Consider the following 576,716-nt stretch of genomic DNA (forward strand, 5'->3'; position numbering starts at 1 on the left):
ACAGCTCATTGGGCATAATCATATACGAGACATAATTTCTTCTGACAGTTGCATTTGCCGCAATCTGCAGAAACTATACTGCATGCTCCCCCAGATGGCTGACAATATGGCCCAAAATCATTTGGTTGAAGACTGTATTAGACTGTTTGATAGCGTTTATTTCAAGAATATATTAAAATGGGACACACTGTTAAATTATTTATTTTTTTGTTTATATTTTCATGTATAAAGAAGACCCATTTATACTGTTGAAAATAAATATATATATATATATATATATATATATATATATATACACTCATCATTAGCAAAACACTGAAGAGACATTTATACATAAAATTATTGCTGTCAATTAATTAATTAATTATGATTTCAGAATAAAACAGTAACATTTCAAATAGGACATTTGTTTTTTTACGTATATATTTTTTGTACTTCTTTTTACTTTTCAATGGACCCCCTTGAAGATCTTTCGAAAACACATGTAGTCTATTTTCAACTGTAATTATTAAATTTTTTTCAAAGTAATGTCTGACAGTGTTTTTAAAATGTATTTATTTTTTTAAAGAACACCAATAATATTGCTCCATGATGGCAAAAAAATTGAAGCTAATAATCTTAATAACTGCAAGATTCATAGTTTCAGTTATTTATTTACATACTGAAGTAACAAGAGCTACACACAGGATTTGCACATTTGTCTTCAAAATAAAAACTGTAAAATAAATATACAATAAAATACATTAAACAATCTTTTCTGGGGCAAAACACCTTTCAATCATTTCAAAATGCATATGAGAACTGTAGTGACTATGCGGTCACAAATGGGATTCCTGGACCATCTGTGTTTATTTTCACGTGTTCCTCCTTTCATCGATAATGCAAACACTGAAAATACTGAAACAACAAGCAACGCTGAATATAATAGAAATGGATTAAATATATAACCAACTGTACCTGGTGTGTGTCTGAAAACTGCACTTATGAATAAATGAATCAAGAGGCAAAATAATGACAGAAGATGATAACGTGAAATTGCATGGAAGTGACAAACTGTAACATACAAAAATATATGCAGCACATGAGAGAACGTACCGTGATAACAAAACAAGAAGCAACATTTTGATTTACATATATATATATATTATTTACATACAAGAAAAGAGCAAACAGTGATGGTATGTATGTACCAGGCTGAACATCGATTGCTTCAGCTGTATAATTCAGACAATCTGAAGTTCATTGACTACAGTCGTTCTATTGGAGGAACCCATCAGTGCTCTGGTATTTTAACAGCAAATGACCTGCATTTACACATTCATACACGCTCACACAGACGCGCAAAACTCATTAGCGCAAATGCAAGCAAAAGCCAGTGCACAACAGGAACAATGTCCCAGTGTGGCGAAAAGGAGCGGTGGAGATGGGATACGGGCTGAGTTGGATCTCCCCGGCTGAGTCTTTGTGGAAGTGAGACATCCGCCGGAGGAAGCAGCTGGACACAAAGAACAGAGGGAGACCTGGAAAACGAGCTACTGACTGAGTGCCCAGACTACTGATGTTTGCACTGCTATGAGTACTGCGGTTGGTGTCGACTGAATCATTCGGTACGTAGCTCATATTCGGACGAATACTCTGCCCTTTTTCCTTTTGGCAGTGGAATGAGAATCCTATTGGCTTATCTAAGTAACAGAAAGCCACTCTTTTTGCCCTAGCTCTGAAAGCCACCCGTCTATTGGCAGATCCTTCATTGGCTAATTCTACAGAGATCAAGAAGCCATTGGCACCCATTTCTACACAGCAGCAGCAGCTTTCTATTGGCTCAACCTTCAACAGCACGATTCTCATTGGCTAAAGAGCAGAGAAAACAGTTCAGGCACAACAGTTGGTGTGGTAAGTAGAAGTAAGAGTAACTGAGTCAAGTCTGTAGGAAATGATAACCAGCGATTTCCACAAACACAAGAAAGCAGAGCGACGATGCCATCTCAGAGCGGTCCCTCCTTGAAACTACCAGACCCCCACCTTACTTTTTATGCACAAAATTAGACGCAACACAGAAACTGAGCAAAACCTTTACAAATATACAAAAGAGCACTACTCTTCCAGTTTCATGAAAGATAAAATGTGGAATCACTCCCATTTTTTTCTGGAATAAAGGACAGAACCAATGCTACAGAAGCTACTGATCTTCTACAGTCCACCATTCTGGAACCACATCATACATAAAACTACTCAAAGAAGCATTTTCAGTTTGTTGAAACAAGCTATGTCTGTGCCATACAAATGAAATAAGTATTTTATTTACCAAATATTTTCCTTGAAACACAAAGGAGAAGAGGAAGAAACTGTTTAAAGTGATCCCTAAAAGAAACACTGTCTAAAAGTTTGATACGTCAAGCTTGAATTACTGCTTGACTGGATCATTTTGCTGTCCCAAATTACATTTCTTGGAAAAGGAAAAGACGACACAAGCCAATAATATAATACTGCTGTGGAATCAAAATATCGCTGAGTGTTTAAAGTAAACAATGAACTTTGATGTATTGCCTCTTCGTGTCTCAACACCTTCCCTGACAGCGAACTGAAATGTACCTTAATTTGGTCTATTTAAATGTAAAATGTCTTACAGATTCAGCTGCCAACTGACAAAATACTATTCCAAATGCAACATGCATCAAGTAGCTTGTTTTTGGCTTGTGCAGCAACATGATCATGCTGTCAAAGTTACAGAGTTATTGCTGCTTATACATATCATTTCCAAATAGTGTAGCCTTTTGTGTTTGATATTTGAATTTATGAATTTATTGGAAAGACCTGCAAAATAGTTGATAGTAAAATAAGTGGGATTTACTCTCACGCCAGGCTCTTTTACTACTGACAGTCTGACATATTCAACACATGAGTGTTACAATATCTTAAAGGTGCGTTATAATGCATTTTCGGCTAAATGATCACATCAAATTGAATGCCAAGACTTCAGAGATGGTTTGGGAAAGTCAAATTTCCAATTGTTTCATAGTGATCCATCATGATTTTACTAGTCTCTGACTTGAAACAGCCTGTTTGACTTCTGTCACTTGTAAAGACTTGACAATTAGCAAAATAAGCATTATTGTGTTTATATATCCCATATAATAAAGGGATTCTAAAAAATAAAATAAAAAGTTCAGTCCTCCTGCAGACTCACATTGAAGATATAGTACCATGGGATGATACCAGCATGGATTATTAGCTGTCTCAAAAGTTTGATGTCCCACAATTCCAAAGAAATGAATACATGAAATGTAAAAGGAAAGCACACCATCACTGTCCTTTCTGGCAGGGGGGCTTATATACACAATCTGCGAGAAAGGTGAATGGAAAGAATACGACTGCTCTTGGACCCTAAAAGAGATTTTTGATCAGTGTTTTCCACCAAAGTCCTCATGCATGTCAGACAGCTACAATGACGCTTAGCTAAGGCGAAGGGTCCCAGTAGATGAATGGCATCTGTTAGAATGCCTGATTTTTGCTTGGAATCAGATCTTCACACTGGAGGGTGATGTGAACCTGTCCCTTCCAAGAAGACATCATTGTTGGACAGCAGGGGCTGAGTGGCGGTACTGTGACTGCCTACTGAGTTTAGCCGCTGGACAGGAGAACTGGATTCCTCACGGGGTCCCGGAGCAACAGGCAACCTGGAGCTGAAGTTTAAATAAATCTGAAGAAGAGAAAGGAGATGTGGTGTCCACCACAAAGAAAAGGACATTAAAAAAAAAAATCTACTGTCAAGTTCTGAGAAATGTACTATTTGTATTCACATCTGTTTTTTTGTAGAAATGAAAATGTTATGTGGTATAAAGTGAGAATAAAAAATAGGAACATTTTATTTACACCATGAATACATGATTAATTTTCAAAACAGCTTTTAAATATATTTTCAAGGTAAAAAGTATACAAATATCATGATTTATTAATTAAAGGTGCAATAGGTGATTCTCTATAGAAACATTTATTGGTTTATGCTGGTTGAAAGTCTCCTCGTATCCTGATAGCAATCACTATGTTAAGTGATATGAAATATATATCATCTGTGGAAGGCGTAGGACCATAAAATGTTCGTTCGATCATTGCATTCGGTCCGAATTAAACAATAGTATGTCATCCGTCAGTCAACGTGTTTTTGCATGCCACGTATGCAATGACTCTGATGATGTATGATTTCTGCGTGAACAGGCGCAGACATCATTTGCCATCAGCGCGTTTCACGTACGCTGTGCAGACAGAGCGAGAATGGAAGGCAACCGTTTTTTTATGTCCGTTATTGTAGTTCTGTTACTGTACTGTAAAGTTTTCTCACCGGTGAATGATACATGATATAATCCAATAACGTTGTCTCTGGTCGTCTCGCTTCTGGTCTGTGCGCGTTCATGTGTTTTGGCTGAGGCGTTGCTTTGGGCTGCGATTTGCAGGGAGTATGCTAGCAGGCTAAAGTTAGCATTTCCCAGATCCCCTATTGCACCTTCAATGTTTTTAGGGAGTCGCACACCATGGCATTTCACAACCTGAACTAACCTTGCCTTATCATTAAAAGATCAAATTATTTCTGATATCTTATGACACTTTGACAGTCATGTTTGACAGCCAAAAATGAATAGATAAAAAAAATAAAAAACTAGCATCATGTCATTGATCCATGCATGTGTAACCCCTCAGTTACACTTTTACAAGATTTTGTGTTCTAAAAAGGAAAAAAACAAGAAAGACATACATGTTTGGTGCTGTCTGAGATTTGCTGTTCGATTTTCTCCACTATCTTGCTAAATGAGGGTCTCTTGAAGGGGTCGGCATCCCAGCATGAGTGCATGATCTCATACCTGAAACAACAACACAACGCTGGATTTATTGGGAACATTGCAAGGTTATTAATAGTTTTGCATTTTTAAATTAGTTTTTATTTTAATATTATTTTCAAATTTCCTATCAATTTCAGTCTAGTTTTAATTACTTTCATTAATGGTTTTTAGTTTTAGTTTAGTTTTTATATATTTAGTTTCAGTTTTAGTAATTATAGTTTAGCAGAGTAAACAGAACACTTCCAGTTAAAGACATTTAAGTTCTGCAAAGTTTAATGTTTTCAGTTTACAGTTAACTCTTGTGCAAACCTCTTAATAATAAAAATAAAATAATTGCTTGAGATTGAACAAAGAACCAAACAAATGCAAAAATTAAAAAGTAAAAATTATTCATTCATACTCATTCATATTATAGATGAAATCAAACGTGGTGTATAAGAAAAAAAACAAGAATATTTTTATGATTATTATTTTATGGTTATTTCTATGATTAATCCTTTTAAATATTTTTTCTGGTATTGATCCATTTATGCTTTTTGTCTATTGCATATTTTAATATCATATACTCATAGCTATACTCATGTGCATATGTTCTATTCAGACCAGACATTTAGTTTACTTCTACTCTGAAAATTTAAGTCTATTTGTGGGCTAGACATACTATTTGTTTTTTCTGTTTTCTGCTCAGTTTCTTCTATGTGGGCACGTCTCTTTCTGTCACGCACATGAGCAGCGTCGGCCAATAGTGAGCCTTCGTTCTGATGTACAACAGAGAAGCGCTCCGCTGTTACACTACGCGAACTCACGTCAGAGGCCCACACAGAAGAAAATTAATAGTTGAATAAAGTCGTTATTTTTGTTTGTTTGTTTTTTGCGCAAAAAATGTATTCTCGTCGCTTGATAAACTTATGGTTGAGCCACTGTAGTCACTTGGACTATTTTAAACATTGTCTTTACTTACTTTCTGGGCCGGCAAATTTCGATCCCATTGAAGCCTATGGAGGAGTTATCCAGCTCTCAGATTTAATCAAAAATATCTTAATTTGTGTTCCGAAGATGAACGAAAGTCTTACGGGGTTGGAACAAGTAATTAAGGGTGAGTAATTAATGACAGAATTTTCATTTTTGGGTGAACTAACCCTTTAAGGTACAGCTGTATTTTCATATGGTCTAGGCATGATGGAAATACTTATTTGGCCATTTCTGCTTCTTAGGGCTGGATCACACAGAAAGCGTTTTTGCTTTGAAAAACGAGAGATGCGAGCGCAATGGTCATACATGTCCGTCTAGACCATGTTTCAATTGAAAAATAAAGTCCAATGGAAAAACTTGATTTTCCGGTACAGGATGAGAGCTTATTAATTACGAACACAATTATTTATTTTTGCTAATTATTATTTTATTTCAGTTAGTTTTCAGTAACTGTTGTTAGTTTAGTTTCATTTTAGTTTTTCATTTAAGTTGAAATTTCTATTTTATCTTAGTTTTCGATGTCTTAGTTTCAATTTTCGTTTACGAAAATAACCTGGAACATTGTTTTAGTGTGAAAATGTTGCCAATATCATATGTTTTTTACTGCAGAAATACATTTTAACAAATTAAAGCTCAGTCTTACATTTCACTCGGGGAAAACTCTGGTGACTCCATTCGGTATCCTTCCTTGATCATCTTATAGAATTTAGAGTCCACAGGCATGCCCGGGTAAGGACTACTCCCTAAAGACGCACATTATTAATATTTGGATTAAAAGCAGTATATCATGCCAAGTCAAAATAATGATCAGATAAGTTTAACTTACCGAGGGAGAAGATCTCCCACAGCAGGATGCCATAAGACCAAACATCACTCTCAAAGGTGTACACACACTCAAAGATGCTCTCGGGGGACATCCACTTCACTGGAAGACGGGCCTGTGCAGAGAATATCCTCATTAAATACATTCCTTTCTTAACAACATAGGTAGAGCATGGAGGCATGCAGTACAACACACATTACTTGAAGGATTCAGTCTGTGACTACCACTGAAACAATTTACAATCAAATGCTGTGCATGGAAACCTCAATCATACAGTTTTGTTCTAGTTAGCAAGCGGTAGATTGACATTACCTGACTTGGTTGCGGAATAAATATACAAAAAGAATACGGACTCAAAGACTATCAACACTATAGTCCAAGTTTGCTTGACTGTTGCTTTGGGCTTCTTTTAGACCATGAATCCAGGATGCAAATGGAGTAGTAGAATATTATAGCAACATTGCTTTATGCAAATTCTGGAAAATAAATCAACTGTCTTAAAATTGCAGAAATTACCCCGTACCCGGCTTGTTTTGCATCAACCTCTTGCCATTGTAAGACATTGGGTAATTCACGCCTAGTACATGTCTCAACATGAATAAAAGCTCTTGTATTTTAAACTGAACATTGTAATTTTGCTTTAGCAGGGATTTCTTCGCAGTAAGCTCTTTGGATAAAGCACATCCAACACCCACAGAATAGACTTAAGAAGAGGGTTTGACAATGTTGGATGACAGCCATTAGCAGTGCATCAAAGCAAAGTAAAAGCATCCAATTGTAAGGAAGTGTCTTATTTATGGATTACACATTCTTTTTTTCCACAGCTTTTCATGATTATGTATAGTTAAGCTCTGATTCCTAAATGTCAAGCATCACGTAAGCAAACTATGATCTGTGCTTGACTATTCACTTAATCCGATAATTAGTATACAGTGTGACATGCCAAACCTAGTGGGAAAATCTACAAATAAAATAAAGTTAAGGTTAAAGTTGTTTATATGTCAAATGTAATGACAGTTTATACTTACATTGCCCTTAACAACATAGTTTGAGTCAGTAGTGATGTCTCGGGCTAGTCCAAAGTCACAGATCTTGGCCACTCGGCCTTGGGTGAGGAGAATGTTTCTGGCTGCCAGGTCTCTGTGAATACACTGCACAAACACGCATACAATAAACACACATGAAGAAATACTAGCCATCATACACACTAATATATTATATATTAAAGCAGAGACAGTACAAGGGATAGAGACAGACCACTTATACTGTAGAAAAATGAATGGGAGAAACTGGCCGTATTAATGGATGTCTTGTTTTTTATCCTGATTTGAGCAAAAGAAGCTACATTTACGATACAACTGTGGTTACGATACAACTAATGCCTGTTAGGTGCATATAATTTAGTGTCCTGGAGGCACTAACAAAATAACCACCAAGTGGACTGGCTTCCCTTGTAAAGGTTTTGCTTAATATTGCTTTCATATGTCAGGACTGTCACACATTTACAATAACAGTGTCAATATTCAAAACCTCATTAGCAAAAAAGTGTTGAAAATACCATATTCTAAGTTAGCGTTGAGGTGCTGAAATGAATTCACAGACAGAAAACTCACATGCCCACTTAACAGCGGGACTAATTTAGTTTCCTTCCACTAAATTGAATACTGGACCTACTGACCAGGTGGGGAAATGTGATATTTCTCGGCATGACCCTCTGTGAATGAGTGTGTGCATGTGCTTGACAACTTGTGTGCATTTGTGCATGACTTTGTGTAACCCGATCTAGGACTGGGCAGAGGTAATGGAATGTGAGCCAATGGCATTGTAGAGGAAAAGAGAGATCTGCAGTATCGGATTACTGCAAACACTCGGAATATAAAACTCAACATCCGTCAGAAAGAACGAATGCAAAAAAAACACTTACGTTCTTGGATGCCAGAAAATCCATCCCTTTGGCTACTTGATAGGAGAAGCTAAGAAGATCCTCAGTGTCCAGAGTCAAGCCATCTTCCTGCAGAATCTCACTGACGGCATCCGTATCGCTGTATGAATCACCTAAAGGGGTGACAAATTCTGTTAAGAATAGACAAGAAGGGACAAGATAAGATGAGACACAAAGAGCTGAGACGAGAAAAGAAGGTACAAGGTGAGACGAGACGAGAACAGACAAGAATAGAATACAAGGCACAAGACAAAACAAGATGAAGTGAAACAAGAAAAGAGATGAGATGACATGAGAGGAGACAGGGCAAGAAGAGAAGGCACGACACAAGAGGAGGTGAGACAAGAAGAGATTGAAATGAGATCACAAGGCACAAGACCAAGAGATGAGATGACATGAGAAGAGATGAGAAGACAACTGACACGAAGGGACATAACAAGATGAGAGAGAAAAATAAGAGACGAAGAAGATAAGAAAAGAGAAGACAGAAGGTGAGATGAGACGAGAAAAGGAGAGAAGACTAGAAAAGGGGATGAGAAGAGATGAGATAGAACAGATCAGAAAAGACAACAAGAAAAGAAGATAACAGACAAGAAAAGAGAAAGGAAGGAGAATAGATGAGACATAAGGGACAAGACAATATGAGAGTCATGAGACAAAAAGAGATGAGACCAGAGAGAAAAAAGAAAAGGAAAGAAAAAGAAAAGGCATGACAAGAGAAGAGAACGCATAGGACAAGATTAAATGAGACAAGAAGAGATTAGATGAAAAGAGATGACAAGAAAACAGGAAAGAAAAGATATGAGAAGACACAATACACTGATCCAACCTTTATTAAGTGATCTTCTGTTTTCTGAGGACAGAATCCCCAATACAGAGGGCTTCATGGTCATGTATCCATTCCTGCTCTCACTGTGATCAAACATGAACTCTTTTTAATTAACCCAAAAGCAGTTCACACTTTCACAGTTGCATTGATCATGACTTTCCAAACTAACTACCAGTTGCATTGATCATACTTACTTTGGTTCTGGCTGCAGCATGATGTTTCTATAGTAAGAGTCTTCTCCCAGAGTAGTGAAGTAGAAGGATTCTCTCCTTTTGCGCAGGAAGTTCAACAGGTCACCAAAACAGCAGTACTCCGTTATAACTAGCGTTGGACCTGTGCAACAGACCATTTCCGTAATGAAGAACAACACTATACACACAAACCTGGAAAAATAATATCTAGCCTTAGCCTCTCACCTCCTATAGTGCAGGCCCCTAGCAGGTTGACAATGTTAATATGGTTGCCAAGATAACTAAGCACCTTTAGCTCAGACATCAAAGCCTCTTTCTCAGTGGCATGGGCACTTGCTGCGGGAAAAAAGACCAAGACAAATAAAAGCATTAATAAAACAACAAAAAAAATCACAATTTCTTTAAAGTAATACATAAAAATACAGACAGAGAATGTTCCCCTAATGTTAGTGTATGGTTCCCTTTTGGTTATTGTTCTAAGAACATTCTTTTTATGTTTTATTGTTTAAAACCATAAATCAACATTATTCCCAGAATGTTCAAGGAACCAAAAATTGTGGGTTACTGGAAATGTTTAACCTCCTTTCTTCAAATCATGCATGTTTGCGTACTTTCTGGTGTGTCATTACACACTGCCTTATTTGCTTAAATAAACATGCTGGTTAAACACGCCTTGGTGTTACTGTGCTACTCGTATTTCAAGATTATGAACATGGTCTCTGTTGCTTTTCACTCACGTTTGAGCATCTTCACAGCTACAGTCATCACAGTGTCTGCTTTGGACATCCCATAAGCAGTGGCCTCCACCACCTTTCCAAATGCTCCAGATCCTAGAGTTTTTCCTGGGGATGCAGGGAAGCAAAACTGATTCAGAAAATGGATACAGCATGAAGTGATCAATTTCACTTTTCCCTGATAAAGTTGTTTACAATCAATGGATCAACCTGGAAACTGGTCCAAAGCCAGTTTTGAGCTGGAACATTAACTTGTTTTTGAATCAAGGAGGTGTGGCTTGTGGGGAAGCGTGATATGCTAGATCCTGTTGGATCCTGTTTGTTGACGGATACAGCTATTCCTTCATGGGGAAGATATGATCACAAGGCGCTATCTATCAGTGTCAATAAACCATGGAATAGTCATGGAAAAGCAGCAAGTTTTGTCAAATTCAAAAGGATTTTATGCTTTTTGGTGCATCTAACCTTGTAAACATTTCCAATCATAGCGTATAAACAAAATACATTTTCCAAAGTAGAAAGATTATTTGGAATATGATTTACAAGGCCCAACAAGTCAAAGCAGACCGATTCAGGAACTTCACTCACCAAAACGCAGCTTATCTCTGGGAAACTCCCACTGGTGGTCGTATGGAAGCTGGGTAGGGTCAATGTACACGTAGTTATTTCCATGAATACCTTCTATGACTTTCCACTGTATTTGGTATTTAGGTTTCTGTTGGAGACAGAAATGAGAGAGGGAGAGAGAGAAAGAAAGAGGGATGGGGGAAGAAATAAGTAATGAGCGACGTTTTCAGACAAGCATAAACAACCTTTTAGATCTAGTTACTGCAAGTGTAATGAGGTGCTCTGATAGACAAAAGTAAACAGAGTCCACTAATAAAAGTTTAGTGTAAATGCACATAAATTATTCAAACCCAAATTTGGACAGTAATTTGGTGTGTGCGTGTGTGTGTACATATATAGCCAATAGCTCCCCTGTGCAACAGTGCAAAACTGCACGGTGAAGCATCAGGTCTTATGACATGCTAAGTAAATATTTTTTTTACATGAGTGTTTATTGTTTCAGAGTTTCCCTGAAGTGCGAGAGGGCTGCCAGGTGTGACAGGTAAATTGCGTTGAATTTGAGGATAAAGCTTAATATTAAATAAACATAAACAAGTTACACTGTAGAATAACAATAGGTTACAATATTTATTACTATAATAGGGTGAGAAGTAAAACACCTCAGTGAGTCAGCATGCATGAACTTCATGTGTTGGAAGACAAGCTATATGTAATGAATGACACTTTACCTGCATGTATTTGTAGGACAGCACAATCAGGATGAGAACAAGGATAACGGCTGCGGCAACAAAACCGATGAGCAACGGTGTGAAGAGTTCATGAGGAACAGTGTTCTCTGTGAAGATTAAAGCATTCAGCGGCCATTAAAAACATAATTATGTACTCCATCAACATCAAAACACAAATGTGGTCCTTTTAATTATAGGGATGCACTTAATATTTAAAATTCTGACTGATATGATGTAAACATACTAGAAAGAATTAAAGATACTTGTGCAATACTGATAACCAATATGTTGCCAATATATTGTGCATCCCTACTTTTAACTCATAATGGATCAAATTAAGTTTTATCATTAAAATTATTTCAATTAATATTAATCACATTAATAATGTAATATAGTATTAATGTAATCATGTTTTTAAATGTATTAAGTGTAATTTTGTTATTTTATACATAACTTGAATGTTTTTATTGTGATTTTGATTGCAAATCAGATTGGAACCAGTTGGGAATCACTGCACTAGACAGTGTGTTTGCGTAAAAAAGGCAATCTCTTACAGGCACCGACGGATAATCAATATACATGGCTCATCCCTGAGGATCAATTCTGTTAGCAAAAAAAAAAAAAAAAAAAAGGTAGATCTGATGCTTGTCTTGGGACTTGAGCCAGAGGATTAATGGAAATAAAAAATGATTATTGCACTAAGTACAGACGTTGAAATAAAACCACAATAGGCTATTTACACTGTTGGAATACCTATATAACAATACATTCCCATCAAAAATAATGAATAAGTACCTAAACAGTGGAATTATGTCCTAAGTGCTTGCATTTAGAGAGGTGTGAATAATACTCACAAATGAATTGAGGTAAAACTCTTTACTGGAGATTTTTGTGACTCAATTTTCTTTCACATTTTGAAACTATAGCTGTGTGTTTTTTTGCAATGTGTGTGTATGTGTTCATGTGTGTTGTGTTATTGTTTTTCTGCGTTGTTCTGAGCGGTGTAGTAAGCTCTTAAGCTATAAGAAGCTTTCTCTCCATTTCAAGTCAAAGAATGCAGACTCTGCAGGAAGTAATCCCATGTAAACCTGCCACTGGCTTTTACAGTCCTCTTCTGCTCCCTCTCTCTATCTCTCTCTCACCCTCCATCCTTCCCCGTCCATCCATCTATCATCCCACTGCATCCAAGCATACCATCAAGCCCTACCACAAACCAACACACACCATAACAAAACACTTTTTTTTTTTTCAAAAAAAAAAAAGCTCGTTCAGCTGAGGTCGAACATTTTTAACAGTCTAGCCTAAGGCTCATTGTCCCACTGGTTTTCCTAGATCTGCTGCAGCCTAAACCTTGAGAGTCTAAACCAGTTCTCACATCCTGAGGCAACTGGACTCAATGCATGCTCACAAACCTCAAAATCTCCAGTACAACTCCTGATGGACTCTACAAAAAGGTCAACGTTCAACTAGAGGTTTTTTAACCTTCCAGCTAATTTAGTTGAGAAAATGCAAAAACAGGCAATGTAGTCAACAACTTTCACCAAAGAAAGGATAATAAAAAAAATAAAAAAATTGTACCAGACACAATCTACGCTGGATGTGGATGACCTTTTGTTAACTATTCTGTCTTTAAAAATAATACCAGCACTAACTGGGGTGGAAAAACTTGGTGTTTTGCAACAAACCAAAACGTAACCCCCCAAAACCCTTGAGATAATCCCCAACAGTTGGTGATGCTAGGTTTACAATGGAAACAAGATTAGGGATAAAACTCAGCACCTCTGTTTATATAATAGTCTGCATATCTCTTATCCAAAAAGTCTGCCTACACAGGTTGAGCTGGAGCAGGAGTGGCGACCTGCGAGTTGGCAGCTGGTTTAGATTTCCTTAAAAAGATGCAGCCAGCAGATAAAGCACAGCTGGAGTGAACGTGAGGAGATGAGCGTTTCCTCTCGTTTGGTTGTTTAACCATTCCTGGGAAACCAGAAGCACCTGGGTCGAGGTCTCTGAGTCTCATTCCACTTCCTCGTTTTCTATGATGTGCATAAGTATAAGATGAAAGCTAAACATTGGGACTCTGATGACTGAAGGTCAAGGTTCTTCATCTTCATTGTAGGTGTACAGTGCCATTATGAAATATGCGCTATATTCTGTATTTCCTTTTAATGAGCAGAACAGATCATGTACATATAATATTCAAAGGTTTTGGGTAAGAATATATATAGCAACACAACTGTTTTTATCATTGCTAAAAAAATAAGAAATGTTTCTTGAGCTCCAAATCAGCATATTCAAATGATTTCTGAAAGACTGGAGAAATGAAGCGGAAAATTCATCGTTGCCATGAATAAATGAATTAAATACTAAAAATAATATTAAAATAGAAAACAGTTATTTTAAAATAAAAAAATAAAAAAATAAATGTGTGGTCATTTATCTTCTTCTAAAGGCCAGTTCACACCAACAACGATAACTATAACGATAACTATATCAGTGTCCACACCAGCGGACGATATCATTCTGTTTATGTTAAGTGCGTTCTTGTCTGTCAATTTAAATGCTCGAGCTCAGGATTCTGATTGGCTCTCAATGTTTTTATCATTCATCAGCTGGATAAAATCGTTCTGAAAGTGATTCATTTCTCTGTGCTGTTATCGTTATAGCTGTGGTGTGAACTCTGCTATTCTTTAATTTTGAAAAAGATTTTTAGAACTATTTATTTATCGTTATCTTTATAGTTACCGTCCTTGGTGTGAACGGGCCTCAACACTACTTCATGTATAACATTTCAAGTTTGCAGGATTGTTTTCTTTTCATGCACATTAGAAATATACTGTGAGACTGTGGGACAGACTGACTCCCTGGCCAGTGCAATGACTACTTAACTAGGGAGAGAACTGAGACACACCTTCAGAGTCAATGATTGAAGACAACCCAAAAACAAACAAGTCAACAAAATTAACAGAATAGTTTACTACTAGCACACCAAAGCAAAGACACACACCCAGACCTGTGACAAATGAGCAAAACCTATACAGGCCACACACGTATGCGTGTATGTGATATGCAAAGGTCCAACAAAAAAGCAGTGTCTGAATTCATAAAATCAAATCTCAGATATATTCAGGTAAATAAAAAAACATCTTCAATGTGCCCTAACTCTCAGAAGTTGCATAAATCAGTCAACCAGATTATATCCTGCAGATAATGAAAGTGCTTTCCAGTTTTGTGAGTAGCATGGATCAGAGGGTCAGCAAACAGACTCTAGTGGGAGTCGTTTGAGGCTGAGACTTAGTAATTACAAACAAGAGTCTTCAGTCAATGTCTGAAGGGGTGTGTATGTGTGTGTGTGTGTGTGTATGTGTGTGTGATTTGGGAAGTTATTTGCTCACCGCTGATGGAAAAAAGAGTGTACACGATTTCCCCATTGGCAGATGCCACACATTCAAGGGTGGCATAATTGTTCTTGGTTATGTTTAGACGGCTCTCCACTGCGCCTTTCCCAAAGGGAGGACTTGTCATGGTGACAGTGACAACATCCTCCTCCTCCTGAGTGGCATTCAGCAAATTAGAGCACCTGAGGAAGCATGCATCACAGTTGTAAATTCTTGATCTTGCACTTCTCAAGAACATGTAATTACTTCGTAGAACTGTTTCCCAGAAACACTGCATAAAAGGAACTATTGAAAAAAAAATACTACTAAAAAAGGTATTTCGTGCACAGTCCTAAACATGTTTAAAAAAAAGCTCATAACCCTAATATTCAAGATAATATTCAGTACTTTTTTCATAGCCTTTAAAGCAGCGTTTTATTATTTATTATTTTTAGTATTATTTATATACAACTATAGTTTTTATTAACATTATGAATTCGATTTTATTTATATATTTAAGTATTCATTTTCAGTTCATTTGTTTTAGTAAATTTGTCATTTGTATTCGTTTTTATTTATATTTAAATATTATTTTAGGATTTCTTTAGTTTTTATTTATAGTTAGTTTAGTAATTTTAATGATTCGACTTATTTCAGTTAGTTGCAGAATTTCTTAAGTTCGTTTTAATTTTTCATGTAATATTTGTTTTAGTTCAATTAAACTTTATTTCAATTAAAACAATTTTTTTTAACGTTTTCCTTAACAATAATAACCCTGCTTTAAAGTAAAATTAACTGCCCATTGCAACCCATTTTATATTTTGAGGAAATATTCTGAAGCCTAACATTTTTCTTTGAAAAATGCACCCATGAATTGTTCACACTAACACCAGGAGCATATGGGGTCAGTTTTCGTTTCATGTAGATCTTAAGATCAAATGTTAAGCACCACTGCATATCAAGAGACACAACTTTTAAGCTCTAAGGATAATGATAAGCATCTCTCGCTGCATTCAGGGTCTATGACGGATTTTTACAGATATGTGTGAAATAGCTTCTTGCTTAAGAATGCAAAATAACATGCTGTGAAGTGACAGACCTCAAGGGCTCTTTAAAAAAAAACAAAAAAACATCAGAGTGGAATGCAATGCCGTCAAGTGCTTTGATTTATTTGCTTCATTTTTGTACAATTCTTTTGTCTCTCTCCGCTCTCAAAATTAAGTGTTGCTGAGTTGAGTTCAAAGGTAGCTTTTAATATAAAGGCAGAACAAATAATCTCAACTCAAATTCATCTCTTTCTTGTTGAGTGATATTGTTAATTACTTTATTTAGCATGGTGGAAACCACTCATTATGTTTCTCAACAGTGGAATGCCTGTTTGCTGAGAAAACCACCAAACCGATGACAGATAAAGCAAGCATCACACAAACAAGATCAAAAGACAAATTGCACTGCATGTTTATATGCTCAAATTGCAGCAGGTCATCTTATCCTGATCGCATTTGATCACCATGAGGAATTGATTGGATAAGCTTGTGACTAAGTCTGTGCTAAGGTGTTCTGTCAACACTGTTACTATCCAAGAATAAACAGCCACGTGGGAGCGGCTTGTTCCCATGTTGTCAGGCGTTGTCACATGACTGATAGCAACCAATCGCTTTTGTGAAGTCACAATCATGACAGGGTCAAATTGCTTATCCCCATAAATAATAGGCTAAAGCTTTGTTGTCAAATCATCAAACATCAAGTTAACGGTAAGTGGCTATCCCATAATGTACTCTTGGAGAAGCTAATATGTTAACACTGCTCAAGGGAGGTACCGCTAATTTTGGAAACCAACTTTGGAAGCCCATTGTAGGAACTTTTCCAAAATTGTGGGTGTATTCGAAACAAACAAAAATGTAGAAAGTCACGTACCTGGAATGGGGTTGGTCACAGTAATACCACTTGATCTGAGGAGTGGGGTAACCCTCTGCAGCGCAGCGCACCTGTCCATCAATCGGCCCCTCATAGGACACAATCTGTGGTTTACCTAACAGTCAAAGATTAATTCAGGGTCAGTTTTACAATTCTGGTTCGTGGGATAGATGTTTGTACAGCTGTCTCATTTGCGATTACTTGTGGGTCGAATCATGGGAGACCTGTTTGACGAAAAATTATATCCGTTCATAATGGGCGATCAATAATTCTAATTGAAAAGAAAATGATTGATGATAAATGATAATGATAAAAGGTATTATTTGCAGTCTTGAAGGCCAGTCCTTTCATATCTGTTTTTACATGGCCTCTACTATTGTTAGAGGGCTTTAAGCCAGGGTCTTACCTAGACAATTAAGTTATTTTACCCAGCACAATGTCCAAGAAATATGACTGATTATTACTGAACAAGAATACACACAAAAAGTCATAATCACATACGTTCTATACTCTTTTCTGGCAAGTGAAAAGTGCAAATATTTGCCATTTGCATTCAATTTTTTCACTCACTTATGACATAGACTTCGAACGTTTGATGAACAGTTGCGTCTCCGTTTGAGCATGAAAATGTGTAAACTCCGCTTTCTGACACCTTGAGACGCACTAGTTTCAGCTCGCTGGTGTAACTGTTGAATAAAGAGAAAAAAAAACATGAATTACTTAGTATCTTTCAGTTCATTGAATTAATGGAATAAAATGTGGATTTTGCACAATATGTGGGATGCACTGGTATTAAAAATATGGTCGATACTGATGAGCCAATAATTATTTTCATGTTATGGCTGATAACCTATAAACCTATTAAAAAAATTAAAAAATAAAATAATCACTTTAAATGTCGCAAGTGAATGTAGGCTTCACAACATTATAATGCACCGTATAAAAAAATATTGATATTGAGAGATTTGCTAAAGATGAAACATGCTTTTAAATTATTAGTGTTTTTAAAAATGAATTATAACTGAGTTACATGATGGCAAAGGTGATCTAAATTTAAAAACACAGCACAATTAAATGCACAATATCGACGAATATTTCCAATAATAATATAAAACTAATATTGTCCAGATAACTGATATGGTACCAATATGATGCACATCCCTAACAATTGCTACATATGAAAAACAAGAAATGTTAGGAGTAAAAAAACATTACAAAATCATACCTATTCCCATGTGACCGGCTGGTAATGACATGATCAGTAGTATTGGTTAGTTTTACATCTCTGTACCTCCAGGAAAACAAATCAGGTTTCGGGTAAGCGTCCATTACCACACGCAGGGACAGACTTTCTCCAGCGCGCACTCTCTTAGTGCTGTTATTCACACTTGTTAGGTTAATAAAGCCTTTTTCTACACACACAAACACATAAAACATAATTTTATCCTTTGAAACAGTCTCAATAAAAAGTCTCATGATTGTTTGGTAACAATTTATGTCACAGTGTCCTTGTTACAAGTGCTATATGTACTTACTGTAGTAATAACTGTAAAGTATGCATAACTACATGCAAATAACCTAATTCAAACGCTAATTGCATAGTAAGCACATGTTGTTAATTATTATTGCTCAGTACTTAAAATACGTAGTTAGACTGTAACAAGGACCTTAAAATAGAGTGCCAGCCATAGTTTTTAAAATTGAAAATGGTGTTTGAAACAACAGAGACCTACCATAGATGTCGACCCAGACCGGCTTTGCACTGGTCCCTTTTTCGTTCATGGCCTCACAGTTGTAACTCCCTGCATCCTGGACCGTCACAGACCCCAGGCTGAGGATGGCGTTCCTCACGTGAGAAACAGGCTCAGTCAGGAGATGCGAGGTCATCTGCACTGACGGTTGCTTGGCACATGCAGAAAGAAAACAGACACAAAGCTGATTGGGCAACTCTGGAGAGATGAGGCATAGACCTTGTCTTGGGTAAAGTGCTTGTGGTTGTCTATATGTGTAGGTGTGGTTGTTTTTATAATCTTTATATGAAAGAAAGTGTGTTATTCATCTCTCAAATATCAGTCACTGATGCCAGTTTAGTCTCAATGCAAGACTGAGGACCTGTCCAACCATCCGTCTATCCATCTCTTCCAAATTTTCTCAAAACTTTTAAACAAGGCTTTAAACAACATTCAAAGTTTTTCATATTTAAAAATATCTGTTGAATTTGAGTTAGTTTTAATTCTACTTCCATTTGAAATTCTGCATCCTGTTTGCTACTTCAATTCAAATATTCAAAATTCAAGACTTAAACTGGAATTTAAATGTAATTTTCAGTTCACTTCTGAATGACACACAACTCTGCTGACAGTCGTATTCTGTTGCTGTGTAAACATGATCATTTCGAATTTTGAGGTGTACCTTGAACCAATTAAGGTCCAATTTGTCTCTGGGCATAATATCAAGAACAAACACTCACACTCAGTCTACAAACACATTAGCACATTAAGTAGGTTAACTGGGACGTGCACCCATACCTACTGTATGCTTTTCTATAAGTATGCTTTTCGTAAACATTGGTTTTACTTGATTGATTGAAGCGGTTGATGTGTTTACAATAATAAAGCCTGCAGTATGTACTGTCGATATGTGTGTGTTATGGTCATGAAGAGTGTCACAGTGTGCTCAGGTAAATAGGTGAGAGCCGGTTAGTTTTTGTCTTACCACTCCGCGTGGAACCTTCCACTTGATTGTGATGTCGCTGTTGACATTTGAGGTGGAGCAGGTTAGGGAGAGCTTTTCCCCCTGGGTGAGCAGCACTCTTTGAGGCTGACCCAGTGTGATCTGAGGAGGCGCGCCTGGAACTAAAAGCAAAGAAGTATGATGCATTGTATCTAAGCAGCAGGAATATGTGGGAAAGGAAGAACAAGTATAGTGGGGTGACATGGACATGCACGTGTCTGGTGCCTGTCTGTGTCCACTTGTTATTGTATTTGGACTGGCAATCAATTACATTTTTAATCAAACTAATTATATGTTATGGTGATTAATTAATCAGTCAGTCTATAAACTGCCATTCAAAAGTTTGGGGTTGGTAAGATTTTTTATGTTTTTGAAAGAGGTCTCTTATGCTCACCAAGACTGCATTTATTTGATCAAAAACAGAGTAAAAACAGTAATATTATAAAATATTATTATAATTTAAAACTTTCAGTGTCTTCAGTGTCACATGATCCTTCAGAAATCATTATAATATGCTGATTTGCTGCTCAAGAAACATTTCTTATTATTATCAATGTTGAAAACATTTTTGTGGAAACTGGGATCCATTTGTTAGGGTTCTTTGATGAATAGAAAGTTCAATGAACTGACTTTATTAGAAATAATATTCTGTAACATTATAAATGTCTTTACTATTGATGCCAAACTTTGAATAGTAATGTGTGTATACCATCTGTTTTGAACGCAGGAGCTTATCCTGCATGAATGGTTCCGTACCCATTCTCTGCTGCCCATTCTTGGGAAGATGGCACTTCAAGCTTGAATTAATTTGCATTGGGTTTTTTTATTCATTATTGACAGCCCTCTAAATTGACAGCCCTTATATTTATAAATGCCTCTCTTTTTTTCTCACCAAGACGGACATTAAGTTGATATTGTCCGGATTTAACCGTGGCGCCGTATAGAGTCCCGACGCAGACGTAACATCCCTCAAAGTCCTTCCTAACAGCATCCAACACCACGCCCGTCTCAATGCTGGATGAATATTTCAGGTTGCTGGGAAGGGGCTCTCCGTCACATTTCTGCAGGTGCAACTCTGTCATATTTGGGTCTGTGGCCAAGCATGGGATCATGGCCGTGTCTCCTTCTCCCGCAACAATGTCAAACACGATGCTCCTCCTGAAGTGATTTTCAGGATCTGCTGAGAGGAATGCTAAATCAAAAACCAATGAAACACAACCAATGGGGCTTAGATCATGACATTACAGCTCAGAGAAAGAGAAAGAGTGTCACAAATAGAGTGAAAGTGAAAACTACCCTCCATCATACCTAATAAACAAATAAAAATAACCCACATCTGCAGTGTTAACATTTGTAAAATCAAGTAAATCTGTCCACGTCCAAAACTGCCAGGGATCAATTTGAAGATTCTATTATATGGGATTATAAGAACATGCATGAAATAACACATGACATAGATGTATATACTGTATATTAAAGGCCATGTAGGTAACAGGTGAATACAGAGAGTTGATTGCGGGTATTTAGGGCCCCTAAAGTGTGTTTTTGGCACAATATGGAACCACACAGGAAGATGAGAGATACTGGAGTGTGCGTTCATAGAAATAGAGGGAGAGCGAGAGAGAAAGACAAAGATGAAGCACTAAAAGTGTTAGAAAGTACTACAAGATCATGCAAACACATGTAACGTTGCAGACACATTACCTATACAGTATGTATATTACTATACAGTATCTAATCACACATTTCCAATTCCAACAGGCTTGTACAAACATAAAATGTACAGTAGCTGCACTCACACGAAGGTATAACAAGACAAGGTACACACATAAAGGAGGGTTCCTCATTAAATCTTTAAATACTGCCCTACAGACATGTCACTCAGCCCAGACAATTTACTACACCCAATTAAGACACTCCCAAATGCAAAAGGCTGACTTACCTTTTACATACACATAGATGGAGCTCTTTTCACCAGACATCTCCTCATGGCATGAATATCTGCCCATGTGGTGAGGGGCTGCTTTGCTCACTTTAAGAACTGTTAGTTGACCCTGCCTTTGTTGCTCCTTCAGGATTCGCATGGGACGGCCTTCTCGCATCCAGCGCACTGAACTGTTGCTCTGGCAGCGCAAACTGAAGTCGCCGTTCAGTGGTACTGTAAGCTGGGGTCCTTCTGGGGTGATCGTGGGCCTGGACCTGCCTGAGAGGAAACAAGAATGTGAACATGGCACACAGCTGGAAGATAAAGAAGATTAACATTTAATACACTTGCAAGAGGATAGATTATTTCTAAAGTAAACATGATAAGTTATGAAGCTCTGCAGACTTCATTGTATTTTGTCAAATGCATTTAACTCTCCAGTATACTATGGTAGGCCTACTGATTTTGCAAAAGAAAAAAAAAACAGCAACATTGATAAACAGAATATACCAAGCACATACAAATCAAATCCCTCTCATGTAAGTTGCATAAATGACAGTTAATGCTGTGAAATAGACAGTTTCACAACTTAACAATCCAAAAAAGTATGTCTTCTGAGTTCCTCTCATTCTAATTTCTCTAGAAATGGTAATTTGACATTAGACAATTCTACAAAAGTCTACAAGGGTTTTTAAAAAAAAATTTATGACTGTGCTAATTCTTGGTTTGTACAGCATCATTCTCCATTCAAAGTGCTGTGTTGCCTTATACAGCTACAAGGCTTAAAAGCAACAGATTAGTGTTTTAAACCAACAAAAGAGTCATTGTCCTCCCCTCCCCGTATGACTGGGAGAATGGTGAAAATATACAAAGAAAAAGGGGAAAAAAGTAAGGTTTTAAGTAAAGGTTTGAAAATAATCAAACCGAAAAACCCTATGTAGCATGACAGTAAAATACATCATTGGAGAAAAGCAAACATTTGGGGAAAAAAGGCTGCAGTAGGAAATAGAATGGGGCTCCATTTTGAATATACATCCAAGTCCAAACATTATTAATCTCGCATCCTATCATCTTTATCAAGCATCATTAGCTTTGAGTGAAAATTCAGTTCCTTTACATCACCTCTTTTTTAACAACTCATAATGGTGTCGTAATGGCGTAATCAAGATAAAAGCTCTCTTTGCATGGTTTAAATATTTACCAGAGAAACGGTTGGGTTCTATGTGTGTGCGTGACCAATTGGTCTTGTTATTGTTTAAGGCTTTTCTTTCATGCAGTGATTCTTATTTGTCATTTTGATGTTGACAATGTTCACTGGAGAAAACAAGTCAACATTAACAGTTATTCTGTTCGTTTTTTTTTTCTCTGGAAAAGCACCTGACTTGGCAGATGCCGTTTTCGTGGCATAGAGTGACAGTTTGCATCAGGGAAAGCTACTCATCAGGCTAAACCACAGTTCACGTTTTTATCATGTTATCTCATTTTAGCCTGAAGCAACTATGGAAGCAACATTGCATACCCCCCAACCCCCTGTCCCTCATGTTATCAGAAAGAAAGAAAAAAGAAAAAAAGGTTCTTAGAAACAAGAAAGAAAGAAGGAGATGCAAATATGTCACATTTGCTTATTTGGACACATTTTGAAGACATTACCATTGACAATCCTGAATTGCATGAATATTGGCATATGGCAATCGTGATTGCCTTAATTTGCCTATATCCATCAAAACTACAGAAACCAGTTTCCAGGAACCAAGAGTACACATTATTATTACTACATAATCTTTGAGTATCCATGCAATCCTTTACCTGCCAAACAGATGTTTACTTGCACTTTTGCCCTTTGTTCACTGCTTACTCTTGCTCCCTTTATTTGTATTATTTTTATTATTAAGTATTTGTTATTTATAATATAAGCACATACATACAGACACACTTATATATATTATCACTAAAATCAGAGGGAAATGAAAGGTGAATAATACTGATGTAGAAGCACCTAACTAACCCTGTGGTTGTAAGTATATCTAAACTTCACATAAGCTGTAAACTGTCCCTCAAATCTGATTGGTTGATTTGAACGTTGTCCCAGGATCAGCAAAGATGTTGATCCAGGAACATGATGTACTTGGTGAAATCACGTTGACCATAAGGCTCTGTGCATGTTCTCTGCTCACACTTTTATTATTAAATATACATTTTTATACATTTTTAAGAAATTGTACACTGTAAAAAAAAGTTTATTGGAGTAGGCTATGTTTTACAAGAAAATACAATTTTAGCTGTTCTATTTAAAAATCGAATTGTTTCAAAGTAAATCCTACACCAATTTATTTTCCAATGTATATATAAAAGTACTATAAAATATCTGGCTGTAGTTTCGTAACTTACGTTACCACCGTCAGCCACAAGGGGCACTCGCCCAAACATAGCACGACCATCTCCATTCAGACACTTCTTGGCGTAATTTCTATATTTCAAACAGTAAGCCTGTGCCTATATCAGAGCACTCTACTGTTAACTAGCCTATGGATATTTCCATGTAAATTGTTTTCTCATGGCTGTTATTTATGAGAAAGTCCGTATCGCTATTTGTTTGAAGAAACCCGATGCAAAATAGTTACTTGAGCGCTGAAGCCCTCTGGCGTTACAAAGTTGATCTTCAGATTCATGCCAAAACCACAGCAAAAGTTAACCGCATGTGTTCAGTATTGTCCACGCTCACTTTAAACCTGGTCATTTGAATTCATTGAAATGTTTCATAATAAGACTTGGGTTTACATAACCGGGTTTCTCCACACAGTAGCCTATAGCCTAACACATTGTGGTGGATTTCAAATTAGTGAACATTACAGATTGTTTTCCCCAAAAAAACTAAAAAAGGAAAGCTAGCCTGTATGTTCCTTTTTTGGAAACTTGAATGTATCACAAAAAAAAAAAAAAACATCTTTATTAATAAAAATTACAGCAGCTGAAAGGACAAAAAAGCGGTATCTTTTCCAAGCACAAGTTTTCCAAAGATACAGGTCTGAACACGTGATTCGCAATGGTCAGTTAACAGATGCAGTCCAGATAATCATCTTTTTTTTTTTTTTTTATCTGACCACCACAAAAGACCATCTGATATGACCATGAGGTGCAGCATTCGCAGGCAAAGAAAAAGTCAAGCTGCAGCATGCAAAACAACTTCTCTGGCTTTTGGAATTGACGATCATTTAGCTACACGTAACAGCTATCAATGCTGATAGGATGAGATAGCCTACAAATTAACTGCAAATGAAAACCCATAAGGCACCTTTTAAAAACTGAAGCCTACCTGTTCCAACAAATTAACCGCACAGAGTCTTTTCAGCCTACCGTCACATCAATGCAATAGCTTGGGGCTCAAATTGAGCGCGCGACGTTTGGCGACACAATTATAAAGACGTCTTAAACATAAGCGTGATGTGAATCTCTAATGAAGTTTTTTTTTTTTTTTTTTTTTAACGACTTGTTTAATTTTACTGATCCTAACGTAACGTGCTCGAGCTGCACTGTTGCTATGGCTACCTCCTCAGATGAAGTTTGCCGCTTTTTGGTTACGAAAAAGATGCTATGCATTAAATATGTAGGCTATAACGTGTGGCCTATAAAGTTTAATATTCTGTAAGACACGCATTTTTTTCTAAACCATTTGGGGGGGTTAGGGCTTGCTTAGCGGAGTCAAGCCACCCACGTTCTTACCAAGCTGTTATCTGAACTATATAAAGTTAATAATATCAAAGTGCAGTTTTGTTCAGCGTTAACACTCTTTCCTTCATATCGCTCGCTAATTATAGTCTACCTGAAACAAGCATCGTATTCCTACACTTGACGCGAAGACGGGCACGCGCGAGCCTGAGAGATAAATAATTGAGAGCAGCGCGAGAGGATCGGCTTTACTTTACATTCTCACCTGCGCTCCGGATCATCACTATCTTATTTCAATGATCCCGTAACCCCTTAAATTGATGGTATGTAGAGCCTCCACACGGCAAGTGAAGAGGATATGATTCACTGGGTTTATCAGTGGGAATTCTCGTGCGTTAGAATATTTAATGTTCAGTTTTCAACTGGAGAGAGGAGTTCTGCACTGATAGAAGGTGGACCGAGGTGCGAAAGCTCCTTATAGACAGTATTCATCATGAGGGAAAATAAGAGAGCACACATGGTCGTTTAGTGATAACAGCCAAAATTGTGATTCTATAAAGAACCTAGCTACATCTAGATTAGTTCAAAGTAAAAAGCAACAGGTCCATGCATTATTCTCTGAATGATCGAATATCCGTTTTGTTTTGAGTTATAGCCATAAAGAATAATTCAACAAGGCTGCCTCACATCTACAGCAAGTGCAATATGCATCCCTAGTCTTCAATGAACAACTTTCTGGAATCTTTCCTCTAAACTTGGAAAGCAATGTGAGATCATAAAGGACCAATAAATGATAAAACATCCTACCTGGTTGGATGATTAACTGCAACAAAACAGTAAACAGAACGCAGTGATATTCCATTGTTATAATTCCATCTATCTCATGTGTGTTGGTAGCTCGATAATACCGCGGAACGGTCGCCAGCCGAGCGATCACTCCCGTCTTAAAGGGCCAGCGTTGTTTTCTACCTTGTACTCTGCGCGCGGGTCATGCGGAACGACGAGCGAACATGGGCGGGGACAGTGAGGTAACATCAACAGTAATAGCACTAGTCATACCTGAGACGCACAAATGAGGTTACTAGTGCCACAGGGTGACACGTGGCTTGTCAGAAGAAACTCTGAATTGTCCATTACAAACTATGATAACTATGGAAAGGGGTTATCTAATTAATTTATCAGGCATCCTTCAAATTCAATAAAAGCTCCTCTGTGACTGATAAGGCTGATCTGGCAATGATAAATTCATAACACAAACGAAAACATTTAAATTGTTACAGACCAGCATGGATTGTTATCAGAGCAGAAAAATCCATCAGTTGCATTTTAATCAGCTGAAATAAACGGTTGCTTAACAAATGTTTTACAAAACAAAATGACACATTATCTTATCTCAGGCAAGCCATATTATTTACAGCATGAAGTGATAGGTGACTCATTTAGAGAGGTTGTATATGTCCATTCTTTTTCATAAAACATGTTGATTTATTTCACTGTTATCACTAAATGTGACAAACATATGGCTGTATTTATGAATGTTGGAACCATCGAGATGAGTCTCATCTGTGCAGTCCTCTCTTCCTACTTTCATTTTGCCTGAGAATAAAGAGAAATTAAGAAATTAGGCATAACTGAATGAGTGGATATGACGATGGCATTGTTTTATGCGTTTGTTTGTCATTCATGTCTGTGATAAGCTCGATATCTCTACTCTGCTCTCCTGATGGGAGATCCATCATTGTGAACAAAATTTGTGTTGGTTAATAAAATGCTATCATTGATCTTATGCTTTTATTATTGCTCATCTTGCTTTAGATGCTCTAATAAAGCCAAACTTGTGACCCAAGACATTGTGATCACTGTGACACCCCTGACCTCCCTTTCACCCCATTTACCCCATTTCTCCATGACTCTCTAGTCATTTTTAATTTTTAAAAAAGTTGTCTTTTCTGTATTCCCATTCTTCCATATATCTTGTGATTTGACATCATTCCAACCTCTGAGATAAACACATTCGTTGTTTTCTTTTAGAATCAATACTGAATCTGAAATAAAACTGCGGAACAAGTTCGACAAGGCAAATAAAACCTTTAGGGAAGTAAAATGTATTGAATTTGAATGATTCTTGAATCTTACTGACAATTGCATTACAACAGAAAAACAAGTCACATGACAATTTTTTTTTTTTTTTTTACTATAAGGACTGCTAGGAAATATGTGGATGATATGGCACAAACAGTTATTTAAGTCAGGGTAGAATGAACAGAAAGAAGTTGAACAGAAGTTTGTTTCAAATACAAAAAAAGTGTATGCTCAAAAACATTGCACTTAGAAACTGATAACTGTACAGGTCAGATCTCCTGTACTAGCAAGAGCCCAGACCTGGTGGGAGAATTTTTTATTTTTTTATGACTAGCAATAGGAAATAACCTAACAGACACGTCCACTTTCTGTGTCAGCAAAGAAAAACTTCCTCATTAATTACACTATACTTTAATGCCATTGCAATTTAAAATATTTAATCCCTTTAAATTTGCACATTAAGACAGTTGCAATTTTTTTTCCTATTGCATATTAGAAAATCTATCACTACACCAAGTTCTCTAATTTTCACAAACAACCCAAGTTAAGGTATAACAAACAACCCCAAGCTATTTACATGTGGGTATATCATTACTCTACTAAACCAGTCACCATACTTTATCGAAACCAAAATATTTACCTTTCTTCCTCTTATAAAAAAATCACATGAATCCAAGGCTATGTGTACAAATGTAAATGACTGATCTCCCCCTCCTTTCCCCTGCATTTGCTTATCTTTTTAAACTGCTATTCGTTTGTTGTTTTTGCTTTTAAATAAGTGCATTTGGAAAATAGGTCAGTCTCAGAATATTAATGTGCTCTCTTTTCAACACATACTCCTCAGCCATCCTTTCATTTTCCTTTTCAGAATAATATATACTGTAAAAAAGAGAGAGAAAGAAACACTGATTCTGCTGAATTGTAATATCCAATTATTTACATTTTGCTAGTCATTTTAAGCTCATCTTGGTAGAAGAGTAAAAAAATTTAACTTCAATGGCCCTATTTTAACGATCTAAGCGCATGGTCGCGCAGGGCGCAAGTGCAGTTAGGGCGTGTCCGAATCCACTTTTGCTAGTTTAACAACAGGAAAAATGGTGGGCGCGCCCAGCTCATGGCCTAAAAGAGTTGTCCGTCTCTATTCTATAGAGCTGGTAAGTCCCGCCCCTTCCGCTAACCCCACTGGACCTCTAGGTCGAAAAATCGTCAATGCAAGTGAATGTGAGAAAATAATTATTTTCTGGTCCCGTTTGAATTTTGCCATGAATGTGAACATATGTTGTCTGTGAATTTTTTATATAATTTTTCGTGTGAAGAATGCTACAATTTAGCGGGTAGAAGTTAGATACGGTTAGGCTTTGTGTGAGAGCACTTTGTGGACTACAACCTAGTTTTTACATCAGACGGGAATCTGAAGAAAGAACAACCCATTTGGTTTGAATGGTGACATTTGGGTACAAAACACACAGGCATCTCGATCTGTCTCCATAGATTATCGTAGCATTATCACCGTGATTTGACAAGTGGAGGGGAAATGTGTTATGGGGTGACGTCACATAGGCGACATGTAGTCTTTCTCGTTATGTCTTTTCCACAACTGCTAGCCAAAGAATCATACAATATACTGTCAAACTCGTAACATGAAAAATTATATAAAAAATTCACAGTCAACATGTTCACATTCATGGCACAATTCAAACGGGACCAGAAAATAATTATTTTCTCACATTCACTTGCATTGTGTGATTTTTCAATCTAGAGGTCCACTTCGGGTTTTACGGATGGGCGGGACTTTCCAGCTCTAATGAGTAATGGGCGTGTTTTGGGCGTAACCAGGGGTTAAAGTGGGCGGAACGGTCCGAAACTGCTTTCCCGGCACCTCAGATAAATTATTAAATAAATAGATTAATTAATATCAATGATAGCGCGATGGTAGACTATTGTTAAAAAAAAAAAGCCGTGTGCATCGTCAAATTGCAGGCAGCCTGGTCCTCCCTCTGGAGGAATCCTTCCGCATCAAATCGAAACGTAATATCACAAACGCCTTCACAAACACAATTCCCGACGCTAAGTTCTCAGTCACGGTTCTCCTGTCTGATTTGAGTGCATCTTCAAGCATGCAGACAAAGTTCTTCTCCGCTGAACGCCAGCGATTACAAATGCGTGAAGTGGACTCACGGTGGTTGAGCCCGGTAAAGTTAGTTTTGGGTTCAATATTCGTCGGACATATGTTTTCCCTTTCCACTGTTCTACAGACCTTAAGTAGCCCCGCCCCTTTTCAGCGATGCGCTCGTTGTCTTTTGACTTCCGGTCTGTATTTTCACAGCGATTTTGCGTGTTTATGAATGAATGGCTCGTTTTAAAATATTCCAGGTCGACTGACATTTGTTAAGTCATCTGCTTTAAACATTACAGTCCTCATGATAACTTTCATTAACTTTACATTAAAGGTATAGCGGAGGATGTTTTACTTCCTGGTGGGTAGTCTAAACTATTGGTCCTCCTAATTGTCAATCATTCTGGTGAATCAATCAAACTTTTCAAAAAGTGGAGAGGGCGGGTCTTATCTAAAATTTGGAAAGATCCTCCGCTATACCTTTAAGTAAATCCACTTCAAAAGCTAATTACTCCTGGACAGCAGCGCCATAGAAATATACAGAGCGACCGCAAAAACGGAAGTTAAAGAGATAGTTCACTTTGAAATTAAATTTTGGTATGTTTTAGCTAACCTCAAGGGCATCCAAGATGTAGGTGTCTTTGTTTCCGCAGTAGTTTCAATTTTGATATTTTTAGGTCAAACCGTTCTTGTCTGTCAGTCATATAATGCAGGTCTATGGTCACCACCTCAAAGAGCATGCACAGAGAAGTCCAAATTAAACAATTCCCCATCGTAAGTACACATTGATGGCCTAAGACATGAAACAAGCGATTTGTGTGAGAAAACGAACAGTATTTATATAGTTTTTACCTCTTGTACACAACCACGTCCAAGTGATCTGAGGGTGCGCGCGCTTCCTGGTGTGTGACGTGTGCGCGCGTTCTGTCTTAGTCTGCGCAAGCGCCGGAAAGGTACAAGAGGTAAAAACGATATAAATACTGTTCTGTGCATGCTCTTTGAGGTGGTGACCATAGACCTGCATTATATGACTGACAGACAAGAACGGTTTGACCTAAAAATATCAAAATTGAAACTATTGCAGAAACAAAGACACCTACATCTTGGATGCCCTTGAGGTAAGCTAAAACATACCAAAAATTAATTTCAAAGTGAACTATCCCTTTAAAAGACAATATTCTAAAGATGGCGGCGCCCTCGTTTCTCTGGTGCATAAGGTCTACAGGGTCGGCAGTCTTAAGATATCAATAGCAGGATTCGTTTTAACACTATGTAACCATTGTATATCAACCGTGTGTCGGCCGACTGTTTTCTCAGTGTTCTGCACAGTCGGCTGAAATTTGACCTCGTCGGCCTTTAACCAACTGCTGTAAACGTAGCCTATAGTTTTTATTATTTAAAATTACTTTTAACATTTAAAAACAGACGTCTTCAAATTCCAAAGCTTGTAGATGGTTCCTATACTGACTCCTATGCTTTCCTGGTAGCCTTGAGTAAATTCACTTAAAATGATTCATAAAACATATAAATATCAGTTGAGCCTATGTTTACTTTCTTCACTGACACGGAAAGAAATGAAAAGACTATCAGTCAAACTTCAGCTTTAGGAGGAGAAGAAATAGCGCAGGATAAGGAGACTGAGAGAAAAAGAAAGATGGAGATGAGGAGAGAGCAGGTATTGAGAAATAATCTAATGCCCACTGGTATGGTTTTAAGTTTTTGACATGAAAATGACTGCGTCGGGCTGAATCTTGCAAAAAACACTCGCGTTGCGTCTTGGGCCCCAGGACTGAAAAATGAGCCCACAAATATCTCTCTGCAATTTCTTCATGTTCATCCTTTATGCTTCACATGCAATAATTTCATTTTGCTCCACCTAAGTTTTCTGGAAAATCTGATAATATTCCAATTCAGGTGTACTGCTGTGTCAAACGAAGCAAACATTAAGCAAAGCAGTCATTTTGGAGAATTCACATGAGCATGCTGTTACTTGTTTTAAAGGTTTAACTGAACGGTATCTAAACTAAAACCGCACCATAAAAAAGTGGGTTAGATGCAGCAGGCTTTATTAATACAACATATCTTTCAGGATCTGCTGGTGTCCAAGGGGCCTATGGCTTGTGCCTGGTCATGCTTGTCAAACCTCATGAGATGATTTCAAGCTCCTGGGCTCCCTGATTCATCTAATTCCCATGAACACAACGGCTGTATTTGCTTATGACTGCCGTGTTGAACTGTAAGACAAAGCCTGACAGAAAAACTAGAAGGGTAGTTAAGGTAAACATGTGATAGGAGTATGGATTTGCCTGTAGTTATATTTTCCCATAGAATGTTATCATTTATTGTGAAATGCTTTGCATCTGAAGTGATGTCTGCTAGCTTTAAAGAACACAAAAGGAGATATTAAAATGTCCACGCTGCTCTTTTCCATTTAACGAAAGTAGATTGCGATACAAAAAAGCATCATAAAAATGTAAGTGGTCTGAACCAAACGAAACGTTAAGTCATTAATAACTCAAAATTGACAGCCGTGGTCACCATTCACTTTCATTGTATGGAAAAGAGCAGGTTGCACATAATACTATAAACTTCACTGAGAAAAAAAACAAACAACTCTCTCTGCAGCTTTAGGTTTACTCTCAGGTTATCTATCTTAAAATGTTGTTCAAGAGCACACATCAGTTTGAAAGAAAGAAACTAACATAGCCTACAGCAAGGTTAAAGAGCACCTGTTTCAAAAGTCAGATGAGTCTCTGTATTTGTTGCAAACACAATTTCTTTGACCTGCAAGATATGTGAGAAGTCGGCGAAGAGGTGCAGTTAAAAAGTGCATACAGATTTATCTTCCTCTCCATCTCTCTCAGCTATTTCAAGTTTTTTTTTGATTATCAACAATATTAGTTAGATATTTCTGTTCTTCCAATGACAGTCCACGCAACTACCACTTTGATGATCTCATAAAGAGATCGTAAAACTCGCATCGTAAAAAAACGGTTTAGTCCGAATTTTCTGAAGAGACAAGATTGCTTTCTGATGAACAGATTTATAATTTAGACATTTTAATTTACAAACATTCATCAACACACACATCTCACACAGTATGTTCGCTTGACGTGCAAGAAGCAATGAGGTTCATTCTCGTGTTACGCAGCACGTTTGAGCTTCTGCAAGAACCAATGAGGTTCATTCTCGTGTTACGCAGCACGTTTGAGCTTCCTCAAGAAGCAATGAGGTTCATTCTCGTGTTACGCAGCATGTTTGAGCTTCTGCAAGAACCAATGAGGTTCATTCTCATTTTCTCTGGGACGATATGAGGGTGAGTAATCGGTGACATTTTTTTTTATTTTGGGGTGAGCTAACCCTTTAATGCATTTTTAATTGCTTCTCGCTACATTGCTTGTCAACCACACACATACACAAAAAGAATTATAAACTATATATTTATAGCCTATATATATTCATAATTCAACATAGTCATTTGAACATTGGTGCATTTAATAATAATAATATTGTTCCCACTAGAGTTGTGGTAGCCTTCTTGGACTCGGACTGCAATTAAGAATGAACTCGGACACACTCGGGTGGATTTGTATTAAACTCTGACAATATATAACAACATAAAATTAAGATGACAAGACATTAATAAACGTCTCACACTCAAACGCAGTTGTTCAAGGACTGGGACTCGACTGGGACTCAGCCAGGCGAACTCAGAGTTGGACTCAGACACAATACTAGTTCCCACCATTTTTTTAAAGAATTTACTCAAGTCTATGCGTTATGTGATTTTATCCTTTTCTTGCAATCGCTGTAACACACAAATCATTGAATGGCTTATTACTGTATTAACATACAAATGGATGACATCCTACATTCTCAATAAAGTATAAAGGTAGAGCGTGCCAAACAATTATTTGTTTTTATAATATTAATTCCAGCTGTATGTATAATATTAACCATATTTTATTAAATGATAACCATCTACCTCTTATCACATAGTTCTAGCAGCCCTGGTCTCTCTCTCACGCATAGCCAATAAATGGGATCAGGCGGTTAGCCTCAAGTGGAACTTGATATCCATCTAATTTAAATCAGATCACTTCAAACTATTAACCTCCTCAGAAAGTCCCATAAATATTCACTCATAACACCACTTATTGATCCACCACCCAAACTCTCGGACATTCAAAGTACAACATTTCACAACCCAGGGGAGGTGTTTCTTCTGTTTAGGTAATACTGATCTTCAGGCCACTTGCATACATTGCAGATAATGTTTCATGATAAAAGGCGCCATACTTTATGATCCATTTAAGACAACATTTAAGTGGCATCACAAGAGAGTGCAATAAAAAACTGAATAGACAGCTTCCTTGTGCGATGTGACCAAATTTTAAAAAAGTGGTTGTTGAGCTCCCTGAATACAAGCAATAATCCCCCATGTCTTTCCGCCTCATACATTCACACACCCCAGCAGTCTCGGACAGAGGCCCTTCTGTATGTGTTTACGGAGCCACCCCACACCATGCGTGTCCGCGGGCCATGCACAGAAAGAAAAACTATTTTTATGCTGGCTAATAACTCTCTATCCAATGACACATGACTATGAAACAGATGTGTGTGTGAACTCACATAAGAAGAGTGTGTGTTGCCTCTTTGTGCTATCTTGCCAGTTGATAGATCATAGATCACACTCATTTATCCCTCATACTGTATATAAATACATTCCATAACACACACATTGACTACTTCGACAACGTTTTATTTATCATTATTATTAGAGGACAGTAAAGAACTTAAAGGAAATTGGGAGGAGAAAAAGAAACAATGGGATTGGGAAATGACCCAGGATTTAAACCCAGATCTTCATGAGCATGACAGCCCTACACACTTCCGGTCAACATTTTGGAATACGTTTTTGAAAGAAGTATTTTATACTCACCAAGGCTGCTGCATATATTTGATCAAAAATACAGTACAAAAATAATAATGTTGTGAAATATTATTACAATTAAAATAACTGTTTTCTATTTGAATATATTTTAAAATGTAATTTATTCCTGTGATGGCAAAGCTGAATTTTCAGCATCTTTACTCCAGTCTTCAGTGTCACATGATCCTTAATAAATCATTCTAATATGCTGATTTGCTGCAGTTATCAATTATTTAATTCGACCCAACTTTTGAATGGTAGTGTATCACAGTTTCCACAAAAATATTAAGCAGCACAACTGTTTTCAACATTGATAATAATCATAAATGTTTCGTGAGCAGCAAATCAGCATATTAAAATGAGTAATGATGCTGAAAATTCCACTTTGTCATCACAAGAATAAATTACTTTTAATATAAAAAAAAGTTATTTTATATTTGACAATATTGCTTTATACTGTATTTTGATCAAACAAATGCAGACTTGGTAAGCATAAGGAACTTTTTTTCAAAAATATTACAACATTTGAATTATTCCAAACTTTTTACCGGTATAGCGTATAAGCACCAATTTTTTCAGTGTTATCACTAGCTGTCTAAAATGGAAGACCAGACTTCCAGAGCTTGTTAGGGTTTGGCCTGTTGGGTTCGGGCTTCTCTTTTAGCCCAGCACATGTGATACAGTGAAGATTTTCCTTTGGGCAAGCCTTCTGCCTGCCTCTGTCCACGAGGCAGATGGCATGAAGACTCCTCTTTGTTTACACCCTCTGTCCAAATTGGGGTCAAGATATTTGTGCTCCCCTCTCTCTGAGTGTCAACTTTTAAACAAGCGTATAAGATTTAGCAGACTACTCTGTAGGGGAACACTCTTAATAACAAGATTTTAACCACAGTATTATAATCAACAAAACAGTGTGAATACCCATGAGTCTATACACTTTTTTTTTTAGGACATTTAGGATTAGCCTGGTTAATTATCCTAGCAATTTCAATAACAACAGTAATGAAATAATTAATACTATTATAAAATATTACAATATAAAATAAGCCAAACACACTTTGCAATGGTATCCTTCTCTTTCTGTAAAAGTGCATCAATATCATGTATTTATTTCTGCCTATTTTGAAAGATTACCTATCAAATTATAGGCCTATCTCAAATCTGCCCTTTCTTGCTAAGGTTTTGGAACGTGTTGTCGTGGCACAACTCCACTCACACTTGTCATCCAACAAGCTTTTCGAACCTTTTCAGTCTGGGTTTAGAAAGGGACACAGTACAGAGACAGTCTTGGTTCGTGTTATGAATGACCTGCTTGTCTCAGCTGACTCTGGAACCTCTACCATCTTGGTCTTGTTAGATCTCAGTGCAGCTTTTGACACAGTGTGCCATTCTATCCTGCTAAATAGGCTGGAGAGCTGGCTTGGTATCACCGGTACTGTGCTTAACTGGTTCAAATCTTACCTCACTGATTGTTTCCAGTTTGTTGTCTTGGGAAACAACAAATCTGAAATTGGACAAGTCCGCCATGGTGTTCATCAGGGATCTGTCCTGGGTCCCATATTGTTTAATGTTTATTTGCTTCCTTTTGGGCAAATAATTAGGAAATATGGTTTGGGATAACACTTTTATGCTCAAATTTACATCAGCTCCAAATCTGATCCTACTGTATTCTCTCGGAGTGTGTGCAGGAAATAAAAACGTGGATGCACCATAATTTTTTTAAATTGAATTCTTCCAACACAGAGATTCTACTCATTTGTACACCTGCGGCTATACTCACAAAGGGAGAAATTTTAATTTGCTTATGGATGATGGTGTTTTATTTCCAACTTCTTATGCTTGTAACCTTGGTGTGATCTTTGACGCTCACCTAACACTAGACTCACATATTAAGAGTATTACAAAATCTGTATTCCATCATCTCAGAAACTTTGCAAGAATTAGGCATTATCTTACTCTACCTGATGCTGAAAGGTTTATTCATGCATTTGTTACTTCCAGGATTGATATTGTAATGCACTATTTGTTGGTTTACCTGCTAAATCTATAAAACGGTTGCAGTACATCCAGAATTCAGCAGCACCTGTGCTTTATAGCTTGCATTGGCTTCCTGTTCAGTCGCGTATTGCTTTTAAAACTCTCACACTAACATACAAAGCTATGCACAAAACAGTCCCTTCTTATATATGAAGTTCCTAAACGCAAGTTAGGGAGGAGTGAGCCCATCTAATCTTTCAATCAACAGCCTGAGTATATAAGCAGCCGCTTACCTCTCTCTAGCATCAGCTGTTCCAGTATCCCTCCACCTCCCCAAACTCCACCTTCATCTCAGGTACCTTGCCCTTCAATTATCATATCCTACATTTAGCCACTGGGGGGTATATCAGAGCTCGAGTTGAAGCTGCTTCATCGAGCCCCTCTTCAGTGGACAGCAAGCCAAATAAGTTTAACCTAATATCTTAAAGATTTTATGGGCAAGCAAACTCGTTAACTGTGACTTAGTCAGCCTGTACGTGCCTTCCCGTTCCCTTCGGTCTACTGATTCACTTACTCTTCAGCAGCCTCCCTGTAGATTACAATCTATGGGGGTTAGAGCTTTCTCTGTTGCTGCACCCAAGTTATGGAATCCACTTCCTCTTATTGTAAGAGATGCTCCCACATTAGCCAGTTTCAAGAAGTTGATCAAAACTCATCTTTTTAAAATTGCTTATAGACTGTCATGATTAGTATTTTACTGTGTTGTACTGTAATGATTATTTTTGTATTACTCTTGTACTTCTGTATTTTATTTGCTTTTACTGTCTGTAGCGCTTTGGGTTTTAGAAAAGCACATTATAAAATGTATTACTATTATTATTATTACACACTTACACTGTATAATTTGGCACATGACAACCCATTTAACTGTTAATTTTCAGTATTTTCAGTACCTCTCTGTGTAAAGACAAACTTTACAGAGTTTCCAGTCATTGTTTTTCATGACTAATCTAATCAGGAATTGACAATTGTTTGCAGTAAGAATATTATACAGTACCTGTACGCTGGGGTAGATTTCATATGTTTATGTTAGATAGAGCCCCAACAATAATATGATTTCTCATTTTAACAACTGGTCATGCAATTTTTTTAGCACTTCCTCCAATTTTTTATCTATGGCTAGCTTGTGTGATACAGTTCTGTGTTTATTTTGGTAGTTGTAAAGTTGTCACCATGTTCCTGATGAGAGCAGTTAACATGTCAGACCAGCTGTGAGAGAGAGGAAGTTTAGTTTCACATGCTCTTACAGTACATCTGTATTTGGAAGAGATGTCAATAGCATTCAATATAGTTCCATAATTAGGTCACTTGTGTTGGGGTCAAACTTCACAACCTTCGATTGTGAACACAGACGGCTGTTTGGCATCACTAAATAACAAGAAGTCTGACTGAGGAAGCGCTCTAAGCTATTATTTTCTTTTCCAGAGGTGTGACAACCTGTTGCCAAAAAACAATGTATTAGGTAGCCTACATTTACATGTTCTAACATGTTTAACATTCTTCATGAATATAGTGTTTGATAAGGAACCCGCCATTAAATAAAATAAACATAAAATAGTTTTTCAGTGCTTTTCTTTGGTCTCAGTTCTTATTCTGAAACCTTTTCCACAGACCTCACTGGTGCATTTTGACATTTGGCAGATAAATGTATTCAAAGCAAACTTATGGAAGTAAAATAGGTGCAAACAGCTTTTATAATCCGTATAAATGATTTAAAAAAAAGTTGTAACACTTTACATTCATTCATTATTGTTAGTTCATTCAATGTATTAACTAATCAATGTTACCGAGCTGAACCTTATTGTAAAGTGTTACTGAGGAGTATTTAGTAAGTTAGTCTTGTCTCAATGCAACACTTACTGTAATATCCTAAAAGAAAAGATGAATTTCCTATTTTTCTAGTCTGCAGTTAAACAAATCTAACCTCAAGACAGTTTTGAGGGCTGCAATAAAAACCAGATCTGAATTGTGGTGTGGTAGTTTTATCACAAGCCCAATTTTGATGAATGATGCCATTACGTTGTCTCAAACAATAAGGGAGGCTAAATGTGAAAAGAGCTGCTGGGGGTCGATCGGTTAAGAGCTTCCAGCTCATCAGTGCATCGATTTTCCATCCTCACTCATAGTTGTATTTAAATGAACATCAGCAGGGGTGTTGATGACAGTCTTTCATGATTGCTCGTGCATCATATCATGATGACAGAACAGCGAGAACTGTATCTTCAAATCACCTCATAAGCTTTGTGTTTTTCAGCCACCAAAGAATTGTCAAAAGAGCTTTGTTTTAAAGACACAAGAAGAATGACGGGTATGTATCATTCCACTTTATTGGAATTAAACATTTACTCAAACCCTGTACTCATGGCCACATAAAATATTGTTTCAAACAGGTTTACAAATCTAACCCATCTGCCATTAGTCAAAAAAACAGATAAGCTGTGTCTCAAATAATTTTTTCGCTTTGCCAAAAAACTTTGCCTTCTGGTTTAGGAATACTATTTAGATACTACTCATTTTCCATATATTTCACACACTAAACATGCAAGGATAGTCCCACCCCAATCTCACGCCATTGGTTGAGCTAATGTCGCTGTGTCCAGCTGGTTGCGATGCTTGAACTAACAGAATAATGTGCTGAAAGAGCCTCAGAGCCACAGTGTAACTGTTTTCAGGCAAATCAGCCAACGAATAGCTTAATTATTAATAGCTTAATAGTCATTAATAAAAACCAAAGCCACTATGTGTAAATTTTCAACACCCTCAGTTATTCATGCATTTAGCAAAACTAGTTACAAGCACAGATCTAAACATAGAGCTGTGTGATAGCGCAATCCTTGCTTCCTTTGATTGTGTTTCCTTTCCAATGTGACCAAACTCTCCTATTTTCACAATTGCCATTCCTGTCAGTTCCCATACATGGGGGCACAGAAAACAATTTCTCTGTTGTAAAACTGTCATGGTGATCTTTATGAGAAATGACATTCTCTCAACACCATGCTGAGTTGCTTTATCTGGCTTCAGTCAGACAGGGATGTCATTTCAAAACATGTCCACAAGCTACATATGCTCAAGATGTGTAAATCTGACACGCATTCCTCAAAGTAATATGTCTACGCTAAATGTTTTGACATTAAATTGGCCAAACCTAAAATGAATTAGCAAATCAGATTTTCTCCTTATTTAAATAAGGATATGAAAAGAATATAAAAAAGCACTTTCCTTCATAATACATCTGAAATTGTTTTGCAGGGTGGATATTCTCTCTGCAACTTAGAAATATTGAGCATATCTGGCTAGTGACGGCGGGCAGTTTCAGATAAGCAGAACTGATTTGTTAAAGCCAGACTAAAAGTTTTGAAACTGGAATATGTAGAGAAGCAGTTTAAAGAAAAGCCAAGAGAAAAAAAATCTCAAAAATGTTCAAAGGTCTCAAAATATTTTGCAAAGAAGTAAAAAGCCAAAAAGGGAAAACAGAGGTCAACAGTTTGAAAAGTGACCGAAGACTGAAGGTTTGTTGTCTGAGATATATGAAAGAAAAGAGGATGCGAAGGATAGAGCAAAACTGCAAGCTCATCTCAGCACAGGCAGATTCTAAAGCACCAGAATCTAAAGCACCAGAACCTAAAGCACATTGCACTGTAAAAAAAAATCCAAATTTTACAGAGAATAACTCTAATTTTTTTTAAATTACAAACAATATCTGTAAATTAATTATTTGGCTGTTAATTTAAGGATTATATCATTAATTACAAATTACAGTGATTCTTTTTTTTTTTTTACAGGACAATTACTATATTATTTATACAGTATTTTTCTGTTTTTTTTTATTATATTCAAAACTCTGTAAAATTACAAACAATATCTGTAAATTAATTAATCGACTGTTAATTTAAGGATTATATCATTAATTACAAATTACAGTGATTCTTATTTTTTTCACAGGACAATTACTGTATTATTTATACAGTATTTTTCAGTTTTTTTAAATTATATTAAAAACTCTGTAAAATTACAAACAATATCTGTAAATTAATTATTTGACTGTTAATTTAAGGATTATATCATTAATTACAAATTACAGTGATTCTTTTTTTTTTTCACAGGACAATTAGCCTACTGTATTATTTATAGGCCTACAGTATTTTTCAGTTTTTTTTAAATTATATTCAAAACTCTGTAAAATTACAAACAATATCTGTAAATTAATTAATCGACTGTTAATTTAAAGATTATATCATTAATTACAAATTACAGTGATTCTTATTTTTTTCACAGGACAATTACTGTATTATGTATACAGTATTTTTCTGTTTTTTGTAAATTACATACAAAGTTGTGTAAAATTACTATCAAATTGTGCAATTAAATATGCAGCTCATTATATTAAAGGTTTATATCCATACTAACAATTTAACATATTTCCTTGTCATTTTAAAGTAAATGTTATTAGTTTTAGATTTAAGTGTATTGTAATTCTGGATACAAATTTAATGCACGCAAACGAACATCACTTGTTCGTACCACTCGGTGAGTTGAACAGTTTTGAAAACGAACGTTAATGGTTGTTTTAAGGACATGTTCGTGCATGGCCATAGACTCCCATTCTAAAGCGGTCATGGGCAATTCTAAAATAGTCAAAAAGTCGAGACAGGAACCATTGTCAAAATTTCTTTGTCCACCACTCTAGTTCATCCAAAACAAACTACAAAATAGACTCAAAGTGTTAAATACCGGAATTGTCCTTTAACAGAAGTCGCCAACATCGAATGGCTCGTTTGGACTACATCCCTCTACTTCCTTCTTTAATGACGTCACTAGAACAGTTTTTTGACTAACCTCCGCCCACAGGAATGCTCCCTCAACTCTACCGAAATTCGTTTATGTACTTGCGCACTTCTTATAACTTACTTTGTTTACTCAGCTCTTATGGTGATTTTCTGAAGTAAAACTGATGCTTCATCTTTTGTGTGATGTACAATAAACTTTATTAAACTCATCAGTATATGTTTGATCATCATTCGGACCTGGTCCGAAACAGCAGACTTGTAGGCTATTAATACATAATGGATACATACAAGCAGATGACAAATACGTTATAATAACCGTAATTAAACTACTAAACTATACCTGTTCCATCTCTATACAGCACTCTGACTCTGTAGGCATTATTGTCCGACTCGAAATGAACACCGTTACTGAGAGTTTCTGATATTATCATCATTCCGTGAGATGAAATTGTCCTGAGAGACTGAAGGCCTATTTATACTTCTGCGTCGAACTGCCGCCGTAGCTACCTCGGCTGTGTGTAGCGCGCGTACCCTTCAGCGTACCCTGACGTGCACCTCTCCAAAAATGTAACAACGCATTAATTCTACGCGGACTCAAGCGCTGTGATTGGTCTGCCAGAACCCCTCCCTCAGGGTTTCACATCCCTAGGTGCGCGTCTACGCGGACAACGACGCAGAAGTATAAATTAAAACCAACACGTTGCCTAAAGGCCAATTTATACTTCTGCGTCGAGTGTACGCCGTAGTGTACGTCGTAGGCTACGCACGTAGGCGACGCCGTCGTGAGCATTTATACTTCTGCTAATGTCTGTGTTGCTCTGCAGTTACACCGCCGAAACGCTAGTTGGCGCGGGTGGGTTTTAATGTTCCACTGTGTTTACATTCCTCGCGGCTGTTTTGAGTTTAGGTTTCTACGAGCAATGGCGACTGAAGGAGTCATACAGATGGCTGTATTTCCGCACTTCTTCAAGCAATCTCTCGGTCACTTGGTCTATTTCCATGGCTCTTCACTGATCTTCGGAATTTAAAAATGGCGGGCGGGCGGTGCAGAGTGCAGAAGATCATTCCGGAAATGCGTAGGAGGAAACGCGATGCTATCCAGCCGACCAATCACAGATCTTGCGGTCCGCGTCGCCGCGACGCGTAGTTACATTTTTGAGGAGGTGCGCGTCAGGGTACGGCGAAGGGTACGACGTATGGTACACGTCAATGCGCATGCTACGCCGTACCTTCTACGCGCACCCGACGCAGAAGTATAAATTAGCCTTAAGGCGTATAGGCTCCAGCGTAGGTCCGACGCAGAAGTATAATGAGGCCTTGAGTGCGAGCTCATGAAGCTCCGCCCCCTGTGTCGTCCAGCAGCAGCTTATTTGCATTTAAAGGGCACACACTAAAACAGCGCGTTTTTCTGAGCCCCCAAAAAATGACAATTTAAAGGGATAGTTCACTTTGAAATAAATTTTTGGTATGTTTTAGCTTACCTCAAGGGCATCCAAGATGTAGGTGTCTTTTTTTCCGCAGTAGTTTCAATTTTGATATTTTTAGGTCAAACCGTTCTTGTATAAAAGGCTCCTGGAGAAAGAAGACTTCTATTGTGGGACTTTTATTTTGATAGGTATTTTAGAGTGCGATACCCTATGCTTCCATTAGGAGGCATTATTGTTATTGTTTGCTGCCTGCTGCGTCAATATAGATTCCTGAGAGAACGGCAGCTGCTCACCTAGAAGTTTATTCCTGCCTGTTATTTGGATGTTCGTTTGGCGTTTTGGTGTTAAAAGTATTAGTACATGACCATAAAGTAAGTTTTCTCTGATTTCTCTATGTTTTAACCGTGTTTTCAGTGGATATTGAGCTTTGTGCATTTAAATGTGCATGCCCGGACATGTATCGATTCATGTGCGATCGTCTGACAGAAAACCGATACGTGTAACGTGATTTCTGCTAAATATAGTCAAATGTGACAGTTTAAGTTGTATGTCTGTAATCTGTTAACTAGTTATTCTGCAGAAGAATTATCCAGTATTATTTCCTTTTGATTATACTAATTCTGGAAATTAGATTGTTTGGTGATGCATCTGGATTCATTAATAGGTTAATGCCAAAGCCATTTTGTTACCAGACCAATAGTTTTATTGTCTTCAATTGCTCATCCTATGCATATTGTGAGATTTAACTGTGATTTAGAGGTAATACTGAATATGTTAGTATTCTTAATTAAGAAGTGACTGATTCATCTGTGAAATGTACACATTTATACTTCTACTAATGTAATCGGTTTTTTTGTTATTTTAGACTAATATTCAATACACTTTGGAAAGAAGCAACAGTCTCCTCATTCTTTGTGTCCTGACCGACACCCAGGGGTGTATACTGCTAACAAGTAGAACTAGAGCCTAGCAGTATCCTTTCCTCTCCAACAAACTGGTCCTTCGAGCCGGATTGCTGTGTTCATTCCTGGTACCATGGAATCCGATGAGGAGATTGTTGGCGCAACCAGACCTAAACGCCGAACGCGTCCACCCGTTCGACTCCAAGATTTTGAAGTGCAGTATGTAGGAGGCAGACCTGTAAGTGAACATGCTATTTCACAACCCTGGGAGGTACCTGCTCACATGACACCTCTCCAGTCATCATGGGACCATCCTGACTACCCCTATGATGATGCTGCTCCTTCTCGCGAAGGCCCTTGGCTCAGACCCCCAAGTTTCAGTTATGCAGAGCGCAGTGAAAACCTACCTCAGTCATTCACATCAGTCCAGCAGAACCATTTCACAGAGCCTGAATTCTATAACGAGCTCCAAGCCATTCGCAGAGAAAATGTACAGCTGCTGCAATCACAGGAAGCTTTTCGTGCGGGCCTGAGGGAGTTGAAAGAGGTTCGTACTGAGATCAAAGAACTGGTCAAAGTTGCCCAAACCCTTAGAGCAGACCTCAGCACAACTAAAAGCCATGATCGTCCTCCAGTGCGACCAGAACCCCAACTGCCATCCAGTCCTTCCTGTCGTGTAGTCCAGACAGAGCTGGGCACATCAGCTGATTATGAAGATTGGCCTGAGCTTCCGCCCTGGCCAGAGCCAGAATCAGAATAGAGAAGAGGTATGGAGGCTTTAAAGTTAAAGAAACCTGACACAGCTACATACCAACCAGAGTTACTAAAGTATTCAAGGATCTCCCAGACTCACCCTGCACAATCATACAGTCATTCTCAGTATTGCTCTCAAAATCCAGATTGGCTACCACCGCCTCCAACACCCGAAGACCTCAGTGTGTTGTTATCTTCGGCTGCACAGACCTCATATCGGAAACCCTTATGTGCCCAAATTCCAGTTTATTCTCCCCGACATGGGTCCATACCAACTCATTTGAGGCGTCCAGCACCTGTGGTCAAGGTAGAGTCAAACATGCCACATTTACCACACTCCTCAGAGTATGTGTATAGAGGGCCTACCCCTACTATTCCCAAGTTCAGCCGGCCGGATCCAAGCGAGTTTGCCAGACTTCGTATCGCTTTGGAGAATCTGCTTCCTCCATATTTAAACAACTCTTTAAATATCAAATACTGGTGGACCACTTAAAGTTGGATGAAGCTAAGCTGATTGCCGATGCTTTTTTGAACTCGCCTACCCCATTTACTGACACCATGGTGGCCCTCCATGAGAAGTTTGGTCAGCCCCACCAACTAGCGTTGAGGAAAATTGCCAGTGTCCTGGAAGCCCCTGATGTAAAGCGTGGGGATGCAGTTGCATTCCAGAAGTTTGCTCTTCAGGTACAGTCATTGGTGGGTTTGTTGAAGACTTTAGGGCCTGAAGGCGACATTGAATTGAATTGTGGGTCACACGTCGCACGCCTTTTGAGCAGACTTCCTTCTGAACAGCGAGCGGAGTTCCGCCGTCACATGTTTCGACAGCCTGGAACTGTACCTACTTTACATAACCTTTCAAACTGGCTCCGTTATGAAGCCTGGTGCCATGACTTTGATGTAGAGATTTCCTCCCGAGGAGCTCAGGACCGACAGACTTCTAGACCTGTACAAAGTAAAAGGACTGTAGCCATTCTTCATGGGGTTGGAGGGGCTCAAAACTTAACTTCCCTGTCCCCTCAGAAGGGTATGACTCAACTGACCAAGGCAGTCGAAGTGAAACGATTTTGTCCCTTCTGTGATAGTACAGAGCATTATTTGAGTCAATGCAAACCATTTGCGAAACTTACCACTGACCAGGCCAAAGACTGGATCCGAGGTAATAATCGTTGTTGGCGCTGTGCATTGACTCATCATGCTGCGCAGTGTGACCTGAAGAAGCCCTGTAACCTGTGTCAAGGCAAACATCTTCGCCCTCTTCACAATGTAAATGTGAGATCCTCCCAAGAAGATACAGTCAGTGCTGAGAAGAGTTGCCTTACCAGTTCCTCTCCAGACAGATTTTACCTGGACAAACCTGTTGTTGGGACCCGTGTCATGCTCAAGGTAGTACCTGTACATATTCATTATGAAGACCGTACTTTAGACACCTTTGCGCTTCTGGATGACGGCTCGGAGAGAACCATCCTGCTCCCAACTGCTGCTAAAGCCCTAGGCATACAGGGTACACCTGAAGATCTCCCATTGCACACGGTGCGACAAGACATTGAAGTTCTTCATGGGTCATCTATATCATTTCAAGTATCCCCATCCCATAAGCCTCAAACCTCTTACAAGATTGAATATGCCTTCACTGCAGATCGCCTCAATCTGTCCCAGCAGTCTTATCCCGTGGATCAACTACAGAGGAAGTATAAACACTTACGTGGTCTTCCTATCCTGCCTGTGAAAGATGCTCAGCCTCTACTTCTGATTGGTTCAGATCAGCCACATCTCATTACCCCAATTGAGCCTATCAGATTAGGTTCTCCAGGTGGACCTGCTGCTGTCCACACACGCCTGGGATGGACCCTCCAGGGCCCTGCATCATTCATGGGGCGGCCTAAATCCTCCCAACAATGTCTACTGACATCTATCCTTCCAACACAAGATGAGCTCTTTAAGAATGTCCAAAGATTGTGGCAAATAGAAGCTGTTCCACACAGGGATGAGAAAGAGGTTACTCGATCCAAACAGGATCAGGAGGCTTTAAAGTTACTTGAAACCAAGACCATCCACACAGAAGTGAATGGAATTCTTCGACTGGGGACACCATTACTACGACAGAAGTCTATGCCTCGGTTGCATGCCCCTAAGGAGTCAGTCATGCCAAATCTGCGCAGTATCGAGAAGCGTTTGTTAAAGGATCCAGTGAAAGCAAAGACCTATAGTGCAGAGATGGAAAAGCTCATTCAGACAGGAGCTGTCCAGGAAGTAACTGAGGAGTGTGACGAATGTTGGTATATACCCCACCACCTTGTCAGTCATAATGGGAAATCCCGTGTTGTTTTCAACTGTTCCCACCAATATCAGGGGCAAAGTCTCAACCAGTATCTGGTGCCTGGCCCTACCCTTGGAGCATCATTGCTAGGTGTAATCATATGATTTAGGGAGCATCCAGCTGCAGTAAGTGGTGACATCAAGGCAATGTTCCATCAGGTTCACCTCCTTCCTGAAGATCGCCCCCTACTGCGGTTCCTTTGGCGTGATCTGAAAGTGGATGAGCCTCCTAAAGTCTTTGAATGGCAGGTGTTACCCTTCGGCACTACATGCAGTCCATGCTGTGCCACTTATGCTCTGCAGCACCATGTGATCGAGCACAGTATTGCCGATGAGTCCCTCAGGTTCTCAGTGGAGAAATGTTTTTATGTGGACAACTGCCTTCAGAGTCTATCTACCCCTGAGGCTGCCAGGCACTTGGTCGACAGACTGAGGGAGATGCTTTCCAAAGCTGGATTTGAGATACGCCAATGGGCCAGCAATGTTCCCAGTGTTCTGAGTCACTTACCCCCAGAAGCTCGAGCTGAGAGCTTGGAACTTTGGTTGGCTCAAGACAAGGCTGACATACCAGAGTCAACCTTAGGCCTAAGCTGGAACTGGCAGACTGATACCCTGGCATACAAGCACCGACCTGTTGTTTATGAGACTCCCACCCTCAGGAATATCTACAAGGTCCTAGCCACTCAGTACGACCCTTTGGGACTTCTTTTGCCCTACACCACTCGAGCGAAGATCATTATTAGGCAGCTATGGAGCAAACAGCGGGGTTGGGATGACCCGAACCTACCACCTGAGCTACTGCAGTCATGGCGTGTCTGGGAGAATGAACTTCAGTACCTACCAAACATCATTCTCCCTAGGACTTATGTCCCTCCTGAGGTAAAGGATGGTGCCACACATGAAGTCCACATATTTTCAGATGCTTCCGAGCAGGCATATGGAGCTGTGGCATACTTAAGGACCACTGACGAGAGAGGCCAAGTGTACCTGTCTTTTGTGGTGGCTCGATCCCGAGTGGCCCCCAAACGTTCTCTTTCAATTCCTCGATTGGAGCTTTGTGGAGCTCTGGTGGCCGCTCAGTTAGCTAGATTGCTCAAGAAGGAACTGACTTTGCAAATAGAGACCACAGTGTTGTGGACAGACTCCTCTACAGTTCTTACCTGGCTGAACTCTGAATCCTGCCACTACAAAGTCTTTGTTGGCAATAGAGTCGCCGAAATCCAAGAGTTAACAGAGAAGTGTTCCTGGCGTTATGTGGATTCAGCCAGCAATCCTGCAGACGATCTCACTAGAGGCAAACCTCTGAATGTCCTTACAGAGATGAACAGATGGTCTCAAGGTCCTCCCTTCTTACTCCAAGATCCAGTTACCTGGCCAGAATTGCCCAGAATAGACCTGAAAGATGATCACACAGAGCTACGGAAGTCTGTCTTCTGCGGAGCCACTGCAGTGCCACCCCAATCAGTCATCCCAGATGTCTGGAACCACAATACTTGGCAGGAACTCATGGATGCCACTGTAAAGGAAACTCCGGTAAACCCTACTCCTGAATCCTTTCCAGATGCAGAAGACTATCGTCAGGCTGAGAACCTTATTCTTAAGCGGGTTCAGCAGGAGTCTTTTCCCAATGACTATCAGCGTTTGGTTACTGGGAAACCAGTGTCCTCAGACAGTCGCCTTCTTACCTTAGCTCCTGAATTGGACAGATTCAATGGTTTAATCCGAGTGGGAGGTCGATTGAGGAGAGCGGAGTCCATGGAAGAATCTACCTTACACCCCATTGTGTTGGACGCTCATCACCCAGTCACCCGACTACTGATTATACATTATGATTGCAAGCTGCATCATCCAGGGCCTGAGCGAGTCTTTGCCGAAATCCGGCGTTATTATTGGATCATCCGTGGACGTGAAGCCATTCATCGGCATCAGCATGGGTGTCTAGACTGTCAGCGTTGGAGGGCAAAGCCAACTGTTCCGAAGATGGCAGACTTGCCTTCTGCCCGTCTCCGTCTCCACAAACCTGCTTTTTACTCATGTGGAGTAGACTGCTTTGGGCCAATGCTTATTAAGATTGGGAGACGCACAGAAAAACGCTGGGGTATAATCTTCAAGTGTCTAACAACTAGAGCGGTGCATTTGGATCTCCTCAGTACCATGAATGCTGATCCCTTCTTGATGGCTCTTAGGCGGTTTGTTGCACGGCGGGGAACACCTGCGGAACTGTGGTCAGACCAGGGAACAAACTTCAAAGGTGAAAATAAGTTTTCAAAGGTGAAAGAGAGCTCAGAGAAGCCTTTGCTGAAATGGCTCCTGACTTACAGAAACAGCTTGCTCGTCAAAAGATCCAATTTCACTTCAATCCTCTAGCAGCCCCACATTTCGGGGGAGTGTGGGAGAGAGAAGTACGATCGGTAAAGTCAGCCCTTTATACCACAGTGGGAGCTCAATCAGTTCCTGAAGAAGTCCTGCTCACAGTCCTTCTAGAGGTGGAAGCTATTCTTAACTCAAAGCCTTTAGGGTATGTGTCCTCTGATGTTGCAGACATTGACCCAGTGACACCAAACGGTTTGCTCATGGGGCGGCCAGATGGTTCATTGCCTCAGGTAATCTACCCGGCATCTGAGTTGTTGAGTCGCAGACACTGGAGGCACTCACAGGTCCTATCAGATAACTTCTGGACAAGATTAATCCGAAACTACCTCCCAGGCCTCCAGACCCGGCAAAAGTGGCAGTCCTCTCCCCCAGACCTAACTGAGAAAATGGTTGTCATGGTTGTAGATCCACAGATGCCTAGGGCCCTCTGGCCTGTTGGACATGTCATCAAGACACATCGCAGTCCGGATGGACATGTCAGGTCTGCTGATGTAGAAATAAAGGGGCAAGTATACACTCGACCAGTAGCACGTATGGTGATCCTCCCAGCTCTGCCAGATGACGGAAACAGTTCTGCAAACTCGCCTTAAATCAAGTGGCCATTTAGTAGGAGCAAAGTTGCCTAGCATCTTTGGGGGCGGCTGTATAAAAGGCTCCTGGAGAAAGAAGACTTCTATTGTGGGACTTTTATTTTGATAATTATTTTAGAGTGCGATACCCTATGCTTCCATTAGGAGGCATTATTGTTATTGTTTGCTGCCTGCTGCGTCAATATAGATTCCTGAGAGAACGGCAGCTGCTCACCTAGAAGTTTATTCCTGCCTGTTATTTGGATGTTCGTTTGGCGTTTTGGTGTTAAAAGTATTAGTACATGACCATAAAGTAAGTTTTCTCTGATTTCTCTATGTTTTAACCGTGTTTTCAGTGGATATTGAGCTTTGTGCATTTAAATGTGCATGCCCGGATATGTATCGATTCATGTGCGATCGTCTGACAGAAAACCGATACGTGTAACGTGATTTCTGCTAAATATAGTCAAATGTGACAGTTTAAGTTGTATGTCTGTAATCTGTTAACTAGTTATTCTGCAGAAGAATTATCCAGTATTATTTCCTTTTGATTATACTAATTCTGGAAATTAGATTGTTTGGTGATGCATCTGGATTCATTAATATGTTAATGCCAAAGCCATTTTGTTACCAGACCAATAGTTTTATTGTCTTCAATTGCTCATCCTATGCATATTGTGAGATTTAACTGTGATTTAGAGGTAATACTGAATATGTTAGTATTCTTAATTAAGAAGTGACTGATTCATCTGTGAAATGTACACATTTATACTTCTACTAATGTAATCTGTTTTTTTGTTATTTTAGACTAATATTCAATACACTTTGGAAAGAAGCAACAGTCTCCTCATTCTTTGTGTCCTGACCGACACCCAGGGGTGTATACTGCTAACAAGTAGAACTAGAGCCTAGCAGTATCCTTTCCTCTCCAACAGTTCTTGTCTGTCAGTCATATAATGCAGGTCGATGGTCACTGTCTCAAAGAGCAAGCACAGAGTCCAAATTAAAACAATTCCCCGTCGTCCAAATTAAACAATTCCCCATCGTAAGAACACATTGATGGCCTAAGACACGAAACGAGCGGTTTGTGTGAGAAAACGAACAGTATTTATATCGTTTTTACATCTTATACACAGCCATGTCGAAGTGATCTGATCTGACGTGTACGCAGACTGGTGCATAGATATATACACTAGATGTCGCCTTAAAGACATTCATTCCAATGAACTGCCGTAGACAAGGCGACATCTAGTGTGTATATATCTATGCACCAGTCTGCGTACACGTCAGATCAGATCACTTCGACATGGCTGTGTATAAGAGGTAAAAACGATATAAATACTGTTCGTTTTCTCACACAAACCGCTCGTTTCGTGTCTTAGGCCATCAATGTGTACTTACGATGGGGAATTGTTTAATTTGGATGATGTGGAATTTGTTTTAATGTCTTCTTTAAAAAACATAAAACAAATCTTACTGTCCAAAACTTTTGACTGGTAGTGTAAATAATCATCATAACCATTTTACAGAAATAGCCTAGTGTTTAAAGAACAACATTTTAATGAAAACATCAGTTTTTCAAACTTTACACTCATAGCTTTGATCTTAATACATCACATCCAGTCAGTTGGTTGCATACGGTGTAGTCATTGAAGTTCAAATATTAATGTATCCACGGCTCAAATCAGATCTGAAAATTCCACATCTGCAGATGGTTGGCACGTCACGCAGCCCCCTTGTGACTCTCCATAGGAAATTAATGACTTCTGATCTATCGGACATCGTTTGTCATGTGAAAAGGCAGCTAAGTTTGCGGTATTCTAGTCGTGGTGTAGTATAATACTGTGTATCAAGCCGCACTAACTTTAGACCTAGTATACAATTAAAGTAAATAAAGTTTGAAATTGGTTGGATTTAAAACACTGTCTGTGGCTGTTTTTTGTCTGCTCGGTGCTCCGCAAAACAGCGGCCTGTTTTGCCGTTCATTATAGGTCATGGAAATTCATCTTTTTAGTCAGTGAAAGTCAGGGAAAAGTCAGGGAATTTGACATTTGGTTTAGAGTGGGAACCCTGCCCAGGGGTCTGAATAATTCCATTTTATTTAGATTACAAGTTTACATTGTTTAAATATTATAAAATTATATGTAAACACAAGTGCTGCAAATTAAAGTTTGAGATGATTTTAATCAGTTTTATACAGTTTTTTTACAGACTTATTTTGTCTTCTAAAATAAAACTGTTTTATTACATTCTTGAGCACGTCTTGACAATTTATTGAATGTGTTTGATCGTTATAATTTAGGAAAGATCTGTTAAATAACAGTGTTTCTCAGTAGAACTTTTAGTGCCGTCACTTTATTAAAGGCGTTTGATTGTAATAATTTAGGAAATGCCTGTAAAATAACAGTGTTTCTCAGTAGAACTTTTAGTGCCATAACTTTATTAAAGGTGTTTGGTCATTATAATATTGGAAAAATCCATAAAATAAAAGTTTTACACTGTAAAAAAATAATCTTAAAATAACGGTAAAAAGTCTGGCAGCAAAGTTGCCAACCACTTACCGTAAAATTAAGTTAAAATATCTTAATTCAAACAAGGAAAAATCTGCAAAATAACAGTATTTTTTTCTAAAACTTTGAATGAAAAATTCTGTAAAATTATAGTTTTTGCACTTTATTGGAATTAATAAAGTTATTTTAAGATATTATAAACATTAACATCATAACCGGACATGACTCGGGCCACCCTTACCGCTTCCATGCCACATGATTCACTAGCTCAAACGGAACTGAAGAGTCACTGTCTCAAGTAAAATGGTTAACATAGGCTATTGACAAAATGCAGACCACAAAAGACGTTAAAACGGTTCACACACACACACACACACACGCACACACGCACACACACACACACACGCACGCAGACAAACAGTTCTACAGTATAGTCCTCCACTAAGACTCCAGGGCTGGCATCCTCTGCCTTCAGCTTCAATCTGTGAGAACTCACATGATATTCACACACACACACACACACACACACACACACACACACACACACACACACACACACACACACACACACACACACACACACACACACACAGGGCTTGCGAAGCAAAAAGCCAGTCTTCTAGTACTGCGAATACAAGCTCTCTAAATTTAAAGGCTTTCTCCTTTCCCTGAAACCACACAGATGCAAGATGGATGTGAAAGGATTATTTGTTGTTGTTTTATATGATTACTGTATTTCTTTTAAATGCAAAAGCTATGAAATTACACTGAAAATTATTTAATAGCATTTATTAATCTTATTTAATGTCAATTCCAAAATGTAGATACAACATAAATTATCAATGAACAATCGTATATTTCTAAATGAACCTTACTCTAAATTAATAAATGCCCTAAGAAAATTGTCAATTGTTAGTTCATGATAATGAATGCAATAATTATTGAAGAATGTTAATGCCTAACTTGTTGGACTTTGTTATCCATATCAGTGGGGTCTCTAGGACCCCAAAACATAATAACATTAATCGCATTAGAACATGAGGGTTTGCATAAGCACATATTTAGGTATGTGTATAGTACCGTTCAAAATTTCAGGGTCAGTACGATTTTTGAAGTCTATTCTGCTCACCAGGGCTGCATTTATCTGATGGAAAAGACAGGTGTTTGATGGTAAAAGTGTGAATAATGATTACAGCTTAATATAACTGTTTTCTAATTTATTCCTGAGAAGGCATGAGCTGAATTTTAAGTTGCCATTACTCCAGTCTTCAGTGTCACATGGTCCTTCAGAAATCATTCTAATTTGTTAATATGAAGTTTAAAATAACAGCATTTCTTTAAAATAGAATATTGTAAATGTCTGTACTGTAACTTTTTATTAATTTCTTTAAAAAATAAGTAATGTGTATATCAGTAAAAGAAGCTGACCGACCATCTGTTAACATCTGGTTGTCAGTGAGGGTCACTAGTTTTGGTCCTTGACCTCATACAGTAGTACAGCACAGAAAAAGGGATGGGAAGGAGATATAAACAAAAGCAGGGAAGTGCTGATTAGTCCTTTACTTAAATTGCATATAACTGTTATGCTGATTAGTATTTTCTGTAATTGTATGAAGGCATCTACAAAACAAATGCTGAGAGTAACAACCCCCCTCATTTCATTGTCAGCATTAAAACAATGAGAATAATGCTGGTTTGAAAGAAAAAAAAAAGTCTCATGGAGCTTTTTCATGGGTTTTAGTGGGAGTTGGCTTAAAGAAGAGACGAGGTTACGAGGACAGTATGTGAGTATGTTTGAGTAAAATAAAAAGAACATAAATAAAAAGAAAGAAATGAGGAAACGAGAAGATTGTATTATATTTTCTAGGAACAAAACTCTAATTTGACTTCATAACCTTTGACATGACTTTTGCATGAGGAATTTGTTCTTCATGATGTCACTGTTGAACAGATGTTGACCTCATCGAATGCGGTCAGCTAGTGGTAGACAATTGACCCCTTGACATTAAATATTTGTAGGATAATATGCATTGACCTTCATAGCTGTCCCAGGGTGGAGGTCTATCAGTTTTTCTAGTGTGGAAAGTGTTCTTTTGAGGACACTTTGAGAAAGGTTAAGATCACTTCTTGCTCAATATAATTGGCTGGTTTGATGCATTGCCATTATGCACTTTTGGAAATACTGTATTTTAAAAGTAATTTTAATTAGATTCCCCCCCCCCCCCCCCCCCCCCCCCTAAATTTTGAGACCCCTAGCCTAAATAATTCAAATATATATATATTATTACGATCGTTTATTTATATTATTATATGATCATTAAATTATTCTACTATATTGGGGGAATCCCCAATCTTCATTCTATATTAAACAAAACCAAAGGATTAACCTGAGTGAATTTGACTGTTGTTTACTGTGTTATCAAGTTGTCACAGTGGCCAAATGTTGTCCTTTTTTGCCTGTCAATGTATCTATATCAATACATAAAAAAATTTAATAAAAACTTTGCAAAATTTGTGAGATTCAAAAGTGAATTATTTTACTGTCTCCCTGTATGTGTGAGAAAGAGAAAGGATGTTTGTTTCTCAGCTTAAACTTTGCCTGTAGCACATATTCACATGATAGAGAAAAGCTTGATCTTAGATCATAAGACCCAATAGTCCATTTATTAGTCAGTCTACCTACTTTTTTGCTAAATTACAGCACAAAAAAAGAGAAAACACTAGGGTATTTGTGTGCATGTGTTTTGTACTCATTGCATGTGTACATAATGCCTGCCTCCAAGTTGTTTTACTTGTACTTAAGGCAGTCGATTTGTTCAACCAGGATGTCTAAAGACCTGATGACAACCTGCTGAAAACTGGACAAACATCTCTTACCTGCCAACACATCATATTGTGGCTGGATTAATGTGGAAAAAAAGTTTAATAATGTTTACTGAGCAATTATGGATTAATAGTATCAAGCAGCCGTAAAGTATACTGTGAAAACAAGTCAAAAACAAGTCTGACACATAATGGCTCATTTAAGTCATTTACTGGCAAATACCTCCAATAATAACGTATGTATAAAAAGTATATATGCCTACTGGAAAATATAATAAAGTATATGTGAACGATAATGACATTATTAAATGTATGTGAGTGCAAATGTAAAAATACCAGTTAGGCCAGTTATTTTAGGCTGTACAGTTACTGTTAATGTGTTATTATCTGTTAACATAGTCTGTTAATGTGTTTTATAACAACATTAAGAAAAAAGTAACAAAATATCTCATGGGACATGGTGCCATGGTAATAGCTACTATATTTTTAGAACATGTTCAATGGTAAAAAACTGGTAAAACAACAACAACAAAAACATTTTTAAAGTAGGCTATATCTTGGAGAAACATTTAAATACTAAAATAGACTGAATATAGTATTCATTCAACCATTTTGTCATCTTATAGGCCTACAGTACTTTTTTCCTGAGGGAATTGTGGTAGTATAGTTAGGCCTACCATGGTAAATTCTTAAGCCTACATACTTAAGCATATGCACACAGATAAGACAGCGTATAAAGGGAAGGGCTGTTTTTCCCGCGCAGCTTTGATCAGTTTTCAATTTGTATTTTGTTGCGGCTGTTATTGTCTGAGTGATAAATCAATCAAGGTATCACTTACAGAAATGGCGTTTTAATCTAGATGCGATACCCTGTTCAAACAACAAGAGCGGTCTGAGCACCGGGCCATGGAGACGGGCTGGTAACGAGAGACGGGCTCCGGGGAGGCTGCGGGGTCCAAAGACGACACAGCACAAAAGCCCGTCCAAACTCTCTCTGAGCGATATTCTCTTTACCGAGCCAAGCGATGAGAGGTGATGAGAGAGCAGCGCTATTAAAGCAGAGATTCAGTTACACCTGAAAGACTGAGAGATTACTAATGTGATTATCCTTCGCATGCATCTGCAGCCAAATACATCATAAATCCAATTCCACCCCGCTGTGTTCGCATAAAGTACAACAACAAACCAATATCTTATTTCACTTCATTGCTCTCCACGGATTGAGTTAAATCGCATGCTCTTTGATATGCCTTACGCTTGCAGGCCTTCTTCTATTTGAATCAATTGGTCCAAAAGGTTCCAGCTGAGAATGTTTGCTTTTGTAGTTTTTAATATTTACATGACAGAACTGGCAAATGTCTCATGTATAAATGACAGCTCAGCTTAGTGCCCAAAAGTAGCCTACCAATGTCAGGTCAAACGTGAAGTTAAGACCTGTTGAACTCACTTGTTCACCCATTCATGCAAACTGATTGAGCTATTATAGCACAACCCGTGCTTCATTTTCAGTGATGATGTCATTCTTAGGCAGGTCTGGGCCGGGAAGACAGGATGATTGTTGAACGATGGATTAATTAGGTAGGAGTATTAACTGTCATCATATTGTGAGAAAACAGTAAGATTCTACACACACATCTATAATTTTTCTCCCCACATTAATGAGAGATGCATAGACCTAGGTGGGGCAAATATTACTCTTTTTGAGTACAGCTATTATAGGCTACTATTTGTTGATGTATTTAAGGGAAGTTTGATTCCTCCATCTAATCACCTTTTGGAACAAGAAAAGGTTTATTTAAAAGCAATTTGACTGCTTTGGTAAATCGTAATTATAACATAAAGGGCCCTATCTTACACCCGGCGCAATGCAGCGCCAAGCGCAACGCAAGTGTTTTTTTTTTTTATAGTTTCAGTCCGACGCAGTTATCATTTTCATGTCCTGTGCCACGTTGTTTAAATAGCAAATGCATTTGCACCCATTTGTGCACCCATGGGCGTGCTGGTCTGAAAACAAGGTGTGTTCTGGCACATTGTTGGCGCGTTGCTATTTTGAGGCAACAGAAATAGACTGCGCCATTGACCAACTGAAACCTTGTCTAAAGTTAATGGCGCAATATTTTTTTTGTTTTTTAATGAGCGCGCGTTAGTAATGTGCGCCTATTAGTAATAGTCAGGTTCACTATATATATTTTTGTGGGATTTGCTAAACTGTAAATTTTTGGACAGGTTATTGTATAAGGAGTCAGAAAATAAATGTTTGCATTTGCCCAGATGTCTATGTGGCGGCCATATTTCATTGTTTAAAAATGGCCGCCGTAAAACTTTAATTTGTAATATCTCGGTTTCTGAATAAGCTGGAATGTTGATTTTATTTTAACTGCTAAAGCCCCATTTTCAGGGTCAGGGAGTCCAATGGTGCTAGGCCTTTGGGGCTGGGAGGACCTCTGTGGTCACTGGTTTGAGTGTGACCATCCGAGTGTTTGCAGTATCTGTTTTGTAGAGGATCCAGCTGTGGATCCTGCAAAGCAATGGCTGCCTGTGCCCATACTCTTGTTTTGACATGGACTCTCAAGATGTGCTGCTTCAAAGCTCCAAGTGTTGGAGGGAGCTTCTCACTTTCTGCCCTATATGTTTGCAGAAGAGATGCCATCACTTATCCAGTGGATTTGTATGGGATCGTGTGAATGGCAATGAAAAACCAGATGTTGAGGGGTCTGGCTCAGCCGTTTCTGTGCTTCTTCTTTTCTGTCCACGCTTTTTGGCAGTGTAGTGTCCTGTAGCTAAAGCATGTGCATTGCGGTCTCTTGCACGTTGTATTTCAACCTTATTAGTTGCACTTGAGTGACAGGAGCGATGTCAGACTGCATTATCTGAGCACATTGTTTCTGGTATGCAGTTCTGCAGTTGCCTTTGTACTTAGACATAGTCCCCATCATTCAAACTGGCCCTCTCTTGAACTACCTGAAGAATGAGCCCATAGTACTCTAATCTAGGGTGTTGGACTAGGACTCCTTTCTTTTTATCATCAGACTGGCATAAAATGCACTGCTTCCAGCTTAACATTCCCCTTCTTTACCTTGTGACTTGTCACTCATGCTTATATCAGAAGTCATATATGACACACACTGTACAGTAATATTAGCTAGCTTAATTAGCTGTAGTCATATGTTGTTGAAATGTATAACATATTTTCTGAGGTAAAATGAAGATAATACCTACTATACATGTGTTAGATGCTCTGTAAAACAATGTTCGACATGCACATGAAGTGAAATATATAGTGCTTTATTCAATGCAGATTTGATAAACAGGAAAATAATGTTCAATGATGCAAATTTCATCAATTATGAAACAAATTAATAGGCTATTCTGCTGTATAGCATCTCTGAAAAGACAATGGTGTCATTATTCAGCTCTACTGGATAGAGCTCTAATAGAGTTCAAATCAGCTCTACAGTAGACAGTATCTATAGACTTTGTCAAAAATATCATACTAATCAAATAGTCATTATTATGATTTACCAAAGCATGATTTTTATTTATTTATTATTTTTAAACAAATCTCCATCTGTTTCTGATTCATTTCTGCACTCTCCCTCTCACACACTCTTGGCGTTCTGTTTACGTGATCTTTCATGGCTTCTCTTTTGCATAGAACTGTCTGATACTATGCAACTTTGCAGTTTGCATATGTACACACACACACACACAGGTTTGCTGGAAGCACCACCCATTCCCTGGAAGGCAGAAGCAGAATGTTATTTTCATATTACACCAGATAAAGACAATTTCAGTGACTTTGACTCTGTCCTGCACTGACCCTCAGAAAACCTTAATGGTATTAATGGTAGGCTATGTAGCTACTAAAATCTTCCACAGAATTGGTAGGAATTGGTAAACATATTAAACTAGCCTTAGTACTAAAAGTAAATATACTGTATATTTAAGCCCTAAAGTCAAAGTGAGGAAAATGTAAGGATCATACTTTCAGTGTCCTCTTCAGTGCTGAACCAAGTCACAATGTAAAAAAGTGATTAAGGCTGAAATCAAAATAGTTTTTTTGAACACCCACATGCGTCCCTTCAGAAACCAGCGTCATCAGCAATCATTTATGGAGCGTTCCAGTCTAAAATGTGTGCAAGAGCTTGCTGTGAAGGGTCCTTCCCTATGACATTTACAAGAGTGCAGCCACTGGACACTTTCCACTAGACTAGACCTTGAAACACTTCCATAATTCACCTCACTTGAAATAAAATATGCTTGCACAAAATAATGAAACAATAAAATATGTTTACATAATAATAAACACATTGTAAACTCTCTAATGTCGTCTGCACCTTGGTTGTATACAGCAACATTTTCTGGGCCTCTTCAGAGATATCCTTTAAAAGGGGGTTTTCCCAAATAGGGGATGACTACTTTGAAATCATTGTGCCTTGTGTAAACGTTTTACAGCACCCATTTCACATTTATCAAAAACCCTCTCTCGTTCTCTTCCCTAATCCATATATTTGCATATCCTGTTGTTGTAAAACCAGAAACTCACTCGATGTTTAACGAGGTAAGACGAAGGCGGTTCCACAAGAATTCCAGCTGTAACAATATTTAAACAAAAAAACAGGCAAAGGACAGACAAACAGTACGCTCTCACAATCACACACACTCACAGATGATGTCATTGCGCACTCTAGTGGCCATATGGCATCACTACAACATCATTCTTCAATAGAAATCTACATAGAATTAGCATAATTTGTAGGGGAGACTGTCACACACAGTCACACTTCTTATCAGGGTAGATTTATTCTATTGATAGCCAATTAATAGTATTTTTATTAATTTAATTTCTATTGCTTTTAGTTTTTATTATATTTTTATTATATAAATATCTTAAAAATGGCTATTGCTTGGTCAAAAAAACAAAAACAAAAAAAATTATCAGGGTAGATTTATTCTATTGATAGTCAATTAATAGTCTTTTTATTAACTTAATTTCTATTGCTTTTTATTATATTTTTATTATATAAATATCTTAAAAATGTCTATTGCTTGGTCCAAAAAAATACAAAATAATTATAATTATTTAACAAATTATGTAAGTTAAAATTACATATAGTCTACAACATGAGACAACTTGCCCCAAATTCTTTAAACAGGTGAGTCTTGTCTGAATGTACGCCATGGCTTTATTGTGCTATAGCAATATTCCAGATATTAGATTTTTTTATTTATATGAGATAATCAATCAAATACTCTAGTTGTGTAAATCTGTCTGGTTGGAAACTCTTGCATCAGTTATTTATAATCAGAGCAAGATCTCAAAAATAATACAATTTAAAGCTAGAAATGCTCAACTACAGAGTCAATTAAATCTCATTTATTGAAATATAAATCTTTTGAATGTACATGGTCATAATGCATATTATAGCAAAAGAATAACATCTGTTAAAGGGAATAACTACCTAGCATTACGCATATTGTACCATAGAATATACTTCATACCTCTCCTTTGTTTCTCCTCTTCCTGCAAAACAACATTCACTCTACTGTCTCTTTAGGAATCATTTACCTTCCTTTTTCAGCATAGACACATTTTCAACGTCTACACACACTCACACACACACACACACAAAAAGCAGAATAATGAAATGCTATAACATATTCAAAAGAAGAGTTTTAAAAAGTGCAACAGTTTTTTTTATATATATATCTCCTCCTGACGTGCCACAGTAGAGGGTGAAGATGGGGCAGGCAGTGATATGCTGAAGTCCTGTTATACAATGATACACATTTACAACAAACAGTGATGTATAACATCAAAGTAAAGAAAATCTAAATGACGCGTCTCTAAGATGCTTCAAGACTACAGGATTTGGCTATGTGATTTTATCTACACTGTGATTTTTTTAATCGCTCTTGGTGGAGGGTGAAAAATCTTCACTAGGACTTTGAACTAGCATTTCAGGCAGGGCATGATTATCTCTATTTCCATTTGGTTGAATGCTCATAAAATCCACTTGACAGGTACAACTTGGAGCAGAATCAGAGAAAACTGAAAAAGGTACCGACTTTCAAACATAACTTTCCTCATGACTATACTGCAGTACAAGCTTCAAAGACTAGGCAAAAGCCCCAAAAGATGCCGTGAAACTCTTTGAGATAAGCCATTTCATTTGGATCATCTTTTTTTAAAAGATTAGGTTTGAATATCAGTAATGCCTCAGACTAACATAATAGTTACAAAATCAGAAAATTCTTTGCTTCAGTAAGGTAAAAACTTTGGCCACACATAAAGATGTTATAAATAGTGACATATCAGCAACTTATAAAGGTTGAAGTTATAAAAATACAATGCGACTCACAGGTCAAAACACAGTTGCCATTTTCTTCATTCAGGACTACATAAATTCCGAACCCAGTATTCACAAATAATATATCCCTTCTATCCAAATAGTACAAAAATAAAATTCAAACTGCCACACTTATTGAGACATTGACGATATATGATCAGTTACATTAAACCTATATGTCTTACAGGGTTTGTGCTGTTTAGTTGGTGTACTGCTCCTCAAATTACATAAGGTTCTGTAAAAATGTGGGAGAGGCAAAAAAACAAAACAGGCCTGATTCAAAATAGTTGAATGTTGACTCAGTTATGCTGGTTTTTAAGTGTTTATAGTGGTTTTTTAGTAGCTCAGATTGATTCATCTGAAAGGTAGCAGTTGTGAAACCACTCAGGTCACTGAAATGCTTTTAAATGACATGCTTATATTGCTGATCGGAATGCCCGTCAAAATACAGATCATATAATTCACTGACACACACAAACAAACACATTACAAACATACAGAAATGATATACAGAGACAAATATCTTCTCCACTTCCCCTACATTGGTCTCAGCTCCATTAGAGTCACTTAACCACTTACTGAGCCTCATCAAGAGCACTCATAAAGTCCTGTGGTGCACAGCTCATTCCTCCAGACCTGTAGAGGGCGATGTCTAATCCAAAAACATCAATGACATTCACGCATCAAAGTTTTGTTTTCTTCTTCTGAAGGCTCAAATAGAGTGTAGTGAGGAAAATAGGATTGAAGGATGCAGGGAGAGATCCATGAACTTGTAATGGATCAGAGTAAAATTTGTCTGTAGATGTCTTTCTCTCTCTCTTTGCATCTTTCTCTTACAGGAAACTGTCCTCCACCAGGTCTCCTGAGTCTAAGCACATCTCGTCCAGCAAGGTGATGTCCTCCAGGGTCTCTCCTTCACGCTTGGTCATGGAGCTACTAGAGCCTGTCTCTATTGCGCTTTCATCCGACGTCTGAGAGCTACAGAGAAAAAGAGAGGACAGTTCAGTCATTCATATTGTACTGGAAAGTTTTTAAATGTGTCATAAATATGACATTTTGTTGAAATGCAAAAAGAAAAAGAAAAGAAAAAAGTAGGGATGCACCGATATGAAAATGTTGGCCGATATCCGTTAACTGATAATTCTTTAAATTTGATAGCCAATAACCGATATATTGGCCGATAAATCTAAATCCTAATTTTTATATGATTTTTGAGAGCTTGATAAAACAAAAGTCTCACAATTAAAAGCCATGTCCCAAGCACTTCAACATAAATCAAGCTAGTCTGAACCCGTGTAAGTTTTAAAATTAATCAACTTCAATGAAGGCCAACTTTCCTTACCAAAAAAATTATAAATCCAATCATATTCAAGCAATTCAAAACCATCATGGATGCGAACAGTGCGCATCTGAAGTGTCTCAGCTTAAGGAAATAATATTTTATTTATCGGCTTTAAGATATCGGCCAAATATTCTCATCGGGCCGATAACAATAACATTAAAAATGAACATATTTCGGCCAATACCGATATGGTGGCCAATACATTGTGCAGAAAAAATAACTATTTATACTATGAGATTGTCAATAGCAATTTTTTTTGTGTCACGTGAACCTTTAGAAATCATTCTAATATGCTGATTTGGTGCTCAAAAAATATTTCTTATTATTATCAATGTTGAAAACAGCTGTGCTACTTAATATTATTTTGGAAATGGTGATTTAAAAAAAATCCAGGGCCCGTATTCATAAAGAATCTTAATGCAAAGAGTAGCTCCTAGTGACAAAATTCTAAGAAAATTCTTAGAAATGTGGGCGTTTACTCTTAAAATTAAAGAAAAAATCCTAGTAAAGAAAAAAGGAATTCAGAAAGCATCTTAACCCTTAAAAGAGCTCTTAAGGTCAAAATTGTTAGGAGCACGGACGAGGACTTTTAAGAGGCTTAAGAGTTTCTTTAGCAGAGGAGAACATGGCAGAAAGACGAAGAGGGAGAAGAAATGTGTTGAAGACAATGAATAACAGTGAATTAATAAGACGCTATAGATTAGATCGTGCAGGGATCATGTTTGTGACAGATCTTATTAGAGACACGCTAATATCTCCGATACAGCGCATATGCCATAGCGCCAGAAATGAAAGTAATCACTACATTACGATATTTGGCAACTGGGAAAATTCCATGTTTGATACATTAAAACCAACATTCAAACCACCACTTAAATAGACATGCCAGCAATCAGTGTAATTGGAAAGAGTGGAACAATTTTTATCATTCTAAGCCAAGCAAATACCTTATAGGAAATGAACAGCATGGTAAATAAAAATAAAAAGGATTTATATATATAATGTGTGTGTGTGTGAGTGTGTGTGTGAGAGAACGGTCAAATAGGAAAAATTACGCATGTAATTTCAAAGTGAAGGCTTAGAATAGACCCTATACTTAAAATCACTTTTTTTTCCCTTCTTGGACAACCAACCAATCACAGTCGTCAAAAGATTGTGTCATACATAGCAACGGGGTCAACCCCGCCTCCTTACTAAGATGAAAGTTTTTGTCTTTTCCTTACTCAGAGTTGCTCTCAGATCAGTCCCGAATTGCTCTTAAGCTAAGACTCCTACGTAAAAGTTTTAAGCTAAATTAAGAGTTTTCTGAGAGGATTCTTAGAATCTTTATGAATACGGGCCCAGGTATTTTTTTTTTGTTTTTTTTTTTGAGAAATAGAAAGTTCAAAAGAACAGCATTTATGTTAAATAGAGATCTTTTGTAACATTTCATTAATTTTGTCCATTAATTTTGGACATACACAACAGTTCTTTGAGGTCAGTAAGATTTTTTTTTAAAAAGAAGAAGAAATTAATACTTTTATTCACTAAGGATGCCTTAAATTGATCAAAAGTGCAATTTAATGCATCCTTAGTGAATAAAAGTATTAATTTCTTTGGAATCATCATTCTAACCTAATACCCCAAAGTGAGAATATAATGTAATTTGTGGGCTACCTGTGCCGGTTCCTCTTGCTGTAGTCTTCATTTGACAGTGGGTCGAGGTCCGGCAGAGGAATGATGTAACCGCTGTCAGAGCTGAGTCTTTGTTCATCAAAGCCGCTCTCGCGGTCCTTTAGTTTGCCCTGGTTCTTGTAGAGCACGCCCATGTACGCATCATCATTGTCAATACACTGCACCCGAGTCACAGCGGGGTGATCGCTCTTCAGGAAGTCATGATTCACGCGTTCATAACACTGCACAACAAGAAAAGCAATAAATAACATGTAAAAAATCATATTAAAATATTATACAAATAAAACATAAAAGTACAACTGAAAGAGTATTACAGCAATAACAAGTAGAAAAACGAGTTTATTGAATAGGATTTATGTGACATGAATATTGTAGTTAATCTCAAATTAAGCTTGCCGTTCTCTCTTATAAATGAAGGAAATGAGGGAGAAATTGAATCATTTCTGGTTGTTGTAAATAGCACTTCAACGCCACCATAAACACTGCTCAACTCTGAAGTTCTGCCCCATTTCTCCAAGCGTTCTGCGGTTACTTAAGAACTTACAGGCCAATTTACGAACCGCATTTCCCACCACACCCCTGCCCAAGGTGCTATAACAGGAGCTAGTTATTCCCTGGGCCATGTGACTCTGGGAAGCAGAGTTTTGAAGTACCACGTGTGGTGTCTGTTTAATAGAACAATTATGGCTAGCTGGCGGACGCTAACTGTATGCTCCTGGTCATTAGCACTGCTGGGTTTCGCCTTGCTGGGGCGTTAGCCAGCTGGAGCGCTGGTGTGCTAATCTCTGTTAGTGGTCTGGCAGTTTTGCCAACGATGACATAGACATAGCCAAGGCCTCAAAGCCCAGTTTGACACACTGCATTTAAGCTACAGGAAGTGGGAAGCCATTTCCACCATACTTTTATCTGGGCCATTTATTAGGGCATGATGGGACATGTTATTATAGTTTTTTTTTAAATTCTATATTATAGTTTTCAATTTTAGTTTAGTTTTAGATAGTTTAATGGAGCATAAATACAGTAGATAGCATTTATTTCATTATTTATTTTTTTGGAAATGACTATTGTAAATTGCTATTTAATTTAGTTTCAGGTTAGATTTCATCCCTTATAACATTATAAATTAGTGTGGTGTCGTAAATGTTAAATTAACTCTACCCTAAACATCTCATTTACAAGGCTATGGTTGTTAATTTTTGTATATATCAATCAGATACCCCCTTCTTGTCTTATTTGGTGGTTCTTTTTGGCAAAATACATGGTTCAGATGTCTTGGAAGAGATTAATTACAACATCAGATATTTTTATTAATTTTTATTTGATTAATTTTTGTTCACATTTGTTCTTTTTTTTATCATTGTTATTTTAGTTAAGAATAAATATATCTATATTTAAAATAAAAATATATTAAAATCTTTTTTTTTCAATTCTATTATAATAATAGCACAAATATTTTAGTTAGAGAAATAATTAAATAGTTTTAGTAAATGATTGAGAAATATTCTCTCCTAAAAATGATTTCATCCTAAATAAAACTGAGACCATTTGAGAGTGATAAATCTCAATCTAGTGTCCGTGTTTCAGGCTTACCCTCTTATATCCTGAGGGCAGCAGAGAGGCCACCGTATCACTCAGGCTGTGGAAAGACGGTCTCTTCTCTGGTTCACTGTTCCAACACTTCATCATAAGCTCATAGCTGCACATAGACAAACAACAGCACACTGGTCAGATATCTGCGGCAACCGCAGCCAAGCACAGCAAAGCAGTCACGCAAACTTCGAGATGGAACGTACACTTCACTGGAAGCATGCTCGGGTTTCGCCATTCGGTATCCACTCTTGATCTTGTTGTAGAAGCTGGAATCCACAACCATACCTGGATAAGGCGTCCCTCCTACAGAAACGACAAAAACACATTATATACTGTGCATTTGTAAAGTTTGTAAATAAATGCTAAAATAAAATCTATGGTCATATTAATCATACCAAGAGAGAAGATCTCCCATAATAAGATGCCATAAGACCAGACGTCACTGAGTGTAGTGTACAGGTTATCAAAAATACTCTCAGGGGCCATCCACTTCACTGGAAGAAAAGTCTGCGTGTGAGAGACAAAAAGACGAAGTATTAGAAGACGTTTGTTCCAGCTCTTTTTGCCAAAATAGGCCATGTCAAAACACTGAAAATATCCATAATCTAAGATGATTAATCAAAAACACCACATAAGGACTGAGACAACCACTCACACTTCCTTTGGAGACATAGTTGTTATCGTGCATGATGTCTCTGGCCAGGCCAAAGTCACAGATCTTCACTATCTTGCCTTGAGACAGCAGGACATTACGTGCAGCCAAGTCTCTGTGTACACACTGTGTGAAACAGGGACAAATAAAAGTAAACAAGAGAGTGTGTTTGGTACAGAGAGATTCAGTTCAGTTTTAGTGGGTTGTATTATATAGAAAAAAGAATTTATTTGAGAACATATTTATTTATATACTTAACATAGTAACATATGTAACGTGTAACATAGTCTTGTACACATTTGTCATGTACCCTTACAGCCCCATCAAAAGGCTCAAACATTTATTTTTCTCTTTATACTATACTGATATTATATTCTATATAATTTAGCATTATGTTAAGACATTTATAAACCACAAAAGGATAAAGTGCCACACAAATATTTATACACATTTTTTTAAATGGCACACATTATATTATTTCTTTGAAAATGATTTATCAGGATTTCTTTTAATTACAGTATAAGCAGTTTTATAAATCGGTTTTATTTGAACTATTATTTTCAAACTTTCCTCAACTCTCTCCCTCACTCTCTGTCTTTCTTCAAGGGTGGTCTAGAAAGTCCACCTTTGTGAGATGAGATTTAGTAAACCCGAATTTTAAACAAGAGGTTTAATTAATAGTTGTTTCAACTTAACATGAAATGATAGCAGCATCGTTTTTACTGAGAGGTTTCAGTTTACCAGGGAAGTTCTGCAAACCCTCAATCCTACGTATTTTAACTATACAGCCACAGTGCATACAAGCAACCATTTTCTCAAATATAGAAACCTGCCATCAAGTCACCTCCTCCGCAAAAACATCCAGAATCACTATAATGTCATGTCTCAATGTTATGTCTAAACTGCATAAGCAAGATCAAAAGTGTTTTGAAGCAAATGTTTACAGACTCAACTGACAGAGGCAGTTATCCTGCAAAAACAGGATTTAACTTACGTTCTTAGAGGCCAAGAACTCCATCCCTCGAGCCACCTGATAGGTGAAACTGAGGAGGTCCACTGTCGTCAGGCCTTCATTGGTGTCATCTGAGAGAAGGTTCTCAACTTCACCGTCTGTTATTCACACAAACATTTTAAATTAGAACTGTATGCTCAAAATGATTTTGTGTATGTGTAAAGTCTGAGGAATGGCAGGCAGATGGATGCATTAAGACGTTTGCGCTACAATTACCATCTGTAATTGCAGGGTGCACGGACTGTAGTGACATGGGTGGACCTCTCTGCTATCACTAGCTAAACATCAGTGTGTATGTGTGTGTGTTTCCTACAACAACCAGCCAAGCCAAACCAGACCACAACATGCCAAACCAACGGGAGTACGTGCAGTAAACGAGGGATAGACAGAAAAATAAAGTGCCAAAAGGAAAAAAAATAAGTCAGGAGGATTAAGAATGAGAAAACAGAACAGGAAAAGGAAAGAGGTGGAGATGTGATTTATACTTAAAGGCATAGTTCAACCAAAAATAAATACTCTGTCATTATTTATTCACCCTCATGTTGTTCCAAACCTGTATGACATTCTTTTTTCCGTACAACACACAGGGAGAAAATGTTTTTTCATGCTATTTTCAATGCAATTTCAATGAATTAGAGCTTTCAAACTTTTAAAGTTTTTAAAGTCATACAATAGCTTTGTAAATTTGGCTGTAGTCTAAAATTTAAGATGTTTTTCCACTGTTAATATTGTCATGTGCTTCAGCTCTGCTTGGTAAGAGTTAATGATTCGGGAATAATCATTCATGGAGTAAGATCTTTTCAATGAATCTGTTGGTCGGACTAATCCAGTTCCTCACACAAAGCTTGGATATGACTTCAGAAGACTTGCAATAGTCATACATATATGTACAAATAGCTAGTGCAATAGCACACAAGTCAGTCTTTATGATACTTTTATGGTCATTCTGAATAGACACATAACCAACATATATTTAGAAAGCCAAAACTTAAGAGTTTACAGTTCAATACTCAGAATTACTCAGACTGTTATTAATATGGAGAAATATCAGATCAAACATAAAAACAATAACAAATACTAAGAATATATTTTTAAATGTATAAAAATATTATGTGGATGTGGTATAACAACTTATAACCAAAATTAAAGTGAAGCCAAGCCACAAATCTGCTCATGCTTCATTTCAAATATGAGGACTCTAAAACGATTAATTTTATGACGCATTTTCTAAGACCATGTCATGTGAGTTTTTAGAGAAGGCTAATAAGATGTTAAAACATTATTTTATTGCCCTGTAAACATCTATTTGCAGTCTATTTTCTATTGCCTGGCAAGGAGAACTGCACGATTCATGTTCTATTGTTTTCCCTCGACAAACCTTCCACACCTCTGCGGGTATAAGACGTAATCCTCATTATTCTTTTATCATATTCTTTTGTTTCTATTCAGCCATTATTAGCTTTTATTCTGGAATTACATGGCTTGCCTTGTAAGCTTGAAAGCTTCAGTTCTCATTCATTGTTCTTGGATGGGGAAAAAAGCAGAGTCTTTAAAATATCTGCTTTTGTGTTCCACAGAGGAATGAAAGTCAAGTTGGTTTGAAACAACATGAGAGTGAGGGTTAGTAAATGATGACTGAATATACATTTTTGGGTGAACTATTCCTTTAAAAGAGTTCTCTTACCAATTGACTGTCTGTAAGTGGGAGGATGGTCATAGTCTGATTTCTGGATGGGAGAGTATTTTGAAGCTTCACTCATTTCCAGCATGGGGACGTATTGCATGGTGTCTGCTTGCTTCATGTCCATATAATCACCTTTCCCCTCAAAAGACAGGATGACGTAGCTGCACACACACATAAATACAGAAAAAATAAGTCTGGGGAGAACATAATGCTGTGTAAGGTCACTCTAGCCAAATGAAAACACTCACACTATCTGTATAGTTGGCCATGCTAATGAATGATTAGGTCATCTTATAGCAGAACAATCTGATGTGTACTGTAAGTGAATGTGTAGAGATTAGATCACCAATCTTCTCACTGTGGGTTACAGCATACGGCCAGTAACCACCTGAGTTTTCTTTTAAAGGTGACAAACTTCACTTTTGTTTAGTTTCAAAACTTAAGTTAAGTTAAATAGGCAAATGCTTAAGAGTCAATGATTGGGTCATTATTGCAGTGATTATTATGTTTCTATGTTTGCCAACAGTTCCTCTAACCCTAACTGATGGAGTCTGTAGCTTTTCATTTCTTTAACAACCATATATTAAGACACATCCATATTCCAGGATGACAATGTCAAGATTCATCAGGCTCAAATTGTGAAAGAATGGTTGGGAGGGAGCATGAAGAATAATTTTCACACATGAATTGGCACCTCTGAGTCTAGACCTTAAATTCCTTGAAAGTCTTTGGGATGTGCTGGAGTAGACTTTACAGAGTGCTTGACTCTTGCATTGTCAATACAAGATCTTGACCAAAAAGGTATGCACTTCTTCAATAGGTGTCTGCTGTATATCTGCGTTTTATTCAGCTACAGCGATCACTGGACGTCTTTGTCTGTATTAGGGATTTCCTGGAACTTTCCTGGACTCTTTCAGTCCTCCAGCATTGAGTATGAATGAAACATACATTACACGTGAGGGTTTAGCGCTCCATAATGCTCATATCGTCCTATTATGGGTCAAATAAAAGAAGAAAAAATACTGCTGTCTAAAGATATTTGAAGTAAACATATGATATTCCATAAGTTTTTATCCGTATGAGCACAATTTTGGTCTAAAAGCCCAGAGGGATGTAAAAGAACACAGAAAGGAGTCAGCAGTTAACAGGTTAATGTAACATTTCTGATTAACGAGTCATTTTTGCTGAATCCAAAAAACGTCCATACTAGCGAGCTAACTTTCTTGGAGTGTGGGTATATAGAGTGTCTCGTCTGTCATATCCAACGACATGCTTTTACGCGTCAGTAGCAGCTGCGCGCTGTGACTGCTTGCGTTTTATGACAGGTGGCAACCAGCGGTAAGGTGCAATACTGCCACATACTGTACGTTGGGATGTAAACCAGAGACTGGCACTGGATAATTTATGTGCCATATTATCATATGTGTGCTATTCATTTGAAATATTACGGTATCGCCAAAACCTCTTTATTGCGACACCCCTAATTAACAAGATAAAGATATTTCATTTTTTAAATATCACGGTTATTGTCAATAATGGTATATCGTGACACCCCTATTCTCTACCTCTTTACTTGTCTTTTATCTCTCTCCTCTCATAAATGACTTCACTTACCCAATTAGACTGCAATCCTGACACCCCTAATCTTCAATCAGATTAAAGAGCTAAACAAAAACAATTCCTAACATCACGTTTTGACCTAAAAATGCAGCAAATCACATCTTTTGTGTGGGTATGTGTGTTGGCTGACCTCCTGCTGCTCTCATCGGCTGGGTTGATGCCAAAAATGTCTAGATCTTTCTTGCCCTTTTCTGTGTGGCGGCTGAGAAAACCATCTCTGTTCTTATGCAGGTAATTCACCAGGTCTCCATAGAAACAATACTCTGTGATAATGTAGATTGGTCCTGAAAATAGAAATGGACAAAAAGAAAGAAAAAGAGAAGGATTGAGAGCAGTGTTAATAAAACTGGTCTAATATTTTCAGAGACTTGTAAAATGTCTAAAAGCAGGAGGTTCAAGTTCTACACTTAACTCCGCCTGTTAAAACGCCACACAATAAAAACCCACAAACCAAGACGACACCACCCTAGAGACTGTCTTTTTGTCTTTGTTATCTGTGTGTTTGTGCATTTTCACCTGATTTGGTGCACGCTCCTAGAAGATTGACGATGTTTAGGTGAGGGCCCAGGTGGGTCATAATTTTCAGCTCTGACATCAAAGCCTGTTTCTCACTGGAGCGTGCTGTCGCTGAGGAATCAATCATATGACCAATTATATTACCATATTGCCAACAAAAATTTGCTTTTAATATCATTAATCATCATAATTCATAAATGAGATATTGCTGTGTTTATTATCCTGCTTGTAAAAAAAGTATTCCCACCAGACATTTTATATATGCAAATCAGAACTACCAGTCAAACTTCAATTAACTCACGTTTAAGCATTTTTACAGCCACTTTCATCACAGGTTGAGAACAACTGAGTCCGTAAGCAGTGCCCTCCACCACTTTCCCAAACGCTCCTGAGCCCAGGACACGGCCTGCAACATACACACACACACACACACAAACTTTTAACTCGTTTGCATAACCAGAGGATGCCACAGTCCACAGAAACATTATCTAGTGTAAGAGAGCATGCAAACACAAAGCGCTTTCTGTAACATTCAGTATTACCACAGTGGTTTCCTGTGCAAGACCATTTTGGATGTTTGAGTCAAAAACCTCAATCAGTCTGCACAGTCACCACACAGATCACCTAAATATAATCTGTGCAGTAGATTGTGATGATGTCAGATTACAAAACCACAATCCCATCAAGCACACGACCACAACAAAATGTCACTTAAAGATGGCTGAAACACACTGAATCCACAAGACAAGACCATGGTGGACTGATTCACTACAACTGCGACTCACCCAGAACAAGGCTATCTCGAGAGAACTCCCAGCGGGAATCATATGGAAGCTGCATGGGATCGACATAGATGTATTCGTGACCGTCCGGACTGACCGATTCAATCACACGCCATCTGATCTCATAACGTGGTTTCTGAAACACAGGTGCAGAAGGAGAGAGTGATTCGCATGTGATCAGGAACAGAGCTTACAGATACTGGAGGACAGTCAGGCTGTTCCACACTCAGGTTGAGAGGTGAGAAGTGTCATTCACACACAAACAATGTGACATGTTCAATTTACAATCTCATTTCAGCTCTCACAGAAGCTAATATGACTGTGTTGATGCATTGTCTATTCATACCTCAAATGTGCATGAGCGACTACAAGAATGAATGTAAGAGAGTGGGGATTTGTGAATATGTGCATCAGTGTGAATATTTGAATAAGTATGTTAGTGGATGAATGTGTGAGTGATTGTATAAAGAGACTGAGCGAATGAGCAAATAGGTACATTACCGTTCAAAAAGTTTGGGGTCAGTGAGATTTTTAATGTTTTTGCTCTTATGCTCACCAGTGGTACATTGATTTGATCAAAAATACAGTAAAAACGTAATATTGTCAAACATTATTACAATGTTGAATCTACATTAGAAAGTAATTTATTCCTGTGATGGCAAAGCTGAATTTTCAGTCTTCAGTGTGTCACATGATCCTTCAGAAATCATTCTAATATTCTAATACTATTTTCTTCTTATTATCAATATTAAGCAGTTGTGCTGCTTAATATTTTGTGTAAACCGTAATACATCTTTGATGGATAGAAAGTTCAAAAGAACAGTCTTTATTTGAAACATAAATCTTTACTCTGTACTGTCACTTTTTATCAATGTAATGCATCCTTGCGGAATAAAGGTTCATTTCTTAAAAAGATTTTTACAGACACCAAACTATTGATTGGTAGTGTAAGTATGAATGAATGAATAAGCATTTAAAAGGGTGAGTGAGTGAAAGGTTGAGTCAACGAGTCAGTGTAAGTAAATGAGTAAACGGGCAAGTGATTGAGTAAATAAATGAGTGAGTGAATGAGTCGATGTGAATGAGTGAGTGAGTGAGTGGATGAATGAGTGAGTGAGTACCTGTTTCCAGATAATGACCAGCACAATGAGTGAGATGACGACAATGACCAGCAGCACCAGAACAGCAGCAGCCACAGTGAGCTCTGAGTGCGGACCTGAACACACCAGCAGCAATGAGGAGGTGGAGGGTGGAAATATGAAAGGATATGGTACAAAATTGATCTATGAAAACTGCCGAAACAAAACTAGCTTTTCCTTGTGCTAAAGCTAAAATAATGTACCTAATAATGTCATTATACAAGTATAAATATTTTGAACTGCATCACTTTTGTATGCTGTGTTAATCAAGGTGCCCAGTGTGAGCAATTCATTTAAGCTGTAACTAAGTGAAGCGAAACCCCTGCCAACAGAAACTAGTGTAAACACATATGGATTTGTTTCTAAACGCAGTGGATGGTCCACCTGAGAAATCTATCACAGGAAAATGACATGGGGAGCCTGACAAGACAGGCACAAAATGAGGCTAACAGATGTTAGGACTACTACAAGTAGCATTTGCTGAGTTTAAAGCACCATGATGAACAGATAATCACACACAAACAGAGATCTTTCCTTACAGTGAATGAAATTTCAACAAACAAAACTTATTCTCAGTGCAAATCTACTCCCAGGAATTCATCCCTAAATAAACTGTACACCTGTGATTCAAATTAGTTTCAAATCAGCTTGAAACTTTGTTTACCCTATGCATGCATGACAAACAGTGACACTAAGAGATTTAAAGCACTTCAGATGAATGGATTGGTTTAAAAAATCAACTTTGTGGCTGTTAAAATTTTAAAAAGCAGTCTCAGTAGAGACAAGAACAGGCTTCTTACCATTTGACACAAGTTTAACCTCCCGTGAAACAACACCCATGTCATTTCTGGCCATACAGCGCACAGCAATCGTGCTCTCAAGATGGTGGAAAATGATGTGACTCTCAATGTGGTTGTCCACATCCATTTGCAGTTCCACAGTGAAGTCCGTAGAGTTGATCGGAAGCGGTATCCACTGGGAGGAATCGTTGGCACAGCTGGTGAAAGAAAGAAAAGTGAGGTCAGCATGTCATTATGGTGCCTTAACTTTAAACTCTAGGGATGTGACTGTGTCACCAGTTTGGACTGCTTTTATAGAAGGAAAGAGTGAGAAATGATGATCAAATGAAGGAAGACAGAAATACCTGTATTCCAATACCTGTAGGGGAACAGAGCGAAAGAAGAAGGAAGACTGCTTACTGTTTAATGTTTTTGCAGATATACCAGTCCACGTCAGGGACAGGGGAGCCGCCAACAGTACACACCACTTCCTGACCTGCAGCAGAGCCATGGTGGATGTCCATCAGGTCCACAATCACAGGGGGAACTGTAAGAGGAGACAGATTTTTACTTTCCTTGCCAACATTTTTACTGGCCCCACCACAATTGTTTTGGCCACAAAAAGAAATTCATACTTTTATTCAGCAAGGATGCATCAAAATAATCAAAAGTGACAGTAAACACATTTATAATGTTATAAAGTATTTATATTTCAAGTACATTATGAATAGGCAGCAATGGATTTGTAGTATACTTACTGTATTTTAAATATATTTCGTTTTTTTCACTAGGGAAGAAATGTTTTTGAGCAGCAAATCAGCATATGAGAATGATTTCTGAAGGATCATGTGACACTGAAGACTGAAGTAATGATGCTGAAAATTCTACTTTGCATCAAAAAAAAAGTATTACACTTTGAACATATATTAAACTATAAAACAGTTATTTTAAATTGTAATAATATTTCACAATATTCTAATATTAATTTTAATTGAATGTTGTTTTTTTACAAAACAATTTATATGATACAAATAATGTATTACTTCTTTTTTCATACCATAACTTTGTGGAAGCTATGACTTCATACACTTTTATTTAAACAATTATGCTGTGCAAATAATTATTGATTTGTTTGATGTTTCAGGAAACAGGTTTCATGACATTAGTTTCCATTTAATAACTTGCGAATCCTTGAGCTTTTATTTTTTTGAGCCTTGCATTGTGGTTAAATGTTTATTTAATACAAAGATCTCTTGTTTTCATCTGTCAATTTCAAAAGCTAATTTTTAACATAATTAAGTACAATTAAATGTGGAAACTTGAGTAACATTTTTAAACATTACCCTTTACTTTAACATGGTGTAATTATGTTCAGTAATTTCTACACCTCTGTTTTGAAAACATCCAGAACATAAGAAATCCAGCACTTGTACTGTAAGTACATGTAGCTACAGATTGCTTGACAAAGATCCTCCAGTTGACAGCAAGAAAAACATAAGCAAATATATGTAAAGAGTGCTGAAGAAAGATATAGAGGTGCATCGAGATAAACCAACAGCAAGCAGAGGCAAAAGCAAACACATGTAAATGTAGGTAAACAAAGGAGTGACAGAAACAACCTGTAGGTAGAGAAAAAAAAAAGGTCCCACCTTTAACCTGAAGGTAGAAATTGTAGCTGGTAGTCAGGCTGCCTATTTCTGCCCTGACGGTATAGTTCCCACTGTCCTCTGCTTTAGCCCTGATTAGGGTCAACACACCCTGGTACCTGAACAAACCACACAACAGCTTTAAATCAACACTTTTAAAATATTTAAGCACAAATACAATTTAAAAGTACAGCAATTTTAGTCACTTGTAAATACTGAAGATGTAAGCATGCCACAGTGCTCAGATGAGGTTGGTGAGGTGGAAGTTGTGGTCACCTGGTCTCGCTGATATTCAGGAGGCTGGTGCTGATCTCTACAGCAACGTCTCCCAGGACGGAGCCGTCCTTTAACCATGTGACTTTGGGGGCGGGTAAAGACTCTATGTCCACCCTGAACTCTCGCACATCGTCCAGCTTAGTAGTCTCCACTGGACCAATCAATGGATTTATGTGCACAAACTCATGATCTGTGCATAAGGGCAGATTAGGAATGCAAATTAATCTCTGTCACGTATGCATATGTGTGAATCTGCCTTAAACATTGAAAATCATGTGTATTTTATAGCGTGTGTCTGTGTGAGTGTATATGTGATCTCTGTACCATAGACTGTAATTGTGAGCTGTTTGGTTTGGCTCTCGTTGCTGTTAATGTTAGTGATGGAGCAGGCGTAGATGCCGCTGTCTTTCGGTGAGGCATTAGTCACTCTCAGAGTATAATGGATCTCAAGATCTCGCTCATTCTCCTTTACGGTCTTTACTCCTCGATCCGCCTGAGAGAGAACGACAGAGGCAGAATATAAATGTATGTAAAAAATATACTTATTTTGAATTTGTATTATTTTGTTTTATTTTATCTAGGTTAAACAAGATTTGTGGGAAGGTGAAGTATATATATATATATATATATATATATAATTTTTTTTATTATTATTATTTTGGAGCTGTTTATCTCACCAGTTTCCCAGGGTATTTCCAGTGATCCTCCAACATCATGCTGCCTCTGGCCACACAGTCAACAGTGATTGTCTCACCCGCCAGCAGAGCCTTCTTCTCTGCTCGTAGCTCGACTCTCAAATCAGACCCTCCTGAGAAACAATATAATAATGTCAAATTCAGTTGGTTTAATGCATGGCTGGGGAAGGAACAAAATTCATTGTCTCCTGAAAAAGGGCAGAAACATTTAACATATATATATATACAATCATGACAACTCTGAATAGTTTAAGCATGTCATTGAATATGGCAATTTTAATGTATTTGGTCTCTGCAGAGTAGAAGCCTACTAGGACTAGATCTGCTACACTGCTGCTGCTATTGATTATTGTTGCAAGTATGGACTTGCTACTGCTAAAAGATACACATACACACTGCTGTGAGCATGTTAGATCTGCTGCTTCTGCATTAATAGAAACACATAATTCCTGTAGCAGATCTAGGCAGGTGGAGCTGGGGGAGGTGGGAGGTTTTCAGAGGAACTCTGATAGCGGTCCACGACTAGCTTACAGCAAACAATAAACCAGACTATTTAAATGTTGAGGAAGCAATCTCACTGGCTGCAGTATCAGCAGAAGTCATTCATCTTGTGCCATGCGGTAACGATGTGATTGGTTGCAGATGCATGTAAAGGACCAATCAGCCTGCACCTTCTAGAGTTTCATGACTGAACTAGATATTTAGATTAGACATTCTTGAACCTTGCAAGAACAAAAATTAGTGTAAGATAAATTAAGTTGTTTTTAAGGAGACTATATAAACACTTAAGGCATTTAATTAAATACACAATTACATTTTTGTCTTATGTTTATTCCAGTAAATATTTTTTTGGGATATATAATATATATATATATATATATATACAAAAACCTTAGAAAAATACAATTAAAATATTCCTCTTTTCCAATTTTGCTTCTCAAGTATAATCTTGTTTTGAAATTATTTGGATTAAGAATATGTCGATTTTTTAAAACTCTAAAATGAACTGACCTGTCCAGCCGTGAACGATGTACTGTATGCTGTCATGCTTCTGTCCTGTAATGAGGGCCCTGCAGACATACGTGCCAGCGCTGAAGAGGCCAACGAAACCTCTCTTGCTGTCATAGACACTGGGCAGAACCTGATTGGTCTCAATGTGAGTCAGAGAGACGCTGGCGCTGGGGTCTGTCACACGGCAGGGAATCTCCATTTCATCATGACTCAACACATGGTTTTCAAAAGGTGTCATGGATGGTACAAACGGTGTTTGTGGATCTGTGTGCGTTGATGGAACAAAATGTTTGAAGGGAAGAAATTCAACTTCACTACAACAACTCAGCTTGTACAATAAGAGGGGTGGAAAGAAAAATCACTAGCTACCTGGCACATAGACGTATATGGTGGTCTCCTCAGTGTTGTTGCTGTCATAGCTGCAGCTGTATTCTCCTGTGTGAGCAGCTGTCGCATTGCCAACAGTCACAGTAGAGATGAAGAGTCCTTTCTTTTCAGAGTCGGTCTGATCATGAAGATAAACAGGGCTGCGCCAAATGAGCTCGGCCTGACCTCGACATGTGAGTCTGAAAGTTGAGTGGAGAGACACCTCCATGCTCTCCCTCTGGGGCCACATCACTGGAGCCAGCACTGTTTGTGGCAGCTCTGGGTGTATGGCTGTACAAAAAAAAAAACATTGATCATGACATGAACAAGTATTTGATATTCTAATACACATCTCATGCATACCAATGCTTTAGATTTGGGTTTCGGAATCAATCCAGGCACTTCATATATAGTTCGGCTGTTTTATATAATCATACCTTCAACCAGAAGTTTGAATGAAAATCTTGAAGTCCTGGAGCCAGTCGACGCAACAACCTCATAGATGCCACTGTCCTCCTCTATGGGATGGCGGAAGACCAGAATATTCTCATACCTTCGTAAGAAAAAGACATAATCATTACAGTTATTTGACAAAGCTTTGTTAACAACGGTTAATGTATTAGGTATTATGAACTAACAATACATTTACAGCATTTATCAATCTAACTCAATGTTCATTTGTACATATACAAATATATTTATAATATTTGGAGTTGAATGAATATTCAAAAATCAACCTTAAGTTGAAATAAAATTCTCTAAAACAATTTTTACAATGTATTAATGTTGGTTAATGTTTTTAAATATAAAAGTTTTGTAGTATTTATTTATTTTGATTAAAAAAAATTATGTATAAAAAATACATTTCTACAGTATTTATTTATTTATAAATATTTAATGTTAATTTTTAAATATTAAAAAAATACTTTTTTCAGCATTTATTTATTTAGGTTAATAAAAAGTGTTCCCATAAAACCTTCGTAATATCTTCGTAATATCAAAGAAATACATTCATATATTATAATATATTTCATAGAAATATTATCAGTAATAGAGTAATGGAGAGTAAAATATTGTGTATTTTGTGAGCAATTTTGTGAAATTCTACCTGAGGCCACCCAGATGAGTGGTCTTGGTGGAGATGTAGCTGTCATCCAGCTGAAGGCCATCTTTAAACCACCTGACCTTTGGCTCAGGGTCAGCATCAATGTAAATGGTGAACTCTTTTTCCTCCAGAAGAGACGCAACCTCCGCTGGCCCAATACCATTAGATATTACTTCCACAAAAGAGCTCTCTAAGGAAGGACGCAAAGAAAGAAAGAAAGAAAGAAAGAAAGAAAGAAAGAAAGAAAGAAAGAAAGAAAGAAAGAAAGAAAGAAAGAAAGAAAGAAAGAAAGAAAGAAAGAAAGAAAGAAAGAACATTGATTGATTGTCTACCCCACATCTGTTCATCCCATCTCCGTTTACTGGTTTTAATGGTGAAAGCAGAGGTGTGCAGAATCTAAGTGAGAAAGGGAAGTACATACCATGGACTGTGATCCACACGTTGCTGGACTTGGTTTGTCCAGTGACCTGGTTGGTTACAGAACACTCATAGCGTCCAGTGTCTGCCACAGAGGATTTTGGGATGTTGAGGATGTACTCAACCTTGTCTGGGAAATCTAACTTTATCGGAACAGCCTCTCTGGCCTGAATAGTGAGAGAACGAGGAGAGAAAATAAAGAGCAATATTACACACACTGTGTTTACTGTGCACATGTGGAATGATGATAGACATCAGTTGCAGGATTCTTCTTTATTTTTTTTATAATCTATTTAACCTACAGTATTTTCTTTGCAAAGATGTACTTTAGCCTCAGTAACACATATTCTCTTCCAGGACTAGTCTGTACCCATATTTCAGTGCAGCCTGGTGGAGATAAATCAGCTCTACACAAGTCTTTTAAAGGGCTGCAATCAGACAAGCGCAGCAAACTCATCATAAACAACCCCAGCAGAACCAACACAGCTCCAGACCAGACAAGGACTTGGAACTTCTCTACACTATTCCACACTGCTTTCAAAAACCAATGTCTCTTATTTTAAAGATAATGCTTCTGACAGACAAACAAACATGGATGGTGAGCTACATCACAATGAAATATAAACACATCTTTCCCACAAACACTCACAAAAACTAACTAACTAACTTCTTTTGATTTGGAACTCACTTTCACCACCAAGTAAACAACTTTTACATTTTCAAAAAACATCACTTAAGATGATTTATAAGCTGTTTTTCTCATGGGGACCAAAAAATGTCCCCACAAGGACAAGGATTTCAGATATTGCCATCTTTGTGGGGACATTTTTTGTCCCCATAATGTAGGGTTTACCAGGCCACACACACACACACACACACACACACACACACACACACACACACACACACACACACACACACACACACACACACACACACACACACACACACACACACACACACACACACACACACACACACACACACACACACACACACACACACACACACACACACACACACACACACACTTACTAACTAACTAACTAACTAACTAACTTTTTTCTTTTTTTTTAACTCTTTCATCATCAAATAGAAACTAAATGACAACTAAATAAATAACTATCAAACAAACAAACACATTTTGATTAGGAACTCACATTAATCATCAAATGCACAAAAATATCACAAACTAAAAAATAAATCTGGCATCTTTAGGAAAATCCTTCCTTAAACATGCAAAGTTTTCTATATTCCCACACACATGTGGATTCACAAGACCAGTAAGAAACACACATCTGTCCTGAACACTCACAGGACGTGCAGGTCATAGGTCAAAGTACACAGTAAATTAGTGTCATTCCTTTCCTTTGAGGTTTCTACCTTCACTTTTTTAAGATTATATTTTTGCATTCTCTCCTACTGTAACATAAAGAGTAAAGGAATACTACACCAGAAAACACCTCTGCATCACATCAGAAGTCTTCAGTTCTAGAGTTTCAGAGGACCCAGTTTTGCATATATTAGGGAAGTACAAAATAGAGAGGGAAAGAGAGAGAGAGAAAAAAAAATATTCTTGGTTGAGGTTCTTGCCTGTTTTTGGGGATGCAGCCACCGCTGGTGGAAAGCCTTTCCAGGGGGAGTCTCACAGGTGAGATTGACGGCATCCCCCTCTTTCACATCCTCCATACTGGCTCTTAGCTGTATGCTGAAGCCCTGCTGTTTATCCTCATTCACATGCTGTTCATCATCGTCGTCGTCGTCATCTTCAATACAATCAAAATCATTCAATAAATGAACAATGCTGTTATAAAACTCATTTTTGCCTACTAGTCTTCTATTAATGATAAAAACATGTGTGAGTGAAAACAGGGCCAGTTACTTGATGCAAGGACTTAAACTTAGTCCAAGACCAATGCAGAAACACCCAATCACTTTATCAATCATTTCGATTTATTCCTGTATAAATTCCTTACGCAGTGGCTATCGACAGCCACTAAATGTTCTTCTCATGAGTAACGTGCGGTGTGTGATGATCTAAAATGAAGTAAGTGTGTGTAAGTATCTCACACCTGCAGCCCACCCCAACTCAAAATGTCATCATCTCTTCGTCAACAAGAATTTGTAATCTCCCTTGGTACTCATGTAATGTCAAAGCTATGACCTATGTTACACTTTATGGCCCATTATACAGAAATTTTAATAAAAGATAACACTTTATTCCAATAGTCCACTTTAGACATTCTACTAATTATAAGTAACTTTGCAACATGTCAACGACCAGTCATTAGAGTATTAGTATAGACTTGTCTGCTTAATATCTGCTAACGCTTTATTTTGATGTTCCCCAAGAGACATTCTAATTACTGTAAGTAACTTTTGCAAGTACAAGTCAACTTATTGTACTTACCCTGATCTAACGGTCTACTAATACTCTAATTAGAGGGTGAAGTGATTTCACCAAATACAACATGTTCCTGGATCAACTTCTTTGTTGATCCTGGAAAACATTCCAATCAACCAATCAGATTTGAGGGACAAGTTTACAGTTTATGTCAAGTTAAGGCTTTCAACCGGGCTTAGGTGCTTCTACATCAGTGTTATTCACCCATAATTTCACTCTGATTTTAGGGAAAAGTTATGGGTAGGGTTAGGTTTAGATGTAGGGATAGGGTTAGGACTAAATTTCCAGACAGGAATGTTGCTTCAGGATCAATAAAAAATGTTGATCCAGGAACATTTCTTACTTGGCAAAATCACAGTGACCCTAATTAAGAGTTAGCTGACATAGTTGCAAGTTAGAGAGAGATACATGAAGTTGCTAAGTTACACGGTAAAAAAAAAAAGTTGCTGCCTTAAATGTTTAAGTACAATCAACTTGGATGTTTAAGTCATTTCAACTTAAATTAAATCGAACTGACTTTTTAAAAAAATGAGTTGAATCTTATTTAACCTATTAAAAAAACTTTGCTTTACTTAATGAGTTAAAGCAATGTAAAAAAATATGTTGTCATAACTTATTGATCATATAATTTTTTACAGTGTACTTATAGTTGGTAGAATGTCTAAAGTTGTAACCTAAACACTCTGAATGTTTAATTGTTTGTTGTGCATTAATTACCCGTGTCATCTATCACATTATAAACGCTGCTCCTCACTGCTTTGCCATTCACGCTCGTCTCGCAAACGTATTGACCTGGTGCTAATATGCCGAAAAAGCCGATCTTGTGGTCGTAAAACAGAGAAACCTCGTCCCCACTCTGCAGGTCTCTGAGAATCACTTGAGAATGCGGGTTTGTGGCGAGGCATGGGATAGTCATGCCCATCTCATTTGCCTCAACAACAGGTTCAGATACGAATGGAACCTCGGGATCTGTGGAACAAGAGGTGAGACATTTTTACAAAAACATAATGTGCTAATAATTTGTAGGCTATTCAGTAGTCGTGAACAATAACGTACCTGAAACAAAAACGTAGATATCAGCGTAGCTTTCAGGCTGATCCACATATTCGCAGGTGTAGAGACGTGTGTTTAATGCCTCAACATCAGTGATCACCAAAGTACTGTGATTAGACCCGGAATGCACTACGCTGTTGTCCGGTAATGGCTCGACCCATCTCACTCTGCTTTCTCCAGAGCATGTGATGTTGAAATCCGAATGAGGTGTCAGAATAAATTCATCTTCATCTGAATTAATGACCGGCCGAGGTTTTGAAACATCTGCAGGGAAATATTCAATGTATTCAATGAATATAGGCTTAATATAGCCTATATAAAAAAAATAACCCTTTTTTATATTAGTAAAATAAAAAATAAATAAAATAAAAAATAAATAAAATAAAAAATAGCATTAATCAAAACTAATATATATATATATATATATATATATATATATATATATATATATATATATATATATATATATAATAGTTTTGATTAATGCTATATATATATATATATATATTTTTTTTTTATTTTTTTTTTTTTTTTTTTTTATTCCACATACCTGAAAATACCCCTAGAAAGACAATCCCCAAAACAAGATGTGTCTCCAGGAATCCCATGGTTACTTTGATTGTGCTCAGCTGAAAGGGGGGGAAAGATGTTATGATTTAAAATATTTGAAGAAAATGTGAAAATTATACATATATATATATATATATATATATATATATATATATATATATAACTTTTTTATTCTTTTGTGTGTGTGTGTGTGTGTGTGTGTGTGTGTGTGTGTGTGTGTGTGTGTGTGTGTGTGTGTGTGTGTGTGTGTGTCAGTTCTGTGTTTGATCTCTTGTGGTTAATCCAGTGTAAAAGATGAACCTCTATTAGCTCAGGTAGTCTGAATCATCGGAAGTAGAAAGTTTTGGAAAGGTTCAGTGCCAAGACATAAAAGGTCTTTAAGAGTCTGGACGCTGTTCAGTCAGTAAACTGACGCCAGACTCTTTGTCGGGGAGCGCTTGGGTAGATCTGTTCAGCTTCAACTGTTTGACCAGCAGGAGGAGACACAGTCCTACACATTTCCCCCGACAGACCACCGCAGCGAGTAGAATCAACAGATATGAGGGTTTTTTTTTGTTTTGTTTTTCAGTGTTCCAAAAATTACAATTTTAACTTTTAAAATCCTAAACCATACGGATATCTTAAAATATAAGACATAACAGCTCATATGGACACATCTCAGTATTAAGAATGGTTTATCTTTGTACTGCTTAATCTATGTGACTCTGAGCGGGAGATATGAGTGGTTGACGGTTTCATTTATTTAAAATCTATATTTTTTCTCGGTCTAAATTAATATGCAATTAAATCTGGCCATCTGAAATAACAATTATATTCAAACGTTTTATGAACTATAAGACTAAAGTGCGTAAACAAGATTACAGTTCTGAAGCACAAATTGTTGCATTCTGTTTTTGTTCCTGTGATTTCCAAAGGTCCCGTCACTGGTCTTAAACGCTTGCCTTGCCGAGTTTCTAATCAGACATTCCACGCGCGCGTGTTTTATCTCTGTCTGTCTAATCCTCAGACCCCTGGGTTCCATCAGCGCTTCAGCACACAGCCAGTGTCACTCAATCTGAAGTGGTCAGCTCTGTTATTGCAAAACTTAATTATCCTAAAAAATGCACCACCTATTTAATTGGTTCCTTGTAAACTAATAATGATAAAAATAATGAAATCAAGGTAAATAATACTTGATGAAAGCATATCCAGTTCGTTAAAACTTTTGTGAAAAAATGATACCGCAAGGTCTACTTCAAAGTGAAGGGGGGAAAACTCTTTTTTTCCTTTTTCCTTTTTTTACAGCCCAGAGAAGACTGAAGCTCTGCCATTTGCTCATATCAGCCCCACTCAAGCTAATTATCCTTGGTGAATCCGGGGGTGTTGAGTAAGACTGTAATTAGTCGACCCCTTTCTGTGCCGCAATTTGGGAATCAATTGGATTGCCGTGGGAATCAATTCTGGAATGGCAGACGGGTGCGCTTTTGGTACCGCTCATCTGTCCAGCGGTGTCTGAGCGCACTTTTCTCCGTACACCCCCCATCACCAGGCGCCCACACACAGATGCGCAACTGGCTGCCAAACACACCCGATCCGCTGTGCTTGACACTTTCGGGCAACAGCTGAGCGAGGGGTGCCATCCAACACCCGGTTACTTCACGCGTAAAAACGATTTCCATGGGAATAAAAGAAAGCGGTCTAAAGATGGCCTGGTGAGGTGAAGTCTCATAGAGCAGTTGTAATCGCTGCAGAAAAATATATATATTTATTTTATTTCATCCAGTTACAGCCTTATTTTAGTCAAAGCAATATGGTCTCCTTGGTCCTTGGTAAATACTACCTAAATTGCATTAAGTTAATCCAGATGTGAGAGAAGTTCCCCATTCATGTAGATTCATCATCGACACGGAACTTTTGAAGGCGGCAAAGAAGTTTTTCTTAACTCCTCAGTCGTGCTTTGACTTCATCGCTCCGCAATAAATAAATATCCATCCCACTGACTAATCCAAAGAAGGGTATTCCAGAATGGTCATGGGCATCCCATTTAAATGTTGATGGGTAAACAAGGCTCAAAATCCAGTCTGAAATGTGTTTGCCATTAGATGCCAGTGCTGCGCCTCTCCAAGGGCTGAGACACCCCCAGCTGCGCGCCTGTGGCTCCAACTGGGATCCAGCACAACCAGGCTTTGACTTAACGAGTGATAATGCGGTTCCTTTGGGGAAAAAAGTATATATCCTCCTCGATGTTGTCCAGAATCAAAGTGGAAAAATCCGTTTATTTTTTCTGAGATGAAAACGAATGATTGACTTGTCCATTGTGAGCGTTTATGAAAATGTTTTATTAACATCCACTTATCATTTAAAAGTTAAATAATTCAGTGAGTTAATATAGAGCTAAAATATATATATTTTTTTTGTTTCTTTTTACTGGTCGTCTCAGAAATTGAGAAAACGAAGTAAATTAAAAATGCAATTGTTAAAAAGAAATAAAAGAACAGCTTTAATTAGTCTAATCCTGAGTAAGTGCAATTGTGCTCAAAGGTTTTTGAACGTCTGGTGGAAACTTTGCATGAAAGAAAATGCAAAAGAAACTAATTAAACTAATTGAAACATACAATACCTTTTTAATCCCTTTTGGTTGTTCCCTTTGATAAAAAAGAACAGCCAAAATGAATGGCAAAGCTCTTGTAAAATACTCTAATCAGCCCAAGGGTCCTCAGTTGTAAAGCAGTAGTAATCCTCTCCCTTGTGCTGTGCTCCTCCGTCCTGCACCACGGCCACTCACACAAATGCGCCTCTGCAAGAGCAACCTGTAATTGATTCAATGTTACAGTCCATCCTTCCCAGAGAACTAATCATCTGGCTCAAAGTAAATAACTCTCAGGAAACGGCCCCTCCTCTCTCCCGCTGCCCTAGGCGTGCCTTCAAAATAAAAGTCCGTGTTTTCACACTGCAGCTCCGAAGAGGAGTCAGATTACTCCGTGCTCTGCAGTTCTGAAGGAGGTGCATGAAAAGAAGTTGAGCAGGGAAGAAAAGGACCATATGTTTTTTGTAAGTCTAAGAGGGGGCCCTTTTGGAATAAAGGGATCTTTTTCGGGGGGGACAATGAAGTCAAGTGACCCATTAAAAGTGTTTTTATAGAGGCTTAGGTAGGAAAGAAATCAAAGAATTGGGAATGCCCAATTACATTCAGTAACTCGATTAACCTTGTCATCACGCTTCATTCTTCATATTCAGCTTTTAGATGCTTGCGCTTTTCAGTGGTGGTTGCTGCTGCAGCTATTTGCACTTTCTTTTATGCATGTTGGTTTAAACTGACTTTCATTTGCGGTTGTTCTGTCATTTCTGCGACTTTCAACTTTGCAGTGTTTATTCAGTCTTTTTTATTTCTCATTTTATATTGGCCAAATGGGATTCTCGGATACTATAGGTTCATTTTGTGACGAGTGCAGTGTTGTTGCGAAATGGGACATTTGGCAGAGAAAAATCACTAAATTGTGGGTCCCTCATTGGCACGTGCTGACGCATCCAAGGGGGCGCTCTAACATAAGAAACAAAAGCAGTCATTCTCGGTCTCTCGCTCGCTCTCACTTATTTGCCTACTTTTTAAAATAAACCGCATAAGACATACAACTCATGAAATTTGAACTTTATATAGGGTTCGTTTGTATTCGAATGTGGAAAATTCCCTTAAAAACTAAAATGCCACCAATGCTTCTCTTGTTTTTTGCCCTTCAGCTTTTCTTCAAGACATTGCAGGCTGCAGATAATGGCTCATTATGATTTGGTGCTCAACATGTCCCCTGCACTCGGTGGTTCGCAGCTCTCTGTGCAGATGACTGACCCGGACCCGGTATGTGGTGAGTGAAGCCCCGGGGCAGGCTTGGCCCCCCTCTAGCCCTCTCCGTTCTTCCTGCAGCCGGTCCAGAGGAGCCCGAAGCCTTGCAGCTCACCCTCGCAGAGAAACACACATCTCCAGTTGCTCAGCACAATTATTTCCACATGTTCGTGTCGCCCGGCCGCACAAAAGAACAGAGTCCCTTGTTCTGGAAACAAAAGACTCTAATCTCTGAGACTAAAACTGAAGCCTTTAGAAATAGCGCGCGGGATACCCTGATCGGCTTTTTTAGTGCGAATCGTTTGAATGCACTGAAGTGAGCAAAATATTGCCAACAAATACGCGCAACTGCGCATTGTTTACTTAAGATATCTGCCTTAAAGGTATTAATCAACGATCTTAACATGCACCTACACCATATGGAGGTAATGTGATATTGAAAAGTTTATAAATGACTGAATGTGATCGACACAGCTGAAGTCTCAAAAGTGGCCTGAAAAGTTTTCAGATTGTGCTGTAATTTTTATTTGATAAAAATGTTTAATGCAAATTGTCATTTTTATTTAATAAATTAGTTTCAAAACTACAAAACCATGACAATACCACAAGACTCATTAACAACAGAGAAAATCCAAGATAACATTAAATATTCCATTCAGCGATAATCCAGCCCGATCTCACGGGAAAACGTACAAATTCTACAAAGTGGCTTATTCGTACGAATTCATACGACCTGACTCGTACGAATTAGTACGATTTTTGCTAAATCGTACTTATTTTACGAATTGGCCAATTCGTATGAATTCATACGAATGACCTACCCCTGACCCCGCCCCTAAACCTACCCATCACGTGGGTTTAGACAAATCGTACAAATTCGTACGAGTGAGGTCGTACGAATTAGTACGAATTAGCCAACTTTTTATCATTCGTACGAATTCGTACGAATTGGTCGTGAGATAGCGTTGGATAATCAGACTGCTGGTCGGAAATCCTCGATTCAGGTTTAGATAGAAGAATGTCCAGTATGGGACGAATGCGTGAGCGGGAGGGAGAATCTGTCTCAGCCACGGGACACCAGCAATTCAGTCCACCTCCTCACAGTATGTCTGACGCCAAGATGAATAAATCGTTTCATACATATGCGCTTACAGAGAGAGTCATTTCAGAGGTTTCGGTAGAGCTGAGTTTTTAACCTTTAATTTCTGAAAGAAGAAATGCGACGTGTTTGAGTTAAAAAAAATAAAAAAAATAATTTAAAGCCTAGTCTCTGCAGAGATATAACCACATGGTGGCGTAGATGTCCATCGGTGGGATAGCCTTACATCCATCTCTCTCCTTAGTTCAATTCAGTAAGAGCGAGAAAAAGAGAGCGAATTAAAGCCCTCTGGGAGTAGGCTAATCAGATTGAATCGAATAACAAACCACAACAAAACGAATGGTTTAAACTTTATTAGCATAATAACTAATGAAGAAAGGGCGCAATAACGGCAAAGATTTGAGGTTTGACATTTTTACACACATACTGTAGGCCTATATTGTTTGCATCTCTCTCTCTCTCTCTCTCTCTCTCTCTCTCTCTCTCTCTCTCTCTCTCTGTGTGTGTGTGTGTGAGTGTGTGTGTGTGTGTGTGTGTGTGTGAGAGAGAGAGAGAGAGAGAGAGAGAGAGAGATAGGGAGATAATGGCAATGCTTCATGGTGTTCACAGTAAAGAGATGGAGGAAAAGAGTAGATTAATAACGTTTTAGTTGTACTTTCTACTATAGCGTTGTCAACTGACTTAACACAAATGCAAATAATTTAGACACAATTCGGTTCAATGTCAACTTTTCTTAAGGCAAATTTGCAAACTGTGAAAATATGCACATTTTTTTTGTATTTATATTTGAATAGAATGTATCTGATATATATATAGAAGTTCGTTGGATGTATAAGCTTTAGTTTAGAGAGATTACTTTGATCATTTTTATGATAAAAAAAAAGAGAATTCTGAACTCGGACTCTAAATCTGTCACTTATTGTTTTTTGTGCATTAGTTCAAAGTTCAGTAGTTGGTGCTGATTTGGAGTCAGACTCCTTGAATGGTCAGTTGTCACCGGGCTCGGTCTGTCGCGCTGTTTTCACACACGCGCTGTCCAGCGTGCTGAAGCTCGCAGCTTTTTTTCTTTCTATATCGGCTATATATTTGTGGGCGTGTGAGCGTGTGGCCGAGGCAGAGGCGGTACTGCTCTGCGCGGAGGAAACACTTTATAATGAATAAAGGCTGACCTTGGACGCAGAAAACCGAGTCAGCACAGGCGTTTAGCCCAGGAAGAAATGTACCTTAAGAACATGCTTTTCCTATGGTTTTAGGATGGCCAGAAATCCGAAATTTTAAAGCAAAAGTGAAACAATAATTTCATATATATATAAATTTTTATTTATTTTATTTTATTTTTTTATCTGTAGCCTATGGCAGAATTATTGAGTGATGAAACTGCATATTGCCATATATTCTGCATATATAATCTGTTAAAATGTGTCCCTAATAATAACCCTTGTTTTGTCCAGATTTTCATAAACTTGTGATTTTCTTCCCTAAAATTCTCTGGTCTATTCCAAATCTTCAATCCTGCTGGTTTCAAAAGCAAGCCAGGCAAGAGTTGCAGAGTAATAGCCTGTTTGTCTGCAAAGACCAATCTGAACTAAACTTGGTTTGCATTGTCAACAGGACAATGGTTCAGAGGACAAGCACCAAAATTCGTCAACTTCCGCCCATAATGGGCGCTATAACCGAAAAACGCTTGTAACTGCAACTTTTCTTTCGAGGAAGTTGAATTTATGGTTTCTTCTGGAGTTTTTTTTTTTGCTGCATGTACCAACATAACCATAGATAACATTTTGACAAATCAACAAAACTACTTACAGCCATAAAATTCAACAGCCTTTTGTTGCACATGGCCACTAGCTTTTAGAATAATCTGTGACTAAACATCAACTTCACATCTTTATGCAAAAGTTCCCTTCCATTGGGCCTCTTTTTTCATGAAGTTAAGTATACTGATTATTTGGCAAATAGAAGTAATTTTGATGTTTGAATGCTTTTTAATATAAAAATTTGATTTAAATTAAAGTCATATTTTTGACCTTGCAGTCTTGTTCTTGACTTATTAAACCTATGTTTCTCTTTTCCTCTGCATTGTCTTTTGATGACCACCTGTTCTGAATCCACATTTTGAAATCTTGTTCAGTCAGGTTTAGTGTTACAGCCAGAATGCCTTCAAGGCCTGTAAAATGTAGGCTATAGGGCCAACTTGTTGAACAGAAACTCTTTCTCCAGTTCCAGAAGCTGACACTGTTTATTCGGTCTGGCTCCGCTTGTTGTCCTCGCGGAAATAATTTCCTAAAATGTAAACGTTTAAAGAATGTTTTATTAGCAAAGTTTCGGGAGGAGCACGTTCAGTTAATCAACTCAATTAGCACTACAGGAGGTATATATACAGCAGACTTACCTCTGTCCCACAACGGTTTTCCAGCATACCTCCACCACCCCATCTCCTCACTCCTAACTATTCCTATCCCAGCCTGGGATGAGGGTGGGTACTCTGGGTTCGGGCCAAATTCCGAGCTCGGAACCCTCTCCTCGGACAGCACACCAAATTTTACTCTATCTGTTTGGTATGAGCTTGTGAATTGCTTAAAGAACAACATACAATTGATTATGATGATAAGCATTGATATGTTTTTATTCATTCCGATTATTTCTCATAGACCTCAAGCCTGCTTTCCAACTTCAACATAATCAACAAATAAAGAACATCAGAGAGGAAGCTTAAGACATTTTATTAATGTATACTCCAAAAATTAAATACGTCACGTGTGAACACATACCTGGAATAGACCGTGTACTTGAGATCTTGAAATGGAAATGCCACCTGTTCCCCACACGGCTGTAAAGCAAAGAGCATGTGAGTTTTTATCTCTCTGCCTATTATAAACAGTTCATAGTCAAGACAGCTTGCTTATATCCAGAATAGCCTACTTGCAGTTCAGTTGATTCTAACTAAATTACTCGTCCGTCCGTCCATCCGTCCGTCCATCCATCCATCCATCCATGCATCCATCTTTCTATATATCTATCTTTCTATCTATCCATCTTTTTATCCATCTTTCTATCCATCCATCCATCCATCCATCCATCCATCCATCCATCCATCCATCCATCATCTATCTATCTATCTATCTATCTATCTATCTATCTATCTATCTATCTATCTATCTATATATCTATCTATCCATCCATCCATCCATCCATCCATCCATCCATCCATCCATCCATCCATCCATCCATCCATCCATCTGACCCTGATCCCCAATATCCCCTTATTTCCACCTGAATAAGTTGGCCAAAGTAATGAATAATATTCTATATTCTTATAATGGCCTATATTATCTCATTCAAAGCTGACCTCTTTTGACAACGGCTACACATTATAATCCAGCAAAGCCACTAAGCACACTTGATAATATAGTGGGCACGCTCAGAGGCGCAACAATGGGACGCATTAAAGAGGAGCTGACACGTCTCAGAAAGGACCCATTCTAGAGAGCGCGACAAAAGCGCTCGGGACATATTGTGTGATGACCGAGTTCCCACTAAATTAAGTTACCATGGACAGCACTGATGGGACACGTGTCTAGAATTCGCAGTTCCAACATCTTTGAAACAATCGGTTTTGGACGGAAACTCAGAGAAGCCCGAACGATGTCCTCAAGTTCAAACGATGGTGAAAAAGTCGACGAGAGTGTCACATCAAGCACGTTTTTCATCATTGTACTTTGCAGTTTAAACTATTAAAGAAGCGATTTCCGCGACTGAAGACAAACCCGGTTTTGGAGGCATTCATTGCCCGAGTGCCCCACTTCTCTCAAGGCGAAAGCAGCTGCAAGCGCTTAAAAGGGGATTCTATTAATTGCTCTTTGTCATGCGTATAATTGGCCATTTTGCGACAGAGCGTAATCTTTTAAAAGCTGAGCTGTACTTTGTTTCCATTTTATATTTGATTTTAAGCATCGGATTCTCAAATATGGTACTCAACTGCACCACCCATACAAGTGATATTAAATGCCATAACACCAAATGAAAGCTTGCATCACCTTGCCTCACATCCCAAATATCTTAAAACAAGTTTATTCAGCTTGCAAAACAAAGCAACTGCCAATAAGTAACCTAATAAATTAATAGGCTAGTTTTAGTTTTAATATCCGTTAAATATGAAGTAAAGTAAAAGTTCTCAAAAATCCAAACTCAAAATTTAGTTACATCTGAAATTAGAGAAGTGACGAATCTGGGGTCAACCGTGTCACGTCTGAAAAGCGAGAGTCAGTCCTGAAACAGCTGAAAACTCTTTTGTCGGGAGGTCTTTCTCTCTCACACACCTGCAAGGGGTGAAGTCTAATTCGATTAATAAGAAATTCAATATATATTCATTAGGTGCCTTCCCTCGATAATATATGATCGTGAAGCGAGACGTGAATGGAGGCCATTTATCCCCACTCTGAAAGGACCTGCGTGGGACCAAAATTTCACCTGCTTCCCCTCTCAATTAGGAATGTATCCCAAACTCTGACGGAACACGAGTTAAATTAAGCGTTCGCTAATTTCCTATCACCCCTCCTACGTAATCCCTCAATTTTCAGAATGCCCCCTCAATTTGGCCCAAGTTGAAAGGTTCAAATAGTGCCTAATGAAACAGTGACTAAATCGTTTTCTCGCGCGCGGAGGAACCCTGTAGACGTCTCGTGAAAGGCCTTGAGCTCGCCGCCGTCGGGGGTCCGCCGGCTAAATGCGAGTTCCTGGCAGGACAATCTAACCTGTCAAAGCCTTTGGCCAGCCCTGCGTAGCTTTTTTCCCCCTCGTTCGTATTGAAGGAATTGCTACATAAGCAACCAACGTGGGACAAAAACTGCAATTAAACTCCTTTCGGATTAATTTAACAGGGGGACAACCGTCTCTTGAAAAGCACTCACAGAATAGGGTCGGCGTATAATTGACTATCACCTGGCTCGTGAGATAGAAAGTCTCTGCTATAGGCCTTTTGTGGCCTGTGCACTATAGGAGGGAATATATGAGAAGAACAGTGGAAATTAAGTGAAAATATATCTCATATAATGTTTAAATGGTACTTAAAGACCCAGTGAGCCCGTGCAGTTGAAATGAAAGATCTGAACATCAAAAAAATTTATAATAATAATAATCATTTGGTGATGCAATTTTAAAATCACATCATAAACTGTAGACTTACAAATGAGTTTCACATACATTAATTTACTTCAGGAGGCTTTTAAAGAAATAGTTTCCCTTGTTCTCTTTGAAAAGTATGGGGTCAGAAGGCTTTGTGTTATATTGATAAAACAAATGCTTTTAGCATCTAAACTATCTGACACTTGTTTTTACTCTATGACAGAAATACAAATGCAGAACATCACGTTGCAATGTTTGTCTCTCAAAGTTCTATTCATGTCGAATATAAATGGATGAGGGTTGAACGAGTGTATTTTGTGAGTGCATTATTAGGCTAAATTACGGTTCGCATCAAACCAAATTTTCTCTGGCTCTCTTTTTCCTAACACAACTTTTTACATCCTGATCGTATTATCAATTCAATGTGAATGTGATAAACTATAGGCTACAAATATGCATATAATTATAAATAAATATGCACGTAATATTTTTATTTCATTAGAAAGAGGTTTATGTAATGTAGAAAGAGGTTTATGTAATGTTGCTTTGAATTCCTGTAATATTTAAACAGGTGTCTTCCAATAGGACAATTAATACATCTCAGAACTGATTCGTAGTTTCAGGAGTGATTTATTTAAATAAATACAAATATACACATTTTTTAATAGGCACATAAAATCCAGGTAAAAAAAAAAAAAAAAATCACAGCTTCTCAGTATAGGACAGATTGGACAGTCTGCATATTTACAATATCACGTAGGGAGTCTTTTATCTTCTCCATTTGTCTAACAGTTGTCCTTAAAAAGAACAGGGATGACAGAATGGATTACCAGTGGTCATTTCAAGAAAGTTTTCACTTAACAAACTGTAAAAAAGTTATTGACTCCCATCACTTGCATAACAACTATTATTTCACAGTTCGTCATATAGATTAGACCAACATTTTTTTAAGCGATGTACTTGAGTGTCAGGGTAAAACAATATTTTGAGAGGGAAGAGGAAGGAATTGGCAGTGCTAAATCTCCATACACTTTGGGCTATTGAACGAGGGAAGACAGTGTCCTATAAATTCAGTAGTTTCAACAGATCCGTATACTTTTTAATGTGTCATAAGGTACCAAACTTAAGTCTGTGATGTTCGTGACGCTTCTAGGTCGGTGAAGTCTCCTTCTCCTCTGTGGTTGACACAGGTGACAGGGATTCTTCGTCTTCTGAGCGCGGATAGTGTGAGTGGCTCCCCGAGCATTTGCATCCTGCATGCGCGCTCCGTGGCGTGCCTTTGCCTTCTTTCTTGTGTTTAACGCGGCGGTTCTGGAACCATATTTTCACCTGTTTCTCTGACAGATTTAGATATGTTGCTATTTCGATCCTGCGTAAGCGGGAGAGGTACATGTTGGATGAGAATTCGCGCTCCAACTCAAGCAGCTGAGTGCTGGTGAAGGCGGTGCGCATCCGTTTGCCGTTCTGTATGTGGCTGTTGTCAGACGCACCTATAGGGAAAAAAGCACACAAACATATTAAAATCACGCCAATGCCTATTAACTTTGCAAAATAATTCATTTAATGCCGTTAACACACCAGTTTGTTTATTTGAGATGTAAATGTGCTCAAACTGCAGATTCATTAGTTCATTAGATAGTTCATTAAAAGATCAAGTAAATAAAAAGTAAAACAAAACAAAAGACTTTTGCATTCAATATATTATGTCAAATAGTCGAGCGTAGGTAACAGGTGTAGTAGCATGCGCGTGCACCCACTCACCTAGAGACAGGCAGTGATACCTCCGAGGGTCAGTGACGCTGTAGCTTGTGGGCGTGCAGACAGGCGCGTGTCCGTGTCCCGGGTGCGCTAACGCGGAGGTCTGTTGGTGTGCTACCCTATGACAGAAAGCCGCATCACCGGCAGAGAAGCCCTGTCCTTTCAGGAGTGGGATTCCGCCGCGGGGAGAGTGGATATGCGAAGTTACGCACAGCGGACAGACACAGAAGGTGCCGGTCTTCCGGGACGGGCAAACGGGCGCAGTGACGCTCATCACGCCGGGAGAGTGCATGCCAATGGGGATGAGAAAGTCCTGCCCCGTGTGCTCCCTTAGAGCCGGGCGCGCGGGATCCTTGATAATCAAAGAGTCTACGTAGAAAGACCTCGACATGATTGCTCCTGTCTGCGTGAGATGCTGATGGTGTCAGTGATATACCACACTGATGGCGTTGCTCCAAGGTCTTGCGCAGTACACAGTGGTCTTAACACTGTTCTAAAGCCCTCGGGAGCTGGCTTATGTTTGGTAGTTCAACAAAAGGGACCCCGGAGAGGGCCGGCCCTAACGTCACCCACGTGCGCTGCACGGCCTAGGGGCTTTAGTACCTCTGGTGTCCCGAGACACGTGATGCCCAGGCGAGCCTCCAATCAAATCTTTGCCCATACAGTCTTGTTAGCTCACAAGGTGGCACAACAGCTCTGGCGAGTACGCCTACTGAGATATCAACAATTATTCCATTATACTCCCGGTCTAATAGATTCATATTTTGATTTACAGATGATGTTGAAGAGAGGTAAAGGCCTAAATTCCTCACAAGCTGACCTATACATTGTCTGTATGTGTCCAATTCAAATAAGTATCCTCCTCCAAATGGGAAATTACACCTCAGTTGTCAAATTATAAAAATTAATAACACAAAGGATCATTGACCATGTAAGAAGTTAGGCTACCAATCTTTCCTCTTTCTACTGATATGCGCTTAAAATCTCTTGAAATGGCTACTGTTTTATCACTAACTTGACCTAACCTTAAACTTCATAGACAACGCAATAGAATAGATGATGTCTCGACGGATTTGTATATTTAAAACAAACAAACAAACAAACAAACAAAAGGCTACACAAATTCGCAAAACAGATTCTTTATTTAATTGTATTTATTTGAGAAATTATAAACAGAGATTAACAAAGGAAAGTTTATAGTAGCGAATAACTATAGGATAATAATGAACTTCTGGGATTTGAATCTAATAAACAAACTGAATTTTCCAATTAAATGTAAATCAAATGCAGTAATAATCTTATTGGTTCAAGTCTGTTTGGAAAGATCTCGGGCCGGCAATTAAAGATTTATGATTCTCAGTGGAGTCTGGGCATTTGCAATTTGATAGCGATTAGGATTCAATTAGAAAGCGTTTATTGTAGAGGTTTTTGGAGTGGATAAACAGCCAGCTATTTCAGAAATGCGCTAATCCCTCATCTTGTGACAATAATTAGCAGGTTTGATCTCTCGACGGGTCAGCGGCGGGTTAAACTTCCACTTTCATCTGCGCGCGAACGCCTTTTACCTCCAGACGCTGCGCGCGGAGGCCAGTGGCGCAAGCGAGCGAGCTCTTACGAGGTTAAGTCTCGCCAAAACAGTAGGTCTGGTATTACTCTACCTTCAACTTCTTACAGGAGAGACTTACCCTCGTCAAATCTTGTCTGAAGATTACAGTGAAAGCAATGCTGTCAATCTATAAGAGCTCTAATGCCTGTGCATGTAGGCTGCAATTATCTTTGCGCACACTCAATTACAGGCCTGACACCTGAGCTTTTCAATAACATGCAAAACACAGTCAAATCAGCTCTCATTCGGGCCGGCTTTTATGGATGTTATGATAAAACTGAAAGTCTACTAATGATGATTGAGGGCAAAGTTCAAGCGCTGTAATGACGATTTCATGTCAGCATTTAGCGCTAATATCACCAAGAGGAGACTGGGTGCTTTGCTTTATAGGCATTTAATTGCTGAAATCAGCGGCAACTCTCCTTCTTAAACGAGGTAGAATATGACTTTAAATGGGCTGAATTGGAGAGGCGAAAAAACAAACACATCTGTCATTCTGGTTGTAATTGGTGTAATGGTGGAAACGGAGAGACATGAGAGAAGAGGGAGAGAGAGACAGAGAGAATGAATGATGAATGACAAGCCATGCGGAATGATTCGCGGCGCGCGCCCATCATACCGTCCAGTCTTCAATATTATTATTATTTTTCTTTCCATAAATCTTCACGAAAATTTCATTGTCTATTAAGTAATCCCACAAATGAGAGCCTTTATGAGTCTGTAATGAGCTCTAATTGCCACGACTAGCCGGGCCACGTGGAAGGATTTAAGACTTAAGCTGTCGGGTACTGTGCACAGAGTGTTACCTAGCCATTACTTTCATAATTCAAGGGGAAAATTAGCCCATTTAAGGAAAAAATCCTTTGATTCCTTTCATTCTGCTCGGGGTGATAGGAATACATCTTTGTCTGCTTGGGTTAAGACAGAGAGCCTAACAAATGCGTAGCAAAGTGCTATTTTCAAAGATAAAAGAGTGGCTGAATGACGTTAAAATTGCAGAAAAAATCTTGTAAAGATTGTAATCAGTATTTTTCAGTATCAAAAAACTTCTTCTTTTTTTTGTTGCAGTTGTAGCCTACTTTATAGTGTTGGCTAGTTGGGCCTATTTGAAGCCTGGGTACTGGCTTTATATTGTAGTGTTCATTAAGTAGCCTGTTGAGTAAAATAAATGATCAACATTATCCCCGTATTGTCCTCGTGTCATTTTTGATCCGTCTTTTGTAAAGAATACGCTATAAATACCACATCGTGTCTGCTACTAACCAAGTCATATGACATTGTCAAGAACATCTAAGAAGAAAATAAAAGCAAAACAATCAAATAAAAATGTTGTTCATAAAACTAAAAGGTGCTCCATCTGTGATCTTTATACTGTCAAATCAGTATTAAATTGTCAGTATTTGGCTTTGACTTTTCAGTATTATAGCCTATAGCCTACTATATTTGACATTTATTATCAAAGATATTGCCCCTTATGTTTTCGATGCTACAGCAAAGGCCACCTATAGTGTAAAATATTAATAATAATATTAATAATAATAATAAACCCCCTTGGATATAATTTTCTCTTAAAAAACTATTACACCATAAACATTACCAAATTATTTTGCATAAGATGGATTTGTGGATTTGCATAGGATGGATTTGTGGGTCCAAATTATGGAGTTTATTTTGTGAAATACTCATGAACTAATAGCTATAAAGTTATGTATGAATAATAAAAAAGTTGTTATAAAAAGTGAGGCATTGCGAATGGCAAAATCATTTAAATAAAATCGGAAAAAAGGACAGAGCCTGCTGAACTTGTGTTCCAAAATTCTTTAATATTCCATTACTCAACCGGTTGTTTTATCAATATTGAATTCTTTTTCTTTCTTTTCTTTTTTTCATATAGCCTATTTGGGATTTCCAGATGAAACACATTTTCATTGACACCTTAAAACAGACCTGTTGTACCTTGAATTTTAAATGGATTTCAATTCAAGGATCACAGTGCAATTACTCTAATTACAATTATAGAGAGTTAATGTGCAGTTATTGGGAGAAACTGCTTACAAATAAATAATAAATAAAACAAGAATTATATTTAGGCCTACATCAAATATGTGGCTGTCTCTATAATGTGATATGTATTGAAAATGAACACCGTTGTCAGCGTATTATGTCAAAAGCTCTCACCTTCAGTCCCGTGCAATATTGAACTATAAGCGGTCCATAACTGCCGTATTGCATAAGTGTCATTAATTTGTGTCAACGCCTCCTCACAAAAGTTGCATTGTGGCGCAAGGGGCCAGCCTGCGGCCCATCCCGACTGATACAGTGGGTGATTCCCCCCATTCCCAGTAACCAAGCAACACACGGTGAATACTGAAAACTGAAAAGAAACACTCGGGTTTTCAATATAGTCTTCAATAGCAAGGGGAAAATGAACAATGATCCCGCAGACAACATAATGCGGCGCAGTGACTTTTCATTGCCAATTATCTCCTTCATCTGAATAGCAGCTGCAGGGCCTGCTCTTCATTTCATCGTTTGGGGGGCTGAGTGGGGGGCTTAAATTCAATTGCCTGTGTGTGTCAAAATCTAATTTATGTCTTAATGACGGATACGATTTTTATGAAAAGGAGTCGGAGCCACACACATAGGAATTTCTACAGCAATCTGCAACTGTTGCTTATTCTCAACGTTTTTCTTCACGACTAAACGACAGGGTATATTTATTAAGAGAGTTTATCTTTCAATAAACACACAAAGAATGAGTGAGACTGAAAGAGAGGCCTCGTAAACAACGCGCAATTAGGAGAGGCCAGAAAAACAAGATAAATGCCGACAGATTCGGCGATGCTGAACTCAACGTTACCCACAGAACCTCCACTAACCTCATTAAAAAAATCCTCTCTCTCATCACCTTATTAGAGCGCACAACTCTTCCTAATAGCCAACAGTTCTTTCCGAACGACTAGACAAATATTCATGACTAAACCACAACAGGCGAGACGCTGGATCAAATAGCCCTTATGCCGATTGCGTTTCGCTTGACATGCTGAAATAAAATCTTGTAAATATGTATAAAGGCCTTACTCAAAGGGCCATTGAGATCTACAGAGTTAGATCCAAGACACTCTTTTAAAATATGTACGTGGGATGTAGTTTATAATAGGCCTAGACGTTTACTGGTCCGAGATAAATAGGACCACATTATAATACATCAATTTTTTTCCATGTTTTTCCAATTTAATTCCAATGTTAATGTAAACAAACTTGAATTCGCATTTAAGATATAGATTTTAAGAAGTAATTGTAACATTGAGAATGTTATTTTCATCAGTCAAATCGTACAAGCTGAAATCCTTTTTTATGCAGTGACTTCATAGGCTATATCTTAATCAATCTTAGTCAAAATCATTTATTTATATGATGCAATTTAAAGAATATAATTATAGGAATTAATTATATCAGAATATTACAAGACATTGACAGTTTTTAACGTGTTTACTGTTTGAAAGTTTAATAATTTAAATTACCAATTTAGTTTACCTCAACTCTAAAAAATTACATTTCATCTCATTCATTAGCACATTCATTAGTATTGTTATGAAATGAAGTTTTTCATGGTCTTTTCTGGAGTTTAAGTTTTAAGTTAAGTTGAGGGATACATGGTCTGTTACACTGATGCGTTCACATGGAAATTACATCCTAACTATTATGAGTAAATAATTGATCCAGTTAATATATATCTGTATAACACAACTTTCTGTAGTTTAGTTTAGTTTAGTTTAATCAATTCAATAATAATAATTACATAAATGCATACATATAAAATGCAAATGTACAAAACAGAACAGTGTAAGCTCACAATACCACACGAAAAGGTAGGAAGGACCAGGGCCGGCCCTGACCAATTTGCTGCCCTAGGCAAGATTTTACCTGGCGCCCCATGCATCACAGCCCATTTCACCCCGTCATTGTGTTCATGATTTAGCATATATATATAGGCCTATATACACACACACACACACATTACAGCCTAAACACAAATACCAAGAGCATTACATAGCATTCAAGTCAAGTCCCCATTATCTTTTATAGCACGATTTACAATAAAGATTTAATGTGAACTTTGCTATTTTGAATAAACCTGTAAATAAATATCATTACTATGCCATAAAATGTACAGGCCAAAACATTACTATTTTTAATGTTTTTGAAAGAAATTTCTTCTGCTCATCAAGCCTGCATTTATTTGATCAAAAATACAGAAAAAAATGTAATATTGTGATATATTATTACAATTTAAAATAATTGGTTTTCAATTTATTATACTTTAAATTATCATTTATTTCTGTGATGCAAAGCTGAATTTTCAGCATCATTACTCAAGTACACATTACTTCAGTGTCACATGTGACATCCGGTCTATCACATTTACTTTAGTAGTACTTATCACATCTACTTTAGAAATCATTCTAATATGATGATTCATTATCAAAGTTGGAAACAGTTCTGCTGCTTAATATTTTTTCATAACCTGTGATACTTTTTTAGGATACTTTGATAAATAAATAGTAAAAAAAAATTTTTTTTAAATGTTTTAAGAAATAGAAATCTTTTGTAACAACAATATACACTACTGGTCAATAATTTGGGGTCAGTTGTGTTTTTTTTTTTTTTTTTTGGTTGAAATAAATCAATACTTTTATTCAGCAAGGATGTGTTAAATTGATAAAAAAGTGATCGTAAAGATGATTTATATAATTAGAAAATATTTTTATTTTATTTTAAATAAATGCAGTTCTTTTTAACATTTTATTCATCAAATATATTAGGCAGCAGAACTGTTTCCAACACTCATAATAATTTAGAATATTAAAATGATTTCTAAAGGATCATGTGATAGACTGGATGTCACATGTGACACTGAAGACTGGAGTAATGATGCTGAAAATTCAGCTTTGCATCACAGAAATAAATGATAATTTAAAGTATAATAAATTGAAAACCAATTATTTTAAATTGTAATAATATATCACAATATTTATTATTTTTTCTGTATTTTTGATCAAATAAATGCAGGCTTGATGAGCAGAAGAAACTTTTTTCAAAAACATTAAAAATAGTAATGTTTCCAAACTTTTGGCCTGCACTGTATCCCCACAACTGCACAACTGTAGAGTAAAACATTAATAAAAAAGTGATAATAAAAAATGCGTCTTAAAACTGACATGATTGTTACAAAACCACACAGTCTGGGGACTCTGGAGAACTCAGAACAACTGCTAACATTAAGTTTAAGGTAAAAATAACTGCCATGAAATTATAGTATCTTACTCCTATGCCATAAATTGTTCATTCACTACATCACTTTACCTCTGTCTTTATCCCCTTTTATCCTATCTCTTCTTTTTGGTACTGTATCTATCGCAGACTATGCTCATAGCTCATTTATAATGTGTCATGTAAATTCGGCCTTCCGTCACAATCAGGAAACTTTCACCGCGTCTAGAACTGGCGCGAGCTGTCAGGCCCGTTTCTACGAGCTGTGTGTTAACAAAAGCAGTGTTGTCTACATTGGATGCGGAGTCGCGCACGCTACACAACAAATTACCAACAACTGATCGCGCGCGCGCTCTGTTTCTGACGCACTTCAAGCACTCGATGGGCGGGGGACGATTGGTGAGCCGGACTTTTTTTTTTTTTTTTTGGTAGTATTTCTAATTAATGGTTTTAAAATAGTATTATATATATATATATATATTAAAAAAAAAGTAAAAAAAAAATATAAAAAAATTCACTCGTTCACTCATTCTGGCGCCCCTATGTATGAGTGGCGCCCCTAGCATTTGCCTATACCGCCTATGCCGCGGGCCGGCCCTGGGAAGGACAGTCCTTCTCCTATTGTCAGAAAAAGAAAAAAAAACTAGAAAGTTAGCAGAACAGATTCAGAAGACACTGATGTTCATTTGTGTTCCTTATTCTGATGAGGGGTTCCTCTGTTCACTCTCTTGTGAGCAGATGCACAATTTATTGATTGGCTTGAGTGTAAAAGTGGTGTTTTTCTGTCAATTACAGTAATGTTTATCATGGCTCATTGGAACATTGTTACGCATTTTTACACTCACAAATACACACCACTCTTCCAAGATTGCCCTCTTACTAGGGAACACTAGTTGACTTTAATGACTACCGTCAACCCTTCCCTCTCTAACACACTCTTTCCCCCATCACTTTCTTTCTGGATGAACAGGGCACACATGTTATAAATGAGTTTATGCTGCCATTTTCTGATATAATCTGCTGTTCTCTTACTGTGTTAGTGATGAGGATGATTTTCAGAGATTAGTTTGAGAGTAGAGAGCATCTATGTCATGATATTGCCATAAACTGAGATCAGGCCATTCAGAGCCTATTTGGTCAAAGTTAGGGGCATCATTTCATTTTGTCAATCTCTGATTACCATTACTTTCTTGCTTGTTTGTGTTATTTTTGGCACTGTTATAATGTTGTATGATAACAGTGCCAAAATTTGTATTGCCAGCACCACCAAAACCCCTCAATCTTTTAAAAAATGTGCTTTGAAAAACCTCTATTCCAGCCACTGCCATTCCTGGAACATACATGCAAAACAAATCCTTCAGTGTTTTTAATATTTAATAACACTGTTAAATGTAATCTTGGGCAAATCTCATCTTCATAATGTACATTATACTACGGGGTTGTTGCATGCTTGAATATGATTGGTTCACAAAAGTTCTAAGGTGTGCAATTATTTTCAGAGAAACACATGACTAAAGTAGTTCCAGGCAGGTCTTGACCGCATTACAGCTCCATATCACTTCGCCAAATGATTTCAGTGAAGGTCTTTACAGACTACAACAGAAAAAGAACCAAAACCCACAACGACACTGACCAAACAAATAAATATTAAATGATAAAAACAACAAATCATTTTCATGTTTTTTGTTGTTTTTTTGCCACAAAATTGCATTTTGTTATGTATGGACAGTATACTCTTTCTACCGCTCTTTCAAATGCACACACATGCACTGGCACAGAAACGTGTTGTCAGGCTGCTCTGACGATTTAATCAGTAAAATATTTGAACAACTTAAAAGCTACCTGCCATTTCTCACTAGTGATGTAATAAAGGCGCTTTTCTTGGAGCAGATAAACTTAAAGTTGCGCTGTTATTAGAGATGTTGCTGCCGAACACTGTTGTCGAGAGATGCACTGACTCAGGTAATTCATTCTCTCTCTCTCTCTCTCTCTCTCTCTCTCTCTCTCTCTCTCTCTCTCTCTCTCTCTCTCTCTCTCTCTCTCTCTAAAATTCATACGACCTCACTCGTACGAATTAGTGTGATTTTTGCTAAATCGTACATATTTTACGAGTTGCCCAATTCGTAGGAATTCACAGGAATGACCTACCCCTGACCCCTCCCCTAAACCTAACCATCACGTGGGTTTAGAAAAATGTATGAATTCGTACGAGTGAGGTCGTACGACCTCAGCTCCATATCACTATGGATATGGATAGTGATACAGTACAGTATATGTGGAGTAATATACTGTACATGTGGAATAATTGACTCTGTGGGCCGTTGAATTATGGAAAAATGTAACGGCCACGAGTGGGCAATAATTCAACAGCCCGTTGTCAATAAGCCTATTCCTTACTTAGTTACAATGATGCATGAAATTTACTTGTAGCATCAAACACAACTGATTTGTGCACGTGTGGGTGTGCATGTGTGTGTTATTTATGACAAAATAGTGTAGAATTTTGATATTGAATATTTATCAGTTAAAAGCCATAACAAAATACAATAAATATTGGTGTCAGCCAGAATTGTAATGTTGGTGCATCCTACATTTTTTAGTTATGTAATCTCTGCAGTTGTCTAAACTGAAAAATTTATATGATAAATAATCTTTGGAAAAAAGTTAGGAACATCAAGTTTTACATGCACTCTCAGAAAAAAAAAAGGTACAAAAGCTGTCACTGGGACGGTACCCTTTCTAATATGTGCCATTTAGATAGTAATATGTACACTTTTGGTACCAATATGTACCTTTGAGGTACTAATGTGCACTATTTAGGTACAAATATGAAAGGGTGCTGCCCCAGTGACAGCTTTTGTACCTTTTTTTTCTGAGAATGTGCTGGGGAACCTCTTTTACAAAAAAAAATCAAATAATAATTAACCTAATTAACCTAAAATCTCTTTCACTACACCTTGCAAGATTATATCTCAGACATCTTTTCTAATGACCCCCCCTGCACTGTTTTTGCAGCAGTGTGATGCTTTACAAGCAAAGTTCTGCTCTGTTTGTACGTCTAATCCAGTTCCCAAGGTTAGTCGGACCTATCATGCGTCAGTGGGTCGTAGCCTACTGCTTATTGAGTCATTTGAGGTTCTCTGTGTTTACATAAACATCAGCCTACACTAGTAACCTGTGTGTTCTATAGGCGTCCCTTTGAAGCCAGGATAAGTAGTTCTGGAATGAATTGAGCTGTGCAGGATAATGTGCCAAATCCATGGTAAGTCACTAAAGTGCTTGTGTTTGTAGCATGGTGTGCTCAATACAGAAACAATTACTCTAAGGCAGACATCTTAATGCCACATAGATTAGAGATTTTATCCCAGAGCTGTTGGTTTATTCATTTGATGCATTCTTGTTCCTGATTTTCCAAAACACATGGTTACATAAGGTTCACAAATAGGAATAGATGCAAATTTTGGAGATTGTTAGATACCAAAAGCAACTTTTATAACTCTAATTGAGCCTATTTAACAACAGAGGCATAATTGTATGGCATTTGGTTGAAACACCTGACTTAGCCTGATTGTGTCGAAGAAAAAACAAGTTTGGTTTGGAATTTTCCTTCATTTAAACTATAAATATTGTGGGTTCAATACAAGTTAAGGTCAGTCAAAAGCATTTATGGCATAATGTTGATAACATCAAAAAATTATTTCAGCTCGTCCCTTGATTTCTTTAAAATAAGCAAATTTTTAGGTTGCAGTCAGGCATTTACAACAAAGTAAATGGAGCAAATCCATAAACATTAAAATACTCACTTCTTCGGAAGTACCCACAAGACAAAGAATATGCATGTTAACATTTTTAGTGTGGAAAAAACAGCTTACCGGTACTAACATTTTCTGTTACATATAATTTTACAACTTTGTTGAAAATGAAAATTACAAATAATAGTCCCCCTTCAGTCAATAATTTTATCCCTTAAAACACATCTTTGACATCTTTCCTGTGAAAATAATTTTTTCATGCCTTAAAATAGCTTGAATGTACTACACCCTTGCTTCATCTAGTATAGCCTATACGCGGAGCCATGAATGTATGTAAATTAGTGCTCACCTCCACTCAATCACACCAGCTTGGACTACCTGATCCACTCGGTCAACTTTACTATAGTAAGTTACACAAACCATGTTCCCATTTGGCATCTCACTCAGAGCCAGACAGCTGCCATATGATAATTATTTTCTAAATGCATGTTATTTATTTTTTTGTTAATGATTAATGCATGCATATGCTTCCCTTTTTTTTTTAGCATTTTAATTTTAAGTCAAAATGTCATTACTCGATCTTCCAGTAAAATGCCAGACTTCTCAATCTCAATCTCAATTTATTTATAAAGCACAATTAAAAACAACCACAGTTGACCAATGTGCTGTACAATGTTCTAAAACTCCCAAAAAAAAGAAAAAAAACAGACATCAAGGGACATCACAAGTTATAGGCTACAGTGAAATGATACATTTTTTATTTTAATTAAAAAATATGTAATGTTGGTGCAGTTGGTTCTCTCTGGTGATGTATGCAAGACTTGTCCAATCATTTAGTCTGCATTTACCACACCCCTTTCTGTACATCTCTATTTCATCTGCCTCCAGCTAATCATCAAAAAATTCTGTCGCTACGTCCATTACAACGCGACTTTAAAGATTCAATGCACAGGATTTACAGTTTACCGTATTTTGATTGGATGTTCCTCATTCCAGTGTTTAATGGTTTACTTTTACCTTCCCTATAAGGCAAAAACCATTAATCTTTTGATCGATGTATAAACTGTTAGCAATGCACAAATTGCCAAAAGACTAATATTTAGAAAACACTTTCATCTCCCACTCTGTCTTTTTCCACTGCAACATTCACCCACACTACATCTCAATGGACGCAACCACACTGCGCTACAAGCATCCATTCAAGCCACGCTAAAATCGTAAGAACATCTAGCACTAAACAATCTGAATACTACTATAAAAGTTGTGATTGTTGTGGTGGCCCAATTAATTTGTGTAGGGTAAAGCACTCTACAATCTGGGGTGCACTTCACGTAGCTGGATGAAAAAAAGGACTAATTGAATTATCACAACTCTTTTGGGTCTCAAATACGAGCTTGAGGATAAGGAAGCCTTTTAATGCTGTATGGAAAGCTTCCAGCACTGTTTCAGCCACCTTGGGATAAGGTGTTTTCCCTGTGTCTCATTAATTGTGGCAGTTTTGTGCTTCCTTGTGTCATAAATAGCCCAGAGGACCTTAATGTTGTGCATGTACAGAGAGGAGTGGGCCGATCTGAAAGGGCTGTGCTGTGCTCCTCTCTCTCGCACTCTGTCCTGTTTAACTAGAGCTGAAGAGACTTTCAAGTGTGGCTACGTCTTTGTGTTGCCTTAGTCCATTTGTGTCTGTCTGTGTGCATGTGTGAGTGTTTTGGGGGTAGGGGGATGAAATTTGTATGCAAGCAACAGAGCTATAGTCCCCCTCATTCCCACTAGAATTTGTATCCCCTCACCTGCTCGTTGCAGCGACTCTAGTTCAAGTCAAGCAGAATGATGTGGATGAATGTGTGAAGGGTTCGCAGCACCTGCCAAAGTCTCCTCCATCTCTATCCCTTCCTCTCTATCTCTTTCATGTTGCTCTCTTTAAGATTCCTCTGTCTCTGATGTTTGTCTACTGACATATTCACAGTTTCATCCTCTGTGAGAGTGGCGTGTTTATTAGATTATGCGCAAATACATTTTTGTAACATGAGGATTATTATAGAATTTGTTTCTACTAAATACAATAATAATACATTTTAACATACATATAAGATGTATATATACATATATGATATGTAGATGATATATATTTTATATAAGATACAACTTCCTATTAATATTGAAATTACTACTGCACATAAATAAATAAATAAATAAATAAATACATTTTCTAAACTTACTACATTTCATGAGACAATCAAAAAGCCAGAAACATCAAAATCATGTAATTAATAATAATAATAAGGGTATAAATAATAACTAATAATGAAATAGGATAAATTCCTTTTGCTATTATTATTATTTCAATAAATACATATTATTTTCTATCAAGTAAAAAACACTTTCTAATGGTGGACGTACAAGAAACTTATACCACCAAGCTTTGAATATTTCAGGAGACAGAAACAAAAAGCCAGAAACAGCAAAATCAGGTAATAATAATAATAATAATAACATTTAACTATTTATGTATCCTTCAGACTGGCTTTTTATTTCTGTAATTTATTAGAAGTATGTGTATTATGTGGAGAGACTTAACTAGTATTTGACTCGGGGAATGAAAAATAATTTACTTCTTACCATTTGTCTTGACTATAATCATGTGTGAAGTATTCATGGAAAAAAAGTCAAATAAAATAGAAATCCAGAAAAAGAGAGCCTCATGACCACCTTGACCTTTGACCTTTGGCTTCTGACTTATGGCCCTCAGTGTTGTGTTAACTATCCTGATGACAGGAGCGGCTGAAAAGCAGAGGGAACTTTAACAGATTTATCCTGAGAGAGAGAAAATCACCCAGTGAGGACATATTTTTCACCCAACGACAAGTGGATGGAAGAACGGGAGTGAAATATGGATAAATTATATCACAGACAGGGAGAAAGAGAGCGAGTGACAATGGAAGATGGAAATGGGGATATAAAATTTGAAAGACACACAGAGAAGACTACAAATGCTGGGACGGGACACAGGAGGAAAATGCAGAAAGAAGACAAACTTTCAGAGTCAGCGAGAGTCCTGGTTGGAGCCAACGAGTGTCTCGGGCCGAATACACAGGCATTCAAAGGGGTCAACCCCATTGAGCCTCTAAAACGCTGTCATGATAATCCACTGCAAAGCCTTTTAAACAATCCTGGAATTTTTTACGCTTTCTCCACCCTTTTCTTTCCATCCCTGTTTTTTTCTCCCTCCCACCCCACGTCCATCCTCAAATCTCTCTACCCCAGTATTCACAAAGTCATTAATGAGACATTCAAGGCTTTTTGAATCGGCCAGAGACATTGTGTGTCAAAGAGCGAGAGACAGAGCGAGAGAGCGCGTCAAAGAAAGGAAAAGGGGAGTAGAGAGGGAGAGCAAATAGTGGAGAGGGCCTAAATGTACTCCCAGCTGAAAGCAGTTAGATCATGTTCTTTTCATGGTCCGATTAGAATCAAATCGATCCCTCAGCACCACCACCCCCTCCAACCACACGCACACGCATACACACACACACACACACACACACTTCTCTAAGCAACTCCGAAGAGCTCTTCCAACAAGTACAAGCTGCAGCCAGACGTCCACCTGAATGGTAATCAAGTTGCCCCGCTGAAATGTGTTTGTAAATGGGACATGGGTTAGTTAAAAAGAAAGAAACAAAAAGACAGAGGCCGACTCAGAGAGTTGTGAAATGTTGGTAATTTCTACTTGATTGTGTCCAGAATTCCATATCTGTAATCAGCAAATGGTCTGACAATGATTGTTGAAGTTTTGTGGATGCACAATATACCAATACCATATAATTTATTGGTTGATATTGGAGATTTTTTATTTATCGGTCAATATTGGATATTTTATCTTGCTGCTCATTTCCACTATTTTTACATTTAGATTACCTTTGCCATCATCTAACGCTCACTTACAGTGAATCTTTGAAAACAACAATAATCTGTAAAAAGTGAACAGTTGGATAAACTTAAAAAAATTACTTCAATTGGTAACACCTAAAGAAATTAAGTTTTCTCAACTTCACGTTTATCTCAAAAAGGATATCCATGTATCCATGTTATTTTTTCTTGTTTATTTATTAGTTAAAGGTGACATATACCCCTTTTCACAAGATGTAATATAAATATATGGTGTCCCCAGAATGTGTCTGTGGACTTTCAGCTCAAAATACCTCCCAGATCATTTATTATAGCTTTTTGCTCAGTTTGTGTGTGTGTCCCTTTAAATGCAAATGAGCTGCTACTCCCCGCCCCCGTTCAGAAGAGGACCGATCCTTTACAGGAGCTTCGGATACTCAAGCAATAACAAAACACACGAATCTCAGTCAAATTTAAGAAATAACCAGTAGTGGAGTGCAGCCTTACGGAGAGACTCATGAAGAGGTTGCAATTAGACTGCACCTGGACGTTTCTGAATGGTTAGTGGATACATTTGTGTAGTTGTTGTGGAGTTACATTGATTCATCTGATCGACTTGCCATGTTTAACTTTTACACAAGTTGACACAATTCCCTGAGGTCTTTATAAGACAACTGTGACATTTGTTGGTCAAATAATGTTCTGTGCTCATCTGTGCAGCAACAAAAGAACAGTTTGCATGCTTTACTCGAACTTTTGCCATTGCATTAGAACTGGTTACACTGTTATTGCTTGCGAAAACCAAATGGCGGCGCCGTGGGTGGAAACATGCAGATTAAGGGGCGGTAATATTATGATAAGATCCCCTTCCTACATCAGAAGGGGAGCGAAATATGATCGGTTTATTTTTTGACATGCTTGCAGAGAAAGGCTTACCAAAACAAAGTTACTGGGTTGTCACTTTTTTCTCTGGGTTGGTAGATGCACCGGTGACCCGATTATAGCACTTAAACACGGAAAAAGGCCGATTTTTATGATATGTTCCCTTTAATATAAGTTAACGATAACACCACCGTTTGGACATCATTCAAAGAAATATACATTGACTAAAAATTACATAAAATAATTAAAAGATTAAGTAAAGCACTTAATCTTATTACACTTGTGCTTAAGTGCACTTAAGCACTTAAGCAAAGAAATATACATTGACTAAAAATTACATAAAATAATTAAAAGATTAAGTAAAGCACATTTTTTTGGATAAAAGTTTTATAAATTTTTTATAAATTTTATTTATATTGCAAATTTATTGATTGGCGGTCATGATATGAAAAAATACTAATTTGTTAATGACTTTTTTACTATATTGTTTTTTAATCAGTTAAACCTTTAAGTTCATCCAAGCGCTTGTGCAATTGTCAGCTATAGGCTACTTTAGCTTCACAAATGCCTCTGTTTTGCAAGAGAGAACTAGTTAAATGTTGGAACAGACACAATGGAGGACTGGTGCCTTGAGATCTAAGAGCATGAAGTTGTATTGTTTGGTTGGTATTACCTACAGGGTGATTTGTTCGAGTGGGCATTTTAGAAATGTATTGGAAAGATTTTGTGCACAAGTGTTTTTGTATCGTGGAAATTTCGTGCACAAGTGGCATTGTGGTGGAGATATTTAGTCGGTTAGTAACGTGCCTGGGGTCTTTTTAATGAATAAGTTAGAATTGTGCGAGGGGTATTTAGTGTCATAGTACCAAGTGCTATTAGTCTCACTCAACCAATAGATGACACTAACACTCTCTTAGCAGCTGCAGACACTTCAGCGAGAGCATCTAGAGAGGGAGCATTCACGGAGGTACGCAGGCCGTTGATGAAGTTTGTATGAGCGAAAGAGGACGGGACACTGCCGATTTGCGACGGTGGGTTTTTTCTGCGAGAGATGTTGGTACATGGGGAGGGTTCATGAGGATAGTTTGTAGTGCCGGTGACCTTTGTCTCTTATTTCTACACTTGCAGCTGGGCCGACGTCGGGCACCTCTACGCTTTCATTCTTATTTAATGAAATATTCCAGGTTCGAGACAAGTTAAGATATAGCGGAATACTGTTGATTACAACAACAACAACAAAAAGCAAAAATCTGGGTTACAGTAAGGTATTTACAATGGAAATGAGAAAACAGTAAACATTAAAATACTTACTGTTTCAGTCGTACACTGAACATTTTTTGTCTTGTTTCCAGTCTAAATATCTAAAAATTATTAAAACAAGATGCATTTACTATATAAGTAAAATGGCATAAGATATATTATGCATTGTTTTCTGGGGGGGAAATATTAAATGAAGTGAGTTTTTGCTTAAAGCAAGCAAAATGATTTACCAGGGGGGTAAGAATAATTATTTTAATTCAAATGGAAGCAAGATCATTTTTCTCACTCCAATGGCAGATCATTTTGCTTGTTTTAATTTATAATTTGACAGGATTTGACATTTAATTTAATTTAAATAATAATTTAATTTAAAATATTTTTCACTCCAGAAAACAAGTCATAATAGCTATGTCTTTTTACTTGTCTAGTAAATTAATCTTGGTTTAAGAATTTGTAGATTTGGACAGGAAACAAGACAAAAATAATAAGTAAGAAAAACATTTTTTTTTTTTTTTTGCAGTGTATGGCCTCAATATGTAAATAATGTCTGTTAACATGACTTTGTTGTAAAAAACAATCTTACTAACCTTTTCTGTGTGCTCTCTATAAAGTTATATTAAACTTTACAACTTTGTTGCCATGCAAACAAAGCACTATAAACACTAAACCAACAGTACACGAATAAAAAAAAAAGTATAGGATTTATAAAAAAATAAAAAAGCTATGATATAATTTTTACACAGATATTGCTAGTAAATTTCACAAATAATTACAAAGAAATGGCAAGAAACACACTGAATTAAACATGACATTTCGAAGTAAAAAGACTGAAATAGCAGTTTCTGGTAAAACATACACCAATAATCCTGTACAAGTACAATAATTATACAGTTTTAATAATCGTTCTAATTCTATGAGAATAGTGAACTCCACACCACAACTATAACAATAACAACATGGTTGGGATCACTATAAAGAGCTTGAGCATTTAAAGCGGCAGACGATATAACTGTAGCACATTCTTATAATAAACGTAATGTTAACATTTGGTGTGGACACTAATATTATTGTCATAGTTATCTTTATAGTTACTGTATCATTCTTTATGTGAACAAAAAGAAATGTATGTAAGTGCTAAAATGATTCGGCACATTTTTGCTTTTAAATCCTCCAAAAATGTGCCCCACTCACTTCCATTGTCAGCGCTTCAAAAAAATCAAAAAAATAAAAATAAAATATATATATATTAGGGATGAGTGACTTTTTGTTGTGGTAATCAAAAATATGTAAAAAAAAAATTGTCAATTGAGCTGTTTTGCACCCAGATTTTTCCTTTAAATCCAACTTCAGCTTTTCATTGTGCTAAAATAGCTCAAAAATAGCTAAAAAGGTGGCAAATATCATTGGTCGGTTGATCTCTGAGGTTACTTTTTAACTGCTAGGCAGCTGCTCTGTAAGTGAGTGGGTGGGACCACCCTGCGGTCTGTTACATTGACACCTCTCTCTCCGTCTCTCCAGTCTTCCCCTTTTCACCTTTACGCTCGCATTCATTCACTTTGCAGCTGCATCACCCGAGCACTTTCTCTCAGTCGAACTCTCTCTCTCTCTCTCTCTCTCTCTCTGTCTGTATTTGTCTCATCCAGTCCAGAAGATGGATGGAAGAGGCTCTAAAACAGGCCAACAATAGTCGCTAGCGCAAGGTGAGCTCTTGCAGCTGTGCTAACTGGCTAGAATGAACGTCACAGTATGGCAACAGTATGCTTTTGTTCTGGCTCCCAGCCTGAAAAGGGCTATGGGGGGGTTTGCATGGCGCACTATCGCCGGGTCATTTTTCTCTCGGTGTGCCAGTACTACCCTTCTGCCCCTTCCTCGCTCCCTCCACAGCTGTGTGTGTGCGCTGGCGTTAGCGGGAGGAAATGCGAGGGCATGGGGATGATGGAATACGTGCGTGCGGCGGGCGGTTGGGGCCTGTTTTGGGCGCGTTTTCCCCGCCGCCCTATTAGAGGCTTGTTTATTGGCCTTGTGATGCCATTGTCCTGCGTGTTCAGGGGCGGCCACACTGCGTAATTGGCCGATTGGCCACGCTCTGCAGCGGCGGAGGTGATTTATAATGTGGCCTGAATGGGACTGACTTCATAACGTCACAGACTAACGCTGAATAAACGCCAGAGAAACGTTAATGAAAGGATGAAACGTCCACCGAGCCCTTTGTGTCGGTGTGAAATCGGCGATTGGGACAAAGAGAGTCGCTGGAGTCCCTTCTTTCTCCCTCAGTTTCTATTTTTCTCCACTTCTGCCTCTTTATTAATCTCTCTTTCTCTCCTTTTCTTCCCTGTTTATCTACATCAGTCGTTCTCTTTTCTCCCTCTTTTACGCCTTGTCTCTCTCTCGCTGTTTTTCCATCTCTCTCTGTCTTGGCTAACCTCTGGCCCTTTTCTCTCTCCCTTTTTCTCTCCTTTCGCCTTTGTACTGTCTTTGTTAATGCCTCTGTAGATGAAGTTGTCGGCTCTCACTTATTCTCTCTTTCTCATTCAGTCTCCCTTGTTTTATCTTAATCTTTCAGTCTTTAGATAGGCCTTCTTAGCACCAGATTCCATTGGACAAGAGTGACGCCAGGAAATCTTCACCTGAACGCCACCACTTTTTCCTTTAACCTAAATTTTGTTGTCCAACTTAATGTGCACGTTTATAAAGCTTCTTATTCTCAAAGCAGTCTATAACACTACCTGTACGCTTAACGTGCAAATTTATTTTTCATATTATTTAACTTCAGCTTGGCAGAGAGCATGGGAACACATTTTGCTACAGTAATTTAATGCAGCCTAGAAAATAATGGCCCGAACGCTCCAGAAACACTCAGCTGGAAAATATGTGTTTTTCCCTTTTAAAAATATGATTCTAGTTCGACATTTCAGTTCACATGATTCCACTTCATCAATCAATGACATGTTAGTTCATCATTTAACAACATGATTCAAGCGATTGAAGTGAAATAATATCATCAAATTAATCTTCACTTATTGACATTAGATCTGGGATCTGATCTGTGCAGATGCAGTGGAACAGAAAGAATCCAACGTGTTTCTTGATGAAGTTGCCTGAACGGGCTCATTACAGCCGAGGGTCAGCTATGGGTATGTGTGTGGGCAGTTATAAAGCTAATGGCTTGCAGGGGGCAGGTTTTAATGACCTTCTAATTAAGTCTAACCCTCCCACCATTGACCAGATCATGTAGTGGAGGTTAAAGGTCATTTACATAGAGACTGGTAACCAGTGTCCACCACCAAACTAATTGAATTGGGAATAACAGAATATATCCTTCCTTTTCTTTCCACAGAGTTTTTTTTTTTTTTTTTATCAATCTCCAATCAAAATAATGGATCTGCATTCTGTCTTGAGCAACACTGAACTAACTTCTGCTGAACAACAGCTGAAATGCATAATTTTTTCTGTTATCACTGTTATCAAACAATCTGTATTGTATAAAGCACTGTTGTAGGTGACTTGCCTTGACTACAGGACATTTGCTTAACTGAACTTCCTGACTTATAACTGATGTGACTAATACCCAGAATGATTCCTAATTTATATATATATATATAGTGAAATTTAAAGTGATAAAATAAAATAAAATAAAATAAAAAATAATATCAGGTGGCTCAACTAATTTTGTACTTAATGCACTTTAGTTTTCCGGAAATAGTGCTGAAGATATACTTAAGTATATTTGATTGCGCTAAAGTGGAACTATTGCAAGTATACTTTAGGTTCACTTTAAATCTCTTGCATTTAAAGACTGATATTATACAGAGATCATACTATCCTTACTAATAATAATAACACATTTTAAGGCTTAATATTAAGAAATATGCATTGTGCAATAAAGTAGTACTCCAAATAAAGTTTCATTATATTTATAGAGTAAGTCTCAAGTGAATGTCAGTAAATGTGTTAATGGATTTGTAGTATACTTAGTATGAAATAAATGTATTTTAAATACATTTTGGTATAGGTTTTTTCTCACTAGGGGAAATAATAATATATGATATGATATAATATAATATATACAAAACATAAAAAAATGGAAATAATATGAATGGTTTCTTGTATACAAGACTTATTACAGTATAAGAAAAGTTACATACTGAAAAGTTAACAGTAAGATAAAAAAATATAATTGTATGTTAAAATTACTTTATATTAGTTAGAAATAAAGGGAAAAAAGAGAACAATTATTGCTGACTTTCTCTTTTCCCTTGGGAGAGAGTTTCAGGGGTCTATCCTGTCCTCCCCCCTTACCCCCTAATGGGAGGGTGTTAATATAGTCGCTTTTCCCCTGGTGTTAAATAGGAACAGTTTCTCTTGTGTTAATTCTCCATTTTGTCGCTGTCTGTGTGCAAGACCTCTCAGTGTTCAGTCTCTTATTCTGCACTAAACGCTCAGCTACCCCCTCCCCTTTCTCTTTCCCTCTTTTCCCCTTTCTTTTCACACTCCCCTCTCCTTTCGTGAGGCCATCTAGATTATGTTGCTAAGGAGATTTTTTTTCGCCCTCTCTCTTTTTGCTTTTTTTCCACTGTTTTCCATTGATTTGGTGTTAATGCATTTTCAATGCCCCTCGGTGTGTGCTGGGGGAGTGGGGGGCACTGCGAGTGCAGTCTTCACACTCACTAGAGGAATTTTACTCTGAAGGGGTCGATGAAGGGGGGAACTGCCCAAAGAGAGCCACTCAAGTGAAAAATTAGGTGATTTTTACCAAGCATGGGAGCTGGCTCACTGAGACGCACACACACGCTCACCCACACAAACCGAGTAGCACGGTGACCACCCACTCCTCTTGTATTTTCTATCCTCTCTTCAGAAAACACTCACAGGTGGACTTGCGAGAGCTGCTATTCTCCTCGCTCGTGCCAGTAACACTGTATGTGGACATACCCATCACTCTTCAGGGGATCTGTCAGCTCCACTTGCAGCCCTGAAAATGAAAGGAAAGAAATTCTCACATTAAAGTAACAAATGAAAGTTCATTAACACTCGATACCAGGGGCATCATGAAGGTTTTTTTTTTTTTTTTTTGATCACCGGAGACAGGCAATTTCCCCCTATGACTGTAAAAGGAGTTTAAAGCTGATATTTACATGGATAATAAATAAAATGATAAATATCTCATGTTGGCATATAAATGCTAACACTCATTGGTGGAGTTACGATTATTTTGTAAAATGTGCACAAGAACGGCATGCTTGTGCATGAATGACACATGACATCTTTTGGATTCAAAGCAGCAAAGTTCATCACCAATTTACAGCATCATTTTATCTACAATACATCTGGAATTTCTTGAAGAAAATTGTTCATTGCTTCTTTTTCTTTTTTTGGGGAAAGTTTGAATAATCCACTTGGGTCAAACATCTGAGGGGCCACATCCTTAGTTTAAATGGGTGTGACATTTCTTCTTAAATCTGATTGGTCATTCTCGTTGTTCTCAGAATTCTGTCATTGACCAATCAGAATCAAGCAGACAAATCAGTGGTCAAATGTTTTTATTTAATGGCTATTAAATTGTACAACTGACTATTGTCCCAGACAGCCGATTACCTGCTTTGCTGTGATTGTTTCAGGCCTTGAATCATTCTGCATGCTTTTTCTTCTCACTAAATAAAATTATTAATTTAGAACAATATCTATAAATTTTTTTGGTAAGCTATACTGTTATGAGTAGCATAACAGTCATATCATTATAAACCCCTCAGAGGGATACAACGCCTTGTCAAGGCTTATTTTACGATAATAATGGGCAAAATGTACATTATCCCTTAACATGCCCCTGGATAAACAAAATCATCCCTTTATCAATTGAATTAGATCACTAAATTAGCCTAAATGGGATTAGCTGCCAATAAACCATTCACAAATTACATTTGCATGAAGTGAGTGCAATAACTTAAAGGGATAGTTCACCCAAAAATGAAAATTGTCGTTCCAAACCTGTATTAATTTCTTTCTTCTGCTGAACAGAAGAAAGTAACTGTAACAGTAACTGTTCGGTTACTGACATTCTTCAAAATATCTTCTTTTGTGTTTAACAGAACAAAGACATTTATTCAGGTTTGGAACAACTTGAGGGTGAGTAAAGGATGACAGAATTTTCATTTTTGGGTGAACTATCCCTTCAAAAAAGCTTGAATTACAATTACATGTTCCTGGCATCTTTTCAACACATATCTCTCTGCTGTCCTTGTTTTTGTCCCCTCCATTGTCAGTTACTGTGTAATTTTTGGTTGCAGTTATGGTGTGAATGGTGACCTCAGTGGTTTTCTAGTTTCCCTTAGTGTGACATGAATTATGTCCTCTGTTTATTTTTTGTATATATATTTTTTTGTATACATGTTTCTGTCTCTGCCTTCCTTTCCATCTCACACAAACACTGAAATGTTCTTCTCTTCCCAGATGTGCAGAAGATTTTAATCTTGCAGCCACTTTGTGGAGTCTCCTTCTTAATCAGCCAATCAGAGAGCAGCTAAATAAGGAACTGGCAGGAACTAGAGATGCCGACGCCCACTCCAGCTGCAGCCACCCAAAAGGTCAAAAGGTCATGACATGTCTGATTTTATATGATGAGATCTCCAAAATCTCCACATTTAGAATGCAGCAGGGAAGTTTCTGCTCATCTTGTGTGTGTTGAGGTTTGATCAGTCACTGCCGCTGTATAAATGTTACCAGAGCAGTGGGGCCACACATGACCTGGCATCATTAACCCAAAAACAAGAGAACAAGCACTGCTAGCCAATTTTACAGCTGACAATCATTGCAACGACTTTGTCTAGAGGGCATAGATAAATCTAGAACTCTGATTTATGCGTGTCCAATAAAGTCACCAGCAAGTCATATAGCACAGAAACATAATATTTAAAAAATAAATAAATAAATTTGACTAATTCTGAACATTGTTCCACTTACAGTTGATTAAGACTGTATAAGACTGTCCCCAATAAAGAAAAAAAAATAACATAAAAATTGTAGGTTATATGTGCAAAGTTAATTGAGATGTACTGTATTCATTGAAATCATTTTGGTTGCATATATGGTTTTAAAAAACCTTTAAACCATTTTCAAAATACCTTTAATTTTTTTTTTTTTTTTTTTTTTTTACAACAATCATGAATTATTAATTCATAAATAGAAATTTTCGGGGGAGTTGCACCACATGACATTGTACAAACTAAACTAACCTTAATTTGTCTTAAAAAGGTCAAATTATATTTTAAGAGGCAAACTGATCTTGGCACACAGTCATGAGAGTCTGCAGGGCCCTCTCTAGTATGTTTTTTGTTGGTTGTTTTAAATAAATTAATAGATAGTCCAAAAATATTTGATCACTGATCCACTACTCTTACTTCAGTGCAAAAAGTATTCAAAAACTGTGTGACAAATTTAAAGTGAACTCTGGAATTTCCACCCATTTCTCACGTTTTCTGTGCAAATACTGTTTGAATAATCATGTTTACTGCATGTAAATACCATTAAGGTTTGTTGTTTACATTACTGAGTTAGAGTAAACATATTTTAGTCTGACTATTTCTCCTCCTCTTTTTTTAACAGCATGACTGTGCATATACGAGTCTGTTCATGTACTCTACTCCGACACATTTCTGATTCAGTCTTTTATGTTTATAATGAGAGTGTGTTAGAAAAATAGATTAGAGAGAGGCTCAGAGGAGCTGACAAGGCCAGCATTAATTATGCAGCTTTCAGAGAGTTTGTTTACTCATACGATAATAGATAATAACATTGTGAGAATGAGCCAGGAGAAAACTAGCCAACATACAGAACTCAGCCTGAGACATTTGGAATTCTGCACAATCACAATGGCTTTTATGATTAATTGTGTTTTACAAATACAAATGCTGTCAATTCTGGGCGAACCGCCTCAGGGCTGAAGCTGCGTCACTGTGGGAAAATGATGGAAAAGCCATTAATGTTATTGACACACGTAAAGACCGTCAGACTCACACCTGTTTACTGTTGAATATATGTTGGAAATTGCATACAAACACACTCGTACTCACTAATACCACCTGTTTGTTAGAGAGCACGCAAACGTTGATGCCTGTGAGAACAAGCTCCTTCGTTTGATGGACAGAAAAAGAGAATCAGAGACACTATAGCATTCATCATCTATTTGATCCCTTGTGGGAAAAACCAGGGACTGAACAACAACAACAACAAAAAAGCCGTAAAACTGAGCTAATTTTTCTTTTTGTCCCTCATAGGATGGCCCATTCTTTCTTCTCCCTGGCTGGTACAAATTGGGCAACTGTGGACCTTTTCTCCTCAGAGTGAGATGTAGGATGCAGCAGGGCTGAGATCTCAGTCGGGCGTTGATGTGAAAAAAGTTAATCCCTCATTGGTGCCGATGTGACCCGAAAAAAATCGGCTTAAAGTGGCTCCGTTAAACTGGACACAGTTTTGCCATTCAAAGGCGGCACCATTCCCCCTCTCTTTCCTCTTGTCTACCCTCTCCCTCCTCTCTGCCACCCACACACACCACCAGTAGTAGAGCATTAAGACAAATACATTCATAACCCTGTTTTATTAAAGACTTGGGGCCTCTGGGTGTTGTGTATGGGCCCTGGGGGGGCCGGTGCGACAGTGGGGCGATTAGGATAAGCCTTCCCATGAGGAACATGAACATGGCACAGCAGCCACTGGGCCCTAAGATGTCCGTTCCCCTCCCACCTCGAAACCTAATCCTCTATTTCATGCACATTAGTGCTGTGTAAACGCTCCCCCAGGCTGCCTTTACAGTAGGCTCTGCTTTAGAAGAGAGATGCGCTACTAAAGATGAAGAAAAGCAGTGGTGCAGACATATTTTTACAGGCACAAGAAAGTGAAGTGTGAAAAAATTACTTCAGATATGGTTTATGTAAAAAAAAAAATCGGAATAAAATTGGATATTGACTGGTCCACCACTTAGAGGTGCATCAATCCTAAAAGTATAACCGATATGATAATTATTTTCATGTTGTGGTCGGTAATCGATAAATGGACAATTAAAATTCTGTACAATTTTGACTAAATAAATAAATAATGTATTAATTAATAAATTAAATGAACAAATACCCTCAAAATAAAACGCAAAAAACTCAATCATTTTAAATGCTACAAGTGAATTTAAGCATCACAGCATTATAATGTAGCTAGAGTATGAAAAGTGGATAGTCATTTTGAGATTTGCTAAAGATTACATTTAACAGTGATATTGAATTATTAGTGTTTTTAAAGATTAACTTTAACTGAGTGTTAGATCACAGCAAGATTAAAGGGTAAGTTCACCCCAAAATGAAATTTATGTCATTAATTAATAATTACCGTCCCTCATGTCGTCCCAAACCCGTAAGACCTTCGTTCATCTTCGGAACACAATCCGAGAGCTTTCTGTCCCTCCATGACAGCAATTTAATGACCAGTTTCAAGGCCCAGAAAGGTATGACATTGTTAAAATAGTCCATGTGACTACAGTGATTCAACCTTAATTTTATAAAGCGACAAGAATAACCCCAAAAATTACGGCTTTATTCAACAATCTCTTCTCTTCCGTGTCAGTCTCTGACGCTGTTCACGTTGTAAACACAGCGCAGTGCTTCCAGGTTATACGTCAGAACGCCGGCTCATTGTTGGCCAACGCTGTTCACGTGAGCAACACAGCACAAGCATGTGATGCTGATGCAGGAGCTGGCCAATAATGAGCACATGGACTATTTTAACGATGTCTTTACTACCTTTCTGGGCCTTGAAAATGGTAATCAAATTGCTGTCTATGAAGGGACAGAAAGTTCTCGGATTTCATCAAAAATATCTTAATTTGTGTTCCGAATGTGAGCGAAGGTCTTACGGGTTTGGAACAACAGGAGGGTGAGTAATTAATGACAGAATCTAAATGAGAAATTAACATGCATAATTAAACATAAGGCAATAAATGATATGGTATCAATATAGTGTGCATGCCTAGTGTGCTTTAATTTAGAGATCATTACCGTTTATAAAAATTAACTTTAAGAGAACATCCTGATAGCGGAATTGTGCTTCGGGCGACCCGAGTTCGAGTCCCGGCTCGAGGTCCGTTCCTGACCCTGAAGACTCTCCAACTTCACTTACTGACTTCTCTCAAATGGCACTATCTGAATAATGGCAAATGCGTTGAATAAATCTAAGAGAGAGAGAGCGTTAGATTACGGCAAAGGTATATCTACATAACGTTTTAATTCACAATATCGGCTGACATGGTACCGATATATTGTGCATCTGTAAAAATGTTGATAATTATGTCATGATTCATTCAAGTTTTCTTGATTAATGTCTTTGATATCTGTTCTCACTGTTCAATCTAACAGTCTTGTGGTTAAATTCTTTGATGCTGATTCACATTAAGGGTATGCAGAAGGAGGCCTGATATGTGTTTATGTGTGTTCATGCGTCTATATGTCTGCGTGAGAAAGGACTGTTTCTGATCAGTGTGTTTGAAATTAGTGTGTGGGCTTGTGTGATGTGTCCCAAATCATTAGTTCTGGCATGTGTGCATTAGAAGTTTGTCGCTCTATAGTAAAGATGAGGGTGTGCAGTCTCAATGTATGTGTCAGCATTTACGTTTTAAATATATGTGTGTACTCACTGCTGTTTTGTTGTGGTCTGAGATTCTCTTGAAGCTCAGGCCTTTGTGTTGTAGCTTTTTTAGTGTCTGAGCATTAGAAGAAGAAAAAAATTGGATTCACTTGGCTGACACAAGAGGCAAACCCTCTTTAAAGCCACTTCAGAGGTGAAAAAACAAGAACCACAGTAAAAAGAAAAAAGTCTCAGTCCACAATTAAGACGATTTATGCTCTCTTATCACTGTGAGAATAAACAGTGACAATCAGCACTTTGTGGTATGACCAATAAGACCCAATGCGTATAGTTTGATCTGATGTACTTATATGTACTTATATATAGGCTACACACACAAACTTGCCATTGACTCGGAAAAAGTGTCCCATTCAACCTGAATTATTTACTTTTTTGATGATGTGTGATTTCTTCCCAACAAATATTCTGTTATCTTATGCAATGGCATTCATACAGTTAAGTGTGACTTTTAACCGTCTGAATACTTTTGGAGCCACTGTACCACAAAAGTGTCAATTGCCATTTTCATCAATATGAGTGCGGCCAGTCGGCCACGCCCACATAATTCTCATCTTGAATTCATTCACTCTTTTCAGTTGAACTGACAGTGATCTGATGCCTGGCCAACCTCCAGCTGTATGTGTGTGTAGCAGCAACAGAAGAAGAACGAGAGATCAGAGAGAAAGTGAATGTGTGAGTGTTCGGCCTGAGGCAGCGTGCCATAAAGTGAGATTAGCGGTCATAATCTGCTGAAGCATGTGTGTGTGTGTGTGTGTGTGTGTGTGTCTCTGTGGTGTGTGGCGGAGAGGTGAGTCTTATGGCCTCTGCTCGCTCACCCAGACAAACGTTAAATCTCCATTTACCCTACACCAAAAAACATGCCAGTAGACCACATACAAAAGCAACATGTGAGGCTCATTGTCTTAACTGTTTGATCCCACGGCTCCATTCCCCCCTTTCCCCCATGTGCTGTGAAATAAATCATATTTAAAATCCAAATTTGAATTCAATGGCAACCCAAAGGACACGTTCCCATATCGCAGACACCAGGCCCTTTGATATGTTTCTGACTGACTGATAACGTGTTGACTAGCATTGTGGGGTTTTTGTGTTCAGGGCTTCTGTTATATTAAAATTAGAGGCTTGATTATCTAATTACAACAAGACTATACTGTAAATAGTTCCCATCCCATTTATCTATCCGTTCTCACACCCAGAGAGACAATAGTGTGCATAATTTCAGGCAAAAGAAATTAAAGAGAAAGGAAGGATCATTATGGAAAAGAGAGTGAGACTGAAAACGCATGCGGTCTTCCCAGACACAATGTAGACTGATGTGTCCCGGACATAATTGAGACAGTTCGCAACATTAGATTACTTTAAACTGGGAGAGGACTGCCAAAAAATACTACAATTGATGAACGGATTAGAAGGTGAAGAGAGAAAGAGAAAGGGAGAGACTCTTGACCCTGACGTGGGGGGTGTTGGAGGGTAATTAAACAGAAAGAAAAGAAAAAGAGAGACTCAGAAAAGCATTATAGAAGCCTAGTGCACTCTGCTCATAAAGTCTACAAGTCCATTAATTATTGCCTCAAGAGTTTTTTTCCCCCCACAAAACAATTAAATGTGATGAATGGGTCCTTTAAATATAGTCCTCTATCCCTAGCATACGTTATATTTTTATTCACAGTTAAATTTAAAGGCAGATGATGACAATGAAGGGACTCCGTTTAGTGCGCAGTATCATATACTTCCCACTGGAGTAAGTTCATTGTGTGGCACATACTGCCCCCTATCGGAGAATATGAGTAATGAACACTGGAATTAAATGAAGTAATGGGCTAAGTGGTAAGTAGAGAAGCGTCGCCGTCGGTTATTCTACTGGCTAATGAACTACACTGAATCCAGCTTTACTGAACAGGAGACTACGTCGTCTCACTATTTTGATTTCTCAAACCTCTACTACTGTCATTTTCAGAGTCACATTTTGTACAATTTACATAATTAAAATCTCATGACATTGTAAAGTATAGGTTAATGACAGTAAAGAAAAACGATTTAGCCCATTCAACATCTCTATAGTTAACACATCACACGAAGTTGTGTTGTAAGGCCTATTGTGAGGTTCATAGTGTCGGAAAGATGAGCCGTGGAGGATGTAACCTACAGAGACGACCTGTCGCGGTCACAATGCAGCTTTTGTCGCCTCAAAAACAATCCTCTTTCAGTAATGAATGCGCATTGTATAGCTAGGCCTATAGCATAGGCCTACCTTTGTTTTGGCGTAGCATCTCAAATGAACTCTCCCCAAATAGGATACTGTTGAAATAGGCAGTTTTCAGAACAGCATATTTTTTGGGTATAAAAATTAGCATTAGTTTGTGTGTACAGCAATATTGTACAACAGTGAGAAAAACAGAGACGCTTCCACTGTGGAATGCCTAAAAATGCTAAAGTAGCCTACACTTCAATAAAATACATTCAACCAAATGCAATTAATTGTGTTTCTGTGTCTGAGATTCTCATGTTTTGGTATTTACAAGATTTCTGTGGGAGCTTGTGAATGTACTCTGATGTTGAATGGAAATTTATGTGCTGTTGAGTAGGCCTATTTATGGAAGCCAAGCCCATTTTCTGCTTCAGAATAACAAGGTGATCTGAATATGCATATAGCCTATATATATATATATATATATATAGTAGGTGTAAACATGTGAAAAGAGGAGCATGTCCAAATTCACAGTATTAATAAAACAGTAAGTTGCCTATCACCTACTTCCGCCGAGATTTTGGACGAATTCCAAACGGTGTTTTAGCACCCATGAAGGGCACTTCGGGAAGGGGACGCCATTGGAGTGTTACAACAAAATGAACAAATGAATCCCTTCACGAAGGACCCTTCCACAGGTCTGTTAGAGAAAGGAGCATGCAATAGTCATTTCAAGGAAGTAATGGTCATGTTCTGGCTATCAGAGTGAGTATAGGAATAGGCATAGGGATAGCAAGGATGCTCACTTCCGATTGGAATTTGCCCTTAGTGTGAATCTGATGGACCCTTTCCCACGTGGCCAATGTCAGTGAATCAATGAAACTTAATTGTCACATGACAATGACAACATCCAGATTACATTCATACTACACACCACACTTTTTTAATGGTTGTAATTACTTGTTCAAAAGTAGGCTACCTACTCAGGCCATTTTCGGATAAAGCCTATATCTCAAAATTGTTTGTCATAATTTCAACTCTATCACAATGTGACTATTTCCTTTTTCCTTTAAAACTTTTTAAAACTTCATTTCGATGGTCCACTTTAGACATTCTACTAAGTTTGCAACTACATGTAAACTTACTCTCATTAGAGTATTAGTAGACTGTCTGATTAAGTGCTAACACTTTATTTTGATGCTCCACAGCAGACATTCTACTATAACTTTGCAACTACTTGTCAACTTATTCTACTAACCCTAACTCTAATAAGAACCCTAACCTTACAGTCTACTAATACTCTAATGACATGTTGTTGCAAAGTTATAGTTAGTAGAGTGCCAGTGGACCATTGAAATAGTGTAACCGTTTATTTTGTTATCTGAGGCAGAAACAACCTTCCATAAGTATTGCTTCCCTTGTCTTTTAAACTTTACTCAGTTTTCCTAATTATTTGTTTTTGTGAGCATTTTTTTCTGCCCATGCTGCTAGCCGTAAGCATTCCCAGTAAATATTTCTCATTACATTTTTTCAAATGAAATGGTCTATGCCATCCACCTCCAATTTACAGCTCTCTAAAATTAAGAAAATGATCTCATTTGTGTCTATTTTCAAGAATTTTTGGAGAAACGCCTTTATATTAATTCAAACATCACTGAAAACTCTGATTAAAAATCGCATGATGAAAGAGAAACATCTGAGCAATAAACCTTACGTCTTGGCATTGCTGTAAAATTCACATGCACAACAACATTGATGTCCCTTATCTTCTTGACCAGAGAAACCCTTTGGGATTCCACCCCCTCTTTCTTTCTCTTTTCTCATTACAGAGATAAGTTTATACTGTCCCACTATCCCAAGATAGCCATGGCTCTCTGGTCTCTATCTCCCTTAGATACATTTCTGCATGCCATTTAAAACTTTACCTTTGAACAATCCCTCACGTCTCGCCTGTCACATCTGACAGGTCACTCGCAGGATAGCAGCACTATTCATTAGAAAAAAAAGACAGCTCATTGCACTCCCTCCATCTACTGCCCTCACAGCCGTCTGGTCGCTGTGGAGACGAAGAGACAGTGAGAGATGTTCTGGTCTGAAGTGCCAAGGATGGGTGACGTACAACAGCTACAAACAACACACTCAAGAGAGAAGATAAGAGAAGACCGCTCATTAACATGCTCTTTCTCACTCACACAAATAAACACATTGGCACATTCAAGACATGAGGATAATGTCCACACTTGCTTGCTTGCTGCTCATTAGCATTATTATGTGAATTATATATTTACACATGCAAACAAAAACAACGTTTTCACAGTTCCTAATTAAATTTGATTCTACCCTCACAATGTAGAAATCACTACTTCGAAAAAGATCAACATTATTATATCAACAGAACTTGATGTTTGCAACTTAAAAGGTTTAATTAAATCAATAAATTCGATTTTTTTTTAAACTTGCAGCCATGCATTTAAGTTGTAACAGGTCCCCATAATTACTTTATTTTAATTTTTCTGGTTATCTGGTTGCCTCACAATTCTTTGTAAATCCTTCTCTTTCAGACTCGCATCTCTGTTCTGATTTAATTAATTCGACCATGTGAGTTTATTTCACGCTCTTTCCTTATTATTCTTTCTTTCTCAGTCTTGTTGAGATGAAACGTGTGTTGCGTCTGATGCCCATGCTGGGGGGTCAGAGTCGCTGGCTGGCCCGAACTAGAGTAACTGACTCCAGTCTGTGATATCCCACTGATTTATGATCAGCACTTCCTGCCCTGAGCTTAACCTGCAACATTGCGACCAAACAGGCAAAAATGTTGCCAAAACACCTTCTGCATTTACACAAAGGATTGCGTTCTCTCAAAATAATCAATAAATGTCCTGAGGAACACAACTTTAATCAATTTTAATTTGGTCATTCAAAACATCTCACTGAATCAATATATTCTTGTCAAATCAACTAGATTTGTAGCTTGGCAAATGATCATTTAGCAAAACAGTTTGTCAGTAGTTACTCATTTTATTCTTGCATATGGCTATAATACATTATTATTATATTGATATTAAATATTTCTCAAATTAATATTTAAGAATTATTATAAAAAATATTTATGTTAAATTTCTGTACGTCAAAAATCCTACAAAAATGTATCAGTTTCCACAATAATTTTAAGCAGCACAACTGTTTTGAATATTTATAATAATAAGAAATGTTTCTTGAGCATCAAATCAGCATATTAGAATGATTTCATGTGACACTGAAGACTGGAGTAATGATGCTGAAAACAGTTCTTTTAAATTGTAATAATATATCATGATATGAACGTTTTAACCAATTTTTTTTTAATCAAATAAATGCAGCCATGCGAGGCTTCTTTCAAAAACATTTAAAAAAATCTTATATAATATTAGATGAAAACGTAAAACTTAAAGTAAAAAAAAAAAAATAGAATGAAGTCAAATAAGTTTAATTCAAAGTAGTAATATTTCTAAAACTTAAAAATAAATTAAAGCTAAGTAGAAACATTTAAAAAAATAATAACAGCACATGTCAAATTACTAAAACTTAAACTGAAAATATAAAAATAGAAGCTATTCACAATATTTATTAATACTATAATATTATACAAATAATACTAAAATAACACTTTCATATTCCTCTCATATGCTTAATAAAATATATTTGCTTTTTAGTGTACATTTTTTAAAGCCATTTATTATTTAGGCCCGCATGCAAAATGAATCTGTCATTCTTTTTAATTTTTTTATTTCTATTTACATTGGAGCTGATGGCATAGTGGGCAGCAATCCGTGTGCAATTGCGCTTCTAGGGACCTGAGTTTGAGTCCCAGCTTGGGACACTTTCCCGGTCTCCCTCTCTCTCTACGTTCCCAGAACATAATCCATTTTCTCCCAGAACATACACCTTATTTAGTTCATCCTCATTTTTGCACTCTCCCTTTATCTCTTGCTTTTCTGGTTGGTCTGTTAGTTGTCTCTGACATTGTTGAGTCTTATGGTCAGCATCTTGGTACTCCATAAACTAACCTTACCCTAACCCTTAAAGGTCAGAGGTCAATACAGCGTAAACACAGAGGCAGGCGGACCGGCCCATCAATCATACGGCATCCCATGACAGCTGAGCTGGAACACCCATCGCTTCACATCCTGCTGGTCAGAACTGAATATGACACACTTCATGATGGAACCATCTCTATTCCCCAAAGACTCGAAAGAATCTAGAAGTGGTGGAACCGCCCAGCAGGACTGGAAAAGGCTGAGTTATCGGCTATATCCGTATCCCTCAGAGAGATGCGTAAGCTCTGCGATTCATTTGGAAGCAGCCTGTTCCGTGTTCAGCATTCCAAACACAGCGTTTTAATGAATGTGCTGGCAGTCCACTGTCCTGGATCAGAGACAGAGGGGGCTGGAGAGTCTGCTAAAGTCAATGTTTATAACTGACAAGCTCTGAGATGTTTTATCATTACACAAGAGAGACATGAGGAGAAAGCAAAGCTAAACCCTAATACTATGACCTTCCTTCACACCACACAGAGGGCAGGATACACACAGGATACAGACAAACATTTGGTTTCGTTGCATTAGTGAGGACATTTGATAGACCCGATGGTTTTTTTAAGGAAGGAGATGATATTTGCTAAACCGTGAAACGTAACTTTCTTGCAAACATGTTACTCAGTAGATTTAAGGTGAAACATCATTTGACTGATTTATGAGGCACGTCAACCATTGTGAAAAAGAAATGTGCTTAATTGTATTTAATATACACTTGTAGCGTACTTCAAATCTATAAAGTATATAAAACTTTATACCTGACGAAGACCTTTGGGTCGAAACGTTGTACAGTCCAATAAATTGATTCCTTGGAAGTAGCAGTGGCAGTGTGCCGACTTTTGTTTACTCTCTATTTCATTGCAATTAACATGTTTTTTAGTGTCTGAAAACATTACATTCAGTTCACAATTTAGTGTATTGTTTTTTTTTTGTTTTTTTTTTAGTATGTTAAAGTGTACTTCACTATATCAGTGAGGATATTTTCAAGCAATTGGCCTCACAAGAATGAACAAAACTGTACACACTAAAGTTGTGTGCCAGTCAGATCTGAATCAAAAAATGCCTTTTAAATTCAAATTCAAGTCCATTTGAATTTGGGAGTAGCAATCAGAACTCATTATTGCAATTCAAACTTAAATGTAAGGAAGTAGAATTAAAATAAATGTAAATGGTAAAGACAAACTTTGAATTTTGGCTTGACAAAGCCAGTATGGAAGTTTATTTTAATAGTTTTTTCAGGAGGTTTTGATTTAGCTAACATCTGGGATTACTTTTCAGCAAATTTCTCTAAATGATAAAACATATTCCTTGTATACACAAGTTACCTGTCAGACTTGGAGCCTAAAACAAATTCCTGAAGGTCCATAAATGTATTAACACAAAATAACAGCCAAAACTGGCCAACGTGTGAGTGTGTCCACAAACACACATAGCTCAACGAAAACATAAATGGCCAGTTTATGAAATCACAAGCAATTGTGTCTCATAATCCAGATACAATGCTGCCATTTTCACTTATAAACTGCCTTCTTGTCACTGCAATTTTCTTCCAATTAAGCTCATAGTAATAGTCAGTGAACTATTATCATCTTGCTCTAGATGTTCTCAGGCTCTAATTGGCTAATGGCTATTTTACCCAGAGTTCAACTCTCATCCTGTAGCAGCAGGCTGATGTTCAATTACACCCATGTGGGACAACTCGGCAACAGCCCTGGGAGGTCATCAGGGTCATTACCCTGACAGCCCAAGATTAATGGGGTGTTTACCTCAGTTGGTGAATGACCAGTGTGCAGATCTGTCACCACAGAACCATACATACACAACACTCACTCTCTCCGTATCTCACTCACACTGATACTGAACACTTTAACAGAGGTGTCAGCTTGACAGTATTCCTCTGGAACAAGCAGATACGGGAAATCTTTCAGCAAACAATGATGACATATGAACTAACTCAAGAACATGCACAGGATCCATACTGTACATGCACTCTTATCACATTCATATTCACACTTACTCATCCCCTCAACAGAAGAGTATATTTTAAGATGCAAAAAGTGATTTTCTTAATCTGTAAATTGGTCTTGCTTTCCAGTAAAAATATCTACACATCCCTAAAACTAGATCACTTTAGAGGGAAAACTGCATACAATATTAAGATTTCTCTTTCATTTCTCAAAGTATAAACACTATCATTTTTTTATTATTATTTATTTTAGATTTAGGCTTAATAAGAATAAAATTTATGTAAATTATTTAAAGATTAAATAAGATTTTTCTTGGGTTAAGGATGTTTAGATATTTTTTTCTGGAAAACAAGTCAAAAATACTGATTAAAAATACTTTTTTGGTTTAACTGTTTATTTCTATGGTCCACTTGAGACATTCTACTTTGCAACTACATGTCAACTAACTCTCATTAGAGTATTAGTAGATTTTCTGCTTAATATCTGCTAATACTTCATTCTGAAGCTCTCCAACAGACATCAAATCAATCTACAGACTATAAGTAATTTTGCAACTACATGTCAGCTTATTCTACTAACCCGAACCTAACAGTCTACTAATTCTCCAATGAGAGTTAGTTGACATGTAGTTGCAAAGTTACTTATACAGTAGTTAGTAGAATTTCTACAGTGGAAATAAAGTGTAACGTTGTTTTTCTGTAAAGACTAAACATTTACTAACTGTATTAAACACATGTAAATGTCTTCACTTGTACTGTGTCCACTGTTTATTTGCTGACATGCTGCTTGTTTACTGTCTATGTGATCTGTTTGTATAGGTGGCAGAGTAGTAATAACATGCTGTTACGTCTCCTTTCTCTGTCTGTAACAAAGTTGACCCCTCACCCTCATTGACAACTTTATGTGACGCCCCCTCCCTAATTCTTACCATCAGCTGCCGTGATCTACTGTAACTGAGTTCAGCATGCTATGAAGTCATGGAGGTCTGAATGATGGTTACTGATCACTAAACTAAAGCCAACATCCACACATACGTATCTAACATGTGTAGTTTTGCAGTCACCTGTGAAAGAATATTACTCTGAGCATAATGGCAGCTCATAGACCGATCTTTAGGAATCCCATGTGTCTGTTCCAGAGATCTTAACCGTGAGCCTTTACCCTACATCTGGACCATGCTGTGGACCATGTGGTCAGGAACTGCTGCCAACGTTGAGAAATAACTAGAAGTGTTTTAGCTGGAGGAAAGAGGGGAAACCATTGTCATGATATTGTTTGTAAATCTGGCCTCAGGGATTGTGCTCAGCACTTCCAGTTTTTATTAAGTATTTCACCATAAGACTCCACAAAAAAGTTATGGAGCAACTGAACCGAATTTATTACTTCATACTCCAGTTTCTCATATTAAACTTTAACATGTTCAGATGTAATGTTAGCCATTTAGCCTGTAATATCAGATTTATGGTGTCACAATAGTGCTAATTTAGGGAAGACTAACCAGTTAAAACCAGTCTGGCTCTGTGGGGTTGGGGTGTGGACGCTTTGATGGATATTTCATGCTTGGTTTGTGTTTTCTCTTAAGGAAAATATGCAGATAAGTTCAGTTAGGCAGTGAATGCTTATTTGATTAATCATGTGTGTAATGTCCCTGTAAATGCAGGTTATGGCTAAATGTCAATGTTTCATGGTAATGGTTCATTTACCCAGTATATCTGATTAGACAATCACCATTCGAGTTATTGCTTTATTAAACTTGCACATGCGCTTAAAATAGTGCCTTTTTAGTCAAAGTTGCATGGCAGATTTTTTAATTAAATTTGCACATTTACATTATTCCTTTCTTACAGGCATTTTCAGGCCATTTCGTTTGCATAATGGACACTGGAGAATGTTTATACATGTGGTCCGGCTGAAACACACAGAATGAGAGACAGACAGGCTAAAAGGCAAACAGCAGACGGACATGGAAAGACAGCATGGGATGGCGTAAAAGAGAGAAATGAAAGGGGTTGGAGAGAGGCGAAGTGGTCGACCGATGGGAAGAGAAAGGTGGAGTGTGTTTTAACAGGCTCCAGATGGTGAGGTCTAAGCAGTTCAGTGTTGTGAATGATGGGTCTCCAGTGACAGAACTGACCAGCATCTGAGTCATAACCCATATCAGAGGCCCAGTGAGACTCACTGTCGACAAAACACACACTTACAGTGCACATGGTGATGAACGTAACCAAATCAATGTCAACACACTGTTAAACAGTATTTACTTTATTTGAAATGAAAGTTCTTTCCAAACCTATTCCAAAGACTATTGTGGACTTGAGGACACATTTTAAGAACACCACTATTATATTCTATTCCCCCCCCAAAAAAAATAATAAAATTGTGTTATATTGGTTTGGACCCAATAGACATCCATTGTAATGATAAAACAACAACAACAACAACAACAAACAAACAAATCCGTTTAATAATTTTTCTCCATTTACAGCTCTTCCTTCGTATTTGGATGAGGGAGATGATTCATGCTCTCATTAGAGAGGATCACAGCAAAAGTCTGTAGTCTGTGTCTCATGTCCATACTGAGATAAGGAAACTGCTTTCTCTCTCTCTCTGACACACATACTGACTACCACTGTCATGCAAATTAGATTATGCGAGTTTACCACGAGCACAGATGACACTGGTTAATTGAAACAAATCAGAATATTATATGGCTGGAGTGTATTTGTGTGTGTGTGCAAGCAAGATCAAAGTAAATTGTTGTAAACAGATATTTGGGGAATGCATGGCATTTTTCACTGGGGAAAAAAAAAGATCTTCTAAGCCAGGTCATCCCTTATCAGGAAGGTCTGTTTTAAAGCATGCATGAATCAACAGGTCAGGGTTTGGCTGCTTAACATAATTCGGTTGGTCCCTGCTGGAAGGTGCTACTACGCCATCATTCCTCTCAATTGGCAGCCATTCAAAAGTTAAAATCAGCATGAAACAGATGTTGCAATAGTCATTTCTTTCATATTATGATGCAAATCCAAGTGAAACGGCTTCTCGAACAAGAAAACGTGTGGGACTTTGTAGAATTACTAAAAAAAGTGTAGGAATTTGTCTAGGGAATTGATTGAATCGTTGGATTGTTGTGGTTGCTATTGCTGTGATCTCATTTGAATGACAGGTCACCAGCAAACACGTCATCGGAAAAGAAAAGATTTTGCTGCAAGCAAAAAAAGTTATTTCGATTAAAGATTTTTTTATTATTTTTTTTTTTTTACATATTGATATGCATGGATAACAATTTATAATAAACACTAAAATATTCCATAAAAAACAGTGGGATTAGATGATGACTTGAGTTTCAAATAACAAATAGTCATCAGAGGTGGTCAAAGTACACAACTATTACTCTAGCTGTTACAAGTAAAAGTTGTAAAGACCGATTTTTACTTAGTAAAAGTACAGAAGTACTCATTTTTAAAAGTTAATAAGTAACAGAAGTAAAAAGTAAATGTCAATGCATTGTTTTATTATTGTTGTATTGTTGTATGTAATACTTACAGTACCTTATGCCTCTGAATCTATGCCTGCCTACCCTCATATCAATTTCAAATTTATTTCTAGAACACAGTTCCAGTAGTGGGATTGAATGTGAGATTGACTAAGTGAACTCAATAACGTCCACAATGGTTTCGGACACCCAAGTGGCTGTTCCCTTAAATAGTGCCCTATAAAAGTTTTTGGGCTTTTAGTATGAATATGTTAGCCTTACTGTTATCTATAAGCTAGTGTGCTCCAAAACAATGACAAAATTCGCATTTAGAAGACCAAACCCAACGTTGAAAATGAAAATCATGATGATTTAAGAATCAAACGTCAGATTGACGTTAATCTCCAACGTTGGACAGACGTTGTAGTGTGGTTGAAAATGTTTCTGACGTCAATCTGAATGTAGTGAAGTTAAAGTAAAACGTTTCCAATAATACAAGTAAAGTACAGATATTCAATCAAAAAAAGTGTACTTAAAGGTGCATTAAGCAAGATTCTGAGTTTTTGCAGAACTATGCCACCTCTGGCGGCAAGTGAAACTGCAGCCAGAGATGTGCACGCTCATGGACCACACGCACACGCACGCTTGCACGAGCACGAGCTGTTCATAACCAAAGGAGCATCAGCCGCAAATCTTTTGTTTACAATCATAATGTCTTCAGAGGTAATAAAGTTATAAATCTGCAAGTCATTTTAAATATGTGAAAGGAAAGGCAATTGAGTAAATTACACACTTATGTGTGAGGGAAAAACGGGGGTAGTAGAAAACTTCGTTTTTTATTTCCATCTATCTCCATGTTGAACTGTGTTATGTGTTTACTGTATCCACTTATGATTGTATTATTATGGAAACACGTTCATGAACAATATAAGTTGTTACTTTGTAAAAGCTCAAAGCACAGTCGGTCAAAAAAGTACACTCAATTGTCTCAAGGTAATAAACATGTTATGTGGATGAGGAAGGAGAACCCAGGCGCAGACAAAGTACACTAAACACAATTTATTATAGGAAAAAACAGGGAAAACAAAGCCCACGAGGGGGCAAAACAGGACAAGACAGGACTAGGAATACTAACTAGACTATGACATAGACTTGACGTAACTAGACTACAAATTAACAACAAATACAGGATCAGAACTTCACTGGACAGGAATTCTCACAAAGTGATCACACAAAGTATGAAATTGATCGACAATGAACCGACACAAGACAGCAGACATGAGGGGATTAAATAGGGAACAAATAATCAGGAACACAGGTGATAATGGGTAAAGCAATAATGACAAAACGAGGATAACAAGGGGGCGGGGCTAGGGGACGAGACAACGCAAGCACATGGCCAAACAAATGGCCATGTGCTGCACATGAAACATGGGCCTGTCATGATTCTGCCGCAAGACAAGAGAAAATCAAAGACAAGGCAGAATCATGACAGAACCCCTCCCCTAAGGAGCGGCTTCCAGACGCTCCCTAAGGGAACACTAAACACGTGACATGACAGACTGAGACAAGGACACAAACCAACAAAACATGACAAATAACAATAAAGGCAGACATGAAAAAACAATAACAGGGTTGGGGTGACATATCAAATACAATAAACAAGGCAAGGGAGGTGGAGGAAACACAAAGTTCTTAGGGGGCAGTCCAGGGTGAACAGGTGGACTAGGGGTCTTGGGTTGACAGGACGAGGGCTGAGGACGAGGGGTCCGGGCAGACTTGGATGGGGAAACACGAGGAACAGTCTTAGGGGAAACAGACCGGGGTGAAGTGGTGACAGGGGTGTCCGGGGAAACAAACAGAGGTCGGGTGACAGCTGGTACGGGGCTGGACACATTAGCTGGGACAGAACTGGACACATCTGCTGGGACGGGACTGGACACATTAGCTGGGACAGGGCTGGACACACTAGCTGGGACAGGGCTGGACACACTAGCTGGGACAGGGCTGGACACACTAGCTGGGACAGGGCTGGACACACTAGCTGGGACAGGGCTGGACACACTAGCTGGGACAGCACTTGCAGTGGCGGGCTCAGGAACAGCGCTTGCAGTAGCGGGCTTCAGATCAACACTGGCTGCAGCTGACTCAGGAACCGGATCTCTTGCCGCTGTGGATTCAGGACTAGAGGACTTGACAGGACTGACAGGGACCTCAAGGATCTTGACTAGACATGACAGATAATTAGATAAGGTCTTTGCCGCGACAACAACAGGTAAGTCTTGATGGGCTGATACGGCTTGAAGAACTGCTTCAGCAGCTGAATCGGCCGCAGCCTTCTCCTCAGCACTCACGGCAGTGGGCTGAGGAACAGCGCTTGCAGTAGCGGGCTCTGGGACAGCGCTTGCAGTAGCGGGCTCTGGGACAGCGCTTGCAGTAGCGGGCTCTGGGACAGCGCTTGCAGTAGCGGGCTCTGGGACAGCGCTTGCAGTAGCGGGCTCTGGGACAGCGCTTGCAGTAGCGGGCTCTGGGACAGCGCTTGCAGTAGCGGGCTCTGGGACAGCGCTTGCAGTAGCGGGCTCTGGGACAGCGCTTGCAGTAGCGGGCTCTGGGACAGCGCTTGCAGTAGCGGGCTCTGGGACAGCGCTTGCAGTAGCGGGCTCTGGGACAGCGCTTGCAGTAGCGGGCTCTGGGACAGCGCTTGCAGTAGCGGGCTCTGGGACAGCGCTTGCAGGAGCGGGCTCTGGGACAGCGCTTGCAGGAGCGGGCTCTGGGACAGCGCTTGCAGGAGCGGGCTCTGGGACAGCGCTTGCAGGAGCGGGCTCTGGGACAGCGCTTGCAGGAGCGGGCTCTGGGACAGCGCTTGCAGGAGCGGGCTCTGGGACAGCGCTTGCAGGAGCGGGCTCTGGGACAGCGCTTGCAGGAGCGGGCTCTGGGACAGCGCTTGCAGTAGCGGGCTCTGGGACAGCGCTTGCAGTAGCGGGCTCTGGGACAGCGCTTGCAGTAGCGGGCTCTGGGACAGCGCTTGCAGGAGCGGGCTCTGGGACAGCGCTTGCAGGAGCGGGCTCTGGGACAGCGCTTGCAGGAGCGGGCTCTGGGACAGCGCTTGCAGGAGCGGGCTCTGGGACAGCGCTTGCAGGAGCGGGCTCTGGGACAGCGCTTGCAGGAGCGGGCTCTGGGACAGCGCTTGCAGGAGCGGGCTCTGGAACAGCGCTTGCAGGAGCGGGCTCTGGAACAGCGCTTACAGTAGCTAGAGATGACGAGCGAGAGGCTCCCTTTCTCCTCTTCTTTCTCCTTGAACGCGAAGCCGAATCTGTAGCTGGGCTAGCGACCAGTTGGAGATGCTCAGCTGGAACCGTAACAGGAGCAGGGATGGCGTTCTCGGGCAGCGCTGACTCGGTCGAGGAAGACTCAGACGGGGAATCCCAGGAAACTCGTCTCCCTCGTTTACCATGGAGAACAATGGGAACAGAAGAGGCCTCAGGAGAAGAAGTGGAACCAGCCTTATCACCAAGGGCAACAACGGCCAGGACGCGACCCTCTGGGATCACAGGAAGCTTGGCAGAAGGTGGAGAGGACAACCACCATTGTTCCCGGAGCTCCGACTGCCACTTGAGAAGAGACACACTGTCTGCTGGGTTCAATGTTGGTCGGTTCATTCTGTTATGTGGATGAGGAAGGAGAACCCAGGCGCAGACAAAGTACACTAAACACAATTTATTATAGGAAAAAACAGGGAAAACAAAGCCCACGAGGGGGCAAAACAGGACAAGACAGGACTAGGAATACTAACTAGACTATGACATAGACTTGACGTAACTAGACTACAAATTAACAACAAATACAGGATCAGAACTTCACTGGACAGGAATTCTCACAAAGTGATCACACAAAGTATGAAATTGATCGACAATGAACCGACACAAGACAGCAGACATGAGGGGATTAAATAGGGAACAAATAATCAGGAACACAGGTGATAATGGGTAAAGCAATAATGACAAAACGAGGATAACAAGGGGGCGGGGCTAGGGGACGAGACAACGCAAGCACATGGCCAAACAAATGGCCATGTGCTGCACATGAAACATGGGCCTGTCATGATTCTGCCGCAAGACAAGAGAAAATCAAAGACAAGGCAGAATCATGACAAAACAATTAAATGGCACTATGACGTTACCATAAAAGCCAAACAGGCTAATCCGCCGAAGATTTGCGGGGGTTTAGCCTGTTTTATTGAAGTAGCATATTCCAATAGCAATACCTCCTAATAAAGCAGTAATTTGCTCAAAATTTGTGTCTAATTATTTTACAGCATTTTATATCACACTCAAGATATTTGAACTGTTTTAATCGAATAGCAAATCATTAAACTACATGTAGTGCAGATTTATTTAGTAGATATTTTGCCAGGGACAATACACACTGATGAACATTTATGTGAAATGTGTCAATACTTTTCAACTGCTGTCCCTATGTTTACTCTCGTCTTATTCCGACGCCTGTCTGAGTCCAATTTTGCCCTTTTAGTTGCACTAGAGACAAGTTTTCTTTTTTTTATCTTGCGTGGAGTTTGCGTTGGTGTTTGAAATGAACTACAAGCAGGTCTCTTAGAATCCATCTTCTACGGAGAATGCCGGCGAATACACAAACCTGCCAGACTAGCTATGTGAGCGTGCCGTGAACGCGCATGACGTCACGCCCAGTCTAAAATTCCGGCCCGAATCCCTCTTATTTATTTTACTTTACAGGATTATAGAGACAATCTCAGTGATCAGAGAAGGGCTCATTCAGCCCATCAGGCAATTGTTTAAGCATGTATGGGTAAGAAAACGGGTATTTTTAACATGAAAAGTTGCTTAATGCACCTTTAAGGACAGTACTCAAGTAAATGTACTTTGTTACTGTCCACCTCTGTCTATATAGCCACAAACAGTCACAATTGGGATTTAAAGTCACATTATGATATATTAAGTCCGATTGTGAGATACAGAAACACAACAGGGAGATATAAAGTCACATAAGCCATGAGGTAAATTCACAATTATGAAATGAAATATGAAGAAAAAATATGAGAAATAAAGGCTTCCATCCCTTTGTATTTGTAGAATTCTATGAACTTCTGTTTTCAGACTTCGGTTTTCCTTGTTTTTACAGGTAACATCCTTTAGAATCCCTTTCTAAAAGTCTCATATTCAGCCACACATACAGACATTTAAGTAAAAAAGCACCAAGTAAAAAAAAATGAAGGAAAATCTTTTCATTTGCGGTCTTGGTCTGTCTCTCTGACACTTCTGTCTGTCTGGGTCTTTCTCTCGATTTCCATACCTCAGTAGTAGATTACTAACGAAACCAAGGTACCTCAGAACTACAGGAGGCTTTCAGCATTCAGAGGAGAGAGAGAGAGACAAAAAAAAATGAAGCTGACATTTTTAGAATATCTAGAACTGCATTTTCTGAACTTAAAACTGAAAGCTAAGCATGGTAAAAGAATTTGTCAAAAGTTCAGTGTGAAAGGACTATTTGGACTACTTTTTTTATTTTTTTTTTTTTTTTTATTTAAATAGCAAATGAATAAGCGAGTCTTCCTTGCAAAAGTGACTTCCAAAACATTTAGAGAGATTGTTCCATTCCAAAGTTGTCCATCTTTCTCACAGGAGGCTTTTTCCCTTGTAAAGCTGCTTTGGAAAAGTATGGTTTGCGAAAAGCATTATAGAAATAAACTGTATTGAACTAGACTGTGTGAGTGAGTGAGTGAGTGAGTGAGTGAGTGAGTGAGTGAGTGAGTGAATGAATGAACGAACGAACATGGAGCTTTTAACCTGTCCTTTTGGGACACACAATCTGCACGTCCCGCATAAACTGGACTAATAGCTGTCAACAGTTTACTTCAAGAGATCTTTGTGTAACTATTAGAACAACATGCAGTGCAGCAGAGGAGGTTTGAGTCTGTATAATGAGCCTCCAGATGTGTGTGGGTGTGTACACGTGGTCGAATGACAAATATTAGTTTAACAAAATTGATAAACACACACTGGAAATGAGACAGAGAGTAATGAAGGAAAAGAAACATGAAGGACAGAACTCTTTTGGCAGAGTTTTTCTGTTCTCAAGCAATACTTCAGAATTCACAGAATAACCAGTTTTTTTCCAAACTTGTACATTCACAATCTCCATTATGTAAATGTAATACTCCTGTAAAGGATGATATTAATTATCATAAGTACAAGCTATGCTTCAAAAGCATTGCTTTATTGTGAATGAAATACAAATTATGTACATCAACATGTGCATAGTTTCATACGTTTACACACAGCTTTAAATTACTCGCTGGTCATGTAAACACTCAAATTCCTATGGATGTACATCCAAGTTCACTCGACACTCATGACGTCATATAGGCTACATACTCACACTATCAGTGAAACAGCACGAAATAAACTCATAACACAAAATTAACGAATAAAGGAAAACATGAAACATACAATAACACTACGTAGGCCTACTCTGTAGGCTACTTTTTCTCCGCATCCCTCGTGTGCACGTGCTAATCGCGGCACGTTTTCTAACCAAGTGCGCAGCACCGATCGTAAACACTAAACGGTTTACAGACATAACACTCTCATATACACTGGAAAACAATTAATACAGTGAACAGTCCTTTTTATGAAGCTATAAGAACAATGATGGTGTGCATTTTATAAATTTGATACCTGTAAAGGATGATATTAATTAACACACGTCCAAACGATGTTTCATCAGCATTGCTTTATCGTAATTGAAGCGTATCGCGCACACGCACGTAATCACACACATCTTTAACTATAGGCTACTAATGTATTGAATTCATTAGAAGCAATAGTGCTTATAGAACCCAAAATATTTGTAACAAGCATTTAGATGAAAACAATGATGATAATAATTATATAAATCGAATGTAAGTCTGTAAACAATCCCTTAGCAGAAACAAAAAAAATACATAAGAAAACTGATAGAGATAATAATTAGGCTATCAGTTATCACAGGAAAAATATATATACATAAAGAAATAGGCTGTTAATTACAATGAGGATTATTCAGCACACCACATAAACACATGCAAACACGCTGTTTCATTATTCATGAGAGCAGATTCTGGCCTGCCAAGCATAAATTGTTAGACAGGAGAGCAGGCTGTATTACCTGCCTGATGTCATTTTCTGCATTACGCTCATAAATGACATTCTTGAATTATTTTTTACTGCACACACGTGCTCATCCAAAAACCAATCAGTATCTCAGCATAAATCTCAACAGAAGACAATGTATTTATCTATATTGATACTCTCTGCTTTCTGTGGTTTTCTTGCTATACTTTGGGAATTATAAATGCATATTTCATGTCAGGCTGTGTGTGTTTTGGGGTGGAGAATGTGTCTCCTTGTATTACAGGATAATTCAGCAATGTTCCTTTAGTCCTCTTATGTAGTCATCGTGTATCCAGAAAGCCAGTTTAAAAAAATAAATAAAAATAAAATAACCTAGTGACAGTAAAGACACTTATAATGTTACATAATATTTCTATTTCAAATAAATGCTGTTTAAAGAATTCTTTTAAACAGCATTTAAACAATTTTTAAACAAAATTATTCAACCCCCATTGCAAATCAGGTTTATTGGCAAAATGTACAGACTTTCAGCTGTTTGCAATGAACAAATCAAACAAAAGTAATTGAAATAGCTCAACACAACAAATGTTTCAAGTGGTTTCCCCAAATTCAACTGAAAATGCAACTTTTAATGACTTCTGCATTCTCAAAACTATTCAACTCCCTGAATAGAGTCTCACAACAACTCCCTCACAACAGCACAAATCTGTAAAACAGGTGTTGCCTCAAGCACACCTGATGCAACTAATCAAGGGCTTAATTATTTGCACCAGGTGTGCTTGAGCTAGAACACATGACATATCTAAACTGGCTATGTTTGTTGAGAGTCATGTTTGACTGAACAATGTTCATTCCAACTGTAGCCTATATATTATTTTTATCTTCTTCACTTTTACCTTCATTTCTAATGTTTCTTCCCTCTGGATCTTGTTTACACCCTTGCTTACCCCCTTTCTTTACTTTCTTTAACTTCATCTTCCTTTACTGTATAGAAATAATATTTTTACAATGGTTTTAATTACAAATTAGAGTGTGAATATGACTGGGATACATCACCAGACTTTATCCCTCACCTTCACAGGATCCACGGCTCAACCAGTCATGTATTCTAACCCCTGCACAACAATCATGTTTATGCAGACAAACAAGCAAATGATTAAGAGAATGAGAAGGGAAAAATAGTGGGGAAAAGAGAGATGAAAATGAAAAAGATCTTTCTGAATGGAAACTGTCCTAAAAGTGTCATCCCCTCGAATATCTCTGGAGCCTCAGATAAATATTTTGGCTTCCTCTAAAAATATCTAATAAAAAGGTTTATAGTGCTTCCCCTGTCTCTTACACAGGAAGGATCTAAAACATTTCAGGCCACCAAAAGAAAGAAAAAACGAAGAAAGTTTAAAAAAGGCAATAAACTAAGCGAAGACAGGGGGTCAGAGCATACCTTGTGTAAATATTTGACTCTCTGTAAATCCAGCAGAGCCGTTTCTGTCGGATAGATGATTTAGCGCTTCCTGCGATAAGCCTTCTGCCTCAACTCTTTCTGCTGGCTTGTACACCTCTACATCCAAACAAGAATAAAATACTGTAATGACCTTTCACTGGTGTCATGCACTCAAGAGCAAAGGCATCATTTAGAATCCGTCTGCAATTTCAAACAGCACTCTGCAATACATTTCTCAATGTCAGGAGTTTGGGAAGTCTTCATTTGTTCTTGAGGCTTTTATTGTTCAGGAACTCTTTAATCTAAAACGTTTTTAGAAATTAAACTCTCAGTCAAGAACTCTTTAATTTGTCTCAGAACGAGTCAATTCAAAAAGCTGGCAAGATTAAAGAAAATACTATTAAAGTTGAACTGTCTTAAACTTTTGATTTTTATTTTCTCTGAAAACTTTCTTTTGGATTAATAAAATGCTTTCACATATCCTGTCCTTGAAAAAGTACAAGGAGAATAAGATATTGCCCTTATGATGATGAATTGCATTTAGTGTTATATCTGATCCGTGCACTAAACCGAAATAAAAACTTCCATATGGACAAATAAATAGAGTTAAAACATACTTTCTCTTCCGAATTACAGTCTCTAAGTGATGTCAGAAAATTCGTCCAACCACAAGCTCTATTAAATGTGACAGTCAAGGTTGCCGGTGCTCCAAAGCTTAGAGTGACTGACCTTTTTGGTCATTTTTGAAATATTAGGATGAATTAGACTACGAAAACAGACGCAAAGAACTGAGAGATTACAGAGACAAGCAGAAGAAAGAGAGGGATGACAAAGGAGGACATCTGGACTGATGGAGAGAGAGAGAGAGAGAGAGAGAGAGAGAGAGAGAGAGAGAGAGAGAGAGAGAGAGAGAGAGAGAGAGAGAGAGAGAGAGAGAGAGAGACAGGGAACCTCAAAGACATCAAACATCTCTCCTCATCGCATGCACGCGCCCAAACACACGTGTCTACGAGTGTCGGGCTTAGATAGTCTTATGTAAGCTGCATCTATGAATTAATATTTATGCTTTGTTTGGAGAGGACGGTATTTATTTATTCATTTGACAGTGGGCTGCGGTTATGGATATGTACAAAGAGACACGTTACATCACACAAACTAGAGATCAGTTGAGGAAGGAGAATATGTGAGAATGTAATTTGAAGATTGGAGTTTATTTGTTTTTTTTAACTGTGTGATTGAATGTTTTTGATGGACTTAAATATACAGTATAAAATGTATTAGCAAACATTTCTGTCAGAAAAGGACCAGCACTACTGTCTTTCTTACAAGCACATACAAGCAAGCGCACACACACACAAGCGCACACACTTAAGTTTACGTCACAGCTCATTGATTCCCAGTGACTAATGGCAGCTTGAGAACTCAAGGAGATATCGCCAGTGTTACACAACCTCCCTCTAAGGGTCGGTTCACACAGAAAGGGATTTTATCATTTCACTGCACTGCTTTTCAATCGTTTTATTTAAACATCCTAGACGGACGTCTTTGACTGTTGCACGACGTTTCTCTGCTTTTTCAGCCTCTCGCACATTAGCTCCATGTTTTAAAAATGTCATGTCAAGTTGCAAGAAGATGCTTCTCAAAACCCTGCATTATTTTTCCATTTCACATTTCACGTATCCATATGTTAAAGGAGCCGTATGTAAGATTGTGGCCAAAACTGGTACTGCAATCACTTTCAAATTACTGTAGAACGGTGTATCCCCTCCCCCTCCCCCCTGACTCGAGGTTGCCAGATAGGCTGCAGGATCCAGCAGGAACGTAGGCTGCTATGTAGCTGTGGTAACTAGAGCAGAACTGGCAACCCCGATGCCGAAACACTACTGACTTTGTGATTGGTAGATAGATGGAGGGTGGCGCTTCAGGCCAAAACACAAGATGACAACATCAACATCAGTTGAGGGCTGCAACTTCACTTTCTAAATGACAATATCCTGGCCGGACTACTGTTGTCAGTGATATAAGTATTTGAAATGAACATGATTTCTTAATGTCTAGTGACATATCAGGGCCATTTTATGATTCATTGAAATACATTTCCTACATACAGCTCCTTTAAGTCATCACGTATCAAATACCACTGTTTCCACATCTCAGAATGAGGTCTATTGAGCAAGAAAGGAAGGCTTCACTTAGCTTTTGTAGTGTTGCCATTATAAGTGTTTTGTGTGAACTTGAACTTGTTTTTTTTTCTAGCAAGATCTGGCAACACAAATGAGTCAAAGCTTGTACCTCTTTACCTGTGTTTTTCTTGCACATACAAAATAAGACACACATCTCTGATGCATGTTTGAATCGTCATTAACAACTAGTTGTTCAGTTCGGTTCCGTACTAATCCGTACACTGAATGTTTTGTAAATGCGGTTGCCACTACCTGAATTAATTCGGTTGTAGAATGTGGTTTTCGCTTCCGTAAATGACTTAACTCTGTGTGTACAGAACAGGATTACGCAGTAAAAAGTGATTTGACAACCGAATTTAGCTGCAGTGTGTACATGACCAAAAAAAAAGAGGCAAGTATGCCAAATACATTTAATTAAAATACAATTTTAAAGTAGAAAGACTGAAATTTAACAATTTTGTTTACACAATAAACAATGTATCATTAGAACAAGTTTTATCTCAGAATATCTGTCATCCGCGCATTGTGATTATAACAGTTTTTCGTACATGGTGTTCTTTCCACTTCCTTTGATGAGATCATGTGCAAACAGGTTGAGAAAATCCTTAGTTAATGCATTATGATTACGCACATAATGCCATTTATTACCGTAAAACAATCTATTGAGTGGTTGTTTTTCATGTCCCTGCTGTGATTATGCAACAATTGGAAAACAATCAAACCTGCAACCTTCTTTAGAAAGCCAAATTTTATGTGCATTATGTAATCGGTCACAGAGATTCACTTCTGATGTAACGGTATTAAGGAATGCATGCATATACATTAAATGCCACGGACCAAGTAAGATTATAAAATATGTTAAATAATTGATGGGTTTGAGGGTTGAAATGACATTCTCTCCCTGTAAGCATCGGTGAGTCACCGACACTGTTAGCATTTCATATTTAAAACCCTTTTCTGTTAAATGTTCTATGTTCAATTGAGAACTTTCTTGTAGGTAACAAACTCGAAGGTGTGAGGGGAGGGTTTGTATAAATGAAACCATGTAAAGATCAGCGCTGGCCATTAAATGGGAGCTGGCAGTTTGTCGATTTGCTTTTTAGAGACAGAGGTTAAAGGGCCTGATGAGGTCAGCATGGGGCACATCTATTAGCCTGCACAGGGGGCTCAAATGACACCCATCACCTGGGAGAAAAGCATAACAGTAAGTAAAAAAGAACACACATGGCTCCCGGATAGATACACTAAAACAAAATTCTGTTAATATGGTAAAAAATTATTCAGAAAAAAACATGATGATGCACCATGCATTTGGGTATCTAACCATACTGTTTAAAGGTTTGGGGTCAGTAAGATATTTTAATATTTTTGAAAGAGGTCTTTTATGTTCATCAAGGCTATATTTATTTGATAGAAAAATGCAGTAAAAACAGTAATATTTGTGAAATATTACTACAATTTAAAATAACTGTTTTCTATTTTAACAATTTATTACTGAATTTATTCCTGTGATAGAAAAGCTGAATTTTTATAGCAGCCATTACTCCAGTCTTCAGTGTCACATGATCCTTCAGAAAGCATTTTAGTATGCTGATTTTCTGCTCAAGAGACAGTTCTGCTACCTAATATTTTTGTGGAAACTTTTTATTTAAAATTTTTTTACAAAAGAGGCATTTCTTTGAAATTATTTGTATAATGATATTTAATAATTTACTATAAATTTTGATCAGTTTAATACATCCATGCTGAAATAATTAATTTAAAAAAAGAAATCTTACTGCACATAGCGGTAGTGTTTAATATTGACTGATATAATGATAATAATAATAATAATAATAATAAATTAATAAAATAATAAAATCTGTGTTGTACCTAGAAATATAGACTAACGTCGAATTATATACTGTTCTCCATCACTAAGGTGACCCATACTTTTTTTTACTACAAAAACAAAATATTTTACAACAATTCACAGTAAAATTAAATGATTTGCAATGTTTGATTTATTGGTTTTTGACATCATGTGGTAATAGTTACCGTTTTTTGCTGTAGTACTCTTTTTCTGTTAACATTACAGTTGTTTGTCTCTGTAGACAGGTCATGTTTAATGAATGTAATGAATACTCATGTCTGTGTGAGGGCTTGCATGCATACCTAATTGCATGCAAGTGTGTGCTAATACTTCAAATGCACCCGTGTGAATGACCATGCACTTGTCCATTTTCTCATGCTCAAGATGGGCTTCAAGCACATGAGTGTGTTTGTGTGTGATTTTGTGGGAATGGCATGAACATGAAAGTACTGTCTGCTTGTGAGTGTGCATGCAGGTTCGAGGGCTTGTTGACAGTTTGTCACAAATGGATCATTAATTTAAGCACAGCTGAAGAGTCACTGGCCGCCTGAGGGAATGCCGGGAATAAACTGCCATCAGTGACGCACTTTCTTACACATCACGGAGACGGAGGGGGCGGGGAATGTGTGTGGGAAGGGGAAAGAAGTGAATGAGACAGGTAGAAAAAGAGTGGTATGGAGAGAAATGTCAAGAAAAAGAGGGATGTGGGAAATGAGCGATATGGGAGGGAGTGGACAGATAGATAAGAGAGAGATGGCCAGAGGTTTCTTTCTCTCCAGAGCATGAGGAACACTCAGCAAGGATCAATTATTGACCAGACATCAGGCTTTTAGCTGTCAGATGTAAACTTTGCATGGTGCACTCTAAAAGACAGAGAGAGAGAGAGAGAGCAAGCAAGGTGGAGAATGTGAAAGAGGGATCAGTCATCTTGCGCTGTTTTCCTCCATAAGTGGATATGAGGAATGAGTACTTTCATAGAATTCAGGAAAGGACGTTATTCTCCACTGACGTCTCCATGACACACACAAACAGTTTTCAGTCTAAACAAGTACACGTAGTGCACAGGACTAGAGTCTGTTTTTACTCAGTGAATATTTTATCAGGCTAGGTTTATATTTAAGTCAATTTCTATATGAAGCCAAGGCTATAAAAACTATTCAAAATATCCACTATTGTTTCCTAGGAAAAGATATGGAGTTTATCTAGAACACGTTGACCTTTTGAAACAATATGCTGTCGCACTGTATGGGGTAAGTTACAGTAGAAAAATAGGATTTTCAAAAAAATTTAACAGTAAAATAATTAATGTACAAAATCAAATCATTGTTTTGGCCAACAAATCTTCTAATTAATATATTGTACACATTTTTTATATTTCAATTTGGTAGAAATGGAAATTAAATCTATTTCTAAATGCATATTGATTTGATTATGAATGATTAATCCATGCATGTGTTGAATTTCAATTTTAATAAACACACATTTTTACTCAAAATATAACTATAAACAACAATCCGTTTCATGTGGATGTATGTCACAAATTAAAGAAAATATCTGTTGATACTTCCAATATATCGACTTTTAAACTTGACAACAATAAAAATGTGACAACCTGCCCATTAAAACAACCTTGTCCTGAACATGAAGACCTCCAAAAATATAAAAGCAGCTGTATATTTCTATCTAAAAAAATAAAATAAAAAAGTGAAAAAACTTTCTAAGTGGATTTTTTTCAACATAAGATCAGAGTAGTTACATGCATAAACCTGAAGATGAATAAAACTGTTAATGTCAATACAATATATTAATCTCATGATTTCCAGTCTTTAGAAATATATTCTAGAAAGTACATACATTTGTGTATTAACTCAGAACCATAAGATACAGTGTAGGGGAAAGATACTTTTAAAAGTAATGCAGTACAATATCGCATTACTCCCTAAAAAATAACTAATTATGCTCCTTAGTTACTTTTTATGAAAAGTAACATTACGTTACTTTTGAGTTACTTTTTCTCATCTGGGATGAGCGTGCTTGTTTTTTTTTAAATAACTAAAATAAGTAGTTATTTTTTTGGCAAATAAAAGCCCTTTCTCACCAAAAATAACATGAATAAGCATCAGCATAGACATTTAAGATTTAATTATTGCAGGTTTGCATAATAGTCTGAGTTTGCATTTCACTGTTTTTATTCATTTGGAGGAATACTGAATCTGTTTTTGTGCAAGTGAGATGAGTAAATGCCTGCTCACATTTAGTCTAGAACTACATTAACCATCATGCTTTCAAAGTGAACACAACGCCTCTGCACTTACTCCTGATTTCTCTCAACATGATTTCAACCTCAACAGAGGTGTCAGTCAATATATGGGAAAACAAAGTCAACTATGGTTGACATTAAAAGTAATGTGTTACTTTATAGTTACTTGAAAAAAGTATATTCTGATTACGTAACTCGCGTCCTTGTAATGTGTTACCGCCAACACTGCTAAGATATGAATGCGTACGCACAATGTAAATATTTGTATCTCACAATTAAACACCATAAGAGACAACTAATGCAGAGGCATACAACACATCTTCGTTTGACTGGACTGACTTCAATGAACGACTCCACATCTCTTAAGCCGAGCTTAATAGACTCACCCAGAGTGCCAACCATCTCTTCCTCTATTCCTTTTCTCTTTTCTTTCCCATTCACAGAATCTAAATCAATCATGTAAACTACTGCTCCATCTACCCTGAATCAAACACACTTTATCACCACAGGGCTATTAAAACATATCTGAGACCTCAAACTTTTAATATATACCATCTATAAAAAGAGACATTAAATCTTCATCTTATGAAGCTTGCGCTGTCCGAACATCTCAGCTCTAAATCAGGATGAACTAGAGAAAGTTAGAAGAGAAAAATATATTTTTCAAGTGTCCCTGAGGGGTAAACAGGAGCTATGCATGTTCTTTAGTGTTTATTACTCCCACAATGCACTGCAACAGCATGTTATGTAGATTTATGCTGGTACAGGCAAAAACATATAACATAAATGTACTTTATGCAGCAAGGTCATTCAACAAATTTGTGAATAATTTGAACAGCAAAAAGTACAGATGATCAAACTATGATGTTTCAGACTATTTTAACTAAAGATGCATTTACTGTATCTTTTTTGAATATGAACATTTTAAATTTAGGAGGGATGCACACTAAATCGGTGGTATATTGGTTATTTATTTATGCATGCTTCTTAAAAATGTATCTACTATATTTATTTATTTATTTATTTATTTATATAATGTAATTTATCGGTTATCTTCCATGACATGAAAATAATTTTCACTTATCTGTATTTACCAGAACTTAATATCGGTGCATTCCGAAAATTCTGTTGCATATTTTATGTTGCTAAAACTCAAACTTGTGAATAAGCCTCAATAACCATGTGATGCTTCTGTCCAGTATGTTCCATTTATCATGTAAAAACTTCTATTAATTTTTACAATAGTCAAATCAATCAAGGCATTCAGTGCCTGAAGGGCAAGTGAGTTTGGTACGCATCACAGTGGCTAAAGGCAGTGCCAGAATTGTTCAGGAGTGGAGTCACGATAAGAGGTGCATGTTTGAATTCTGCGGTTGAATGGAAGCTTCCACCTGGCTATTGGGAGATAAGCAGTTGTTTTTCATCTAGCAATTGAAAGTGATGCTTGACTAGAGATGACAAATGCCCCAGTACTGCAACATTTCTGTACTATTTAAACCTTATACTGCAGCACACTTCACATATCAAACATTACAAAACACCTGTCTGAAATGACTATATACACAGACATTGAGTTGATTTATGTTCACATTCAGAGTACATTTAACGTGTAGGTCACTTAGTCTCTATTTAATCTGACAAACATCAACTGTGTGCTTTGTATTCTGTTATCTTTCCACTGGCTTGTTTGTGTGTGTGTGTGCTCCACAGCCAGACAGAGGACATAAATCCTGTTGGCTGTCTGGAGCAACTGACCCTTTTTACACATCCTGGCGTTGCCAAAGAGTCGGAGAGAGGGACACTGTGCCCTTAAAGAGGTTAAAAAACGATCAATGCATCTATAATAAGTCTGTATGTTGCGTCTCAGTTTGCAAGTGTTCTAAAATTTCCTCTAACATCATGATTTATTGTGTATGTGTGTGTATTGCCTTATGAGATTTCATTCTTGACTCAGCGTCCTGCTGGCCAGCACAAGTAAACCCATCTGAGGTCAGTGTTGGAGTGCATCAACACACACCCACACATGCACTGAGATCACATAATCCTGCTGTTCTCATTTCAAATCACAGTATGACAATGCTGATAAAGATTACAGAACACATTGGCACACTTGCACTTGAACATTTTTGTTACTAATCCAAAGTTACTGATTTCAGTCATTTGTATGGGTGTTTCTTCTGGGGACTTTTATGTCCCATGGGTTGATTTTCATTTTGCATGAGTTTCTTTCTTAAGATGAACACAAAAGAAGATATTTTAAAGATTGTTGGTGAACAGACAGGTGACGGTAGCCATTGACTTCCATACTAGTGACTTTCCCTACTACGTCAATGGCTACCGTCAACTGTCTGTTCACCAACAATCTTTAAAATATCTTCTTTTGTGTTCATCAGAAGAAAGAAACTCATACAGGAGTGTGTTTCCCAAAAGCATCATTAGCCAACCATGTTCGCAAGTTCCGTCGTTATCAGCATAGTTCAACGAGTCAGTGTTTCCCGAAACCATCGTTCTAACGAACATTCGCAAACAGCATCGCAAAGTTGTGTAGTTGGAACGACAGCTCTCGAGCTGTGGTTAGAAGCATAGTTTCTAGTTTGCATGACATGTGGACTTAATAAATCCTTATCTTGAGCAAAATAAGCAAGCTGACCTGTCTCTTTTATTATACAAATGTCATTTACGACTTTGTTTGTCAAGAGATTTAAAGCACCGTTTTTGAAGAGTGCACATGTGTGAACATGCTCTACTATGTAAGAACGAGCCTATGATTGAATCTGGAAATAAAGCAAAATAACTGAGAAAAATGAGAAATAGTCCTCAGATGTCATGTCTGTAATTTATAGCAAAACATCTAGCGTTAATTCAATCTCAAACAGATTAATTAAAATAAGTTATTACTCCACCACGTGCGTGACGTCATAAACCAACGTGGTTGAACGACCACTTTGTGACAATACAGTTTTGGGAAACAGTCGTGACTAGCTATTGATTTCTTAAACGATGCATCGTACTATGGTAGTGAGCAGCGAATTACGTCGTTGTTTGGGAAACACACCCCAGGTTTGGAACAACTTGAGGGTGAGTAAATGATGACAGAATTTTCATTTTTGGATGAACTATCCCTTTAAGTGTCACATGATCCTTTAGAAATTCTTCTAATATGCTGATTTTGAGCCCAAAAAACAAAAACAAAACAAAAAAACACATCTTATTATTTATCAAAGTTGAAAACTGTTTTTGTGGCTTAATATTTTGGTGGAAATTGTGAGGCATTTTTTTCAGGACTGATTTATTTGATGGATGGCAAGTTCAAAAAAGCAGCATTTATTTGAAACAGAAATCTTTTGTAACATTATACATGTCTTTGTCACTTTTCATCCAAAAGTGACAAAGACATCCTTTTTGAATAAAAAAAATAAAAAATAATTATCATCAAATTTTTTTTAACCCAAACTTTTAAATGGTAGTAATCACTAAACTATCACTAAAATATATTAATGAAAAACAACAGTCCCACAGTTGTAGTGTCTTTTTCACCTCACTTTTACACCAAGAGCTTGAGATAAAATAGCAGACGTTATGTGTAGTAAATAAAAAGATCAAATCAAGGTAAATGCAAAAAGTGTGAAATTATATATTATTTAATTGTGTGTAATTATGATAGTTAAAATTTATTATGGAAATAGCCTTAAAAAAAGAAGAAGAAAAAAAAACAAACAAAAAAAAAAACATTTAGCCTACTTCAAATAGTGCTATTAAACAATTAAACAATTAATTGTGGTGGAAATGAGACTATTACTATACTATACTATACTATACTATAATGACATGATTTTCTCTTGTGATTTTCTCAACATTGTATAATGTGGGATATTGTCCGTGGGCAAAATTAAATAAACTAGCGAGATTGTGAGTTTAAATTTCCTGGAAGTCCGCCGGCTCAAAAGTGCCAATAGTTGAAGAAACATTTATGTATATGTGTGTGTTTGCAGCATAATAATAAAAGAATGTGTGTCTAGACTACATGATTGTAATTAGCACTCTCTTGATGACTGCCTGTGCCTTGCAGTCAGCGTGTCGCTAATTAAGGCCATCATTATCCAAGTAATACAACTATCACCCACACGAAGCCTCACCATGCTTAGCGCATTGCTAATCCTGAATCCCGCACAACCCACCAGACTGAAACAGAGGCTCTGGAAGCTACTGTAGATTCCATGGCAACAAGTGAACTCGCTGTTTGTGCCTGTCTTGTATTCGTTATAATGCTGACTGCCTGTCATCACAGCCTAGCTGCATTAGCATAGTAGACAGGGCATAAATAAAACCCTAAAGAGTCGTTTACGATACACAGTAGAGCTGACTGTAGAAAATGCAACATTATACGTATCCAAGACAAAAAGTTAATGAGGCATGATGTGCATACAGGTCATTAGAGATCATTCAAAGATCAGTTACATTTTACTGCGGTGTATATGAGTTATCCCTGAGGTCAAATCCCACTGCAGTTTGATTCGAGCAGTTTACAGAGCAGATGCCAGAGGGGAGATTCCAAGCTCCTTTTCTCATAACGACAGAGGCAGGTCACTGAAAGTGTGTCAGGCTGTTCTCTCTGTACACAAAGGGAATCTAATATGTCATTTTATCTGCGTGTACATACAGTATTCACAGGCCAAATAAGCTCTCAATTGCAGTTTCAGCCTTAAAGTTATAAGAATGGTACATTTAGAGTATCAGTAAATAAACACTCATATAAAAGCAAATGCAGATGCTAAATCTCAGTTTGACCCTCAGATTGGGATATATGACCAGGACAAGTCCTTATGGTTCATGGATGGAGTTATTCAGGGCCATTACCAGCATAAACATTGATACCAATAATCAGATTTTCCAAATTGTATCTTGTATTCTTAATATCTGTTTCACAATAGAAATGTTAAACAATGTAATTCATGAGAATGTGAAGAGACAAGAAACAAACAGGGACATATTCAGCATATTAGGCATAATATTAAGAATGAATGCGTGCATATTATTGTGAATGAATTTAACAACTGTGCTTATCTGGCATTCAGTAAAATAAAATAAATATTATTTGCAAATACTTCAAACTCATAACTTTACAATGAATTCTAATTATTTTACTATTTTTCTTTTATTATTAAAAGAAAAATAATAAATAATACAAATATTTTTAAACCCTTAAATTCCTTTAAATAAAAAGCACCATTACATTTGGGATATCATTTCACTCCCACCTAAAAATAAATAAATAAATAAATAAATACAACTGCATCTAGAAGGATATATTGTTACTTCATCTTCAACAGTTAAAGACCTGGGTGTTATATTAGACAGCAACTTGTCTTTCGGCTATGGAACATGCCATTTGTTTCTGATGCAGAAAAGTTAGTTCATGCATTCATGACCTCTAGACTAGATTACTGTAATGCATTACTAGCTGATTGTCCTGCATCCTCAATAAATAAGCTACAGTTAGTCCAAAATGCAGCTGCCAGAGTTCTTAGGTCAAGAAAATACGATCATACAACACCAAATTTATCATCTCTACATGGCTACCTGTTAAGTTTCGTATTGATCACAAAGTATTGTTACTGACCTATAAGGCCCTAAACGGTTTAGCTCATGTATTTAAACCAATCTTCTATCGCCTTACAATCCATCACGCTCTTTAAGATCATAAAACCCTGGACTTCTGGTAGTATCTAGAACTTTAGTCCACTAAAGTAGGGAGAGCGTTTTCACATTTGGCTCCTAAACTTTGGAATAGCCTTCCTGATAATGTTCGGGACTCACACTCACTCTCCCAGTTTAAATCTAGATTAAAGACACATCTCTTTAGCAAAGCATTCACATAGTGCATCTTATAACCTTGTACTCCATGTTATATCAGATCAAATGCACACAATTATCTTTGCTTGAAATGTTATGATCAGGAGCTATGCTAATTATTTTCCATTTGCTTTTCTGTTTTATCTCTGGATGCTCATCCTGAGGTAACTGAGTATGTCAGCTCCAGTTTGGATCCAGTCTCTTATGAAGAGTTCAGATGATCCAACATCTGTGAAGAGATGACTCCAAATCCTGCGAGGACTTCAGATGATGCAACTTTGAATCAACATGCACCAATGCTAATTGTTGATTACAATATATTGTAATCCTTATGTCCAAAACTTGTAATTACTTCAATGAACTCATCGTTTCTGCCTTAAATTATACATTGTTGTTAGCTAACTGCATTGTACAGGTGCTGGTCATAAAATTAGAATATCATCAAAAAGTTGATTTATTTCAAGAATTCAACTTAATTCAGGTGAAACTAATATATTATATAGACTCATTACATGCAAAGTGAGATATTTCAAGCCTTTATTTGTTATAATTTTGATGATTATGGCTTACAGCTTATGAAACCCATGAAATCAAAATCCCAGAAAATTACATGAAATCACACAGTAATCACACAGTAATACCATGGTCATTGAACCAGGTTTTGGTTATTTTGGCAGTGTGGGCAGGTGCAAATCCTCCTGGAAAATGAAGTCAGCATCTCCATAAAGCTTGTCTCCTGAAGGAAGCATGAAGTGCTCTGAAAATGTCCTGGATGACGGCTGCGTTGAGTGGACAGCACAGTGGACCCACACCAGCCGATGACATGGCTCCCCAAACCAACACAGACTGTGGAAACTTCACACTGGACTTCAAGCATCTTGGATTGTGTGCCTCTCCATTCTTCCTCCAGACTCTGGGACCTTGGTTTCCAAATGAGATGCAAAATTTGCTCTCATCAGAAAAGAGGACTTTGGTCCACTGTGCTTTATTAAAGTCAACGCAGCCGTCTACCAGGACATTTTCAGAGCACTTCATGCTTCCTTCATTTTCCAGCAGGATTTGCACCAGCCCACACTGCCAAAAGAACCACAACCTGGTTCAATGACCATGGTAATACTGTATAATTACTGTGTGATTTCATGTAATATTCAAATTTTCTGGGATTTTGATTTTGTGGGTTTCATAAGCTGTAAGCCATAATCATCAAAATTATAACAAATAAAGGCTTGAAATATCTCACTTTGCATGTAATGAGTCTATATAATATATTAGTTTTACCTGTTGAGTTGAATTCTTGAAATAAATAAACTTTTTGATGATATTCTAATTTTATGACCAGCACCATAAGTACAGATAAATCTAAATTGTAATGTGGACACATGCATTTCTGTAAAGCTGATTTGAAACCATTGTCTAGCGCTGTATAAACCAATGTGAATTTAATTTAATTTAATGTGAATTATGACAAACTTACACAAGTCCTACACAATTTAAAAGTGCTCTAATCTTATGAACAGAAGTACAACATTACCAAGACAATCAGAGAAGGCCATCCGCTCTGCAATGAGCTCTAGACAATATTTGTGTATTTTTGTGTTGTTAGCTTAGCAACGTCTCACTTAAAATCAATTGCAAGTCTGAGCCATGCCTTGATTTGTGTGTCATGCAGTCAATATACAGGTACTTTTCCAAATCAGTCATTTATGAAGTTCAGTGACAGTTGTAATGATGCATTAGAAAGCAGTAGACAGCAAAACAGCTTACTCGGCTTTAGGACAGAGCTATTATGACAGGTGATTTGAACTTGTAGCCATTTAGCACACTCTGAAACACTCACTTCTCTCTCACACACACTGTGAGTATTTGATATTTTCATGCAACACAACACAAATGCCATTTTAATCTGACATTTCAATCATTGATCAGTGCCATTTCCAATGATGACAGAAGAGATCAGTAATTGTCTGCACGATGTCTTATTTTCTAAATAAATATTAGCGATTTGGTAACATGTAATCTGATATTTTCACTTTTGAACTCCTCCAGGGAGGACACATGCTCTCTGTCCTGTCATGTGCCTTCATGGTCATGTATGTGTTGCATGGGGAATGATGACAACATGCTCCCTGCAGACCCATCACTGCTGTCAGCAGAGAGCAACCGGAAATGCTCTGGCTTCAGGCCTGCCAATGGGGCCTTTCAGAGAAAACAGAACCAGACTGTTGGTGAAGAAGACAGAAAGTGATCTCACACACAAACATTATTTATGTCAACCACCTTGCATGTACTTGACAGCTTAATGAGGCTAAATTTATGAGCATATTCTAGGTTTTGAAGTGAATGGGTTCACATAATTCAACAAGTTTAAAAGGGCAGGTCAGCAGAACAATTTTTCTTAGATATTAGTGAAGGCTCCAAGCATAAAAGAAAGAAGAAGCTGTGAGAAGAGAATCAATCTGATCCAATTTTCCTTCAGGAACATTATCCCCGACAATCACCCTGTCAAAAAAATAACTATAAATTAAACGATTGTCTAGTTTCAAACAAGCTAACTACAGAAAAGCACTTTTGTGCAAAGTGCACGGTTTTCCAGTATGAATTTAGAAGTAGAAGACAGGACTGTGTTAAAGTAATTGTTCACTTCCAAATGAAAATTCTGTCATTTACTCACCCTCAAGTTGTCTCAAACCTGTATGAATTTATTTCTTCTGCTGAACACAAAAGAAGATATTTTGAAGAATGTCTGTAACCAGTTGATGGACCCCATTGACTTCCATAGTATTTTTTTTCCCTACTATGGAAGTCAATGGGGTCCATCAACTGTCTGGTTACCAACATTCTTCAAAATTTCTTCTTTTTGTGTGAAAAAATTCATACAGGTTTGGAACAACATGAGGGTATGAAAAAATTATGACAGAATTTTCCTTTTGAAGTGAACTCTTCCTTTAACATGGACCTGAAATAATTGTATTAATCAGATAGCAGTCTATTCCGAATAAGAAGTTGTCATGCAATCACATTATTTGGAATAAACTGACCAAATCTGTTTGAAATTTCATTTTGATTGAAAAGGCATGTCTAAACCTTACATAATCTTACAGATTACTACAGTATCTGCAGTTGAGACTTGTGTACAGACGTGTATCCTGACATGCAAAGAACTAAGTAAAAATTAAAGCTCTTGTTCAAGAAAATGTTATGCATCATTCTGTAAAAACTTTTCAGCTTTTTAGGAAAGTTCATGCTAAACATATGTTTGGAATTATCAACTGGACTGATTTCATGCTAAACATTAACAACAAAAAACTGAAAATATAGCAAGTGATGATGATAAGTTGAAGAAAAAAAAAGAAAAAAAAATATATAGGCTATACAGTATATATAATACATTTTTTTTATTATTTTTTTTTATTTTTTTAAGAGGCCTCATCACCACATTAAACATTATTTCAGGCTCACTAATTATGAATGCAGACCATCATATAGGTCAGTGATTGAATTCCATTGTAGACAGTGAATAATCACATTAGACATATTGGTATACACATAAAAGCTAGACACATAGTTAATGCAAAAGGTAAATAATGCAAACTTATTTGTTTTAATTTGACGTGATATTCAAAACAACAAAGCTCAAATTTTAATGAAATCTACGTTAAACCACTAGAAACTTTAATAAAGATTTCTTTATTATAAAAGATCTTTGCCCTGGGGTTTGGATTGCCGACAAGAGCTAGAAGATTAAGTACTAGACACTCCAAGGTGTGAAACATCACATAATGTTCCATGTCTCTCCAACTGTCTGCCCTCCCGCACCCACCCTTCCCAGTTCTTTGAAGAAGACAAAAGCAAAGATCATGGAGAAACAGCCATTGATAGCCTGTGGGGAAATGTGTAAGAGTGGAGTAATCACATCTCTCTGAGATTCCTCCACTGACATCCCTGATAGATCCGAGCCCCTTGATATTACACTGAAATTGACATCAAAATGGACACAGAGAGCGAGAGTCGAGGTGCTAGTAGATAAAATGAACATTAGAGGAATGAAAATGTACGACACTAAAAGAATTTCACAAAATTGTGCAATTAAATATTATATTTTCTCATAAAATGAATGGGATACTTCCACTTAACTTCACTCTTGTTGCACCGGTCACTCTTTTCTATTCACTTACACTCTTAGAAATTACGGTTCCAAAAGAGGGGTTTTGCAGCAATGGCATAGAAGAGCCATTTTAGTTTCCTCAAAGAACCTTTCAGTGAACAGTTCTTAAAAGAACCACTTTTTTCTTTGTGTGAAGAACATTTAAAAAATCTGAAGTACCTTTTTTCACTGTAAAATAACCTTTTGTGGAATGGAAATGTATGCCAAACTATTATGATCAGTCACAGGTGAAGCAAACAATGTGTTGGATGCAGGAGAAATGGAAAGGAATAAAGATCTAAGTGACTTTGACAAGGGCCACATTTTATTTTATTTTTTGGAAAGAAATTAAAGAAATTAATAATTTTATTCAGCAAGGATGCATTAAATTGATCTAAAGTGACAGTATACATTTATTATGTTGCAAAAGCTTTCTATTTCAGATAAATGCTGTTCTTTTTAACTTTCTATTCATCAAAGAATCCTGAAAAGAATTGTACACAACTGCTTTCAACATTGGTAATAATGTTTATTGAGCAGAAAATCTGCATATTAGAATGATTTCTGAAGGATCATGTGACACTGAAGACTGGTATATTGATCACAGGAATAAATTACATTTTAAAATATATTCAAATAGAAAACAGCTATTTTAAATTGCAAAAAAATATAAAAAAAATAATAAAAATAAAAAAATCACAATATTACTGTTTTTGCTGTATTTTCGATCAATTAAATTAAGCCTTGGTGATCAGAAGAGACTTCTTTTAAAACATAAAAAAAATCTTACTGTTCTAATCATTTTGGCCACCACTTTATACACACTTTACCTTTTGAATTCCACTGAAGTCAAGCAGGTAAACGCTAGACCTAATCAAATTAGAATTGTCATTCTTGGGTGAACTATCATTCGAAGTCAAACATTTGCACTAAAGTGAATGCATTTAACAGAGAGGTCTACCTTCAGTTGCCTTAGTAACAGCGATTTTATAAAATCATCAAGAGCTTAAATGCCACCCTGCCTACCCTCAGACATGGCTACTTTCACTCTGCCTCACATCAATTAGAATGACTCATGCAGACACATAAAAAGCTAAAGCTATGGCACCAAACCTTTGCTCAAAACCATTTTGCAGTGAATCATGTAAAATTGCGGAACACTCCGGGGTCTTTAGAATGGTTCTGAATGAGAGGGGGCAGGACACAAACACTTATGAAGAGGATGATGAGCTCTGAAATCACTCAGCCTTGCTACTTGTGATTAGTGGCTAATTAGCAATAATATAATCCAGTATGCTGAGCTACTTTATGAAGAGAACAGACTCAGAGTAATGAGTCCTCTTACACCATGTGTTTATTTAATTTCCATCCATAATGGAGTTATGAAACCCTGCAAAACACTAAGTTTACGAGTGTCAAGGATTTCTTAAAATCATATTGAATAAACTGTAGAGCATGAAGTGTACATAAGACTGAAAAAAATACATTGAGCTCCTTGTCAAAAAAGCGAGTAAAGTCAATTAACTAGAAATCTAAAAGCATTCAGACTTCTTAGATCTAGTTTACCTTCTGAATCTTGTTTATAACTTTGCCTCTGCTGATCCTTTCACCAAAGTTTATGGTGTGAATGAGGCACAAGGTTGTGAAGGTCAGGGGTCATGAGCATGTTGACGAGGTGACAGCAAGCAGAAACACACACTCTGCCTGCGATGTGGGAAAGCCTCTGAACTCTGACCCTGACTTTGCTCCATGCTGTGGTTGACTGGCATGATGTCTCAGCATGTTGCCTCATACATGCAAGCGAACGTAACAAGTACGGTTTTATATAATGCACATATTTACCATGTTCTATACATTTACAGTTCAAAAGTTTGGGGTTGGTAATATTTTTAGAAAGAGGTCACTTATTAGTTTTATTAGCGGGGTCAAGAGCTGTGGGAACGGAGCGAGGCCAGTGGCACGAGGGTTAATGTAATTGTCACTTATGATTCATTTAATGTGTCCTTTAAAACACACTTAACATAACCCTAACCTAACAGTCTACTAATACTCTAGTGATAGTTAGTTGACATGTACTTGCAAAGTTATTCATGGTTAGTAGATTGTCTATAGTGGACAATCGAAATAAAGTGTAACCAAATATTTCACTAATAAGAAGAACACTGCAGACTCTTATGGTTAATATATGATCCTTTAAAAGGGTTCAGCTCCTGTGTCTATATGAATAAGCTAATGAATGCAGAAATGTCTACTCTTGAGACATTCAGAAAAGATACATTTGAGGGCTTATAAGAATGCTATATATGCTAATCTACTTTTTGTTCAGTAATAAAATTGGCCTTTTCAAATAACAAAATTCTATATTATTCTTCATTCTTCGCTATTTGCATTTCTGTGTATGTGTGAGTAGTTTTCCAAATCCTCCAGACAGAGGGAAATGTGAGAATGTCAAGGTCCAAAACCCTGGATTTAGAAGGAACCATTGCTTAGCAACAAGATAGAGGTAAAACTGAGCAATAATGGCCAGGTTAGATGACTCATTATGGCTGGCAGTCTGGATGTGTATGCGCTCTGGGTATCAAGTAAGAATTTGTGTGTCTATGTTACTGCTTGAATGCATGTCCATCTTTCTGTTTCAATTCTATATAAATTGAAATCTTGCGCAGATGAATTCACTGATAACTTTCAACATTGTCGTATTTGTTTATATGTGAGGAGATTTGCTGAACTCTGCCTAATGCACTCAAACAAGCTAACTTCAATCTAAACAGGAGTTTAGATTGTTGAAATAAACTGAATAGATTTCACGATCTCACTTCCATTATACTACAATTGTTTTGTAAAAGAAAGCACAGATGCATTTTCACAACATGCATTACGTCTCTACTTTGGAGCTGAAATGTATCAGCCGCTGAGTGGAAAATGGATGCACATATGTCAGTATGCTAATAGAACATTACATTTTTTAAATGCGCATTGCAAAGATTTATGTTTTGTTTAAACTAATTTGGTGTGTTGGGATGGAGAGCAAAAGATTTGCTCACGATGTATGGCTATACTCACAAAATCAGTTTCGACAGCCTAAACGACATTAAATAACTATGTTGTAAGAGCCCACTCACATTGTCTTCTTCACAATTACCTCCAACTTCTACTTATGTCAGACACTGAGTTTGAAACAACACAGGTGCACAATATGCTAAGAATAAATCTGCTGCCACTTCTCTCTCATTATCCAATCAGTGCATATCTAATCTGCATCCGTAACATCACAGTTCCTAATCTTCTAAGTAAGTTCTGTCACTAAAAAGATGTCCTTCTCTTTTTGAGTTTTGAGACACACATATACACAAACACGCACATCTGCACTGTTACATAACCTTCATATGAAAGGTTGCAACATCAAGGCACACAATAAGCCCTTGATCAGCATGAGAGCAGTTGAAGATCTCTCAATGGGAGTGCGGATAATCAGGGAGAGGAAGCCGAGGGCCCAAAGTAGGTGGTTTAGCATATTAAGAAGGCGGCTCTGTTAATGAGCTGTCTGGATTCAGTCCTATCAGAGCAAAAAAAGTTAGCTGAACATAGATCAAGATTCTTGATTAAATAATAAGGGAGCAAATGACAAATGTGCCATGTCTCCCCTGCGGTAAATAAACCAACATCTGCTACTGTATCTCACTATTTGCTCTTCAAATTGACCAGTAACAATGGCATGATCATTTACCATTCTCATCAATGAGTGTCATAAGAAAACCATAAGCTAGAAAAAAACATTAAGCTTTTATTGCAACGCCCTAAGATATTGGTCTAATAAGTAAAAAGGTAAATATATTTAAGTTGATCATTTATACATACAAATAAATAATATTATTAATAATACTATTAATAATAATAAAACATACAAATATATGATTTTGGGATTAGAAACATCCTCAGCTGTACCCATTTTTAAAATATATATATGATGAATATCTAACATTTGCCAATATATTGGTTATAAATGTATATATAAAATTCCATTATTTTATCTTTTTTGCTTCCAGTGATTAAAAGTAACCTAGAACTTTAAACGGTTTTATATGAATATAATTTAAAGTGACTGTTAGATTTGTTTTGGGTTTTTTTTGCATACCCCCCAAAAAAATTTAACCAACACACTTACCTTTTCCAACCTCTCACAACGATAGAAAACAGACGGCAATTAAACAACAACGCTTGAAACAGATAAACCCCTCTAACAAACCATCCTCATTCCAGAACACCACAATCTACAACTTTGACATCACCATGTGGGCAATCATATTTGCGACATAGATCTGAACCAGTCTAGATACCCATGAGACACAGGGAAGTACGTCATAAGGACCAGAGCTGATGGTTTAATTTCTGGATATGGCATTTTTTGAAGGAGATTGCATGCGGGCAGGAGATGATGCAGCCAATAGGAGGTTGGAAGTGGCCCCACATGGGACAGAGAGAGATGTTTGTTCACTAGATGGGAAAAAGCTTTTAGCGGACCTAACTACCAGATCTCCCTTGATCTGTTTCCTGTTGTGTAGTTGCGCTTTATAAATAACCTGATAAGAGCTTCTCTCAATGTCGCACAAGCCATTTTGTTTCTATTAAATCATCAGATAAAAGTAATCCAGATTCATGACTAATGCATGCTGTTCTGGGTTCAAATTATAGCTCCTCAACACATGTGCTAAAATCAAAATGAATTCTGAAATGGTATATGCTAGTCTTTGTACCTTGGGATATTCAAAGTAAAAAAGGGGACATCCGGAAATGAAAATGTTCAGAAAAAGGAGGAATGGAGTTTAAAAAGCTCTTAAGAGTAAAGACAACAACTCATAAAAGAAAGATCATGAAATCCCTTTAATATCTCCACTGTTTTTCCTTATAGCAATGAGATTTAATAGAGAGCAGTAGAGAATTTTACATAAGCCCCCTAATTATTGGATTTTTCTCTTGGAAAATAAAAAGTAATTTCACATGGGTCTCTAAGTTTCAGAAGAAATCTCAACAATGTTTCACAACAATGTCTGCAATCCGAAATTCAAACATGTCTCATCAAATGATGTGCCTCTTGTATTTTAGTTTCAGAGAAACGCTTGAGAAAACTTAAATGAAACGTAAATAAATGTAACATTATGTCTTTGGGCTGTAAAATAGCGACTGCAGAGCAAAACAATTCTCCTCAGAGAAAAGTATAAAGAAGATCAAGTGGTGGGCTTCATGGGTGGCAGGGGGGGGAAGAGCCAGTGGAGAGATGCAGGAATGGAGAAGAATTTGGAGAAACAACATCAGAGAGATGAGAGAGGGGGAAAAAGACAGGAACACCTTTTCACACTTTTCCAAATAGTAAGATACACACACACACACACACACACACACACACACACACACACACACACACACACACACACACACACACACACACACACACACACACACACACACACACACACACACACACACACACACACACACACACACACACACACACACACACACACACACACACCTCTGAGGGGTTCATGAGGGTGAAGGCTGGTGTTGAAGGTCACATATGTAGACTGACCCCATTCTCTGACAGCTTTGAAGAGACTTCATGCATAAAGGGGAATCCTTCATGTCAAACGAAGAAAAAAAAAAGGAGAAAAAAACATTTTTAGTGTGCATGTGTGTGAGAGATATAGTTTATCACAGCATACACTCTGCAAAAAATGCTGGGTTATTTCAACCCATGTTTGGGTCAAATATGGACAAAACCAACAGTTGGGTGCTGTCTATTTCTGACCCAAACATGGGTTTAAACAACCCAGCCCTTTTTAGAGTGTACAGACACCACTTAAAGACTTGACTCATTAACCTCAAAACACTATACTGTACACTCTAAAAAAATGCTGGGTTGTTTGAACCCAACTTTGGGTCAAACAAGAACAAGGCCAAACGCTAATGTAATTTAAAATTTGAACCCAACGGCTGGGTTTGTCCATATCTGACCCAAAGTTGGGTTAAAACAACCCATTTTTTGGAGTGTATATATGAGATATCTATCTTCTACATAAACCCATGAACTGATCCTTTTTTATGCAGATAGTTTTAGTTACAAAATACATAAATCTGGCAAATGCATTTTTTTTTTTCCTGACAAAGTGAAATTTGACTAATATCAGGTTTATCTTTAACACACCAGTGCATCCAGATGGCTTACTGTAATACATTATTGATCTCCCTCTTGGCTGGTAAGAAGTTTGATGCATTACATATTTACATACAACATCTATCTTGCAGACAACATTCATTCACATTTTCATACACAAGTAAAATATCTATAAATGGAGGGCAAGAGCATGAGATGCAACCTTAAATAACACCTCAGACTACTTAACTAATTAAATTGACATAGACGTGAATAGAAACAGGGAAAGAGTTTATCCACTTAAATGTCCATAATTTGGATTATAAGAACATGAACATAGAACTCTAACTATCAAAATGATCAAATTATCAACAAAATCAACTTAAATGCTAATTTAAAACAGAATCAAATCAATGCACCACTACAGTCAAAAGCAATGAATCTCCACTGAAACAAAATTGTTTGCTTTGTAAGAAATCACAGGCAAGGGAAAAGTCTGCCATCAGATAAGTAACCATCCCTCTGAACAGTCTGTTCTCTCTCTCAACATCTCCTTTTTATCTATTTCCTGTATTCCTCTGTTTATTCTGTTTTTTCTGTCTCCCTCTATTCCATTTGAACACATTCCTGATAAGTTTTCTCTTATCTCTCAGTCTTATTATCTCTCTTAACTTTCGATGTTTTCTATTAAGCTATTTCTTCCCTACCTTCTTTTACCTTATTTCCTCTGTTGCTCAAATATTTATTTATTTATTTATTTATTGGCTGTGTGCGTGTGTGTTGCGTAATGTTGCTGAGTGTACATGTTCCTGTCCGTCAGAGTTCTCTCGTGGGACGCATCCAAAATGTCATTCGCTCCCCCTCACTGTTCCTCTCGGTGTCTCTTCAGTATCCTTCAGTCCCTGACATTTACACTACATACTAGAGCCTTTACCACACATCACATGGGAAACACACTGAGAAAGAGGGAGCTGGCAAGGCCCGAAGAGATAAAATCCGGTAAAAGAGAGCAAGAAGCAGGCAAACATTAGATAATAACAAAGCTTGGAGAACGCAGGGCAAGATGAGAGGATACCAACATAAAACACAAGCAAGGCCTGTTTAACACCGTAGTGCCAGGCTGAAGCAGTGTATCAGCACACCAACTTGGTAATATACCAAGTATTTTAAATAGTTGCCAATAAAGCAATTTCATGGGCTGGAAGAGCACAACTAAACAGCACCAACACAAATACTGAATAAAGTATTTAAGAAAACACAATTTGTCTACCATCAGACACCCCAGGATTCAATAATAATGTAAACAAGGCAAATCACTGCCAATATGTTAGTCTACCTTAAAACACACAAAGCATAAACATTCAGGTCTCATATCTAGGCCAGTGGTTCTGGTTCAGAACAAAGGTTCAAAGGTCAGTTTTAAATACAATTTTTCATTTAAAATTTTTAAAAATATATGTTTAGCATTCTACTCCCTTCTTAAAGTTGGTAGGCTTATTTATCTTGCTATATCCTATGCATACTTATACGATTCTTTGATTTTCATTAAGAATGTTTTCCAGATGTTCATATTTGTTAGATTGAGATCCACTGATCTAGGCGTTATATGACATCCTTCAGGTGAAAACACTCTGAAAAGTATGTGCCTACCTTAAAACAGCTAGCCAAACCGCTAACAGATGCTACAAGGACCTCAGGTATCCCTTAGCTTTGCCTGTATTCCATCACTTCCCCACAAGGTAAGGCCTAGAAACCTTTCAATACATTTAATCTATCAACACTTGTTGGCAAACAACTTTTTAGTGTGCATTACCGCCATCTCTATCAACACTTGGTGTAGCTTGTCAAACTACATTGAGAATTACTTTTAATAATTTATAAATGCAATAAATTGTAAAAAAAATTAAAAACTTGTGAAAACTAATTTATATTTAAAACAAATAGCCAAAAAGTCAGATTTACTGAAAAGGAGGAGCTGTTTTTGTATCTTGACTTGCATCAAGCCTTAAAGGGATAGTTCACCCAAAAATGAAAATTCTGTTATCATTTACTCACCCTCAAGTTGTTCCAACCCTTAATAAATGTATTTCTTCTGCTGAACACAAAAGAAGATATTTTGAAAAATGTCAGTAACCAAACAGTTGATGGACCCCATTGACTTTCATAGTATGGAGAAAAAAAGAGTACTATTGAAGTCAATGGGCCAATCAACTGCTTGGTTCCCGACATTCTTTTAATGTTCTTTTTAAATTTGTAATTCTTCTTTTAATTATTTTGTGTTCAGCAGAAGAAAGAAATTCACACAGGTTGTGAACAACTTGAGGGTGAGTAAATTACATCATTTTCATTTTTGGGAGAACTGTCCATTTAATGATATCTGTTTTCGAAGACTCTGTGATTAATATGCTCCATTATTTGATGTTGCTTCAGAAAGGCAAATATTGCAAAATATTGTGTTAATCGATATGTTTATAGCGCATCTCGCTGTATTTTATATACGCTACACAAATCAAAACGACATACTCTTCTCTGACATACCTTTCTGCTAGAACCACATTGTTTATAGGGGCTGTGTGACCTGTAACCTGTTATTTTGGATGGGAAAATAAATATCCACCGCTTTAACGTGTGTTGTGATACGAGCCTCGGAGTGAGCAAGAAAGGAGTAAAACAGGGAAGCGAAGAAAAATGTAATTGAGGGGCAGAAAGAGGAAGGAAGGAAAAACATCCCTTCTCCCCCAGGGACTCACTTATTCCTTCTCTCCCTCTCTCTCTTTGAGTCATCCATCTGACAAAGATAAAAGAGCCCACTATAAACATCAAAACAAAAATAGCATAATTTATGCAGCAGCTTCGTTTTAAGGAAAATAAATAAAAGAACTAATCAGCACCTCTCTGTAACTGAGCAGACACATAAAGAGTTTAAAGGGCTAGAATGCTATGAGAAACCATATAGATTCTGCACATACCTTGCTATCCTTGGAGACATGCTTACGTAACTGATAAAGAACAGCCGTACGGTCATTAAACAAAAGCTTTCTTTGATTTGTTACACATTTACATACATGAGCTTATATAAGGTCTATGATCTATATATACGCAGTGTCTTGTTTAGACCAAGGTCAATGCTTCTGAATGTTCTTGCTTTAGACTAGAGTGGTCATCAGTCACAGAGGCTCTTTTGACATGTGTTTCTTAAACTACAGGCATGTTGATGTCACAGGGGTGGATTTATTGTAATAATTATTAAAATTAATAAATAATATAAATATTTTAATTCTTAATATATTTTATATAATCATTAAATTACCTTACATTCAAATGTTTAGGATAGTTTGGATGTTTTTGAAAGTAGATTCTTATGTTCACCAAGTCTGATTTGTGATCGATAGTCAAAAACAGTAGTATTATGAAATATTATTATTTAATTATTATTATAATATTATCACAATTACAATTACAACAATTTTAAAATATATTGTAATATATTCCTGTGATGGCAAAGCTGATGGTTTCAGGAGCCATTTCTCCAGTCTTCAGTGTCACATGATCCTTCAGCAATCATTCTTAAATGCATATGTGGTGCTCAAGAAACATTTCATAGTATCATTATACTGTAATTGAAAATAGTTGTGCTGCTGCTTAATGTAGTGTGAAAACCGTGATACTTTTGTGATACCGTTTATAGTTTTGTAACAGTCACAGTGTAAGCTACATTCTCTTTAACTCCAGTTGTGGAAGCCCTACAGATTTTAATATCAATCCCGATTCAACCCACCTCTCTGATTAGCTTGTTTGGGTGTGTTTGGCCCACCAGGAATGGGACTGAAGTTTTCTATGTAAAACGTTTTACATTGAGTTGAAACCAATTTGCATCACCTCCTGGTTGTATATTTATTTAATATATTTTACTCTCTCTTTCTGGAGTAAATAGGAAAATTAAAATCACCCAGTCCTACCTAAACGTGCTGGAATAGCTCACAGTGCCTAAATGCTGAGTTTAGTTATGTGAATCCATCAACCAACTAATCAAAATGTCTTCAAGCATTACTCGAAATGATCGCACCTGTGCAATGACTGTTTGTGGTGTAATTCTTGCCCTTAGTCAGAGAGCTGTCTAAATGCATACTTGTCCCATGTGAATACCTCAACACCTGTCCTCATTGTCTTATAGAAGTGCTCACACTCCACCCAGTCAATGCAGAGGTTTGTTTAAAGAAACTTTAAACAATGAGCCTCAAAGCAACAGGCATAGGACGTTCACTGACCTTGACAATGCTCTCTCTTTCTCTCTCTCTCTCTCTCTCTCTCTCTCTCTCTCTCTCTCTCTCTCTCTGATATGAGTGTATCATGAATAATGTATTCAATCAGAGCATTGTCCCCTGCGTGGTGCTGCTCTGGGTTAAATTACAGAATGCTAGTTTGACAATTATTCCTTTTGATGAAGGTTAAGAACCTTTTTTTTTTTGTGCTGAATGGAGAGTCGGACACAAGTGTCTCGGCAGGCATCAAAAGCCGTTGATCATGCACCAAAAGGCTGCGGGATCTAATGATACTGCTCTGCCTCCGATCATGTCCTGGAGAAATGCTTTCGTTTGAAAAAAAAAACTGAACATGTCTTACATGGGTCTGTCCAACGCTATCTCACGACCAATTCGTACGAATTCGTACAAGTGATTAAAAGGTGGCGAATTTGTACGATTTGTCTCTAAACCCACGTTATGGATAGGTTTAGAGGCGAGGTCAGGGGTAGGTCATTCGTAGTTTTGTACGAATTCGCACGAATTAGCCACCTCGTAAAATTTCGAACGAATTGCCGTGAGATCGGTCGTCTCGATGAGGTCTATAACCTGGAGATCTGAATGACAGTTGCTGCCATCTTTGAATGTTTGGACACTTAGGGTACATTTACGACAACAATGTACTAAAAATGGAAAAGTTTTTCATATGCATTTTTCACGTACGGACGACAATGTTGTCAAAACAATCCCCATTCAAACGGATCTGCGAAAACAACTAAAAACGCTGTATTAGGCCTATAGCCTACATGCCAGGCAATGTCACTCTGAAAAGAAACACTATGCGCCTATAGACTGAACAGACTGAATGCCGTTGTTGTGTAAATGCATAAAACCCATAAAAAGTTTTCTATTTTTAGCTGAAACCGGTGTCATGTAAATGGGGTTCATAAGCTCTTACTAAAGGGTGGAGCAGTGTTTATTAATGAGGAAGCTGTAATCTATATGATATTCTCTCACGGGACGTGTTCTGAAGCATCTGGTTGATGTTTTTGTCAATGTGTGCAGAAGATTGGATGGGTGTTTTGTGTTTATGAATCTGATGGCAACTGGCTCATCCCAAGCTGCACGTCTCTTGGCAATGCTGGTAATTACCCAGCATTCCAGAATGCTTGCGCTCTCTAAATTGCTTACTGAACAGGCTCACACTAGACTAGGCTCACACAGGACATGCTGGATATTCATCATTAATGAGCGAGTGCTTGTCTGCTTGTGTTTATTACAGAATATGACTGGCTGAGTTACAGCACACTGGTGGTTCCTAAAGATCTGTGTAATGAATCAGTCTAACCTTTTTTATTAGAACTACATTGCTATGCTATTTATATAAAAACGCATAACATTTCTTAATTATACTTTTTAGCCATATTCCAAAATTAATTAATAAATAAAAAGTGATAATGGCTTGCAGGAGAAATATGACGGGAATAGTTAACTCAAAATCAAAATCAATTAATTTACCCACCCTCGTGTTGTTTTAAACCTCAACTCAAAGATAAGGAATGAAAGGATGATATGAAGCAGGGTTGGGCGATGTCTACCAAATTGGCATCAGATATTAGGCGTGTTTGAGATGCGCCTTGCCTCGCCTGAAATGTAGTCGAGAGTAGGCGGCAGCAGTGAGGTGAGTGAAAAAAGTGCAGGCAAGACGGACAGTTTTCTCTTCTCGCAGTGGATCTGACACCTGCGAGATCAAAGATGGATATCGCGGGATTCACTGGATTCACACTCAAGCATGGTGTTGCTAATAAACTGGATGTAGGTCCTAGGCCTCATTTAAGTTCTGTTGGTTTTATATATGAAAATAAATATAATGAACAAGACACCCAAAGTACTACTTGTTATTTAATTCCATTCCAAATACGTGTTTATCAATAATTTTTTCTTTAATACAGACATTGGTGCTCGCATTTGTAATCAACACAGTAAATTTTAATGTGTAGCCTATTCCGTACACCACATACAATATACCATGACACCCCCAAGAGAATTAGTTTATATGCACACTTTTTCGTAGATTCAAATTAATTCAATTCGATTTCAGATAATAAAAGTTCTGATTATGTGAATCCTAAACTTTGCAATCCAATTCACATCCAGAAAGTGAATTACTTTCTTTACTGCTTTACTGCTAATTAATTACTTTACTGCTCATCTTAGCCTAACTTATTACAAATATTTATCTGTAAAATCTGTTTATAGTAATAGCCATCTATATATTATGCTCACATTCTGTTTATAGTAATAACCATCTGTATATTATGTTCATTGTACAGATCTATCTGTAAAAATTCTGTTTATTATAGTAATAGCCATCTGTATATTATATTCAGTACATATCTAGCTGTAAATTCTGTTCACAGTAATAGTTATCTGTATATTATATTCATAGGACAAATCTATCTGTAAAATTCTGTTTATAATAGTATTTAACTCTATATTTATTCAGTACATATCCATGTTCTGCACTTATGGAACCACTGTATATCCTGCACTTGCTGCTATTGCACTTCTGGTTAGACCTAAACTGCATTTCGTTACCTTGTACCTGTACTTGTGTAATGACAATAAAGTTGAATCTAATCTAATCTAAAAAGAAAGACATTCTCCAGAATTTGTTTGTTTTTTAAAGAAAATATCTATTAAATATTCAGTCTCCTCCACTGACCAGTAGGCCTATCTATACGTCATAATATATAAGAAGTAAAAAAAAAAAAAAACATTAAGATTTTATACATGTACTGTAGCCTAAACACAGCTACTGTAAGCATCACAGCACTGTGCGTGTGTGCAAGGTATTTTTGAATATTTCAGGTCCCTCCCAATCCGAAATTTTATTTGGATCAATTTCAGTCACATCGATTGAGGTGTTAACATGAAGGCTTTTCAGTTCGATTGAGCAATTAGTCCAATTTTAGATAATCTGTATGGATGTAAACATAGCTACTAAGTCATATACTACAAAAAAGATAGGTTTACAGAGAATTCCTCCATTCTATCACTGGTCAGCAAAGCAGATAGCCCTGTCTCAAACTCATGCCAATGGTTGAGATAATGTTGCTATGTCAAGGTTCTAAAACAAATACCCATCATCGTCTCCTTCATAAATCAATCAAGTCCAATGAGCTTGTGATTTCATAACTGTTTGTTTGTGTTCTCCTCATGCGTTGCGTCTAACAGAGCAGGAGAGATGTGTTGATATCTCAGGTGATGTTTAGACAGTCGCCACACTCTACTGCTGAAATGAGGCATTTTAATGGAGCCTATTTCACATCTGCCACAGAGTCATTCATCACACATCAGTGGGGAATAACTCTGCAAAGAGATCCCTATTCAAGATTTCACTCACTCCTTCCTTCTCTTTCTCTCTATCTCTCTCTGTTTCTCCCCAACTCTCCCTCCTTCTCTTTCATGTAGGCACAAGGTGAAATTGGAATTCAGCAAGCATTTTATTTGCCATGACAATAAACATATTGAACCCTTGCCGCATTCAATTTCATCCTGAGTAAGAAAACTTTCCCTCTCTTGCATTCACCTGCCTGTTTCACTCTTTGCTTTTATATGCCAGATTCCTTAAGCTGTTGCCGGAGAATTTTTTTTTTTAAAGGATAAGATGAGTGAGAGAGAGAGAGAGAGAGAGAGAGAGAGAGAGTCAGAAAAAGAGAGAGGCGTTGTGGAGGGCAAGCTGCTCTGTGTCGCTTTCAGAGACAGCAGTCACCCCTTTGTCGTCTTTAATTAAAGCTCATTTAGCATATGGCTAATGAGAAATGGTTTTAATCAGTGAGGCAGTGAAAATGACAAAGGGAAATGAATTGAATTTGCTCAATAGATGATTTAAGTTCTCCTGCAGTCTAATTGCTCTAGTGAGTTATGTAGTTTCAAGGCGAGAACAGTCATACATGGCTCTATGGATATCAAAAGTGTCCTGTGACATTCTGCTTATGTAAAGATATGAGGTCCAAAATACTTTTTATGCGTTTTGGCCTTTCATTTACACAGCAATTGCGTTTTGGGGGCCTATAAGCGCAAGCTTTTGAAAACGGATTTCAAAGTGTACGTTTTTGCAAAAACGTGAATTTGTGAAAACTGTGCCTTCATGCGCATGAGTATTATGTGTTTAGGTTTAGTCTATCGGCGCATAGTGTTTCTTTACAAAGTGACATCGCCAACTACTGGCCTGACATGAATAATACAGGATTTTTTTATCGTTTTCATGGATCCGTTTTGACAACGTTGTCATCTATATGCAGAAAAAGCAATGGAAAATGTTCTGTTTTTTAGCTCATCATTGTCGTGTAAACTTACCCTTAGACCTCTGGTAAAAAATGCTTTTATTTTGCATTTATCTAATTTAAAATAAAATGTTTAATTGCTAATTATATCATCATTACATGTGTGAAAATCTGAACTGAAGTTTAGTAATTTAGACGGAACGCAAAGTGGAGATCCCCCCAGAATACCGGGCATTCCAGGATGTGTTCAGCAAGCTGGTAACCCAACTATCACCACATCAGCCATGGGACTGCGCCATCGACCTGCTGCCTGGGGCAACCTTACCTAAGGGAAGGGTGTACCCGCTGTCCATCCCGGAGCAGAAGGCCATGGAGGAGTAGCTCATCAAAGAAGCTCTCCAACAGGAATTCATTCGTCCTTCGACATCCCCTGCCACTTCCATTTTTTTCTTTGTGGGCAAGAAGGACGGAGGCTTGCGGCCGTGTATCGATTACCGGATTCTGAACTCACAAACCATCAAGTTTAGTTATCCCCTTCCTCTGGTCCCAGCAGCATTGGAACAGCTACGTGGGGCTCACATTTTCTCAAAGCTTGATCTTCGAAGTGCCTATAACTTGATCCGCATCCGCAAGGGAGACGAGTGGAAGACCGCCTTCGTGACCCCCTCAGGGCACTATGTATATCAGGTCATGCCATATGGGCTGTCCAACTCACCTGCTATCTTCCAGAACTACATGAACGAGGTATTTAGAGACTTCCTCAACCAGTTCGTCATCGTCTACATAGACGATATTCTGATTTATCCAAAACCCTGTCAGAACATCATCAACATGTTACACGAGTTCTCCAGCATCTTCAGGATCACCAAATCTACCTCAAATTAGAAAAATGCGAGTTGCACACTTCCTCCGTCCACTTCCTGGGGTACATCATCAACCAACATGGCATCCAAATGGACCAGAGGAAGGTGGAATCCATCCAGAACTTGCCAATTTTTATCGTTGTTTCATCAAAAATTACAGCTTAATCAGTTCACCTCTCACCTCTCTCCTGAAAAACCAGCCCAAGTCTCTGTTCTGGACACCTCATGCCCTCCTCTCCTTCGAAGACCTTAAGACAGCATTTGTCTCTGCTCCAGTCCTCCACCATCCGATCCCTGAACTACCATTTGTCGTCGAGGTCGATGCATCCACCACTGGAGTCGGAGGAGTGTTGTCGCAGCGGCAGGGTGATCCCCTACGCCTCCATCCATGTGTCTTCTACTCTAAGAAGCTGTCCTCAGCGGAGCAAAATGACAATATTGGGAATCGTGAGCTCCTCGCCATAAAGCTTGCTGTAGTAGAATGGAGACACTGGCAGGAGGTAGCAACTCACCAATTTGAAGTCATTACAGACCACAGAAATCTTGAGTATTTAAGAGGAGCTAAACGACTCATCCCTCATCAAGCCAGATGGGTTCTATTTTTCACAAGATTTCACTTTGCAGTCACCTACCGACCTGGAAGCAAGAATTGTAAGGCAGACGTACTGTCTCGTCTTCCTCATCCGGATCCTGAGCCCGCAACACCTGAACCCATTCTCCCTCCAGCCATGATTGTCAGCCCCATCCAATGGGCACTCGATGACCAAATCCGTCAAGCCACTTTGACCAAACCTGCTCCACAGGGAGGTCCTGAGGGACGTATCTTTATACCGTTGACCTATCGTCTGTCCCTCATTGACTCAGCTCACACCTCTCCGGGCTCTGGACACCCAGGTAGCCAGTGAACCCTTTCACTCCTCAGCCAACGCTACTGGGGGCCCTCTATGGCCCAGGATATCTCCCGATACGTCAGAGGATGCTCAGTCTGTGCCATCAGCAACACTCCCCGTCGACTCCCAGAAGGTAAACTCACACCATTACCCATACCAACCATCCCTGGTTCCACCTGGGCATCAATTTTATGACAGAGGAAGACCTTCCATCTTCTGTTAGGGGGTAACAGTTTAGGACCCAAGGATCAGATGTTTGAAAGAAGACCCGGAGTCAGAATTAAGACTCAGAAGAAGTCAGCTTCAAGATTCACACAGGAGTTTGTAGGCCGCCCCGCTTACAGTTACAAAGATCACAGCAATTATACCCTTCACCAAGGTCTAAGCTACGTCCTTGCTTCAGGTTGCAGTTTCTGATTGGCTAAGAAATAGATAAACATAATTATTTTCCACACATATACAGTAAACGGAAGCATATCTCCATCGATTATGCAGCTAACGTTAATCTGGCACAAAGTTAGGCACGTCGTGACCTTCCAGGTCACAGATTTGGGTTGCTGGGCGCCAGCATGTCCAGAACAACAACTCAGTCAATCTCCAATAATGCCAGTGGTTCCTTAACCTGTAACCAAGAAGACTGAAGACTAACACACACACCGACACACAGCTTTTCCACGGTTGGATTTGGCTAGGCTCTAACTATAAACAGGAGAGTCCTCTCAAAACATCAAGATAATGTGTTCTTTCTCTCAAGGAGAGGACACTTTAGTCTAACTGGAATGTAAGGCTTTAACAAAGAAATGGTCCCTTAAACTATTGGCTTCAATGACCCCTATATGTTTTAACACGTTGAAAACCTTTCTCAAACACATAACAAGTCCCTATTTAATTTCTGGAAACCGGCTAAATAAGCAAGCACTGTTACTGCATTCAGATATCAAATACAGACATTAAAGAATACATGAAAAGAACATTTCAGTAATCACCCTGGTAACTTCTATAACAAAGTTAATTCTCCAGAGAAGTCATTCAACTCATTTGATATTTAGAAGGAAAAATATTGATTAATACCTTGATTATAATCACTCATTACACATACATGTACATTGAAGCAGCAGTGGATTCCAATCCACCCCCTTCACTTCAAACTCTCATACCAGCATCTTTGTTATAGTCGACCGGTTCTCCAAATCCTGCAAGCTCATCCCCCTAAAAGGACTTCCTACCGCCTTCGAGGCCACAGAAATATTATTTTAACACATCTTTCGTCACTTTGGTCTCCCAGAAAATATTGTCTCCGACAGAGGTCCTCAGTTTATCTCCCGTGTCTGGCAAGCCTTCTTCAAACATCTCGGTATCACCATCAGTCTCTCATCCGGTTATCATCCCAAAACTAATGGCCAGACTGAGCGGAAGATCCAAGAAATCGGGTGGTACCTGAGGTCATACTGCCACCAGAACCAGGACAGCTGGAGCCGGTTCCTCCCCTGGGCTGAGTACGCCCAGAACTCCCTTCGCCAGGCTACAACCGGCGATACTCCGTTCCAGTGCGTGTTGAGTTACCAACCACCTCACTTACCCTGGTCCGACGAACCATCAGAGGTTCCAGCTGTCAACCTGGTCCGGCGAACCATCAGAGGTTCCAGCTGTCAACTACTGGTTCCAGCAGGTGTGAGACTCAGCCGATGTCCATCTCCAGCAGGCAGTGCGGAGACACATGGAACAGGCAGACATCAAACAAGGGAACACACCCCAATATCACCCTGGACAGTTGGTGTGGCTGTCCACCTGGGACATCCGTCTCCGCCTGCCCTGCCATAAGCTGAGTCCCTGCTATATGGGTCCCTTCAAGGTGCAGAGGCAGCTCAACGATGTCACATATCGCCTGGAAATCCCCTCACATTACAGAATCTCACCTACATTTCACGTTTCCCTTCTAAAACCTTACACTGACCCTCTGTCTCCCTCGACAGGATCTGGAGATGGTGACAATGGCGTACCTCCTCCGCTTGCCGACGAGGATACCATCTACCGGGTCCAATCCATCCGAGGGACAATGAGGGACGTGCCTTGAGTACCTTATAGACTGGGAAGGATAGGGCTCAGAGGAACGCTCCTGGGTCGCTAGAGACGACATCCTGGACCCCACCTTACTGACCCAGTTTCACCTTGACCATCCAGATCGACCAGCACCCAGAGGTCGAGGACGTCCCTGTCGTTGCCATCTCCGGTCGTTAGGAGCTGCCCGTAGAGGAGTGGGTAGTGTCATGGAGTCACTCACACCATCCACTCAGCCATCAGCACCAGATCCGCCCACTCGTTCATCATCACCCGAATTCTAATCACCTGCACCGGTTGACCCTCATCAGCCTGACCATATCAAGCCTGCACTCCCTCCAGTTCACTGTCTGGTCTCGTCACACATTACACAGACTCTTCTTGCTCTCACCAGAGATTCCCAGCATTCCCTTACCTGATCTTCATCTTCATCCTCATCTTCGTCTTCTTCAGTAGCCTGCAGTCTTCGGATCCTCATAACCACCCTGTGTCTTCTTTCCTCGATCTACATCATCCTCAACCTCACTTCCTTCATCTTCATTTGTGTTACAGTCAGCTAAGTCCAATGTGTCATCTAGTAATACCATCCTTCACCTGTTGTGTTCTGTTTTGCTCCCGCTCTGTCAATAAACTCTGTTTATTTTACATCCACCGTCTGTTCCCTTTCTGTGTCATGACAGTAGTAGGCTGTGGAGATTATGCTTTAATTTAGACAGAAAGCAGTGAAAGCAGGCATTCCTGCTATCTACTGCTGCTCCTGCATTCTTTTCTGTTGTTTTCTCTTTCTCCTGCTGTCTGTTCTATTATGTGGTTACGCTTGGCAGCAGACTGAGCTATGATTGTCTCTGCGGGCTGTTGCTAGCGTTGCAAAAGCAGATATTAGCCAAGTGTAGAGCTGTTGGGAAAAATATCAACACACCTGAACAAGAAAGTAGAAAAAAGAATATTTTACATTGCTCCCTATTTAGTTTTTATTATTAGCAATAATAGTATTATTGCTCTGCTGCCTCTTGGACCAAAAAGAGATCATTAAAATTTCTCTCCTTGAAATGCATCTGTATTCACTACACATCAGTACAAGCAGGTTAATAAATGGAAATGGTGTGTTGTCATAATTATGTTTGGGAAGCGAAGCAAACTATTGCCTTTGAACATGCTTTTCCGGACACATTGGCTTATGTGTAAACAAATACACATAAATCCTATAATGTTAACTGAGTCATGACCGCAGACGTGAACGTTTGATGTGTTCAAAGAGGGTATCAGGTGTGTGTATGTGTGTCTGTGACTTCATAACTGTGTCTATGTGTACCAGTGTCTTTGCAAGGGGAGATTGAGACGTAATTATTGTAATTTTCCATCCAGTGATTAGTTTGTATATCAACACTTTTTTCTCAATTAAATTCCTCAAAGACTTGAAGCATTAGCATTTTGTGTTTATATATATATATATTTTTTTTTTAGTTTAGTAAAAATCTGTTATTTCAGAAATTGTGTCAAGTCAAGTCAAGTTTATTTGTATAGTGCTTTTCACAATACAGATTGTATCAAAGCAGCTTCACAGTATTAAATTAAAATAATACAACAAAGTTTCTTTCAAGAGGAATTATTGATTGATAAAATTAAATTAAATATCCCCAAAATATCCCCAACTGAGCAAGCCAAAGGCAACAGTGGCAAGGAACCGAAAAACTCCATCAAGTGACCTAACGGTGTCCTAAAACTCCATCAGGTGACCTAATGGAAAAACTATTCCAGAGTTTTGGAGCCAAATGTGAAAACGCTCTCCCTCCTTTGGTGGTTCTGGATATCCTAGGTATGACCAAAAGCCTTGAATTTAGTGATCTTAAAGAGCGCGATGGATTATAGGGCGATAGAAGATCCGTTAAATAGACTGGAGCTAAGCCGTTTAGGGCTTTATAAGTCAGTAGCAATACCTTGTAATTAATACGGAACTTTATAGGTAACCAATGCAGTGATGATAAAATCGGTGTTATATGATCATATTTTCTTGATCTCGTAAGAACTCTAGCGGTGGCATTTTGGACTAACTGTAGCTTGTTTATTGAGGATGCAGGACAACCAGCTAATAAAGCATTACAGTAATCCAGTCTCGAGGTCATGAATGCATGAACTAACTTTTCTGCATCAGAAACTGATAGCATATTACGTAGCTTAGCAATGTTTCTAAGGTGGAAAAAGGCTGTTTTTGTAACATATGAAATATGATTTTCAAAAGACAGGTTGCAATCGAGTATAACACCCAGGTCTTTTACTGTAGAGGATAAAGTAACAGGACATCCTATGATGTTAAAGTTGTATTGTGCGAGGTTTTGTGGGCAGTTTTTTGAACCGATAAGTATTAGCTCTGTCTTGTCTGGATTTAATAAAAGAAAATTATGCGTCATCCAATCTTTTATATCTTTAACACACTCTGTCAATTTGGAAAATTTAGCGTTTTCATCCGGCCGTGATATATTTGAGTGTCATCAGCATAACAATGGAAACTAATTCCATGTTTCCTTATAATATTTCCAAGTGGCATCATATATATTGAGAATAACAGAGGGCCTAACACAGATGCCTGCGGCACTCCATAGTTTACTGGAGTTATGATCGATTTTTCTCCATTTAAATAGACAAAATGGTAGCGGTCAGATAGATAAGATTTGAACCAGCTTAATGCTTGTCCTTGAACACCAGTATAATTTTGTAGTCGATCTAAGAGTAATGTGTGATCTATAGTATCGAACGCAGCACTAAGATCAAGTAAAACTAGTATTGAGATACAGCCTTGGTCAGAAGCTAAAAGTAAATCATTTGTGATTTTAACGAGCGCAGTTTCAGTGCTATGATGCGGTCTGAATCCAGACTGAAACTTTTCATAGATATCATTTTGTTGCAAGAAAGAGCCCAGTTGAGCGGACACCACTTTTTCTAATATTTTAGACATAAATGGAAGATTTGAAATGGGTCTATAATTTGCTAGATTATTATGATCTAATTGTGGTTTCTTAATGAGAGGTTTTATAACTGCCAGTTTAAATGTTCTTGGAACATGACCTAAAGATAAAGACGAGTTAATAATATTGAGGAGAGGCTCTTCCACTACAGGTAACACTTCTTTCAGTAGTTTAGTTGGTATAGGATCTAATAAACATGTTGTTGTTTTAGATGAAGTGATAAGTTTATTTAACTATTTTTGTTCTATAGTTGTAAAGCACTGTAATTGTTCTTGCGGGGTGATAATTGAAGCTGAATTATAAGGCGCAATTGAAGATTGAACGTTTACAATTGTGGTTCTGATGCTTTCTATTTTCTCAGTGAAGAAGTTCATGAAATCATTACTACTGAACTGTAACGGGATATTTTGTTCGGGTGACGTCTGTTTATTTGTTAGTCTAGCCACGGTATTAAATAAAAACCTTGGATTGTTTTGGTTGTTTTCTATTAGTTTGCGGAGGTGCTCAGCCCTGGCCGCTTTTAGGGCCTTTTTATAACGTGACATACTGTCTTTCCACGCTATTCTAAAGACCTCTAAATTAGTTTGTTTCCATTTACGCTCTAAAATACGGGTTTCTCTCTTTAAAACATGCGTAGTATTGTTGTACCATGGTGCTTTATTTTTCTCTCTGACCTTTTTTAATTTAATAGGTGCAACCACATCCAATGTTCTAGAGAGAATGGTGCTCATAGTGCTAGTTAGTTCTTCTAGTTCATCTGTTTGTTTGGGTTCAGGCAGCAGCTGAGACAGATTAGATAAGCAATTTGAGAAATTATCTATGGTGGATGGGAGGATTGTTCTGCCTGGTTGATAACGCGACGCCGCATGACATATTACAGCAGTACGTAATATGCAAGTTACCATGTAGTGATCAGTGACATCATCACTTTGTGGAATGATATCTATATCGGTTGGATCGGTTCCATGTGATATAATTAAATCGAGTGTATGATTAAGACGATGAGTTGGTCCGGTGACGTTTTGCTTGACCCCAAATGAATTTAATAAATTTGTAAACGCAGCTCCTAACGCATCATTTGGATTATCTACGTGTATGTTAAAAATCTCCAACAATTAATGCTTTATCGACATTGACTAATAGGTCTGAGAGAAAATCTGCAAACTCTTTTAGGAAATCAGCGTAAGGCCCTGGCGGTCTATATACGGTAGCCAAGGCTAGAGATAATAGGGATGTTTTTCTAACATCCAAGAGCGTAACATTTAGTACAAGTACTTCAAATGAAATAAACGTATAACCCGTTTTCTGAGTAACATTGAGAATATCTCTATAGATGGTTGCAACACCGCCGCCACGACCAATCAGACGGGGCTCATGCTTATAACAGTATCCAGGAGGAGTAGACTCATTAATACCGAAATAATCATTTGGTTTAAGCCAGGTTTCAGTAAGGCAAAGTACATCGAAGCTATTATCTGTGACTATTTCATTTACAATAACTGCCTTAGGTGTGAGTGATCTAATGTTTAGAAGACCTAGCTTTAGAAATAGTTTTTGTTTACTAATAGCAACATTTTCTGTTTTAATAACAATTAGATTTTTACTAGATCCTGCAGTAGATTTATTATTTGATCTCACTAAACGAGGAATAGACACGGTTTCTATGCAATGTTCTACACTAGTATTTATATCAGTTAAATTGGTGCAGCAGAGACTATGATTTGGACTTTTGGTTACTAGTCAAAGGGTATTTAACATTTTGGAGATGTTATCCGACAGAAGATCCGCTCCGAATCTGCTTGGGTGTAAGCCATCAGCACGGAAAAGCCTAGGACGCTCCCAAAACAGATTCCAATTATTTACAAAGAGCAGTTTCTGCTCATTGCACCATGACATTAACCATTAATTTAGCGCAAATAATCTGCTGAACTTTTCATGCCCTTGTCGGTACGTGGGAAGCGGTCCTGACACAATGATCGTTGTTTCAGGCGATGTGCTGCGTACCGTATCGATCAGATTCCTGAAGTGTGTAAATAAATACAAACAATTGTAATAGTGCGCAGCTTTCGAATTTAAAATCAAACGCGACAGTTTTTCAATTTGAATGATATGTTTAATGTAAATCAGCTGTATGATTTTTTTTTTGTGTGTGTGTGTGTGTGTGTGTGTGTGTGTGTGGGGGGGGGGACATGATTTATGGATCAGCCACAGAAATATCAACAATTTCCTTTTGATTGTGTCTCAAGTTGCAGTTTTAGCAAGTAAACAACTGACAGCAGTAATCTTTGTCTCGTTGCAGTAATCTTTGTCTCGTCACATTGACAGAAAATGATAAAATGAACATGTTCTCATCATCATTGCACCAGCTGCTCTCTCTTTCTCTCTTTCTCTTCCATCCCCGTCTGAATTCTAAGACAGACTAAAAGTCCCCGCGAGAGACAGAGAAGAAAAGGTGTCCTGAATATTTATGAATATCGATATTCTGTAAACTCTGAACGCATACTCTGAATTCTGTTGAAGCCTTACATTTAGGATGGTTGAGTGTGTGGGGTGTGTGTGAGCTGGATTTTGAATTTTTTATTGTATGCATGTGTGCAACTTGTCATTTTAGAGTCTAATAAGAGTTTTTATTTTATATGTGTGTATAAGTGTGGCACTTCTGTGGTTTGGTGATTAAAATGCTGTATTCAATAGGAAGCTTGCATCCAGACATTATTTTATTTTATAGATGGAGCTGAAATAGTCACACGTATTGGAGACCAAATACTTTAGGCCATGGAATATATAATGGAACATATTGGGTAACCCTTTTTATATGTTAACTTTGGTAAATGTAATAGGTTTCATGAAATAACAATGAACAGTACTTTTACAGTGTTTATTAATCTAGATTAATGTTCAGTTCTGCATACTGTACCAATATTTTATTTCTGTTTTTATAAATTAACATTATTTATCATGAACAAACAAGAACCAACACTGAACAATACTATATTCATAAGCGAACATAAAAATAGATTAATAAATGCGTTAAAAAATTGCGGTTCATTGTTATGATACCTAATGCATTAACTAATGTTAATGAATTAAATCTTGTAAAGTGTTACCATTAAAAGCCTTCACTTTTTTCTATAAACTTAACACACTGACCTGAAGTTCTGTCATGACAACTCTCGGAGTGATTGGCATGGTAATGGTAATGGATATGGCAATGTTAATGTATTTAGTCTTGGCAGAATAGATTTGCTACGCTGCTGCAGAGCAAGTACAGAGACTTGCTACTGCCAATACATTCACATGCTGCAGTGAGTATGTAAGACATGCTTTACATGTAAAATACATGAAATAGTCACCGTAGCAGATCTACAGCAACACTACCAGTTTTGTTTGAATGTTGAGCTGCAGCTCATTGGCCTGCACCATCTAGAGTTTCATGCCAGAACTTGGTATTTACCATGTGCAATATGTGCAGTTTTGTAATATTAATATTGTTATGTAGCTATAAAATAACAAGGAATAGGATTTTAGAACTTTAAACGAATAGTTTAAAAAAATCATAATCATCCTAATCATTATTTACTCACCCTCATGTCATTGCAAACCTGCATGACTTTCCTTCTTCTGTAGAACATAAAAAAAGAAGATATTTTGAGAAATGTTCCATGTAATGGAAGTCAATGATAACCAAAACTGACTGTTTACCAACAATCTTCAAAGTATTTTCCACAGAAAAATAAAGAAAGTCATACAGGTTTGGAACAACATGAGAGTGAGAAAATGACGACAGAACTATCCCATGAAATCTTGTGGGAGAATCATTGTGAAATAGACGAGTGGAGCTATTTATCTTGCTAAATAAATAAAATAAATCCCCCAAGTGATTTACAGCAGTGTTATGTGTAATTAGACTTAACACATTATTTACTATCATATTTTTTTTTTCTTGAAAATGGTTTAAGAGCTTTGTGTGACTGTGTTGCGTGAAAATATTTCAGTCAGTAAGAATAAACACTTACAAACCCAACAGGCAATGTGTTTCTTTAGATCTGTCAATTGCTTCAAGCACAAGCCGTCGCTTTTATTGGTGATGAGTATTTTCAGCATCTCAAATGAGCACATTTTACTATTATGACATATGCAGAGAGCCTCTGGGCCATTCGGCTGAGTGGGTTAGTTATTACACAGAGTTCTGACGGACTGATAAGGCTGACAGGGTGTATCTGTTTTTGAGAAGATAGAGCGGATAACGAGACTGCCCTCGCGGATGGCCACCTGTTCTGAGCCCAACACCATCAGAGACCCAAACAGACCATTGCTTTCCTGGGAAAGTGAGTGTGTGATAGACAGAACTGCAAATCGGGAGTGCTTCCCTGTCAGGAACTTCAGCCGGAGGGAAAGTGAACCAAAGGCCTGTTGGCTCCTAGGGTGCAATGTTCACCATAAGGCTGAATGTCTTTGATGAGGTTGTTCTATATTTGTGTGTTCCATGTTGCTGGAGGCCGAACCCGTTTTACTCTGCTGGTGCATATAGACAGTATTAGTGATCACACATTTAATATGCCTGTGTGTGCATGCATTCTACTTTGTATCTATATTAGTGTGTGGTGTTTGTGCTTTATTGAATATTTAAAATATTTAGCGAGTAGAAATTATGTTTATAAATCAAGCCATTTTTGTTTATTTAAACACAAAGCATATTTGCATAACCTATTCATAGGTGAAGGCTTTGGCATTTCATGGCATCACAAGCATCACGTTCATCTTGAAAGCCCATCTTTATCTAGTCACGTTTGCTTTCCATTTCCCACTTTTGCTTTATTCCCTCACTCTCTATAGTTCTGTAAAACCATCTCTCCTTCTTTACACTCTCCATCTCCAGTCTCTTTCTTGATTTGTGTCTTTATTCATGCTGTCATAGTCAGAATTATGTATGTGTCACATAAGTATTTGGCTATAGTTCGGACTGGGGATAGCTGGATTGGGGTCCCGCTGAGGTCCCAACCAAAAAAAGAGAAAAAGCCAGAAAGCCATTGATTAGTTCGTGCTCCTCTCTCCCATTTAGTTAAACTCATAAAAAATCTCAACCTTTACTCTCTCTCTCTCTCTTCTGCTAATGAGTTATTGAATGTATCATCATTAGGTCTTCAGTTCTTCTGAAATAAGAAAATTGATTATTTTCTCTCGTTGTTTCTTCTGCTCTCGTCTCTTTAGCTGACTTGTTTACAGTCTCTCTCACTGTCTTTTTCTCTCACTTTCTTTTTGGCACCACAACACCTAAGAGACACTCGGTGTCACACTGTGACCAGACTCTACTAGCAACAAAAATATCTAAGTAGTGTGAAACACAAGAGTTTAAAGCAGACTCATTCCTCATTTACAGAAACACCCTCCAGGTCCTGCTCCAGTGGTTCCTTTTGGATTCATCTCAGTGTTTCCCTGCTGTGTGGTGGAATGAAGCAATGCAATGTGTTCCTCTCTGATAAAATAACTAATAATAAGGGCAAATTCACTAAATGGCATCTCAGAATATAAACCTATTCTTATTAATTCATCACCTGCGATCCGGGTGCTTTATATAATAATAATAATAAATCATAATTGATATCCTTTAACGGGGTCCTATTATGCCCTTTTACAAAGTCTTGATTTTGGTTTTGGGGTGTACTTCATGCGTGATTGTTCAAAAAACACATTATTTTTCACCTATCTCCCTTATCTGGCTCGAACGCGCCCTGTAGTTCCTGTTTCGATGTTCGGGAAATGTCACGCCCCTTACCATAACCGCGAGTTGAGCACACAGATAAACGTGTTTGAAAACAATTTTAACCACTCTTAAGTTTGTAAGCTTTAGGAAGGTCAAACAAATGAGTTTTGGAAACTGGGTGGAAAAAACAGTGTCTCTGACATAGCCACAACACTTCTAGAGAACTTCTCTAATGCAGCTCAATCAGGCCTTGTCCCTTTTTTCGCGTATTCCATGAGTGGAGATTATTTAAATGGGTACCATTATTTATTCACAAAGCCCGGAAAAAACGTGTTGTAGTTCAAACAAGTCGTTTGTTGTAGTTCCTGGAAAGTGGATTCTGTTAAATAAAATATCTCCCTTTGGAGTGGACTTTGAGCTTTGTAACCTTGCAGATATTTTTTATGCTCAAACAGCAACATTACAGACTAACTAAAGTTGAAAAAGTGAAAAAGCGTAATAGGACCCTTTTAAAGGTGTGTATTAGAAATAAATGTTTGTATGTTTTTGTGTTACTTTATTGTTACTTTATTGTTACTTTAAAATGAAACAAAAAGCATCAAAATTAGGCCTATATATTGTCATATGTATTACAGACTCCACATGATTAATTGTAAATATTTTTTATAAAAATCCTGCTTCAATATGTTCTGATCGGCTTGGTTTTCTCACAGTGGATCAGGGTTGTGACTCATTTGCATGAAGTTGAACTCGGCTCAAGTTGCTGTGTTATTGATGTCACTCTAAATTGACTGGCTCTCATTGAAAATTAATGACTTTGGTCTGTTTGTCACTGCAAGTTGCTGTATGTGTAAATGACTCTTTATTGCGTGTCTCGTCACCTCAAAATGATAACTTTAATTAAAAATGACTTCCGGTTGCTCTGTCGCTGCATAAAAAGAGAGAGAGGTCTTAGAATACAGTATATAAAATATGCTCATGCTTGGATTTACACAAAAAAATGCACCAGGTCAGTTCGTGTGTGTGTGTGTGCGTGTGTGCGTGTTGCCTTCAGTTTGAGTGATTGAAGCCCACACACCATTACTCTAAGAGGTGAGAGCAAAGAGCCGTGAACCTCCGGTCTGACTCATATGTCACTTCTCATTAAACCTCGAGACACACACACTCCCAAATACAGAGAGCAGTGGATTTAGCACATTAGTACTGCAGGAAAGCCATCATTTTATAGTTCTGTTCAAAGGCATGTATGTGAAAACACGGATCAATGGGTCAAGGGCAAAATGACAGCATTGAAGAAGAGAAAGATATCTTTTCCTTTCAAAAAGAGGCAGCAAGAGCCAGAGAAAGAGAGAATATCTCCCCACATGTCACATGTTAAATAATTACTTCAGTGAAGAGTGTCTGGAATAAATGCACTTAAATATATCTTCAACTTACCATCAGCAGTCCACAGTGCTTTCAGACTCATTGTCCCATTTGCCAAAAAAAAGTAAAGTTCATTATGTTTGAATATGAGTGTGTGTTTTAAATCTGTATTATTTTGTATGCAAGTATATATTTAGTCCATTTTTGCCATTAGGAGTATTACAAACTCTCCACCATTATTGTGAGAGGGCATGATTAATATCATTATATATGGCTGCCTAGAACAGCAAGAGACACTATAAAAAGCATGGATACATTTTTCACAGACTAATAGAATAATTAAAGCTTCTTCACAGTTTTAATAACTCTGCGCATGCTGACTGGATGCTTGGGAGTGTGGGTGAGAGGGATATGTGAAAGAGCACGTCTGCATACATGTGAGCCTGAAGCTTTTGATGCCAGCTGAGGGATGTCAGCTCTGTGATGCTGGGAGGGGGACTGGAAGAGTTCCCTGCCCTGATTACATCAGTTTTCACCTCCGCACACCAGCAAATATGTGAGAAAATCACTTCCCCACATGTGTAAGGGGGTTTCTGCGAATGAAAGAGATGCAAAGAGGGAAATAAATGGCTGTTTCCACCGACAAGGTGCAATCATGCATGTTTCCATCACAGAAAATGTAGTTCAGAAATTAAAATATTGACTGCATTGTGTCCTAAAATCTACAGGTGTCAACAGGAACCACTAACATGGAACCTTCCATTTGGTGATGTTCACAACGTAATTTTGGGAGGAGTGAACCCATTTAATCTTTCAATTAACCATCAGAACATATAAGCAGCCGCTCACCTTGCTCTGGCATCAGCTGTTTTGGCATCCCTCCACCTCTCCAACTACACCAACATAATTTAGGCATCTTGCATACTCATCATCCAAGCATTAGTCCCACTTGGGGGTATATCTAAGCTCGAGTTGAAGCTGCTTCCTCGAGCCCCTCCGCTGCGGACAGCAAGCCACGCTTAACCTTATTAGCTTAAATATTATATGGGCAAAGGAGCTCATGAAACTAAAGTTATTTTATTTAAATATAATCATATGTGTGAATGCATCATGTGTAACTAATTGCTATGAATTTTGTTAATTATATCTTCTGATCATTACCTCAAACTTGTGATGCTGAATACAAATGCTAAATCAAATCATAATAGCTTCTTAAAAATGGTAAGATCATTGTGTGGCATGTTTATTTGTATTCAAGTTTTGTAATAAGGTAGACGGTTACGTCATTTAACGGTTCTCAGGTCAGCAAGCTGGTTCTGATTGAGGTTCACAAACCAGCACCATTTTGGTGGAAAAGTGGTAAAAGAGAGAAATATTGATTTGATGAGTTCCCATTAGCACCTGTTCCATTCCCTTAAGGTGCCTCTGGTACACCCTGGGCATTCTAAGCTGTAATAGTTGCTCGGCTGTGGTGATGGACTGCTGGGTTACTGAACGAATTACTTTGCACCTTCTGATGGATTGTGGTGTGCTGTGTTCCCTCTGGGCTTTCATAAATAGCTCTGACTCTCTTATCCCTTCCCTCTGATATCTGGACTTTTAATATGACTGGAAGCTGATTGGTGAGAAGCGGCTGTGGTTTGTGATTGGCTGTGCTTAAGGCATGAAAGGTGACATGATGCTCATTATTTATCTGTATTTATTACATTTATTTAAAAAATATATATTATTAACACATACAAATATGCAATACATACAATGACTTGAATGCCTCTTGTATAATGAACATGTTGTTAATTTCTAAATTTAAATAAATTTTGATATTTTTGTCGTTCATCTTAGGTTCTTAGTTAAAGCCTAGGGACAAGTGCTGCTAATTATATATATAGAGCATCTGTTGCTCAGTCCTGTGCAATAATGTTTTATGTTCCGTATTGTTCCTGTTAAATAAACACTAAATTAATAAACAAATAAAGTTATGTTACGTTGTGATATCGTAATGAACAAAAAAAGGTGTCATTATAAGAATAAAATTCTTGAAAAATTACCTTAAGTAATGTGGAAGAATTCCTTACCATAATTTTTCTTAGAAATACATAATTTTTTTCACTCCTCATTATTATTTGAATAGTGTTTGACCTTCTTATTGCAGGCAAGGTTAGTTTAAGCTGTAAAATATCATATCATGTGGCGTAATTCCGGAAAATATCATATTTCACACACACACACACGCACACACACACACACACACACACACACACACACACACACACACACACACACACACACACACACACACACACACACACACACACACACACACACACACACACAATATATATATATGTATATATGAAGAGTTCAGATGCAAAAGCCTCTAAATGCCATTTGAAATTTTCTTATAGAATGATCATTTTTATCAAGCTCGTATACTTAAAATCAATAATTTCACTTAAATGGCAATGAAGATGATCTATTAATTATCATTTAAGTGAAATTTCTGAACTTAAATATACAAGCTTGATAAAAATGATCATTCTATAAGAAAATTTCAAATGGCATTTAGAGGCTTTTGCATCTGAACTCTTCATATATATATATATATATATATATATATATAATTATTATTTAAATTATGTACATTTTCTATTTAAATTTAAAATGAAAATAGAGTTAAAAACATTTTCGAAAATAATTATTATGTTTTCTTTATAATGGTTTTGATTTGCTTTATCTTGGATAGCCTTATTTAACCCAGGTACAGTTGTTTAAGTGGTTGTGCTCATTTGGAGACTTCCCAGGACATTGACAAAGATCACGGCAGCCTGTTAACTCAGGACACGCTGAGTTAACAGGCTTATTATGTTTAAATGATTCAAGCTAGACACATTTGCCAAATCAAGCAAAGCATAACTTATACTCTCAGTCAGAGCAGAGAGGTTCCCATATGTCCACTGAATCTCGTCAGAAGTACTGTCACAAACATACACACAAATTCATATTTTTGGGCTAAATGATTGGCTTGTCTCATCACCATGTACAGTCTGTTCGCTGACCTTCTTCTTAAACTCTTCCTCTTGCATATTCATATGCACAGTGACATTAGCATTTCAGCTATGAAATATGTATGCTGTATGAAGCAGAGAGCGCAATGGCTGCCCTTTCACATCCAGAGTCACTGGGGAAGGAGGCGAGGGAGTGTTTCTTGAAAAGTTTGGAAACTTTTTGTAAGGCTTTTGTGTCAGAATCTTGTGGGAAAGCCAAGTAGTTCCAGACTTCGTAATAGAAAAAGTGGGGGAGAAAGGAGGGTGGGCAGCTAAGGGCAGACTGCACTGTCTCTACGCCAGCTAACACTTTAGAAAGCTATTTAACTTCCAAACTCACACTGGGATTTGTGAACTGGATTAGACTGAAACTGAACTAGATATACCCTGCACCCAGACTGATTTAGAGTTTGATATGAATCAGATTTGGAGCCTAGCCTCTGTCAGACCCATTCAGACTGATTAGTGGATACTTACTTTTTATCTCTCTCTCCTACACATCCTTTTTTTTTTTTTTCAGTGCCTCTGTCTAATTAATTAAGTAATTACTATATAAATAGTTTAATATAAATAGTTAGTTAGTTTACCTTTTTAATCCTTTATTTTTTTATATCCTTTAGTTTTTGCATATGTGAATAAATTAATAAATATGGGGGTGGGGGGAGCATTGTGTCATTTACCCCATTACAGTTTTTTTCCGATTGCTATAACGACAGTGAGCACAACTGGAGCTACATGTGCAAAACTCTAACTACAGTCTGCACTACCAACAGTCACCTGAGTGAAACAGTTCACATCACCTGCAAACCTCACTCCAAGCAACACAACTCTTAACACATGGCTCAAAACAGGCTCAGTGCAGCCAAACACTATACACAACCCTCACTGAGATAACACACACTGTCACTCAGAACACACTGAGAGGAAAAACACTAGCATCAAACACCAATACAGAAAATACAAACTTTTCATCTTTACAGTTTGAACAATTTCAGTGACTTCATATTTTCTTCAAAGAAAAGAGTGACATTCTTTCACATGATTTATAACATTTTTTAGAACATAACAATTCTTAAATGTAAATGAAAATTAGCAGTTTGCTTCAACAGTCTGTAGTAATTTACGGAATTACAGTAATGAGAAAAAAAAGGTAGAAACTAAAAGTACATACTGTAATTCAAACAAATAATTGAGAGGCTAATCCTGCCTCTCTCATAGCATCAGGCCACAGGTTTTCATCAACATCACATCTAATGTTCTCTCTTGCCATGCACCTGGAGAAGAACCTTCTGGAGTGCCTTATCCATTCCTGGCAGTCCTCTGGACTCGTGTCCTCACATCCGGCACGCATCCGCCCTCTCCCTGCCACCCTTCTCCCTCCACCAACCCGTCTTCCTTGTTCCATTTCCAAAGTTAGTCTTTCTGAGCACTACCTATATATATATATATATATATATATATATATATATATATATATATATATATATATATATATATATATATATATATATATATATATATATATATAATGTATGTGTGTGTTCACTAACAAGTCTAAAACAAGACCCCTGCTTAGCCTTTCAGCTGAAATTGCACTCAGCGGTGTTTGAAAGGCACAAGGCTGAAATCTATTCTGTTTTGAATGTGTGGTTCACAGTTTTGACAGCAGTTTGAACAAAGTGCTGTAAATCCACAGTGTTGTGCAGGTTGTGGTTAAAGTCATGGGTTAAGTGAGTAGAGTTTTGAAAACTGTGTTCAAGCAATGAAAAACGAACTAGAGTTTGGTCCACATGAACTGCTGCTGTGCAGACTGTAGTTAGAGTTTTGCACATGTGACTCCAGTTGTGCCCACTGTCGTTTAGCAATCGAAAAAAAACTGTAATAGAATCAGACTAGTAACAGTCTGAGGCCCTGAGACAAATAAGGATATAGGGTTGAAGAGAATGGAGAAATTAAGTTTAAAGAATGAGTGAGAAAAATGTGAGATATAATGCAAGAGATAAACAAGTGGACGTAAATTAAAGAGTATATGCAAACTACTTTCTGTAAGACTGCAGAAGATATAGAATGAGTAGAAGAGTAAAACAGAAAAGAAAGGTGCCTCGTGCTAAGTTATCTGTGTGTGTGTGTGTGTGTGTGTGTGTGTGTGTGTGTGTGTGTGTGTGTGTGTGTGTGTGTGTGTGTGTGTGTGTCACCTCTCATTCTCTGCAGGGGGGTCAGTGAGAGGATGATGAGGGTGACAAAAGGTCACCACACTGCATCATGGGGAGGTGTGTGTGTTTGTGTGTGTGTTGTATTAAAGCATAAAGTCACCTTGAGTGTGTGTGTGTGTGTGTGTGTGTGTGTGTGTGTGTGTGTGTGTGTGTGTGCGTGCGTGCGTGCGTGCGTGCGTGCGTGCGTGCGTGTGTGTGTGTGTGTGTGTGTGTGTGTGTGTGTGTGTGTGTGCGTGTGTGTGTGTGTTGTACTGTAATAGTTTAGCTGCATGAGCTTTTTCATCATTATAATATAATGATACACATACACAGAAAAGTATGCAAATGCACAGCTGGTGTCAATAACAACGCTCTGAGAGTTACTGGATGATCTGATTCTCAGAAGTCTTATCCAACTGGTTTAGTTGATTTGGAGAAAGTGGATATTAAGTTGACCACTAAAACACAATCTGCAGTGATTTAGCCATAAAAGCGGATTTTATTGTACACGCAAACACGCTTATACATTTTTAATGGGATAAAACAGCATACCAAATGAAGTTGGCCTGGATGTGCTGTCAAGTCTGTGTTTGCGTGCGTGTGCGTGATCTGGCATGGTTTATGAGGACACAAATAATGACATGAGTATTATAACCTTCCTGTGTCCTCGTAAACCAAATGGCTTCAAAAACATAAACAGTGTATTATTATCATTCAAAAAAACTGCAAGTTTTCTGTGATGGGTAGGTTTAGGGGGGATTGAATATACAGTTTGTATAGTATGAAAACCATAAAGCCTATATGGAGAGTCCCCGTAAATCACATATGGCAGTTTGTTTGTGTGTGCGTGTGTGTGCGCACGTGTGTGTGTGTGGCCTGGTAAACCCCACATTATGGGGACAAAATCAAATGTCTTTTTTCAAAAGGACATTTTCTGGTTCCAATGAGGAAAACAGCTTATAAATCACACTATGTTTTTTGAAAATGTAAAAATGCTGAAAGTTTTCTGTGATGGGTAGGTTTAGGGGTAGGCTTAGTGTAAGATGATAGAATATAAAGTTTGTACTGTATAAAAATCATTAAATCTATGGAAAGTCCCCATAAAACAAGAAAACAGCCTTTTTTTTTAGAGAAATTAAAACATTAATACAGGATGAAAGACATTTATAATGTTAAAAAAGATTTCCATTTCAAATAAAGGCTGTTCTTTTGAACTTTCTATTAATCAAAGAATCCTGAAAAAAAAATGCATCATGGATCCCACTAAAATATTAAACAGTAAAACTATTTACAAATTTGATCAATAATAATAAGAACTGTCTCCTCGGCATATCAGAATGCTTTCATGTGACACTGAACACTGGAGTAATGATGCTGAGAATTCAGCGTTGACATCACAGGAATAAATTACATATATATCAAATAGAAAATATTTAAATTGCAGTAATATTTAACAATATTACTGTATTATTTGATCAAATAAATGCAGCCTTGGTGAGCAAAAGAGCATGGTATTAGGTGCCTTATCTGAAAAAAATAGAGTACATAAAAGCAGCATTATATAATCCAGAATTAAATTTCAGAATAAATGGATTAAAGTACTCCATTGATTTCACATTAATCAAAGCAGACAGCTCTGTAAACATCTGGTCAGTTATAGGCTCCTGTACAGCTGTCAGAGCTGATTGATTGCCTGCTTTGTTCTAATATCTCTTACACTCCACTGTTGCTCTTATCATCACAATAAGCTATCTTTTCATTATTTCAGTGCATTTTGTGAATGTGGAAAAAAAAACACAATCTTTGCCATCCCTTCAGTCTTCCTCTGTTTTCTCTGGTTACATTCAAGGCCTGGGTCAGGAGTCTGGAATTTGGGATTTGGTTTAGGATTTGGTTTCACCTGATTTTATGCTAAAGCAGTAGTGTAGCCAGAAGTCTCAAACCAAGACACGCCATGAAAGAAAATGCCTTCTAGTGTCATATTTTAGTGCAATATTTACAATTTGTGTCAAACTTCCAACAAACAAATACGCTATAAAGCGAAACACTTACAGTAATTACAGAATTTGAACTTGTGATCTCTCTCTCACATGATTTAAAGACCAGTAACTGTCTAAATATTTACAACATGACACAAACATAAATGTCTCATTTAAACATGCATGTGCATGTAGTTCAAAAACACCCTCTGGTTCTTTCTGATTCATTTCAGCTACGGGTATGGATATACAGTAAGCCTATTTGGAGGAATCAGACCTCCTTTTCATGTTTAATAAATTTGGCAATGACATGTCATACAGAACTTCTTTCACGCTGGTCATTTCACCCACCAGGTACAAACAAAAAATGTATTTGCTGATGAATCTGACATTGAAAATGGAGTTAACTCTGAATTTTGAGAAGTAGTTGAAAATAGATTGAAAATATTTGAAAATAGATAAATGAAAATAAAAGGGAATTATGTGTATTAGTTTATTTAGTGACCAGTTATGCCCAGAGAGTTCACCACTGCTCTACTGTAATAATTTATATTTTCAGAAAATTTAAATTCTGTATATTTACTGTTAGACCTGCTGATATTCAATGTGAAAACTGGGGCCCAGGTGCAGATCTGAACATGCAGTGCATTCCACCTCAATTGACTTCATTCCCCAAAAAAAAAAAAAAAAAACCCTGCCAATTGATGATTTTGATGTGGAATAACATGTGAAACTGGCAAGTGCAACATTTTTAACATTTTTATTTAATTTCCGGAATATGGTAGCTACCAGCAACAGTGTTTACATCTGTTATTCATGTTAAATTTTGACCAAAAAACTATAGAGGTAAAATATTAGTTTGACCTCGGCTCTTAAATATTTGATTATGCCAATGTTACTCACTGTTTTGGGTTGAAAGACAATAGTTTTTACTATAATAATATAAAAAATTTACAATTGTAGTATTTCTTGAATTTTATCCCATTTTTCCCTTTCTAAAAACTGGACTACACTCACTTCCAACTCCATTTGACTTATTAGGAACAACAACAAAAATGAAAGTCCCAGTAATTAGGTGATTTCCTTGTGTATTGTGTGTCTGTATGATTTGTATGAATACATATTTGTATTATGTGCTTATCTGTCATGTTATCTTAGCATGTTATGGTAAAAAATTTGTTTCCTATAACTCTCAGATTTAGTTGGTTTTTAGGATGTGTTGTTTATTATTTCAAAAACTAACTTTTTCATCAAAACTTTCGGCAGCTGAAGAAAAATACTGGAAAAAATCTCACAATAGAATTGTGAATTGATCATGCTCATGTTTCTCAGGAAGAGAGGATGAGCGGTTAAAGCTGCCCTCAGCCTGCATACAGCCTGTTAATCACCCAAGCTCATACACACACGCATTATGACACACTCTTTCCTGAGAAATTAAAATAACAGCAAGCATAGACAATCTATAGGCAGTTTTGTCCAGGTAACCCCCATCCACACACACATCCTAACCAAATCATCACATCTAAAGAAAAAAACCAGCAGTTCTTCTCTGCCTGGTGTCGTTGGATGGGTGTGTGCCACTGGATAGTGAAAAACAGCTTTATTGAAGTGTTAAGGGTTCCTAAAGCACTTTGTTCAGGTTTATGTACAGGGATTTCTCAGGGGCATGTCACAGCTTGCCACACGCTGCCAGTGCATTCGGTTTTGTGTGGGTCCATTTACCTTTTTTGTATGTTGTAATAGATTGTATTTCTTATCCATTTTTTTTGGTAATGTTTAGTGTACACATAATCTAATGTATTTATTTATACATTATAGTTATACAGTTATACTGTGTGTGTGCATGTGTTTGCATATTTGTGTGTGTGTTTGTGTGTGTGTAAACCAGTTCCCAGCCCCACCGGAGCAGGTTGGGGCAGTTCTCTTGTTTACCTGCCTACTGTTTTAACTCTGCCTCTTCTCTCTCACTTCCTGTATCAGGTGTGTGCATGTGTGCGTCATTAGTTGGCGTCCCGGAGCATGATAGGATGGCCGGGGGGCCCTGGACTGAAATAATCTCTTGAAGACCACCAGGACAACTAGCAGAGCATACCAGAGCCCACCTAATACCAGACATCAGGCAGATTTTTAACTTGTGGCCACTGGGACAAAGTCCTTTTATTTTCTCTTTTACTTTCTCTCATTCACTCTCCCCTTCTCATTTTCCCTCTGCCGGAGCGGTTGGATTACCTGTTCAGGTAAGCTTGAGAACTAGTATGTATTTACTCAGGCACATTTTGCTCGTAACTTTCACCTGATACTGATTTTTGTTTGATAAGCTTGTACTTGTTGACTCAGCACAGCTGTGGAGAAACTTTCTTTGTGTAGAAACCAACATGAATCTTTTGAAGTCATAATGCCTGTGAAAATGTGTGCACATGGAGGTATGAGCATGGTGCAGGTGTTGATGTTCATATATTTGTAGTGTAAACACTGTTAACTCAGATTGATCATCATCATCATCATTATTCTCTGGTTAGAGCTAGTTTGTATCAGCAGTTTAGACCACCAGCTGTTTAGCAGGGAAAACCAACAGCATGTCACCTGTCAGTATGGGTGCTGCTTGTGTGTGTGTGTGTGTGTGTGTGTGTGTGTGTGTGTGTGTGTGTGTGTGTGTGTGTGTGTGTGTGTGTGTGTGTGTGTGTGTGTGTGTGTGTGTGTGTGTGTGTGTGTGTGTGTGTGTGTGTGTGTGTGTGTGTGTGTGTGTGTGTGCGTGCGGTGCATGCGTGCGTGTGTGTGTTAAGCTGAAAATGGGAAATTGTGGTCTCACTATATTGAATTTGATGGTAGGTGTGATATGACATGATATGTATATAAATGATAGTAATCTCCTAGATGGAAGAAATGTATCCATAATTGTAATTGAAAAATAAGAGTTTTGTGATTCAATAAGAAATATAGGCCTAAAATTGTTTATTATAACAATAAAATACTTATTTTTAAACCCCATTGTATATAACATGATAAATAACATCAGTGAAAAAAATATATAGGGTAACTGAGAAAAGAGCCTAAAGGAACAGAATGAAAGCGTGTTGGAAGAGAGGGGTGTTGAAGAGGAAGAGGGGTTGGTACAGAAATCCAAAGGGTGGGGGTGAACTATACATTTACATATGAACACTTATGTAACTCTCCCCAAGCTACACTGGAAGACTCTTTGGTGTGAATTCTAATGATCCTCTCCGACATACCAGAAACATAGCCTCATTTCTCCTCATTTTTCCCTTAATGTCTTTTATATATATATATATATATATATATATATATATATATATATATATATATATATATATATATATATATATATATATATATATATAATTTTCTTAACGCACTCACTTACTTTTTTTGTGTGTGTGGCTGTGCTCATTTATATCCATAATTTCCACTGAATAGTTATTATATTTGCATTAATCATTGTATGGTTTTATTCCATTATTCATTAGCTATATGATTCAACAGTTGAATGTTTAATCAAAGGGGAGCCTCAAGGCTCCTTGTTAGGGCCTATTACATAACCATTCAACCCTGTTACCAAATAGATTTTATAAACAATATATTATATTTTATAAATTAATTTAAAATAAAATACATCACCAACTCTCTTATTTTTAATTCCATTTCTAAATTAATCAATTTAAAATATTTTTTGTTATAAATTGTATACATTTTCTATAGATATAATTCTTGATATTCATTTAATATTTATTGCTAAAACATAAACACACCAATCTGCATTTATATGTTCTATAACTCTTCATTCGGGTTCAGGCTGTAATGAGAGCATTCAGGGATTCAGGTATGCGGTGGAATTTTCTGCTCAAACATGTCTGAACAAAGTGTGGTGAAGTCAAAGACAGATCCACAGCAGGCCTGAGAGTGAGAGATCCACCCTGCTGCCTCTTTTCTCAGAGTGCTGCCTTTGTAAAGCATGTTTATTCATTCTATTATGTCAGAAACACAGGTGGAATCACAGAGCTGAGATTTTATTAGGAAAAAATGCCATATGGAAGCATTTTCACAACAGTGGTCTCAGACTTTTAGGTCCCACTTTATATTTTTTTGTTCCTGCGTTTGCTTTAATTCCTTCAGTGGTGCATTACTGTGCACTTTGCGTGATGGGAAAGTATGTGTTTGTCTGTGCTGAATGATATAAAAATGCTGACACAGAACACACAAAACAATTTTTAACTGGAGCTTTTAAAGAAATGGCTGATTAGGCACAGCATTACACCATGATCAAACATTCTGTGTATCTGTGTGTATTCTTCCATGAAACCATTTATTGAAGGAAATTTTCAGCATTTTCAGTCATTAAACACTGATCCCACTGGATTTAAGATTTAAAAAAAATGCTGTGTATGTGTGTGTAACTTGTGTATGCTTGATTGTGCAGTTGAATGTCATTAACACTCTCTACACTTACCATTGCTTTCCCCTGGATCAAAGGTCACTTGAGAAACAATGTTACTTCCCTAGAGAAAATATGAGAGAAAGAGACAGAGTTGAAGAAAGGAGAGTGAAATGAAACAAGCAACTATTAAGTCTTGTCATTCTGTTTGTTTAGGACAATGGATTTTTTAATAGAAGTGCCTTTGAATGCAGGAAGACAAAAGAAAATGGAAAATTGAATAAGAGCCGCAGGGTAAAAGTTATTTTGTGTGTGTGTGTGTGTGTGTGTGTGTGTGTGTGTGTGTGTGTGTGTGTGTGTGTGTGTGTGTGTGTGTGTGTGTGTGTGTGTGTGTGTGTGTGTGTGTGTGTGTGTGTGTGTGTGTGTGTGTGTGTGTGTGTGTGTGTTTAATACAATGCAGTAGCATACTCAAGCCATATCGTCACTCTGAAGGATCATTAAAGAGATGATGATTTACGGAGAACACAGGGTTGCTAGGTAAAACTGTGTCCTTGGGCACACTCATTTATGGGTGGGAGTGTGTGCGTGTCCTTATATAGTTCTGGTTAAGCTCAGATCAGATTACAAGGTGGTAGACAATAAAGCTATTCTCATGCATTCACCTGCAGTTCATTGTCGTTCAAGGGTTTCCTCTTCAAATCAGCAGTGGGTGACTTCACAAAATCAGACAAGCCATATTGAAACACACAGAAAGATGGAGTGTACACTAAATGTATTCAGAGGAGAGATTGTACTCGGTGAGACACCCCAAACAAAACTTTATGGCTGTAATAATATCACACTCCCATTGTAACCGAACAAACTATCCTGTGTGAATTGGTTGTGTGTGCTACAGGTGTAATGACGCACTCAGTCTTAAGCAAGGACTTCCTGACCACAGGACTTCTTTTACAAGATAAAGTTTAAAATTGAATTCCTCACCAGCATGTTGTTCCAAACCAGAATGCTGTTATTTTCCCTGTGGAAAATGTATTCATTTAGCATAAAATGAGAGTTTATAGAGAGAAACGGCTGTAAACGATATCTTTATACAATAAAACACCATAAAGATATCATAACAGTAGTCCACTTTCATGTTTCATAGAAAAACAAAATGAAGTTACATGGTTAGAATGACATGAAGGTGAGATAATAATACAAAATAGTCACTTGAGGGTGAACTATCCCTTTAAAATAAAAGCTAATTTTGTTTGTGAACTACATGTGTCACATACAAACACACACACACACACACAAACAATTCATTACTAAATGACAGGCTCACACGAACCCAGGCATTATTGCCCTACTGAGGTTGTTATGGACACAATTCTAGTTCAGAAACAGCTGCTAAACGTCAATACTTAAGGTTCTGGAAACATCCAGAATAATGCTAGCAAAATGGCAGTTCTCTGTGTGACCATGCTAAAAACTTCCACTGTATAACTTTCAATTATATCTTTCTCTTCTTCTCCAACTGGGTTTGTTAAGAATCTCAGGTGCAATATTGATATTTCTGTTGCCAGTGGAATATTAAATGAGATTTGGATCAGTTTGATATTCATCCTTCTGCCAACTCAGGGAATTAAAAATAGAGTAAGAGCGATGAGGAACAGACAGAAAGTAAAAAATCATTTCTGCTGGCCTCTTTTTGCTAAACTGCGTCTTTGGGTGTGTGCGACCTGCCTTTCCAGCAAACACAGCCAACAAGATTATCATGTGGACACACCTATTTGCCATAAATGACAGTTCCTTTCTTTTTTTAATGTGATCCTACAGGTGGATGGCTCAAAACGCAACCTGACGCAACAAAACTACGACGAATCTGTAACGCTTCAACCTTTTACACCATACCTACCATTACGCAATGAGTGATCAGGAAGAGGCGGGTGCTGTGGCGATGCCTGTTTGCGGTGCAACAGGAGTCAGTCCCACCTCCCCTCCTCCTAACCTATGCCATGTCTGTGGACAACGCCACCTACAAGAGGAGAACCACGAATATACCTACAAAGAGGAGGTGGACGATGACCTCATGTGCCACATCTGCCTTCAGCCTTTGATCCGGCCCCTGGACACCCCGTGTGGGCACACCTACTGCCAAGAGTGTTTGACAAACTTCCTACTGGAAAGCGACTTCTGCCCGGTGGATCGCACTCCGCTGATGCTGCAGACCTGCCGAAAGTCCAGCCTGCTGGTGCACAAGCTGCTGGATAAACTGATGGTGTCCTGTCCCTTTACCGAACACTGCAATGAAGTGCTGTCGCGAGGAGAAATGGAGGGACACATCAGGAGCCGGTGAGAAAATCACCCTCAGAGCTAGTAGTGGTCTTAACAAGATTTGAGCTTCTTAATAAAATTTAGGATGGTGGTACACAGGTTTGGAAGATGCACAATGCAATTTAGCCAAGTAGGACATGGACCCGCATCTTTTGTTGGTCCTGGAGCAATATTGCTTTCAAACAACTATCACCCTAATACTACCAGGGTCGTAGCAACCATTATAACTGTTTTCGAGAAAAGTTGTATTTTACCTGGTAGCAGTATGAAAAAAAGAAACTGTAGCCAGCAGAAGTCAAACTGTTGCATTGATGCAAACAGTGAGCAGCCATCTTACTATGGAAAACACCTTTTACTTTTCAGCAAATCAATTAGGGCCAGTTTCCAGATCTTTCTACATTCCTGAAACCCTGCCTTAAAGGTGCGGTCACAATTATCATTGCCGGGAAAAATTTCACAGGTTATAGAAAGCGGGTCTAGATGATACAAAATGCCATCAATGAAATATGGGAATAATGACGTTGAAATGAAGATCCAAAGCTATTTTTCCAGCAAGCAAACAAACCAACCCTAAATAACCACTTTCCAAATAGCCTCTTTTTATTGATCATTTTACAATTGTCCATTGTGGATCTTCTGTTTTGCTTTCTTGGTAAGTTACGAGTCTGCCTGCAGATTTGAGTAGGGAAAATTATTAGCCACTGGAAGTTTATATGGCAAAATTCTTCATCACACGATTCCTGTTGAAATGATATCGCCCGTGAAATTTCGCCAAGCACCTGTAAGTGTGACCGCATCTTAATGCTTGAAATCATGATAAAAAATAGTGGTGAGGGTGATAAATATGATGTTCAAACCCCTATCCCCATCTCTAAGCCTAAGCCAAAACTAAACCCTATTGGTTAAAAAAATATTGTTCATTTTCAAGGACTATATATTGATCCAGACATTCAGTCTTGAGATTTTTTCAGTAAGGACTCATTTTTAGATGGCTTTATTTAAAGGTAACTTGAAGGTTTGGAAAAGCACAGTTCAAGGTATTGAACTGTATAAGAAAGTTGAATTGCTGAAAGTGACTGATGTATTGAATTCAGTTCATCTTCTCATTGGCATTCATAAGCAGCTCTTTATTCATTGTCATTCATAAAAGCCTCTTGTCAGTGATTCGCCTCAATAGAAGACATGTGTCGAGCACATCTCCGTCTGTGTGTATGCATTTGTTTGTTTATTTGGTTAGAGGATTATTTTGTTCTCCGCTCCTCAGAGGTAGCAACCCCAAAGTGACCTCTGTTTAACCGACTAAGATATCTTCCACCTCAGTGCCTTTGGGGACGTTATGCTAACTAATGCTTTTTATTGGATCTCTCCCTCAGTCTTACCATTTTTAGGATGGTGGAGTCTCTGTCGTTCCTGTGGACTGTTTCTGAATCATTAGTGCTCCACAAGCCTGAGGGCTCAAATGAAATTAATTGCATTTTGTTACTGTTGTTAATGGAAAGTTTCCCTCTCATTTAAAATTCCACTTACGGAAACACAATCAACTTGCCCTTTTCTCCAGTCAACCGAAAAACCCACACTTGCTTCTTTCCATACTATTCCTCTTCTCCCCTCCCACATCTCACTCTTTTTATACTGGGCTCTTGGGCTGTCAGTTCATCTTACTTTGTCTTTCTCTTCTTCTCCCTTCTTTCTCAAATGTGGTCTGGAAGTCTTAGTTGGTCCAGGACTGTAAAGTTGGACATCGTTCAAAATGGGACGGGACTTCAGAGGAACAAGCCCTTGTAAGGACCAGCCAAAGACTCTCTCCATGTAAGAATGGGCTTCCATTTATTCGTAACTACTACTAGAGAGAGAGAGAGAGAGAGAGAGAGAGAGAGAGAGAGAGAGAGAGAGAGAGAGAGAGAGAGAGAGAAATTCTTTATATGGTTCCTCTTGAATCCATGCATGTAAGCTCAATAGCATTTTTTCAGTATTAGCTGCCTCTGATTTTTTTTTGTTTCCCGGAATTTTGTGGTCATGTGATGTTAAATTGTAAGCCTTCCTTCACACTGGTGACTCATTACAGTGTGGTGAGCAGACATGTTGTATTGAGTCAGCCTTGGTTGACGCTTTGATGTTTTTTAGATTGCTTTGCCTGTTATTTGCATGTGCTTTGGGCTCAAAGATAGGTTTGTGTATATTGTACTGTATGGTGGTCTATGTTCATGTTTGCAGTCAAGATGCACTTTGTCTGTCAGTGTGTGTAAAGTGTGTGCTTGGGTCTGCATGTATTTGGTCTGGGGAGAGAGGAGGGTATGTAGTGCCTCAGGCTGTCCTTGGGCTCACATACAGTATTGATAATAGCACATGCTATACTGTCACCAAATCATACAGTTATTGAAAGCGCTGTAAAGTTTGGGGATCTATAAAGCCATAACTAGTTTTGTCTGATTGCGTGACCTTGTGAGTTTTTGTTTGCTTGGAGAATGATTGAAGGATATTCAAACTATAAATGGAGTGGGGTTGCTTATCTGTCTGTCTGTCTGTCTGTCTGTCTGTCTGTCTGTCTGTCTGTCTGTCTGTCTATCTATCTATCTATCTATCTATCTATCTATCTATCTATCTATCTATCTATCTATCTATCTATCTATCTATCTATCTATCTATCTATCTATCTATCTATCTATCGTTGGTCTGTGTCAGCTTCTTTTGTGTTTGCAGTCAAGCAGGTCTAGATGCACTTTGTCAGTGCACGTAAGCATGTGCTTGAGTCTGCATGTATTTGGCGGTGGACAGACTTTCCTAGAATCCTGGATCAGATCTGGGGAGAGAGGGGGGGATGTAGCGCCTCAGGCTGTCCTTGGGCACATGCAGTATTGATGAAAGCCCATGCTATACTGTCACCAAATCATACGTTTACTGAAAGTGCTGTAAAGTTTGGAGATCTATAAGGCCATAACCATTTTTGTCTGATTATGTGACCTTGTGAGTTATTGTTTGGAGAATGATTGAAGAATAGTCAAGCTATAAATGGAGTGTGGTTGCTCATCTGTCTGTCTGTCTGTCTGTCTGTATAGATATATGTCTGACTCTCTAGCTATCGGTCGCTCTTTCTATATACCTCTTTATACACACACACACACACACACACACACACACACACACACACACACACACACACACACACATATATATATATATATATATATAGTTATATATATATATATAGATGTCTATCCATCTCTTTCTATCTATTCATCCATTGATCTATCAGTCCATTCATTCGTCCGTCCGTCCGTCCGTCCGTCCGTCCATCCATCCATCCATACATACATACATACATCCATACATCCACCCATCCATGTCTATTCCCTGCAAATGCGTACATATAAACACACACCCCTTCATGGCCGAATGAACCCATGCTCTGTGGAAGGGGTGGTCTTTGCCACATGCTCTACCCTTGAGGCATACAGACAATGATAGATGGACCACCCAAGCTTGCATCTCCCCTCTCTTTGGTGTCAGATGGTTCGCCCCAGCTCTCTCTCTCTCTGTAGAGCATGCTGCAGTATAAGTCAGACGCTGTGTTGCCACACTCACACATACTCGCTCTCTCTCTCTCTCTCACATTCACAGCAGCATGTGGGCTCGTGAGTGTAAATCCTCTTACACTTGGACGAAACCCAGGACAGATTAAACCGCAACGCAACCATCGCACCCGACCGGTGTGCCAGCAAACGCCGCTCTCTGCCTCCTCTTCTCCTTCTACCTCACCCTTCTGTTTTCTTCTCTGCCTCGGCTCACATGCACCTGCGCCCGCTCCAGACACCGCTCCTGCCTCCTTTTCTTCTCGAGTCTTTCTTCATCCTGCACTCTCTGCTCTCCTCCGCTGGCAGCGCTCCCAGTCTTTACCTCTCCCTCTACTGCTGCTGATCTCTCTACTGCTGAGATGACCAGGCTAAAAGCCTGAGGGAGGCAAGGGAAAACAGAAAAGTGGAAAGGCAAAGAAACAGGAAGAAAAGGAAAAGGAAGAATAGCTTTTTTTACCTGAGAGAAAGGCGGGTGGGGGGGTCAGAACTGTAGTAGAGGTGGAGGAGGAAGGGGCAGGGAGGAAGACGGATAGGGAAGACTGCATTCAGTCCAGAGAAAGACAAAGATAGCAAAAGAAAGAGAGACTCAAGACAGAGGACCCTGGACTGAGAGGGTCATGAAGGCTCTCCTGCTGTTGGTTCTGCCCTGGCTCAGTCCAGCAAACTACACTGACAATGTGGGCAACCTGCACATCCTCTACTCAGAACTGTGAGTAACACACACATCGGCTTGTGGCAATGTCCTGTGTGTGTGTCTGGTGTGTTGCGCCCATATGTACCATCTCATCTTCTAGTCTTATACAGGACAGTCGCACTGTACCCCATCCCATCAGCACTGCAATGTGTGCATCTGGTTGTGTGTATAAGTGTGTGTTTGTGTGCGCGCGCGTGTCCATACATCATTTGCAAGACCTGCATAAATCCCAATTGATCCCATTTTTTTAAGATAAATTGCTTGCATACCTGTATGTGTTTGTGCATGCATATCTGTGTTGTTTTTTTGTTTGTTTTTTTGTCTATAAGTTTCTATACCATTATTGTATATCATATGGTAATTTTTAAAAGGATAAATGCATTGTTCTTTTTTTATTGTAGTTGTGTGCTAGAGGATAGTGTAGAGGTGGTTATGGTTGCGTTTTGTTTTGAAGCAGGTTTTGTTTTGATGCTACCAAGCAGTGAGGGACACTGCAGCATGACCTAATGTGTGTGTGTGTGAGAGTGCAGGTGTTTTTGCATCATTTTAAATGGTGTTTTTATTGACATAATATAAATATATTTGATAGATATAAAATGTAATTTATCCTTGCACACTTATGCAATTAGACTGAGCGTACAGAAAGATCGCCGTTGCCATAGGCACCCCGTTCAGAAAATCAAACACTGGTACTCAAACACACACACACATAAGCCCACCAGATATCTGACAACAGCATAACACTTTTAAAGCTGCAAGGCACATAAAACATTCAAGCTGAACTTATCTCTTGGGTCAAAATCATAAGACACTCCTCAAAAGAGTAAAATATACACTCATCCGCGGCAGTAAACACTGTAAGAGCTTCTTCATTGTGCACTGCACTGTTTAAAAGACACTTCTGCATTCAGTGTGAGAGTGTGTTTGGGTGAAGGCTGGTTATATTGATCCCGGGTCTTTGGCCGAAACACAATGTGCCATGTAAGTGTGTGTGAAAGGCTGAGCATAGTACAATAGACTGCATTACAAATCCTCTCTGCTCTTAGAGTCTAGACTCTAGACAACACAAACATGCTGATATTGGTGTGTATAGCATGTCAATTCAAGAAAAGGATAATTGGATTATAACGGGACAGTAAGGTTTCTCAGAAGAATGAATAGTAAGGAGACATATAAGGTAATTTTCTGCACCATCTGTCCATGCATTTGTTTGGCTTGGATCTTATATGACAAGGTCTTTCTGTTTCTCTTCTTTCGCCCTCTGTGTATGTGGGTCACCATGAGCCGTGTTTTATGATTTATGTGCCTGTGTATGTGTTTGCGAGTTTCATGGGTAGACATACCATCTTGGATGCATTGAAAAGGAGAAGAGAGAGGCGTTGTGTAGTCTGTTTTTTGTTTGTCTGGCTGGTGGTAGCACGGTCATTCATCTTCATCATATATAATGACAGAAAGCTTCTATTCTCATCTTTCTCACACACGCTGGCCTTCTTTCTTAGTTTCAGCAAGTTGTGTTTTTCTTTGCCCAGAATGTCCCTCTTAATTTTTTTACATATCCATATATTTTCCTTTCTGTCTTTCTTTGTTATCGGGTGTTGAATTTCTCACAGGTTTCTCTGTGGCACTGTGGTGGACATTCACGCATGGATATGAACTATACCATATCGTACCAGAATGACCCCGCAATCAATTACACATATGCTGGTATTTGGTATTAACATCTGTCTCAGTGTTTAGGCAAAACAGATGTGTCTCATGACCACTCTGCTTCCAAATATAAATTTAAATGTCACCACAAATATGCATTAACTGTAGTTTGTTTGTGCTTCACATAATCTGTGTTATTAATTGCAAAACAATTCATGTTTTTTGTGTATGTAAAATTTTCAACCATACACTTTTTTCCCTTTTAAAATGGCACATAACCAGAAAAAACTCATTGTTTTAGTGCAGTTGATTAATGACAGGTGAGTATGAGGTCCTTTAATTTTCTTTAAGACAAATGCAATGTGGTCCACTGCGTTTCTGACTACCTTTGTATGTCCTCTGAGTGTACTGATCGCAAATGGTTTGGGCCGTGTTTACACATGTATTTAGCACTGACCACTTGTGATAAGTTCACCTGAAATGAATGTTAATACCAGATATAAACAGTGTGTTAGCGCTGGTCCTGAATGTTTGATCTCTGCTAAAGCTGCCCATCTTCCTTTGACAACACACACAAACAGGTTTCCATCTTTTATGGGGACATTCAAGTTTGTGTACTGTACAAACTGTATATTCTATCCCCTAACCTTAACCCTAAACCTAACTATCAAAGAAAACTTTTCATGGGGACCAAAAAATGCCCCCCACAAGGACAAGGATTTAGGATATTGCTATTTTTATGGGGATATTTTGTCCCCATAATGTAGGGTTTATCAAGCAACACACACACACACACACACACACACACACACACACACACACACACACACACAAACACACACACACACACACACACACACACACACACACACACACACACTCCTTTCTCTCTTGTGCTTTGAGATGCTTAATTAGACTTTGAATTAAACATTAATCTTCTCTGTGCACTGTTGCAGATGTTCTGTATGCAGATGCTTGATCTCTCTCTCTCTCTCTCTCTCTCTCTCTCTCTCTCTCTCTCTCTCTCTCTCTCTCTCTCTCTCTCTCTCTCTCTCTCTCTCTCTCTCTCTCTCTCTCTGTGTGTGTGTGTGTGCTTTTAGGGGCACAATACTTGATGAACAGTATTACTAACACTACAAGCAGCAGTTTGTGATTTCTGCGCCACTAGTGTCACCAAACGGTACTGCAAAAACAATAACTGGGCAAACAGAGAGCCCTGCCCCAAACTTACGCCATTGGTTGAGCCAGTATTTCTGACTGGTCAGGATGTTTTCATAGAGCCATTGTCACAGTCATAGTCATCGTCAGTATTTACATTCTTCAGGAAGTCAGTTTACCAATGGATCACTTATAACTGTCTCTGTGTATTAATATTTTTACACACCCAACCTCCTTCCTATAACTGATGTCCAGCTCTACTCATTCAAAAGACTTCTGCTTCCCAATGCTTTAATGTATGTGTAGGTTTATCTTGTGAATTGCCTGAGTGTACAGGTATGCTGAGATGTGCCTTTTCCTGTTTGTGTGATTTTGGATGTGTCTGCACATGCTTTTTCAGGTGGTATGTGAGACAAACAACTCACATGTAATGATTCTTGAAGCACTGAAGCACTTCCGACATTTGCACAGACTCTGTACAATAACAATGCATTGACGGCATGTAAAACATAGGCACTTTTACGAATTAAAAACTTTCATGACATGCAAATGTTTATGAATCATTTGTGGTTTGTGGAATATTGAATTCATGGAATGAATAGGTTGATGTTATTGTATTTATAATAAATTAGCTGAATTAAATATGATTAGCGCCATCATGTTCATTTACTGCAGTTAACGCTTTCACATTTATTCAATCTTAGCTTTCACCTAATTGGACATTGTACAAAGTATAATTTCTAAAGACTCTTATACTTGTTAAAGGGAACCTATTATGCCCCCCTTTTACAATATTTAATATAAGTCTCAGATGTCCCCAGAATGTGTCTGTGAAGTTTCAGCTCAAAATACCCTACAGATCATTTATTATACCATGTTAAATGCCCATTTTTGAGTTGAAGCACAAACATGCAGTTTTCGAGCATGTATCTTTAAATGCAAATGAGCTGCTGCTCCCCACCCCACTTTCCAGAAGAGGGCGGAGCCTGTACAGCTCGTGCCTCAGAAACTCTGCCAAAAACTAAAATATCTGTTTGGTTTTGATTATAATCTCACGCTCATGTGACATTGCAGTTTAAACTTCTGATATATGGTTTTCTGAGTGCACACATCCGAAGCACGCGCACAGAAAGCTGCCGTCAGACGGCGCGTTGCGTGAATATTAAACTTATTTCTCTTTTGCGTCTTATTTCGCTTAAGCTATCAAATACACACAAAGTTCACATAAACACAGTCAGCTATGTATGTGAAAGTAAACAGCAGGGAAAGAAATCACGTTTATATGAAATATTTGTGTATTAAAGTGACAGCAGCATAATATACAGTACCTACTGCTGTATATGCTGTTAATATGAATCAGACAACAAAAGAAAAACAGAAAACCACTTACTGCTTTTGATTAAACAAGTTCTTACTTGAATACTGCTGTTAAATGCTCTGGCGAGGAGATAAACATGGCGGACTGTGTACAGCTCACTCTAAGGGGAGGAGCTAAGCTAATAGGGCGGAGTCTGTCAGCAGTCGTGGGCGGGATTGATTGATTCCTGAACGGCACATTTTGAGACACTGTTTCAAATTTATAGGGAAAATAACAAATAGAGTGGATGGATGTTTACCACAGTAGGGTGGTTGTGTATATATATAAAAAATATTTACAAAATATAATATACAATATAAAAGTGAATTTTGCATAATAGGTCCCATTTAAGGTTTGAGGAAAATTCAGCTAACACAAATTGATTTCTGAAAGCGTAATCTGTATTTCAATCAAATTAAAATGAAAATGTCTGACAAAGTTGTTCCATAATTCACTTAAAAATTAGAATTCTACAATCAGATTTTGTCTGAGCATTGATCACATCAGAAGACGATGCTGTCAGTGTGTTAATATTGTAGCTTTTGTGTCTATACAAACGTAAATCAAGTTTCGCATGAAAACCTACGAATACTGTCCACATTTCACACTGACTTTTTAACGGCCCATATGGGTGTGATGAGCTTCTGTTGTCTTTAATGTCAGATTACCTCAAATAAAGTGTTACAGTGTTAAGAAGTTCTTTAGAGGTAGGATATCACACTTCTTGAGGGCTTATGCTAACATGTCTAGAGCTTTTAGACAATATTGTTGCCGGTATGTGGGCTGGAAACACAGTTCTTGTGAATCAGTATCTGTGTTTGAAAATGGAGGCCAGTGCTCTGACTCATTTAAAGGCTGATCGCTGTCAGGATCAACATGATTTTGATTTGTGTCCTTCTGCGTGGTTCATATTTCTTTTAGTAAGAACAGATCATCAGTTATGGGGGTGGGGGATGGTGATTGACTGTGTATTCATGCATGTGTGTATGCCTGCATGCAGCGGATGGCTCTGGTCAGACAGAAGCATGTCGTCATCAGGGTGTCACACGTGTAGGGCCTTGCGTGTTGCCGTGGTGACCTTATTTTCAGGCATAGTGAGCGGATGACCGCTGAACGTGCGCGTGAACGGTTTGTCCTGCGGCATTCGCTGGCTCACTCAGTGACCGCATAACCCATCTACTTATCTGTGCCAAGGCACATCACAGAAACAGCACGCTGCACAGAGAGAAGAAAAGAAATGTGTGATGTAAAGAATCAATGATTTTGACATTGGACTGGTATTTACTGTACATAAATCGTAATAGGTCCAAAAATAGGCATGTATGTACGTATATATATATATATATATATATATATATATATATATATGTATGTATATGTGTATGTGTATATATATATAGCTTAATCTTTAGCAGACATTACTCCATTGATCCTCTAGAAATAATTTTAATATGATGATTTGGAGCTCAAGAAACATTTATTATCTGTTAAAGATAAAGTTGTGCTGATTAATATTTTTGTGAAAACCATGATGCATTCAAAAGAACAGCATTTATTTCAAATAGATTTTGTAACAATGTTAATAACATCACTTTTTTATCAATTTAATGCATCCTTGCCAAATAATATATATATATTTTTTTTTTACTTTTGAATGGTAGTATGATACAGGCTTATACATACAGGGCCTAAAATGAACACTCGCCAAATGCGAGTAAAAATGTACTACATTGTCATAAGATTTTAAGCCTTGGCAATTTAAATATTCAAGACACAAAACGAAACTTAATTAGTTACTCGCGGTACTACCCAGAAAGATGCGTCTCAGACTGCACACAGTTTCTGAACTGAGCTCTTTTTCACGTCTTCTTGGGCTTGAACGGACAAATTGACAATTTTTTTTTTTTTTTAATTCCCACTCTTGGCAAATATAGTATACATAGTCGGTTACGTTTAAGTGAACGTAATCAGTAGAGAAAGATGTGTACCGGTATCAGTGTATTGGATCCGTGCATTAGGTCTTAAAGTGACAGCAGCCTAATATGTCTGCTGCTCGCAGGGTTTTTAGCTTTAATCAAACAACAAAGAAAAAAATAATTCACTGCTCTTGACTGAATAACCTTTGTAAGGATTAATCTATGTGTAATTTATACAGTGAAGACTATCCAGTGTTGTTTTATTTGATTACTTTATTCATTGTCTCTACCTGAAAACTACTGTTATTTGTCTATAGTTATGTTTTAAATTTATTAAATGTTTTATATTAGTTAGGCTAGTAGTTTTAGCTGTGGTATAAATATTGGAATAGAATTTTTTTAATTTTCACTGGTATCTAACATTTTGGTGGTAGAACTGCCTGTTTTGCAAAAACAGTTTCATGGCCGTTAAATCATTGGCCATTGGCAGGAGTGGCAAAAAGTTGGGGTCCAAAGTCAAATCCTTGAGATTGAAATGGGGGTCCAAAGTCAAATCCTTGAGATTGAAATGGGGGTCCAAAGTCGAATCCCGTGCACCTTACCCCCTCAGAAGGGCTTGTTGCATCCCTGTCAGACAATTATCGTTTTCAATTGTCAGTATAGCAAATTTCTTTTTTTTCCCCCAAGTGTTAAAGGGTTAGTTCACCCAAAAATGGAATTTCTGTCATTAATTACTCACCCTCATGCCATTCTAAACCTGTAAGACCTTCGTTCATCTTCGAAACACAAGATATTTTTGATGAAATGCAAGAGCTTTCTTCATTATTACCATTTTCAAGGCCCAGACAGACATTGTTAAAATAGTCCATGTGACTACAGTGGTTCAACCGTTATGAAGTGACGGTAAAAAAAACTTTATTCAACAATTTCTTCTCTTCCGGGTCAGTCTTTGACGCTGTTAACGTGAGCACCACGACACATGCGTGTGATGCTGACGCAGGATCCCACCAACACTGAGCCAATGTTCGGTGACACTGAGTTCGGTGTTTACAATATGAACAGCGTCAGAGACTGACATGGAAGAGAAGAAATTATTGAATAAAACAAAGGTTTTATGGGTTTGAATCGACATGAAGGTGAGTAATTAATTAATCTCATATTAGTTAAAGTGAACTAACCCATAAATAAGGGATCTCAAAGATCACTGGCTATCTCTAAATAATTACCCCATGTCAGATTTCTTTCCCTGTAATTACTAATTAATTTAATTAAAGCTTTACTAATTACTAATTAAAGCTTTAATTTCAGCTTTCACACGCACTTGCACCTTTATCTGGTGCAAGCCTGTAAAATCAAAGCAGTCTTCAGAAAAAAAGAAAAGGATGACCTACATGTGACTGCCACATTCTCATGGAGTCAAATACTGCTTCTGAGCGTTTCCCCTAGAGAGCAAGAGTCCAAAAGATTGTGTCTGTCCTGCAGTTGCTCTGCAGTTGTTCTGCGTCCTCTCACCTTCCTCATCAGGTTAATGATGATGAGGAGCAGGAAGAGCAAAAAAAACAAAAAAAAAACGTTGTTGCTAATTCGACACTTTAGCTGCATCCGAGACAGAGTTGGCTGAGTTCTTTTCCCTGCTCAGCACCTGATCTCAGGGCCGGATCTGCACCTGGGCTGGGTGCTCAGTCACTGCTGGGAGACAGTAAGAGAGACTTGGGGAAAGGCACAGAAAGTGGAGGGTGTGGGTTTCCTGTTTGCATGAAAAATATGACACTGTGCAAGCAGGAATAGAAAGATAAGAAATGCTCATCCCACAACATACACACATAAACCTGGGTTAAAATCCTCAGTTAATACACATTATAAAAAAACAAGTAACATCACAACTGAGTGTTACAGTGCTTTATAGTGATAATCAATCATTTTGATGTGTATTCCTTTTGAAATATAAGTATAAATTATGAGCGACAGCACTGTGGGAAGATGATAAGAGAAGGAAATGTAAAAGACCCCCGGAAGGTTTGTATGGAAGCTTGTTTCCGCCACTGAATAATAAATAAATAATAATAATTGCGACTTTTTATCTCACAATTGCGAGTTTACATCTCGCAATTCTGACTTTATTTCTCAGAATTGCGAGATATAAAGTCAGAATTGCGTGAAATAAAGTCGCAATTGCGTGTTATAAAGTCCGAATTGCGTGAAATAAAGTCGCAATTGCGTGTTATAAAGTCAGAATTGCGAGATATAAACTCGCAATTGTGAGATAAAAAGTAAGAATTCTGACTTTTTTTCTCGCAATTGCGACTTTATATCACGCAATTCTGACTTTATAACACGCAATTGCGACTTTATATCTCGCAATTCTGACATCTTTTCTCAGAATTGCGAGATAAACTCGCATTGTGAGATAAAAAGTACGAATTCTGACTTTTTTTCTCGCAATTGCGACTTTATATCACGCAATTCTGACTTTATAACACGCAATTGCGACTTTATATCTCGCAATTCTGACATCTTTTCTCAGAATTGTGAAATATAAACTCACAATTGTGAGATATAAAGTCCAATTCTAAGGGAAAAAAAGACGGATTTTTTTTTATTTATTTTTTTTACCAGAGAATAGTTTATATCTCACAATTCTGACTTTATAACACGCAATTGCGACTTTATATCATGCAATTCTGACTTTATATCTCCCAAAAAAAGTCGCAATTATTATTATTTATTTATTATTCAGTGGCGGAAACAAGCTTCCATAGGTTTGACTTGTTTGGACTGTCCAAATGTTTTTTTAACGTAGAACACCATCAATGCATATGATTATACCTACATCCCTACTAAATAGTAGGCAAAAAACAGTAGGCGAAAAGTAGGCGATACCTGGATGACATGACTACTTCTGGCCAGATTCTGAAGTATGCATCTGATGAACACTTAACTATCCCATGAGGTCATGGGAGAGGGGTTGTAAATGGCAGTGAAGTGACGCAACTGATGCTGTAAGTCATGACAATGACAACATGGACAATGTAGTACGCTCAGATAACATTTATACTGTATAGAATGTACTTTTTTAGCAGTCGCAAAGTAGGTTTCTCTTCATATGCAGTACCTACTCAGGCATTCCACAGTCAATCACAAAACGCAGCCAATCAAAACTCTCAATCACACTAGCAATGCACTGCAACCGAGCATCTAACTAAGAGTACATTATTTATATTTTCATGGCTTCCGTGACTTCCATCTTGGTTTTTTTATGCTTTTCTTTTGGGGAATTTGTCATATAATATCCGATTATAAACAAAACAAATTTGCTTTTGCAGAGCAGAGCAGAAAACAGTGTCTTCTCGACATGTACACAACACGAGTCAAAGTAGGCGTTGTTTACTACACAACTCGAGTGTTTACATTCAAAGACAGATATACAATTAAACACTGCATGGAAGGTAATATTTGAAAAAGCATAATAGTGACACTTTAAAGCAACTTAATTATCAAAGATACAAATACAGTATGTGTCCCCTCAGCTTGAATGGGCTCTTGCACACTATTGTATTAGGCAGTGCAGGATCTCTTGTCGTCACAGTGGCAAACTCGGAGAGGACCGCATATGTGAAGATATCTGGAAAACTAGGCCAACCAGAGCTGCTCAAGTGAAGCTAAAGTGTGAATAAACAGAAGATTACACACACACACACACACACACACACACACACACACACACACACACACACACACACACACACACACACACACACACACACACACACACACACACACACACACACACACACACACACACACACACACACACACACACACACACACACACACACAAACCAACAGTGACCTCCTGCTCTAAAGATATTTTTGTGCTCTTAGAGTAGATACATATTTTAAACCTTCAGTACACAAGTGTCTTAAAAAAAATGCTTAAAATGCACCATTGGGGTGTCAGTTCTATCCTTGGCTGTGACTGACTTTGTGCAGAACAACACGGAAACACATGCAAATTTGATCATATGCAAAGGGAGCATTCTCCGTCTGCCATAGGATCAGGTCAGTTGTATCTACCGCTTCAGACTGAGCACAGGTCTCAATGTTAAGTGCTCAGAGCAAAGATAACAGACACTCCAGCACTATCTCCTGCACACATTAGAGAACTAAAGCAGATCACTGTCCCGGTTCCACGCTGAGAGAGAGAGAGAGAGAGAGAGAGAGAGAGAGAGAGAGAGAGAGAGAGAGAGAGAGAGAGAGAGAGAGAGAGAGAGATAAAGTCAATGCGGTTGCTCAGCTGGGGGTGGGGAGGGGGGTGGTGTAGAGGAATGAACATAAATCTGCTGCTGTCTTCATCCTGCTGTTCTCATCACAGAGAAGAAGAGAAACAGAAATGGGTGGGGAAGAGGATGGTATAGAAAAATGTATAAGAGAGAGAGAGAGGGATGGTGGATGGAAAGTTAGGTCTGCATAATTGTCCTTGCTGGCTGCTGCCAATGTGATGTCAGTGATTGGCTGAGTGAGTCGCATGATACAGTTTCATAGGACGGGGGAGAGCACAGGGAACCAGTCAATGCAGTCAGTGTATGTCAGTGTTCACAAGGGATAAATGTAGTTTTACTTTTGTGAAAAACTGTTTTTGTTTGTGTTTTTAAAAGGTCTCTTCAGATGCATTGATGAATCAGAAATATATACTATTACACTATTAGTATAATATATATGTAGTCTAAATTATCATATAATATGGCATCAAATATTTCATTAAGATGGAGATATTAATGAACCAAATATGGTATGAATGTATTAATCAATTCATTTTAAATGAGATATAAGTAAGTTTCCTTATTTTGTGTTAAAATAGAAAAGTTAGAAAAAAAGATGAGCATTACTTTGTTTAAGAACCCCGCTTGATCTGACGAAGCACATTTTCTCTCAACATTGGCTCGACTAATGGTGCGAGTTTGGGGAGGGACTATCTGTTTGCCCAACCAATGGCAGACAAGTCCAGCTTTCCATTTGGTGCTGCTAATGCAGCTACAGAGTTCACAAAAGGATAATGGGGAAAAAACAGGCTGAGAAATTTTGAGCAATTTAAGTGGATTTTAAAAATGTCCCCCAATGAGTTTTCCTTGGCCATTCATCGGTCTCTCCTCTTCTCTGGTCTTAGTAGTTCTCTCAGAGCGTTTGCCATGAGTGTATAATCCACCAGACAATGAATTACTTGACGTGAATATGTCACGACTCCAAAAGACCCAAAGAACAAAAAAAAGATGTCTCCTTCTCCCTCCTCCTTGCTGTCTTTTGTCTCCCTGAGATTATTACTTTCCTTAATCCTTCCTCCTGCTGCACTGAAGCTCTGATCTTCAAACCCATCAGCAGATTAAGTACAGATAAGGAGGAAGACACCTCCTTTGATAAACTTCACAAAGACTGATTAAAGTGTATTTATGTGTGCGCATGCCTCCCAAGTTAAACATGTCAAAGCAATTAAAGAGCTCAGATAGACCGAGCACCACTTTCCCATGATGCATTTCTCTATACAATTATTAACAAAATAAAGAAATGGAAAAAGAGTTGGACCTCAAATTAAATGATCAGGAGTCTTAAATTAGAGACTAAAACTATATCACCCCTCAATTAATATATACCACATTTTGTTTTAACTAGTGGCTCCCAGGTAGTTTGAGACCCCTGCAGTATATCAGATATACTGAGCTGGGTGCAGGTACACACACAATAACCTGCAGCGCTCTGAGATTTCAGATGTCAATTGGAACTGAATGTGCTGCAGTTTTGTCAGAAATGCATTTTGTGCTGGTGCAGCGTTGCGTTGCAATGCTGTCTGTCGGACAACTAGTCTCTAGCTCTTTAACTGCTGCAGTGTGTGAGTAAGCGAGTGTTTGTGTGTGTCCGCTGCATGGTGTAGCTACTTATAAGAGTGCTGATTGCGTCTGGTGATGGCGTGATTTAGTATATCTCTCTATCTCAGTGGTTCAGCAGTGAGTTATGATGAGGACATCTCTGTCCTCTCCTCCCTGTGTCAGTCGTGTGTTATCCTGATGCTTGGGTCTGGATTAGCAGGCTAGCAGTGGAGATTCCAGGGGGAAGGGATGGAATATCTCACATGTTTAAGCATTATCTGTGTATCTATATGATATTATACAGGCCTAAGGGAAGCATAATTAACTCTGCAAAAAGAAAGTAAATAGTTTCTTCAATTAAATATATGTCAATAAACATTGTATGGTAGTTCAGTCTAGAAAAATGTGACAAAAATACAAAAAAGTATATAATATAATATAATATAATATAATATAATATAATATAATATACACATGCACATTGCACACACATAAGGAATGCATTATTAGTTAGCTACATGAAAAAGTAAACAGATCCGAAATTATTATATGTCTTCAGTTAATCATGTAAATAACATTATATTGATAGTTATTAGAAAATGGGAGAAATGTACAAAATATATAATATAATATAATCTATCATGCACATAAAAATGATATAGCCTATATAAAATAATAGATCATGCGCATACAAAAGGAATGCATAATTACTTTCAATGATTTTTCATGATAGTTCAGACTCTACATACAAGATATATGTGACAAATATACACATATATAATGTTTTATTTATATATATATATATATATATATATATATATATATATACTGTATATATATATATATATATATATATATATATAATTTGTAGTCAAGAGCATATACTTGAGAAATGTCTGTGTGTGTCTGTGTGATGAATATAAAAATACGAATTTCCACCATGAGAATAAGTTAAAAATCAGTCAGTCCTGCAACACTGAACATATGACTGGTACATGATGTGTTTACACACACACACTAAATGTGTGTGTTTGAGTTCAGATCTTTTTGGGACAGTTTCAGGAATTGAGTCTGATATCTCACTCTGATGGAAATATGTTTGTATGTGTGTCTAAGACTAGTACATCCCAGTCTTAGAGCTGTGTTATTTGGGTAGGTTCAGGATAATCCATTCACTCAAAAGAGGATTGAAGCGTCAATCTGGTTTTGATGACTTAGATTCAGACCATTGTGTGTTTTGATGTAGTCGAAGATTTAGTGTACTGGATTTAGTGCGAGCGTGTGTGTGCGAGCTGTAAGTAGCCAGCAGAATATTCTGGAGATTAATTTCATTATTATTAAGAGAAGAGGACATAATTCTCCCTCTTTTTGTAAGGTCATTATAAGGTCTCACTGGGCTATGGCCTACATCTCCATAATCACTATCAAAAACAGGGAAAACAAATGAAAATAGAAAACAAGATAGAAGATAGAAGATAGGGGTTAGGTTTTAGATAAAAAGAGATTGTCGAGAGCATCTCTCTCTCTCTCTCTCTCAAAAAAGGGTAAGGGTAAGGGTAAGGGTTAGGGTTAGGGTTAGGCTTGTGTGAGGGTTAGGGTTAGTTTGATGTTGTGATATGTGGTTACAATACACTCTATCAATCATGTTTCATGTTATTGACGTCCAAACAGGACACAGGTGCATATTTGATTGTCTTTTTTGTCATATTTGATTGTCACATATTTGAGTGTGTTCCATGAAAAAAAACAAAAAAAACAGCATACATGTTTTGGAATGACATCAGGGTGAGTAAATAATGACAATGATTATAATGATAATTTTTGGATGTACTGTCCCTTTAAGAAAGTAGAAGGTACATATAAACTGCAATAATGTGGGATGGATGACAGCGAAGGGAATGAGAAAAGAAAGTTAGTGATCAGTGTCCAGGGAAGATTCATAGTGAACGACTCATTCGTGAACGAATAAAAGAAGGTTTGGAACATGGGGAGAGCGATGGAAAAGTGCATGAGAGTTGTTAATCTCTCTCTCTCTGTTGCTCTGTGCCCTGCTGCCCGTCCATATGGCTGTGTATATGTGTGTGAGAGGATATAAATGAAAGGGGAAATTGGGTGCAAGGTGACTGACACATGCCATCATTCATATAATGAGATGCTTGGATTAAACAATAACCTCTGCATTGCTGTTATTGTGGCTGCATGCACGTGAGTGTGTCAGGACAAAGACACGGCTTATGACTTCAGACCACAGATTGCTGCTTTATCTCTAGCAGGAAAGCCTGTTTTAATTAACATCTGCCTAAGCCCATTAACGAAGGAACAGACAAGACCATTGTGTTGCATCTTTCTCTTTCTCTCAGTCTCTTGTATATATACACACTGCATAGAGCATTTGTCCTTATTAAAACGGATAGTATAATTTGCTACAGCGTTCAGAGTTCAATGATCATTCAGTGAGAATTTGTCTTGTTCCACTAAAAGACAATGGCAAAATTAAAATTCTATTGCTGATATTTTTTCTTTCTTTCTGTAGAACACAAAAGTAATTTCATAGTGACTATGGGCTGTCAAGCTCCCAAAAGGCAAGCAAACAAACAAACTATAGGGAAAAAAAATATTTCAGCTAATGTCGTGACAATTCTGGGTCTGAGGAATGAGTAAATTTGTTTCAAGGGGTGGTTGATTATGATTTCACTTTTCTAACTTTAGTTAGTGTGTAATGTTGCTGTTTGAGCATAAACAACATCTGCAAAGTTACAACGCTCAAAGTTCAAAGCAAAGGGAGATCTTTTCTTTTAAAGAAATTGCTTTTTAAGGACTACAACAAATGGCTGGTAGGGACTACATGACATTCCTCCCGGGTTAGTGACATCACAAACCCTAAAATTTACATAAACCCCACCCCCGGAACACGATTTATAGATTATCAAGACAGAATATGCTAATCAATGACTAGAAGATAACTACACATAAGCTACATAAATTCATCAACTAACCATTCAGAAATGTTGTCTACATCGTTGTCACTTCTTCTTGAGTCTCTCCATCTTTCTGACTCCGGTTTGAACATAAAAGGCTAAATGTTTTTTTTGAAATGTTCAGTGCATGTGTGTGTGAGGTAAAAGGAAACAAGCTGTTGAAGCTCCACCCTCTGTGCCGGGAGCAGCAGCTCATTTGTATTTAAAGGGACAGACACAAAAACGGTGCATTTTTGCATTTTGTGCATAACTTTAACATGCTATATAAAAATATCTGTGGGGTATTTTGAGCTAAAACTTCACATACACACTCTGGGGACATCAGATATTTATTTTACATCTTGTGAAAAGAGCATTATACCACCCCTTTAACAATTATATGTTAAAAAAAAGCAATGACCCTTCATGAACCCCATGTTTCTTCTCTCTCCTCTTAGAGAAGAGTAAAAATTGACTTTTTAACTATGCAACTCACTTCAGTTTCAGACTGACAGACAAGAATCAAGGGGGGAAGTGAACTAACACTGTCCCAGATCAGTTAACCACTGGTTGGTCTCCATGAAGCCCCTGTGTTATATAATACAAGAAGATGATGTTCCCTCTCAGTTAATCACTCTAATTGCTTTTGATGGCCACAGAAGAGGTCTCAGTTATTATACATTTCTGACCAGTTTCTCTGTCTGTCTATGTACCATTGTGTCTCTGTCTGTCATTCTACCTGTATCGTCCGATAAAATATCAGGGTTAGGTTATGAAAGTGTTAGTGGTAGTCATCACAGAAATCTCCTAAGCTGTAATTTTATCCTGAAACAATGTCAATCAAGCAGTGTGAGGTAATTGTCTTCAGGTTGCCAACAGGATTTGAGGTGTTTCATCAGCACTGTAATGGAACCTGAGTGAAAGCCGCCGTTGTTCTTTTAGGGGTTATTAAGTTTGCACACCTTAGGCATTCCAATCAGTGGTCAGTAGTAAGTGAGATATACGGCCAGTGTCAAGCTCTGTGCCACACGTCCCCTTTCTTTCCTTTATAGCATCCATGTGTGTGTAGACAGGCATGAATAGTGAGACAAAATGCTTGATTTTAAACCAGGTCCCTAAGGCATGGCATCTCTCCTGGTGCGTATGTGTCCACCCATTGATTTATCTCTTCACAGTCGTCCCCTCAGAGAGAGCTCTGCTCCAGTAGCTGCCATAGCGGTGCCATCATTCACAATTGTTTTGAGATGATTTAATTTTCTTGTTATTTTGCAACTTTTGCCCAACTGTTTAGTGTCTGTCTGTCTATCTATAGTCCTACCCGCATTGAAATCTCATTGGTCCAAAATAAAATCTCAAATATCTTCTCACTGGATATGATCACATCGCACTGCAGTTTCAGTGTAAAGCTCAGGGATTCAGGGAACTGAGGAAAACCTATGACCTTGTGGGAGGGTTTTCTCGTGTGTGTCTAATCACGGGCTGATGGTTTATTGGTTTGTCAATGTCTCTGTGTGTGAGCATAGTGACATTAGAGGAATGCTCTCGAGTACAAATACAAGCCGCAGGTCTATTTCTGAATGTGCTCATATGTAATCTACACCGGCATCTGCCTGTGAGCATGTATGAGTACAGTAAGAGATAGCTTTTGCACATGGTTAGTTTTGTAAGGTAAGGAATCTCATTTCAAAGGTGAGGTGTTTTATATTCTAGTCTTTATGTTTGTTTCCCATGCTTCCTGGGGCGAAACGTATTTGTTCGTTGATCTTCTCTGCGACACCAGCATAAACACATCAGCGACACAACTGTACACACACAAAGATCGAGTACAACTCTTGCAACAATGTGATAATTCAGTCTCCTCTACGTGACTTTGCTTTGCTAATTGGCACATAGATGATGACACATTCACAGTATGATAATGCATCTTGCTGACCTAGTTGTCGGTGTGTGTGTTTGTGTTCTCACAGGTGTAAAGGAGCGTCACACTATGGCCTCTCCGCAGAGAGAAAGCGGCGCTCTCAGGAGGGAGACTGCACAGACAGCACCTCAGAACTCACTGTGGCGGCACTGCCCGGGGAGGGATGCCCCTCCTCTGCTATCGCCCTCCTATCAGACGAGCCTGGCCTGGTTAACCCCGCCTATGAGCCCAGCGTGGAAGATAACAGCCAATCCGGGAGCACCACCAGCCTGGCAGCACGCAGCGGTTCCAGGAAGAGTGAGTGTGAGTGCACACAATTGTGTATGTGTGTATTTGTCGAAATTATATATATATGTATATGTATATGTATATATATATATATATATATATATAATTTTTTAATTTAAGAATAAAAGTTGCATTTATTTATTTTTTTTATAATAAAAAAAGTACATTAAAGGATGTCCCCCACAATATGATTATTTGTATTTCTCCCTCATGCTTACTGAAACAGCTAATCTGACTAATGTCAATTGTTCAAAGTTGCCTTATGTGCCATTTATGTAGTTTTAAAAAATGAATTCAAAGTGGATGTCTGAAAAGGCTCAGACTTTTCAGTTTGAGTCTGAAAAGGCTCAACTGAGACATGCAAATTGATATTGCAGTTAAAGAAACAAAGAGGAGGAGATAGAGAACGTTCAAATATGCCTTATGAATACTTTATGAGGCCTGTTCCTGACCTCCACAAAGTAGTTCAGATACGTTTCATTGTCTGACGTCCCCTCGAAATGTGAAGCCTTAAGAATGGGGACAATAAATGCTGCTGCACCAGCATTTCTGGCTTTGGGACTGGAAACAGTGTGACACTGCAGCTGAACAAGCTGTCTGCCTCCAATTTTGTCAATGCCACTGTCAGAACTCTGTCCATCAGGACAGAAAGACTGAAAGAGTTGAGGAATGAGACAGAAAAACATGTATTGCAAGGGTTTTCGACCTTTACAGACTCATCAACCTCTGACCCAGAATGTCAGCCCTACCACTTTTAATCAATCCACACTTATAACAACTTTATTTAATAGGAACATTAACTAACTTTACTATATTTTATTATTCCTAACTGATCATTAGTAAATTCTCAACAGTTTAATATATCTTTTCCACTGATCACCTGGCAGGTCTCTCAGCGTCCTGGGTGAATTAAAAATGTTAAACAGGGCATATGTAACATAATGTAGTTATATTTTTGTTATAATGTGAATCTTTTGTATGTGATCTATAGATTAAGTTAGATAAACAGACCTAGATAAACAGATAAAAAAGTGTCCTGCACTGTTCTGTGCTGATTCAGGTGTGACCTGAAGAAGTTATAACCTTACTGCAGTGTCCACAATACAGCACCAGCAGGTGCTGCTTACTTCAGATGTTCATTGCTTGGCCTGCAGGTGCAATGTATTTTAGTGCTAAAAAAAGAGAAAATTTGATTGGCTACTGTGTGCCGACTCATTTGTGATTGGCTGTAAGTGGACAGAAGGATGTGTGAGGGACATGTCCAGGCATGTCTAGGCAGAGAACTTTCTCTCTCCTTCTTTCTCACTCAGTTCCTTCATATCTCTCTCTCACGTTTATTCACAGATCGCAACTTTGACAGAACGTCGGTGCGTAGTCGCTCTTTTCGGCGTCTGAATCGAGCCTTTAGTGTCCTGAGGAGAACCAAGAGCGGGACAGCAGTAGCCAACGACACCTCAGAGGAGCGTGACAACCTCAGAAACGCCAACATACCACCAGAGGGTAAGTGTATGTGTCTTACAAGTACTGTATTTGGGCATTTGTCAGCTGGTCAGGCCAGGAGTCCAGCTGGTTGACCAGCTAAACACCAGCTTAACCTGGCAAGGAGACCAGCTAGACCAGAAGAAGACCAGCTGGGAGACCAGTTAGACCAAATTAAACCAGTTAAAACCAACAAACCAAGTGGAGAGCAGGCAGATAGGAGAGAAAGCAACAGAGAAAGAGAGTGTGTGTAATGGAGAAAGAAGGGATGGATAAAGATAAGGAGAGATAAATCAAAGATTGTTACCGAAGCTGTAGTTTACAGTCTGTTCAGGCACGGGTTCAGCATGAATCTAATCTTTCACCCAGAACAAATGCAAACACATGAACACATTTACAGTAAGAATATATATTGGCATAGCTAGCTCTATGGCTGCATATGGTTCCTTCAATCAATTAGATTTCATCAATATTTTAGTTAAATTTTATCTCTTCAAGTTGCTATTTTTTGCATTATGAAATTAGCAAATGTAAGCAAGTTTATAAATATGAAAAATGTTTGGTTATAACTGTGTAACTGCTGTTATGAAGCATTATAGCATATTAAAAAAGCTGTTTGTGTCATAACGATAAGCTTAAACACAAAAGAAGATATTTTGAAGAATGTCAGTAACCAGACAGTTGATGGGCCCCATTGACTTCTATAGTACCCATATTCTTCAAAATATCTTCTTTTGTGTTCTGCCGAAGAAAGAAATTCATACATGTTTGGAACAACTTGAGGGTGAGTAAATAATGACATGATGAATTTTCATTTTTGGGTGAACTATCCCTTTAAGAACCTGAAATGGCAAAGAAATGGTCAGCTACAAAAGACAAAATCGAACATGTTCTCATCCTCTAGGAATGAAGTTTCCCATCAATAGCGTTCAATAGCATGATAAAACAATATCAATGGATAATAAAGGGTGTGTGTCAGAAGGTGACAGTCTGGTTTGGGTCCGCTCAGCACCGCAGTAGCATATGGTCCTTTAATAATGCAGATGGAGCCTGAGGAGACTTATCAGAGAAAGACAGAGAGGAAATGAAGCAGTGTGTCGGGACAGAGGGACTGGACAGATGAACGCTGAGTGAGAGGGTTGCTTTCTGAATGAAAACAAAAGTGAAAAAGACTGCTTGAGAGATTGGAAATGTGTGAGGAAAATACTGATGAGTGTGTGTGTGTGTGTTCGTTCGTTATGTAACACACTGGTTGCAGTAGTAATGAGCTTCACTTTCTCTCTCCCTGCAAGCAATCAGAGGAGATGAGAGGAAAATATTGACTTTGAAAGAGAGAAACTGCAGATTGTGGAGAACAGGCGGATACGAGAGAGAGTGTGTGTAATGGAGAAAGAAGGGATGGATAAAGATAAGGAGAGACAAATCACAGAGATTGTTACTGAATCCGACTGTAGTTTACAGTCATTTCAGTTACAGATGCAGTACAAATCTCTCACCCAGAACAAATACAAACGAATGAGCATTTTCTAAATAAATGTACAGTATGTATATATTTTCATAATTGTCTGACTAACTCTAGCTCTATGGCAGCAATATATAAAGTCTTCAGTGTCACATCCTTCAGAAATCATTCTAATATGTTGATTCAAGAAACATTTATTATTATCAATGTTAAACAGTTGTGCTCCTTAATATTTTTGTGGAAACTGTGATTTTTTAGGATTCGTTGATGAATAGAATGTTCAAAAGAACAGCATTTATTTGAAACCTTTGCTATCCTGAATTAAAGTATTAATCTCTTACATTTCTGGAAAAAAAATCTGCTAACACTTTATTTTGATGCTCCCCGGCAGATATTCTACCGACTATATTCTAACACCTAACCCTAACCTAACAGTCTACTAATACTCTAATGAGAGTCAGTTGACATGTAGTTGCAAAGTTACTCATAGTTAGTAGAGTGTCTAATGTGTCAAAATAAAGAGTAACCAAAAATCGTGCTGACCCCAGATCTTTGAATGTACAGTCTAAAAAATACTGGGTTGTTTCAACCCATGTTTGGGTCAAATATGGACAAACCCGAAGGTTGAAACAACCCTGCATTTTAAGAGTGTAGTTTATCTGAATCATGCATATTAGTGGGTAAAATGATAGAAACAAAAGTTAACTTCATCACTTTAATTGTTAGATTTATCTTGAATATAAATCTTATATTCAGAATATAAAGAATATAAAGTCTTGCCCCTCCCCTTTCCTTCCTCCCTTCCTCTGATGGACCACTGTAATGCTTTTTAAGGCTTGAAGTCATGTTTGGCCTTGCTTTGGTCTGGACAGATGCCTTGTTTGTGTAGCACAGAAAGTAATGATCATGTGGGAGTTCACTGATTATAGATACTCATTCTCTCTCATTCTCTCTCTCTCAGTATTTGCATTACCTCAGCTGCATCATCTAATCCCTGATGGTGAGCTCACCAGTATTAAGATCACCAGGGCAGATCCTTGTGAACCTCTGGCTATCAGCATTGTCGGGGGCAATGAGACGCCTCTGGTACGCATTCTCATTCAGGATATCTACCGAGAGGGGGTCATCGCTCGGGATGGAAGACTGCTACCTGGGGATATGATCCTCAAGGTGCGTATGTGTGCTAGATCTAATGTTACGTCATTGTACAGTAGGAGTGAATGGTCCTGGTTTTGATAGCACATGTCGTCATGGGCTTCGCCATCTGTTGTTCAGAAGGGAAGTGTGTGAGGATTCTGCATGTAGCCATGACAGAATCCAATTTTTTTAAATCCATTTTGTTTTAATTTTTAATTGAATTGTTTAATTGAATTTAATTGTGTTAAGTAAAATAAGCAGGGATGTAGTGATTAGACTAACATTTAATTTAACTAAAGTATATAATTATTTAGATTTTATGGCCTATATCAGAAATTCTTTTAGACACTACTAGTGAATTTCACATAAAATTATTAGTTTAAATATAAGCTTTAAGTGAGAGTTAGATACCGGCAAAGGTGTAAATGTAAAAGGTCTATATGTTTAAAAAAAAAAAAAAAAAAAATTGGAAGAAATGAGCATGGGCACAATTAAAAGTCCAGTATCGACTAAAAAGGTCTAAATATCGACATAACTGATATGGTAATACATTGTGCATCCCTAAAAATGAGAAAACTACAGCTTACTGGCAGCTGAAAGCGGAATCAGATTTCTCAAAATATCAAAATCAAATATCAAACTCAAAATAATTTGAAGCATATTTATCCCTTTCTAAACCTTAGAATTGCAGAAAGCCAGAAAGTATTTACTGCTATAATAATTAGTGCACACTCAAAAACATTGAGCTCTGGTGCACGTTACAACATTAGTTCCAATTCGGCTTGCAACATTTCCAGATCCCTTTCACCATCCCCCATTGCCATCATCTCTTGTCTTCTCTCTACTTTTATATTTACATTTGCCATACGCTATCATCCAAAGCGACTTACATTGCAGTAAATTCCTTGCTAATTGAACCCATGACATTAGCGTTGCAAACCAGTGTCGTACTCGAAAGCTTCGAAAATGTAATGCAAAAAAAGACAAAGACAAACAAATCAACAGTTCTCTTGATTTCTTCCCTCCAGGTGAATGGTATAGACATCAGTAACGTGCCTCACTGTTATGCTGTGGCGGCTCTGAAGCAGCCCTGCACACTGCTGCGGCTGACCGTACTTCGTGAGCAGCGCCACCGTTACCGTTCCCACCACCACTCCCCCACGGAGGCCTTCCCCACACACACCCCCACCATCCGGGATGACAGCCTGCATGTGGTCCTTGTTAAGAGGGCTCCAGATGAACAGCTGGGCATCAAGCTGGTGCGCAGGCCTGACGAACACGGCGTCTTCATCTTCCACCTGCTGGAGGGGGGGCTGGCCGCCCGTGACGCGAGGCTGAGGGTCGACGACCGTGTGCTGGCCATCAACGGCCACGACCTGCGATACGGCGCCCCCGAGCATGCCGCGCTGCTTATTCAGGTGAGCAGCATTATGGGAGAGGTCAAAGGTAATGTGGTGAGTATTAAGGTCTGTGTATAACAACAGACAAAACGGTGACAAACGGCACAAATCAATAGTGAATATGCATCAGAACTATTCAAAATCAATGCAATTCGAAGTCAATCTCTAATACAAGTGTGCAAACTGATGAAAACGAAATGCAGGCTGTTCATGATAAAAAGCTAAATATAGCCCATATGACAGTACAGATTTCATTTGCTTTAGCAAAATACAGTCTGTCTGACAATAGCAACTTTTATGGAATAAATCTAAAATTGCAGTGAAATTTCATCACCACAATGCAGGTAAAACACCTTTAAATCACCTTTAAACAGCTGTGCCGGCGGTAATATAGTGAAAGAATCAGTCTTTCTTCATCAACACAGATTGTGAGAAGCTCTTTAGTTTTATTTCCTTTCGTCTATTTCGTCATTTTCACCAACATTTGTTTCCACGACACAAATAATCATGGTTTTTGACTTCCAAATTACAGGCTTACAACTAAACTAATGGAGTAATTGCATCAGCTCCTTCAGAATTATGGGATTGGCTCAAACTCATTGACAAGCAGACATTTTGTCAGAATGTCCTAACCGCAAACCATTAATTTTATGGCTGTGTTTACACATAGCATTAATTTGAAACTTCTCCAGCAATGTAACAAATTAAAGTCATCAAATTTCCAGAGCTAATCTTTTAATCAAAATAATAATAATAATAATAGAAGTAGTAACCCACTTCAGTGCTTGAAAAAAAGAAGAAAAAAAAGACCAAACTGCAAGTACAAATTTTCATGCTTGGTGTAAATAGGCCTTTAGTTTAACAGCAGATAAATTAATTTTTTTCTGCAGCTTCACTTTTGAATTGTTGTCATTCATAAAGCCTAATATAAATTTAAGCACTTTTATTGCTAGGCCCTTTCAGCATTTTAAAGAATAAATGTTTACAAAGCCTTCTAATCCTAACCTGTGGGGTCTAATTCAGTAAATCATTCATAACACGGTGACTTTACCAAGAACTAGACCAAGTCTGAGTCCCAAAAACCAATTGTGATGGTTCCAAATAAAATTGGATGTCCCTTGAGCAGTATTGCAAAGTATATAGAGCTTACATAAGGTTTGTGGCAGTTTATCATCTCGGTGGTTGGAGGTGTGTCATAACGACATGAAGGTGTGTAAGAGAGTTTAGTGAGTGTGTGATCTGATATGTATTTCAGTGTGGTGGTGGGTCTTTCTGAATGTTGTTATTCAGCTCGTTGCTTCCTGTCTGGTTCAGATTGGTCTCGAAGGAACCAAGATGGCCGCTCACAGCAGGAGTTTCTGACATAGATTAACTGCTGGCAGGAAACTGATTAAATTAGTCCAATTAGTGCGATAACAAGCTAGGCCCACTCATTTAAGAGGCAGCGAAAGAGCACTAAACTCCCAAGAACTCCATGGGCTCTCAATGCGAGTGTATGCGCTCGAAAGCAACATCAGCTACAAGGTTGTCAACAGAAAAGGGTTAACGGAGAAGAGAACTCAGATGGAACGAGAGGAATGGATGAAGAGGAAATGATAAATAAATCAGAGAGGGAAAAACTAGAGCCCCGTGCCCTCCTTCAGCTCACACATACACGCAGACTGCAGCATGGATCCCAAATCTCCATATATATTAGTTTTTCTTTAATAAGTACACACTTCTGAGATATAATCACACATGCACACTGAGCTGGAGCTGGAGGGCATTGGCAGTCACAACATCTGGTAATTGTGCTTCCTAGACGTCCGGAGAGTAATGAGACATTACGCACACACTCTCCTTAGGTATGAACGGACTATTTTAAATTTCAAATTCAGTTTTTGAACTGCTCGTTCCTCAGGGAAGTTGTTGTCCTCTGTTTGCTCTCCTGTAGAGTTCGAAAGGTTTCTGCGGTAGACGGCAAATGTTAGGCCAACACCGTTACACCAATGTTAAAGGCCCCATGAAATTTGGTGGCTTTTAGCCCATGTTTGTTATCTTTGAGAACATCTTGCAAGGGATCTCCTTCATACAATATAAAGGGAGCTAAATAATTTCATCTAATAATTTATAAAGTGAAAACTAAATATGTCAAGTTATTTAATTGAATATATATATAGCAAAAGCCTCTAAGTGCCATCTGAAATTTTCTTCTAGAATGATCATTTTTATCAAGCTCGTATATTTAAGTTCAATAATTTCACTTAAATGGCAATGCATATTACCTATTAATTGTCATTTAAGTGAAATTATTTAACTTAAATATACAAGCTTTATAAAAATGATCATTCTAGAAGAAAATTTCAGATGGCACTTAGAGGCTTTTGCATCTGAACTCTTCATATATATATATACATATAATGATTAATCTCATAATTTATGAAATTTTAAATGTTAGTTTTAACATACCAATATTTAAACATATTTAACATTTCATTCTTTTTTAATAAATACTGATAACTCATCTTGCACTACAAAGATTTGTGTCCAATCAAATGCTCTCTAGAATGAAATGTTCCCGTCAAGCTGGTTATCTTGTCCCTAGTTAGCATATGTTTCAACATTTATATAAGCTCATGTATTAACCTAAAAATCACATAAGGCAGGACACTAATGGCACCTGCTACGTGTTCTACAGGCGAGTGAGGACCGCGTCCACTTCATTGTGTCCCGCCAGACTCACATCCCTACTCCGGACATCCTACAGGAGGCGCCATGGAACATGGAAGGGCCACCGCCCTACTCGCCTGTGGATATTGAGCAGTCTTTACTGGTGGGTTTCATGAGCATAGCCGCACACACTATTTATTTCCAGTCCCTCTGCACCACTTTACTAAACATTCTCTTATTGAGGAAAAAGATCTGAAAGCCTATTGCTTCTACATCAAAGAATCGCGCAATCAGCCAGCTCACACACACACACTCCTCTGAGACAGCCGTCTCCAAACCTATTAACAGAAGAAAACCCAGAAGGAAGAAACACAGCCGTGGCAGGGTGGATTTTAGTGTCTTCTAAACGGGATTTTCTGCTGCTCAATATCTGCACTGACAACTTTCCTTGTTCTAATAAAACTCAAATTCATCGTTACTCATTTTTCTCTCCCTTCCTTCCTCTGCTGATAAAAACATCGCAGACCAATCTGTGATGGTTTGCTGGTTTAAGAGTCAATGACAAATAAAGGTGCGGACTGCGGAGTCATTTACCATTATTTGACAAATTTACGTGGGTGAAATCAAGTCATTTTAATAGAAATCCACGCGATCGAGAAATTTGCATGGGGAAGAAGATTTCCCAACGGGTTGAAGCTGCTCATGTGGATTCACCATGTTGAACAGCAGAAAGCTGCTTGGCTTGAAAGTAACTTTTGTGTGAGATGTGCTTCATACATTGTTGCACTGTTGTCAATAAACAAAGGGCACACAAAATGTAACTAATGTGAGCGCACCTTAATAATGTCCAAGGTAAAGAAAAAGGCAACAACAAAAAAAGTAGTTTAAAACATTTTCTTAGAAATGTACACTTTGTATTCATGTTGGTTTAATGAGATTTAAAAATGTTATAAGAAAAGTGTACATTTAATGACTGTAAAAATGTGGTGAAGCCATCAAGTAAAATGCAATATATTTTTTATCCAACTTGAGTTGGCTACATGTGAGTGAACATCTGTACACAACAACAAGTTTTGATTTATTAATTCATAAACAAAGTCTTTGGTCACACCACATGAAAAGGTAATAAAACTGCCAAATCATCTGATATTTTGGTAACACTTTACAATAAGGTTTCATTAGTTAACATTAGTTAATTACTTTGTTAACATGTATTAAGAATGAACAGTTCTTCTACAGCATTTATTAATCTTAGTTAATTTCAACATTTACTAATACATTATGGGAATCAAATGTATCTGTTAACATTAGTTAATGCACTATGAACTAACATTAACTATACATAAAAATTCTGTCATCATTTACTCACCCTCAAGTTGTTTCAAACCTGTATGATTTTTTCTTCAGTTGATGGACCCCATTGACTTCTATAGTATTTTTTTTTTCCCTACTATGGAAGTCAATGGGGTCCATCAACTGTCTGTTCACCAACATTCTTCAAAATAACTTCCTTTGTGTTCAGAAGAAGAAAGAAATTCATACAAGTTTGAAACAACTTGAGGGTGATTAAATGACGACATAATGTTAATTTTTAAGTGAACTATTCCTTTAACTTACATTAACAAAGATTAATAAATACTGTAACAAATGTATTGCTCATTGTTAGTTCATGCATTAACTAATGCTAATAAATGAGACCTTATTGTAAAGTGTTACCGATATTTTAATAGACTTATTAACCTTGACACACGGTAATGACAATCTGCAGGGTTCTTCTCGATGATGTAATTTCCTGTTGTATGTTTTTTTTAAATGACATTGACAAATGCTCAACCCCTATAAAACCAGACCAAACCAAACCCTCTCCTTTATCTCTCCACCACTCTTGTTAATTCTCTTTTACACACTAAGAGAGGTGAAAACATTCTGGCAGCATATAGTCAGAGGCTTTTCACTCCTCCGAATTAGACACGGCCTAACACACACACACACACACACACACACACACACACACACACACACACACACACACACACACACACACACACACACACGCTCTCGCTTTCTCTCTAGCGATAAGCCTGACACACTAACTCCAGATCTGATTTGCTCTAGCCGGAGGCTCAGACTAAATATAAACAGGCCTTTTATTGAACTTTAATAATGCTTTTTATTAAGTTAGAACTTAGCGACTGTGTTTGTTGTTTTTGGAGGGGATCCAAGGCAGAATTTGGCCGCGGTCAGCAATATCACAGCATCCTGCAAGCTCAACATTTATTACAAACACACGCTTCGGGCAGTCATGTGTTCAGACATTATTCTTATGCGTGGCGTCAGGGAAGCATCAATCCGTGCCCAACAACAAGTCATAGATAACCACATGTCATAAACCGAATCATTTGCACTGAAATATTGCACAAAACTTTAGCGAATTAATCTCTCATTTCCCATTCCTCCATTCCAGGATTCGTGCCAAAAGCCTGCGTGTTACGAGAAGTCGGTGACTCTGTTGAAGGAGCCGCATGATTCTCTCGGTATGACGGTTGCCGGTGGGATGAGCAGCAGGGGGTGGGATCTGCCCGTCTACGTCACCAACGTCGACCCCAATGGAGTGGTGGGACAGGAGGGCTCGATCTGCAAAGGTACACCCTCACAAAGTGCTTAACCTATTCAGGAACATCTGACAAAGCCACACACCTCTTTCCAAGGTGCCCCTCTGATCTTTCCTCCTTTTGAATCCAAGTACACACACACAAACAAAGACACACCTGCTACTGCATATGCATGACTGTCATCAGCTCTGTAAATATATGCAAATAACACTAGAAAATGACACACTCCCACACATACACCTGCCTTACTGTCGCTCTATCAGCTCCCGACTGAGCCTATGGAAGGTTTATTTCTGTCACATATGACATGAACGTAGGTGTGTGAAAGTGTGATCATGCACAGGCTGGTGTGTGTGCGCCTCTGTGTGTGTGTGTGTTTAAAGCATCAATTACAGACACATACACACATAATCAAAGTGTTTCGACTTTTTTTTTGCTGTATAAAGGTACGGTAAACCCAGAGTTTGAATTATACAAAAGGTTCTGGGAGGGTCCAATATTTGGAAGAAAATGGGTTTTAGAGTTTTGCGGTAAAATATTGCTAGGTTACTAGTTATCCTTCTCATTCTCATTCAAAATGTGTACAGTAATAACAGTTGTCTTATCGAGCTGATTCTTAATAAAGGTAGAATACAGCACTTCAGCCATTTCAAGCTTTGCAAAGTATTGCATATTTTCCTCTAGTGTTATACTATGCCATAATTATATTGAAAAAATTAAATAGACGTTTTAAAATGAAATGTATTTTTAATTGATAAATCGTATCAATTCAATACACTAACGCTAATATAAAAAAATTATAGTTTTATTCAATTAATCGAAAGTGACAGTAAAGACATATGAGTAAAGAGAGAGAGAATGTTTGTGTTTGTACAGTGCCTCTCTCTCATCTCACCCTCAGAGGTGCATGTCTGATCTAATATTTATATAATTAATATCAAATGTATAAAGACAATATGAAATCAAAAATGACCCAATTTAAACTCTTAGTAATCTTCTCTGATCATATTGGGCACGATCCCTGTATCCACATTATTCTATTAAAATGTGAGGAAAATGAACTTGGCAATAAATCATATCTACTCAACAAAAGTACATCCAACAACACAACTCTGCTGTGCAATAATCATTCTGTTATTAATCTTTATTAATGTCTATCCCGTCTCCTAGGTGACATTCTTCTAAACGTGAATGGGGTTGAGCTGACGGGTGTGACTCGGAGCGAGGCTGTGGCTAACCTGAAGAACACCTCGTCCCCGGTGGTCCTGCGGGTACTAGAAATGAGACCCCCTAATGACAGCTCCCTGGACTGCATGCCGCCCCTGCATTCCCCCTGCGCTCTCTCGCCCTCTTCACCCGGAGACATCAAACTACCCCCGCCTAATGATGACTACGCCCCCCTCTGGGTGTCCTGGCTCCAGCTGCCCAGGTACAATCAACAGAATAGACATAAAGAAACAGACTTAAATTAATTGGAAGTATTTTTGGCTTGTTTTATTCGTATCAAAGTAAATATGTCAAATGCAATACTATTTAAAAAAATTTTTTGAGTCTTTCCCCCACATTCTTCCCTTCTCTGAGCTTTTTATTTTGCCCATATTTAACGAATCTTTAGAAATGAAAAAGAGTCACTTGCCATGATTGAGTGTGAACCTTCTTAACAACTTCTAGAATTATTTCATTTGCATAATTCAGAAAGTTGTGTGTAGAAGAGAGAAAAAAAAGAGCAGGGTTGAGGAAAGCCCTTCTCACCCTCTCTGCTGTAACAGGTTTAGACTCTTGAAAGTGTGACGGCTTTAAATAGACATTTCTCTCCCATTCCCTGAACTTTTCCTTGTAATTATGCGTCTTTCTTTCCTTCACACGGTTCTTTTGCTCTTGTCTGCTCTCCATTTCTACATCTCATTTCACAGAAGTCCACTCTAAATCTGAGCTTTGAACTTTCATGCTGTTAGCTGTCAGACATGGTCGATATCTAGCCTTCGATGTTGTAAATATCCACAACAGTAGCATTTTTCCAAGGACCGCCAGTGTTGGAATACAAATCGAGACATTTGAAACTCACTTATTTCCCCAAGATAAGCTCTATCTGAACCTTTTATTTATTGTAAATGTATCTTTTCACAGCAACGTAATGGCTCCTGAAATGCACCCCTATGCATCTCCCTTAAATGGATAGTTCACCCAAAAATTATAAATCTGTAAAATAAGGTCAATTTGTTAACATAAGTTCATTAGGTTTTAAGTAATAATGAACAATTTATTAATCTAGGCAAATTATAATTTACATATAGCATTCTGGGTAACTTGAGGTCCTTTCCTGTTCCTGTTTCCCTCTCTCTTCTCTCATTGCTTTCTGTGTCTCCTTCACTGTCCTGTCTAATTTATACAACTTGAAATGTTTAAAATGCATAAGGGGTGTAACGATACCCTCATGTCACGATTCGATACATATCACGATACTGAACTCACAATACAATATTATTGCGATACACCAAGACATATGGTAAAAGGTTAACAAAAAATGAACCGTTGATTCAAATGCTAAATTTGATATTACATTGGGGGTGGAAATGAATAGGCTTGGACTTGGTGCTGGTAACCCAATGCACAGGACAATAGTGACACCAGAATAAAAAAAAAAATATTCATGATTCTGAAGCTGAAAATACAGAATTATTTTATACGAATATGCTTGCACTCTGTCACTGACTAGATATATTTAAAATAATGTAGGCCACAAAAATATTCCCCCATTGCATTATTATACATTATATTCAACAATATATATAGTAGTTTAATGTAGTACTGACACTAAAACTCTGTAAAGATGGAATTTTATTCTCACACAGTAATTTTCATTTTAGGTGAACTATACACAATACAGATTGTCAATATACGTGATACATAGTTGCATTTTTTGTATTGCGATATAGACGATATATTGTTACACCCCTAATTAATACTGTATATGCATGCAGAAATGAACATTAACCAAGATTATTAAATGCTGTAAAAGTATAGTTCACAATACCCAATGCTTTAGCTAATGTTAACAAAAACCTTTTAGTAAAGTGTTACCAGAAATTCTATCAGTTTTTACTCACTCATGTTGTTCCAATAGAACATGACAATATAAAAAGAGATGCAATGAAAGTGAACCATTTCCTGTCTGGGTGAGCTATCGCTTTAAGTGTTCTTGCATTATATGCTTTGTCCTTTGTATAACTGCTGAATGACAATAAAATTAACCTTGAATTTCCTGTCCATTCCAGGCATCTATACTGCTGTAAAGACATTGTCCTCCGCAGGAGCACGTCTGGCAGTCTGGGTTTTAGTATTGTGGGTGGACAAGAAGAACTCAACTGTAACCAGTCCTTCTTCATACGCTCTATTGTAGAGGGCACACCGGCATACAACGATGGAAGGATACGGTACGGTCACCTGGAATATGTAGTGTCTGCTTTTGACGGAAACCATGCTTTATGTAGAAAAACTATTATGCCCAGTACAATTTATTAATGCATTCTTGTCATGACTCCAACATTCTGAAACTCTTTTGGTTTTTTCTTATTAGCTGTGGGGACATCCTGCTGGAGGTGAACGCCAAGAGTACCTGGGGAATGACACACACGGCTCTAGTCCGCCTACTCAAGGAGCTGAGGGGTCGGATCACTCTCACCATTGTCTCTTGGCCTGGCAGCCTGCTATAGGACTACTCTGCATGGGGGAGGGGCTTATTACACTGACCCCACACTAGGGGGTGGAGCTTACACTACAGACCTTATTATGACAACAAAAATGGTGGATTTTAGAATCCGAGACTTCCTTAAAAGGTGGGGCTTATGACACGGACTGCCCCTCCAGGAGCAGGAAATGAGACATGGACCTCATCCAGGTAGTAGGAGCTAAGACTCTAAACCTGAAGGCGAAGCCAACCACATAACTCCACCCACTAAGAAGCACGTTCGTCAGACTCCAAAACCAGGAGGCGCTTTCACAATTGCCCTTTTGTCGATCGGCAAGGCATAAATATGACATTTGTGCATGAGAGGAGCATCATGTTGGTTATAGATAGAAGGCGGAGCTCTTAATCAGTACTAAAGGACATGGGAGGGTCTAAAAACAAATTCAGGATGCAATGAGGAGCACGGAGGAGTCGGAAACAGATATATAAACATTTTTGGCACTGTGCTCTATGTAGTCAGATTGTGTCACTCTAATGTTGTTCGTAGAGGACGTTCAAGATGCTGCACATGAGAGGGGTTTCCTTCGGATGCGAGGTGAAAGGGATACTGGGATAAGTAGGGTTTGGGCGGGACACACACATTGCCAATTCCATTAGTTTTACATGTTAGAAAATGCATCGAAGTGGACGCACACTCTTTACTATAAACGTCGATGTCTGAAAAGATGATAACGAAACAGATTCAAGCACTTGTACAATGACTAATATTACTTTTGGTTTATTTCTCTCTGTTTCTACGGCTTTCGGATATCGGCTTCATTTCGTTCGTTCTGACAGTGGTTCGTTCTCTCCATCCACCGGCATGGAGACACATTTGCCAAGTAGTTCTATCTATGTTGGTACGTTTCAGATGCTGTTGCATATGAAAATAAACTATAGTGAGTAATAAAAAAAAAAGAATAGCAACTGAAAAAAGAAAAGCAATGTTAATAGTCTATTTTAAAAATGGATGATAACTTATAATGCTTATAATGACAATGTGAGATTTAGGCGGCCTTGCTGATTTTTTCTGTTTACTTTGGAGGAGAAAGGACAGGAGAGAGTGGTGTGTGAAAGGCTCACTGTGTGAGTGTGTGTATGAGTGTGTGTGTAGGTGTCATTGTGGGGTAAGGTGTGTGTGCTCTGGCATCTCATGCTTTGGCTTGTGCAGTATATTGTATCTGTTGGTACCTTTGGTTCAATGATCAATAAAGTCATTCTACAAGGAGACTTGTGTTACTGGGAGAATTCTTAGTGTGCACTGTATGTGTATGTGTGTGTTCCTATGTCGTGGGGGTTTTATGTTATTTGTCAGTGTCCTTTTTTTGGTCCCCATAAGGAAAAGAGCTTATAAATCATACTAAATTATGTTATTTTGAAAATGTAAAAATGCAGAAAGTTTTCTATGAAGGTTGTGTTTAGGGGAAAGAATATACGGTATGTACTGTATAAAATCATTATGTCTTTGGAAAGTCCCCATAAAACATGAAAACCCAATATGTGTGTATGTACACACTAATGTTCAAAAGTTTGGGGTTGGTAAGATTTTTAAACGTTCTTGAAAAAATTGTGTTATGTTCACGAAGGATGCATTTATTTTAATCAACAATACAGTGAAAACAGTACTACTGTAAAATAGTATTACAATTTAAAATAACTGTTTTCTATTTTAATATATTTGTAAAATGTCGTTCATTCCAGTGATGGCAAAGCTGAATTTTCAGCAGTCTTCAGTGTCACATGATCAGTCAGAGATCATTCTAATGTGCTGATTTGCTGCTCAAGAAACATTTCTTACTATTATCAATGTGTCAGTTGTGCTGCCTAATATTTTTTTGGAAACCGTGATACATTTTTTTCAGGATTCTTTGAAGAATAGAAAGTTCAAAAGAACACCATTTATTTAAAAAGCAAAGACATTTATAATACAAAATATTTCTAAAAAAAAAAAAAAAAATCTTACTGACCCAAAATTTTGAACGATAGTGTAAATGTGAATGTACCGACTGACCTTGACTGAAGGTCAGTACATCTGCTGGCGTTCTCCACGCTAAAATCATGGTTCACACACATTTACGTTTCTTGATCATGTTTATAATGATTTTCTTCAACAAAATTAACATTTGGCACAACAAAAAATACCATTTTGTATCATCAAAACAATAAGAAGTCATTTTAAATAATGAATAAATAAATTTGTAAATTAAAAAATTGTGTACCCTTTGGACCACTTTTTACTTTTTTATAAATTACATTTTCAAGAAATTAAATGTTAAATTGCTAAAACTGTAACATAAATTGTCTTATCAAGTGTTTGGCATATGATTAATCAAAATCTATTCACAGTTGGTCACTCAGGCTTTGACTGGTGACGAAACTAATGATCTTTCACTAAAGACCTCCAATTGGTCAACAAACAGGCTCACCAGCTGGCCAGGGAGTTATTCTGTGGCCTCTGACTGGTTCTCCTGGTCTGCAATGCACTCCTCGCTGGGCTCAAGGCTTCCTCGGTTGTGTCTGGAGCGTTTGTGCCTGTGTCTCCTGTGGCTATCTGCGTCATCACTATCATGACGCCTCCTACTGTTGCTACTAATGAGAGAATGAGAAAGAGAGAGAGAAGGAGGTCACATGATCTATAAATATATAATGGTTATATAAGATGGTTTGCCCCCTCAAATGAATATCACCTCTGTAGGCCTTTGTGTGTGTGTGTGTGTGTGTGTGTGTTATTTTGCATGATGTGGGGCTGTAATGGCAAGTGAACATACTGTACATGTATTTGTTGTGGTGTTTTGTGTGTAGATTTGTACATAAGGCTAATTGTTCGACCCTCCCAGGCTTTTTATGCACCTCAGGGTTAGTATATATGTGTTGCCAGACTAAGTAATTACCTTTTTTAAATTAAGGGACAATATTTGCACCCTGAAATGAATTTCCAGGGTTATTTTTACTTTTATGAGAGCATAAAATAAAATAAAAATAATAATAACATTCAAAAACTGCTTGTCCTATAAAAGGTAGAAGGGATGCTGAAGCTTATCCTAGAATCTCTTAAAGGTAGGGTAGGTAATCATTTTTCTAAAAAAAAAACATTCCAAATTTGTTTAAACTGTCTTTATATACCAATACATAATTAAAATGTAAGTACTCTGAAAAAGAAAATATAAAAATCGAGTGACTGTAGACCTTTTAATCTGCAATAAACACAGCTCATTATTTCCATTCACTCCACCCCCTCCCTTCTGAGCTCCTTCCAAAGCCACGCCCCCAAAACACATGAACGCGCGACGCCAAACGCTCAGGCTGGAACAAGACGCATTTATTACCTGAGACGAGTGGAGAGGAAGGAGCGCAGTACATACCGTGACATCATGTCAGAATCACATGTAATAAAATACCTAACTTTATCACTATGAATATAAACAAATAAGATTTCTTTTAGTACTCACTATCAAGCTAGCATATCGATAATGGTAAAGTTTCATTCGGTAACGAGCTATATTTATAAGGCAAAACTAAAAACAGGTTGCATTGATACACGTTTTTCCATTACCATCAGTTACACTGTGATGAAGATGAATTTCGTGTAAGATTCATAACATATACGGTGTTTTGCATGTAAGAGTTTCCATGATGAAAACATTGTTGACTCTAATGAAGACTAACGTTAACGTACACTCCGAGTCCGGAGAAAAGTACCGCATCGTCGGTTCGAGGACAGGTCCGGGGTTGAGGGCGAAGCAGAGGAGGTCGTTCAAGAGTGCGGGCAGGGTCCGAGGAAGTAGTTTTTGCCTTGTTTGCCTTCGCTGACTGCATATGCAGGTGCTTTGAGCTGAATATTTCCGGGAACGGTGACATGTGATGAGTGCACGCCGGGCAGCGCGCGCAGTGGGGCTCGGGGCGGGCACGAGACATGAAGGCATCTGATTGGTTCTTTACATTCGCACCGAATGGCAGTGATTGGTCAGAGTTTTTACTGTCCTGCAGCTGCTACAGAGGTCTGATTTTTTTCATTCCTTTTTCTAAACACATAATGTATTGACTACTATCAGGATGGAAGGACCATTTCACCCAGTATAAAAAAAAGTGTTTCTGAACAGGATTACCTACCCTACCTTTAAAATGGTATTTATAATAAAAAAATACAGTATATAAAATAACAATGTATCTGAAAAATCACGGCAGTAAGATAAAAATCAAATATAGAAATAGCTCTAAATCAGTGTTATTCAAATGGCGGACCACGGCGTAGTTCCATCCGGACCGCGGGATAGAATTGTGCCATTTTACCGTTTCTACAGATTAAAGTGAGAAGCGCGTCAAAACAATGAGGCCACACCACACGCACTAGTTGTTTATGGTAATGATCTTTCGGAGCTATATCTATAATATTTTTTATCAAGAGCCAAAAATGCTTTATTCAAGCCCTTTCCGCTCCGTGCGCGTTGCTTTCTCCCGATAAAGACGTTAAAGTGCCACATTAATAGATGCAGAGATGTTATTTTAACAACAGTAGCAGGAACACGGTGAGCAGCAAAATAGATACTTTCACTAAAAAAACTGCAGATAACGAGAATGCATCAAATACAATTATTTTTATCTGTCATACAGATGACTCTGACCGTTTAATTAAACCAGGTTTGAGACATGTTGACGTGGCGTCTTTTAGACGTTTTTTTTTTCATACATTTAGCATTATTATTCAGCATATAAAGATCATTTCATAATAAACAATGTTAGAATTTGGAAAATTATTTAGAGATGACAAGGGAAGACAAAAACAAAACAAAAAAACTTTTAAATTACTAAACTTTGTTTCATCCTCATGATGAGAGTTTTAATTGACAAGAGTTTTGACATTGTTTTGGTAATTTATTGATTTGGGCAAAATAAAAAAAAGAATCTATTCTTTTCTTAAGAGGTAAACCCTGCACCCCCAGTATATTTTTCAGTCCCAATGCCGTCTATGTGCCATACACAAAGGGGTCTAAATGTAAAATAAAAAATAGCCTGTTAAAACATCTGATCAAACCTTTTTACATTTATATCCAGTTGGGAGAATTATTTACTTTTTTGGTAACATTTTGGTAAAAATTCGTAGACATAACTAATTTGCCATTTTTGATGACTATTTTGATCGTTTAGGTTTTTTCTTTTCTTTTACAAAGTACTACGGCTGTCTCGATGGAAATGTATAACTATTTCAAAAAAGTATTGTCCAGACCTCCGCTGGGAAGGAAACATAGAGACTGGACCTCTTAGAACTTTTATTGAAAACTCCTGCTCTAAATGATGCACAAAATGTCATTTTACAGAAATGCTCTGTCTGAATACATTTTGAATAAAATTCCTATATCGGATTTTACAGCTTTTTACTGTCTACTGTCACAGCAGATTTTGATCTAATCACTGATTCATGTTGTTGGAAATGACTTCTTAACAATAAGTGTTTTCAGAGCTGATTTAGTTTGTTTTTGCTTGTTTTTCCATGAAAAGCACTTCATGTTAGCTACATATTCAGCAATATTTGACAGCCACAGGTCACTATGGTGTCAGTAGAGGAATAAAACGCATAACCAGATACTGTAGGATTAGAATAGAATGTTATGAAAAATATATCAAATGTTAGATAACAGATTAAAAACAAACAAACATGGGGAGTTCACTCTCCGAAACATCTAGGGGAAACATTTAATTCAACTTTGGTGTATATTTTGTCTTTTACTGTCCTGCACCATGGTGAATTTCTGACCCTGTGTGTTACCTGCGTGAGGATCTATGTTGTTCATTCCTTTCTCTGTGTCTTCGTTCTCGATGTCTGTCCCTCGCTTCTTCTCTTCCCGAGCTTTCCCTGTACCTCTCGCTCCCGTGATGACTGTGATCCCTGTGTCGAGATGCACGCTCCTCCTCACTGCACACACATTCAAGCACAATGAGGTAAAATAACACAGCACATCAGATCTGTTCTAAAACCAAACAAGATGCCTCACTACCTACTACATGCCAAGGTAGCTGCCTAATAACCATCAAGAAACCTCATAAGTGACCATTTGAAATGCTCAACAATTGTTATCAACAGACTTTGACTTTTGCATTTTGCTAAGCTAATGGTGCTAAGCTAATGCTCGCTCTTGCCTATTACGCTGCATTTTAGCAACTTTGCACAATAATTTAATCAATTCAATCAATAATTTAATGTCCTCAACAATAGCATGAATTTACATGATATATACAATTTTAAGTGCAATTTTAAGCGTTTAAGTGCAGTTATGTTGCCAAGCTCAAGCTCAAGCTCTTCAAAGTCAGGTGGACTCTGCTTGGCTGAAAAAAATCATTCTGAAAGATAATCTAATGTTCCTGTGTTGGTATCATTATATCTGTGATGCAGACGTTGCTATTTTCTGAGCTTCTCAAAACTTCAAAAAGTTAAAGGTTCCATTAAGGCTAATGGAACCTTCTTCGTTTTAGCTCCAGTAACATTTAAACACTTACTTAATACATGTTAAAATGTTACACTTGTTAGGTATGATTTATCTTCAAGTATATCATATTCCAATGAAAGTACTTACAGTTTTAAAGTAGCTTCCCCAACACTCTTAAAATACACATAAATTAAAATACATTAATATTCTTCTACATGTTTACAGGGTCACTGTCACGCAAACACACCGCATCTCTCTGAAATGGCTCAACTTGCAGCCATTGTGATGTATCCTAATGAAAGCCTCTAAGTGCACATTAACCACATTCTCTCTTTCGGTGCACAATTGCACAGAAAGACAGAGAGACAGATAAAAGAGACAAACTCAATAACCTGACCCTCCATCAGTAATTAGCAGTCAGCTAAAAGCTCCGGCCCTCAGGTGATGTGCTATAGATTAGTCTTGGAAACACTAATCAGATGACAGGGAACAAAAGAGTTTGTGGTGGCAGTGGTCAGTGTGAGGCATACAGAAAGCCAAATGTTTTTAAGTCACTTAAAGGCACAGTTCACACAAAAATAAAAATCCTACTTCTACAAAACATTTTGAGTGAACTATCCATTTAAGTAACAAATATTTAAATATGTTTCTTTTCTGTGTATTTCTCATTGTTAATCAAATTATGTTATTCTTAGCAACCATTGCTGAAAGCCCCACATGAATCTGTGTTGGTGTGTCGCATGCTGTTGCTAATTGTCCTTCATGCTATTAAAACAGGTTTGAACAACATACATGGCCCTCTGGGACTTATAAATGTATAAAGGCACAATGAGTAAGACATGATGTGGGTGTCTGTGTGAGTGTGTGTAGGTGTCGTGCCAGCTGGACTGAAGACAGGCCAGTCCTCTCTGTGAGCCACAGGAATGAGATCATATCTAGGGGACAAGTGTTCACCAAATGTCCAACCAGTTGCTAAAAGCATTACCGGCCAGATTAAAGAGAGAGAGTGAGTGAGAGAAAGGGCAAAGTGAGAAAAGGAGGAAAAGGTTGGGTGGCAGATTGTTTGAATGCTGATATTGCTTTTAAGTTTGGCCCTGTTAACACCTGGTAACATTAATCTTGGATGATCTGATCATGAGAGTAAAAGGTATTATTACATGTACTATAAAAAAAAAAAAAATCACTGGATGTGCCCAGTTTTGCCAGGTATGTGACTTTTTAATTTGTAACCATTTAATTTGAGCCACTTAGTAGCAAGCAAACAAGATATTTTCACATAAATATTAAGCAGCACAACTGTTTTCAACACTGATAATAATAAGAAATGTTTCTTGAGCATATGAGAATGATTTCTGAATGATCATGTGACACTGAAGACTGGAGTAATGATGCTGAAAATTCAGCTTTGCCATCACATGAATAAATTACACTACATTTTACATTAGTTATTTTAAATAACTATATTTCACAATATTACTGTTTTCACCATATATTTTGATCAAATAAATGTAGCCTTGGTGAACATAACAGACTTTATTTTAAAACGTTAAAAACCATCCCAAATTCATTAACTTTATTGAACGGTAGTATATTTTTGGACGGATAGTAATTATCACAAAGCCTGCATACATACATGCATACATATTATACATTAAAGCTTATTTTAATTTGCCACAAATGTGGTTTCAAGCATATTGTTATTTGTGTCTAATGCATGCATTAAATTAACTTTATACAAAAAGAACTTTATATTATTAACATTCATTAATTTACTTTTATTCAAATTCAAATTAATTTCATTTATTCATCTACTTTTATTCAAATTAATTTCAAATTTGCATTACTTCATACGTCACACTAAAGATGTCTAGCAAAGTCTGTATATGCTGCTTCTTAATAGTATTTTTCAAAATTGTCAAAAGTTTAAAGTCACTGCTGTCCAGGACACAACATGAAAGAGTGTTTACACTGGACATGAAATGTGTCAAATGCGTTTCTGAGCATCTTTGAATGCAACTTAAGTGATTGGACCAACAAATATTTTGGACCCCATTAACACCAGTATTTTACAGCTCATGATCAAATCCCTCGAAATGGATATTAAATTCCAGCCGTAAACAGGATCTTAGATGTAAAGTTCTCTCAGCATGTGCTAAAGCGAGAGAGGTTGTGTATGGTGAACAGAGTGTTGTCATTCACTCAGCGTGTGGCAGACAGAGATCGATTGTGCAGCTTCTGGGTGGATGTTGTGTAAAACAGTGATGGAGAAGACACAGATTTGTCAGTGTATATATGAGAGAGAGGATCTGAGAGCTGAATGAATATGTAACTCAGTAGGTTCTCTGCTCTCTCAGAGAAACGGCACAGGCGCTAAGCTGCTAACATACCCTCAAAGCCTTGGCATGGGCGGCTGCGTGTGACAACTTCAGTCCTAGTTTACGTGGTACCAGGCCAAAAGTGTGTGTTGGTGTGTGTCTTCGGCTCGCACAGGCCCAGCAGTGAGTCAGAGGACTCATGTTGAGATTTGGCAGTCATTTTATTGAGCACGTTGTCATACTTTTTGATTAAAAAGCAACCCTTAAGGCACTAGAGAGGATATACCCATCCAGATATTGAGATATGGTTACTCAGGTTCTTTCTCTATGTCTCGATCACACACAAAAATAAAACACTTTAACATAAGGTATTAACTTTAACATCTGACATAAAGTAAAGAAGAGTGTGGTTTTAATGTGTGTGCACGAAAGAACCTGGAAACGAGAGAAAGAGAAAGATAATCTAAAAGAGAGAGAGCATGTTGCCTTCAAAAGTGTGACAGACCGGTGTGCTTTCCAGCTGTTCTACTGGCCTGTTTTAATCTCAGCTGTCTCCTCATGTGACCTCACATTGAATATACTGCCACCACAGCACAGACTCGGAGCAGAAATGTGTGAGGTCAAAGAAAACTAAATATGGATCACCAAAAAATGAAAACTTTTTTCCATCTGAGCACAAAAGCAATACTTCTGAGAGGAATATGTTGGTTTCCTTGTTCCAAGAAATTACAAGCTGAGACTCAACTTTCTGTTTCACAGAGAAATGGAAGTATTACTGGGGTTAAATAATTTATTATGATTAATGAATTTTGGATAAAGGGAAGGGATAGTTCACCCCAAAAAAGAACATTCTTTCATTATTTATTCAACCTCATGCCATTGACTTCCAAACTTTTTTTTGATCATACAGTTTAGAACGATGAGGTTGAGTAAAATGATGACAGAATTTCCATTTGTGTAAGTGCACGCTGATTCTGTGCTTGGTCAAGGTATATAAACTATCCCATTTCAAAACAGCAAGGCAAATGCTGTTTTCCTTGATGTGTCCTCTATAATTTTCTTTCTTTTGTCCACACTGCAAAACCTCTGCAAGAAAAGCTTGTATCTTTAATACACATACAGATGGACAGACAGACAAACAAACAGATAAACAGTTCTGTTAAGTCTCATCTTCCTGTCGTCTTTCCCACCACAACTGTTTTTCTCCACTTCATCTCTTCTTTTCCCACACATATGCTTATGTCATGCTGTCTGTGAATGTGGACTAGATTCTGTACCAACTGATCCATGGCTGGAACTTTAATTCCCTCAATTAAAGCAAAGAAACAAACAAAAAAACAGATGTCTTTGAAAAAAGGTAATCTATATGCCAGTAGGGCTGTGCGATATGACGATATATATCGTGTGGACGATATATATCGTGTGGACGATATAAAAAGTATATTGTTTTAACAGTATATTGTTGTGTATAACATGCTGCGATGTCAAGTTAGCAATGCTAGAACGTGTGCGCGTGTGAAGCGTCGGCGCGATCACAGGATCTGTTGTCCTTCTGAGGGACCTGTTACTCCGTATGGTCATACGGATAGAAGCAACAACAAAAAAAATGATTCAAAACTGTATAGTTTTTGTAAAATACAGAAAACAAGCACGATGCCGTTTTCTGCCCTCTCGGTTTCCTTTACGTGAACTTTGGATCCCGTTGCATGAACCGAGGCCAGCAAAAATGTTCCTTTCGTTTTGTTAATCTGTAATTATTTAAGTGAAATAGCCTATATATTAGTTTTATATATTTAGTTTTACTCTGTTTCCTCCGTTCACAGAAGCGCTTTAAGTGCGTGATGTGACATTGTGTGAATCAATGTTCTACTACACTATCCTGCAATTTTCGCTGGTTTCAAAAACAAAAAGTTGCAAATTACCTGCTATTCATTTTCACTGAAATGTAGGCCTAATTGTTTGACATTTGGTGACATATACAGTAGCATATACATCCTCGGGAAAACTAACGCCAGCGCATTGCCATTGCGACTTAGGCTACCTACTGTATGACTTGACAGCTGAGCGCGGGCATTTCACTCACGTTGATATTGGCTATGCGTCAATATCACATTTGCACAGTAGCCTAGCCTACTATTTGAATTCGTGATTGGTTGACTGCCAAATTAAAATATTTAACAGAATGATCAAATAACGTTAATAACCGGTTAATGGCCTTTCAAATAAGTGTGTCTGTGAACGATTCAATTAGATTTTGTTTCCTTTTCTGGTTATGTTCCTGTCAAAATTGTGTTCGTTTGTTTTCGTTCATTGAACAGATTCGGAGAATTGCTGCTACATTTTAAACTTGAAAGTACAATGTTTACATTTGGCATTTTATATATCAATATTTTATGTTGGGCCTGCAATCATTTGTTTTAGAAAACTGTTTTATATTTCATTCATATTTTATATTTCTACATTCTTAATCAAACATTTGCCAAGAAGTTATAAATAAAGGGAGAAAAATAATCACATATGAATGAGTACATTTTTGAGTACATATTTATATTATATACTCAATATATATATATATTTTTAATATATATATAAGTATTTTCCATGTGGTAAATATATATATAAACTATTAATTGATTGAATTTATAGAAAAGGTACTATATCGTGATATATATTGTTATCGGGATATGAGATGACTTATATCGTGATATGAGATTTTGGTCATATCGCCCAGCCCTATATGCCAGTACTCCTAAACATTGACAAAAATGAAGATAATATGTACAGTATTTCTCTTTTGGGAGAACGAACCAATAATATTGATGACTCAACTTGCACTACACAGATTTTTATCCAATCAAATGCTCTCTAGAATGAGAATGACCCTCTCCCGAATCACCTCATCTGCTAAGCAAGTAGTAATTATTTTGTTTCAATAAGAAATACATTGACACGAAAGAAAACTGCACTGGTCAAGAAATTTCACAGATCTTACAAACAGCTCCAATTAAATATCCAACTGTTGATTGGCTGTTTTACCTTCTGTGGTCTTGGGAGGATGGACTGTGTTCTCGATCTGTTTCTCTGTACCGCTCTCTCTCACGTTCTCGCTCTGTCTTGTGCCCTCTTTCTCTGGTTTTCTCTCTCACCCTTTCTTTGTTATGACGGGAGTAGTTTTCCCATGCATTGTCACTTTCTATTACACCAGGCCAGGAAGCCACGCCCATTACAGGTGAGTACACACCTGGAAAAAAGAAAACATGAAATTATTTAAGAAGCAGATACAAATCGATATCTATTGATTTCTTGTATGAGTGAATAATAATAAATGTGTGAAATATATAATATAATATGATTAATATAATGTAATGTAACAATTACAGTAGTGATATTAAACATCAAAGTTATATATAAAAAAAAGAATCAATCTGGAATGACCATAAACTCTGATCTGACATTTTATAATATCACACAATCTAGCCAGTTCAAATCTGTCCTAAAGGTATGACAGTTTTATGCAGCACATTTTTGCTGAATATTTAAACAACACATTTGAGACAGATGGCAGGATAACAGCTTGCTATATAACAAGCAAAGCTATTGCTTTCTCTCTGTCTCTCTTTCACACACAAACACGCATACGACAATCACTGAAAGCTCACGGTGACAATAACGGCTTTAGTCTCTTGAGTACGCCCAAATCATTACAACACGCAGAGGTTAACAAGGCCACAGATTTTCTGACATGCTCATTTTTCTGTGTACGTATGTCCTTGTTAACCTCTGCCAACAATAATGATGTGTGCTGGACTGCAGTGGAAATGCTTGCAGTGCATTTCTATGCTCAGTGGCTGGAAACGTATCCCTCCACAGTTGTACAGGACCTGTGTGTGTGTGTGTGTGAGTGTGTAGTGATGATGAGAGAGTGTTGAGTATATTAACGCTTTGTATGCAGTTCTACACTCGGTTGTCGTCACCAGCCGCCCCTCCCTACGCGTCCTGACATGAAGAAAAAAGCTCTGTGACGTGTGTGGCAATCTGTGCAGTTGTGTTTGTGTGAGCAGAAACTCTTCTTTTCGCTCTTTTGATTGTCCAGGCAGGGTGTTTGATGCTCCAATTAAGACGGTCCAAATGCAGGTTCCAAATTAAATAATTTCCCACTATTCGCTACAAATCTTTGGAAAATCCACAAGGAAATGTTCCTCAAACACAGACTTAAAAAACATACACAAAAACATTAAAAGGTTTCCTTTCCCTCCCACACAGAAAATGTAGGAGCCAATGAAAACTCACAATGTTCCATTAGCAAGTATATTTTATTTCCCATATGTCCCAAATTTATTTTCAGGGCCTAAACTTTGAATCACATTACTATATAAAAATTATGATTATTAAGTAAGAACTGGCATAGAACCAAAGGTGATGAAGTTCTTAGAACAATCATTCAACGAAATACACATTACTCATTGCAGGTGAACTGCATATATTTCATAGACTTTCAATATTCATACCTGCAGTAAAAGGGTAAGGTGGAGCTGAGCGTCGATCATAGCCTCCTGCCAAACGTCCACTACTGTGATGAGAAAGATAACGTTAGTGACAAAAGTGTGGCTCAAAAATCCACTATTTTGCATTTTTCTAATTTGTTTTATTAAAAAAAAAAAAAAAATAGATAGATAGATAGATAGATAGATAGATAGATAGATAGATAGATAGATAAAAACCATTTGGATGCACATACACACTAATTTTGCAATAATGCAATATGATTACTAATAATGCAATATGATTGACTTAGGACCCTTATAAACAAAAACGAAAGGAGTGTTAAAGATAAAATAATAATAATAATCATTTAATAAAAAAATTACTTGCTCTTACAGCACCCAGAGCAGACAAGACCCTATTGCTTTTAACTAACAACAAAGATAAAAGGAATAAATAGAGCATACCAACAAAATATGCAAAAAGTAAGAGAATAAAAGGGCAGATACAACTTTTCTCTATGATCAAAAGACTTTCCTCTGTTTCAGAGCTCAATTTCCTCATTGTTTGATGTTACTGGCATTAACTCAAAGTGCAGCATGTGCCCCGGTAACGTGCCAGCAGTGTGTGACTGTGTGTGATTATGTGAGCAGATACAGCTCAGGCAAACAAGCCATTGCCATAAACCCTGACTGCCTGCCCTGCTTCCGGGGCGTTCTATGCTGGAGTAGAAGTTGAGTGTGTGTGAGAGAAATCGCATCCAACAGGACTCCTTGTGGTCAGGTGTTGGTGCACAGATTCTATTAATATCTCTGGAAAAGATGTTGCTGTTCTGGTTTCTCTTTCTCTTTGTCTTTCTCCCTTCCTGAATCCCACTTCCTCTATTCTCTCGCTTACGAATCCTTTTAAATTCAGCCAGCTACAGTTTTTCATTGTTTCTCTGTCTATACACATCAGAACAGACAAAAGGAGATGAGAGGAGGAATTTATGATAATCGATGTTAGATGATCTGGCAGTTACAGTCTCATCTCACCCCTGAGGTAAGCTTTAATTAGCGCCTGGATCATTAAGACAGCTAATCACTATAGAATTTGACCCTGATGGCCTCACACTAATGGCTGCGCAAACATGCAGTAGCTGCTCCACATCACTTTGCTAAGGAAGCGTATCAACAGTTATTAAAACGGTAACACTTTACAATAAGGTTTCATTAGTTAACATTACTTAACTATTTTAACATGAACTAATAATGAATAATACTTCTACAGCATTTATTAATCTTAGATTGATAAATACTAACAAATATATTGCTCATTATTAGTACATGTTAGTTAATACATTAACTAATGTTAACAAATGAGACCTTATTGTAAAGTATTACCATTAAAACAATTATTATTGATATTCCACAACATGTGATGAGGGATTGCTGGCAAGTAATGAAACTATACTGGATGTGGATGCCAAGACTCAAAACATCTAAATCAAACCCAAGGATGAAAGCAATCTGCACTTAATATAAAATGATCGCCTCTTCCTAGAAATGGACTGTGGATTCTTTTTGATGACTGGAGAGCCAAGGCATGATACATTTAAAGCAGAAGGAAAGGTGCTATGCTTTTAAAATAATCTCCCAGAGAACCTTGTGGCCTATTTTAGTGGTCGGTTGCATAAACTGATTAGCCTGTTAAAAGTAGACTTAAAAAATCTTTTTTTTTTTTTTTTTTTTTTAAACTGGTCCTAACTTTTTAAAGTCAGTTACATAAAAAGGTAGATCGGTCTAATTTGAATTGGAAAAGTAAGACTGATTATCTCTTGTCTAACTGCTAGTTCTTAAGACACGGTCTTAACATAGTGGCTAAGTTTATGCAACTGGCCCCAGGGGTGTCCCTCAGGGCTTTGTACAAGGACCCTTTATATTTACAATATTCTCCCAGCATGTGATGTTTATGTGTGAAAAACGAGCATGCATGTGACAGAGAGGACAGAAAAGAAGGGAGAAAAGAAGAAAAGTGAGTTTTTTGGAGTGATGGTAGTAGAGGAAGTGATTCATGAATTATACAGTTGTTGGCTGGCAGGGTTCGGATGAACGGAAACTCCTCCAAGGATGTTTGGACTTGGCAGAGAGACTGAGACGTGAGAAGAACCATTCTTTAAACAACAGAAAAAGGACTGAAAAAAGCAAACTTGAGGATCAGGAAATGGGAAAAAAAAATGGAGGGAGTTGGGTCAGAAGAGGGTGAAAAAGGATAAAATTTGCACAGAGAAGTAGATAGTCTGCTGCCATTTTGGTTCTTTCTATCCACCTTATTGGAAGTAAGCTATTTTCTGTGAATGTGCGAGACTTCCGGTTCATTAGCCGCAATAGGTAAATAACGGAAAGAATAACAAAGTGCAGTAAATGGTAAAACTGTTTGCGCTACAAACCAGCATGTTTATGATTAAGCCACTACATTAAAATAACAGGGTAAGAAATACCAGTTTGCAATATCAAGCAGCATAATGAGCTTTTTTGTACAGCTAAAAATAACTGGAAGCAGATGACATCGGAAGCCAGACACATTCAATTTAGAAATGCCATTTGTAAATGTACACGTCATTTGTACGTGAAAAATACGGTGGATAGGACATAAATGACAGTCAATTGAGAGAAGTCAGAGCTTTCATAAAATTTGACATTACAAGCTCGACAAAGACATGAACGGAGAATAATTCCACATGACTCATGCTGATGCTTAACGAAGATGTGAACAAAGCAGAAATCCATTTAAAATCCACACTAATGCCTTTCAAAAGTGGGGAAACACAGATGTCACTTATCAGTGGCAAATGTGTATTTAGATTTTTTTTTTTTTATGTCTGCAAAGAACCTCCTTCTTAAACTGTCACTAAACAGTCATATTTCATTAAATTACTAAAAAATTATAGATCAAGCTCACAACTGTAATTTTACCAATGGCAACAGGCAGACACTTCCAATATCATACACAAAATAATATAAAATTTTCTATAATTATAATAAATTAAATCTGCATATATATTTTAAAATAAATCACAAAAATATACACAGAGCGCAAGCGTATAAGTATTTATAAACCTAGTAATATATACCTATTGTTTAGAAAATGTCATGATTCCCCAGAAGCCTTAAAAGAATTGGCACTGAACCACTCAAATGTTCTGCAGATGATGATGCCTGTCAAACTGTGAGGGGAGTGAATCTAGAAATAAAGTTAGTGAGGGGGGAGATAGACAGGCAGAGACTTGGCTGTTTGTCTTGGGGAGAAAGGGAGGAAGAGTATAAGGCATAGATGGATGGGGAGTTCTGGATGCCTGTAAACAGGAGGCCAGAGGCACAAACATGGCCACCCTGTCTGTGTCTCTCTCTGCCTTATTTGGCGTTTGACTGGGTCAAGGATGGCTTTTTAACCGTATTTTAGTTTTAAGAAGATAAGTTATGGCGTCAGAGAGCTGAGAGGCATGCAAGTACAAAGAGACAAACACACACACACACACACACACACACACACACACACACACACACACACGCACACACACACACACACGCACACACACACACACACACACACATGCACACACGCACACACGCACACGCACACACACACACGCACACACGCACATGCACACACGCACACACAACCACCTAAAACACACATTTGATATCTTCCAAGCACAGAGATGAGCTGGAAGAGCCTGTTCAAACTGAATAAGTAATTCTGTGTGTATGGAAGAAAGACAGTCACAGTGGATTAACTGAAGCAGATGGGAGTTTAGTGCTTTTGTCTTGATTTCTCTTCTTCTAAGTCTGGGGTGAAACTTTGATGAGCTGCCCTACATACTTTCAGGCAGGAACAGAGACAGAAGTAACGACTCTGACAGAGTGAAAATTTTTTTTTTGTAGTTGAAGCCTAGTTTTACTGTCCCATAAACTCCATGAAGGCTGCCAATCACAGCTTTAGCAAGAGTCAATCATCTCTGTCATGAGGGACACTGAATGAATGAGTCCCATAACTTTTAAACTTGCTTTACTTTCTTGTTTTAATCTCATGGGCATCTTTTTATTCCTTATGTGATATTTCCTTTTGGTAATAACAATCTGCCATACTGTAATAATAGTCTGCTAAAAGAAAATATTATGCCAACATGTAGCAGCATTTACTTTCCTGTCTTGTTTGGATTCTTTTAGCATACAATTCATAAACTATGAAAATAAGGCAATAGGAATGACTATATCTATGATTCCATCCAAGTTGCGAAATGTACACTACCATTCAAAAGTTTGGGGTCAGTCGGATTAAAAAATAAAATAAATTTGATCAAAATGGACAGTTAAAACATTTATAATGCTATTATAGATCAAGATTTCTATTTCAAATAACTGCTGTTCTTTTAAACTTTCTATTCATCAAAGATTTCTGAAAACGTACCATGATTTCTACAAAAATTTTACGCAGCACAACTGTTTTCAACATTGATAATAATAAGAAATGTTTCTTGAGCAGCGAAGCAGCATATTAGAAGGATTTATGAAGTATCATGAGAAGATTGGAGTAATGTGGCTGAAAATACATAATAAATTATATTTTAAAATACAAAACAGCTATTTAAAAAACAAAATGTAAAAAAAAAAGGTGAATAAAGCATTTCTATCCCATGAATTCCATCATAATTTATGTGCATGGTTCCTACCACATAAACTATTTATTCACTTCAAAGGTAAAGTGTATTCGTTTATATTTATTTATTTATTTATTTATTTATTTTTCGTTTACAATTTATGTAATACATTTTGATTTTGTATCATCATATTTTTTTTGTATTAACATTTTGTCATAAATTTAAAATGTATAAATGGACACTTCACTAATGACTTCATCTGAATATTAACTGGTTAAACTGGATTATTAGAGGTTATTGAATAAGGCAGAGGTGTTCTGCAACAATGCAACATTATTAAGTCTCTTTCACAGGCTCTACCTCTTTGTCTCTCCAATTCTTTCTCTGTCTTTCTCTTTCTCCCTCTTTTGCTTGTATAGTGACCTGCTATGTTCTTGCTTTCTCTGTCTGCTATATTTCCTCTGTCTCTTTCTCCAGTATCTATATGAGATCAACCTGGACACATACACACACATGATCCATATATCATACACAAACCCTTCTATAATGCTTAACAATCAATCATTAATGGAAAAAAAAAACACTTCAAAATAAACACTTACCTATCTAATGTTGGTATCATAGATGGAGGGGCACCGGGAGGTAATGGGAAACCTGAAACGGCAGGCATAAACAGACATTATGTGAAAAATGATTTGGTGAAATAGCATAAAAAAGGAGAAATATTTAAATCGTGTGCATGGTGTACATACTTCTTCAAACACCAAAATGAGATTTCATTTAGTATAGCAAATGCATGTTTGTGTCTGTGCGTGCGCGTGTCCAGATGTCTTGACTTCAAATGACTCAACACTGTTTATGACACATCCAGACAGAATTCAACAAATGCAGCGGCCTGCAACTTTTACTGCCTTTGCTAACCGTGCTAACCCTCCTTTAAATGAGTGCGTGAAACAAATGGGCCTTCGCAGCACCCCAAAAAACACATTCTCCCTCACATGGCTGAGACACACTTATCTGCTTTGATCACACACAGCCACAGACTCGCAAACATTCGTGCACATCTGGGCACCATCCCCCTTTTGTTTTTCCACGGACCCCTGATGGGAGCCAGCTCCAAAAGACCGTTTTCAACAACAACAAAAATGACTGGAAAAAAGGCTGAAAGAAAAACAGTAATTTGAGGAACACAGAAATCACGCAGCTCCGGTTAACACAGAACGAGGCAGAAACGCAGCATCCCCTCAAACGCATGCATCCACTCACACAGAGCCTCACAAATCATCTGTGTTGTCCTTGAAACTTCAGAGTCCCAGAAGAAAGCATGTACTTTGTGAACTATTCCCTAAACTGCTTTTTTCCCCCAGTATGCCTGTGGATGCTATGCTAATTTATATCAGAGTTCTGCGGCAAGCTACAAAATAGTTCAGTAAGATCACAGATCTGCTGCGAGTGCACATGAGCACATGCTCCAAACACTGGTTCTACGCTATATAGTTTGTCATGTGTATTTTGAGCATGAGGACAAAACTGTCTTCAAAACACTAATTTGTCAAAGGTATGGTACCATTTTATAATAAACAAATACATTTGTTAACATTAGTTAATGTCTTTTTGGACAATTTAAATGATAAATATATTGAAAAGTCTATTTATAAATATATATATGTACTCTACCATTCAAAAGTTTGGGGTCAGTTCGTTTTTTTAATTTTTTATAAATTAGTGCTTTTATTCAGCAAGGATGCATAAAAATGTTCAAAAGTGACAGTAAAGACATTTTAAACATTACAAAAGATTTTCTTTTCAAATAAATGGTGTTATTTTGAACTTTATATTCATCAAAGAATCAATAATAAAAATGTTTCTTGAGCAGTAAATAAGCATATTAGAATGATCTCTGAAGGATCATGTGACTGATGACTGGAGTAATAAGGAAAATTCACCTTCATCACTACAGGATTTTTTAAATTTTTTAAAAATATATATATTAAAATAGAAGATGTTACATTAAATCGCAATAATATTTCACTAGATTATTCACTATACAATTGCAATATATATATATTCTGCAAAGTACTGTTTATTGTTAGTTCATGTTTGCTATTGCATTAGTAACATTAACGTTTCTGTAATGTATTACAGAATGAATGCATGGAACAAATTTCTTTACATTTTTTGAATGACAAGAGTTGACATGATTGTGAAAAAAAAAAAGTTATTCACAAATATGCGTTTGTCTCTTTTCTTCCATCTTTCTCTCGTTTCTTTCACAGAGGTTAGGAAGTTGTATAATTTAGAGCTGCTGGACCCTTTTAATGAAAATATTGTGCAAAGAGTGCTTAACGGTACTTTATGGACATTTACAACCATTAATGTCCTCTAAAAGACTCTTTTTGTACAAAAATATTTAGACTATCAGTACAAAAATGTAAAATACAAATCCTCTCCTATCGAATCTGTTATTAAAATTATGATTTGAATGAAAAAAAAAAGCTCTCACTCCTCCACAACCCCATTTAATCAAAACATTCCTCTCCATCTTTTCCCCTCTCTCTCTTTCAGCACAGCTGGGTCATTCAGCACATTTCCAGTGCCACGATTGTGCTGGCATGGCACTTTTTCGTTCTTCCCGCCCTGAGCTATTTTTAGCTGCACACAGCCAGGGCCGACGCCAAGGGGGGGCATTCGCGGGCCATACCCCTCAAAAGAGTTACTTCACACTCACCCCTCCCTCCACTAAATGCGAAAAGCACGCACCCAAACCAGATCTCACAGCTGAACGTGATTTCGGCAGCCGCTGGCACCCCGTAGAAATATAAATGCCCCCCGATTTATGTGCCCTGCCGGCGGCTCTGCACACAGCACATTAGCAACACAAAATAAACAGCGTGGCCATAACGGTACAGTGATATCCACAGGGGGAACGAGTCTGAAAGAGAGGCCTATAACTTAAAGATGGGGAGGTGGGCTTATTCTTTGATAAAATGAAAATGGCCCGTTCTGGATTAAAGGCTGAACTTCAAAGGCTGGGCCTGACCAGGAAGTTTGATATTTTGACTGTATTAAAAAGGATGAGTTGGTCCTAAAAAAGGGGATGATGGGTGAGTCTAAGTAAGAGGTCTGAGTGGGCTGGAGGAGGAGTGGTGAGATTTGGCAGGAGGCGATTTCTGATGGGGCTTTGAAGCAGAAGAGGAGAAGAGTTAAGAGAGCTCAACTATAGACTTCCTGTTGAAAGTGAGGCGGAGCAGCATCTGAGCAGGAAGTTAGCCAATCTGTGAGCCAGCAAGCCTGCGCTGCAGAGGAAAACCTGGAGAGAATTACACACACCTGGATATAGACGCACTAGCTCAAGCGCACATGTTGTCAGACTCCTACAGAGACACATGCACGCTCAATATTTAGTCACTGTCAAATGATACATGCACAGCTGCTGCAGTGCATCTGGTTTAGCACTGAACTTTAACCTTGAACCGAAGCATAAACATCACTTTGGGGCATCATGGGGCATTTCACTGCATTGCCCTAGTGTGCAATATTTTAACACAGAGAACACATTAAAGGGTTAGTTCACCCCAAAAAATTTTTTTCTGCCATTCATTACTCACCCTCACGTCATTCCAAACGCGCAAGCCCGTCGTTCATCTTCGAAAACACAAATTAAGATATTTTTGATGAAATCTTAGAGCTTTTTGGCCCTCCATAGACTGCAACGTAATCACCACTTTCAAGGTCCAGAAAGGTAGTAAAGACATCACCTGTGGGACTACAGTGGTTAATCCACTATGTAAACGGCGTCAGAGACTGACACAGAAGAGAAGAAATTGTAAAATAAAGTCATTATTTTTGTTTTGTTTTTTACCCACAAACAGTATTCTCGTCGCTTCATAACATTAAGGTTGAATCACTGTAGTCACATGGACTATTTTAACAATGTCTTTACTACCTTTCTGGGCCTTGAAAGTGGTTGTTGCGTTGTTGTCTAGGGAGGGAACAGAAAGCTCTCGGATTTCATCAAAAATATCTTAATTTGTGTCCCGAAGATGAACGAAGGTCTTACGGATTTGGAACGAAATGAGGGTAATTAATGACAGAAGTTACATTTTTAGGTGAACTAACCCTTTAACAAATATACAAACTACTTCATGAGGCAATGGATGTAGATTCAGTGCAGTGCAGTTATATCATACCTGGCAAAAATAAACTTAATGTTTAAAGTGCACTAATAAGACATGTGTTTAGGATATTAAAGGATAATTGGTTCTCTTCAGACTAGGAGAAGGCAGCAGGTTGCTCAACATGGGTGTGAATCAAACACATCATGGATACATGTTGTCATGGCAACCGCAAATTCCCTACGGTTGACCATATGTACAATGCAGTGCAATGAAAACATCAACACAACCTTTGACCTCCCTTGGGCTGTTTGAAAATGTGCTGGTCTTAGGTCAAAAAAGGTCCAGCTTTATCTACCACTTGGATCATACACGTATATTTAAAAAAATGAGATCTATTATGTTTTTATTTAAAGACTTATTGTGTGTATATATATGTATAAGTTTGGGGTTGGTTAGATTTGTGACTGTTTTTGAAAAAAATGCTCACCAAGCAGGCTTCCAACACCTTGGTTAACTTTCAAGGACTTTCCAGGTCCAATATCCTCAAATTCAAAGACTTAATGTGGGACACATTTCAAGTGAGAGGAAGGTTACATCGTGTTACCTTGTAAGATACATTGTTGCGCATGTTCTCTAGACTCCGTCGCTATGGAAACAAAGACACTAACATGCAATCACCCGCAAATTAATGTGTGGGTCTATGTAAAATACATAATTTTACCTTTAAATATGGGACCATTCTTTGTTATCTTCTTTGGTGATCCAGATATCTTGAAATTTGCATTTTCCAGGCATCACGTTTCTGCGGTTTAAGACTATTTTTGCAATGTTTCACGGTGTGTCAGAGAAACGTTGAGGTACCATCGTAGTAGTTTTGTGCGCGCGTGAACGTCATGGCAACGTACAGTACAACACAAAGTACCTCACGCAGGAAACACGTAACGTAACGCGTAAATGCGCGTAACTAAAGTAACTCAAGCAAGCTAGTATGCATAGGCCACGAAGTGTTGGCGAAAAAAAACCTTAGCGAACCAGATGGATTAATATAGATTTTTAAAAAAAAAAATTCAAGCATGCATGTTCATTTTCAAAAACTTTCCAGGGCCTTGATTTTTTTTTTCAGATTCACAAACTTCCAAGAATTTCAAGGATCCGTGGGAACCTTGACCAAGGCTGCATTTATTTGATCCAAAATACAGTAAAACCAGTAATATTGTCAAAAAATATTAATATTTAAATTCAGAAATCATTCTAACATGCCGGTTTAATGCTAAAGAAACATATCTTATTGCTCTGTGTATTGCTCAGCATTATCAATGATGAAAACAGTTGTGCTGTTTAATATTTTGCGGAAACCAAAATATATTTATTTTTAGGATTCTATGATGAATAAAACCCCCCAGAAAATAATCTTTTGTAACAATATGAATGTCTTTACTGTCACTTTTGATCAAATTAGTGCATCCTTGCTAAATAAAATAATTAATTCCCTAATTTTTGAACTGCAAATTATTACAATAATAAATTAAGCAAAAATATTTAAAATATATAACTTAAAAATCTTCAATTTAACCTTAGCATTATGAGGATTGACCCGATGGTTTTGAGACTAATCTGATTTATATTTAATATGCTGGTTAATATGCAGGACTGTGTCTTTTCTGATGTGCTCTGCTTGATTTTGGAACTATTATGAGTGAGAGATTTGCTCAAGGACAAGCTGAAGAAAAACCTGCAATGTCGTAGCATTCACATGCTACTACGTCACTACAGAGCATGGGCCAGTCCCTTTTCTGCTGACACAGTGAGTGTGCATGAGTGTACAGTATGGAGCTCGCTTACCGGGTGGTGGTATAAGGGGGGGTGTGGTGCTGATGGAGGGAGGAGGGAAAGGTGGAGGTGGGATGTTTGGAGGAAAGAAGGGCAACCGCTTTGGAGAGGATGGCTTTGTGTCCGAGGATTGCTCTGAAACGACCTGAAATACACACATATCACACAAATATATGAGATCAGTACTCTTTATGTCCAACAAGCAACGCAAAAACACACCTGGATGTTATTTTCATCCGTGCTGTGACGTCTTCGGCCTTCCACTCGACTGATGGTCCCTGCATGTCCTCCGATAACATTGATCGAACCGCTCGACTTCCTGTTCACACCCACACACATAAATCAAAGTCAGATCATTATGTTGAGTCCATATGTGTGAGTGTGGAGAATTAAATGGCTTGCAGTGTGCAGTGCACATTTTATGAACACAAAAGATCCTGGCACTTTTTTTTTTGTTCTATAACACTTAGCACGCAGAGAAACACACGCAACCTCAGTCAACGCTATTTTCCTGCTGATCTGGGAAATCTCCTCTCATGTGCAAGACAATATTTTTAGCTCATGTACACACAGCAGTTACACACTTGGGTGAATGTGTGCCGTGCTAGTCATCACCATTCATAAATCTTCAAGTCCCCTGAAACGTGGCTACAAATATTTTCAGCAATGCACAAATGAACAAGGCAATAACCTATTTCAGTCACTAAAAATTAATCAAATAAAACAGAGCGCATTAATATTGCATCGGACATTATGCATGCTGCAAGAAAGTAAGCGTTCAAGCGTCCAAGTAAAGGGCAGCCTGTCTTCAAAAGTCTCTGTCATTGTTCATGTTCTGATGGTGAAGTTTGGGACAGAGTCAACTACAGAAAAAAAAAAACTAATAAAAAGCATGAAATTGACTCACTTCTGGTGTCACCTAGCAGACACAACAGTGGATTTAAGTGCTACCCTATCATGATTTTATAAAAAATTGACATTAAAAATTCAGTCTGCTCTCATCGCATGCTCTGTGTATTTTTAATCACTGTACGTCATGCAGTATTTTGCAGAGATTTCTCCATTTAAAGGGATTGGTCACCCGAAAATGAAAATAATTTCTTCACACAAAAGAATATTTTTTGTCAAATGCTGGTAACCAAACAGTTTTGACATTTAGACATTTCTCAAAATAACTTTTTTTTTATGTTCCACAGAAGAAAGAAAATCATACAGGTTTGGAATGACACGAGGGTGAGTAAATAATGACAGAATATAAAAGTTTGGATGAACTATCCCTTTAAAGTTGCGCAAAGGAAGAAGCGACAGATTTTTTGTGACATACAGTACATCGTGATTGGATTATAAGATGCGGGCGTTGCATTCAAAAATGGAGGCAGAGAAAAACAAGATTGCAGGGACAGGGTTTTAGCATATTAAATGATTGGAGAAGTCTTGCATATGTCACCAGAGAGAAGACTTACTGGAAGATCCAGATATGACATTTTGATCAAAAAATTTAAACATGCATTTAGAAAATAGATTTAAATAGAATGAAAATAGAATTCATAGAAATTCATATCTCATTCATAGAGTAAGCAGTCAAGCTATTCCTGAATATGCACATGAACTCAAATGAACTTTTTTTGTGTGTGTGCAAAAACACTGCATTATAATGTAGCTGAACAAGATCGAATAACAATCTTTGTTAAGGCCCGTTCGATTCCGAAAATGCCACCTCATGCTCTGTGTTTAAACGGGCGTACTGTGACTGACTCCTGCATCCTGTCTGTGCGTGTATGTGTAATAATGAAAGCCGGACTGTTGCTTTACCCTTGAATGCTCCAGTTCATACACGTCCCCCTGAGCAAGGCATAACCTTCAACTGATCGAAGAGAAGTTCAAGGAACGGCTGATTAAAAATCACCCCCGCTAACTCCTGCCCAGGACCAAAGGCAGTCTGGACCACCAGGACTGAACCATGGTGTGTGTGTATTTGTGTTGTGTCTCATAGAAAAGTAATAGTGAAATATTAGGAGGTTTCAACAGTCAGGATGTTTTCTTCAGGGGAGAACAGAAAACAAGAGCTGATAGAAATCAAGAACTAAAAAAAAAGAAAAGAAAGAAAGTATTAAAACCGGCGTAAACAGGGGTGATAACATGCGTATGGAGCGTTTAGGACAACAGCAGAAAGCCATTATCATGAAATGCTGCTGTTACAGGGAACATGGCTGGCACGCAAAGTACATAAGAGTCCTATACTGCCCAAACAATTCAACTGCACATGATGTTTCAAGAAGAAAAATACAGAAAATGCAGACAGAAATTACATTTACATTTATTCATTTAGCAGACGCTTTCATCCAAAGCGACTTACAAATGAGACCAATAGGCAAGTGACCCTTCCCAGTTTAATCTAACACAGTACCTGTAGGCCTATTTTATTTAATTTTTTTAAGATAATAGATAAATAGAAGATAAAGTGTTAGTATTAATAGATCAAGTGTTGCCGAAAAAGATGCGTCTTTAGCCGTTTCTTGAAAATGAACACGGACTCAGCCGCTCTGGTTGAGCTGGGCAGGTCATTCCAAAAGCAGGGAACAGACCAGGAAAAGGTCAGAGAAAGAGTTAAAAAAAAGTTACATTAACTATAGCAACGCTACTGCCTCTTCATTAGAGATTCTTAATACAATTTGTTTTACACTGTATGCAAAGGCTGACTGGCCTTCTCTTACGTGTTGTAAGCTGTTCCATAGTGCACCTCTTCAATTTAAATGACAGCTTATAATGGGCTGATATATAGCCTATCGTGTGCTGAGTTTGGAAACATCCTCTCTACTTCTGGGAAAATACTTCAAAATACCTGTAAAGGGTTTTAGGACTCAAGCCAAAGACATTGTAAACCAAAATGTTGGCTACTGTCAGTGTTTTAAAGTAATAAAAAAATAATAATTATGTTATCACTGACCCACATCTTGTTCCAAGAAAGAAAGTGTCTGAAATGTGTGTATGGGTTGGTCTGATTGGTTAACACTGATAAGTTTGATTTAGGGTTCATGTACATACCTGGATGAGTATTCAGGCAGATCACTAGAACTCTGATGCAACTGGAAAGAGAGAGAGAGAGAGAGAGAGAGAGAGAGAGAGAGAGAGAGAGCACACACATTCATGAATAGACACATATTCTGTGTAGACAAGTGATCTAAAATGTCTTGGGCCGTCTAAAGTGGCAGCATTTTAAGTCACCATAGGTGCTTCCAAAGTAAAATGTGTTCTATAAGGTATAAATCCAGTAAGTTTCCTCCTAAGATACCTTGTTTTATCCAAATTATAAGGTAGCTACACATGCGAAGGCAGTCCCAGAATACACTGCAACAAGCTCAATGGAAAAAATAAAATAAAAAAATCTGCCAGACAAGGCAATAGAGCGGTGTAGGCCAAAACGCAAAAACAAGTTAGCATTTTAGCACGTCCGGTTCCATCGTCCAGAAGACAATGGGTTTTTTGAATGGGGTTTTGTTCAAATGAACTAAAGTCTGTGGTGAACACAAGCTCATGACACTTTCACGTTTTATTCTACGACATAAAATACAGAGGCTGTCGGGGACATTAAACGTCATCACGCTGAACAGCTAAACTCAGTTCGCTTTTACAGCTTCATTATGCTCAGTCACTTATGAGGTTTCATGAAAGTTAGGTTGCTCCCTAAGGTAGCTGTCTATGTAGGCAACGACCTATAGCAAGGTATTTCACTAGGCTTTGGAACAGAGCTAGCATGTCTGAAACAGCAGTAAATGCCCTTTCGCAACTAATTATCAACATCCTAGTATAAAACATTATGAGAGAAGTGAGGGCATATTTTAGATCTGCTAAATGTACCATTATTTTGCTGGATGACGACAGGCTCAGGATCTCTAGGCTCATGCGTAATCGTCTTTGTTTGTCACAGTATGCCTTCCAGGTGTCCTCATTAAAACCATAGTTAAAGTAGTCAGACAGATCCGCACCTGCGTTTATACACAACATGCGCTGTGAGAGTTTGCACTAGAGAAAACGTACATTTGAATCTGAGGTACACTAACACACACACACACACACTTTACAAGACTTCACGCAATCAACTGCACCTGGTTTCCTCCATGGCTTCTCCTCAAAGGACTCCACATCCACCTGCAGGACACTGCCTTCAGCATCCAGATCCAGCCCTCTAGACTTGGAGCCTGACTCACAGTAGATAAGACTTTAGAGGCTGCATTCTCACATACAGATCAAACCAAACCCAGAGAAATTTCCTAAAGGGATCCTTATAATAGACGTGTCATTTTTATTTTTATTTGATCAAATAAATGGTCAATAAAAGGAAAGTTTTCCTTTGGAAAATGACAACCTCAGGAGTTCTGAGATGTATTGCTGTCTATTCATTGATAAAAAAAAATATTTTCTATAAATTAAAGAAAAATATTAGTTTGATAATTTTTTCCCCTTTACAAAAACTCGGGGTGGAATACACTCATAAATACTGTAAATACAGAGAATTTTTTTTTTTTTTTTTTACTTGTTTGCAATATGTCCAAATGATGTAATGGGGAAAATAATGCAGTAAATTTGGGGCACATTACGTGTTTGGTTATTAAAATGTTCTAATATTTAAAAATAGTTTTTACTACAGAGAGTAATATATGAGTTGAATATCAAATCATCAGATTAATTACCTGCACTTTATTACCTGATACAGAGGACTTTATGTTCAGATTGATGGAACTGGAACCAAATGACCTACAGAGTAAACCACAAAGAGACAATTAAGTATCATTATAGCAATTTATTAAACCCAAAATGCCTTAAGACATAAGTATCTCTGTATGACATGAGAAGGCTTGACAATGTCAAAACCTCTGACTGAATTACTCACAAGCCCTGAGATCCGCCTGTTTTTATGTCACCGATGGTCACACAGACATCATCATCATCATCATCACTGTCTGATTCACTCTCCTTTGAGGGGGAAAACCAAAACGGATGTGTTTGTGAAGTTAAATTAATGCCCTACATTATCATGACAAAAATTCAATAAATAAAAAGTTTAAAACATGTTTTGCTAAAACAAGAACCTGGTAGCTGAGTCTATTCACACCATCCACATCACCAATCAAAGCACTGCGGAAGTAAGACATATTATAACCAATTAGATTATACAATAATGCAAATGTATTGAATGATCAAAAAAAGAGAGAGATTTAGTTACATTTTTAAACTAGGGAAAAATATGGATTAAATTTAAATAATTGACAGTTTGCGAAAGCAATTCATACACAAGAGGTTTGAAGCAAATTAACACTTTTAATAAAATGTTTATTTTAATATATATACATACACACACACGTGTATTAATCACGTATTCTTAATTGAAGTGTCGGTCAGGTCAGGTGTGTGTTCTGTAGGAGAACAGACTTCCTTTCAGCGTCATCTGCCTGTCTAATTTAATCACATGCACTAATTGAAGCTACAGAACAATAAAAATGCTTTTACACTAAGCAAAAATGGGCAATGAGCAGGATCAATTTACAAGCACATCTTTAGCTGCAGGCCTACATTAGTTTAAGTGAGGCCTATATCACTGCGGCCTCATCAGGCTTATTTAAGGCCAATGCAACGTGAGGGAAAATTCTCGCTTGGGTTTGAGTTTTGCCCCGACTCTAATGAAGGTAAAGCAATCCAACCGATGAAAAACGCTGCGTCGACTCCAAGAAACAGCTAACACGTCTCTACACTATGCTGGGAAGCAGAGGAATAAAACAATGGTTAATATTCCTTCTCATTCCTACTCCAGTGAGCAAATAAGAGGAGCTTATACTGTATTAGCTCTGTGCACATCCAATGCTGAATTTAACAAGCGTCCAAAGAGTTCCATCAGACACGCGTGGCTTGATCCAATTTCTGAGCATTTTTTTTGCAAAGAGGCCTATCGGCACAGACGTGTCCCATACCCATGGTCATTACTAGGCGGTGAAATGGGCATTAAATATACACGCTTCATTTGTACACAGCTACTTGCCCTAACAGGAAATAAATGTGTCAGCCTCTCTCGTTCTGAGTCGGCACACCATTAGCTCTTGTAAACTTTCAGTTCAAATGCAAAATCAGCCGGGGCTAAAGTGACCTGAAAGTTACTGACATTGCCAGCAGCAGAAAGTCCCACAACGGCAGAGAATTTAAATGTTAATGTGTGTGTGTGTGTGTGTGCTTGTGTTGGGGACATGTATTAGTAAATGCGGATGAAGCAGATTTGTATATGCTAATGTAAACAAAAGTGAGGAAGAACTAATACAAATAAAATTGAAAAAAGGCAAACAGACATTTTGGAGAAGATTAATAAATCAACTGCCAGATTCAAGCTATGCCAACAAAATACTGCAATAATTAATCCAAAAGTCTTTGCACCAGTTTTTACTTTATATTTCTGTCTTTTTCCACCAGAGTTCAAACTATTACGCTCAGGGCTGTAGCAATCATTATAACACTTTTAGAGATTTTAGAGCTTTGTGAACTTGTGAAAAGTCTGGATAAGCATCCATTCATTCAGACTTCGATAAAAGGCCAGTCATGGTAACATATTAGAAAACTATCAACCAAGTTCCACTTCATCAAATCGCAAGTTTCTCATTGGAAACTCATCAATAGCGCGAGACATTTGCTTCGGCACACTCACCTGAACACTTCCTTTTCTGTTGTCTCTTCTTCGGCAAAATTGTCATCTATTTATGATAAAGAGATTAGCACAAGACTTGTGTTTTCACATGAAAACAGAGATGTTGTATATCTTGAAGTTGAAGAAGTTTATAGTTAATTAATTATATAAAGCCTACTCTATTATATTTGATACACACATTTCCATGGCCTCTAAATTATCAATGCAATCAATACTTTGCTGAAAAACCTGTTGTACACAATCTTCCACATGTCTTCTGCCAACTGATTGATAGTTTATATTTTTAGCAAGTAAAAGTACAATTCTAAAAACAACCCCTTACAGGTCATGGTACATGTCTTTTTGCTGTGAAATCTGATACTGATTTTTGTTTACATTAATGTAAGAAAAGCTTTTATATCGTGAGTAATATTTTTCAAAGTGAGTATCAAATATAAGAAATCAGGCTGAGTTTCCCAAAAGCATCATAAGCCTAAGTTGATCATAGAGACCATTGGTGGCAATTGTTCTACGATCAACTTTTGGGAAATGCAGCCCAGATCTCTCAATAATCAATATATTGCACTGAATGATATGTCACATACGTCCTCCCACAACAAAAACTACAGAGCTTTGATCACAAAACTAAGCATTTTAATATCATCTTACTAAATATTATTGATACAGTGTGACAACTGACATTTATGCAAGTAGTAGTCTGTAATAAATATCTCTTTACATTACAATAATTTCATATTTTGGCCATATACATACTCAAAAACACAAAACAACAACTAAAAAACAAACAAACAAAAAAACAGTCACAACACATATGAGGGACGAATCAAAAAAAGTTATCAGATGGTGGAATCAATTTAATAATCATGTAAAATGCAGCCAGTTTAAGAACGGATCAATTTAAGACCATTTTAAAACCTGATATTCAGAATGTAATCTCTACATTAGAGATTTTTCTTCACTCTGATTCCTCTGATTCCTCTAAATTGAACATGATACAGCATTTGTCATGACCTTTTTTGCCATATTTTACATGAAAAATGAATGAACAAATAAAACAAACAAACAAATAACCAAATAGAGTTTAAAATGAGCTGTCTAGCTGCTTTTACAGTAAATGTAGCAGCACTTACATTATGTTATGTTAGGTGTGTAAATGTATTTATGCCGTATCTCAGTAGGGTAGATTTGAAAGTAAATGTTTCGAAAAGCGTGCAGCTGGATAAATAACGGTCTCTCTCTGTTGTAATAAACTTAGGGTCAGATCCCTGATTAAAAACGTATGCTTTTGGTTTGGTAGATGTTGGTCTGGTCAGCTTATTTTCATCTCATCACGAGGACGCTTGATTGCCTTCAGTCAGTTTTAAAGTTTGATCGTCCGTTTGTTTATTTCTCACCTCCATAAAGCCAGTCAGTCTCGTCATCAGTGCTCTCATCAGCTGTTTTCTCTACCTCTCGTGTGGACATGATCACCTCCGGGTTTTTGCGCTTTGATTTGAGAGATCAGAGGCTCGGTTTAATTGATTCACCGAGTTCGACAAAGTAACTTCACGTAGTGTGATAACAGTTTCAGAGGTTACTGTCACAGCTGTCACAGTAGTGACGCGCCACGTGTTGGTGTGGCAGGTGCGCGTTACCAAAGAGACGCACGCGCACGTGTGGAGGACCGCAGGAAGTTCAGCATCACAAATTAAAAGCGTGATGTTTGTTCATTTATTCATTTATTTATGGACAAACGCGAGCTCAATTCACTATTCAAAACTTTTTTTTATATATATAACTGACAAATCCTTGCCTTTATTCTTTATTCCTACCTGTTAATGTGTTACAATATTTTAAACAATGACCATATAATCAAAGGCAACCATGTTGAAAAGGCAAGCGATTTTCATGTATATAATATACCATCATATTTCACTTTTCAAAACGCCCAGCTGATTGCTACACATGACGCATAACTACCGCGACGCCTCTGCGCCACGTCACCTTTGAGAGACTCACATGGGTTTGTTTTGAATGGTGTCTGTTTGACAGTTCTGCTGTTGTATTTGTTCATCTCGTTTTAAAACGCCAGCATTTGCGGAAATATGTTGCCCACGGATGGTGTCGTGTGTTTCCCCGGTCAGACGTGGGAAAAAGTGCTGTCAAAAGTAAAAAAGGCTGTTGTTTTCATGGATGATCGGTGTTCGGAGAGTCTGCACTGGAACGGAGGAGCTGCGCTTCTGTTTGAGGCTGGAGCTCGAAACATCAAACAGTTCTCAAGCTTTGAATCAGGTGGAGAGAATGAACCCAAAGCTGTGTTTGTGGTCAGCACCGTGCTAAAAGGTAGAACCGCAGACATTATCAAAGACATCATATCCCTCAGTCACTTCCAGTACTGTGTGGTGTTCACAACTGTTCCTCACTCCCTTCACCTCCTTGCGAATAATGTGAACGCTGATCTGGAGAGGAACCCGGTGTTTGAGCAGTTTGAAGAGAAACTGTGTGAGTGGATGGGTGATATGAACTATACTTCTGAGGTCATGCATGCTCCTGTGGTCTTTGCCCCTCTGACGCAGCACCTTCAACTTTTGCCTGCCTTCTCTGATATCTTCCCTTTATTGGAAGTTGATCTTCAGTCCATCAACGAGAAGAGGCCGGAGAAAAAACGATTTGGGAGTCTGATGGATGTGGATATGAACTCTCTCCCACCTGAGCTGCAGATTCAGATTAAAGCTCTGGCTTCATCCCTCAACACCCTGTTTGAGTTCATCAGTACCCGCGAGGAGAGCTTTTCGGTGGGTCCGATGAGCCGTCTGATCGCAGGGGAGCTCGCCAATCACCCACAGGCCAAAAACAGGAGGAAGGCGGCCCCCAATAAAGCATCAGTGGTGTTTGTTGATAGAACCCTTGATCTTACAGGTGTAGTCCAATGTGTCTAAATACATATTCAATCATTGGTACTCAAGGCAAGGCACTACAGGAAAAACATGTCTTCTTTCAGACTAGTGGAAGAATAATACACATTTAAGTGCTTATTTTATTAAAATGTATCTATTTGCATCTTTAGATTTAAAAAATACCTTACATAGCTATACAGGCAATTTTCTCAAAATATTATTATTATTTTTTTCATGCACTGAGCCAGAAATCTCCACTTCAGTAACACTAAGTCTACACCAAATTTATCTATATTCTATAGGGGTTTACAGAGGGGTTCATTCGTATATAATCTGCTTGATTTGTAACATTCTATTGGTAAAATATGGTGACTTTTTCTTGCTGTTAAAAGTATTTATGGGGTGATCTGATAAATATAGATATCCATCCAAATGGCCTGTGTAAAAACCTTAAACTCTAATATGCCAGCAAAATAAAACAAGAATTCTGAACCTGACTTTTCCTGGTAGATTTCTATTCTAAGCCTATTTGCATATTTAAACATAACATAACGAAACTTGTAAGACAAAATTATCTTAATGTACTCAGCTGGGGTAGTATAGTGAAACTTATTAGTTTTTTTTAGTTTTTTTTTTACCCTGTTCACCTGTGCCTTGCCTTATGCCACATCATGGTGGCATATATTATAACACAGTATGACTTGTTCTAATTCTGTGTCCTTTCAAAACGTACTTACTTTTTCCTGTTTCTCTTATTTCCCAATCTATAGGGGCTGTTGGCCATCATGGTGACAATCTGGTTGAGAAAATCCTGTCAGTGTTACCACAGTTGCCAGGTCATGTGACTGATGTTCAGGTGGACATGTTGGAGCTCACACACCTGAAGCAGACAACTGATACAAATGGCATTTTGGCACCAGGCTGCTTGGCACAGAACCAGTAAGTCTTTTTCTTGTTGTTGTTTTTTTTAAATAGAAAACACCCAAAAGCACTCTTGTAAAGACCATGCAAAGAACATGCAATGAGTGCATATTCACATTGTGGTAAAAAAAAAAAGAAGAAGTATATCTTGAATACTTTTTTATTGTCTCAGAAGCATTTAAATTTTTAATTAAGCGTTTTAAATTAAATGATTACATGTTCATGATGGGCTGGTTATAGGACAATACAAATAGCATTGTATTGAAGGGGATAGTTCACCCAAAAAATGAAAATGCTGTCATTATTCACTCATCCCCATTTCACTTAAAGCCTGTATAACATTCTTTGTTCTGTTGAACACAAAAGTTGTTTTCAAAAGTGTTGTTGTTCCATTGAATGAAAGTCAGTAGGGTCTAATATTGTTTTGACCCCGCTGACTTTAAAAATATCCACAGAAGAAAGAGTCATACAGGTTTTAAACATGAGGGTGAGTAAATAATATCAGAATTGTCTTTTTGGGTTGAATTATCCCTTTAAGAGCAAAATATATTTAACCAAAGTTTATTCCAAGGTACCAACATTTCAGAAATCTTTAATAATACCAAGCAATTCTCAATACCAATTTAGATACCAATTTTTAATACATATAAATATAAATGTATAAATATATAAATATATATATATATATATATATATATATATATATATATATATATATATATATATATACACTTATATACTTACCGGTAAATATTTTATTTAACTATTTAAAATATTATACAATGCACATTGCATACACATACATGATTTAAAAATAGCTTAAAAAATGAAAAGTAAACAGTATTAAATTGCAAAAATATATGAAAATGTTTTTTTTTCTTTGTCATTATTTCTGTTTGCTCAATTTTAAGGACATAATAGGCTGTGGCAGTGGCATATAAACATCAGGATTTCTTGACCTGCCTGTCTGATAGTTTTGTCATCACTGCTGTAAAGGGAATGTCCCTACTGTAGTTTGGTTTAGACCAAAAACCTCAGTGCTGGTAAAGGATTAGAGAAATGTGGCTGTTCTCAAAGTCTGTCTGCTCACAGAAGGAAAAATCAGAGGAAACCATGAGACTTGGTTCCCCACATGTTGGCACAGGAACAATGCCCGGCCAAGTATTTTTAATGGAGAACCACCATTTCTTTAGTCATCATTTTGTGTATATTTGAATAACTAAACGGGTTTGCTGGAGTTCTTGCCGATGTCATTTCCCACGGGGCGGGATGTGGTAATGAATGACCCCAAATTTCTGCTGTTCTGTGTGATATTGTCGTGCTGCTCAATTGTTTTAACGCACATTTGGCTCACTTTCTGAATGTAAAATAATGTTTTTCCTAAATGAACCCAGTCATGGTTTTTGATGGGAATTTTTTGCTAAATGTATGCCCTTTGGTTCAACTCAGTCATGAGTGAAATCATCAACTGTCATAATTTATGGTTTAACTAATTACCACCATATAACCTTGCTGGCAGATGATTTTGTGGTGATTGTCATAGTATTCTCTTGATACAAGACTTTTTTCGAAGCAAGTTGTGTCAATATCAAAACTTAACCTACTTCATCTGGAAGTCAAATGGAATCAGTATTGAAACCCAAACACTGTTTACGACCCATTAGGTCTAAACCACTAGTGATGTGAGGTTTTGTTAAAAGAGGAACTTGTTTCGTATGTCTGTTTTCTTTCCAGATCCCATCAGACAGGGATTCAGGGAGCACATGCCCATGGAAAAAATTCAACTCCAGAGCGATTGAGTTAATGGGACAGAAACTCCTCTATGAGCTAATGATGCCAATGAATAAACCAGTTTCACCTTCATTCCATGCAGCCAAAGCTGCCAGATTGATCTTGTCTCCATTGTGGGCTCCCATTGTGACTATTTGTCATCTCAACCCTGTTCAATCAGTGTTGATGGAGAGCATTGAAGCTGCTGTTTTACCTACACACACAGATGAATACCATATTCCAAGACCACATCCCTTTACCGCCATTAGCTGGTTACAGTAGCACCGCAGTCCTGAGTACAAACACACTCTTGAGACCTCCATGTAAATATACAAGCGCTTACTGTTAGCCAGATGGTGTGGAGACTGAATGGGACAACTCTCCGTTTGAAGAGCTTTCTGTCACTTATAATGATAACCTGTGTTCTTTTACAACAGGAAAAGTCAGAATTTAGTGTTATGCAACCATGACCTTCTCTAAATCTTTTACAAAGCATGAATTGGTCAAAACAAAATGACTGAAGAGATTATTTTAATGAGATGCAGTATTTATTATAAGTCTATGCAAATGTTGGCCTTATGTGAAAATGCCTTTTGCTTGGCTGATCATGTCCTTGACTAGAGCAGCGTGAGCACAGGGAATTGCCTGACAGGCTTGGCACATTTCTCCTAAGGACTATAAAAAAAAAACATGCTCTGATCCCAAATAAGCTTAATCGTGCTTCCAAATGCAGAGATTTTGTACCTGACAGTCTAGATTCATTCGTCACTGTATATAAGCCACCCTATATATGGAGAGTATAATCCATGCAGGTTTTTAAAATGTTGAATGTGGAATAACGACAGTAGAGTATCCGCAGATCCCACTTGATCTTTCTTTGGTTCATCAGAATTATATTATATTCATGGACCAAACTTTACTAAAGTTTCCTTTAGTCTGTTTTACATATGCTTTATATTATATTATATTATATTATATTATATTATATTATATTATATTATATTATATTATATTATATTATATTATATTAATTATATTATATTATATTATATTATATTCTTTTATATTCTTTTATATTATATTCTTTTATATTATATTATATACAATTTTCTGTAATAATTTCTTTGTTATACTTTTCAAGAAATAATTTTGGGCAAAAGAGAAGGGCTAGACCAGGGAATTTTCCCTCTCAAAATGTGCCAGAAAGTTTAATATATATTACTATATATACATGTAATGTGTATAGTAATTCTTGTACTGTCAGTGAACTTGAAAGATTATCATATGAGTGCTTGTTTGTGCAGTATGGGCTGTGTTGAAATATTCGATTTTGTATTGTAATGTTGTTTTTATGATCTGTTAGTACTTGTGTAGTAATGTGTGCTAATTACCTCAGTATGTGCTCATTCTGTCATTCTGTCATGACGTGATCGGCACTTTAACTGAGCAATGGATGTTTGCTCATGAGTGAATGTTTTTGTGTTGCTGCGTGTAGTTTTAGAATTCCCCAGGATGTCATGCTCTGTGTGTTTTTTTTTAGTTTTTTTTTTACTTCTGTATGTTTCTAATTTAAGTTTGAGGGCAACAACACATTTATTTTGCCCACTCTCTCTGTATCTACACTGGTTCCCCTTTTTTTTCTGGCTTTATTCTCGGCTGGAGCTCTAGGACTCAGTGGAGGAGAACCAGTCCAGTTCCACACAGTCAAATCCATTCAGTGTGAGCGTGGGGATTTCTAGCTTTAGCTCAGCAGGGAAGCGAGTCACAAGGTTAGGGTTTGTTTAGCAGAGTCTAGACAAGCTCCAGGCAAATATCGAATCTTTTGATGCATTCTGACAGGGCCCAGCTGATCCTCAGGAGAGCAACTCAACTCCCTAGACTCTTACTGTCCTTAAACGTCTCTCGAGACGTTGTATAATGCCAACTAAGTCATTCATTTCAGTTTTGCTAGCCCAATATTCTAGGTCAAAGAATATGCACACATATCAAACAGATCATCCAAACACTAATAGTTTCATGCTTCACTTTCATTCCTCTACAGCGTCCACTTAGATTTTTTTTTTTTTAAAGAAAATATGAGTTGTGCTTGTCTGTGCAAAACATGTGCCACCACAATGAATGGGTTTACATGCACTTTAAAGATTTTTCAGTCTGACTAAATTATTTGTTTTATAAAAAAAAGACTGAAACAGTTTGGTTTTTGTGATATCAGATTAACAGTTCTACATGATTGTAGCTCGGCTTCGACCATCATATATACATGTTAATTCGACTCTTTTTGGTTCCTGTGTTGTGCGCCATGTTTTGAAAGACAGATAATCCACAACGTGTATTTTACAATTTAAATATTCGATTCAGCATTATCTAATGCTTACTGGTCAGGATGGATCAATATAGAATACTCGTTATGTATAAGTATCTTTGATAATCTAGCCTCAAGATAAGTCTATTCAATTATTATTATTATTTTTTTTCATTTTCGAACTGCTGCGATGCATACAACAACCAGTGTAATAAACCGCAGCCAGATTCATGTTCACCTGTTATGGATAAAACTGAATGCACTTTTAATGCCACTCGCTGGATATTTCACTTTAAAAGTAACACTGTTATATTAAGCAGAAGTGTTGCCACAGGCATGTTTTTCCAATGAGCCTGGGTTGCTTTCTTTCTTATTAAGAACACATAAGAAATTTTGAAGACTGTTTCAAATTTTTATTAAAAGTCAGTTGGGTCCATTGTAGTATTAGACCCCACTGACTTTCATTAAACAGTATAAAGAGGGAGGGGGGGGGGGGGGGAAACCACTGAGACAGTTTTTTTAAATATCTTCTTTTTATGCTCCACATAAGAAAGAAAGCATTACAGGTTTGTAAGTGATGGCAGAATTTTCATTTTGGGGTGAACGGCCTCTTTTTGTGATCAGGGGATTGTTCAGTCCGTAACCTTAGTGAGTGAGCAATGCTAATAAGGATGTTTGATTTAGCAAACACCGCTAATGATATTGGTTCTGACTGGGGTTTGTGGCCCAGCCCTGCAGTGCTGATACTGGCGTTGTTCTTGTCAGCTCAGGTGAATGTAATTGGCTGCATTGTGTTATTCTAGCCTAGCTATATCTATAGGCTCTGAAAAATATTTACGAAAGATTTTATTTTAGGATCCTAATTGTGGGCTGTCTGGCTAATTTTGCCCTCTTTATTGTATGGTGTTTCCCGTTGTAATTGTAGGCTCTGTTTCAGGGTCGCTGGATTTAGTGTTGTTATGGGTGGTCATTTTCAGGCAGCCGTCTCTCGAGCGACCGGCACGGGCTGCTGATAGGAGACTTCCTCTTCCTCGCCTGTGAGAACGCCGGCTTTTAATAACAGTCTAGTTGTACACTGCGCCTATTCAGGTCTGACTGGAGAAATGTTCAGATCTCTCTGTGTTTTTACTGTGGTTGTGGGAGAAATGTGAGCGTTTTTGTAATGAAAGCTGTGTCTGGTGTTTTGGTAGGCTGAGTTTGAAATACTTCATGAGGACGTGAATTTATGTTCTTCGAAATGGTAGAATGCCGTCTCTGGTGGGATAGATTGTGCTGTGTGTGAAATTTTGGTTATAGCAGATTTGAAGACTTGATGTTTGGTTAGCTAAAGGACTATTTAACACTCTGCTCTACTGCAACATCAACCAACCCTTTTAACTTCTTTTATTTCCCGCTCCAGTAATACAAATAGACAATTGCAATTGGCCAAGAATCTGTTTTTGGACTGGTAGAATGTGTGTGTGGTCAGGTGTGTTCCAGTCCGGCTGGTGTAATAGGTTGTTCTTGGCACTGCGGTTGAGCAGTGGTGCTTTGATTTTGTGTGTGTGGGACACTTCAGCTATGTCCTTGCTTATGTAAGGGTTTGTGACACACCCTCCCACTTCAACCCATGCTTTACAACCATCTACCCAACTTTGTGCCCTATCCAGCCAGCATGAAACCCATATGTTGTACAAGAACTCCTCAAGACATTGGCATGAAAGTTAGTGTGTGTGTAGGGGGAGAGAAATGGACCACACTGCAGTGTGAGAAAACAACACCAAATGTCGAGCAGACACTGTGCTTGCATGCATATCACTCACCGCTCTTTCACTGACGGCTAAAAAACAGTACTTTGTCTTTTGTCACACATTTGGCATGCTTAGCATTGAGTTCTTGAGTGTTTGTTGAAAGATCATATTGTTTACTCACTCTTGCACCTCTGCTAAATCCCTTCCACTAGTTTCCTGTCTCTGATTGACAGGTGGGTTGTTAAATCAGAATATGGTGTCAGGCACACATCAGGCCCACACACGACTCTGACTTGTAGACATTTTAGTTTATAGCTTTTGGAACATGTTGTTTTGTCTCATCTCATCCCTCTGTCATATGCTGTCTCGTTTCATCTCCTTTTCATCTGATCTTGTCTCATCCTCATTAACCTTGTCTCATCTTCTCTCTCTGTCTTCTCTCATCTCATCTTTTGCATGTCATCTCTGTCCTGTGTCGTCTTATCTCATCTAATCTCCTTCTTATCTCTGACTTGTGTTGTCTCATCTCATCTTGTTATATGTTTTCTCCGTCTTCTGTTTTTGTCTCCCCTCATCTCTCTGACCTGTTGTTGTCTCATCTCATCTCCTTCTCATCTCTCTAAATTTAGTTCTCATCTTGTTTTGGCCAATACCATATTTCGGTCTGTGTTGTTTCATCTCATCTCATCTCGTCTCATCTTATCTTCTCATTTCTCCTCACCTCAATTGATCTCTCCTCATCTTGTATCTCCTCTATTTTCCTCTTCTCTCCTCTTCTCCTGTTGACTTGTTTCGTCTCTCTTTTCATCTGTATTATATCTATCATATATCTATCTGTCATATTTTTTCTCGTCTCGTCTAATTCCTCTCCTCTCTTCTCCTCTGGTTGTACTGATTATCAAGTCAAACTATTTTCAGTGGAGCTGGAGGATTAAGTCGATTTAAATGAGATGAAGACATGCAGTATTGATACATGCAGAAACTCTAAACCCGTAGCGTGCTGTGAGTGCGCCAGCAACTTCTCCTGAAACTGTGACTCTGCTCCCATTCATTGTGTGTTAAAGGTTAGTGCCTGACTCTGGGATTTATCTTCCGCTCAGGGAGTCTCAACATGAAACAAAATGAGCCACAGATGAGAGAGATTTGTAATGTGTGTTTTTTGTGAGCGTGTGTACGCCAGTCTTTTTTAGATTAATGTTACAAGATGTTGCCTTTATGTGTGTTGCATTTTATCTTAAAGATTGTAGCCGAATGATGCCTATCTTTATGGACAAAGATTATAGCCACTAAAAATGTCTGTAAATTTAATTGAACCATTCAACACACTCAAACACGCTCAAACAGCGAGAGTTGGTACTCACAGTTTATATTTTTACATCTTTTTTAGAACATTACCATTTAAATGTTTAGTTTCAGTAAGGTAAATAAATATAAATATACCATAGTTACCAAATCAGCATATTAGGATGATTTCTGAAGGATCATGTGATTTGTATCTAATGATGCTGAAAATTCAGCTTTGCCATCACAGGAATACATTTCATTGTAAAATGTAATCTAATAGAAAAAAAAGCTTTTTTAAATTGTAATAATATTTATTAATAACTATAAATTAATAAATGAGCGTAAGCGACTTATTTCAGAAACATAAAAATCTTACCGACCCCCAAACTTTATATCACACTAAAATAATTGGTGATGTACTTCTGGAGACCTGAACAGTAATTGCAACAAAAAGGCAGTTTCAAACCAGAACAAAAGATGAAATATTCAGCTGTGGTTATCAATGAAAACCAGCTATTACGTAATCTCGTCCTCTGTGGATTTAAAGGCTCGAAACAACCCAATTTATTTAAGTCTCTTTGTTTGCCATCTCCCTTACTTCTCCAAATGATGCTTACATAACAGTCATTCTCCAATCTCTTTGAGACGGTTGACATTTGTCTTTGAAGTGAAATGGCATGCTCGCTTTAGAGAGACTTTTCAGATTTAAGAAACTTTCCCTCCAGTTTCCTGTGCTCTTTCCATTATTAAATCCTGACAGGAAAAAACTTGGACTGTATGTGCGCTCTTATTGTTTCTCTAATGATGAATTGAGGTTTTTGCTTGCTTTGTTTCTTATTTCAGTTTTGTTTATTTCTCTCAGAGTACTGTTACAGATTATAATGAGCACGGAAAATACACACACCTCTCCCGTAGAACGTCTGCCAGGTCTCCTTGTGTGTGTGAGCATATGTGTGCATAGTGTCATTAGTCCTGCAAGTGGGCGTAATTGAAGAATAACTGACCTGGATTGAATGCTGCTAACGAATGGGGGTTGTTTGTTTCCTGTTGTTCATAAACACAGACTTAATCACCGTCTACTAAATCAATCTGCCCGTCACAACGATTATGGCATCGTAACGCCGTGATAAAATAGCGGGTGTAACATTGATTTCGGTTTTGGGATTTTTCGGTTTATTTAAAGTGCGTTACATTGCAAAACACATAAAAGGTTATTATGAAACGGCATCCATTTATGGCTAATCACATTTGGAACCATTTTGTGTGCAATTTAGTGTCTGTGCGTGTATGAAGACTGATTTTAAGGAGTTCAGGAACACTTAGTCAGTTGAAGTCCATTCTTAAGTGCTCAGTCATGTGTTTCCAGGAACCCTGAACTTCCCCTACCACACACACACACACGCATACACTGGACTGTACAAGGAGGTAGTGGCGGGAATGGGTAATAAATATTTTGTCTTTGCAGACCAACACTGCCCTCCATAGGTTAGAGTACTAATGGAGTACAACACTCTTATACAAACTCACTGAACCCCCTTGTCAGGACATCTAGCCTGGGGAACACTGCAGGAGAGCAGTGGAGTAAAAAGGGGGAGGTTTTTGGGGTAAATTGGAACCATGTTGCCCCTCCGAAACATTCCAAGCGGACCCCTCGTCTTCCTGGAATACACGCCGAGTCAACATACACATGCACATAGAGAGGGTCCAGTCTTAACTCTGGCATGTAAACTACGCTGAAAATGTGTGCATCTGTTTATGACATGCAAAATCCGTTCAGCCCCATTGCACAAGACACACTACGGACACATAACATACTTGAACAGATTTCAAAGATCTGTGGTCTCTGAAGCTTGCCGAACGTCTACTAGCCCATTAAGATATCTTTGAGATGTCTTGAAATAGTCAATATATGACTAGTCAAAACCTAGAACAAGTATAAGTCAAAACCTAGTCATCTTCCACATTTAAGAACAAACGTCATCCAAACTATGAATTTACACAAATTTAAGTATGGGAATTATGTAGAGGCCAAAATTTTTTAAACAAATCAAAACTATCTTAATTTTTTATTGATTAATTTATTATTATAATAAACAAATAAAAATAATAATTTGTAGCAGTTAAGCATAGGTTTTTAAGGTCATGAGAAATTCACTCGGGTATTCTTTTGACTGGTAGTGTACACCTTCATTATATTCTCTTACTTTCATGGTGCTTAACCTAGTCTAATCTGGAAACACAATGGCCTAAGCATTCCTTGCTTTTACAGTCTGTTAAAAAATTGAATGGTTTTTTTTTCTGCTTTCTCAAAAATGTGCCCTCTTTTTTTTTTGTGTCACATTTCTCAGATTACTGAGCCAGTTTGCGTTCTTGCGTTATCTGTCATGTTTTTGTACTGTCCCTCCACTCGCAATTCCCGACACAAGTCTGCGATTTAGAACAACAAGCCCCATGTTTATTATGTAGGCTTTTGTCCTCCTCATTTTTGTTCCCTCTCTTTTTTGTCTCGTTTTTGGAGTAATGGAGTCAGACCTCTCTCTAGCACTGCCAAAACTCTGTCTGGAACACATTACAGCTGAGATCCAACACATGGCAAATGTTAGAGAGAGAGAGAGAGAGAGAGAAATAGACAGAGAGAGAGAAAAAGCAAAAAGAGCAAAAGAAAAACAGAGCAGGTTTAACATTTGGTTTCAGTGTCAGTAAAACACCCCCACCCTCCGTCGCTCGCCCTCATGTATCTTCCCTTTCTCCGTTCTGATTTCTTGTCCTTTGTTTCATGACATGCACCCTCACTTTCTCAGTCTCTTACCCTTCTTCTCCTCTCGTCCTTTCCTCAAAATTCTGCTCATTTACATGAAGACTTTCGACTATTCTGTCGCTTCTCCTCATCAAGAGTTTGTGTGAAGTTTCCACTGCTTTATTAATATGACAAGCAGCACATAAGCCGGAACACACACACACACACACACACACACACACACACACACACACACTAAGAGATGATTAAAGACAGGAAGAGGAGGAGCCAGTGATGAAGAACAGAATGATGATGTCTCATTAGTACATGTCATAAGAGGAGATCATTTGGTGTATGAGAAACCCTTGCTGAATAATGATTGTAAAGTTACTAAAGAAAAGCTGTTTATTACTGATGGATGGAGAGGAGATTGAAAATGATGAATAGTCAATAGAGGGAAGCAGACTAATGATGTGTTATTGTGTCAATCTGCACTGCTTCTTAATTGTTTTTCTATGTAAACGCATACTTAACGGATGTCTTTGGCGGTTGTGATGCGCCTTTCTTTATGGGTGGCAAGTTTTTAAGACGCCATATCAAGTTAAAAGAACTTCAATTTTTACTAATGGGTCTCTAGACCCCCTACATTCTATTCCATTACTTTGTCTAGCTGTTTTCGTTGTAATGTTTTTTTTTGTGTGTGTGTGAATGGTCTTAAAAATGAATAACAGAAATAATTTGCACTGGGGTGTTGTGTAGCCTAGCGGTTAAAAGTCTGCTTGCAAACCAAAAGGTTACCGAACCACACACAAAGAATCCAAAAGCTTTGTCAGCCGAACCCCTTTGACAGATGTTCTTCAATCTAACTACACATTCACACATTCACAGTTTTCTGATTCATGGTTCACACTCATGCTCATATTGACATGCAGGTAAATTGATAATGTTGCAACTTTTTTAGCAAGTTTTTTTATTATTATTATCAACTCAAAAACCCCTGCAGTTCCCTCCCTAACTTTACTATTTCCCCCAATCAGGAAACCCTGCCCTAGAGCAAAACGCTTAACCCAGGTTAACCCACAGTCATTTGATGGTAAATAAAGATAAAGATTTGATTTTTGGATTTTTTGGTATGTGTTACCAATGGAGGAAGTTTAGCTCTGTTTTTAACTTTTTGTTGACCAGTAATCCTTTGGCATCACACATTCACCACATTCGTACAGAGGTTGGCTTTTTGTTGAAGTTTTTGTTGAAGTTTTTGGTATTCTTAGCTCTTTGATCATCCAATAGTACATGCAAGCATAGAGAGAACTGTTGAGATCACTGTTGTGATCTTGTTTTTGGGGCTTTTTCTTTTCAACCCTTTAGGATCAAATCAAATAATCACCACCATTCCACACAACCCTTCATTATTTAGTGTTTTTCAAGAAACTAAACCATACAAGTAAAATTAATTAAAACACTGATTTTTAAATCACTGTTTGTTTGTTGGTTTTTACATTAATTAGTATGAATATTAAATATAATACAAATAAGTAATTTTTTATTTTATTTACATCTGATTTAAATGTTTTTTTGGTGTTGTTTTAGTCCTTCTAGTTCTTCTAGCTCTTGCCTTTGTGTGTATTGTGAATAAGAAATAAAAGAGAGTGACCCCTCATTACCTGGCCTGTTTTCCACAGATCTGCCGCTGCACGGTTGCTATGGGAGACAATGCTGGTTGCTAAGCAAAAGGAGGCAGTGATGGAAGTGAGGCGGCAACTGGTGGAGGCAGCCAGCAAAGAGAACCTGCCAATCAAAATGAGTCTGGGTAAGACCACGGTCCATATTTAAAGCTGATAGACACACACTGACTACATGAGGCACTTTGAGAACATTATCTCAAATATACCTTTTCCCTATGGACATTAAAAATGCTCACAACACTACATTATTATTTCCACATAGATAGTGGAGAGAGTTTGTTTAATTAGCAAGGTAATTTATTTCCCCGCTTTTAATTACTGTCAGAATAAAAAAATAGGCGTTCTGCCCAAACAAAGAGCTTCCTGCGGCTTTACAGAACTTTCTTTTACATTTACTGGAGCTGATTTTCACTTGTGTGTGAGATGCTGCAGAATACTGTGTAACAAGACAAAAGTGTGTATTCAAAAACTTACTATAGATTTTACATCAATAGCCATGACAAACATAGTGAACAATAGAGAGAGAGAGACTGAGTGTTAAAGGCAGAAAGAGTAGAAAATTGGAAAATGAATGAGACTGAGCAAGCGAGATTCAGTGGTTTTTAGTCAAGGACCCACAGCACCCCCTTCAGACAGCAAGTAGCAATACATATGGGTAGAACGCCCATGTGGCCACTGAGGAAATATGAACCTCATGTTGGGATCACATGCTCTCACACATATGTTCTAGAGGTGCTCTGCTGTTCATAAGTTAAACAATAGAGTCTGAAATTAGGGGTAAAAATACGCACAGGCATGCAAGACGTTCGCAGAGCTCTTAAATACACACGAGCACAATAGCTATAATCAGTATAATTAGTGTGTTAGAGTTGAAAAGGAGTAGAGTGGAAGACTTGTGGAAAAACTAAAGGTTTGGGTTTGCCTGTTGCTGCATTTGTTTTAGTTTAGCTTGACCATTTTTACTTTAAACCGCTTTAATGTAAAAGTTTAACAGTTTTAGTTTTACTGGTTTTCTACAGTTTTAGTTTTAGTTAATTTAGTTCAACCATTTTAGTGCAACATTTTAGGGTGTTTTCAGTCTTGACATGTTTGGTTCAATTAAAACGAACCCTGGTGCGATTGCTCTGTTAGTGCGGTTCAACTGAATAAGTGTGAACGCTACCATCCGAACCCTGGTGCGCACCAAATAAGCGGCCCGAGACCCCTCAAAAGGTGGGTCAGTCCGCTTCCAAACAAACTCTGGTGCTGTTTGACTGAAATATGAGCGTAGCACGGACCAAAGACATCAAGCAAACCAAATATAGGACATGTATCATATGTAGTCACGATGTTGCCCATTACAGCTTGGTATAGACGTCAGACTTTACCACGTCTCCTTGCAGCAGAACTTCATTTGTGTTCAATGGTTCAAAAGATCCAAGTGAACCGAACTACAAGTGTGAACACAGCCATAGTTTAACAGTTCAGTCAACCAGCACACAATTAATAAGAATAAGTTGAATCAGAATATCTAGAAAAAGCACAGAACCTAAATGACAGGGGGACAGTTCATTGGACCATAACCTCTAAACTGAATCTCAGAGTTGTTGCAGGTCATCTCATTTATGGTCTTACGAATGCAAACAAGACAGCACTTTTTGCTGTGTCTGTGGGGTTTGTTTTGAGTTTTTTTTCCACATTTAACTGTCAAATCCTATGAATCAAATGCCCTTCTGGTTTGTGTAACAACATCCACATCAGTCTGGAAAGAGAATATCATGATACCAATATGGGTTTGTATTGCTAAACATGGTTCTGATTCAACAACACACATGGCTGTTCTTCCAAAGCACACACACACTATTACAGTACAGAAACTTTAGCCAACCTTTCTCACTGGATCACAGTTATTTCCTGATCTCCAAGCCAACAGAACTTTTACAGTGCCAGAACAATCATACTGCGTATCAAACAGAACAAGAACACACACACACACACACACACACACACACACACACACACACACACACACACACACACACACACACACACACACACACACACACACACACACACACACTCAGAGAGTTGCAATTTTTCTTTGCAATGCAGTCACAGCTGTTATAGATTTTGTTTTGCTTCATCTTGTAGCATCAGAAGCATTATTCTGATTGGCTGTCATAAATTGTGCTCTGTTGGTCTTCATTTTTGCATGTATGTGAACTCTGGTGGTCTTTTTTGCCATGTTAACGTGAGTGTGCTTGTCTCCGTGTACATACTCAGGGTCATTGCTGCCCTGTGTGTGTTTATGTACGTTCAGCCCTTGTTTCATGGTCATGTGATGGTTAGTCCTCCGTGTCTCTCTTATTTTTCTTCCAGCTTTCTTCGGTCTGCTTGGAACAACTCTCTCTCTCTCTTTTTCCTGGTGAAGTTGTTCCCGGCACATTATGCTGAGTGATTCTTGAGTATTTTGCTAGAGCTTTCTAAAGCTGACTCAATCTATAATAGCCCTTTTCAGTTTTTGGATATTTCTGGAAGAAAATCCATTTTCTCAGCATTATTTTATGAGCTGGCAAAATCTGATTGGTGTTACTAGACAGTGCCACCATTTTCCCTAACCTAGCCACCCTCAGAATGTGGCCATAAACATCAGAGCACTGCATTTTCCCTGATTCATTGCATACAAATGAGCTGGCGAAGGGTTCATTATTGAGAAAAAGGCTTTATGGGGTTAGTGGTTCTGCCTTTTTGTCTTTTTGTTTTGCCAGTTGTCAAACAGATTTCATGTGCATCTGCTCTCTGCAGATTTTTTTTCTCAGAGATTTTTAGGCAATTAGTTTGCAGTAGTTGGAGAAGCTTCTAGACCCATAAACTAAACCATCTCCAGACTTGCACATCCAGATTTTACTGCAGTTCTAGAGGTCAGTTTTCCCACTTACCCCCACCTAGAGTTTGACTTTTATCTGCAAGAATCTGTCCTAATTCTACACCTAATTCTACACCTTGACGTCTCATTAACCGTTGTGATTTCATTGCTTTCTATTTTTATATTAATTACGCTCATCTAAGTATGTGTTTCTCGAGAGGCACGGTTACAAAATACAAATTAATTGTATGCTTGTGAAATTTGGACCATAATGAGGTTGGAGCTTTTGATCCTGTCATCTTAAGAAAATGACCCTCAGAAGAACCACAGGGCTCGGTGCTCAGCCCTCCAATGATTAAATCTCAATCTTCTGTCATGTAACTGCCCTTAGGATATCTGCCTGATTTTTGCTTTTGGTGCATTGCTTGTTCTAGTAATTTTCTAGCCAGCTTTCATTCTCTCTGCACTCTTTCGGTCTCTTGTTTGTGTGGTGGTGCGTTTGGCTGGGTTGAAGCAAACATTGGCTGCATTGGAGCACAGGCTATACTCTCACTTCTGGTGGCTGTTTGTATGAATGTGAACCCAACCCCCTGTCTCGATGTTAACACCCCAGCCTCCACTTCCCACTCCATTTTTCCTTCTTTTTGTTTTTTTGCTTTTCTGTTTTTTCCAAACGTTTATCTTTAGAAATTTGAGCATGATTTACAATGATGTAATTGTACAGAAATACAGTTGTTTGTCATTTGTTTTCATATTGGATAAAACATGAAATCAGAAATGACTTAGATATACGTTAAAAAAAAAAAAAAAATTATATTTATTATTTGCTGAAAGGATAACCAATTGGTTAAAAAGACAGAAATTGAATGAGCTGCTGAACTACATGAAATATATTTCTCTTTCCCTTTCTCCATCTCAACCCATAATAACCCTTAAAAAAAACTCCAGGGTCAGTGAGGATGTGTTTCTGTGTTGGAGTGTTTTTGGCTGAACTGTGCCAATGTAATAAATAAGCTCAGAAGATGACCACAGACCAACACTTTCAGGCTTAAATCACATATACACTTATATTTTTGGCTTGTATGTCATACATGATGTTACATTAGCAAGCAGTGTGAACATTAGATCCATCATTCTTCCAGATGCACAGTTTCAACACAGATGGAGGAACTAAAGCATGCATGTTGTGGTTTGGTGGTGTGTTTGAACAGCAGTGTGTGCTGATTGGGATAATTTTACGAAGGTTAAATGATCTCCTCTGCCTCCCATAGTGTGCCAGTTTAGGTATTAATCTGTTTAAATTAAACTCAATAAACCTCTGCTTTGATTGGCATTGGAATGACCAAATAATTCTAGTGAATCAATTCATTCGAATGGTCTGACTGTTTCAAAAAACTGGTTAAAACAACAATTCATTTAGAAGTGTTCCCAGAATTTCTTATGAGGCATTTTATGTTTTAGTTGTGAATCAGTTTGAGCTAATCATGAAAAAGTACCATGGTGTGTGGGTGCCAATGCCCAGTAAATCTGTGTGTTGGTAATGGATTTGCATTGATGGGGACTGAAGAACATTTTCTCTGGAGTTCAAACAATGTTTGAAGTTTTGTTTGACACCAAAGATACAGATGAAGGTAAACACTGAATTCAGAATGACTGAATGTTGTTTTGTGTAACTGTTGAATCCAGACAACTTGAATGAGATGCTTATGTTTTTCTCTCTTTTCTCAGGGCGGGTTACAGCCGAACAGCTTTGTTCATATGTTCAGTTGTTTCGGGACAGTTGGGGGGCTCTGGAAAGTCACAGTGGGGTCCTACAGCTGGGTCTGGCTGCTGCTCAAGCTCTCCGTCATCCCGCTCTCCCGTGCTGGGACGCCTGCCTTGCTTTTGAGAGACTCCTCCTGCAGGTTAGTCAATCACACAGCTCACTGATCTGTTAATAACAGGCTATAGAGTTCTGTTTTATGACATCCTGAATGCAATGCGCTACATATCTCTACTCTATTGTGAGAGTTAAAGATTAAGTGATTTCTGTAGGTGTCTCTTTGTCTAGTACATACTGTTCAAGTATTCATGTTTTTAAAGGACAATCGATATTTGCTGAAACAGCACTTGAATCTCAGATCACCAGAAATCATGTTAAACCAGTTACGTGCCCCGAAGTGTCCATCTCCATTAATATTAGAGCAGGATAATCTGTGAATTTAGTTCATGGATATTTTTCTGTTGGCACTGTTCTGTGGCAGTAGTTACGTAAAGCTCCTGGATGTGTCATAGATTTCACAGGAGTGTATTCTAGCACTTTAGTCTCCAGTGATATCACTCTATACTCTAGAACTTATACTTTATCAGTCATGAGAATCTGGCATCCCTCCATCCTTTATTTCATCCATCCATCCATCCATCCATCCATCCATCCATCCATCCATCCATCCATCCATCCATCCATCCATCCATCCATCCATCCATCCATCCATCCATCCATCCATCCATCCATCCATCCATCCATCCATCCATCCATCCATCCATCCATCCATCCATCCATCCATCCATCCATCCATCCATCCATCCATCCATCCATCCATCCATCCATCCATCCATCCATCCATCCATCCATCCATCCATCCATCCATCCATCCATCCATCCATCCATCCATCCATCCATCCATCCATCCATCCATCCATCCATCCATCGTATTCATTCATACATTAATTTATTCATGCATCCATCAATCCGTCCATTTGAGTATGTGTCCTTGTGCATACCTGTCTAGGGACTACGGATGTTAATTAGCAATGTTGCAATAATCCGGCTTGTTTACATTTTGTATTTTATACTAATGTTCATCAACATGCAATTTCTCTATTAAAAAAAATCAGATCCATCTGTCCGTTCGTCCATCCACTTATCCATCAACTGATCCATCCGTTCATCCATTCATTTATCCATCTACCGATCCATCCATTCTTCCATCCACTCATCCATATACCGATCCACTCAGTCATTCATCCATCCACCGATCCATCCATTCATCCATCAATCCACTCATCTGTCTACCAATCTATCCATTAATCAATCCATTCTCTCATCCTACTAATCCATCCATCCATCCATCCCCTGATCTATCCATCTGACCAGACAACTAACCAAAAGTCTGTCTGTCTTTGTCAGATTCTAAGAAGCTTTATTGTCCTTATAAACACAAGCTTGTTTCGAGCAAATATGTGTGATACTAATGTTACATTATTTCGATTATCAGAATATCCGGTTCTATGTAGTATATACATTTTTGTATTTTATCTTAATGCAAATTGTACTGTAATGAACTCTCTATAGTTTCCTCTGGTGTCTGCAGGTGCAGTGAGTGAGTGAGTGAGTAAACAGTCTAAACAGCCTAACTGGCAACAGCACTCAGTAAACACTCTGTGTTTGGCTTTGGGGGAAAAACAGAGAGATTCTTTAAGCATCAGTAGAGTTGCGAGACAGCTTGGATCGGAGTACTCCAGTGGGTGTTTAGCCCTCTGAGGACGCAAAAGTGAAAAGGAAATGCTTTCACTGAGGCCCGTCTGGGGCGGATACACGCGTGTGCATCACATCACAGGTCAAGGGTCAAATATGTTGAGGACAAGAGGGAGTGAGGGAGATGTGGGTAGAGAGAAAGGACAGAGACCTTAATGGAAAATGTGGAAAACAGCGAGCCAAGAGAGAAGAAAAGCAAAATGAAGGTCTTCAGAGAGATTTGGGGGGAAAATTTATTAGAGGATTGAACTTATCAAAATATTTCAACCACACTAGAACATGCAAAAAAAAAGAGCGTTCCAGACTAATATCCTTTCGCTTCTCCGTTATTAGTTTTCACAGACTGTTTTTGATAGAGTTTCTGGTTCCTGCGGCTGTAAAGAGAACAGGGGGGAAGCTCAGCCCATAGGAACTCATTAAAACAAATCAGGAAAAAACATGAGGCAGAAGCAGGCCAGACCGGCCGCATCAGCCAAACCACCAAACAGCTAAACAGCAATCAGCACTCAAGCTTATAAACCTTCAACTCTCCTGTGGGCATCATTGCTCTGGGGGAAAACATAGAGAAAAGGTGTTTACTTACTAACATTTAAAACATCATGTTAATCACACAAAAAGAGTTGCGCTACCTAATGCATGCTCCATCTCTGCTTTTAGTAAAGAGATAGTTCACCCAAAAATAAAATGTCATCACTCATGTCGTTTAAAACTTGCATGACTTTCTTCTGCGGAACACAAATGATGGAGTGTATGGAGTCAATTTAAGTTTAAATGATGAGTAAATTCATATAATTTTCTTTTTTTGGAGAAACTATCCCTTAAAAAAAATCAGGTTTCTGTTTAAATGTACTGGAAGTGTCTAAAAGGAGATGATATAACATGCAGTGGACGATATTACTATGTAATAGTGAGTATGTAATAGTAAATACTTGCATAATAAGTATGCAATGTACATATAATACTGCTCAAAGGTTTGGGGTCAGATGTTTTTTCGTGAAATAAAATAATAAGTTAATACTTTTATTTAGCATGGATGCATTAAATTGGTAAAAAGTGACAGTTAAGACTCTATTTGTTACAAAAGATTTATATTTCAAATAAATGCTGTTACAAAAATATTAAGTAGCACAACTGTTTTCAGCATTGATGATAATAAGAAATGTTTCTTGAGCTGCAAATCAGCATATTAGAATGATTTCTGAAGACTGGAGTAATGATGCTGAACAAAATAAGCTTTGCCATTCCAAGAATAAATTACATTTTAAAATATTTTAAAAGAGTTATTATATAATATAATAGAACAGGTTTTTAAATGGTAATATTATTTCACAATATTGCTGTTTTTTACTCCATTTGTGTTAGCATATGAGAACCAACCACAAACTTTTGAATGGGATTTGATATGTAAGACACATAAGTATATCTTTATGAAGCCTTAAATGGAAGTTTGTCTCCTGAAGTTTTGGAGAGCTTCTTGAGCATGATTGTCTTAAGGTTTCCCAGCGTGTGTGTGTGCCTGTGCCCCCAAACGTTAATATTCAGTAATTATAAGGCTCTCACTGGGACATCAAATATCTGCATTCAGCCTTGAGCACATAGTGCAAGTTTCTGTTTGCACTCTAAACACCATCCGTAACAGGATCCCTGATTTTTCCCAAAGTAATAAGTTCTTTTTCTTCCACTCTCTCTCTCCCCTTGTTTATTATGTTTCATTTTATTTTCCATTTGATGTTTTTTTTTTTCTGATATTTGCAAGCTGGATTTCTGAAACCAGAGGCTGAAATTGTGTTATTGAAAATACTGGCATGAGACAGGCTCATTCTTCAGGTCTGTGGTTACCTCTCTCACCCTCCTGGGGTGCAGCATGGGAAAGCTGGATAGTGTTAATAAAGGCACCCATCCAACCAGGCCTTGCCCTTCTGCTCTGAGTCTATAGATCTGTTCTGAAAACTAGTGAGCTGTCCACTGCCTACTTAGACAACATGATCCTAACCATCATGGATGCTCATAAGTGACAGATTTGGAACGCTCTACATTGGTATCAGCTCAAAAAAAGCACTCCTCACAGTTGATTTCAATAAAGTTTGATGTAATGGAATGATACTCTAAAAAAGTAATAAAAATACATAGCAAACATCTGTTGGTTATTATAATCCATTTTTAGTGTGTAGTTTGAACTATTTTTAACGATACTTGTAGGTGGTACTCACAGTTGATTTCAATTAGAGTTTGATATTGTACTCTAATAAGAATAAAGATACATAGCCAAAAATGATTGGCTATGGTGTCTATTTTTCGATACTTGTCAGTTTTGAATGAAATATAAGTTTATTGCTCATCACTTCTCTCCCCTTGGTCATCATATTGGAATTATTTTAGCATGGATATTTTATTTCGAAGGGTAACAAGGTTTTGTTCATTTATTCATCCATCTTGTTTTCAATGGAGAATTTACAGGCTGGCTAATATATCTTTTGGGCATAAAACGGAAATTGTGGTAGTCTTTTCTTCCCTATTGTGACGTATATCACAGTGAGACGGCTTCTCGAACACGAAAAAAAAAAGGTAGGGCTGGACTTGATTTTTCCCATTGGTAATTGATTGTATGGTTGTGGTTTACTATTACTGTGATCTCTTGTGAGTGACAGGGTATAGACAGTAAATAGAGAAGAGAAAAGATGTCCCTCCAATAGAGGGAAAGTTATTTAATGATATCCACGGATAATTTATAATAAACACTACAGTATTCCATAAAAAGACATTTCAATTTTGATTTCATAGCGACTTTAAAAACAGGAGTTGGCAGGTGACTGTGTCCTTGCTAAAGCTGTGGCCTTGGCTGCAGATAATGCTATGATTTGTTGACTATGGCTGTGACTTTTGACAAGTTTGGTTTCTTTGGCTTCTGCTGTCCCACTAAGATGGTTTTAGAGAACAGCTTAGAGTTAATAAGCTGACACAAAGTTGAGGAAAGATGGGCATCATGCCCTTGAGTCTGGTACGGCTGGTGAGCAGCCCTGGCAGGGGGAATGTGTGTATGTGAGAGTGTGTTTGCTGAAGAGGGTGTTGTGGTCAAGAAGAGCTGTCAACAAGTACTCTCTTTCACCCATTCCCGTTACCTCACAGCCCAGCACACAGAGTGTGTAATTATATTCATACTAAATGTCAGTTTTTCTTTTTTTCAAAACACTGCCATTATGGTGTCAAACATGTTTTTAGGTAAAAACGGAATCCAATCAATTCCCGATGGACAAAGCGCTGGAGTTATTTACCAGTCTTGTATTATTTAACTAGATTTTTGCATTTAGTGAAGAAAATGTGAGTGGCTTGCCCATAAATAAGTCTACTCCATGATGCAAGGGCATTTTAGGTGGTTGCTGGTCAGTATTATTACTAAACTAACAATGAGCGTTCTGCTTGAAAAGTCACATTTGCTTTGCGATAGTGATTCGTGGATTGCGGTTATGCCTGTGGACACTGTGAATAATCCGCGAGTCAGACGGGACAAGTAATACAAAATAAATAACCTTCCGATTTATTGCGAGTGGATGAGATAAATCATTAATAATGGATATTAAAGTGTTTAAAACTTAATTGTTTCGTCAGGCATTCATTTGCAGATTCTTAATAAGCTACGCAGTTGTGGTGTCCAATTGTTGGAGCAGCAATGGATGCAAAACAGATCAGAGAGAAATTTCAAAAAGAAGAATTAAAGGCGAATCAAGTGCTGGGTATGTGATAGCCTATCAGCTGTCAATCTCTGTATGTATTCGACAATAAACAAATAAATTACTTAGCCTAGAGTATTGTGTGTGTGTGTGTGTGTGTGTGTGTGTGTGTGTGTGTGTGTGTGTGTGTGTGTGTGTGTGTGTTCCGGCATATTAATAAAGCAGTGGAAACTTCACACAAACTCTTGATGAGGAGAAGCGACAGAATAGTCGAAAGTCTTTTTCGCGGGGGGCGGGCAGCCGGAGGAAACACATCATGTAAATCTGTGTGTGTGTGTTCGGGAAGTTACAATGACTGTAACAGTGACATTCCGATTTATGTTTGAAGGGAGTAAATCCTGTGTTTAGGCTATTAAGGAAATTTAATTTTGCCAAAGAAGACCTTTTACTTTAGGCACACTGATAAGTGATTTATGTATTAACAAAATCAGAGACCCCTGGAAATCCGATCACAAGAGTTACTAGCCATTGTAAACAGCAATCAATATTCCTGACCACTTGTGATCGGATTACATGAAAAGGCCCACATGTGTGAGTTTACATAATAGTGATGCTGGTCTTACCTATGTAGTGTAAGATGTTTTTAGAGATGGTCTGTGTTGCTGAGGTCCCTCAAAGGGCAGTGGTGCGGGTGGCTGACTGAGGATTTGATTAATTGTGTGGTAAATGTGCTCTTAATACCTCAGTTGTGGACCTGTGACCTTTGACTTCCTCCACCCCACACACTATCAGGGATTCATTCCGCTTGAGCTCAGTTTGAGTCCTGTTTACTGATCAGAAATCTACAAAGGCTTTTGATCTGATCTCTTTCTTTCTTGTACTGACATCTAAACCTTCTCTTAGAGGTAAATGCAACGTTAAGTGACATTGTTTTATTTGACGCCTTTGCATAGTTGAAACACTGATTGAGTGATTACATGAGACATGATTTTAGTAGGTTGAACTTTATCTTTCAACTTGCCTTTTGATGTGGTGATTCATAGGGTCAAATAGAGCCTGCTTTAACATTATTGTTGCATTAACTTCAACAGCTCTAAATTCAACACGAGACATTTTCTTTACACACAGTATGAGTTGCAGTCTTACACGTTTTTCTGCCCCCTTTTAAATGACAGGATATAATCGGCACTGATTATTGGCTGTTTTTAAACAATCGGCAAATGGCTGATAGTGAAAATAATTGAACCGATACCAATTATTGGCTGACTCATCTGTGCATCCCTAATGACAATATGCATGCGATGGTAAAATATATAAACTGGTAGATATTCTATAGCCAGCTGTGCATATATAGGCTATTTTATAATGGCTTATGTGGTTCATGTACTCTGATTTTAATTATTTAATTTGAACTCTTTATATAAATATATAAATAAAGAATTTGCACTGATGGTGACTTAAAAAGTATTCAAGTCAGCAGATTATTGAAGATGGGCAGTAATACATGGTCATGTAATGTGTAAAACATTTTGTGGTTGGATTTCTAACAAATACAACTATTTTTTTCACATATACTGTTACCATTTAGCCATATACAGTATACGTTAAAATTACTTCAACAGTGACATAAGATTTCGGTCATACCACCAGGAGAATAAAGGTGGTTCAGTGACTGGACGCTTCTTTTCTTTGTATTTTCTTTCCAGATCTATTAATTTAATAAAAAAAAAATCAATGACTTGAATATACCTTTTCTATGTTGTACATGTTTTTTTTATTTTTTTTTATTTCTTAGGGAAAAAACAGTAATTTGTTAAATATAATCAATATTTAAAAGGCTTTTGTCCGCCAAATCAAAGTCATATGGTGCACCCAACATATGATGTTTTTGAAAATAATTATTAAGTGTTAGCTCTCAGGTATTCAAGGTTTAAGAACAATATGTTATTACTTTTTACTTGATGGTCATTCATTTATTAATTTAATTATTTTTTGAAAATAGTAGCATTTTTATTTTTTTTCTACCTTTCTTCATCTTGGACACTATCTCATTATATCTCTTATTTCTCATGAATTCACAGACAAAACTAATTATTCGTACAGACACGTCAGGAGCCGAATACATCTTTTCTGTCTTTTTTTTTGTTTTTGAAGAGAGATGGATAACGCACATTTACGCACTCTGTTAAACTGCATCAGTGGCTCCAGGCCGTCATTAACACGCACACAGACAAAGTTATGGCGCTTCACCTTTGACCTCTGAACCAGTAACCCACCCTCAGGTCAACCCTCTCCCCTCTGCCTGGAGCCTACTGCCTGATCCTGGATTATATCTAACTGTATGCACACGAACACACGCTGAGACACTTTCTGGACAGTTTCTGGGCTTTCTGACCTCACTAACACAACAAGCTTGTTTTGCCTCCTCCACACACATGCACGATATCTTTGCAGTGGGAGTAAACCGCGTGGCGTTGTTACAGTATGAACGTGCTTGTGGCTCATGTGTGCGTGGGCGTGAGCATATTCGGTTTTGACCTGGTGTCCAAACACCATTGTTTTTCCTGTTGCTCTGTCTGACAGTCCTCACAGACCCCAAAAACATCCCTGAAGACCCCCCATCCCCCCCACACACACGCACACACACTTTCCCTGGAGCCGGTCCCAGCTTGCAAGAGCTACAGTCTCTCTCGCTTTCTTTGTAAATCTGTCACTCTAATGTTTTAGTTTGAATCGTTTCATCTCTTTGCTGCTTTGATCGTTCATCTGTTGACTTCCTCCTTTATTTCCTCTCATCTTTCTTATCTTATCTGTCTACTCTCTCTAGCTGTCGGAATTCTCTGTCAGAATTCTCTGTCAGAGTATGCACTGCATTTGATAAAGAACTTCTTGACAATTTTTTTAAAGTATGCATGCACATGTGTTGGATGATTACAGTCTGGACATGCTACATCTGCCCTATTGGCGTTGTCATGTGACCTACAACATCAGTTGCTGTTCTTTGCCCAAATATGACAACGGTCTCATTGGATAGCTGTGGAAGCAGCATGTCAAAGACTGTATAATTACTGTACCAATACGATGCATTACTTTGCTATGAATGGGAGAAACTGCAACTCATAAAACGGTGGCTAGTAATGCTTTTTAATGATTGTGAAGTTCGTTCCTCATTAAATGAAGTAAAGTAGCAGCTTGAGCTTCCATTTACATAAAATGCTAATTAATTACTTAAAAATCATACAATGTGATTTTCTGGATTTTTGTTTTAGATTCCGTCACTCACAGTTGAAGAGTACCTATGATCAAAATTACAGACCTCTACATGCTTTGTAAGTAGGAAAACCTGCAAAATCGGCAGTGTATCAAATACTTGTTCTCCCCACTGTATGTGAACAAAAGCCTAAATTAAATCTGTCCATCAAATAAAGTGATCGTGTCTCTTCAGAAAATTTGGGCTAAACCGCTCAATTCATATAGATTAGTTTTATGATCTCTTTATGAACTTTTTGAAGCATCAAATTGGTAGTTGCGTAGACTGTCGATGGAGGGACAGAAAGCTCTCAGATTTCATTAAAATAGCTGCATTTGTGTTCTGAAGCTGAACAAAAGTCTTACGGATTTGGAACGACATGATGGTGAGTAAATGATGACAGAATTTTCTTTTTTGGGTGAACTATCCCTTTAACACTAAACTGGCAATAATATAAGCCACTGGGAGACCACAGACAGTTGTCATTCATTGTACTGTATCAATATAAAGCTAGTTAATAGACCGATTTTGGTCCCACTTTATATTAAGTGGCTTTAAGTACTATGTGCTTACATCGAGTACTATGTGCCTACAAAGACATGGGCTAAAAAGGACACTGCCTTACAAGAATGCAGCCTTCCGTTTAAGAAGCACCTATAGTGTGTTTAGCTCTTATTCATCCCAGTACCTACTACCAGTGGTTTTAGACTCTATACTTACACCTATCAGCCTTGATGTAGGAAGTTTGATAGTAACTGTTGCCTTTTCACACAAGATATATGTTTATCTTTTGTTGTTGTTGTAGTTTTACTGTTTTCTTTTCTGTGTCATGCTACACACATCCATAATGGACAATTCAAACTCAGATTTTTTTGTGCAAATTTTTATCTGTTGTCATCCAGACTGACAGCCCCTCATAATACAAGCTGTACATCGTATTCAAGAGTTTGATAGAAAGAGTGCATCATGTAAGACTCTGACAAGAGAATACACATGAGAGAAGAGTTGTGGCCAGAGTCCAGCCAGTGCTTAAGTGTGTGTGAGATGACTTATTTAGCCTGTCCGCCTTCCTGTGTTTAGGGCGAACGGATTACTGCCGGAAACGAGACACAACCCGTTTACTCCTTACAGGAAGTTTCAATATCTCTGGTACTCCTTCTCGACCTCCAGTGTAAACGCCTACACTCGCATATACACACACAACATACATCAACTGACCACACACTGCCTTCATAAAACCCCACAAACACAGAGACACATGCTCATGTGCAGCTTACATCTTTCTTACACACCTGACCTCCTCACACAGCTGTGTTTGTGAAGTAACATCCTTCGTGGATTTGTTTCTCAGTGCCTTTGCATATGACCTGCGCTTATATGGCAGTCTTTTTGTGTGTGTTTGTATATCGGCTCTCTGTGTGTGTATAAGCGTCATGTGCCTGCTAATGCAACACAGCTGAATGAAGAACGTGTTTGAAATGGTCTGTGTGTATCAGATAAATCAGAGATCAAAGGAAAAGCTAAAGATAGACATTCAATCTGGGTCTCCTAATTTCTTGATTTCTTCATCAAGTTCTTGAAAACATTTTCCATTTTCATGAATCTCTTGTCAACCGATATGGCTTTGTCGGTGGTCAATGCAAATTAAAAGTCTAAGACCACTTTTATTCCACTTTTCTTTCATTTAAACCAGTTAAATATGTTTCCTATATATATTTATTTCTTTATATTTATGGTGTGTGTGTGTGTGTGTGTGTGTGTGTGTGTGTGTGTGTGTGTGTGTGTGAGTGATCAAAACACTTTAAAAATAATTACATAGTGAAATAATATGATAATTTAAAATAACTATTTTATTTGAATATATTTTAAAATGTAATTTATTCACACGATGACAAGGCTGAAATTTCAGCATCATTACTCCGGTCTTCAGTGTCACATGATCCTTCAGAAATCATTTTTAATATGATTTGCTGCTCAAGAAACATTTCTTATTATTATCAATGTGGAAAACAGTTGTGCTGCTTAATATTTTTGTGGAAACTGTGATAAATGTTTTTTACAGGCTTGTTTGATGAATAGAAAAGTAAAAAAAAAAAAAAAAAAAAAGATTTTGTAATATTATAAATGTCTGTATAAATAACTGTATTTTTTTTTCTATTTAATTTGCTGAATAAAATATATGATTTAAAAAAAAAATATTATTCTGAACCAAAACTATTGAACAGATATATATGTGATTAAATATGGCCTGGTCAACATCCGTCTCTCACTGTTTTTCAGCACTCAGTGGCTGTCAGACTGCTATGAGAGTGTCCAGCATCTCCTCAGAGAACGTGCTGACATCTCTCTGGGGCTCACGCTCAGTGATTTGAAAAACCAAGCCAAGACCTGATTAGAACAGCTTCTTCTCAAACTCGTTTAAAATCACTTTGGATGTCCAGTGGTCAGGTGTATATACAGTTTTGATGCATCTATACTTGGTTTATGTAGCACTGCAATGCAGGACTACTCGCATATCCTTTGGTAACATCATCTGTGAAGCCTGTATCTATAATGCATAATCTCAGTATGCAAGTCTGAATGCAGCATTTGTGAGGTTTAGCATAAAGATCAGACATATGCTTGTGTCTGTGTATACTGTATGTGCATACGCATTCTTGGCTAAGGTGTGAAAACGTGCTGAATGGTGAATCAGGTTAGTGTTTTGGTTTTGCAGACAGAGTCACTGACAGCTGTATGAGTACGTCTCAGTCTGTACCGCCACAACGACTGTGTGTCAAGTATCTCAAGGTGGTCTGTGTCTTTTCACCTTTGTGTGTGCGTCTGCGGACAAGCTGGCGTCGGGCTGGAGAGTGAGCCCCAGTCGGACACTGCTGACTTTTGGAAATCCCCCACAATGCTGTGCTTTCATCAAGCCGTTTGCCAGCGCCAACAGAGAGCTCTCATATAGAGCTGGTTTCAAGTTCCAGGACTTGAATATTCAATTTCTCTGGCGATGAATAAAGCAGTACGTACCGTCCCTATGATTTTGGTGAACAATTTTGGTTTTCCATTAAAGCTTAGTCACAAATAGTTTGGTCAAGCCACACACACACACACATTTTTAATTATTCCCAGATTCAAATAGTGACATCCACCTTCAATAATATATCACCTTCAAACACAGCCCTCCTTTGTCCGGCCTCCACGTTCCTCTCAAGCCTTAGGCTGTGTGTGAGGGAGAGAGATATCGGAGTTTTGTGTCATGTAATGGGTTGTCCGGGGTCAGTTGCGGTCAATGAGACGCAGGTTCAATTTTCTCATCTCATAGCTTAGCCAGAATCCCGAGCATCCTGGGAATTTTCTCCTCAGCGGTTGTAGTTCTGCGCTACATTGGCAGTGAAGCGGTTGAGTAATGTAATTAATTCTGATTAGTTTCAGGGTACTGCGGCTTTAAGTCACAGTCAAAATGAAACAGCTCCAGGGGTCCAGATGTCTAGATTGTTTGTTGTTTTGTGTGTTTGAGTCTTGGGAGTAGTTCACCCAAAATTAAGGGTGTACTCACACTAGGCACGGTTGCCATGAACCGGGCCCGAGTACGATTGTCCCCCCTCCCCACTCCCCCTCTGGCCTGCACTCACATAGGGTTTCAGCATTCGTGCCGGAGCACGCTTACTTCATTATGGTGCGACGGTTTCGGGATAAACAGGAAGAGCGGCGCTCTCACTGAACACAATGGAGTCCAGCACGGTTAGCGCTCACACTGCATGCGAACCGCGCCCGAGTCCAACTGAACCGTGCTCTGGCCCACCTCTTCCAAGTGGGCCAGGGCCGGCTAATCGAGCCGCGCCCGGGCACGGTTCGGAGCACTCACACTAGTCAAACGAACCGCGCTTTGGTGGTCAAACGCACTCGGGCACGGTTCAAACTGGCTAGTGTGAGTACACCCCTATATTCTGTCACCATTTACTCACCCTCATGTCGTTACAAACCTGAATGACTGTCTTTTTATTCTGAATGTTTATACACATAAAATACTATGAAGAGTTTTTGGAGCTCTTGTTTTGTAATTAGGGCTGTCAAGCTCCAAGAAGGACAAAAAGCAACCATAAGTCCATCTCACTTATGTGCTGTATAAGTGCTATGAAACCATACGATCGCCGTTAAAGCATAAATTTAGCATTTTAAAGAGGTTGTTCACCCAAATATTAAAATTCTGTCATCATTTATTAACCCTCAAGTTGTTCCAATACTGTATGACTGACTTTCTTCTGCTTATCATAAAAGAAGATATTTTAAAAATGTTGGTAACCAAACAGTTTTGGTCATTATTCACTTTAATTTTATGGCCAAAAACAACATTTGTCAAAAAAAAAGTGTCCCCTCATTTTTAGGATTTTTCTTAAAATATATTTTATGTTCCACAGAAGAAAAAAGTCATACTGGTTTGGAACGACATGAGTGTGAGTAAATGATGACAGAATATTCATATTAATTTTGGGGTGAACTAATCCTTTAAAACAACATAACCCTAACCCAAGTAAAATGATATTTGGCTTTGAATTATAATTTTATTAATGGAAGTTTTACTATTAGATATATCAAGATGATGTGACATACATCTAGGCCTATATAATAATCTGAGAAATGAAAACAAACATGATGGATTTATAATTCTATAATGGAAACTTTACAACTTCAGTTCATCTCAATTGCATATGTGCATATTTAACCCTGCCAAGTTGAGTTCAGTACTGAGACACATGAGAACTCATTGCATTTGGTGTCGTTGACATTGAGCATCATCAATATACTCCATAATTTCCCATTTTGTTTTTCCCAGAAGAAATAAAGTCATATGGGCATGGAAAGACATCATAAGGGTGAGTTAATGATGACAGAATTGAATTTGAATGAACTGTTTCATTACACATTTGTCTGCATCTGTTCCAGTTTTGCTGCACCAGCAGTGCTGCTCGTGTGTGTGTGTGTGTGTGTGTGTGTGTGTGTGTGTGTGTGTGTGTGTGTGTGTGTGTGTGTGTGTGTGTGTGTGTGTGTGTGTGTGTGTGTGTGTGTGTGTGTGTGTGTGTGTGTGTGTGTTTGTTTTGATTATCGTTCATGGTGTCTGGGTTCCAGCTTGACGTGGCTCTCACGGTTTGTGGAGAAACATGAGTGCCGGAGAAAGCAAGCCACTTTCATGTTGTTTCCCTTTCGTTTCGGCCTTTGTTTACGCATACATTTGGACTGTGTTCATATGAAGCTGAGAGAAAATTAAACTCATCTGTCCTGAAGTAGTTTTTTTTCTAAATGTTTTTTGGCACTAGCCCTCAGCTTCACTCCTCCCACTCATCTTCATCTCCACCCACACCCACACACACACACTAACTATGATTGACAGCGGGACACAGAGGAGGTGGAGAGGCCTCAGGCTCTGTGCTGATGTGTCTGGAAGTATTTAAATGTTTCTTCTCTGCTGCTGGTGTGCACTGAGCCTCTGTGCAGCATCCCTCGAAACATCACTGTACTGTCCATGTCACGTTTGCCTAGTGTACTCCTTCTGAAAGATGGGATACTTTTTTTTTTTTTTTTTGCCATATCTCTCTCTTTCTCGTTCTGTGACTCATTTACGGTTTCATGGGCCTGACAAAAACTATTGTGCAGCTTAACTGCATGCAATGAACAGAATGCAGAAATAAAGTAAGAATAGAGGAAATGCATACAAATCATACACACATGTATGCATGTCTGTAGATACTTTATTTATTTGGTTGGCTGTTATTATGTAACTTACTGTTTAGACTCTATATTGGCAGAGACCCGTTTAAGAGTCTTTTATTGTTCACCAAGGCTGTATATTTGATTAAAAAAAATACAGTAAAATCCGTAATATTGTAAATTATAAAAAAAAAAATTAATCTTAATCTTTAAATGAGCCGTTTAATATTTTAATATAGTTATTGATGGCAGAGCTGAATTTTCAGCATCATTACTCCAGTCTTCAGTGTCACATGATCTTTAAGAAATCTTTCTAATATGCTGATTTGGTGCTCAAGAATCATTTCTTATTATTAGTTGAAAACTGTTGTTTTGCTTAATATTTTTGTGTAAACTGTAATACAACATTTTTAGGATTCTTTGATAAATGGAAATTTCAAAAGAACTGCATATATTTGAAATGAAAATCTTTTGTAGGCCTTTATATCATTATAATAGTCTCTAACTACATTATAATAGTCTTTAAAACATTATAAATGTCTTTACTGTCATGTTTGATCAATTTAATACGTCATTGCTGAATAAAAGTATTAATTCGTTTGAAAAAAACATCTTACTGACCCCCCAATTTTTTTTTTTTTTGTGCCATAGTATAATTATTCCAAACAAAGTCAAAGCCTAATCTGAGGCATATCTCCGAACAAAACAAAGTAGTGTTGTTAGGTTCCAGAATAAATGGGTGTGTTTGAACGAATTGGTTGAATAAATGATTCAATGACCCCTTCACACAGACAGTCACTTGTTTCATCCCTGAATGAATCTGTGTTTTGAACGAATCGATTTGATGAATTATTTAATTTGACTCGTAAACACAGTCATTTGTGTCCACACTGGCTAGGCTAATCCATGTAACCTACAGAAAGAGTCAGTGTAAAATGTGATTTATTCTCAAACATGGACAAGCGGAGCGATACAAACATGAATGTGTCCACCTTATTTTTCAATGGCGTTGTATATTTCCTGTGAATGTGAGAGACTTATAAGTTATTTGCCACCATTGGTAAATAATTAAGAATAACAAAGTGCTCTAAACGGTAAAAAATATTTATGACTATGATAACAATTGCATCAAGTCAAGTCACCTTTATTTATATAGTGCTTTTTACAATACAGATTGTTTCAAAGCAGCTTTACACTGATAACAGGAAAATAATGCAACAAAGTTTGTTTCGGCTAGCAGCTCTTAAAGAGAATAGTGTCATTGTCCAGCTTAAGTTCATTTAAATGGAGTACAATGATAAGATGTGTAGTACAATAATATATTTTTGGCTAAGCAAGCCACATTTATTAATGTCTCTTCTTCTGTCTTTGAATCTCATCCCTCCATCTCTCTCATGCAGTATATGTATCTCACCCCCTCCCTCCTTTCCACTTACCCATTATCTAATTGACCTCCGTAATTAGAGACACTCTTGCTCTTCCTGTGTGGTTTGAGCGTGTGGTGTCTGTCTCTCAGAGTTAGACTCGGCTCAGAGAGACTGTGTGTCATTTGGAGATGTATTCAGTCGTAAACATGGATTTGAGGCAGGCCTATGCGTCAGCGCTAAGCACGGGTCTAAAGCGCCACATGCTCGACGTGTCTGACATCAATTTGCTTTCCATTTGTGTGGCGTGGTTCCACAGCTAAACACAAATTCAAATCTTTGTGTGGTTTTGATATTTGACTTAGCCAAACGCTCTTCCGCCCGTGAGACTCGTGACGGCCGGATGGGGAAAGATGGGACTGAGGGAAAGATAAATTCAGAGAGAAGACTGTAACTTCAGATGTGTATTGTCCCACACGTGAGGCTGAGGGGGACCCATGTTCTCCTCGTTTACCCTTGTTCTCTCTCTCTCTCTCTCGTTTAGGGGAGAACAGATGAGAAGTGCCATGTGTGTTTGCATGTGTTGTTGTTTTCCATGGAAAAGAGGGAAAAATAAAAGGAATGAAAGTAACCCAAATGAGGCCAGTGTGCAACCGCTAATTATGAAGCTGTTTGGGGAGGGGGGCAATGAGTCCTGCACACACTCTCCACATGCGGCCCTTTTCTTTTCTTTTCTATTCTATTCTTTTCTTTATTAGTTTCCGTTGAAAGTTCTTACATTCTTTTTCTTTTAGCTCTTCATTTGTTTGTATGTTTGTTCATTGTTATTTTAATTTCTTTATTAATCAGTTTTCTTTTTTGTCCATTCAGTAATCCACTGTAAACCCAAACTCTCAAAATAATTAATTGGTTTGAGTAGAGCCAACTCAAATTATACAAATTAGTTCCATCAAATTAACTTTTATGAGTATTTAGAACTTTCTTTTTCTTTTGAGTTCACAAAGGTGACAAGTGGAGCATGAGCTTGGTTTGAGAACAGTGTATGTTAAATGGTTTATATTGCTGTACTCATTCAGCAAGTGCTATGCTATCAAAACATTGTGTTACCAATTAGCAATTTAGCATTTGAATTAGCAGGTTAAAGCTAGCCAAGTTTCCATGACTAAAAATATTTAAGTTGAGTACATGATCATTTTAAGTTGTGTATGAATTAGCTTACTCAAATATTTCAAGTTAAGAGCAATTAAAATGTATGAGTACAAAATAAAAATCTGCAAGTTCTGCTTACTTCAAAAAATGTTTTAGTTAAGAAATGTAACGTTTATGTAACTGATTACCTCAAATTATTTGAGTTTTGCCAACTTATTTGGGTTTACAGTGTGTTTGTCAGTTATTTCTCTTATTTTCCACGTTAAACTCTTTTACATTTTCAATAAATTATTTTCATAAGTAATTTTTCAGTGTGCTTGTTTGACTTTCTTTAATATATGCATACACAGCAAACCTTACAGTGCTCAAAAGGATAAAATCTGATTCCTGTGCCCTTAATGCAAGTTGTTCACATCCTCAATTCTTATGAGCAACTGTCTTGACTCTTGCTGTATTGGTGTGTGTTTTAAAGACTTACTCACTCTTTTATCCGTTCTGTGAGTTTGTTTTTGTAATTTACTCTGCTTTGTGTGTGTGTGTGTGTGTGTGTGTGTGTGTGTGTGTGTGTGTGTGTGTGTGTGTGTGTGTGTGTGTGTGTGTGTGTGTGTGTGTGTGTGTGTGTGTGTGTGTGTGTGTGTGTGTGTGTGTGTGTGTGTGTGTGTGTGTGTGTGTGTGTGTGTTGTAATTTACTCTGCTTTGATAATGACTGTGTGCGTGTGTTCTTATAATTTACTCTGCTTTGATGATGACTGTGTGTGTGTGTTCTTGTAATTTACTCTGCTTTGATTGTGCGTGTGTGTGTGTGTGTGTGTGTGTGTGTGTGTGCGCTTGCGCGCGCACCAACCACTGATCTTTATAAATGACTGGATTGCGCATGACGTCATGAAAAGTGAAGCCACCAGTAAAATTCTAGCTTCCGGCCAAACGCAGTCTATGTGCCCCAATGCGCAACTTACGAAACTTATGCCGTCAGAAGTAGCGTAGTGCGTCATGGCATAGCGTAAATATCAGCAGTACATCGCTTAACTCACATAAGTTGCGCTTTACACTTAAGTGGAATCCGTATATTCGTTTGGCCGGAAGCTAGTTATTTTACTTTATAAAGTTTTAAATATTAATATTTTTCTCACACAAACTCATCTTTTTTCTTCAGAAGGCCTTTATTACTACTGTTTTTATAATACTGTTTTTATTCGTAATTTAAATGATTCAACAGCGTTTTCATTAACAGCATGTATTTTGAATTAGTAAATATAACGACTTAAACGTTGGTTAAGTGAATAATTAGCTCAACAATATGCAAATAACACTTAATTCATATGCAGACTTTAATGCTAGTAAAAAGCCATAGAAGCCATAGCCATAGAAGACCAAAAAATGTCCCCAATATTGCCATCTTTGTGAGTACATTTTGTACACACACACACACACACACACACACACACACACACACACACACACACACACACACACACAGACACACAGACAAACAAAGCCTATTGATTTAATGCAGTATACCATCTATGTAAAAAAAAATTAAAAAATTCTACAGTCTCTCTCCTTTCATAACTGTAGTTTTCCTCATTTAACTTTATCTGTCTGTTCTCTCTGTTATGTCTGCTATATCAGTTAATCAGGGTGTGGGACAGACAAGATATTATAATGTGTGTTGTGGGACGTTTTTACATGTTTACTTTTTAGAGCAGATTTGGTGATCTTACCTAAAATTATTACAGTGATTTCATGATCGTAATGGAGTGTTTTGAAATAACTGAAATTCCCAGATTTCCAGATGGACAGGAGGGAGATGAGTTTACTGGAATATGTTGGCCAAAGCTCCAGTGAGGTCTGCATGAACTAGTGTTAGTTGTTTGGGTGAGGAAGAAGACTTTTAATTTTCTTTTGACTAAGAAAGCCGTAATACAGATAAATGAGAAAACAAAAGGTCAGAGTGAAAGACGGAAAGAGCAAGAGAGACTAATAAGGGTTCGAAAGGGGTTTGATGAGAAATGGAAACAACATGGTCCATAATAAATGCTGTATTTGCCGTTTAACTGTTGTTTTTTGCTGCTCTGTTGTTTTCTTGTCTCATGGGAATGTTGGTTTGTGTGCACATTTGTTGATTTTGTTTCAAGTGCTGCATTGTCCTGCTGTCCCGACCGGTGCTCTCTCAGCCCATCAGTATGTCACTCACTCAATCTCCATGACAACAGCCTCTGGCCCCTCCCCTTGCTTACCTGGCATCATGTTTAAAGTGGATTGAGTCTATGCCTGTTAGGACACCACCAATATAACAGAATGATGAATGAACAAGTTAATCATAGCATTAGTGTATTATTTACAGTTTAGCAGAACCGCTTGGTTCCTCTTCCATGGCATGCTGGATTCCCACGGCGTGCTCAGCGCAGCAGCTCCATGTGTCAATCAAACGGCTCTGCTGACTGTGTGCATTGAGCAGATGGAGACAGAGCAGAACACACTCTGTACAGCTATTCTGCCCTTCATCAGCTCTGAAAACACAAGTCACTCACTCTTATCAGCACTGACACACAGGGTTTCATCCCGTCAGCCATTAGCAAATATTCATGGTTAGACTAATTAAAAACGTTTAACTATCAGTTCCTGAAAAATCCCAGATTGTTCAACCACTATATGGTCATTACCTTATAAAAGAAGAGTTTAATGACTTGTTGACATGTTGCTTTCGAGATATTAAACATAACTGGTGTAACTCACACACACACACACACACACACACACACACACACACACACACACACACACACACACACACACACACACACACTGTCTATGCTAGTTATGGCACAGCTTTTGGATAACGTTCCAAAAAGGTTACGTTTTTTTGCTCTTAATTCATCTTTTCCTTTCCCCATTGCATAGATAAAATACCAATGGGGCTACATTGCATTTTTTACATTGAAAAAAAAAAAATCGTATTCTTAACCAGTATAATTTTATTTTTTCTAGAAAAAATATTCAAGCCTTCTTAAAAGATAAATAAACCTGTGAAGCAAAATTATATATTGTTTTCCAAAAATATGTCCAAATTATATTTTGACATTTGTTTTAATCTAATTTTTTCCCCGTTAAGGCATTGTTAATGTTTCGCACACAGATTGTCTGTTCAGACCAAAACTGAAAAATAAAAAACTGCTGAAAATAAATTCAGTGGGTGGCGCTTATGGTAAAGCAGAAATGCCCCAGGTACCCCTTTACACAAAGCATAACTTTCGTCTCCGATACTCGCTTGTGTGAAGGAAATGTTTTGATGAAGAACGAAATGTCTGGGTTTTAAAAAGGTATAATGAAAGTATTTTGAGGAAGATTCTTGTGATTTTCAATGATAGTCTTTTATTAGTTTACCTTAAGTCAGATAAGTTTTGTTTTTGAAAATTCAATTACACTTAAACAGCCGTTTATGTACCAAATATAAGAGTAAAGAGATGAGAGCCAGTTCCGAATTCTTCCTCTGCTGTCCACCCTTGCTTAGAAAAACCCTCTGTCCGTGAGCACCACCATTTAGCATCTATTATTGGGAGATACGAGGGTCCATGGCTATTGGAAATAACGTAATAGCTAACTGGAATCACGTGTGTCTTGATAACCAATCACATTACAGCCTTGACGTCATTGAATTTCGTGCTGAGTCAATGTTTGCGGATACCATAAACATGAATGAGAAGTGCCGTAAACTGAAACATATCTGCCGCACAATTGTCTGTGACTTCTCTTATAAAAAAGCATTTTTTTTCGGTGTATACTGATCAGTAGATCAATCCAAAACAAATGTTGGTCCCACTTTATATTAAGTGGCTTTAAGTACTATGTACTTACATTGAAATTAATAATTTGATACAATGGTCGTATTGTGTACATGTTTTTACATTGTACTTATATTTTGAATATACCTGCATGTAATGGCAGCTGTAATTAATGTATGTAATTACATTTTTATTACACTGTTGACCTTCCCTTATACCTTAACCCACCCTTAAACCTACCCATGCCACCACACCTGTCCCTAACCTTACCTGTATCACATCTCTATTGCAGCACAAGTGTTTTACAATACAACATCATCATAATAAGTACATTGTACTTATTTTTCGATGTTAGTAGTACTTAAAGCCGCTTAATATAAAGTGGGACCCAAATGTTTGAGAGCAAGCATGTTGAAGATAATCTGATGGTCTGTCTATTCATTAAATAAGCTTTTTCCTCACAAAAGCGGTTTATTCAGCGTAGTGAAGCCTCTCCTCCATTGACATCCTTTTTTTTTTTTTTTTTTTTTACATTATTTTTGCACAGCATCCCATCTTGGTACAAAGAGGCTTTTAAAATGGTTTCTCATTTTCCAGTTTAATATGCAAACACAACTAGTAAGCAGCTAGTACGCTTATAGAACGACTTTGGTAGGCCGACACAACAGTGGCTGTGACTATCTGTTTGGCTGAACAATGGAAGACTGGATTAGTGTACAGGAAACATGTTAGTCTCAACTATATGCCTATATAGGTTTTATTGATTTTATTTTAGATAACTTTTATTTCATGTAACAAAACCTTAAGGTTAAGGTTCGTCGCGGCTTCAAACTCAACCCATGGAGCCAATATGTAGCCTATGCCAAAATTCGAAACAATGGCCGTGCTACCCAACCACCAACCTGGACAAATACCCGAGGAGCTGAGAACTTGAAACAACCGCTCAGAAAGATCATCTACCTGATGGCAATCCTCCTGCTAGCTGGTGATATCCAACTAAACCCACTGGGAGACTTTATACAACAGAAGAACAGCAGTGGCAGGGCAACTAGGGCAGCCTGGCTGCCCTAGTTGCCCTGCCACTGCTGTTCTTCTGTTGTATAAAGTCTCCCAGTGGAGACTGTGTTGTACAGTATAGACGTAGTAAGTAAGTCTTCTCAGTATGGGCCTCAAATTATAGGTACTGCCTCCCTGCTGAACTCCGAAAAAGCACCAGCTATCTATCATTAAAACTTGCACTCAAGAGATGGATTAAAAACAATCAAAACTGCAATCATCAATAGTTGGTTTACCTTATCTTAGGTACTGCCCTTCTTTGTATTGTGCTAATTTTATTAGTTGTTCAATTCTTCTTTTTTTTTTCTTTCTTAATTTGTTTTCTATCTTTCATATATTCTTTTTTTATTCATGTAATATGATGATGTGTTGACCAGCCAAGGGACTACAGATGAAAATGAGCTTTTCTGCTAACTCTGGTGCATTTACATTTTGAGTGTAAACAAAAAATGTCAATTGATGTGCATTGTCCCTTTTAAATAAACAAATAAATACAATAAACTATAATAATCCTGATCCCAATCCCCCCTTGTCATTCTTCATGTCTTATCAAGTAAAAATATAAAAGGCCCAAAGATTTTTCCAGAGAACTGCGTACAGTTGCATATAGTGTATTGATCTCCTCTCTAGCCAAATTTGGTCTCGTCCTGTCGCTGTGAGGGTTCAGATTGTTCAGATGCCGAATCTCTTTCTGTGAATGTGTGGGACATGAAGAGAAAGCAGAGAGAATGAAAACAGACAGACTGATTAACCACGACATGCTGATTTTGGCTTCTGTTTTCAGCTGTTCTCTCTCTCTCTTTCTAAATGATAGCAGAAGTTGCCTGCACTTGTTTAGCTAACTGAGCCATATGATATACAGCATTTCAGCAGTTTGTTGTTTTGTTTATGCGTGCTTGTGACAGAGAGGCTGTGCATTCCTCAGTTTGTCCTCCTTTAAGACTCTTGTTCCTCCCTAAAACTCTACAGTGTCATGATAACAGCGTTAAATATGAAGTGATCGTAAAAAAGCCCAATTCTGCATTGACTCATCATCCAGCTGTGGTTGCCGGGAACAAATGACCAAGTTTCCTTACAACCCAGCAGGATGTACAGTAACCCCCCCCAAGACATCTCTCTGATCACCGTGTGCTCCTCTGAGTAACGTCTTAATCATAAAGGTGCTTGTTTGCATTCTTGCCCTGAAGACAAATTAGCTGAAAGTCAGAATTATGTTTTAAAACAAAAACTGTGTTTGACTCATTTCTATAAGAGATCCCCTCCGTAAAAGTACACTGATGTGAGTGTGTGTGTGTGTGAGTTTACGGAGTAATTTCCTGTTTATACCTGAATCGAAGGATTGTAAATGTTTAGACAGTTTAGGTGTGCCAGGACGCAGTAAACAGATGCTGAAAAACAGACACATATTTCAAAGTTTAATCCCCCGCAATGCATGTTTTTATTAACCAACAAAATATGCAAAACATAGAGTACATGCTTATATACACACACACACCTCTGAATGAAATCTAACTACATGGTCTGTTGCTGCCACCTACAGATTGCAAGTATTTACACTTCCAAAGCTAGTTCATTCAGTTCATGTATACTTGTGCAAAAATGTCTTCAACGTGTTATTTTAATCTTTTTAATATAACATGTTGAAGACCGTTTTGCACAATTTTGCATATATATACATTTATATGGCTGGAGGAGATTTATGTGTTGGCAAACTCAATAGTACAAAACTCTTATTTTGAAACCTGGTTTCCTCTCATTATGCGCGCACAATCTCTCTCTCTCTCTCTCTCTCTCTCTCTCTCTCTCTCTCTCTCTCTCTCTCTCTCTCTCTCTCTCTCTCTCTCTGTGAACTCAAACCTCTGACTGTGTGTTAGACACACAAACTGGAATCAGATGGTGAAGTTTAACCCCTCACATTGCAGACTTTGTGTGTGTGTGTGTGTGTGTGTTTTCAATGGTAATGTTTTGTTAGGTGTGTTTTAGTCTGTCATTAATTATTAGGTCAAAGTCTATCATTGTTCCTGTGTGTGTTTGTAACTGAAAGAGAACTTTAGTTGTGTAGCAGCTTTAGTGTGTTTTGTGTATATCTGCATTTTTCTTACATTCTTGTATAGCAAATATAGCCAAAATGAATCACAAAATACTTTATACGTTCATGCAAATGCAACACACTCTAATGATATTTTATAAATGCAAAACTTTAAGTGAAAAACATTTGGAGCACAGATATTGTCTGTGTTTTAAAGATGAGTTAAAAATGATAAATGTTTTGGAATGTGTTATATAAGACTGATTCCGCCTCTACAGGTAATAAACTCATTGTGAGATATAGTCACAATTATGAAAAATAAACTTGCATTTGTAAATATGAGTGCAATTTTGACACAACTTTGCAGTTACAGGGAATAAACTTGCAATTGTGAGAAATAAAGTTGCAATTACAAGAAAGTTAGCTAAATAAGTAATTTTATTTTTACACTGGCAATGGCAATGGCAAACAATATTTCCATAATTTGTGAAGAATGGATTACAGAAATATTTGTGTATATTTTAGCATTTTATTGGCTGCATTAACAGAATATTTAGCTGTATTCACCAGCTTGTAGATGGTGAAGTTTAACCCCTCACATAACAGACGTGTACGTGTTTTCGCATGTGTGTTTGGATGTGGTTCCAGAGTCATGTCACAGTGGCCATCTTATGGTCAGCGGTGACACTGCGGGGAGTGTGGCCTGTCAACTCTACTCGATTGTGTGCATGTCTGTAAACACTGTCTAAACTAAATGATACCGTTAGCATAACCATACAATTACAGAGAAGAGAATGGGGGAATTTACTGGGATGTTCTTACTCTATTTATTTGTTCGCTGTGTAAGACAGAGATGAAAAGCACAAGTGTGTGTTTGCATACTGCAGCAAAAACAACATTACGCTGTGTTGATTTATTTTACATACTGCATTGTTCTCATCCAACGGCACAAATCGCATCGAAACCGCAGCTGCTCTGGTTATCAGATGGTCTGGCCTTGTTCGAAACCGCTGGACCTGTCAAACAGACAAGACTTGGCACATTGTTTGTTTTTGAGGTAAAGGACAATGGCTCTGATCCAAACCCTAGCAAGCTGCCACATTGTCTACTGTCTGTATAGGTAGATATCTTTTGAGGCAGGATCAGAATGCTAAGCAAAAGGTAACTTCATATATTATCAAAACTTCATACAGGAACAAAAATATTATTCATAAAAAAAAAATGTTTTACTAAATAAATACATGTTAATAATAGTTTTATAATCATTATATTATATAAACATTTCCCTGAATACAACCTTGGATTCAACTTTTTTTTTTGATCATTAGCGTTGTGACATTAATTTCAGATGGTTAGCTAAAACTGTTAAATAAAAAAATCTGACTTGAAGGAATTGACTGTCATCATTCTAGGAGTGTTTTACAATATGTGATGTTTGTGTAGATTTTGGTCAAAATCTTACAAGACAGCATAATGTTGCTGACTATTATGGAATGGCAAGAGTGAAACCTAAAAATAGCTAGCTGTTTGCCTTATTAACAGCATTTTTAAGCATCATCAGCATGATTTAATGGCTCACTAAAGGCTTTGAAACACAAACTATATTTGTACCTTTATTTGTCATTGCTATATGGTATAAGAGTTTTAGTATATCAAGGTGACCTGGTCTATGCCGCACACACACACCACACACACGCGCGCGCACACACTTGAGAGAGCGGAGGGTGGCTCATGTTTAAAAGACAAGATTCATGAGGATGTTCTTACATAAACGTCCCTGATACAGGCCAGACCATCTGCCTTTACCTTTAAGAGAACATCCATCAGCTATATCTAGCATTACCTTTAAGAGCATCTCATTATCTGTGCAGTTATCTCTCTTTCTGTGTAAACCGCCTACGTCTCACTCCATTCATCTCCCTACATTTCTCTAGATATCTTCTGCATACATTTCAATATCTTTCTCTTCTTGCATTAAAAAACCCTTCCTCTTCCTCTCCATCTCATATTCATCCCTTCTACTCATCCATCTGTTTTAGTCTTTTTCTCTGGACAGATTGAATTGTGTCCTAGTGTCATCCATGACAACCAAACACAACACAACTGATGCAAACAACATCCTATAATAGATTTTTTTTGAATACATTCAGCCATCAGGTGTGTAAAGTTTGCTCAGTGTGTACAAACAGAATACAGCATATGGGATGATGCAAAAGCAGGACAACATACTGTACAAGTTTCCAATATTTATGCATTGTACAATACCGTTTAAAAGTTTTGGGTCTGTAAATAAGGTTTTAAACGTTTTTGAAAGAAGTATCTTATTCTCACCAAGTCTGCATTTATTTGACCATTAAACCAGTAATATTGTGAAATATTATTACAATGTAAAATAATTGTTTTCTATATTTAATATATTTTAAAATGTTATTCATTCCTGTGATGGCAAAGCTGAATTTTCAGCATCATTACTTCAGTCTTTAGTGTCACATGATCATTCACAAATCATTCTAATATGCTGATTCGCTGCTCAAGAAACATTTCTCATTATTATTAATGTTGAAAAGAGTTGTGCTGCTTAATTTTTTTATGGAAATCATTGCACATTTTTTTTACAGGATTCTATGAACAAAGTTTTTTTTGGGAAAAATACAGCATTTATTTAAAATATAATAACATTGTATAAGTCTTTACTGTCAGTTTTGAACAATTGACTGTGTCCTTGCAAAAATAAACAAAAAAATAAAAAATATTAATTGCTTTAAAAAAGATTCTTATTGATCCCAAACCTTGGGTTTAAACAGTAGTGTATTACTATATTATGTTAACTAATTCATTTGTCATTTTGCTTTTTCTAAAGCGAATCATCATCTGGAGGGATTTTCTCAGCAAATACTGATATATGAATATTTGTATTCACCTTTTTAATTGATTTGATTAATTAAGCTGCATTTCATATTTATTTATTTTTATATATATTTTTTCTGCTTTGCTTTTATTAAAAGCAGAACAAAATAAATGATATACAGCATCGAAAGCATCATACAGCAGGGGTAATTTTTGCACTCACACACACTGATGTGCTGCTGGTCTGGCACGTGCGGACTGGGTTTCATCTCCATAAACTCCAGAGAGTTGGACTCAATGAGCTGAATGAAATGGCTTTGATCAGGTATAAGGAGGCCGTTTACAGCCTGATTGATGAAATGAGTGCTGGACTCCCAGACTGTCTGTGTCTCACTATAGCCACTGCACTGATCATGCATTTCCTTCAGCTCCTCTGTATATTCACTCACCACATATCATCGCTGCCTCTACAGAATAAGACCAGGTCCTGTGGTCATAAACCACATCAGATCAGGGATCTGCCCCCAGCTTTCTATAATCCTGTTCATTTAGATAGGGAAGCTCTTACTCTGAGAAACTGGACAGTTAGGCTGGAACTATCCATTTTGTAAGTGGTTCATTGACTGCATTGTTCAAAGAGAGCCCAAGTGCCCCTACATCAACATTGAAGACCTGAATGGTGTTACAACAATGGTCCACATACCATCAAGCATCTGTAATGTTGAGGCTGGGTAGCCATTCTTGACAGCACACCATATTTGTTTTGTCTCTCTTGCACACAATTGTTTTCAGTTTTTTTTTATTTATTTTATTTTATTTATGTTGTGGTTTGTTATTCTGAGTGTTGTACTTTAATGCTAATGAGTTTGCTATGGTGGAAAGCAGTGGCCTGTGACATTCTCACTTAGTGTATTTTTGTCCTGATGAATAATATGCTGGCTGTGCGTGTGCGTGTGCTTGTGCGTGTGTGTGTGTGTGTGTGTGTGTGTGTGTGTGTGTGTGTGTGTGTGTGTGTGTGTGTGTGTGTGTGTGTGTGTGTGTGTGTGTGTGTGTGTGTGTGTGTGTGTGTGTGTGTGTTGGTCACTAAAAATCTTTAAATTGCCAAATCTTCTTGATATTTCATGAGTAAGTGTATCATGAATAATCATTATTTTGAGTCATATCTTTTCAGTGATTAATAGATGTAGTTCCCTAAACTGGTATGAATGAGTCATTTACGAATCAGATTGGTTTGGATTTCAAGTTTGAAAACTCACTGACTCAATGATCTGGTCATAGTGGTTCCTGAGTTCGTAGCTTATGATCAGTGAATGATGGCTTAAATGTAATTCTCTTCTTTACACAGAGCTATGTTGTGACTTTGGAAGATTTGGAATATAGTCTAGGAGTCATATGGAAAACTTCGGTGATGTTTTTATGGTGCTTTTCCATCCCATTTCCATTAATTGCATGGAAAAGAAGACCAGAACATTCTTCAAATTTCTCCATTTGTCTTTAGTTGAAGAAAAAGTCGTGCAGGTTAGAAACGACATGACAGTGAGTAGGCCTAAGTAATGACGGAACTTGAATTCTTTTGGGTGAACTGTCCCTCTAAGATTGTATTATAATTTTAATGAATAGTTTGAATGAGCTTAGCCCCCAGCCTCTTTTAGTAGTGTCCAGTCTTGCCTCACTTTCTGACATCATGCTTTCATACGCAGAGCTTATTTTTGGCCGGTTGTAACCTCTTGACAGCAACGAGTATTCTTAGGGTGCTCTGTTTTTACAGCCCTTCGTATAAAAGGCTTCAGGCATCAAACATACACACATCAACAACATTCCTCCAGCGGTGTGCCCACAACAACAGTACCCCCTCCCCATAAAAGGCCCCGTCTCCCACTATCTTACCCTAGAGTCCCTGCTGCCCTGAGGGCCGTAGAAGGGCTCCATTGTGTGGAGAAAGGCACCTGGTTCTGGTTAGTGCCAAACTGGATACACACTCTCTCACACAGTCATACTAAAACACACAGCAGGGTCAGCTCCCTCTAGAGGCCCATCTGGAGTTAATTTCCTGTCGGAGACAGCAAGCCATTACAGGCGTGGTCTGGCAGACCCTCGTGATTGGACGAGGGACAAAGGGTGGAACGAAACTGCACGGTTATTTCAATTTGGCTTACGAGACCCTTTTTCTTTCATTTTAGGAATTTTGTGCAATTTCGAGTGTTTACATTGTGTGCACATATTTTATAATTTGTATAGAGTGCAACAGTTCGTTTCTGGAAGTAAAACTCCCATTCATTTTCTCCGTAAAGGAATTGATTTTGAAAGATAACTTATAAAGACAGACCTACTGTGAGCTATATAGGTTGTTAATTTATGATATATGCTTTTGTTGAAATCATCAGTCTGCATTATTTCAACTTATTTTTCAAATAATCATATGTAACAGTTTAATTCCTGTTCCATGGAAGAACTACATTACCCATGATTCTGCAGAGAAATCTCCACCAATCTCCACTCCCATGCAGCACTATTAATGATGTAGAGTTAGTTTCCCTACGCTCTCTGTACGCATAATATGCAGGGTAAATGTACCCATGAAGCCCATGTACCCTTTAAGCCCACTTTCAACTCTGAAGTCAAATTAAATGAGAAAATAATGTTATGCTGCTCATTATTTTAACCTATCCAGTGATTTGTTACATCTCTTGCATTTTTTTTATTGCATACCAATCACATTTGCCAATGTTGAGTTAGCCCCACCCATGTGCATGCTGTCTCAGGGGACCTCACACAAAGTCACCCCAAAACGTTGGTGTTACGGGACCCTTCAGAAATCAACACATTTCTGCAATTTTCAGCCATTTCTTTGGTAACTACATTGATATTATGTCAAATAAGAGATAAATGTATTGTTTTTTGTGTATGAACAAATAGTACTTTATCATTTTATATCATTTTGCCTTTAAATGGAAAGATGAGTTTTATTAGCTTGCATTCAAAGCTTATCTCTAGGTCAAACCATTAGCCTTACAGAAAGGCTAGACTGGCCAAAGAATTAAGCATGTGAACTGCAAACAATAAATGTTTTGTGATTCATTTTACATTAATTTACAAATAAATACATCATAAATTGTTTTGTAGAGAAGATTATTTTCATAAATGAACTTTTTTTTTAAAGATGTGCTTAAATGGTACAGTGCCACAAAACACATGCAAACTATAGCCAACACAAGCTAACCTTGAATGAAAAAAACATTTCTCAATGTGGGCACAATGAAAATTACAATGATACTTAGTCTACAATATATTCAAGCTCCATGCATGTATTTGTAAACATATCTTACATGTTTAAAGGAAAACATTGTCTTTTTTCACCATTACTCGCTGTGGAACCATGTATAAGCCCATGTGTTCCAATAAAGAATCCCTCTAATTGCAAACTTTGATACATTTTCTGAAAGTGTTTAATGATAACATTTCTTTGTGTGCTTTTAACTCGCTAACCTTTTACCCTTACCTAACTTACTACCTTAATTTACAACTATATTTAGATAGGCCTACAAAATACACACATTCATTCAAATGAGAGCCCGTTTTGTCCTAAAGTCCTTAATGTATAACCGGGCATAATTCGGGAGCCAAGCTGAGTTAAGGCTTGAGATTCCGGGCATGGAGAGGTCCCAGAAAATGCCCACGTTTCCGAGATACCGCCACCTACTGACAGCTTTTGTTTATTATTCTGGGGATAGTTCGCCCCAAAATTTAAATGTTTATTTGTATTTACTCACCCTCATGTCGTTTCAAGCCTGTATGACTTTATTTATTTTGTGGAACATAAAAGAAGATCTTTGGAAAAATGTTCTCCATATAACCAAATTGTTTTGCTCTGTATATATCTAAATACCAATTCAGATGTAGCTTCTGAAAAAAATTTATCATGGCAGCTGTGGCCCAAAAGTTTATTTGAAATAAATTCTGTTGAATTAAAATATTTCTTTCTAAAGCTACTTTTTGTAATGTCTGTTTAATGATTTTCTCATTTAACACAATGATGACTTTAAATGATCTTTTGGGGATAATTTCTCAGCCAAATTTGACGTGTGATTAATTTGCGAAAAATTAGATTAATTCATCTGCACATCATGTTTTTTTATTATTGCTTGACAGTCCTAATAAAGTGTGTGTGTGTGGCAAAGATCATTGGCAAAGATTCATTGGTTCTTTCCCTTATTAAAGCCGTTAAGTAAACAGTCTTTCTTGTGCCTTTGTCTGATTTTCAAATACTTTGTTGCTTCAAATCAAAGTTTGCAATGTTGTGATTGAACTTGTAGCTGGTTGGTTTGGTTCATGGCTTATAACTTTTAAACTAAGACTTTTTTTAAATCCCTAAAAATACTTGCGGAACCAAGGCCGCTGAAAAAGTGGACGGGCACTGTTGCACTCTATTCTAAAATGGTCAATTTGCCTTCAGAAATACGTGAATCTCTTGGGCTAAACTATTACATCTCAGACCAATGATATCACTTATAATGTACATTTAGTCTTGTTTACATTATTTACCAAGACATTAACAGTTCAGTGAAACAGAATTATGCTTAATGGCGACAGTGTGGTGATACAGTTTCCATATAAGCTTAACTGTAACCCTGTTTATCAGTAATTGCAGCTAATGGTTGTTGTAGCATGTAGCGACAATAGGGCTCAATTAGCTAATTGTAGTTAATAGCAGCAGTAACATGTAGTGGCGGCGTCTGCTCTCTTAATTGTTTCCTATGACTTTAGTTATCAACCACACAGGCCTTTTCTAGAAAACAAGCCACTGACAGTTTTTACCTACTAAACTATAGCAAAGCTAGCTGCTGTTTTAGAGAAATACCACACCACATTTTATTGCTTAAACGTCTTGTTTTGGTTTTGGGTTTATTAAGAAAGGAAAAGTGGGTTAAGGAGTTACTGTGTATTTTTATATATGTTGTTTTGAGGCTAATGACTTTAATGCTTCAAAGGTTAGCCAATATACTTAGCATTCGGCATGCTGTCTTTACCATAAAGTAGACTTTGTCTACGTAATGTCAGATTCTGTCCTACTAGGGATGTCAAAAGTAGTGGTACTTCAGTGATATTAAAATAAAATAAGCTTTTTGCTTGAAATTGTGTCTTTCTTAGATTTCAAACTCATGTGCATGCTAATCTGATTCAAATCTGTTACCTTGTTCATGTACGTTTTCACCAGCCCTATCCAGCCACACTGTTGACAGTTCTTGGCATCTTGATTTGAATGTATAACTGCAATGCAGTAGGATTATCCAGTTTTTTTTTTTGTAAGCCACATGTTACCAAACCCTTGAATTTATTTTTTCTTTTTCTTTTTTCTTTTCTTTTTTTTTCTTTTTTTTTGGCCAAGTGCTTTTTACATCCATGATCTCATTTGGTTTTCAAATTTTTCTGCATACTTCATGAATTGATTAATCTGAAGACTTCTAATGTTAGGAATGGGTGGAGAGAGAAAATCACTCTCTGAGGACTGAGAGTTTAGTATTTCAACTTTCCTCCATTCCTTATTTTACTTTGTGAAGGAAAGCCCCTCGATGCTATTGGGGGATATAATGGCTCAGATCACTACGTCAACAGCTGTAAATTTGAAATCTGTGCATTTTTCTCCAGTGTGTGTGTGTGTGTGTGTGTGTGTGTGTGTGTGTGTGTGTGTGTGTGTGTGTGTGTGTGTGTGTGCTTGTGTGCGTCTCAGCAGGTCACTTTACTGAACAGCCCAATTAGGTGAACATGACCCTCACACAGATGTCAGGTGCTATAAAGAACACAAACACAGACCATTAGGGCCCTGGATACAAAGGAAGAGCTTTTAAAAACACACACTTTCACTCAGACAAATATATTGGCAAGTTTTCACATAAATATAGTCTGCTGATCTCCTAATCATCTTTTAAACACAGTAAACAAAAAATGTATTCTGTACTATCCCATCTAATACCTGTGAGAAAATTACTATGCAGTTCAGGGCTCAGCAAAAGGATACTGTTGGCCCGAGTTCAGTGTGAGAGAGTTTGGGCAGCATTAATTTAAATTCAATTTATTTTTGTTTGTTCGTTCCCCACTCGCTTGCCTATTTAGGTTTTAAACATTTGGGGCCCTATCGTACACCCGGCGCAAAGCAGCGGCAAGTGTTTTTTGCTAGTTTCAGTCCGACGCAGTTATCATTTTCATGTCCTGCGCCACGTTGTTCAAATAGCAAATGCATTTGCGCCCATTTGTGTGCCCATGGGCGTGCTGATCTGAAACCGAGGTTTGTTCAGGCGCATTGTTGGCACATTGCTATTTTGAGGTAACTGAAATAGACTGCGACCAACTGAAACCTGGTCTAAAGTAAATGGCGCAATATAATTGTTTTTGTTATTTGAATAGCGCGGTAGTAATGTGCGCCTATTGGCGGGTCCACAACGCGCGTAACCACTCTGCTTATTGAACACACAGGGACGCACAGCAGCACACAAACATGCCAAATATTAATAAAAATATAAGGATAACAATGCAAAAGATTATTATTGTGTACATAAAAGATATGGTAGAACCCGGCTTGTCCCGTAGATGGCCTGCTCACGCGCTTTAAAGGGTTAGTTCACCCAAAAATGAAAATTCTGTAAGTAATTACTCACCCTCATGTTGTTCCAACCCCGTAAGACCTTCATTCATCTTCGGAACACAAATTAAGATATTTTTGATTACATCTGAGTGCTGGATCACTGCTCCATAGGCTTCTAAGACACTATAACTTGCTGGCCCAGAAAATGCATTAAAGAGATTGTTAATATAGTCCAAGTGACTACAGTGGCTTAATCTTAAGTTTATAAAGCGATGAGAATACTTTTTGTGCGAAAAAAAACAAAAATAACGACTTTATTCCACTATTAATTTCCTTCTCTCTGGGGCTCGAGTTTTTTCACGTAGTGTAATAGCGCAGTGCTTCTGTGTTGTGCATCACACGCATCACACACATGACCAGCGTCGGCCAATAGTGAGCCTACGTGTGACGTATAACACAGACGCGCTACGCAGTTATACTAGGTGAAAAAACTCGAGGCCCAGAGATAAGGAAATGAATAGTGGAATAAAGTTTTTCTTTTTTTTTTTTCTTTTTTTTTTTTTTTTTTTACAAAAAGTATTCTCGTCGCTTTATAAACTTAAGATTGAGCCACTGTATACACTTGGACTATATTAACGATCTCTTTAATGTATTTTCTGGGCCAGCAAGTTATAGTGTCTTAGAAGCCTATGGAGGAGTGATCCAGCACTCAGATTTAATCAAAAATATCTTAATTTGTGTTCCGAAGATGAACGAAGGTCTTACGGGGTTGGAACAACATGAGGGTGAGTAATTACTGACAGAATTTTCATTTTTGGGTGAACTAACCCTTTAACCTCCCGCACGAGCAGATCCGTTTGCGCTCTGGAGACGGCTTTGTTCTTTCCACTATCAAATTCCGTCATGTAAATAGCGAATCCGCCCTGGTACGAGCACAACTGGCATTTAAAGGGAATGGGAGATGAGACTCTGATTGGTTTATTGCACGTAAAGCCCAAAACACACCCATTACTCATGAAGAGATTAGGGACAACCCTTTTAGAACATGAGCTGGGCGCGCCGACCATTTTTTCCGTCGTTAAACTTGCAAAAGTGGATTCGGATACGCCCTAAGTGCACTTGCGCCCTGCGTTTCAGACCATGCGCTTAGATAATTAAAATAGGGCCCTTGGTTTTCTGTGACTTTTGCTTGTAAATTTCATAATAATGTATAATTATAATAACCATATAATTTCCAGATATTATTACATATTTTCTTTTGATAAAATGTTAAATGTATAATAAGTAAAATGTTTCAAATAATTTTTATTTTAAATAATACATGTATAAATTATACGTTTAAAACTGACAATTCTGAATCATTTTAATTTATATTTTGAATTTGTCATTTGTAGTGTGTGTTGGGGCCAGTGAAACTGTTGGCAGGGCAAGTAGAATTCTTAACTTCTGAAGCTGAAAAGAAAAAAATATGTTTTTTTCCTCTTCTGATCGTGTCCTATCTTGCCTTGTGAGGCAGGACTGCCTTCAAAATTGGTGCATGACAGCCCTGGCACTGTTTATCCTTTCTAGCAAAGAATCATAGTGGGGCGAATGCATTTGTGGAATTTTATGTAGTTTGTAGGTCAGATGTTGCTATGGTACATTTGCAGTCAAAAGATGTTGCAGAATACAGTATCTCTTACCATCATGATGTAGTGACAGCATCATAAAAGAATCTTTCTTTGGCCTATAAATGAAGTAGAAAAGAAAACGCCTGCTCTTTTTCACAAATATTTGGGCTAAGGGTTCTGCAAGGCTTCTATTTCACAATGTCAAAGGATAAAAATGTGTTTTGTGGTAGAGGCTAGTGTGAGTCACGTGCCTTTTGAGGGAGTTTGTTCTTGTTTCCCTTAAATTGTATTCATTGTAAAACACGGATCTGGGCTTTGATTCAGAATTTCGCAGAACAAGATTGAATGTGGCGCTCACGTGGATGTGTGTTAACTTAAGATAACATCGTATCCAAAACAGAGGTATAAAATAAGGAACTGCAACTGTGCAGTGTCCCGCATATGTTGTGCTTGCGAAGGTTGTTTGGGTCGATCAGCTTGTTCTTTTTGACTGTCATTATTGGACAAGGGCTCAAACTAATGCAGCAAACCTGATGCCATAGTTAATGGTAGTTGAGGGAATACATTTTTTTAATAAATATAATTTACTCGGAAATTCAGTCATATATAGTGTTGCCTTATATGCTCATCTTATTGATGTTTATGTCTCAAGGTTTTTCTGATCCTCCTTTACCATCTACTTTGCACAGGTCTCCAAAAGCAATCCTGAGCAAATCTTTTACCTTGCACAATAAAAAGTGGCAGACACACCATCGTCTGAAGAGTTTGACAGTTGGCTTACAAGAACCGCATTAATTTCTGTTAGAATTGAGTTGTTTGTTATTGATTAGGGGTGTAACGATATTCAAACCGAACCGAAAAACCGCGATACAACAGCCACGGTTCGAACCGCGATACTCTCATGTCGAACCGAACGCGCCCCGCCCCCTGCTGCCCAACTCTCACTTCACTTTGTCACAAAACTATTTTTTTCTTCCTTGACATTTGATTAAATAGTAATTAATGAGTACAGTTTTAACAACTAATAAGAGCTGTAGTTTTACTAAATATTATAATATTATTTACTAAATAAAGTGCATGTCACGTGATTTGGGTGATCGATCACGCTCGAGAGTTTACATACGCACTTCAGGATGGCAACTCCGCGGCATATTGAGATTGAAGACCCTCCGGTCACAACCACTGACTGATACAGCAGCAACAGCAGCAGTGCTGATCACGACACTTGAGAATGATCACCGACACCTGTCATCATCCAATATGATGACATATCACAGCTTTTTTTAATCATTGTTTTGAGACATTGATTTGCGAACAAAATCCTCTCCGTCTGGTCGCTTCCTCTTCAAGCCGGACTCGTCTCGCGCTAACGGTAATTCCCTTTCACTGTCCACGTTTTGATTTCGGCAAATTTTGGCGAATGCAAACAACGTGATTATTGTTCATGAGTCCAACATCCAGCCACGCAAGAAAACATGTAATCTACCTGAGGGAATAATATGCTCAAAAAACATTTCTGATTATTATTAATGTTTAAAACTGTTTTGTTTTTTTCCCCCCAGGATTCTTTGATGAATGTAAAGATCATAAGATATTTATTTGAAATAGAAAGCTTGTGTAACACTATAAATGTACTGTCACTTTTGATTAATGTAATGCATCCTTTCTGAATAAAAGTAGGCAATTACTTTAATTTCTTTCCCAAAAAAATAATCTTACTAACCTCAAACTTTTGAACTAGGCCTATGTATAATGTTAAAAAAGCTTTCTATTTCAGATAAATGCTGTTATTTTGATTGGTGGTTTGTTTGTAATGTGACATTTTTTTTGTATGACATTAAAAATATTTTTAGAATTAAATTGTACATAAATAGGTTAAGCAATACAAATGTGTTTGTCTGATAACCTTTTAAACATATACTTAACTACAGTCTGCAGACACTGAAATTATGTACATTGTGCGACACAGTAAATATTTTGAGTGTCCCTCATTTTCCTATAAAGAAACACGATTGTCCCGCATTTTACTTTTCTGAAGTTGGCAACCCTACTCAGGTGTGCAGTTTATTTCTGACTAGTCAGTGGAGACATTTATTTCATTTTAGTTAACTCAGGTGTGCTAACTGCTCTAAAGAAAACGTGAAGCCAATGTATAAAATTAATAAAGATAAAGTTAAAAAGTTAAATTATTGTTGTTGTTGTTTTTATTAAGTTAAAAGTGAATCTAGTGTTATTATTGCTGGTGGTGCCCTGCCATGAACCCTGCCCCCACAGCAAACAGAACCGAACCGAACCGAACCGTGGCTCCAAAACCGTGATATGAACCGAACCGTGGCATTGGTGTATCGTTACACCCCTATTATTGATAACCATTTTGTTAAAGGAAAATTATTGATCAAGATTCACTGTGGTTCCTCTCAATTAGCTGTTTCTTTTTAAATGTATATCCTTTCCTTCATTGGGAACTCCATCACACCCAGTCATAATCCAAGTCAATGTCCCTCTTAGAGGTCGACCGATTCATCGGTTTTGCCGATATATCGGTACCGATAGTTGATTGGTGGAACTTTCCTTATCGGCAAAAATACATACCGATTGTTTTTCCGGGTTGCGTCCGTTGCTGGAGCAGCTGAGAAGAGTGCACTGTCATAACCATAGACAGTAAAAGAAATGGACACAGCGACCCCATTGGATTCAACGGAGACAAAGTGAAGTCAATTAGAAACTCCCACTTCCTGGGGGTCGAGCGTACTGCGCAGACTCAAACTGAGCTTGACGACGTAGATGTGACGTGAGCAACCCGTCTGTCTTCTAGTAGCTGTGCCAAGAGAAATCTAAATCATTCCCTTCCGAAACTTGCAGAGACGGAGAGTGTGAGTAGGAGGTGTCCATGAGCTAGGAGCAGGAGAACTTTTGCTATGTATTCTGTTTAATTATTTTGTCACTTTGCCTCCACGTCCCCCCGATTGCGCGCAAGCTTCTCCTCCTGTCCATACGGTAATCTCTCTACTGTGCGACAGAGAGTCGCGTGGTTATGACGCAATCGTTAGCCTATTTTTACAAAAATTGCTTCTACGGGGCCATAATGTAAGCTACAAGGTAATGGAGCCTTTTATACATTTTCGTGTTTCTTTAGAAATAAATAATGGACAAATGGAGTCTTTAAACGCCTCAGTTGTAAAGTTATTCACTGTCAAAGTGACGCCAAAATGAATGGGAGTCAATGGGATGCTAACAGCACCTGTGGGGGTCCGCTAGCCAATGGCGGCGCCCGGGGCTACTTCAAAATAATATAAAACCCTGCCCCCCTGGTCATTACACAGTATGAGAGCACTGAGAAGAGACTGCTGGCATTATGCAGAGCTACAGCGGCCTCTAGAGGCGGAATAAAAACTATCACTGGCACCACATGTTGTTTATTGTAACACGTGAGGCTGCGCGCAGCACAGAGACACTTCAGATGCGCATTTAAAACACTGACAGCGAAACGGTATGAATACAGAACACTACAGTCCATGTTGCCATTTTATTATAAAGTAATGAATTTGTTGACTAGATGCTGCATTAGCAGAGAAAGAACAGAAGTATGTCTGCCATCGAGGCTGAGAGGACTAACATTAGTAGCCTACCTCGAGCGGTTAAACCAATGTGACAAAAACACATGCAAACCTGACCCAAATGTTTAGTGTCGCAATTTTGACCATCTATTTGCATTAGTTTATATCCAGCTGGTCACTTGTATCATATGCTTTCATTAGCCAGCGAAGTTGCATATCTAAAGCTATTCATGGATTTCATCAGGTCCCTTTCCACAGGTGCATTAATCAAGCACAATGCAGTCTGCATTCATAATCTAGGTGCTTGATTTTATACACCTGTGGAAAGGGACCTGATGAAACCCATGAATAGTGACGTGATTGCTTTCTCAACATTGATATGTTCAAGCAGCCGACAGATACACAAACAATTCAGAAACGCCCCCCTTATTTAATGGTAGGGGAAACACTGTATGAACTAACATGAATGATCAAGGTACAATTGTCCAATTACAAATGTATATTGCATAATGCATATAGTTCATGAAAGCAAGCTAATACATCCTTGTTAACAAATAGGCCTAGGACTTGCAAAGTGTTACCTATGAAATTTACCTATGTTTCTAGGTTATAGCTAAAGAAACCTGTAATATTTTAATGTTTAAATTATTTTCTGTAGAATTAATTTTTTTAATTCTGTTGAACTTCTCATTTTATTATATTCATATTTATATATTTATTTAATTTAGCACATTTCAGTTCAGCACAGCTGTTTTACTTGGAGTGTTATGTTTTTTTTAATCCAGTATCCATTTAAAAAATATCGGTTGATTAATTAGTTATCGGCACGTACGGTCAAACCTAAATATCGGTATCAGTAAAATCCACTATCGGTCGACCTTTAGTCTTTCTTACATATCCAGGCCTGCATTTAGAATGATTCCACCTTTAGTCCTTCTTACATATCCATTTAGAATGATTACATCCAATGGAGAAAGAGTGAGTCCCTCATATCCAGCCGTTCTGGCTGGGAGGTATTATGGCACAACGATCTGAATTAGCCCGCTGGGGTTCGACTTCCTCTAACTATTTGAGTTCCCCCAGAGCACACTCCAAGAAAGAACATTCTACAAATCAGAAATATCTAAATTCTATTCCGATTCTGTACACCATGGGTGAGACATTAGAAGTCTAATGGGGAATCTCATCCACTAAAGCGGGGTAAAGGTGGACGTACGCTGTACGAGTTCGGACACTCGGGAGGTCGTAGGATATTGCACACGGCACGACTGTACTGCACAGTGAGCCGGTGGCAATTGCACGAGCTTTTGCGCTAAACATGTAGACTGAAGCTTTCAATGTTGCTGCTATAACTTTGGATAGAAAGAAGAAAAAAATGATTTGTTGAAGAGCAGAGAGCAGCACAGTCATTCCTTTCAACAGAAACAACTAGAGAGTGTATTGTATAGTGTGTGTTTGTGTTTGTCAGTGTATGCGCAAGCTGTATGGTTACAGCCTCTGAGCTATAGCTTAATAGCATTCATAGATCTATCCTGTGTGACGTGTTTGTGTATGATTTGGCAATATGGGACAGCCTTTATGCTGGTCAAAATCAGGCCGACTCCCCGAATTTTTTAAACATGCTCATAATGTATTCGGCTCGTAATTCCTCTCCCACAATGTGAGCCACGACCATATGAGCATCAACGATTTCCACATGATTTCTTCCGAGTGAAAAAAATGGCGTGTGCGCACGACTTAATGGTGTGGAATTTCATTTTGTCTGAAATAATAACCTACAACACACTTTTATTTCTCTTCTGACTGATAATGGTTACCTCATAAGATGATTCAGGTGGGCTGCTCATGTTCGGAAGGAAGGATGACACGCGGGGGCCTAGTGGGCTGAGACTCCATGTTTCAGTGCTTTGGAATGTATTGTTTGGTTGTCATTGTACTCCCAGGCTCAGAGAGGGAGGATTTTGTAGTTTTCAGATATGAGATTCTGAAGCAAGGCCAGTTTAGCTCTCTCTAGAGAGAGAAAACGTGTTTGTGTTGGGCAGAACAGCTCTGCTGAGCTCAATAGGGACGTTTTTCATTGCAGATGAAATCCATCCTCAAGGTTATTAGATTTTGTAGGTTTCAAATACTCACACGCTCTAACACAAGCACGCAATCATTCTCAGACTCACACGAACACACACAAACATGTTGATTTGTATCTCAACAGTCGTTCCTCGTGTATACTGAGCAGTTTTTCCTGTCAGCAGAGTTAAATTTGCTCTGATATTGTTGACAACAAAGATTTGTGGAAACTTTTCAGGGTCATCTGCACTTCCGTTGGTTGGGAATAAATCTTGAACTCTTGGGCAGCTTCTTGACAATTTTATTTTATTTTTTAAATGGACTGCAACTATGCAGATTATGAGTTAAAGACATCATATAGTTAATATACTTAAAATAAATATAAATAATATATACTTTGTTATTGTCAGTGTAATGACATTTTATATTCATTTTAATAATATATAAAATATTTGTTATATATTTCTGTGTGTACAGTATGTGTGTGTGTGTATATATATATACACACACACACACACACACACACACACACACGCATATATATACACATATACACACATATATACATATATATACACACACACACACACACACATATATATATATATATATATATATATATATATACATACACACACACACACACACACACACACACACACACACACACACACATATGTGTATATATATGTGTGTGTGTATATGTATATATACATATACATATACGTATACATACACACACACACACACACACACACACACACACACACACACACACCACCTTTCAAAAGAATACTACACTTAATACAAATATGCATTAAATGGATCAAAGGTAACAGTAAAGATTTTTTGTTAAAAAAAATATTTTGAACTGTATTCATCAAAGAATGCTAATAAAATGTCGTTTCTACAAAAATATTAAGCATCTGTTTTCAACATTGATAATATTAAATGTTTTTTGAGCAGCAAAACTTTAACAGGTATTTTAAATTGTAATATTTAACATTATTTCTATTTTTTTTACTGTATTTTAGATCAAATAAATGCAGCCTTTGTAAGCATAATAAACTTTTTTCAAAAACATAATAAAATATTTTAACCCCACTTCACCTTTAAAAGATATTTTAGCAGATCTCATCCATAAATGTGCTCTGTAACAGAATTAGGTATTAGTTCAGGGTCAGAACAAATAATTGCTCCCTTCAGTACTGATTTGCTAAAGAATTTAGCATACATAAAACTGGGAAAGAGTGCGGTGGAGATCTCTGACATAATGATTGATCGTGTCATGGAAATAACTAAAGCAGAACTTTGTAATTCCTGCTGGATAAATGTCACCGCTGTAGTTTGAAAGATGTGATGCTACATTTTTAATAGTCTTAATACTGCTGATGAATGTCTTGTCTCTGTTCTTCAGGCCTTGGGGGACTCTGACCTGGCAGAGGTTCTGAAACAACTTCTTCCCCTCATAAAGTCCAGTGAGTCTGGAACAGGTTCTGACTCTGGCGAGCTGAGCATGGATGATCTTCTGGTGCTGCTGGTTTATGTGTACTCTATGGCCCAGGAAGCATGTCCGGCTGGTGCTGAGGAGGGAAAGCATGTGGAGAAGGTGGAGAAGGAATTGATTGGTGCATTGACACTCCGACTCACCCGGGAGACCACGTTAAGCCCTCTGCTTCAGGACATCACAGGTCAGTGGTGGAATACTAGTTCAACATGATCCCAGTACCATTATACTAAAGCAATAATGTGCAGAGTAGGGCTGGGATAAACGATTATTTTTTAAACGATTAATCTAGCGATTATTTTTTCGATGCATCGATTAATCTAACGATTCATTTTTCCAGTCCGATTCGATTTCGATTCGATTCGATTATCGATTATCTCCCCAATCCCCATTAATTGACTAATAGCAATTTATACATATTAATTTACATATCTGAATGAAAAAAACATGAATTCCTTAACATTGCAATATATGTTTATTGCTCTTAAAATTCCAAAATAAAAGACTATACAAGTGCATAGTAATGCATTCTTAGTCAGAGGTAGCATTCAATAAAACCTTAAAGCCTTGAAAACACATAGCTTACTGAAACAAGCTTACTGAACACATAGGGCCTAGCTTACTGAAAAAAAAGTTCTTCTTTCAGATGAAAATAACAACAACTTGATGTCTAGCATTCAATAAAAAAAATAAAAAGGTCACCCAAAATACTTGTTTAGAGCAATTGAAAGAATACAGTAACCAATGTAAACTTGGGGGCTTTAAGCTAATACAGAGAGTGCTTTTCCAACAAAAAATAAATAAAAATTAACAGTGGGAGCCAGCAGCCTCTCATGGCGTCCTTCCTGAACCAACAGAATTGAACATTTATGTTGAAAACACATAGTCCTATCTTACTGAAAAAAGTGCATATTTTAATTCTTCATTCACATAAAAATAACAACAACGTATAGTAATACACTCTGCCACTCACCTTTTTCTTAAAAAAAATAAATAAAATACTAATAAAAAAAACTACTTAACTAGAATTTAATAAATGGAACATTATTGTAAAGTGTTACCGATTTGTTATACACCGATTCAGACGTCTCGTGAGTTCAGTGTTGGACAGATCAGTTGTTTTAACCATTCATTAAAGTGAATCGGTTCAAATGAGTCATTAGTTCGCGAATCGTTCGTGTCATTAGTGGACGTGTGTAGCCTACGGCAAGCGTTGTGTGATTATCCCGGCAGTTTATTTTTTACCACAATTCACACTCCGCGGTAATTCAGGAGAAAAAAATATCCGAATGCTCCACGTGAAACTTTGGTCTTCCGCCCTTTTTCTATCGTGTCTAATGATTTTGATTAATATGCACGAGGGAGAGAGAGAGAGAGCAAGACAGCGCTCGTGTTGTTTGAAGACGGTGAGTGCGCGCGCGCGCGGCCGGGGCTCTCTCTCGTACGTACTTATATGCGCCCTGTCAAGCGCAGTCAGTCATTCTATTCTACATCACTCACTGATCAAATAAGGCTTTGGCGGCCGCCAAAAAAAAATGCAATGCAGGAAAACCCCTGGATTGGTTATATACAGTTGGATAGAATGATGGCCATTGCGTATCAGCGCACATAAGGTACACACTGTGAAGTAATTTGCACACGTTTTTTAGAGATATGAAAACAGGTCGACGAATCGACGCGCATATTTTGCGTCGACGTCATCGACGACTTCGACGCGTTGTCCCAGCCCTAGTGCAGAGACAACTAGAAGTCAGTTAGTAATGATATAGTGTCACATTATTGTCACTTAGTTTCCACATCATTGAGGGACTTCATGAAGCTGTCATGCCTTAATCTCTGCTAGTGTTCCTTTAAACAACATTGCTGCTTATGCATGTATGCTCTTTTATGCATGTAGCTTCTATAAGCTCATATTTTTAGTTTACATTTGCCATCATCTAATGCTCACTTGTTCATTTTTAAAAACACTAATAACTGTTAATGCAATTTTATTTATTTATATAGACAAAATAGTATAACATTTTAATATCAGCCATAACTTATCAGTTTCAACCTACATTTTAATATCAGTGCATCCCTAACTATTTGTTTTAGAAAAAAGAAAAAAAATTGCCACACCTCAAGACCATTAAAAATTAATTTTAAAAATGTGTTTATTGTTGGAATGGTTAATTTTTTTTAGTCCAGAACATTTTGTCAACTACCCATATACACTACCGTGTTTTTATTATTATTATTATTATTTTTTCTTTTTAGAAAGAAATTAATACTTGTGTTCATCAAGGATGCATTAAATTGATCAGTGCAAATGTGACAGTAAATTATTTTACATTGCTACAAAGATTTTTTAATTTTATTTTTTTAAATAAATGCTGTTCTTTTGAACTTACTTTCTTTCGAAAGCTGTTTAAATTTTAATGTTGATAATAAGAAACATTTATTGACTACCAAATCAGCATATTGGAACGATTTCTGAAGGATCATGTGACACTGAAGACTGGAGTAAGGATGCTGAAAATAAAGCTTTACCATCACAGGAATAAATTACATTTTTTTTTTATATTCAAATAGAAATGTTATCTGAAATTGTAAAAAAATATTTCACAATAGTGCTGTTTTTACTGTATTTTCGATCAAATAAATGCAGTCTTGGTGAACATAAGAAACTTAAAAAAAAGCTTGATATAAAAAAAAAAAAAAAAAAAAAAAATTATTCATTTTACTATCACACCAAAGAGCGAGAGAAATAGTAATCACGTAAATGATCCGGCTATGTCTGTGTTCTTTAATGAGCATTGTCATTAAATCGCCCGCAGAACTTTCTACTCCCATCAGTGCTTTTATGGGATTGTGTTCTCACACTAATTTGCCCTGTTTAGTAAATCTGGCCCAAAACCTAGTAAGCTGCCTAAACTGAACAAGTATACCAGGGCCTTAAATGTCTACGTAGGCATGACTTCTAAGCCATCCTTACCATAGAAAGAACAGAGTTTGTATTTTTCTTTTCTTCAGCATTCTTCTTGCTCCCTTACTAGGTTTTGAAACACAGTATCTCAGGTTTCTCCAACAGGATTGTCCCTCAATTACTGTACTGTATGTTACAAGATGTATTACTTAAAGGAAAGGATCAAGAGAGAGCCGGGTCACAGAGGAGTCAAGATGATACAAAATGGATGGAGAATGGTAAAAGTGAGCAAGTTAAGATGAATGGAGAGAAACACCTCTGTTTTCTGTCTTTTGTCCCCAGGAATACTCACTCACAACCCTTACATTCCATCAGTCACACACACACATGCTAACACACTGCTCTTTTTTTTAATGGTGGAATCCACTTTGAAAGGAAAAGATTCAAATCTTTGATTTACTTTTTCCTCAGACGTTCTCCCTTTTTCATGCTCTCCCTCTCTCTCGGTTTGGTGACAGCTGATGGAAGCCATCTGAATCTGTGGCCCATAAGAGAGCCTGTAAACCTGATTCAGCCTGATTTGTGACTGCAGGAATGAACTCTGTACACTCGCCGGCCCGCACTTCAAACCAATTCAGTCTCCAGGCTTTAGTTTCTTAGTCATTTTTGCTTGCCGCCTACATAATATTGTGTATTCAAGGTTACATGGAGGTTTCTTAAAAGACTGTGTGCCATGCTTCTTTTGAAACATGACTACAAGTTCAACTTTTCCAACCTTGAGAGCTCTGTTTTGGTGTGTGTGTGTATGAGCTTGTTTTACTTCTGCAATGATTTGATGTTCTAAAGTGAAATTCAAAGTGCCTATTAGGCTGGTGGACACACCCTGAGAGAGTCGCCATCAGCGCATGTAATAGATGCTTTTGCCACAGCGGTCAGACTGGCTTGTGGTCCTCCATCTTTACCGTGTGTGTGTGTGTGTGTGTGTGTGTGTGTGTGTGTGTGTGTGTGTGTGTGTGTGTGTGTGTGTGTGTGTCGGTGTGGTTTTGAAGTTTCACGAATGTTTCCGTACCTGCGGGGTTCTGAAAGGAACACGCTGGCATGTTGCAGCATTGCGATTGTTGGAAAATATGCTGTAACTCGAGTAAACGTGAGCACAGTTTTTGAGCTGAAAGTTGCTGTCCATTATAGACACAATCCATTACATTGCGTTTATATATGTTAATACATGTTTTGTGTGTAATCTTTAGCAAATATCAATTACATTATGAATATAATATAAAAGTTTATGCCTAAATTCACAGCATTTATAATTAGTAGTGTTTTATTCATTTAGACAATTTATTTTAATAATAAAATTGTTCTATCGCTCTATAAAAATCGTTCATTCTTTCTAACATTCTTTCTATCGTTCTATTTATCCTTATTTCTATCAATTGTTCTTTCTATCATTCTATCTATCATTCTTTCTATCAATCGTTCTTTATATCATTAAATCTATTGTTTGTTCTTTCGATCATTGTCTAATGCTCTTGCTATCAATCTTTTTTCCTATCGCTCTATCTATCGCTCTTTTTTATCAATCGTTCTTTCTATCATTATATCTATCGTTCTTTCTATCATTCTATCTATCGTTATATCTGTCATTCTTTCTATCAATCGTTATTTCTATCATTATATCTATCGTTTGTTCTTTCTATCATTATATCTATCGTTTGTTCTTTCTATCATTATATCTATCGTTTGTTCTTTCTATCATTATATCTATCGTTTTTTCTTTCTTTCGTTCTATCTAAAGTTCTTTCTATCAATCATTCTTTCTATCATTCTCTATCGTTCTTTTTAACATTATATTGCTCTGTCTATCATTCTCTAATCTTTCTTTTTATTGTTCTATCTGTTGTTCTGTCTATCGTTCTTTTTATCCATTCTGTCTATCGTTCTTTCTATCCTTCTATCGTTTTCATTGTTCTATCATTTTAATAATATAGTATTTTATATTATGCATTAAAATGAATGTTAAGTGCAATTAAAAATGAATATTTACTTTTTTCCCGTCCTTCTTTCGTTCTTGTCTTTTTTCTCTCTCTCTCTCTTGCATTGATGAAGAAATGCTTTGGCTCTTGCTAACTTCCTGCTCTGCTCGGCTGAGGGGCCTCTTTCTCCCTCTCTCTGTCTTTTAAAGCGTATGACTCTTTCATATAAACACTGGCCTGCCAATTATAGTGCCAATGCACACCAGGTGTGTCCAGGAAAATGTATGACTGCTCATTGACAGCTATTTGTAGGTTTTAAAGAGTTTCTGAGCCTATGAACGTTTACGTGTGTCTGGACGCACGTGTAATGAAACTTTTGCCATATGTTTTCGTCATCAGTGTAACAATCAAATTATTTAACAATGAAAGAACGTGCAGCTGGAGCTGGTGTTCTTGTACCAGTGAAATATATATATTGATTGTGACATTCGGCTCAATTAAATTGGTCTGAATGGAAATCAGGCTCGACTTGAAACATGGTCGCCATGGGAACCAGCCGCTTACGCACACACTAACATGCACTCAGCCTCTGGTCAGCATGGGAACCGCTCTGCCTGAATAATCATTTTAAATCAGCCGAAAATCAGCCGAGAAAGAGAAACACTGTCATAATGAAACTCACCCACTTGCTCTCAAACTCACAGAGATTGCATAGAGAGCTTCAATAACAGGACGTCCACCCCAAGACAAATACACAGCAGAAAAGCCTGTCAGAGCAAACACACACATGCAGAGGGCGAGAGAAGTTAAAAACACACTCATGGGAGGTGAATTACAGAGCATCACCGGACTCTACAGAATTACAGAGGGAAGTGCTGCTGGAACTCTGACTGCTGTCTTTCATTATGTGTGTCGTCCTGTTTACCAACATCAGATAGTGGGTTTCACTGTCTCTATCCGTCCATCCCTCTCTACCTATTGTTATTTCCATCTATCTATCTATCTATCTATCTATCTATCTATCTATCTATCTATCTATCTATCTATCTATCTATCTATCTATCTATCTATCTATCTATCTATCTATTTATCTATCAATCTATCTACTGTTCTTTCTATCTTTCTATTGTTATCTATTGCTCTTTATATCATTCTATCTGTCGTTCTTTCATTCTATCCTTCTATCCACTGTTCTTTCTATCTTTCTGTTGTTATCTATTGCTCTTTATATCATTCTATCTGTCGTTCTTTCATTCTATCCTTCTATCCACTGTTCTTTCTATCTTTCTATTGTTATCTATTGCTCTTTATATCATTCTATCTGTCGTTCTTTCATTCTATCCTTCTATCCACTGTTCTTTCTATCGATCATTCCGTATCATTAGCTATTTCTATCGTTCTGTCTATCATTCTATCCATCTATTGTTCCTTCTATCGACTCGTTCTTTCGATCTATCATTCTATTATTATTTCCTTCTATTCTGTCTATCATTCTATCTATTGTTCATTCTTTCTATTATTCTGTCTATCTGTTGTTCTTTCTATCTTATTACTCAGTTCTTCTATCTATCATTCATTGATTCTATCCTATCTATTGTTCTTTCTTTCTATCATTCTTTACTGTTCGCTATTTCTATCGTTCTGTCTATCATTCTATCTATTGTTCATTCTTTCTGTTTTATCAATCCATTGCTCTTTCTATCGTTCTCTTTTGTTCTTTCTTTTTATCATTCTATCTGTTGTTCTTTTTATCTATCATTCTATCTATCATTCTTTCTATCAATGTGGAAAACTGCAACCTAACAAAAAATTATTAAATGTTATACTAATATTAATATATAATATAATATGTACAATTTAATAATTTAATATGCCTATTATTATATTAACATTGTTTTATCTTGAAAATGTATTATGTTTGCTAATATTTTAATGTTTTTATTATTGCTACAAAACAATGTCTGTGCTAGGACTTGTTTAATAATTTTTTTAACCAAAGTGCCTGATTCACTAAAATGATTGTCTACCTCTACATCTGTATAATAACATGTACTTGTTGAGATGGTGGTCTCTACTTTGTCCTGTGAGTTTGATCTACATCAGTGCAGGGGGCAAGAGGGCGGTGTTTGCTGCAGCGTGTTATTATGATGTTATTGGAGTTCAGCGCTGTCATCACTGAAGGCTTGTGGCTTTACAGAGCAGCGGGTAGAGAGTCAGAGGTGAGGCAGTAAAATTTCTCCAAACAGACAGATCAAAAACTGAGAGAGGAACAAATTCACTAGAGGATGGATAGAAAACGAGACAGAGGAGTATCCTCACTTCTGTAGAATCTGAATGAGAATGTGTCTGACACTAAATCTGGCACACTAACCTGTGTTTGTCTCTGGTTTTAGTTTTAGTCTATCTAGGGAAATGTTTCCTTTTCAGTCTTACATCATAGGAAATGAGTTCTTTAGTCATCCACAGCCAACTCTACATGTGGTACCTGAGCTATCGCTGTGAAACAAGAAATATTATTGGATAAAATAGCTTCCTGCTGGACTGAATCAGCAAATGTAATTGGATGACCTCAAAGGGCTTTGTGTGAAACAGAGAATGTTATTGGCGGAGGTGTTGACTTTCTGAAAACTGTGTGATGGTGTGCTACTGTGTCTGTTTATAGAATTGGACGAGCCCCATCAATAAATAAAACTTTGAAGACTGTTTATAGAGCGGTATTGTCTGAATTAGGAGCTGATGGATAGCACATGAATCACAGACCTGATATTTAAATGGCTCGGGGCTTTGAACGGTGAAGAGTAATAGAAATAGAATAGCCATCTGTTCTTTTTTATGGATTTTTATTTATGATATTGAATGTTATTCATTTCTGCTGGCCACGTCAAGGTTTAAAGTCGGCATAAAGAGGCATTTGTTACCCATGTAGTTATTTTCAAGTGATACAGGATATTTTATTTAATATCAGTGTATTTGTCCATTGAGAATTATTTGGATTATTAAAGGGGTCTCTTACAGGGGGTTGAAGGGGAGGGGCTGAAAAACACTTAAATGTAATCTTTAAAAACATTCATTTAATAACACTGTTAAATCTTTGGGAAAAAGAATATAATTTATAAGAAAATAAGTGTAGCTATTTTTATTTTTTATTTAGAGAAAATAATACAGAATTTTAATATCAGCCATTTTATCTGTTAATGATCATAACATGAAAATATTTATTACCTTATTGTTTTGGACATTATTGATATCGCTGAATTTCTATATCAGTTTCTATGATATCAAGTTTTGCGCTTGTGTTACAGTGGGCATTTCAAGGAATATCACTGATGCTGATATTTTTAAACAAAGTACTGTATCTGTCAGCAGAATTATTAAAACACTTGTAAAAACACACATGCATAATTCATAATTACACATAGACACATTTTAAAGTAGTCAAAGTCTGCAGGAGTAAACACATATGTATGTAACCATATTGCCCGCATGTACATGTAGAAGTGTCATACATTGGCCGGGATGTGTCCCAGTACATAAACACATGCACAGAATCTCTCTTTCCTGCCTTTTCCACCATCATGTTTACTGCCAAAACACAGTGATTTAACTGCACATATATACAGCAAAAAAATTAATAAAAATCAAATCCCACTTCATCCTCTTGGCCATGGGCATTTCATCATCCACAAATACACACGTTAAAACCAAATAGACACGCTAGTACAATTGCATCTTCATGAACACGTTCACATAGTACATGATAGAAAAAGAAATATTTGTTGAGATTAATTATTTATTTATTTTCTGTAACTTTCACCCATATGTGTGAGAGTCATAGGAAGCAGAGAAGCATGCTGGGAGGTCTCTCTGGAGATATGGGGGTGTCTTCCTCTGAGTACCTGCCTGTGTTTGTCTGTTGATGCCCTGTGTGTTTTTCTAAATCTGTGTGTGGCCTCATACATGTAAGTGGATGTGTGTGTTTGTTTTGGTGAGCTATCAGATAATCATATATGCTCCAATTTGGCACTTTTTGGTCAAAATGACTGGTGTGTGGGTGTGTTGCAGAATTTCACTATTCTCTTTTTTTTATTTTTTTTTATTTAGCATATTTATTGTAATGACTTGTTATACTTTGAAATCCAACATTTGGGAGAGGATTGTGTATCAGAATTACCCAGCATGCATGGTAACTACTAGATTGCGTAATTGATTTTTACAACATTTAAAGGGTTAGTTTAATTACTCACCCTAATGTCGTTCCAAGCCCATAATACCTTCGTTCATCTTCGAAATACAAATTAAGATATTAGACTGCAACGCCATTACCACTTTCAAGGACCAGAAAGGGAGTGAAAATATCATTAAAATAGTCCATGTGACTGATTCAATCTTAATGTGAAGCGATGAGAATACTTTTTGTGTGCCAAAAACTAACAAAAATAACTACTTTATTCAACAATTTCTTCTCTTCCATGTCAGTCTCTGACGCTGTTCACATTGTGTAAACAGTGCAGCGCCTCCGGGTTCTACATCAGAACGCCGGCTCAGTGTTGGCGGGATCCTGCGTCAGCATCACACGCATGTGTCGTGGTGCTCACGTGAACAGCGTCAGAGACTGACACGGAAGACAAGAAATTGTTGAATAAAGTCATTGTTTTGGGGAGTTTTTTGCTAAAAGTATTCTCATTGCTTCATAACATTAAGGTTGAACTACTGTAGTCACATGGGCTATTTTAACTATGTCTTTACTACCTTTCTGGGCCTTGAATGTGGTGATTATGTTGTAGTCTATGGGACATGAGGGTGAGTAATTAATGACAGAAATTTAGTTTTGGCTGAGCTAACCCTTTAATGTTGAGTAATTGTACATTCTAGGTAAATTTGTAATGATATTTTTTTTATATTTTTTCCAAGCAGTACTGTTTGTTTTTGCCATAGTCTGCAGAATCATATCTGTATTATAGTAGCCCGGTTTGCAAAAAGCAGAATGATGTTGATCTACTTAACAAAGAGATCTCTCACCCCATGACCCTTTATCTCTTTCTCTCTCTCTCTCTCTCTCTCTCTCTCTCTCTCTCTCTCTCTTCAAGGGATTTCCAGTTACCATTGCTTTTATTTATTTACTTTCAATGCCTCTACCTACACACACACAAACTTCTACCTTCATATAAATATATAGACGAGGTGGTTTGTACCTACTGGTTTCTACAGAGGAAATTAATAGTCATGCTTTAATTAGAAGGAAATTAAAAATCTCTTATTTAATTAAAGGAAATGAAACACTCCTCAGCTCCAGGACAGGAAGCACATCCAGACAAGCTTACTGATTGGAGGATTTCATCACTCGTATCATCCAATCACAATCTGCCTGCAGGATATGTCAGTAACATTTGAACTGTGTGTGTGTGTGTGTGTGTGTTTGTGAATACTGTATGTTCATGAAGGAAGTAAAGGTCTAATAAATGTAGTTAGCACTTGTTTGTGACAGGAAACCCTTCAGCTCATAAAGAGACTTTAAACAGTAATCATAGCCACAGGGGTCACTCGTACTCATAGAAAAACACACACACGAGCGAGGGGACAGTCCCAGCAGTCTTACACACAGCCAAACACACGTCCACATTCTTTCTGGTCATATCACTCCTTTGGGAATGGTTAAGATTACTTACTCACAATCCATCTCTCTCTCTCTCTCTCTCTCTCTCTCTCTCTCTCTCTCTCTCTCTCTCTCTCTCTCTCTCTCTCTCTCTCTCTCTCTCTCTCTCTCTCTCTCTCTCTCTCTCTCTCTCTCTCTCTCTCTCTCTCTCTCTCTCTCTCTCTCTCTCTCTCTCTGTTGTTCCTCTCTTGGGGTCTGTCCTGCTTGCCCTTAACGCACACTTGTACATATCTGTCTCTGTCTGGGTCACTGCAGAGATGCAACTTTTTTTCCCTCCTATCCTCCCTCATCTCTCTGCACATTAATACAAAGTTCTGTCATGAAACTCTAGATGGCGCAGGCTTAGAGGTCCTTACCTCCTTCTGCTTGCAATCACATCATTCTCTATAGGGCACAGCTGATTGGTTCTTGCTGTATCAGTAGCCAATGAGCTCGCTGCTCAATCTTCAAAAACGTAATCTGCATTTGCTGTAGCAGTTGCATCATGCTTTCAGAAACCCTCCTCCTTCCCCAGCTCCACCTGTATCTGCTATGGTTAATGCATGTATGTATAATAGCAGATTCCGCCAAATCCAAACATATCATAATTGCCTTATCCATTACCAGGCCAAACACTCAAGAGAGTTGTCATGACAGAAAGGATTGTGCTTTCAATCTCCAAACTCTGGCATCTTTTTGAGTTCACTGATATCTAATTTCCTAACAAAATCACTGAATAATAGCAGGAACAAACATGCCTCTTCACATAATACTGTTTATATAGTTTTTCTTTTCTTTTTTTTTGTCTCTCAGCTTGTCAAATTGAATTCATTATCCATGACTGACAGGCATTCATATACTGCTATAATGAGTGGAATTTGCAGTGAAAATGGGGGCCTTTCTTTATCATCTTTGGTTTCGGTGAAATCAGTGTTGGTTTATGCTCTTTTGCTCTGGTCGGTCAGATGTGTGTTCGAGTCTTATGCAGCGCTGGGCTCCAGATGGAAGGCCTCCCATTGCTCGACGTTGGCCGGGTCATTTCCTGTTTGGAGGTCTGGTGTTAATCAAGGCCTGAGCCAGGGGGAACAGCCCCTATATTCTGCTCTTCACTCCACCACACTAACACTGTCTCTCCTTTCTAAAGTCTTTTTGCTATCTCCCTCTCTTCTTTGTTTCTCTGCAGGGGCCGATACCCCTCTCTTTTTCTTCTTTCCCCCAGGTTCTTCTTCAATTCCATCAGTTCTTTCATCTTTTCTCTTGATCCTTCTCTTCTTATGTTCTTTAACTTTGTTTGAGTTCTTGATGACTGTCTGTAATTGTGTATCAGTGGTTAATTATTAGTTATTGATGTTAATGATTGATAAGTGTTAAGTTGTTAACTGCCATCTCTTCTTCACTGTTAATGATATTGTTGTTCATATTGAGTCATTACATAAATAGACTGGGTCAGTAGAGATCTATTAATGGGGAACCTAGACAATTCCTGTACTCTCTGGGCTCTGGGTTTGACTGCTAATACAGACTGCCTTTTTTAACCCTATGTTGTCTTTAAATATAATTTTTAATTATTCAGGATCTGCTTTTACATCCAACCCATCTTCTGGTGTAATGGACTAGGGATGCGCCAATATTAAAGTTCTGGCCAACATGTTTTAGGGCTGACATTAAAGTTCTATACTATTTTGTCTAAATAAATAAAAAATAGTACAATAAAAATAAAATAAAATTTAAATACTACAAGTGAATTTAAGCATCACATTATATACACTATGAAAATGTATATTAATTTTGAGATTTAAATATTAATTTTAAGTGGTCATTAGATGACAGAAAAGGTAATCTAAATGAGGGGAAATGAGCAGCACAATTAAATATATAATATCAGTCAATACGATAAAAAAGTGTAATGTTGGCTGATAATCAATTTGGTACAGATAAATGATGCATTCCTACAATGGGCAGAATTGTAATGCTCTTAAGATACAAAAGAGTTTTAGATTGATTATATATTTGTTTTGAAGTAAAAAAAAAAGAAGCATTATGATTTTTGTTATATGTAATAATTATTTGCATCAGAGGGATAATTTGACTTTGTTGCAAAGTTTTTTTTTTCCCCTCTTACTTGTTTCTCACATTTGGAAAGTGTGTGAATTTCCCAAAAAGATGGGTATGAGTGTAGAAACATGTCCCTCTTATTTATAAGAATTGATATATCCTTGATTTCTGTCATCATTTAATGGTGTTTCATATCTATGTTAGAGGCCTGTTGTGCCTCATTCTGATGAACACATGCTTGGTGTGTATTTTTCCTATTCTCCAGCTCTCTATCTTTCCCTAGCTTCCTCTCTTCCTGTCTTTTTCTCTCTTTTCACTATCTTTCATTCTTATCTTGAGCAAAATGTGGTCCACTGCCTTCTCTTCTTCATGCTCCTGAGTCTGACACACACACACACTCAAACACAAGGTCATCTTCACCCTTTGATGCACAGAGCTGCTTTCCATCAAGGGCCATGTGTGTGAGTTCACCACTTCAGCTCTCATAGTACGTGTATCTCCACATACATACGGTCTTATTTTTCTTCGGGGCTTCTACAAAGTATAGATGTTAAACTGTGCAAGTCTATAACCAGGTACAAATATTGCCAATTAATATGTATGACCTTCTCTGCTCTCACCTTATCACTGTTACAGTGTCCATATTACATGTTTGATTGGTTACTAGTGTTTTCTAAGGAAAGGACCAGAATATCACAGGGACATGAACAATCACATTAGCAGTCAACTAGCAATCTATAGCTAGGTTATCCTTCCCACCAGGTTCTCTCAACATCACAGACATCTCGTATAGATGACCCCTTGACCCCTGCTCCACTAGATTAGACGACAATTTCCAGCCACAAACAATGTGTGTGTGTTTTATTTTGCTCTATTTTGAGCTTTTTTTAATTTCCTTTGCATTCGTAGAGCCCCCTAATCCAGCCATACATCCACCTCATCTTCTCAGCCTCCTCTGCCTGCAAAATATGCTTTTCATTTACTCCCGTCCTGCGTTCTCCTCTCACTTACTCACTCGCTCGCTCATCCACAGCTTTTCTGGTTCTCCGCCTTTCCTGATTACAACTCTTGAGCTCACCATCCATTTTTCTCATTTCCTGTTGGACCGTTGAACTTTGAGCTAAATTTCCAGAATAAACATGCACATGCTTGCTTGTAGTTTTATTTTTTAATTGTTCTGTCCTCTTTGGCACACACACACATTCACAGTCCTGTGTTTCTTACACATCTGCGGCTCAGGTGTAAATGCAGGACCCCCCCCCCAAATGACTGCAGCGCTTAAGAGGTAAAACACACTCTTTAAGCTTACTGTAAATCCACAAAAAATTTGAAATGGTGTGAAACCAATATTTAGCACAGTTTGGTAGCGGACTAGCTGCTATGCAGTGTTACATGAACATAAAAGCAGTGTATTTATTCATATTTATAAATGCATCGAGCTGCATGTCGCCAGTGGCTGGCGGTGAGGTCGCTAGTGGACATTCCCACTACTGGTTGCCTAGTGATGTTTGTGAGTGACATTCATGGATGTTACTACATGTTGTAGACAACAAATCTGTTTTCTTGCTGCTACAAGCAAACATTTTGGAAGGAAAAGTCTAAATATAAATGGAATCAGTACATAAAATGCATAATATTAAAGATGAATGAGAAACAGCGAGTGCTCTTTGCTATCGCGTCGAGTACCACAGTATTCACACGGAGACATATCATAAATTATTGGACGGTTTCTGACTGCTAAAATAAACTTCTCATTCATCTTGCCTCGGTCGGACTCGCCACTGAAGAGTGACAGATCACGTGCGCTCCACTGACTTCACTCCTATTGGTTGTCACTCCCAAAAGTCGCTCTTCATTTGCATAATGTTGAACAGATCTCAACTTTGTTGCGTCGCTTGACACGCCCCATCCAGTCGCCAACGGTCACTGTCGCTTGTGTCGCTGGAAATCGCCCGCTCTCCATTGAAATGAATGGTATCGTGTCGCTTTGTTGCTTGTAGTGTGAACGCAGCTTAAGTGAATGATTTGATAATATAAACTTAATGCATGGATTATGGAATTAATTATAAAATAATCAATTATTGAGAAATACATGGCAACTCTTGCAGCAAAAATTCTGTCATTATTCATAATTTTGTCTGGATTTGAGCAAAGTTCATTATAGTTATTTTCTTGCTCAGTTATGATGTACAATGTTTATTTTCTGGTATATATGAATAATTTATTTTGAAATGCAGTTGAAAAGTATGCTAAGCCACAATTATTTTTGTTGTTAATTTAGTAAATATTCACATAATGCATATTAAACTGTTTACTCCTTATTAGTGTTAATGTAGAAAACAGCTGTGATTTATTTTTTGCAGTTCACAAAATATAAGTTTAAAAGAGCAGCATTTATTTTAAAGGTAATATTTTGAAATATGTATATATTGTCACTTGTAATCGATGTAAAGCATACTTGATGGATAAAAGCATTAATTTCTTTAAAATATATATATATATATATTATTGACCCCAAACTTTTGAACTGTAGTGTATATACGCTCATAAAACTGTAGTAGTCAGTAGTCTGGACTCTGTACATTCTCTCTCAATTAATACAAGTGCTTGTGTGTTTCAAACATAATCTAGAATACACATCCGCTGTCCGGCTCTCTATCCAGAATCTCTCTGGGAGCACAGAGTCTGGGACACTATGCTCTATTGTCCAGTATTGTCAGTAGAACCACTTTCTCAGAGTGGGTGGGTGTGTGTGTGTGTGTGTGTGTGTGTGTGTGTGTGTGTGTGTGTGTGTGTGTGTGTGTGTGTGTGTGTGTGTGTGTGTGTGTGTGTGTGTGTGTGTGTGTGTGTGTGTGTGTGTGTGTGTGTGTGTGTGTGTGTGTGTGTGTGTGTGTGTGTGTGTGTGTGTGTGTGTGTGTGTGTGTGTGTGTGTGTGTGCACATTTTACCCACTTCACTAAACTTAACACACTAGCACCTAGCAGAGCAGTCAATCAGATCATAATATACAGTATATAATGCTGTCATATGCACAAACAGAACTGTGTTACATTACAAATGACACATGGAGTGATCATTCATCTTTTTTGAATGGTTATATAATCTTTTGCGATTTAAGGGTCATATGAATTGAATTTCAAATGAAACCCATTGTTCTGAAGAGATTTTGTTGCCTGGATTATGTGTGCTTCCATTAAACAAACTCTAGACACATACCAGAAGCGCATGAATTACATGCTTATTAATTATGTTATGCACTGTGGGGTCCAAATGTCTGGGGACACTAGTAAAAATGCAGTTGTGCATTTATTTATTTATTTGTATTTAATAAAAGCAGCGGTGCTATTTGTGTAATTCTAGTGTAAATAGCAGTATTTTCTTTGCAATAAGTGGAAATAGAAGTTAGATGCTATTTATACTTGTAAATAGTGGCAGATACTATTTGCACCTCATGTACATTTAAACCGTATCCAATAATAATATAGTGTAAATTATTATATTTATTAAGTTTATTAAATAAATTAAAGCCCTCCCTAGACATCCACCCCTAACCAATAAATACTTTATTATTAAACACATTAGATACTGTTTTCACTTTTCAAATATTTTCTTAATTTTTATTGAAAATAAAACTTTTTCTTTCTGATCTGATATGTGATGGGGGAAAAGGAGTAGATGAGTTCGGCAAAAGGCGAATTCGAACTCTGGTCGATTTGCGTCAAAACTTTCTGACACACGCCGTACCCCTAAACTATAGTTACTGTTGATAATCCAGCATCTTCCGTAATTTTTGTCTAACCAGACGTCAGTGGGCGGAGTTATTGTAGATAGCCTCTGCCAACAAGGCGGGATATTTGCACTTGATGCAAGTAGACACTCCGATAATAAAAAGTTTTTCAATACCAGTTACACAAATGCTGAAAAGTTTGGGACGTGTACAACTGTTTATTTTTTTATTTATTTTTAATTTATTTTTTTAATTTATTTAAAACCTGTCTTACTTTCTTTCCTCTGCAAAACACAAAAGAAGATATTTTGAAGAATTTTGGGAACCAAACAACATTGGAGCCTATTTACTTTCACTGTATGTACAAAAAACATGGAGATATGTTCCACAGAAGAAAAAGTCAAACCGGTTAGGAATGAGTGTAAATGATGACAATATTAATTATTGGGTGGACTTTCCTTTAAATACACTGTTTTTGATAATATGATGTAATATTCAGGCTTATCGTTCAATTTAGATAACCATAAACGTATACACACTGTTTCTTCGATTCTCTCAAACACACTCACACACACACAAGAGAAAGATCAAAGTTTAAACGTGTCTTTTCATCAATCAGGCCTCATGGTTCTCTGTCTGTCCTCCCCATGCTTATGAATTAATGACTCTTGTCTGAATCGCTTCTGTGGCTCCGTGATTCATCTGCTATGTGCTGCTGATGCTCAGAAAGGCATTTTCACACATTTTCCTAAGAAAATAGATCTTGTGGTTGCCCTCTTATTTTCATCTGCTCTTTCCATCTTTCTATTTCCCTCCTGTGGAATGTGTTTCTCCCTCACCGTAAAGATTTACCACCAACTCTCCTCGTAAAACTCCCCATTGATTTGACAAACAATCGTATGAGCCTCACTGCAATACTTTTGTTTCTGTTATAACTCACGGTGTGTGTTGGAGCGCTGATTGCAGATGCCATATTTGCGATAGAAAATGTAAATAAAAGAAGCACAATTAGTTTCCATTTTTGACTTTTTGGAATTTTCCCCCAATATTTTACACAGAGACTGCAATGATGTGGATTGTTGTGCATTCTCAGCCGTTGTGTGCCGTAAATAACCTTAAACGGGAAATGGTATTTCACCCATTTGGTGAAATACCGCTCTCTGAACCGCCTCTCTCACCGGAGTCTGGATGGTTGGAAAGAATAGTGTTTATGTAAGATGCATTTACCTGTTAGTTTTCTATTTTAATATATTTTCAATTTTAAATATATTCCTGGGATGGAAAAGCATGTAAATTTTTAGCAGGAACTACTCCAGACAATTGAATTGAGGTTCATGAATTGGAATTGAATTGGAAGTGAATTGGAAGGCCATGCCACTAATTGGTTTTAGTGAGCTTTAAAGACAATTGTTTGAGTTTGAAATCAAAATTGACTCTTTGCAGCCATATTAATTTTATTGTGCACTGTTAACTATTTAATACGCCAATAATTAGGAATAAAAATGGGTGGGAAAATGTTTCCCATGTTTATCAAAATGTAATCCATTTCTCCACCTCTGAACATTTCTGTTCTGCATAAAGCAGCACTCAGTAGCTTCGGGACTTCTTCGCTGTATTCTCGCTTTTTGCTCGCAGGTTTCTCTCTAGAGCTCCCCCCACAGCTTCGGAATAGATATTTGACAACACTGTTGTAAAAACTCGTTGTTGATTCTCAGACACCAGAGGCTATAGATCAACGACATCAAAGCAGATGGGACGTTCTTTAAAACGTCTTCTTCATTCGGGTTCGGACAGCGTGAGGGAGCGCAATAATGACAGCATTTTAGCAGATTTCTTTTGGCCGTAAAGCAATTGTTTACATCGCGAGACCTGATATCACGCGAGACTTCCTGACGCAGCGGCCGGCGGCCCGCCGGCTCAAAGTTGCAAGTGCGTATTTTCCGCTCACGGGCACCAGGGGGGTGCGAAACGACCACCATTCAACCCAAAATAAGTAATATAACCATTCCAATGACTCCGAAGCTGTTCAGTTAAGGTAAAAAAAGTTACTTAGTTCACCTTTAAATAAGTTATACAGGTGGAGAAAAGTAATATTGATCAATGATATCTAAGCCAAATTTTTTTGATCATATCGAGTCTTCATGAAAAATTTATCCCGGATATTCTGTTTCAGTCTGAACGGTCAGTTTATGGAAGTTAAAGGTGCAGTAAGCAAAATGCTGAGAAATGACATTTGTAGATGGACTGTAGAAAGAGACACAACTGAGATATTACCAAAGAGGAAAAGGTCAGAGGAATATAACTGGAAGAAGAAGGGTTACACTCTGGCAAGAGCTAGGATTCACATTATTATTGGAAAAGCTTTCCTGCGCTGAATAGACATTAGAGAACGGGAAGGCCCGAAAATGGACGCGCGAGCTGTCTGATGCGCTATTTGGGGGCAGAGCAATCAAGGGAGGGATGTGTTTGTTTGGGTGTCAAATATCAACAGTGTTTCTCAGAAATCGCTTACTGCACCTTTAAATGTGTTGTGATACTGTTTCAGGTTGTCTTGATATGTAAATACGTTTGTTCAGATGATCTTTTGTAATCGATGTGTCATTGTAACATGATTAATCCATATGTTAATACATTCGTGGTCACTCATACTCAAGAGTCACTGAGGATGCGTGTGTGGTTTGGTGTGGTTTGGTTTGGTTTGGCAGCGAGACAGAATTTCATGCTCATTGGTGAAATAACTGGAAGTCATGCCAGAGTCTTGTCCTACAGAAAAGCCTTGCAAAGTACTGATGACAGCTCACTAAATACACTTCATGTCTTTCGCCAGAGTGCATATCTAAATTAGGACTTGTTTTTATATGAAGCTAATTATAATGACTACATACTAATCAAAACTCAAAATATTGACTTTTTAAATTAAATTAAAATTGTATATTTAATTTACTTCTGAATATTTTTTCCAATTAAGCACAGCCCTGGATGTCCTCGAAATGAGTTTTTTCTTTTTCTTTTCAGCTTTAGCTCAATTTTAGTCGTCTAAACGAAGTAAACGCACACACACAGAGCCCTTGCTCTTGTTCATATCATTTGAGCTAGCAGAGGTCATCGTAACATACACATTCATATGCACACACATTGCTTATGAAAACTCAAGTGCGGTTCAAGTTTCACTCATGAACATTATGCTCAGGGCCGAGCCAGTGGTTTCGGCCTCAGATCACATTACACACACTCATTTCACTGCCCTCACCGGCTAATTAGTACATCATGTCTGATTAAACACGTACACTCACTTTACTGATGTGTGCTGCCGAGATGTCTTGAAATAGGTCAACATAGAGCCAACTCAAGTTTCATACTCATTTATGTTTTCAGTGTCCTTGAACTCAAAACTAACTTTCTCACAATCTTTTCTCCTTGTCCTCGAACAAAACTATTCTGTGCTTTAGATTCTTAGCTGTGTTCGGTGGGTTTTATAGCTTGATCTGAGTGTTTTTATCTGCTTGACAAGTTTGTCAAGTTTGTAGTTCAATGATATATAACAATATAACTAGAAAGCCAGAAATACTTAAGATGAATATAAACTGATCTTTAGTATGAGAATGTACTGTATGCAGCATTTCCATTAGGAATGCGCTGATATTAACATTATGCAGAAAAATGTATTCATTTTATAGCCCAAAAAAGAAAAGTCTAAATGATCTAAATAAATAATGAAAAAAAAAACTTACAATTACAATCAATTATTTGAAAAATGTTTATTAATTTTGATATTTGCTAAAGATTACATTTAACTATGTTATTAAATGTAATGGTCACATTTTTTTAGGCAAAGAATGGTATTTATTTTCTTTCTCTGTATTTTTATATCAATATCCTATTCAAATCAATTTTATAAGCGAGTTACATCAAAAGTAATCTAAAAGTAATCAAAAAGTAGTCAGAATACATTACCTAAAATGAGCAATCTAGATTACTTTAACTATAATTTTTGTCATGTAATTTGGAATCAGTAACCGACTAAGTAATCTATACCCAGCACTGTCGATTATAAATGCTCTTTTTCATCAGTCTTATTATTTTAAATAATCAAGGTTAACAGCGAAATTCTTGGTGAAAAACAACATTTTTACCTGATTCTGCAAAGACATCTTCACCAATCTCTCCAAAAGAACATTTTATCGCCCGTCCGCTCCCATGAAGCATCCCGAATGAGTCCGTCTCCCTACGCTCTCAAACTTCTTAAATATTTGTATATATTTTTGAATATGTTGTTTCACATATCAACATCTTTAAAGGTGCAATGCACAAGTCTCTGAGTTTTTGCAGAACTATGCCCCCTCTGGCGACAAGCGAAACTGCAACCAGAGGTGTGCACGCTCATTCCGTCCCGAATCCCTCTTATTTATTTTACTGTACAGGATTATAGAGGCAATCGCAGTGATCAGAGAAGGGCTCATTCAGCCCATCAGGCAATTGTTTAAGCATGTATGGGTTCGAAAAACGGGTATTTTTAACATGAAATGTTGCGCATTGCACCTTTAAATAATTTGTTTTATATGTCTCTATCATTCGCAATTCTTTCCCTCATTGAAGCAGTTAGGTAAACAGTCCTGTACCTATGTTTTTATGTCTAATTTTCCAATACTTCTTTTTTGTTTTGTTTTTGCTTCAAATTTAAGTTTGTGATGTTTTGATTAATCTTACAGTGGTTTGGTTTGTCCGAGGCTTATATCTCTTAAACAAAGACTTTTTAAAAATCCCTATGGTTAAAATAAATGTGGAAAATACTTCTGGGCACTGTTGCACTCCAATATTGTACAGCACAGTCTCCACAATATGGCACTGAAAACTGGCCTGCACAATGGGGAATTGTGTTTTACAAATTGCATTACTTTATCCATTTGTGCACTTTACTTGATTTGCATAGCTTCATTATTGAATAGAGTGCGAAAATAAAACAAAAGCTAAATAAACAGCACTATCATTCGGAGTCAGTTCCCCCCTCAGACATCTGTGTCATTTTTTCACACACTTCTTTCAGTTAAATAAACACCAACATGTATCTCAATCTGTGAGAACAATGTAACTGAGTTTGTTTGTGTTGAAATCAAGACAGAAAGTATTGAGAAATCGCACAACGGATCATTTTCTCAGGCTTTCCTGGCGTTTCATGGGACCGTGCTCATGATAAGAAGGGACCAGTTTGCAAAAGAGGGATGATGGGAAGAAAGGAAGGTAAGAGAGAGGGAGGAAATGGAAGGATGGAGGGAGAAACAGAGGAAATCGAGGAGAGGGTATGCGTCTAGAGAGGCACATCTGGGCTGCATAGTGCTTTTTCTTTTTTTTTTGTCGTTTTTTGCGTTATAAAAAGAGAGAAGTTGGACGAAGCGAGACTGACGCTAATCTCCCGGAGGAAAATTAAATAAAACAGCCCAGTTTTACTGCCGGGTGAATGTGTATGTGTGTGAGAGGGTGGGTGTGTGCTGCTGGCTTGGATTGCATGTTGCTGTGGGGGTGGACAGAATAAAACTTGCCAGCGGTCGGGACCACCCGATTCTTGGAGCCACACTGCCCCCTTGTGGTTCAATAAAACCTAACGGGCACCTTCCCATGAAGTCACTATCCCACACTGCCCTTGAATGATGTGTTTGTATTCACATGCAGGCCTACTTTTATTGGTGTATTTTATTGCGAAAACGTGCATCTCTGTGTGGCTGTGTGACCGAGTCGTTCGCATTTCATGCTTCTCTATTTAATGCAGTTCTACAGTATATGGTTAAGTTCAGTTTTACTATTGGGCAGCCTACCGGACACGTATGACTCATTTTAGCAGTGTTGTCTTGACTGTACCTGTTTTAACCAGCAGGGGGAAGTCACTGTTAAGCTTTTTACTTTTTTGTTAAACTTTTTTTAGCAGTGTTTATAGAGGAAAAGGTGTTATTTCAAAACCTAATGTGGTTTGTTTAGAGTCAGTTAGCACTCATAAAGTGGCATGTGTTATTTTCACTATACTGGGAGTTGTGGCACTGCAGTGGATGAATAATGCAATGTAAAGTCTGAAAACATCACTGTTGCACATGGCTAAGTTGGCTGAGACTATTTTAAAATCCAGGACCAGAAACCAATAAGCATAAGAGAAGTTTTATCCAAATTGCAAGTATGACTTTGGGACAAATGCATCAGAAAAAGCTGAAAAATACAAACCAAACATGTTTTGCATCATATTGCACAATTTTAAAGCTAAATTAATTCGTGAAGTTACATTTTTAACTGTATAATTTACAGCTAGTTGCTCAATTTATTATGTACTTAGAAAAATATGCATTTTTGTCATTCGTTTTATCGTTTTTTAAGAAAAAAGTGGGAAGAAAAAATATAGTAAAATTGAATTTGACACTTAAATAGACACCAACGTTTCTCTGCTTCTTGTTTTTGTGTGTGTTTTACACACATGTTAAGCAGAGAGAGGGAGTGAATGAGAAATGAAGTCACTGCAGATGGATGGCTGAATGGACACAGAAAAGGAGAGATCTTTAGTTATGAAACGGGGTGAAACGAGACAGGATGTCATAAACATGTCTTTCAGGGTTTCTCTCAAAGGACACACAAGTTCAACACCCATTTCTCTGACACTTACTCGTACTGTGTGTGTGTGTGTGTGTGTGTGTGTGTGTGTGTGTGTGTGTGTGTGTGTGTGTGTGTGTGTGTGTGTGTGTGTGTGTGTGTGTGTGTGTGTGTGTGTGTGTGTGTGTACGTGCGGAGATATGCTTGTTGTGCACCAGAACCATATGTTTGTTTTTCAGAGTTGTAATGTGAATGCCAGGTGTCATTTAACCCAGAAGGAGAAGGAGCATTTCCCCCCAAAGCACACACACTGATTCATGCAATGGACGCAAAGGCACAACGGTTACCTCTTCATCCCTGATACTCAATCACTTCACAGCAGGCTGCACAGGAAACCTCTCTTAAGAATCAAGTTCCTCTCCTGCTGATGAATTTATGAAGACATAACTTAACACTCACTCTGAAAAGAGACACGTGAAACGTGAAGAAAATTGCAAAAAGTAAATATAAATTAATATTTAATTCATGTATTTAATAAATAAATTCGAACATGTAAATGAGTAGTCTGGGGGTATCTTGGCTTTTGTGTTTTATGGAGTTGAATGTGTATGACTCTCGTTGTACTTCTGCAGGCTGAGGCTAGAGGGCAGTGTTTCATCGATTATGATAGTGGATGCCTAATAGACTTCAACAGCTGATCAATCTCAGTACCTTTCATTCTCTCTTCATCACACGCTGGGTTCTTTATTCCTGATTATTCTTTACACACAGTGATGTCTAGATATTTCCCAACCTATCTGCTCAGACACAGGCCACCACTGATATGTCTAATAATGAATTGCTTTGTGTAAAAGGACATTCAGTGCTGTTTTAATTTATGGCCGCTAGTTGGCATAGTTCTGAATAGCTTGTTTTGTTGCTCCCTGTGTCTTTCTCCCTGACTTTTCAAATGTCGTCAAGATAACCCAGTGTTGTAATACATTTCACAGCCTAACTACGTAGATGTTTTCATCTTTCAAAGATGGCAAAAGTTAGTTTTATGAGCAAAGTTCATTCAGAAAAAGATTTGCAAACTTGTTGCCATGAGTCATCCTCAAGTCACTCTCTTTGCTGTATTCAGGGTTTAATTGTTTCTTATTCAGTATTGTCTCCTATAGGGGGCGATAGAGCCACAGGACATTATAAAATCTCAAGCTCTGAAGAATTAGGAGGGAGCACAGTGTTTCAATCTTTCACATAGTGATGCTTTTGTTGAAGTGGTCATATTTTTTCATTTGTTTTTTTTAATCTGACAGAATCATAATGTTCCTGAGTTTGTGATGTAAAATACATAAATCCTCACTCAAGTTCGAAATCATGTGCATGTCTGTCACAGTTTCACAGCCATATCTCAATTTAGAGGGGAATAATATTGTTCTAAACCGTGACTCAAGGCTTTCCTTTTATCTAAACCTTTCAGTAGTTTCATTAGGCTACTTTAATCAAGTGTTTGTGTGTGGCATTGATTAATATTCATTGTGTCATATGCTTATAGGACTAGATGTCGGTGTAGATAATTGCCACTTACATAAGTCGCACTGGCAACAAAGCAGCTTTTAGGAAAATAAATATGAATGTAGATGGAACAGGCTACAGCAGATCCTATCTGTTAATGTAACATAATTAACTCATACAGCTGCCCACTCGCTCACTTTATTTAAACACATATGCTCCCTCTATTTACATGTCTGTTAGATGAATGGATTTACCCCAATATTGCAACACATCTCTTAAATCATACTGTATTTGCGTTCCACAAGCTCGCAAACACTTAATTGTGATTCTGTGAAAGTGTCACTGACCTGCTGGCTCATTAAGATAATAAAATGAAGATGTTAAACTGCAGCTCCTCTGGCTATCTGTATCTATAATAGAAACTCTGAGGAACAAAGAAACACTTTGTCTGTCTGTGTTTAAAGACAGTTATAACCATTTTAAACATGCCACCATAACAGCGTTCCTGTCGCTTTGATCTGTTGTGTGGTAGATGTGAGTGTGTGTCCAGGTTATGTAAGAAAGTTGACCGATATCATCCAGTGTTTGTGTAGAGCACTGTATATTACTGCACTCATATATTTAACTTTAACACTTACTTATTTGACTTTGTTTCTTGTAGAGAACACAAAATGAGACATTTTGAAGAACTGGTCGCTCTATTCCATGCCGTTTCAATGGACTTCAAGCTTCAAAAAGGATGGAAAATCACCTTAAAAGTATCATAAAAGTGGTCCATATGACTTGTGCAATAATCTTCTGAAGTCTTGTAATAGCTTTGTGTAAGGAACAGAAGTAAATTTAACCCTTATTCAATCAGAACTTTACTTGATCACTTGAAGTTTAGTGAAAATATCTGACTCAACAGTTTGTTCACAATTTGGACATTGCTACTATACTCTCCTGATCTCTAACAAATACATTTTTTGTCACGGTTTCACACAATGCTACCGTATGAATTCTTAAAACTGATATATAGCACACATATCATATGGATACTTTTATGATGCATTTGTGGCATTATACACAAACAGCACGCAGCTACATTTGTGTGGGCTTTAATTCAAGTATACTGAACATCTACAGTACACACGTGCAGTCGAACAACAAATAATCTGCAGCTTTTACTTCAATTACGATTAAGTCAAGTTGCGTGTGTCTTGTGGCTTCATCACCAAGCAATTTGTGGCTTTTGCCTAAAGTAAACAGTCCATCTACCCATCCACAGTAGCATCATTACCCAACATAAATGGCTTGTACCTCAAGGACACTAAATGCGTACACGTGTGCAGTGGAATTGACGCCAGACATTCTTCAGCATTACCTCAAGGACACAACATTTCCAGCTACACGTGCCTTGTGGCATCATCACCATCAATTCTTGTTTTTCACAATTCTGAGTCTTTTTTTTTTTCTTTTTTTATACACTAAACATTTAGGTAGATGTGCACAGTGATACCATTACCAAATTACTAAATGTCAAGCCACCTGTGCCCTGTGGCACCATCACCAAACAATTCAGCTGCAAGTGCAATAAATGTCTTGCTCTGCTCACAAAATGGAATAAGCAGCAAACAATCCACAGCTTTTCCGTCAAGTGCTCTAAAAATCTAGGTATACGTGCAGTGGAATAAAGAAGACCAGACAGTCTTCTGCATTTATCTCAACACTACATGTCCAGCCAGTATATACTGTGTGTGTATGTGTGTGTATGTGTGTGTGTGTGTGTGTGTGTGTATATATATATATATATATATATATATATATATATATATATATATATATATATGCGCGAGTGCAGTCTTTTAAAAATGCATTGTAATGAAATAAGTGCTATTTAGTGTTGTCAAAAATATAGATTTTTTTCAATACATATCGATACTGAAATATCTGAAATGCTTCCAATACTCATTTTCTGCAGAATAGATGCACGATACCAGCTGCGCTTTCTCACTCTCTCATGATCTGTCCAACAGCGATTTGACACAGATACCCGCCTCCCCTCACTCACTCATAGTGAGTTAATTTGCTCTGGATGAATATTGTTGGTGTTACAGGGCTTAAATTTCAGTGTGGGATTGTGCGTATTGCACATATTATTACTCAATATTCGCAACGCAAATAATTGTATTAATATTTTTTCCTCAGGCCTATTAAGGTGTGGTCCCATTTACCTTTGCTCAGTGAAATTTCACAAGCGAAATCCAGTCATTCCAATAGGAATCCATGTGATCTGGAGTTTCATGTTAAGGAGAAAAGTTCTCCTTTGCAGAATCATTTCTCTCATTAGTTATATTTGCCCTTTCACCTGTAGTGCAGAATAATCAGAGGAATATTAGTTTTTTACTCTTGAAACTACTATGACCTACTTTTTCTTGCATGTCAATTAAGATCATGCAATTTCTGAAAAATATTACATTTATATTCCTCATGGGTTGTTCCGTTTTGCTGAAAATTAAAGCTGTAAAACGTACTCGGTTACTAACGTAACCTCGGTTCTCTCTAGAAGAGGGAACGAGTACTGCGTAAGATATCTTACGCTAGGGGAAAATCCTTTTTCCGCGAGATATTGAAGCCAAAAATTATCCTTAATTTTGTAATAATGCAAAACGCGTTGCGGCAGCATGCAGACATAGGTGAGGCAGCTCGCGCGCCTATTGGCTGCTCTGCGGCAACTGCAGCAGCCTATCGTGACGCCAGACCCAATCAGGGCACTTCGCGCCCGCTGCGTCACGTCCCGCCGAAATGGGCGTGGTCTAGGCCTATAAATACCGCTCGCAGGCAGCTATTATCTGGTTTTTCATCATCGAAGCAACCAGAGCGTGTGCATGCACGGCAAGATACGCAGTACTCGTTCCCTCTTCTAGAGAGAACCGAGGTTACGTTAGTAACAGAGTACGTTCTCTTACGAGAGGTCTCTCGTACTGCGTAAGATATCTTACGCTAGGGGACCCAATGCAAAACGTCGTGCGTGCTGAGATCTGACACCAAAGACCCAAGGTCGAAAGCCCGGGGTACATATAGTGCACAATCACTCAGGGAACTCACAGGGAGTCCGGGAAGAGGGAGGGGCGAAGCCGCACTCTTCCACATATGGCAGCGTCGCTTAGACGCGAATTTCATCATACAGACAGGGCGGGGTACGGCCTGAACTGATGGGGGAATGTGGGTCTTACACAGTTTGCCCAGGCACATCTCGTGCTGCTACTTTTCACTGTCGAACATTGAGCTGTGCTCAGTAGACGCAGCATTCTGAGCTGATAGCATCAGGTCAGATAATACTGGTAAACTTAGACCGACAGCAGCCTGGCCTGCAGGGCGGGAACCTCTAGGTTATAGAACCTTATAAATGTAGACGGGGAGGCCCAGCCTGCCGCCATACAAATATCTTGCAAGGCAATCCCACTTGACCAGGCCCACGAAGAGGCCATGCCTCTCGTGGAGTGCGCTCTGACACCCAACGGGCACTGCATGCCCTTGGAGGCGTATGCCAGCGCTATAGCATCAACTATCCATCTGGATAGGCTCTGTTTCGACGCGGCTAGTCCCTTAGAACGTCCGCTAAATGAAACAAAGAGCTGCTCCGTCTGTCTGAAAACAGACGAGCGAGACACATAAGCTCGTAATGCCCTGACTGGGCAAAGGAGGCTCGCGTCTCTTTCCTCATCAGGGACCGGTAGGGCTGACAGGGAGATAACCTGCGCCCTAAACGGTGTGTTGAGGGATTTTGGAACATAACCGTGCTTAGGTTTGAGTATAACTTTGAGTCATTAGGCCCAAACTCCATGCACGCCGCGCTCACAGAGAGCGCGTGTAGATCCCCTATACGCTTCACTGAAGCGAGAGCCAGCAGAAACACAGTCTTGAAAGACAGGTGTTTCAAATCAATTGACTGTAAAGGCTCAAATGGCGCACCTTTCATGGCTTCCAGAACCGTAGAAAGGTCCCATACGGGGACTGAGGGAGGTCTGGGAGGATTCAGTCTCTTAGCCCCTCTAAGGAAGCGGATGACTAAATCGTTCCTTCCTATTGACTGACCAAGCGTTGTTCCTGAGAACGCTGCTATAGCCGCCACATAAACTTTGAGCGTGGAGGGGGCCCTGCCCTTATCCAACAGCTCTTGTAGGAAGGAAAGCATCTCCGTCACACCACAGTCTGTGGGTGACACACCACGGGCTGTGCACCAGCCCGAAAACACTGACCATTTTGAGGAGTAGAGCCGTCTCGTAGACGGAGCTCTAGCCTGCGTGATCGTGTTTAATACTCCTTTAGGGAGTCCAACATGTACCCGTTGATGGCCCAGACATGAAGGGACCATAATTCCGGGTGAGGATGCCAGATCGAGCCGTGGGCCTGTGAGAGGAGATCTCTCCTCACTGGTACTGGCCACGGGGCAGTACTTGCTAACTGCATCACGACTGGGAACCAAGGTTGGTTTTCCCAGAACGGTGCCACCAGCAATACTGAGCATCCTTCTTCCCTGATCCGCTCTATCACCTGAGGCAGGAGAGAGACGGGGGGGAAAGCATAGAGCGGGCGGCGGGGCCACACATGGGCCAGCGCGTCCCTGCTCTTGGAGAAAAATTCCGGACAGTGAGCGTTTTCTTGAGACGCGAACAGGTCTACTTCCGCTCTGCCGAATTTCTTCCACAGCAGTTGGACTGTCTGTGGGTGTAGAGACCATTCGCCTGCCGGAACATTGTTCCTGGACAGTCTGTCTGGTCCTATATTCAGGAGCCCTGGCACGTGCGCTGCTCTGAGCGAGCGCAGGTTGCACTGAGCCCATACCAGGAGGCGTTCTGCCAGCCTGTACAGGTTCCTGGACCTGAGGCCGCCCTGGCGATTTATGTAGGACACCACAGACATGTTGTCCGACCGGACCAGGACGTGGCGTCCTTTTATTTGGGGACAAAAACGCGTAAACGTTGTCTACTGCCAGCATTTCGAGGCAGTTTATGTGCAGGAGCTTTTCCCGTTCCGACCACTGGCCGAAGAACGGTCTGCCCTCGAGCAGCGCTCCCCATCCCGAGGTGGACGCGTCCGTGGACACCACTTTCACCCTCGAGGAAGTCCCCAGGCTTACACCTGATTGGTACCAGTCGTTCGCTCTCCAAGGTTTCAGAGCTGTGACGCACTTCTGATTGACCCTGAGGCGAAGCGAACCGGATGCCCACGCTCTGCGTGGGACTCGCGCTTTCAGCCAAAACTGCAGCGGGCGCATGCGGAGCAGGCCCAGCTGGAGCACTGATGATGCTGAGGCCATGAGACCTAGCATCTTCTGAAATTTCTTGAGCGGGACAGACGCGCCGCAGCGAAACGAGTTCGCTGTGCGTTGAATGTCTACCGCGCGTTGCGGTGATAGTCGCGCTATCATGGACAGCGAGTCCAATTCTGTGCCCAGGAAAGATATCTTCTGACTGAGTGACAGAGAGCTCTTCGCCCAATTGACACTGAGACCCAAATTCTCGAGGTGATCGAGTAAAACGGTCGTGTGTTCTATGAGCACTGAGCGAGATTGCGCTAGAATCAGCCAATCGTCCAAATAGTTCAGTACTCGCATGCCTCTCATTCTGAGGGGTGCGAGTGCCGCATCCATGCACTTCGTAAATGTACGGGGTGCCAGGGACAAACCGAACGGCAGGACTGTGTACTGATATGCCTGGCCCTCGAAGGCGAATCTCAAATATCGCCTGTGACGTGACGCTATCTGTATTTGAAAATACGCGTCTTTCAGATCTATTGACACAAACCAATCTCCTTGGCGAATCTGCACAAGGATTTGTCTGGTCGTGAGCATCCTGAACTGTCGCTTCACAAGCACTCTGTTCAGTTGCCTTAGATCTAGTATGGGTCTGAGACCCCCATCTTTTTTCGGTACCAGGAAGTATCTGCTGTATAGCCCTCCTTCGCTCTGAACTTGAGAGAGAGGCTCTATGGCCCCTTTGCTCAATAGTTTCGCCACTTCGGCTCGAAGTAAATGTGCTACTTCTGTTTTTACCGTGGTCTCGACGCGCGCCGCATAGGGGCGAGGGCGTCGGCGAAACTGTAGCGAATAGCCTCTTTTTATAATGTTCAGCACCCACTTCGAAACCGCGGGCAGCTTTGCCCATGCGTCTGCATGGATAGCTAGGGGTTGAATACGAAGCGCGCTCCGCTCGCTCAGCGATGGAGAAGCTTCGGCGTGCTGCAACACAAGCGTCGCGCTCGTGACATTTGAGGCATGGGGCGCGCTGATAACAGCGGGCAGATTGCCCGCGCTCGACTCCTCTGCGGTGGTCAACCGCGAGGGGGAGGGCTGGGCGGTTCCCGTGGGAACTGTCATGTCTATGTGTGGATGTGGGCGCGGGACAGCGGGCACATTTATCACACCGAAAGCATCGTTCGCTTGCGTGAAGCGAGTGCACGTTGGTTTCGTTTTTACAGAAACCGTGAGACATGCATAACGTGGTGTTAGTGGGCACTAGGTAGTGGGCACATTCACCATGTTTGAAGCGCAACCGATCTGAGTCGGTTTTATGTGCGCGAGCCCTGTGTGACAGGCTGTGCTTGTGTGTAGAGATGGGCACTGGGCAGTGGGCATTCTTACTACACATGAGACACCATCGGCCGTGGCCGGGACACCAGAAAATACACTCTTTTGGGGATTTATCTGGGTAGCCGTGAAAACGGCATTTGTGTGCAGGCAAGCGGGTGACAGAACCGGCTTGTTGGCTGCAGAAAACACTGGAACAGTCACATTTTCTGGAACTGGACGAGCGAATAGCTTTGGTGTGAGTCCGGCCGCAGCGGGACTTGAACACCGTCGTTTTCCTAGACGTGCTAGGACGACTTCGGGGCCTCGGGCTTCACCGTAATCCTAGGTCGCGGGCCACGCACGGCGGGGCGGCGACCGGATGAGCGGGAGCGTGGTCTCGCGCTTCGGGCCTGGCGGCGCTGCGAAGTGGAGGCAGTGGACGGTGGCTGTGGCTGTGAGCTCTGAGCAGACGGTTTCGCACGGCCTGCTGCAGAGCTGGAGCGCTTCGGGAGGAAGTGCTTCATAGCCTGTGACGCTTTCTGCACCTCTGCGAATCTTTCCGCAAAATCCTTGACGGAGGATCCAAAGAGGCCTGTGGCGGAAATCGGGGCGTCGAGGAACGCGGTGCGCTCGGACTCGGCCATTTCCGAGAGCGTCAGCCAAAGATGTCTCTCGGTCACAGTGAGAGAGGCCATATTCCGTCCAATGGCCTGCGCTGCAGACTTAGTAGCACGGAGAGCGAGGTCCGTGGCACTTCTTAAGTCCGGCATGCAGATCGCGTCAGGTCCTTCCTCATCCAGCTTACGGAGGAGATCGGCCTGGAAGATCTGAAGCGTAGCCATGGTGTGCAGCGCTGACGCAGCTTGCCTGGCGGCGGAGAAAGCGCGGCGGAGCAGGCTTGACGTCGTGCGGCAAGCTTTAGAGGGTAGGGCCAACTTAGCGCGCCGTCCAGCGGAGGGCGGACATAAGTGGGCCGCTATCGCCTCTTCGACCGGCGGCAGCGAAAGGTATCCTTTGTTCTTGGCATCGTCAACTGCAGAGAATGCCAAAGAAACAGCAGGACGCACTCTAGCTGAATAGGGGGCGTTCCAGGACTTAGCGACTTCTTCGTGTAACTCAGGAAGAAAAGGCGCTGGTCTGGACGCAGGCGAAGCGCGCTCCCCAGGCAGGAAAAATCCATCCAGCCGGTTGTGAGCGGGCTGCTCGGGCGAAGACCACTCAAGGCCGAGGCTCGCCGCGGCCTGTGCGAGTACTCGCATGAGCTCCGTCTCGATGGACGCTCTCTTGCCTGACGATGTGCGGGCAGGGGGCGCGGGATCCTCAGAGCCCGCCCAATCCTCACTGCCTGACGCCAGGATAGAGCAGGAATCATCCTCTCCCAGCAGGGCTTCCTCGTCAGCGATGTCGACGGAAGCGGCGGCAGACGGCGGCCGCTGTCCGTCAGGAAGAGAGGCTGACGAAGCCGGGGAAGCAAGCGGGCGAACCGGCGAGCTTTGGCGGCTGGGGGAAGGTTCCGGGACCCGCTGGGCACGGCGCTTTTTACGGCGCGACACCGCGGCGGGCGGGGGAGCAGTCTCAGCGAAGAAGGCCAGGCGAGTCCTCAGAGCCGCCATAGTCATCAGCTCGCAGTGAGGGCAGCCGCCATCAGCGAGCGCGAGAACTGCATGTTCCTCACCCAGGCAGGAAACGCAAACCACGTGGCGGTCCCCGTCGCTGAGTGTGGCTCTGCACGAGCCGCAGGAAGGCATCTTGAAAAAGACGCTAGCTCTTTTAGAATGTGTGTCGCGGCGGCGACACACACACACAAACAGAGTACAGAGTAATGGAAAGGATATGAGCGCCGGAAAGCGCAGCAGGAAGGCAGGAAGGCGGCGCGGCCAGCGACTTCAGTGACTCGTCCCGCTGAAGGTGCTCTCTCTCAGACGGCGCGGCTTCTTCTCCAGCTCCAGCGATGCGTGTGCTTCGCTTGAAGGATGAAAAATCAGATAATAGCTGCCTGCGAGCGGTATTTATAGGCCTAGACCACGCCCATTTCGGCGGGACGTGACGCAGCGGGCGCGAAGTGCCCTGATTGGGTCTGGCGTCACGCCAGGCCTCGCTCGATAGGCTGCTGCAGTTGCCGCAGAGCAGCCAATAGGCGCAAGAGCTGCCTCGCCTATGTCTGCATGCTGCCGCAACGCGTTTTGCATTATTACAAAATTAAGGATAATTTTTGGCTCCAATATCTCGCGGAAAAAGGATTTTCCCCTAGCGTAAGATATCTTACGCAGTACGAGAGACCTCTCGTAAGAGAACTACTTATTTCCTACGATATTTCTTTTATGTCTTGATGAACAAGGAAAGTCAATGATCAGTGTTGTGATGTTTGTTTTATTGTTAAGATGCAGTTCATAGTCTTAATAAATGCACTAGATTAGGTAGGTATATATATATATATATATATATATATATATATATATATATATATATATATATATATATATATATATATATAATGTTTTAAAGATGTTTTAGTAATTTTCATACTTCAACTTAAACTTAGTTGCCAAGTCAACATTTCTTGTTTTCATTTAAATCGTCTAAATAATTTTTCTTTTAATTTTATTTTCAGCTTTATTTTAATTATATAGTTTTTTTATATAGTTTTAGTTTTTGGTGATAATAACATAGATCTGTTTCCACATTCATGAAAATCTGGTACATTTATACAGTATTTATGCAGTTTTGACAGTTTTATGCATTGCATTGAAGGTAGTTTTGCCAATGTATGCATTTCCTGGAATCAAAACCATGACCTCAGTGTTGCTAGCATCGTCCTCAATTCGAGCTAGTGCTTGGAACTAATCGACATAAATATGGTTTGTGCCTCTTAAATCCTTTACTGATGTCATTGTCTCTGTGTAATGCTCACAAACATACACACACAGCCTCCTGCTAGTAAAGGGTAAAGACTGTCTTAGATGAGGACAGCTAGATAGATTATGTTAGAGCTCATACTTTATGCTTTAGCCATACGCAGGGGAAAGGGGGCAGAGAGGGAAAGTTGTTTTGTGTGTGTGTGTGTGCGCATGAGCTCCATAGCGTGAGCTGCCATAATTGAGGCTTAGTGCTAAAAATACTGCATACTAACTTTGCCTCAATCTATACTTCCTATCAAACATGATCACCTTGAAATAATACAACTGCTGAAATCACATATTCACATCGCACGCAACTCTGGAGGAAACAAACCATCTGAAGTCTGTGGAGAACCTTCAGCCAAGGCAATCTAGCAGCACGTTGGAACCAATTAGACTCTTTGTTTGGTGTGCATTTATGTTTTCAAGACAGAGAGATTGTGTATTATTAGGGTCCAAGAGCTGAATGTGTGTAGGCATCTGTTTTGTTAGTTTTCTTATATTTTTTGGGAGTCTATGCAGTCCATGGAACTCAATGATTATGCAAAATTGTCAGTCTCTAACTTGAACCCTCTAGCGCCAGCATCAGATCATATTTTGACTTTTTGTCTGTAACATTTGAACCGTTTGGCTTAGAAACATAGTCATTTCATCTGATTCCTTGGCTCTGCCTCATGCCAAACTCAACAAAACGTTTCTATATTAGTCACCATCTTGGAATTTTGACAAAACCATACTTTTTTAAGCTCATCTCCATAGCTTTCATCAGATCTTCCCCAAATTAATATCAGATCATCTTGAGAACCTGCTGGCTAAAAGATATAAAATAAAAAAATTCATAAGCCAAACAGAAGTAAGGCTGTATCTCAGCAATATATTGGCATACAGTTTATTATACTATTTACACATTTTATACTACTATTATAAACTTGTTATAGTCTGAATATTTGACCCAAAGTCAGCTTGAAGAGACTCTTTAGATTCCTTGGTCCACACAGAATCCCATAATACCAATTATCCTAAGATCAGCCACATTTCCTGCCTTCCATTTTGTATTTTGTCAAACTGCTGTGTGCTGCTAACACTCTGTATTTAAACAGAAGTAGGTAAGCATGATTGGCTCTTTTGACACTTAGTGGTTACAAAAATGTAATTGACAATACAACACTAACTACAATATTGTATGTGCAGCTTTTTGAAATTCTTTGGAGATTTCGAATCGTAGTTTTAGTTTTAGTCAGATAATCTTGAGTCCCAGCTGGCAAAAACAAAAATCCCACTCCAACCCATTTTCCTGTAACATGCCAAGAAAAGTGTCTCTGAAAACACCAATCATGCCAATCAAGTAAAGTTGTCTTGTCAACGCTTTGGTTAAGTTTGGCGACACACCAAAGCTAAATTTGTACTTCTGTTGTTGTACCTCTTGACGTTGTCTTGTACAGAGTTCAATGTAGGTCAAGCTTGCGGCGTACAGGGCTTATTGCGATTGGCCCTTAAATTGCTTGCAGCTTTGTTATTTTGACAGGTTTTTACTTCAGGATCTTCTTTTATTCACAGGCTCTCTAGGATGTTTCTGGGTTCCGACTTATTCAGCCCATCTGTGTGTATTTTTCTTATGTAAGACCACTCTGTGGAATGAAATGCTTGTCTTACGTCTTGACCCAAATTCACAACGGTAAGACTCATAGTATATTCTTCATGTGCGTAAGTGTGTGTATTTAAGCTCTATTTTCTATACAGTGTCCATGTATATGGTAAATAAGCATACAGACAGGGCTTTGTGATCATGTGCGTGCGGATACCTGAACTATATCATTGTCTTGATGTGTTGTTTGGCTCTCAAGGAAACACTCGTAGATGGAAGGCCCTTCTGCTTACTAGTACACATAGGGGTGGACGATATGGCAAAAATATCATATCACGATTTTTTTTTCAGGAAAATCACTATTCACGATTTTATCACGATTCTTTTTCATGTTGGTTTTACTATTTTGCAAGTGACTGAGTATTACAGCCAAACTAATGTCCCTATTTTAAAAACAAAGCCTTACAAGATAACAAAATATAAAATAAAAAAAAGAATGTCAGACATTTTGGCCAAAGTGGTGAAGATAAAAATCTTTGTCATTATTTTCTTTGTTATTAAAAGATAAGAACAAAGATGCACATTACATATACCATATACACAGCATATAATATACAAATGAAATAAACAGTGCTTTCAAGAAATAAATTAAATGAACAAATATAAAAATAAAACACTACATAGACTTCACTGCATAAATTATACATTGATACTTATTAAAGTTACTATTAAAGTTATCAGAGCAGTAAGTGATTTTTCTCTTTGTTTTTTGTTGTTTTATTAACATTAAAGGGATAGTTCCCCCAAAAATGAAAATGTCTATCATTTACTCTCTCAGGTTGTTTTAAACCCAGATACGTTTCTTTCTTCTGTTGAAAATAAGTTATTTTGTAGAATGTGGCTAACCAAACAGCCTGGTCCCTAGTGAAATGATTTTCCTACTATGGAAGTCACTGGGGGCACGGACACGAGAAAAACCGTGAATTTGATTTGGTTACACGATACTCACCAACAGTGGTTACACAAACAAAACTAGACAAGAGACGATGGAAACATGAGGGCTAAGACTACTGACTAACAAGAAACACCTGTGAACAATCAAGATAGTCAACCAATAAGAATATGACAGTGGACTAATATAAGCAATGCTTACATTTTATATAATATTTATAATATATAAATATTTGAGGGGGCTCTTTTCATGTTTTTAATCAGGTTAGTTCTTCATTTATGGTATTTGAACAAAAAAAGCTGATCCAGTAAATAATCCAGTAATGTACAAATTCGTACAGTACATGATCCAACCCTTTGATCTTCATTGCTCCAAATGAAACTTCCTTTCTACGTGACTTGGTATGTCACACACACATCCTATATACTGAAGCGATGGGTCACTCACCGTAACTCTTGCTCTTCTTCCTCTTTGTTTTTTGTTCTCTCTCTCACTTATTCTCTCTCACTTATTTTCTCTCATCCAGCCATGATTTAAAAGGATTATTATGAGTCTTGCATCAGGGCCAAGCGGTTATGGTTTAAAGGATTAGAGTAGCAGAAGTAAAGAGGGTTGAAGTGTTCCTGCCGGAATTCTCCTGTTTCCTGGATAACAGTTTAGCTTCAGTGATCAACACCAATTTCCTGTCTTTATCCTTTGTTCTGAATCTTGAGACTTTTCATATACATATATCCAAAGGTGAGCTTAGGTCATGACCTTGTCCTACAGTTTCACTCAACACTGGCGTCTGTGTCTTAAGGATTTTTGATGAGAAGAGGTGACAATGCAAAGCATATAAACAGCTTTATATATATATTTATAAAGCTGTGCATATGTTGATGCTTTTATGTTTCACATACAAAATTGTTTCGTTGTCTCTGTCTCAACTGGTGTTGTGGGCTTGAGAGACCTGGCTTGTTTTGTTCTAGGCTGGAGTCTTGATAATCTTGAGCTGTGTGTTCTTGACTATAACAAGGTGGATTGCCTGTGCAGATAAGGTCAGTCTAGTTGGAACCATGGGTGCCAAGCAGGCTGTGATTCATTTTCCATTTAGCCATTTGGGTGATTGAAAAGATGCTGGTGTGACTACAGCCACCTGGAGCTGAACCCATTGACGACAATACAGATGATTGTGGACCAACAGAGGATGTCAAGAATGTTAATCTTTCCCAGGCTCAATATCCCAGTTTTTAACAACCTTCACTTGGTTCATCCATCTTTCAATGGAAAGTAATAGGTGTCTGCAAGCTGCCCAGGTGACATTGTTAGTGACACCACAGTTTCTTGTCATCACACTTCTCCAGCACTGCCTTCCAATAAGCAATTCAGAGCCAGGTAAAAACAGTTTTTTTTTTTTCGTTTTTTCTTGTACAGAAGCACTATCACACTGTTGAACTCAGGTATTTAACACTTTCAAGTTTAATTTCCATATTTATATGGCAGTGAGTTTGTGTTTACTGGTGGGAATTTTGCTTTGACTTTCTGCAGGTTACTTCGATGAGTGAGTCATTGATTTGATTCAATTCATTCAAGCAGACTGATTCATTCAGGAACAAAAACTTGACTGTGTGAGTTGAGTCATTGAATCATTCACTCAACCCATTCGTTCAAAAACATTGATTCATTCAGAAGCAGAACATTACTACTGTGTGTTGCTTGGAGAAGCACAATGGTTCTGTTTTGATTACTTTGGAACTATTACACAAAATGACTGGCTATATTGTGTCTAAAAGGTAAGTTAGTTGATAGTAACATCTGGTTTATTGAAATTTTAAATACGATAACTGCAATCGTTGGTCTGAATTTCAGCAGGTAATTACCTGCATCTCTCAGCCTGCTTGTTACATTTACTCCAGCCAATGTGTAATAAGCCAAAACATCCATAAACTACACCTCCTCAGCCATATTCACTCTTATTTACATTACCTTCATATTACCTCATATCATTACCAGTTTTGTTTACTGTGACTTTGGGACTCGCCAAGTCATTTTACTCGGTTATTTTGTGAATAAACTATTTTTTTATTGTAATTTTCCAAGTCTCCAAGGCTTGAGAATTTGGTCCTGCTTTCCACTTCTAGAACTCCTCCAGGGAGAAACTGTGGACAAACCTTTCTAAAACAGAAGAGAAACTTTGGAAAAATCTCCCTAAAACAGGACCCTTGGTGGTGGTAAAGTGTAAAGTATGGAATGTTAGAATATTGTTTGGCGCTTCTGGAATGTCGAATGTGAGCCAGCACTGCTGTTGATTATTTGGAGGTGTTGAAGACTTCTTAAACTGCTGACAGAGCTGGTTGAATAATGTAAGGTTGCTGCCAACCTTATGGAATGTCGATGGCATTACTCTGGATATCTCTCTCAAAGTGTAATGAGTGTTTTCTCAGGACATGATGCAGGAGGATCTCTGAAGAGCACTTAGTAATTAGTGTAAGGAATTTTTGCAGTTTTTAAAAAGTTAAGTGTCACTTTGCATAGAGGCTGGATGCCTCTATCCTTATTTTCACCTTCACAAAATCTCTCTCAATCCCTTCACTTTTGTCTGTTTCTCTTTCTCCCTCACACACGATTTCTACAGCAATCTATTCTTTGTTAAACTCTTAAACACACAAATGATGTGTATCTGAATATCATTACTGAGATATATAATGTTCTGGTAGAGATTAGAGCTGCAAGAATGCTGCGCTGAGTGAAAGGAAGTAAGACTCAGCATCAGTCTGTCATTAGAATGGGAATGTGTGGCATTTTTCTGTCATTTAAACAATTGCCTGAGCCAGGCTTAAGTTAGTCTTGTGTTTTCCGTTGGATCTTGATAAGGGGATTAGCAAAGAAATGTGGAATTTTTGCTTAAGATTTTAAACATTTTAATCTCTCATATCTTTAATTCTCATTGCTATGGCTTTCAACAGGTTATAGACTTTACTGAACTAAGTATTAAGGATTCCTAACCTCTGTCACTAACACAAATTACCATGTTATATAGGATATACTATGGTAATCTTTAAAGTACATTGGAGCACCATTGAAATACCCATTGTAAATGAATATGGTAATAATTTAGTACTTTGGTAGATACCAAAGTACCATTATCATCTGATACTACAGTTTTTCCTGCACCGCATAATCTTCAAACCTCAAACCACGTAAAAATCTTCAACATGGACAAAAAAGAAATCATATTTTATCTAAGTGACTCACTTGAGCTGGCTCTTGAACTGGAATAAAAACATACAGCATGAATAGCCTGTTTCCCAAACACATGATTCTTAACTGGTTCTTCTGGTGAATGACTCTTATGAGCCAGTTCTTTTAATGAATAGTTCAAAAAGACAGGCTACTGGTTTGAATCAATCTGACGAATTCTTCACTGAATATAAGTCATAATATAACTTACTTCTCAAAGAGTGTTAACCTTAACATTAAACATGTTGTCATTCAGCTCCACGGCATTCTTACCCTCTTTCACTTTCTTACAATGCTGTGTTTGAATTCCAATAGCATATGCAGCAGCATTCCCAGGTCTAAACCAGAATTCCATTACGGATTAACATTATACAGAGATGTTCTTCTTTTATTCCCAGGCCAAGAAGGCAGCACTTTGATTCACAGACTCAATGCATGAATGCACACACGCATATCCTCCTCTTCATCACCTTTTTAGTCTGTTACTAAAATAAGCATCGCTATTTATAGTACCAGAGACTGAATTCCTCTGAAAGAGGCTTGAGACTGAAGCTGGTGTGACTTTGTGAGGAGGGAAAGAAGACAGGGCTGGAGAAAAGAAGGAAGTTTATAAAGGTTTCTACATTCCTTTGAGGATGGAGCCATTTTTAGTTGTCAGGGAGATGACTCTGTTTATTACAGTTTAGACTAGACTTTATTGCATTCATGAGATCGTCTGTGGGGGGAATGAAGTAAAGGAATGTTCTTTTGTTCTGTCAGACTCTTTCCACCTGTATTGATTCAAGGTTTATGATTCAGTATTGTTCTATTTAAATAGACAGCTCATAACAATAAATGAACAAACATTTAGGTACAAAATATATATCAGGCTATTTAGTATTTTTAACTTATTTAAATACAGAAAATAGTTTAGATAAAGTATATAAAGAAATATAGAAAATAATAGAAAATGCCAATGTAAAGAAAATAATATTAATATTAAAGTAAAAAGTCATGTATTCACATGTTCATTACTGATAAGGAGGCCATCTTTCCATCCTCCAGAATGATTTTTATTTTGTCTATTAGTGTGGAAATTATGAAAGCCTTTTTTTGGGAATGGTGGTGTTTTGTTATGTTTTGCATTTTAGGAGATTGTTCACAGAATCCTTCAATGTTTATTTTCCAGACATTTGGTGTCTGCACTCTTCCACAGCTGGTTTATGGTCACAAGGTTGTATTTGGTTGCAAATAACAGTTAGTTAAGTCACAAAATAACTGAAGTAACGACAGGTAATTTCTTCCATATTGTGACGTACAGGTCCAGTAAGGTCAGTGTCGCATCCTGCACGCCTCTCCCCGCCCTGTAGGCAAATTGCATCGGGTCGAGAAATGGTTTCGTTTTTTCCAATAATACCTTTACTAATTTCTTGAATAGGCCTACCTTCATTGCAAGTGAGGTCAAGGAACTGGTCTATAATCTGTCAAGCCTTTGGGACTATAATTTTTTTTCTACTGGGATAAAAATAGACATGTTTCCTAAGTTTTGGTACATACTGAACCTCAAGAGACCAATTAAAAATATAAGTAAAAATTGGACCCAGTTGCTTTCCACACTGTTTTAGCACCCTACCACTTATTCCATCAGGACCAGAACCCACTTTTATCTTACACTGTTTAAAAAGTCTAACTGCACATTCCACATTAAAAGAAACCGGTAGGCTTTCATCTTGAGGAGAGTTATATAACTCTACATTCCTTATGCTACCATTCTGCTCTTCAGATCTAGCATTAAACTTATTAAAATCCTCAGCAAGAACACTAATTCATTATGATTACTTTCACTCTTTTTCTACATCTATTATTTATATCCGTCATTAATTAAGACTATCCCGTACTGAGCCCATACAATTTGTTCTTAATTTAGACTCCACTTTATCCTTAACTTCTTTTTGCCGTCTTAAATTCAAGTCTAATCAATTTCTGTACATTTTTAACTTCCCCTCGTTGAAAGGCAGTTCTTTTCTTAATCAACAAACACTTAAAGCAGCACTCAGTAGCTTCTGGATTTCTTCGCTGTATTCTCGCTTTTTGCTCGCAGGTTTCTCTCTAGAGCTCCCCCCACAGCTTCGGAATAGATATTTGACAACACTGTTGTAAAAACTCGTTGGTGATTCTCAGACACCAGAGGCTATAGATCAACGACATCAAAGCAGATGGGACATTCTTTAAAACGTCGTCTTCATTCGGGTGAGGGAGCGTGAGGGAGCGCAATAATGACAGCATTTTAGCAGATTTCTTTTGGCCGTAAAGCAATTGTTTACATCGCGAGACCTGATATCACACGAGACTTCCTGACGCAGCGGCCGGCGGCCCGCCGGCTCATAGTTGCAAGTGCGTATTTTCCGCTCACGGGCACCAGGGGGGTGCGAAACGACCACCATTCAACCCGAAATAAGTAATATAACCATTCCAATGACTCCGAAGCTGTTCAGTTAAGGTAAAAAAAGTTACTTAGTTCACCTTTAAGATTCCTGCTCACCCATGGCTTACTGTTTGGATATATCTTAAGAACTTTACAGTGTCAGCACAATAAGTTACCCAGGGTCTAACCACATCATTAAGCTCATCAATATCAACAGATGAATCCATAAACACATTCCATGGTGCAATCAAAATATCCTCATAATCTCTCAATAGCATCATCAGTCCAAGATTTCACAGTTTTTGTTTGAACTTTTCCCCTCTTCAGTTCAGTACTATAACATGGAATAAGATGAATACAATTGTGATCTGAGGAACTCAATGGAGGTAGGGTAGCTTTGTGTGCTCCCTTACATTTACATTAACATTTAATCATTTAGCAGACGCTTTTATTCAAAGCGACTTACAAATGAGGAGAGGAATAGAAGTTAAACTAACAATAGGGCAAAAATATGTAAGTGCTATGCCCCCTCCCAATTTAGTCTAACACAGTATATAGAAGAGAAAAGAAAGTGTTGTTAATGGATCAAGTGTTGCTGAAGAAGATGTGTTCCCTTAATAGAGCCATAACCTCTGTCCAAAGTCATTTTTGTGCCTAGTTGGACACGTGACATACCCATGCATAGATTTCTTTCCAATACACAGTTATTTAAATCACCCATGATAAAAATCGGAGCATTCGGGGATAATAACTGGTATTTCATAAAACTCTTCTCGATGTGCTCCGTATCCGACTTCACATTCACCTTTGGATGAATATACACTGCTGCCACAAATATTTGAGGAAACTCTCTGGGCAAATCATGTGGACGGAGGGATACCGTGAGCATCTCAATGTCCTTAATAAATGCTCTCTCACAACAACAGTCTTGCACCAGCGCTCGTTCACATATAAACATTCTCCACCGCCATGAGTCTTGCCAGTTATTCCAGAATCGCGGCCAGTTCGAAATGGGCCACTAAATCCATTAATTAACAACTCTTTATCAGAGTCCAATTTCGAACCAAGTCTCCGAGATTGCAAGCAAACAGCTGTCTCTAAATTCGCATTTAAAACGAACATGTGTGTGAAGTTCCTCAACCTTATTGCGTAAGGACCGAGCGTTTGCTAAAATAATTGACGGAAGCAGTATGAGGCAACAGTCTCTTTCTCATTCTTTCACATACCCCATCTCTTCTCCCTTCTTCATTTTTTTAGTTTCAGTGTTGTCATGGTTGCCACAAATGATTTCGCACTCTGTTTTATTCAATGATTTTTCGCCCTTAAAAAGGAAAGCTCCATTGAGCACATCTTGGTATACAATTTTTCTGCAGAGTTAGTTCTGCGTAGGTGACTAACCTTGCTTACTTTTGTCTCATTAGATCACATTAGGAATGACTATGCTTGTTTAGTCACGTGCACATCCATGCACCTTATGTTCTATTCTGTGTCTTGTATCTTTCTAATGAACTGTCCTCTCTCTGAGGATCATGTACCCTGTTGTTTGGTTAAAGCAGGCGGACACGCTCGAGAAGATCTAGGGTGTGTGTTTGGGTGTTTATGAAGTTAATCTTCTGCTCTTCTCTTTGGTAGAGATCAGTATACAAACATTGGAGGTTGTTACGCACACACATCTGTATTTCAAAGGGAAGGGTTCGCGTGAGAGGAGAATGTGGGGGATATGCACACGTGTATGTGTGTGACTCCCGTCTGTTCTCACACCAGCACCTGGCATGTGGCTCAGGATTTGGTGTTGTGATCACCATTACCATCTAAACCGCAGCCAACACCCTCTTGCACTGCCACGCTGTTTCTCTTGGCACGCAGTCAAATGACTGTCTGTGGCTACATGAAAACACACGCACATATTACATCTGCTGCAGATCTCTTGCAGTTTCTTAGTCAGGGTCAACTGTTGATGGAACAATGTGACTGTATGGCAATACATTTATTATGCATTATGTCTCATTTGTGATTACAGTGTGACTTCATTTCTCCTGATCTGACTTTCTTTTATTTATTTATTTAATTATTTATTCATTTGCTCTGAGGTGGAAACAAGCTTATGTGAGAAGGTTAAAATATTTCAGTGAATTGGCTGAAACTAACAATCCGTCATTTCAATACAGTTGAACAGTTCACTGTTGTTCCTGTATGGAAGTAAAATAATGACAAATGTCTTTGAAACAAAAAAGCATGTTGAATTGCACTGATTGAAAAAAACATGCATTGCATTACCAGTGCTTGCATTTGAATGCATTGTGTTTTCAGGGCTAGCATTTTTGGGGGCTGAAATTCAGCGTTGTTGTATATTTAAGCTGTGAATATTTCAAGTGAAAACATTTCACCCACAATTTCATGAATAAAAATGCAATAATCCATATTCACCTTTTAGACTTAATTTCCAAAAATTCAGACTGTTCAAAATACCATAATATTCAACAGGCATAGGTCCATTTTATTTCGCTTTACAAATTCACTTCCACAAATTCAGTGGTTCAAATTCAACAGATCCAGGAACTGCAGGAATAGCAGTAGAGTACCGATGTATAATATCCATCTACTGTTAGTCTCCTAACCAGCATTTAGTGCAAGCGGTGTTGTCAAAGACCATATCAAAAGGTAGAGAGTCATTCATTTACTGATTTGCAGAAATCGAGCAAACGGTAAGTATTATTATAATCAGGGCTAGTGTATATGTGGAAAAGGCTGGGTTTATTAGGGATGCATCATGCACCAATAGGAACATTTTGGCTGATATCGAAAACCGATAATTCTTTTTATTCTTTATATAATGCGATAACCAATATATAGGCCAATAAATCCAAATCCAAATTTTGATATAATTTTTGGAGAGCCCGATTACAAAAACAGGCTTTTAAAGGCTCACCATTAAAGCCATGTCTTAAAGAACAAAACATATACAGTACAGTAGCCTATAGTGAACCAGTGTAAGAGTCCTTAACTTTTAACATTTTACACTCCCATAGCCAACTTTATAAAATCTGTTGCATCACAAAGAAATAAAATGTTCAAAAATGTAAAAAGTCATTGGACGACATTACTTTGTGTATCAATACAAATACTGTATATATTTTTTCAATTAGTGCAATTCAACATGCTTTTCTGTTTCAAAGACATTTGTCATTATTTTACTTCCGGATTCCTGGCTATGTCTGACACCAAATAGCACTAAAAAAAGTTTTAACAATTTCAGAAAGACTAAATTATGACTGGTTTTGGCTCAAAAACATTAATAAGAGGTTGAGACCTTATAGGGGAAAATGAAATGATGGTGAATTGTATGAAATGAATGACCCCTTTGACAGATTCTCCAATTTTTATGAAATGGTTTATAGCTGCACAATCAAGTAAAGTCTCACTAAAGTACACTTATTTTGGCTACTAGTTGTTTTACCTCCCTAGATGCCTTGATTTTCTTCAGGCATGTTATATTTACCATGCCTTTCCATCTTCTGGAAAACAAACATTCACATCCGAATCTGCCTGCATCACTATATCCTTATCTCCCACTGCTGTCAAGAGCAACAGAGCAAGAGAAAAGAGCAGAGACAGAAGAGGCTAAATGGCACGCATTTAAAAAAAAAAAAAGGGAAAAAAAGAGAGCAAAACACTCAAATCAAACCAAACAGCCAGCAGGCTAAATATGAAACCAGTTATATTTGGGCTGACTGTAAGGATGATCATAACACACAGAGAGACTCATCCACTCACTCCCTTTTCTTTGGGGTATGTTTTGATATCAAGCTTTAAATCAGAATTTCTAGAACCATCTAGAATGAAAAAGCACCAGTCAGGGGCTTTCTGGACCAAGAAAGCCAGCTCTGGGCGGTTTAAACAGCGGCCATTCAGGCAGAGTTAAAATGTTTCTCCTTATAAATATTTATACTGGATGCAGATTATAGTGGTTTTTTTTGTTTTGTTTTTTGTGGTGTTAGTTATATCACTGCAAACACACACACACACTGCAGGCACAAAGGGTTCACAAAGCAGTATTTTACTTAGTAATAGCATTCATCCACCCTAAGAAAGTCCTTATGTCCTATATGTCTTTCTGCAGTGACACGTTTAGCAAAGCTCCAGTGAGTGTATGCAGACCAGGCCATGATTCCTGCAGTCACTGAAGCCTAAATTGATAGTTAGTGCGAATCTCAGAAAGCAATGCATAACCACTGTGCATTTATAGATTGTTTTCATCATTGATAATAATAAGTAATGTTTCTTAAGCACCAAATCCGCATATTTGAATGATTTCTGAAGACTGGTGTAATGGTTGCTGAAAATTCAGTTTTGCCATCACAGGGATAAATCACATTTTAAAATATATTTAAAAAAGGAAAAGTTATTTTAAATTGTAATATTTCACAATATTACAGTTTGTACTGTGTTTGTACTAAAAAAAATGCAGCCTTGGTGAGCATAAGATACTTTCCTAACTGATTATAAATTAAAAAGACATTTGTTTTAGAATTAATTTCACCTGGGTTTTTTAACAGTTGTATGACATACAAAATACTGCTTGGTTTTGCAAGCTAAGGTACTGCACAGGATTTTTCTTTGGGGTTTTTGTTTTTCTCAAAAGTGCAGTCACGGTAATACTTTTTATCTGGTTTTTGTGTTCACACAAAAAATAAAACCCCTGCCTGTGTCATGTGAAGCAATTGAGCAGTGCTTTATTTATTTGGTACAAATCAGTTGCTTGTTCTTATTCTACCATCAATATGAGTCTTACATAAGTGTACTGCTCTGCTCTACCCATGCGTCTGCGGGTTTGGCAAGGCCAGAGCGGTTTAACTGTCCGAGCTGAATGTCTTATTGCTCAGGTGCAAGATTGTTTAGATCTGGTTGAAGGATGGACGGCTCTCTCATTACCCAACACTTGCATTCCACAGCTGACGCAGGATGATGTGCCAGCCTCACCCTCCCATGTTGCTATCCCATCCTCCATTTGTCTTCTTTGAGTCTCTCTTTGCTTTCAGCACCATCAGTGCTGTTGGAATGACAACAAAGTTTGTTTTTGTCAAATACAAAAACTTTTGCTCCCCCCCCCACCCCCACCCCCAAATGAAACTGATACATTCTCTCTCTCTCTCTCTCTCTCTCTCTCTCTCTCTCTCTCTCTCTCTCTCTCTCTCTCTCTCTCTCTCTCTTCACAGCGAGTTTAGTGAGTGCACATTCAAATTTTGATTAACTCTGTTGCTTCCATTGAAAAGAGCTTTTGTCATCTGATTCTCGTAACTTGTACAGCCCACATCCTAACAAAATTGTATATAATATATTCTATCAATATATTTATTTATATATATTATATAATTTATCAAATGTATTAAAAAAATCTCGCTACATTGCTTAAACATTTGGCAACAATGTGAACATTTTTGTACGAATACATCCTTAAATGTATACATGTAAATGCAACTTATTCCTCTGATGGCAAAGCTGAATTTTCAGTATCATTACTCAAGTCTTCAGTGTCACATGATCCTTCATGGCCTAATCATTGTAATATGCTGATTTGCTGCATAAGAAAAACATTCTTATTATTATTATTATTATCAGTGTTGAAAACAGTTGTGCTGCTTAATATTTTTGTGGAAACTGTGATGCCTTTTTTTCAGGATTCTTTGATGAATAGAAAGTTCAATAGAGTGAATGAGAGAGCCAGAAAGATTTGTTACATGAACATTCATGTAGTGTTCAGACTCTCTCCTCTGTGTTTGTGTATGTAGGAGTCTCCAGCCCTGAAAAGATGACAGTGGAGCGCGCTCACTCTGCCCTGGAGAACATGTTTGAGACCCTGAGGGGAGTCAGTCATGCCCGAGACCACATGAAGCAGTTCAGTTCTGTGTACACTCCCAGTGATGGGACACACCAGGTCAGTGAACCTTCACTCTAAAAAAGTGATCAGTTGACTTAACTTAAAGCTACACTATGTAGGATTTTCTCCCATCTAGCGGTGAAATTGTCTATGACTACCAACTGAATATTACTTTCTAGCCCCTCCCATTCCGAGGGCGTTTTAACTCCTACAGTGGCCGTATTATTTCAAATCTGCCGGCAGTTGCGCGTAATCTCCCCCTTGCATTCGTCACGGTGCCACTGAGTGTAAAAACGCGAAAGGCGAAGCTTGAATTTCCAGGTATGTCCCTCTTTTGCTAATGTATTTTCAAGATGGAGGCGCAACATGGCTGCCGCCATTCGAGCGACTCGCTCGTATGTATTCTAAATGGCAGATTCTACGCTTACGAGAATACTTGATTAGTTGGTAGAAGCAATTACACATTAATGAGCACATATCATTTTGAAAGAACAAAGTGTTTTTTGCTAAGAATCAACTTAAAAAATTACACAGTGTAGCTTTAAAAAAGTGCCACATATTAACGTTCAGCTGGCCTCCCTAAAGCATAAATATGAAAAAACTTGACCCAAACAAGACTCTTGTAGCTTTCACTTTGTCATTTCACTTCTCTGTTATCCACATTTTTGTTCAGTGTCTCGAAGTGTAAAAATATTTGTATTGAGGGTCCAAAAACCTACTTGCCTGCAAGCCCCAAATAAGAGTATAGTTGTCTATCAAAATGATGATGGTAAGAATTCAAATGAAAGAAGTTCTACTAAAGAAAGCTTCTGTCGCTATTTGCACATCTGCTAAATTTTACCTCCATGGAAAAAGTTGCCAGAATGCTGATTTTTTTTTTCCCAGAAATCCATGTGGCAACATATAGCCTATGTGGAATTCTGCTCATATTCACAAAATATGAAGAACAACATCATAAATCTTCAAGTTTTTGCTATTTTATTGCAAAACACATGGTAAAACAGTTCAAAGTGTCAGTTCAAACATTGCATTTTGGACCCTGTGCGTATACATGAGCAGAATACCTCTGCGATTCATATGGATATGATAATAATTATACTCTGTCCCGTTTCTTCATAATTTTCATCTCATCCTGTGAGATCACTGTATTCATGCAGAACCTGCTACAGACTGTGTGTGACTGGAAGCCAGAGTGCGTCACAAGCTTTTAACTATACTGTATGACAGAATTGAACATCCACTCTTGTACCTTTGAGAGTGTTTCATGTGCTCTTGTGTTCATTTGTGTGGCAGACAGTGAAAGAGAAAGAGTCAGACTGAGGGACAGAGGTGTAAAGAGCTGATTATATAACACACTAATGTTTTCTTTTCCTAACCAGGAAGCACTTGTGTTAAAGTCATTCAGAGATGTTCTCTGTTCAGTATTTTTTAGCAGTTTTATTAATGCGTGTTGGGGGGATAATTAGCTAAAAGTAATGATGCAGGGAACTCAATGCAGTTTTTGTAAAGTAGCACACTATGTCCTCTTAACTTGACAGCAGCTCAAATGTTTTTCAGGATGCGGATGTATGTTTTTATTTATTTATATCTGACCCTTTTTTCTAGTTAGCTTCTATTGGTTAGTAGTTTGTAGTAGTTTTCAAGAAAGTATGGTTGTTTAAAACCTGTTAACCCTCACCAGTGCGTCGGCGCACTGAAGCGTTTTTTTATTTATTTAGTTCAAAGTTACTATCAGATTAAATGTTTTACCTTGACAAACTATACATCATTAAAAAGATATAAGACTCAAGTTTCAGTATTTGACAACTATTGTATTCTGAGAAACTTATAGTGACAGTTATGTCTTATTTTGTGTCAGGAGTTATGAAATGGAAAAATGCGTTGATACCTTTAATATGATTTATGACCGTCAGCTGGTCCATTCAGAAAAAAAAACTCCGTGCTGTTGTCATGACAGCGATTCACAAAACAACGTCCCTCAGGGCTTTTAGCTCAAAAATGTGCAGACTTGGAGAAATATTGATATATTCTCATAGATTCACATCATATTTCTATAGACAGGAATAATATTTATTGAATTTATACCCAAATGCGTCGATGTAATCATTATGAGCGCTTCTTACTGAGATGTGCTGTGTTTTCAATTCATACCAATAGCCTGAGGGCGCTATATGCACAATAATACTCCATATATGGAACATGAAGAAGAGACATAATCATGTGACCTTCAAGGACGTCACTGATAGCAGCTACACACAAAGCTAACACAGAGATCGCTGTAATATGCAGATACAGACGTTTTGAAGACAATAAACATGATTGCAAATGATATTTGATATTTGAGTGTTCTTCAAGCAATGCCAGGTATTTTTATAATAATAGATTATATTTATAATGTAATGCTAATCGATATAGACTTTATCATCGTGCATACTATAAATAATATATTTTCTTTCTGAATTTTTTTTTATCTGAAGCCAAATTAGATCACAGAAGATTATTTAAAACAATCGACTTGCGTTATAAAATAAGTTTGAAGCACAAACATAGTTTTAATCTCATAAATGGTCGTGTATTGATGGTGTGCTAAGCTAACATGCTAGCTAGCTCAGGTGCACCTGTCACCTAGAAGTTATTCTTTTATGGGTTTTTTTTCTAAATAGTAATGCTTTTCTGAAATGTTTTAGTGCATTTGATACAGTTTCAAATATAAGTGAGAACTTTGATAAAATAAATTAGGGATTGAAACCCTATGAATAGCCTGTGAATAGCCAGTCGTTAGAAACTATAATGCAGACAAAAGATATGCATATTTAGATCCATAACCAGGCTGGAGAGGTGTGTGAATGTGTACTGGGGAGACTGAGACTGAATGGGGCTCGTTTGCACCACAAAACAATAGAGACAATAGACTGAATAGATGACTTAGATGATGACTAAACATCAGTAGCATTTTTAGAGTCTAATCAAAATAAAGTAATTTGACATGATCTTGAAAAACATTTAACCAAATACAGAGTTTTAGACTTATCATTTTCAGATTTTAAATATAACATGGTCACACATATGGCTTTAGCTGCAGTGCATTTCTAGATTGCTCCAGGGCCCACTTCAATTTTATTTTCATGAATATGTTTAATAAAAATAAATTTCTAATAACTTTACAAAACTTTGAAGCTATTTAAAAAATGTTTTTTTCATTATGACAATAATTAATTCTACATTTACAATAAACTACCAGGTGTCAGCTTTCAAATGAGATCATACTTGTGCTTTTAGTGCAAAGGGTTCATGAACTGTATCTGTTTCAGTTTGGGTATGTCATTTCTGGGGATTTTTCAAAAGTGGCGTTGCAGCTTAACAGGTTAACTAGTTGTCACTAACTGTTTTAAAATATCACTAGCTTGGAATATGGCATTTTCAAAGTAAATTCCCCAACACCTGTTGTTTATAGATGTTTCATTTAATTGCATTTTAATCAGTCACAATACTGTCTTTTGAACACTGTAGTCTAGTTTTAAAACAGCCTTAATCATATTGGTCATGGTGATCTGTGGAGTTTAATCCACTGTGTTCCTCCAGTTGTTTTTCACAGATGGAGTGTCATGAAACTGTAAGCGACCCTCACATGAAAAACACTGCACCACTGTATTCATGATGGGGATTCGATAGCACATCCTTATTTATCACCAGTAGTCTGCATCTCATTTTTTCTTCTTTTTTTGGTTGTTTTTTTTTGATACAAGAACATTTTGTCCTAAATGTAGTTTTTGGCCACCGAAACTCAATCTTTGTTTTGTTATCTCACTTTTGCTTTGGAAATGCTTCAGCAAGCCACACTGCTCTGCCAGAATGAGATCTCAGGAGAAACACCATTAGGAAGTAAAGCTATTTGCCAGGCTGTAAGCCTCAGATTACTTCTGTAGATATGCTTTGAACCAAAGTAAACGACATGATGTAAAGCCAACGGTGGAAAATGCTGTTGACACTGGAAAAATGTGGCACAGAAAAAAATGGCTAAAATGGGACACAGAAAATATGTGCTAAGTGCTGGCAGAGAAATGTCAAAGCTTTTTGGTCACCCTTTAAACCTGTCTGTGTGTATATTCATTGTTGGTTTTTATATAGTTGTTATGGTTTCTCAATCGCATTCCTGCTCTCGCTCAGTAGTTCTCAGTTGCTCTTCACTATATACTTCCATTCAAAAGTTTAGGGTCGGTACGAGTTTTTAAATGTTTTTGAAAGAAGACTCTTGTGCTCACCAAGGCACCATTTGATTTGATCATTTGATTTGAAGACAGTTGAAAATGGTAATACTGTGAAATATTACAAATTAAAATGACTGTTTTAAAGGTAGGGTAGGTAATCATTTTTCTAAAAAAAAAAACATTCCAAATTTGTTTAAACTGTCTTTATATACCAATACATAATTAAAATGTAAGTACTCTGAAAAAGAAAATATAAAAATCGAGTGACTGTAGACCTTTTAATCTGCAATAAACACAGCTCATTATTTCCATTCACTCCACCCCCTCCCTTCTGAGCTCCTTCCAAAGCCACGCCCCCAAAACACATGAACGCGCGACGCCAAATGCTCAGGCTGGAACAAGACGCATTTATTACCTGAGACGAGTGGAGAGGAAGGAGCGCAGTAAATACAGTGACATCATGTCAGAATCACATGTAATAAAATACCTAACTTTATCACTATGAATATAAACAAATAAGATTTATTTTAGTACTCACTATCAAGCTAGCATATCGATAATGGTAAAGTTTCATTCGGTAACGAGCTATATTTATAAGGCAAAACTAAAAACAGGTTGCATTGATACACGTTTTTCCATTACCATCAGTTACACTGTGATGAAGATGAATTTCGTGTAAGATTCATAACATATACGGTGTTTTGCATGTAAGAGTTTCCATGATGAAAACATTGTTGACTCTAATGAAGACTAACGTACACTCCGAGTCCGGAGACAAGTACCGCATCGTCGGCTCGAGGACAGGTCCGGGGTTGAGGGCGAAGCAGAGGAGGTCGTTCAAGAGCGCGGGCAGGGTCCGAGGAAGTAGTTTTTGCCTTGTTTGCCTTCGCTGACTGCATATGCAGGTGCTTTGAGCTGAATATTTCCGGGAACGGTGACATGTGATGAGTGCACGCCGGGCAGCGCGCGCAGTGGGGCTCGGGGCGGGCACGAGACATGAAGGCATCTGATTGGTTCTTTACATTCGCACCGAATGGCAGTGATTGGTCAGAGTTTTTACTGTCCTGCAGCTGCTACAGAGGTCTGATTTTTTTCATTCCTTTTTCTAAACACATAATGTATTGACTACTACCAGGATGGAAGGACCATTTCACCCAGTATAAAAAAAAGTGTTTCTGAACAGGATTACCTACCCTACCTTTAATAGATTTTAAAATATTTTCAGCAGCCATTACTCCCGTCTTCAGTGTCACATGATCCCTCAGAAATCACTCTAATATGATGACATTTCTTAATATTATTAATGTTTAAAACTGTTGTCCTGCTTAATATTTTATGTAAAATTTGATACATATTTTTCAGGATTCTTTGGTGAATAGAAAGATCGAAACGGCATTTATTTGAAATAGAATTATTTACTAAAATTATAAATGTCTTTACTGTCACTTTTGATCAATATAATGCCTCTTTGCCAGTTAAAAGTATTAATTTATTTGAATAAAATCATATTAGCCCAAGACTCTTGTTAATTATAGTGTAAATTAATAATGAAATTACCCAAAACAACATGTAAAGTTATGTTTAAATATAAAAATAAAAAAGTCAGACAGGAGAGAACATCATATTTTAATGTGTTAAGCTTTGTGTCTCTTCATTGGAGGTCAGATTTCTGTGTTTGACACATCAGCTGTAAATAACTCACGTTACGTACTTAAGACAATATGTACTTATACACAGACTTGGCAGTGATACACACACACACAAAGACATACTTCAACATTAAAACTCAGACATCTATTTGGGAATATTTTCAGCAATACACATGTATTCTGTGCCTGAGGTTTTAGATGCTAAACAGATTAATTATGTCAGAGAGGTTTGGTACATAGTGTGACTTTGGCGAGACTCACAGTCCAGGAATGTTCCTTGCAAATGAATTCTGTCATCGTAACTATTTACACACACTCTGTGTGTGTGTGTGTGTGTGTGTGTGTGTGTGTGTGTGTGTGTGTGTGTGTGTGTGTGTGTGTGTGTGTGTGTGTGTGTGTGTGTGTGTGTGTGGTTTTTCATTTTCATAAATCTACTTTCTATCTAAAAGCTAATCTCTATGTGACAACTAATCAGTAGATATTGTGGCTAATTTGATTGTTTTCAGCTCTGTTTAAATCCATTCCTCTGAATCCTGCAGATATTTTTCCCCATAATCAATGCAGAAAATGCACACCCACACATAAAACATGCACTGTCACTATATTGAAGAATAATAAGCCTTTTATACTCATTTTGCGTCGTCTTTTTTAGCACACTACTTTAGCATGCTGAGTAATCTTTCATCTGGTTTATTTTTGTGGTTTGATCTAATTGTGGCTGCATGTCGTTAACAGTCTATTTTTATCAAAGAAATGAGTGCATGTTAGTCTTGGAGACTCTGTAAAAACATACTTTTTGTGACAAAAATCAGTGAATGAAACATCTTGACTTATCTATTGACTTATCTATTGGTGATTTAATTCTGAATTACAGTTATATTTTGACTCTTATTTGGTAGCAAGTTTACACTGTAAAAAAAAATTACATCCCCAAGTAAAAAATTTCTAGTGACTGAATTTTTCAATTAGTCTGACGTATTATTTCTCATTGAGCCAATGTTAACAGACTATTGCAACAAGAATTGCACTTGGGCCAATTTAAAATTTTAGATGTGACCAGTCACTAGAAAATTTTGACTTGGAGAGGTTAGACATTTTTTACAGTGTACTAAAATAATTACTTTGTTTTGCTGTCATTTTCTGACATCATCTCAACATACACCAGTAATGCAAGACTTGTTTATCAAATATACTGTTTTTTAAGAGATTTAAGTCACTATGAAATGAAAACTGTCAATTCTTTTTTTATTTTTTTATTTTTTATATTTCAGTATTTATTATTCACGAGTTCATACTTACAAATAATCAGATAGAGTAAAAGAGCATGCATATTTAGCATGCTGTACGAGGAGCGTGCTCCAAACTCTGTATTTTGGTCTGAACCCAGAATACTTATATTATTATTATAATAATAAGGATAATAATAGGTTTAAATAGTATAATAACATGTTGGCTTCTCGAGGTAATATAATAATCGTTTAATTCGCACCGTCTATAGGGGAACACTGAAACAAACTATTTTGGTGTAGCGACCGAAAGCGATGCAAAATTCAACCAGGGACAGAAAGCGAGAAGTATTTGAGGCTGGGACCCTGGCTTGCTGAGGGCCCGCTGTAGCGCCCTAACGCCCATTCCTTCGCGGGTAAAAAGGCCAGCATTGCCCAAGACACGAGCTTGGGGCTCGACGGCCTTATTGTCCATTTCTCTATGGCAGAGTGGATTGAATTGGCCACAGTACAGAAGGAGATGGCGGATGTCTTGCCGGCAGGGCCTACACTCGGCGTCTTGGCATGCGGGGACCCGTTCGGTTGGCCTGATGCCCCCGAGATAACGCCAGGGGATCGGCGGAGTGGAATCACTCCTTAGGTCAGAGGATTGCGACAAAGATTCCTTGAGGACAAAAGATGCATTAAATTTATCAAAAGTGAGAGTAAAGACATTTCCTCTCAAGATATTAAGCAGCACAACTATTTTCAACATTAATAATAGTAAGAAATGTTACTTAAACACCAAATCAGCATAGAATCATTTCTGAAGAATTATTTAAAACTAATCATATTTCATAATATAACTTTTTTCTTTTTTTATGATCAAATAAATGCAGATTTTCAGAAGCATTTAAAAAAGTTAAATAAACCCCAAACTTTTAAACCTTAGTGTAAACATTACATTGCATTCATTTTTCACTTATTTCACTTATTTTTCACTTAAATACTTTTTATTCCTTTCATTTCACTTGGTCACTTATTATGGAATTTGGGTATGAGTTAATCCATGTTATTTTATTTATTTATAATTAATCACCCTCAATTAATATGATTTTTCTTTGTTTACAGTATATTTACATATATTGAGTAACAGAGACTGACTCAGTATAGCTCATTTCCTCCCTCAGCACTTCATCTTCATCTGCTGACGAACACATTACATGCTTGTGACTGTGACCTGAAAAGGCAAATGATTGTTTTGTGTTGGCATAAATACAATTAATTAAATGGTTTTGTGTTTGTAATAATGGTGGGTTCCAAAAGGAGTCATTAGATGACTAAACATGACAAAGTGCATATCCAATTATTGGAAATGTGCGTGTTTTCCTTTCAGGCTGTGTATATATGTGTGTTTATCCTGCATTGTTTTTTCTCCCTGATGTGTTTTTACGCATACGTGGCATTCAGAGGCCAAATTCATTTCCTTTTTATATGTTCCTATTATAAGCAAAGTGTCTCATCCCTTAAATGGGCACATTTGTAGTGGGAAGGTCTGTTAATAAATGGCAGAGTTTCATCACTCATTTATGGTAAAAGCAGAATTGTGATGTAGATTGTCAATTGTCTCCTTTAGAGATGCCAGTAAGTGTTGTTTCTGTATGTACACGCATGTGTCGGGAGAGGTGAGATAGGTTAGTCATATCTGACTTAGGAAGATGCTGAAACCTGCAAGACAGACAGCACAGGTGATTCTTGAAAGCCCATTAATGGAGGTGTGTCTCTGTGCAGAGGAGTTTGCACAGGTATGAAATATTTAGCCCCAGGTGCAGATTTCAGTGAAAGATTCATGAAATTAACACACACTTAAGAAGTATGTGTGATTACTGGAAATCTGCATCTGGATGTGTGAGGTTGAGCAGGTCAGGTCATGTCAACTTTCTGGAATGCTAGGGCATTTCATGGCTTTCATAAACTCACCAGTGCCACACAAAAAAAGGCATGTGTTAAAGTAATTTTCAAATTTAAAGTTTTTCAAAGTCAAACTTGACACTGAGAGACACATTGGGCAAATATGTTTGAAAGACACACATATTTAGACCAAATATAAAACATTTGCCAAGCTAAAAACACAATGTGATCAAACTTTTCTTTCTTTTTTTTACTGGTATGGAAATAAGCACTATTTTGACTTCTAATACCACTTTTTGTGATGTCTATTCAGTGCTTTAATCCTCCACCACAGTGATATATCCATTTGACTTTTCCTAGCATATGTTAATATATGAATTAATTGTGATTAATTCAGTTAGTTAATCAGCATATCATAGAGTTAATTCTATTAAAACTTTGAATCAGTTGACAGCCCTAGGGAAACACATTGTAGGCTTAGAGAGCTGCTACTTTGAGCATTTGCTACCAAAATGCAAACACACATCTGTTTAACATGAATGCTCCTCCTTTTTGTAACACGCCAGTGTAAATTGCTCAGGCTGTTAGACCAGGATCCGTGTTGAACCCAACAAACGTGCTTATTTCCGTTAAAAACAGTAGGGGTTGATTAGAGTGTCCTGAGGCTGTACGTTCACATTCAGGAAAACCATGAATCATCATATTACTGAGTCTTCTGGCCCCCGCTGATGCTTTATACAGCAGATAATAACTATCCTAAACACTTTTAAACCTGCTTTTGTCAGCTCCTACACTCACTCGCCACACAGGAAACAGAACATTACAGGAACACTATGAAGGGAAAAATTGTTGCTGAAAATGGGAAATATAATTTTTCAATCTTCCAGTACGGCAGCCCACACTGTTTCTTTCTATCATCTTGCTATGTTCTTTTTGTTGCAAAGTAAATTGCTTGTGAATGATAATGGGTTTCACCAAACAAAGAAAATAACAAGACTGCATGTTTTTTGTTTGAGAGCGCTGTCAGTTATGTTTAAAAAAAAAAAAGTGAATTATACACTCATCACACACATGCTGAGTTGATGGCTCCGTAAACTGTAAGCCATTGTTTTAATATTACCCACAATGCCATATGTCGTAGTATTCAGAACAACAACTGGTTGCCTTAATCTTTGGCAACTATGGTGTACCTCAAGGTTCAGTACTGGTTCATGTCCCTTTTCTGGTTTTATATATATTTATATATTGCTCTGTAAATAGAACAGTGTTTTGGCAGATCTATTTAAAATTTGTTTTCTTGTTTGTCTCTGTATGTTTACATTGTTGATATTTTGTTAACATTGTTATTCTTCTCATATCACTTAGTTGTAAATATGTACCTCTTGGGGTTCTCTTGAATCAGGCTTTTTCTTCGAAAAGAAAGATTGTGCTTTTTGCATACTAATGGGCCAATTTGAAATCAACATACACTGCAGGGTACCAGAGAAGTGTTTGTGACTGGGAGAACAGGCTTTTCTTCCCAGTATTTTTTTTGTTTTTGCATAATTCCTCAAATTTGAGAATTTCTCCAGAAATGTATCTGACACACATACAATAAGCTGTTTTTGTTGTTGTTGTTGTTATAGGCAACATACCGGCCATTGCTTAAGCAGGTGCTAGAGGAGATCTTCCGCACAGACAGACGTGAATGCCCTGATGTAGAGCACATGTCGGGGGGACTCACTGACCTTCTCAAGACTGGCTTTAGTATGTTCATGAAGGTAATTCACACTCAAATATACTACTTCTTTCAAGCTAATAATAGTCTTTATTTTTAAAGTCTTGATTTAATCTTGACTAACTATACATCAGTAGAAAGTTCAATGTCTTGAATAACATTTTTGACCTTGTTTTGTTTTATTATAGTGATAACAATTTTCTAATTTTTGTCAGGAGGTATGCAAAATCGAAAAGTCTATGTCTTTAATATGAAATGGAGCCTCTTATGCATCCACTGAGGGGAAAAAACTCCCTGTACACTTCTCATCAGAGTGCTTTACTAAACGACATCCCTTAGGGCTTTTAGTCCAAAAGTGTGCTCATTTGGATACATTTTTTTCTATCTATACCCAAAATGGGGTGATGTGAGCATTATGGAGTGCTAAACACTCTCATGTAATGTTGTAACAAGGTTTGTTGGTAAGGGAATGAGGAGGCGGGAACCGGCGAACATTAAACATAAGATGCGCTGGCTTCAGACACCCTAATGGGCAGTATGCTATTTGGCGTTGCTATTGACGACAGTTGTAATTGGGGAATAGAGTGCAACAGTGCCTGGCCCCTTTTTCAGCGGCGTTGGTTCCGGATATATTTTTTCCATTTATTTTATCCATAGGGATTTCACAAGCCATGAACTAAGCCAGTCAGCTATGAGGTACATTACAACACTATAAACTTAGATTTTAAGCAAAAAAAAAATTCAATATAGGTACAAGACTATGTACTGAGAACTACAATCCCATGAAGCATCCAAACAGCATAATCAAATTAAAAATGGAAATATAAAACTTCCCATTTACAAATGTTGAATATATATATATATATATTCAACATTTGTAAATAATAGGTTAATAGGAGCTCAAAATTCATTGGCCGCCCCCATTCGTGTTTTTCAAGATGTCCCCAAAGTCATTCTTGGCACCTTGGACGAAGACACCGCATGCCAATTTTCAAGTCTATCAGACTTAGAGTTGCGTAGTTATAGCCTTTTTTATTTTTCATGTTATAGCGCCACCAAATCGCCAGTCGCCGTGTGCTTTTTCACACGACCACAGAATGAGCTCTTACATTCGTGTGTCAAGTTTGGTGAAAATATCTTATTCCATTCACGAATTATAGCCATTTTAGGAAAAGTGGTTAGTTTTGGCAGCCCTTAGAGACTGTGAATCAAAATTTCTATTTTTTTAATAATTATTGACAATCAGACTCCATTTTTGGGGGGTTGTGAATGTAGCAGTGCTGTGATCATACACTTCCACTTGTGAGTCATGCGGAGCCCAGTCAACCAGGAGGCTCTTGTGAAAGCTCCTCTACATTTAATCAGTTATAATGTCAGTACGCTTAAAGCATCCATTCTAAACTGCTCACTAGCACATTACACATATAATTATGTGTGCTTTTAATGTGAGTGTGTGTACTGAATATGTGCTTATATTTAGAGCGCCGTCTAGAGAGTTATGTGTCTGTGGCGGTGCACAGATATAGTTATTTTAAAAATCATCTTTGACCTATATACCATAAGCGCATAGTGTTGTTGAGAGCTTTATTGATTATAATGTTGATGAAGTGGATATTGAGCTCCAGATAAAAAAATTATATTTGTACATTTGTCACAAATTTCAAATTTCAAATTGAAACTATTGCTGTGTCTCATTTGTTGGCTACATGTCATCGAGGATGTCTCATTTCAGAAAAGTAACCATTATGAAATTGACTGTTATTCCTTGTTGAGCGTAAATTACAGTAATTTCTTTCCTACTTTGGAATGAGGTTTTTCTGAGTTGAGGCAACCTTAATGGTTTATGCAGAGGGCGCAAGCTTAGAAAAGAGACATAGCAAATACTATCTTACAGCTCTATTTATCAAGCTTGATCTATCTATCTATCTATCTATCTATCTATCTATCTATATATATATATATATATATATATATACACACACATACATATACATATATATGTGTATATATACATATATATATATATATATATGTATATGTATATATGTGTATATATATATATATATATATATATATTTGTATGTATGTATATATACTGTATGTATATTCAATTCAATTCAAATTTATTTGTATAGCGCTTTTCACAATACATATTGTCTCAAAGCAGCTTTACAGAAAGTGCATTTCAAAAAAATGTACATAGAAAAATACAGTTAGTTAATCATGCATTAATTTAGGGCATAACATATCGCCGGCGTCGAGTCGTCTCCTCACGGGCGTGGAGTCGTCTCCTCACGGGCTTCGAGTCGTCTCTGCATGGGTGTTGGGGCATCTGAAGTTTCCATGAGAGGCTGGATACAAACTGGAGCTGACGTACTCTATTTACCTCGGGACTAGCGTCCCAAGATAACAACAGAAAAGCAGATGGGAAATAATTAGCGTAGCTGCTGTTCCTAATATTAATGCATTCAATCTGATTCAACTGTAGTATAAAAGGTAAGTATTATGTGAATGCTTGGCTAAAGAGATGCGTCTTTAATCTAGTTTTAAACTGGGACAGCGAATCTGAGCCTCGAACAATATCCGGAAGGCAATTCCAGAGTTTAGGAGCTAAATGTGAAAATGCCCTCCCTCCTTTAGTGGTCTTAGATATCCTAGGAATGACCAGAAGCCTCGAATTTAGTGATCTTAAAGAGCGTGATGGATTGTAGGGCGATAGAAGTTCCGTTAAATACCCAGGAGCTAAACCATTTAGGGCTTTATAGGTCATTAGTAATACTTTGTAATTGATACGGAACTTAATAGGTAACCAGTGTAGAGATGATAGAATTGGTGTTATATGATCATATTTTCTTGACCTAGTAAGAACTCTAGCAGCTGCATTTTGGACTAACTGTAGCTTGTTTATTGAGGATGCAGGACAACCAGCTAATAAAGCATTACAGTAATCTAGTCTCGAGGTCATGAATGCATGAACTAACTTTTCAGCATCAGAGACAGATAGCATATTACGTAGCTTAGTAATGTTTCTAAGGTGGAAAAAGGCTGTTCTTGTAACATATGAAATATGATTTTCGAAAGACAAGTTGCGATCTAGTATAACCCCCAGGTCTTTTACTGTAGTGGATAAAGTAACAGGACATCCTTCTAAATTGAAGTTGCATTGTAAGAGGTTTTGTGGGCAGTTTTTGGGACCCATAAGTAATACCTCAGTTTTATTTGAGTTTAATAGCAGAAAATTACACGTCATCCAGTATTTTATATCTTTAACACACTCTGTCAATTTAGATAATTTATTGTTTTCATCCGGTCGTGATGAAATATATAATTGAGTGTCATCAGCATAACAGTGGAAATTAATTCCATGTTTTCTTATAATATTACCAAGCGGCAGCATGTATATTGAGAATAGCAGAGGGCCTAACACAGATCCCTGCGGCACTCCATAGTTTACTGACGTTATCTTCGATTTTTCCCCATTTAAACAGACAAAATGGTAGCGGTCTGATAAGTATGATCTAAACCAGCTTAATGCCTGTATATGTGTATATATATGTGTATATGTAGACCTACAGTATATATTATATAGAAAATCTCAGCTGCTTGATTGTTTATAATCGCAAAATTTAAAACTAACAGCTCTAATCTGATGAATGTGACTATAAAGCATGACGATATTAAGATATTAGAAAAATTCACATTATGATTTCCTGTAAAGCAGCTTTGAAAAAATGTGTACAAGTAAAATGTGCTTGATTTTTAAGCAACTTTTTCTGTCCATCCACCGCTTTAGAGGCCTGTGAACCCTCTGTGTCACTGTTTGCATTATTACATTTTTCTCAATGTGTTTAGGGGGTATGTGACTTCATTTGGATGAAAGGTCGTTTGGATGCTTAATAATATGTTAATCAGAAGATGTTTCTCCCTGAAAGCAGTCCTCTTGCTCTCTCTGTTCTCTCTAAAATGTGTGTGAACGTGTTTATACTGATACACATGGACGTGCTGTGTGCTTGCCCCCTCTGGGATACATGTGTGAGGCCATCCTTGTGTTGTTATGCTGTTGTTATTCCTTTTTCAAGTATAGTATGTATTACCTTATAACACAAGTGTGTATGATATTGTCTAATAATGCACTAGTTTACAGCACACATGGCTTTAACATACTCTTCACTTGATTTGCATGCTGGTGTCCTCCATTGAACACCCACATGCGTCTGGGGAGTGTGGATAGATATATAATTTATATAAAATATTTAAATGAAATGAAGAAAAGGCAAAAGGTCTCTCTCTTTATTTTTTATCTGCACCCATTTATCACGCTCGCTCATTTTCCCAGAGGCACATATTACCGAATACATTTCTTTTTATCTATTTGTCCTTCTCTTTCTGTCTGTGTTACACATGTTTGTCCATGCCGGTTTAGGGTCCTGAGTTGCACGTGGCAGCACAGCCCCTGTCCTGAGATCCGCCCTCCTGGGTGTGCATCCCTAATTGCCTGATTGTTATTCACCACTCACTTTTTCTGTCAGCCAATCCGAGGCTAGCTCTCTGTCCACTGGACCAGGCACAGACAGCTGCACCCCATGTGCGCAAAAGCGTGCTTGTGTCCGCGTGTCCGCCCGTGTGTGTGTGTGTTCTGAATTATATGCTCCTGCTGTGAATGTGGAAGTGTTCAGTCTTGACCTGACCCAGGCATCCAACTGAGTACATACACTAGGGATGTGCAATATTGCATAATTGTTTGTTCCTACTTAGGGAAGCCCCATGTAATTACGATGGATTGATGTCATCGCGTTTCTTGGGGGATGTTCACATGAGAGGCATTACCGTGTTCAAAAACAGATGGACAGAAAGCGTTCAAATGGACCAGAACACAAAGTCTTATCTATTTTTAACTGGCATTTTAAAAACACAGCGATCACAGGTTAGATGCTGTGGGGAAAAAACATTGTGAGACAAGGCAACAGCCGTAGACCTCCATCTGCACATATATGATGGGCACTGACATACTGTACATTCAACAAATAAATAAGCTAAATACCAATATATCTAATATGTATTAAAATATTATTTGAATTTATTCACACTATGTATAGTAACTAGGACATTGCTCGCAGTTGGCGACGGTTTGACAGTAATTGTATAGTTGAATGCAGTGAATTTGTTACAAAACCAGTGTTTTGATGGCTGTAGCTGCGGTGCTTTCACCGCTTCACAGAGGTTTTACTGTGCTTCAGCACAGCACACTGCCAGAATGTCAAAATCTTTTCTGAGAAGTTGTCTCTAAATTCATCCCCTTTAAAGCAGCACCACCAAAATTATTAAAGGAAACACATACATTAAAAAAAAAAAAAAAGAAAAAAGATAGACTAGTCGACCTCAGATCGAATTAGATTTTTTTTAATAACGAGGGTTTGATTTTTTTAAATAACGAGGGTTCAGAGCAGGAGATATTGAAGAGATAAAGTACAATTGAATTAGCTGATTCGTTGAATATGAATATCCTGAATTCCAAAGATCTTTAAGTTCTTTATGCTCCACAAAGCTTAACCCAAAGCCTTTAAGACCCTTGGTCTGAAATATTTTATACGAAGCAGTCAGTGTTTGTATAACTTCAATTTATGTTCAACTCATGTTCTCAGTTTATTTCCTCTTTCCCTGCAGGTCAACCGACCCCACCCAAGTGATCATCCACTCTTGTTTCTCTTCCTGGTGGGCGGGGTCACGCCATCAGAGCTCCGCCTCATTCGGGAAGTTGTCTCTAGCCATAAGGCAGGCACTCAGGTGGGGAGTCACACCCTTTTTTTAATTATTCTTTATCTATTACACTACCGTTCAAAACTTTGGGTCAGTAAGGGTTTTTTTTGGGGGGGGGGGAGATCATGTGACATTGAAAGCTGGAGTAATGATACTAAAAATTCAGCTTCTCCATCACAGGAATAAATTACATTTACAAATATATATTCAAATAGAGAGCAGTAATTTTTAATTGTGATAATATTTTGCAATATTACTGTTTGGTAACACTTTATTTTACAGTGTCCTTGTTATATATGCTACATGTTACTAGTAATAACTATAAATTATGCATAATTACATGCAAGGAACCCTAATCCTAATTCTATCTCTAAAGTAAGCACATGTAGTTATTACTCAGTACTTATATGGAACAAGGACACCTTTAAATAGTTTAACCTGTATTTTGTATCAAATAAATGCTCCATTGGTAAGCATAAGAGACTTTTCTTTTTTTTTTTTTTTTAGATCACAAATGTTTTAACGGTATTGTAAATGAAATTTTAACTTGTCATACTTTCTCATACCTGGTTAACATGTTTCCAGTGTTGTTGTTGTGGTTGTTGTGGTTGAAATAATACCTATAAATAAAAAAATGACATTATGAAATGAAAAAATCATGAGGTATACCATTGTGTTTCTGTTTTTAATGTATTCTTTGTCTGTTCCTCCTCTCTCTTGTATTCATTTGGCACATTTAAAGGAACCCACATCTCTCTTTCTCCTCCTGTTTTCTCTGTCTGTCTCTGCTTCTCTATTTCTGTATCATTTACTCAGACTTGATTGGAGTGTGTGTGTGTATCTGCACTCGTGAGTGAATAGAGATGTAACTGGGTCGAGTCAGTATGAAAGGAGTTTTGTTGATCAAAGTGTCATGTCATGAATAAATCAAACATAATGAAAGCACAGAGTGGACCCTTATAGAACAGAAAGCCCACACATAGCCTGACCCAGGCCCACAGCTGCGCTAGTGTGAGACAGAGACACAGATTGGAATTTAGGGTGTCATGTACTAAATGAAGTTGCACCAAACTTGACAAACTTAACAAGATGCCAGGGGGAGTGACAAGGACCGAGCATTCTGTAAAGCCCTTTTGAAGCCCTTCTCAGACGAGCTAAATCATCTTCATCTTTCACCATAGAACACAAAGCATGTACTTACCTCAGCACATGCGTCAGCAGGTGCAGTTATGTGCTGTCTATTCATCTTCAAGACCTGGTTAATAACATACAAGCTAATAATCTTGCAGAGCCAGACTTTTGATTGTTGCGTCTAGTCTGGTCCACTTTGCAGATTAAACCAGTACATTTTTTAAATAAATTAATACTTTTATTCAGCAGAGATGCACTGAGAGATAGTAAAGACATTTACAATGCATTTATAACTTTTTTTTAGTCATCAAAGAATCCTGAAAAACAAAATGTATTATGGTTTCCACAAAAATATTAAGCAGCGCAACTGTTTTCAACACTGATGATAATAAGAAATATTTCTTGAGCACCAAATCAGCATATTAGAATGATTTCTGAATAATCATGCAAGACTAGAGTCATTTTAATGAATTTTGCTGTTCTGAAAGTTGGGGGTTAGAATGATTCAGGGTATGAATAAATAGTCAGTATAACTGTCTAATCTATTTCTTTTGTCTTTTCTCAGGTATTCGTAATGTCTACTAGGCTACTGAGACCTTCCGATGTCCCTCACTTACTCTTCAACACTGACAGGCTCAAACCTGACATTGGAGTGTGAAGGGACTGTACACACACACTTCTGGCTGTTGAATAGATTCTATCCAACATAGTTTGCCTTTTGTGTGTCAGTTGAGATTCAGATGAATCCGATCAAAAAATTGCACATTTAAAAAGGTTTAATGCATATACAGAACAGACTACTGTTCCGTTTCATTTAAAAAACAACCCATTCCAATATTTTCACATTTTGTTGAATGACCAATGACCCTCCAAGGAAAAAAATAATTATTATTTCCCTTAAATAAAGTCTTATGGTTGGCCTTTTGCTCATGTGTAAAGTTTGTGTGCGCAAAATTATTATTATTTTTCACAGTCTGTACAGCGTGTACATTGTCACATTTCACTACATTTTTGTTGTGCCATCGCCAGATACAACACATTCTGCAGTTCAGTTCTTACAATCAGCCATGTGTTGATTCTCACAGGATCTTCCCTCTTCATCCTTCACTCACTTCAGCGCTGTTGGAGAAGTGACAGATGGGGAGAGGGCACAGGTCAAAAAGGGTGGGGACATCTATTAGAGCAGCTCTCTCTATGCTTCCTTCACTTTCTCACACTTAACACTTTACTCAGCTGTCTATAAAGAGGCATACTCTAGACATACTATGTTGTTGTTGTTTTTTATCAAATTAAAACAATAGCAAAAGTTTCCTGTGATGGGTAGGGTTAATTGTAAGGGGACAGTATAGTTTGTACAGTATAAAAATCATTACGCCTATAGAGTCCCCATAAACCACATATACAAGTGTGTGTGTTTCTAAAAAGAAATTTTCCCCAAAGTTTAGCTTAGTAGACACAAACGTTGGAACCTCCATGCTTTTACATGCGTTTCTCTCTCTCTCTCTCAGAAGTTTTGAGTTTGTGTTTCGCATTTGCCAAAAACGATAACCCTAGCAGGTGTCTTACAAAGATGCTAAAAACACTTGAAGTTATCAGTTATGTTCCTCCCAATTTCATTTTTTACACCTTTATCCTTACATTCTCTTCACACACACATGCATAGCTTGATTTTTTTTTTTTTTTTTTTTATATAGGGTACTGGTAGTTTGTTCACTTTTACCATGTAGAAATCTTCAGCATTAAAAATAAACTTTTTAAGAAGGCTCTTATACTTACCTAGACTGTGTTTATCTGATAACTGTTGTGCTGCATAATAATTTTGTGGAAAAAGTCATACTTTTTTTTATCAGGATTCCTTGATGAATAGAAAGTGAACAGCATTTATTTGAAATAGAAATGTTAACTGTCACTTTTGATCAATTTAGTGTATCATGTCAATGAATTATCACTTTGTTAAAAAATGGTAGTGTATATAATATGAACGGGGTTGTTACATTTTAAAGCGTAATATCATACACTGATAATATAGACCTTGTAAACTGGCCTTATTTCTCAAGGCTCCATTGAAGAAAATTCAGCTAAATTAATTTAGTATAGAATTTCATTGTGTGTCCAGTCACAGTTTAAACAGGATGAATGAGTGTATAGTTGATTTGGTTAGGTTGAAAGTGTGCTTAAAAATTCAGAAACAATTATTTTATTAAAAACAACTCTTTATTTCCAATCACAATCAAATAACATAAATAAATAACTCTGAGCTTCAGCCCTTTGGCTTTTTTTAAAGTGCATTTAAACAGAAAAAAAACTTCTACCCCACTATAAAAAAGTGGCACAAAGCAGTTTTACATAAAACCAGGAGAAACATTCTGGCCTTGTACACAAGAGCAGGGCTGTAAGAGATACACACACACTCTCTCTTTCTTTATATGCTTAGCTTGAGTGCCTTGTCCTTTCACAATGCCTGCATTCAGCCCGTAAAAGCCTTGACCACAAGGAGGAACAAAAAAACTCCCTCTCTCCCATGCCTTTCAGAAAAGCAATTCTTAAAATAGTCTGTTTTGTGGCCTTCACCATCTCTGTTACCAAGAGAATTGTGTCTTAAAGGTTCACAGGTAAGGCAGAGTGTCAATAGTGTTTCTATGAGTCTCCATCTGTTCCATTCAGTCTTTGCACTGTCCCTCTTTAAGGCGATACGACCACGTCTCCCAGAATCCTGCTGTGTCCACATGGATAAGTGACAGCAACACAAGTGTCCACCAGCACTGGGATGGTCATGTGAAAATGTAAGCGTTCACCAGACTCTGCTTGTTTTTCTGTTTTGTTTTTTCGGCGACCATGACGCAATCAGAGGTCAAGTTTCAGGGGCCTCTGTTTGGAACCGGTCTGCTGATCATCAACGGATCTCAAGAACGTCCAAGGAGCGAGATCTATACATTCAGCATTGCTGCTCTCAAGATCATCTCTCCTTAGAGCATTTTCTCTCTTAATCGTGCCCTTTATCCTGCTGGTATTCAAACCCTCTTCACACTGAAGTGACGGTCCGGACCTTGGCCGACAGCACCTGTTTGAAGCGCCTCTTCAGGTCTTGCATGTTGGGGGATTTGGGCCTGGGAATGAGGGGAGATCTTTTCTTCTCTGTTCCAGATGAAGCTGCATTGATGGGGGTCTGAGGCTGCGTCTTGGCCAGATCCACACACAGTCTATGGAAGGCACCGTGGACCTGGCTGTAGTCCTCGCTGGCGGACACCTCGTAGAAGGAGCATCCCAGCGCTGAAGCCAGCAGGGGACCTTCTTGAGCATCCACACGCCTCACATGGAGAAGATCAGCTTTATTGGCCACTAGGATGATTGGCAAGGACCTATCCGTATGGGTGCGGAGAACAAGCTGGTGGAGCTGGCCAATGTGATCAAAGCTTCGGCAGTCGGTTACGGAATACACCATAACTACGGCGTCCGCCCATTGAATGGAGCGAGACATCTGGTCAGTGCAGCTCAATCCATTAGCGTTCACCTGAAGAAAAAAAATAAGCACATTTGTCAGTTATGTAACATGTCTGGTTAGTTTACTCATTTTCTTCAATAATAGAAAGTAAACTAATGAGGTGTGAGCGATAATATGTAAAGCAATGCTGATTGAGAACTTTAAGCTGGAGAAGTATTTTGCTATTGGCTATTACGATTGTTGTTACACAAAAGTGTGAGATTTGACCGCCTAAACTTACAGAGTCTTTCACCCTAGTCCAAAAATAAAAGGCATTTTGTGGTTTTGGACGACTGCCTGGTTTAGGAAAAGGGCCTTGCATGCCAAACTTGGCACTAAAATCTCTGACTAAAGACATCTTGAAAGAAGTGCCCTGTAATTGAATTAAAATCCATTCTCTAATTTTGAAACGCAGAGGGATAATTTAGATGGGCTGGTCTACTGTAACTGTTCTGAAGTGCTTATTCATATCCCTAAACCCGCTGAGCCCTGCTGAAGCAGCAAAACCTCCCAACCACTGCTACAAATATCCCACAGCGCTGCAGCGAATCATTCTTTGGAGGAGTCGAATCTTTTTCATGAACCGGCTCATAATAATGTTCAAAACTCGATCAAAACACACGAAACTGTTGGTTTAATTTTTTATTTTTTTTTTAAACATGTAAAATCATATTTCAACCGTTGAATTTTAGCAATGTTTATTGTAAATGTTTATTGCTGAAACAAGCAAACAGGACACATGAAATTTCAATAAACGGGGAGAAGGACGTAATACCACTATTATTTCAAACGCTGAGCTGAAAATACAACACGCAGCGATGTCAATACAGCGATCCCGTGCGAACCGTTTCTTTGAATCAGAACTGTTCGAAAGAACCGATTCGATTTCGATCAAATAAGTCTAATTTTCGTCAAGCTGCAGTAACGTTACATGAATGCGCTGCCCCCATATAGGAGTGCAACAGTAGGCATCCCGCTGGCCAATTAACCCCAAGTGTTAAACACAAACCCGGAAAAACACAAAGGAGGCGCTAAAAGACAAAAGGCGAAGGTATGCGCTCATTCTACACTTCTCACCCGTGAAAAAGCGGCGTGGGAAAGATGCCCTGAGAGCACATAACGGTAAAAAAAAAGAAAAAAAAGTGACATTCAATCGCATTAGGAACGACTGTTCCTGTATCGCGCATACTTACTTGAACCCCAGGTGTGTCTTGAACTTGAATGGCCAGTTGTTCTCCGTCTATCTGCACTTCTCTTGAGTACAGGTTGCCTGTGATACAAAAAATGCAGATTAATACATTTGACAATATCACTAATGAGTTTAAATGGTGTTTACTAAATCAGTTGCATTAGAAAGATGAAAAACTTACCCACGTTTCTCTCGTAGTCACCAATGAACCGCTTAGTGAGGAAACGAACCACCAGCGCTGCACGGGAAAAGACAAGAAATGGACATGAATATCATGTAAGACACGAATGTACACTTCACTAGTTTTTGTAATATTATATTATTATAGGCAATATTATGAGCTTTAAAATTCTGTAAAACTGTTCCACAAACATACCGGTTTTGCCGACCCCACTTCCGCCGATCACTGCGATCTTTATGACCCGGTTGGACGGGCACTCGGCGCTCGGGTACTCCGCGATGGTGGACATGTTCTGGATGAGACGCATTTTAACAAAAGAAAGATACTATCCAAAGCCTACGATGACAAACTACGACGAAAAATCCACAGACACCGTGAAAGTAATGTCAGAATCGAAGTTAGTCGACGGCATACAAGCAAATGTTGTCTTTCAATGATAAAGTCGGTGAATTCTTCCAAACTCCTACTAGCTGATCGAACCAACACTGTAACTTGGTTTACTGAGCCGAGACGGGAGCTTGGGTTTATTTATACAGCCACAGATGCACTCGGCTCTGATTGGCTACTGCAAACAACGGTCACATTCCCTCGCCCCGCCCACTCCTTCACGTGTATGCGCGAGCTGTTTATAACTGAAAAAAAGAGAAAGAATACCCGTGTAAACTGACAGTCGCTTCTGCAAAACCTCCCCTAAAAGACGCTTCTGAGGAGGAAAATAAGATGTTGTTTTACAAAACTAGCCATATAGCCTGTAGATATGATTAAACCTGTTTGCAAAACCTGCCCTAAAAGACGCTGCTGAGGAGGAAAATTAGATAATGTTTTACAAAATTAGCAGCATAGCCTGTAGATATGATTAAACCTGGAGGTTTTGAATGGAGTTTAGTCCTGTGATTGCTGATATCGGTCAGTTGTAAATGTGACTTCAAACGCGTGTAATGAGAATGTTATCTTGTCTCAATGATCTCTAAGCGCTTAACGTGTCACTTGCAAAGTGTGTGTTGTTTTTCTTTAGCCTAGCCGATGAGAATAAGCTATTGATCAGCATCCCCATAGACTCGCCCCAGGACCTGTAAGTAAATAAATGACTCTCTCTCTCTCTCTCTCTCTCTCGCTCTCTCTCTGAGTAATAACTTATGTATAAAAAACTACTAAATGCATATAAATTCACGGTAAATAAATAAAACATAATATATATATGTATTAGCATTTTTTTATATTATATATATATATATATATATATATATATATATATATTATTTTAAATGTCAAAGTTTATTGCCATGATTGTTTTGCATGCGATATTGTCATTGCATGATACACAGTAAAAGCAGTGTCAGGAAAAACACAAATAAATGAATAAAGTAAATGAATACAAAAATTCTGCATTGAAAATGCTGATCAAGCTTTGGTTGGTTTCTAAAAGGGTTTGAAAAACAGATGCACGAATGTCCTCTTTCAGTAACAGACAGAGCTCATACCACGATAGTATTTTTCTGTCTGCATGTGCTCATGGAAATAACCAGTTGTCATTTTCATATTTAATTTCTCATAAAAATGTATATGCATGATGGTGTTTATTGTACTATTGTATTGTATTGCTTTCAGTTTTATGTTCTCACCATCTCTATTTTCTTAATCTGTGTATTTGGCAAAACGGCATATTTCTCTGATGAATCGGAGCTTATTGTGCTAGCTTGCTGTATAGATTGGCCATTAAACATCAAAAGTCTAAATGTTTGACATATTCAACTGTGTGTTTACATGACAAGCGGTTATGAGACTCAGTGTACAGCCAAAAGATCAGGGGAGTGTTTTTTGTCTTCATCCAGAAGCTCGAGAGCAAGAGAACAGAGACCATTTATCTCTCACATATGTAATGGTCCTGTTCAGCTTGCAGTCCTGCAAACTGTAGGAGTATTAGCACTTCAGAGCCTGGGGTTCCCTCTGGAATTTAGACCGATTTTTTGGAATAGTGGTTTTCGATTTATGAGCACAATAAGGTCTGCAGTTAACACTACTTTTACAGACTTTCACATTTTGTTCTACAACATAATTAGCACACAGTGACCGTCATACCTCAAATCTAAGTTTTGTTGCTTAAGGACTACAACCACCAATAAAACAATAGAGATTCCTGAGGGAACCCAAAGCGAATCCTTCCAAGTTTGATGTCAGGACTGAACAAGCTCTATTTAGTGCACTCTCCAATATGTTCAATTGATGCCAAACATCAGGAGTACTTCACCCAAAATGAACATTGTCATCATTTATTCACCCATTCTAAAATTGTATGACTCTCTTTCTTCAGTGGAATACAAAAGAAGATTTTAAAGGACTGTTTTCGTCCACACAATTAGGTCCAAAGGGTCCAAAACAACATTGAAGAAAAAAAGAAGAAAAAAACATTGATACATTGTGTTCCATAGAACTATTCCTTTAGTGTAGGAACTCTACATCGCTTGTTTTTTCTGATGGCGAGTGTGCATACAGTAAGTGCATCACAGAGTGTGTGGGTGTGCTTTGGTGTCTTCAGCATGTTCTGACTTGTCTTGGACCCTCAGCAGTAGTCGGGGGTAGTGTGTGTCATTGAGGGATGCTGACATCTCAAAGAAGCCATTGACCCTGCCCCCAACACCCTTCACATACAGAATGCTAACCCCACTCTGGTTACATGTACATACAGACAATTATCATTGCTAGTGTGTGCAAGTGTATGAGTTCTATGCTCATGAAATGTTAATGTCAGACTGTATGAGAGTAATTAACACTGCCTAAGTGCTTTTCTCTCTGAAGTCTTCCTAATGTTTGATCTTGCAGCGTTTGTGTTTAATGTCATTGTGCTGAAGCGTTTTGAGGTTTTCGTCTCATCAGGTATAGAAGATCAAAGTCTAACCTTGTTTTTGAACATGCACTCATCTGCATCTCATAATGAATATTTGTGTCTCTCTCCTCTAAATCTTCTTGATTGTTTGTGTGTGTATTGTTAAAAGAGAAAAGCAAATTTAAAGGAATAGTTTGCCTACAAATGAAATTTATTTCATCATTTACTCACCCTCATGTAACAACACTAACCTGTGTTGTTATTGACTAAAACTACAAGTAAAAATATTTGCAGTAATTGAAAGAAAGCTAAAAATCAAATAAAGAATAAATATTAGATAAAAAACTTAAATGACAATTAGAAATGTTGCCTTGGCAAAATACTTAAAGTTGAATTACTAAAATTACTAAAACAGAGCTAATGTTACTAAAACAGACATGCAAAAAAAATCACATAACAAAATCACTTAAAACCTCAAATTAAATAAAAATAAAAACTGGAAATATAAAAAATTAACTCTAAATAAAATATTAAGAAATAGTACAAATAAAAAGTCATACTAAAATAACACTGTTTCAAGCATGTGTGACATTTTTTTCTTCTGGGGAATGTAAAATGAGACTCTTTGAAGAACATTCATGCTGTTCTTTTACATTTAATCAAAAGTGGTGTCAAGCTCCTAAAGTGACACAAAAGCACATTAAAAGCATCATAAAAGTAGTTTAAACTGCATGTACTATTTCCCCAAATCTATGAAGTCATACAATAGTTTTGACTGAGGAATTGTAGTTGTTATTCACTAATCTTGCCTTGAAAATCTAGCTTGACAGCTGTGGTCTCCATTCACTTTCCCAGCATCTGCTATAAATATCTCATTTTGACTTGCACAAAAGAAAATAAGTCATACAGGTTTTGAAGGACATGAGGGTGAGGAAATGATGACAGAATTCACATCTTCTATGGCCTGTTTTGCATCTGATAACTTTCTCAAATCCCCCCATCCGTCTTTCGTCCACGCTCATGCGTTAGTCTGTGCAGGTATGCTGGCGGTGGGCCCTGCGTGATTATGAGCTGGTATGAATATATGATAAGAGGAATGATGACAGTAGGCCTTTGCTGAAATATGAAACTGATGGTGCTGATTCGCCGACATTCGACAGGCCATTGCAAGCTATGGAACGTTAACACTCACATGCTCAAATACACACCTTTCACAGCTTTGTTCACCACATCAGAGCCACCTAAATGAGTGGATGTCTTCTAAGGCCTCTGGTGTGTGTTTAATGAGCATGAAAGGAAACTGCAACTGTATTAATGTATGTTTTTTTCTGTCAACATTAAGCACTACAATGATATTTTGGCCTTTGCCTATAGTGTCAGAAAGAAGAGAGAAAGACTCTGAGAAAGAAGGACGAGATACAGTGGAGGGGAGAAGAGACAGATTATATTTAGAATTATATTGAAGGTATGAATTCACATCGACAATATATATTATTATATAATATAAGAGAATTTGATAATTTTGAGAGAATATTAAGTTTGAGGTCGGTAAGAATTTTTTATGTTTTGAAAGATATCTCATGCTCACCAAGGCTGAATTTATTTGATCAGAAATACAGTAAAAACTGAAATATTAAAATAACTGTTGTTGTTTGTTTGTTAAAATTAAGATCCTGTGTTTTACATAATGGCTGTATGACAGTTTTGTTTTTGTTTTTTAACCTACATTATTTTTTAATTTTTTTTATTTTATTCCCTCAAAGTTCAAGCAGACATGTTAATTTTAACAGATTTACAGAAGCTTCCTTTCACTTCTGTGAAAAAGTTCCCACTCTTGTAGCGGTGTTTACTGATAGTGTCTTGTCTATAATGCTAATGCTAGCACCAGTTCTCCACTGACTGTCAACGCTAATAAGCCTGTGTTAACTATTAGTATGTTGTCTGATAACAAAAGGCCCAGGTGCTGCACAACAGGAAGCGTCAATACACTCGTCAGAGGTGACGACAGAGCGCAATGTCAAGTTATTAACATGTTGTTGAGGACACGTCCAATCTGGTCTTTCATCTAATTGTCACTTCGTTAGCGTAGTGTGAGATGGGCATGAATGTGTGTAGCCATGTGTATTTGTCAGGTTCAGGGGGGATTATGATATTTAATATCTTTAATATGCATTTTCAATATCTGTGTGTATTTGTTATAGGACAGGTTTATAATTGAACCAGCAGACACTTGACATGAAGAATCCACATCAGGAGAGGCCTGGTTGACAGAAGATGAGCAGGGAGGTGTCACTCACACAGGGGTAACAACAGAGCTGGTGGGAGGCCGGGTCAGTACCGGGGTAATACAGCCTCCCTATGGGGGGCAGTCAGTGAGGCAGGGGGGATCTGAGCGAACAGGGATTAGAGATGCAGTATAGAATGTGAAGTGAATGGTACAGTGTTAGAGAGTTTTAGCAATATGTAGGTTAAGTGATTGAAGTGTTGAAAGGATTCAGCGTTCTCATCAGGACATAGAATGGGCTGATTTAGATGGATTATGGGCCTGTCTGCCTCTAATGCTGCTGATGTGTGCGCACTCTCCCTCACATTAACATAATTACCTACACTTGATGTGTGTCTGCTTTAATAGATAAATCAAGATGTATGCCACTGTCTGATTCAAGCACCTTATTCATAATGCAATGTGAAGTCCTCTTTACCTCAGTGGCAACAGACATCTAAAGTGACATACAAAATTTTAAATTTTAAATAATGTAAATTTAAAATAAGATACATTGACGTAAAAAATATTGGGGTCTGGGTTTATTTTTTGTAAATAAATTGGTACTTTTAATCATCAAAATGCATTAAATGGATCGAAAGTGACAGTAACGACATTTATAATGTTACAAAAGATTTCTGTTTCAAATAAATCTGTTCATTTGAAAAAATCCTGTTTTCGCAGAAATATTAAGCAGCACAACTGTTTTATTGATGATAATAATAAGACACTATAAACATTATAAACTTTTTAGGGTAAACTATCACTTTAAATTGATCAGTATTTAAATTTCATTTTAATTATGTTCTATTGGTGTGTTGAAGTCATGTCGGATCAAATTCTGAGTTGGGGATTAAAGGTTCAATTAAAGAATCATGATAGAAACAAATTTATATGATCATAAGCTGTGAGTGCTGACAGTAAAACTTAGTTTGTGCGCATGTTTAGTTTTATTGATAAATAAACATTAGTCTTTTTATGAGGAGACTGGCTTGTGTAACCCAACTACATTTCACATCATTATCTGTAGCCACATCATGAGAATGATAAAGTACACTGCATGATATAACATCCATTACACACCTAATGAGCTTTCTTTGCTCTTCATAATGTTGCATTAGCACAAAAAAATCTGCCTATCTTTGTCGGGAAGTGAAAATGAGAGCGAGAGAGAAATATAAAATTGTCCAGCAATATAACAATGACTTAAACGCACATTGTAATTATGATTTCCTGTAGGGACTTTCTAGAAGAATCTGAACGTAGCATGTGCTACAATAGCTAACTTTGCTGCCCAGCAGAGGCCTGTCAATATGCTCAAAGGATCTCAAACCTTTTCATTGGGATCCACGGAGAGAGGGCTCCTCTCCGTCTGATAGGCTGACCTCTCTGAGGGGGTCCAATCTGTTCACAAAAGATACAATCAAGTATTGAGTAATAGACCATAAGTACATTAATGGCATTGGTTCATTTTAACATGCTTGTTTAAAGTATCCTACAGCACTTTGAAATGTGAAAGAATTCAGTTCATATTAACGCTGTCTGGGTTTCCATAAGCTAAGTGTCCACATTTAGCATTTTTTTTTATTATTATTATTTTTATCTATAAGGTGTCCATATTTAGCTATTTCAGCTAACTATATTTTAGTTACCTTTTATTTTATCTGAAAATATCTATAAAAAGTTATACCAATTAAATATTATACCAGTGGTTTTTCACATTGTACCTTATCATATCATTACATTCACAATTAGCTTTAAGCTCATCAGAGGTACAGTGTGTATAGAGCTGCAGATGCTGTTGTTCTTGTTGTTTTTGTTCTTGATAAGGGATCACTGTCAGAACAAACTTTTTGTCATGCTACTGAATTACTTTTCCCTCAAAACTTCCTATGTGAATGCTAAGATCCGCTGATAACTCTATTCTTCTGCGCTGTTTATCTCACTCACAGGACCGTTAGCATCTCAACAGCTATTGGAAATTCTTTCGCCTGCTTCTTTTTCACCCCTCTGTTCTTACAAAGGATGAGAGATTGTTTTTTCTCATTGAGATGTAAACACTCAAACATGTTTACTCTATTTGCATTTGTCTGCATGTCAACACACTGCAGCGGGCTGAGGATTTGAGGAGAGAAAAGTGGGGTGGGTGGGGGTGCTCGTGTTGGTGGCTGAATCACAATGGACCACAAAACACACACACACACACACACACATTGAGGAATGTGCCCCAGGCTTGTACAGTATTGTGTCCTGGGAGCTCAGCGGGGCAGTACTGCACTCACATACCTGAACAGAGCTGAAGCGTAAGATGGATTGGGGTAATAGCACCAATCGTCTTATAGCATCTGCCCCAAAGTGTGGCAAACTTTGTAAGATAGTGTATATGCAGTGTTATGATGTTTATTTATTTGTTTTACCTTTTGTGTTTTTGAGAAAGCATTTAAAAGGAAAATGGAAAATGATGTCATCATCGCTTACTCATTCCAAACCTGTATGACTGTCTTAAAATGCAAAGGAGAAATTCTGAAGAATGTGCTGGTCGCTCTTTTTTTCATGCAATTGCAATAAATGGAGCCTGGAGCCTTCTAGCTTTAAAAAAAAGATGTACAAGCACCATAAAAGTATCATCAAAGACTATTCCTCACACAAAGCTAACATATTACTTCAGTTCAGAGGACCTGGAATATACAGTGGGGAGAACAAGTATTTGATACACTGCCAATTTTGCAGGTTTTCCCACTTACAAAGCATGTAGAGGTCTGTAATTTTTATCATAGGTACTCTTCAACTGTGAGTGACGGAATCTAAAACAAAAATCCAGAAAATCACATTGTATGATTTTTAAGTAATTAATTAGCATTTTATTGCATGACATAAGTATTTGATACATCAGAAAAGCAGAACTTAATATTTGGTACAGAAACCTTTGTTGGCAATTACAGAGATCATACGTTTCCTGTAGTTCTTGACCAGGTTTGCACACACTGCAGCAGGGATTTTGGCCCACTCCTCCATACAGACCTTCTCCAGATCCTTCAGGTTTCGGGGCTGTCGCTGGGCAATACAGACTTTCAGCTCCCTCCCAAGATTTTCTATTGGGTTCAGGTCTGGAGACTGGCTAGGCCACTCCAGGACCTTGAGATGCTTCTCATCACTCCTTAGTTGCCCTGGCTGTGTGTTTCGGGTTGTTGTCATGCTGGAAGACCCAGCCACGACCCATCTTCAATGCTCTTACTGAGGGAAGGAGGTTGTTGGCCAAGATCTCGAGATACATGGCCCTATCCATCCTCCCCTCAATACGGTGCAGTCGTCCTGTCCCCTTTGCAGAAAAGCATCCCCAAAGAATGATGTTTCCACCTCCATGCTTCACGGTTGGGATGGTGTTCTTGGGGTTGTACTCATCCTTCTTCTTCCTCCAAACACGGCGAGTGGAGTTTAGACCAAAAAGCTCAATTTTTTGTCTCATCAGACCACATGACCTTCTCCCATTCCTCCTTTGGATCATCCAGATGGTCATTGACAAACTTCAGACGGGTCTGGACATGCGCTGGCTTGAGCAGGGGGACCTTGCGTGCGCTGCAGGATTTTAATCCATGACGGCGTAGTGTGTTACTAATGGTTTTCTTTGAGACTGTGGTCCCAGCTCTCTTCAGGTCATTGACCAGGTCCTGCCGTGTAGTTCTGGGCTGATCCCTCACCTTCCTCATGTTCACTGATGCCCCACAAGGTGAGATCTTGCATGGTGCCCCAGACCGAGGGAGATTGACCGTCATCTTGAACTTCTTCCATTTTCTAATAAATGCGCCAACAGTTGTTGCCTTCTCACCAAGCTGCTTGCCTATTGTCCTGTAGCCCATCCCAGCCTTGTGCAGGTCTACAATTTTATCCCTGATGTCCTTACACAGCTCTCTGGTCTTGGCCATTGTGGAGAGGTTGGAGTCTGTTTGATCGAGTGTGTGGACAGGTCCTTTATACAGGTAACGAGTTCAAACAGGTGCAGTTAATACAGGTAATGAGTGGAGAACAGGAGGGCTTCTTAAAGAAAAACTAACAGGTCTGTGAGAGCTGGAATTCTTACTGGTTGGTAGCTGATCAAATACTTATGTCATGCAATAAAATGCTAATTAATTATTTAAAAATCATACAATGTGATTTTCTGGATTTTTGCTTTAGATTCCATCACTCACAGTTGAAGAGTACCTATGATTAAAAATTACAGACTTCTACATGCTTTGTAAGTAGGAAAACCTGCAAAATCAGCAGTGTATCAAATACTTGTTCTCCCCACTGTATAGGAAGCATTAAAAATACACTAATATAAATATGTACTAATAGATACTAAACAACATATATAATATAATTATATAATTTACTAACTAATGCATAATCCGATGTGGGTATACTGACGTCAAACCATGGTCTAGCTCTAGCGAGAAAACATAACTGTTTATGTTGGTGATTTCGAATGATTTCACATGAATTGATTTGCACAAAAAGTTAGCCTTTTAGGGAAAAAAAACATAGCACGAAGGTCCGCCCTTAAACCTAACCCTTATAGTGGTTTGTAAGCAGATCATACGAAAACATACAAATAAGATTTAACAAATTCGCCACCAATTCGCCAAAACTTGACTATTCCTCACACAAAGCTAACATATTACTTCAGTTCAGAGGACTTGGAATATAGCACAATATCACCTGTGTAAAAATAAAATAAACAGAGTGTCTGTACCTTGTTGGCAAAGGCTATTTACACTAACTCCACCCACCAATGTCTGGTTAGGCCAGACAAAATCACAAAAAACCTGGCTAATAACAGAGGCAGGGGTGTGGAGAACAAGGCGGGTGCCGGTAACTTTTGATATGATCGACCCGTGTTCGAATCCGTAATTTTTCTGAACTCATTCTTCTCCCTTTTCCCACATATCAGATTGGAATAGCATTTATTTCAAATAAAGATGAAGAAAATATTTGAAAAGTGGAAATAAAGTGCCTAACGGGTATTTAATAATACTGTTTATCGGGTAGCGGGTATAGGGAGGACTTTATTGTCCCAAAAAATGACATTCATTTAATGATTTTATTAAATATAATCATTTACACTCAACATGTTATTGCTTACTGTTTTATTATGTACAATACACTGTAGTGCAAATATTATCTGCCATTATTTGCACTAAGTATAAATAAACAACTACTTACACTATAGTACAATTAGCTCCTATGTACACTTAGTTAGTTTGAACTTAGTGCAAATAGCCACTTCCATCAAATAAAATGTTTAAATGTACAGAATTTGACATTATCATTGTTTTGTTCTACTCAGGTCGGAAATTCAAGAGAATAATTACAATTTATTGTATTGATAGATATGTTTTTCTTCAGGTTTATAAATTTGTCTACTTAAATTAAATCATCATACTTAAAGGGGCGATCATTTTTTATATATATATTCCAGATCAGATTTATATATTTTTAATTTTTCAGGGTATGCATCTTTAAATCTTTATGCATGAAAATATATGAAAATGTTTTAAGAAGGGGGTCCTTTGCAAGGATAAGGCAAAAAAAAAATGTAGGCTATATTTTTATTACTTATTTTCCTTTTTTGAAAGTTCCAGTCCCTGTCTTATGTATCTGCATGGAAAAGAGCGACCAGCACAGTCTTCAAAATATCTTATTTTGTGTTCCACAGAAGAAATGAAGCCATACAGGTTCGGAATGACATGAGTGAGTAAATAATGACAGAATTTTCAGTTTTGGGTGAGCTAATCCTTTAAAAGTGTGCCTGATTGTTATCCACATATTAAAAGGAACAACAATCATAATCTATGTTGCATTTGTCATGATTTACATGCATAATTGCATGTATTGTGGGAAGGAGAAGACTGACATGTTAAACACTGGGATTATCCTGTTTGCTTTCACTATGAGTTTTGCCGCAACACGTGACAGACTGGTGTATGAAACAGATTTCCCTTGAAACATTTTTTCTTCTGCATGGGAATTACACACTCATCCCTTAAGAGTCTCATAACTGGAAACTTCCAGAAAGATTTACAATTGTTCAGTGGAAATTCTGCATTAGTATTAAGTCAGAATAAACAAGAAGTAATCAAACATACTTGCCAGTAATCTTCACTATTCTTGTTTATAAACTTGTTTACCTTTTCTTGATGACCTCTTGAACAGTATATACATGCATGCAGGCACAAACAAAAACTTATTTTATAGTCATGCTGTTCCCTTTATTGCTCTCTTAGCCATGGGAGATCAACAGAAGAGCTGTTTGTAATGATTAGCTCCTCAATCAGACACATTCACAAATGAGCAAATACTGCTTGACTGAGATGCCTGCAAAAGAGAATATATCGATAACCGTCTATATAGCCTGATGTTTTTTAAGAAAAGTCTCTTTTGATCACCAAGGCTGCATGAAACAACAATACTGTGACATATTAATACAATTTAAAATAACTGTTCAATATATTTTAAAACAGCTGAGTTTTTTTGCAATATTTCAGAAATCATTGTAATATGCTGAGCTGGTCCTCTGGAAACATTTATTATCATTATTAATGCTGAAAACAGTTGCTTAATATTTTTTTATTAACATTTTTTCTTCAAGATTCTTTAATGGATATTCAATTCAAAAGAACAGCCTTTATTTAAAATATAAAGGATTTGTAACATTACAAATGTTATTATTGTCAATTTTGAGCAATTTAATGCATCCTTGCTTAATACTGACCCCAGACCTTTTTTTAAACGGTAGTGTATGTTGTTAATGCTACCCAAAAACATAAAGCAAAGAGTAATGTTCTGTTTCTGTTTTTAACGTATAGTTCACCGAAAAAATGTCAATCCTGTTATCCACCCTCATAGTGATTTACGTTTATTCTATGAATGGGGACTAAAGCTTCAATAAATGGTATAAAAGCATAAAAGTGGTCCATACAACTCATGCATTGTATTCCATTCCTTCTATATAAGAAATAATTTTCTAAATTAATTTCAGTTATTAGAAGTTCAGCTATGTGAGCTGTCATCCTAATCAGGCTTATTCATGAACAAATTGTCCAGGCTTGTTTTGTGAACCAGATCAACCGATACAATGAAAATATATGACTTACAAGAAGGATTTTCTCATAATGACTGTAATTTGTTTGTCACACAAAGCTATCAAAATGAGGGCGAGTAGATAAATGATTGCAGATTTTTCCCCATTAAGGCATTTTGTGCTCAAAAATCATGATATGCATCAAGCACTTTCAGTCTGAGAGCTCTGTTTTGATAATTCATGATAGTGTTGTGAGGATTGGTCAAAGGTTATCTGTATGACTCACATTAAGATATGATCAGAGACAGAATGTTGTGCCAATGGGCTTAACATTCACACATGATCTTATAGACACACACTCTGGACATACTTTGTTTTGTATTACTTTAATTTGCTTCTCTTTGTAAATGGGAATGATGGATAAGATGCTACACATCTTGCTTGGTTTGTGAGACTCGTATTTGAGTGATGGTCTGTGTCAGACACCCTTGTCGTTTGCTTCAGCCCTCAGGAGTTGATCGTCTAGCCAGCTTTTACTGCTCCGGCTGCGGAGAGACAGAGACTGAGAGAGATGGGACGGAGCAAGAAGATTTAATTGTAGAGGGTTGTGGGTTAAAAATGAGATAGAGTGAGAGGAACATGAGGGGAGTCATAAACAAGAGGGAATGAGCGAGATGAGGGGAGGGCGCTTTCAGGATGGAGCGATGTTGAAGAGAGAGTAATAAAAATGAGTCTTAATATAGTAAGCATTAAAAATACACTAATATAAATATGTACTAATAGATACTAAACAACATGTATAATATAATTATATTACTTACTAATTCATAATATGATGTGGGTATACTGACGCCAAACCAACCTGGTCTCGCGAGAAAACTGTTTTGGTGATTTCGCATGAATTGATTTCCACAAAAAGTTTGTCTTTAAGAAAAAAAACTAAGCACGAAGGTCCACCCTTAAACCTAACCCCTTATAGTGGTGCATAAGCAGATGATCATACGAAAACATACAAATAAGATCTAACATATTCACCACCAATTCGCCAAAACTTGAAATAGTTACGAATTGTAAAAAATTGTCATTGTATACTTTTTAGACATGCTAATACCAAGATTTCGTGACATGTATCATGATGTAGAGCTACTCATTTTTTAACTAACTTTTACTTGTCTGTGAGTCAATGTGTGTATAATGTAGTATGTCAAATAGGTCTAGTTCACATAATTCCTTTTTAATCTTAAAGGTATAGCGGAGGATCTTTCCAAATTTTAGATAAGACCCGCCCTCTGCACTGAAAAGTTTGATTGATTCACCAGAATGATTGACAATTAGGAGGACCAATAGTATAGGTTACCCACCAGGAAGTAAAACATCCTCCGCTATACCTTTAATTATAATTCCTATGTGTCTATTATTTGTTGTTATTGCACAAAACCAATGATATACCATTTGATTGATGAAACAACAATCAACTATTTACTTGCTTTTTAATAATCTAGCCTAAATCTAAATTGTTATAATGGAAGTGAATATTTAACACCATACGACAGTTGACTAAATCACAAGCAAAATTGTTTTTCTTTACTCTAACAGTGATGGTTATAAGTTATGGCTATCTGATAAACCTTGACCATGGTTTTTAAATGTCTACATTCACAAAACAATTGACTATGATAATCGAAAGACGCCGTCCCGGCACATCAACCTGTGGCACTGCTAGCAGACTAGGTGTAACTAATCACGTTATGTCTGTGTATTAAATGTTTTTCCATGCTTCCTCGTGACTGGCTTTGGCTTTGTGTGTGTGTGTGTGTGTGTGTGTGTGTGTGTGTGTGTGTGTGTGTGTGTGTGTGTGTGTGTGTGTGTGTGTGTGGGTTGTGTGGGTTGTGTGGGTTGTGTGGGTTGTGTGTTGGAGTACATGAGCATAATACTCATTACTGTCTGCTGTGTGCATGAGAGAGTGTCTAGAGAAAGCCCATTTGTCAGAGAAAGACAGTGCAGAGACACCGCTGAGACTCAGGAGTCCTCTCACTGTCAGACACAAATCAGCCTCGGCACAGTATGTTAAGACCATACCACAAAAAAAAAAAAAAAAGTCTGCTGTGATCATGCATATGTATGATTCATTTGTCGCAAATGGACTACCACAGGCTTTCCGAGGACTGACATCCTTCGATGTGTCCTTTTTGTTAAACAGATGTGAACTGTCAAAAAGTGCAGTGAACTGAGGCACCTCTGGAACATTGGTTGTTCTCTTTTTATTTATTTATTTATTTTCTAGTTGGGTAAAAAATTAACTTTTCCGGAGTACACGAAGAACTATATGCATTGTGTATCTTTATTGTGAAAGAATACTCAAAGGTTCATAGACTGAGGTCAAAGAGGGAAGTGTGTGTGTCTGTGTGTGTGTGTCTGTGTGTGTGTCTGTTTCTGCGTGTGTGTGTGTGTGTGTGTGTGTGTGTGTGTGTGTGTGTGTGTGTGTGTGTGTGTGTGTGTGTGTGTGTGTGTGTGTGTGTGTGTGTGTGTGTGTGTGTGTGTGTGTGCAGGTTTATATTATATTGTGGGGACCAAATGTCCCCACTAAACGATGTTTCTTTGAAAATGTAAAAATGCAGATGATGTTGTAGGTGTTGGGTTAGGGGATAGACAGTTTGTACAGTATAAAATCATTACGCCTGAGTCCCCACAAAGATAGTGAAAATCATGTGTGTGTGTTATTTTTGAGTCTGTCCAACCAATTATCATCAAAAGCAAAATAGTCGCTCTTTATTCTAGTTATAGTTTTTGCAGTTGTTTGTGAAATCCATGCTTCAAATATCTTAATTCACATAGAATTGGCTTTTATAACAGAGAGACCTACAGCCACATAAGCATCTAATGGCACGTTTAGTGTCGGAGGGTTTCCATTAGTCTGTCTGTCTTCTTCATTTTCACATCCCAGCTGCTCCCCGCAGGTCTTTGTGTTTTCTCCACAGATATTGAGGCAAATTAAATCCCATTGAGTTTGTTTTTCTCCGCTTAGGTCATTTGCACTTGTCGAGCACTCTATGATGAATTGTGTCTATTTCTTTGTCTTTAACAGTGCAGTTTCTATGTGGGTGGCCGGGACTGAAGGCAGACACAGTGGGATATTCAGAGAATATTTTACTTTAAATAAAGAAATATAAGGTAAGAAAAGTGGCATTGAGGCGAATGTGGAACAAAAAAAGTTTCCCTCGTAATGGCAGTGAAAGGAAAGGAGGGGCCATGCAGTGGGTGGTAGGTCCAGAAATGCAGGTGGTCTGACCAACTAAGTCATGATGGGAAACAACAGTGTCTGCAAAGTTGTGAATTTACCGCACTGGTGATGAGGCAAAATGAACCTTCAGTCGAGTCTCACTCAGCTATAATGAGCCTGAACTTGGGAGGATGGGGTGACAGTGATTTTTTGGGGTCTTTTTTTCACAACATGTACCAATGTGTGTGTGAGTGTCTGTATGTGTGTGAAATTTACTTACAATTTCTGAGCGAAAACTTTTATTCACTGTACATTCATAGCTACATTCTGCACTACAGTTCAGAAGTTTGGGTCTGTAAGATTTTTTTTAATTTTAATTCAGCAAGGATGCATTGATTAAACTAATCAAAAGTGACAGTAAAAGAAATTATAGATTTTTATTTCTATTTTAACTTTCCATTCATCAAAGAATCCTAGAAAAAAAGTGTGTAAAAAAAATATTAAGCTTCACAACTGTTTTCAACATTGATAAAAATAAGAAATGTTTCTTGAGCAGCAAATCATCATATTAGAATGATTTCTGAAGGATAATGTGACACCGAAGACTGTAAGTAATTCAACTTTGCCATCACAGGAATAAATTACATTTAATGGCATATTAAAATATAAAATAGTTTTGAATTATAATAATATTTTTTACTGCTGTATTTCGATCAAATAAATGCAACCATGGTAAGCATAGTGACTTAAAAAAAATCTTACATGCTACTTACATGTAAAAATCTTACACTATATATACACTCACCTAAAGGATTATTAGGAACACCATACTAATACTGTGTTTGACCCCCTTTCGCCTTCAGAACTGCCTTAATTCTACGTGGCATTGATTCAACAAGGTGCTGAAAGCATTCTTTAGAAATGTTGGCCCATATTGATAGGATAGCATCTTGCAGTTGATGGAGATTTGTGGGATGCACATCCAGGGCACGAAGCTCCCGTTCCACCACATCCCAAAGATGCTCTATTGGGTTGAGATCTGGTGACTGTGGGGGCCATTTTAGTACAGTGAACTCATTGTCATGTTCAAGAAACCAATTTGAAATGATTCGAGCTTTGTGGCATGGTGCATTATCCTGCTGGAAGTAGCCATCAGAGGATGGGTACATGGTGGTCATAAAGGGATGGACATGGTCAGAAACAATGCTCAGGTAGGCCGTGGCATTTAAACGATGCCCAATTGGCACTAAGGGACCTAAAGTGTGCCAAGAAAACATCCCCCACACCATTACACCACCACCACCAGCCTGCACAGTGGTAACAAGGCATGATGGATCCATGTTCTCATTCTGTTTGCGCCAAATTCTGACTCTACCATCTGAATGTCTGAACAGAAATCGAGACTCATCAGACCAGGCAACATTTTTCCAGTCTTCAACTGTCCAATTTTGGTGAGCTTGTGCAAATTGTAGCCTCTTTTTCCTATTTGTAGTGGAGATGAGTGGTACCCGGTGGGGTCTTCTGCTGTTGTAGCCCATCCGCCTCAAGGTTGTGCGTGTTGTGGCTTCACAAATGCTTTGCTGCATACCTCGGTTGTAACGAGTGGTTATTTCAGTCAAAGTTGCTCTTCTATCAGCTTGAATCAGTCGGCCCATTCTCCTCTGACCTCTAGCATCAACAAGGCATTTTCGCCCACAGGACTGCCGCATACTGGATGTTTTTCCCTTTCCACACCATTCTTTGTAAACCCTAGAAATGGTTGTGCATGAAAATCCCAGTAACTGAGCAGATTGTGAAATACTCAGACCGGCCCGTCTGGCACCAACAACCATGCCACGCTCAAAATTGCTTAAATCACCTTTCTTTCCCATTCTGACATTCAGTTTGGAGTTCAGGAGATTGTCTTGACCAGGACCACACCCCTAAATGCATTGAAGCAACTGCCATGTGATTGGTTGATTAGATAATTGCATTAATGAGAAATTGAACAGGTGTTCCTAATAATCCTTTAGGTGAGTGTATATATATATATATATATATATATATATATATATATATATATATATATATATATATATATATATATATATATATATTGAACTGATTTTAGTGCTCAGATGAATTGGCAAAAGTATATTATATAGTATATTTTAGTAAGATTGTTTATTAGACGGAAGTCAAATAATCTTGCCTGGCCTGAATATCTTCACTGCAGTTCTTTAGAAACACTAATCAAAACAACAGCTCAGCATGAACCTAACAACCAAACTATCCGTTGCTACCAATTAATCGTTTTGTACACAGTACTAAAACTGAATCTTCTCATGAAGTGTTTTATCTGAATAGAAAAAATCCTTAATTTGAACTCTATGTCCTCTATTGTATGAAGATAGACACTGCTGAAGCCCAGCCGGCACTCTCAGATGTTGAGAAGCATGTGTGTGCCAACGGAGGAGACTCACCAGATGTCAGGGATGACTCAAAATCTAGTTTATGTAAGCATTCAGACCAGACAATATCATTTACCGTACGTCTAAGACTTCTGCACTCACACATAACGGCTTCTACACATGTGGACTAGACAGACAAAAACTGTTAGTGAAACATAAACTCTCTTTCTCGCACATAGTGTTCATACACAGACTCATGCAGACAGACATGCCATTACAATACAAACATTCAGAGCGCAAGCTGTCCATACATGTCAGTATTTGAATGTTTCATACTTTTTTTGTAGTGCTGTATCAAATATGTACAATTTTGACTTGATTCTTCTCAAAGTCATTCGCTTTTTGTACAATAAGCAGTTTTGTTACTACTGTGATTCACCATTTTGTGTCAAATGAGTTGTGAAACACATTTTAATAGAAAAACTAGGCACTTTTTGAATCATTCAATAGAGTATAACCAACTGGCATTCACTAACTCTCTTCTTCTTTTCAGCATAAGGATGGCACTGACGTCGATGAGATGCCTGAGATGTGTGTGTTTCTGTCTGGACTGCCAAGGTCACTCTCTGAAAGGGGGTTTGCACGTGTGTGTCATCGGAAGTACGCTGTGCGTAGGTGAATAACAGAGTTGTGTTAACCTGTGGTACGTGCGAAACCCTTACACACACACACACACACCTCCGTGGACTGGGACTCTACAACGTCATCATAACTATTATTGCACAGTGTTTCGAGGGAGTCATTTCAAAGGGTTTTTATGAAGTCAGTGTTCAATTGAAAATGCCTGACCTTGTAGGCTACCAGAATTTTGTTTTGCCATTTTATATATTAATAAATATAATCTTCATTAAAATAATAGGCTGCTTGCGTAATCAATGACTGGTGGTTTACAGTTTTTAAAGACTGAGGGGATTTTTGTGCCCCTCTGGGTCCTTCCTAAATTATATTAATTTAACTGCGGGCACCTCTCCAAAATACTAACCAAATTGTTTTTCCCCTGACCACCTGTATTGGCTGATTCATTCTTGTGAATCGGTTCATCTGTGTTCTGATCATTGTTCTGAATCCGATCCGGACAGTCTTTGATAAAAATGTGATTTTCTCAGCTTTTTGTTCAAAATGTTACTTTATTATTATTATTATTACTATTAAACACATTCAAGTGTTGATAAAAATAAAATAAAAATAAAAATCAATGAAGCTAGAATTTTTTTATTTTTTTTATTGTGAAAATGAAACACAATTATGGCGTTGGCTGGCAACTTTAAAAAAACACTGGTCAGGAAAGAGTTAAACTATTTTGTAGGTAGAGAAATCAGTTCATATTAAACGTGTTGGGATGTCTGATTCATTTTAGTGAAACTTTTTCAATTGTGTATTTTTCTTTATCCTAATTATTGAAGTAGACAGTATAACTTTTCAAATATATATAGAATTATAAGAATGAACAACTTCCTCAAAAGGTTAGCTTTACTGTACAGTATAGAGATATTTTAAATTAACTTGAAAAACTAGCTTTTTCAATAGTTCACTACAGAATCAAATAATGATTAAGAGAAGGAAGAGGAGAGAGCAGCAAGAAAAGGGAAGGTGATAAAGGGCAAGACAAAAGCTGATCAGAGCCTTGGCAACTGTGTTACTGAGCAATTGAATTAGATGCCTCTGTTAAAACATGGTGTACCCCTTAAACCACATCAGGACAGGATATGAGCCACAGCTGTATATCACTGAGATGCTCAAGACACTGCTGCTAAAGCTGCCACTGCGTGTGAGTTTCTAAACCATCAAAATTAGCCTTTTATCATTTCATCTGTGCTTGGGCCGCATGAACTACCTGTATCTTCCTGTAGCTCACACTGAAACAGCAGAGGAAGAGAACACACTACAGAGAGAAAAGGACATTTAGCTTGACAAGTGCAGCAGCCTTTCCAGTGATTGAGAAACCAACAGAAAGAACAACCAGACATATTGAAAAATCCTCTTGACCTTATAACTGTGCATTCAATAATGCTTGAATAATTCAAATTTGACAAATGATACAATTAGCTAGGAGTGCTTGCAGGAAGTAGGACAGCCAGGGACGAGAATAGAGATAGAACAAGAGCAGATGATTTAGAGAGAAATGAGGCCAAAGTCATGGTAAGTGGGTTATGAAAGGCACATGTATTAGGTGCTATCAAGACAGTGAAGTACTGATGAAAGGGAGGAGAGATGAAGAGATTCAAGTCAAGCACAGGACCAGCTTGACCCCCTTAAGCTGTTATGAACAGCTACCACAGTCCAAAACACAGTTTGAGATTGATTTCCAGCAAGAGAGGAATGTGACATTCATGTATTTCAATAGAAATACTGTAATGTGGACACTTACAATTCTTTCATCGTTCACGTGTTTGGCAGGTAAAAGTAGGTCGTGAGTCTGTTTTTGTGAGGTAGAGCATGATGAATCACTGAACTGAAGTTGTGTGATGTAAACGATAGAATGAATAAGCACTGATAGTGGCCAATGCAACTTCTTATCATCGAGCTTGTTATTGAAAAGGTGTTCCCTGTTGAAAAGACTAGCTTATGAATTTCCATGCTGGTTAGAGCTGGTGAACCTACATAGAGACAAAAGTAACTACTGGTCAAACATTATGATGAAGCTGGTTGTGGTGATTAGATGTTACTGTAAATCTTTATTACATTTACTTAAAGTATTGATCATAAAGTAGAAAAAGCCAACACAATCTCATGAAAGTGCGTATCTATAGCACGAATGATAATTCTCGTATAATTTATACGCAAAAACGAGTTTTAGCGTTCAAATGATACGCACTGCAAACCCCTTGGGTAGGATTAGGGGTGAGGAGGGCGTGCATATTACACGCCATAAAGTGCGTATCATATACACGCGAAAACTGCGTACCATATTTACGCTAAAACTCGTTTTGGCGTATAAATGATACGAGATATTATCATTCGTGCTATAGATACGCACTTTCATGAGATCGGTCTCAAAAAGCTTGTAATATTTATTCACAAAAATATATAGTTAAGTTAAATCTATTCAGTTAAAATTCTTTTCAAGGTCATGTCTTAAAGGAAAGTCTACTGTGTGCAATTGTTCAACATTTGTGTATGTTGTTTTAAAATTTTGAAATGTGAATAAGTAAATCTTGCTAATTTATTCAGTGAGTGAAGTATTGCTGGATAAAGGTATAGTTCACCCCAAAAATAAAATTCGGTCATCATTCACTAACCCTCATTTTGTTTTAAAAATCTGTGACTTTCTTTCTTCAGTGTAAAAAAAAGGAAGATATTTTAAAGAATTTTGGCAACCAAATGTTTTGGTTACCTTTGACTACCATTGTATGCAGGGAAACAAAACACCGAGACATTTCTCAAAATATATTGTTTTTTGTTTCTCACTGCAATCCAGAATACATATTTGGAATGACATGAGGGTGAGTAAATGATGTCAGATTTTTATCTGGGGTGAACTATCCCTTTAGGCTTTTTAAGAAAGCTGCTGGGGACTCCAGCCACCAACATCCAGTACACATCATATACTGGTAACCTGCAATACAGTTTTTCTTCAACGGGGTTTTGGGCAAAAATTGTGCAATGCATCTCACATGCACATTTGTTTATATAACCATAATCATTAGAGGATTGTTTCTCTATCTTTTTGTTTCTGGGTCACTGAAACGAAAAAATCTAAATGCATCATGCACGCTTACAGACCTATTATATTGGTCTTTATCCATTCAGGCAAAGCACTGTAACACAGTGTGTACCAGCTTTATTTTTAACACTTAAATTGCTGAGGCATAAAAGTAGCCTTTGCTACTTCGTCTTCATCAGCACCTGCACACACACACACACACACACACACACACAGTGACACAGTGTGAAATGGTCAGGGTGAACCCCTGTGCCCCTGCACACATTGAACACTTTGTAAGACTGTTGCTATGGCAGCCAACTCTGACTCTCAGATGACTAAATCTTAATATGTCACATTTCAGGTGCACCATGGGAATCATGCACTCCTCTCTATCCTTATGCCTATTTTCCTCCCCTCTTATTGGATTTAATTCACTCAAGCACTTAAAAACAACATGAAATGCCATTTGCAACACATTTTTCTACTGCAATGTGACATTTCCTGGATAACAGGAGGAAATTCAGTGACAAAAATGCAAATCTGTCCACCAACAAGCGCATGCGTGAATAGATTAGAATTCTGCTGCTAAATGTTTCTTAAATCACACTTAAATTAGGGCACTCTCTTTTTTACTTTCTCTGCCATTAGTTTGGTGGTTGAGGGGTGTCACAGCGGTCATGAATTCATGCATACACAAATACGCAGTGTGTTTATAATAAGACTCAACAGGGCACGTTCAGATGGATTGCAGATGGGTCTTGGGAACACTTTGTCTTCTGGTTGCAATACACACAAAGTCACCCTTTAATTTCTCTCTTGCACTTTTCATGCCTCCCAACTTTTTTGATTTGTTATTGCACACTATACCTACTTTGCCTCTACCACCTTTTATGTATTAAGTTCAATAAACACATTGAATACACTCGGTTTTTTATTTATTTATTTGGTATTGACTTTGTAAAATAACCTCAAGACAAAAAAAACAGAATGATTTAAAATGTGAGTAATTATGTGAAAGTAATTAACTGCCTAATAGTTAATGTACCTTGCCCTGATTTCATCAAGTGAATAAATGAAGCATTAGCCTTTATAGCACAGCTCAACTTGTATTGTAGTAAATTTTTAATTTATTATTTCCCATAAAGTTTACATTTGGAGGTCCACATTTAATACTAATCATTTTTAAATAATGTACACATACAATAAATGACTAACTCCGCAAACTAATCATCTATCTTTTCTCAGCCTATGAACAAGGGCTCTAAGTGACTTTAATTGCATCAGAGGGCCCAATCAGAGCCAATTAGCCTGATTAACGTGATTCTAGTATGCTGTTATTCAGGCTATTCAGTCATAAACAGATATTGTACACACACATACAGTGTACAAGAGGATCAAATTCATGACTGGTTTAAACTATAACCTCAGACACAGGATAAATGGGCACAAAGCCTCTCCAATTGTCTCAGCATTGTTTTTGTTGTTGTTTTTAAATATCACAGCTGTGAATAGTTTATTGTGAATTTTGTTTGATTGATTTTAGTCTAGTTAATTTCCTGAAAGACTGCAGACATGTTTGTTATGGTCAAGCTATGACAAGCACTGCTGCCCATGTTCACTGGCAACCTGAATCTACCACAACACTAGGCTACAGCAAAAACTGACCAAATGAAATCAGAAACAGGTTTTTATGTAAATAGTAAGTTAAACATTTAAAGGATGTGTGAGTATAAGAGTATGTGTTGGTAATACACAGTGCTGGAGTGCTCAATGTCCCTCGCCAGACACAAATTTCTCATGACTAAATGTGGCTTTCCTTTCATTCTGCTCCTTTGAACAATCAGTGTCTGTGGGAAGGTACAGAACATAAAATCAAAAGCACATGTTCAGCATACACAAAGTCTGTCAGCATTTCTCATGATTGACAGAGCTTACTAATATCCTGCATTTTGGACTTTACATTCTGGCAACAGCTCGTACATTCTAGGCCATAAACTAAACAAAATCAGTCTCAACGTTTGGCTCGTTCATGAGTTAAAAGCTTTAACCTTACAATTCAAAAAAATATATATATATATATTATTTTTTTTTGCCTTTAGTTCACCTTATGTTTAAGTGATGGTCACATGATCTCTGGTAGGCCTAATTGTAGAATACAGAATAACATACTATCATATTGATCATACTATTTCTTTCATATAAAGATACAGTATGCCAGAAAATACATCACATATACACTGCACTTTACACTATACACCAGTGTTTCTAAACCTTTGTGACTCAAAGGTTATCGTCCAACACAATTTTTGAGGGTCCGCCATTATATTGGTTAAGACACCTTCTTAATACAGCATTTCTGTAGACAAAGCTGCTTGTAGGAATTTCCTTTTTTATTGAGTGTTGATATTTAATTAACCCGAGTGATTCCAGATTCAAGTTTCAAAAACTGTATGTGAAATGGACACCAGCTGGTAAGAACTGTGCAGGTAAACCTCACTCCCCTGATCTCAAGAGGCGTTGGAGGCTACGTCCGTGTTAGGGCGTCTTCCTCCCATAGCGGAAACGCTGGTTCGAATATATGTTACATATGTTCTTCAATAAAAATATTGGTAGCACTTTATTTTACTGACCTGTTCCTCATGTGCATACTATGTACTTATTAACCTATCCATCAACTTAACCATAACCCATATAGTTACGGTACTTTCTTAGGTAAGTACACAAATACATGTACTGTAAAAAAAAGTGTAACCAAAATATTAGCTCTTGAGGAAAAATAAATATGATTTAATCCTGATTTTATGTTTTTTTGGGGGGGAATTTTAATTAAATTAAAAACAAAATCTATAAGACATCCTGTGGCCGTATTTGGAAGTTTGCTAAGGCCACATAATGAGCTCCGGACCCCTGCTTGAGACCCACTGCTATGCCATCTAGTTTATGATTTTTCAAAGAGTGGTATGACCTCAAATGGAGCATTTTTTATTACAACGTAAAACATTCAATGTTTTCCAGTTAAGGGAACACACATTATAAATCCACATTCCCTCATTTGTTGTTGCTTATAGCTTTAGCATGTTAGCTTAGGCCAAGATTCAAAAGGCCCAGCGTGGCCTTATCAAACATTTTGCGCATGAAAATACAAAAAAGCAAACAACATGATGTGATGACGCATTCAGCTCATTTGTAAGGTGCTCTTCTCTACATTAAACTTCTTGACGAGCAATATTGAGGTTAAATAGGTAGGCTTACATCATCTACTACAAAGTGTCAAATATTGTCGAGGTATGCCAAATGTGAAGAAACCTGGTTCAGACCAGTCTGAAACAAGCCAGTTTAAAGAACAGTATGACATCTATCCACACATATATCCTGTCTGCCCACAGCTCAACCTCTGCTGGAGCAGGACGAGGTGAACTGTGTGTTGTCTGACAGTGATCCTCTACATGAGATGAATTTTTGTTTTGTCCTCCTGAGAAATGTAAAAGGATCCTACATAATTCAGCTCTTTGTTCCATCGGTGACCTGGAGAAGGTCAAGAAGTTTTTTTTCTCCATTTACAAGCAGACTTCAAAGCGTTTGTGTGTGTGTTTGACAGAGAATATATAAAGCTGTGGGGTTGCACTGGATGAAAGTGATCATCATTCATGTGAGAGCAACACAAAGAGACAGATAGAAGGAGAGCGAGCGGGAAAGGAGGAAGTATGTTTCTGTATCAGAGACACTGAGAGAGATTATTTATATGATAGCCTTTGCTGGTCCAAGCTGGTTTGGTGTTGGTGTTGCCATGTTATTTGCCAGCAAAAAATTCTTTCTGATTTATCTTTCAGACATGACCATCGATTTCAACCGAATGAGGGCCGAGGCACCAGGGCCCTCGAAACCCTAGCGATTGTCCTGCTTTCTGATGAAAACTGGTTGACCACATGAGGCTCGCTGGTTTGGGACACAAGCATCCCACATCAACAAAAACAATGGAGGTGAGAGACTGTTTTCGACACTCCTCAGATATAAACATAGGCCCTACTTGTTATGGCACCCCTTCATGAAGGGTAGTAGTTTTTCACTGCTGTGTTATCCAAACACATCTTGTTATTCCCCTCTGAAAAATGTCCAAGTCATTCAGCCTGAAACCCCTTTCCTCAGAAAGAGTTCTCTCTGCCAAAAAACATGTAGCTTGCATGAACGAGGCATCCAGTCCAATCCTGTACCACATTTTACATCTGGGTCACATCAAAGTAACCAGACATGGTCCTGGAAGACAGCCGACTGGCACTTTGTCCAGATCCAGTCACAGTAGGTCACTTGATGGAGTTTTTCGGTTCCTTGCCACTGTTGCCTTTGGCTTGCTCAGTTGGGGATATTTTGGGGATATTTAATTTAATTTTATCAATCAATAAATTCCTCTTGAAACAAACTTTGTTGTATTATTTTAATTTAATACTGTGAAGCTGCTTTGATACAATCTGTATTGTGAAAAGCGCTATACAAATAAACTTGACTTGACTTGACTTGACAGTCCTGTGTGAGTATGGCCCAACTCTTCAACATCCCGCATGATACAGGCCAAAAATAGAGCAAATGTTCTTGTTTGGGTTTAAATTTCATGACATAGAGGTTGTTTGTTACTCTCAGAGTACGAAGCTATATGTGCACGTGTATTCTTCTGCCAATACAGATGAAACACTGAACTCAAATACTCTGACAGACTTTCCTTCACTTATTCAATGGCACCGCAACACTGTGATTCCAGAATGAATGAGACTAATGAGTCAGTTCTTTTACTGAATCAAATACACACAACTAATCAGTGTAGTTACTGACTTTGGATGTTTCACCATTACAACTTATTGGTCTTTAAAAATGTCTGGCATTCATTTTGTGATCAAATTTAGCCCTCTTATGGAAATATTTGTAATTGCCATTTAAATCTGACTCATTTTCAAAGTGTTTGTCACAAATCAACATCTCAAGAAAATGTTTTGGGGTTTCTAATCAAATATGACAAAACAGGGCATTGATTTCATACATGTCCACCGACACCAGGACGTAAATCATGTTTATCAGGCTTTTTGGGAGACACAACAAGTGAATAGGGAAAGAAATTATTGATCAATATTCCTATGAAATATTAGATATTATTATGAAAATGTTGCCAATTATTACTCCCATTATTGCCCCAAGACGACATTAATGTGCAAATGTGATACAGTGTATTGTATTGAATGGGAAAACCTATTATGGTCATTTCCCCCCACATATTGCATAAAGTAAAATGGTAGTTATATCAATTCATTCTGTTATATCTTTCATAGTTGAGAATTAACATTATACAAGGTTTGGTTAAACAAAATCCTGAAACCTAAAAATTGATTGGTGAATGAAAAAAAAAAATCCCATTGTCTTTGCCTATACATGTCATTTCATGTCTTTTTGTTCACAAGTCCTGGTGTCCACAACAGTGGAGATAGCATAACATATGAATAATATATTTTTTTTCAAAAATGTAATTTTTTCCCCAGTTGTTTCTTATGCCTAAAATAATGTAATTACATGAAAAATGCTCAAAATGTTGCTTTTTTAATGAAACTTATCCACATAAGTGTTGGTAAAAAAAGAATGCATTAAGCTAGAATAAAACTTTTTTTTTTAAGCAGAGGGTCTGTTCTTTCTTTTGATATATTGTATATTCACATATTCATACAACAAAATATTCTGGGGGCCATGAAACTTGTGAAAATGATTAAAAATGCAAGCGCTGGCTGGCAAAGTTTTTCTAAAACGTTGGCAGGGAAAGAGTTCATGTTAGTTTAATGCGTTAACTAACGTTAACTAAGGAACCCTTATTGTAAAGTGTTACCATTTATTCCTTACAGTACTAAAAGAATGAATAAAGCTATCAAGGAAACAGAATCCTGGTTCCTCCTGGTAGCGAAGTGCTGAATTGGCAAAATAATTAATATGAGCAGAGCTGCATTCACAATGTTTAGAAGAACAAAAGCCACAACGTTTTATAATTATGGTCCAATACTTGATTCAGGCATAGTGTTTCCAAACATCTTAATTGTATATGTGTCTATCAAAAGTGATTCACAAAACCTGCTAATCACAGAACGCTTAAATTTACCCTTTGAACATTCCATATACCATAATAACATCCAATATTTGCCAGCTGCCCATCACTAGGCCTCTATGGCAAGAAACACTCATACATCCTTGAATTAAAGACGCAATAGTTGTCTTCCTGTGCAGAGGCTAGTGTTTGGGTGCTGTGCTCAAGTATTCCTGTAAAGCCTGCGCTTTCTTTCTAAAAGGAAAGTATTGTTCTCTCCCTTATTGAAAATCATGTAACATCAATTACCATAATGTTTGAAATTCAGTTTCCTCTTCCTCCTGTCTGTTCCTTCAGTCACAATGAAATTCACAATGCATAGAAACTGTAACTAAGGACCCAGTTTGTGTAATGAAACCATGAATCACTTTTGTGACCATACATTTTACTTCGCCCTGTATGTTAGATAACCAAACTACTGTTTCAAGTTTTACTGTTTCAAACTACTGTTTTAAGATTCCGTCTTAATATCATTTTCTATAGTGTCGTCAGTCAGACCTCACTCTAAACTTACGTCAACACAGAATGAATAATGTAAATGCATTATGTTGCGTTTATAATCCGATTTATTGAGCATTAATAATGTTATGCCTTATTTTCTACAGCTAAGTGTTTAGGCACTCTTATATCCTAGGAGTTGGTTTTATTAAAGCTTACAATATTTTTTTTTTAGCTTTTTGTTATATAAAGGGAACCTTTTGTCCTTGGCTTTATCATTTAATTTCGCTACTTTTCAAATGGCAGTTATTTACTGGTATTTTTTTGTTTTAAAATATGACAATCCATCGTAAAAATATATATATATTACACTCCTTTTTAATACTTACTATGTGAAAATTATATATATATATATATATATATATATATATATATATATATATATATATATATATATATATATATAGTGTATATATATATACTGTACTATACGGTTATCTGGACCACACGATGGCCTACCCCTAACCCCGCCCCTAAACCTACCCGTCACTAGGGTTAAGACCAATCATACGATGGCCTACCCCTAACCCCGCCCCTAAACCTACCCGTCACTGGGGTTAAGACCAATCATACGATGGCCTACCCCTAACCCCGCCCCTAAACCTACCCGTCACTGGGGTTAAGACCAATCAGGGATGACTATACGGGACTAAAAGACACATGTGTGGTCCGGATAGATGTGCCACATATATGTGGTATGTATATATGGCCAAATTTTGTTGTCCCTAACAAGTGTACTTGTTTACCAAGGAAACAGTGACAGATATGCAATAAAATGAGAAAAATTATATATAAATTTTTCAATGGCCATATTTTCAAATCTAAATTTTAAAGTATTTATAAATATTTGTGCACTGTAAAAATAAAATAAAATAATAGTTCCACCTATTACAACTTAAAAACTTAAGTTCAGTTGCTGCCTTAAATTGAAGTATAATCAAATTGTTTGTACAAGTCATTTAAACTGAAAATATATGAATGTATTAATGTTGAGTTATTAGCTTATACATTTTTTTTTGTGTATTTATAATTTATCAAATGCTAGTGAAGAAATTAGCAAGGCAAAAGAGTCAGACATTTTATTCCAAAAAAGTCATTTCCAGGATAAAAATGCTAAATACACAAATATTCACCAGTTTAGTATCTTTCTGTGCTGCTGATTTGTGAGCAACTTCTACCTGATAAAATCTTTTAGATTTATATCTTGATTTTTTTAATTGTCTTAGCTTATTTTCATGCTTGTTTCTTCATATTTGAACTCATTTTAAGTCATCTTAGCCCCCTGGTCGAGACCGCTGCTCTAAAACAAGAGTATGGCACTGCACTGAGGGGAAAGACCTATATGGCCATGTGTCAGAGCTCTGTGTTGTACAACAGAGTGACAGGCACTTTCCATGTGTGGTAAAAGTAAGCGGTTGTGCTATGCAGTTCTGAGGCCCTTTGTTTGTTAGTTCAGCAAGAGTTCTCAATTTATTTTACCCCCTTATCAGGTGCTGTAATCACATAAATCCTGTTATTGTAACATCTGCATTCAAACTTACATCATTGTCTATTTCAGTAGAGGTTCTCAACTGGTGGGCCATGATCTAAAAATGGGTTGCAGGTCTGTTCTGAAGGCCACAGACAGCAGGGGAAAACAATATAACAATATCCTTTGCCGCACATCAGGAAGATGTCAATACAAAGTGACACTTTCATTCCCAAAAACAATAAACATAAAATGAAAGGTAAAGGAAAATATGTCCCAGATTACATTAATTACGTATTCAAGTCCAATGGTGGTAAATATGATTTGTGAAGACCACAAACAGCAGGTTTTGAATGGTGCAAATTACTTATGCAACAAGCATTACATAGAAAACTCAAATGCAGAAACCAAACATATAGATATTTCAGCATATTGTTAATGCTAAGTTCAAGGCTTTTGGTCATACCTAGGATATCCAGAACCACCAAAGGAGGGAGAGCATTCTCACATTTGGCTCCAAAACTCTGGAATAGTCTTCCTGATACTGTTCGTTGCTCAGACTCGCTCTCCCAGTTTAAAACTAGATTAAAGTCGCATCTCTTCAGCCAGGCATTCATATAATCCTATAGTTCAAACTACAATCCGGCCTCTAGCTCATAAATGCCAGAGGAGAACTGGCCCCCGACTGAGCCTGGGTTCTCCCAAGGTTTTTTTTCTCCATTAGGTCACCTGATGGAGTTTTAGGACACCATTAGGTCACTTGATGAAGTTTTTCGGTTCCTTGCCACTGTTGCCTTTGGCTTGCTCAGTTGGGGATATTTTGGGGATATTTAATTTAATTTTATCAATCAATAAATTCCTCTTGAAACAAACTTTGTTGTATTATTTTAATTTAATACTGTGAAGCTGCTTTGATACAATCTGTATTGTGAAAAGCGCTATACAAATAAACTTGACTTGACTTAAGTAATTCATAGTAATATTAATAGATTTTGATTGAATTTTGCTACCTTGCAGAATCAGTTGTTTTTCAGGACGGTTGATATTTAAGTTGCCAAATTCATTACAAATTCTGGTATCTCATCCTAAATATTCTTTGAATTTGAACATTTAATACTCCATTTTGTCATACTGGGATGGAGACAAAAAGTGAGTCACTCTGAAACAGGACTTCCCATCTGGAAGACAAAAGCATCAATAGCTTAACCTCCGTCTAAATATTTCCTGCCTAAAGCTGTGCAATTTATAATAGTCCTTCACAATGGTTAGTCACTGTATGAACGAGTCTCACTGTAAGATCTGTTATCATTAATGTCAGACTGTACAGCCACGAAAACACATTAAAAACAGATGCACACAAGTCACCCAGAGCTTTTCCATTAATCAATGACACATTCTGTGATCAAGACAACTTGGTCATCATAAGAGAAGTTACACTGCAGGACTGAGTCAAATCTCGACACTGCCAGTTTCACAGGACGTAAATCTTGATCACAATAGTCATTAATCAGCATGTTTAGGATGGCCAAAATCAGTGTACCTGGCTTAAATCTGCTACAGTTTCTCCAAGAAAGATGCACAGACCCAAATACAGATGAATCATGGCCACTAAGAGTACTTTTCTCCCTGAGAGGATCATGATTCATGACTTTATGTTAGAACAAAACACAAAAGCTAAAGCAAGCATCTCTTTATTGTTTATAAGTCATACATTTCAAAACATTTATACTATATATAAACATGGTTTACAATAGTAACGCCACCACTCATTTAAGGCATGCTCCACTCATACTGCATCACTATGAGGAACAAGCCACCACGATCACTGAACACGTGTGCCAGGAATGAAGCCATCAATGGGATCTGTAGAGAAACAAGAGGAAAAAACATATTTCACTTTAAAATAGACAAATCAGATTAAACTACTGAATTTAACATTGAATCCTGATGAACATGTTTCTTGCGACAGGATCCAGGCACAGAGAAGTGACCTCTGGCCTAGGTTTTAGCAAGAGTAGCTTACTGTACCCCCCTATCATGGCCACTAGAGACACCGACAGCCTCCAGAGGGCAAAGCAAAGGAGGGAACATTAGTATTTCAGACTGGTTGTATAAATACTCACCTAATGACTGTGGTTCTCCTGTTTTCTGCCTTTGCGATTCATTAGCTGCAAAATAAATTCAGACTGATGAGCAGGTATCTTACCACAGAATTAGCACGACTAGCTACTACAAAAATTGTTTCTCCCGACAGGATCCGAAGCAAGGAATATTAGGCCAATACTTCAGGTTTTTGAGAGAATTCCTCTACCCCTCCGTGTTGATCACTCAAGACATGCAGGACTTGAGTGTGCAATAAAAGGGGCTAACAACTAGAAAAACAGGTAGGCTTTATCACTTACCAAAGAATTTTTAGAGAAGGATTCTTCAGCACAAGTGTGGCCTTGGCTCAGGGCCAAACCAATATAGGAGCCTAGACATGAGGATTGAAGAAGAAAAAGACATGTTATAAAAATGTATAAACTAATATTATGTTTTAGAGCAGAGCTTCCCTTGAGCAAGATCTGGAGTAATAAGACAAAGATTTCCGCCTTTTGTTTGTCACTGAGGACCTTAAATTAAAGTTGAGAAACGCTTCCTTACCGTTATAGTGAACATCATCGAAACTTGCACGTTTCTCTTCAGTCTGGGGGTTCAGACGGACAAACTATTAAAAGAAAGAAAACACATGAATGTAATATGCATCAGCGGGGAGACAGGCCGCAAAAGCGGGGGGACAGGCCGCACATTCGCCACGTGCGTCCACGAGCCACACGTGGCCTTCCTGCACATCTTGTGCACACTTCCACATTATATGATCATGGTTTAATACCAAGACGTACAACATGTTTTAATTAAGCCTTGCCTGTTTTCTACTAGCCATTTCACCTTTCTGTGCATTTTCGATGCTAAATTAATCTAACTGTAACTGTTCTAGTAAACAGATTATTTACAGCACAATTTACATGTAAATGTAAACTGATGCATAACTTCAGACATATAAGAAAAAAAAGTATTCTAGTACAAAGATCTGTGAATGCAGACACTTACCAGGGCCCATGTTGCGACCGGTCCTGTGTGAGATCTCTGCAAAATGAACACATGTGACCTCTGCGTGGAATTATGGGACATTTAAAGAGACCGCCTCCTTTTCATTTCCGCGATTCAGTTCTTTTAAACGGTTCATGTAAAGACAAAACGATTCCGAGAATCGCTTGGACGAGTCAGTCCGATTGGGTGAACTAATAGCTCAGACTGGTTTTGGGAAAAGATCCGACTCAAAAGAACTATAATTCACGAATCAGACATCGCAATCCAGCGGTAAAGTAAATGAATGACAGTCAGCAGGGCATATGAGACAGTTTTTACAACAACAGGGTCATATTCACAAACTATTTCTCGAGAAATTCCCTTTTTATACATTTGCATTTAAAATATTGCGCCTGATATTTATATGTATCAGTGTATGTGATGTACAAGAGTAACTAATGTTACCGTTTGGAAGAAATGTATAATCTACCTTTATAGTTTCTTCATAATTCATTATGGATTTTGAATGTACTGTAAAGTTGTGAACTGTGGGACAACCCGCAGACCCACACTATCTAATCCTAATTCTATTGGCCACAACGAAAGTTCGAACGAATGTTTTCGACATTCATTGGTAAATCAACCTGTCAATCAACTGAGCAGCGTTTCATGTCGTATGCAACAAATGCACCAATCGCGTCTCAGTGGGCGGTGTTTTATCGCTAATCCAGGATGTGAATGTTTCGTTTAGTACGTACAACTGGCAAAGATGTTTACAATAAATATATTCTGTATTTTTATTTTTAGTTGCAGTGGCCATGAAGAAAACAAATAGCCGTAGACGTTTATCTCTCGCTTTGTTTGCACTTTGCATGAGCAGCGGGAATTGAATGGTCACTGATTGCTGTCCTCGGTTGGGATTGCAGCTTGGCCTGTCAGTGTACTGCTGTTACTATCATGTTTAATTCATAAAGATGGCAACGAGGGGCACCTTATAAACTAAATGACTGTCAGAAACATCGCCTCCATTTGTAATATGGTAAGTGAGTGGATACTGCGCTGGCTAGCTCTTACGTAATGATGGTTGAATGGCTTTCCTCACAATCAGGTGCATGACCTCATTTATGAGCTGATGTATGCATGGATCACCGCTGTAATGAACCCATCTATCATAACTAGAAATATTTACATGCTCAAATAAGGAACTGAAAGTGTAAGAAATTGCATAAAATTTCTTTACCTAAAGAAAAATAGCAGTATCAGTTATGCCCCCTTTATGTTTTGATAGCTAAGGTTAGTATCTGTGTTTTTATCTTGGAATTTTAAACGATAAAACAGTCTCAGTGATAAAATAGTATGCTAGTTTGTTTTTAATAGGTATCTATAATTTTTTTGCTTCCTGAAATGTAAATGAGTGGCTGTGTGCTTTGCATAGACATTTACTCTCTTTGTATTGCTGTAATGCCCATTTGAAAAATTAAGCTATAAAACGTGTTGAAAGATGATTGCGTTTTAAAGAGCTGATCTTAAAAGAATAGTTCACCCAAAATGATTTTTTTTTTGTAATGTGCAGGTCACTTCGTTCTAGTCAGTTAGAATGAATGGAGACTGCACTTTCAAAATTCAGAAAGGTTGAAACGGCACCATAAAAGTAGCCAATATTGACTTCTGAAACTATATGATACCTTTTTGAGCTGTTAACCGCTGGAACGACATCAAGGGATTGAGAATATGTCTGATTTATCTTTGTTTATATATGAACTAGATGTTATTTTAGTATTATTTATTGGGATGTACTATATTGGTGGCCAGGGCTTGACATTAAAGGGATAGTTCACTTTGAAATTAATTTTTTGTATGTTTTAGCTTACCTCAAGGGCATCCAAGATGTAGGTGTCTTTTTTTCCGCAGTAGTTTCAATTTTGATATTTTTAGGGTCAAACCGTTCTTGTCTGTCAGTCATATAATGCAGGTCGATGGTCACTGTCTCAAAGAGCATGCACAGAGTCCAAATTAAAACAATTCCCCGTCGTCCAAATTAAACAATTCCCCATCGTTAATACACATTGATGGCCTAAGACACGAAACGAGCGGTTTGTGTGAGAAAACGAACAGTATTTATATCGTTTTTACCTCTTATACACAGCCATGTCCGAGTGAACTGATCTGACGTGTACGCAGACTGGTGCATAGATATATAAACTAGATGTCGCCTTAAAGACATTCGTTCCAATGAACTGCCGTAGACAAGGCGACATCTAGTGTATATATCTATGTATGTATATATCGTGTCTTAGGCCATCAATGTGTACTTACGATGGGGAATTGTTTAATTTGGACGACGGGGAATTGTTTTAATTTGGACTCTGTGCATGCTCTTTGAGACAGTGACCATCGACCTGCATTATATGACTGACAGACAAGAACGGTTTGACCTAAAAATATCAAAATTGAAACTACTGCGGAAAAAAAGACACCTACATCTTGGATGCCCTTGAGGTAAGCTAAAACATACAAAAAAATAATTTCAAAGTGAACTATCCCTTTAACTTTTTTGCTCACCAGCCACTGTAGCTAGTGGTTTTCCAAAGCCATTTAGCCTTTTCACTTCTTCACTGGCCACAATTTTGACATTGATACCAAGGGGAAAAACTAATATTAAAGTATATAGATACTTGTAATATTATCTCATAATTTGGCCGAAGGTATATTAGGCTGCTGTCACTTTAAGACCTGACACATGGATCCATTATACTGTTACACGTGTTTTCTTTCGACTGTTTACGTTCACTTAAAACATATCAGACTGTCTACATGAATACTCACCATGACCGGCATTTTGACATTATTTTTTGTGTATTTGACTGTTTAAGGTCAATGAGCAGAGAGAAAACAAAAACAAAAATTGTACTGAGAGGATCTATATTTTTGACAACACTACACTGCTTTTAGTTTATTATTTCAGGTGCCTTTTTAAAGGACTACAATTGAATGTATATAGAATTCAACCCACCAAAGGGGGCTGCGTTACACACCACTGCTGAAATCCAGATAAGAAAATGATATCAATAAAGCAGATAAATGATGGATTATTTCCTCCGGTTGAACCAATTCAGATGCACGCTGAGGGTTTTGATTGGTGCGGTCCGCGTGACTTGACACATCAAGCATACAGCAGATTATGCTCACTTTAGAAGTTTTTCACTGAAGAAAGAGGATACAGGAACTGTAATTTGCCATAGGAATGTTAAATTAGTTTTCAAAGTTAAGGATCTTTTACTGGTTCAAAGTAGGCTACGATTTTGAGAAAAGAAAGATCTAGATGTTTCCTTGCAGTTTCCTTATGTTCTGCAGTTAAGGCTTTAAAATAAAAGCAGTTAAACTTTTCAGTTAGTTGCCAAGGCAAGTTAGGCAACATTTCTAATTTTTGGTTTAAGCTTTTTTTTTTTTTGATTTTCATCTAATATTTGTGTTTTATTTGATCTCACTAATCCTCCCTATAGCGCTTTCTGCAGAGCCATTTTAAAAAGGGGGTTTAAGGAGGCTAATGTGAGTATATTTTTTCATTGCCTGAAACTGGCCTGAACCTCTAACCACTGTCAGTTGTTCATCCTCAGATAATTGCAGGTGCTGCGTCAGCCAGGGCTAGATGTGGTTAGGAACATGAAGAGTGAATTATTCACAGCATGAGGGGGCTCAGACTTAACGTCTGACTGCTGTTTAGTTCTAGTTATGTAACTAATGGATGGACAGGGTTCATTTGTTCATCGGCATGTGTTTGGGGCCACGTCTTGTATAGTGGCTCATTGACCATGAATACAAGGCAAGCTAATGAAATGTTCTTCTTTATGTCTTCCATGTTCTTTCCCGCTTAAATTACTTCGATTAGTGTGTGTTTGGTGTGCACAACCGCAGGCCTGTCCTTCAGTTTGAAAACATGAGACAATAGACTGGTGCAGGTAGGGATGGGACGATTACCGGTTTTACGATAAACCACGATAAAATGTACTGACGGTTAGTAAAATCGTTTAAAATTTAATTATCATTAAAACCGTGTTTGATTATCGCGATTTTAGATCCTGTTCAGCCAGCAACAGTCTGACGCAGCCGCAGGCGCAATGTTATTTTTTTTATTCAAGAAGGAATTGCGGAAGGCAGTGACCGTGCTCGGGAGAATTTTCAGCCTTTTAAAATAACCAATTCTGATGTGTGGTCATATTTTGGCTTTAACAAAAGTCCTGAGGGAAACTTAATCGAGGATGGTCACCCTGTCAGCAGAACATGCACAAGAAAAAGTCGCTGCAATAACTTCAGATCTGCCGAGTCGTCTTGTGTGACCATCACCGACTGTTGTATAGCGAACGCAAGGCAAGTTAACTTTGACCTCAATACCAAAACTATGTCTGGGAAATAACTGGGCATGAAATGTTGTTTTAAGTTTAACTATTTTATATCAATAAACGTGAGGCTTCCGCAAATAAAAGTTCGCAGCAAGTGGCTTAGCCAAAGACGAACGAACAAGTTCAAACAAGACTATTAAGAGTGACATTTAAGGGATAATAATTTATATTCATTATACACTTATTACACCGATATTTTTTTTTACCACATAGGCTAATTACGGGGACAATGAATTGAGATTAATCTTTTCTTACCTTTTTATAAATCATGTACAGCGTAGGCTACAAAACAATCGTTCAGACAAGATGATCACAACAATATTATCAAACTCTATAAACAATAAATCAACTCTGATTTATTAATTTTCAATACAATTAAAAACGGAGACGCAAGACGGCAAGTTGTATTTGAATGAAACGAGAGAGCGCGTCCATTGTGATACATGTTGTAACGTCTGTCAGAGAGTTTGAAGTCTGCCCAGATGAAGAACACAAGACAGTGCAAATGAACTGGTAGTTCCACGAGACTTTTATAGATGTTTTCTCTCAGTTAAGCACACTCTTCACATACATGTCGAAGAGCGAATGTTAAAAGGGAAAAGAAAACACTCTAAAACACGCTACAAATCAAAGTAAACACATTATAATAAAACAACGGTCAGCAGTAGAGCGGTCATCTTCCTCTTTGCGTGATCAATCTCACTCTCACTGTGCGTGCGCGCTCACATAAAAACAGCATGCATACAATAACGTACGCCATAGAAGAAGTTATCTTAAAGGCACATCCACATTCATGTCATGAACACTACTTAACACTAGGTGGCCGTTACAATGCATGTGCGCGGTCTTATAATGCGTTGCTATTGACGACCGTCATTATAAGGAAGGAAATGCTTTAAAAAGTGCATAGAGCTGCTTGTTTTATTTGTTGATTTTCAAATATAAAACTTGTTGAAATGTCTTCAGTGTGAGCATCAACTCTTTTTGAACACTTTCATCTCGTTTTAACAAAACCGTGATAATATTGATAATCGCGATAATTTTGGTCACTATTATCATGATATTAAATTTTCATACCGTCCCATCCCTAGGTGCAGGTATGATGTCACTTTGTAGGCCAACCGGCAGTTAGCATCACGCTGGTTCCCTCGACAAAAAACGGGATTTTCCCATTTTGCTTTTGGATTATCGCTAAAAACAAGCTCAGTGAACAACAAAAGTTTATAATACTTGCACGTTTTGTCCATCAAGATAATCACAGATGAACACAATTTTTATGAATTTTGAATTTTAGGCTATAAATGAACTACACCACAGTCTTACAAATTCAAAGTCACCATTCCTAAGCTTCCGACAACTCTTTCAGTTTTTATCTAAAAACATTTTCCCAGAACGTTTGAGTTAGAGTAGTTTATAAGAGCACAATTATAAGCATAACAAGGCTGTAAAAGCGAAATGAGTTTACCTTTTCGGCGTGATTAACGTTTACTCTCCTCGACTGCCTCTGTAGTCTCATTTAGCCTCTTGTTAGCAACCGCCTTTTTCAAAACACGTAACAGCTTCAAAAAATCACGAGTGGGGTAGTATTGATGTATTTTATGTTGGTGAATAAAACGTGAAAGTGTCATGAGCTTGTGTTCTCCACTGAGCTTATTTCAGCCAGTTAACCAAATTCAATTCCCCATTCAAAAAGAAAACAAAGTGTTTGTCATGCCTGCACCACTCTATTACGTGTAGGCTACTTTAGTTTGAGAACATGCGTCTGGCAACATATTGCCTTATGTATTTGTGTGTGCTTGTGTTTCTAAGCAGAAACATAAGATGGCTTGACAATTGTGTGTAGACAATGAGAAAATTACCCCTATATTACCCCTATTTAAAGTCAAATGTTGCCAAAAATATCTTGCACAATGCTGCATTTATATTTCAATAGGCAATAAAGATCTATTAGTGCTGGAAATGAAGGACTTTGCGGATTCATATTTCTTACAGATAAAAGGATGCTGTCTCAGTCAGGTTAATAACACTACACTAGACAATGCACAGATAGCGAAAGGGGCTATTTCCCATCTTTCAACTGTCAGTCATGGTCTTGACTTAACTGATGTATGACTTTGATGTCTGGATCCAATTGTGGTGTTTAGTCATTACCTGATCTGCTCATTCAGAGTCATCCAGAGATATGTTGGGTTATAAAAGGGCAGCCATTTACAATACTGTTTTAAAGTTTAGGGTCAGTAATATTTGTTTATGTTTTTGAAACCAAGCTCTGTTACCAGTTTGAATGGATGGTCACTGGACTCCAAAATCAAATACGTATAACTGCATATTGTGAATGATATAAGGAGTTGTATATAGTTATGTATGAGAACTTTTTTCTAGATGATTCTGTAACTAGATCAGAATCTAAATTGTAAAATTTACCACAATAAAATGGCTAAATTTAAAATGAAAATAAATAAAAGTTATAGTAGTATATAAATAATACTAAAATAACGTTTGCCACACTTGCCAATGGTGAGTGAATTGACAAAGCTTACCAGCCATAAGTATGTCTTACCGAATATGATATAGGCCTACATTTTTTATATTTAGCAAAAAAAAAAAAAAACAGAACAGGTCATTGTCCCACTTGCAGCATCATGTACAAGATGACTCTTTCTCTAGCTATCTTTTAAACTGCCTCTGTCATAAAAATGTGAAGGCACATTGTGATTTTGTTCCTAATATTTCCATTTTGGTTGCTTAAAGGATTAGTTCACCTCAAAATGAAAATTTCCTGACAATTTACTCACCCCAATGCCATCCAAGATGTTCATGTCTTTCTTTCTTTAGTGGAAAAGAAATTAAGTTTTTTGAGGAAAACATTTCAGGATTTTTCTCCACACAATGGACTTCAATGGCAACCAAGATGTTGAAGTCCAAATCAATGCAGTTTCAAAGGGCTTTGAAGTGCTTCAAAGGGCTCTGCACGATCCCAGCTGAGGAATAGGGTCTTATCTAGCGAAACGATCGCTCATTTTCTAAAAAATATGTATTTTAACCACAATTGTTCGTCTTGTGCTGGTCTGCGACGCGCCACGTATTACATCATCACGTTGGAAAGGTCATGAATTTTTTTTATATATAATAATGATATATTTAAAAAAAGATGTCGGACGATTTTGAAGTTGTTTGAACCGGAGTACACAGACAGATAACTTAGATGACGTGAAGCGTGACCTTTCCAACGTGATTACATAATACGTGGCGTGTCGCAGACCAGCACAAGTAGAACAATTGTGGTTAAAAAGTATATACATTGTAAATTTTTTTAGAAAATGAGCGATCGTTTCGCTAGATCCTCAGCTGGGATCGTGCAGAGCCCTTTGAAGCACTTCAAAGCCCTTTGAAACTGCATTGATTTGGACTTCAACATCTTGGTTGCCATTGAAGTCCATTGTGTGGAGAAAAATCCTGAAATGTTTTCCTCAAAAAACTTAATTTCTTTTCCACTAAAGAAAGAAAGACATGAACATCTTGGATGGCATTGGGGTGAGTAAACTGTCAGGAAATTTTCATTTTGAGGTGAACTAATCCTTTAATGCAAGGAATATTTAATGTGTTGGCACATTGAGAGAGAAAAATTTAAATATAATTATATTGTAGCTGTGAGTGTTTTCACTTTGATTTAAGAATTCTAAATGAGAATGAATATTCAATATAATTAACAGATATTTAACTTTTTTTTCCCTCTCTCTTTCTGTCATTTCAGGGCACCAATGCCTCTGCTCTGGAGAAAGACATTGGTCCAGAGCAGTTTCCCATTAATGAACACTACTTTGGATTGGTCAACGTAAGTATCACACAGCGCCAGTCTAACCCTAAAACAAACACATGGCTTCACACGTGAGCCATTGATGTGAAAACCTGGTTAGGAAGCAAAAAAATATACAGTACCAGTCAAAAGTTTGGAAACATTACTATTTTTAATGTTTTTGAAAGAAGTCTCTTATGCTCATCAAGCCTGCAGTAAAAAAAAACAAAAAAAAAACAGTAATATTATGAAATATTATTACAATTTAAAATAATGGTTCTCTTTTTTAATATATTTTAAAATGTAATTTATTTTTGTGATGCAAAGCTGAATTTTCATCAGCAAGTACTCCAGTCTTTGGTGTCTTATGATCCTTCAGAAATCATTCTAATATGCTGATTTATGATCAATGTTGGAAACAGTTGTGCTGCTTAATATTTTTTTTTATAACCTGAGATACTTTTTTCAGGATTATTTGATGAATAAAAAGTTAAAAAGAACTGTATTTATTTAGAATAGAAATCTTTTGTAACAATATACACTACCGTTCAAAAGTTTGGGAACAATAACTATTTTTTTTTAAAAGAAATTAGTACTTTAATTCAACAAGGATGCGTTAAATTGATAAAAGGTGATGGTAACGATTTATATTGTTAGAAATGTTTTTATTTTGAATAAATGCTGTTTTAATGAATAAATGCTGTTAACGTTTTACTCATCAATGAATCCTGAAAAAAGTATTACAAAAAAATATATTAAACAGCACAACTGTTTCCATCATTGATAATAACTAAGTATCAAATCATCATATTAGAATGATTTCTGAAGGATCATAAGACACCAAAGACTGGAGTACTTGCTGATGAAAATTCAGCTTTGCATCACAAAAATAAATTACATTTTAAAATATATTAAAAAAGAGAGCATAAGAGACTTCTTTCAAAAACATAAAAAATAGTAATGTTTCCAAACTTTTGACTGGTACTGTACATATGGTAAGTTTAGTGAACAGAGCCAGTGTGTGTTATCATGCCATGTTGTATTGCTTAGTTTTATTTATTGGAAATTTGGGGGACACAACAACATTGAGGCAAAACAACCAGCTTAAGTGTTGAACTGGTGAAAAAGCACAGTTCACAACCTTGGCAACCCACTTTTTTTGTTATTTTTAAGAAAAGGGAGCAGTTTGTTTGTACTCTTCTGCTAAATATATTAGCATGTGATTTTCACTGCAGAACAGGGCAGCTTGACAACATAGTATTTATACCTGCTGCGGCTGCCATTAGCGCGGCTGGTATGATTAATGAACATTACTGTTCAGCCATGAAGCTGAATCTTTCAGGTCAAGCTGCCTCTTGTTTTGGCAGAACAGTCAATTCAGTAAGGAGATCCACAGAAATCAGGTCACAGTTATTATTTTTCTTGCTATTAACTTATTTAGATTAGAAGGAGATCCACAAAAAATAGGTCACCGTTATTGTTATTATTATTGTTCCTTTTTTTAGATTAGAATGATAATTGTCACCCTGATCTAATGAGAATTGCAAAAGGAAGGAACTGCTTTAATTTGAATTAAAGTCCCTCTGTGGTGAAAATCAAGTTATTAATGATGTTTATATGTTTATGTGGTGTTTTTAATATGCCAACACCATTGCTGAGTATTTTCTCCTTAAAACTGCAGTGAAAAAAAGACAGTCTCAAAAACGCGGTTTAAAATCGCTGATGTTTCTGATGTCACAAACTACCTTGTAACCAATCACGTCAATGTGCGGGCAGGCTTTAGCATATCATTAACTATGACCACTCTGAAGCAGTGAAGTCTCAAGAGAAGCCAGGTTATCCCGATATATTTTTCTGTTGATATGAAAAATCGGGTAGATTGAGCACTATAGCTGGTGTATGATGAACTATATGCCTTTCTCCACTGACTGATTCTTTTTTCAGTTATGTGTCCGATGTTTTAAAGAGCGATACCACTGTGCAGCGTTTACCTCAGTAAGTTGGCCGAGTGGATCTCTGAGTTGGTGTGAGTGAGTGGAGGCGGGGCTAATTTGCATATTCATGGGTCCACGTATACTAAATGAAGCAAGGGTGTAGAATTGCATTCAATCTATTTCAAGGCAAGAAGATTTTTTTTCACAGGAAAAACTTTTAAATATGTCATTATTTAGGAAGACAGGGTGGACATATCGAACAGCTCCTCCCCTTTTATAAAACTGCCAATAGCGTTTCATTTATATCACAGCTCGGCCAGAGCCATTGAGCTTGGTAAAGCCGCAGTTTCCTCCTAATCTCTAACCGTTTGTCTGTCCTCCGAATATCCTTCATATCGCTTTAAAATATAGCATTCTGTGCAGAATCCAAATGGGTTCGATACGTTTTCTGGTATGCGCTGACTTGCGCATATGATCCGCTCTGTGCTGTCATGTCTCTGGACCCGAGCAGACTGTGCGCGCTGCGGTGGTTCGCATGACACTAATGTGAAACCAGACTTTAGATTCTAGAGAGCATTTGATTTGACAGAAAAACTGATGAGAAGCTGAAGTGCAGAGTGATGTCATCAAAAGCATTGATCCATATTGGCAGAAGTGAGAGACTGTACGTTTTGAATTCTTATATCTTCTAAATGCAAATTTTGTCATTGTTTTGAAGCACACTAGCTTATAGATAACAGTAAGTCTAACATATTCATACTAAATGCCAAAAACGCAAAAGATTGACCAACGCAATCTACAAAGAGCAACGCAAATTAGCGTCTGGTTTAAGACATGCGTTTTTTTTGTAAATAATGGTGTAAATAAGAGTAAATTGACCAGCGCAAACCTTAGTAAATCACCTTGCATGATTCATTTAAATACTCTCCTCCCATAAATTTTGCGTGTGAAATGTAAACTCTTACAAATGCATATGCAATAAGATCAGCTGCAAAAAAATGTCTGCGCAAATTTTTCAAAGCGTGTCTTTAGTTAATCCTGACAGTATTTTTTTAACTCCAAAAGTTTGCGCTGACACGAGCTGATAGTAAATCTTAATGTGTGATTTTGTCAATGAGGGTGAGAAAAAGAAAGATGTGCTATATTAACATATAAATGATTTTAATTAAAACACTATTACAAAGAAAAAAGTTACATTATAAAATATTAATCATGGACTAAAAATGTGTCAAGTTAATAACAGTTAAAATAGCACATTTTTGAGGTTCAGTTCATTTCCAAATAATTACTACATTTCGATTGGTGTGAAAACATTTGTTTATTATTGTGTTCTCACGATCATTCATTGCTGTCACTTCCGAGTACTCATGACATGGTTCTGACCCTCTTCTTCCTATTATTTTCTGTCATATCTCTTTCACTGTCAATAAAAATGCCAAAAAGCCCCTAAAACCACATCATTGTCAGTGTGTGTGGACAGGAAAAGGCCTTTGGTAGGGAAACAATGCTCTGTTGTCACAGTAACAGCCGTGTAGGTCATGTTTTTAAAAGCATTTGATTCCACCATTAGTTTTTTCAGCCCTTTGATTTGCTTTTAGCGGTGAGCAGGGAGTTTTTCTCTGTCTTTCTTGATTGTAAATGTCTCATCTAGATCCACGTTTGTTTAACCCATGCATGCTTCTTCCCTGGTGCACCTCCAGCATAGACTGTTCCAGATTTTATCTCTCGGTTTCACAGATCAGATTTAATTGCGTCCTAAGTGTTCTTTGTTTGTTTCCCGCTCAAGAATTGATTAGCTCAACCTAAATGAATTCCTCTCTCTGTGTCTTTTTCTCTAGTTTGGGAACACATGTTACTGTAACTCAGTGTTGCAGGCTCTGTATTTCTGCCGGCCGTTCAGGGAGAATGTGTTGGCGTATAAAGTCCAGCAGAAGAAAAAGGAGAACCTTCTCACCTGTCTGGCCGACCTCTTCCACAGCATCGCCACGCAGAAGAAGAAGGTGGGCGTGATCCCCCCCAAGAAGTTCATCTCACGTCTGCGGAAGGAGAATGGTGAGGGGTCGAGGTTTAGCTGGTTAGCATGGCTTAGTTAACCCCTGCTGGTAGATAATGTAACTACACCATTATGAAGACGAAAGCATCTTTCTCCATTGACGTCCATTTAAAAGTAGCTGTGAAATTGCAACATTTACACACACACATGTGCAGTGACTAGTGAAGGATTTAATTTTTTCCCATATTTTGTGTTTTCCATTAAAATTTTTCTGGATTCTGTTTATATGATTTAATTAAATTGTAATCATCAAAATCTCCACGTTTTCTGCATCCTGCAAATCATAGGGACCTAATTCTTCAAATTATTAATCGCAATGCATTTACAGCTTAGGTGATTGGCTCAAAACCTATATCTGCAACTGAGTGCTCATAAACAAATAGCCAGATTTTGAAATCTCAAACTTGCTTTGAGCAGCTTCCATTGAGATGAATGGGAATGGATTGCGCTTTCCAGGTAGCCTGGTTAAAACCAGACCATTCTCAGTAGTAACTGAGTTATGGTCTGGCAAAGCTCCATAGACAAATCATTTCCAAAGGGGCGTCACCAACGGACGTCGCTCAAATGCCTCTCGGCGCAATTGGATAGACCTAAAACTCCAAAAACCAATCAGAGCGATCGTCATGTGTAAAGCCATATGCTGCGTCCCAATTCGCCTATGTTACACTACGCCATAAAAGTACTCTTTTTGTGAAGAAAATGTATTTACTTTTGAATGTGTAGCAAAAAAGTAGGCAACTTTTGGACATACTACTTCATCATCTTTATCGGACGGATCTGTCGCGTGCATCCCGTCATGTAAACTGCCCTGTCAATCATCTTGTCACAGTTAAAATCCTCTATTAAATCTAATTTAATTTCCTACCGTTTCGGAGAGAAATGTAGTAGCATGTTCATCTGCCAGTGGGTCTTTCATGGAGACTGTCCTCATGTGTTTGCAATTTGAATATAATAATGCTGCATTTAAAAGTTGGTGCGCTTCACCAACGGATGTCGCTCAAATGCCTCTGGGCACAATTGGATAGGCTAGACCTAAAACCAATCAGAGCGATCGTCATCGTGTAAAGCCCGCCTCAACGTTTCTGATTGGTGCCGCGATTTCCACGGCATGGAAATGGCCTTGAATGAGCTCTTTGCCAGACTTACTTGCAGAGCAAATCTAAATTTGCCGGAAGTTGTCTGGGTTTTCCCAGGCTACTTTCCAGGTATAGACCTCCTTGAAAAGAATCAAGAAGTTTCAGCTGCAACCAAAACAACTTTCCTAAATGAATAGCACAACATCTTCATCTGAACTGCGATCTGTTAGATCTTAATCAGAATAGATGCCATATTTGGCTCTAGCCGTCCAATTTTGTGTCCCTGGAAATTCGTGAAAAAAACATTTCCAATGTTGACTGAATTATCGACACATTCACAAAAGAAAGACATATTGAACAGACTGTACTGTCACTGTTTTCTTTCACATCAAGATAAATATGGTGTCTGCTATGACTAAGCCATCTGTTGTCAAGTCAGAATCCCACAAAACTGCTAAAATATCCTCAGATACACTTTGATGTTGTTCATATTTGCAGAAAAACATGTTTATGAGAAATTTAAAATCTGCGTGTGTATCCATTTGAGGGTAAAGATATTAACATGATTTTTTGGCAACTAATAGAGCTATTGCTGGCGTTCAGACAGGGGACCATGTGAAAAATCAAATCTGTGCACTAACAGTAAGCCTCTGTGTGATGCGCTGAATGAGAGGCAGGTGTAACAGATCAGGTGTGTGTGTTTTGAGGGAGAGGGGAGGGATAAAAGGTAGTATAAAAGAGGATTTGTTCTTCTGTCTCATTCCAGAAAAGGCTCTCTCTATGAATTAACAATACAGACCTCTATCAGAGAGACGTCACTTCACCAGCTACACACACTCACAGAGAGTTAGGTATATGATTGCACATGCTATGGCATGTACCGACATTGTGCTCAAATGTGTGACCATAGAGTTCCTCTCAGTTCACATGATCACACCATGTCCAAAATGCTTCCTTCACCTTTCTGTTTCAAGAGTCAGTCATCTTTTTATAGAGTTTGTTTTCGCTAGAACTTACATAGACATTAACTGGAACAGGCTGAATTTTTTTTTACATGATTTATGCTAAAGAAGCTTTCATTTACGAGGCAATTGTTGTCAGATGGTACTTCTGATTTGAAATATGCTATTGAAACATAATCTTGTAAAACAAACTTTTGGAGATTTCAATTTTATTCCCATTTAAGTGATTTATTGATCTACTTGAGATGTTGCAAGGAAACAGATGTAGTGACCAATATTTTCTTACGAATTGTGATGTACCAGATGATCGAAAAAGGGGAAAAAAAAGGTAGGTCACCGATTTGGTTCTATCCATCGGTTGTTGATTGGATGGAGGCAGATCTGAATGTGACCTTGCAGTCCATTGTAAGAAAGGGTCGGGTTTAAGAGGACAAAATAATTGGAGAAAACTAGCATACATCACCAGAGAGGTGGTTGATTCTCTGCGGTGTTCGTGGATTCACTGGAAGATCAAGTTATGAAATTTTAATTAAAACCTACGACCTAAAAATGTTTTTAAATGAAATATATGCATAGATTAATCTTTCACAGTAAGATCAATAACATGCATTTAGAAAGTAGATTTTTTTTCTTTAATTACATAGAAAATAGTCGCCTGGGGATGCTACCAAAATATCCACCAAGTAAACTGATATGGATTGATATCTTATGTTACACTTTCTGGCTTTTCCTATAGACCTGTTTGATAACTACATGCAGCAGGATGCCCACGAGTTCCTGAACTACCTGCTGAACACTGTGGCTGACATCCTGCAAGAGGAGAAGAAACAGGAGAAACAGAATGGACGGCTGAAGAACAACGGCACTGCCATCGCCACGGACACCGAGCCAGAACAGAACAAGGCCGAGCCCACCTGGGTTCACGATATCTTCCAGGGCACGCTGACCAATGAGACGCGCTGTCTCAACTGTGAGACGGTATGACGATATGCAAATGTTGTTGAAGTGCAGTTCTGCAAAAAAAGTTTACATAACCCTGGTAGAATCTGCAACGTTTATATATATATATAAATATATATATATAAATAATATATTATTATATATATAAAAAATTATATTAAGAGGGATCTCATAAATATGTATTAGTTTGTATTTTATTGTTTTATTATTTAGTTTTTTTATTTAATACAGCTGTTGGAGCTATTTTACAGATGTTTCAATGTATTCCACAAGAAATAAATATTGTACCATATTTATTAATGCAAAACATCACAGAAGGCTGTAAGCAATATAAAGAATATTTTTCTGGATAATTTGTTTAAAATTAAGTTTTGTCTTGTGAAATGTATACTAATATCTGATATGCAGCTTCTTCAGGGCAATACTACTGTACATAAATAAACTTAATATAAAAATATACTTAAATTATTTAAAATTGCCAAACATTTAAATTCTAAAAGGGATATGTAAATGTATTAGCAAAGCTATATTTTGTTTTTCAAAAACATCAGAGTACTCTTCTGTTAGACAGCCTTAGAAGGACTGTTTGTTTTATTTGCTAAATCATTGTGAGTGGTCTTATACAACGACATTCGGTCAATCGCTTGAACTTTGCTGCCTGAGGAAAGAAACTGTTCTCTGTTGATTAACCACCTTTTTCTTCTCATTAACACACTGCCACTCGACTCGACAGTGCTATCAGTGCTTTAACACATCCTCGCTCACATCTTCTGCAATAAGTGCTAGACAACAGGAGACAATGGGGTCACCAGAGTTCAGCACATTCACCTTAAACAGCTGAAATCGTAGAAAGGCGTCGCCAAAATGCGTGATAAAAACAGTTCCCTCTAACTCTCTACCCCTCGAAGATGCTTAAAAACTAAGATTGTCTCTGTGGCGAGGAAGATCTGAAGAGGTTTTGTTAATGGGGCATAGATGTGTTTTCTCTTCTTCCTCAATATGGAGCTGATTTGTTTCTTGCATTTTTACAGGTCAGTAGCAAGGATGAAGACTTTTTGGATTTGTCTGTAGATGTTGAGCAGAACACTTCAATAACACACTGTCTCAGGTAAGCAAACACGCACAATGACATAACAGTAATCACACATGCTGATGGACACAACCAGTTCTTTCCCGCTGTGTTCATGCTTGTCTGATGGCTTTTACAGGGACTTCAGTAATACAGAGACCCTGTGCAGTGAGTATAAATACTACTGTGAGATGTGCTGTAGCAAACAAGAGGCACAGAAACGGTGAGCGTCAGCGGATTTGTGTTGATATGATGTGGTAGGGCGTATAACTACAGGGTGGGCCATTTATATGGATACACCGCAACAACATGGGAATGGCTGGTGACACCAAAGTCCTGTTTGTGGCACACCAGTACATGTGAGGGAGCAAACTCCTCAAGATGGGTGGTGACCATGACATATACTAATGTGCCACAAACAGGACCTCAATATCACCAACCACTCCCATGCCACCACGGTGTATCCATATAAATGGCCCACCCTGTACTGTTCAGAATGATATACTACTATACTTTCCATGTGGAGGAATTCACTACTCATGCTAATGGTGTTAATTTGAGTGTAAACATTGCAGCATATCACCTGATTTGCTAAAGAAATAATGCGAATCAACTGTAATGCAAATGTTGCAGACTTTCCCCAAAAACTGTCTAGTTTATTAAGACCAAAGGACTCAGTAAGCTGAAATACTGCAAAATTTGAGTTAACTGTTAAGTGAACAATTTAGTGACTCCATAGTATTTTAGCAGTATGTTTACTTTGCGTATGATTATTAGCTATGATTTTAACATTATTTGATCAGACTGGCACAAGTGTAGACATTTTTAGACAAAAAAAGAATAATTTTTTTCACGATTGGAGAATTGTATGTGCAAAATTGTGATGTCGTGACAAAAATGTAGCATATACTGGATGCAACATTTCTCATTACTGTTAATTATACTATGTAAAAGTACAGTATGCTAGTATTCCATTCCAGAATAAGTTTGTGTGTCATTTGTTTTAATAATGTAGTTTTTGAAATATAAAGTAATATTGTGGCAATATAGTAATTAATTAATAATAAAGTCTGTGTCAGCAGTGTGGGGAGAAAAGCAGTGGTGCTGCTCTAGATACTGTAATGTGAAAGTATACGTGCCAGTGATTTTAATTTTAATTTTATTTTTTTTGTGATTGGGCTTGTATGTGTTGCAGTATGCGTGTGAAGAAGCTGCCCATGATCTTGGCTCTTCATCTGAAGCGCTTTAAGTACATGGAGCAGCTGCATCGGTACACTAAACTGAGCTATCGTGTGGTCTTTCCACTGGAGCTCCGCCTCTTCAACACCTCTGTAGACGCCGTCAACCTCGACCGCATGTATGACCTTGTCGCTGTGGTGGTCCACTGTGGCAGGTACGAGAACTGTCAAACATGCACATCTGCAACATATAAAACAGACGTGACTTAACACAGTCATATTTGATAAATATTGACAGTATAAGCAGTTGGAGTCTCAATGCACTTTGCTGCGAATATTTGCGAATTTGTCGTAGTCTGAAATTACACCATAATGGTAATGTTTTTTCTTCAAGAATAATGTTTTTATCAGGAAAGATAAATGTAAAAAAAGAAAAAAAGATATGAATTTGGACTTGAATTTTGGGTGTTTTATGTCATTATTGAAAATATTCAGTTTCTATAATTTAAAATTCTTATTTAAAATATGATTCTATAACTCTTTGTATTAGTGGCCCAAACAGAGGGCATTACATCAGCATCGTGAAGAGTCACGGCTTTTGGCTGCTGTTTGATGATGACATTGTGGAGGTATGCAACTTCTTAATATACAGTATACATATACACATATACATTTACACCCACACACACTTTTGGTTTCCGTGTAATTATGCACAATTTACTGTTATTACTACAGTAAGTACATGTAACAAGGCCACTAAAATAAAGTATTACCAAAAGGTTTCTTGTGCTGCAAATCAGCATATTAGAAGCATATTGATCCTGTGACACTGAACACTGGTGTAATGGCTGCTGAAAATTCAGCTTTGTCAGCACAGGAATAAATTACATTTTAAAATATATTAAAATAGAAATTCTATTATGTTTTTACTTTGTTTAATCAAATACATTGAACATTTTGAAAAAAAACCTACTGAACGCTAACATGCAGACAAAATATAAACCCTAATGCATGCAGAATATAACGTTCCTCTTTCCTGCTCTCTCTCACCACATTTTTCTCTATTCAAATCCATTTAATTTCTCTCACAGAAAATTGATGCACAGGCGATAGAAGAGTTTTACGGTTTGACCTCTGACATTTCCAAGAACTCTGAGTCGGGATACATCCTGTTCTATCAGTCCAGAGAATGAAAGAGCAGAGGAGGAACACGAGAAGAAATCAAAAGGAAGGGTATACATGAAGATGACGTCCACTAGATTACTTTTCCACATCCTTCTCCTTTTCCTCATCTCATACTCAGGGTCTCCAGCTGAGACTGAGTGCCAAAAGCCCTCTTTAGTCCCATTTGCCAATATGACATTTCCCAGAAGTCCCTTTCTCCCAAACTCGCTGCACACTGGGGGAATTAAACACATCTTTAAACCTGACCCTCAAGTCAGTCACCTGCATCTGGAAGGCACTTTATAAACAAAAACAACATTAAGTAACACAAAAGCAACACAATGAAAAAAATCACAACATATACTACAATACTTGTGAAAACTTGAAGGAATCAAAAAGCTACAAACGGAGCAATGAGTCCTGGTACTCCATGGATTTCACCATGTTGTGGGATTATGATTCTGAGCAGTCTGTTACATGAGTGAGTGTATTTCTGTGTGTGTGTGTGTGTGTGTGTGTGCGTGTTTCTGCATTTAGACAGTAAATGCAGGCAGCTGCTCTGAAGTGACTTTGCTGTTCATCCAGAAATAGTTGCAGTCTTGTTACCAAGAGAGTTTTCAAAAGTTGTCCTGTTGAAATCTCTTCCAGTAACAAAAAAAGGGCAGAATTGCAAGGCTGAAATGCTGCTTTTGTCTCCCTTGCATTCTTATCGAACACTGTTGTTACCTAACTTCCGGTGTTGGTAATGGCCTTACATAGATTTAATTCCTGATTTAGTTTCTTCAGTTTGGTTGGATCCATGATTTGACTCCATCTTTTTTTCTCCTAAATAGATGTTGCAACTTGGTCCCTAGTCATTTATTAGAAGTTGGATGACGTGGCATTTCATTTTATCATTACTTTGAGGTGTTAATACATGAAAGGGCCACAGATATGAAATGCAACAGCATGCAGCCTTGAGATTTTTCAGTGCGATCTGTAAAGTTCAGCTTTAGCTGTTATCGAAGGATCTGATACGACGTCGCTGTTACGATAAGACAATGCGCACAATTATTTCAACTTTGTGGTGAGTGGCATTTTATCTGCGAGGGCTTTTACTATTTAATATACGTATAAGAGCATCTGTCTTCGAATAAATGGGAAACTTTATCGAAGACAGTAGGGAAATGTACTGATAATCCTTAATTTTGTATATAAATGGGAGAGAGTGATTTCTAACAGTCACCGAAGGGAAACAAGGTGCAATACAGGGACAAGATGAACATTCCACGCTCGTTTTACACCGACATTTCTACTTAAAAAAAAAAAACTAAACTCACAGAAACACTAACAACTGATCGGTACTCCCGTTTCTTCAGTGTATAGCTTTTTAATGTTTTTGTTTGATTTAGATTAATGTTTTATAGTCATTTACTGTTTTATTCTCTCAGAAATACTGTAAGATGGTTCTCTGAGCAAAAGCAGTCCACAACTAAAATTCATGATTTGCCTTTTTCTGTCTGTTCAGTGTAACCGTAGAATAAGCGATTAGAAAGAAAAGGGTTTCTAGTGTTATCTAGATTCTAGAGCCCATTCTAAGTCTGTGGTACTTGTATTTTCACACTCCTCAAAGATCATTTTAATATGTAATTATATGTTAATGCGACACTACATGCAATATAGATGTATGAACACTGCAACAACACAATGTGAGATTGACTATGCAGTGTCTGTGCTTGCCCTGTTGTTTCCCAGACTCGACAGATGCTGAGTGATTATTTGGGCGGTAGATTTGTTCATACGCAGTTCCCCAGTGACACTAGCAGAATGCTGTTTCTCAAAAAGAGGAGCATATGTGGTTGTTTGAAGATGTTTTAGTGGTACTAAGACCATGTTTCTTGTCCCATGCCTGTTCTTTTAGTTCGTTAGGGATCAAAATGAACAGAAATGTGCCAAAATTTGTGGTGGGAAACTCTCACAGTCCTTCAAACTGAAAAACGAAAGAGATATCTCTGTGTCATGAAACTGTACATAACTATTATGTAGACATATTGGTTAGAAATAAATTATATTTTTAAAACACTAAATGATTCCATTAAAAATGACCTATTAAGCGCATGGGGAAGTCATGGTTGCAAATGAAGAAATTACAAGCTGATTACTGTTTGTTGGAGATTTTATGATTTCAATCAGGTCCCTTATGGAGACCTGGATCATTTTTAAGTTTGTTCTGTAGAGTAGACTAAACTAAGTACTGTAACTTCTTACTACTGTGGATTGAATCCCCACACACACACATACATGAACATCTGGATACGTTGAGAACCTATTAGACTGTCACTTTTCACAGTTACACACCTTGTATGCAAAAACACACTTGTCTGTTTTTTCCTCTTTTAATGTGTGTATTTTTTTTAGGTCCGCAAAAAGAAATGTACAATGTGTGTTTGTGTGTCTGAGAGAGAAATACCAGGACTCAAACTCTAATGGAAAGTGTGATAACTGTAAGTGCACTTTATCATAGCAGAACCAAAAAGGTTTCTCATAGGAACTGGAATCCTGACTGAGATTATTTTGGTTTATTTTCCTTTCCTCAATAAATGAAACACAACTTTACCAGCTGTGGCTCAGCAGTGATTTTTTTAATTGTTTGTTTTTTCACTGTGTGTTCATTTTAATTATTATTCTACTTTTTGTGGCTGACACACATGTTTTTATTTTCCTCTTCTGTGACTAAAAAGATAGGACATGGCAATTATGTGCAAAGACACAAAAAGGCTTTGGGCAGAAAACAGCAGGACGAGGGAGTGAAAAGAGAGAATAATAGATTCACCAAGCGATCGAAATGATGTGAAATGAAAATCCTGTTTACAGAAAGTCCTTTATGTGCCTAAAATGCTGATGCATCAACAGCAACAAACTCTGTGTGTGTGTGTGTGTGTGTGTGTGTGTGTGTGTGTGTGTGTGTGTGTGTGTGTGTGTGTGTGTGTGTGTGTGTGTGTGTGTGTGTGTGTGTGTGTGTGTGTGTGTGTGTGTGTGTGTGTGTGTGTGTGTGTGTGTGTGTGTGTGTGTGTGTGTGTGTGTGTGCAGGGGCATGTGTGACGTCTTTGCACACATGAGATGAAAGAACACCTGCGACAGAGCGAGTAAGGTTTCTCTTGAAAATCAATGTCTTTTGTTTTTATGCGTGTGTGTTGTAAGACCTTAACTGATGTGTGCATTACAGTATGTGCGTCACATGCTGATCTGTGTGTGTGTGTGTGAGAGAGAGAGAGAGAGCTTAACAGATTTGTTTCTATTATACTTCCGTTGGTTTGAAGTTGGTCTAAGGGGGCACCCTCCTTGTTATCTGTCTATTACTTTGGTAAACTGCCCTTGGAGCCGTGGGATTGAATGAGTTGTCCCTCCCCGTCTATTTTGGGTAATTAAGTAGGTTGCCTTGCCCTCCTTTATCTCAGTTATCCAGGTTTGTGAGCAGAGGTATTGCCTATGAAAATTGAATTTTCCACAGAAGTAGTGGTACTGCCTGGCCTGGAAATCCAGACCTAAATCTAAAAGATTAATGGTCTGGCGTCGACTAATGAAAATCGCCCAGCTCGAGGGGCGGCACCAAGCGTGCATTTAAAAATCTCACTGCACGCAATTGGATAACACTACGACCAATCACAACAATAAACCCCAGCTACCAGCTGAGCTTACTGGTAGATTATACTCTTACCGTATCCGGTCGGCAAAACAGCAGAAACTTCCTTCTTGCAAAGGAACGAATCGAGCGGCGTCTTCTGTTCCTGTTTTAGATAAAAAGCCAAGTCTAACTCGTTCATTGTAGCGGCCAAAGCCGTTTCAAACAACTGGTATTCATCCATAGCCATCTTGCAATGTTTACTAATGACTTCGACGTCACAGCGCTGTCGTCATCTGTTTAGCTCGCCTCTGGCCCGCCTATATCAGATAACCCGATGTGATTGGTGCAGCTCAGATCGAGGGGCATATTTAATGAGCATCATTACTCGACACCAGAGTAACTCGCTGAGCAAATTCAACTTGTGCTCTCGCGAGTTACTCTGGATTACCAGGGTAGGTACTGCCTAGATTGATAGTTGAATACATAAAAAGACTCCCTGTAGCAGGCGTTTCCAGGAAGTGTGTCAGATAAGAAAAGGCTGTCAGAGCCTGGCCATTTTTCCTTAGAGCTCTGCCTTTGGTATAAAGTAGCCCACTGGGGAGGGAGGAAGGTTCCAGTGAGGCCGGGACTAACCTTGCTATAGAGGCATTGAAGCTAAGGGATCTTCTATTTTTGTGGAAGATAATGGCTTAGGGAATTCTATCGCTAGACGGTCTGTCTATGTGCGCACCACAGATGGACACTTTGACTCTGGTTAAGTAATCCATTGAGTCAGTGTATGCTATGTTTGTGCATATTTTCATCTAGTGAGGCAGGCGTCCCCGCGGCATGGCGGAGTGGGTATTTGTTCCCCATAAGCGTCAATCCAAGGCGCAGTCTAGAGTTCCCATTCGCAAAGGGAACGTCTCAGGTTACGACTGTAACCGTGGTTCCCGGAGAAGGGATACGAAACACTGTGTCTCATTGCCATGACATTGGGTCTGACTGCACGTCTCCTTCAAACAAAGAAGTTAATGACGTGTGCCACGTGCGCCCTCTTATACTTCCGGGCGCTCCGCTAATAACGTCATGGGCTGTGGCCAACCAATCAGATTGGAGTGTTTTCACACATGCTTCAGACACAAGATACACTGATGGCGTCCCATAACAGTAGCTTCCATTCAAGACACAGTGTCTAGTTTCCCTTATTATAGGGAACTACGGGTACAGTCGTAACCATGAGATGTTTTGTTCATCATCACTCACTGTTAAAGCACATCCTTTAGTAATTAAATAGATTTGGCAAGTGTTTGAAGATGTGTTGTCTTGACTAACATCAGTTTGGACTATATAGTTAACATAATATAAATATAATATTTCACATTATTGAGGGTTTTCATTTAAAGTGATCACAAAGCACTTTTGCCGTTATACAGTGTGGATGTTATAAATGTAACTCCTGTCCTTCAGAAATGTCTTAAATGTATTTCTGAATACTAATAAATACTTACAGTTAAATTATAAATGTAATTTCCGCTAACATGCCTAAGACATTTAGGTTCAAATCTCAAACAAAAAAAATTTGAAATTATCCCAGCTTGTTCCTACATCTCTGATCTTTCATAGTGCCTTGTTTTTTTCTTTACTTTCTCTGTGCTAATTCACGACTTTTTTCCATCCACAGATGATCTAGCTTCATTCATGTCTCATTAAGAAACTACAAATGCAAATAGGCTGCCTGTTGGCAGAGGAAATGTCTCTTCATTGATCAGCACTGAGCTGATGATACCCCTCAGACCTTATGGCTAATTAAGAAAATAATTTTAAACGTTTTCGAGAAATAAAGCTGAAATAAGCAAGTTTCTCAGAAATTAAACATGATTCCTTCCCAGCAAGAAGTCGTATAGGCCTGGAAAGTGAGTTTTTGCATCTGACACTGCCGTTTTAGCCTGTGATATCTCCAGTTGCGTGTGATTCATTGAGTAACATGACTCAGTGCAGTTACATTTTGCTAGTAATTGCACTGCTGCAATCAAACTCATCATTTCAGTAATCTTCATTTGAAATTTAGACCACTCAAAGCACCAAAAGAATATTTTTGAAAGCATGCACTGTTAAGCAAGGAATCTGTTTGATTATTACAAGGAAATTGATTTTGATAATAAAAAAATTCCTATGAATCAGAGGCCAATGTTTTAAGACTTCAATAAGAGTCCAGTAAATGTTTGTAATTATCATGATTGTGCATAATTAGCTGCACAGGTCTGTAGTTTCTGTGTGTGGTAGAATCTCAACAATGGTTCAAATTATACAGTTACTGTGTACATACTTTTACAGTGTATGATCAGGCACTGAAGTCTGACTATATGTCCATACTGTAAAAATTCTCAGCATTTTAAAATGAATGGAAAATGGAAAAAAAAATATTCTGACTAAATAATTAACTGTAATTTATATTTATTGCATAAAAAATATTTCTAAAAGAATTTACTGAAAATATTGAAAAGGTTACAGAAAAATGTGTTAATGCATTCAGATAGATTCCCAAATTCCCCAAAATTAAAGTAAAATAGATGACAAATAGACAATACTTTTACAAGAAAATAGTCAAATTTGTGTTTGTATAAAAGTAAAAAGTTAGCTTTTTGACATTTATCAGAAAAAGAGAACTCCCAATATGAAACATAATACATTTAAATAAATTTAATTAAAAAACTTTTTATTTTGTCATCAATTATGGACAGGGGATATTTTATGCTGCATTTCAATCTATTTAGTTAATGTTTTCTGTAGATGACCACAGTCATTATAGAGGCCAATTTAAGACTTAAGGGTTACAATGGTTTCCATTGTACGAAAGACAAATTTTAATAGCTAAAATAAGTAGGTATAATATTATATGAAGTATTTATAAGTACATCAGAAAAGTGGCATTCCATAATTGGAGTTTTCTTGTAAAATGTCCTTTCAAGATTGCCATGGGTGTTTACTGATAGATAAAGTGAAGTCGGATGTATGAATGAATGAAGAAAAGCTGGCTCATTATTCCCCTCCCCTGGATGAACGAAACAGCAAAGCAGAATGATTCAGTCTCAAGGCTGAGAGCAGAAAGAGATGCGTCAGACTGAGAGCTGTGATGGTGCAATGAATGAAAGAGAGAGAGAGAGAGGAAGTTTGATCAGAGAAAAGGTCTGGTTTCCAGGAGGAAAATTGTATAACTGTGCATTTTAAAGAAGCAATTACATTTTAACCATATAGGCTTTAAAATCACAGATACTATTATTCAATCTCTTCTACTCAAGGTGGAAGTGCCATATTTGCAGCATCAAGTCAAATCATCACACACATGCATTACAACAAAGATCAGAGGGTTGTAATGTGTGTATTCTGCACCAGACATTAAAAACCTATAATCATGAATTTGAATGTGTGCCGACTTTGAACTGTAATTTCATAGCACTGCACGGATAAGCAATCAGTGTTCTGACCTGAACCATGTGACTTGTAGGAAGCAATGAACCTTCCAATAATGCTTTTTTTGGCATTTGTTGTCCTAGTTCCCAGAAGTGCACAAAAAAACAAAACAAAGGAATTGGCTTTAAAACTTTATAAAGTGCATTTTTGTGAGGGCAGAGAGCAGCTCTGCCTATTAACTCTGAGGGAGAGTCCTGAAATGGAATTGTAAAAAGCTTCTGTTTCCAAGATTTCTTTATGTAGGCTATGTGTGCTAAACCTCTTGAGACCATTTACAGTGCTATATAACTTGCATATTAATGTGTTTTTATGCAGTTTTATTATTTTTCTCTGCAGCAATCCTCTGTTTTTTAGTACAGGTTCAGATCAATCCTTGAATTTTGTAAATAACCTTTTATGTTTGTATGGACATGCCATTTTTTTGTTACAGTATTGTGAATCCACTGTTGAAGCCTTTTTTTTTCCTTTTTCTTTTTAGGGGTGCAATCATGGTTTTATACCATCATTATTCAGAGATATTCGCCATTTGTTCACATTTGCCCTAACTGACTCATATAGTTACAAAAAACCTATGGATGGTCTTAGGCTGCCTTGTGACCTTATTATGGGCAGCATGCATGTGCCACTAACAAACCTTTATAACAAGGTAATGACATCTTCTCACAAGAATGTTCAGGTCTCCTCTGTATTTATATTTAATCCGCTGTTCTTTAGGTGTCTGCTCAGTGAAACACCTCAAAGCTTCTTCACACATCCAGTCAGCTCTGCAAGGGCAGGTATGTGGCACTAATGAGCTGCTGTGTGTCTAGGCTTCTAATGAACCGCAATTAGAGTCGTCTGCTGTTCTACTTTGGTACTTGCAGAAAATACATATCCATTTAAAGTCCCTATTGATGAAGTGAAACAGATTCTTGAACAAGACTAAATGTACGGTGGGACTTGATTTTGTCCATCATGAATTTATTGGATTGTTGTGGTTTGCTATTGCTGTGATCTCATGTGAGTTGGAGACAGGTTGATCCAGCACATGAATTGTTAGAAAATAATGATGTGCATTGATAATCTTTTATAATAAATACTACAATATTCCACACCAAAAAAAAACGTGAATTGTCAATTTTGAATGCTTCAGCTTCTCTCATTTGTGAGTCAATGTGAATAACTGTCCATGTCTGTTGATATCACCTACACAGTATTTACTCATGAGCATCTTATGCTATGACTAATTTAGCATTGCTTATAATGGATTTTTCAGACATGTTGTCATCACAACTAATTACTATGTTAGGAAATATTCTGACTTAAAAAGTCACCAATTATTATTTCAATGTCAATGAATCACACACATTGAGAAATACGTTCCAGTTAAATACAAGCTTGCGCTCGTACATACTATTTTGAGATATGTAATCATTTGTAGCACAAATAATCATATCTCCACTTCTATAGAATGTTCTGAGAACCATCAGGCAGGCTTCAGTCCTGACTCATGGCTATTTCTGCGCCACTCAAACATACACAAACATAAACCAGGACTCTGCAGTGATGTAAGGCTATAAATGGCTCATAGTAGATTGCTAGAAATTCTTCTGAATTTCCTCTGAACACATACTATGCCTATTGAGAATGTTTACTCAACTGCAGTTATTTCCGATTGCCCTGAGAGCTGAATCTGCTGCTGCACTGACTCTCCTCTTGTGATTCTGTTGGCTCATGCGCGCCCTCTGCAGGATCAACGGTGCACTTACCTTGATTATTTATGTCGTTGCTGTCACTTCAAAGATTTTTCTTCTTTCTCACCCTATCCCCCTGTTTATCTCTGACAGTCTAATTGAGAGGAATGTGTTTGTGGCTAACTGTGAGACTACCAAGGTGTACTGTTTGTGGGTCATTCCTGTTTTGCAGTCTCCAACCTTTTCATAAAAAGAAGTAGAAAGATTACAGGTAGCTAATTCTTAATGTTTTCCACTTTGTTTTAATTAATAATCAGTTACAGTGGTTTTATATGTCCTTAATTTTATTTCCCATCCTGTTAGTCATTAGTAAAATCCCTTTAACCAAAGCCATATCCTTAATGACATCATTCTCCAGGATGTGACATCATTTTGGTAGGAAAACAACAACACAATTACATCAGTAAGTATTAGAAATGGATTTGATGAATTGTATTGTTTTGTGTGAAGGGGGTGGATTTACAATCCCTCTTCTTTAATGAATTGGAAAGCAGCCTTGAATAGAAAAGATATTGCCTATGTTTTACAATTGTGCTTGCAGGGGTTGTTTATTATTGACATGCAGCGGCCCAGATGAGAAGAGTCCTTCCGGAATTTATGACTCACCTGTGACCTTAATACCAAAGATTCTTACGTATATAGAACAGAGTGTTTCAAAGATAATGATTTTAAATGACCTCATTTGTGCAAAGAACAGAATACCATGTTCAGATAGGCTACTGCTAGAATTATCTGTACTGTTAACCATCTGAACCTGTAGAAATGATGTCAACTGATTATCCATCTGACTAGAAGTACTGTAGGCCTATCCCAGGCTTATAATGCTTGGGTGTTTCTCTAAGGTTGCTAGGGTACATTTGTATATGAGCCAACATATACTGATCTACTACTTTGTAGCAGATGTGCCAAACCATGTGCTGTAGAAGTTTGTAGCCAAGCCAGCAGTCTCAGACTGGAAATTACAGTAAACATTATCAGTGTATGTACTAACTTCTTAATTTTATTTCACGATAACAATATTTATCTCAATATAGTTATATTTGGTTTTTTTAATCATTGTTATTAAAAATAAAACACAGCATAGTCTTCATAGTTCCAGACCGGAAGTTGGTTCTGTTGGTTCTGCAGAACCTGCAGTTTTAGGCTAACAGTTTCACAACAGAAGCTGGTTCTGCAGAACCATACGTGACTGCAGCTTCAGGCCAACAATTTCAAACCGGAATTTAGTTCTGAAGTACCAAATGTAATGGCAGTTTCAGGCCAGACATTGGGTATGCAGAACAGCAGTTTCAGACCAGACATTGGTTCTGCAGAACCATATTTAACAGCAGTTTCGGTCCAGCAATTTCTGTCCAGACGTTGGTTCTGCAGGCACAGCAGTTTCAGGCCAGCAGTTTCATACATTGGTTCTACAAAACCGTATAACAGCTGTTTCATTCCAGACGTTGGTTCTGCAAAACAGCAGTTTCAGAACCAATGTCTGGTCTAAAACTGCTGGATTCAGGCCAGCAGATTAAGACCAGGTGTTTGTTCTGCAGAACCATACATGACAGCAGTTTCAGACCAGATGTTGGATCTTTAGAACGGCAGTTTCAGGGTAGCAGTTTCAGGCCAGACATTGGGTCTGCAGAACAGCAGTTTCAGACCAGATGTTGGTTATGCAGACCAGCAGTTTTAGACCAGAATTTAGTTCTGCTGACCTAAAACTGTCCGCCAACAGTCTTAGATTGGAAATTACGTGACCGGAGAGAGCATGATGTTTGACAGTAATCCAGTCCTTTAACAGGCATTTCTCAATCCGTTAATTGTTCACCCCAAAATCAAAGTCATTATTTACTTACTCTCAATATTTTTTCCATGCTCCACAGAAGAAGAAAAAAAGGGAAAAATACAGCATATGGGTTTGGATGGAACATAATGTTGGTGAGAAAATAATTATAGAATTATATTTTTTGGGCATCTAACTATCCCTTTAAAGTTGAATAGAAACCCACATAAAGTGTAGCTTTAAGAACAGTTTCCCTCTGCAGTTTTCAGTTTTGATATACAGTGACATTAGCAAGGTTATTATTTTCAAAGGAACAGACTCTAGATGAAAGAGTTTTAGTTGTGTAAAATAGAGCTAATACAATAGTGTCCCAGAGGCAGTGAAGTGGAGAGAGTTTTGGCAGAATCATCTGCTATTTCATGTTGAAGTCACAGGAAAAGGATGTGACCTCCAAAGTAGGATAAGGGTTGCCAACTTCAGCAAAGGGAAATAAGGGACAGTCTTGGTTCTTTATAGGAAAATAAGGGACACTATGAGGGACACCAAAAAATATTACTGTACCATATGGTGTATGCCATTTCTGGATATAAACAAAAGTTTATATCCTTGTATCCAAATATCCTTGGTTTGATTAAAAAAGACAAGAGACTACTTATACAAATTAAATAAGATTAAACAGACCATGTAATCACATAACAACATACAATTACATGTGATATGAACAATTTACATTATATTCCATTCATGAGAAATAATCCAAATAAAATACCATCTGATATTCCATTTATATGGAACGGTTGACAACCCTATCTAGGATGTATTTAGAGACCCATAAAACAGTCCTATTTAACAAGGAAGGAATTCAATCATTACTGGCACTGCATCTCTGTGTAATGTGTGTGTTTGTGTGAAGAACAAAGACTCCAGTGAAAACACTTTCCTGGATATTAACAATCTCTGAGACTTGATATTTAACAAAAATAGAAGTAAAATTGCGCAGATTCTTAATAGCAGTTTTATAATTACCGCCAGCATTGGGGCTGTTTGGTTGTCATAGTAGCTGGTCTTGCAGATTTGCAAGTGTTTTATGTTGTTCTGAATTCTGTCCACAGCGGGCCAGTGAAAACAAGATCCACCCATTGGTGTGTTTGTGTTCAGGCCCTGGGCCTGCTGCTGCACTGGAGCACAGGGTCAAATCGGATCTGGGATCAGACCCAGTCCAGTGAACTTTACACAATGAGTTCATGTGACTGGAATGCAATAATCCATCTATTCAGAAGTGTGTTGTGTTCTTGTCATGACATGGCAAGCAGAGTCCAAAATTACCTTTTTGCCACATCAAACAATGGAATTGAGAATATTTACTGAGCATAATGTCTTCAATTAAATATACACACACATACATACACAGAGAGAGAGAGAGAGAGAGAGAGAGAGAGAGAGAGAGAGAGAGAGAGACTGCTCTTCAAAATAACCATGCATATGTTTGTATTTAATTCAAAGCTGAAAACTGTTCCTAAAAGCTACACTTTATGGTTGTTTCTATTCAAGTTTAAATGGATAGTTAGATTTTTTTTAAATAATTTTTTAAGCTCTAAAAGCAAGAGTTCATGAGGATAGATAAACAAATGATAGGGGGCCAGTTGCACCAGCTGTGCGTAATATACAACTTAGCCTAGTTTTGATGTAAATGTACACTAAGTTACAACTTACGCATTACTAAATATTTTTGCGCTGCACCATTAAGCTGAAGCGTAACTATGTATAAACTAAATATTTACGGAAGCCTCCGATCAGGAGTAACTAATAAAATAGCAGATAGACTGAACTGCATCAATAATTTTACCTGACAGACTTAAATTCTTTAGACATATTTGATCATGCTGACATTGACACTCGCTTACATTTTAGGAGGGAGAACATTATGTGAGTAGATTACTTTGTTAGCGGCTTATCAACACAAAGCCATCCTAACAGCGGTGTGCACCTGTCCCATCGGTCCGTGTTGTGCATGACAAATAAAGTCATAATCAATAAATGTCATTTATTTATTTTTAATTTTTTTGTGTCAGTACTTATTTATCCTTATTAATTTAGTTTCAAATACAGTTTCTGAATGTTATTTACATATAAAACCGCCTCTAGGGGTCGCTAACCTCTTACAATAAAAACTGCGTAGATTGATGACGCAGTGATAAGCAGAATCATGGAACTTGCAGTCATGCTGATGGATCTAATAATGTTTATGGATGAGTGACTACATTGATGTTTTTTAACATAACTGTGGTATGAAGTAGGGCGCGATTGCTAATGAGAGACAGATATCAGTGCAGTATAAAGGAATGAGGACATTTAATTCTACCGAACTACCCGCAAGTGCTGAATTACTATTCACACAGGTCAGTGTATTTGACGAATTAAACTTGTGAGGTAATGCAGCGCTGTTTCACGCTTGATGGTGTTTTAGCCCCCAATGGCTCCTTCCAGACAGCTAACCCTAACCTCAACCTTAAACCTACCCATCCCCTCGCTGCCTGGAAGGCGCTGTTGGGGGCTAAAACACCAAACACCCTGTTTCACTTGGTCTAACGTTACACTATCATACTAAACAGCATTTGAGTGTGTTGAAAGTTATATAATGTTATTCTATGTGTTAGTTTGTTGGCTATATGAGAATAGCAGTAAGCTAGATCAACATTCAAATAACACACTGACCATATTCTAACATTTCATCATGTTGAGCTATATAACATGATTTGTTTTATGTCTAATAAACTACATGCAAGAGTGGCTTTTCTGTAAAGTCATGAAGCTCTGTCAAGTCGAAGTTTGCCGCAAAGCTCTCGGCATCTCGAAAACGCCACGCCGATAATGATCCTCGTTTTAGTTATCCTTTTGTCCCAAAGTCTGCTTGCCATGATACATAATGTTTGAACGAAACAACAACAGCGTGCCGCTAAACATTACGCAGTTGTCCACATCTGTCGCCATGGTCACTATGGCAGTAAAAGCGGAAACCACGGATAACGCGGATATTACGTCATTGACAGGCAACAAGTGACAAGGGACGGGCACTATTTAAAATTGTGAATATCTCTAAATGTACAAATTCTTGGAAACATTTCGGATAATGTAAGTACATAATTGAAAGAGATATATAACACTATGCAAGTGCTTTTTGGATATTTTGATACAAAATTATTTCCTATTATACCTTTAATAGAAACGTATTTTTAGTTTAGTCTAGTTTAGTTACGCAAAAACTTCAAGGCCCTTAAAGTTGACCGTGAGCCTGAGAGTTAGAGTCTGTATGTGTTTGTGTGATTGACAAGTGCAGAGAGCGCCCAGAAAACGTCCTATATTATGTTCTATAAATTCTCATTCTGCAACATACATTTTACCTTCAGTAACGCTACTTAAATGCTTTAAAACTTTGACCTATTTTTTAAGCTTCAGCGGTAATTGTGTGATCGTTATTCCCCTGCCCTGTACAACGATCAATGCAAAAGATTCCAAAATAAAATATGAATATCTTTATTACACCCTTATAACTTTCACAACATACAATCTCTCACACATGGAAACACATGTGCTGAGGTGCAAGCACAGTACTCAGCTGAACACATGAACGCTCTGAATAGGCCATTCATCTTAATGACATGCACAAACATGGATTCTGCAGCTATGAAAACATCAGCAACATGTCTGTCTGTGTCTGCATATGCAATCTGTCAATGTTTGTTTTTTTGAGTGTCTGTAAACCAGAATAGTTTAATGAATTTGTTCGGACTTTAAAGCACTTTCTCTCTTGGTTTCTACTATTATGTCTATCCAAAGATGAATCGAAACTCCATAACACTCCTTACAAGCCCCAAGAGGTCCAAAGGAAAACAGACAATTGGTGAGTAATAAACTGTCCAATCATACACAGACAAAAAAACATACCTTGACACATAAAAACACATATTTTGACCACCTGTCTCTTTGGATCTCAAACAAAGTGTTGCTAAGGTTTTACACAGCAACAGCCTCTGTTGTACATGCACTCTTTGCAATGCAATCATTCTGATCTCCAAAACTGTTCTCCAATATGGCAATGGGTTCCCTGTCAAGGGCCTCGTTGACATAGTCAAAACTTGTGAGCATCGACCATGGCCACTGACCGTGATCCCCCAGTCAGGAGACCATCAGTGGATGCCATGCTAACAGAAACATTAGTCTTCCCTTTCCTTTGGGAGTGCTGGACACCGTGACAAACCTACAAGTGATCTTTGCCTTTGGCCTCATCTGACAGCCTCCAAATTCTTTTAAATGCTTCTATTTCCAGAGCTCTTGTGGGCTGTTAGTCTGAAGGCAGCGGTGGCTCTATTCAGCTACATGAGCCAAAAACAATCCCACACTAAGGTTGTGAGGATGCTCAGGACTGTATTTACCATTTCAAAATACTCATTAAGGTGTCACAGTGGCCCTCCATTACAAACACACGGCTTCCAAAGTGTTCATATGAAGTCATATATTTAGCCTTCTAGTAGATATATGCAGAGGACTGTATTTATGGCTGTGATCTGGTTCTGCGCTCAGGGCTTGAGGCCAAACACATGAACTGATACTGATTTAAGATCAGGTTCCTTTATGCGGCCAGAACTGATTTTAGATCGGCAATTCACCCTAAAATATAGAACTCAAGTAGACGTGTTGATAAGTTTTGCTATTTTCGCCTCTAAGCAATAGTTGGACTTCTGCATTTAGTTTAACAAGGGTTACATGTGGGGAAGACTGGGATTGTTTTGAAGGGCCAAACAAAGAATGGTCCTTGTTTCACAGGGGAGAGTAAGGATTTATAACCCTATTCTTTATGTCTAACTGCAGATGTTATGTGAGAGATATAGAAAATATTTTTTCTGTAATCTTACACCATAATCTGATGACATCTGTTGTATTGTGTATCTGTAGTGAATGTTGTCTGTGAGGTTTTAAAAAGACAAAATGACAATTGTATCATAATTTATTCACCCTCATTAAAAACAAAATACATTTGTAAAGAATTTTTCAATAGTTTTTTTTCCAAAAGATGAAAAGTCAACGGGGTCCAAAACAACATTTTAATTTTATGGACAAAAAATATATATAAAAAAAAAATTAAAAAAAATCTTCCTTTATGTTCCGCTGAAGCAAGAAAGTCATACAGGTTAGTGACAGTAAATGAGCACAGAATTGTCAGATTTGAGTGAACAATCCATTTAAGTCTAAATCACTGTGACAGTACCCTTGTGAAACAAGAAGCTTAATTGTATCGAATGTGCACCTGTACCTGTACTTTAAATCTTAAAAGTATATTTTTTGAAAACTGTACTTGCAGCTAAAACAATATCAATAAATTAAAAGGGCACTTACAGTAAGTGTACTTAGAGAGTAGCCTACAATTGTCTTAACACACTTAAGTACACTTTTAAAAAGTGCACAATGTAATAATGTTAAATTAAATCAATAAGCCCCAAGAAGTCCTGGTTTACAGTGAATTTCAGAGAATTTACTTAAAATTACATTTTAAATCATTAGGCTATGTTTTAAATCTTTTGTAGTGCTTTAAAGAAATGCACTTATTTCACTTAATTTGATGTGCTGACTATACTAAAGCACATGTCAGGTAGGCTATTATAATTTTAATTAATTGTGTTATTTGATGCCGGCTTTACATTTGATATACATTTAAAAGTTCATGTATTTAAAATATACTAAATTGCAACTTCATCACTACAAATGTGTAACTACAAATATACAAGTTTCTATAAAAAAAAAAAGACATAAAATGCGCTAAACGGTAGAATTCGGAAACCCTTGTTATTGGCGACACTGGTGGCCATTAAGTAAACTGAAGCCAGCAATACTGCCAGAGCCCGTCTACGGAGAGCCTGCCCACTCCCTATTAAGTCCTATTGTACCGAATTTTGGTTGTAATTCCACCAGAGTTCCACTGGGGGCGCTCGCCATGAGTGCAAAATGAATGGGAGTCAATGGGGCTAGACGGCTAAATTTGTCTCTTTCACCCGATTGCCGTTGAGAAATCTCAGATTTGATTGTAGGTTTTGCAAGTTCAACATGGGTTATAGGTCGAAAGTTAAATGAACGAGTACTTATGTCCTTTCGATTTCTTACAGGTTGAGTTGTTGTTGCCCGTAACACACTAGCATTCTGCTAATGAACGCTGATTGGTCAGTGAAGGACTGATTACGACCAGAGATACAGCTTGATGGCATCGTGGCATCCGAAGCGGGACCAGAAACAAACAAAACAAAAACTCTTCTAGCACGTGTATTTGCCTGTGACAGCTGTGTTGTCGATGCCTCGAGAGAAAAGAAAGTGCAGAGCGCGAAAGCACCAAAGTGACTGAAGGATCGCCGTAAAGCAGTATCTCTGGTCGTACGATGTGTATGACGTCATTGACACTTTAAAAGACTTTTTAAAGCAAATAAGTGACTCAAAAAAATCTAACACCCAGCAATGTGTAATTTCTTTGCATCCCCTTTCGAAAACAACATTCAAATTACTCGACAAAAAATTATATCCTGAGAAAAGTGGATTTTGAGAGCAATATCTCCATAGATCTCCATTCATTCTGCACTCGTCCTGTGAGCGCCCTCATATGGAATCAGAGTGGAACTGCAACCAGTTCAGAAGCCGGAAGTGTACTTCTCGCCATATTAGACATTCTCATAGACAGTATATAAACTGGACACAGCGACCCCATTGGATTCAACGGAGACAAGTGAAGTCAATTAGAAGCACTAACTTCCTGATGGTCGAGCGTACTGCGCAGACTCAAACTGAGCTTGACGACGTAGATGTGACGTGAGCAAACCGTCTGTCTTCTAGTAGCTGTGCCAAGAGAAATCTAAATCATTCCCTTCCGAAACTTGCAGAGACGGAGAGTGTGAGTAGGAGGTGTCCATGAGCTAGGAGCAGGAGAAACTTTTGCTAAGTATTCTGATTAATTATTTTGTCATTTTGCCTCCACGTCCCCCCGATTGCCCGCGAGCTTCTCCTCCTGTCCATACGGTAATCTCTCTACTGTGCGACAGAGAGTCGCGTGGTTATGGCGCAATCGTTAGCCTATTTTTACAAAAACTGCTTCTACGGGGCCATAACGTAAGATACAAGGTAATAGAGCCTTTTATACATTTTCGTGTTTCTTTAGAAATAAATAATGGACAAATGGAGTCTTTAAACACCTCAGATGTAAAGTTATTCGCTGTCAAAGTGACGCCAAAATGAATGGGAGTCAATGGGATGCTAACAGCAGGTGATGGTCCGTTAGCCAATGGCGGCGCCCGGGGAAACTTCAAAATAATATGAAACCCTGCCCCCCTGGACATTCTCTGGTACTGCTCATGCTCGTGCACATGTAAGGTACAAGTGACTGAATGGGATTCAATGCCCCGATGTATCACGGCCATCACGGCGAAGTTCTTTTTCTTTTTTCGGTGAAAAAAGGAAGTTGAAAATACCTTTTCAGCGATATACTTTTAACGAACATCCAGACGCCGCCCACGCTGCTGAAAGCGAGGTTTAGCTGAATATGTAAATATGGGCAGCGCTTTCCTCTCAATAACAAAATAAACACAACATGACAGCAGTGAGAAACAGCAACGGGAGCGCGCGTAATCACATGCTTTTGATATTCCCGCTAAAAAGGACCCGAGTCATTTACATAAAAATCAGTCTACAGCACTGATCTAAATTATATTTAATCATATTTATATAGATCAGTGGTCTACATGCTTTTTAGACAACCTCATTTTTAAGTTGAGAAATAATTTCAAGCTGTTAACTGGCATAAAAACCCCAAAACGATTTAATAGCTTGCATGATTAAAAATCATTTAATACATTTAAAAATGCATTTAGGCCTAATATAAATATGCATTTAATATACATTTAATGTAAATAATATTTTTTTCATTTATTGTAACATGCAATTAAGTGTCCAAAAACATTACATTTGGTTCGCACTTTAATATTATTTCAGAATATATTATTTCCATAAGTAGCTTACTAATAAGTCAATTAGTAAACGTATGTTAAAGTGTAGGCCTAGCTTACTTCTTTTTCACAGGGGTATGTATAATTTTTACAGTGAATATAAATACTGAGGGGCCATTTTCATAGATATCAATTTCAGACCAAGACAATATAAGACATAGACACAGGGAATTAGACTTTTTTTTTTTTTTTTTTTTGAGACCATGTTAGATTATTCAAACTCTGTCAGCATTAGCAATCACCATTGAGAAACAGATTTTATGCTCATTCTGCTCACAATAAAACATGTTCCCTCTGTGAATCTGCAAAACCTCTGTTTGATGTTTCTGGGGTCTTTGGCAGAGGTGGACGAAGTACACAACTTCCTTACTTGAGTGAAAGTACAGATACTACTGGTCAAATATTACTCCGTTACAAGTAAAAGTTGTAAAGACCTATTTTTACTTAAGTAAAAGTACAGAAGTACTCGTTTTTAAAAATACTTAAGTATCAAAAGTAAAAAGTAAAGGTCAATGCATTGTTTTATTATTGTTGCATTGTTGTATGTAATACTTAAAGTACCGTATGCCTCTGAATCTATGCCTACATGCCTGCCCTCATATCAATATCAAATTTATTTCTAGAACACAGTTCCAGTAGTGGGATTGAATGTGAGATTGAATAAGTGCACTCAATAATGTCCACAATGGTTTCGGACACCCAAATGGCTGTTCCCTCAAATAGTTCCCTATTTAAAGTTTTTGGGCTTTTAGTATGAATATGTTAGACTTACTGTTATCTATAAGCTAGTGTGCAAAAAAGTGACAAAATTCGCATTTAGAAAACCAAACCCAACGTTGAAAATGAAAATCAGGTTTATGTCAGAATCCAATGTCAGATTGACGTTGATCTCCAACATTGGACAGACGTTGTATTGTGGTTGAAAATGAAAATCGGGTTGACGTCAGAAACCAACATCAGTCGGGTTCTGACGTCAACCCTACTTTTATTTTCAATCAATATCCAACGTCAATCTGACGTCGGGTTCTGATGTCAATCAGATGCAGGGTTCTGACGTAAACCCGACTTTCATTTCCAACCAAAATGCAACCCCTGCAACCAAAATCATCCACTGACTGATGTTACTTTCTACTCAAGGACCTTGACAGAATTGTAGTGGAGTAAAAAGTACGATATTTGTCTTTCAAATGTAGTGAAGTTAAAGTAAAAAGTTTCCAGAAAAAATAATACTCAAGTAAAGTACAGATACTCAAAAAGTGTACTTAAGTACAGTACTCAAGTAAATGTACTTTGTTACTGTCCATCTCTGGTCTTTGGTGACTCAGTTTGATCAGTTTAATCAGAAGCTGTAATTGTATTTGACAGGAAATGACATAGGAAATGTCCTAGATGTGGTTTAATACCTCCGCTTGATATTTATCGATTAATAGATGAATGATCATGAATATAAAAACCTGATGCGTATCCGGTTGCACTCTGGGAAGTTCAGCCCTCTGTTTATCAGCCAGCAGATACCTCATGTTTGAGCACTCCAAGAGAAGTGTCATGAGATATAGTGATGAGAGAGAGAGAAATCCATCACTTGTACTGGAGTAGAGGTGAGAGATATGGCAAAAATATCATATCACGATTTTTCTCACGAAAATCAAGATTCATGATTTTAGCACAATTCTTCATGTTGGTTTTACTATTTTGCAAGTGACTGAGCATTACAGCCAAACTAATGTCCCTATTTTAAAAACAAGGCCTTACAAGGTAACAAAATATAAAATAAAGAATGGCAGAAATTTAGGTCAAATTGACGAAGATACGAAGATAAAAATCTTTATTATTTTCTTTGAACAAAGATACACATACGCATACGATACACATACGATACACATACACATACACAAAGATACAGCTTCTGACACATATACATATATACACATATATATATATATATATATACAAATTAAATTAACAGTTTTATTTTGTCAGCTACGGTGTATTTAACAGAAGCATTCAAGAAAGAAATTAAATGAACAAATATAAAAATAAAACACTACATAGACTTCACTGTATAAATTATACACTGATACTTATTAAAGTTACTATTAAACTTCTCAGGGCAGTGAGGGATTTTCTCTTTATTTTTTGCTGTTTTATTAACGTTAAAGGGATAGTTCCCCCAAAAATTAAAATTGCCATCATTTACTCTCTCAAGTTGTTTTAAACCCAGATACATTTCTTTCTTCTGTTGAAAATAAGTTATTTTGTAGAATGTGGCCAAGCAAACAGTTGCTGGTCCCCATGCAGTGACTTCCATAGTAAATATTTTCAAAGTCAATGGGGACCAGCAACTGTTTGGTTAGCCACATTCTTCAAAATATCTTCTTTTGTGTTCAGCACAAGTAATAAATTAATACAGGTTTGGAACAACATTGAGAGAGATTAGGAGACAGAATTTTCATTTTTGGGTGAACTATCCCTTTAAGGACTAGCGGCAGAATGTTTACTATTAGGCTACTCTCACTTTAAGACTGGCACTCATATAATATACACGCATCCGATTTTCTCTCAAATGTTTGCTTTCACTTTAGACATAACCAACTGTGTTTATGTAAACCTTGTGTGCATTTGACAGTATTAGCGCAATAAGACTCAAAAGATAAGTTAGTCCATTAACCAGGCGCTGTTTGACAGGCTTTTAAGTGCTTGTGTGCTTCAGATGCATTCAGAAAAGCACATATTAGAACAGCTCATAAAAACGCTAATTAAATTTTTAACCGGCAAGGCTTTAATAATTAACTTTTGTGAATTGCAGTATCCCGTGAGTGTAACTCGACCTCTGCGTTAACATGTGATGTGAATGTACATTGCATTGTACAGTATATGTGGGGACGGAGGCGCCAGAACAGCAACTGATCAAATGCACTGTAGCACGATACTACGATATTTCTTCAAAAGCAGATTGTGGAGACATTTTAATCGTTCACGATCAAAACTTATCGCACACCTGTGAACAATCAAGACAGTCAACCAATGAGAATATGACAGATAAGACTAGGGAAGCATAAGCCATAATCACATGATGGTAAGGGAAACATATGACAAACATGAAACATTAGGCTACTATGAGAATTTCAAAATAATACGGACACCGGCACGGATATCGGCACGGGCACAGACATGAAACATGAAACAAAACCCCAAACTAAATGTGACAAAATTATTACGAATTAAAATAACTGTTTTCTATTTTTAATATATTTATATAATGTTAAAATGGCATTTATTCCTGTGATTGCAAGGCGGAATTTTTTGCATCTATTAATCCAGTCTTTAGTGTCACACGATCCTTCAGAAATGCTGAACGTGGTGCTTTAAAAACATTTTTGTGGAAACAGGGACACCGGCACGACAACAAAAAAAACGTGAATTTGACTTGTTTACATGAGACTCACCACCTGTGAACAATCAAGACAGTCAAACAATAAGATTATGAGAATATACATGGCAGGTTTCCACAAGGTGTGTGTGTGTGTGTGTGTGTGTGTGTGTGTGTGTGTGTGTGTGTGTGTGTGTGTGTGTGTGTGTGTGTGTGTGTGTGTGTGTGTGTGTGTGTGTGTGTGTGTGTCGTGTCGTGTCGTGTCCATCTAAGTTCTGGAGCAGATGCATGGAGTTGTCATGGAGTTACACTGCCATCAAGTGTTAATGTTTGGAGCTGCAATACAATTTACAAACTCTAGTGATTCTGTGTAAACCCACAGAAACATTTTTCCAACATAATGTTTCTTGAACATCACACTCCACTGTGGGATGTCAATAACCTCACAGATGGGCTCCCAGTCCTGCTAAGGAAATGCCTTTAGTTTGATTCTGCTCCAGAAAACTCACTGTCTGTAGGCTATTAGTTTGTGTCTGGCTGATTGAGTGAGTGCAAATGAAAGCATTATAAAGAAAGAGCCATGAAACTGTGTAATCATGTTTCCTAGTAGATATGAGTAAGGAGCTTTCTTTACTGATGCTAAGGTCAAGGGTTCAACTCCAAGGGAATACACAAGTTGGTCAAATGTACACCTTCAATGCGTTATAAGTTGCTTACAGCATTTCCAAAATTAATTAATAAATGAGTTAATAAATATTGAATACATACATTGAATCACTATGAAGGTGAGATATGCTTAAAGAATTCTCCACGTCTCAGCTGGATTTTCCCATGAGATTCCACACATCTCTGCCATAGAGGTCAACAGGCCCAGTTAAAATGGAATACTTCTGTCTTCTCTCACTTTCATTCAGGAACTGCGTTTACGTGCACAATAATATTCTAATATTAATCAGAATAATAATAAAAAAAAACAGGTTAAATCAATATTTTGGTTTCTTTTGGACATATGCTTGTGTTAATATGAATTTAAATACATGAATGAAAATCAAGAGTTATTCAATTCTTTCTTCAAAATGTTAAAAAGTATCACAATAAAAGGGAAGATTCTGCATCTCCTCTGGAATATTTTCCGTAGCTTCTAAATGTTTTTAGAAGAAAGGTTTAACCAGAGTATGGAATTTAATCAGAAAACTATGTGCATGTAAACATGGTTATGTCTCACTTTGACACACTCTCTCTCTCTCTCTCTCTCTCTCTCTCTCTCTCTCTCTCTCTCTCTCTCTCTCTCTCTCTCTCTCTCTCTCTCTCTCTCTCTCTCTCTCTCTATTCCGCTATCTCCTACTGGTTCTTTGCTGTGGTCAGTGTAAATGAAAGCTCGTAATCTTTAACCTATAACAAGCAAAACCAAAACAATTTGATTCATTTGCACAGCTCTAAATCTAACGCTGGGAAAAATGGACCCGAAACAAGCCACGAACCCTTAAATTAGCATCAGTAACCACAACATGGAGCCTTAGTACCCTAAATTTAATAGGGCTGTTATGTTATTATGAGACCATAAAGCTTTTAAGTGCCTTGAATTGTCATCTGTAATACATGTTGTGTGTGGTTTGCTGTGTCTAGAGCAAGAGAATTACCATTAAGATCCTTTGATTCTTTCATGTGGAAGAAAAAAGTACAACCAAGAACAGGAATAAACAGAAAAAGACTATAACCACCACTGTTTTGTGCTTCTTCTTCTTTTTTTATAATAGCTGATTAGTCATGAGGTTTCTTTATGATTTTAACGTTTTTCTGCAGTGTAGTGTTTAATATACTCGTTTAAATGCGCTTAATTCCAATAAAATGTACAAGATGTTATTTAATCTGTGTGAAGTAGCGTGGTGAATGCTGAATGACTTATACAGTCATTGAGTGTGTGGTTTTTTTGTGTGTGTTTTTTGCCTTTTACTCTTTGCTGCTTAACACTTTCAGTGTGTTACTTGGAAAATACTACATTTGTTCATATTTCTGCTTTAAACTGCACTTTTAACATCTATCATTTAAAGAAAACTCTTCTTAACAAGGCTACTGAAAATTATTGCTTGCACTTTTTCCATGAAGGCCTGTGTGATTTAGCACAGAGACTTAATTAGGAAGCCAGACTACACAGATACTTTAGAGAGCAGATTCTCAACATCACTGTATACTATGCATGCACATGTGCAGTTTTCAAGCTACAAGTTAGTACTCCATTCCGAACATAGATCATTTCTGTGCATACATTTCAGCACACAAGTTATAATTATTGTATATGTGTTTAAGTGTTTAATTTTGAACGAGTGCTATTGCAGCTGGTCCAGGTCAGTGGCTCTGACTATGGATTTATGAATGCAATGTCTGCACCCCCACCTCGGTGACCTCATTTATCACTACATCCTCTTAATCTGTACCCACATTCAGTAAAAAACATCTTTCTTCTTTTTATAACCATTCTTGTGTGGACTGTATTTTTCAGAAATGTAATTGGTATTGGAGTGCACTATAACATAGCCTTGTCCTCTGCTTTCCGTGCAAGGATCAAATCAGCCTGTTCACTAAAATGTCTCTTGAGCTCTATGAAATAGAGAGACTCACACCTGGACAAACCCGCTCACCCTCCCCACTGCAGCATGGCTCACTAACACACCAATGTTTTTCCCATCATCATAATTCTCCATATGTTTCTTATAAGGGCAGCGGTAATGGGCCAGTGCTCACTGCTATCATGTGCAACAAGTTTTGTTTGGTCAGTGGCTCTATGTTGGGTTATACCTACCTCGATGTGCGCTGCTGACTGCTCATACGTCCCAAAAAATAATTTAGAGCTACCCACTGTTATCTATGTTTCTCTTTGTCTGTATATTTAATTTTACATATATAGTGAGGTCCAATATTATGAGACCACATTGAAATCTTTTCATTTTAATTTAAACCTGGATATTAAAAGTTTAACTTAAGTTCATATTAAGTTTAAGTTTTAAGATTTTTTTTGAAATGTATCTGTATTGTTATGTAATTATAGTAAATTAGAAAAAATGAGAGATGAACATTGTTGTTTAATGCTATTTGCTCTCACTGTTAAAATCAAGGTTTGTTAATTGAATAAAATAATCACAATTAATCTCAATAATATATACAACCATATGATTTCCCCCCAATTTTTAAAATTAAAAATTAAATACATTTATCAACAAAATAATACTGTGATCAATAAAATGTTTTTGTGTTAAAAACAGTTTATTTATTTGATTTGACATTTACAATGCTAAAATAGTACATTTTGTATAATCTTTTCTTTCAGATTTTCTGTGGGCCCCCCTCTTGAAGCCCCCTGGGGACCTAAAAAACCTCTAAAGCACTACATATGTAGCTTTCCCATTGAAGCATGCCCTGCTTGAGGCCTCATGTGGTGCACTGGACATTTTGTTTTATTTGTCTGCTACGAAACATTACCATTTCACCATTTTGACCTTTTTAACGATGTGTAAACAACAGACTTGAGAGTAACATGGTCTCTTTTCCTGTTTCACGATGTGGCATAAAATGAAGCCCAATTTTAATCCAAAACATTTATTTACTAATTTCCCAGCTATGGTCCAATAACTTTTTTTTAACCTTTTCCTTTCTTCCAATTCCCTCCACAGTTGAAGCCAAGCTAGTCGTCTTTCACCGTAGCCACTTCTTTTGAGTGAGGAACTGGGAACTTTGAGGTGTGACAAATGGAAAAAAGAAACATTCCAATAAAAGTCACGGCCCTGTGACAGATCTCTTTTTCTGTGACAGCCCCTTTTCAAGTTAATAGAAACCGTCCAGCAGCATCAAAGCTCTTCAGCTCATGAGCAACTGGATGGGCATTTCCAGAAAAAAGGTGGCTGAATGAACACTAAAGCCTTGTGAAAACTAGCAGATGTGAAATTACTACAAAACATGACTGAGAACATTTGACCACGAAGACCAGAGTGTGACCAAAGATGTAATATTTTCTGAAAGATATTGACCTTTGTTGAGAGGAAATAAGATAATGCGCCCATGTCTCGGTGGAGGGGTTGGACCATGACATAGCTGGACCGGACAGTTGTAATGTCACGGCTAATTGGGCTTTTGTTCACTGGGACAACTTGTCTTGCATTAATAATGTAAGCTAAGATGTCTTGGCTGATGTTTGATTTAACCTCATGACCTCATGGTTGTCAATTCTCCTGTTAGTCATATACTGTAGTTCAGTGGTCACTCAGTAGAACATCACCAGATGGATTTAACAGGCCTAGGGAGCTGGAGGGACTTTGTTCAATGTATTTGTGGGAATATGTATTTGTAATCCAGCTACCCATTACCTCAGTCAGGGATAGTATGCCAAGACATAGGTAACGCTCAAAAGTGTCTCATAAATGTCTCTTGCTATACTATGAGACAGAAGAACCCAGTACATTATACATTGGTCTGTGCAGGTTTACATAGAAAAACAATTAAAACACATTTAAGTCGGAGCCAATAGCCTTGTGCGCAACGGCTCGCAGTCATTTCCGATCCCGTCCCCTTTCTCTCTCACGCCTCCTGTCTGCTTATTGTACTGTCCTGTATAACTCCAGACAAAAACGGCAACACTTTTTTCCCTTTCCGCTGGGGTGCCTTTAAAAAAAAAAGTTTCTATGTAAAAATGGGCTAGACTGATTACTTTGGTTGTGATGCCATGTGTTGCTGCTTTCATGAGCGCCACCTTTTTTTTAAATGAAGTGTAAAGTTAAAAGGCATCATTTATGTACACAGGATTGTTACTGCCATCTCCATTTTGTGTGATTTGCATTTTTCTGAAATCATTTGCATATTGGTGGACAACTTTAGTAACAACATAGGCCTAAATATTTATGTTTTATAATTGATTAACTAAAATGCAGACATCACACAACGTTTTACGTAAATTATGCCAAACCCGTTGGTCCTCGCATCTCACAACTTCATAAAACACTTAAAAAAAATGTGCCTGCATATCTGACCGAATATAAGCATCCATGGCAATGGCATTAATGTGATCTGCATAGGTATTCACATGGTCTCCATGTTTTTATCTTTCAAACATGTGTTTGCTGGTTATTATAAAAAAAAATTTATGTATCAATTTTTTAAATATAATATTTATTAGCCTATTTCCACTTAAGAAATTACCAACATGAAATCATAATTTAAAGATTTGTTTACTCTTTTAGTTATCAGGTTTTTTTCTGCTCTTGTCCTCTTTTTGCCCTGTAACATTCTGACTTTATCCCCTCCTCTTACCTCTCCTCCCTTCATGATCTTTATATCACCTGTGATTTATATTATGAGGTGCAGTCACCTGTGGTTATATCAGCAGTCAGTCTGTGATATATGAATGTGTCAACGCCCAATTATGTGTTAATCCCATCATGGCCAGCCAGAACACAACTCACTAGCACAGCTCACAAATGCCCCTTTGAGAGTGTGAGATAATGTAGAAATAGAGTTAGATAGAGTACTAAAAAACTTCAGAAATTGCTTTAATATATAATATTGTAATTACAGGAAATGAGAGAGACTGTCCATCATGAGTATCAATGATATCATACATTTTATTCTCATGTTGGCCAGAGAGGCCCATTGCACCAGGAAGAATCATGTTGTCAAACCAAGAGAAAATGTGTGTGAAAAATGTGTAAAAAGTTCTAGGGCTGAGAGGCCACTCCAAAGGCAGGAAATGTGTCTCAAGTGGCCATTAACTTGTCTTTTAAGAGGTGACTGTAGATCTTTAAAGACTTTGATGCTCTGAATGCTGCACTTGGCCTCAGATCTGAATGGATTTATCACATGCTGAACCACAAACATCCAGCTCTCCTGCTTAAAACGGTGTCCACTGTTACCACACCACTGACCAGCCATACACCACAGGTAACCTAGCTTCAATCATGAGGTCATGCTGACCTTTGAGCATCTCACAGAAGCAAACACTAATGTTAAATGCCTATTTTTGCATTATTTATATTTAAAATTATAATATGTTGTGAAAAAGTGTTCATTATTTATCTACCTGCTTTTGGCAGGTTAAAATAATCAAAGAGAAAGAACAGATTGGATGTAATTTAAACTGTTATTTTTGCTTAGTCGTGTTTTTCTGGTAGTTATTGGGATTTTAGTTTGCATAATAAGTTGCACAAATGTTTTTATATTTCAGACTCTTGTAGCCTCTATATGTCACCTTGAAAGAGTAAGGAAATTTGTAACATGTTCAACAATGTACTGATTTTAAAAATGAATCGGAAAATGCTTTATAACAGTTTATTGGACTATAATATAACTATAATAACAGGTTATTGGAATCAGTTGACCGCTAGTATTTGGAAATTTGAGGCTAGTGCATTGCTTTTATCTATTTGGCAGGAAGAGTCCTGTAGATGGGTGCCCGGCTGAACCGTTATATGCAGGGTAGTGGGAGGACATCCCTAAACACACTTATACTGTATATTACCCCCCTCCTTCAACAGTGTCGGGAAAGCAGATTGAGTTACAGGCCTCTGCAGAGCTTACCTCCAGTGAACAAGTGGGAGGTCTCTGCGGTTATGTTTTCCAGCCTCTCAAACCACAGCACAACACTGGAAAAACATTCCACTGGATGTGTAACGGACCATCAAGGCCTGATCAGCCCAGACACCACTGACCCACACCAAACCACACCAAGCTTTTCCATCCAACCCCATCAAAGCATTTCGCCCTATAACTCGGCAGACCAGTTGGATATTTGGGTGTAGGAATACTTTGTGCTGCTGTTTTCATCATGGAGATCCCAAACGTTCATTCTGGAAGGATATTTCTATGGATCCTCAGGGAAATGGCAAGAACACAAACAGAGAAGATAAAAGTGTAAGTTTCAGGCTGGCACATGGGTGACTGTGATCACCAGAACAGCCCTCACCTAACTCCAAGGGAAGGATCATCTATCTATCTTACTGAACACCACAGTGGATTGTGACATTAAGAAATGTTCGGCATTTTCAAACCGTTCCAGAATAAACTGTGGTTTGGAGCATCTAACGGCCACACTTCCCCACATCTCTTTGGCTTGTTTCAGAAGACATAAGCATATTTCCAAACATATTTCTTGTAGGCTAAAATATTTAGCCAAATGCATGATCCAAAGCCCACAGAAAACCTGCCAAGTTAAACAACATAACATAAAATCAATCTCTGCTGGTGTCACAATTTAAAATCAGTTAATAGGCATGATTTTCTTTCTTTTTCTTTTCTTTCTTTTTTTTTTTTTTTTTTTACAGCAATAGGTAAACACTAGATATAATGAATCTGTAAGACTAATGGGTCTGCACGAGCCTGCAGAAATAACTACTGAAATCGATCAACAGAAGCCAGATGTGAGAGGATGATATGAACTCTGCTTCACTGAAATACGCTTACTGGAGTTTAGTTTCCTTTTATTTTTATTCATTTATTTTTATTAATAATAATAATAATAAATGATTTCGTCCCAAAGTAGTATTGAAATAGTATGCATACAAGTATAATACTAGTACATAGATTTACTTGTATGCACTGACTCACTACATACACTTAAAATATACTTAATAAAAATGAATAAATGAACTTGAAGTATTTTTTGTAAGGGTTAGTGAAACTTACATTTTTGATTTTGCATTACACATACAGTACATGTTAATTTCAATTTAACTGAAAAGTTGACTAAGCTAACTTATACAATTTGATATTATAAACATCATATTAACTCAAATCTCATTGTACTTAATAGAAAAAAATCCTAAATTCATTGTATTTAATAGAAAAAAGGTTAAGTGAACTGTTCGGGTTAAAATTGAGCTTACTCAGCCCTGTATACATACTGTACTGTATATACTACAGTAGAATGCTAGTTTGCTATTTCAAACATGCAATGCATGGTCTTTGAAATCATTGCTTGATTCTAGGTTAGATTGATAATGCTAAAGGTCTATATTAGCAGAGGAGGAACTCTCAGCTTGTTTCTTCAGTAAATGCATGTTCTGTGCCCTCTTACTCACCCTGAAGCATTACTGCATCAGTCTTCCTGCTGTTCTCTTTCTCCAAGTCTCTCTCTAGGCAAAATCCCAAGAGATGTTGCCAAGCCTGACTGAACAATTCTCCTCATTGGCATGTGGCAATTCCTGGTTAATTAGCAGTTGTGAACAATGATTCCACACTATTGCTGGCACCACCATCAAGGCTTAATTGAACTTGGGCAGTAAGCAATGAAAACTGTCCAGCATTCTGAAAACACAATTAGCTACAATCTATTAGTGTGCAGTGTTTGAAAGCAACACCACATATAATATTGTAGAGTGAGAAACTAGAAGATATTGTTCAAAAGATTCATACTATGATACAGATGAGCAAATGCTAAAGCTTGGGTTGCTGAATATTCGATCCCTTACTCCAAAAGCACTCATTGTTAATGATATAATTTCAGATAATAACCTAGATGTGCTGTGTTTGACAGAAACCTGGCTAAAACCAAACGATTACATTACTTTAAATGAGTCCACCCCGCAAGATTACAGTTATAAACATGAACCTCGTCTGAAACGCAAAGGGGGAGGTGTTGCTGTAATTTATAGTAATATTTTCAAAACCACTAAGAAATCAAGTTTTAAATATACTTCTTTTGAAGTGTTGGTGCTTAATGTAATAATATATAGTGTAAACGATAAATCGCGTTTGAGATTTGTGCCGGCTACTGTATACAGGCCACCAGGGCACCATAAAGATTTTATCAAAGAATTTGCGGACTTTCTATCAGAATTAATATTGACTGCAGATAAAGTACTAATTGTTGGTGATTTTAATATACATATAGATAATGAAAAAGATGCATTGGGATTGGCATTTAAAGACATTGTAAACTCAATTGGATTTAGACAACACGTGTCAGGACCTACTCATTGTCGTAATCATACTCTAGATCTAATATTATCAGATGGAATAGATGTTGATGGCGTTGAAATTCTGCAGCAGAGCGATGACATCTCAGATCATTATCTAGTCTCGTGTAAACTACATTTAGCCAAGGCTGCAAAGCCGACTCCGTGTTACAAATATGTTAGACCTATCACTTCTGCCACTAAAGATTGCTTTATCAATAATCTTCCTAAACAGTTTCATCATCTCAGCATCCCGGATAGCTTAGAAGAACTTGATATTGCAACAGAAACGTTTAACTCTCTCTTTTCCAGCACTTTAGACACTGTTGCTCCGTTGCTCTTAAAGAAAATTAAAGAAAATAGTCCAACACCGTGGTACAACGAGCACACTCGGGCCCTTAAGAGAGCAGCCAGAAAAATGGAGCACAACTGGAAGAAAACAAAACTAGAGGTATTTCGGATTTCATGGAAGGAGAGCTCGATTACGTACAGAGAGGCTTTAAAAGCTGCTAGATCTGCTTATTTTTCAACCCTATTAGAAGAAAATAAACAAAACCCTAGGTATTTATTTGAAACACTGTCTAAACTAACGAAAAAGAAAGCTTCAAGCCCAGAAGTTTCCAAACAGCACAGCAGTAATGACTTTATGAACTTCTTTACTTATAAGATTGATAATCTTATAAGATACTTATAATTGATACAACTATGTAACCGTCTACTACAGTATCACATCAGGGAGTGCATTTTAGTCTCCCTGAGGAAAAATCTGATTCATTTATTGCTATAGGAGAGGAAGAATTTTGCAAACTCGTTACTTCATCTAAATCGACAACATGTATGTTAGACCCTATACCAACGAAGCTACTGAAAGAGATGCTCCCAGAGGTCATAGATCCTCTTCTTACTATCATTAATTCGTCTTTGTCTCTAGGATACGTACCAAAAACCTTTAAGCTGGCTATGATTAAACCGCTTGTTAAAAAAGGCCGTATCCAGATCTGACGAAGGACCTTCGCCTGGACAACGCAGTGCTGAAGTGCCAACTAGTGTCTCCCTATGGAGGATCCCTTTACCACTCTACAGATAAAGCGTTGTCGGGAAAATTCGTTTCGCGTACCTATACCCCGAAGTGACAAAATAAAATAAATTGTGTATCAAAATTTATAAGGAAAGACCAGTCCTTTGATTAAGCTTGGTTGGTTGGGAATTACAAACCTGCGCACATATATTCAAACGCACATAACTATAGGACCAATTTGTCAGCGTTTATCACAGGTTCGCGTTTAAAGTCTGTGTAGAGAGAATGGTGGCGTCTTAGCGGCCCCTAATTTAATAACAAATGATCGTTGCGACGGAAGCGAATCAATCAAAACTAACTTTAGCTCGAAAATAACTTTATTAAAGAACCGCTATAAAGCCAAAACAATCTCTGTTACCTTAAATTATATGTTTATCTCTGTAAAGCTGCTTTGAAACAATCTACATTGTTAAAAGCGCTATATAAATGAAGATGACTTGACTTGACTGTTTATCTTTTTTGAAGTCTCCTGCTCTCTCTGTCATTCTCAGTCAGTTTGAGGATGAGCCTCTAATTCAATTACACTCTCACATTCATCTGTAACTGCTGATGGGCCTTTAACTTGAAGACTCAAGGAAAAGCCTTAAACTTTCATTCCCTCTCCACCCTTCTATTTCTTGTTCTTTTGCTTTACAGAGCACAACCTATTATTTATCATAATTCTATGTCTATTTCCGTCTCATTCTGTAAGCTTGACTCTCAAGGTTCATGCACTGCTAAAGAGTTTCTCAGTCTTAAAGAAAGATCTCCACCTAGTGGCTCAAACTGATTTACTGTAAGTAACCCATATTGTTCCCAGTGCTTTATTACCAATCCCCAAATGAACTTGATAAAGCAAAAGTTAGCATGGTTTAAAGTTAACATAAGAAACAGCCAATGATATAATATTCAAACCTTGTCTGTGAAGATATATAGCCTACTGTATACCCAAAGGCAGAAATCCAAAGGATTCACTTAGTTTGTCCTGTATGCTGTTGCTATTTTTGTATTTAAAATCTTCCGGTGTTTATCCAAACCAGTGAGACTTTGAATGATGAAGAGCGTTTTAGCATATATGCTGCTCTTTATGCATGCAGGCTTTAGACTTCTTCTAACCTTGGTCAGCTGGAGGTCTCAGATCTAAGTCTGCTTTAATACAATCAGAGAATCAGACGACAGTCCAGATCAGGCAGCAACTGCGCTCAAAATAACTCCAGGTATTTCTAGGACATAGAGCAAAATACAGCATGTTTATTTCAGGAAAATGGACAAGCCCCTGAGTATTCATGCTGTTCCTTCCCATATTACATTGTCCCTGCTTTATAATTTGTTGGTATGACTTGGCCTTGCAGTCATTCTGCAATGATATTGCTTGCTGCTCTCTCATCCTGTCTCAACAGCAGGAGGATATCCAATGCCATGGCAACTATAATGCAGCTTTTATTTGCAGTCAGCAAACGGATATGCAACATGTCTTGGTAGCTAAAACTACTGTGTGTGTGTGTGTGTGTGTGTGTGTGTGTGTGTGTGTGTGTGTGTGTGTGTGTGTGTGTGTGTGTGTGTGTGTGTGTGTGTGTGTGTGTGTGTGTGTGTGTGTGTGTGTGTGTGTGTGTGTGTGTGTGTGTGTGTGTACGTCTCAATAAATTCACTCTCTTGTAACCATATAGCCTGCTATTTATTTAACTCCATGTCTCCACTCTTGAAAACTGTACTGTTTTTTTCATTCATCCTTATGAGAAATACTATGGGATTCCTATGGGAAAAATCAATCAGTAATGTTTTATCCATGCTGTGCTGTCCATCTTGCAATTACTTTATAATTACAGTATTATTACCCATGTCATTGCTTAATTTATTCTCTAAAGAAAAATGCCCATAACAGAGGGTTACAGAGTGAGTATTATTTGAATGATTCTCTCATCATGGCCCACATGAGGTGACTCACTTGTAAAATAAAACAGCTTTTATTTAGTGATGTTATGTGAACTATAACTAATCATTTTAGTTAATTGAAATAAAGCTGAAATAAAATGAAATATAAATATTAGATGAAAAACTTACACTTCAACAAATGTTGAACTGGCAACTAACTGAAAAAAATATATAAGTAAAAAAAAGAAAGAACTGAAAATAAATTAAAGCAAAATACAAAAAAAATGTAATGTAAAAACAAAAAGCTAATTCAAAAATATTAATACATACTATAATATAAATAATACTAAAAATCACACTGTTTTGTGGGGGGTTACTGATGTGGTGGTCCCGACTGTGTAGATTATTTTTAAACTGATTTTCGAAAAGAATTCATTTACGTGTAAAAAACTTCAGTAATTACGGAGAAATTACTGAGTGCGCCCAGAACCGAAACACGTGCTTTCAGAACCGCATACTATATACTCTAAGAGTATAACTTTTACCATATCTTTCAATAGCAGAAATAGTAAGAGTCTTACCATTTCTGCTATTGAAAGATATGGTAAAAGTAGTATGATTTTACTGGTGTGCGGTTCCGAATTCAGCAACTAGTAATATCTTCCTCAGTAGAAGGATTTGAGTGTCCTCTAGCGGTGACACGTGGAAGAGAGTACAGACAGAATAATGTGTTTGAACTACAGTTGGCCTATAGGTGTCCTTTGTGCTCACATTATAATGACGTCATTTATAACGTATGTAATAAATGACTTCCTTTAAACCATTATTACTCAAGGAAAACGAAGTAATATTAGATTAATGGTATGACCACTGCTTGAGTCATTTTTGTGTTTTATTTGAACACTCAGACAAATTATTTTACTGTATGAAAATAAACTAAATTTCCCTTAAACAATAAACTTAAGCCATTATTTATAGGTAGGCCTATGTTCCTGGTGATTCACTCTCACACCTTTTTTGTTTGTCAAAACAAATTTAATAAATGATTTGATATAACAGAAAAAAGTACTTTCCATGATAAAGACCTCATTAACATGAGAAAATTAGCAGAATAGACTCAGTACCTTAAAACTATGAAATTGAGGTTTTGAACAGCTTAGAATTCCACAAATCCAAAACACTGCAGTACACAGACCATTCTTTAGTACTGAAGTTTAAAAAAAATATCACCAAAATTAGGAAATCATTAAACTGACATTTGCACTGGCCTCAAAGTGGAAATCCATTCAATAGTCTGTCAAAAAAAATGTTTTAGTGTCTACAGATTATGTACTAGAAGAAAAATAATATGACAGTTCAATCGAAAAACTTGACAAACAGCACTTATATTTAGAGTGATGACATATACAGATGACAGATACAGATATCATTACAAAATAGCCCATTAGTTTTCTTAAAAGTGCTGGTGTGCAGGTGTAACCTAGAAGACAACAGATTTTCTCTTTGATCCTAATTCCTACTGTAGTGATAAAAATCCAAATCACATTAATATATGAAACATCTGCATACAAAAAATAGAAAGAATAGGAATAGCACCTTAAATGACTTGTCCAGTTATCACAGACAAACAGAGCACCTTAACAAGTATATCTTGCTTCAAACTCTATTATTTAAAAGTTAAGTGTCTATAATTTTACTAAAATGTTTTTGAAAGAAGTCTCTTATGCTCACCAAGGCTGCATCGATGTGATAAAAATACAGTAAAAACAGTGATATTGTCAAACTAAAATACGATTTAATAAAACTGTCTATTTTCATGTATTTTAAAATGTAATTTATTCCTTGATGGCAAATCTGAATTTTCAGCATCATATCTCGAGTCTTCAGTGTCACATGATCCTTCAGAAATCAAGAAACATTTCTTACTATTATCAATGTTGAAAACAGTTGAGCTGCTTAATATTTTTGTGGAAAATGTAATACATTTTTAATGATTCTTTGATAGTTCAAAAGAACATACATGTCTTCACTGTAACTTTGAATCAATTTAATGCATCCTTGTTGAATAAAAATATTAATAAAAAAACTCTTACTAACCAAAAACTTTTGAATGTGTAATGTGCAATGGTCTTATTAGACTCATTAAGTAAAATGTTAAGGTTTAGGGAGCTTATCTCTTCACAGATCATTATAATCAAAGTCCCTTTAAAGGGATAGTTCATCCAAAACAAATTATTATCCCATAGTTTATTCACCCTCAAGCCATCCTAGGTATATATGACTAGCTACACAATCGGAGTTATATTAAAAAAATATCCTGGCTCTTCCAAGCTTTCTATCCACTCTCCTGAATGGTCCTGATTTTGAAGTCCAAAAAAGTGCATCCATTCATCATAAAAGTAATCCATATGGCTCCAGGGCATTAATAAAGGCCTTCTGTAGCAAAGCGTTGGTTTTTGTAAGAAAAATATCCATATTTAAAACTTTATCAACTAAACTAACTAGCTTCCTGCAGACGGCCTACGCAAGTTGACTTACACCAAAAGAGTAACCCCTGACGCGATGTATGACGCAGAATGTAGGAGTAGCGTAAGCTTAAACGCTTCTCACAAATCAAACAAACAGGGCTGGGCAACAAACTCAAGCTCCTCTTTTCTTATATCGAAATCCTCCGACATTTCTCGTTAAAAATTCTCGTTTTATACTTCTAATTCTTGACCGCTGTTTTGTTTTGCTCTGCTCTATCCTCTGGAGGATTTTCTCTTGTAAATAGTGCTTTTCTGTTTAAACATGACAAATGACATGACAAGTATTGAGTCATTTGTAAAGGTAATTGTTTTCCACTTTAGTTTCTAGTTCATCCCACACATTGAAAAGAATACATTAAAGCTGAAAAAAATATTTTTATGTTTTGATCATTCTGCTTTTGTTTGGTCCTGTTTCCAGTGAAGTGAGGTCAGGTATCAAACTTTAAAGTCGACTACTTGAGAGAAGTCCAGGGGAAGGGCTTCGACTGCGACTGGGCATCTGACAGACAGAGAGAGAAGGATACAGCTTAAAATCACTCACAGAGCAGCTGGCAAAATGCCTCTTATTAAAAAACAGAATTTTTTTTTTGAGAAATCCGCAGAGAAGAATGGAAGAATTTGTAACAAAATTGTACTAACCCTCAGACTCAGTGAGGAAGCGTGTGCAAGAGAGATATGAAGAAAACTTAATTATTAAACTGATATGAATTGTGGACAATAAACTACATTGTGGACCATATTGTTTTCCTTGTTTCCTTTTGGAAATGTTTAAGGAATAGTTCACAGTTCTGTCATCATTTACTTGCATTCTAAGCCTGTATGATTTAACTTTCTTCTGAGAGTCCAAAAGAAGTAGCAGAACGTCTGAGCTGTTCTCTTTCAAACAATGAAACTGAATGAGTACCAGGAGTTTTCAAGCTCCAAAGAGCAAAAACGCACCATAAAAGTACTACAAAAATGGTTCAGATACACTCACCGGCCACTTTATTAGCAAGGTGTACCTAATAAAGTGGCCAGTGAGTGTAAGTTGTGCACTATATTCCAACTCTTCTGAAGCCATATGACAGCTTTGTGTGATGAACGGACTGATTTAAATCATTATTCACAGAAATGTTTTTTTGAAAGCCATGGCCACCATTCACTTTCATTGTATAGAAAATGCAGTTTAGAAATTCTGCTATAAATGACTCCTTTTGTGTTCCAAAGAGAAAAGAAAATCATACAGGTTTCAGACGTGAAGGTGAGAAATGATGATAGAATTACAAATTTTAGGTGGACTATCCCTTGAATTGGAAGAGTCAAACGTTCAGTAGAAACTCACAAATGTGCGGCTGGGGCTTCCTGAACGAGAGCGAACAGGACTGGAACTACGACTCCTGCTTCTCCACTAGAGAAAAACATGTACATCCCACACAAACTTAAACACATTTTAATATTTAATCATTTGAGATCTATCTACAGTATATCAATTCTTTTATAATTCTTTAACAATAATGCATAAAACTTATTAAAAAGCATTATCAAAAATATCCACAAAAACTTTTCTTCCCCTACTTTTCTCCTTTTCAATGCAGTATGAGTATGTCATGACTAGTATGAATGCTATTTTGATTGATTTTCTCCAAATGGCCTCCACATACCAGAGCTCCTCTCCTAGTGACTGCCTCTCCCTTCAGTATGACAGTGTCTCCCTCCAACAGTGCAGGCCACACGTGAAACGCCACCAGTGGAGCGGTGAACTCAGAGTCAAAACTGCGCCTGTACCTGAGAGGAAGAGAAAGTGTGATGGGTAAGCCACTGGTTTACATGTGTGTGTGTGTCTCAATATGTTTTTTCTTCTCATGAAGCATTGACAAAAGTCTCAGTGTAATATGCACCTTAAAAAAAATGTGCACTGTTTTTTTTAAGACAATGTGAGTTCAACTTTTAAAGATGCATCTCAAGACACCTTGAGACGTGTTGCTGTGTATTTGTGAGTGAGTCTGATTTATGAGCTCCACTCACTTAACATCACTGTACAGTTCACCATCTGAGCTGAAGGCCAGGTCCAGTGGTGGGTCAAGAGTTTGCATGGCAAATGCTATTCGACATGCTTCCCTAATGAAGCTGCTGATCAGAACAAAGTCCACCTCCGGAGGGAAAGAGATGCGTGGGTTTACGTTCATTGCGTTGATCACGTCCTAAACAGATGGAAATTTTACAATTTCAACAATTCAACAATTCAAAAGAAAAAGAGAAAAGTCATTTCTGACGTATGAAAGCGATAAGACCAAAAAAAAACGTTATGTCTGTGTTTATTAGGAATATCAGGGTTGCTATACTTAATCACAAAAAGTGTGGTCAAACGTACATTAACGCTGGTCTGCACATCATACAGGTCCAGATTTCTCACAATGTAATCCACCACTGCATCCTCCAGACTCTCAGGACCAATATGAGTAGAGGAAAGTGTCTTCCTCACACGTCCTTTAAACTGCCGATAGGCCAGTTTAGCAGCCTGAAATGATTCCTGTTGGACAATACAAATATGTTCTACGACCATGACATTATTACTAGCCTACATTAGCGATTATCTCAGGATCGTAATTGATAACCAAAGCCATTCTTACCACAACAGCGATAAAAAGTATCCTCTGGACTGTTTCCAGGTCGTCAATGTATCTGCGCAGTACACTTTGGGAATCCAGCCTCTCTGTGGCATACAGGTCTGAGAAACGGGAGACCATCCGAGCATGCCGAGAGGAACTAGTGAGCTGGGCGCGTGTAGGAGACTCGCCTCTCACAGGGCTAACCGAGCGACTCCGCCTTGGAAGAGGACTAGGTGAACGGCTCCTGACCAATCTGGAAGTGAGTTAAAAGAGTAAGTAAGGCTTACTTAAGTCTCATTTGCACTGAGCAACGAGGTGTTTTTTATGTCAACTGTACCTCTCCTGTAGAACAGTTTTTTCGGCGGTGAGGAACGAGACCTCATCTCGTAGGATTCTGACCTGCCTCTCATAGTCATCAAGTTTATCCAGCTTTCTCTTATATAGATCAACCTGATCTTGAGCAACTCGCAACCTGACACAATTCCATTATTTAACATAATATGAATATTCAATTCTCAAACATTTCACTTTCTAGTACACAAGTGGACACTCAGCAGTCATACAGCTCATACAACTGATTAAATGTTCAACACACAAAGATATAAACAGAAATTTCGGTAAAGTTCACCATCTCTGACTCACTCTGCCTTTAGATGTAGTATTTCATCTTCTGTGGCTAACAGGGTAGTTGCAGATTTATTCTTTGTGGAATCCAGTTCAATCTGGGTGTCAGCAAGCCTGGAAACAAATAAATAACACAATCAATTATTTTGATTTATTTGTATGAAGTGTAAAATGTAAAAGGTGAACCTTTCTGTATTTTGATGGATTGCGTATAAGGATAAATTTAATGGATAGTTCACCTAAAATAGAAATTATGAAATTTTTTCCCAGTGGAAATAAAGGATTTTTAAAGAAACTTAAAATAGATGATTTCCATACTTCACAATAAGATATGAAGAGTTCAGATGCAAAAGCCTCTAAAAGCCATCTGAAATTTTCTTCTAAAATGATCATTTTTATCAAGCTCGTATATTTAAGTTCAGTAATTTCACTTAAATGGCAATGAAAATTACCTATTAATTGTAATTTAAGTGAAATTACTGAACTTAAATATACAAGCTTGATCAAAATGATAATTTTAGAAGACAATTTCAGATGGCCCTTAGAGGCTTTTGCATCTGAACTCTTCATATATTTCATTCCAATCTAGTTTAGACTTATGATACTGACTCCTGTTTAACTGAATCCAACTCCATACGTGTAGAAGACAGCCGGTCTTCTATTTTCAGCATGTCACTCTCATGAAATGAGGACAGTTCACGAATCTTACGATCTTTCTCCACAGATTCCTAATCGGCACATACAAAAGTATATAATTAAGCGCCAACACAGAGATACACATGGGACTCAGGATCATTATTTCACTCATGAAACAGGCATGTGGAACCATTTAAAGACAGCTGTAGATGATTCTGGATGTCCAGCTCACCTGAATGAGGCTAAGGCTGGTATCTGTGGAGACAGACGAAGCTGCAATGGTGAAGCAAGAGCCAAGCCATGGTAAAAGGCGAGATTTTAGTGTGTCGACCCCTGAGTAATGTCCTCCTGAAGAAGAACGAGGACATAGAATCTGATTGAACATTAATGTTGAACAGTCAGCTAGAGGGAATGGTTATGGTACATGCTAGAGCTAAATGAGACTAAATATTGTACATAAATAATGAAAGTAAATAGAGGAGTGAATCCGTTTGTTACCCTCTTGTGCTGTAAGATTGAGTATGGTGAACAATTGACCCTGAATTTTAGAGGTGAGCTCCACCAGCTCACAGCACCTATTCAGGTTCTGGTCACAAGAGAACACCTAAGAGAAAATATGACCAAATGATGTAATGAGATAAGACATGGCAAGGTAGTACATGCAACATCAGGTATAGCAGCAAGAAGTTAAGCGGCACCTGTGAAATGCCCCTGAACTGCAACAATGTGCTGAATCGGATATTGCACTTCCTGCTCAGGTAGCATGAAAACACCGTTATATATATATATATATATATATATTATATATATATATATATATATATATATATATATATATATATATATATATATATATAGCTTAAAATTGACAACATAATAGCTTAGTAAATAGTAAAAGATTGACAAACTACTACATTTCTCAAAGATTTGAGACACCAAATATACATTTTTGACGCGCAAAAATATTTAAATTAACTTAGGCTAACGTTACTTTAATTCAGAAACTGAAAACATGTTTATCACAGACATTTTTGAAGAATAACTTAATAGATTAGAAGACTGACCCATAAACGTGTGCTTCGAATTCCTCATTCCTAATAATTTGCGACGACTATACTGTAAATTCCACTTAATAAGAAAAGAGCAAAAACGACAACGAGTTCCATTCAGAAAACACAAGTCTGACGGGAGCGCGCACGTTGCCTCTCAGCCTATCAGAACTGCCCAGGAATGGAGTCGCCGTTGTCCTGACAACGAGCGTCCATAGAAACCAAACTTTGCTGCAAAAGCTAAATGCAATAATAAAGCAAATATTGCTCATGTCCGTTGGTGCATAGAAGCACATTGAGCATATAAATTCAAGGTGCTAGGCTACTAACTTTACTCCAGATACTATGACTGTCTAACAACTGTAGGTTGCTGTGCATATTGAGTTATGCTAAACCCCACCCATAAAGCAGATCCATTTAAATAGTTTATATGCATTTAGTGAAAACTTCCATATGCATTTAGCCTCCAGTCCAGACAGAATCTAAAATATTCCATCCAATCTGGAATCAGTGACTCCTGAATCATGCACGATATCACACATAAGTGCCTAAACAATGTAAAGTCTGGCAACTATCGTAAACTAACGTTACTCTAGCGGTTACAAGTTTGATGTAATGATGATGACTTACATGGTAGTCTTTGTACCAAGCTTCCAGTTTGTCTTGCAAAACACTGTACGGAGATGAGTTCACCAGTCTTCGTAAAGTGTCAGCCATAGCTGCAGATCTGCTGCTGTAATCCTGCTTCAGGACGTCCCAGTGCACTTAATCCAGCAGCGCGGGTGCGCGCTTTTGTTTTTATACTGCTAGTAAAAGTCCACCATTCACACCCTTGACTTTCAGAGAAACCATGGACGCGCTTTTAGTTGTAGCAACGGTTTGCTAGACATCTCAGTTTGAGGAAATATAGCTGTATAAGGACAAGCTGTACATGGACAGGCCGGACCATTTGAGCTGTTTTTTTTTTTTTTTAAACATCTATTATGTTACTCAGAGTCTCTCTGAAGTTGCAGCTCAGTTCTCAGTGATCTGATAAGTGGGTGTCAAATGTCCAGTGCAGGAAGATTTTTTTTTTTTTTTTACATTCTCTTGAAGAACAGGTGTAATGCCTTAATTGATTTTCCGTTTTTTAACTTTATACCACTTGACATAATACGCCATTAAATAAAAAAATAAATTATTTTAGACAATGCATTGCAGCTATTGATAAAATTGAGTTATCCAGCAACTGTGACCTAGTAACTTAAGACACAAAACACTAACATAAACCTATTATATCATAATAATAATAATAATAAATAATATAAAAAAACACCTCAATGTAGCCTACACATAACTGATCACTTAAAAATTGTAAAAAAAAATATTAAAGCAATGCATATACTACACAACTTTAATAATATTTTACAGTAAACATATTTTGTTTGAAAATTAAAATAGCTCATACTTAAAAAAATTACATATGTAAAATTGCATATTGGGTGAATGCAGTTTAAGTTTGATTATTGTGCTCAGTGGGTTTACACTTTCAGAGCATGACAATGACCTTTAATTAAAGAGATTTTTATGATAAAATAGTTTTGGTTGATGCAATATGACACTGGTGGGTGTGGCCACACCTCAAAGGAGGACTGACAGGTTTCACAGACAGGTCTTAGGTTAAGATGTTAGATGTTTTTTTTCTTTTCTTTATTACTCTTGTTAACTATAAGGTCCAGTTCAATTAGGACATTTAAATAAATGTACTATAAAAAAATTAATAAAAAAAAACCTTTACTGGTGTACATCTTGAGACAAAACAATGGCACTGACATATTTTAAGATATCTGCTATTGTTGCCTTCAGTTAAAACAGCTCAAACATGCATTTTAGAAACTAGGTTTAAGCCGTCTGTGAAACCAGCCAATTAGGTTGTTCACCAAATGTAAACAAATATTAAGACAGTGTCCTGTTTTGTTTGCAACTTCAATTAACAGGGGATAAAATGCAATGAATAAAATGTTTAAAAATCTTCTTTTTTTTTTTTTAAGGTGTTCAAATATTGCTGGTCCACTTTGGCTGCATGTGTTAGATAAAGTGGGCCAGTGAGATTCAGGTAAAGTGTGCAACCTTTAACCTTTAGTAATTACACTTAATACTTAATGCATACTTTTTTGGAAAACAGAAATTAGCATTATGAGTCAGAGATGGAAGAAAGTAAAGAAAGAGCAGAAAATAAGATGAGGCATTAAGTTCAATCTGTGGAGTGAAGAAATGATGAGAGGAGCAAAATGTAGATGCAGAATATAAAGCTTTAAAATACGGACACAATATAAATTCAAGTTCATAAGAAAACATAGACAGAAAAAAAGTTTTACAATGCCATTTTACATTTCTGAATATTCTGATATTCAGATATCATAAAATTTCAGTCGGGGATGGCCCACTGTACCTGAAAATAATTTTGTCTGGAGTGCATGATCTCAAAATGTTTATTTGTATATACCTTGCAAATAACATATTATATCAATTGTATTCAAATTGAAATATGATAGCTGGACCTTATAGTTAACAAGAGTAATAAAGAAAAGAAAAAAACATCTAGGTATCTAAATTAGGCTACACGTTTAACAAAGAGTGGCCCACTTAACATGTATTCACCACCCTATTGTCTTTTAAAATATTTAAGTTATAATTTTCACTTTATTTTTTTTTACTTTATTTCTTTCAGAAATGTATAACTTTATAACTGGGAAAAGGGGGGTTGGAAAAATAAACAAAAGTAAAAACATAATAGAAACGTTATAACTGATTCTCTCTAGCGTTAACATTGAACTGGGGAAAATGTCTTTATTTGTACTTTCCTTATACGGCGAGTCTGGGCGGCTTGTGATTCACAACTGGCTCTTTATAGCGGAGGAACAAACCATCTAACATATCAGTTCGTACTCCCTTAAAAGTATTCCTTCTTCAAACTTGGTCTGTATTTCTAGAATTATTTTTTTCAGGATAGACATGTTTGAAGTGTATAGTCCGCGTGAAAGTTTGGCTATTTGTGGTTATTGTGTGGATAACGGTTCTCTCGCAGTGGTTTGTCCTCCTCAGGCTGTGTGAAGCTGTCAGTGCAGTCAGTGTTCTGAGAGGGAGGGTCAACATGGCGTCGGAGCAGGTCTGTTTTCAATGTGAAATGTAAATGTTTTCTCCGTTGTGATGCTTTTCAAGCGATTTTCGGCGTTAACACGAGTCGTGTATATTAACTTCAAACCTCAAACGATGTCAATAGCGATGTATGTTAATGAGTAACGATCATCTGCGCAATTTATATCCGGATCTTTTATGGAAAAATTTACTCATAATTGCTGGGTTACATTTGCTTCTAAGTTTGCTCTTGTTATACCGAATGATGATACTTTGGAGCTTTAAAATAAAACCTTTTTCTGTCTAAATACATACGCTCTAATTTATTACCGAGGAACGGGGTGCGTGTCATTTATTTTTAGGCATAGGCTACATTGTAGACAGACGAACTCATATACTGCATTCCTGAGACTGCAGCACTAGTTTCTTATTTAGCTATCACACTGTAATAGCATGAAAGTGTTTATTGTTAATTAATTCTAAAAGAAGATACATTTCACTGAAAAATAGCTGAAATATTGCGGAACCATATGCCACTTCATAATCTCTTCAGTTCAGTATTATTCAATGTAGGCTATGGAATTATTTGCATATTCCCAAATCAGACCACCACATTCACATGAATTTGAAATCACTTAATTGTCACTATTAAGTGCGCTACTCAAAATAAATCTATCTTAAATAGTTCAAAAGGGAAGATTGAAATATATATTAAATATTACACTAGCCTATATTATACAGTGGTATTACGGCATTTAAAGACATGCTTAAAATAACATTGCATTGCATAATTATATAACTAAATAATAAAATATTAAACTGAAATTATATTTATTTAAAAATATATAGTTTAATAACAAAAATACATTTGTTAGATTTAAAATGATAAAAATAGATATATTGTTATTATATAAAAGAATAAGTATAATATAATGTTATGTAATAGGTATAATGTTCAAATTAAGATGATAAAGTATTTTGATACTTTGTGGCTGTCAAACATTAGTGAACATGTTAATATAGTTAATATGACTCTTCTGCTAGGACACCTGTGTGAACTCGAATCCACAAAAAATTAGGTTTTTTTAGATGCATTAGATACATTTTAAATGAGGCCTAAGTATTTTTGGTTCTACAATAAAAATGTTAACACCCAAACTGAGCAGCACTGACAGCAGAAGCCTAGAAAATATCTTGTTTGCAATCTATGCAAGTAAAGCTGAATATTGAAGGGGTTCTTGTTGGTGTGAAATTTAATGGCAGACCACTTGTAGCAGTAATGGATTGTCTATTAAATGTGCAGTAACATACAATAATTGTAACATCTAGTCATCCTTTTTTCCTTATATCCACAGGAAATCTCAAATGCCCCAGTGAAGAAATCTATGCGGGAGAAAGCTATCGAGCGCAGATCAGCTAATAAAGAGCACAACAGTAATTTTAAGGCTGGATATGTTCCAATTGAAGAGGAGCGACTCCACAAGACAGGACTGAGGGGTCGCAAGGGCATCATTGCCATTGGCATAGTCATCCTACTCTTTCTGCTTGCGCTCATTAATCTCATTGTGAGTTTATCAGTTGTTTGTTGTGCCTATGATATTATTAATATGATAGGATATACTTAAAAACTAGCATCTAATTTTTAATTTTTTTAGCAAGGATGCAATAAATTGATCAAAAGTGACCGCAAAGACATTTATGATGTTACAAAATTTTATTTCAAATAAATGCTGTTTTGAACTTTCTATTCATCAAAGAATCCAGGGGGAAAATGTGTCACAGTTTCGACAAAAATTTTAAGCAGCACAACTGTTTTAAAACATTGATGATAAAAAATGCAAAAAAGGTCTGCTGCACTCTAAAAATATTTGATTGTAAACAGGAGATAAAGTTAAAATCTCAGCACCTAATTAGCTGGGAGAGCGCGGTGAGTGTTTTGATTGGAACATTGATAATAAGAAATGGTTCTTGAGCACCAAATCAGCATATTAAAATGATTTCTGAAGGATCATGTGACACTGAAGACTGGAGTAATGATTCTGAAAATTCAGCTTCATCATCCCATTTAAAACAGTTATTTTAAATAGTAATAATATTCAACAATCTACAAATTCTCAGTTTTGAATAAATGCGGCCTTGTGAGTATGTGAGTCACTTTGTGACTTCTTTCAAAACCACTTCAATTACATCTCTACTACTCACTTGAATACAGAGACACTCATACATTATCACTGTCTGTCTTTTATAGATAACTCTAGTGATATGGACAGTTATACGGATAGGTCCGGGAGGTTGTGAAAGTATGGAGTTTCACGAGAGCGGCCTGCTACGCTTCAAACAGAAGGCCGATATGGGTGTGGTTCACCCGCTGCACAAGAGCACAGTGGGCGGCAGGAAGGACCAGGACCTCATCATTACTGGCAACAATAACCCAGTCAGTCAGTCAGTCAGCATAGTATCTGACTTTCTTGCAAATCTGTATCCTCTAAGTGATTAAATGAGAATGTGTATTAATTTAGGGTTTTTCTGCGTGTTACAGGTGGTGTTCCAGCAAGGCAACACTAAGCTGAGCGTGGAGGAAGATAAAACGTCTATCGTCAGCGACTTGGGCATCTCCTTCACTGACCCCCGCACTCAGACGACGTTCTTTAGCACTGATTTTGACAACCATGAGTTCCACCTGCCCAAAGAGGTCAAGGTTCTCAATGTGAAGAAAGCTTCTACTGAGAGAGTAAGCAACTGTACTCATAGGCTTATGAAACCTGAATAATTGAGTTCAGTTTGAAACAAGTAGATGTACCTAATCACACTGCATACAATGGGACAAATCTTAAAGCCTTGATATGAGATTTATGATCATCTTAGAGGTGTGTTTGTACAGTGACTCAGTGCCATACTTTGCAGATTACCAGCAATGCATCATCTGACCTCACTATCAAAGGAGACGGTAAGGCCATTATTCGTGGCAACGAGGGAGTTTACATCATGGGCAAAACTGTGGAGTTCAGCATGGGTGGGGACATCGAACTGAAAGCGGTAAATATTGTAAAATGTCATTACAATTGAAAATAACTGTTGTCTATTTTAATATATTTTAAAATGTAATTTATTCCTGTGATGGCAAAGTTGAGTTTTCAGCATCATTACTCCAGTCTTCAGTGTCACATTATCCTTCAGAAATCATTCTAATGCTGATTTGGTGCTCTAGAAACATTTCTTATTATTATCAATGTTGAAAACAGTTGAGTTGCTTACTGACCCCAAACTTTTGAAAAGTATCATAAATATGAATCTGAACATAAATATGAATCTGAACATATGAGTTGTATGAATGTTTTTTCTGTTTTGTTTGCAGGAAAACAGCATTATTCTAAATGGCTCAGTGATGTTCAGTCCTTCGCGTATACCAAACTCCTCTCTGGGGGGAGACTTGTACTTCAATGAGGGGTTGGAGAGGTATAAACTTTGTATGTGTGCAGATGGGACACTGTTCAGAGTGCAGGTCAAATATTCTAACATGGGCTGCCAAACGTCCGACAATCCCTGTGGAGCAGCACACTGATGAAAGTGAGATGAATACCACTGGAATATATTTCCTCATCCACGTTTTCAAATGAAACATAACATTTCGGGTGAACTGCCAAAAGATACAAAGATGATAATGTGGGTTTTCTTGTTTTTTTTTTTTAACTGGACAATAATTAGCCTATAATATTAGTTTACACATGCAATATACAAAAAATGCACACAATCCGCTCCCACACTCCCACAAGGACAGTTTCTACTACATGCCCATTCAACTTTATTAGAGGTCTAAGAACACACACTCAACACACATACCTCTATGATGATAATCGCTCCCTACAACCATAAATCCGGCCGGGCACAAACAGTACCGTTTTCTTTTATGGCTGAGAGCTCCCTGTGCATTATCATTGGCTTACCTCAGTGATTTACAGTCTTTAAGTTGCCTACTTTCAACCTTCACTGCATGTGCTTTATATATTGTACCATAGCAGAGTAATTTGAGTCCAGTGATTTTCTGAGCAGTATAATTAGACTCTTTTACAATTTCCCTCCGGTCATTAATAACCATCAAATGGCCACATAAAAAGAGGGATGTTGTTTGACTGATACAAATGTTAAAATAGTGCCATAAACCCTCTGTATTGTTTAGTCTGAAAGATCTACATGGTCATTTTGGCTTTAGAAGAGGGGATTTAAAGTGGCCAATATTATTTAAAGTGTAAGTTCACCCAAAAATTTTAATTTTAAACCTGTTCATCTTCGGAACACAAATTAAGATCTTTTTGATGAAATCCGAGAGCTTTCTGTCCCCCCGTAGAATGCAACGTTATTACCACTTTCAAGGCCCAGAAAGGTAGTAAAGACATCGTTAAAATAGTCCATGTGACTACAGTGATTCAACCTTAATGTTATGAGGCGACGAGAATACTTTTTGTGCGCAAAAAAACTAACAAACATATAGACTTTATTCAACAATTTCTTTTCTTCACATTGTAAACACACACGGGTTCTATGTCAGAACACTGGCTCAGTGTTGGCGGGATCCTGCGTCAGCATCACACGCATGTGTCGTGGTGCTCACGTGAACAGCGTCAAAGACTGACACAGAAGAGAAGAAATTGTTGGATAGTCATTACTTTTATTGCGAAAAACAAACTTTTTTCTTTTCATTTCTTTGTAAAAAGAATTTCTATCTCTATCTTCACTGAAGCAGGATCAGGACAGCCACATCTTATGTAACAAACACTGTAAGCCTGATCCTGAAACAGTGGTTACTGATACATCAATTCTGGCACATATTTTCAAGGTTTGTATTATAGTGCCCTTCTTAGTGTGCCATGGACTAATGACATGTTCAGAGGTGTGTACCATCTAATATCTTTTGATAAGATAATAACAGGAAACTTCTGTGATATATATTCGAGTTATCCAAGTGTGATATTTTGTGCAATATAACCTTCTTGGCCTGGTTTTTCTGGGTACATGTGTGGTATTTATTGTTGTTTTTGAATACAGTATTATTGTGATGTCCAAGCTCTGTGCTTAAGAGACTAACTGTCAGAAGTCAGACTTTCTTTTCAACCCTGCAATGAATTAGTCTGAAACCATCTGATCATCTGAACTGTGGTTTTAGTTAAAATCACAAGTATTCTGATTGGGAAAATCAATGCTTTCACACTGCAATGTTTTTGTTAATAAATGCAAAAGCAGGTTTTGATTGAAAAGAGATGTCTGTTGTCATTGTTTGTACTGTTACATGAACAATCTCAGTGCTGACAAATATTAATTATGGTTATATCATGCAGTGACTGAGTTAAGGGATTCATTTACTTTTCAATTATTAATTTTGGTTAATGATCTGGTGGAAATTAAATTCACTAAAATATCAATCCATATTTATGTAAAACACCTGTTTATTCTTATTTATTAAATAGGAAATCTTTTTATAGTTTTTGTTATATTTTATTTGTTTTTTCAATGCCTTTAAAATACTTGGGAGGGAACAAACCTGAGTAAGACATTAACTCAGGCAAGTGAGTGATTGCAGAACTATTGTTCTGTGTGTGTTTCTGGTGCCATAATGCTATTCAGACTTTGATCTCAGGGAAGTTGGAGTTAAAGTCAAAGAATTTCTCAGTCAAGTCTTAGTGTTTTCTTGGAAATTATCCGGCTACAGTCAGATTGTCCGAGCCGAGTGGATCATCGATACCCTAAAAAGGTTAGTTTTAAATAAACCTACACAATTTTTCATACAGTGTATCTGTGATTTGTTTAAAAGTTTTACTTTAATTTTACCTTAAGCTTAGTTAGGCAAGTAAACGATTGGTGTTTAATAATTTAGACTTGAACTGTGTGTGTGTGTGTGTGTGTGTGTGTGTGTGTGTGTGTGTGTGTGTGTATATATATATATATATATATATATATATATGTGTGTGTGTGTGTGTGTACATTTAATTTATTTTACCGATTCTGTGGTGCAGCAATGGATTTCATGAGGGATCATTTTTTCAGCTTTCATCTTATATCTTTTTGTTGTTGTTTGTCTCTTTATATTGTACCATACAAATGTGAGTATGCCATTTCCTGTCATCATTTTAGATCCATCATTTGTTGTGTTTATATTTTTCAGGGCTGACTATAATGTCAGCATACAGGTCAGTGCTTGGTGTGGCAGTGCTGCTTCTCCACCTCTGGGGGACACACTCCTTTCCCACCCCTGCCTGTCCTGTTCCCTGCCTGTGCCAGCAAGGTCCTCTCCTGAACTGCTCTTCTTTAGGCCTGACTACGACTCCCACACGCATCCCAGCAACTGCGGTTTCCTTGAACCTATCCAATAATGCCCTGCGTTCTCTGGCTCCTCTCAGCTTTGGTCAAGTGAAATTGATGGGACTTCTGCACCTTTGGGTGGGAAGTAATGCTCTGGAGAGCCTGTCTTTGATTTTGAAGAAAGACCGGTCAGGCACTAGGACACTGTCAAGTGGAGAACAGGAATGTACATCCTGGGCATCTGACCTTCAGTTGCTGTCTGCAGAAAGAAACCATCTAAAACATCTACCAAAGGGTACGTGCATGCAGCAAGAGTATGCATATGATACACACAGCATTAGTAATTTATACTTTAAAAAACATCTCTGCTCTTCGTTGTCCTGAAAAACATATTTAAATTATAAAGGAAATCAAGGCAACTTAATTGGCCACATTACTATAATGATGACATTCCCATCCTTAGTGTTAATTTTATGTGATGGGTGGATGGAAGCAATAAAATAAATTCTAAAATGAATCATGCCATTTCAATCCTTGCTGTTAAGGAATCATTTATTTATTTATTCATTTTTAATAATTAAATAATGAGAACTACTACAAACATTGAAACTAATTCTTAAATAATTAGATCTCTGTACTATTTAATCTGTGACATTCATAAAACCCACACACTCTCCGCCCAGGTATAAATGACTGCATCGTCAGTGGAACTTTGATCTGTTGCGATTACACACTCTTCTGACCTGTTAGATTCCATTTAAACCAGTCCACCCTGGGGATGAAGTGAAAAGAAATTACCTATCATCTAGTCACAAGGGTTGGGCGCTGGCATTCCAGTGCCTCATGATGGGCTATAAAAGGGTAATAATAGTCTAAACATTCCAGAGAGTGAATTTTATTAGGGCCTTGTATTTTGACCAACCTTCACATTAACTCTAACATGGGATTCTAGTCTGTCCAAAGGTGTCTTAAAGCCTTTGCGTACTTACGCTATGCCATTTTGTAGTGTACATAGTGTGAGTAGTTCAAATACATGTATAATGTAATTAACCGAAAAATAAAGTATGGCCCTGTCCCAAATGGCACACTTCATATGCACTTACAATATGGTTCTTTCATGCGGTTCACACCGCCACCAGCGAGAGCGTCAAAGTGGCTGGAAGTCATTCATTTTCAATGTGAGCTGGCGGCGAGCTCCGGCGAGGAGCTCCACTTTTGCGACGCCTCCCCACATTTGTACGTTGATGGGCGTTTCCCGCCGTGGTTTTGACCGAGCGGGAAATGTTGCGTATTAGAACAGAGGACCTGCAAGAGACTTCTTTAGGTACTAGTGCCTATTCTTTAGATACTAGTGCTTATTAGTACTTATTCAATAGATACTAGTACTTATTCATTAGATACTAGTACTTATTCATAAGATACTAGTACTTATTCATAAGATACTAGTACTTATTCATAAGATACTAGTACTTATTCATAAGATACTAGTACTTATTCATAAGATACTAGTACTTATTCATAAGATACTAGTACTTATTCATAAGATACTAGTACTTATTCATAAGATACTAGTACTTATTCATAAGATACTAGTACTTATTCATAAGATACTAGTACTTATTCATAAGATACTAGTACTTATTCATAAGATACTAGTACTTATTCATAAGATACTAGTACTTATTCATTAGATACTAGTACTTATTCATTAGATACTAGTACTTATTCATTAGATACTAGTACTTATTCATTAGATACTAGTACTTATTCATTAGATACTAGTACTTATTCATTAGATACTAGTACTTATTCATTAGATACTAGTACTTATTCATTAGATACTAGTACTTATTCATTAGATACTAGTACTTATTCATTAGATACTAGTACTTATTCATTAGATACTAGTACTTATTCATTGGATACTAGTACTTATTCTTTTGTTACTAGTAACAAATACATTTTTTTGCCATTGACTTCTATGGGGATCTGTCATTCAGATATCAACTATTCAGTTCTGACTAGTATGTATTCCAATTGTGACTAGTACATATATATTAGATACTAGTAGTTATTTATTAGGTACTAGTACTTATTTTTTAGATACTAGTACCTATTACTAGATACTAGTATGTATTCAATAAATACTAGTACTAAGTCATTAGATACTAGTACCGATTAAATAGATACTAGTACCTATTCATTAGATACTAGTACTTATTCATTAGATACTAGTACTTATTCATTAGATACTAGTACTTATTCATTAGATACTAGTACTTATTCATTAGATACTAGTACTTATTCATTAGATACTAGTACTTATTCATTAGATACTAGTACTTATTCATTAGATACTAGTACTTATTCATTAGATACTAGTACTTATTCATTAGATACTAGTACTTATTCATTAGATACTAGTACTTATTCATTAGATACTAGTACCTATTAATTAGATACTAGTACTTATAAATTAGCTACTAGTACTTATTCAATAGATACTAGTACCTATTTATTAGATACTAGTATTTATTCAGAATGTTACTAGTAAGATTTTTTATTTTACTAGTCACAACTGCTTTTTTACTCGTCTTATGTTATGACTAGTCAGAAATGCCACTGGATAGTTCAATTAAAAATCTTACTAGTAAAATAAAAAATCTTACTAGTAACATTTGGAATAAATACTAGTATCTAATAAATAGTTACTAGTATCTATTGAATAAGTACTAGTAGCTAATTTATAAGTACTAGTATCTAATTAATAGGTACTAGTATCTAATGAAGAAGTACTAGTATCTAATGAATAAGTACTAGTATCTATTGAATAAGTACTAGTATCTAATGAATAAGTACTAGTATCTATTTAATAGGTACTAGTATCTATTTAAGAGGTACTAGTATCTAATGACTTAGTAGTATTTATTGAATACATACTAGTATCTAGTAATAGGTACTAGTATCTAAAAAATAAGTACTAGTACCTAATAAATAACTACTAGTATCTAATATATATGTACTAGTCACAATTGGAATACATACTAGTAAGAACTGAATAGTTGATATCTGAATGACAGATCCCCATAGAAGTCAATGGCAAAAAAAATTATTTGTTACTAGTAACAAAAGAATAGTTACTAGTCACTATTGGAATAAGTACTAGTATCTAATGAATAAGTACTAGTATCTATTTAATAGGTACTAGTATCTAATGAATAAGTACTAGTATCTAATAATAAGTACTAGTAACTAATGAATAAGTACTAGTATCTAATAAATAAGAACTAGTATCTAATGAATAAGTACTAGTATCTAATGAATAAGTACTAGTATCTATTTAATAGGTACTAGTATCTAATGAATAAGTACTAGTATCTAATGAATAAGTACTAGTATCTATTGAATAAGTACTAGTACCTAAAGAATAAGCACTAGTATCTAAAGAATAGGCACTAGTACCTAAAGAATAAGCACTAGTAGCTAATGAATAAGTACTAGTACTTAATGGAATAGATACTAGTATCTAAAAAATAAGTACTAGTAGCATGAAAATAGAGACTAGTCGGTTTAAATGATTAAATGTTAAAACGGCTTGCCATAGCACTAGTACCTAAAGAATAAGCACTAGTAGCTAATGAATAAGTACTAGTACTTAATGGAATAGATACTAGTATCTAAAAAATAAGTACTAGTAGCATGAAAATAGAGACTAGTCGGTTTAAATGATTAAATGTTAAAACGGCTTGCCATATTGAATGTCGTTTTCAATGAGGTCATTGCAGATATCTGTAATTCAGTTTTGCCTAGTCAAAACTGAATTACAGATATCTCTATCTGTCGTTTCGACTAGTCACAATTACGTTACAGATATCTTGAATGACAATTCCAACTATCCAAAATGTAATTACGAATAGTCAGAAAGACATTGTTGATATCTACAATGTTAATTCCGGATAGTCAAAATTAGCTTTTAAATGTTAAAACGGCTTGCCATAAGCTCCAAAGCAGACTTCTTCCCGACAGTCAAAGTGGCGTTATGTCAAGAAAGCATGGACTCGTAGGAATACTACGAGTGTTTAGGGTGTAATTTGTGACAGGGCCTAGGTTGAACACTTCATGCACTCAACTGTCGCAGCTTTCCTCACATAGGAGCTATCAGCCGCCTGCTGGATGGCAAAATAATCGTATAAAATTGATAAACTAGGCGGTAGCTTAAATAGTGTATAGTATATCATTTGGAACACAACTATAATTTGCTATAGCCTTCCTGCTGTTTTACATTTAATCAATCTATTTTGTTAAAATGTCTGAAGCATAGGACATTTAACTGGGAATCTTAGATAATGTTTATTAAATTAGGGACCAGAAAGCCAATTCAAACACGTTTTGAATATGGTCTCTTGAGGTTTGTCTTAAATTTTGTATCCAGTGCTATTCTAAAGGGAATAGCTTAATATTTCTTTTCATTTAATTTCTGAAATGCTGGAATTTAATTTCTGAAATCCAGGATGTGATTGTCAGTGTTGATAGCCACTACAGCAATTTCAGCAAGGTTTTAATGCTTCTGTGTCTGCTTTGAAACTCGTTTGTTTGAAATCTAAATGGACTTGGTAAACAAAGACCAAGAATCAGGTTTTAAATTGTTGCCTTAGCCTTAACAGATGCCAATCCGGGAAGCCTGTAAGCAGCACTGTGAATTAGATGGCGCCTCAATGTTTTTCACCTCTTTGTGATTCAGGGCACAGCCTCAATGTTTCTCTCTGATAAACTCGTTCAACAGACCCTCGCTTCAGCTCAGTAGTCAACACGGTTCTTAAAATAGGCAAGATTCTCCATTTCTCTTCTCTGACAGACATACCTGAGCCATTGTAAGCCTTCCACTCTGAATGAACTAAATTCTTGACGTGTTTAATAATATTTGGGATGTACTTGTTTCAGACACTGTACATCTAAAAAAATGTAAGTGCTTCAGTTATAGATATTAAGACAAAAAAATTTGCCACAAAGATGCAAATTCTATTAACTAATACTTAGCATACTATTACCAACAACTTGATGGTGACGTCCTGAAGGTGTCCAAGAAGTGTTGCTGCAAGAGCCTCAACTAGAACAAGTGGTGATTCACATAGTGCTCACGTGGTGTGCAGTACTATGTTAGGTGTTGTTATGGACAGATATTTGTGGGGTCATGGCCAGCTGAATTTTTTTTATTTTTTTATAACTATTACAACATTGTTTGTCTTTTATAACTCAAAACAACTGAAAAATGCCTGACTTTGCAATCTAATAAAAACTCTGTACCTCAAAGAACACATTTATATTTAACTAAAAAGTTTATCAGTGCATGGTTGTTAATCATTGCCTTTTGCACCAATATCCATTTCTCCTCCAGGGCTGGGCTGCATGAAGTCCCTGCAGATTCTTCAGCTGTCTTATAACCAGATATCTAAGATAGGTCTTACTGACCTGGACAACTGCAGTTATCTGAAAGAGCTACATCTCCAGCATAACAGCATCACAAGCATTCACCCAAATGCTTTTGTAGACCTAAAACAGCTGCAGGTAACATCTCAAATATTTTGCTTATTTGAGTAATATTTTAATACTGGTCAGATGGTTTAGTTTAGTTGTTTTTTTTATCCTAGTGGAAAATCATCATAAGAGTTTGTCTTATGTTTGGGAGTATGCTCCATCAGCTCCACTCTTTTGACAGACTGTAGTTAAAAAGTAAATCAACATATTTTGCCCAGTGTGCATTAAAACTTGGGAAACATTTTTATTGACTCACTAATTCCATCCAGGTCCTTGATCTGAGCTATAATCTGCTGGTCACCATTCCTGTCCCTGCCTACCAGTCCCTGCGGTACCTGAATGCCTTGGTCGATGTCTCCTTCAACAGATGGAACTGTGACTGCAACTTGCAGACCTTGAGAAGATGGTTAAGCTTTGATCATGAAATGGGTAATGTTTCCTGGCAAGTGGTGTGTGCCTCTCCACCACATCATGCTGGAAAAGATCTGCTTCACCTGAAGGACTCAGAGCTCACTTGTCCAACACATGAATACAGCACATCTGGTCACCATCATAACATGATTGTCTACGAGGGGATGAAGATATCAATTCCTTGCAGCAATGACAGTAAAGGTGCTACTTCTGTATTTTAAATTATAAAAGCACAGTCCAATTTACTATTTTAATTCATAATTTTAAAATATGTTTTTACCGTTATTTAAGTAACTCCTAAAACCTGCATGTAAACAATGTAAATGTTAATCTACTTTTGGTGATAAAATTCACTTTTTATTCTAGATATTATGCAGGTTCATTGGTGGACTCCACAGGGCCAAGCCACAAATAACCAACCAGAACTACTAATTAAGGACATCACAGAGCAGCATGCAGGACTTTATATATGCATTTCAGGTGCCCAAGGGGAGCACATATCAGTATTTGATCTACAGGTCTACAAAAAACACAGTGGCTCAAGACCACGTAGGGAAGCAGCAATTATCTTGGATGAGCAAGAAAATGTTAACTTTCCAAGAAATGATCCAGTTATACGGCAAGGGACAAGGACCCAGTCAGACTTTGTTCTTGCTGTCTGCCTGTCTGTCATTATTACATTCATTTTAGCCTTTATCCTTGGTGTTTTTTTGAGACCACTGTTAGACAAGTTATGGAGGAGAATACGATCCAAGAGACAATCTTCACCCCCACCACCACCAACAACCTCCTCAACTGGACCCCAGCCATATGTGAATGAGGGTTACTCTGATGTAGAAGACCAAGAACAAGAAGTGAGAGTGGGTTCAAGAGTTACATTCGGTGAAATCACAGTTGAAGATCAAGTGCCTTACTATGTCACTGTAGAGGATGACCACGCAGATGGCTCCTCTGAGAGCAACACAGAAGCTGATACTCTTTATGAGGAAAGTGAAAAAAAGAAATCCTCAATAACTGGTGGGAAACAGCAGGCCTTTGATGTGGAGAATCATAGAGGAAGAGCAGACAGCAGTAGTAGCAGCTCACTTCAGGAAGGCGAAGTAAATGCTTTAGTCACAAATGGTAAGAAACTGCTACCCATCGCAACCGAAGACATGCCAAAATCCATGGAATTTGAGCCAATTCCAGATGCAAATGATATCATCCAGTTAAAAAGAAGGGGCAGTTCTTCAGCATCATCTCACTCAAGTCAGGAAGATAACTTTTCAAGAGAATTAAGGGAATCAAGTGTTGACCCTCCTCCTGTCACTATACCTGCAAACAAAAATACAAAGAACAGAATTCCAGGATTTACCACAGAGCCATTTTCAGAATGGTCATCAAGGCTGACAGAACAGAATGTTGATGATTTGGACCCAGAGTTGTGGAATGACAGTGGAGAGAGCTTTTCTTTCACTGAAGACTCTGAAAGGTCAAGTATCCGGGACCTCTCCAGCTCTGCTTTGGGACACTCATTGAAGGACGATGACACATGGAGGCAAGGCAAAGTAGAATCACCTTCAGACAAAATAAAAATTGATTCAGAGGTGTTTGATCTTGACAAACCATTTGGTAAAGAAGTTCTTGTTGATGATGTAAAGCAGTTTGAGCTCTCTGACATAGAAAGCCTATCTAATTCAAGTGACAGTGATGAAAGTGTAGGTGGACCAAACAAGTATATTGTAAACAAAGAGTTAGAAGAATCAGAAATCATAGATGAATCAGACACAGAGAACGGTGCAAACTTGGACACTTTAAACAGATTCGGCACTCTTGAAGATGTCACATTTAATTATAAAATGCCTAGTGCTGGCATTCTAATAAAACAAGAGACTATCACTTTGGAGCCTTCGGACATACATTTGACTTTTACTCACGGAGACAGTGTCGATGAGGGTATGCCTATTGATGATTCACAGGGGAATTATGAGTATGTAAACAAATCAGACAAATTTGCAATATCTTTAGATGTGGGTCCTGTTACAGTGCCACAGGTTAAGAGATATGTTGAATTTAAACAGTCCAAACCTCATTTTGGACGCCCAAGTCTGCCATCATTATCGGAGATGGAGGTAAAATCTGAAGCGAACATTGATGCATCCTCTGGAGATAACAGAAGCTTAAGTCAAATAAAGGTGTCTCCTGATAAAATTCAAAAAGTGAAGAGATACATTCACTTCAAACAGCCTGAACCTCATCCCCCAACTCTGCCATCATCACCTTCCTTAACCAAAAAAGATGCTATGATGGAAGCTAAAAGTTATAGTTCATCCTCAGAAGATGATGCTCAACTGACAACTAAGGATGACAATTTCTTCAGGACAATGGATGTATCTTCTGATGAAGTTTCAAAAGTAAAAAGATACATTTCATTTAAACAGTTTGACTCTTCTTCCCCAACACTGTCAATATCCAGACCTTCAACTAATATTGAGAGCACAACTGAGGCAACAATACAATCTATGCAGCTCAGCACCTCACCAAAAGATGCAAGTCAAGACATAAAGAAATACATGTTTTTTAAGCAGCATGAACACCATTCCTCATCTCTGCCATCATCACCTACCTCAAGCAGGAAAGGTTTATCAGGGAAAAAGACTAAATACAAAAAACGATATGATCAATCATACTATGGGAGTCATGAGAGCCTTCCACTATACCATGTCCATCCTGTCTATAGATCAAGTATAAACAGACTGAACAGGGGCTATGATACTGATAGATCAATTTCCAGTGAAGATGAAGATCAATTTATGGAGTATCCAAGAAAATTAGAGATTACAATACCACCTGAGATAAACAGAGGATCCATCACATCAGATAAAAATACAGACAAAGTCCTCAACATTGACTTTGATAACTCCTCTAGCAGCACAGATGTATTTGGGAAGAAACATTCTAAAGGTCTAATGAGACTAAGAGCATTAAGTGCACGACTGTTCAACAGACAAGAAAATGAAACGGATGAGAGGAGGTCACCAACTGATTGGGATGTTGGAAGAACCACTGGTGTCTCTATTAACAAGACGAAAAAGTTAACTAAGGAACAAACCACTAATGAAGACAGTCTATTCGGAAGGAGTTTATCCCTTGATATCTTACCAAAAGTGAAGAGATACCTTCAGTTCTCGCACTCTGATTCCTATCTTCAAGTCCAATTACCATCTTCACCACCAACCACTGGGGTAGTCACACCTGACTTTATAGCGACAACTGAGTCCAGGAGATTCAGTTTCTCATCTGAGGATGATGTCAAACAAACCATTGAAGACGAAAAATTTGTTAGACAAGTGGATGTATCTCATGATGGACTACCAAAAGTAAAAAGATACATTCAATTCTCACACACTGAACTTTACTCGAAAACACTGCCCTTGAACAAACAAAGTATCTCAACTGAACAAGTGGCAAAACCTGAATCAAGGAGGCAAAGTACGTCTTCTGAAGATGATATCAAACCTACAACTAATGAAGACAAATTCTTCAGAAAGATAGGCGTTTCTCTCGATACAGTGCCACATGTTAAGAGATACATTCAATTCAGTCAGCCTAAACCTTACTCTCCAACTCTAACATCCTTACCGGTTTCAACCAAGAGACCTGTGGTGGCAGCGGAGACAAGTTCAAGCACATCTGACAAGTCAGATGACAAATCGAATGCTACAGGAACATTTTTGGGGGGCCAAATAGGTTTTAATGCAGTACCAAAAGTTAAGCGGTATGTTCAATTTACACAGTCCAAACCACGTTCTCCAACTCCGTCATCAGTTTCATCCTCTTCTACAAAAGTTACACCTAAGATAGAAGTGAAAACTGAAGCTAAAATTGACAGATCCTCTGGAGACCAGAGTTACTTAACGCAAATAGAGAAATCTCCTGAAAATATAAAAAAAGTGAAAAGATACATTCAATTCAAGCAGTCTGAACCTCATTCCCCAACTCTGCCATCACATTCTTTAACCAAGAAAGATGCTATAATGGAAACAGGGAGATCTAGCTCATCCTCAAAAGATGATGTTCAACCGACAACCAACGAAGACAATTTCTTCAGGAAAATAGGTGCATCTTTTGATGGAATTTCAAAAGTAAAAGGATACATCACATTTAAACAGTTTGATCCCTCTTCAGATACCACTTCAGATACACTGCCTGTCACACCTGAGGTGAAAACCAAATCAGAAGCAAGGAGATCAAGCACTTCTTCGGAGGATGTCAAACTAACTGCTGAGGAAGACAATGTCTTTGGACAAACAGGAGCATCTCTTGATAGAGTGCCAAGAGTTAAGAGATACATTCAATTCACACATCCTGAAAGTCAATCTCCTGTGCAGACAACAACTGGTCTTTTATCTGAAAGAGTCAACGTATCTGTGGTAGCTAAAGAAACAAGGAGATGGAGCACTTCATCTGAGGAAGATGTTAAACCATCTGCTAAAGAAGATAATATCATTGGGCAAACAGGTGAATACCTTGCCGAAATCCCCAAAGTAAAGAGGTACATTAAGTTCACACAGTCCGAACCTTATTCCTCAGATCTGTCACCATTTCCTCCAAGCACAGTAAAATCCTCAACGGTGACAAAAACAGAATATAGAGAAAGCACTCCATCTGAGGATGATTTTCAGGAAGACAATGGCTTGGGGCAAATAGGAGCATCTCTTGACAGAGTTCCAAGAGTTAAGAGATACATTGAATTCACACATCCTGAAAGTCAATTCCCTGCTCAAACAACTGCTCTCTCAGCTGAAAGAGCAAACGCATCAGCGGTAGCTAAAAAACCAAGGAGAAGCAGCACTTCATCTGAAGAAGATGTTAAACCATCTCCTAACAAAGATTATATTATTGAAGAAACAAGTGAATACCTTGCCGAAATCCCCAAAATAAAGAGGTACATTAAGTTCACACAAGCTGGACAGCATTCCTTAGATCTGTCATCATTTCCTCCTTCAAGCACAGTAAAATCCATTAAGGTGACAGAAACTGAATTGAGACAACCAGCCACCAGAGAGAGCACTTCATCTGAGGATGATGCTCAGGAAGACAATGTTTTTGCAAAAACAGGAGTATCTTTAGATCGAGTACCAAAAGTTAAGAGATACATTCAATTCACACATCCTGAAAGTCAATCCCTTGCTCAGTCAGCTGTCTCAGCTGAAAGAGTTGGAATATCGGGGGTAGATCAAGATACAAGGAGATCAATCACTTCATCTGAGGAAGATGTCACACTAACCGCTAAGGAAGACAATGTCTTTGGACATATTGGAGCATCTCTTGGCAAAATACCAAAGGTTAAGCGATATATTCGATTCACAAAGCATGAAAGTGAACCTCTTGTTCAGACAACAACCGCTCTCTTATCTGAAAGAATATCTGGGGGTTTTCAAGAAACAAGAAGATCAAGCACTTCATCTGAAGTTGATGATAAGCCATCTCATGATAATAATGTCATTGAAGAAAGAGGTGCATCTTTTGAAAAAATCCCAAAAGTAAAGAGATACATTAAGTTCACACAATTTGAACCTTCCCAGGGTCTTGCACCATTTCCTCTTCCAAGCACTGTAAAGTCTATGAAGGTGACAGAAACAGAATCAAGAGGATCTAGTACTTTAGTTGAAGGTAATGCACAACCATCTCCTAAGGAGAACGTAAAGGAAGACAAAGTCTTTGGGCAAACAGAAGCATGTCTTGACAGAGTACCAAGAGTTAAGAGATATATTCAATTTATAAATAAATCCCCTGAACAGTCAACAACTGCTTTATCAGCTGAAAGAGTTGGAATATCTGAGGTCATTTCAGAAACAAGGAGATTAAGCATTTCATCTGTGGATGATGACACACTAATTGCTAAGGAAGACTATTTTGGTGGACATACAGGAGCACCTTTTGATAAAATTCCAAAAGTTAAGCGATACATTAATTTCACACATCCTGAAAGTCAATCTCCTGTTCAGGCAACAACTGCTCTCTCAGCTGAAAGAGTCGATGTATCTGTGGTTGCCAAAGAAACAAGGAGACCAAGCACTTCATCTGAAGATGATGTTAAACCATCTACTAATGATGACAATATCCCAAAAGTAAAAAGGTACATTGAGTTCACACAATATGAACCTTATTCCTCAGCCCAGTCACAACTTCCTTCTTCAAATGTTGTTGAATCCATAAAGGTGACAGCAACAGAATTAGAGGGATCCAGCACATCAGCTGTAGATGATGTACAACCAGCTACTAATGGAAACAAAGCAGAATCAATGACACATAGCACTTCGTCTGATAATCTTGACAGAATACCAAGAGTTAAGAGATACATTCACTTCATACCTGCTGAAAGTCAATATCCTGCTGTCTTAACTGAAAGAGTTGGAATATCTGGGGTAACTCAAGAAACAAGGATATCAAGCACTTCATCTAAATATGTTAAACCATCTTCAACTGATTATAATATCATTGGAGAAACAGACAAATCTTTTGCCAGTATCCCAAAAGTAAAGAAGTACGTTCAGTTCACACAATCAGAACCTCATTCCTCGGCTGTTTCATCATTTCTTAGTTCAAACACTGTAAAATCCATAAATATAGGGGAAGTACAAGAAAAAAAGAAATACAGACCTTCATATGATGATGTTAAACAAAGAAGAAATCATGACAATTTCTTTCAAGAAATTGGTATATCTCTTGACAAAATCCCAAAGTTAAAGAGGTACGTTACATTTACAAAGACTGAACCACCTACTTCAACCAAATTAATGAAAACAGATTTAACACCTACAATGAATGCAGACCTAGAAATCACATGGCCCGGATTATCATCTGAGGGGTCACCTCCTGTCTCTATGAAAAAAGGGTCTGCACTGATAATAAAGACTGCATCTGAATCACGGATGTCTAGCTTTAGTTTCAAGGACAACATTATGACAAGAGAGTCTATGGACAAACAATCTGTAGGACATCAGGTTATGGATGTACAACCACCACAGGATGAATTACCAGCATTTCCACAGACATCCCCACCTTCATTGGAACAGGAGGATGCAAGAGAATATCTCAGAGAAAATTCAGAAGTCCTTCAAAGGCAAGAACGCAGACGATTACTGCAGCAAAGAAGAACGGAAATGGACAAGTTCAACGTTGCATCCCTTTCCTCCATGCAACAAGAGGGCAACCAGCAGGACAAATCCCCTAAAGATGATGGAGGAGCGACACCGTTACAAACAGAACAAACTTACAGCAGTATCTCTACAAGAAACACAGCCACTTCCAGCCACACAGAAGAAGCTGAAGCCCCAGTTTTACGGGGGCTTAAAACTAAGAATATCTCAACTCCAAAGTATAAGGAATTTTTAATTTAGATAAAGAGTTAATTTTGACTTGTCAAACAAACAATGTTGCACAAATCTGAGCTGATGCTTTTAAAATCTCAGCTTTGAGGATGGGGATTTGCTTTTTAGTAAGTATTGTAAATGCTGTAATATAATTATGAGCATAACCTAAACTTCTTTCAGTATTTCCTAAAAAAAAAAAATTCATCGAAACAATGTATGAATGTAAATAGGAATGTGTATTGTATAAGATCATAAACACTGTGTTGATTTTATGGGTCATGATATGCAGTAGTAAAAAAAATTAAAATCCAGAGAGTATTAATTGCACACAATGACAGCGGGAGACCCCCAGGATTACCCCAGAATAGTTAGTCTAAGTAATTTCTCTTTCAAAACATGACGTTTAGAACAGATCAAAATAACTCCACATTTAGTTAATAAACCCCTTTATATATATTGAATGTAGAGAGGTTACAGTGAAAACAAACACTTATACACACATCCATACATATATACAGTCCGATGAGAATGCTCAACCCTCTGCATTACATACTCCCCCCCCCAAAAAAGCATGTCATAATGACACAGGGGAGCTTGTCTATCTGTTCAAAAGTCATTTTAAACCACCATTTCCCTCAGGCACAAACAGGTGCAGATGAATGGGATTATGACAAGTGTCTGTAGACATTTTTCAAATGGATTCTGGCCAGCATGCACAGCATACATAGACTGTTGGCTTTTAGATGCTGAGTGAATACTTGATAAATAATTTATGGTTAGCAACCTCCATCTTTCAAAGAAAAAAATCTGAAGAGAACAAAAATGTCTTGTAACCAGAAAAAAAAAAAAAAAAAGTGTTACCTAAAATATGCTTTGATAAAGTTAATATTGATTTTGTCTCTGTACTCTAATTTCTTATTACATATAACAAAATTAGTATATTTTCATGACGCTGCAGATATACTGAAATGCTGCAGTCACTCATGAACTTGGTAGTTTAGCACTTGGTGGAGATGGTGGAGGAGGCAATGCAGAGAAGAACATCTCAACAGATGAGGTTACAAGTGTTTAAGCTCTAAATACCATCACACAATCATGTTTTTCATAAAGCGTTAAGACTGCATGACCGCGGATACCCAAATTAAGCACAAAAAGTCCACTTCTACAAATACCTGTACAAAAAAAAAAAAAAAAAAAAAAAAACAAGAGCGAAAAAAATTCAGGAAAAGGAAAAACCTCATTCATTCACAAAGACAGCTCTAACTGCAGAATGCATGCATGCTTTTGTTCTTGTTCAAATGACAAGTTAGCTTCACGCCACAGCCATAGACAAAATTCAACAGTTTTACAAACATAACTAGAACGTTAAATAGTTGCTAGGCATTGGTCACTATGGGTTAAATTGATCATATTTGACCACAAGATCTGTGGACGAGGATGTGGCCAAATGAGTCAGTGTTTAGGGCAGAATACCTGTTTTAAAATTTTTGTGGCAATTCATCACAGAAATCAAAGTGCACTTTTAACAGCTTTCTTCTGTCCTGTCTCTTTTCCATCACTTAGATCTATGTCTTGTCATTTTAATGACATGCACAGTTTAGTTACATTGCTAAGGAATCAATATAATTAATGCATTCTGCAGTCAATTTAACCTGCTCACACTCCTCTACAAGATGGCCATATCTGCCATTGCCAGTGTGTATGCACAATGGACATGCAAGTCAGGAAAAAGATACTGGGCTCTATGTTCATGATAAGTATAGCCTCTGTTCTTATAAGCTATTCAAGTTGATCTCATAATCAATATAAAAAATGAAGTGGTGAAAGGTATACTGATACCACAGGAAGTACTTACAGCAGAATGTCTATGACACTCTTGCTTGTGGTGTGCTTTATTAAATGGCAACCAAGTGCAGTGAGACTGGTAAAAATAAAACTTACGGCATAGGTCGCTATGCAACTATGGTAACATGCTCTGAATGTCATCCTCCTCCAACATAAAAACCGTAGTAAACAGTGTTTGGACCACATCAGCAGAGTGATACTGTAAGTTATTTCCATTTTGAACCAAAAAGTCTTAGTATTTAGTCGCCGACCTTCAGTAAAAAGCCAGTTCCTTCTTTTCTCTGCCCTTCCAGGCCTAAATTACCTAAATGTCTTAAATCTTCAGACAGTATGGGAGTTTTTACCTACCCTGCCTTGTGGAGAAATTCATCCTCCTTTTAAGAGCCTATTCATTCACATTCACAGCAATATGAAACATCACAGTGGGGTGGGAAGGCGGCTCCGAGGCTGGCCGTGTGCTTACCCACAATGCATTGTGGGCTATGGGAGGTATTAGGTGGAGTCGGTGAGGTGCTGTTTCTCCAACACACAACCACCAGTGACCCTCCTATGGCCCCGACTAAAAGGGCGACATACAAACATGTGCATTGATATTACATTCTATGCAAACACTCACACACTCAAGCCCTCACAGCCAGAGGCCACCATCAGTCTATCCCAAACTCTTCAGTTTTGATTTGTTTTTTTCTAGATGTTTGTTTCAAAGCCGTTTCTGTCGTCATTGTCATGGTGATTGTTGGCGATTAGTTTCTAGTTGGTGATGGTGGTAGGCATGGGGAAGCTGTCGCTACGACATCTCTCGATCTTTATACCATTCCACAAACTCATCCAACAGCACTGGCCCTAAGCAAAGAGAAAAAAAAAAAGTAAAAAGGTAAATCTGATGTACTTCCAGCTGCATTTTACAAAATAATGATGGATGTCTTAATTGGGGTATAATTAGAAGTATACAGGCGTGTTAAAGTGTGGGTGCTTTTACTCACAGGCCCCGTCCTCATCATAGTTACTGAGATCAAGGTTGATAGTCCTACTGAATTCTAGAACATTGCACCATTGATCTTTATTTATAACCTTATACTTCGATTGCTGTGAGGGGATAAAAAAATGATATGTCACTGTCAAAAATGTCATTGACATAGAATATGTACTGATGTGCAAATATATGTATTAAATACCAGTCAAAAGTTTGTACTGATTTTGTTTCCCTTATATTTAAAGGTGCTGTATGTCATTTTTTGACTGTACTAAAGCATAAAAATTCCGTAATATGTTTGCAGATATTAAGGAAACATTCTAAGTTCACATACATGAAATAAATAAAAATAAATGCTACAGCCAGTTATTCTACTTTGAAATGTGCCTTCAGTGTCAGAATGTCTGTTTTTGTTTTGATCTGTGTGATTCCGCCCACTGCCAATTTACCCAATAGTATTTCGACACCCCAGGTTGCCAGTTGGTGGAAAACACAGCGTATTGCAGCCATGGAAGTCAATAAACAAACGAGTCAAAGATTGCAGATTCTATCCGACCTAAAAAGCATCCATCTAAAAATCTCTATAAACAGAAGCATAGGCTTTCATTGTCAATTGCGCTCGCTCCTATTGCGTGTCCTCAATCTAGCAACCCACGTGAGCATTGAGTCTTTGGAGGAGGGGGCGGGTGAACAACTCTACTCCAATATTTTGAATTTGGACTACAGTACCCATTCCAACAGCTAGATGTCAATATTACATACTGCACCTTTAAAGCTCTATTCTAAAACTAAATTGTGGTTACATATGAATGTCTGCATGGAGCAATTTAAATGTAATTTTTTAATTAATTGGTTTGGAACATAGATGAGTTGGAACATAAAAGCAGCCAACAAAATGGCCAGTTTGTGAACACCTTCAATGCGGTTTAAAAAGTATTCAGAGATCCAAGAAGCCGGCTGAGAGAATGTCAAATATAAGCCGTTTAAGGTTTGTGTTGTATGTATATCATTTTTATGACATTTATATGATTCTAAAATGTGGAAATCAGTAATAATGAATCTGCAAGTGTGTCAAAACATTTGACTGGTCTTGTAAAATTATTAAAGTTACACTGATAAACTGTAAAGATTAAAATATTTACTTCTAGAAACTGGTTAAACACTGGAAACAATGGCCAGGTCTTCCCAAGCAGAAGTCCCAGCATACACTTGGCAGTATTCAAGTCTAAACTCCTCTGATCCTTCTCCTGCAAAGGGGTGGAACCAGATTCAATTTTAAACATTTTGAATACAAGTTCACACATCACAATAAAAATACTGAGTTGGCAATTATGGTAGTGAGGCAACAATCTATAAATGACCCATTATTGCCAAAGTACTTAAATTCAGGTTGCTCCTGGAGGACCGTTTCAGAAATTACTGTACTGTGTACTCTATACTCTAAGCAGTCTGAGCTTGAACATATGATAATACAAGTGCCTGATGGCAGACATGATTATTGTCCCTACACCTTGACACCATAACAATGCTTCAGGTTCTCTGTGCCCAATATTTAAAAGCAAAAATACTCTAGATAAATCACTTCTCTAACAGCCATGAAATAGGGTTTCACTGCTGGAGAATGGACTAAGTGCTCAATACAAGATGAGCCCAGGCGTGAACATTTCTGTTTTATCTAGAAGGGATGGATGTCATGTTATCCATTCAAGGTTGCCATATGCTATTTATTTGTACTCATCCACTTTATTGGCCTTATCGAATGGCTCCTGTAAGAGCTTCACTCAGCAAATCTCCATTCGCTTTATAATTCATACCAAGGGAGTGGGAAAAAAATAATCATTGGGACAAGAGATACTTCTGCTGAGCAGAATAAGAGGTAAAACAACCTAAAATAGCACCATCTCTCAGCAGTCTCAAGCCCTTGTCTGTTGTAACTGACGAACTGTGATGAGCAAAAAAAAAATTATTCAGAAAGGATCCAGATGCACAGTCACAGGCAATCATTAAACCAAATGTATTCTTTTAATACTTCAACACTATAAGAGCTTTTAAAGTCGACGATGATTAGCGTTCATCAATCAGTCCTACACATACTCACCCTGGCAAAGTCAAAGGCATATCGGTAAATGAGCTTGAAACTGGTGGCATCGTTGAGGACGGACCTCAGGTAGTCTAGAGAGTTCCTGAGTTTTTCAGTAGAGTCACATCTGCATATGACAGAAAAAGAGGAAAAGTAAAGTTTGGGACAGAAAGAAGTGTAGTAGCATGGTAGTAGATATATACAAGGTCCATGTTTAGCCAGACATACTGCAAAGAGCCCATTCCCTTGAGCCACTCCTGTAAAGTGAAGTAACCCATACTCTGGGCATCAAGCTTCCAGGCCAATACCAGCATCACCACCTACGTACAAATATACATTAAAATGACCACTGATGAGATGTTTTTAGAGGAAAATGTAAAACCATATCAGATTAATTTAGTTTCTTACATTCTCTGGCTCCACTCCAATGTCTTCACAGAATTTCTCCATCCCTTCTGGTCCAACCACATCATCACACCCTATTAACACAACACATGCAGACACAATTTACTTTTATATACATTGGCCCCAAAAAGTATTTGGACACTTAAGCCACAATATATATATATTTTAAAGTATTACATTTTAGTGGCCTTTAACCCTTAAACGCATACCGTGGGTCTTTAGAGACCCGGGACGTCATTCACTACCCTCCTCCTCATTCATTTTTTAAAGTTAAACATCAACCTTCTTAGTATTCCTCAATCAATTCATTATAAACAATATAACAAGAAAACAATAATAAAATAATAAAAGAATGCCTGTTTTCCCATTTATTTTTTGTAAAAATTGTATAGGGTCGCTAACTACCCGAGGCGTGTAACAGTGCAATTATATTTTTTCTGTACAACAATTGAATCTTTGATGACTGACTAAGTGCAAATAAACTTTATTCTACAAGGTGGCAATGTCACACAATGATGAAGTGACTTTCACTCATAGTTACCGCAGGCAGAAAACAAAAGAATAGGAAGTATCATCAGCAAAACTTGAAATGGCTCAGTGATTTACTGCAGAGCAAGTACTGAACACAATCAAATATTAATGTCACTCTCACTTAATGGTGGATCTGGCGAAGAAGCTTTCAGCGATCAAAAGATTGATTTTGAAGATGTTGAAAATGATAGTTTTGAGAATATGTTTGAGATCGAGAATATGAGCCAGATACTGAATGTACTGTGACGAGGACAGTTATGATGGTATAAAACATCTGCTCAAACTGAACTCTTCCAAGCTCCAAAAGCTAACAAAATATGCTTTATTTTATTCTTCTGTAATTGTTACTCTAATACCAGGAGAGTTTTATATTATCGCGACACGTAGAGATGCATCTGTGTTAGATATAGATCCGGGTCGCTAAAGACCTGAATATGTAATAATGACTGGCGAAACATTCATGCATTTAAGGGTTAAGGACACTTCAATCAAAACATTTAAAAAAAAGGTTTGTTTGAAATCTAATCTTAAAATTCAAAATATGAAGCAACAGATAGACTGTTCAAGATGAAGACAAAAAAGTCTTGGGCATTTTTGGTTGTCAAACTCTATTCTGCAAGGACACTTGTGTGAACTAAAAAGTGAAGTTCAGAGAAAAGCATCATTTGCGCAGATGCCACTTGGTTTGATATTTTGTATCTTGTTATTTGATATTTTGTATGCATTTCAATTCAGACATTTTTTAAGTGTGACTTAAGTGCCCAAATACATTTTAGTATATACTTATAGTCACTATTTACATCTTAACTTCATTTGGAAAGTCTCTGAAGTCACAAGGGTGGAATTCTGAATAAAAAAAGAAAAGGAAAAAAAACTAGCGTAAATTTAGCTGACATTATTCACTGCCTTCTAGACATTTAAAGTCAAATTATATGAGCTTATCAGCTCTTGATGTGATTATACCATTTTTAAGACCTTACCAGTGACTAAGTTTACATGGACAGCTGTAATTTAAATATTGACCTTATTCTGAATAAGACAATATTCTGATTAAGGTGTTTACATGAGTTGATTTTAAAATATTCCTTTCATGTTCCCGTTTTACATGTTATAGAACATAGTTCGATTACTGGCACACGTCATTACGTCACCATGCCACGCCGTCCAACATTACTCCCACTGTATATTGAGTTCAAGTCATGTCTCAAAACGTATCTGTTTTCTATTGCTTTTAGCTTATAATGATTGTTCTGTTTTAAACTGTGTTTAGTATTACTCGTTACTAATTTCTATTAGCTCTATTTTCTATGTGTACAGCACTTTGTCGGCCAATGGCCGTTTTTAAATGTGCTCTATAAATAAACTGAACTGATCTTATAATGCGGGAAAATCCCACAAACATTTATTCACTCTAGCATGTAGGTTGTATGAGTAAATTTATCCACACAGATTATAAAATCTAATCAGTCATTTTAAAACTTTCTGCGAAACGTAATTTCACAAACAGCGTGAGTGATTCAGCGGTGCCAGACTCATGCATTTTGGGACTTGGGACAGTTGATGGAATTGTCATTTGCACAATCGGGCCAGTGTTGCATCGTCACTAAAGTTTATATTTTAGAGTTCTTTAAATATGGAAGTAAAATAATGGCAAACGTTTTTTAAACAAAAAAGTTTGTCGAATTGCACTCATTTAAAAAAAAAAAATGCATTGCATTAACCGTGCTTGCATTTTAATGCATTGTATTTTTAAGGCTTGCATTTTCATGGGCTGAAATTCAACATGGTTGTATATTTATGCTGTGAATATTTCAATTCAAAACATTTCACACACATTTTCATTATTAAAAATTCAATAATCCATATCCAATAATATCCAATAATCCAAGCAGCCTCACAAACAGCTCGCGAGTAACCAAACTGACTACTTTTTCTCGGATTATAGGGCTGAAACGGTCAAAAACACACAAAATTATGTCAAAATGTCGGTCTTGGTGAGTATCCTCATAAACACAGTCGGTTATGTCTGAAATAAACACAAACAATAAATTGAGAAAAAAAACGCATGCATAATGAATCCATGCACTAGCTCTTAAAGTGACAGTGGCTGTCATTAATGTGACAAAATAGCTTTAATTGTAAAGAATTAGGATTAATAGCCTATGTATTTACTTACTACAGGACTAAAATACTATCCAGTGTTATTTTACATTTGATTACTTTATTCAGTTTCTGTAGTATTTCTGTACCTGAATGCTAGTGTTAAGGCCATTGCACACTGAGTCCGAAATTTTCGTATGCGTTTTTTCGTGTTCGTCAGCCTTAAAATTCGTCACGCACAGAAACCTTGCACACTGAGTCCGATGCGTATTTATTAAACCTTTGCGTAAAAAAACGCAACAAATTCAAATTGGATTCGTCAAGCAGTGAGGATGATTTTGTTGCCCTCTTTCTTCTTAAAAAGAGAAAAAGAAAGAGGAAATATTGGGTCCATCCAATCCTGAGATTGCGCCGAGAGGAAGGAGAGTTTCACCTCCTTATCAAGAAGTTGCGAAATTATCCCGAGCGATTCAAAATGTACCTCAGAATGTCAGTGGAACAGTTTGATGCTTTGCTAGCGATACTCCACATATTAAAAAGAAGACTACCAATTTCCGTGAACCAATCGATCCTGAACAGACTGGCAGTATGTCTAAGGTATGGACACACGGGGACGGGGACGCGCACACACGCACACACGCACACACACACACACACACACACGGACACGGCTGGCGTGTGACAGACACTTGTCTGCTTGTCAGACGCGTTTATATACTGTCTATGGTCAGACGCCACTCTGGATTTTGTCGTTTGCTTGTACGGTGGCTTTGAATTGTCAAAAAACCTCTCAAAATACTGGCTGTGGATGCGAAAAACGCAGAAAATCGAACCCGATCCGAATTTTTTTATTACGGACGAAAGTTTCGTAGACAGTGTGCAAGCGTGATTGACATAACGTGAGGTCGAATTTTTTTTTTAACGTGCGAAAATTTCGGATGCGAATTTCGGACTCAAGGCCATTGCACACTGAGTCCGAAATTCGCATCCGAAATTTTCGCACGTTAAAAAAAATATTCGACCTCACGTTATGTCAATCACGCTTGCACACTGTCTACGAAACTTTCGTCCGTAATAAAAAAATTCGGATCGGGTTCGATTTTCTGCGTTTTTCGCATCCACAGCCAGTATTTTGAGAGGTTTTTTGGACAATTCAGAGCCACCGTACAAGCGAACGACAAAATCCACAATGGATTGAGCAGCCAATTCGATTACTAATCATGTATTATTTGGGTATAAAATATAACCTGTATACAGCTGTTCTGTCTGCCCAGCGCTTCCGCCGGCCGTGTGTGTGTGTGTGTGTGTGTGTGTGTGTGTGTGTGTGTGTGTGTGTGTGTTTGTGTGTGTTTGTGTGTGTGTGTGTTCGCGCGCGCGCCCATACCTTAGACATATAGCCTACTGCCAGTGTCTTTTCAGGATCGATTGGTTCACGGAAATTGGTGGTCTTCTTTTTGGCTCCAGTATCGCTAGCAAAGCATCAAACTGTTCCACTGACATTCTGAGGTAAATTTTGAATCGTTTGGGATAATTTCGCAACTCCTTGATAAGGAGGTGAAACTCTCCTTCCTCTCGGCGCAATCTCAGGATTGGATGGACCCAATATTTCCTCTTTCTTTTTCTCTTTTTAAGAAGAAAGAGGGCAACAAAAACAAAATCATCCTCACTGCTTGACGAATCCATTTTGTATTTTTTGCGTTTTTTCCCGCAAAGGTTTAATAAATACGCATCGGACTCAGTGTGCAAGGTTTCTGTGCGTGACGAATTTTAAGGCTGACGAACACGAAAAAACGCATACGAAAATTTCGGACTCAGTGTGCAATGGCCTTCAGTGTGCAATGGCCTTTAGACCTTTGAGATAGGTCTAACACTAGCATTCAGGTACAGAAAGACAATTTAATTCAAAGATTGAAATCAAGCTTCCTTGTGTTGTGTAAACTCTTGAGCAACAAAATTACCCCATTGTAAAAAACAAATACAATGAGTGAGCAAACATTTAGGTGAGATAAATGTTACTTTTAAAACCAACACCCCTAACCACCACTACTTAACCCCTAATTTACATTGAGTATGACTTTAGCCGGATTAAGGTAATCAGAAATCCCTATTCATGGTAGTTTCTTAATCAGAGTATTGTCTTAATCTGCTTAATATCGGAATATTGTTGTCCATGTAAACGTACCGAATGACATTAAAAAGTCGTTTATGATAGTTCATAACATGACAACAAAACTCAACATGACTTAGCGTACATACCTGCATATTCATAAAACCACTCTAGACATCTCTTGCTAGAAAAAGCTTCAGCCTCCTGGATTTGCAATGTCTCCTGTTTTCTGTAAACACTGAAATGAATAGACAGGACTGAGCAGATGCTATTTAAATATACTTTAACACACACTTGTATGAAAATTAAAGTGCAAACGTGCTGCATCTGATACAAACAAGAAGACACATGCTCTGAGGGCTAAAATCCACCCACAAACACAGATCTGATGGTGCAATTAACAGTTATGACAGTTGTGCAATTTACTTTTTACATTATTATAACATTCAGTTCCTTCTGTGAATAAATACAGAATTCTCATCTTTGATCACCAAAATGACATATTTAAACGTTTTTTCCTGTGAATATTTTTTATTAAAATAGCTTCCACTCACTCACGCGAGATTCACTCTGTCAACTTACTGAAGTAAATGCTGCACAATGGTATCACTTTTTTACAACGGCGGACACATAACAGTAATTAATATGATCAAACTTTTGCTTGACTATGTTATCAAACAGCTAAAAAAATGTGTTGCTAATGTTACACAAACCATGATCCTATTCACTATCTCAGCCTGCCTTCTAAAAATCAGCATCCTTAGAAATGCTTTCAACATCATAGAACGTCAGTGGAGAAAGGCATATAGTTCATCATAACATACATCACATGCATAATTCACCCGCTATATTGTTAAATTCACCCAATTTTTTATATCAACAGAAAAAATATATCGGAATAACCTGCTGGCTTCTCTTGAGACTCCCCTGCTTTATAGCATAGTAGTGCTATGCTAAAGCCCGCCCGCCCGCCCACACGTTGACGTGATTGGTTACAAGGTACCGTAGTTTGTGATGTAAGAAACGCAGGCGATTTCAAACCATGTTTTTGAGACGGTCTTTGTTTCACTGGAGTTTTAAGGAGAAAATATGGTGTTGACTTATGAATTTGCACATGGTTTGTCTTGAAGCATATTAAAAACACCACATAGACATAAGTGTTCATTAAAAAGTTGACTTTCACCACAGGGGGCATTTAACTAATATGATTTGATAGGTACCTAGTTTAGTTGTTAATCAAAAAGTTGGGTAGATGAATGCATGTGTATGTATGAGTGAATTAGAGGAAGGTCAACAGACAGATGGAATGGACAGAGATGGAGAGGCTGGAGAGATGGTTGAATGGAAAGGTGATGTTTTGAGCATACTTATCCTGCCGGCTCTTCTTAGCAGACAGGTCATCTCCAGCAGTGGGTCTCCTCTTTTTCCTGGGGGGCATGGCTCTGGAGCAGCAGGCTGGAAAAAAAGAGAGACAGAACACAAAGATGATGATTATTTTTGTTTCTCTTTTTCAGCCATTCCCTCCCACAAACCAGGGATATGTCCTCATGTCATTTGTCCTAACCAGATGCGATGCGATAAGATTCCAGTGACAAATAATTTGTCTGTCCACACTAGACGCTACTGCGAGATGCGTAAAAATCAAACAACACCCACAGCCAATCAGAACAGCGTGTGGGCGGAGTCTCACGGCAAGTGAGCACCAGAGAGTAATCTTGACGGGCAATCGCAAGAAAGTGGATAAGTAGGCTACATAATAAAATTCACAAATATTCCACCATTTAAACATTATTCAAATAAATAGGCTACTGAGTTACTAAAACAAAACTTTGTCAAATAATACACTCGTTTGTTCACAGTTTGAACGTTCTTGTTTCCATTTGTTTCATTTCAAGATCTGAGGTGAATTATCCATTGTTGCTTTTACAGCTACAAAGCTGGGAGCACTAAATGATATTCAAAGTCACATTTCACGCTTTTAACATTAAATAAAGCACATAAACAGTAACTGAGATTATCATTGCCACACTTTGTGCTTGTTGTTCCAGCCGCGACGTTGCAGAAAAATAGAAACCGTTTCTAAAATAGAATCGACGCGTGTCGCCGTCGCGGCTGGTTGGGACAAAAACTCTGATTAACATGGAAAAGATACCTTTAATCGCGCGTCGCGTCGCGTGTAGTTAGGACACGGTGTGAGAAGCAGTCCCGGTTCCAGAATAAAAAAATTGAGGGTGCTTCTGAAAATAGTGAGGATGCTCTAATAAAGTAAGTGTAAGCAAAGGCTCCTTGTACAGAGAGACATTTATGATTATTATTATTATTATAATGATAAGTCATTACTTTTATAAATAATTTGCATAGAATAAAAAATTATTTTGATATTAATATTTTTCTATTAATCTATTAGTCTGCATTTACATTGCTCATTGCAATTTCGAGAGTGAATCCCGCATTTATATGTAGATGTCACTTCCGAAACTTCGTAGCATGTGTAATTGGCCATCAGTCCTCAGCAGCATGAAAAAAAAAATGTATTCAATGGTTTATATATAGCCTCGAAAGCGCGCAAAGACTAAAGAAGCTGTCACTCATCTCAGTTCATCACGATCTCACAAAGTTCCATTATAATCAATGAAGCTGTCTACACTGCACAAAGAATCTCTTACTTGCTTTGTAACTTTATTTACTAATGAGAAGATTCACGAATGTGCAGAACTCAGCACTGAACAAAAACGACGGCATTTTAAGCAGTGAGTGGACTAAAACACCTCTGATTGGCCATTGCATTCAAGAGATTAACAAACATCTCTGTGATTGGCTACATTTTTCACCTCTGCAAAAACACGTTGTAAATAGAAACATTTGACGTACTCCAGAGCACAAACACAAATACACACTGGAGCATTTTCCCAATCGGTTTCGCCAATATGCTATTATTACAAGCTTTCATCAAGCACCCCTGTAGAACCAGGCCTGATGAGACGTCCTGCAAGCTCAATAGAGCCTTTATAAAGCCTGAACATTAAGACCTGGAGGAATGGGACTTCTATAGGGGACAAATATGAGGACAACAGTAAAAATACATTACCTTTCAAAGGTTTGTGTCAGTAAGATGCTCACAAAGACTGCATTTATTTGATAAATAAAATACAGTAAAATAGTCATATTGTGAAATATTACAACTTAAAATAACTCTTTTCTATTTTAATACACGTTTAAATGTAATTTATTCCTGTGATGACAAAACTGTATTTTCAGCATCAATACTCCAGTCTTCAGTGTCACATGACATGATCCTTGAGAAATTATTCTAATATGCTGATTTGGTGCTCAAGAAACATTTCTTCTTATTATTATCAATGTTGAAAACAGTTGTGCAGCTAAATATTTTTGTGGAAACCGTACAGATAATTTTTTTTTTAAATGTTGTAATAAACAAAGATCAAAGAATAGCATTTATTTGAAATAGAAATCTTTAGTGACATTTTCTGCAATGTCCTTACTGTCACTTTTGATCAATTTAATGCATTCTTTCTAAATAAAAGTATTAATTTACTTCTTTTTTTTTACTTGACACATTTTTGAACAGTAGTGTAGAAGTAAAAATTACACACACAAATATATATATATATATATACACACACACACATGTATGTATGTATGTATGTATATGTATATATAATTGATATTAGCTGATTAGGTTATGGAGAGATTGGGCAGGTCACTACCTGTGCCGTGAGTCTCTGGGCCGACGTCTTCTGTCAGGTTCTACAGTGAGAAAGAGACTGCATTTAACAACAACCACCATCCCTCTTTCTCTCTCTCTCTATCTCTACATTCTGCAGCAGACAAGCAGCTATTAGCACCGCACCAAAAAAAAGACAGTAAGCAAGTGTGTGATGTAGGTGGCTGATCATCTTTTTTTCCTGTAACCTTTACAGATGCTGCCAGTGCAGCTTTATCAAAGACATCGTTCTGGAAATAAGATAATATAGAGCACAATTCTGTGTCAATCAGGGTTATTATGAGGGTAGTTATTTAAGTAAATGGCTGAATCAAAGGTTAATTTTGTAGGACGTAATAATGCTGTTGAGAGTCCTAAACTCTCATATAGCCAAACACAGCAATCCGACAATGCTAATCTACCAGTACACCGGTCAGTACAGCACTGTCAGCTCTTGCATTAATCTCAATATAAGAATATATGTCCTTTAACCAGGGAATAGGGGATTAATGGCCTGATCTAATAATATTCACATAACAATATCAGCTCTTATTTGCAAAATTCTGCATGTGATACTGTATAAACAGCCTACACAAAATCTGTGTGAAGAAATTTTTTTAATTTCAAGCGCCCATCATTCACTCTTTACTCGTCTACTGTCCATTGCCCGGTTGTTTAATAAGACTTTACTACCCCATTTCTGTTCAATGCATTTTACCATTTACCAAATATAGCGCATATGTGTGTGAAAAAAGTCTGCAGATTTCATCTAGACCTGGTTATAGATCATCTATGATCTAAAGCCTCTTTAACATGTTTTATCTTTTAAAAATCTTCATGTTTGAAGCAAGTTTGAAGGCTGACAAATCAAACAAATATCTGACCAAGAGTTTTTACTTCATAATCATAATCACAAACCTTTATTTGCTGGATTCAACTTCAGCAATAGCATACAGAGAACATATCTGGTTTTTCAGAGAGATTCATCCATGTATTTTCTAAAAGTTTCACTAAATAAACTGAGACTTAAACTACACAGAAATCAATGATACATTGGTCAACTTCGTTATTGACCTTGAAAACTGAAAATTGTTGATTTTGTGTGGATTTAGTGGCCTACCTGCCAGAATCATATTGATACAAAAGAATCAATCATCTAGTGATAAACTAAACATGAAATGTGCACAAATCCCATCTGTATAAATGCTCTTGGTTTAAATGATTTAAAGGCAGGAATGTTAAATCTGGCAAAAAAGGCTGATGAGTATTTAAGTGCAGGCAAATTAAGTCCATTTTTACCAGCCTGTGCAGGGTGTGGTAGATCTTGTGGATACTGGCCAGTGTGGACAAATGAGAGTTCAGCTGGAAATCTGTGAGGGAGATATAAAAATAAACATCTGTTACTCCTGGCAGTTATGTACAAGCATCTGGGCTGTACATGGGTTTCTATGTGTTTGTGTGTTTGTTCACACAGTGTCTTCAGTCTAGATGTAGAAGTTATTGAGAATATGGAAAAAAGAAGCATCCGCTTCAGTCAGCCTGTAGAGTGACATAAATATGAGAAGCCATGTGAGATACTTAAGTGTTTCTAATAAGCGAATGCATACAAAATGCATTTAACTGCTTTATGTGCCTTCATTATAAGCATAGTCAACGATCAACATTGTCATCCAGAATCTTTATATGGTGTTATCTGGGGTACACATACCCCTGGGTGTATGCGAGGCGACAGAAGGGGTATGTTAACAAAATCCTGAGTTTTGCCATTAATTTAATTAAAGTATGCTGCCTTAGCAAATCAAGCTACATTACTGCCATTCTCGATAATGTACCTTCGTAAAAGTGGGGATTTAGCACTTACTAGCATTACGAACAACTATAGACACAGACTGTGGTGCATAGAGATCGATTAAGACTCAAAACTCTTTTCGATACAAAAAAGTTCTAGTTTTTAATGTTGATATTATACGGGCAAGAATGCAATTTTTCCCAAATATCCACACAATTGAAATTGCGACATTCATTTTATACAACAAACAATAGGGTAATATTAAAGGTGCAATAGGTGATTCTCTACAGAAAAATGTTTTTGTTATGCTGGTTGAAAGTCTCCTCATATCCTGATAGCAATCACTATGTTAAGAGGTCTAAATGTATTTTTAGAAATATATATCATCTGTGGAAGGCGTAGGACCATCAAATGTTTGTTCAATTATTGCATTCGGTCCGAATTAAATGATAGCATGTGTTCCATGTCAGTCAACGTGTGTTTGCATTCCACTGCACAGCCCGTTCACGCAGACATCATTCGTCATCAGCGCGTTCACGTACGCTGTGCAGACAGAGCGAGAATGGCAGGCAAACAGTTGTTTATGTTCTTTATTGTAGTACTGTTACTCACTGTAAAGTTCTCTCACCAGTGAATGATACATGATGTCATCCAATAATGTTGTCTCTGGTCGTCTCGCTTCTGGTTTGTGCGCAGTGTTGCCAGATTAGAAATGTCGAAGTATCGTACCAAAACCTCAAAATTATCGTTTTTTGAGAAAAATTATCGTACACGAACCAAACGCATAAAATATAGCTATTTTCCAACAACTTTATTTTCCAAATAATTTTACAGCCAATTTAAACAAGCTGTGTAATGCACTCACACTAACTGGAGGAAGTCTGGCTACTTAACTTTTTTTTTGCCAAAGTGCAAAAGATATGCCGACAGTCCACATTTTGAACTAGAAAATTGTAATTGAACATAATTAAAATTGTAGTGTAGTGTAAAAAAAATTGTAGTGCAAAACTGTAGTGTAGTATTGACCGTGTGGTGCCTGTGTGTGTGTGTGTGTGTGTGTGTGTGTGTGTGTGTGTGTGTGTGTGTGTGTGTGTGTGTGTGTGTGTGTGTGTGTGTGTGTGTGTGTGTGTGTGTGTGTGTGTGTGTGTGTGTGTGTGTGTGTGTGTGTGTGTGTGTATACGTGCTTGCGTGCAGGCAGGCGAGCCTGCAAAATGATTCGGGGTCAGAGAGAGAGGCGGTAGGATGTGTGTTTGGACGAACGACTGAAAACTCTGAAATTATCGTACATTATGGGATTTTTTTCATTATTGATCGTACATCGTACAGAGGTCAAAATTATCGTACAAATACGATAATTATCGTACATCTGGCAACACTGTTTGTGCGTGTTCATGTGTTTTGGAGGAGGCGTGGCTTTGGATGGCGATTAGCAGTGAGGATTGAATGCTTTCAATGCTACCAGGCTAAAGTTAGCATTTCCCAGATCACCTATTGCACCTTCAAGTAATGTCCATTTTAAAAACAGTATTGTTTGCTCTATTTTGCAATGAAATAATTGTTCCAACGAAAGCCACAGCAGAACTGCAACACACAGCGGTGTTTTAGAACGAATCATGAGAGTCAATGATCCAATTAGGCTACCCATTCATAATACAGCCATTTGTTTCATTACGGACTGAAATAAATGAACGAACGAATGAATGACTTGATGACTCACTCAATAAGACAGTGCCTTACTGCCACCTACTGGCGGTTTTAGTTTAATCTTCACCTCATATCACTTTGTTTATACCATCATTGCATATTTCTCTAATGGACTTTATTTTATTTTATTTATATTAAACATTATTTATTGTACAAAGTTATTTATAAAGGTAAAGAGGGCAAATGTTGTCCATTAATGAAAAAGGTGTGACTGCAGTCTAAGTGGAAGAGGGGGGTCCGCCGAAGGATGTTAAATGCCTCAGGGGGTACGCCACTCTAAAAAGTCTGGGAACCACTGCTTTATATTATAGTGTGGTTTCATCATTAAGAAAGTAAATGTCAGTGTGGAGGTCATATTTCTCTAGCATGTTAATATCAGGTCCTAGTGAATATCAGATATATTTAATATCAGGTCCTAGTGAATATCAGATATCTAGAATCAATTTGTGGAAGCAAAACTTGGGATTAGATATAGATAATAATAATAATTATTATTATTATTAATTAATAATAATAAATATGCACAGACCCAAATACAGATGGTTAAAAGTCAATTGAAACTGGCTTACAAAGATAAACATAACTCCAGTTAATCTAAATAAAATCCACAGCGATATTCCAGAATAATGCTTGTATTAAACGTAGCCTAACACTTCTAAAGGTGCATTGATTCGCTGCATGTGATAATGTGAAGAAATTCAGAAAGTCAATAATGAAAGTCAGTAATGTGATATCAGTATTGGTCTTTTTTAATTTACCCTTGAATCCACAGTTTTTCATTTTTATTCTTCCAGATAATATGGCCTAAATATCAAAACAAGATATTCAGATATTAATAGATATCCATTTGTAAACGTCAACGGCATCTTTTGAAAGGCCCACTATCCAACTAAGTAACTAAGAATAAAGAATTCTCCTCATGCAGTGCAATGGAAAAGATGTATATATTCTAAAGTATAAAGAAGCCTAATTTGAAAGTTTATGGATCTCTTGATATCATTGTCAAAATGAAAATAACTACATATTGTATCGACACCAAACACGGTAAATGCTTGTTATGCTGGTTATATTTTCTGTAACTTTTCTATGGTTTTATTGTTTGGCATTTATTATTCTGTTTTTTATGTACATTTTTTTCCAGTCTTCCAGTTTCCAGACGAAGGGAATACCTAAATAAATACAATATGCGGCGTATAAAACGTAGCCTAGCCTAAACGTGTTTTGGGCGCATGAAAACGAAAGTTAGCATTATTCATTTGTTAAGAAACTAAAGACTGGCGTAGCACCAAGAAAATGACGTAAGCATATGATTCATTTTGCACATATTATAAACTTCCACGTTCTCGTTATTCTGATTTTTTTATATATATATATATATATATATATATCGTACAGGCCTTGTATATGAGCGATGTGCGAGTAGGCAGGCCTTTGAAACAACATTAAATTCAGATATAATGAAAACTATGTTATTTAAATAATGCCCGGTATCTAATTTAGTACATTACTAAAGCAAACTCGACATAAAATGAGACCTATTTATGAACCTCTGACGCAGTTGTCAGGAATACCAGTAGATACAAAACACCCCAAACATGTTATAAACATTATTAGTCGAATTCGCAACAAAATGTTTCAAACATTAACCGCTCTATATTGACAGTTCTTTAAAATAAAAATTTCTGCCACATAGTTAACACAAGAGTGTATACACACATAACTTGCAACGACTTTACAAAGTATCTGGAGAGTCTGTGGACTTCTGGGGAATGTAGTCTAACGACAAACAACGCCGTACGTTTGCCAACGAAATGGTTCGGCTGAATAAACCACATTTCCCAGAATCCCCCAAATCATAATTTCAATCGGTACTCTCCCCAACTGATGAATGCGACCCAAATGCTGCAAAAAAGATTTTCTATCTTTGCTCAAAAATATTTTTTCACAACGATGTGCAGTTGATCTTTCAGGTGGCCTTACAGTAATGCGTCAGATCACATTTGACGTGTTTGCAAGCACTAAATTTTTACACAACTGCGTCACAATTTTCACCCCCTGTCATTTTTCCGCAGTTTTCTGGGAAAAATCTGACCCGTTTAGCTCTAAAACAACAACCTTTAACTTGCTCTTCGGTGGCTTTGCATTACTCGTTCGAGTTGAGATGAGATGGATCCCTTAAGGTTATTTGGGTATTAAAGGTAATTAGTGTACAAGTGTATTGTGTAAATAGGATCAGATACCTTGCTCGGATTGCTGTAACGTTATATACACTCAAGCAAAGAAGGCTAAAATACAACGATCTTCCTTGCAAGGTCGTTGTCGCTTGCAAGCGCCCAAGACATCGGAGTAAAAACACAAAGAGAGCAGCTAGCAAGCTCAGAGTCAATCTGATGATTTGTATGCTCGGGTAACGGCTACTTTACTCACAAAATGCGTCAATACAGCAAATCATACGTCTTAAAAGAAGTCACGGCGACTTGTAAGGGTTCAGCAAGTTCGCAGTTGCCATCACAGGTCGACAGAACACGAATAACAGTGAAAACGTACTATTGTACTTACTTGACGCATCTGAGTGCATTTTTATGAAACACACAACTGTATTTGTGTGAGTCTGCAGACCGGCCAGTGGGCGGGACACGTCAATATTATTCCTGCCCATAAATGATTTAGATGGGCCAAATTTTCAGGTACCACGCCCACTAGTGTCATTGATTGGTCGAGAGGAGTGTCATATACATTGCGCAAGAAGCAATGTGTACATCCCGCCTCTAAACCAACGTGATTGGTTAAGGTGATTTCATAGCCCCTCCTCTCAAAGCATATTATTGGCTGAGAAGTATGTCTACACCCATCAGTTACGATAGTTTCCTCGTGCAAAGAAGAAAGCCAGCCCACGATGACACGCTATTGGCTCAGCTGTGCACCAACACAGAGTCCTCTTGGGTTAACAAAACAATGGTGAGAGAAAGAATACAGAGGAAAAACATTACTGAACGAGACAGCTACTTTTGCTTGATTGAGCGCTATTGTGATCCAAAACATTGAAAAGTTTCAAAAGTAAATGGAAAACATCACAAGAAGCAGGAACCAAAATTATGTTAGCCATTGTGATTAAAGGTCTAGCTCACCCACATCATCACTTCCTCACCCTCATGTTGTTTAAAACCTTTATGACTTTTATCTGTGGAGCGTAAAATGATATGCTTTGCAAACTAGCAGCTTCAGTCACCACTTATTTAAATGTTTAGACAAAAGATACTATATGGCAAATGGTGACTGAGCTAGTGACCCATTTAGATTAGCAGATATATTTGTGTATGCTTTACTCAAAGTAATTCAGTAAAACACACCCAGTGGCCAGTGCTTAGTATTACATGGTCTTTAATCTATACAAAATCTCACCACTGATATCGCTGTTATAATATTTAATATTCTACACTGAGTTTTGTGTGGGATCAACTATCAGTTCTGCAATCTTTCCTTATCATTAACGCTATCATTAATACAAGCATTCAACAGGCATATTGTATGCTGTTTATAATGCACTGAATATGTAAAATGGGATTTCAGACCAAAACAAAACAAAACAAAAAAAACTACTAAATCATCAATTGTTCTAATAAATTGCAGCAGGTGGAAGTATTTCTTGTCACAGAAAGTAACCTTTTTTTAGTTTACTAAATGTTTATATTGATGCCTTTTGTGCTCCAGTACTGATTGACAGTCTCTGACTGCATATCAAGCTTCATATGGGTTAAGTTACCCACTGGCAAATAAGCTTCTGAGCAGATATGGCTCCCATGCAATTTAATGGAGTTATAATATTACATAGCTACATTTAGAGTTCCTAATACAATATTCAAAATGTAAATTCCCCAAACAAGGTCTTGTTTTCATCTCACACAACCCCAAGCACGGTTAGCTCAACTAGCTCAACTGTAATTTCGCCATGGATATATTCGGGCCTTTAAAAATAGAGGTTCTAAAAGGGGTTTTTCGCAGCAATGGCATAGAAGAATCATTTTGGCTTCTCCAGAAAACCTTTCAGTATGGTTCTTAAAATAACATGTTTTCTTAGTGTGAAGAACATTTTTATAATCTGAAAAACTTGCTTCCACAATAAAGAATATTATGTGCAATGAGAAGGTTCCATGGATGTTTTCCATGAAACCAGAGTGACCTTAGGGTAAAAAAAGGATGTGAGGGAGAGAGGCATGTGCTGTATAAAGATCCTGATTACGTAATTCTCACAACTCTCAGAACTTTTTTATGGATTTTTTTATTTTATTTTTGTCTAATGAAAGTCTTTTAGAAAGATATTTCATCAGAACAATCAGTACATTGAACAATTTTGTTGAAATTAAATATGGTATTTGATTAAGGTCTATGTATATTTGTTATTTGTAACAACAGACTAAGGTATTGTGAATATTTATAATATTTAAATCTGTAATAAAGTGATTAGTCAGTATGTTTTGTCAAAGTTTCTTTCTCTATTGCTATGGTTTCCTTTTCAGGAAAATGATTTCTGTTGATCAGCGTTTATTGAAGCAGGTGGATACTATCGGCCTTGATTAGCTGGTTCCTGAAAGTAGAAAAGTAAAGAAAAAAACTTTTAAGTTTCTCAATTTTATGTTTTGACTACTTTGGGGGGAATTGAGTACTTTGACCACTCAATTCTTAAAGGAATAGTTCACTTAAAAATGAAAATTCTGTCATCATTTACTCACCCTCAAGTTTCAAACCTGTATGAGTTTCTTTCTTCTGCTGAATACAAAAGAAGATATTTTGAAGAATGTTGGTAACCAACAGTTGATGGACCCCATTGACTTCCAGTATATGTTTCCCTACTATGGAAGTCAATGGGGTCCATCAGCCTTCTGGTTAGTGGTTACCAACATTCTTCAAAATATCTTCTTTTGTGTTCAGCAGAAGAAAGCATTTCATAGAGGTCTGAAACAACTTGAAGATGAGTAGATGATGACAGAATTTAAGTGAACTATTCCTTTAAGGCCCATTCACACCGCATTGGATCAGTGTTACCCCTGTCGTCATCTGTTAGCGTTGGTCAGGGTTTGTTTTCACCTGACTGAACACATTCAATTTGTTGGTGTCTGTTGGGGCAGTGTGAACATGACAGTTATTTTTCATAAAATTCTAAATCCAATGGCAGACTTGTTTGTTGGTGTTTGTCTGTGTGGTGTGAATTGACCTCTAAACAAACCCTGATTAAACTAATGAACTTTACCTCACATAGGACCGTTCATGTTGATGGAAGTCATCACAGTGAGAACCAGAACACTGTGAGGATGTATGGTGCAGGCAGGTGATAGTTTTATTGAATATTTATAATGTGGTGTGAATAGAAGATTTCTAACAACACATTGTTAATTGCTTGTATTTTTCATTGTCTTCATTGTCATTCAGAAAGCACTGAATTAGTCGGCTGGTGTTGACTGTCTTCATGATAGGCCTTTTTGAAAGTGAATGTATCATGGCAATCATATTTTACCTGTTATTCTACTGCTGTTGTGCAAAAGACGACTGTATCTTGCATTTTGATTATATTTAGCTAGTTGTCCATTTTTGTTCCGTTGTGTTATTTGTTATTCAATGCAGTTTAGTAAGACATCAAATGACCATTAGGTGTCGCCAGATAGGCTAGGCTAGGATAGGATATCACTGGCAGGAGCCAAACACTGGTAGGAACACATGATTTGTGAAACATCACGTGGATAAACAAGCAGGGAGCGCAAGTTATTCATTTTATCAGTTTGTCGTCATTACAGCTCTATGAAAAGGACAATGTTTAAGCACAGTTTATTTTGTTTATTTGCAAAAGCTGAGTGGGATAATTTATCGTTGTGTAGTAGGCTACAGTTTATTATTCAGTCGTATAGAATGTCAAGGATCATGTGTTTTGTCTTTTTAGTCCCGATCTTGCGAACATCAGACAAAACGGGAAGACAGCTGAAAAATAAAAAAATATGTAAAGACACTTTCACGTGACTGACTCAGGAGCTCCCATGATGCATTGCACGCTCAACTTTTAACATATTAGTATCATATTTAGTGCTTTATTTACATCTATACATCTTAAATACAAATTCTAGTAGATTTAATTGTTTATTGTAATGTACTGATTTGGTTGGTGTTACTTTGTAATAGTCACAGTGTAGCCTACTTGTCGTCACTAATGTTCCTCTCTTAGGCCTACTGGACCCTAATTTTACATTTTAAAAACACTCATGTGTATAATATCTCATAAATCTTTTGCCTTTTACTAAAGATTTCCATGGGGCGGAACACAATGAGTATAACAAAATGTTTTATGCCCTGCTTATGGGCAAAGAAAGAAAGAAATAATATACTTGAACCTAATATGAAATCTGATCAGGATGAATGATAATGCTGATTCTACATGTAATAGTTTAAATTGAATTCAAATATTGTATTAGTTAAATATAACCAAATATTCTTAGTAGGCCTATATGCTTCAATCCAATTTTGATAGACTGAACTCAGGTGAGGTGAGTCAGGTTTGTGAGGGTAGTTGTGTTGCTGTACACCAAATAGTTTACTTTTCCCACTGTGATGTGATGGTCTACAGATCAGTTGCTGTGTTTGACGACTTCATTACGCTGCTAGTTGTCACACAAGGACGAGTACCCGTCTCTGAGATTCGTGTGTCCGGTGTTACAATATTCAGTTCCTTAAATTTTTTGTTCCACAGTTTACCTTTAGGCCTATACAGGCATTCAGATAAATGGTAACATAACGATACAGCAGAGTACAAGATAATAACCTATGCTAGTCCATGATAGTAACAAATAAAAAAAACATTTTATTAGAATAGCTCGATTTGTAATCTGTCTAGTTGTCATTGAGTGACAGTACTGCAGAGTGTTGACAACAATGCTTGAAATAAACCTCCACAGATGCATCTTTGGCCTAATAAAATGTAGGCCTAGCCTATATATAAGCTAGTCTGGTGTGTTTATTCCGTGTCATCAACATATTTTTCTAAACTGGGAAAGAACTGTGCGAAGTGAGATTGATGTTTTATGTTTACCCGGCGTCAAATTCGTGTAAACCCCATTCCTGGCCACATGTCAGTGTCCATGGACCACTGGTTCTTTGGTGAGCTGTGAGGATGACTGTCGAGTCCACCGGTCTTTCGCAGTTTCCCCTATAATGTTGTAGGATTTTGCCACTGAGTTCGGCTGAGGTTCCGTGTTCCGGCGGCAAAGTGACGTCTATGCATAAAAAAAATGGGGGGAAAAATTAGCCTACATTTCAAGAAACAGATATGGGGGATCACACTCCTTTTTTTAAAAGATCTTTTGGTCTTTCTTGATCCATTTAGGCTAGCTATATATTTGTCCTGTTCCACACAAGGTAAAGTAGGCCTATTGCATTCTGAAAATAACGTTTTTCAGAATAAGAGATGGTTTTTATACATTTCTTATTTCTTGAAATTGCATTCAATGAGTCATAGAGTATTTTAAAATCTTTACCAAAATACCCCAAAAGATGGCTTAATAGACATTAGGCTACCTAGGCCTATAGCTTAGGCTAAGTGAAACTTCTGAGAATTAACATTTAATGTGTTGTCAGTTATAGGAGAACCAGTATAACAGTCCAAGAAGAGCCTATTCCAACTAATTTGCTAAATATATGCTTCCAAAAGTCTTTAGAATAGATGTAGAATTAGTTTCGGGTTCAAGGTTGCAAAAAGAGCACAGCGTTGAGACCTTTTACAGTCTATTGAGAAATCTTTGAATTTATTAAGAAAAGAATTGCAAGGATAATATCTCTCTCTGCAATATTTTTAAATGAACTTCTTTTTATCTTGTTGGGCAATAAAAACGTATTACTCTCTGACCATATTTTATCAAAAGAGGCAATAGACAAGAATCTTGATTGAGACGCTTTCTAGTGGGAAATTTGTTACATTTCTTATCCAAAATATTAATACCTCCAATAAAAAGTTTTGCCCAACAGTCGAGTTATAATGGACTTTACTTTGTATCTGTACAAAGACAAAGAAAGACAAATATCGTACTTTTTACTCCACTACATTTCTGTCAAGGTCCTTGAGTAGAAAGTTGTAACGTCAGTCAGGGGATGATTTTGGTTGCAGACGTTGGATTTTGGTTGGAAATGAAAGTCAGGTTGACGTCAGAACCCGATGTCAGATTGACGTCAGAACCCGACTAATGTTGGTCTCTGACGTCAACCCGATTTTCATTTTCAACCACAATACAACGTTTGTCCAACGTTGGAGATAACGTCAATCTGACGTTAGATTTCTGACATCAACCTGATTTTCATTTTCAACGTCGGGTTTGGTCTTCTAAATGCGAATGTTGTCATTGTTTTGGAGCACACTAGCTTATAGATAACAGTAAGGCTAACATATTCATACTAAAAGCCAAAAAACTTTTAATAGGGCACTATTTAAGGGAACAGCCACTTGGGTGTCCGAAACCATTGTGGACGTTATTGAGTGCACTTAGTCAATCTCACATTCAATCCCACTACTGGAACTGTGTTCTAGAAACAAATTGGATATTGATATGAGGGTAGGCAGGCACAGATTCAGAGGCATAAGGTACTGTAAGTATTACATACAACAATGCAACAATAATAAAACAATGCATTGACATTTACTTTTTACTTCTGATACTTAAGGACTTTTAAAAACGGGTACTTCTGTACTTTTACTTAAGTAAAAATCGGTCTTTACAACTTTTACTTGTAACGGAGTCATATTTGACCAGTATAGTATTTGTACTTTCACTCAAGTAAGGAAGTTGTGTACTTTGTCCACCTCTGAGTACAGTGTCTAGGTATAAAATAGCCATATACACAATTCCTTGCCAATGCATGAAAGCTATTAAAAATATGAGTTGATGCACCCTTATTTCTCTGGCAGTCTATTTATGTTGCCTCTATCTTCTCTTCTTCTTCCTACTGATTTATGACCTTTTCTTTCTGCTGAAAATAACAAGTGTCTTCAAAATGTCTTTCTTGTATTGGTCAGGTCTTCGAATGCTAAAGTTTAAAAGATTATTTTTGAGCAGTGCAAGTATGTATAACCCTTACTCTTCCAAGTTTATGAAAATGACAGATACAGAGTGAATTGTAGTGGTGTGAATGTATCTGGGTGCGTCTATCTAGGGCGAAATTGTGCGATAAAGATTTATCAGAGTAGGCAGTGAATGTTGGACAGAGGTGAGGTTGCTGACACGAGTATGTGTCAAAACAGGAAATCGGCACACTTCAAAAAACTCAAATGACATTGAAAGGGGACATTTGACATTGGTAAAACACCAGCACTCTTAAGGTATTTTAAGCATGATGTAATGTGACTGCTACAAAAAAAAACCATGCAGAATTGGGTATCAGATAATTAGGTTCATATATTTTTGTTCATATTTCAAATACACAGTTGCAGTGTGCATGTAATTTGCAGGGCAACCATGACGTTGCATTTGGGTTGAAACCACAATGTTCACAGAAAGCAGGACATCACAGCACTGCCCCCAAAGGGAGGTGCATGTACAAAGTTAAGGAATGGAGAGGTGGAGCTCAATGAGCAGGTCGAAAGAAAAACAGCAGAAAGACGTAGTAGAAACAGAAGAAGCAGAACAGACAAAGAGAAAAGAGAGGAAGACATGGCTGAAAAAGACATGACCACAGAAGGACATCAGAGTACAGAAGCAGAAGGACCGGTGGACACAAAACCCGGCCAGTCTGGGTGGAAGGTAGGAGAGTGTTGAGAGGTTTGTTTATCTTTTAAAAAGACTGCAGCTAAATATTCATGTAGTGTCTTTTAACATTGAATAAAAATTAAGATCTTTAGCATTAATGTGGGTCTTGTTGTATCAGTGTTTAATAGCTTGTTAAATGCATGTACAGCAACTGAGTGTTAGTTCAGATCAATGTTACAATGTTAAGAAATAATGACCCAATACATTTAAAATGTGAGTTTTTATTTTATTTTTAAGAGTTTCTGTAATGGTTTTTTTAATTATTATTTTGTGGTTACTGTGTTGAAGAATGGTGCTTGTACTTAGGCTATGGGCTGATATGGAGTGAGTTTATTTGATTCAGTGAGTGAGTAACAATTTTACTAAAGCATCTTGTTTGTTTATTCTATACATTACATATAATAATTAATAAAACTGCGTTAAAGTTTATTTTAATTGTCTTAATTAAATTAACATTTACATAGAATTAGTTTAGGTATGTACAATAAGAATGTTTTGTTGAGCCAACTTTATACATTTGAGTTCCCGTGTCATCTAACCAGCAGTAATGCATGTTAGTATATGCTAAAGTTCATTGAAAGGAGAGGAATATTCAGGAATATTCTGACCTTTTTGCTGTTACAGCAATTCCAATGCCCCATAACAGATCGACGCTTTCCCAGGGAAGATATGAAGCAGATATGGAAGGAATGTCAGTACGAGAGCTTCTGGTATCGAGGTAAAGAAATATGTACTCATACTATCCCTTAAAATGAAAATGCCATCATCATTAACATTCATGTTGCTTCAAACTTGTATTACTTTATTTTTTCTTTGAAACACATAAGAAGATATTTTGAATAAATCTGGTAGCCTAACAGTTTTGGATACCACTGTATGGGAAACAAAACATCTTCACAGGTTGTTTGCTTTGGTAAAAAGGGATTTGACAGGTGTGTACATGTATTTTCAAGAATGTTAGCCAATGGAGTAAAACAGTGGTGCATTTATTATCCAGTGCTTATGTTTTGAATTTGGTTGAACCCTAGCACTGTTTGTGTTGGGGGAAACATAAGCCTCAAGTTTAGTCTACCTGTTGTTTGCCGCTGACAGTGGTCTGTGACCCAGTTCTCCACTGTAACCAAATATTCATTAGAAGGTAAAAATGTAAGATATGAGATATTGATCGGTATACTGTAGTTTCCTTTTCCATCGTCAGTGCACTTCTATAAGCACCCTTTTTATCCAACCAACCCCTTTGGAGAGCGGGAATCATTTCCAAAAATGGGTGTTGGAACCATTTGGTATTTAGATGTTGAATTTGGAATCATAATGTGTAGCTTTTTAACCTCTGACCTGTTAATGTCTCCACAGCTCTTCCGCTCTCTACCGGGAGCGTGGCTGTGACTGGTGGCCTTATATACAGTGGTAAGATTCAGTCTACATAATGTGAAAAAGCATTCGTTACACAAAGCTGTTGGGTTTTAGACATAGAGTTAAGGGGCAACGGTATTAATAAAACTCTGGTTACAATAGTCTGTCAGTCATGCATTTATGAATGAAACACTTATTCTTTAAATAGCCTATTGGGTTCACACAGAACACATTTTTGTGTTTAAAATGACAGATGCAGGGTTGTGGAACAACTTATAACTTGTGTGCAGAGATTACCGCAATATTTCCATCTAGCTCATGTTTACACAGAACAAGAATGGAAAAGCAACGCAGTGGAATTGAAAAATGCATTCTGAATGAACAGCCCCTATAAAGTCTTTAAATCACTGATTTTTTTAATTTTCAATTTTGATTAATTAAAAACAGATAATCCAGTTTGTAATTTACCTCTTTTATAGGTGTCTGGAAACAGTCCAAGCGATTTGGGTATTTCCCTAAACTGCTTTGTAAGTCCCTTTTGAATAATAATGTAATTTCCCACCTCATATTATTATGCATGCTTTGTATCATCAATACAGTGGCAATATACAGCTGGAATACAAACTTATCAATCTACTTTCCTCTGCAGTGGCGGGTATTGTGGGTTTTGCAGTAGGCAAAGCGTCCTATGCTGGGACCTGCAAAGAGAAGTTCAAAGATAAACTAGGACCAGAGTTCACAAAAGGCTTTGGTCCTTCTGGATTTAGACATAAGTAAGTATCAAAATGTGTGTATTATACATGTCATTAACGTGTTGCATGCTGGGAACTGAAATCAATTTTAATAGGTTAATGTCTGTTCATGGTGTCCTTTATACAGACACTGCATCCATGTGTGTGAAAAGTGCAAGGAACAAGAAGCACAATCTTCAACAGCGCCTACTGCACCCACTCAGAGTTGAGGTAATTTTTTATTAAACACACACACACACACACACACACACACACACACACACACACACACACACACACACGTCCAAACACACCCCTATATCTAAACACAAAAGATCCACATAAGTCAACACCTGCACGCTAAACCACACCTACCACTCTGGCGTTGTTCATAACAATATGTGTAATCAAGGCTATAGGTAAATATATTCGTTTTTCTGTTGCAGGATCAACAGGACACTCCTCATCACTCTATGTGTTTTTTTTTTCTTTCTAATAAAATAAATAAATAAAATGTTTTCTTCTTTGAAAATGACGCAACAGAAAGCAGCTGAAATCATCTTGAATGGATCTTAAAGGGATAGTTCACTTTGAAATTAAATTTTGGTATGTTTTAGCTTACCTCAAGGGCATCCAAGATGTAGGTGTCTTTTTTTCCGCAGTAGTTTCAATTTTGATATTAAACAATGGTATTTAATATCCAAATTAAACAATTGGGCGGGTATAGAAATATACAATAGAAGTCACCTTGGCTACTGCAGTTCATTGGAACGAAACCGTAGCCAATGCGACATCTAGTGTATATTCTAATACCCGCCCGCGCTCTCAGATCACTTGGACGTGGCTGTGTACAAGAGGTAAAAACGATATAAATACTGTTCGTTTTCTCACACAAACCGCTCGTTTCGTGTCTTGGGCCATCAATGTGTACTTACGATGGGGAATTGTTTAATTTGGACGATGGGGAATTGTTTTAATTTGGACTCTGTGCATGCTCTTTGAGACAGTGACCATAGACCTGCATTATATGACTGACAGACAAGAACGGTTTGACCTAAAAATATAAAAATTGAAACTACTGCGGAAAAAAAGACACCTACATCTTGGATGCCCTTGAGGTAAGCTAAAACATACCAAAATTTTATTTCAAAGTGAACTATCCCTTTAAAACTAACTAAACAGCAGGGGGCGCCAAGACACTGCAGCTATACTGTTAAATCCTGACACTTCTCAAGCAGTGTTAAATCTGGTACTAATGAATCCACCTCATAAGAAAAAGCATAATGTTCTTTGTAAATTCTTATAGGAGCGATTTCCCGGACAGGGTTTAAATGAAGCCAAGACTAAGTAGGCTTTAATCTAGAATAGTTAATTGTGTATTAAAAATGGCTTTCTGAAATACAGATTAAGTACAGATTAACTAACACCTAAACTATGGAGTCCTGAATTAAAATAAACAAGATTAATTTAAAACCAATTGTTCTAATCTGAATTAGCAAGACAGAGTTTGCCAATAAAACAGGAAATTAACCTAGAAAATCATAAAATTGCATGGAACTGAGAAGCAAATCCATGGAGAACAATGGCAGCAGAAAAGGACTGCAATAAATCTGTATTGTTTATCCTTTTGATCTATAGGCTGATCTGGATTGATCTACAATAATTGGTAGGCTACCCCTAATTATTATGAGTAAAATCTCTGAAGTATATTCCCATTCATATTTACAATTGTTAGCACACCAGGGTACAATTATCCAGCCATGGCTTCCTGTTTTACAGGACTATTAAATATGAGGGAACAATATAAGGTCAAATTCCCTCAATCATCCACCACAATGAGTAAAACCAAATATAGTTCTGATGTGCAGCAAAAAATTGTTGAGCTTCACAAATTTTCAGTTGTTTTACTTTAATAAGTTTTTTTTTTTTTTTTTACTTCAATGAAAGGTCAGGTTTTTGTGAATTTTTTGTTCATTTGCAAAGGGTGCCAATAATTCTGGCCATGACTTTATGTATCCAAGTAAAACATGTCTTCTCTGAGAAACAACGTTAATCATAAGTTAAACCTGCCTCATGGCAGGTTTGATTTAAGCCTTAATTTAGTCCGGGAGTAGCTCAAGTCTTCCTCCAGGAAAGAGATTGTTATAAACCAATATTTGCTCAACTTTTCTGATTCTTTGTTTACTTAAGTAGAGAGGGAGTGGAGGTTTCAGATCAATTTTATGACAGTAAAGAGATGCCTTTTGAGTTGGATCATAATATTGTACTACAGAAAGAAGTCATCCAGATCTGACTCCTTTAAAAAAAAAAAAAATTAAAAAAAAAAATATATATATAATTACCTTCACAAACAAGATTTCAAAGTACAGTGAATGAATTACAGATGTCAAAGGCTTTAATTGAATTTAACATTTAATTGTGACTCTTAATCAAAAGAATAAAAACAAAAAGACTTTAAACCTCAGAACACGCATATCCTTATCTCTTATCTCTAGCTCAGAGGACATGACTGTAATAACTGCAACATCAGTGAATGATGTCATTATTATAATGAGTCCAAGTCTAATCATCTCTACTGTTATAACCTACAACACTGTCATAATCGTCACTTTGTGCACAGCTTTAATGTTGGCTGGACTATAATTTCAGTGGATAAATCAACTTTGATGCTTTTCTTCCATCCCCATTTTCCTGGGTTTATATTGAAGAAAATTGTATCTAAAGTACTTGTATTTATTTATTTATTAACAAATCTCAAGCATATTTGGACAACGTCCTAATCAATAAAACACTGATACTTTGTTAAAATGATTTAGCTTAAATCCACTTAAAGCTAGAAGCCAAGAAGATAAACATTTGTTTTCAAAGCACATATGCCATCAAAAGCATTTTTATTCTAACAAGTTTGCATTCATTTCCCAAACTAAGTTTTGCTCCTTAAAATACAATCATCTTCAAATCATCGTTTGATTGCAGCTTTTGGTCTGATCTGGCAGAACGAGGCGTGACAACTCCACAGAAGTCATTGCGTTTGGATCTTGAGCTCTTCAGACAGTTGATTCTCCAGGTCACTCTTACTCTTCCCAAGCATCTCCATACTGGTTCTTTTTAACTGGAGAGGTAAGAAAGAAACCGGTTTATGGATTAAAAGATACAAGGACATTGAGATTATTAAATAATTGCTAACATTTTACAAAAAAGTTCCATTAGTTAACAGTGGTTAATGCATTAACTAATAATTAGCAATACATTTGTTACAGTATTTATTAATATTCATTAAATTTAGTTAATAAAAATAAAACATCATTGTTATTTCATGTTCAAGTCAATGGAAGTCAATGGCTACCATCAACTGTTTTGATTACTGACATTCTTCAAAATATCTTCTTTTGTGCTTCTTAGAAATTCATACAGGTTTGGAACTACATATGTGCGAGTAAATGATGACAGTATTTTTATTTTTGGGTGAACTATCCCTTTAACTAGTGTATTCACCACCAATTGGCAATCCAACACAAAACTGTTTCTGAATTATTTCATGGATGCTTCGACATTTATATGTTAAATATTCAACATGATAAGGCCAACTCATAACTTTACTGGCTTTTAGAATCCTTATAGGTCTCACAAATCATTGTTGCTATAGACTTATTAAAATTTTAGGGAAATCAGATACTGAAGCTCACCTTCCTTAGGTGCGGCCACCTCTCTTTGTGGTTTCATCAGTGTTTCAGCTTTTTGTGTGAGAGTGACCTCATAGTTCTCTCTGTTCTTGCTACGCAGTTCCTCATACAACACTGGCTTCTTCTTAGGCACATCCTCATCTGGATAGAACGGCGCTTTGGGATAAATGCAAACTACTTGTTAAACATCTACCAATCAGATGACAAATTCTTATTCAATGACGGATGTCCTTCCTCTTTGCCAAGTGTACACATATTTATATTTGTTTATAGAAGTTTGTATGATTATACATGTTGTTCTGGTCATCATGTGCAAGGGTGGCAGTACCTTGAGAAGAATTATCATCCCTGATGTTAACAGGACCAGAATCACTGAATCCAGAACTGAAAGGAGTGGGGTCGTATGATTGGGAGGGGCTGCTGTAGGTATAGTCACTTGTGTAACTGCTGTAACTCTCAGGCATAGGACTGACTTCTGTTGCAGGTTGAGAAACAGACTCAGAACCAGACTGTTGAGATTCTGATGTGTTTAGATCTGAAAATTCTGACTGGTTTGTCCTTTAAAAAAAAATGAGATTTTTTATTTTATTATTATTGTGTGTAAAAATGACTTGTCTTAAAGTGAATTACTTAAATAATAATGTATATTTGTTTGAAAGGATATGTTCGATAAAATATCTATTTTCAGAAACAACTAAAAATAAATAAAATAACAAACAAACAAGTAATTAAATAAATAAAAGTAAAAAATTATATATATATATATATATATACATACAAACATTTTTTATATATATATAGAAATAAATAAAAATGTATATATGTAAGAAAAAGTGTGCAATGCTGTGCATGTAACATGTTCTTACGCAGAAGGCATGTTATGCAGACGTCCCTGTCGTAGTGCCTCTCCCAGTGGGGAGTTCTCCAGTTTCCTAAACTTTTCTTGACAGACCCTCATGTAAGACATTTTCCCACCAATGTATCCAAATATGCCAGCAACTGCATAAAAATCACATACATTCAGTGGAACTTGAGAAAAAGGTTGCCTTTTAATAGTCCTCCATCTTCATATAACCTTGGTTTTAAGTGTCTTTCTATAAAATTTGTATCGGCTGTTGTTCTTGATACTCACTGGCAACTTTTGGAAGAGAGCCAAACCGGGGTGATGGAGCAAGTATTCCTGGAGATAAACAATAACAATACAAGATTTTTATAAACCTTCACTTTATTCTATCTCATGTCATTCCTAACCCTTAAAATGTTTGCTTCCATTTACCATTTTTGATGTGCTCTATGTATGTATGTATGTTGAGCAATGTTCATATGTGAATAAAAACCTTAATTAAATCTGTTCATCATATAAGCGATCATGTGGCTTTAGAAGACTTGGATTAAACCACTCGATTCATTTGGATTTCTTTATGGAATTTTCTTTATTTATATGGATATCTTTATGAACATTTTGAAGCCTCAAAGTTTGGATGGAATGGACTTTCAATGTAGGGACAGAAGTCCATCAGGTTACATAAAAAATATCTTAATTTGTGTTTCAAAGATAAATGAAAGTCTTATGGGTTTGGAACAACAAAAAAGAGAATGAGAATTTCCATTTTTGGTTGAAATATCCTTAAAATTTCCATGACTTCCCCATAACTTTTATAGTTATTTGTAATAACTAAAATCATTATAATTGAGATTTAACACACTTTCAAGAGCAATTTCTAGCTATATCATATCTAGAAAATAAATTATATTCCCTCTAGAACTTCCCATTACTTTTTAAGATTTCATTAATTCCATGACTTTTCCAGTTCCTACAATTCCCAGATAATTCTAGGTGTTCCATGACAATGGAAACCATGAGTAAAAAGAAACTGAAATATTGGATTTGAACTTACCTCTTGATACCATTACCTGAGTGACTCCTATTGCAATGGCGGAAAATGGCAAGGCTGCAAATAATAAGAGAGCAGACATGTTCACAAGTCTCTTTCTTAAGTATTTTCTCATCAGAGGCAAGGACAAAGCCTCTTGAGACAATACCTTGCCAAGTAAACAAAATAAAGGAACGCTAAAAATGTTTTGCTGAATAACAGTCTAGGTCCAGTACACTACTCACATCTGTACCGGAAGCTTTCTGAATTGCACTCTTTGAAGACACGCCTCTCTTCTTCATTGGGAATGTAAGCAGCCCCAAAAGGACCCTAAGAAGACAAAACTATGCGTGAGGAAACTCTATGAAAGTTCCCTACCAACGATCTCATTGATCCTGTAAACAGAAAACCGAGCACACACTTTGCTTTTGAAGTACTTCTGCATGAGATACAGCAGTAGAGAGAGAATATTTGGTTTATAAACACTGTCAGGTGAATTTACTGCCTACCTTACTGGACGCATGTGGGACTTGAGCAGCCGGAGTAAATCCAGACGATGCTTGCGACATGACTGATTCAAGAGACACAGTGCGATTACTAAAACAATATTGTTTTTGCAGTATCCATATGATTACGCGGATAACTAGTCAACGAGACCAACGACACACTTTATTACATGACCTCCAGTCGACTCTTATCAGCAACAACTCTAACCCGGAAGTGCAGGAGTTAAGCCGGAAGCACCAAACCAAAATCTCACACCGCCTCAAAATATATGGAAAGATATTATTTATAACGGTTGTTTATTTTATTCTTTGTTTTCTGTATAAATGTTCAGTTGATGAAGAATACTTTATTGTAAATTCTACGTCGACAAATGCAAATACCAATTGTAATTTACGAATATGAAAGAAACAAAACATTATATAACTATCATAATCTAAATATTTGTTTCTGTTTCTTCGCCTGTGCGAGTGAATTTGACTGTATATGTGAACTGTTCTCATAAGATTTAACTAAGATTTTGTCGACGTTTAATTTGTAATACATGTACATGTGATATGAACGTCAGTTTATATGTTTATTATTCTTATGAATAAAAGATACAGAAAAAGAAAGCCTAAAATATAAAGCGTTCAGACATGTATGTACATGTAAACATATGTAAAAGTATTGATTATTCCATAAACTCGAGCACTTACTAATATTTCTTATCTTATGCCCTGAATAACTACTGATACTGTAGTCTGAAAATAGAAGGAAACGAGATTAGATTAATTTAACAGATACAGATGTTTGCGAAATGATTTAGACATCTTCGGAGAAATAACTTTCTGTCAATATGAGTATTAATAGCTTTTAGGGTTATGTCAATGGCAATTTAATTGCATCATCTATCGACTGACCTCACAACGAAAAAGTAAACCTCATAAACAACGAACAGCAGAGGGGTCTGATCTAAAACTATTGATTTTTTCTAGTCTATGTACTTATACGCAGTGTACGAACGTGTATTTTGACAAACCGAGGGAATTATCACAGAATCATGTGCTACAGCCAATCCAGTAGCAGTACGAGTTGATTGATGGCTGAATCAGCAAATAGAATGGTCCGTTTGTTAAGCGTGTGAATACAGTGCATTCATCGCTTCGAGCACGGGGCGGGGCTTAGCTCCGCAATCTTGACACCGCAGCTCCCCTATCAGAAGAGCGGATTGTCAAAGCCGTTAGCCAGCGCTGCTCCAATCTGTTAGACAGGGAGGTGGGCACGTTGTCATTCGTCGAGTTTTTAGGTGTTTTGCTAAAAAAAGACCGAGAAGATTAGCTATAGGATTGAACGTTAGAGTTCAACGGATGTAAAATGTTGTTATTGTAAAGCTCGAGTTGGTCTCGTCATCTTTTGGAAAGAGTCATCGGGTTTCAGAGCTAGCGCGAGCAGGCTAACTGACGAGGAAAAAGCGCAGCTGCTCTAAAAAGGTAAGAAGGGCCGAATTCTTTTTGACTAACCTCAAATAACCGACGTCTAATTTAAGACCGAGAGGGCCAGCTCTCACTTTTAACGCTTATCGGTTGTCTTATCAGATGCACTTTCCCTGGTGGGATATTATCAGTTGCAGTTGGTAGTCAAGTTATGTTATGTTGACCTGCATTTGAAGCGAAGAGATGAGTGGAGTCAGTGGTTGTGTCACAAAACCCAGTGAGCTGTCTACCTAGACAGCGTTTTTGGTCATCATTGGTGACGTACATGAGTTAACCAGACCATATGAAGCATAAGTTTTAATACACAGTCCACTCTGTGACTTTTTATAGAGTTTTGTGAGACAACACTACGTTTAACCAATCAGAAAAACGTGAGAAATGTGTATTTTGGGAAACATGTATGAAAGGTTGACTGAAGGGAGACGGTTACAAAGCTGTAGTTTGGTGGAAACATCAGTCCTCATATAAAGATCTGCGGTATTAGTTACAGGATGTTACTTTTAAAACCCACCAAGTTCATTGACAACTCTCAACTGGTTTGAAACCACCAGATTGACATTGAACGATCTTTTAATTTGCTTTCTCTTTCATTTCCTTTCATTTGAAAAAAGTACGAAATTGTAGTAAAAACCCCAAAGCTGTTAGTGATGGAGTTATTAATCTGCAGACATGGCTTTGTTCAATACAGACTACCTCTTTTCCCTTTATCTCGTCCATCTAATAAAATCTGTCACTTGAAAGGCTCAGTGATGATTATTGCGTGCCTTATGTAAACATGTACATGAGTCATAAATGATGTTAACAACTCTAGTGTCCCAGCCAGCCTCTCAGCATTTGGTGTGAGAGCAGCATGTTCAGCAGTGAGCAGAGAAGAGTTCACACTCCTGAACACAGCTTTGAGAGGAGTGTGAACTCTTCCTGCTTACTGCTGAACATGACATGTTCTAAGTGTCATGACAGTAGTGTGTCTCTTGTAAACAGTAGTGGGGATTTTGCATTGGTGTTAAACACTTGGACGTCCTTCTTTCAGTTAATGGTCCTAAATCTTGATGTATAGATGTAGAAATATATTTTAATCTGAAATCTCTGCATGCTTCAATGAACTCCGGCATCAGAACCAAAAATCCTTTTAAATGGAGTTATCGCCATAACAAAAATTGTATCATGGAGACCAGTAGCAGTGAAATTTCATTATTCTTTATGCCAAAAACTGCTATAGAATTGAAAAAGCTTAGTATTAGTATAAATATGAATATATTAAATGTAAACAATGCTTGTTTAAATTTCAAATTAAGTAATAATAATTAATATAATAAAACACTACAATTAAAAAGTTTGAGGGTCAGTAAGAATTAAAAAAAGAAGAAAATTATACTTTTATTAAGCAAAGATGCATTAAATTGATTAAAAGTGGCAGTTTTAAAACATTTAAAACATTTACATTGTTACGGAAATTCAGCTTTGCTGTTACAAGAATTAATTGAATTTTAAAATAGAATAAAATAGAAAACAGGCACATACACTTTGAAAAAACAGTATTTTTGGCACTCAGTCAGACAGGTATGTTCTATGCAAATGTTTGGATTGAAAGCAACGATGAAACATTTCAAGTTTCAACATTATTTGTTCTTTAGCTACCTCTATGAAAAGTGACCCACATTTGTTTTTTGACCACTGAAAATGTGTACTATTCAGCATTTTGTTATTGAGCGATATTGAGATCCCAATATCTCTGCAATTGAAGGGCCTTAAAATACATGGATACCAAAAGAAAAGTTTGCTGAAAACCAAAATCTAAAAGGATAATAGATCTTTAATACTACTTTCTTGGGCATGCAAACTTAGAAATTTAGGGCAAAAAACACAAGAGGTGCCTTTGCCCAGTTTTGAACTGCCATTGCCAAACAACAATTGTCATATAATGCAACAAAGATTACTAAAGTCAACAGATTTTACTAATAGACCTACCAATCTCTGTGTACAAATAAAATGCTGTCATCTTTATAAAGGCATTTTTACCCTCCTGTATTTGGGTTTCATCACTACTTATGTTTGTCTTTCTTCAGAAACAATATAACAAAATAAAAAAATTGAGCTGGTGAAGTTTCTGAAATTTGGTTGATTTGACATAAAAGGCCCAATAATATTTTACAATAGCCTAGTTGTTTTTCCTGTATTTCCTGTATTTTTTTTATAAAATAAATGCAGCCTAGGTAAGCATAGGAGGCAAACAAAACAAAAGGTAACAAATCTTACTGACCCTAAACATCTGAACAGTAGCGTATATATATGTGTATATGTGTGTGTGTGTGTATATATATATGGCACAATATTTTCTGCATAATATTGAAGAAAAATGCTATATTCCATTGCTTGAGATAACAAGATAACTTGTTAAATAATGCAATATTCGAAATGCGATATTGCTTTAAGTGTGTAAAATAAATGTACATTTTATTGAAAACTGAAAATTATATAACCAATATATGTGTTTCACATTCTTTCTAGGAAAATAAAGCATCACTACAACTTCTGAAAAGCAGTGTTTTAGTATTACATACAAAGTAATGTCAAATATCTGATAATGTCATTTTAACATCAATATATAGCCTATAAAAAAACTTTTTAAATACCAACAACTCTTTGGATAACATGGTAATATATTTAAGACCTCAAGAACATCCAAGTAAACAAACAAAACACTTGAAACTAGGGATGGATGATTAGGTTTTTTATTTTATTTTAAATGATCTTTGTTATTGAAAATGAAAATAGGAACAAAGTGGCAAATAACCAACAATAGAACAAACACAATAAAACAAAGATACAAATGAAATAAACAGTGCTTTAAGTTTTTCAGGTTGGCCTACATAAGATGTATTTAACAGTAGCACTCAAGTAAGAAACAATACAGAAACTGAATAATCAAATGTAAAACTAATAACTAGTAACACTGCATTGTCTTTTACATTAATTAAATTTACATTGATTCATAATAAAGCAACAAAAGTTATTCAGTCAAGAGCAGTGAGTGATTTTTCTCTTTTTCTTTTGTTGTTTGACAGACAGCAGCAGGTTTACTGTATTAGGCTGCTGTTACTTTAAGACCTAACGCACGGATCCTTTTGCTCCGAATCTGATTCCTTTCCCAATTGTCCACGTTCACTTAAGACGTAACAGTCTGTGTTTACATGAATACTCGTCAAGACATGCATTTTGACTATACTGCGTGTGTATTTGACTGTTCAAGTGCAATAAGCCACAAAAGAGAACTGAATCGGGGATCGCACACGGTCAGTGAGACATCTTTCTGTGCTGGCACTTCGGGGTGTCAGACAGTGCGAGCACCGCAATGAGTTGTTTTCCGCCGCTTATTGTGCTACAGATCTGATATATCTAATGAACAATGCATTGAGGATCATCCCCATATGACAATTTACACAGTGAGCTGTTTGAATATTTCAGGAACTCTTTCCTATACAATTTTTCTCAAGAATCCTAGTGACTTTACTGTGCTATTTACATTGATAACCTAAATTACCTTTTTTAAGAGGTGTTCTCAGTAATTGCCTATTCACTGGAACTAATGCCCCTTGCTAATTAGTTCCACATAAATGAAAGAGATAGCCTATACAGTGCAATATAGTTGTAATCCCATGGGATCATTTTGTCACTTAGGAGGGAGGGGAAAGGGATGAATTGGCTTACGACTCCTCCATCCTAATTTAAATTTAAACGTGCCTGAGGTGGCAGTGTTTTTACGCCCTCATGAACACCCTCTTCTTATTTAATGCATTATTAAGAGCATAATCACAACAGCGGCAATTAGGAAACATAATATAGGCCAGCTTACATACATACAGATGAGTTTTGTATGTTTGCATGGTATTTGAAACATATTCTTCACTTATTTTTTGTGCTTTACTTTTGCCATGAAAGAATGAAACAAGAAGCCAAAACAGTGAGGGCTTTTCATTTTGAATCTTCTGTTGTGTGGTGCAGTATAAAGGGTCTTGTAGGAGTGGGGCCGGACAGTCTAGTGTAGGTGGCAAATTAATGCACGTGGGCATTTTGGAACTCGGGCCTTACAGAGCTGGATTTGACCACAAATGAAAGGGGCATTTTAATGGCCCATCTTTTTTCCCAACAGAAATTAAATAATCAGACATCGTTTTGCCCCTGGCCACTTGTGCCCTTCAGGAGTGTTACGTAATTGCATTTGCTAAGTGAACTGACACAGAGTCTTGTATTCGGCAGACCGGCGAACGCTGGGGATGACTGTCATGACCATATTTTCCAAACGCCTACTGTGCTTGGAGCTTGCTGTTGTGACACCGCAGATCTGCTGTCAGCTGTCTCGCTGAGATTGGAAAGAAAATTAACACAGCATTCTTCTAGATAAAAGACTCTGTTATATTATAGACAAATGACGTGAGGGTTATATTCATAAAAATGTAATCTGTTAGGGACGAATCCTAGGAATTCATAGATGGATAAGCTGGCAAACTGACAGCTGGGTTCTGCACATGCACTTTACTATGTGATTATCTGCATGCATGTTCATAACTTCAGTTGAACAAAAAAAAAACTTCATAAATTGGTCAAAGTTTGATCTGATTTATCACCTGGCCTGGAACATCGGTCCACCTTATTGTTGAGCCCTGCTGTGTATGCTAAAGTTTGCATTGGGTGCTGGATTGAAGTACTGCAGTAGGGGAAACTCTATCAGCATGCACAGGGAACAGAGTGCATTATTAATGTCCAGGCTGCCGGTTCTGTCCGACCCTGACCAGTTATTTTCTTCTCTGCCCAATAATTTATCCCTGTGGCTCATGTTCTGATCTCATACATGCTTGCATGATCTCTGCCGTCTGGTTCTTTCTTCATAGTTAAGACAAGGACAGGGGATTACTCTTACTAATATCAGCATATGAGAGAGAGGGAGATTTACAGAGGACAGATAAAAGCAAACTGAACTGTTTCTCTCCCTAATGCAGTCAGCAGCTGCTGCCAACCTATTGTCTGTCTATGATTTTTGTTTTTGTTTTGTTAATCATAAAAGCACTTGCACAACTCTCTGGATAAAAGCAAAGCCATGGCCATAGTCTAACTGAGAGAAACTAAAAGTTTAATCTTGTTTCAGGGTCGAAGGTAAGAGCGATGACCTAGTTGGCCGGTTTATTTTCTTCAACCAGCTTGGCCTTAGCAACATGGCATTTTGTTTGCATATGTGTGTCTGAACGTTGGTCTATAAAGGTTTCTTATCAGCTTTTACGGGAAGAATGAGTTTAGTGTTTTATGTTCTCTGGAGCTCATTTGCATTGTCGTTCAAGGTGCTGTATGAAAGAAAATGACTGTTGTCAGTTATGAGCTCATTTTTTATCTCCTACAGATATCTATTATGGATGAATTGGGTGCAATTTGAGAATTGGATGTAAACTTTTTTTTTTTTTGTATAAAAAACTCAAACGAAAGAGCAGCATGGACACACAAATCAGATCTGAACAGTTGCGATACACAGAGTGGACATCAATAATTTTAGATCAGATTCCAATCGGATACACAAATAATCGGTTATTTGGTTATTGGACGTGTGATACAGGGTTCCCGCGGGGTCTTAAAAAGTCTAAAATTCTGAACTTTAAATTTAAGGCCTTAAAATGTCTTAAAAACGGCCAGATTTTCATCCGTGGTCTTAAATTTCATTTAGTCAGGTCTAAAAAAGGTCTCGCCAACAGGCCGTTCACATATCGCATCTTTTGCACGCTCAAGTTCGTTCAAATGTAGGCGCGCGCGCTCATAATTGAAGCGACGCACTCGTTTTTTTCCAGGCGCAGCGAGATAAAAAAAATCTCAACTCTTCAGAATCAGAATGCCGCAAACGCACCGCAGGTCATGTGACAAGAACCAACCAATCAGCTTCGCCCCTTTCCGTAACAACATTGAAAGCTCACTCAACTGGAAGGATGCGGGTGCACCCAAACACTAACACCGGTAATACCAGTATCACCGGCGGGGGCTTTTAAATCGCTAATTTCAAAGCGAAAGTAGAATGCGCACATCCGCACTGGCTTTCATAATGGTGCAGAGCAGAGCGAGCATTTTCAATTGATTCCTATGGAAGTTGAGCTTCCATCCATAGGAATGAACTGAAAACGCTCGCCCTGCTCTGCTCTGCTCGCTCCGCGCCAGTGGACACGCACCGCTATGAATGCCCGTGTGGTCGTGCAGACGTGCACATTTTACTTTTTTAGTTTTCAAATTAAAGCCAATTCGGGGGTGGATTGCTTGAATGGTGAGTTCATTAGCCAACTATTCTTAATGAAAAACACAACAACAAAACAGTACAACAAATTTGCTTAAATAGGCGCTTTTACATTTCGCTTTGACACCAAATCTTCAGACATCATCTTGTCAGTCAGCACCTCACTCTCTTGATAAATGAAGTCTGACTACTGCTGCTGATCTGTGCTGCGACACTCGTTAGGCTCACGATTTATTAAGCAGACATGGTCAGTTTTGATTAATTTGCATATCCTGCTAGGGATGTATGAGACTAGTCGACTAGTTGATTAAATATCACTACCTCTGCTAGTTGACTTGGAAATACTATTTACAAATTTTTGTTATATATTTTTTTTACAAAGGCTATGTTTAAATTGCTGTCATGTTACATCTTGAAGTTAATATTATTTAGAAAAATGTAAGCTATATCTGCTTATGAAAACAAAATAATTTCATTTTACCTCAGATTTTGCACGTGTTGGTTTTCTCTGTGACACTCGCGGCAAGAAAAATGCCGCCCAAATGCCACCCAAAAATTTTTTATAATAATTTAAAGACACAATCAATAATCATTATAGCCAAATTATTTTATATATTTACATATAAAATTAGGGCTGAACATTGAAGCGTCAAAGTGGTAGTTGCTTAGCTGTCTATACTCGGAAGTTTTTTACAAATATTTTATTTATCTTAATTTAATAATTATATATTTTTTTAATTCAAGTTATTTGATTAAATATAGAAGAACAGAATTTTTTTTTTAAATTAATGACATTGTTTACAAGCTGTTTTATTGATGTCTCTCCATGGTTGAAACACTTAAGCGATTACATGAGACATGATACTGATTTCGGTAAGTTGTACAGTATCTTATTCCTTCTGATGTTCATTCATGTTTATTCGTGTAACTAGTAATAAAGTGGAAAACATGATCAGTTCACAAGTGCTGTCGCTTCGCTTGACCTGAGGCAGAAACAGCGATCTATCACGCCACATAAGAGCACCAAAACAGTATTTATTGTTTGAATTTTTTAATAAAATGGACAGAATTTGAAATTGGAGACTTTATCATATCAAAAGTAACAGAGCATAAAGCTTATTTCGATTTATTGGAATGGCGTCACACTACAATTAAAGACTATATAGAAAGACGGTTCACTCCTGACTTAATGGGAGAAACTGCAACCCGGAATATGGCGGAATACATCCCGCCTTCTTAGTAAAAGAGCCAATCTCTGATTGGTAAAGTCATTATGTCACCGTTGCTGCCTTTAGAAGCTCCGGCTCCCATAGAAACCAGAGACTCACGGTCTCACAATGCACATGCGCATTGGCTGGTCTAGCCTGAAATTTTTTTTAACAGTATTTGAGCATAAGAAACAACATTTATGGGACAGTTAATGTCAGACGTTTGATTTGAAATATGTTATTTATTTGTGAGTTCAGCAAGCAGTTTTTTACGATTTCAGGATTCCATCATTCAGTTAGATAAGCTAAGACTTGGTCTTGGATGCCTGAAATAGCTGCCTGGAGGCGTTGCAAATATGGCCGCCAATTGACTTTTCTTGAAAGAGACTTTGCGATGTTCTGTTCATTCTTCAACCGAAAGCAGAATAGACTAAAAGATCGATTCTTGGGATTTTAGAATCGATATTGGTTCATTTAAAATCGAGAAATCTCTATATTTTTTGCCCAGCCCTAACAAACAATCATAAGATACTTTTAAAGCAGCCAGCGATCAGCAGGTACCAGTAGGCCTACTGCAGAACAGCAGGTATCATCACCTTAACTGATCAAATAAATCTTTGGCGGAACAAAGATTCATTTTGACAGCCGCCAGAAAAATGCAGGAATTTTTTTCATTTGTATCTTTTGTATTTGTAATTTATAATTTGCGTCTTTATTTTTAATAAAAACAAATAAAATAATGAAATAAAATCAAGTGAAATAATATTTGACCTTTGGCCTAAATGGTCTGTCATTCTTTTTTCTTTTCTTTTTAAAATAAACTTAAAAATAAGGCTTAAACAATTTTTTCTGTACTGCTCAGTGACTTGCAATGCAAAATATTCTTAAAATAGTGATAAGATTGTGGATTGTGGTTCTGTCTGAGAAATTTTTTTTTTTTTGCGAAATTGCACACCCCTAGTTCTGGATTCAGAAAAAAAGGAAATGCCTAAAATTTAGCTGTCTGATCTCACATGTTGTCACACTTCTTTGTCAGTGTATATCTTGATCAACACTTCCTGATCCTGTCACCTCTTTGGAAACAGATAGACCTGTTTTTATTTGTGAGACTCCGCTCTTCCTCATTCTTGTGTTTGTAGATCGATTTTCCCTCTAGGCAGTGATCTGCTGTCCAGATCAGTCACCTGAACTCTTGTCATTATTGCACCATGCAGTCATCATTAAAAAAATATATATATGTTAAGGATTTTGAATTAATTGCATGCATTAATATGCATTAAAGGGATAGTTCACCCAAAAATGAAAATTGAAAATTCTGTCATTAATTACTTGCCCTCATGTCATTCCAAACTCGTAAGACTTTAGTTCGTCTTCGGAACACAAATAAAGATCTTTTTGATAAAATCTGAGAGCTTTCTGTCCCTCAATAGACAGCTAAGCAACTACCACTTTGACGCTTCAATGTTCAGCCCTAATTTTATATGTAAATATATAAAATAATTTGGCTATAATGATTATTGATTGTGTCTTTAAATTATTATACATTTTTTTTGGGTGGTTCCAGAGGTCTGATTGGTTAACGTGAGGACAGCATACTGTCAGGAGACTGGCAAATTAAGTGAAACTATGGATTTGAAAATGCGCAGTGATGCCTGGAATCACTTTGATCATTAAAATAATATTAGGTGCAAGATGTGCAGCAGCAATTAGCCACATATTGAGAACACTATTGTAATAGAATGTTGCAAATTCTTTGTGCTTTAGTTTCCTGTATTTCAGCGTTATTGTTAGAGCGCATCCATAATGGGAGTTACACATTCAGACAAGCATGGTCATTGGTCAAGTTAAACATTGAGCCATGCTTTATATTAAGGGCTTTAAAATAACTGGTAAGATATAACACGTATAGTTTAAAGTGGCTTTCGTCTTCACGTGCTGACAGATAGCCCACTTGTGCTGTTTAATGCTTTTGAGATGTGCTTTCCTCAGTGCATAAGTTGTATTTCACAGGTATATTCTCCTTCTGTAAATGTTAGAAAGTTAAATATTTCCATTTTGCTGTCAGGAGTGAATCTCCACTAAACTTCATAGACTTCCGTGAACGAGCGCCACCTCGCACATGCGTGCCAAATAGACGGAGCGTAATAGAATAGGAGCGCAATACATCTGACTAAATACATATTGCTAAAATATTTTATAAAATAAAAGGTGCCATATGTAGAATTTTAAACCTACAATTAAGTGTATTTTAATTATAGCATTAACTCTTAAGCCTTGTGCACACCGGGGCGATTATAGCGCGCGTTTATCACCAGCATTTAACGCCTCGTGACTAAACAAAGGGCGCCAATGTGAGTATGCACACTGATGCGAAAAACGGCAGGCGTAAAAGAGTAATAAAAAAAAACGCTTTGCGTCGGTACATAGCCTTGTGGGCAAGTGCGCCGACATGTAGCACCGTTGTCCTTCAGGAGACCCAAGTTCGAGTCCCGGCTCGTGGACTTTTCCTGATCCCATACCCCTTTCTCTCTCTCACACATCACTTCCTGTCTAGTTACTGTCCTATCCTAATAAAAGGCAAAAACGCCTTGCGTTTGCATTTTTTCTGTTTTTCAATAAGCGCCATCTACTGTCAGGGATTGAATTTACACGTTCACTCGGCGCATCGCCTATGAAAATCGCTTAGGTATGAACGCAAAGATGAGTTGAAACGTCTCAAAACGCTGGCGATAAGGGTGTGTACAAGGCTTTAAAGTGACTATTAATGGGGTATTCAAATGTAAGCTAATTAGTCTGTACTTTTGTTTGCATTTATTTTCATTTTTAGTTTAGTGAATTTTAAAATAAAATCATTTTTGTTTTTAGTTTGTAATGTTACAATGTTTGAATGTAATGTGATTTTAACCCTTTTATGCTATAGCACAGCCTATATGGTTACATTCACTATATTTGTTTCGTAGCCTTCAATATGAACATTGTTTGTAGGACAATATTGGGCAGGATGTAAAATAACATTTAAAAATAAATACAGATTTTTTTTATCTAAGTAGAAAAACTTAAAATACTGAGATATGGTTTTTTTGTGCCATATCGCCCAGTCCCTACCCAAATTAAAATACATATATTGTGAAGCCTTTTGACTTCAAACATTGTAGACTCATTCAGTCTTTTGTGCAGATACAAGTAGTAATGTAACTGTGGCAAGCAGTGTGGGGCTGAGAGCCATGAGAACGGAGCAAGACCGGTGGAGCGATTGCTAATGAGCGTCATGTATCTCACGGAGGAGCTCCGGATGGATATAAGGAGGAGCGACGACAGTGAAGAACGAGAGAGGTCCAGGCCTGGTCCTCTCTCATCTCATCTCATCTCATCTCATCTCAAGAGATACAAGGCCTTGCTCTGTTCACATGGCTCTCAGCCCTGCCCTGCTTGCCACAGTAACGTTTATGTTGTGTATCTCGGATATTTGATTAATCTCATATGACGTGTCATATAGAATGCTTCAGTTTACTGGTGTTCTTTCACTCTTCAGCTTCACCTCATGCAGCTATTCCTTTTACATTGATGCATTATTGATAATCTAGCAGCGTTATTTTTCTAGTCATATTTTCATTGACATATTTTCATATCATATTTTTATTTGTCAACATTAATTTCATAACCGTGTTTTAATTCAAATATTTTTATGATCACCATGATGGATGCCCTCCCCCCCTCAAAAAATGCCCTCCCCCCCCTATTGTGTCTTCATGGCTACTACTACCCAACTGCCCATGCAACACTGTGTCACCAAAGTGTGGACTTGGAAGAGAACTGCAAGACTTAAAAAGGAAATAAAAGCACCACCTTCCAAACTGGTATATTGTGGTTGTGTGTATAGTCTAGCAGTCTACTTGTCAAAAAGTGTGGATGAGTATAGCCTACTTCTTTTTAGGTGTGGGATTGGAGGGATCGGACGTAATACTAGTTGCTCTTTTGGAGTTTTGGGCCAATGTCAGGCACAAAGTTTTCTGCGTTCTTTTTTATCGCTGCTACAATCGTTTTGTTGCTGCATCGCATTCGCAATCTGACACACAGGCAGACAGTATGGAGAGTAAACGAAAATGTGCGCTTTGGTGGAAATGCGTAAACGGACATTACATGAGGATGTGCAGAGTGTGAAAATAAAGGTACCTCATTTCGATATTTTTCTTGTGGCATCGATGCATTGTATCGTTAGACGTTTGATGGATGTCCTACACTGTTGTTCTGTGGTGTGTTTGTATGTGTGTTCTTTTCTTCATGTTAACTCTGCTCTGGACACTCTTTCCTCTGTTACTGCTTGGCTTCAGGCTCTGGCCCTTGGCCTTGCCAAAGAAAACAAGCCCCTCCTTGTCCTGGGAAAGTAGCTCTTTTTGTCTATGTGTTCTGTTGGGGTTGTTATTACTCATAAAGACTGTGTCTTAATGACTTAATGAAAAATTGTATGTAAATGTAAGTGAGAGACGTGAATGCTTATGTGTGAAAATATTTGGGGGTCTCAGGTATGAAGCGTTTTGTAAATTTGTGTATATGTAGGGTGTGAGTTTTTTTTTGAAGGTGAAGCTTTGTGAGTGTCTAGTTATTGTTTTTTTTGTTTTTTTTGTGGCTGTTTGGGTGTAACGGGAAGTTAGATGAACTATTCGTATCTTGCTTGTGGCCTTAGAAGAGGAAGATTGGTTGTGAATGTGTGTATGTGTCATTATACTTGGCTGACAGTTGCTACTGTAGCCTGATTTCTCTGATCATCTGCTTCAGGAAGTAGACCTACTGTAATATAAATGAGTAGGCCTAATTGATTATTCAGATTAGGCTTGCTGCGATAGTTGGTATTATCGGTGTTCAGCCACAACACCGTTTACATCACTTAGCCTACTCACTGCGCCCCCACAGTCATTTATATTTTTTCATAGTAATACAAATAATTTCGTTCAGGTTAGAGAATAGACACTACAATAAAAACTGGCCGTGTCTGCTCAATGCAGCGTGAGCTGAACGAGAGTTGCAGCAGTAGTCAGATTTCATTTATCACTGAGGAGCTGACTGACAAGACGATGGCGGAAGATTTGGTTTTGAAATGTAAAAGCACCTATTTGGCAATATTTGGGATTTAAACCCAATGCTAATTGGGAACCTGCAAAGGATTAGTTGTATTTTTCTAGTTGTTGTGTTTTTCGCAAAACAGACACAAAATGTGGTGTACTTAATGATTTCAAGTGGTAAGTAATGGCTAAAAGTGGCAATGGCAAAAAACAAAACAAACATAAAGTATCATCAAGTACATGGTCAACATTTTAAATAAAACAGATTTTGATCATTTTTAGAGGTTCTTATGAAATTTCCCCCAAAAGTGATTCAATTTATTGATTTAGATTTTATTATTCATGGCAGCCTTTTAATCAAAAGTTCAAAAACCTCTCCAAACAAGTGATCTGAGTGCTTTAATGAACAAAATAACTACTTGCATGTGTAAATACAACAAAGCATAAAACTATTTATTATTACATAGAACAAGTAATAAGATCCTGGTTGATGAGTGATGATCTTCCAGCGCTGGTTCAGCTGTGCGCTCCTGTCAATCTGAGCAATTTTCTGTACTGCACTGCACACACCTAAAACGTGCGTAGATAAAAAAATCTTTTACAACTCTTCTTGCAACTCTTAAAGTGAATAACTTTTGTGACTTTTGTAAAACTTTTATAAAATGTATATTTTATTTATAAAGTGCAGTGTTATTTTATATTTGATTACAGTTTCTGAACCTGAATACCTGAAAATCTTAAAACACTTTATTTCAATCGAATCTTTGTTCAGTTGTGTCTATTTTTTTTTGCGATTGCAAATTTTTTATTTGTTCTTTTTGAAGTACTGAGTGTTTACTTGTCTTTAAAGGGATGGTTCGGAGTAAAATCAACCTAGGGTCCTACCATTTCATGGTGCAAAGGACCCTAGGTTGATTTTACTCCGAACCATCCCTTTAATAATGCTTGAAGTTTATATTAGTTAGGCTAGTTGTTTTTCTATGGTGTTTTTAAACCACAGGCAAAAGCTCCTTGTTTAAGTCTTCTTAAGCCTGTTGATTTTGTTCATGATATTTAGCTACAATGAAATGTTTTGCAATCAGACTAAATGTGAATGATATCTAAGCTCTAAGGTGTTTGTTTATATCGAGACAGCCTGCTCTAAATAAAGATGTGCTATGTACTATGGTTTACTAATGTTTCGCAAAGTTACAAAGCAGAAAGTGGTGCAAAAACCTCATCTGTATACTGTTTACATGCATGTCGTCGGCAGCAAATTTTTACGGTTTTACGTCAACAAATTGCGAACTGTTTGTGAGAACGGCCAAATTTAGTTACTACAGATTGAGTCCTAGAATGCGATTATCAGCTGATACTGCATGTGGGTCAAAGATGAAAAGGGGGTTTCAAGCAACAAAAAACCACTACACTGAATGGTCTCTTACAAACTGCATTTTTGAAGAAAAAAAAAAAGTCCCCTGGTTATTTAAATACTTAAAAAAAAAAATAAGATGACATAGTCCTTTTAATACAACACAGCCAACACTTATTTGAAAATGCGAAGAACACAAATATATTTTTTAACTTGGTAATATATGTTTATTTAAAGATGTAATGGTAAAATCAAAGTCCGGACCTTTTATGACATTTTATTTTTACAAACATTATTTGAAAAATAAAGTATACAATTTACTCACATTTAACGTGTTTTTTATGTATATAAAATGAATCCATTTAATTTGATGCGGACACCAAAATGGTGATGTCTCGTCTTTGACCCGTATATATATGTGTGAGTGTGTGCATAGATTCTCCACAAGATAGTTTCACTAACACATAATAGGATTTAAAAGACAGACAGAGAGACAAAGCACAAGTTGTTTGTCTTGAGTTTGCTGTGTGGTCTGTGTTTGGCTCTTTTGATGTGCAGTGTAAATACACTCATTTATCCGCCCCTTTGATTGAGCCGCGGTGTCATTGAGCGCAGCAATAGCCCTGAGTAGTAATTATAGCTAATGAGACACAGGTAGTCTGCCTAACACTTAACACTCCTATAAATAAGTCTTTGGCAGCCCATGTGTGTTTTTTTTTTAGCTGTGGCGAACCTTTCTGCGCTTGTGTGTAGGGAGTAGTGTGCAACCGAGTTTACGTAACCGCCGTTTGGAGGAATGGATGGATGAATGAATGGGTGGAGGGAGGGAGGGATGGCGGAAGATAATCTGTAGCTTGCCACCTAGGAAGAGTCCTGCAATCCTGGCTCAGGTTCAGTCAGATGCCGCCAGACCTGGTTTGTGCGGCCCATCGCCCTCAAGCACACATTTAAAATGTTTGAATGCAACTTCCATTTTCACATGTCTATGATTGCTGTACTGTAATTGTCATGTAGTACATGTCCATGTTGACATTTGAGCAAGTGGGTTTCTTTCTGATCCCTTTATGCTGGTTGAATATTTTTCCTACTCATTTGCTGCCTCATGAACACATGCGACTTTGTTTTTTTCCCCTCAGATTGACGTGACCTGACCTTACTGGCCCACCGCTCAGTTTGACACAACCCTCCCTGCCTAAGCTCTATGGCCCTCGGGTATGTCTGCCACACCTTTTCTTCTGGTTTTGTGTCTACCACCACTGTATATTTTGAGCTATTAACTTGGTCTTTCACAATAATTCTAAAACTATAATTAAGATTAAACCTGAATCCATATCAGTATCTCATAACTTATGTCAAAGTACATGATTCAACAGCAGCGTTTGAAACATGAAATGCGGATGGTTACATGCTTGGAGTTTTTGCAGACGGTGGCTTGAGCAGAATCATGTTGACTAAAGTCAAAGTCAGGATATCTGTTACATCATACTGCTTTATGGATTGCTTCATCAAAAAACACAATCATCTTGAGTCTGTGCAGATCGTCTCGCTGTTAAGAGCAGAATTTTTTTATTTTGGGAAGTCTGAATAATCAAAGAATGCTAGTCACAGTGCAATGTTTCTGCGGTCATCATTAGTCAAATGTGAGTCATTGGCTCGAGAACTGGTGGTCATAGCTTGGAGGTTGAGGTTTGGGTTCCTTGACATAAAGGTTTGCAGATTTGACCCCATGTAGTGAAAACCCATGGGTTGGAGTTAAGAAGATCCCTCTCCAGATGAGAGTTCTGTGCGAAAATTGGTGCGATAACATTTTAATTAGAATGAACAGCTGTTAATGCATCTGCTCAGACTGACACAAACATTCACATACTGTTTATGCAACAGAATTTAAAGGTGTTCTAATCTCCATTACATTGCACTGGGAAGAAATCTGGACAACCAATAAGATTTGCGCTTTTGGTCACATACCCACAATGCTGCTGTTACATAAACCTACGGCTTGGTGGCGCTGAAGCAGTAAATGGCAGAGGAAGAATCTGGAACCGACTCTTTTGTCTCTGTGCTTGGTTTGATAAACACCATACGCGAATACAAAAATTGTTAGAAAACATAAATACTGTTTGACTGTTGTCAGTAACAAAGTTGCACAGCACTTTGTGTACTTGTGTAACAGGGGTATTTGCATTTTTAATCAGCGAGTGAATTTGCATTTTTATTTAGCATAGCATCTATAGGGCTGTCCTTAATAGTCAACTAATCGTTAGTCGACTAGAAGAGGCTTAGTCGACCAATTATTTTATTAGTCGGTTTGTCGAAGAAGAAGAAAAACCTTGTGGTGAAGTCACGCAGTCCCGTGAGAGACAGATTGTTAACCTTGTTCATTGTCCTTGTGGTAATTATAGTATGTGCAGGAAAAACTTTACCTCAAATATGGCTTATGATTTTAAACCTGTTAGTAGTAGCAACTTTACATGGCTTCTGGCTTTAATGGTAACCTATTATTAGGCGCATATTCAATTAATTGTGCGGAGTGTGGAAGTTATTAGCGATCTTACTGCACTCTTGTCATTTTTGGTCTTACTCAGTGTGAACTTTCCTCACAGAAATGAGAAACATGAGCGTGAACTTTCCTCACAGAAATGAGAAATACTTCTATCGAAAGCTTGAAATTTCTATTTTTAAATGAACCGATTCAAATGGAAAACAAATATTCTCAGATTATGTTATGGAATGTGCAAATAGGTTTGTGCACTACTGCGGAGATGACAGGTCAGCATCGTCAACTTCATCACTGCAACCGAAAACACTAGTTTATCTATAAATTCTTAATGTTAATAATTTGCTGTTTTTCACAACACATTCATAATCATTACTTTTGCCGGTGCTCTGTGGCAAGCTTGAGCGTTGATTAGGCTATGTATAGGCAATTAAAGGCTTATTGTTATGATTTGGCTTATTAAAGGTGCTCTAAGTAACTTTTTAACCTTAACTGAACAGCTTCGGAGTCAGTGGAATGGTTATATTACTTATTTCGGGTTGAATGGTGGTGGTTTCTCGCCCTCCTGGTGCCCAAGAGCGGAAAAAACTCACTTGCAACTTTGGGCCGGCGGGCCTCGCCGTCAGGAAGTATCGCGTGATATCAGGTCTCGCGATGTAACGAATTGCTTGACGGCACTGCACACGTACACGCCCCCATTCAAGCACCGGCTAGCTATAAGCAAAGGGCAACGATAGATTGAGTTATGGCTGAGCCTGTAAAAAAGAAACGGAAAGCTAGGAAATCTTTGTCGGAGGACCAACGAAAGAGGAAACGGGAGACTGACCGAGCAAGAAGTCAGACTCGAGTAAATATCGGACCGGCTTTTTCAGAATGGGGAGAACTGAGAGAAACAGAAGCCTGCAAAACGGATGCTGACCTGCCCTTCTTGCTGTTGCACTTGCAAGTATCTTTGGAATAAACTGTGTTTAATATTTAAATTTCAAGTAATTGTGACCTCATGATGTTTGCTATTGTCTGTAAAGGTTTTTATTATGATCGCTGACTGTTACGGGCTTACTAGTACACTAGATACTATATGATGTTAGCATTGTCATTAGCAAACACGTTTGATTTCTGTAGTTGTTTGGCCGTTCCTCTGTTGGTTTTATTTGTGTAACTTACACTTTAATTTTATGTCACTAAGTCAACGCGTCTGATAATAGGCAATAAACATGTTGCACATATCATGATCGAGCTAGAAAAAACATTCTGATGTTTTCTTAGACAAGCAAAGGTAAACCGTCATTCTACCAGATGAACTTATAGACCTTGCTAATATAACTTTAGACAAATATTAGCCTCCGATATATTTTTTTTATGCTCATGACCATTCTCCCAAAAACAAACAAACAAGAAAGCAGTAGTTCGCCTCGTTCATATCGTTCATTCCCGGTAAAAATAGTAGTATGCATGACAACACAATAAAAAAATAAAAAAATCGCCATCAGTTGGAAAGAAAATATTGCTTTACTTGCCTCGGTAGACATAACTGGTTTTGAAATAGCCGGTTCCTCTGCTCAGCTGGGTTGCTCGTGGCGAGGGGGGAGGGACAACAGTTCGTTTTTACGACAGAGTGTTTGAAAGCATTTACTACCAGACACTAGGGGGAGCTTCGTAGGAAAAAACACTCAGGCTTGCCTGGTGTCCCTTTAATATAACCGTGCTGTTAGTCGACTAATCGCATAAATTAACGACTAATAGTCAACTAGAAAAATCTTTAGTCTAGGGCAGCCCTACTCATCGACCTTTTTTTTAATGCATTTTATCCATTTTATGCATTTGTAAATCAGATCAAATACATGTGCTGAGTCTGCTGACTATTCGTGTTGTTGTGAACAGGACTTTTTGTAATGTTACATTTGAAATATGTAATTGCTCCACCAAACAGAATTGCAAAAATAATGTTTGATTTTAGCAGTCTACCATTGGTTGGACAAACAGATAGTCCCGCCTCCAAACTCACATCTGTGGTTGAGTCAGTAGCTGCGTTTACATGGACACTTATAATCGGATTGACGGCTCAATCGGACTAAAAAACCTTCATGTAAACACCTTAATCGATCCGATTGAGCTCGATCCGAATGAAATTTCGAGCGGATTGAAAGGGGTGGTTTATCCCTTTTGTAATCCGATCGAGAGAACATGTAAACACTTAATCGGATTGAAAACCGAAACTGAAAGGACTGCGCATGTGCAATGACGTTAAATAGCGTAATGACGTATGACGCGCGGAACGAGCTGTTCTTCCTGTTGAATAAAGTGTCATATTAATAAGTTTCCCGTCATTCTAAAATTCTCATTTCACTCGCGCGTCTGTGAAGTAAAGCAGGACAACATCCCACCAGTCCTTGTTTTGGATTCTCATCCACAGACGACTGGTTTTGGCCGCGGGGAGGGGCATTTTTACTGCGTGATCAATAAGCAGCACGGCAAAACGCTTAATATGCACTAAATTATGACCAGAGACGAATTAATATTACGTCTGCTGTTTAAAACAAATAAAGAACCAATAGAGGAGAATATTTATGCGCGAAAAGCGGGAAACTGTATATTTGTGCAGTGTGCGCATGTCAAAACATCAGATCCGATTTGAAACTTGTGACATATAAACGCGCACATCAACCCGATTACTTTATGTATCATTCATATAAACACCTTGTTCGGATTCATCAATCGTATTGATTTCATTCCGATTGTGTCCATGTAAACGTAGGTAATGTTGCTTTTTATCAGGTTGCTCAAGCAAACAGAACAATGGCGGAATTTCGAATAGCATACTTGTTGCTATTAAACAATTCTGATTTCAACATTTTAATGACGCTACACAGGCCAAATGTTTACACTTTTGGAGGGAATCAACCCATAAAAATGGCGTATTCGCAGTTGAGAATACCAGATCAGTACTATTTAAAAGGCAGTTTGTTGCAAGCATAAATGTGGCTGGATGCCCCTGTAAGATATGGAAACTAGAGTCAGTTCTCATCAGTGTCGAATCTGTGTGGGATGTTTCTCTAACAGATTAGCCCTGAGTCAGCCAGTGAGGTGAATGAGGTGAGTTTTAGCGATGAGTAAAGACCTAGTTAGAAACACTCTGTGTGTGAGAGAACAGCGAGTAACAGCTTCCTGTCAGTTGGTCATCTGTTGAACATGTGAAAGCCATGCAAGACTGATGCTGGACAACTGTCAATCATGTGCTTAAGATGCTTTATCACTGCTAAATAACTATAAATATTGTGACCCTAACCCACCACGTATCTGTAACACGCCTGCTCCGCGCCACTAGTAGTTTTGGGGGGTCTACCACCCCCCCCTGAAAAAAATCCTAGGGGAAACATTGAGCTTGATAGGTCAGTTAATCCACTGTAAATCACTTTCGGGTTAAGGGGATATACCGGTCTAACAAGTTCGATCCTTGACCTCTTATATGTGTTTCTCACATTCTTGACTGATGACAGCTTAGGCCTCTCAAAAAAAAAAAAAAAAAAAAAAAAAAAAAAAAAAGTGTCAATCAACACCAAAACCAATAAGTCCATGAACAGAGCAGCAGGTGAACAAGAAGAGATGGATGGTGTAATAAAACACAAACGGAAAGAATCGTCAGATAACATTTTGTGGCTGAAAACTGCATCCTGTGCAAGACAGGAAACATGAATCAGGAACAATCTGCAACGACACCGTTTTGAGCAAAAGCCTATTTCCTAAGAAAAGAGATTTTAAGCAGAGATGTGTGTTCATACAATAGCAGGACTTGTGGTGCCTTGCTGGTGTAGATCGTAGATCACTGCGTCGTCACACAGGTCAAAAACCGATCCTGAACCAATCGTTATCTAGAGAGACTCTCAGCGTTGCCTCTCTATGACGTTAAAGCACTGATTCAGGAACAGTTTCATCTTCAGTTTACTGTGAGAGCTGGTTTTCCTGTTTTGCCCATATGGGTCTTTGTGTTGCTGTATCAGAGCCTTGTTGAGCATTGTTCATGCTGTTTCCCCTCTGACATTCCTGCGCTGATTTGAATCTACGGGCCTCTCTCTTTCTTTCTCTCTTTCTCTCTCTCTTTTGTTTTCCCTCTCCAGCATGCTCGCCTGGACTGCAGGCCCCTTAGGGCTGGGTACAGGCTCATGGGTGCACTGAGATAGCCATCGGTGCTGACCTGAGCCCCTGACCGTGAACTTCACTGTGGCCACCGTTTTCTTATTTAAAGGGATACTCCACCCAGAAATAAAAATTCTCTGAAAATGAAAATGCCATCACAGATGTATTTTACTTTTTTTTTTTTTTTTTTTTTTTTTGTGGAACATAAACAGAAAAAATAATCCATCTCTGGTTGATGCTTCAATAACAATTAGAGCTGTGGAATATCATAGTTTTTCGTTTTTTTGCGAAAAGAACATGATTGAATGTGAAAATAAAGTGCAAGATGTGCTTGATGTTAAACAGAGTTATTAAGCGCAATAAGCCACGGAAAAGATCTCAATGCGTGCGTTACTCACTCTGACACTCACCCAAAGCGTACACACAGACAGCCACCTCTCTCAGATAGCATGCAACCCTGAATCCAGGGGCCTCATTTATAACCGTTGCGTACACACACAACAGGCCCTGAAAGAGGCGTACGCCACTTCCGACGCATAAGTTGTGATTTATAAAAACAAACTTTACGGGAAAATTTGCGCACCTGCACGCAAACTCTGACCCATGCGTACGAACGTTTTGGAGATGGAGCAGTTTGGCGACACCGATGGTGAGCTGGAGTTAAATGTCTTTTTGGTCACTTTTAGACAGAAAATCTAAAGAAAATTAAACATATACAGAAAGATAATACAAATATAATTTCACTCACCAAGCCTATCACTTGAAGCAAATATCCATCCCTTCTTAAATGTCCGCGCCAGCGAGCGCGTTGGGCCGTTTAGTGAAACTGACGCAAATAACAGTTTAAATAAATAAAATAATGATCTAAACTATGTTTTACTTCTGATATAAACATTTAGATTAAATATGCCATTCAAATTAATGGAGTTAAACACTTAAACATGAAATCATTACTGAGAAGTTACAACTTTTTTTATATTCAATCAATAGAAATATTTGTTGTGGATGCGATGTTTTTGAACACTTTTCCTGTGGCGTGCTGTGTTTTAATGTTTTAACCACAGAGATAATTGCTTATCATGATAAATAATACCAGATTGTCTGGGAAAATAGTTTCGTGCAAGGTGCAAATAATGCCCAAGGCATATCTGTTTCCATTAAAAATATAAATCAATTAAAAATACAATTCGGCCAGTGGAAAAGATTGAGAAAAACTTTCTCTGAAATGTATTTTACACTATTTGATTTATGTATTCAAAAACAAGGCAAGGATAGGCAACTACATGATTTTTATTAATGTAATGTGTCTTGTACCGTTCAACTTTATCACAAGGATGAATAATCATATGCAAATGATATGCAGATGAGGATCTGCATAGTAAAACTAGGCGTTGTAAGCTCCATATATGGTTATTTCGGGGTGGAGACGCATGTGCGCACAATCTTACACTGACTGGGATTTATAAAGTGAATTCTGCGCAGGTTCTGGCGTACGAACGGTTTTATAAGTCTGAATATTTTTTGACGTACGGCATTTTTGGCTTTCGGGCGCACGTACACTTTTTAGTAAGGATCCTACGCACAATTTTAGAAATAAGCCCCCAGATCTCTTATTGCCCTTAAATGCTCAAAAATACACATTATTATTTCAATGTATTGATGTAAACATAGTCGGTTATGCCTGAAGTGAACGTAAATGGTTGATGGGGCTAATCTGATGTGTAACATTGTTAGATCCGTACATTAGGTCTTATTATAAATAAACCTGCTGCTGTGTTAAAAGAAACATCAAAAGAAAAGAGGTAATCACTCACTGCTCTTGACTGAATACATTTTATAGCTTTAATAATAATGAATTGATTTGTACTTAATACACAAGGCTATGCAGTGATTACAATTTTTATTTTTTATTATTTTTTTACATTTGATTTATTACATTTCTGTATTATTTCTTACCTCTTCCTGAGGCTTGTCAGTATTGCTTTTGGCCACCCCTAGAGGGCAGACTTGTAAAGAGATTTAAGGTATGGTCTCACACGCGTCTGAACTTATTCGTCTCATTCTACTTAAAGCTTATGTAACACTATTCATTTGTTGGTCACTAAATATCAAAGGGTGTTTTTGCCAGAAATGGGTAACACATTTGTAACTAACACAAAGAGATTAAGAGACTTTTTTGGGCCACGAATAACAATCTATGCACATATGTTTTGTCTGCTCACACATTAAGGAACTGAAACATTACATGGTTTGCTTGACATGTTCACACGGAGCTAAAGGGTGTGAGCACTTCCTATGAATCATTTGTGCACACTTTTTTTGTTCTGTCTGTCTATGTGAGCAATGAGTCTTTTGAACGAATGAGGTTATATTAGGCCACAGTAGAAACAGAGAACTTTCTGTATGGTGCTGAGGTCATTTCCTCCTCCTGGAGCTCCTCTCTACCCTCCAGGTGGCACTATAGATGTTTTGTATTTTGAAAGAAGCTGTTTATTTTGACTAGGGCCAAATTGTCCTTCACATGTATGATATAATATAATGCAAGCTTTTACAGTTTGAACCAAATACAATATTTATAAATGTGCTACCGTTCAAATGTTGAGTTTTTTTTAAAATGTTTTTGAAAGAAGTCTCTTATCCTGACCAAGGCCGCATTTATTTGATAAAAAATACATTAAAAACTAAAATAATATTATGAAATATTATAATTTAAAATAACTGTTCTATTTTAATATACTTTCAAATGTTTCATGGTGGTGATCTGTGTGTTATTATCTGATAACATCACTTTGGAAAGGGTTATAATTGTAAAAGTTATTCAAACTATTGTTATTTTTGCATTTTTCCACAACTCCATGCTCTTCCAAAGAGTGTTATGTCAGTGGTGCTGTCAGTGTATTGAAGACACAGTAAGAGTTAGTGTCATTATTATGACGTCCATTTTCAGCAAAAGCAGCCTGCTCATTTGAATGTTACAATGAGTCAGCGCAAAGGCCTGCCATATGCAAAATGCCTCCCAACAAGAACATTTCCATTGATATTCCTCAGGACACTTTACATTTGTCCAGTCAAGTAGAAAACCTCTGTATCTTGTATCTTAAATAGCTCTCTTGTATCACTGCCTACATTTTCCAGTATGCACTTTATTTGTCCAAATAGTCTTTATATAAGCATGTTTGTGTTTTTAAGTGAAGTTAGATACGTGTGTATCAACAAGCAGTCGAGCAGATCAAATATTTCACATTAAACTAATTCACTCGCTGCCCTGCTGCAAACTGGAAGTGAAACCAGCAGTCAGTGTGCGTGGGTGTGAGACACTTTGTCTGTTTGACAGCATGCCTTCTGAGCAATTTTTTATCCTTTTTTTTTAGGGGAAATATGTAAGGGAAGTTATAGATAGTGTGTTTGTGTGTGAAAGAGGGGGGGATGTGAAGAGCAGCTCTAGTTTAAAACCTGATAAAAAACTTATCAGAGCGCAGCAGCACGCTGAAGAGGCCACGCCTTCTCACTTTTCGTTATGCACTCCCTCACAATCACAGACGGATGGTCTTCCTCCCTTCCTTCAGAAAGGAGAAACATCAGGGCGTGGTTGGTAGCAGCTGTGTTTTGATTGGCCGCTCTCCCAGGCATACGTTATCTCCCATTGGACACGTCCTGGCTCCGCCCAGATTATGCACTCTAGCTGAAATGCTCCGCCTACTGTCATCACATCAAAGTGTTCAGTTCATCCTGCATGAACAGACAGGTAGTAAGGTTGGTCTCTCGCTGTGTAAAAGCTCAGGTGAACTTTGGGTTTCGTTTTGGGAAGTGCTTACAGCTGGCCTGTGGCATGTGGAATACGGGAGGGTTGAAGAACACAGCGGCTGGATCTACAGGTGCTCGCTTGTACCTCATTCCCGCTTTTGTCGTCTTGGATCTACCACCAACAGCTTCTGCATTGCAACAAGAGATCATATGCACTTCGTCTAGGTTGTTGTGTATATAGACACTTCTAGTTTAAACTGACAAGACAAAGAGGAACCTGCAGTGAAGTCAGAGTTTGACAAGCTGTGGTTTTGCCTGGGTGGAGACATTCTGCAGTTGTCTGTCCAGTCACAGACGGCTTGATTTCTCAGAGGTGATGGTGGGTGGCAGGGCCGTCACTGTGCACCCGCACAGGCGCCTGGATTGAAAGTGTCACAGTGCAAACATGGAATTCCTCAAGAGCCTCGTTCCCACGGTCATCTCCGGGGACGGCGGGCTGCAGGCAACG

At 37.6% G+C, this 576,716-nt stretch overlaps 16 protein-coding genes and 3 long non-coding RNA genes across 39 annotated transcripts in view; 10 read left to right on the plus strand and 9 right to left on the minus strand.

Moving 5' to 3' along the window:
• Positions 1-633: 633 nt before the first annotated feature.
• On the minus strand, positions 634-26,201 carry kita (KIT proto-oncogene, receptor tyrosine kinase a). 3 transcript variants are annotated; one of them, XM_082147560.1, is made up of 21 exons: positions 26,043-26,201; positions 21,588-21,848; positions 20,538-20,822; positions 19,628-19,767; positions 18,646-18,814; positions 18,138-18,324; positions 17,483-17,598; positions 16,913-17,027; positions 15,014-15,198; positions 11,622-11,728; positions 10,915-11,041; positions 10,330-10,434; positions 9,818-9,928; positions 9,596-9,734; positions 9,402-9,484; positions 8,555-8,685; positions 7,659-7,781; positions 6,634-6,745; positions 6,451-6,550; positions 4,751-4,856; positions 634-3,700 (listed from the first exon to the last, which is right to left on the minus strand). In XM_082147560.1, the coding sequence occupies exons 1-21, from the start codon at positions 26,095-26,097 to the stop codon at positions 3,527-3,529; spliced, it is 2,931 nt and encodes a 976-aa protein (XP_082003686.1). In that variant the 5' UTR covers positions 26,098-26,201; the 3' UTR covers positions 634-3,526. The 3 variants fall into 3 exon arrangements, with proteins under 3 accessions (XP_082003686.1, XP_082003685.1, XP_082003684.1); XM_082147559.1 differs by having other exon boundaries at positions 20,538-20,825; XM_082147558.1 differs by having other exon boundaries at positions 20,538-20,837.
• Positions 26,202-60,225: 34,024 nt separating this feature from the next.
• On the minus strand, positions 60,226-86,308 carry pdgfra (platelet-derived growth factor receptor, alpha polypeptide). The gene is made up of 29 exons (XM_082147535.1): positions 86,146-86,308; positions 83,527-83,605; positions 82,980-83,240; positions 82,641-82,892; positions 81,113-81,285; positions 79,524-79,686; positions 79,106-79,292; positions 78,435-78,550; positions 78,001-78,288; positions 77,632-77,895; positions 76,603-76,733; positions 76,250-76,418; positions 75,926-76,115; positions 75,653-75,768; positions 74,424-74,550; positions 74,025-74,221; positions 73,207-73,301; positions 72,089-72,221; positions 71,605-71,709; positions 71,304-71,414; positions 70,918-71,071; positions 69,168-69,328; positions 67,466-67,581; positions 66,475-66,597; positions 66,215-66,326; positions 66,023-66,122; positions 65,820-65,925; positions 64,212-64,450; positions 60,226-62,191 (listed from the first exon to the last, which is right to left on the minus strand). The coding sequence occupies exons 2-29, from the start codon at positions 83,582-83,584 to the stop codon at positions 62,047-62,049; spliced, it is 4,392 nt and encodes a 1,463-aa protein (XP_082003661.1). The 5' UTR covers positions 83,585-83,605; positions 86,146-86,308; the 3' UTR covers positions 60,226-62,046.
• A 150-nt stretch (positions 86,309-86,458) lies between these two features.
• On the plus strand, positions 86,459-119,549 carry LOC309482267. Its single transcript, XR_014200274.1, has 3 exons — positions 86,459-86,576; positions 87,264-87,385; positions 118,445-119,549. It is a non-coding gene; the product is annotated as an uncharacterized lncRNA (long non-coding RNA).
• On the minus strand, positions 94,551-97,254 carry gsx2 (GS homeobox 2). Its single transcript, XM_082146498.1, has 2 exons — positions 95,348-97,254; positions 94,551-95,076 (listed from the first exon to the last, which is right to left on the minus strand). The coding sequence occupies exons 1-2, from the start codon at positions 95,733-95,735 to the stop codon at positions 94,736-94,738; spliced, it is 729 nt and encodes a 242-aa protein (XP_082002624.1). The 5' UTR covers positions 95,736-97,254; the 3' UTR covers positions 94,551-94,735.
• A 77,431-nt stretch (positions 119,550-196,980) lies between the features above and the next one.
• On the plus strand, positions 196,981-238,765 carry lnx1 (ligand of numb-protein X 1). 6 transcript variants are annotated; one of them, XM_082147568.1, is made up of 11 exons: positions 196,981-197,237; positions 201,209-201,724; positions 222,833-223,086; positions 224,416-224,571; positions 226,974-227,182; positions 228,178-228,567; positions 231,227-231,361; positions 233,663-233,840; positions 234,981-235,239; positions 237,086-237,244; positions 237,388-238,765. In XM_082147568.1, the coding sequence occupies exons 2-11, from the start codon at positions 201,297-201,299 to the stop codon at positions 237,521-237,523; spliced, it is 2,304 nt and encodes a 767-aa protein (XP_082003694.1). In that variant the 5' UTR covers positions 196,981-197,237; positions 201,209-201,296; the 3' UTR covers positions 237,524-238,765. The 6 variants fall into 6 exon arrangements, with proteins under 6 accessions (XP_082003694.1, XP_082003695.1, XP_082003699.1 ...); XM_082147569.1 differs by having other exon boundaries at positions 222,833-223,080; XM_082147573.1 differs by lacking the exon at positions 196,981-197,237 and adding an exon at positions 203,416-203,515 and having other exon boundaries at positions 201,585-201,724.
• Positions 208,306-216,274, plus strand: LOC309482265. Its single transcript, XR_014200272.1, has 2 exons — positions 208,306-214,066; positions 214,810-216,274. It is a non-coding gene; the product is annotated as an uncharacterized lncRNA (long non-coding RNA).
• A 715-nt stretch (positions 238,766-239,480) lies between the features above and the next one.
• On the minus strand, positions 239,481-269,642 carry fip1l1a (FIP1 like 1a). The gene is made up of 15 exons (XM_082147583.1): positions 269,426-269,642; positions 268,032-268,077; positions 266,434-266,479; positions 266,235-266,317; positions 266,049-266,098; positions 265,450-265,542; positions 265,202-265,329; positions 264,389-264,429; positions 261,563-261,662; positions 261,356-261,488; positions 255,998-256,049; positions 250,783-250,844; positions 249,311-249,515; positions 243,302-243,448; positions 239,481-240,126 (listed from the first exon to the last, which is right to left on the minus strand). Exons 1-15 carry the CDS (start codon positions 269,493-269,495, stop codon positions 239,979-239,981), a joined length of 1,404 nt encoding a protein of 467 aa, XP_082003709.1. The 5' UTR covers positions 269,496-269,642; the 3' UTR covers positions 239,481-239,978.
• Positions 269,643-269,998: 356 nt separating this feature from the next.
• Positions 269,999-396,198, plus strand: scfd2 (sec1 family domain containing 2). The gene is made up of 9 exons (XM_082147574.1): positions 269,999-270,929; positions 271,678-271,846; positions 283,334-283,461; positions 287,910-288,085; positions 329,766-330,039; positions 377,607-377,752; positions 388,294-388,428; positions 394,050-394,169; positions 395,839-396,198. Exons 1-9 carry the CDS (start codon positions 270,116-270,118, stop codon positions 395,929-395,931), a joined length of 2,055 nt encoding a protein of 684 aa, XP_082003700.1. The 5' UTR covers positions 269,999-270,115; the 3' UTR covers positions 395,932-396,198.
• Positions 357,238-360,839, minus strand: LOC309482247 (uncharacterized protein; the record flags this gene model as incomplete). The annotated part of the gene is made up of 2 exons (XM_082147561.1): positions 357,238-359,421; positions 359,732-360,839. The coding sequence occupies 2 exons, from the start codon at positions 360,837-360,839 to the stop codon at positions 357,788-357,790; spliced, it is 2,742 nt and encodes a 913-aa protein (XP_082003687.1). The 3' UTR covers positions 357,238-357,787.
• Positions 396,199-397,465: 1,267 nt separating the features above from the next.
• On the minus strand, positions 397,466-400,637 carry rasl11b (RAS-like, family 11, member B). The gene is made up of 4 exons (XM_082147596.1): positions 400,320-400,637; positions 400,125-400,181; positions 399,948-400,024; positions 397,466-398,784 (listed from the first exon to the last, which is right to left on the minus strand). The coding sequence occupies exons 1-4, from the start codon at positions 400,429-400,431 to the stop codon at positions 398,296-398,298; spliced, it is 735 nt and encodes a 244-aa protein (XP_082003722.1). The 5' UTR covers positions 400,432-400,637; the 3' UTR covers positions 397,466-398,295.
• A 2,887-nt stretch (positions 400,638-403,524) lies between these two features.
• On the plus strand, positions 403,525-418,635 carry LOC309482268. Its single transcript, XR_014200275.1, has 4 exons — positions 403,525-404,413; positions 405,150-405,278; positions 417,881-417,986; positions 418,435-418,635. It is a non-coding gene; the product is annotated as an uncharacterized lncRNA (long non-coding RNA).
• Positions 418,636-433,426: 14,791 nt separating this feature from the next.
• On the plus strand, positions 433,427-453,921 carry usp46 (ubiquitin specific peptidase 46). Its single transcript, XM_082147585.1, has 9 exons — positions 433,427-433,773; positions 440,889-440,969; positions 444,703-444,916; positions 447,692-447,933; positions 448,947-449,023; positions 449,124-449,207; positions 450,180-450,377; positions 450,713-450,791; positions 451,254-453,921. The coding sequence occupies exons 1-9, from the start codon at positions 433,738-433,740 to the stop codon at positions 451,353-451,355; spliced, it is 1,113 nt and encodes a 370-aa protein (XP_082003711.1). The 5' UTR covers positions 433,427-433,737; the 3' UTR covers positions 451,356-453,921.
• Positions 453,922-488,059: 34,138 nt separating this feature from the next.
• spata18 (spermatogenesis associated 18) lies at positions 488,060-493,572 on the minus strand. Its single transcript, XM_082146528.1, has 12 exons — positions 493,214-493,572; positions 492,033-492,138; positions 491,767-491,882; positions 491,508-491,626; positions 490,917-491,012; positions 490,612-490,746; positions 490,296-490,527; positions 490,037-490,195; positions 489,691-489,866; positions 489,327-489,450; positions 489,008-489,073; positions 488,060-488,185 (listed from the first exon to the last, which is right to left on the minus strand). Exons 1-12 carry the CDS (start codon positions 493,298-493,300, stop codon positions 488,129-488,131), a joined length of 1,473 nt encoding a protein of 490 aa, XP_082002654.1. The 5' UTR covers positions 493,301-493,572; the 3' UTR covers positions 488,060-488,128.
• Positions 493,573-495,667: 2,095 nt separating this feature from the next.
• Positions 495,668-500,952, plus strand: sgcb (sarcoglycan, beta (dystrophin-associated glycoprotein)). The gene is made up of 6 exons (XM_082146989.1): positions 495,668-495,731; positions 497,056-497,265; positions 497,949-498,134; positions 498,240-498,431; positions 498,605-498,736; positions 499,056-500,952. The coding sequence occupies exons 1-6, from the start codon at positions 495,717-495,719 to the stop codon at positions 499,260-499,262; spliced, it is 942 nt and encodes a 313-aa protein (XP_082003115.1). The 5' UTR covers positions 495,668-495,716; the 3' UTR covers positions 499,263-500,952.
• Positions 500,953-501,096: 144 nt separating this feature from the next.
• lrrc66 (leucine rich repeat containing 66) lies at positions 501,097-515,630 on the plus strand. 3 transcript variants are annotated; one of them, XM_082146987.1, is made up of 6 exons: positions 501,097-501,446; positions 501,858-502,289; positions 507,390-507,559; positions 507,799-508,141; positions 508,307-513,153; positions 513,766-515,630. In XM_082146987.1, the coding sequence occupies exons 2-6, from the start codon at positions 501,869-501,871 to the stop codon at positions 515,323-515,325; spliced, it is 7,341 nt and encodes a 2,446-aa protein (XP_082003113.1). In that variant the 5' UTR covers positions 501,097-501,446; positions 501,858-501,868; the 3' UTR covers positions 515,326-515,630. The 3 variants fall into 3 exon arrangements, with proteins under 3 accessions (XP_082003113.1, XP_082003112.1, XP_082003114.1); XM_082146986.1 differs by having other exon boundaries at positions 508,307-515,630; XM_082146988.1 differs by lacking the exon at positions 513,766-515,630 and having other exon boundaries at positions 507,799-508,448.
• A 97-nt stretch (positions 515,631-515,727) lies between these two features.
• On the minus strand, positions 515,728-535,200 carry dcun1d4 (DCN1, defective in cullin neddylation 1, domain containing 4). 6 transcript variants are annotated; one of them, XM_082146992.1, is made up of 11 exons: positions 535,116-535,200; positions 530,363-530,433; positions 529,068-529,107; positions 526,707-526,794; positions 525,489-525,577; positions 520,605-520,675; positions 520,425-520,516; positions 520,215-520,323; positions 519,259-519,363; positions 518,127-518,229; positions 515,728-517,986 (listed from the first exon to the last, which is right to left on the minus strand). In XM_082146992.1, exons 1-11 carry the CDS (start codon positions 535,132-535,134, stop codon positions 517,931-517,933), a joined length of 843 nt encoding a protein of 280 aa, XP_082003118.1. In that variant the 5' UTR covers positions 535,135-535,200; the 3' UTR covers positions 515,728-517,930. The 6 variants fall into 6 exon arrangements, with proteins under 6 accessions (XP_082003118.1, XP_082003116.1, XP_082003117.1 ...); XM_082146990.1 differs by having other exon boundaries at positions 535,104-535,127; XM_082146991.1 differs by having other exon boundaries at positions 534,984-535,122.
• A 6,933-nt stretch (positions 535,201-542,133) lies between these two features.
• Positions 542,134-544,917, plus strand: ociad2 (OCIA domain containing 2). Its single transcript, XM_082146512.1, has 7 exons — positions 542,134-542,326; positions 542,957-543,050; positions 543,686-543,739; positions 544,165-544,212; positions 544,335-544,458; positions 544,565-544,647; positions 544,863-544,917. The coding sequence occupies exons 1-6, from the start codon at positions 542,237-542,239 to the stop codon at positions 544,644-544,646; spliced, it is 492 nt and encodes a 163-aa protein (XP_082002638.1). The 5' UTR covers positions 542,134-542,236; the 3' UTR covers position 544,647; positions 544,863-544,917.
• A 1,872-nt stretch (positions 544,918-546,789) lies between these two features.
• On the minus strand, positions 546,790-550,726 carry ociad1 (OCIA domain containing 1). The gene is made up of 8 exons (XM_082147595.1): positions 550,483-550,726; positions 550,219-550,303; positions 549,998-550,051; positions 549,232-549,279; positions 548,966-549,098; positions 548,428-548,657; positions 548,103-548,255; positions 546,790-547,528 (listed from the first exon to the last, which is right to left on the minus strand). Exons 1-8 carry the CDS (start codon positions 550,540-550,542, stop codon positions 547,491-547,493), a joined length of 801 nt encoding a protein of 266 aa, XP_082003721.1. The 5' UTR covers positions 550,543-550,726; the 3' UTR covers positions 546,790-547,490.
• A 947-nt stretch (positions 550,727-551,673) lies between these two features.
• fryl (furry homolog, like) overlaps positions 551,674-576,716 on the plus strand; it is a 101,259-nt gene continuing 76,216 nt past the window's right edge. For 2 of the 7 annotated variants that reach the window (XM_082147527.1, XM_082147529.1), the window contains exon 1: positions 570,975-576,716. This exon is cut by the window's right edge and continues 145 nt beyond it. In XM_082147527.1, the coding sequence (XP_082003653.1) occupies positions 576,654-576,716 (63 nt within the window). In that variant the 5' untranslated portion in view covers positions 570,975-576,653. Of the gene's footprint in view, positions 551,950-563,192; positions 563,595-566,972; positions 567,049-570,961 lie in introns of those variants that run through there. The other 5 variants (XM_082147532.1, XM_082147533.1, XR_014200269.1 and 2 more) reach the window with 5 other exon arrangements.

This window comes from Leuciscus leuciscus, assembly GCF_965113295.1.
Source record: "Leuciscus leuciscus genome assembly, chromosome: 19".
Classification (NCBI taxonomy): Eukaryota; Metazoa; Chordata; class Actinopteri; order Cypriniformes; family Leuciscidae; genus Leuciscus; species Leuciscus leuciscus.

What these genes read in the sequence shown, in the direction of transcription:
- kita (XM_082147558.1), bottom strand. Translation starts at nt 26,097, where the DNA reads ATGGAATATCACTGCGTTCTGTTTACTGTTTTGTTGCAGTTAATCATC. An exon ending in AGCCGGTCACATGGGAATAG is followed by an intron (nt 17,599 to 18,137) that starts GTATGATTTTGT and finishes TTTATTCAACAG; the next exon opens with TTACACCAGCGAGCTGAAAC. An exon ending in CAGAGATAAGCTGCGTTTTG is followed by an intron (nt 10,435 to 10,914) that starts GTGAGTGAAGTT and finishes CTGCATCCCCAG; the next exon opens with GAAAAACTCTAGGATCTGGA.
- pdgfra (XM_082147535.1), bottom strand. Translation starts at nt 83,584, where the DNA reads ATGGGATTCCTGGAGACACATCTTGTTTTGGGGATTGTCTTTCTAGGG. An exon ending in TTTCTACCTTCAGGTTAAAG is followed by an intron (nt 74,551 to 75,652) that starts GTGGGACCTTTT and finishes CTCCTCTTACAG; the next exon opens with TTCCCCCTGTGATTGTGGAC. An exon ending in TGGTCATTATCTGGAAACAG is followed by an intron (nt 72,222 to 73,206) that starts GTACTCACTCAC and finishes CCTGTGTTTCAG; the next exon opens with AAACCACGTTATGAGATCAG.
- gsx2 (XM_082146498.1), bottom strand. Translation starts at nt 95,735, where the DNA reads ATGTCGAGGTCTTTCTACGTAGACTCTTTGATTATCAAGGATCCCGCG. An exon ending in GTATCACTGCCTGTCTCTAG is followed by an intron (nt 95,077 to 95,347) that starts GTGAGTGGGTGC and finishes TTTTCCCTATAG; the next exon opens with GTGCGTCTGACAACAGCCAC.
- lnx1 (XM_082147568.1), top strand. Translation starts at nt 201,297, where the DNA reads ATGAGTGATCAGGAAGAGGCGGGTGCTGTGGCGATGCCTGTTTGCGGT. An exon ending in CGCCAACATACCACCAGAGG is followed by an intron (nt 224,572 to 226,973) that starts GTAAGTGTATGT and finishes TCTCTCTCTCAG; the next exon opens with TATTTGCATTACCTCAGCTG. An exon ending in CTGGGGATATGATCCTCAAG is followed by an intron (nt 227,183 to 228,177) that starts GTGCGTATGTGT and finishes TCTTCCCTCCAG; the next exon opens with GTGAATGGTATAGACATCAG.
- fip1l1a (XM_082147583.1), bottom strand. Translation starts at nt 269,495, where the DNA reads ATGTCCACACGAGAGGTAGAGAAAACAGCTGATGAGAGCACTGATGAC. An exon ending in TGAATAGACTCAGCTACCAG is followed by an intron (nt 266,318 to 266,433) that starts GTTCTTGTTTTA and finishes TCCCCCTCAAAG; the next exon opens with GAGAGTGAATCAGACAGTGA. An exon ending in GAAGCCATGGAGGAAACCAG is followed by an intron (nt 265,330 to 265,449) that starts GTGCAGTTGATT and finishes GTATAAACGCAG; the next exon opens with GTGCGGATCTGTCTGACTAC.
- scfd2 (XM_082147574.1), top strand. Translation starts at nt 270,116, where the DNA reads ATGTTGCCCACGGATGGTGTCGTGTGTTTCCCCGGTCAGACGTGGGAA. An exon ending in TAGAACCCTTGATCTTACAG is followed by an intron (nt 270,930 to 271,677) that starts GTGTAGTCCAAT and finishes CCCAATCTATAG; the next exon opens with GGGCTGTTGGCCATCATGGT. An exon ending in GCCAATCAAAATGAGTCTGG is followed by an intron (nt 283,462 to 287,909) that starts GTAAGACCACGG and finishes CTCTTTTCTCAG; the next exon opens with GGCGGGTTACAGCCGAACAG.
- rasl11b (XM_082147596.1), bottom strand. Translation starts at nt 400,431, where the DNA reads ATGCGTCTCATCCAGAACATGTCCACCATCGCGGAGTACCCGAGCGCC. An exon ending in TGACTACGAGAGAAACGTGG is followed by an intron (nt 400,025 to 400,124) that starts GTAAGTTTTTCA and finishes TTTGTATCACAG; the next exon opens with GCAACCTGTACTCAAGAGAA. An exon ending in AAGACACACCTGGGGTTCAA is followed by an intron (nt 398,785 to 399,947) that starts GTAAGTATGCGC and finishes TTTTTTCTTCAG; the next exon opens with GTGAACGCTAATGGATTGAG.
- usp46 (XM_082147585.1), top strand. Translation starts at nt 433,738, where the DNA reads ATGACTGTCAGAAACATCGCCTCCATTTGTAATATG. An exon ending in TCGCCTCCATTTGTAATATG is followed by an intron (nt 433,774 to 440,888) that starts GTAAGTGAGTGG and finishes CTGTCATTTCAG; the next exon opens with GGCACCAATGCCTCTGCTCT. An exon ending in TCAATAACACACTGTCTCAG is followed by an intron (nt 449,024 to 449,123) that starts GTAAGCAAACAC and finishes TGGCTTTTACAG; the next exon opens with GGACTTCAGTAATACAGAGA.
- spata18 (XM_082146528.1), bottom strand. Translation starts at nt 493,300, where the DNA reads ATGGCTGACACTTTACGAAGACTGGTGAACTCATCTCCGTACAGTGTT. An exon ending in CTTGGTACAAAGACTACCAT is followed by an intron (nt 492,139 to 493,213) that starts GTAAGTCATCAT and finishes ATTTTCTCTTAG; the next exon opens with GTGTTCTCTTGTGACCAGAA. An exon ending in GAAGCCCCAGCCGCACATTT is followed by an intron (nt 488,186 to 489,007) that starts GTGAGTTTCTAC and finishes TCTGTCTGTCAG; the next exon opens with ATGCCCAGTCGCAGTCGAAG.
- sgcb (XM_082146989.1), top strand. An exon ending in AGAAAGCTTCTACTGAGAGA is followed by an intron (nt 498,432 to 498,604) that starts GTAAGCAACTGT and finishes CATACTTTGCAG; the next exon opens with ATTACCAGCAATGCATCATC. An exon ending in GGGACATCGAACTGAAAGCG is followed by an intron (nt 498,737 to 499,055) that starts GTAAATATTGTA and finishes TTTTGTTTGCAG; the next exon opens with GAAAACAGCATTATTCTAAA.
- lrrc66 (XM_082146986.1), top strand. Translation starts at nt 501,869, where the DNA reads ATGTCAGCATACAGGTCAGTGCTTGGTGTGGCAGTGCTGCTTCTCCAC. An exon ending in TCTAAAACATCTACCAAAGG is followed by an intron (nt 502,290 to 507,389) that starts GTACGTGCATGC and finishes TTTCTCCTCCAG; the next exon opens with GGCTGGGCTGCATGAAGTCC. An exon ending in TTGCAGCAATGACAGTAAAG is followed by an intron (nt 508,142 to 508,306) that starts GTGCTACTTCTG and finishes TTTTTATTCTAG; the next exon opens with ATATTATGCAGGTTCATTGG.
- dcun1d4 (XM_082146991.1), bottom strand. Translation starts at nt 535,008, where the DNA reads ATGATTTGCTGTATTGACGCATTTT. An exon ending in CCCAGAGACTCACGGCACAG is followed by an intron (nt 526,795 to 529,067) that starts GTAGTGACCTGC and finishes CTTTTTTTCCAG; the next exon opens with CCTGCTGCTCCAGAGCCATG. An exon ending in AAGAAGAGCCGGCAGGATAA is followed by an intron (nt 525,578 to 526,706) that starts GTATGCTCAAAA and finishes TATTCATTTCAG; the next exon opens with TGTTTACAGAAAACAGGAGA.
- ociad2 (XM_082146512.1), top strand. Translation starts at nt 542,237, where the DNA reads ATGGCTGAAAAAGACATGACCACAGAAGGACATCAGAGTACAGAAGCA. An exon ending in CGAGAGCTTCTGGTATCGAG is followed by an intron (nt 543,051 to 543,685) that starts GTAAAGAAATAT and finishes ATGTCTCCACAG; the next exon opens with CTCTTCCGCTCTCTACCGGG. An exon ending in GTATTTCCCTAAACTGCTTT is followed by an intron (nt 544,213 to 544,334) that starts GTAAGTCCCTTT and finishes TTTCCTCTGCAG; the next exon opens with TGGCGGGTATTGTGGGTTTT.
- ociad1 (XM_082147595.1), bottom strand. Translation starts at nt 550,542, where the DNA reads ATGTCGCAAGCATCGTCTGGATTTACTCCGGCTGCTCAAGTCCCACAT. An exon ending in CTGCATAACATGCCTTCTGC is followed by an intron (nt 548,658 to 548,965) that starts GTAAGAACATGT and finishes TTTTTTTTAAAG; the next exon opens with GACAAACCAGTCAGAATTTT. An exon ending in GGATGATAATTCTTCTCAAG is followed by an intron (nt 548,256 to 548,427) that starts GTACTGCCACCC and finishes TTTATCCCAAAG; the next exon opens with CGCCGTTCTATCCAGATGAG.